Source organism: Canis lupus, chromosome 2, assembly GCF_048164855.1.
Source record: "Canis lupus baileyi chromosome 2, mCanLup2.hap1, whole genome shotgun sequence".
In the NCBI taxonomy this organism is placed as follows: Eukaryota; Metazoa; Chordata; class Mammalia; order Carnivora; family Canidae; genus Canis; species Canis lupus.
This window is the reverse complement of record NC_132839.1, coordinates 13,882,501-14,340,000: the sequence shown is the minus strand read 5'-3', so window position 1 is coordinate 14,340,000 and position 457,500 is coordinate 13,882,501. Positions and strand designations below refer to the sequence as shown.

The 457,500-nt window shown below is 40.2% G+C and overlaps 6 protein-coding genes, 5 long non-coding RNA genes and 1 other non-coding gene across 73 annotated transcripts in view; 8 read left to right on the top strand and 4 right to left on the bottom strand.

Annotated features, from left to right (window-relative positions):
- PCSK1 (proprotein convertase subtilisin/kexin type 1) overlaps positions 1–5,079 on the bottom strand; it is a 41,705-nt gene extending 36,626 nt beyond the window's left edge. The window contains exons 1-2 of the mRNA XM_072790543.1: positions 4,659–5,079; positions 1,697–1,801 (exon numbers count right to left, since the gene is read on the bottom strand). Of these exons, the coding sequence (XP_072646644.1) occupies positions 1,697–1,801; positions 4,659–4,838 (285 nt within the window). The 5' untranslated portion in view covers positions 4,839–5,079. The remainder of the gene's footprint in view (positions 1–1,696; positions 1,802–4,658) is intronic.
- LOC140612692 (uncharacterized) overlaps positions 1–67,931 on the top strand; it is a 94,897-nt gene extending 26,966 nt beyond the window's left edge. The window contains exon 3 of the long non-coding RNA XR_012013855.1: positions 67,292–67,931. This is a non-coding gene — a long non-coding RNA (uncharacterized lncRNA). The remainder of the gene's footprint in view (positions 1–67,291) is intronic.
- On the bottom strand, positions 54,188–59,702 carry LOC140609862 (uncharacterized). The gene is made up of 3 exons (XR_012011593.1): positions 59,590–59,702; positions 55,745–55,821; positions 54,188–54,324 (listed from the first exon to the last, which is right to left on the bottom strand). It is a non-coding gene; the product is annotated as an uncharacterized lncRNA (long non-coding RNA).
- Positions 67,932–91,453: 23,522 nt separating the features above from the next.
- On the bottom strand, positions 91,454–101,129 carry LOC140612495 (uncharacterized). Its single transcript, XR_012013689.1, has 4 exons — positions 100,844–101,129; positions 98,620–98,705; positions 94,079–94,156; positions 91,454–91,789 (listed from the first exon to the last, which is right to left on the bottom strand). It is a non-coding gene; the product is annotated as an uncharacterized lncRNA (long non-coding RNA).
- LOC140612488 (uncharacterized) lies at positions 93,390–105,614 on the top strand. Of its 6 annotated transcripts, none has more exons than XR_012013675.1 (4): positions 93,390–93,654; positions 99,536–99,641; positions 104,990–105,150; positions 105,256–105,614. It is a non-coding gene; the product is annotated as an uncharacterized lncRNA (long non-coding RNA). The 6 variants fall into 6 exon arrangements; XR_012013674.1 differs by having other exon boundaries at positions 93,391–93,546; positions 105,256–105,610; XR_012013677.1 differs by having other exon boundaries at positions 93,393–93,546; positions 105,047–105,150; positions 105,256–105,608.
- A 25,977-nt stretch (positions 105,615–131,591) lies between these two features.
- Positions 131,592–205,577, top strand: LOC140612674 (uncharacterized). 4 transcript variants are annotated; one of them, XR_012013837.1, is made up of 9 exons: positions 131,592–131,729; positions 134,084–134,312; positions 139,154–139,255; positions 162,477–162,613; positions 183,500–183,620; positions 183,749–183,911; positions 198,166–198,324; positions 202,171–202,287; positions 203,597–205,576. It is a non-coding gene; the product is annotated as an uncharacterized lncRNA (long non-coding RNA). The 4 variants fall into 4 exon arrangements; XR_012013823.1 differs by lacking the exon at positions 202,171–202,287; XR_012013847.1 differs by lacking the exons at positions 198,166–198,324; positions 202,171–202,287 and having other exon boundaries at positions 203,597–205,577.
- A 673-nt stretch (positions 205,578–206,250) lies between these two features.
- Positions 206,251–318,096, top strand: CAST (calpastatin). Of its 50 annotated transcripts, none has more exons than XM_072790137.1 (32): positions 206,251–206,527; positions 219,916–219,978; positions 238,348–238,419; positions 263,646–263,705; positions 267,733–267,798; positions 268,475–268,516; positions 270,349–270,405; positions 270,743–270,856; positions 272,078–272,167; positions 275,737–275,805; positions 277,363–277,461; positions 279,081–279,161; positions 279,745–279,783; positions 280,515–280,607; positions 280,741–280,833; positions 281,930–282,031; positions 285,995–286,078; positions 287,242–287,289; positions 288,416–288,511; positions 290,177–290,272; positions 294,031–294,132; positions 294,657–294,740; positions 296,283–296,333; positions 296,491–296,562; positions 301,201–301,299; positions 302,896–303,003; positions 304,470–304,559; positions 305,758–305,802; positions 306,228–306,320; positions 307,560–307,631; positions 315,042–315,107; positions 316,023–318,096. In XM_072790137.1, the coding sequence occupies exons 1-31, from the start codon at positions 206,453–206,455 to the stop codon at positions 315,090–315,092; spliced, it is 2,406 nt and encodes an 801-aa protein (XP_072646238.1). In that variant the 5' UTR covers positions 206,251–206,452; the 3' UTR covers positions 315,093–315,107; positions 316,023–318,096. The 50 variants fall into 50 exon arrangements, with proteins under 50 accessions (XP_072646238.1, XP_072646220.1, XP_072646230.1 ...); XM_072790119.1 differs by having other exon boundaries at positions 281,927–282,031; XM_072790129.1 differs by having other exon boundaries at positions 275,734–275,805.
- Positions 278,423–278,527, top strand: LOC140623738 (U6 spliceosomal RNA). Its single transcript, XR_012023288.1, has one exon. It is a non-coding gene; the product is annotated as a U6 spliceosomal RNA (small nuclear RNA).
- ERAP1 (endoplasmic reticulum aminopeptidase 1) lies at positions 317,900–362,096 on the bottom strand. Of its 4 annotated transcripts, none has more exons than XM_072790089.1 (21): positions 361,988–362,096; positions 359,676–359,733; positions 355,239–355,271; positions 354,558–355,101; positions 352,688–352,826; positions 349,586–349,720; positions 346,613–346,733; positions 345,692–345,846; positions 345,240–345,353; positions 343,472–343,603; positions 339,751–339,882; positions 339,538–339,606; positions 337,866–338,020; positions 330,318–330,397; positions 329,610–329,793; positions 328,173–328,329; positions 326,340–326,524; positions 325,296–325,457; positions 324,681–324,821; positions 324,036–324,117; positions 317,900–319,470 (listed from the first exon to the last, which is right to left on the bottom strand). In XM_072790089.1, the coding sequence occupies exons 4-21, from the start codon at positions 355,082–355,084 to the stop codon at positions 319,315–319,317; spliced, it is 2,826 nt and encodes a 941-aa protein (XP_072646190.1). In that variant the 5' UTR covers positions 355,085–355,101; positions 355,239–355,271; positions 359,676–359,733; positions 361,988–362,096; the 3' UTR covers positions 317,900–319,314. The 4 variants fall into 4 exon arrangements, with proteins under 4 accessions (XP_072646190.1, XP_072646198.1, XP_072646173.1 ...); XM_072790097.1 differs by lacking the exon at positions 361,988–362,096 and adding an exon at positions 359,808–360,018; XM_072790072.1 differs by lacking the exon at positions 355,239–355,271 and having other exon boundaries at positions 361,988–362,095.
- Positions 333,174–334,562, top strand: LOC140612667 (heterogeneous nuclear ribonucleoprotein A1-like). Its single transcript, XM_072790527.1, has one exon. The coding sequence runs from the start codon at positions 333,444–333,446 to the stop codon at positions 334,191–334,193; it is 750 nt and encodes a 249-aa protein (XP_072646628.1). The 5' UTR covers positions 333,174–333,443; the 3' UTR covers positions 334,194–334,562.
- LOC140610967 (uncharacterized) lies at positions 356,534–397,051 on the top strand. Its single transcript, XM_072787567.1, has 6 exons — positions 356,534–356,601; positions 357,761–357,878; positions 361,604–362,297; positions 362,620–362,733; positions 363,780–363,890; positions 394,331–397,051. Exons 1-4 carry the CDS (start codon positions 356,534–356,536, stop codon positions 362,625–362,627), a joined length of 888 nt encoding a protein of 295 aa, XP_072643668.1. The 3' UTR covers positions 362,628–362,733; positions 363,780–363,890; positions 394,331–397,051.
- Positions 397,052–419,316: 22,265 nt separating this feature from the next.
- Positions 419,317–457,500, top strand: part of ERAP2 (endoplasmic reticulum aminopeptidase 2) — a 39,982-nt gene continuing 1,798 nt past the window's right edge. The window contains exons 1-19 of one of the 2 annotated variants that reach the window (XM_072789982.1): positions 419,317–419,379; positions 422,064–422,754; positions 425,971–426,109; positions 429,759–429,893; positions 431,526–431,646; positions 433,730–433,884; positions 437,061–437,174; positions 438,010–438,141; positions 438,362–438,493; positions 441,249–441,314; positions 442,519–442,694; positions 445,018–445,097; positions 446,158–446,341; positions 450,063–450,219; positions 450,695–450,879; positions 453,519–453,680; positions 454,228–454,368; positions 456,394–456,475; positions 457,232–457,500. The exon at positions 457,232–457,500 is cut by the window's right edge and continues 1,798 nt beyond it. In XM_072789982.1, coding sequence (XP_072646083.1) covers positions 422,201–422,754; positions 425,971–426,109; positions 429,759–429,893; positions 431,526–431,646; positions 433,730–433,884; positions 437,061–437,174; positions 438,010–438,141; positions 438,362–438,493; positions 441,249–441,314; positions 442,519–442,694; positions 445,018–445,097; positions 446,158–446,341; positions 450,063–450,219; positions 450,695–450,879; positions 453,519–453,680; positions 454,228–454,368; positions 456,394–456,475; positions 457,232–457,375 — 2,859 coding nt within the window. In that variant the 5' untranslated portion in view covers positions 419,317–419,379; positions 422,064–422,200 and the 3' untranslated portion in view covers positions 457,376–457,500. The remainder of the gene's footprint in view (positions 419,380–422,063; positions 422,755–425,970; positions 426,110–429,758; positions 429,894–431,525; positions 431,647–433,729; positions 433,885–437,060; positions 437,175–438,009; positions 438,142–438,361; positions 438,494–441,248; positions 441,315–442,518; positions 442,695–445,017; positions 445,098–446,157; positions 446,342–450,062; positions 450,220–450,694; positions 450,880–453,518; positions 453,681–454,227; positions 454,369–456,393; positions 456,476–457,231) is intronic. The other variant, XM_072789972.1, reaches the window with a different exon arrangement.

Sequence of the window (457,500 nt, the reverse complement as noted above, 5' to 3'; positions counted from 1 at the left end):
CAGTAAAGATCATCTAGTCCAACTTTCAACTGCTAGCTTCTATGGGTTCTAGGATTTTTCCTTAAAAAAAAGTTATTGTGGGGATAATTTTTCATAAGATTGTATAGACTCCTTTTTTTATGAAGTTAATTTGGAGATTAAATTCTTAGTCTTTCTTCATTATCATTTGAGATTTTTGCCCCAAAATCAACTATTAAAGAAATAGCTAAAGAATAGAACTGGGCCATCTGTTCACTTTAGTGAGATATTTGTAGTAATAATCACAGGTATGGCTCCACTGTGACCAATTTTCTTCTGTGAAGATGAGAAGGGAGGTCAGTTTGACTTCCTTGTGCATTAATGTCAGGCATACATTTAGGCAGACAAGGAAATCTCTTTCTTGTTTTGCTCAAGGACTAAGCCTAGCCAGGATCTTGGAAGTTGTCCTACTTTTTCAGAGCCCATGCAATGAGTCATCTGCTTTGGGATGGCAAAAGGAAGACTTCACTGGACAAGAAACTTTTCAACCAATGTTGAGCCTCTGATTCAGTCTCACGTATCTAGCCATGAACTTAAGTAAAAGCCATGGGTGCACAGCAGCTCTGGTTCGCTGTCCGTGGTCCTGACACAGCCTTCTTTGCCTAGGTGTGGTTGTTGTTTACCCAGGTCCGGTCATTCCCTACCCTGATACTTTGCCTTTTTATTCTCTCTTTTAAAATTCCATTAGGTTCAGAACAAATCAAATTGCAAATTATTTCACAGGGTTTATAAATTCCATGTCCTTTCAATAGTTTTATCACCTTTCTGTCACTTATAGTTTCTTTCTAGCAAGTTGAAAGGATGTGTTCTATCTCTCACAAAGCTTCCATAATTCTCTGGAGTGTCCTAGGCAACAGAAATCATGATAACAGAAAACAGGCCAGCCAGGATAAATTTCTACCAATATGGCACATTCTTGAGAAAAGGCAACATGCGTACCCAAATTTCAATACTCCCAATATGGTCACCATTTCTATTGTTATGTATGCTGATCTTGAAAACAGACTTCAAAAATCGATAGGTACGCTAGATGTACGTTCAAATTGTCCTCACACTATTTAGCTATATTCATTCTAGACATTTCCTGCTCTTGCCTAATCATTGAATATATATACAAACCAGGATAAAAAGATATCATATGCTTTCAGTGAAGCAATACAATACTTATGGAAACACTTGGCTCATGAAGACATGGATTTAGAACTTGCTCATAAACTCTAGTTCCCCATATAATGAAACCAAACCGAAATGGCAAGATATGTTTTCAGTTATTCTGAAATGTTTTTAAAATCCATGTTCATATGTTAAATTTCTTTGGCATCCCCCATTGGACATTAAAGTGCTCAGTAAATAATAGGCATATAATAAAAGGTTGTTAATTGATTATATTGGTAAACATTTTATTAGAGCTGCCATTTAGTTTTCAATATTCATTTTCATGCTTTTAGACTGGATTTGTGAGCTAGTATTTTAAACATATTATATATATATTATATATAAAATGTTTAACTCAGCCTATCCAATCCAGTTATTATTATGTGCAGTGATAACCCTGTAGAAATAACAAACACTACAGATAATTGTGACCGCAGTAAAAAATAATCATATTTGCAAAGTGCTTTTTGCTCTTGTTGGAAATCATAAAGCAGATGTTTGAAGACAAATGCACAACACTTACACGATCATCATCAGATAACCTCTTAGTAATATGAAGGGCACTCCTTCGAGACCTTCGGGGATGGTTTTTATGTTTGAATAAGTAGTGATTTTCAAGTGATCCAATCTATAAAAGAAAAATATTAAAATAAAAATCCACTTTCCAAAATAAGTATATATGGATTAGATTGTAACCCGAGTAACTTAGAGACAGGCAATTTTTATTAAGCCCATTCTTTAGGAGGAAGACACTGATAGACACCTTCACTCTCTCGTGACTGTGTTGTGTGAGATGAGCTTACAATATCATCACTTTTGCTAATGGTATACTTGGGGGTTAGTGATACCTCTTTTTCACACATTTCAGAGGAACTACATTGGTTTTCCTGTGTAACAATACTGTGTAGGTACATTTCTTTAAAAAACTCTCTTTATCAAATTTATCCTATCAGAGAATAATTTGTGGAAAGCTGGCAAACCCTTTGGGTACTATATATGGTCAGTGTTACCTTCAGCTAAAATAACTTCTTGTTGTTATAAAATATAGTCATTGAAATATAGTGATTAATTGTTATAAGCTACCAGTAGAGACCATTTGACTTTCCACTAGTTCAAGGTGTTCTATACATGGAGTTGGGGAGAGGGAAGAGTAGCCATAAGAAAACATCACCAATGCTTAGCTCTTTCTCCGTTATCAACGGTTTTGCTTCTGGTCACTTCTCTAATTCTATCTTTATCCCGAGGCCTTTGGGAGCTCAGGGTAATGATGCTAAATTACTGTAAACAAAGGGAGAGATAAACAGAATCAAGAAAGCACTATCAGTCTTTTCCAAAGAATTTTTATTTTAAAAATGTTTGTTAGTAATGTCATTTTAGCTGGAAATGGCTAGAAAAAAAATCTATCACGTGCAAATCATATGTAGATATAGATTTCCCCCCATTATTTCTTAAAGATTCCTGTGATCATTCCATCCCTTCTTTGAAGAGCCTACCAAGAATACTGATTTATTTTTTGGTTTGGAATGTGTGATTTTGAAAGTAATTCCCATAACGAATGGTGCAGGTTTGGATATATGTCTGGGGCTAACAGGTGAGAAAAGGAAAAAGGGATATTTTTGCTCTCTTACCCAGTCTTTTTCCACACAGTTACCAGTGCCATTCAGCTGCCCAAAAGACATAGGATCAAGTCCCCAGTTACTCCCGTGTAGGATGTGCAAGATTTCCATGATGCCCACAGTAGCTACCAGTACAATTCCACCTACTGCTCACACTCTCCTTAGATCCCAACAATTCGCTGCAGTTTCTTCTAAGCTGCTCTCTTTGAATCTTCCACCTGTCCCACAATCTGTTTTCTATGCCTTGAGTGCCTTCTACCTCTCACAGTGTTCTCCTGGCAACCTTTGACTCTTCTCCCTGAACCCTGTGCAAATGTTTCCTCCACTGCGCTTTCTCTTTTTTCACTCCTCTCCAATTCTTGTCCCTCTTAAATCCCTCAATCAACAACTAGTGAGATCCAGGTGCAACTTCTATTACACCAATTACATGCAATTCCAGTTATTTGTTACTAAAAATCTCTCCTTTAGCTTCTTGATTCCTTGAAAGTTTCTTTTCCTCCTATTATTCCTCAGCCCCCAAAACAGAGCCTTGGTACAGAACAAAATCTAGGCAAAAGCAAAAAGTCTTGGTCTGCTACTGGGACGCCGTGACCGGCTTTTCTGCTGGGCATTTTAAAGACAATTTGGCTCATAAAATTAGAGAATGAAGCCTCTGGCAAGGAGAGGCGTATTCCCCAAGCGGATTCGATCTATGGAATCGCCAACGCCCACGCCGATTACTCATCCGTGACTTCAGCGGCATCTCTCCAACCACCTCCAGAAAAAAAAAAAAAAAAAAAAAAAAAACAAAAAAAAAACGCGCCAAAATGTTTTACAACTCCCTCCTCCCCCGCTTTGAGGCACACTTCCAAGGCAAGGGGCGAGGGCTTGATTCTGAGCCAAGGGAAAGGAAAGCTTAGATTAAAAATCATACCCCCTGGGGTTTCTCCCGGAATCGCACACCTAAGCTGTCACTCTAGTAATGCCTTACCCGCCCCCCCCGCCCCCCCCCCCAACTATCTATTAAACCAGCTCTCCCTAGGACAGGCAAGTTCTTATCAGAAACTGAAACCCTCGCCTTGGGGAAGCTATTAGGCATTTGGCTGAAGGACAGGAAAGAAAGAAAACCTTGCCCCCACAGTCATTTCTGCAGCTTGACCCTTCAGGCGGACTGACCCAGCGAAGTTGGGAAGCTCGGACTTTGCAAGTTCCCCGGGAAGACCCGAGCCTCCCGGCTGAGGTGAGCAGAGTTGGTCCCGCGTGTCTCACCCACCTCTGCTCCCGCCGGCTCCCCAGGCTGCTCCGCGGGCCCCCAGCCTCTGGGTCCCGAGTCCCGGCCTCGGGCGCTCTTCCCATGCCCTGGGCGTGCCCGAAAGCCTGCGGGCGCACATCGCCAAGCCCGTTTGACCCCTTTGCATCAGGACTTGGATCTGATGCTGCCATATTGAAAAAAAAAAAAAAAGAAGGAAACAGCCGGCTCCTGACGCAGAGCCCAGCTGAGTCCCAGGGGACAGAGCGCAATGCCTCTCCCGGGGGCGCTCGGTTGGTAAGAGCTGCGTGCATCTCAAGTTCGGTGAACAAGCGTGGAGGGATTTTTTTTTTCCTCCCAAACCACGCGGGAATGGATTTAAATGCCAAAGCGGACGACAGCAAGAATAAGCTTTCCCCAGCTGCAGCGGCTTCGTTCTGCCTGGCTGCTTCCAGCCCAAACAATAAATAATGCAAGCCTTCTTTCTCCAAGCGCGCCAGGGGCGAGAGCTGCAGAAGCTCCTGCTCTTCGCCTACTGGGCTCAGGAGAGTGAGACCTGGAGCTCCCACTTGGGAGATCGCGCTTCAGTCCCGCCGGTCCCCGTGGGCCCCAGAAAGTTTCTGGAAAGTGCAAACTCTTACCTGACCCAAAAGGTCATAGCCCAGCTCCTCGGCTATGGCCGAAGCTGCCTCCGGTCCCCCGGGGATCTCTGCCGCCCATTCATTCACAAACTGCCTCTTGGCTTTTACACTGTTCAATGCACACCAAGCGCAAAAGAGAGCGAAAGCAGTACACTGCAGAGTCCAGGCTCTTCGCTCCATGGCTCTCACGCTTGCTTGCACACAAGTCAGAAGGAGATGAGGGAAAAGAAGCAAGAGAAAGAAGCAAGCAAGGAGAAAAGCTAGAAACACTAGCCCTCTTCCCCCTCGGACTCTGGACCACTTCTCGCTCCCGGTGGCTCTGCAAAGAGATAGGAGGCGCGCGAGGAGAGGCTGGGCGGTGGCGAGCGCTCTTTGGTCTCCCGGCTGAGTGGAGCCCCAGCCCTTCCAAGCCGGAATGGAAATGAGTGTTTACACGTCAAATCGACGAAAGCCATCTCTTGACGTCAGATCTACCTGGACTAAGATCTGGATGGTATTCCCGGGGGGGTTGGAGAATCGGCTAAAATAAGCAGGGAAGGATTAGGGAAAGGAAGGAACCGTTTGCTGGGATCAGTTAAGTCTGCTCCCTGACTGTAAATTCTGTAGCCATGAGAAACACCTTCACTTCTCAAAGAGAAGTGCCCCTATTTGATTGTTACTACCAAGAAGCAAAGGCTGGGAGTTACAGTACACTTTGCCTCCCTTCTGTCCATTTTTTTTTAATATTTACTTAATTATCTCACGGGTTGGGGGGGGCAGGAAAGGAAGGAGGTGAGTTCTTATAAGAGCCCCGTGGATATCAGCACCTGCTATGAAGAACAGGGGTCTTAAGTCTGAAATCGGACAGAGGTTGGTAGAGCAGAGAGGAGGGAAGCTTCTGTTGACCAGATTCTGATCTAAATTGCCTAAGAACAAAAGCACATCAGGAAGGCATTGTTAGAGCCATACTTTTAAAAATGTATTCTTAACTAACATTTGAAACCACCTTAAAGGGGATTCCTGGGTGCCTCAGTGGTTTAGCGCCCGCCCTCAGCCCAGGGCGTGATCCTGGAGACCCAGGATCGAGTCCCCCGTCGGGCTCCCTGCATGGAGCTTGCTTCTCCCTCTGCCTGTGACTCTGCCTCTCTCTTTCTCGCTCTCTCTGTGTCTCTCATGAATAAATAAATAAAATCTTAAAAAGAAACCACCTTAAAGAAAACAAGTTTAGTTCATCCTCTCCTCAGTTTCTCCACTCAGTAAAACAATATCTAAAATTCTATTCAGATATTGCAAAGCCTAGTATCACCCCCCCTTTGCTGTGCTTATCAGAAAAATGATTAATCACATAATTTTAATAGAAAGTTATTTTCTTTAACTGTCAACAGTGGGGTCTAGGGACCACACACTGTTGTGTTAACTAAGGGAGAGAAAGAGCAGGTGAACTCTGACCTTACTATTTTTTCTCAGTAGGGCTCTTCACTTTGGTTTTAAACTGAAGTTGTGCCATTACTTTTCCATAAAATGCTCAGTGTCACTTTGTGGGAGAGTTTTTTTTTTCCCCATGGAAAGAGAATAAGCGAGAGTCTAAATGCCCCCCCCCCCGCACCTCTTACCCACCCCCACACGGACCCCAGAAATGAATTCAGTCTGCCTTGGCTGGCTGAGCCTCTCTGGGTCCTAAGGGATTTAACCTGCCTGGCAAAGCCCCTGCGTAGTGTTCAGCACCGCGGAGTGGACAGCGCCCCGCGCGGCGGCGGCCAGGGCGGCCCTTCCTGCTGAGCCTCGACAAATTGAGGTCCTTGTGCAGCTCTCCAGAACCAAGCTGTTTCTCATTTGATCTGTCTTCCCCTCTTTAAATAGAAAAAAAATAGGAAACTGACTGCAGGGGGGAAGTGTGGTTCGGTTCCTGATCGTGACTACTTACCTCAAGCTCCCAGGAGCGTGATGGACTCATCCCAAAAGTAGAATTGTGAAGCGTTAAATGTCTTGTCTGTGAAAGGTTTTTCTTCTCTTCTCTTTTCTTCTCTTCTCTTTTCTTTCCTCTTCTTCTTTTTTTTTTTTTTTTTTTTTAAGCTCCCAACCACCGGGGGGCGCAGCCTATTATAAGAGAAAGAAGAAAAAGCATAAGGTTGGAAAGAGGGCATATGAGATTGAGGAGAAAGGAAGCGATAAGACTAGGTGGAGGATGAGACTGAGTAGTGCTAATTCTTCATTTGCTTTCATGTTTTCAGAAATGTAGACTAGATTTATAATTTCTTTAAACATAAAGCTTCTTAAAAAATAAATGTCAATGTTAATAAGCCATGTGATCCAGTTAAGTGTATAATAATAGTAATAATGTGTAACTCTCACTTAAGGTGTTGTGGAATGGGCTCGATTAATAGCTCTTCTATCCTATAGATTCACATGTGTGAGTGTTGATGGCTGGGTGAGCTTTCTTTTTTTTCCCCTTCATGTTTCAGCTTGAGTTGTGGCCTCAAGCTCTCAAGCTCTCTAGGATATTTATTCTCACAGCTAACTGTGTGCTGGCAAGGCAAAAGAAACTCCTGGCACATATTTAATAAAGGTAAGTTTGGTTAGAGAAGGAATATATTTGCCTCTTTCTTATTATTCAAGTAAATAGGGTTGGCAGAGTGTAGGGCAATGAGTGTCTCATTAATGAAGCATTTGTGTTAAATGGCGCACTGTACAAACCTGAAGGAAATATTTGATTGATATGCCTCCTAGGATAAACTAAATTCTCATAACAAAAGCAGAATATTGCCATACAAACTATATATATATATATATATATATATATATATATATATATGTATAATAATCTCAGTAACTTATTTGGAAATTGTCTCAATTTATCTTATGGACCTGATTTGCTACAATTTCTGGGATGCAGAAGAAATGAACGTTTGCCAAAGCAAAAGATGCAAATAGGTATAGAATTCGTCTTTGTCATATCAAGGGCTAGCCCTATTCTGTTATGTGCATAATGGTAATAACCTGCAGGCCCATTAGTGTTGTATTTTATACCATGAATTAAAAGAGCCAATTATCACACTTAAGTTGCTTTGAACAGCATTTGATTCATCTGATTAATTTATATAGAAAACAGGATAATCTAGAAACTAAAGAGAACAGTGTTTCTATTATGAATTATCAAGTGAGTGTTATACCTTTCTTGACTGCTCCCAACTGCTGAGCGATACAGTTAATCATTTATTAAGTTTTCTTGGCAAGTAATAAAAGCAAGGCTAGTATAAGCAGGAAGTAAGAATATACTCAGAGATCTATAAGCACCATATCTCCTAGTCTTAGAAAACAAATTTTAAAAAATTTTTGTTACTGTGACATAAAATATGTACAGTATAGTGCACAAAACCATGTGTGCAATGATTTATGACAAGGTAAACACTATGTAACCATTCAGGTCAAGAAAAAGAACATTGCTAGCCTTTCAGAACCATATCTCAATATTTTCAAGAGGCATATGAGGAGTAAGGAGATAACTTAGGTTTAAGATTTTTAAGTGGTCATGTAAGCTTACTTGTTTCCTTTGAGTAACAGTAACTATATATTAAGAAAAATCTGTAAATAACTAGTCTGTAATTTAAGTAGAAAATATTTGGTAAAAGAACATATTAGAGTAGTGAATCTACCTATTGTAATATTTCTCAACAAAGAAAATATCAGTATTTGTATGGCAAGCTGATGTAAACTGGAAGAAATTTGGGGACATATGTATGGGATTTGAGATCATATGGCAAAAGATTCATCACATTGCCTTTATATGATACAACTTTGATAAGAAAATAAAATACAATATTTAAGGAAAGATATAATATTGAATTCAGATAAATTTAAGTTTAGAAATACAAGTATATTTCCATCGATATAACCTTTTGTCTCAGTTTTTGTGTTTGAAAGCTTATATATCATTGCTAATCAAAAATTTTAAACAATGATCTTTTCAAATTTATTTATAGCTGCTGTCAACACAAAATTTTATTTGCACAAGTAGAGACAAAAAGGGATATGCTTGCAGCAAGTTGCTGAAGTAGATATCAAGGTGATAGACATTCAGCTAGGTTGAGCTCACTGCCTTGAGGCCAGGCCAATGAGTGATAATCATAAATGCTTAAATGCCAATCTAGTTGGATCTTCTTCTCAGGAGCCTAGGATAAAGCTATTTGCTTGGCCTTCCCAATGGTTGAGAAGACAAATATCTAAAGGGACATCTATAATCCCACCATTTGGAAAGCTCTGATCTACAGAAATGGAAGTAAGAGATAATAAAGCAAAGTCTGTACATTGAAAGACTTTGAGGTGGATGAATAATTATGTAGGACTTTGTTGAATAAACTAGGCAAAATTTCAGCTTTAATATTGAATTGAATTATTAAAATTGAAATAAGTGCTATTAATTCCAATTGCTTTTTAATGACCAAATGATTGGTCGTTTCTTATGAAAGTAGATAATTAAATTTGTCTTATACAAGTATTTATTAACAATTTTTCTTTCTTTAGAGCAAGTTCTTTGAACACATGCATTTACTGAGAGAGTTTTGGAGTATTCCTGCTTCTGTTTCCAAGCATGCTCCTGCTTCCTTTATGCTCTCAAACACTGACATTTTCATATGGAAAGTTTAAGATATAACTGCTTTCTAGGTTCCTGAAGTGCATTTTTCTATGAGAATTGTAGACTCTCAGTAGTGAAAAGTGATCTTAAAAGTTATCTAGTTCCTTGATTGTCAGTGTGGTCTACATACCAGTGTGATAGCTGTTACTTGGAGCTTGTTAGAAAGTCAGTCCCTGAGCCCCCATTCCAGAACTACTGATTCAGAATTTGCATTTTTAAAAGTCCCTGGTGATTCATATGCAATTAAAGTTTGAGAAGCATTGATCTAGTTAAGCCCCCCAACCCCCACGTCCCCATATATATAGCATTTCTTGGGAATATTCTTGTCAAGAGTGAGGTAATTTATGGTCTCCCAAAACAGTCCTTTCTTTAGCTTGAATTAGGTCCAGGGTTACAGAGTCCTTCCTTATAATGACATAAATCTTCCCTCATTACGTACTTCCACTCAAGCATGCTATTATTGCCCTAGAGCACCACACTGATAAGTCTCAATCTCTTTTATATATGATAGCTCTTCAGACTTTGAAGATAGGTTATTACATCTCACCTAACATTTTTCTACCCTAGGTTAAACATCCTCAGTCTTTTTAACGATTTTGCATGCTGATTGGTCTTGTCTGGACAGGATCTCTTTGTATATACTTCTAAAAATATGTCATATAAAATGTAATATAGTATTGTTGGCTAAATCCAGTTGATTAGGGCAAGAATTTCACCTCTTTTTGGAAACTATCTTTCTGCCACTATAGCCTAAAATTGAGTTAGCTTAATTTTTTTCTTATTCAACTTAGAGTCCACTAGAATCTCTATTTATAGTCACAGGTGCTATTAAGTCACATTTTCACCCAGACTTGTACAGTTTTTTGTTATCTATGTATATACCGGCAGGGGTCGAAGTGTAAGACTCATTTCAGCCTCTCAAGATATTTTGAATCTTGATCTCATCATCCAATTATTCTCCCTAGCTTTATGCTATATACAAATGTAGTCAGTTTTCCATTGGTGTCTTCATTCAGACTATTAACAAAAAGATTTGCAAAAACAGGACAGAAGACAGAGCCACAAGAAACTTCCCTACAAGTTAACTGACTTAATAATTACTATGCATTAAAAACAGTTACTAATTTACCTTTCTAGTAACTGTTCAAAAGGATAGCAGAAGGACCTTGTCACATGACATGCTGAAGTCTAGATACATAAAGACTATAGGACTAACTTTCGCTAGCATTAGTATGACTTGCTCTATGTCATGCTAGGTGCCACTGATCAATTATTTATTTTGTTAGTAATGAAACTAAAATTTTAATGATTCGTTCTGAAATTAATAGTAGTCCACTGATCGGGTTCATGGAATTTACCTTATTATTCTTGAAACAGAATTTTTGACCATCTCCAGTCTTTCAGTGGTCCTTCTTCTGCTTTCTAATATTCCTCAGTGATGATCTCTGACACTGAGTTCAGGTGCCTCCCTTTTATAGTGAATTTATTCTTTTTTTTTTTTTTTGAATTTATTCTTGAATTGAAATTTACCCATATTGCCCATCTCCTCCTCTTGAATCCGCCCCAGGTAGTACTGGTATAAACAGTATCATCTGATACATAAAAAATTTCATCTATCAAAACAAAAGTCACTTAGTATGAATCAAAATTATTTTGGTTTCAAAAGACAAAGACATACATTCTAATTGAAACTAACTTAAACAAGAAAAAAGAAATTATTGGCTTGCATAATTGAAGCATGAAAAAAAGAGCTGGTCAAGGACACTGTACCCAGAGACTTAAATAGCAATAACGAGTATCTCTCTCTCTCTTTCCTTCTTCCATTCTCTCTTTCTCTTCCTCACTTCTCAGTTCCTACATCTCGGTAGCTCTCATTTCTCAGGCTCTTCCACATGGTGAATACCTGACTAATGATGTCTCTGGGAACAGGAACTTCCCAATTCCTGAAGAGAAGAGAAAAAGTGTCAATTTCTGCAGTTACGTTTATTCACCACTTTTTTTCTTATGGTGGAGTTCAGGTATCCTTAACTCTATCAAAAGTAGAGGGGGAAACACACACACACACACACACACACACACACACACACAACAGAGGGAACCAAGTGTTTGAAGACAATATTCTCTTAAGTCTGATTTACTCCATTGTTATGGTATTTGCCTGTCTCTGAACATTTGTGTCTGCCTCTCTTTCCCCAGGGCCACATACAGACTCTCCTATACCAGACTTGGCCATACTGTATCCATATCATAGCAAGGAGACAAAGATCAGTGGGTCCAATATCTTAAGCAAACATGAATTAGCCAGATCTGGGTTGTTAAATCCTAGGGAGAAACTAACTGGTGGCAAGAGTTCCTTCCCAGGCTGTGAATTTAGGAAAAAGATGAGCTTGTACGTGGGGGTGTGAAGGATGTTAGCAAGACAAAGAGGTCAATTTAAGGCTATTTACATTCTTCTGACTCTCGAGTCCAGACTAATCAGGGATTTAGGGTGAGGCCACACCTACACAGGGGTAAATGTGGTAATTGGCAGTGGGAAAGCTGGTGGCAAAATGGATTTGAGAAAATGTTTTGTAGGGTATCCTGGCTGGAGATCCACTCTCTCTTCTCCTTGTGCTCTGTTGCTGGACACAGCAGAAGCAGTGGCTTTAATTTTATTTGCAAGGTTAGTTGAGAGTTGACTGGAAAAACTGGCATTTGACAAACTGGGGCCCAAATCTAGATGGGCACTATTTCAAAAAACAGTAAGCACAGAAATGAGAGCAGACCCTAGAGCCAGACTGCCTGGGTTTGAATCCCAGTTCTGCCATTTAGGAGCTGGGGATGTTTGGATGTGTTTTTGATCCTCCTTTGCTTTAGTTTCCTCATTTGTAAAACGGAGCTACAATAATAACTTTCTTGATGCAGTTATTATGTATAACATACCTACAGTATTTTCGAGTACAAATAAATAATAGTTATTTTTACTTAGAAAACAGCACCCTGAAAACATCTGTTTGTTAAAAAAAAAAACAAAAAAAAACTGTTTTTCAAATGGAGAGGAGAAGGTTGTAGGGTTGTGAAGGGACATTTGATAGGGAGATGATTTCAGAGCTTAAACCTGCCTAACTCTGGCACCACCTCTCGTCTCTCTCTTTTCCTACTCACTAGTTTCCAGTACACTTCCCTTCCTCTTTTATTTCCTTCTATCATAGTCTTACATCTTCTCAGTTCATTTTTTTCATAAGCCTGCTGAGAGAAGCAGGACAGATTTGATTAGCTCCAGTTCACTGAAATGCAGAAGAGTGAGGTAATTTACCCACAGCTCACACAGCCGACTTTGGGTAACAGATCCTTCCTCTTTGAACATTTGGCATTTGATTTCATGGCGGAAGATAAACAGTGACTGAGTTAGAGGTAATGGGAAGACCTAGAGACTTGCTCCTTCTAAACACATTCTGTGAAAATGGCACCTGAAAAAAAAAGAAGACTCAATATGGTGAAGTATGCTGGAAATGTATTGTGAGAAAACATGAGTCAGTGTGTCCAACAGTCAACATTAAGAGCGGTCAGCAGACCTCAAGGCACACAAAGAAAATTGACAAAGGGGGGACCTTCTTAAAATATTTACCCCACCACCTTGTCTTCCTGATATTAGAACCAGCCCGTGATTCTATCTGGGTGATTGAACAGTCACACAGTTACTTCATTTTTATTTTCTAACTTTTGTGGGAAGGTTTAGATCTAGCTCACATGAGCCTGATTACAGGAATATAATGATAACAGGCATTTATATGGCTCCTTATACTTTTCACAAAGATTTCACAGCGACTAGGTTCTCACTCTATCATCATTTCTATTCTCATTTCACAGACAAATAACCAAAGTCACAGGCAGGGAGGCCACCCAAGTTTGCATAATTCTTCTGACACAGCTCAAGCTACAACTCTAGTCTGCGTTGCTTCTCTGTCCATTTGCATGGACTAGTTTGATGTGTAATAGTTCGAGCAGTGGAGGGTGTGAGTCCTCTGTTTCTTACTAGCATTGTTAATTAGCATAATTTACTTACCCTGAAGCTTCGGCATCCTCCTCTGCACAGTTGGGAAAATATTGCTGAGTACCGCTTATGAGAACTGAAGGTGACTAACTCATGTAAGTCACTTAGGACAGGGTTGGGTACATGTCACGTTCTCAGTAGAGGTAATTGTCATGATTACTGGTCTGTCTTCTCTTGTTACTTTATTGGCTTTACATCAAAGAGAACTGCCCATGGTCTGAAATTAGTCCCAGAACCACCATGTCCCTGGGTTTATATTATCTCGAAATTTTATTGCCCTTTGTTGCTTTGGAAGGGTGGAAGCTTAAAAGATAAATGGATTCTATTGGATAGCATCCCTGACATTAGTACCTAGCTTATGGTCAGCCAATAATTATCAGCTTATAATGCATAAAAGTCACCTGGGGAGTTTGTTTAAAATGCACCCCTCTTTCCATAATGATTTTGGGATGATGTCGGGCCTAAGAATCTGCAGACTTTAGCAAATACCCTGAGAGGTCATGAGAAACTTGTGAAAGGCTCTGAACTGGTGTTGCCTGCCCCCCTCTTCTGTTGTGGTCATGTCATCATAACCTCTTCATCCTCCTTCTTTCTTTCTTTCTTTCTTTCTTTCTTTCTTTCTTTCTTTGCATTTGAAATAGACTGCCTGAGGTTATTTTCCACTATTAGGCTAGCTCTATTATTATCTCTTTAGAGAAAATGCCACTGAACCTGGGGAAAAATACAGAGTAATTACTCAAAGGAAAAATATATATATAACTTCCCTGGAACCAATTAGAAAGACAATCATTAGGTTGAAGTGATCATTTGCTCACACTTCACTGTAGGGCTCCAGCCCTCTCACAAGGAAGAAAATATCCATGTTTGTTTCTAGAGCTTATTAATGTTAGACCCGAAGATAATGCCCTGACCATAAGTTTTAAAGCCTTTCCTATAAAGATGCATAGCTAGATTTAGGATCATTATTCATGCAATTCAACAGAAATCTTACATATATAGATCTTTAGCTTTACATCAGGCACCCCAAGAAAGACATTATCAGTTCCCACATCCTACCCCAACCCCCACCTAATTGTACTTAAGTGCTAGGGAAGTAGGGAAGAGAGCCAAGTGTCATATATGAAACCATTTTAACAGAGTATGGTCACCCATTTGGGCATTACATCTGTAAGTTCCAAAAAAAAGTAGATATTTGACAGTAACCAGCTTTTAATGAAATATACATAGCCATTCCAAAGCACAAGCTTCCAAGTGTTTTTTTAGCTTCCATTATAGATTCAATTATCAATGGTTGTCAATTCTTACTGCTCTCTGCACCCCTCTGCAAGGTATAGACATTGATTAAGACTACACAGGTGCCCCCTAGGATTTCTTCCTAATTGCCTCAGTTCTCCATTTTATTTTGCTAGAATATACTTGATCTTGTCAAAATACTCTCAGCACCTAATATACAGAACCTCACAGACATTCCAGATGAATCTTAACAATATAAGAAATGAAGGTAAAAAAAAGTTAAGTCTCTTGGTTAATAATTTCTCTTGGCTGAATCACAGCAGTCATAGGAGAAGCCAGAGGAATTGTGAATTTATTCACTATCGCTCCCCCAACCTTTTCAGAAACTTGTAAAGACTAGGGGGTTGGGGGGGGGGTTACATAAAGAGGATATATTTTGTACTGGTCTGCTTTTCTGGCTTAGGCCTTTTCAGTTCTCATCAAAAATAGGTGCATTGAGGTCATGATTTGCCAATAAGCCTTATGTAACAGATTTTTTTTTTAATTTTGCTGTTGTCAGGCATAAAATTTGTTTAATTTAGAAAGATTGTTAATAGAGTTCTAGTACTTGCTTTTCTGTATTTTTAAGACCTTTTAGAAATTAAGTTTTTTTCTGATCTTATCTCATGCTACAAAACCTGTTGGATTATGTAATTAAAATTTTTTTCTTTCTAATATTGTTCATCAAATCATTGTCTATAATACTTAAAAATTCTCTTTTCATTCTCATATACAGTTCTTTTTCTTTTGCAGTTATTTCTGGGAAATTTTGTTTAATTTATATTCCATTCTCTCCTGACTTTTTCATTTTCATTTTTGCCATCATACTGTTTATTCCCAAGAAGTCTTTTTGTTTGTTTTAGAAATGTTCTTTTGTATTTGTATTATGGATGCAATATTTTTTCCATGTCTTTGCGAATATTCATACCAGGTTTTTTTTTGGGGGGGGTTGTCTTGTTTTGGGGTTTTTGTTTTGTTTTGAAGTTTTCCTGTTTGATTTCAGCTCCCTCTATCATAACAAAGTCATTCCTCTGATCTCTGGTGATCTTTGGTTGCTGGGCCTTGTTTAAGAATAAGGTAAGCTTAGGCCAAATAGAAATTGTGATAATTTCGGGGCATTTGGGTGGCTCAGTTGGTTAAGCGTCTGCCTTTAGATCAGGTCCTAGGATCAGGCTCCCTACTCAGTGGGGAGTCTGCTTCTCTCTCTCCCTCTGCCCTTTGCCCCACCCTGCTCGTGCTGTTTCTCTCTCTCAAATAAATAAATAAAGTCTTCAAAAAAAAAAGTTGTGATTATTTTCATGAGAACTGACAATGGCAAGCTTTGCTGTAGAATAGTCTAGCCAAATAATTGAATTGAGAAAATTTGGAAGTCATAGTCTTTAATTATTTCCTCATGGGTCAGTCAGGTTCTATAGAGACTTGAAAATCTTCCATCTGAAGGGAGAGGAATTGGCTGCCAGGGAAAAAAAACCATGGAGAACTCAGGATTCATTATACCTCACTTAGTTCCATATGAAACCTCCACCTTTAGCTGTGCCTGTGAATCCCTGTTTCGCTTTCTTTGGGGGGGGGGGGGTGGAGACCTTCTATCTTTGGCTGGGGTAACGAGTTATTGGTTTCCTGGCAGTGGAGACTGATGAGGTAGGGGTCTGGTTGCTTCTAAAACAGACTTTCAAGTAATCCTTTTCATTTTAGTATCTTCTTTTGTTCCAGCTTCCAACTTAGACTGTTATAAATTGTTAAGTATAATCTATGTAATCACAAAGCAAAAACCTATGGTAAAAACACAAAAGATAAGGAGAAAGGAATATAAACATATCACTAAAGAAAGTCATTAAAGCACAGGAGACGAGAGCAAGAGAAAAAGAAAAGAACAGAGGAACTACAAAAACAGCCAGTAAACAGTTAACAAAATGGCAGTAAGTGCATATCTATCATTAGTTACTTTAAATGTAAATGGGAGTAAATTCTCCAATCAAAAGGCATAAAGTGGGTGAATGGATTAAAAAAATCCATCTTTTTTTTTTTTGAGAATTATTTATTTATTCATCAAAGACATAGGGAGAGATGCAGAAACATAGGCAGAGGGAGAAGCAGGCTCCCTAAGGGGAGCCTGATGTGGGACTCGATCCGCATCCTGGGATCACGCGCTGAGCCCAAGGCAGATGATAAACTGCTGAGCTACCCAGGCATCCCAAAAGATCCATCTATATGCTGCCTATAAGAGACTTGATTCAGATATAAGGACACATACAGACTGAAAGTAAAGGGATGGGAAAAGATATTCCATGCAGAAGGAAGAAGAAAGCTGGAGTAACTATACACACAAAATAGACTTTAAAGCAGAGATCGGAAAAAGAGACAAAGATGGATGTTACATAATAATAAAGAGGTCAGTCCAACAAAAGGCTGTAACATTTGTAAATATTTATGCATCCAACATAGGAAGACCTAAATATATAAAACAATATTAACAGATTTAGGAGAAATAAACCGAATAATAGTAGAGGATTTTAATATCCCACTTGTATCAATAGATAGATTATCCAGACAGAAATCAACAAGGAGACATCAGCCTGAAATGACACATTAGACCAGATGGACTTACTAGATATATGCAGAACATTGCATCCAAAAACAACAGAATACACATTCTTCTCAAGTGCACATGAAAGATTTTTCAGGGTAGATCATTTTTTAGGCCACAAAACAAATCTCAATAAATTTAAGAGGACTGAAATCATATCAAGCATTTTTTTTACCACAATTGTATGAAATTAGAAAATAACTATATGGGGGCACCTGGGTGATTTAGTCAATTGGGCAATTGCCTCTGGATTTCAGCTCAGATCATGATCTCAGGGTCATGAGATTGAACCCTACATTGTTCTCTTTACTCAGTGTGGAGCCTCCTTGAGAGTCTCTCTCTCCCTCTCCCTCTGGTCCTTCCATGCTTGCTCCTGCATGCTCTCACTCTCTCTAAAAATAAGTAAATAAATAAAATCCTTAAAAAAAAAAAGAATTAATTACATGAACAAAACTGGAAAATTCACAAATACGTGGAGATTAAACAAAATGTTACTAAAAAAACCAGTGAGTCAAAGAAGAAACCAAAAGAAATAAAAAATACCTTGATGGAAATATACCAAAATTTGTGGGATGCAGGGAAATGTAGTTCTAAAAGGGAAGTTTGTGGTAATAAATGCCTACCTGAAGAAATAACAAAAGTCGCAAATAACAACCTAACTTTATAGCTTAAGGAACTAGAAAAAGAAAAAACAAAGTTCAAAGTAAGTAGAAGGAAGGAAATAAAAAAATCCAAGTGGAAATAAATGAAATAGAGACAAAAAAAAAAAAAACTCAATGAAACTAATAGCTGGCTCTTTGCAAAAATAAATGAAATTGATAATCAGACTGATCAAAAGAAATCAGTCAGACTGATCAAAAGAAAAACTCCAATAAATTAAGTCAGAAATAAAAGGGGAGATGTTACAACTGACACAACAAAAATACAGAAGATCATAATACTACTATGAACAATTACATGCCAACAAATTGAATAACCTAGAAGAAATGGATACATTCCTGGAAACATACAATCTTCTAAGACCAAATCATAACAGAATACACCATCTGGACAGACTAATTACTAGTAAGGAGATTGAACCAGTAATCAAAAATAACCTGACAAAAAAAGTCCAGGGCCAGATGACTTCACTGGTCAATTCTACAAAACATTCAAAGAATGATTAATACCAGTCTTTCTTATACTCTTCCAAACAGTAGAATAGAAGGGAACTCTTTCAAAGTCATTTTAGGAGATCAACATGATCTTGATACCAAAATCAGATAAGGATATCATAAGAAAGTGATAGGTGAATATCCATGCAAAAGTCCTCAACAGAATATTAGCAAATCAAATTTAACAATACATGAAAAAGATTATATACCATGATCAAGTGGGATTTATTCCAATGATGCCATATTAACATTAAGAATAAAAATCATATGATCATCTCAATAGATGCAGAAAAAGCATTTGACAGAATTCAGCATTCATTTATGATAAAATCTCTAAACAAAGTGGATATAGAGGGAAGGTACCTCAACATGAGAAAAAAGCCATATATGACAAATCCATAGCTAATATTATTCTCAATGGGGAAAGGTTAAAGCCTTTCCTCTAAGATCGGGAACAACACAAGAATACCCACTCTCACAACTTTAATTCAACATGATTTTGGAAGTTCTAGCCAGAGGAATTAGGCAGAAGGGAGAGAGAGAGAGAGAGAGAGAGAGAGAGCGAGAGAGAGAGAGAGAGAGAGAGAGAAAGCATTCTTTTGGAAAGGAAGAAGTTAAACTATTACTACTTGCAGAAATTACTTATAATAATAATGGAAAGCCCTAAAGACTCTATCAAAAAACTATTAGGATTAATATACGAATCCAGTAAAGTTGATACAAAATCAACACACAAAAATCTGTTGCATTTGTATATACCAATAATGAACTATTAGAGTAATAAAAAAATTCCATTTATAATTGTGTCAAAAAATATTTTAAGAATAAGTTTAACCAAGGAGATGAAAAACTTGTCTATTGAAAACTACAAGACATCAATGAATAAAATTGAAGAAGACCTAAATACATGGAAAGATACTCCATGCTCGTGGATTGAATCAATATTGTTAAAATATCCCTACTACCGAAAGCAATCTACAGATTCAATGTAATCTTTATCAAATTTCCAATGTAATTTTTCAAGGAAATTGAAGAATCCAAAAATTTGTATGGCACTATCAAAAAAATCCAAATAACCGTAGCAATCTTGATAAAGAAAAACAGCGCTAGAGGCATCACACATCTTGACTTCACACCATATTACAAAGCTATAGTAGTTAAAACGCTATGGTATTGAAATAAAAACAGAAACAAAGATTAGTGGAACAGAATAGAGACCACAGGAGTAAACCCATACATATATGGTCAATTAACTTACAACCTAGAAGTCAAGAATACACAATGGAGAAAGGACAATCTCTTTAATAAATGATGTTTGGAAAACTGAATGGCCACATCCAAAAGAATGAAACTTGACCACTGTCTTATACTATACATAGAAATTAATCAAAATGAATTAAAGACTTACCCCTTCTACCTATAAAATTCTTTCATTTTATATTCTTCATCAGCACTCTTTTCTATCTATTAGATGAGATGCTGCTTGATTCATGAATTATTGAATAAATCCAATACCATCTTTTAAAAAATAAAGGATTAAGGACATGAATGTAAAACCTGAGACTTTAAAATTCCTAGATAAAGACATAGGCAATCAGCTCCTTGACATAGATCTTAGTGAAGATATTTTGAATCTGACACCGAAAGCAAAAGCAGCATAAACAAAAATAAATAAGTGGGACTACATCATACTAAAAAGCTTCTGCATAGCCAAAGAAAACCATTAACAAAATAAAAAAGGCAATCTGCAAAATGGGAGAAGATATTTGCAAATCATATATCTGATAAATGGCTTATAGCCAAAATATGTAAAGAACTAATACAATTCAATAACAAAACCAAACAACGACAGCAAAAACCAATCTGATTAAAAAACAGGCAGAGGATCTAAAAAGACATTTTGTAAAAAATTTAAATTAAAAGGACATTTTTCCAAAGAAGACATATATATGAACACTTGCTTGACATAATAATCATCAGGGAAATGTAAATCAAAACCACAATGAGAGATTGCCTCATACCTGTTAGAATGGCTGTTATCAAATTGAGAAGAAATAACAAGTGTTGGCAGTAATGTGGAAAAAAGGGAACCCTCATGCACACTGTTCATTGGAATCTATATTGATGCAACCGTTGTGAAAATTTCCTCAAAAAATTAAATATAGAACCATATGATCTAGTAATTCCACTTCTGGATATTTATCCAAAGAAAATGAAAATACGAACTTGAAAATCTATATGCATCCCCATGTTTATTGTGGTATTATTTACAATAGCATTATGTACAATTATTTACAATTTACAATATTGTAATACTGAGCCCAATAGTCTAAGTGCCCACCAGTGGATGAATGGATAAAGAAATTGTGGTATGTCTACATTAGAATATTATTTAGCCATAAAAAAGAATGAAATCATGCCATTTGTGGCAACATGGATGAAGCTTGAGTGCGTTATGCTAAGTGAAATAAGTCAGAGACGAGTACTGTATGATCTCTCTTATACCTGGAATCTACAAAATAAACAGCAATGAAAAACAAGCACATAGATACAGAGAACAGTAGGAGTTCAGGGTGGGAGAAATATGTGAAAGGAGTAAAAAGGAAAAATTAATAAATAAAGATGTTGCATTACTAATCAACAACAACAAAACAAAGAGAGTTTCACCCTGGCTCAAATGGTTTGTCACATGTAAAAGCAATTGATTTTCAGTTGTGTAAGAACCCATATATTATCTATCTTGGGGGAAAAAAGTGAGAATAGAGCCTGGCTCATCCACTATTGGGACCGTATAAAACAAGTGTGGTCAGATACATGAGGAGTAGGTACATTTATAATAATTGATCAGGGGCCTGAGGTGGATACGGAGGGGAGGCAAGTAGAACAGTTTCGGTTCCATGTGTGGTCCCTTGAGTCTGCGGTGACCTCAGCACCTGTCTGGCTACCTGTTCCCTTTGCAACCTGACTCTTCTGTTGGGCTCTTCACTCACATTGCTGCTTCTCCCTCATTAGCAGAAACTGGCTTTCTTTTAAAGCTATTCTTTAAAATTAAAATTCTCTTTTCTTAGGTCTGCTAAACTATTTGCTTTTCTGCTTCCACAAATTTCTCGCTCTTGCTTCCACTTCTATTCTGTTTTTGAGTTTATGCTTTTAAGAAATCTCTTTATTGTAGTTTTTGAGAGCTTTTGGGAGGGATTAAGTGTCAGCACATATATTTAATCTGCTCACTTTACTTGGAAGTTTGACAGCCAAACAAGTAGACACAATCTAAATGACCCCCGATATTTGGTTGGTTAAATAAACCACAAGGCAGTCATATAATAGAAAACTTTTCAATCATTAGAAGTGATGCCAATGAATATTGTTATTGACATGGAAACATTGATTTCCATGTGGAAAGTGACAGGTTAATAAACATTAATCACAGTGGCTAACAGAGCACTTTTTCTGTCCTCATCATTCTGCTAAGGACTGTAATAGAGTTTTCCATATATTCTCTCTCTCTCACACACACAAAATTCTGTAAGGAAGCTACTATTTTATCCATTTTATAGATGAGGAAACTGAGGCTCAGAGAGATTAAGAAATTTCCTCAAGGTCACAATGTCTTTGGTCTTGATTTGAGGAAACTAAAATTGGGTTCAAAAAGGACAGAAATAGAACTTATAGGCACCAATAATTTCTATTCACAAGCTATCTCATACATCAAAACAGTATGAGAACAAATATTGACAAGGATGCCTCTGATCAAGCTTAGCCTCCGGTGCTCCTCCTCTTCCCCCAGGAACAACACAGTGGTCAGCAGCTTAAGAAGGTGAGAAATCTGACAAGTCTGAGAGGCTCAGGGCAAAGAGTGGTCAGGCTTGTTTTCTTTCCTGGTTTTCAAGCTGATTCATAGCCCAGAAACATCTCTTTCCATCATGTAACGTAAAAATTCTGTAAATTAGTAATCCTGTGGTCTGGCTGTGGTCTGGCTTTGTCCAGGTTCTGGATCCAGAGATGCTTTTTGCGAAACACTTATGCGATTTACTTTATTCTACACCTAAATTATGGGAATCTTCCATTTATGTGTGTTTAGTGGCTCTCCACAAGCAGGCTGGCCACAGCCTATTTTACAAAATTAATAGGCAAAATTTATAGTGTATGATTTAATTTCTGTAAAATAAAAAGTGAATATCCATAACCCATATGAAATTCTCTTCTTTGAAATCCCAAGGAACATGTCACTAGTTCTCCTTGGGGGTTGCATTAGGGTACTAGAGACAGTATTAGCAGTTTCCTCATTCCTGGGGATTGTTCTCTCTAGTCTTGAGCTCCACAATGTACACATTTACCAATGTCCACTGAGGAAGGAAACTCTTCCCTTCCTCTTTTAAGTAACCCTGGCCACTGGTCCCTAGACTGAATATACATATGGATTTCTGGTAGTTAATTCAAAATATACAGAGTAAGGTTAGTGGAGGATTGAAAAACAGGCTGCATGTAGGTGTATATAGTTGCCTTGTCTGCTTGCCCTGCAGAAGAGAACTGGCTGCCTTGCCCAGACGAGACATGGCTCCCTTTTGAATTCTCATTAGACTTCCAAAGGCTTTGCTTTCAACTGTTTCTATTTCTTCAGCCTCACCTCCTTTTCTCTCTACCTCTTACAGTCTACTCCTCTTGTAAACTCCATCTCCTCACCTGAAGTTCCACTCTTCTCTCCATTTTGGGAACATTCATCTTCTTGCTCTGAAATCCTCCCATTCCCATTTCAGTCTTTGTCTTATAAATTTCCTCAAGCTCCTGACTTTTTTTTTGCAGGTCTCAGGCAATCTCTTCTCTGCCTTTTTTGATACTGGGTTCTAGGAAAGATGGGCCCACGTCCCATTGCTGTGTGTGAAGCTAGGGTAGGGGGTAAGAGTTGCTGGGATTGTATTTGGAATTGCAGAATAATTTTAAGTATCCAGAAGGACATCATAGAACTGCTAGGATTACCTTCCTGCCAAAATCTCTCATTGAATCTCCATAAGAAACCTATCTTCCTCTTGTTAACTTGATTTTTAAAAAAATATTTTATTTTTTATTTATTCGTGAGAGACACAGAGAGGGAGAGAGAGAGGCAGAGACACAGGCAGAGGGAGAGGCAGGCTCCATGCAGGGAGCCCGACGTGGGACTCGATCCCGGGACCCCAGGATCACACCCTGGGCTGAAGGCGGCGCTACACTGCTGAGCCACCTGGGCTGCCCTGTTAACTTGATTTTATTATGGTACCAGAACTGTCTGCTTATTGACTGTAGGTTACGTTACAAACTGCTCCATCATTAATCTGAATTTGAAGGGTACCATGGCCAGTTGCTTCTCTATAATTTCTGGGCTTGCCTCTGCATTTGAAAAAAAATGAGGGACTGTGTAGACACATCACTCTTATGAATGTGGCAGGATGAAATTTTGAGATACTCATTTCCTCTCCAACTTAGTCTGTAACAAGCATTGTTTCAAAGAGTGTAGGATTTTATACCAAGAACACAACACACACAAATCAACAGTCAGTGCTCAACATTGGAATCTTTAGAAATAAAGTTTAGGGGGTCCTGGATGGTTCACTTGGTGGAATGTGCAACTCTTGATCTCAAAGTCTGATTTCAAGACCCATGTTGGACATAGAGATTACTTAAAAAATAAAAAAGAAATTAATAAAATAAAATTTAAACCTCACTGCAGAGAAGGTAATCAGTGAAGTCAAGGGTATTGAAATTCAAGATTCAGAGTTTTTGGGTCTGTTTGTTTTTGTTTTTGTTTTTTTTATCTTCAGGAGTCCAAGCCCCAAAGGAAGTCAGGCATGAAATTTGTACTATAAACAGTAGAATAGAAAGAGAATAGATAGAGAGTCACAGTGCCTTATTCTGGAGACCAGGTGAAGTTTGCCTTGACTAGGAGGGGACAGGTCACTCTGAAGAAAGAGCAACAGTAAGATACGGACATGGGACTTCACCTCCTGTCCCCATCAGACTAACAACTAGGAGAGAGAATGGGTGACTGAGATTTCCGTCATTTTGGCGACTTAAGAGTAGAGTCAACATTCTAAATACTTAACAGCCAGAATAGCACAAATATTGGCCAATTAGAAGAGATACCCGGGGATCCCTGGGTGGCTCAATGGTTGAGCATCTGCCTTTGGCCCGAGGCGCAATTCTGGAGTCCCAGGATCGAGTCCCACGTCGGGCTCCCTGAGTGGAGCCTGCTTCTCCCTCTGCCTGTATCTCTGCCTCCCTCTCTCTCTCTGTCAATCATGAATGGATAAATAAAATCTTAAAAAAAAAAAAAAAGAAGAGTTACCCAATCAATCCAAATGATCATTTTGGTGCCTGTTGGCTGAATAACAGACCTGGACAGAGACCTGGACGGACCTGGGTATTACTGAGAATAATGCCTAGTTCCCATTTGAGAATTCAGGGTGATGGCACCCTTGTACATGTGTTTCACAGGACAGTGGTGAGGGAAGAATTAAATAAAATGAGCCAAGGAATAAGAAAACATGATACACCCCTGAGTTTCTCTCAGACTTCTGAAAGTGTGCAGCCCCAAGGGGGTTAGAAATAGTTGAGAGCACCAGTGGACTCTGAGAAGCTTGAACCCCTGTTAGGATCTCAGCGGTGGAGGTAGCAGACAGAAGGACCAGCTTCCAATGGGTAGATGAGACAATTTAAATAGCAGCTGATGCCAGCAGAGAGCAAAGAATGCCTATTGACCATGTACACTCAGTACACACGGACACCCCCCCCCCACAGACCTGCACAAGCCCTCTTTGGAATTTAAATGAGATTTAGGGAAGAAAATGGAGAAGGGTAGTATCTTAAAAACTGCCTGAGTTTGAAATTAAAATAATGGAGCCTTAATTTTACTGAGTTTACTTGGGAAAATGTGATCAAATTTTTCTGCTTTTAGAAGGAAATGTGGATTTATGATAGAAAATTACATTATTTTTTGTTAAATAAAGCTGTATTTTACCTATTAGGTGCCTACTCAGGGGCGTGTGTGTGTGTGCATGTATGTGTGTGTGTGCACATGTATGTAAAACCTGGGTGTGAGTTGAGGAGTCCCATCCTTTGAGATTCTAATTAAAGTGGCTCAAATGCTGTCCTTTGGGTGGTAGATCCCATATCCTTTCCAATCTCTCCCAAAAAGATTCAACAAGAAGTTGAACCCTGCTCTACGAGAGCAGCACATTCCTGCATCATTGGTTTTTGAATATTTTAAGCAGTAAAGATTTTGTTCTGGATGGAACACTCATATATTAAAAAAGATTAAAAACCCCAAACAACCCAGGGCCATTCTGACTGTGCAGAGGTGCAGGGCCAGGGATCAGCCCAGAGCATCTCTCTGAATATTTTCATGGAATAAGAGTGCCTTAATAAAGAAAGCCATTTTTAAAACTATTGCTCTACTTACTGCGACACTGGGTGTGTAGACTATAAATCTTAAAGGCCTAAGTTTAACTCCAAATGGAACAGGAGAATTTGTGCACAAAATGTCTCTGTAATTATTTCTCTTGGGAAGAAAAAAGAAAAAAAAATTATTTCTCTTGGGCTTTTGATTGTATCTGGTTCCTTGCCTTAGTAGATTTAAAGAAAGACAAGCAAATAACCAAATATTTTACTCTGGCATATGCAGACCTGACAGCTGTGCAAAAAGCAACTGCCTATGTTTCATTCATTCAACAAACATTTATTATGCTTTAATCAAGTACCAAGCACTGTGCTAGCTGGAATGCAAACTGGTTCCCTGTCCTCTATTGACCGTGACATCTTTACATGAATTCTTAGAACTATAGGTTCTTCTGCTGCTTTGATACCTTTTCACATCAGAACAAGCTGTGAATGTTTGGATGTGCTTCTCTAAGTGTGCAAACTCTTGAAGTTCTGGTGGATTCAGTCCCCTCCAGCAGGATCAACCCAGAAACTCTCAATATCTAGAGCCTGCCCCAGTTACTACATTCACATGAAGGAGAACTCTGGTCTAAGACACAGGGACACAAAGGTCACATCACTGATCAGAAAAGGTGGGCCAGCAGAGGCCTTCATAGACTTTCTCTTTGCTGCTTAACCGAATCATCTACCACTTACAAAATGCAACTATTCCTTAGACGTAGGCCCTTTAGATAAACAGTGAAAAAAATGGTACCTTTAAAAATGTCTAAAGTCTGATTTGTAGCAAGTTGTGTACATAGGTAGATCAACTACCTCTGCTTGCTGGGCTTGTCCGGAACAACCCTCCTCCGTCTATCCCTGTTCCTTCTCCTCCAAGACAACCCTTTCTACGTTCTCAGCTTTTAGGATTTTTTCCTTCATTTTATTTCCATATCTCTGAAGAATATTTTCTTTTTTCTTGATGTTTTTCAGTTTTAAGAATTATCCGCCCTAAAATGTCTAACTCTCTAACTACCGTTGTACTCTAGCCATGCGCAGAACGATTAGGTCATGATCCTATTTCAACATACACTCACAATCAGTCTCCGTGGATGGACTAAGTAAAGTCTTTTCACACCTGACATGTGTTGTCCACCATGATCATCTTTCCCTTCTTCTGCACTTTGTCATGTGTTTTCTTTGCTTAACTTTTTATGTGTTTATCACCATTTCATCTCTAATTTCTCCTCTTGCTATGTTTAAATACACCAACTAATCCATTAGTCTTATCTTCCTGGGTACATTCCCCCCTAAGCCTCTGGCCTGGCCCGTCTGGACAGGATATTGTGCTTCATGCCTGGTGCACCTTAGTGTACCTTCATCATTATCAGGGATTCTCCTCACCACCCTCTTGAGTTGGAACCAATTTTCTGGATCCTAAATTTTCTGCCCTCTTGTTCTTATAGAATATTTCTTTTAATAGAGTTTTGAAAATGGGTATATATCTACAAATGCCTTCAATCTACTCTCACATTTGACTGAGAATTTAGTTCCATGTATAATTACCTTTGGAAAAAATTTCTCTTGGAATATTGTAAACGTTGCTCTATTGTCTTTCTATTGTCAGCCATCTTGTTAAGAAGCTCAAAGTTACTATGATTCCTCTTTATTTTCTTTGTGGAGGTCTTAAATTTCTTTTTTTTTTTTTAAGATTTTATTTATTTACTCATGAGAGACACAGAGAGAAAGAGAGGCAGAGACACAGGCAGAGGGAGAAGCAGGCTCCATGTGGGGAGCCCGACGTGGGACTTGATCCCAGGACTCCAGGATCAGGCCTTGGGCCAAAGGCGGCGCTAAACCGCTGAGCCACCTGGAATGCCCCTGCCTTTAAAAAAAAAAAAAAAAAGATTTATTTATTTATTCATGAGAGATACAGAGAGAGAGAGAGAGGCAAAGACATAGGCAGAGGGAGAAGCAGGCTCCATGCGGGGAGCCCGCGGGACTTAATCCAGGATCCTGGGATCACACCCTGAACAGAAGGCAGATGCTCAACACTGAGCCACCCAGGTGTCCCTTAAATTTCCTTTTTAAAATTATCCCCAGTATTCTAAAATTTCATAATGATATACCTCAGTACAGGCCTATTTTCACCCATTGTGCTGGATATTCAGTGTATCTTTGAATGTGGAAACTCATATCCTTCAGGAAATCTGAAGGATAGCCTAGAAATGCATTTCCTTGCCTTTAATATTATTTGCTCTCTTTTCCTGAGACTTCTGTTACTTAGATCTGAACCTCCTGGACTGGTCATTCTTATGGGCAGGGATTATTTTATACTCATATTTTTTTCTCCAAAAGAGCATATAGAAATACCAACTTAGAATGGCTTTACATTAAGTTCTTATAAACATTTTTATTTTATTTTTTTAAAAGATTTTATTTATTTATTCATGAGAGACAGAGAGAAGCAGAGACATAGGCAGAGGGAGAGGCAGGCTCCACGCAGGGAGCCCGACATGGGACTCGATCCCAGGACCCCAGGATCATGCCTTGGGCCGAAGGCAAACGCCCAACCGCTGAGCCACCCAGGCGTCCCAAGTTCTTATAAAAAATTTTAATGTTTATTCTTATTAAAGTATAATGAATATACAGTGTTATATTAGTTTCAGGGGCAAAATTTGGTTCAATAATTTTATATATTACTCAGTGCTCATCACGAGTGTACTCTTAATCCCCTTTATCTATTTTACTCATCCTCCCACCCACCTCATATTCATATTTTTATCTCTTTGAATCCCAGATATCTTTTTTTTTTTTTTTTTTTTTTTTGAATCCCAGATATCTTATCCTTAGCATTTACTCAGTCAATAATGTTGAATCAGACTAAACTGGGTGAATTCACATTAAGAAAATCCTCTCCTGGGATGCCCTTCTATACCAGGTTCATTTACTGACAGTCTCCCCATTCTCTAAAATTTGACCTATGTCCTCTCCCCTGATCCTTCCAGTGTTTCCCTTCATTACTCTAGTGCATCTATCACTTACCTCTTTGGTATTTATTTAATTGATTATATGAACTCTATGTAATTTTATTTTATTTTAATTTTTTAAAGATTTTATCTCTTTATTTGGAAGAGAGAGAAAGAAAAAACACGGAGAAGGGGGAGGGACAGAGAGGGAAGCAGACTCCCTGCTGAGCAGCCATTCCAGGACCCTGGATCATGACTTGAGCCAAAGGCAGAAGCTTTAACTGATTGAGCCATCCAAGCTCCCCCCTATGTAATTTTGAACTGTAAACTTCTGGAAGGTAGGGATTTAGTCACAAGCATCTTTGTCTACTACCTACCACCCACATATTATCTCCAATAATCTAACCCAATGCTTACCACTACCTAATTCTTAATAAAAGTCTGTTGAATGAATTAACGAAAGTAAGGAAATTGATGTCTTCTTAAAAATCCTGTCACAGAAATTCCAAGTAGCTCAGGAGTGACTTCAGCTAATGGGCAAACGTGACCCTCAAGAGTTATAAAGAAAAAAAAGCAACCTGTTTATTTCAGCTCGGGAAGAATGAATACAGAAAAATAGGCCTACAAGGCATGATGAAAATAGGTCCCCAAAGACATTGTTTCTGAATCTCAAAACACAGCAGAAACAGCTATTTAAAAATGCCATCTGAATACTTACTTTTCTGTTAGTTTTCCCTGCAATGTATATATACAAATCCAATTTTGAATCCTATTGGCATTGACTCAAGCAGAGTTATTGTATTTAAGGAAAATTTATAAGCAATTGTCCAACAAAATTATTTTCCAGATTGTTTTTGCCACTACCTATGTGTGATGAAGCTTAACAGAGTACTTCTAAAGAGGACTGTAAGTAAAGGAAACTGTGAATTGTAATTCTACTTCAGGGAATAAAATTTCTTTATGAAATCAAGAGTGGAACAATATGAAAAGGAAAATGATCCTGGGTACATCAGAATAATGCACCAGTGTAGCTACGGAGGTATTTTGAGCATTACCACTATAAAGCGCTGTTGGAGGAGACTCATGTGTGGTTTTTACTATTAACCATGACAGTCCGGGCAGTGTTTTAGCTAAAGTCTGCATGTGCAATTGTTTCCAAAGTGTACATGGGATATATTCATTGACCTTTCAGGTAATTTGACTCAATCAAAAGTTTTGGTATAGTGGCATTATCAGAAGAAATGCTTTGGCATCAAATAAAAACCTTAAATCAAAAAATAATTCTCCTTTAATATTCAAAAATATCCTTGAAATGAGGATGGGCAAAGCGGTGTGTCTGTTGCTCCACACTAGTGCTCTATCCATGCTGCCAAAGAAAGAAGAATTTCAGAATTATCCAGATGAATCAAGACAAAAACAAGCCCATACAAACTGGTCTTGGTTAGTTCTAATGAGCAAGTTTTAAAATCTGGAATGCCTGCATAATTTCCTCAGTATTTTTCTCTATTTCTCTATCCATGGAAATGATTTTTTGACTTTGTCTAATTCTCCAAATGCAATTTTTTATTTCTCAACTGTAATATAACATAAAGCCTTAGAACTCTTGTAGCTTATGTGTGTATTATCTTCAAAAATAGCTCCAAATTATTGAGACCCTACTATGTGATGGCCATAATTGTATATGTTACCTAAGTACAACATTCCTATGGGAAAGGTATTATTAGACCCATATAATAAGACAAGGAAACCAAAGCCAGAGAGATGAAATAACCTAGCCAAGGTCTGAAACTAGTGAATGCCTAAGCTTAGATTTGAACCTCAGTTTAAAGTTAGTTCCCCTTTAAAAATGCTATATTGCTGCTTTTAGGTAGTTATATATAACACAAAAGAGATGCTGATGCTTTGCTGTCAGTAGTCCCAGCACTATGATTTTATTGTCTAGGAGTTCAGCTATCTCACTGTGCCTGAATCTTTGTAATCACAAGAACATTTTGCAGATGTCTGGCAAAGGCAGGGAAGCAGTTGTGGTTGTTGACATCAAGCTGGCACTTATGGGGTGTCTATCTTGTTCTCAGCTCTGTGCTGAGCTTAATGGGACGCACAAAACACTGGAAGATCTAGTCCCCTTCCTTGATAAACTAAACAGATATTGTTTCTTTGAAAATCTTTCCTACCTCACAAGCATTTCACCAGTGACAGTTGAAGTGATTTTAGATGGTTCGCCAATTCCTGAATTAAGTGATATTGAATCTTGATGAGAATGTATTCCCTTTTCTATCCTTCAATAATCATCAAGAAGAATGGCTCAGTTTGGTGCTAGTATGTTTTTTAAACTCCTACTAATCTCTTTCGCCAATAAAATGAAAGCAGGCATTTGGCTCAGAGGCTTTGGCAAGCAAGAGAGCATTTACTTTATTGGTATCCTCTTTTTATGACATTTGATGTTAACTTTCCATTTACCATAGTGATATAAATTGTCGTTTTTAAATGAATTTAGGCTAAAGAGTAAGTAATTCAAATAAAGATAATAAAAATCTAATAATACAGACATATGTTAATAATACATTTTAAATAATACAAGGATATGGCAAGAAAGCTAACTTTGAAAATCAAAGAGAATTGGCAGGATCTTAGGCAGGTCATCCTGCAGCATGCCTTGGATGAGACTCTGGCCCGGCTCGATTGCAGGGGAAAGCTGTCTCCAACTTCTTCTGTATAGAATAAACAGAAGTGGAAAATTATTTTTCATAGTAAAGAAATTGTACATTTAAACAATTATTCATATAAGCCTCATACTCATTGATTAGGTGCTATCATAAATAGAGTGACCGATAAGTGACTTTCGTTGTAGGCAAACTATAAATAATCTCTGGAAATAAATTCAAGTTGTTTATAAAAAGATACAGATAATAAACCTTGACATGGTTCTAGCAATTAAAAGAGTTGCATTTGAGGAAATGTAACCAGAATAAACATGTAATATATCTATTATTTAGTTATAACAACTAAAGAGCATCTTGCCTTCTGTACAAACTTTCTCCTTAGGAAGCAAATCCAGGCAACTTAATGAGAGCCTTCCGGGATCCCTGGGTGGCGCAGCGGTTTGGCGCCTGCCTTTGGCCCAGGGCGTGATCCTGGAGACCCGGGATCGAATCCCACGTCGGGCTCCCGGCATGGAGCCTGCTTCTCCCTCTGCCTGTGTCTCTGCCCCTCTCTCTCTCTCTCTGTGTGACTATCATAAATAAATAAAAAATTAAAAAAAAATGAGAGCCTTCCTGCCCAACATCATCCAAGAATATATACCCCACATGGAGCAAACATCCTATTGTCTGTCTTTAAACACTTTCTATATGCTAACACTCCTGTGTCAGTTCTGTGAGGATGGGATTTTTTTTTTTTAAAGATTTTATTTATTCATGAGAGAGACACAGAGAGAGAGAGGCAGAGACCCAGGCAGAGGGAGAAGCAGTCCATGCAGGGAGCCCAATGTGGGACTCAATCCCGGGACTCCAGGATCATGCCTTGGGCAGAAGGCAGGCGCTAAACTGCTGAGCCACCCAGGGATTCCCCAAGGATGGGGTTTTTTTTGTCTCTTTGCTGGAACATGTGATAAACAGTCCTGCACATTTGCTGATTGAATTAATGAAAGCTGCCACTTAAGCTCCTGATTTTATATAATCATTTCAGAAAGAAATCCTTCTGTAATGTTTTTCACTCTTCCATCGCTTTCTCTATAGCAGGACTCAACATTACCTCCATGTGTCAGGGTTGTCACTATGCAAATTAAATAAAAACAGAATACTTAGCACGCTGACCTCCTCAGGTGCTAGTGAGCATCATGAAGCTGTTAGCCCATACCAAATAGTCCCAGGTTGGTAAAACTTCCAAACTCTTGCCACTTTTACATTTTCCTTTCTCTTCCACTGCTGCAAGACTGTCAACTCTCATCACTGTTAACTGTCAAAGTACCTGATTTTCACAGCATCCTGTAAAAATTCTAGGACAGCTGCATCTGGATCATCAGACTTAATAGAATTCTGAGATATGTATGTACACATACAAGTATATGCAATAAATATATATTTTATGAATAAATATATAAATACATATTTTTTTCTGCTTGGAATTGAGTGCTCTAAAGAGCAGAGGGAAGCTTTTCAATGATATGATTAGTGGAGTACTATATAAGCTTAATACAGGAGCTCTGTGACATCTGTTGAGATGCCTGTGACATCTGTGAGCTGCTGAGAACTATTTTCTTTATGTTTCTATTCCAAGTTATGATCAGTCTAGTTGAAGTTTCCAGATAAATAACCTCTGAATAAGTAGGGGTGCTGGAATAAATAATAAATAAATACAGCCTAATAATATCTTAAAGCTCATTCATTTTCCACAGTTTGAATTTAAAACTCTGTAAAGATATTTTCTAAGACAGAATGTGTTTTACCCAAGTATATGATTTCAGAGATAATGGGGTCTTCATGTTCTCATCTCCATGTACTTGGTTGATTCCTTTCATTTTGCCATAGTTAATTCTTTCAATTAAAAGTTTTGATTCCTCTTAACATAAAAATCCATCTCCACCAGGAGAGGTAACATTAACTCCCACTGGTGAGTTTTTAACTTGAAATGTTCCGGATCCTTTTCCTGAAAGCAAGGTTTGATGATTATTATGGACCTATTATATGTCAGGTGGGCCTTCACATGACCTCGAAAATAAAGCAGAAACCCTTCCTGTAACCCACAACAGCCTGCAAGATTCAACTTGCTGCCTCTCTTCTAATCTTCCCGGGCTCTCTCCTCTGGTTCAGAATCTCCCAGCCCCCTTGGCCTCCTTTTATTAGTGCCTCAAAAGTGCCAAACTCCTTTGCATCTCAGGACATCTGTCTTGATGTTCCCTTAGCTCACAGCCATCTGCTCCCTGGCTTTTCCCATAGCTAAGCTGTCACCTCTTCAGAGAAGCCTCCTTTGAACGTCTTATTTAAATTACATCTTCCCTCCATATTATCCTCTCTTGTTGAAAATTCTTTTTATCCATTGGTTTTACCATACTTGTAATTATTTATTTGTTGATTTGTTCTTTTTTTTCTCTCTCTCGCTTCCCCTATGCTTAAAGATCTGTGATGGTAAAACATCTGTCTATTTAGAGACCATCATAAGTCCATCATCCAGCACAGTAGGCCTTAAACAAATATTGATGGAAGGAAGGAAGAATAGGCCACTAGACTCCTGAAGTCTGGGGAAAGGGAGGGAGATTCATGAGCTTCTTCTTCTTTTTTTTTTTTTTTTTTTTTTAAGAGAAGCTAGAAATGTAAAATTTCATGTGAATTCAATTGATGTTAATGCTGGCAACAAAGTTGGAAATTTTAAAACTTTGTGGTGTCTAGTGAGCTAAACACACCTATCTAGACTGCCACACTGACAGAAATTTTCATTCCCTTTTCAGTTTTCCTAAAGGCAAAACCTCTTCCAAGTATGTAGTAGTATGTGATAACTCCCTAAAATTCACTCCCATCACGTGGAAATCTAGGTGGCTTAAAATTCGATGTTTCCAAGACAATCAAGATTATTGTTCTGAGTTCTGTCTTTTAAATTAATTTTGGTTGTAAAATATCTCTTTAATATACCTAACTCAGTCATCAGAAAGCTGAGTGCCTAGACAGGCCACTATAATTTTTCTCTTTGCTGGGTTTATCACTTATTTGTGCAGCTTACAGTTGTGTTTTAAACTTAATGCATTTCATCTTTCTTATGTTACTGATTTTCCTTGGAAAATTGATTTAAAATAATATATATATATATATTAATAGGAAAGGAAACATCAGAATAAGTCTTATTCCTTATTTTCATAGGATTAATGGCTTGTCAGTAAGCTATGCACCAAGGGCCAAATCTGTTCACTTGCCTGTTTTCATACAGCCTGAGAACTAAGAATGGTCATTACATTTTTACATAGTTGAAGCACTGAAAGAATAATAATATTTGGTGACACAAAAATTTTATGAAATTCAAAATTTAGTGTCCATAAATTGTATTGGAATGCAGTCACGTTCATCTTTAATGTCCTATCTATGGCTGCTTTTGCACTACAGTAGCACAGCAGAGTAGTTGCAAAATATACCCATATGGTCTACAAAGCCTAAAATATTTATTGTTGTCCTTTATAGAAATTTTGATTTAGAGAAGTAATTACTAGATTTTGGGATTTCATGGATCAGTAAAATGAAAGAGGTGGAGAGGAGATTAAACAAACACAGAGCTGCCAACTTTCAGTTCACTGCCAATAAAAACACTTAAACAAATGTTGTCATCACCAGAGTTTAATAAAAAAAAAAAGTACAAAGAAATAAGAATGGACATCCTCTCAGAATAAAGGGAAAACTGTGCATTTAAGAGGATGGGGATTTCAAGTTAAACCTAACTAGTTTGAGTACACGGTCCAGTTTTCTCTATCTGTCATGAAAATGTGCAGATTAATCCTTTATTAGTATTATTTTAATAAACTAGCAAGTTTCTAGATTATACCATTTTCCCGTTTTTTCCTTACCCAACCCACACTCCTGGATCTCACCCTACCGAGAATGCGTGTTATGTGGGAATGCATCTCACTTTTTTGGCTTTCATTATTCATCACTTTTATTTATGCATTCCAAGTATCAAATTAGTTTTAGTACCTTTGAAGGCAGAGGCTACAATTTGTCATTGTTTTTCACCATTTTAACATCTAACATGATATCAAGAATATAGTTAGTGCACCTGTACTTTATAGAACTAATCTCCTTGATGCAGAGTTCTCCTGGCTCCCACATTGTCTCTTCTGATTTATCCATAGAAAATACTGATGTTGAGAAACAAATAAAATCATCAGTCTTTTCTACCTATGAGAAATAAATGGTTGCTTTCCAAGACATTAGGATGGTCCACTGTTGGCAATACAACCATGGAGAAAGGCTCCTTATAACCTCTTTTTATGTAATTCATTTCTCTTGTGGTCATATGATACAGATCACAAGTTCAAGAGCATTTTGCATATTATCCATGTGGCACAAAGTCACGTAAGGTCCCTATCAAAATGGGTAACTGAGTTTAAAAGCCTGTGACCATCGAGAAAGAATATCAAGAGGAAACTTAATATAGTAGTTGAAACATATAATTTGCTGGCTTAGAAAAAAAAATAGGCCATGATGGCTCTTTAAAAAAAAAAGAAATTAGTGATTATAGGATTCAGCTGCTTAAGCTTTGATTCGGAATAGGACCAAAGAACCCTCAGGACTCCTGTGGAGTTTTCTCTCTGCCTCTCTGCCAGAGCTAACCCTTCAAGGTAATTAAGAAATAATTTCATAGTAGCCACACATGTAGGCAATCAGGCCCAATATAGGAAACACCTGTTTTTACTTCAATTCTGGCCTGCTTACTAATAGGCCATATTTGTCTTGGGACATTGTGTTTGCTTGTGTAATTGTGCATAGCACATTTTCAGATTTTACCACAGATGGATCCTGAAAGCAGTTCTGAGTGAGTGTGTCTGGGTAAACAAGACACAAAAAGCCTTCCTCATCTTCTGTACAAACAGACGCAAGCAGAACGAGGCCCTGCCCTACCCTCTGCCCACACTGTGCATGGCAAACAGGAAGCAGTTGGTGAACAGCTTTGGTCTTTCCTGGCTTAGCAACCAGGTTTCTTTTGTTTGGCTAACAACTCCAGGCCCATCCAACCAAAAAGAGTGGAAAATATGCAGGTCAACAGCCAGACAGTGATAAGTGCTGACGAGTAGCCTCGTCACAGAAGTAGAAGAAACCCTGATCCAGTGGGAGGATGTGCTTCAAGTGTTTAGAGTTTCAGTACTGTGCGTAGTAGCTGCACTTTGACGAGTGTTCTTACGACCAAGGCCCAGAGAAGGATGTTCTGAGAGTCACAAAAGAGTGGGAAAAGCTATTCGAGAACATGGAAAACAGAGAGATAAGGAGAATTGCAAGGAGAGCATGGATAGAGGAGGTTCCAAAGTCCAAAGAACGAGGTCAGAATGAAAAGTGGCGTTCTGCTGCTTGGTTTATATATATGAATGGAAATGAGGTGGAGAACAGGGGCAGTGAAATGGAAAAAGTCATGTTTGCAAAACGTAGATGCATATTTATGGTTAAGGGTATTTTAGGCTTGAATTATCTCACCTTTTCCTCAATTTTATACTTTGTTTTGGGTGGATGGAAATAGAGGAAAATATTAACAATATTCATGACTTCTGTATAAATTGTGTCCCTAGACATAATTTTTTAAATAGTAGTTTTGTTGAGGTATAATTCACAGACTGTAAAATTTACCTTTTTTTTAAGTGTACAGTTTAGTGGGGCTCTTTTCATATGGAGCCAGAGTTATGCCCCTAGTTTTAGAACATTCCATCACTGCCTCCCTCAAAAAGTCTATGCCCGTTAGCAGTCACCCTCCGTTCCTCTCCTCCCCCAGCCTCTTCAACTCCTAATCAGCTCTCCATATTTATGGCTTTGCTTGTGGTGGCCATTTCATGGACATGGAACCATACAATATGTGGCCTTTGTGGGTAGCTTCTTTTGCTCAATAGAATGTTTTCAAGATTCATCGGTGTTGTAGCATACAACATTACTTCATTCCTTGTCACACTTAAATAACTTTCCACTGTATGTGTATCTCACATTTTGTTTATCCATTCATAAGTTGTTAGACACTTGAATTGTTTCCATTTGGGCGCTTTAGGAATAATGCTGCCATGAACACTCAGGTTCAAGTTTTTGTATGAATGTACATTTTCAATTATCTTGGGTGTGTAGGTGTGCAATTGCTAGATCATGTGGTAGCTGTGTGTTTGGCTTTTTGAGAAACCACCCAGAGTTGTTTTCCAAAGCAACTGCCTGATTTTCTGTTCCCTCCAGGAATGAATGAGGGTTCTGATATCTTTGCATCCTCTCCAATGCTTGTTATTACCCATCTTTTTGATTATAGCCTTCTTACTGAGTGGTCAGTTATGATTCTGAATAGTCCTCCAAAATGGCCTAGCACAGGTGAAGCAGGCGTGGGTCTTTTTTTGAGTTTTATCACGTAATCCATATTATTTGGGGGTTGTAGACCAAGTTACTTATATCAAGAATATGCATTTTATCCTAATTTAGGGCTGGTTTTACCCTCTGTCAGTAGATATCACTAAATGTAGGTCACGTTTTAGTAATTACCATGGGCACAATATGCAGGTGATTTTATTTGCAAAGTTGTGTTTTGGATTAAGTGCTGATGTACACCAAGTGATGAAGCCAATACCCACATTGATGTAGATAAGTACTCTCTTTGCTGGGACATGACCAACATTGGCTGTAACTGCATGGTACCCAAACAGAATAGCACAAGTAGAAACCCTAGAAATGGCTGATTAGGCCTTTTCCTAATGGAGGTACATTGAGGCAGTACAGCCTAAGGTATTGAAAAGAGGGCTGGCCTAGCAATCAAGGGATTTGGATTTCAGCTATGTGAATGAACTGTACCCGATCTTGTTCCCTGGCACTGACTCTTTCTTACCAGATGAGATGTGACTGCTATTGCTCACTAGAGTCTCTCCCTGTATTTCTACTGAGTGCACTTAAGAGTTTTTACGTTATCGCTTCCTTTATTGACTGCCTTTGTCCCTCGACTGTAAGCTCTATGAAGGTTAGGGAATCCCTTCCTTTTCATTTTCAGTGCTTAAGCTCAGTGCCTGACATAAAGTAGCTGGTTATTAAATATTGTGAAGATCTTATACAAGCAATTAACTACAACTGTGGCTTGACATTATTATAGAGTGTTATTTACCTAAAGAGTACCTCCCTCTACAGTTACTTATTTGTAAAATATAAATTGGGAGTATTTGTAGTACCTACCTCTCTGTGATGTTATGAGGACCAAATTAAATATAAATTAGTGGCACACATAAATATACATAAATATCCTACTTTTGATTCTTACTCGCCACTATCATTTTCTCAAAAATTAAAAAGAGTTGAATGAGAATCTCATTGACATGCCTCCCATTGCCAACATTCTGATAATACATTTGCTAGCATGATAATCTATTTGCACGGTGTTTATGAAGATTCCATTTATAGAGTAGGTGATATGGTGTTGCCACATGTATGTAGGAGCTTGATAACAAAGAAAGTTCCTGATTTCATTTATGGAGACAAAATTACATTTGACAACTGTATTTTTCTCTATAGCATTTGTGGTTTGAAACTCAGCTCTATTTTTGTCTTATACATTGACGATACACAGTAAAATATTAGGGCGGGTTTAGAAAAGTTTGAGAAAACATCGTGTCCTTTGTGATGAAATAAAATCCTGTGGATTGGTTGCTTTTTGATTTAGAAAAGGTCATCATTATGGACCATTTCAAATTTTCAAAGTAACTTTAAGGGCACTCTGCTTCTCTGGGGGACCCCATAATGGGGAAAACACTGGCCCTTTCTGGTTTTCTAACTATGTTCTGAAACTCCAACCTTGAATTCCTTATCTCATCCAGGAGGAAAACGCAATATTAGTTCCTGCTCTTCTGAAAGTATTTTCTTTAAAATAACAAACCTCCAGTTAGGGAAAATGGTCATTACTCAGATTCAATCCATTTATACTGATACTGATTTGTGTTGAAGGACTATCTAACTGGCCTTGTCAGTCATAGTTGGATGAATGGAGCATAGATGATTCGTACCCTGCTTAAACCCCACAGGTAAATTTTACTCCCCTCAAGCTATCTTTGAATTTCCCCTTCCATCTTTCTCACCCAAGACTAAACTTTCCATGTCTCTTCTCTTTTATCTTCCTTGGTTTTACCTTCTATAATCACTCAATTTTTAGTTCACCTCCATCTTACTCTTTTTCCAACACCCTGAGGATTCTGAGGGCTCAAAAAGTAGTAGCATAGGGGAAAAAAAGTAGTAGAATAGAAGATGAGAAGAGAAATCTGAAGGAGAATGTAGAAGCAGAGTTCATTGCAATTGAAGAAGATAAAATGAAAGAGAGGACAGGTTACCAAAATACTTCAAGAAGCATATGGGATATGTTTTCCTGGAAGCCTTGCGGCTAAAAGGTTTAAAGAAAAAGCACCAATGCTGGATATCAACACAGTTTTACTGACATTGAAAAAAACCTACAGGAAATGTTCTGGTAAAAGGATTGTGCTATTTGGCTTTTTGAGAAAACTACTTCCTCTTTAAAATAGGCAATTGTAGACAAAATATTTTTCTAGATTGTTTCCCTTCTATTACTACCTGAGAACTCTTTTGTTCAGCCAAAAATGACAGTATTTACTATCTCTGACATGTTTAAATAGGCTTTCCTGTAAAGAGCAGTTACTTAATTGAATTCAAGGACCAGGCCCAATCTGTATATAAAAGAGAGATTTTAGTAAAAGTCCTAGTGTTTACATAGTTTATTCTTACAAGATAATGTCACTATACTTAAGATTTCTATAGTTAATTCTACTCAGGTCAAGGAGCATTTGGCCAAAATATCACTGAGCAAACCACATATTACATGGCTTTGAGCCATTTGTAGTCCAAATACTTAATATCCATGAATAAATCTTGGGTGGAGTGGCAGAATGACAAAAAGTGGGAACCTTTTTTGAAATCCCCTTGTTCAAATATTATTGTGAAATGTAACTCAGTAGAAAGTTTTCCAAAATAAAGTGAGCGAATCTAAATGAATAAATTAATGTATGTTTTTTTTTTTAATTTTTTTTATTTATTTATGAGATAGTCACAGAGAGAGAGAGAGAGAGAGAGAGAGGCGGAGACATAGGCAGAGGGAGAAGCAGGCTCCATGTACCGGGAGCCCGATGTGGGATTCGATCCCGGGTCTCCAGGATCGCGCCCTGGGCCAAAGGCAGGCGCCAAACCGCTGCGCCACCCAGGGATCCCAAATTAATGTATGTTAAGTATTCGTGTAGTTGTTACATACATCAAGAAATGCAACATTACAAGCTATAGATTTATAGGAATCTTGGCATTTGGCACAGTCTGAATGTTTCTGTCTCCCCTCCTTTACCCCTCCCCTCCCCACTCCCCTGCAAATTCATATCCTAATCTCCAAGGGTGATGCTATTACTAGGTGGAGGCTTTGGAAAGTGATTAGGTCATAAGAATGGAGCCCTCATAAACGAATTAGTGTTCTTATAAAAGATCCCACAGAGCTCCCCAGCCCCCTTCCTCTATATGAGGATACAACAAGTAGTCTGCAACCCAAAAGAGAGCCCTCATCCAACCATGCTGGCACATTGAGCTCAGACTTCAGTCTCCAGAATTGTGAAAAATATATTTCTGTTGTTTATGAGCTCTCATATATATGTATGTATGTATATATATATATATATATATATATATATATATATTCTGTCATAACAGCTCAAAGGAACTAAGACAACATCCAATAGAATAAGTCCTCCCAGCTTATTCTTCAGGAAGGGCTTAGCTTTTCATCTTTTGTTATTGCATTTATATTTTAGAAATAGATTTTCACGTTCTAACAAAAATCCTGCTGGGATTTTCATGAGGATTGCATTGGATTTCTAAGTTAATATAGAGAACAAAGTATATTTATCAATTATTCATTTAAGTCTTATTTTTAATAAGTTTCATAATCATCTCTATGACAGTCTGGCATAAGCTTTAGCAGATTTATTTCTAGGTATTAATCCTATAAAGATTATTTCATAAAATTTTATAATTATAAATGCAAAAGTTTTTAACTTACTTTGATGGATTTTTTTGCCTAGGTATTTGAATTTATAATATTGTAAATACTTTCTCTATTTAAATTTTACTTTTTATATTTTATATTTAGAAAGAAAATTGTTTTATGTGTTGATTGTCTATACTGCAAACTTGCCCAGTTGTCTTTTTAGTTCTAAGAATGTAACTGCAGATTCCTTCAGTTTTTCTTTTTTTCTTTTTTTTCATTGATTTCTAGTCTTATACCATTGTGGTGAGAAAAGATGCTTGGTATGATTTCAATCTTTTTAAATTTACTGAAACTTGCTTTGTGACCTAATATACGATTTATCTTAGGGAATGTTTGCTGTGCACTTGAAAAGAATGTGTATTCTGTTGGTTTTGAATGGAATGTTCTGTAAATATCTGTTAGTCCATCTGATCTACTGTGTCATTTGAAGCTGCTGTTTCCTTGTTGATTTTCTGTCTGGATAATTTATCCATTGATGTAAGTGTGGTGTTAAAGTCCCCTGCTGTTATTGTATTAATTGTCAGTTTCTCCTTTTATGTCTTTTGGTTTCTTTAGATTTTTTAATTTACAAAACCATATATTTATAAATAATTTTTGCTCTTCCTTTTTAATCCTTATAATACTTTTCTTACCTCTACAACACCATCTAGGACTTCCAGCGCAATGTGAAATAGAAGTCTTGATGTCAGACATTCTATTTTTTTTTTTTAAGATTTTATTTATTTATTCATGAGAGACAGAGAGAGAGGGGCAGAGACACAGGAGAAGACACAGGGAGAAGCAGGCTTCATGCAGGGAGCCCGACCTGGGACTCAATCCTGGGTCCCCAGAATCACACCCTGGGCTGAAGGCAGCACTAAACCGCTGAGCCACCCAGGCTGCCCATATGCCAGACATTCTATTTTGAAAGAGAAACTTTCCTTATTTTTACCATTAAGCATAGTGTATATTATAGGTATTTATAGATAATCTTTGTCCCATTAAGGACATTTTATTTTTTCCTCAATTTACTATGGGCTTTTGTTTTTTAAACATGATGGATTAGAATCTTGTCAAGATCTAGGTACTCATTGTTATGAATCTCATTTCTTCTAGAGCTTATTAGTGACTAGAGCTAGTAAATATAGGTATGGATACAATCATACACATACATGAATATGTATTTTATTTTTGTTTTTTTGTTTTGTTTTTTAGACTTTATTTATTTATTTATTTGAGACAGAGAGAGAGAGAGAGAGAGAGGCAGAGACATAGACGGAGGGAGAAGCAGGCTCCATGCAGGAAGCCAGGCGCAGAACTCAATCCCGGGACCCCAGGATCATGCCCTGGGCTGAAGGCAGTGCTAAACCACTGAGCCACCTGGGGTGCCCATGAATATGTATTTTGATATCCATCTGTGTGTGTGTGTTCGTACTTATGAGTTTACAACTGATACCTCCTCCAATTCCATTGCAACAGGGTTTATTCTAGCTTTTCTTCTTTCCTTCTTTGCAGTTACTTTCTCTATTGAGAGAAACCCAGATCTCATTATCCAGAATATATTTATATTTATATATTTATGTATTTTTTCTCATTCCTAGAATATAAGGTTTTAGATTTTTTTTTTTGAGAGAACGAGAGAGAGAGAGAGAAAGAGAGAGAGAGAATGCATGAGTGAGCAGGAAGGTAGGAGAAGAAAAAGAGGGAGAGAGACAATCCCAAGCAGGTTCCATGCTCAGTGCAGAGCCTAATGTAGGGCTTGATCTCACAACCCTGAGATCATGACCTGGGCTGAAATTGGGAGTCACATAGTTTAACTGACTGAGCCATGCCCCTAGTTTTAGAATTTCTAACTCATAATCCTGTGAAAAAAATTTGCTAACTAGAGTATTATATTTTTATAGTTCCTTTTGTTCTCAGCCTTAGAATTACTGTGACTATATTGTTTTACAGTTACTTAAGATGCCTTTTCCCCCACCCTTTTCACTGTGATTATATTGTTGATTTGTATTGCAGTTGGATATGTTTATTACTATTTACATTCCACTTGGCATTTGCAGTTGGTATATTTGTTACTGTTTATATTCCACTAGGGGTTGCTTTCACAATGTAGATGAATTTATTTTTTTATTTTGAAATTAAATTAAAATAAATTAATGTTTATGAAACATTACCATGGTTCCACATGTCAGAACTTTATAGAAAGGTACACTCAGATCAGTGTCATTCTGATCATCCCTCTTTCTTGTTTCACTGCTCCCATTCTTGTCACCCCATTCCCACCTAACCTTTGTAGGTAACCTATCTCATTATTTTTTGTTTTATCCTTCCTGTATTTTTTTACATAGATGAACAGATAAATATATTTTATCTCATATCCTATTTCTATTACAAGATAGCATAACAAGCTACTCTTGCATTTGTTTTTTTATATTTAATCTTATATCCTAGAAATCATTCCATTTCAGTTCATAAATAACTTTCATCCTTTTTATTACTGCCACATAGTACTGTATGATTTATTTAAACACTCTCCTATATGTAGAGATTTATAATGCCTACAACATTTTGCAATGCAAATAATACAACCATGACTAACCTTGTATGCATGTATTTTTGTGTTGTTAGAGGTGCAAATTCCTAGGTGTAGGTCAATGCATGTGTAACTTTGTTAGAATTACCAAATTCTTCTAGAATGGTTGTACCACTTTACATTTGCATCAGCAGTGTAGGAGACTTTTTCCCCACAGCCTCATCAAATGAGTGTGTTTTCAATATATTCTTATAGTTGCTGATCTTATAGGCAAGAAATATTATCTCAGTATTTTTAACTTTAATTGTTAGTAATTCGGAACATCTTTTGACATACTTAAGGACTATTTATATCCTTTTTTTTCCTGTAAACTATATTTTATATCTTTCCCGTTTTTCTATTGGTTTTTAATTTTTTGTCCTTCACATTTTAAGAGTTCTTTGTACATTAGTCCTTGGTCTGTGATAAATGTTGACAATATTTTCTCTTAGTGTATCAGCTCTCCTTTGACTTTGATTATGATGTAGATTTTTTTGCCTTGCACAAGTATTTATTGTTGTTTTCAAATTTATTAATTACTTATTTTATTCCCTTGGGATTTTAAGGCATAGTTAGAAAAACTTCGCTTACAATAAGATTAAAGGGAAATTTACTCATGGTGTTCTAGTATTTGTGTAGTTCCATTTTCTACATTAGGTCTTTAATTTTCTTACAGTCCACTCTTGTGTGTGGATCAAATTTTATATTTTTCCAAATGGAGCCTAATTTTTTTCAGCACCATTTATTAATAAGTCCATCTTTCTAAATGCATTAGTATCTGAGGCTCTGTGTCCTTTTTGGTAAAATGTGGATAATATCTGTTTCAAATCCTGGTGTACAACTTAAATGATGTAACTTATATACTATGCCACCATAGTTCCCTAAGTGCACCATAAGTGCTAGTTCTCTTCCTATGAAACAATTTACTACCAGTTGATTTAGTATATCAGGATGAAACCTGCATCTGTCTAGATGCAGCGGTTCTCAAATAATATTGTTCATAAAAATCACCTGGGATGCTGCCTAAAATGCACATTACTTGGCTCTGTCCTTTAGATATTCAAACTCAGTGGGTCTGGTGTGGCTCAGAAATCTGCATTATAACCAGGCCCATGTGTGATTTTGAGACCAAAGCCTGAGAAGCATTAGTCTGAGGGATGTGCCTATTTTATCCAACCTCATAGTAATAATTGAAAATATGCAAAAATTATAAACCACCTAGGGTAATAAATCCCTATATTCATAGAACTATTTTACATCAGTTACAGAGCAATTTGTGATAAAAATACTGAAGATTTCAAAAGTAAAAGTGTGATTAGAGTTGACTTTATTTCATTTAAAATAGGTAATTTTTTGAGAGAGATCATGAAAAAAATGAGGAATGTGGATATAAAGGGAACAGTTGCGTTACGTGTTTAGTGATTTTTGGTGTGTTATATGCTTTCCGCCTCGAAACATCCTCCCTTAGAATCTGACAACGTGGGGACACCTGGGTGGCTCAGTGGTTGAGCCCCTCCCTTTGGCCCTGGTCGTGATCCTGGAGTCCTGGGATCGAGTCCCACGTCAGGTTCCCTGCATGGAGCCTGCTTCTCCCTCTACCTGTGTCTCTGCCTCTCTCTGTGTCTCTCATGAATAAATAAATAAATAAATAAATAAATAAATAAATAAATAAATACATGCATACATACATACATACATACATACTTAAAAAAAAAGAATCTGACAATGTGGAGGAAATAGATGAAAGATGTATTTTGTACTGGTTTTTCAAGGCTAATTACAGAAAATAAAAGACAGAGGAAATCTCTTCTTGAGTAGATATCTTTTTTAGTTCCAGTTAAGCTAAAAATAATGTGTGCTTGACTTAAACATGAACTTAAATTTTATGCCAGAAAATCTCTCCCTAGCTACTTACTTCAATAAATAGATTGATGCTAAAAGCACATTTGCTGTTTAGAAACCATTATAGAAGAATGCTGCCTCTGTGTCTCTTACTCCATTACTGATATATGTAGCAGGTGACAGGGAGACCATAGCTGTGATTCATTTACGAGTATTGTGTCTAAAAGTAATTTTTGTGGCAGCTCAACCACTGAGTGATTTCAGATTTCTAAATAGATGGTAAAGTACATCAGCGTGATTAAACGCACTCCCACAAGAACAAGTGTTTGTTCTCAATATCATCATGTAGCCTGTACAACTCTAATTTGAGAGTCTAGATGTTCAAAAACACCTGTCACAGTACATTGTACATGATTATGTTTTGTGTGGTGGGATGATGTGTGACAAGCTGAGTCTCTTAACTGAAAAGTAAAATATGAAGCGGCCTCCTTCCTCCAATAAGGCTTCAGCTGCCAAAGTGATTTTTTTCTATTGTTAAGGAATTTTTAAATATTAGGTACCAACTTTGCATATTTAGAAAACTTAGTTACTCTTTTTTCAGTTGGATGATTTCTCAGGTAGGTGATTTTGAGGAGTCCATATAATTGAGATAAGGACTCCCCTTGTCTCATTCTAATAGGGCAAATAGAACACATTGAAAATCACTCAACATATTGTACAAATAATATATTTATGTATATACATATGATTTATATCAGGTACTGTTTTCTTATTTGGCAATCATATTGTGGTCTGTTGAAAAACATCTCTTTAAAGGAATATACCTCACATAATTCAAGGTGAGAAAAGGGTAAACATATATATTTTATGTTTGTAGAAATTTCCCAAGGAAAATAATGCTTAAATGATTTTTTTAAAGATGTTATTTATTTATTCATGAGAGATACACACAGAGAGGCAGAGACACAGACAGAGGGAGAAGCAGGCTCCATGCAGGGAGCCCAATGTGGGGCTCCATCCCAGGTCTCCAGGATCATGCCCTGGGCCAAAGGCAGTGCTAAACCGCTGAGCCACCCCAGCTTCCCTGCTTAAATGATTTTAACATTATTACAGAGATGGTGTGAATTAAATGTAAAACATGAGTATCATTTTTTATAAATTTATTTTGTTCTATTTCATTGTATCCAAATCTGTATCATTGTATCTCAGACTTCTTCAGTGTGTCCTTTTTTAGCAGGACCCAAAATCCCATACCATGCCCAGCATGCCACTCATTTCCCACTCAGTAAAGGAGAAAAGACATAGGTGAAGACAGGAAAATACATTACTATATAAGTACACATAAACACAGACACACACACACGCACATCACAGACACATGGAGAGAGAGAGGAGCACTTTAATTTAGGAATGGCTGAATGGATTCTTCATACTGAAACCATATAACATAGACACATACAATCTAGTCATTACAGAAATTATGGGTCATAGCCCAAAAATACTGTTGATGCCCATATGTATGACCATGTACTATATATAGCATTTACCATGCTACCACAATAAGTAGATAATAAGCTAGAATGAAAGACAAAATGCACAACTAAAAATGAAGTTCATTTTAACACAGTATTATATCAATATCTGATTTCTGGCATTCAAATTATGTGTAAGAATGAAATAGTCAAAATCTACCACATTTGACAACATAGTGTATGTCAGCTGGTCTTCAGAGTAGGATACTCTGAATTTAAGTGCTCAGTGTGCTCAGGTAACACTAATTTATCTTGCAAATACCAGACTAAAGTAACTCTAATAGCTCACACAATAATTTAGTCATAACTTTGAGTCCTAAGTGAAAATAACAGTCTGTGGATTTGCATTTCCCTCATAGAAGAGCCAAGAAGGGGTTTGCATTTTGAGAGAGTTGTGAAGTATATTGGTAGCCTGCTTCTGACCTTGGAGCTTATTTTAAGAGCCATTGGCTACACGGCAAAGGGAAAGTGCATAGTTTTTTAATAGCCATAAATTAATGTATGCAGATGTCACAAATTATTTGACTGGTTAGTTTCACACTGTAAGATCTTAATGAGATTCAGTGCCCAGTGTCACTGGCTAGGCTGACCTCAGGGCCTTTTCACACAAGAAAACATGAAAATGAGAAGGGTTTGCAGGTCAGCTAGAGCAACTTTCCTCCCAATAACTCTGCAGCTGGATTAAACACACTTGGAGGTCATTGTAATTGTCTTAGGACGTGAGGGTTACAGTAGCTCTAAATGACTTGACTGATGTCACAAGCCAGACAGGTCAAATTTTCACTGTTCTGTAATTTCCAAATATCAAATCAGTAACTCCTAGACTCATATACCTCAGATTACCAACTGACAGAGAATAGAATATTTGCCAGAATATTTATCAGAAAATTCATGCTGAAGCCATACTTCACCTTGAACCTAATTACCTCCCTGAGCTACCATTATATCCCCCAGATTTCCTCAGTCTCCAGCCAAAATTATGATCCATTTTCTCTTTTTGCAAATGGGTTACAATGAAGAAAATAATTTTACTTTTTTATTTTATTTTTTAAAAGATTTTATGTATTTATTCATGAGACATACAGAGAGAGAGAGAGAGAGAGAGAGAGGCAGAGACACAGGCAGAGGGAGAAGCAGGCTCCATGCAGGGAGCCCGATGTGGGACTTGATCCCGGGTCTCCAGGATCAAACCCTGGGCTGAAGGCAGCACTAAAGCGCTGAGCCACCTGGGCTGCCCTAATTTTGCTTTAAATAGCTGAAAAAAAGACCTCAGATATGGTCAGATGAAGTGATATAACATGAACTGAGATGTCTGGCATGTTGATATAAAAATGCCTGCTCTGCATAGACTGGAGAATTTAGGATTATCACAGACAATGAAATTTTATTAATATGGAAAACAAATTGGCTACACATCATCTGTTTCCAGTCGGTTCCTGACTCTCACCAAATTTTAGAACAGGCTTGATTGAGATCAAGGGAGCACTTTAAGTTAACCTTTCAAATTGAGAGAGAGAGAGTGTGTGTGTGTGTGTAATTTGTATTTGCATATTGGAGTAGTTAAGTCTTTAAATTTAGCTTACATTTTTTTCTACTGTCTCTCAGAAGTTTAGCAAAACATACTTTCAACCCTATACCCTCTTTATTCTGGACAAACTATCCTCAGCTATCTTATTATTTGTCTAACCTCCCAACCTCTAGCTTTACTGTCGAATGGAGAATAAAATTTTTTCCTTACTGATGTGCACTCAGAATTTCTTGAGACTCTGGTTTAGACAGGAGAATGTCTTTACCTCTTCCCCTGGGCTTTAGCATCTGTTTGGTCTACCAATAAAACTTACCAACCTTAGTATTTCCGTCTCAGTCCCTCTCATCAAATGGGTCTGGCTGTGTGCTTCCAACATTGTAATAAGAAAGAGCTGCCAATAGACGTGAGTGGAATGAGTTGTTTATAGGAGTTCCAAAGAAGAGAGACACACAATTGTGGTACTGCCAGAAACCCAATGCTATGACCACATCCAATCTGGAAGGATAGCAGATATAAAGGAACCTGCCTCAATTCCTCCCTCCCTGTTTCTGGACAACATCTTTAATCCCTCACAACTCTCTTTCCATTGCCAGCTCTATGGTGACAGGGATTGATTAATTGATTTTGCTTTTTTGTATGTGGTGGATTTCTAGGACCCAGAATATTACCTGCTATATTCACATAACATGCATACTATAAATAACTGTTGAGTAAAATGGCATGACTGGCTGAGATGCAGCTTCAGAATCTTATGCAACATGATACTCTAGACAGTCAAAATGAAATCTGCTCACCACCCTTGAATTCTGGGTTCTTGCATGCCAATTTCATTGTGAGTATGCCAGGACACAGATTAAGGAATCAGCAAATTGTTAGCTCACAAAGCAGGTATCTCTAGCACCTCTTCTGGGTCTGATCTATCTCACATTATGGCTCTAGGGAAATACTAAGGTTGGTGACTCTAACATAAGATGGCGTGTTTCCAAAATTAAACAACACGGGTGTGGTCACTGTGTCAGATTCCTGGAACTTCCATAACAAGTCTCCACCAGCTGCGGATGGTTAAAAAAAGAAAAGAAACATATACTGTCTCATATCTGGAGATTAGATATCTGAAATCAAGATGTCTGCAGTACCATACTAACTGTGAAGGCTCTAAGAGAGAATGCTTCTTCTCCTCTTTCAGCTTCTGGAGGCACCAGGTATTACTTGGCTTGTGACAGCATAATTCCTATCTCTGCTTCCATCATCACAGTCTTCCTTGCGTGTGTTTTTGTGTCCAACTCTCCCTTTCTTTTCTCTTATACAGACACCAGTCATTGGATTTAGGGCCTACCCAAATCCAATAAGACTTCATCTTAACCTAATTATGTCTACAAAAGCCCTGTTTCCAAATAAGGTCACATTCACAGGGACCTGGGGTTATGATTAGAACATAACTTTTGGGGAGCACAGTTCAAGCCACTCCAGTCACTGTGTGAGCTCCTCCAATAGGAGCTTACAATTGAGAGTAAAGTTACAGATGAGTAGACAGGAAATTACAGCTAGGTGATGTGTTTTCATAAAGGAAGCATGTTATGAGGGCAACTAGAAGAAATGTCTAGCCAAATTGCCTAAGGGGCTCCGAATTGCACACAATAGCACATAACAGAAATCTGATAGCAGTGGCTTAACTAAATGGGGACTGATTCATATTATATAACAAGAAATTGGAAATAGGCAGTTCACATCTAGTGCCACTGTTCAGGAAGTCCTCGAGAACCCAGGTTCCTTCTGCTTTCCTTCCCTTCCACTGGGGCTTTTGTTCTCATAGCTACATAATATTGGCTTCGATGCCAGACATCAGGTCTGCACTATAGAAAAAAATAGAAGGAGAAGGGAAAGAAGTACTTGTGGGCTGAGTCTGACCCTTTACATCCTGGAGGCCCTACCCGGTAGACTTCTACTGGTAATTCATTGGCCAGGACCGAGTCACATAGACCTTCATAGTTTCAGAGAGACTAAGTCAGTGAATGTTACTAACTGGGAACATGCTGGTCTTTGCAAAATTGGAGTTCTATTAGTGATGTACAAGTGAGGAGGGCAGCTAGTGGATTTTGCCAAAGAAACTGTTGCAATGATAGAGAAATGCCAAAACTGAGAGTTGAAGGATTACTAAGGGTCTCTCAGGGCTGAGGGCTGGGACGGGTTTTCCAGGTAGAGGGCAGGGAGTATTTATACAGATCTGAAAGTGAGAAACGCCAAGAAAGAGGAGTTGACAGACTTTTTATGCTGAATTGCAGGAAGTGAGGTAGGAAGTCACACTAAGAAATGAGTCTAGGTAGGAAAGTAGGGGCCTGTAAGCCATATGTATCATGTAGGGCTTTGTATATAATTAAAAACCAACTTTGGCAGAAGTTTTGAGCAGAAAATGGAAGCATTCTTGGGTAGCTCACACAATTTTCCAGGACTACACGACCATATATAGTGCTGCGCTGCCAGGAAGAAAGTCCAGATTATAATGCAGAACTGATCATTGTTGATGCTGCCGCTGCTACCACTGCTAAGTATTGACCCCAATAGACTCAGGATATTATCAACAAAACCCCACTTCTGAGGTCTGAGAACTCGCCCCTCCTAGAACTTCCTTATTATCCACAACTATATCACCTCTCAAATCAAACTCTTGGAAAGAGGTCTTGATGAATGAAGCTTCATGTGCCTAAATTATAGCTTGCAAGGAAGCTAAATACTTGGCATGTTTTACATCTGACACAAGAAGTGCCTCTTTCTCTCACCAAGAAACTCCCCCAAATATGGAAAGAAGCTTCAGATGCCGGGCAACTAAAATGGCCAAGGAACTCTATGAGGTAACAGAAAGTGCAGGGAGTATGTGGAAAAAAAAAAAAAGACTATGGTCAAAAAGGGGGATGTTTGAATTTAAGATGAGGAACCAGTCCTGAGGTATGACTAGGGTCTTGTTTCCAGGGAATGCCTTTGAACAAGGAGATGGTATCAATAGTGAGATCAGAAACTGTGTTCTGGATTATACCAGACTGCCTCATGGAATGAGACAAATAACTATGATATTTCGTCTTTCTCTACCTGATTTAAAAACAAGAAGAAGAAAACTTGTGTTGTTGGGTGAAAAGAAGAGTCCAGGAGTAAGCCTTCCCCTCCCTCTCTGCCCTTTGGACCATGCTGCTGGACCAAAAGCAGCAGACATTTACTTCCCATGGCAGGACAAGTGGTCAATACTCCATCTCTTATCCTTGTCCTCAAAGCTGTCACAAATACAACAGGCCAGTGGGGAAATGAAGCAGGAAGACTGAGTGAGTAGCTGGGGACATAACCCAGATCACACCTCCCCAGCTTTTCTCTCAGAGCAGCATCTGTATCTCACATGAGTTCATGAGGATTTATTACCATGGTACTTTCCTCCCTCTTCCCCTAAGGAACTGAAATCTCTAAATCCCACTAAGATTAAGCCCCAGCTCTAGTTGCAGGAAGACATAAATAATGAAAATCTCTAGATCTTCTCCTCTCCATCTTCCACCAAATCATAAGAAAGTAGACTGGATATTAACTTTCTCGCAGGTTTCAGGCCCAGCAGCTTTTCCTGTTAAACAGTAAGTGAATGCTGCGAAGCAGGCCAAAGGGGCCAAGGCTCTAATGTTGCCGGGGGGGGGGGGGGGGGGGCAGGACCTGCAAAAAAGATCAAGGGGTTGCCTGATTGACCACACAGATTACCTTTGTATATTCACTTGGCCCCTATGTGATAAGAGGAGGCCTGAAAGTTGCTGCACCCTCCAGGAGAGGCATATGGATTGGCAAGAGGCTGCTGCAAAAGAAACTATGAAACAGGGGGCATGTGCCTCAGACTACAACTCCAAGAGTAGGAAGGTGAGAGCTCACTTTCTTGAATGGCCAAACCGAACCAGTTACAGCACAAGGGTCACCGGTGCAGGGAAATAGCAGAACAGGTGCCATAGCAGTGAGAAGGGAGGATCCAGAGGACAGCCAGTGGATCTAAGACTCTGGCTACCCCTGCCATAGGGACACAGTTTCCCTTCTATATACCAGAACGCCATTGCTTCATCTTGGGCAAGAAAAGCGAATCATCCAGAAGGGGCCATTTAAAAAATCCTTCTTTCTTTGCTATTGAACATTAAGAAAAGAGACCTTTTAAACTTTAAAGGAAACTAAAATACTAATGACTAGCAAGTCTCTTCCCAGGTGGTGGGGGCCTCATAAGGAAAATCAGTTCAGCCATAGGAAATAATGAAGCTGCTTTTTTGGCGCACATTTAGTGAGTAAATTTAAGATGCCAATACCTTTTGCATTAAGCATTATTTTTGTTGATGCATGTCATGCCTAGTGCTTTTTGTTTTTATTTGTAAGTGGCACCAAATTTACTTTTCCCCACGTTTGTGCTTGTTTGCGTGGCTTGATGATCTATTAACATAGAACTGATAACTTGAGAAAGTTATCAGTTATATGATGCCAGGTTGACCACTTATCATCACTCCCAGCAACATTTCTAAAGTGATGCCAGCAAATATCCAGGAAGAGATTTTAGCCAAGGCCATGGTCAGGAATTCCTAAAGCCAGAGACAGAAGAGTATCACTCTTTGCCTCCTCATTTCTTATTCTTCACCATTGTTCCCAAACACTTGGAACATTTTAAAATGGAAGCTCCAAGGAAAATTATAAACACATTTCAAAAATATCATTTCCTTGGCTAGCCCCTTTTCTATACTTAGTCTGAAAGACTACCCATATGGGGATCCCTTGAGACAGTCTTCATATCCTTCAAATTAGTCCAACTTCCAATAGACAAGAAGATAATTATGCAATTTGATACCTTTCTTTCCTTTCTTACTCTGTCAAGCACGCACACAGACACTCTGACAACACATCCTCCTGCATATATACTTCACAGTTATCTCAAAATAATTGGACAGCACTTGTCTTAATGTAGAAAGAAACATTTTTAATGCCAGTCGTGATGTGGACAGCTAAAAAAAAAAAGCCTATTCTCAGAGTCCTTTTAATTATGTCCAGAGATCTCAGCTAGACTTCAGTTCTCTATTTCCTTCACAGTTGTTGATCTACTAACTGAAAGATCAATGTGTCAAAAAAAGCAGAAGTTTTCAGTCTTAGCAAACTCCAAAGACTACTTTTTACATTTAATAAGGCAAACATGCACAAAGTCTACTGATAACTTGTAAGACTTCTTTAATCTAGGTAGGATACTTATTAGTTTAATGAGAATTTTTTTTTAGCTTACATCAAGTGATAAAGATATAGAAGCAGAAAGAGATATTTATTTTTTTAAAAGACTTTATTTATTTATTCGAGAAACAGAGAGAGAGGCAGAGACACAGGCAGAGGGAGAAGCAGGCTCCATGGGAGCCCGATGTGGGACTTGATCCTGGGTCTCCAGGATCATGACCTGGGCTGAAGGCGGTGCTAAATGGCTGAGCCACCTGGAATGCCCAGAGATAGAGATTTAGATAGGCACATAGAGACGCAATTTGAGTATCTCAAGACTCTGCTCTGTGTGCATGACACATTCATTTGTTTTTTACTTTTCTAATTGATTAACCAGCCTAGATTAAGTAGTACCTCTTTGTAAAATAGTTATTTCTTGGGATAATTCAGCAACTACCTTCACAATTTGCTTTCACAAACATTATCAGCAATTACTCCCACAATAGTCATCATTATATTTTGATCTATAGTGCTTCAACATCCAGTGATGGTGTTTAGTGTTCCTAGGCTGGTGGTACAGGCTGTATATGTCCTCAGAGTAACTTCTGGGCTATTTAAGGGATGTTAGCACAAAAATCTGCATGTCCTTTTATCCTAGTCATTGTTAGGTGAAAATATTCATTTTCTCTCACCAATTTGATTCACTTATCCAGGTTGCAATATATAATCCATACTGGGTATACTCAAGGGTTCTAAAATGAGTAGAAAGGGCATCAAAGAAGATTAGGCAATGGGAGGGTAGAAAGGCTTGTTGATTTTCCTCATCAAGCAAAGCTTATAAGGTGGCACCGTGGGATAAGAAACTGGAGGGAATTACTAGACTAGGAGGCAGTGGGATCCAAAGAACTTGTGCTCCCCAGGAACACAAACCAAATGTTTAAATACGCATTTCTGTGCCCCTGATTCACACTGCTCATTTAAGCATTTCTTTCTAAGCAATGTTATAAGTATATTTTCCAGATAACTAATTACTAATTTCCAGTCACATATCTCATTTTTGTCTTAATAAAGTTAAATCATTAACATTTTCTGAAAGTTCACCATTTTTATGACTTTTACTGCAAATTGTCTTCTCAAAATAAAGTCATTAATCCCCTTATCTCTGAATAAATGAGTATATTATCTATCCTGAACACATCCTAATAGGAACCAATAGTACAAATATTTGTTTGATTCTTTGCTGTGAAAAGCTAACAGAAGATAAAAAATAAGTACATTTTATACCTCATTTTACCTTACCAAATTTATATATTTTAAATGTTGCACCCCAATTGAAATTAAGCATATTTAATACAAAATCCATTTTGGTCAAATTATAGGGTTGAGATACAAAGTGAAAATTATCCAGTGATTTGTTTCTAGTCTTCTTGTAACACTCAGTTCTTGATTTTCTGGGTTGTCATTATTCTGGAAGGTCATTGGTTCCTGTTATTGGTCAAGGAAAACACATCCTTTTACTCTTTGCTGTTTTATCAGGTTAATTATTTGAGTGTGGTTGCAGATGGTGCTTAATATACCTACACACAGCCATTAAGAAACTATAGTAAAATAGATTAATGTCAAGTAGAAACAATATTCTGTCTTGTTTCCAACATCTTAATTTATCCAATAAGAAAGTACTCACTGAATACTTACTGCATGTCATGAGCATGACAGGTGACAATGATGTCTTAGGAAGTTGTCTTCATACTCCAGAAACCATAAAATAAATACTGACATTGGAGTTAAAGCACAAGTTAGCCACTGAATAGCTAGATGATCACCGAAAGACTTCAATTTCTTCCCTATTGATTAGGGGAAATAATGACTACTTCAGGGGATTGTTGATAGAACCAACTGAACACATGAAGTGGCATATAAGACATGATTGGTGGTGATAATAAAGGAGGTGAGAAGTGCAATAAGAGGCTAGTTGGGTGTAACTGTGGGAACAGAAGAAGAAAAAGTATTAGAAATGAAAGAAGTAAAAAGTCCACCCAGAGCAGGATATCTGTCGACAGAACGTAAGCTAAGTGCTCAAGGTACCTGGAGGGAGACTGCATTTAGAAACCTACATACTGACACCTGCCTATCATAGTCTCTTCCCAAGTGACATGGAGACCTCATCTCTATAACTGAAAACTCAGAGGTCAATGTTGACCAAAGAACTTGTTATTGGTGGCTACTCCTGGATTTGTTGTCTACTTTATTAAATTACCAGCCAATCAACTTAACTATACTAGCTCAACCAAGGTCCTTGAAAATAAATGTGCATAGTGAGGATATTTTGTTTTTTATTTATTTCAGTTAGCATTTTTTAAAAATTGTGTTAAGTTTTTTATTTTAATTGTAGTCTAATATTATATTAGTTTCAGGTATGCAATATGGTAATTCAATGATTCTATAGATTGCTCAGTGCTCATTATGATAAGTGTACTCTTTGATTCCCATCATTTATCCCCCCACCCACATCCCTTCTGGTAACCATCAGTTTGTTCTCTATAGTCAAGAGTCTGTTTCTTGGTTTGTCTCTCTCTCAGTTTTTTCCTCCTTTGTTCACTTGTTTTGTTTCTTCAATTCCACATGAGTGAAGATATTTTTGGAGAAAGTTGCTGTGAAGTTAGTCTTTGAAATTTATTTGGTGAATAACTACCATTTGCCAGGAACCTTTACATACTACGGAGGTAGAGGGAAATTATAATAAATTATAAGAGGAAAAATACAGCTGAGACCTAAAGGAAGAATAATAGCTTACAAAGCAAAGACAGAGGCAAATGCACTCCAGGCAGCAGGAGAAGCATATGCAGCTCCTCCAAGGTGAGAGAGAACAGCGCTCTGGGCAGAACTGTGGTGGGAGGCAGGGGGTGGCAGGGAGTGGGAGGCAGGGTTTTAGGCTTATCGGAAGAGGCTGGAAAATTAAGAAGCCACCAGAGCAAACAAGCAATTGCAAGTTATGTTCCAGAGTTTCCGGAATTTGCATTTTTGTCATAAGGGCTTTGTAAAGACATTAACGGTTTTAAGTGTGCAAGTTAACATGATCACATTTGCAAGGAAGAAAGTTGACTCTTTCTGCAAGGGAGAGTGTGGGTTGCAGGGAAATTAAGGCAGGAGTTAGAACAATTAGGAAACTCATGGGGGAGTCAAGGCAGAGAAATTTGGTAGCCAGGACTATGGGAGTACAATAGAAATGGGAAGAAGGGAATTGAATATAGAAGCCAGGTATAGAGAAATCCAGGTTGAATCCCAATAAACTGTTTTAAATCATTTTGGATAAGGAACATTGGGAGAGTCCGTTTGGAGTAGTTGGGATTGGAAGAGAGAAGATGAAGTCAATTCTGGACTGGGTTGACTTTTTAGTGCCTACAATATATCTAAGTTTATATGGCTTACAGACCGTTGTATCAGTGGATCTGGTACTCCAGCAAGTAGGCTGGACTGGAGATAAAAATACAAAATTATTAACATTTAATGGGGATTGAAGTTACATAGATGGATGAGATCACCCAGAGAAAGTGACAGAATATCCTGGGAATGAACTCTAGGCAACAATTACATGTATGAAAGGAGCAGAGGTGAAGAACTTCACCAAGAAGACAAAGAAGAAGTGGTTAAAGAGGTAGAAAGAAAAACAGATATTGTGGTGCCACAGAAACCAAGAGAAGAGGGCATTTTAGAAAGGACGGGGTGGTCTATACTGTCAAGTTTCACAGAGCAGTTATCACTGACATTTGAAAGCCATTTGGATGAAATGGAACAGGCATAAGCCACATTAGAAGAGAGCAGATTAGAGAGATTGTGGAGCAAATGAAGGTTGTGGGAATACCTCCTTTAAGAGCTATGGCCATGAAGGGGAAAAATTAATCAGGGCAGTAGTTAGAGAGGGCCCAAATTTTAGACCACAAATAGCTACCCAAAGGACAAGCATGCCACTGCAGCTGGATTCATTGGAGCTAATGGATATTTTTCAGTCTTTCCAGGAGAGAGGTTACACCTAAATTGGCATGTGGAAAAAGAGTTCTCAACCAGAAAAAAAAAAAAAAAAGGAACATATAAGGAAGAAGCAGTGGAAGGATGTTGGGATCATTCACATCATTTTTTTGTTATAAGTAGAAGAAGGGCAAATTGACTTACAAACATTTTGATTAGTGCCCTCTCTGTTTTCTCTGTCTCTGTCTCTCTCCCTCTCCCTCCTTTTCTATTCCTTTCCAATATATTGCATTTAAGAAGCTTCATTTTCTAGTAAAAAGGAACTCATCAGAAGAAATTGTCAGTAATAGTCATGAACCATAGCATTGTCCTGTTTCCATAGTCTTGATATCCAGTTCTTGTTTCACATTCTGCACAATGGCTTTTCTCTTACTTAATAAATCAAACTTACTGTGAATCTACAAAAACCACAGAGCCAAGTGACAGGTAGTTCTAATTAAGATAAGAGCTTTCTTTCAGATCCTTTAAGTGCAGCTTTCAGAATGTTTTCTAGCATTTAAAACAAATATGCTGATATCTGATTTGTAGCCCAAGAAAGCCAATTTAAAATTCTCTATTGCCACTCACATAGTCTAAAAATGTAGGTTGGGCTCAATCACAGATAGAACTGGTTATTGCTCTCTTGAAGTCCGGTAAGGAACATTATATTGTAAGTTAGACTGTATTCATTTCCAAAGCAGCAATATCTTAACCTTGTCATAGTCATAGCACTTCAGGAACAGCCCTTTGCCCTTAACATTTGTTCACTCTTGGAACAAAGCATCTTTTCCTATAAGGAAATATGTATATTTGTTTTCAAAATGAACTCAAACAATTTTCACTTCTGGAGAATACATGAGAAGGTAAATAAATGAGAAAAAACTTTTAAAAACTTCCAGCGGAAGCATATACCCTCTGGAAGTTATGGAAAGGGTTTAAGTTAATGGTTAAAAATTTCTTGCTCATGTTTGAAGGGAAAGTAATAAAATATCATACCAATAAAAAGTAATAATCACAGTCACTGTGGATCTACAAAACCTTATTAAATATCCCTTGACAGCAATTTTGAAAAAACTCAAAGTAATTATCAAGCCTCATTTTAAATTAAAACCTGGCCCTGATGCCCCACGTCACTCTTACGCATACATGGTAACAAAAGAGACTTATGATGGCTTTGTGTATATTGCTGCAGAGTTAGCTGGCTGGCCACCCTTATGATATAATCTCCTTCCACTGCAATTTAATTAAAACAGTGAAAGATCTGACCTTTGCTGGAGATTTTCTTATCCACAACACTAAAAATATCCCCTAGAAGCAATCTGTCAATATGATCTTTCAAGCACGATCCTGATAGTCCTGGAGAAGAGAAAGGAAATGAGAAAAACCAGAACCCACAAAGGTTAGGACATAGTTAGTTGTCCTGAAACCAGGTTTCTGTAAGATGAATAAGCCACTTAATTACTAGAAGCAGTGAGTGAAAGCCCCCCATCTGCTGTCCACATATAATAAGGGCATGATCAATAAGAATTGCCTACCATCCCCACCCCTCTCTTCCAATTATCCTTGTGTCTGTTGTGGTTTGATGACACTGAGAGGCTTGAGAGCCTTCATTTATAGATATTAATGGTAAGTCTTTCTGTCCCATAAGCCCTAGAATTGTCTGCATTCTGTAGCAAAAGATTTCACAATGAAGGAAGAACCCCTCTTTATTGATGGTAACAGCAGTTACCTACACACTCTGTTCTGATGATTGAAACATTCCTGCCTGGTCACAGGATAAATATCATGTGTCTTTATTGCTGTGGTGACAGAGGAAATTTTCTCCTTTTCACCATGGGAATATGGGCTTCCACTTTGAAATATAACCTGAAGGATAAGGAATGGAAATACTGGAGAGAAATAGGATATAACTTAAGGAAAAATGGAGCTCATGATGGGGATAAAGTCCTGCTAATCAAGCTAATTATTCAATAGAGAATAGTTTTAAAAAATGTAAAAAGTCCAGATTTGAAGTCAGACCTAGAGTCAACTTCTTCACTACTTTCTAGTCACCTCTACCTAGGAATGACACTAAACACAGCTAAGCTCCTAGCTCAGCCTATAAAATGGCAACAATACTTATTTTACAGACTTGTCAGGATAATAGGGATAACTATGGGATATCATATGATACATATATTGTTTAACAATAAGTCAAAGCTATTTATAAACAGCCAGAAAAATAAAAATATCACTAAAGAAATTATGGGTCAAGATAGGAATCCACAGATTCCCCAGTGAAATGTAAACTTAAGTTAGATTCTAATGACCAAACTCCTACTGTCAACCAAATGAATCAGACAATCAGTATACTTTAGTCAATAAAACTAGTGCTTTAACTATCCATGCTTTAATTAGTGTCCCATGCTAACTGTGCACTTGGAAAACTGAGATGAAGCTCAGGCATGAGAAAAGGCTAAGAGAAACTGTGTTTTATGTATATATATATCTCCAGAGGTGATCTTCAAATCTTTAACAATCAGTAAGGAACAAGTCTCAACCAATAAGAATGGGTGTTGACTATAGATAAAATAGCCGTGTCAGTGTATACTGGGTGATTATCAATCTGATACTTCTCTATAAGGTCTAGCATTAACCTTTGTATTTAGTAAGCACTCAGTTAATATTTATTGAATTGAATTTGCACTATATTAACCTAGTCATTCAAAAATGGTAGTAAGTAGGGGAAAGAGTTGAATTGATGATGACCAATTTGAGGATTGGTAAAAGAATCATTCTGATTTTTTCCCCATGAAGATTTTTCAGTTCTTGCGGATCAGCTTGGATATACGTCTGACTTAAATTTGATCTTTCATTACTCTTCTTTGAGTAAAAGAATTTTAGATACTTTAATTAATAAACTTATTTTTATTGACTGATTACTAAAATCCATTCACATCTTGGTTCATTCCAAAAGGATATAAAATGACTGTATCTTGATTCCTAGTTTACAAGGAGCTTAGTCAGGATTCTTGGGGTGATACTTAAAAAATGAACAGACAAGTCCAAAATCAGACAACTAACAGACTCAAGACCCATATCTAAATCCTATGATTTCAAGTGCAGTGCTATGCTCTCTCTGCACCATGCAGCCTCTTGGCTGCCTACTTGAAGGCAATGCCCATCTTTATTTTGGGCAGACTCAAGTCTTAATGACAACTAATTCTCTTAGTTCTGCATCCATCTGCCTAAGCTCCAAACTTCAGCAGCTAGGGTTGCACCTGCATATATGCATACTTAATAAGTCAGTACATGTGATTATGAGGCCTCTTGTCAGTCTTTTTACATTACCAGCACTCTCTGATTCCTAGAAGAGGCTGGAATTTCTCTGATCCTTTTCCTCTCTTAGGCCTTTGGTGACCATTACCAATGGCTGTGCTCACCATCACAGATGTTAGTTTCCTCAACACATACCAGTTGACACATACCTTCAGCCCAACTTAATGATTTAGTGTGGTTATATTGGACTCATCAGAAAAGTGAAAGCCATCCTAATTTCAGTTGTGATGAAACATATATACTTTGCTCTTCTACATCTGTTTTTAAATCAAGTAAAAACTTTAATAATTATGTTCAGCAGAGGCATCTGGAAGATGTGTTGATACTTGTTGGCAGCAGACACCAGATGGGTTATTCAATCTGGAACAGATGGTAAATTGATATTAAATAATGATAAGCCTGGACTTTTCTACCATTCATGATTCTCATTTTCTATTGAGAAGTTTACCATTTTGGTTTAACTCAGTTTTCTAAATTCCTCTTTCTAAACCATATGGTTTTAGGAGGAAAAGAGAAGAAATTTTCTCTTTAATCAGAGAATATCTCACACCCTCAAGTTACCCTGGGATTGAAAAATGAACTCTAATGTGCTCATATTATGGTAAAGCTAAGAGGTTCATCATTTTTTTATGGCCACAGATCTAGGATTTTTCTATCCCTACTCTATTAATGTTACCCTCTTCTTTCCCCTTGTATCTCCCCTTGTTCTGTACTGTCAACTAAATTCCTTGGGGGAACTCTTTGCAAAGGAAAACTGCCAAAAGATAATAAAAGCTGCATAAATTTCCAATATCCAAATGTAACTCTCTCCAAAGGGAGGGGTGAAGTAAACAAGTGAGAGTTAAGTCCTGAATGGGACCTCTACCACTTCTGAAATTGAAATCTTCAGCTACATGTGTAGACTAAGGAAATTGAGAGAAGAAAGAGTGTTCTGGTTCTGTGGATCTTTTGCCTCATATTAAGAGAAATGGTCACAGGGTCACTGAGAATAGGTCATGGGTCCACTTAGTGTCATGGATGATAGATTGAGAGCCAAATTGGTAACATACATGGACAGCACAAGCACTGTCACAGTAATGCTGTCCATGTTGACCAGTCAAATCTTCAACCCCTCTTCCTTTGGAGATGGGGAAGCTTCTAGGAAGGAGTAGAATTCATGTAGAGAGAAAAGATGGTAACTGCCCACATGGAGTAATATCCTAGGGTTCTAGACAGCTACTACCATATCTATAATTCTTACTTAACTCCCTAATGCCTAGAATTCTACTAACATAATCTGTTCAGCATTTTATAGCTAATAAAATATAATTTAAAAATGATCAAAGCTGATTTGGTGGCTTGAAGAAGAGAATAAGGAGAAAACAGGTACCAAAAGTCGGAGTTCAGGGAGAGTGATGGAGAAGACACATCCAAATCTAAACAGTTCAAAACTAGGATCATTGAAAAAGATCATGTTTTAGTTTGGGCTGGCCTTAGAAGTCAGAAAAGGTGGAGCAGAATCTCCTTAGTAATTATCTTACTAGCTGTTTAACTTCATTGACAACCCAAAGTAGAATAGAGGTAATAGCGAACTCGTTTCACAGAGGCAGGGAGTGAGCTCAGAAAGAGTGTGTTTTCTCTCAGTTCCACCTCGGTCTACTTTTCTGTATTTAAAATAGACCACAGAGGACTGATGAAGCATCCTCATTTATGAACTATCCATCTTACCAATCACTGGGGATAACCAAAGAGTATACTATGACTAAAAGATATCCTTTTGATCTCCTGCCTTTTCTTATATTTTTTTCCTCTCATTTTACCTAGAGACAGCTGCAGAAGTTAGATGGATGGTTCCTAGGACCACTGCAAAGCACTCTAGACTTTTAGAGAAGTCTAAAATGAATAATATTTATGAAATTAAACAAAAAATACAGACTAGATCAAGTCATAGGTATAAAAAGCCATTACAAAGATAAACAGCATCTCCAAAGATAGGAGAGAGATAACTAAAGATGCCATCATGTCTTCTGGTCAAAGTCAAGGAAGGATGGGAACTGACTGTCAGTGGGATCATTTTTAAATAAGGCTTGCAATGGTGATGTACAGTCAGAGACTTCTGTACAGACCCAGAAGTACAGTCTCAGGAAGGGAGGAGCACTCCTTTTCAATGCAAGAGTAACCCATGCTCCTGAGAAAGAGGTAGCCAGCTCTCTGAATTCCCAGCTCAAGGAACAGTTGTCATGTGCTATTGCAGACTCCTGAGAATACACTCCAGACAGAGATACATAGGTAGGATTTGGGTTCAAATCCCCAAATTGTAAGGTAGGATTTGGGTTCAAAATCCCATGTGCAATTGTCTTCCTTAATGAGTAGAACCAAATCATGCAGGGGCCTAGATAAACAGGATTTTTCAAATTGTGCTCCAGAATTTTGTACAGTTAATCTCACGGGCTGCCTTAGGAGTGTAAGAAAGTTGAGCAAGCAGAGCCTCCCCCTTTACCTCATTAAATTCCCATCGGAGTAGCTCACTTTCATCTGTATATTACTCTGGAGTTCTATGTAGAATCTCCTGGGGACAGATTCTGCTACTAAAAAAATGTAAAAAAACTCACTGACATTGATAACTCTAACTACATTGTGCCCCTTGGATTCTTCCCTAGGGCTCGACCTTGGTCCCCAGGTGGCCTCCAGTGCAAGTCCCTTGGTATCTTATAGCTATGACATAGACCTCTTAGAGATTGCCTAGGGAAGGAAAAGCACAAGGCCATAAAATCTCAGAAATTCAGAAATACCCAATCAAAAAGTAGGCATATTGTGCAGAAGGCAGGGGTGTTTTACTTCTTGACACTTTCCAGTAAAGACCAACCTATAGATCACCACCAAGAATGGACCCCTTCCTCCAGTGGAGCATTAGAAAGTACATGAGGCTGCTTTTGGCTGTTATAATATTGTGGAGTATCATTTTAATCCTTAGTAGGGGCCACGGATGCTAAGTTTCTGTAATATGTGGGACAGTTCTATATAATGAAGTTGTACCTTCCCATCAGAATGCCAGTACCCGTGACATACTCCCCAACATAGCAAAATCACAGGAAATGCCTAGAATTCTTCCAAGAGGTTAGAGATTATAGATATTTGTCTCTTATATAAGTGGGTATATCGTACTGTCAACACATAAGAACATTATACATACAATTGAATCACCATTTTCTAATTCCATATTTTCTGATTATTATTTGGAAACCCATATGGATCTGCTGATGACTGTTCCATTCCCCACATCAGTTATTGACTCACTGTGAATTAATACATTAGCCATCCGGTTCTTCAGTATTGATATATCATGGACTTGGGTTAATGTGCATTGGTCCATGAGACAGATCTATTCTCAGACACAAAGGACTCCTACATGACAGATAACCCACAAGGCTTAAGGCCTACTGGTCTCTCCTTACAACATCCCTGCCTCAACATGAACTTCCTTTCAAACTATAGCATAAACATTTCTCTTGAAGAAAGTACTTAGACAAAAGCAGATTCAAAATTTAATTCTGGGGATCCCTGGGTGGTTCAGTGGTTTTAGTGACTGCCTTTAGCCCAGGGCATGGTCCTGGGGTCCCAGGATCGAGTCCCACATTGGGCTCCCTGCATGAGCCTGCTTCTGCCTCTGCTATATCTCTGCCTCTTTTTCTCTCTCTCTGTGTCTCTCATAAATAAATAAATAAATAAATAAATAAATAAATAAATAAATAAATAAATAAATAAATAAATAAAATCTTAAAAAAAAAAAAAGGATGGCATCAGAACACAGCACTGACCACATAATATTAAACAAAGGGTTGAGATGTAGGACGTTATATGTTAGGAACAAAAATGCAAATGCTTTTATATAAGATTTTTCTCTAGCATTCCATTAAGCATTAATAAGCTTCTCTCTCTTTTTTTTGCTTTTATGTAACTTATGAGGATTTTATACAATATGACTAACTCATAAAATTTTAATAAAATCGGCCACATGGCTAAAAATATCACCCTTTACTGTAATTATAAAGGCAACTTTCTGATTCAGAGTTGAACCAAGTAGAATTAGAAAAAAATAGCCTCTTCAAGAAAAGTTATTTGTTTACTAATTTAGTGTGTTATGTGAAGGATTGCCCTTAATTCAATAGTCTAACCCAGGGTTGAAGTGAATGTAAAAGACTTGGAAGATTTTAGTCCTCTTTCCTGGGAATTTGGTATTCTGTGGCAAATAAAACTTAGATATTTCTTCTTGAATGGTAAGAAGTCATTACCAGCATTTAATGTTATCCAGAATAAAAAAAAAAGTCAAAGAAGTGAGTATTTGCAAAATTTATACTGATGAACCATATTTCTCCCATTTTCTTATTTTTGTTACATCCTACCATATATTTCCAATGTGAAAAAAAATGCAAGACCTAAAAATAACAACTTAATAATAACTGACATTTTTTAAATGTTGGATGTGAACATGGCACACTTGCCAAATGCTTTACAGATTGCAGAGTGCCCAGTGAGATGTAATAGTTCTTTTAATCCAGAGAAGCCTGCAGAAGAGTATTTCCAGATGGAAGTAGCAGATTCCTTAGAGTAGATCTTTCTTGGGGAAGGTTCCATTTCCCAGACTTTTGAAGTTATGCAAATGTTTGGGGAGCAAATAGTAACTTTTTTTTTTTTTTTTTTTTTTTTTTTTTGGAGGAAGGATGCAACAAAACCTTCTGTGACCTGACAAAGGCATTTCCTCCAACCCTGGCACTAGGAAAAATTTAGTAAATTTACTTAGAGAATAATGTTCCTTTGGGGAGAAATAAGCACAGGACCCCAAACTACTTTTGAGGTTTAACTCTACATAAACTTCTACAGTGAATGGAAATGGCACAAACTGAGATTTTTCAGGTACGAAAAGACACCAAGGATCCCCAAAGAGCAGTTTGGTTTGAAAGAAGGGGGCATGGAATGGCAACCTGGGTTCAATATCAGACAGGGCCACCTTTGTACAGACGTGACCTCAGAAGACCTTGATCGTGCTTAGTCATTGAATTCAGAAACCTCCTGGAAAACCCCTTTAGTTGATATGGCACATGCTCAGCTCTCCAAAGCCATCTGTATGGATTGAGTAAGGGAATGAGAGGTTTTGAGAGGATAATTACAAACACTTGTCCTGCCTTTGCAAATATTGATCTAGGTTTCAACAGAGACTTGTAGGCACAATTTCTATTCTGCTTTTAAGCTAGATTGAAGTAGATCTGAGGGTGACTTAAGAGTAACCTGGGTTCAGTTTTACTGAGGTCAAGCCCCTCTTCTTCCATGAATAAAGAAACTCATAATGGTACCAGTGTTGCCATTTACACATGTCCAGAATGGGTAGCACATAACCACACAGAATAACGTCTTCATTGATCACTGAGGAAATGGTTCTGTTGATGGTGCAGATTGTATATAATTCACTACATTTCCAAAATTATATAATATTTTACATGCACACACACCTCACAGAAATTTACAATAAGAAAAGGAGTAACAATTACTTCTTGGTCTTCTGGATGCACTGTGTGTTAGGTCACCATGATCACCTGTGAGTCATGGCTGGTAGTGGACCTAAGACGAAGATTCAGTTTGCACGCCTCCCTTCTCCCTTCCTGTTCTTCCAAGCCCTGGTCCTCTTCCTCAAGCTTATCAATAACAGCAGTGTCTAGGGAATGTGGACCCTGCTATCTGCTGACAGTTTGTGCTATCACTTAGATAATAGGCCCCAATAGCCTGTTGGGGATCCCCTCCTCTCTTCACACAGCCAGGCTTTGAGGTGGCATTTCTGTCACATGGAGACAGAGGCAATTAAACTGACAGTGGCTTATTAGTGCCACTTAGTTCAGGAACAATGAATTTGAGGCCCTGACTAAGAGAGAATCTTCTTTCTTTGAGATGGACTTGATGACTTCCAGACGTCATGTCTATGTCACTTCAGACAGTAGTGAAGAAGAAAATGCAGCTGCAGATCAGACTTTGGAAGATATGACATCTGAACATGCATGCTCTGGCGCTTTAGACATCCACGAGACGGAGCTGAGTCCGAACAGAGCCTACCACTGGTGAGGGCCTGATAAGTATCACCAAATGATTATTAACTCCCCCTGCAATGGCTTTTCATTGCTCTTGGGACAAAGCTCAAAATACCTAACATGATCTATTACGCTCTGTCTTATCTAGGCCCATTTACCCTCTGGCCCTCTCTCTTCCCATCCTCCCACCTGCTATACATAGAGACCATTCCTGAGCAAAACATGCCTTTCATGTATTTTTTAAAAATTTGCATTTGTTTTGAAATTAGCCTATAAAATACCACCATTGGATGTAGATCTAAAGAGAAAGAAAATGTGTTGGATATATTTTCCAGTGAAATATTATCCTTGTTTTATTTAAATAAAATGTTCTTCATTTTGCTTTATAGTATATTGCCCGTAATTAAAAATTTGTATTATAGCTTCAATATTACGGTTGGCTTTGTTTTTTTTAAGATATGTTTGCAATAAACTGAAGAACTGTAATGCCCTTTTGTGGAAGAATTTAGAAGTAATAGAATGATTAAAAATATTAAACAGGTTAATACCAAAAAAAAAAAAAACAAAACAGGCCACTATTCAAAAGATTCAAATACTGAGTAAATCTTAACCAAAATTTTAGCAGAGAGGTGTGTTCATATGCATGTGTCCTTGTGCATGTCTAAATTGACAAATTGACATGCTGATCCAAAATGTGTATGAAATGTAAATGACCAGAAATAGCAAGTCGGAGTCAGTCTTGAAAAAGAACAAAGCTGGAGGAGGCGTTGTACCCCCATCAGGACATATTATAAAGTGATAGCAACAGCGTTGCACCGGCATAATCATATACAAATAGGCTAATGGAACAGAAATAAGGAGTCTAGAAAGAGACACACATATATATGGATACAAATGATTACAAAAATCATGCTCCAGGGCAGTGGAGGAAAGCAACACAAGTGTTGCTAAATTAGTTGCATATGGAGAAAATGAACCTGAATCCATACCTCAAACTATACACTTAGAGTTTATACAACAAACCATACAAAAACCAATTCCATAGGAATTGTAGATCTAAATCTGAAGTGAAAAACAATAAAAACTTTTAGAGGAAAACATGGGAGATGATTTGAGGGTAAACAAAAATTCCTTCAATAGGACACAAAAAAGTACCAGATACTAAAAACCAAAACCAAAACCAAAACACTTCTGCTTATCAAACAACACCATTAAGCTAGTGAAAAGGCAAGCCGCTCAGCAGGAAATATTTGCAATACAAATAAATGCCTGACAAAAGAGTCATAGAATATATGACTTCTGTAGTTCAATAAGAGATACACAAAACAATAGAGAAATGAGTACGAGATTCAAACCCCTTAAAAAGAGAATACGGAAATGTATGAAAAGGTACTCAATAGTCACCAGAGAGGGGCAGCCTGGGTGGCTCAGCAGGTTAGCACCGCCTTCAGCCCAGGGCCTGATCCTGGAGACCCGGGATTGAGTCCCATGTTAGGTTCCCTGCGTGGAGCCTGCTTCTGTTTTTTTTTTTTTTTTTTTTTTTTTTTTTTTTTTTTAATTTTTTATTTATTTATGATAGTCACACAGAGAGAGAGAGAGAGAGGCAGAGACACAAGCAGAGGGAGAAGCAGGCTCCATGCACCGGGAGCCTGATGTGGGATTCGATTCCGGGTCTCCAGGATCGCGCCCTGGACCAAAGGCAGGTGCCAAACCGCTGCGCCACCCAGGGATCCCTGGAGCCTGCTTCTCCCTCTGCCTGTGTCTCTGCTTCTCTCTCTCTCTCTCTCTCTCTCTCTCTGTGTCTCTCGTGAATAAATATGTTTAAAAAAATAGTCATCAGAGATATGCAAATTAAAATTTTATTTTTTATTTTTATTTTTTTTTTCAAATTAAAATTTTAATGTGATTTCTCTACACACTCACAAGAATGGCTAAAATCAAAAAGAGTGATAATACCAAGTCCTGGTGAGAATGTTGCACAAATTGAATTTTTATGTATTGTAGGTGAGAATATAGATAGAAACAACCAGGTTAGGAATTGCTCAGTAATATTTATTTAAATATTTGGATTTAAACTGATTATATGCAAGACCTGTGACATTGTAATTGCAGTCCTAGGTATATATACACAGCAGGAATACATATGTAGGAAATGTGCATAAGAATATTCACAGCTGTACCGTGTAATAATCACAAATTGAAAATGACCCAAAATGTCTATCAACAGGAATATGGATAAATAAATTGTTATAATCATACAATTGAACAAGATACACAACACATATGAATAAATTACAATTACATAAAACAAAGAGAATGAACCTCATGGTGTTGGGAGAAAGAGGCTAGACATAGAATAGTACATACCACACAGTGCAATCTCTTATAAAAAGTTCTAAAACAGGCAAAACTAATGTATTAGAACTGAGGCCATGTAGTACCTCCTGAGGGGCTAGGAACTCAAGTAGGCACAGGGCTGTCTGGGAGGATCGAATATTCTGGGCCTTGATCTGCTGTTGGTTACACAGGTGTATCCAGTTTATTAAAAAAAAAAAAAAATTCACCAAGCGAAACATTTGATTTGTGCACTTTTCTTTATGTATGTAATGCTTGAATAAAATAATTCACTTTTTAAAAATGAAGTTTAGGAAGGAAAGTTCAAAGCTGCTATCTATTCTTGTGTGAGGGAGGCCCCTACTCTTCTAAATTGCAGCCAAGGGAAGCTGCAGGGAGCCCTATTTAAAAGAAAGAAAGAGGGCAGCCAGGGTGGCTCAGCGGTTTAGCACAGTCTTCAGCCCAGGACATGATACTGGAGACCCGGGATCGAGTCCCACGTCAGGCTCCCTCCATGAAGCCTGCTTCTCCCTCTGCCTGTGTCTCTGCCTCTCTCTCTCTCTCTCTCTCTCTCTCTCTCTCTGCGTCTCTCATGAATAAATGAATGAAATCTTAAAAAAAAAAAAAAATAGAAGTTCAGGGATCCCTGGGTGGCTCAGCAGTTAAGCGTCTGCCTTTGGCTCAGGGTGTGATCTTGGAGTCCCAAGATCGAGCTTGGAGTCCCCACATCCAGCTCCCTTCATGGAGCCTGCTTCTCCCTCTGCCTATGTCTCTCTCTCTCTCTCTCTCTCTCTGTCTCTCATGAATAAATAAATAAAATCTTAAAAAAAAAAAAGAAAGAAAGAGAAAAAAGAGATCCCTGGAGAGTAATAATTGTTAAGATTGGATAATGGGTACATGTGATTTCATTATATGATTCTAATTTTGTATGTATTTTAAATTTTCCATAGTAAGTACATTTTTCCCAAAAATCTATATAGGAATATAAATCCTGATTTGCATCCAAATCAAATCGGCAACCACTGCAGTCTCTTCATCTTCTATTACATTAGTTAACCCCCTACGGAAACATTGTCACCAAAGCTTTTTACTTATGCAGGAAAGCTCTCCTCCTGGTCACTTGATTCTGGAGAGTTCCCTCTTGTGTATTCTGTTTTTCTCTCCTTGGAAATAAAGATGTTCGCTATTTTCCCCTGTCAAGATACCCACCAGCCAATGATGTTCTTTTCCATCCTCGTGTCACTACCTAATGAAAGACTGAATGACGAATATAAACTTCAGTCGAGAGCATGTAGAGAAGTAGATAACTAAAGAATATGAGCCGAGAAGAGGAGACTAGATGTCTGGCTAATGAGAGGCCCTAAGCCAAATCAACCGAAAAGGAAATGATTAATTATGGGAGTGTAGCAGTAGAGATGCCCCCAAGCAGTTCAGTGAAGTGAAATGACGTAGGTTAGAGAACAAGATAACAGGCTGATTGATTCTGGAACGGGAAAGATATATTTTTAAACATGTATGTCACATACAGATGGCCCTCGTTTTACATATATATATAATTTACATATATTATATATATATACATATAATGCTTTAAAAGGCCAATAAAGTTATAGATAAAAGCTACAGACTATTTTATTTTCTATACACCAAAATATTCTTCCTAAATCAGGGGGTAGAAACAGAGCTTTACAAAAACTGATTTATTTTTAAAAACCTGGGAGAAAATAGTCACCAATCAAGAAGTCACACACCCCTATATGTAAAAATATCTCTGAGTTAGTTTTACTTTGTAATTACTATTTTTGTATACCTTTCTATACCATTTTTATACCATTTTTATTTATCTTCAGGGTTGAACTTTAATTTTTCTCCTCTTCAGCCTGGAGGAAGTGCTGTGCCCTTCCAGGTATGAAATAAAGGGAAGTTTTCCTTTGTCTTGCAATATAATTCTACTCCCCATCTTGCCTCTTCACCAGAAAGAGAATAAGAGAAAGTGGGCTTAATGTCCTCACTAGCTAAATCACAACTCTCCAGTTGGAGGCTAGGTAGGCAGCAAAAAATAAACCTTCAAATGTAGCCCAGTCCCTTGGAAATTCTAAACCAGTGTGTATCCCCACCAACCCCAAGCAAGCCTCATGCTGCCCCAAAACCCCAGCCACTGGGTTTGAAATATGGCAGGGTGGAGGCTTAATATTATACAGGAATTAGCAAAGTGTCCTTGTTTCTTTGTAATGAGGAAATTCCTTGAAGTTATTAACCAAGAAAAACCTCAAAATATAAAACATGCCTCCGCCTCCTATTTCACTGGTGTCTAGACTTCTAATCACTGGTGCATAGAGTTACAGGACAGCTCAGGATTGGGGCAGTCCAAGAACAGCAAGCCAAGCAACAAGGCTGAACCATTGCCAAGAGAATAAGAAAGGAGCCTCAGGGTCTCTTCAAGGATACTGGGTTCCCTTGTGGCAGTACAATACAAAAGTAATGGTGACTTGTGCTGGGCAGTTTTCAGCATATATTGAGGACTCATCCATATCCATACTTGGAAAATATCCTGAACTTAAAAAATACAAGTAATCAATTACACGAGTTGGGGTTGAGATTTTATCTTTTTCTGAAAATAGGAACACTCCTAATATAAAAACATAGTGGCAAGGAGAGCTTGGAATGGCAAGAACAGAATCAAACCGGAAATAGTCCTCTTAACCACACCTGCTAAACCTTTTTGGCCACTTCTTTAGTGTGGAAGAATTGGGTGAAATTAGTGTGAAAATGAACATCAGCTCCTTTATGATATTTTGCTTTTCTGTATATAAGTACTTTAACTGCATAATAGCATGTTCACAAATAGTTTCAATCCACGATGAGTTCTCACACTTTCTGAGCTACTTGGTTTTAGTGCTGTAGGGAGAATACTTGTCTATAATTGGCAGCAACAACAGGATCTAGATGTAGCTGCTTCCAGAACTGATGTCATCAACAACCTAGATTCTTTCCACCTTGTGCTCCCATCCTCAGCATTATCAATTTTCATCTTCAAGCTTGTCCCCTTAGGGTCACAGGATGGTGATCTCAGTTTCAAGCATCACTTCTGTATGCGATTATATCCCAAAATAGGATGGCCAATTTCTCCTCGGGTGTCTCTTTTTCTTAGAAATTTTTCTAAGAGTTTTTTAAGATCCTGCCATATGTTATTGGTTAGAACAAAGGCATATGCCTAAAGTGTCAAACTAATCACTCTTGAGGAGAATGGGATTACAGTCCTGGTCTAGACTAATCATGACTTGTCCCTTGGGGCTGGGCCACCTTTCTTATGTGCCAGGCCTCTTAATATCTAAATAAAACTAGGGCTCTATTAACATAAGCAAAGGGAGGATCAGTTGTTGGAATGGCCACAAATGCCTTCTACCTCAATTCATAAATTTCTATAATAAGAAACCTACCAGGTATTATTACAGGTTGATATTGGGACTAGGTATATAAACATTGTCTATAGTAATGACAGTCCTGTTTCCCATGGTGTGGCAACCAATACATCGGCACAATGTAAGCAAATCTTTTCTGAGTAGCCATCATGTTCTTGTTATGATAAGGTACAATGATGAAGTCAGTCAACCCTCAAGGAATTTGCAATCTACAGAGTCTGAAGGTATAGTAAAGATTTTTGTCAGCAAAAAAACCAGTAAGATGAGGCAGATTTTTAAACAAATGTATAAAATAGAATTCACTAGGATGAGAAAGCTTATAGTCTAGGCAGGAGGTGGGATCAATACTAGCAAATCAATTAGAGAATAATTAGGTAAAGCAGAAATAGTAGATTAGGTTGCTTTGGACTGCTACACTGATGGTACATTTAACTTATTTGAAGAGCCTTTGGAAGTTTTTGAGTATAGTCATGACATGACTAGATGCCTCTGTTGAAAAACATGACAGGGACAAGGAAAAAAACAAACAAACCTGTGTCTAGCAGAACCACTGTAGTAAGTATTAAACGTATAATTTATGAAGCACTATAACCTAAATTTGGGTTGTGATAGTGGTTATAGTACAGCATGTTGGCCTTTTGGCTAAGATCAAACGTGGTAGTGGTTATAGAAATAAGAAGATGGAAGAGAAATAGATTTTTTTTTAATTTTTTTTTAATTTATTTATGATAGTCACAGAGAGAGAGAGAGAGAGAGAGGCAGAGACACAGGCAGAGGGAGAAGCAGGCTCCATGCACTGGGAGCCTGATGTGGGATTCGATCCCGGGTCTCCAGGATCGCGCCCTGGGCCAAAGGCAGGCGCCAAACTGCTGCGCCACCCAGGGATCCCGAGAAATAGATTTTAAAGGAACAACAGAGTTTCTGCAAAAGACAGAAATCAAGATGAATTCAATAACTAGAGCCCAGATGAGAAGAAGTACCTTTTAAAAGTCCTCCCAGAGAAGCAGTGGTCCTGACCTGACCCCATGAGGTCGTAGGCAGCATGGAATGGTGTAGAAGGAGCTTCAGAGTGTGGTACCAAGTGTAAACAAAAGAAACTTAACAAAGTCATAACTAAAATAAAGTCAGGTAAAATACCTAACTGAACTGTCAGCCTGAAAATTTAGGCAGAGAGGCTAGATCCAGATAAAAGCCACAAGACAGACCCCAGGGTTATCAGACAGGGAAAGAAGTCACTGACTGTAAAGGCCTGGGGCAGATGTACAATACAAAACCATACAGTAAAAATCAAACTTACGTATGTCAGTAACATAGTAAACTCACAGGGACTACTTAAATACTAGAACTATAAGATTTTTAAAAAATCTTATCTGTGAACAGTTAACCAGAGAGGTGCCTACAAGATAGGTATGGCAAGGCATAGACCAATCAAAAGAACACATGTGCAAAAAATTAAAAATAGAACTACCGTATGATCCAGCAATTTTACTTTTGGATACATATGTTAAAGAAATGAAATCAGTATTGCAAAGAGACAGCTGGACCCCCTTATTCACTGCAGTATTTTTCGCAATAGCCAAGACTTGGAAACAACCTAAGTGCCCAATGACAGATGAATGGATAAAGAAAATGCATTATTCATACACAATGGAATATTATTCAGCCATTAAAAAAGAGGAAACGGCCATTTGTGACTACATGGATGGATCATGAGGGCATTATGCTAAGTGAAGTCAGTCAGAAAAAGACAAATACTATATGATCTCATGTGAAAGCTAAAAAAACAGAACTCATAAAAGCAGACTAGATTGGTGGTTGCCAGGCACCATGGGGTGGGGGAAATGAGATGTTAGTCAAAGGGGACAAACTTCCAGCTATAAGACGAATAAGTCCTGGGCTGTAATAGCTGCATGGTGACTACATTAACAATACTGTGTGTCTACTTGAAAGTTGCTAAGAGAGTAGATCTTACATTTTCTCATCATACACACACACACAAATGGTAACTATTTGAGGTGGTGATGGATATGTTAACTAACCTTATTGCAATCATTTTGCAGTATATGTGTATCACATCATCACGTTGTACACCTTAAACTTACACAATGTTATATGTCAGTTATAGCTCAATAAAGCTGGGGAAAGAAAAAAAAAGAACACTTTGTAACAACATCAATATCTGACAAAAAAATTTATTTTAAGGCACAAAAGCATTACTAGGAATAAAAACAGTAATCACACAATCGTAATAGGTTTAACTCACCAGAAAGACATAAAAATACAATAGTCATAAAAATGCAAAAATGTGCCAGAATTAAATTTGCTTTCTATATATGTTAAATGAATGCCAATTTTTTTTATATGTGTGAGGTATAAAGTTCAACAAAGCAATGAACTGGCCCCTGTATTCACCACCTGGTTTAAATAATAATGAAAAAGAAATGAACAAATCCACCATCAGGGTAGGAAAGGTTAATACACTCAGTAAATTTTTAAGACAGGACCAGTAAGGGCTTAGAAGATGTGGAAAAACACAATTAGCAAGATTGATCTAATAATCCTACCATGTATATTTAACCCTTTCCCACAGTTCCCATAGCACAAATCCTGGTCTTCAAATTCTGGACTTTGCCCCTGCCCCAATCAAGAAAACAGCACATAGTTGTACATTCTTGCCTTGGTCCACATTGAGGACCAGCCTCCAAAGGGATGGACTATCTTGACGTGTATTGTCATTTATTTTTCTCTTTGTATTATTTGGACTAGGTTATAAACTGATTGATGTCAGAAATATGGTTCCAAATTTAGCAGGATCTCAGCCCAGGACTGAGTTTGCAGCAGTTATTTCTTTACTTTGTTCTAATTCAAGAAACATAATTTTAAGAAGTTCTTTCAGTTTAAATCCCTTTATTTTAAGATTAATAAATTTCTTTCCTTTTGCTATCTGCATACTTTATAATATAGATGCAGCATAATTCTTCATTCTTCCTTGAGTTGTTTTCAGTTTTTCTGCCACCCAACATGCTGGCGCTTTTTATTTCTGCAGCGTAAGGGGGACTTAGGGGCTTTTTTTTTTTTTTTTTACTTTAGAAATTAGTTTTTCATTGTCTTAACTAAAGGGTTATTGTACTTCCCACGAGTAACACAACTGAACAGCCTGCCCTCTGTCTTTGGGGTACTCTTGTACATTTTAACGTTTGTCAATCGTTAAAAATGTGGAACCTGGTATGTCTTTGTTGCTTTCGTTCACATTTCCATAGTCAAGAGGGCTGCTGAGCCTTTCCATATGTTAACTGTAATGTATATGTCCTTGTCTGTGAGTTATATATATTCTTTGCCCATTTTCCTATTTCTTGTCTGCAAAATACTTCTCTCCAACATACTCCTCTAGGTGAGGCAGAAGCGGAGGGGTGGCCAGCGCCTACCCCTTTGGGCCTGTGTTGTTAGAGCTCTGCCTCCAACCTCCCTTTCCCTTTGGCCCTGAAGACATGGATGGGTCCATCCATCTGAGAAGTTGAATGCTCCTATTAAAAAAAAAAAAAAAAGAAGAAGAAGAAGAAGAAGAAATAAAGAAAAAAAGAAAGGAGGAGAAAAGCACTTCCCTACATCACATAATCCTCTTCGCTCTCCGCGAAGCCTGCTGCTGCTGCACAATTCATGTGGGATTTCTCTTCCAGCAACCAAAGAGCCCGGCATAAAACCCACCCGCAGAGACCCCGCGGTCGGGAGTGCCGATGTTCGGGAACCATCTGCTTCATGTCGTGCTGCTCTATTGAGACACGTGGACTCCTTCTGATAGTCTCACTCGAGGGAAGACAAGCCCCAGGGTAGCAGCCCAATGACCCGGCTCCCGCCCTCCCCTAAGCATGCTTTCATCCCACCTTTCCCCGCGCGTCCACAACATTGGCCTTTCTCTTCCTCTGCCCTGCACCCCACTTTTCATACTTCACATTGCTAACGGCAGGGAGCTTCCCGCTGGTTTGTAAAAGGTGGGAAACCCATGGGAAAGAAACCTCATCCCGCCAGCTGCCGCAGATGCACCTGCCGCAGGCTTTCCCACGGAGGGAGCGGAGTGAGCCGGAGGCTGCGGGAGGCGGCCACGCGGGGCCGGGGGTGCGGGCAGCCGTCCGCCTGGATGAAGATGCCGCCCTGGCCAGCGCCTGGCCTCCCTCCCGCAGACGCAGGACCCTTGACACACGCTCCGCTGCTTTTTGTCTTCGAGGCCTACAGTTAGAGACCTGCGCATGCAGGTGGGCGGGGTGCAGGGAGGTCCTGGAAACCCCGGGCCACCTGCCTCCCCCCACCCCCCAGCCCAGCCCACTGGTCTACAGTTAGAGACCTGCGCGTGCAGGTGGGTGGGTGCAGGGAGGTCGTGGAAACCCAGCCGCAGCCTCCCCACCCCAGCCCACCGCTCGCCCTCTGTCCCCCCTCCATCTGGCCTTGTCAGAGTCTCCAGAAAGGCTTCGGCGGCACATCCAGTGCAGCAGTTACTCTTTGTCTCTTCTCATTTCCCACGCGTGGTGGCAGCGTATCCTCCGATCCTCAAAAGCCCTCGGGAGGCTCCCCCACGAGGATGGCAGGATGCGCTCGCATAGTTCAGCCCACACCGAGACCGGCTGCAAAGGTCGCCTAGTGGCTGCGTTTGAGCAAATATTAATTTCTCCGGGAGCAGATTTTTAAATGTAAAGCATATCCTGAGAATCGAGTTTGGGTTTAGGAGACTTCCTTTTCTTGCATCTAAGATGTATTTTGTATTTTGTCTCAAAGGAAGATGACTCCCTGAGCAGTTCCTTTTCCCTTCCCACTCTTAAGAGCTCTATTGAGGTATAATTCACCCACCACACTCGTCCATTTTAATTAAGGGTGCGATTTAAAGAGTTTGGGTGAACCTACACAGTTGGGCGGCCATCACCCCAACCGAGTTTTAGAACAACCGTGTCCCCTCAAAACTTCTCTGTCTTGCAGCTTGGAGTTGAAGCCGGTACCCACCTCTAGCCCAGGCAACAGTTGATCTGCTTTAGGTCTCTATAGTTTGCCTTTTCTAGAAATTCCTTGTAAGTGGAATCACACAGTATGTGGTCCTTTGTCTCTTCTTTGACTTGGCATAATGTCTTGGAGATTCATCCACATTGTTGCTTGTATCAGTATTTTGTTCTTTTTTTTTTTTTTTGATGGCTGGATAGTATTCCATTGTGTGGATATGCTACATTTATTTTCTTTATCCATCTACCAGCTGGTGGACATTTGGGTTGTGTCCAGTATTTGTCTATGGTGTCCCCACTGTGAACATTTGCATATATGTCTTTTGGTGGGCATATGTTTTCTTTTCTCTTGGCTAAATTCCAGATAGTAGAACTTCTGGGTCATATGATACAGTAAATGTATGTTTAAAACACTCTAAAACACAGCCAAACTTCAAGCAAATTCTTTTTTTTTTTCCAAATTCTTAAAGAAAATATTTACTTCTGATTCTCCAGGTTGTACTTGCCGTGAAACGACCCAACCTAACAGAATAAATCAAAATTCTGAGCATCATTTGGCAAAAGTGTTAGCAATGAAATCATGGGGAATAAAAGTAATAGAACTAAGGAAAGGGAATACTCTTAAATCCTGTTCCATTTCTATTCTCTTTAGCCAAAAGGCCTTCTTTAGAACTCTGCTAAGGACAACAACAAAAGTAAAGAATTACCCCTGGCTATTAGTCCTTTCATCTCCTCTTTCCTTATGCTGCAGCTGAAGGTGACATTTTCAGATTTCTTTGGCTAGAGAACTCAGTTTAGCATCCTGAAGGGGCAGAAACGGAGGATCCCAAGGTGCACCAGCCTTAGTAATCGTACAGCCACTAGCAGGGTAGAAGCTGCTAGAAGGTGCTTCATCAACAGGTCACTGAGGGGCTTTCTGGGGCTCGACCTCCACCAGCCCCGTGAATGCATGCAAAGTGAGAGGCCATAATTTCCCTGATATTATAGTAACTGCGGATTCTGGATCCCTGGGATCTAGACTGTGCCCTGGTGGTTTGGGATAACAAAAACACAGCCGCAGACAGAGAAGAGATTTTTCAGTTCCAGTTCTGCTACTTACAAGTTTTATGATCTTAAACAAATTGTTCATATTAATAATTTGCAGTTTTTGTCTTGTGGGGTTTTTGTGAGAATTAACTAGGATACTAATAGAATGTGCATTATGTAAATTCTTTGATGGCAGGGAATCTTTATATGGATCCCAGGAGCATAGAACCGTGCCAGATGCTTCGTAGATGTTCAAGAAATATTTATAGAATACCTAAAGTATTTAGCATAATACCTGGAGAGATTATTTATTTATTCACTCATTCAGCCTTCTGTTTAGTATTTATTGAGCACCTACTATATGTTTGTCAAGAGCTAAGCTGAACTACCAAGTACCAGGGTAGCTGATTAAGACAGCAAGTCAAAATGAAACAGTGAAACCTTGAATCACTTACTGTGCTAGGATAAGCAAGAGATTACACTAGAGAAAACACCACTTTCCTCACTGTTCCATTTTCCCCCGTGGAATGACATCAGTGAGGGTTAGATCAGATCAGACATGGAATACTGTCTGACTCTCAAGAGAGTCCGGGCCAAAAGATTCCTGCCCTCTTATGGACCTGGTGGCCACGGGGCTGGCAAGGAGGAAACAGAGGGGAAAGAGCTAGAAGTGAAAAAGTTGAGTACTGAGTAGAATAGAGAAAAGTAGAGGCCTCGAGTTATCTCTCCCCCACCCCTCACTGGGCAATCTCTGCAGAGACCGCTGAGAAGACCTCGCCCCATAAATAAAGAGACCTGCAAATGGAGATCACCTGCTAGGAATAACAGGTATGTGTCAGAGCATGAGCGGCCGGGTGGCCAGGGGGCCTGTGTCTTTGACTGCACTCCCATCAGAAAATGCAGCACACAGGTATGCCCCCAGACTCATGTGGGAAGGACGACTTTTCTCCATCAGGACTGCCAGATGGAGAAATGTCTATGAATGGGCCAGAAAAATCATACACAGGTTTTGGGCCAGGAGCCAATCTCCTCAAAGTTGCTTTTGGAGTAGAAATGGTCTCTGTCCTCACAAAAGCATGTGGACTGTTGAGTATGCAGGCTGTGAACAGGTAAACAAATACTACATAATTGGCAAATTATGACGCAAGCCCTGGTGTCTTTTGGGAAGGGGACCAGGGTCCAGAGAGAGAGAATAATGTCCCTGCATTAGCCTGAGTGCTCAAGCTGGATCCCTCAGAGGGGATAGCTGAGCTCAGAACCGAGGACGGGAAGGAGACAGCCACGCTGAGCACAGGGAGGAGGGATCTGACACAGGTCAAGTGCACAAGCTAAATAAATGTCCATTAGATCCTCCCTTTGTTACATCAGGCTTTAACTAATTATAGAGGCCATACTTGAGGGGGCAATGAGACTTTTACCTCATCCAAATCTGCGTAACAGTCCACTACTTTGTAAAAATGTTTTCTTTGATGTACAAAATTAGTGCATCCAGTAAAATCTATCTGTGGTTGTACAGATCTCCGACACACATGAGTCAGATGTTCCTAGTATCTAAACAGTCTTTTATAAAGTAGGATGAACCCCCATTGTGTAGCTTTATGGAAAGAACCAAAAGAATAGGTTTAGCTAAAACTCCTTGGGGTTCTTGATCCCTCTTTGAATATTAGAGACTGGAGATGCTGCAGAAAACAGCGGTTACTTTTGACTTTAGGGAGGACGGATGGGTGAGTGGTTATTTTCCACCTGTGGAGAGGACTCTGGAAGGTGCCCTGTCCTCCCCAGCCTGTCGTTTGTAAGCCTCTGACACAAAGTTCATTGTCAAGAATGAGCTGGGCCTTCCAGTAATTGTGAAAAACCATCCACACATAGTGAAAAGCAACGACCAGTTATTGTAAATCTTGTTTTCGCCCAAGGTTGTTTATCTTTCAAAAAAACAAGAAAAAAAACAAAAAACAAAAAACAAAAAAACAAAACAAAAAAAACCTCCCTTTCATGGTTATTGTTTACTGTCAGGTCAAAGGAGCCAATCCATTTCATAAAGCCCTAACTTTATGCACCTAAATTTTCAAAACCTTGTTTTTAGAGCTGTCTTTGAATAAGGTTGGATTGAGGAGGCACTGAACTATTGATATTCCTGATTTGTATTTTGTTAAAGTAAGAAGATGATGCTGTGGAAGGAGAATAGACTTAAGAGCAATGCAGACATGAGTGTTAACCCTGAGTCTCTCCCTTCGTGGTTGTGGGACTTCCACTTCTAGTGGGCAGCTTCCCTGTCACCCTGGCCCTTCAAAATTGCAGTCACAGCCTTTCCCTGGGAGGTTGTGAAGACAAAAGATAATTTGTTTCGAGTCTCTGGCATGTAGTATGTGCTCAATAAATGGTGGCTACTATTATCAGCAAAGTATCAGTTGCTGTTGCCATGGTTAGGACTCATAGCATATGGAATTCAGCACGCTTGCAAATTTGCGACATCAAGTTGAATTTTGGAGAGACCAAGAGATGAGTTTCTGAACATTTAATAACCCTTTTCTTTCCCCAGATGTGTGATTAGGAGAATGCAGCTTGGAAAAGAAAAGTTCACACAAAGGCCCATGGATGGCCTTGTGCAGAGGCGTGGGAGGGGCTATGGTGCCCACGGTGTTTGAGGAGTTGTTGGGTCCAAAGAAGGGAAGTAGCACAGCTGCCCTTCCCTCCCTCCTGGGAAAAATATCCCCTCAGGGCCTTTCTTCTCTCAGGTCGAGGCCTGCAAGTATAGAAGAGAGTCCCAAGAGAGATGTTAAGAGTGCAGACTTAACCAACAAAAAACTGGATCAAACTTGGCATTTATTTGTCCCATGACCTGGGGCTAAATTGTTTACTCAATCTGCTTCTCACCCTCCTTGTTGCTTAAGAGGGACTTGAAATGATATTGTCTACCTTAGAGTTTTGTTTTGAGAATTAAGTTAGTTAATGGATGTGCTTACATTACTCTTCAGGCCACAGGTAAATGCCATCATTATCATTGATCTAAAATTTCCCTTCAGGGTCAATCTCAAAATATTCTTTCCCGTCGTCACTTTGGAAGTTTGTAAATATGAAATTTGAAGAAAAAATATTTTAAAGAATCTCCGCCACACCTCCCACAGACGGCAGCTAGTGATTCTAGTTGACAAAGAACAGATCCGGTTAGTGGCTGAGAGGGCCGCCGTCCTCAGAGGAGAGCTGTGCCGGCTGTGGAGGGGTGACTGAGCCACTTGCTCAAAGCACAACCTTGGCGGCAACCAGGGTTAATTATTGTAAGCCACCTGGTGGTTTAAATTCCATTTTAAATGGTCTGGATGTTTATAAAGTCTTAGTTTTTCATTTGTCTTTGAAAAAGTGCTATCTCAATTTTAAAAATCCCCCTGAGCTTTGTGACTCATATCATAAGAAATCTGACCTTTCAACGGAAGGGGAAAAATCTAAGTTGTTACCTTGACAACAAAAGGTAAGCGGGATGCTTTGAGCTCTGGTGTTTCTGCTATAAATAATCCATCTTTGGCCAGAACCACAAGCCGGAGAAATATTAATGTGAGAATGGAGAGGAATGAGCTGGGTTGGCCATAGGGAGAGTCTGCGTTTCAGGAGATTGTTTTAATCACCATTTTTAGGAGTCATTCCCAGAGGCACTTTTGTAGCAATTAACCAATAAACCAATAAGAGGGAATGAATTCAATTTCTAAAAATGGGAATTTACACAAATGAAGACTGATAATGCTTTTTCATGTGAGGGCTTTCTCTATGCTTATTTGTAGCATCGTCTAAATTGGGCTGTTTTCATTCAGAATTGTTATTCTCTGGCTTTCCAACAACCTATAAAATAGAATAAGGGGAAGTTGACAATGAACTTTGGTCCTTCAGCCAGAATTTATATGATGTTACCCTGCACAGTAACCGGAAGGGAATATCCATAAAGTTGGATAGCTTTTGAGACATTGTGGATTATTTTTTTTAAAAAATCAAAATCTTCTTTTGATTGAAAGTAACAAAATACTACTGAATTTTATTTTTAACAAGCTGCACTCATGGATAGGTCTAAGATTTATGGCCGTGATTGTCCTTTTGCTTGCTGACGTAAATTAGTGTTCTGGGAAGTCCAAGTTATTTCTTAATAAGCTTTAATAGTCTGTGAGTCAGAGTAGGTGCTGCTGACAATGAGTCTTACAGGATTTATTAGATGGCAAGTAAGAAATTGAGGGGCACGCCCATCCAGTAGCCTATGGAAATAGGGAGTTAAAATATTTTCTGAATAAAGTCTTTGCTCTAGTAAATTCTACCTGCTTTTCAGTAAGTAGATTTTTATCCAGGAAGATTTCCCAAAGTTACCTTACCAGTGGATGAGATTCTCCATGACTATTAATACTTCTTACTGTTGTAATGGAGTCACCCTTAGATTCATGTGAACAAAATCAGATGAACTTGATTTATTTTTTCCAACTGATCCTGTTTTGTTCTTAAATTCCTACTCTGGATGACTCATAGGGGAAGGGGCTGCTCTAGATTAAGAGACGCTTTAAAGAAACAACCAAATGCATCATGTCACCCTTGATTAAATCCCGATTCAAACAAGCCAACTATAAATGGCAATTCGAAACAAAAACATTTAAAGTGGATTGCATATTAGGCATTCCCTGAAATGATTGTTAATTCCTTAAGATGTGATAATAGCATTGTGGTAATTTTAGAAATTGCCTGTATTTCTTGACATACAAACAAAATGATATTCCATCTGGGATTTGCTATAAATTTTTTTTTTCAAAACAGAGGATTGATTATAGAGGAAACAAAACTGACAGACAAAAAGTCTGTAATATGGATGATAGATATCTGTGGGTTCATTACACTATTCTGTTCTTGCATATGTTTGAAAATATTCATAGTTTTAAAAAAAATCTTTCTAACCTAAAACATCTCCCTCTCTTCTTTTCCAAGATAGCATTCCATCCTCTTGGAGTAGGAGGTGGTACAGTATCTGATCCTTATGGCCTTCTTTTCTTGGATCCTCACTGGGTCTGCCTCTGAAGAGTCTATAACCAATGTTATTGAGCCCATCATAGTTGAAACACCATGAAGCCTCTTGTTCATTTGTCTCTCATTTCTACTACTGATGCTTTGAGGCCTGGCTGTGATTCCCAATAGACCCCTGATTTGGATAACCCATGCTCTAGATCTCAGTTACAGAGCCATATTTTCTTTTCCACAACAACCCCTCTTATCTGGTAAGTTCACCAGCTGATACCTTTAACTATTTCCACATGCCATCCATCATACCCAGACATGTGGAAACTTCTTGATTCCCTGCACTCCAGGAGAAAGCCATGGAGAATCAACGGAGTAGAAAGGACATTCCATACAATCTTTTAAGCACTTTTCTCAGCCAATTTTATTCTTCTCCCAGTGTCTTATTGGATATAAGGGACAGTGCTAACCCCTGGGATACTCTGAGAAGCATGTAGTTTTTCCAGAAGGGGTCTAGAGAGGGCCAAATCAAGATTTTTGTTCTGAAAGCAACCCAGACTTATCTGAGTCCTTTTCTATGCCCTGAGGCGTGGCTTGCTGTGAGGCAGGGAAACACTACACAGTTCAGCACCTTCCTCTTGTCCCTCTCTTCCTTTCTTCCTAGCCCCGTTACCCGACACAGAAAGGCTTCCCAAGAGGGAATGGCACCTGCAGTCACATGAAGCCATCTCATTTGAGTATGTTCTTACTATCTGTTTCCCTCACTAAAACGAAAGGTCCATGAGAGCAGAGATCTTATCACTTGTTTACTGCTATATCCCTAGCACCTAAAGCCATGTTTGGCACACACAGGTGCTCAATAAATATATATTGAATAAATAGTCAATGAACAATCACTGTATACCATTTTCTATAGCACTTACCTTGTAAATTACGTGTGTATCAGTGTAAATACTTGATTAATGTCAATATCTCCATCTAAAACGGTTTCTGAAATTTGCCTGATAAAAATGAACTTCAATGCTTGGTAAACACTTGATTCCTAATTCTTTGCCTGAGATTCTTTTTTTTTTTTTTTTCCTGAGATACTGACTCTGTTGATCTAGGTTGAAGATTAGGAATCTGCATTATTGCAAGTGCCTCACACCCCCAAGGAGACTGTTCGTTCCCATTATGGACCTTTGGAAAACACAATTCAAGAACATATGGTCTATAAGGCAAGGGTCTTATCTGGTTTTAGTCCTTGGAGAGATCTGGCACATAGTAGAACCTCATTACATTATTGCTGAATGAATGAATGACTAACAGGTGGTGGTGAATACATGTTAGTCTCTTTTTTTAATGATTTTATTGATTTACTCATGAGAGACACAGGGAGAGAGAGAGGCAGAGACAGAGGTAGAGGGAGAAGCAGGCTCCCTACAGGGAGTCCAGTGTGGGACTCGATCCTGGGACCACGAGATCACACACTGAACCAAAGGCAGATGCTCAACCATTGAGCCACCCAGGCATCCCATGCTAGTCTCTTTTTGACTTGATAATCTCTTTTCAACAACTAGACTGAACTTTTCTATAAAGGTTAGATGGGTTAATTAGTCAGAAACCATCATTTGGCTTTCTAGCATATTGTATTTCAAACTTTGTGAATGAGAATGTAGTTTTGTGTGTGGGTTTTTTTTTTTACTACCTCATTAACAAGACACACAGAATATAGCTATCAAGAAATTGGTTGCATATTGGTATTGGCATAAAAACAGATCAATGGAACAGAATAGCGTGCCCAAAAATAATCCTATACTGATATGGTCAATTAATTTATAACAAAGGAACAAAGAATGTACAATGCAGAAAGGAATGGCATTGGGAAAACTGGGCAACTACATACAAGGACTAAAACTTGACCACTATCTCACTCCATTTATAAAAATTTACTCAAAATGGATTAAAACCTTGAATTTAAGACATAAGACCATAAGACTCCTAGAAAAAAAACATAGGTGATAACCTCCTCACCATTAGTCTTAGCAATATTTTTTGGATCTGACTCTAAAGGCAAGGACAACAAAAGCAAATATAAACAAATGGGACAACATCAACCTAAAGAGCTTCTGCACAGCTAAGGAAACCATGACCAAAACAAAAAGGCAACCTACTGAATAGGAGACAATATTTGCGAATCATATATTTGATAAGGGACTAATATCCAAAATATATAGAACTCATACAACTCAATAGCAAAACAAAACAAAACAATTTAAAAATGAGCAGAGGATCAGAATAGACATTTGTCCAAAGAGGACATCCAAATGGCCAGCAGACACATGGAAAGATAACATCACTAAGCACCAGGGAAATGTAAATCATAACCACAGTGAGATATTACCTCATACCTGTCAGGATAGCTATTATCAGAAAGACAAGAAACAGCAAATCTTGGTAAGGAATTGGAAAAAAGGGGACCCTACTGGACTATTGGTGGGAATATAAGTTGGTACAATCACTATGGAGAACAGAATAGGAGTTCTTCAAAAAAATCAAAAATAGAACTACCAGATGAACTATCAATTCCATTTCTGGGTATATATCCAAAGAAAGCAAAAACACTAACCCAAAAAGATATGTGCACCAATATGTTTATCACAACATTGTTTACAATAGGCAAAAGATGAAAACAACCTAAGTATCCAGCAATAAATAAAAGGATAAAGAATATATGAAATACACCCATTTGCACACTCACATATGCACAATGGAATAGTACTCAACCATAAAAATAATGAAATCTTGCCTTCTGTGATAACATGACAATAGGACGGACCTTGAGGCTATTATGCCCTGTGGAATAAGTCCAACAGAGAAAGAGAAATACTCCGCTATTTCACTTACAAGTGGAATCTAAAAAACAAAACAAACGAAATAAGACAAAACCCAGACTCATAGATACAGAAAATAGGGTGGTAGTTGCCAGAGAAGGGGAAAAGGGGCTGTGCAAAACAGGTGAAGGGCACCAAGAGGTACAAACTTTCAGTTCTAAAATAATTCATGGCAATGGAATGGACAGCACAAGGAACACTGTCGATTTTATTGTTTTGACTTTGCATGGTGATAGATGGTGACTAGACTTATTGCGGTGATGTTTGCAATATGTATGAATGTTGAATCCCTATGTTGTGCACATGAAGCTCATAGAATATTGTATGTAATTAATGCTTTAGTAAAAAAAAAATAGTTGCATTCTCTTCTAAAACTGATTTTTTTTTAAAGTATTTACTAAACCATAACAATCAAGCCTTCAGTACTAATTATCATGAAAGAGGCAGTAAGCCTCCTGTCACCTCCTCAGGTATCGGGAACATAAACTAAGATTTTTTTCAATTTTGTTCTGAAAGCATTTAGCAGATAATTAGATGGAATACTTAAAAGCTATAATTTATCTGTTATCATTTTGATACTTCTGTACTTAAGATCCAAATGCTATAACTGTGTGAGCGGACAGGCAACCTGGAACCACAGAACAATCATCGGACTATGGCACAGAAAACCTGTGTACTGACTCTGACTCACTCAGCTATTAATCAGTTATATGACCTTTGTCATATAATGTTCCCTCTCTATCTGGTTAGTTTCCTTGAAGGCTAAAAAATGAGGGGATTCAAAAAAGTGGGGGTTCAAAAAAAGTGGAGGTTCAATTAGTTGATTTCTGGGATTTTTTTCCAGCTTTTATATCTCTTGGTTTCTTAATTCTTAGGCAAGGCACTGCTCTAGGCATTGGAGTTACCACAAGTGACCAAAACAAATACCTGCCCTTAAGGAACTATTCTGGGCACAGGGTACAAGATAAAAGTAAAGAAGCTAATATAGATGGTCAGTAGGTAGGTGGATGGATGGATGGATGGATGGATGGATGAATAGATAGATGATAGATAGATGGAATGCCATGGAAAAAAAACAAAATTAAGCAAGGACTAGAGTATGGATGTAGTAAATTAAATAGGGTGGGCAGAGACCTCTCCACTGAGATTTGGGTAAAGTCATGTTGCCCTTGAACAACACAGAATTCAGTGATCTAGTCCATCAAGTAAGACTGTGTCCAGAAGCAGAAAATAAAGCTGGAGACAATGGGGTACAAATACAGATTCCTATAGGAGCCTTGGAAAAGTAACCCAGTCGATTGATGTAAGTGGAGAAGGTAGTGGTTACTCAGCTCCACCCTCATTGTCATCCAAAGTCGGGGTCTGGTGTTGCCACATCAGCTCTCTTCCAAGAGAAACTGGAAATCGGAATTTTTATGTAAAATATCCTGGTTTTTTTTTTAAGCATTAGTTATTATATCAGTTTCCTAGGGCTGCCATTATGAAATTATGAAATGCCACAAACTGGTGACTTAAAAAAATTTATTCTAACCCAGTTAGAATATAAAACTACTAGTCTAGAAGTCTAACATCAAGATGTCGGCAGGGCCATGCTTCCCCTGAGACTGGATCGAATCCTTTTCTGCATCTTCTTAGCTCCTGCGAGTGGCCAACCATCCTTGCATTCCTTAGCTTGCAGCTGCATGACTCCAGTCTGAGCCTCCGTGGTCACACAGTACTCCCTCTTTGTGTGTTTGTGTCTCTTCTTATAAGGACACCAGTCATGTTGAATTAGGGGCCCCTGCTACCAGTTGACCTCCTCTTAACTAACTACATATACAATGACCCTCTTTCCAAATAAGGTCCTGTTCTAAGGTTTGGGGGTTTAGCCTGCAATGTATATTTTGCAGGGGGACACAAACTTATAACAGTTATCAGTTAGTATGCACTTTAAAAAATACTCTTATTAGCACTACATAGGGTAAATAAATCATATACGTAACTCATGGGTTATTATTTTGTGAGCTCTGGGCTCACACAAAGAACATTAAGCTTGATGCGCAGTGTGGTGCCTGCCCAAGTATTTGCTGAAATAATAAGTGAGTGAATAAGTATCTGAATGAGTGAATGGTAGCATTTCTTTTATGTATGCAAACATCTGGAAAATATCTGGAAAAGGTATTCTATTACCAGAGAGAGATTCCAGTTGGTCAAAACTCTACTGACTGTTCAGTACTTTCTGTGGATTTCTACACAAGTTTGAACAGAGCTGTATAAAATGGGAACTCCTACTTCTACCCTAGCGCTCCCCTTCCTCCTTCCTCTGCGTGGATTTCTCTGCCTCGAGCTTGTGTCCGGGATGCCGCCCAGCTACCCTATCTGGTTTTTGCTCATCGTTAAATGCCAGTTTTTCTTTTTCTGTAACAGAGATTGCCTGTGGTTTGCCCGATGTCCAACCCTCCCCCTTCTTTAAAGGCAGAATGTGATAGCAAATTTGCTCAACTGGAAAATACTTTAAAGCCTGGTTAGCCAACAGGAATAGCTAAATAGATGTAAGTGGCAGTCTTGGGGCAAGACTTCTGGAAAGCTCTATGCTGCGTCCAACTCTCCTGTTTCCTGCTTGAAAGAGAGATGTGATAACTGGGGCAACAGCAGTCATCTGGGGCCTACGGTGACGTTAATAGTAAAAGTTACGTACTGAGAACAAGGGAGTGAAAGATGCCACGTGGCTTCCTGCTAATATCTCGGGCCACTGTACCAGCATGTGGCAGTTTCCCTCCAGACCTACCTTCTGCGAGACGAAAACCAACCCGCCCCCTTCCATAAATCATAGTGCGGGTAATAATTCTGCTTTCTCCTAAGCCCACTCCTCCCTTTTCATTTCTGGTCTGTATTTTGTGCAATGACACCTCCCAGGCTCCTTCTTCTGTCCGGAGTGAGTCAGCCCATGAGAGCTTGAAATACCCGAAGACAAAAGAAGGGGAGAAGCCAGGGAATGTCTCCTCTTTTTTCTCTGCTTTAGGGGACATTCTGGCAGTGGGTGAGTAACTAACTGGCACCAGACAACCTTCTCTCTACACAGAAACCTCCTCTTTGTGCCAAGAGGTCCCAGCTCCAGGGTGCCAGGATCACCGGGGCCTGCCTTCATCTCTTTTTCTGGCAGTGCTAGGGGCTTTCTCCACCTGAATCCCATTGGCTTCTCGACTCTTTCATTAGTGTAAGAAATTTCTGTATAAAATACCCTCTTTTTGACATATGTAGACTGTTTTCTGTTCTCTGAGTGGATCCCAAATGATCCAACCACTTCATTTGCAGAAGCGAGGGAATCTTTGTTTTTCTCAGTTGAACACAGTGTCCAGTTGCTGTATCTCCCTTCAGAATTCATGAAGACAGCAGAGAGAAACCGCCAGATCCTAAAAGCCTATCAACATCCCAGTTAGGACAACAGATCCTAGGCATTTATGGCTTCTGGTAGCCAGATTTCAGCCTTTCCTGAGTTTTCAGAACCAATCTAAGAAACAAAACTAGAAGGCATCTCCTCTTCTCTTTGCTGGCCAATGCCTAGCGTATGCCCTTGTTAATCACATCTCTGTCAAAGACTTGCCTTGGGGTGAGCAGACAACCTAATAAAATGCACATTCTTCTTAGCTTTTGTCCCATGGACTAAGTGCAAGATGAGACCCTCTGATCGCCCCCACAATCTTCCTGTTTTCTGCCCTTTGAGATAATCCATGCCTAGAGCATCTCCTAAATGTGTTCAATCAGCAGTTCACAGTCTTTCTCTGGTATTTGATCGAGAGACTCCACAAATATCAGCTTGTGCTCTCTGGGACCTGTTACCCTGGAGCACAAGCTACATTGCTTTCCTGCTTCTCGTACCAGGGTCCTGGCATGTGGGTGCTGGAGGGGGAAGGCCACATTTGTTGGTGGTGGGTTCTTTCACCTATTCCAGCATTTCACTTGGACGCTTTCCATCCTGCCAAGGAGTAGTTCACCCTTCTTTAAATTCTGCATTGGATGACACAAGAGTCCATAATGCCCACTCCTCCACCTTCTGTAGGAAATCTGTAGAATCATACCAATAAGCCTTCACATTAAAGCATAGTTCCAGATTTCTATTAAGACATTATCCATTCTCTTGTCTTGTAGCCTCACATAGCAATTTGCAGTGCTTGATCACACCTGCCCTTCGACGTCCCTCTTCATAAGAGGACATGCCAAGTACACCGACAGCTCAAGCTGGGTCTACACATAATTTGTCTGTGGTAGTATAGTGGTCCTGGCTTATTCCATCTAGACGTCTAGTTTCCTGTATTGTAGTGGAACAGTGCCACCCCCACCCATATTTGTAAGGTATAATCCATCACAAGAATGAACCCAAATTTATTTGTAGGTGATTACAAACATACAAAGCATTCAGAGGATGGTTCAAACATTCATTTATTGTTGCTATGGAGGTTGCCCCTCAGACTGTACAGAATTGACCAGGAATTTACAGTGGAAAGTTCTTTTTCCTTTTGTGCTCTCTGTCCTATCCTCAGAATATCTTTGCTGCCCCAGTGATCAAGGCAGCAAGATCTGCCCGTGTTTCTAGCCCAAGAAAACAAAGCCAGAGGCCTAAATTCTTCAGTGTACAGCACCTAGAGAAGGCAAACAAAACTCCTTTGCTTATATTGGTCACTTCCCAAAGCATAACTTCAGTGTCTCCATGTTGTCGAAGACATCCCCTCCCCTTCAAGGGCAAGAATGGGTGACAGCAGACATCATCCTGGTATAGAAGAGAATAAGCAATGGATTGATTTTATAATAATGAAGAAAATCCAATAAAGTTAATTTTTAAAAATTTTTTAAGGAAAATATAATTGGAATAAGCCAAGATGAGAAATTCCAAAGCATTTCTAAGAAATATCCTTATAATTAAGGGGTCTTTTTTCCTTTAATCATTCTTTCTCTAATTATTGTTTTATAAATAATATCCTTCAAGATGAACAGATAGACAGATAAACCTGCGGTATTTGGGCAAGCCTATCAGTAATGAGAGTGTGCTAGTGAAAAATGCTTCACATAAGAGTCATCAAGTTGCAAAAGGATTATCTATGAACCAGGAAGCCTCTCCTGACATGGTGAATCTACATTTTAGGGGGAAAAACAGTCTTGTACGTTTTCTTTCTACAAAAGCAATTATATTTCTTCACATATAAATTGTTGCAAGGAACATGCAAATGCTGTGAACTGAAATGGAAACACCGATATATTACTTCTGTTCCAAACATCTCTGCCTAGCTCCCCAATCTCCCACATTCCTGAATACCATGATGAAACCTTTCGGTTGTGTGAAAATAAAAAATGAGATTTGTTCTGAATAATTTGTTATAGTTTTGGCATGTTGTTTGTTCTCTTGCTGTGAAGCAAAGAGCTATGTTGGCCTGGCATCTTTTATTGTCCATTCTCCCTTCTCAGGCAAATGGGGAAAGTGCAGACGTCTGCATACCAGCAAATTTGTTACTGGTGGTTAGAAACGTTTTGCTGTAGCAGGATAGTGGGCCCTTAGCAGCAAAGTTGCTTTGAAAAATAAATGTAATTCACTTTTGCCTGCTTTCCAGAACAGAATTTCTTATTTGGTAAAAATGTCAGGGAAAAAACGCAAGTAAGAAGAATGCATATGATTTAACTCACTTGACCAGTTTATCTCATCTACGCATGTTCAACTTTAAAAGAAATAACACTTTCACTTCTGATATGCATTTATAATTGGGAAATAGAGCATGATATACCATCCTCATGGTGCACTTGGATGCTTCTGGGGCAAACAGCCAGCTCTGCTGTGTAGAATCATAAACCATTCAGGCTGGAAGTAACCACAGCAATGATTCTCCCCAGTTCCTCAATAACATGAAGAAAATTAGGACACCCAGGACTGTCCTAACTTTAGCACTAAAAGCCCCACATGCCAGGAAACCCCTCAGTCCCAAGATGATTGATCATCCTGATATTAGGTCTAGATTTCAGATCCTCGGATTACTGACTCAATGATGTTTGTATCACACATCTTTGTTTTTACGGAGATTCTAGTTCTACCTTTAAAGACAGCTTGTAAATAAGTTTAAGTGCTAATTATGCATTCCTCCTCTATTTAAGGAGTGAAATAAAAATTTTGGTTTTGGTTTCCCCATACAGTTTTTAGAGACATGCCCTAAATATGTTTCCCTTCGTTCTCTCTTCTGTCTCTCTTTTTATTCCTGGAAAGATGTAGATTTGTGTTGTTATGCATGGCTTAGGCTGATAAATCAAATCAGTAGACATTTCAAATAAACAAACAAAATGAATTTGAGAGGTTATAAGTGTTTGCAAGTGTCACCGTGGAGACCAGAGAATGGATTGTCACCATGGAGACTTGCATAAACACTGCCTGTAATTTCTATGTGGAATCAGATATAGAAGAGATTTGGGAAGGAGGATATATAAATGGAGCTGGCAATAAGTATGGCTGGAGTGAGTTGTGCGGGAAGACTGGGGGATGCTAAAGTAAGTTGACAGTTTGAAATGTTTCTCAACTCACCATTGCTCCATCAGCGAACAAGAAAAAACCTTCAGGGAAAAATCCCCACATCCTATAATATTACAGGATTGGAGGTGATTTCCATGCACTTTTTCACTCTTTTGCTGTCATTATAATGAGTTCTATACAGTTGTCATGTGATCATAATTACAGCTGGTCTTTGTTATGTCTTGCCACATTGGTGGGACTGTGATAAACTTTTTATGGTTATTATCACATCGAATCTGAACATTTATAAGGAACAGAGAGAAGGTCCTACAGCTAAGAAATAGGGCAGACAGGATTCGTATGAGGCAGTCTGGTGGAAGAGCCCATGTTCTTAATACTGATCTTCTCTGATAAGAGAAGAAATGTCCTTGTCTTTGAGGCACTTTAAATCTAAATAAGGAAATAAACATAGTAATAAAGAATAACACCAGGGCAACAATATGTATTTCCAGTACTCATACACATTTGGTAATTATTTAATTACAGGGTCATGTCCAGCATGAACCTTACCACTTTTTCTCTCTTTTCTCTGCAGTTATTATATCACTGGGGCTCTCAGTTGCAGAGAACAGAATCCACATTAGCTGGCTAAAAGAAAAAGGATATATTTATTAAAGACACTTTATTTACTCGTGGGATATCTGGGAGTGTCCGAGAGTCATGCTTAAAAACTACAGAGCACAAATTATACTATCTTCCTATTTCGGGGTTACTAGGTTTTTGGTTTTTGGTTTGCTTTTTATTATTTTTTAAGTTTTTAGATTCCAGTCAGTTAACAAATAGTGTAGTATTAGTTTCAGGTGTACAATATAGTGACTCAACACTTCCATACATCACCTGGTGCTCATCACTAGTGCACTCCTTAATCTCCATCACCAGTTCATCCACCCCCCCACCTCCCCTCTGGTATCCATCAGTTTGTTCTCTATAGTTAAGAGTCTGTTTCTTTTTTTTTTTTTTAATTTATTTATGATAGTCACAGAGAGAGAGAGAGAGGCAGAGACATAGGCAGAGGGAGAAGCAGGCTCCATGCACTGGGAGCCCGATGTGGGATTCGATCCTGGGTCTCCAGAATCGCGCCCTGGGCCAAAGGCAGGCGCCAAACCGCTGCGCCACCCAGGGATCCCAAGAGTCTGTTTCTTGCTTGTCATTTTATCTTCTTTTTTCCCTTTGCTCATTTGTTTTGTTTCTTAAATTCCACATGTGAATGAAGCCATACAGTATTTGTCTTTCTCTGACTGATTTATTTTGCTTGGTATACTACTCTCTAGCTCCACCCATGTCACTGCAAATGGCAAGATTTCATTCTTTTTTATGGCCGAATAATATTCTGATATATATATATATATATATATATATATATATATCTTATATGCTTATATCTGATAAGCATATCTGATTATTATCAGAATAATATTCTGATATATATATATATATATCTTATATGCTTATATCTGATATATCTATCTATTGATATATTCATCAGTCCATGGACACTTGGGCTATTTGGGCTATTTCCATAATTTAGCTCTTGTAGATAATGCTGCTATAAACATAGGAGTGAATACGTTCCTTTGAATTGGTATTTTTGTTTTCTTTAAGCAAATACCCTGTAGTCAATTGCTAGATTATATAGTAGTTCTATTTTTAACTTTTTAAGGAAATTTCATACTTTTTCCAGAGCGGCTGCACCAATTTGCATTCCTACCAACAGTGCAAGAGGGTTCCCCTTTCTCCACATCCTCACCAACTCCTATTGTTTCCTGTGTTGTTGGTTTTATCCATTCTGACAGGTGTGAGGAAATCTCTCATTGTAGTTTTGATTTATATTTCCCTGATGATAAGTGATGCTGAACACCTTCTCATGTGTCTGTTGACAATCTGATGTCTTTGGAAAAATGTCTATTCATGTCTTCTGCCCATTTTTTAATTGGATTATTTGGGATTGGGGTGTTGAGTTTTATAATCTTTTTATATATTTTGGTACCAACCTTTTATCAGATTATCATTTGCAAATATCTTCTCCTATTCTATAGGTTACCTTTCGGTTTTGTTGTTTCCTTTGTTGTGCACAGAGTTACGAGGCATTTAAATCAAATTTATCTTATAATGTCCATTAAGCTTTCAGGGAAATTAACTCAAAGGCTGGACTCTGTTGGAGTAACGCTGGCTTCTCTCTATTATCTCTAATTCTTTACAGAACACCTGTGGACAGCATCCCATGGCCAAGGTGTTCTCGTTACAAAGCTTTGGATCAGGGATTCCTAGGATCCTAGGAAGCTTTGTGTTGGGCCAATCAGCCATCTCTGAGAAAGAGGGATTTTTAAGGCTTGCCCAACATCAAGGTTCAACAGAATTTATTGTAATATAAAGGGATATGGGGCAGTCTGGGTGGCTCAGTGGTTTAGTGCCATCTTCAGCCCAGGGCATGATCCTGGAGACCTGGGATCGAGTCCCACATCAGGACTGCATGGAGCCTGCTTCTCCCTCTGCCTGTGTCTCTGCCTCTCTCTCTCTTTCTCTGTGTCTCTCATGAACAAATAAATAAAATCTTTTTAAAAAATAAATAAAAGGATAGCTGTGTCAATAATCTTGGATAAAATCCTTTGATTCAAATCTTGTGGAAGATTCCTTTACAAATTGTTGATATGCACCATGAGAATTAACCTTTACTTTGCACTGATAGGTACTCAGCAGACAGCAAAGTATACAAGACTTTCTTTTTCTGAGGAGAAATCGAAGGACAATATAAAGCCCAATGAATTTGGACTAAGAACAAAATTGTTTAGAATATTAAATTTTAAAATATTGGGGGGGGGGTGGCTGGAAGACTCAGTCTGTTATGTGTCTGACTCTTAGGTTTGGCTCAGTCATGATCTCAGGTTCCTGAGATTGAGTCCAGGGTTGCCCTCAGTGGAGACTCTGTTCCTCACCCTCTCCCTCTCCTGATCTCTCTGCCCCTCCCCAACACATATTCACTGTCTCTCTCTAGAATAAATGAATAACTCTTTAAAAAAAACAAAGAAGTAGGTAATTTGTTTTTAACCCTTTGGATGTTATCAGTCATATAAAGAAACAGTTTCCCTTTTCTCACTGATCATAAGTATATAGCCAAATTTGTGACTTATCTGTTTAGCAAGCACATAGGATCTCATGGCATGATTCTTTCTTTCTTCTTTCTTTTTATTTTTTTAGTTTAAATTCAATTTGCCTACATATAGTGTAACACCCAGTGCTCATCCCATCAAGTGCCCTCCTTACTGCCCATCACCCAGTTACCCCAACCCTCTACCCACCTCCCCTTCTGCAATCCTTTTTTTTTTTTGTTTTCCAGAGTTAGGAGTCTCTCATGCTTTGGCTTCCTCTCTAATTTTTTCCACTCAGTTCCCCTCCTTTCCCTTATAATCCCTTCCACTATTTATTATATTCCACATATGAGTGAAACCACATAATGATTGGTCTTCTCCTCCAACTGACTTATTTCACTCAGCATAATACGCTCCAGTTCCATCCACATTAATGCATGATTCTTTTTTTTTTCAAAGCATGATTCTTAATACACCACACACCAAGCTTCATCTTACTTTTTAATTGTTATTTTCTCTTTCTCTCTTTTCAAAACTATTTGTATATTATCTCACCATGTTATATACATCCTTTTGCACTTAAATCCATTTTTGTCTTTTTTTAAAGATTTTATTTATTTATTCATGAGATACACACACACACACAGAGGGAGGGGGAGAGAGGGAGAGAGAGAGACAGAGAGAGAGAGAGAGGCAGAGACACCGGCAGAGGGAGAAGTAGGCTCCATGCAGGAGGCCTGACGTGGGACTCAATCCTGGGTCTCCAGGACCAGACCCTGGGCTGAAGGCAGCGCTAAACTGCTGAGCCACCTGGGCTCCCCCCTAAATCCATTTTTGGAAAGAAAAAAAAAAGACAAAACCACTGGTCACTCCTGTAGTGTACCCCACTCATTCTTATATGACTCCAGGAACCGTCCTGTTGCCCTTCCTTGAATGAAGTCTCTGTCCTCCACACTCCTAAATCTCATCCTCACTTTGACCCAAGTTTTCGACTGGCTGTGATTTTTTTCCTCCATGTCATCCACCTGCTTTCATCTTTCAGAGATTTCTCATGATTTCTAGTCCCCAAGAATAGCCCATTCTGTTTCCCATCACTGATTTGGGTTTATTTCGCTTTCTGTTTTCTTCTACTATTTCTGGAGGTGATGCAGGGAGGCTGGAGCCTGTGCTCAGTGTGCCATCTTCCCACGGAGTCCCCTTTCCCTTTTTTATCCCAGATCTGCATTTCCAATAGTCCTCTGAACATGCACACTCAGACGTGCTGCAGGAGGCTTAACGCACAACGTCCGAAATAAACGCTTCACCTCAGCCAACTTCTGTGTGTGTGCACATGCACACGTGGACTGTGGCACACACACGTGCCAGTGTGTGTTTCCTGTATAACCAAGAAAGAAAATGTATCCCATCCTTGCTCCCCTCCCTCTCTCATCCTTACCGCCCAATAAATGTCCAAGCCTCTAGTTATACTACCTCAGTACTCAAATCCATCCGTTCCTTGCCATCTTTTTATTGCCATAGCTAACAATCTGGTTTTATTCCTTCAGCCCAATCTCCAAATTCTATCCAAAATGAGATATCTAGGGGATCCCCGGGTGGCTCAGTGGTTTAGCGCCTGCCTTCGGCCCAGGGCATGATCCTGGAGTCCTGGGATCGAGTCCCACATCGGGCTCCCTGCATGGGGCCTGCTTCTCCCTATGCCTGTGTCTCTGCCTCTCTCTTTGTGTGTCTCTCATGAATAAATAAATAAAATCTTTTTTTTTAAATGAGATATCTAAAAAGCCTTCTGGCTGCCAGTACCCTATAAGGTAAATCTCAACCCTCTCCACAGTATCACATGGCATCTCACTTACCTCAGTACTCACTACTCAGTATTCAAAGTTTATATTCAGCTGTACGTCCTCTGTTCTTTCATGTCTCCGAGTTCTTGTGTATATTGTTCATTCTACCTAGAATACTCTTCCTTACCTCAGCCCGTCCTTCCTTCTTGCCTTCTTTCATTCTTCATCAAATATCTGTGATGCACATCCTATGTGTGGGCACTATTCCAGACACTGAACAAAAGAGTTGTTGCCCTTATTTTTAAAATGTATTTAATTTAACAAACATTTCTATAACACTTGCTGTGTGCCAGGAACCCTTCCAAAAGTCCATGAGATTGCATTCTAGCTGGAGACACACATTAATCAAATCAGGTCTTCAAGATTCAACTTAGGTCCTCTTGGACACTTTTCTGAATCTCCCAAGCTGAGCTAAGCCCAGCATGTCCTGCATGGACAATTACCCAAGCATGTTTATGTGGTTGTCTCTGCCATAGAACTGTAGGTTCCCTCAGCAGACTATTCCTTTTATCCCATGAACAGTGTTGGGGGCCTAATAAAAACTCAGTAAGTATTGATGAAACAACCGCCAAACCAAATTTGATCATGTCATTCTACTGTTTAAAACCCTTTAACGAGTCATCACAGAAACTAAACATTTGAGTCCAAATTGCTTAGCTTGGCATGCAGTGCTTTGCAAGCTGGCCCCAACCTATCCTGGCCTCACCTTCCCCAGTACCAAGTCATGCTCCTTTCGCCCTAGCCACACTAAACTATTTCTCATGCTCCGGAAATAATATTGTCTATAACCTCTCAAGGCCTAATATTAGATGCTCTACCTGACTTTTCAACCTTTAATAAAGTTTCATTTGTTGTGAAAGACCAACTCAAAGACCACATATCCACATGTGTCACATATTCATCCATGTGACTTTTCACTCCTATAGCCATATAGTCACATAGCTTTATTTATCACATTATAATGATCTACTTATGTGTGTCTGTTTCCCCTCCATGACAAAAATTATGTTTTATTAATCTTTGAATTCTCTATAATTTCATAGGAGACCTATCATGTCCTAAAACATAAAAGATGATCAGATAATGTTTGATTGAAGGAATTCATGGATAGGGTTGTACAAGCTTCACTGCACTGTGGAGGACAGCCAGGTAAGGACCAAACCTTGGCGTATACAATGTTTCTACAGAAGGTAGAGTTCAAAGTATTATCTCAAACCAAATTAGAGACCTTCATATTCAAATGCTTTATTGGCTAATCACCTATTCTCCATTTTTCTTAATTTTCAGATGTAAAAGATTATTTGTCCTTGAACTGTTTTGTCCTATTTTAGAAGAATAATATGTCAGTACTGTCACCTACCTACTACTTCGTACACATTCCATACATAAGACAATATTATTTCTTGGAGGCAAATCTCTCTCCTCCAATTTAAAATACCTTTAGGTGGTTGTTAGGAAGGGCCATTTTATCCTGTCTCAGGCCTATATATTGGTAAACAGGATGTTGTGCATCAAAAAACAGCAATAGACAGTTGTAAGAAGACTTTTAAAAAAAAATGTAACCTATGTTTTCCCCAGGCCAGAAGAGCCTCAGGCTAAACTGGGGTCATATTAATAGTGATAAAGATTGTTGAGCAGCCCGGGTGGCTCAGCGATTTAGCGTCTGCCTTCAGCCCAGGGTGTGATCCTAGAGACCCGGGATCGAGTCCCACGTCAGGCTCTCTGCATGGAGCCTGCTTCTCCCTCTCCCTGTGTCTCTGCCTCTCTCTCTCTCTCTCTCTCTCTGTCTCTCATGAATAAATAAAATATTTTTTTTAAAAAAGATTGTTGTTCTACCCTGACCCTCACTTAATATTATAGGACCTCAAACTTTTTGCAAAACTTTCCCTTCTGTCCTTAGATATTTTGAGGGACCCTAAGAAATATTTCAAATGTTTCAAAACACTGAATCCTCTCAGCATCCATGTGTAAGGAGCTGCAGCTGATGATGCCAGGCTCTTCCTATCCACATTGCTAATCAACAGGCAGCTCGGACACCTTCCATGGTTCCCGATGCCACAGGCCAACCTCTAACTCTTGGCACCACTTCCTGCTGCCTTTCAAGCCATCCTCCTTTTGTGAGAGTTATCAGTGCCATGTGACAATGCCTTGTCTTATGTACGGTGCTACAGTTAAGTGTCTGCCTTTGGCCCAAGTCATGATACCAGGGTACCCAGATAGAGTCTCATATGGGGCTACTTGCTCAATGGGGAGCCTGCTTCTCCCTCTCCCCCTCCCCCTGCTCATGCTCGCTCTCAAATAAATAAAATCTTTTTTAAAAAAGAAAATATCAGAGAAAACTCAAAACTTACATGTTTTCTCTTATATTGTGAAGTTGCTCTGTTTTCCTCCAGTATTATGAAATTGCTAATGGTATAGAATTCTTCTGAAAGGATAAAACTTGGTATTACTTCATTTACCTTGAGGAGCATCGGTTGGGATAGCTCAAAATAATAGTTATGTTTTAAGACAGGAGATAATGTCATTGTAGGGTGGAGGAAGCCTGCAGGTAGACAGTCAAGGGCTGGTGGTGAAGCTCTGTGAAGTCACCAGGGTCTATTTTTCTGCTCCCCCCTCCTCAATACACATAGCACACCACAGGACCCCAGACTGCTGCAGCATCCTCAGTCACTGTAACTGCACTCCAGCCGGCAGGAAAGGGTAAGAACAAAGAAGGATGTGCCCTTTCTCCTTGAGGACACTTTACACACGTAGAATTTACATATGACATTTCCACTTAACCCTCTATGAGCCAGAACTCAGCCACAATGCCACATTTAGCTGCAAAAGAAGCTGGGAAATGTGGTCTCTATTACAAGTATCTAGATCTTCAGCTAAATCAGCAGTACTGCTACCAAAGAAGAAGTCAAAAATATGTATTTTGAAATAGCTGGAAGTCTCTAACAAAGATACAGGTTTCTTTTGTCTCCTCTATTTATGGACTTAAATCTGGTATGTGGAAGAGGAACAAATCATTGAATTGCTTATGCCATCCACACCAATGTATGGCAGGACCACCTATTGATAATGAAATCATGTTTAGTTCTCACTGCTCTTAATACATTTTCCTTTCCCATCCTGAAAAGTTAGCTCAGCCTTTTGTATCTATGACTAACAGACTCTTGTGCTACAGAGCCAAGAGCAGAAGTAGCAGGTAAACTCAGCTTCAATTTTTGTTTTCAACATGTAAACTCATGGAAACAATGACAGCAAAGCATCTGAAAAAGGAAGGCAGTTTCAAGGTTTAGGGAAAGCAAAACAGGATCAATTTGAGAAGGAGACATCAAAATATCCTTGGGGCCGAAGGGGTCAGGGCTTTAGCCATTCAACAGGAAGTGGGGACCAGGGCCATGCTCATTCATAGCTCTCTGGGATACACAACCTACATGGGAAGGACAATGCGTTGCGGCTCAGGCAGCCAGATGTGGGTCGTGAAGTATCTCCCAAGCTTGGAAATGTTTCCTATGCCCAAGCTGCCCATTTCACAGAGAACATGACCAAGGTGAAGCCAGTAGTAGGATATCCTTCCCCTATATTCTGAATTTACAAGTCAACTGATACTATAATTTAACCTTAGAAAGGTAGAGGCAGCTCCCCAAAATGAGATCAAGGATGAATTTCCCACCACCACAGGCAGTTATAAGCTTGGGGAGATTCTTCTTAGTTTCCAACATAGTGTTTTTTTACACCCATGTATTACTAATATTTACTCCTGCTACAAAGAACAGAGCAGAAAATAGAACTCGGCCTTCCTGGGCATTAACCTTGCGGTATTCTTATGTAGCTTAGCTGTCTCTGAGGACGAAGGTTAGAAGCAGGTTGGAACTATATTGATCACTGAAGGGTGATTCATCCTGACTCCTCATCTGGCTTCCTTGGCTCATTATTTGCTCTGTGTTCCCACATTGATTTAATCCTCCATAGTCACTTTGTAGGCTATAAACTCCATTGGGGGCAGGTATTCATTCATTTTATTCTATGATGGACCATATGTATGTCACATGGCCCACACAGCCTGTCATTTTATCCACTTTTTATCAGATCAACATTCCTGAAATAAATGAGCCAAGATTTTTTCATTTGAGCTGGATCAGTCAGAAATCAGACCCACAGAGGAAGTCTTCCCCTTGACAAAGTTGTAGGTGGTGGTGGGGTTATTTTCTACTTATACTTACCATTGTTCTTTCCCCAAATCTGGGGCTGGTTACAGATTTATATGCCAGAACCAAGTCTCCAAGAGAGACTCAAGGGATTATAACCAGCCATGTTGATGATTTAGTAGATAACGTTCTTTTTTCTGAACTTCAAATGAAACCAGCAGGTTATGAGGAACCATCCTTCAGCTGAGTCATAAAGACAAGCTCCTGCCCTCTTGCAGTTAAAAATTCATGAAGCATTTCAAAAGGCTGTTGAGAATCAGGCTTGGTTACATTCTTTCCCTTCCCTTACTTGTTATTTACATGATTAAATGCCTCTGGCAGCCTTTACTTTTTGGATGAATTATAACCTGATGTCTCTGATTAATCAAGAATAAATGTTGGGCCTGGTTACCACTTGGTTAAGCTTAAGAAAAATATAAGCATCACAGAGAACCAAGCGACCAAACAAAATATAAATGTCAGTTGGTTTTACTGTGCTTTGCTACAAAGGTTGGCAAGCTTTGAAAATTTGCATGCCAAGGTTGTCTCCCAGAGGTAGATAAACATAACTGCTAACACGAGGCTGTAACATTTGTCAGCTACTGTTTTTACTTCCCTGTGGTAGTTTTCTCAACCAGAGGGAACTTTGGTTCCAGGGGAAAGGGTGAGAGATCCCCCTGATAGTGAAAACTGTCTGTATCTCATAACTGGCTTGCAAGCCATATGTTGCTGGTGTCAGCATTAGTACCTTATAGCTGGGTTTCAAGTCGTAAGTTTTGCAACTGCACTATTCTCCAAAATGGCATTGCTTTTGCTACTACAAATTGAAAGAAATCCATCAAAATACTTCTCTGTCCTATGTTACTGAAAGTACAGGAACCTCATTTTTTCAGATCTGTTGATATCCCATAACTTTCTGCCTTATTGCAGTAAAAAATTCATGAACCGTTTTCAAAAGGCTCCTGAGACAGCTTATTAGACCCAAGTTTCTCAGCTCCTTGGCCCTGATTCAGAGGGTCTGACCTGTGGGGAATCCTGCAGATTTCATAACCTTGTCCCTGCTCCCTCTGCTCATGGAAAAGTTCAGTAAATCCCTTTGGTCTGTTTTGTGCTCAGTGCTGACTCCTCCTTCCACAGCAGGCTCATAGTGGTAAAAGGCAAATGTCGGAACCTTTTAGAAAACCTAGAGTTGCCATCCATAACGATAATAGTAGTAGTAATAGCAATAGTGATGATGATGATGATGATGATGATGATGATGATGATGCTACCTCCCTTCTGAAACCTTTCTCAAGAAAGCAAGGAAGCTTCTTTTCCGGAAGTCCCTGGTGATCATCTCAAGTCTCAATGGACTGAATTAGATCACAAATCTATCTTAGAACCAGAAACCAGGTTTAGGTGGTAGGACAATGCTGGTTAGATTAGACCTGAGCCAGGAGCCCCACACCTAGAGCCAGAGGGATGTTGAGTCAGACTCATGTAGAACATCACCCAAACTACACAGGTCTTGCAAGGGTGGGTATGCAAACCCAAACAAGCTGGGATAGTTGCTAAGAGAAAAGGGATGAACAATATAAGTTAGCTGCAATGGCCACAGCAACTAACAATAGTCGTATGCTGAGCTCTCATTTCCTATTGTTACAATTCTAAGAACGTTTTCAATGAATCCTCACAAAAAAAAAAAAAAAAAAATAGAGAGAAGTTCCAATTTTATGCACATTTTCAGATGAGAAATTGGAGACTCACAGAGGCTAAGTGACTTGTTAAAGTCACACAGCCAGGAAGTGGCAGAGATGGTGTTCAAATCTAGGTGGTCAGACTTCAAAGTTCAAACTGATTCATTCTCTTCTTTAGGAAGTGTTTCTAAGCTTAGCCAGAGCACACTGAGGGACACAGGTGTCATCCTGGGCTTCAGAGACCAATGAAGCTATCGAGTCAGAGCCAGTTAATTAGCACAGCTTCCTCCCCACTTGTGGTTCTGTGCTAGTCACCTCTCCTGGCAACCGTTGACCCCCCCCTCTGCTGGGCCCTCCTACTTCCCTTTGCACCTCCCATGAGATCAGAGGAATCACTACACCAGACATGTACTTGACTTCAAAAATTGGGTAAAATGACTATTTTTAAGAATTCTTCCATTAAAACGAATAACTATAGCATTTTAAGATGGTCTTTTCCTGTGATCACTAATAGCATATGGAAGGCTAAGCCCAAGTGAATCTTTCTAGTACCGGGGGATAATAGAAGGCGCTTGTGGTGAGGACTAGACTGGGCAAAATGTCCCATCCGTGGTCATCAATAATCTCTTGTTCTTTCTGTCAGTTCTCAGGGCTTAGTTCTCTGCGTAACCAGTTTTGTGTTTCTGTTTCTTCCCCGAAGAAGTGGGTGTTGGGAATCAAGCCAAGAAGCTGTAGCAGGACAATTGATATACACATGATGACTATGGCTCTTCCTGACAGTAAGATCCTCTAGATCTGTCTAAGGTATTTCATGACATTTTATTTGGCAGGTTGAAAGGAGTGAAATATAGAAAGCTGTCTGGGTTTAGCAGGGAAAGTCTTACCTCTTTATTATTCCTGTGTTCCCAGGTGGTGTCATGATCCAGAATTCATTTTGAACTGAACATTCATGGCCTATATTGAAAAAGCTACATTAATTTCATAAAGTTGGGTCAAGTAAGGATAAAAGGAGAAGATTGAAAGAAAATAAAATTTATTTGGAGTAATAAGCCTACAGATGATTAAGAGTTCTTCAGGAAATGATATATGCCGATTGAAAGGCACTCATATTGTTTTCTGGACTAAACCAGGTTCATAAGTATTACAGTCATATATTTTAATTGAACATTTTTAGGCTTCCATTAAGTTTGAGAAATTAAATAAGCAGTGAGGAGTTGCTACAGTATTTTTGAGATCCTTTAAGGTAATCTTCAGATAATTATAAAAAAGGAAGTTTTTTGAGATTTTAGTACTCGCTTTAAACTGTATCTATCCATTCTGCACTATATTTATTAAGTTCCTCCTATGCGTCAAGCACTAATGCTGGAAAAGCAGTGATAAATATACAACACAGGGGATCCCTGGGTGGCGCAGCGGTTTGGCGCCTGCCTTTGGCCCAGGGTGTGATCCTGGAGACCCGGGATCGAATCCCACATCAGGCTCCCGGTGCACGGAGCCTGCTTCTCCCTCTGCCTATGTCTCTGCCTCTCTCTCTCTCTCTCTCTCTGTGACTATCATAAATAAAAATAAATAAATAAATAAATAAATAAATAAATAAATAAATAAATAAACAACACAGTTCCTACCACTGTGGGCCTTGCCACCTAATAAGAAAGGCTAAAAAAAAAAAAAAACCCATAATAATGTCAAATTTGAAAAGTTCCATGAGGATTGCTAATAGCATACTTAGAATAACAATGTGGGAAGGAAGGAGCAACTTTATGCAGCGTAATTACAGAAGGCTCCTCTCAGGAGACATAGGAAGTAAGGTCTAAGAATGAGAAGAAAGTAGCCGTGCAGATAGAGAGGAGAACAGTTCTCTAGAAACAGGACTTGAAAAAGTCCTGCAGATGGAAAAAGCCCTCCACCAAGATAAGGAAGCCTGACCAGGGGAAAGAAGTTGTATGGGAGGGATACTGGAGACCAACACTTGAAGTATCTGTGAAATATTAGTTCCAGCAGGAAATTGAATAGAGCCTGGAGTCTTAGAAGCAAGGTCAAGGAGGGAAATACAAATTAGGGAACGATCTGCATGTAGACACACATTTTTGAATGATACAGTGATTAAGATAGCTTAGAAAGAGAGGCTAAAGTAAATAGAAACTCTACTGTTGTGTTATCAATACAGAAAAGGAACCAGCAAAAGAGAGTCAGCCCAGCTGAGGAGGGGAACTGAAAGAGCAAATATCATAGAAGCCAAAAGAAAGGAGGGAGTTACTGGGTAAGGAGGGTGGAATGATGAGCACTTACTCTTCTCCCTTTCTAGGCCAAGACCCTAGGAAATGATAACAACTAAACTTTTTGAAAGCCATATACCTACAACAACAAAGAAACCAAAAAGAACTATCACTGACTTGATTTCAATGATTTCTTGAAAATGGAAGGCAGATGGAGGAGTGACTGAGTGTGACAGAGGAAGCCATAGCTCAGAGAACATTTAGGGAAAAAGGATTAAGGAGAGATCCAATCTGCCGTGCAGATCCTGGAGCTGTCCAGGACTTGGCAGGGATGGCATAGAATTGAAGTGAGACTAGGGGCTGGGCACAGAGTAATTGAAAGGAAGGATACATAGCTTTTGCTACCCCACAATACTGGCTCCTGCACTCTGAATCTCTGAATAGAGATCACTCTGAATAGAAATCAAAGGCCTACATTCTCCAGCTTCTAGGAATTACCTACAAAAATACCATCTACTTTCCTGATAAGCACCTTAATCTTAATCTAAATCTGAACATGCAAGCTGATAAGGCCTGCCCATGTATCCAGAAAATTTTATTGTATCACAATTAGACTTCATTTTTTTTAAAGAAAGTCTCTAACATGAAAAAAAAAAAAAGAGATTTAGATGAATTAAAAGGTAAAAATGACACTGGAGGAAGTGAAAATTTAATATATGGGATAGAAAAAAAGGCTCAAAAAGCTTTCTATCATATCAGAGAGATTTGAGAAAACATTATATCCTAACACAAGAAAAGGTTGCTATGGAAAAAGGAACAATCGAAACATAGGAAGGATCTCTTGAATAAGGAAATAAGACTACCAAATTAAAAAGATTGAATAGAAGGATTACAAACCAAGATGGGAAAAATAGGAATTAGGAAAAAAAAGTTTAAAGAGATGGGAAATTTACAAATAAAATTTAAAAATGTGAAAAATAAAACTCAATCTATCAAGGTGTTTCAACAACTGGCTAATGGAAGTCCCAGAAAACAAATGATAGAGAATAAATTATCAAAGAACTACTGCAAGGATATTTCAAAGAAACCAAAGGATACAGCTAGATTTAAAGAGCCTACTGAGGGCTTAGTACCATGAGTGGCGGGGTGGAGGGAGGGGGGGAGAAGACCCAGGGGTAGTCACAGCTTGTTGAAACTTAGAAACACCAACAATACAACCATGATCTTAAATGCTCTCACAATAGGGGTGTGGGGGAAAGAATTTATTAAAAAGAAAAACAATAAAAAATAAATGTATTATTAAAAAAGAAAAACAAAACAAAACAAAAACAACAACAACCAAGAATCACCTTAGACTTTGCAGTAGCAACATTAATTGCTAGAAGACAATGGGGCAATAGGAAGTTTTGAGGGGAAATTATTTTTAAACTATAACTCCATATCTAGGGCAGCCCGGGTGGCTCAGTGGTTTAGTTCCTGCCTTCAGTCCAGGGTGTGATCCTGGAGACCCGGGATCGAGTCCCACGTCGGGCTCCCTGCAGGGAACCTGCTTCTCCCTCTGCCTATGTCTCTGCCTCTCTCTCTCTGTCTGTCTCTCTGTCTCTCATGAATAAATAAATAAAATCTTCAAAAAAACCCTCCATATCTAGCAAAACCATCATATGTGAAGATAGAATTAAGATACTTTATCTATGCAAAGACTTAGAAAAAAATTTACCTTTTATAAAACTGTCATCGTTTTGTAATAAAACAAGGGGGTAAAGCAGCACCAAAAGATAGCATAGGATCCAGAAAAAAGGAGCTCTAACCCCCAGCTGTGTAAAGACGTCTCACGATTTTTGCTCAGAGAGAATTAAGTCCAAGAGTCTTCAGAGGAAAGCCTCTAGGACCACACTAGATTAATGATTCTCAAATTGGGCTCTACACATCCCACAGAAACCTTTTCAGGGAGTCTGTGAAATTACAGCTATTTTCATAATAATCCTAAGATATAATATGCCTTTCTCATGTCTTTGACGTTGGCACTGATCATGCATAAGCAGTGGTGGTTAAAATTGCTGATGCTTTAGCGACGAATCAACACAGTGGTACCAAGCAGTACTTGGTACCTGCTAGGCACTAAATTCTTCTCTGCTCTAAATTTTGGCTTAAAAAAAAAAAAGAAGAAAGCCACTTTTTATTTAAGAATATCACTGATGAAGCCACAGAAATTATTCATTTTATTCATCTTGACCCTTGAGTACATGTCTTTTTTCTAATATTCTGTGCTTGAGAACAAGGGTGTATAATCCTCTGATGTTTATGGTATTAAGCACCTGTGCTTCTGTTCCAGTTGTGAGCTGAATTAGATGCTTTTGCCATGAAACACCATTTTTACTTGCTTGAACAACTGATGGGCAAACTATGGTTATTCGAACTTGGAGTTTGGGCAGACATTTCCTAAAATAAATGAAATGAACCTGTCACTTCAAAGAAAACAACACAGTTCGTATTGCGGCTGACTCAATACAAACTTTCAAGGAGAAATGAGATTTTGGTAAACTTGTATCCCCTACTATGAACCTGACAGATTCATAGTATTTAAAGACTTTCCTAATGAGATCAGTGGTGATGCTAACAAATGTTATTTTCTGATATTGTAACATCAAATGTGTCAACATTTGGAAGATCTTCATAATTCATTGAATCAACATTTTCTAAATAAATAATGCATGATATTACAACATCATACATGAGCAAAAAAGCTCTTCAAAGTATAGCTGTATCAATAGATAATAAAGTAAATGAGTACAAAAACTGCAGTGATACGATGTCAAATCCATGTTACAATTAATTTTTAAGAAATGCCGTTTGTCCATTTTCGGTAAAGTCGAAAAGAAAATATTCACAATGGGAATTAGTTCTTCCAGTGAACAGATGTTTACAAAGTCATGGTAATGTAAGCAGTTTATTGATTTGCAATTTTTAGAATCAACTTAATGGCTTAATTATTGTTATAGAACAAATGGTAAATAGTATCAACTTTGTCAATTCAACAGAGCAAGTACAGAAAGCAGAAAGTGAGAGGTAGAAGTGGGAAGAAGAGATAAAGAGATAAAAATAGGGTAGGAATACTAATTTTCTTGCCTCACAGGATGTCAAAAGATATTACCTATAGTTGATGGAAGAAGAGTTTGAAAGTGTTGGATTTTACTAACCCATATAAGAAAATAACAATTAACATAGCAAGTATCACTTTGTTGAAAGAATGGAGGAGAGAGGAATGGGAGTAATACGAGAGAAGTAAATCCTCATTTATTATCACAAAAGCAAAGAAATGTCAAAAATCAAGAAACTTAAAAAAATGTCATTTAGAAATGAGCTAACTGCCATAAGAAAGAGCTTTTTAAAATTAGAACGTACTGTCGCTGGAGAGAGGGACAAGGCATGGGATGTGGTGGCATGGGTTGCCAGATAAAATACAGGATGCTCAAAAATAAGTAACAAAAAATATTTTTTTAGTAAAAATATGGCCTCAATATTGGATAGGTTATACTTATACTAAAAAGGTGTGCATTATTTTCCTGAAATTCAAATTTAACTGGATATCCAGTATTTTTGTTTATTTAATCTGGCAACTATATATGCTCTTTTTGTCGTTGTTTGTTTTCAATGATAGACTCTTTTTAATGTTTAAATCTTTTTTTAATGTTTAAATCTTTTAACCATATATTAAATAACCTGACATTAAAAAAAAAAAAAAAGGAAGAGGAGGCAGAGGAAGAGGAAGAGGGTAGACCAGCAGTGTCCAATCTCAGTGAAAATTGAATACATGAGGCTGTAGACATGTTTGTTATATCTGGCCATGGAGGGGGCAATGATATCTTTGACAGAGCAGATTTAGTGGAGCCATGGAACTGTAAGTGGACGTTGTAGATTAATGAGTGAATTAAGGAGAGGTAATTATAAAAGAGGAAAGTAAGGAACAAGTGATTTGAAGAAAATCAATGGGTTACAGGAGTGATGATATGTTTTTCTTTCTGTATATCTATTACCTATCTCTAATTCTTTTTTGGGGTCTGTCATATCAAATCTGTACATTAGAAGAACATAAACTTCTAACAATAATTTGGGATAATGCCACAGGAAGTCTCCCACCCACCCACCCCCAAATAGTATACTGAGTAAGGGTCTGACTTTCTGGTGGAGGGATGTTTGTAACAATATGAACATTTTTTTATAAAAAATGTGGTGATTTACCATATATGTAAGTCAGATATGGGGTTGGAATGGGAACTTACAATCCCTTTCTTACTGACAAAAGTTACTAAATCAACCTAACTTCTTTCATGAGACCTGGAAGGCTCTCATACACTCTAAATCTACTCATTGCTCAAATGTAGCACATAGTATATAAAAGATCTCAGGGAAATACAAATATGAATAAGACATGGAGCCTTCTTCCAACGAAGAGAAGTTTTCAAGATAGTGGCTAGACCAGTCAAACTTCCCCTAATAACTGGTTTGTTGGCCTCATGCCAGATGGAAGCCTACCTTTGCTGAGCTCTGTCCCACGTACTCTTAACCTGACTCCGTCACCATGCTTCACTTCCCCCAAAAGGCTCTCTCAGAACTGGATTTGAACTGGCTTCTTTAATAAAAGACATAAAACCAACTTGTCTCTTTTTCAGCAGATTATATAAAAATGTCTAAGCATATTTTTCTCTAGTGGGAACAATATGCAAGCCATTCTCCCCCCACTTAGGCTTTCCAAGTACTCTCTGTTCCCCTTCAATTGTGCTATGGTTTTAAAAAGCCATCTAATTTGTACTACTGAAGTCACATATGTGTATGATGAGCCATTGATGGCCTTGAGATGACAACTTATTAAAACACTTTGTTTATTTTATTTCTGTGAGCAGCACAAGAAGAATAAAAAAAAATTCCTTATCTTTTCAACTCTCATAGCAAATGACTCATTTCCTCTCCAAAGAGGTTAACTTCTCATTTCTCTTTCTTCCCTGTTACCCAAAGACTCTTCCATCTTGGAAGTAGCAAGGAAATGAAAGAGTAGCAACAGTGGGTAGATGACTTTCTTTTCCTTCGTTTTGGAAGGTGCCACTTCTAGGAGTAATCTGATTGCCACTGACCTTCCTTTATGTCTCCACTGATACCTCAGTCCTTCCTCTAATATATCTCCCTGGAGGATATTTCACTCTTCCAACCCTCTCTCCCACTTGACCTCTTTCTTCTCAGCCATTCTAGTAAGCAGAGATTTTCTCTGTCCTTTCCTTCCTCCCTCTGCCAACTCTTCAGATCATAGAGCCTATACACAAGGCAAGCAGTGATTAAACAGCCATAGTCAGCAAGAGAGAAATACTTCACTAGACAAACTAGGGTCATCTGGTGTCCTTCAAGCCCTCCAGTGAGTCCTTTCAACCACAGAAGTTGGGAAGAATAGTGTCAGGTTTTAGGGATGGATGTTTTGACTCTTTGAAGGGACAATTACCCATTGGTTTGAAGTGTTCAGAAAAGTAGGTCAGTGAATGGTAATTGATGTAAGTATGATATTATATAAGGATATGTGGGTATGGTCCTTATGTCCTTATGTTATACCTGTTTATAGAAGGATAATTATTATCCTATATTCATCTGCTAGAAAAGATAATGGTTGAAAAGTCTTTTGGAAACCTACTTGCTTTGGAACTCACTTAAAAGCATGTAGACTAATAATAGCAAACACTGGGCCAGCAAATATCTTATAGCTGATAGCCTAAGAAGGATTGGAAAATATTAAACTTTGGAATATCTCTTGAGTTTCTGAATTGATAATATAATCAGAATCAGCGTACAAACTAGGAAATGTTCAAATAGCTAAATGATCCTGGACTAACCTCAACCTGAAATTTTGCAACATGGGTCTTTTGAAATCAAAAGGAACAAAAAAGAGTATAGTATTGGATTACCACATCATTGGTCACATATAAGACCTCCCATACCTCTCTCAGCTATAAGATCTTCCAATCAGATATGGAATGATCTTTGAGATATTGTCTCTTTCCCACCATCGGACAAAAATATCAAGTTACAAGTTACTGCACTCTGGCAGATTGGGGCCTTTAAAAATCCTCAGGAAGTGAAGATGAAAAATCAATATCAAGTGACTCATAGAGGCACTGTTTCTAATGGTTCTGCTGCTGTCATGTCACCCTAAGAGGAAGCTCTTCATATTTGGTCAATATGGGGACACCACATCATTCTGAATTTTATATGAAAAAGACCACAGAACTTTCATTATAATGCTCCTTCCTGATTGGTCCCATTAACCACTAACATTTGCAGTTAAAGTAAATGTAGACTCTGTTCTCTGTTATTTGTATTTTCTCATAAAATATGCATGAAGACAATCATAGCAAATGTCAAACTATCACCCTTTTAAAAATTCAGCTGTATGACTCATGGTGTTCAAAATTGAGTAATATATTGAATGGATGAAAAAAAAACAGTAAAACTTGAGCGTCAAAGTCTTGAGACAACACACAAGCCTGTTTGAATAGATAGTGCAATCCTTATATCATTCTAATTGTTTGAAAATGAGAAAGTAGGATAGTGATAGTTTATATTCTGTTATTTGGTTCTGAAATGTTTGGAATTGTCTATAGTGTTGATTCATTGACCCCCTTCTCACTATTGAGAATTCTTTATTCTGAGTGATGGTCCTTGCTCTGAAATCCACCTTGATATTAGTCTAGCCATTTCAGCTTTCTTTTGATTGATGTTAACATGTTATCTCATTTTCCACCCTTTTACTTTTAACCTGTTTATGTTTTTATATTAAAAGTTTAGTCTTCCTTTTTTTTTATACAATCTGACAATCTCTGCCTTTAATGGATGTATTTACACCATTTACACTTAATGTGAATACCAAGATCATTGGATTTAAATCCACCACTTTATTTTCTATTTTGACCCATCTGTTTTGTGTTACGTTTTCTTTAACTTTTTTTCTGCTTATTCATGGGTTAATTGAATATTCTTATTACTTAATTTTTTGGCTCATTAGTCATAATACCTGTTATTTTAATGGTTGTTTTAGGATTTATAATGTGCATCTTTATCTTATCACAGTGTACCTTTAAATATGTATAGAATAAAAAATTACAATTTATTCCCATCTCTCCCCTCCTGGCCTTTATGCTATATTGTTGGCATAAAATTTGTACATATATTACAAACTCCACAATACATTGTTTTTATTTTTGTTTCAAGCAGTCAATTATTTTTAAAGAGCCTTAAAATAATAAGGAAAAGTTCAACCCACATGAGTTATCATTTCTGATGCTTTTCGTTCCTTTGTATGGATCTAGATTTCCATCTGGTATCATTTTCCTTCTGCTTAAAATATTTTCTTTGACATTTTTTTGTAATGCATGTCTGATGTTGGATTCTTTCAGATTTTGTAAGTCTCAAAAAAGTATTTATTTCACATTCATTTTTTTCTCCCAGTATTTTTTATTAATTGACTTTACTTTTAGAACTGTTTTAGATTTACAAAAAAAAAAAAAAAAAAGCAAATAGTACAGAAAGATCTCATATATCTCCTCTTACTCAATTTCCCCTATTATTGACTCTTATATTTGTATGGTTCATTTGTCATAATTAATGAAAACATATTGGTATGTTGGTAACATATTGGTATGGTCATTGGTATGTCATTAATTTATTAACTAAAACCCATAGTTTATTCAGATTTCCTGAGTTTTTGCCTAATGTCCTTATCCAATTTCAGGATCTTATCCAAAATACTACATAACTTGCAGTTCTCAGATTTCCTTAGACTCCTCTTAGCTTAGTGATATTTTCTCAAACTGTCCTTCTTTTTCATGAGCTTTACAGTTTTGAAGAGTACTGGTCATGTATATTGTTGAATGCTCTTCTACTGGAAATTGATAGTTTTCTCTGACTAGACTGGGGTTATGCATTTTTGGGAAAAAGAGCGCAAAGGTAAAGTGACATTTTTTTTCATCACATTATACCAAGGTTGTCTACTGTCAATATTATTCATCACTGAGGGTATTGTCCTTGATCACCTGACTGAAGTAGCATTTGTCAGGTTTCTCCACTGTAACGTTACTTTTTTGTTCCCTTTCTATACTGTACTCCTTGAGAGGAAGTCACAGTACAGAGAACCTACATAAAGAGTGGGAGTTCCACTGCTGCATCTGTTTTAGAAAGTAGCATCTACGTAATTTATCTGAAATTTTTTTTATGAAAGATTGGTCTCTTCTCTCTCACTTATTTAATCATTCCTTTGTATCAGTATGGGCTCATTAATACCTATTTTATATTTTGGGTTAAAATTCAATCTGACTTCATTTATTTTGTAGCTTGAATTGTTCCAGCTTTGACTATTGGGAGCTCTTTCACTTGGCTCCTGTGCCCTTTTACCACACATCAATGTGGTTATTTGATTTTGAGCACTTCCTTATTTCTGGCACTATAAACGGCCAAGCTGCTCTAAGCTCATCTTGTCTGCTTCCTGCTCTAGTCCTAGAAACAGCCTTTTCTTCAAAAAGCCCTGTTTCCTTTTATTGGAGAATGGCACTGGAAGCCAAGATCCGGGTGCTAGGTGTCCTCACGTTAGCAGAGGACACACCTAGCAGATCATCAACAGTGTTAGATCCCCTCAGCCGACAAAGCAAAGAAATTATGTATGTTTACTAACATGTGCGTCTATACACGTATCTATAAATATTTTATATGTAATCATCTGTGTCTGTATTAAATTTAACATGAGTTCTTACTGATGTCTCCCTAACCAAATGGATTATTCTAGCCTATTCCTCTTGCTAATCTGTATTTTTCTAGTCCAACAGTGCAAAGCCTAGATCCCACCATTGGCCATCCATTTACTTAATTTTTAGTTCCAGTACACACATCTAGCAGTAACAGAATTATTAATCCATACCCGCATGGAGAAAATTTTGACTCCAGTCAGTTATGAGTTATGTACTGTTATTTTCACCTTTAGTCTTTATTTTTTTTTAATTTTTTATTTACTTATGATAGTCACAGAGAGAGAGAGAGGCAGAGACACAGGCAGAGGGAGAAGCAGGCTCCATGCACCGGGAACCCGACATGGGATTCGATCCCGGGTCTCCAGGATCGCGCCCTGGGCCGAAGGCAGGCACTAAACTGCTGCACCACCCAGGGATCCCCTCACCTTTGGTCTTTAAAATACCATTCATTTCCAAAGTTATTTAGGTCAACACCTTTCCCTTCAACCCTTCCTTTGAGGTTACTTCACACAAATACAATACAGATGTATTTGTAATACATCTAGATTCTCTTGCCACAGTCTGCGTTCTATCTCAAGATCCCCTGACCTCCTAAATGATTTTTCCTTTATAAATTAAGGTTTGTTCTTTATGTCGTAAAATTCTATAGGATTTAACAAACAAGTAATGCCATGTATCCACCAGTACAGCATCATAAAGAACAGTTCCACTGCCCTAAAAATCCCTGCATTTCACCTATTCAATCTTCTCTCCTCTTCCAAACCCCTGGCAACCAGTGATTTTTCTTATTGTCTATATAGTTTTGCTTTTCCAGAATGTCATGAAATTGGAATTATAGACTATATGGCCATTTTGGACTGGTTTCTTTCCCTTGGGAATATGATTTATGGTTCTTCCAGGTCTCTTTGTGGCCTGGTAGGTCCCATTTTTCAATTACACTGTAGAGCAATATTCCATTGTATGGATGCTCCAAAGTTTATCCATTTATGTATTGAAGCACATCTGGGTTGCTTCCAGTTTTGAGTGATTATGAATACAATTGCTATAGACATTCGTGTGTGGACATGCTTTAAACTCAACTGAGTAAATACCTAGGAGTGCAATTGGTAGACAATATGTTAAGACAAGACTATGTTTAGTTTTGCCTTAGAATGTCAAACTGTTCTTTCCAAAGTGGGCTGCATTTTGCATTCCCACCAGCAATAAAAGAGGTCCTTGGTGTTGCATATCATCATCAGTGTTTGATGTTGTCCGTTTTGGAATTCTAGTGATTCTAATAGCTGTGTAGTGGTATCTGATAGCTGTTTTAATTTGCAGTTGCCTAATGACAAATGATGCAGAACGTCTTTTTACATGTTTACTTGCCAACTGTATATCACACATCACAGTCAGCAGTAGTGTTAGCCAGGACGGCCTTAGTAGAGAAAGTCCATATTGTTAAGTCTGTGCATTGCTTCTATCCATGCCACTTACCACACAGGCCTACTGAGCAAGTCCTGAAGTGGCTGGGAAAAGACGCTGGTATGCAGACTGTGTCATTTCCTTCACCTGATTATTGAGGGCCTCCTTTGATGACCGTTTACTCAGGGCATTGTATCTTCACTGTTTTGGCCCATTTTTTAAAATTTTTTTTAAATTTTTTGTTTGTTTGTTTTGGCCCATTCATGATTTTTAGTTCAGCTTTGTATCTCTTCCCCCAGACTTCTTTGTCACCAATCTGCCAATCTTGTTTCTTCCAAGTTGCTGAGAATCAGCCAAAAAGCTAACCACTGCTGATGAATACATCCATTTTTCTGACCATTTCTTAGTACTGGCAAAGTGTACAACTAAATTTACTGCTTATAGCTCTGCCCACTATTACTGATTTTCCTTCACTACTGTCCTGTGGTTATTCCTGAGAGTGACTGTAGTACTGCTGCTGTGCATTTTGGGTCATAGCAACATCATGTGCAGACCTATCAGTAAACCTGGATTTTTTTTTTCTTCCCTAGATAGTTGGGCTTTAGGAACATCCCAGATGACCAAAGTCATGAACTGAGAGAGAAGAAACCATGCAACAATAGCACTGTTAAATGTTTCTGAGTTACCTATTCAGCTTACTTGGATCTTTTCAAGCTTGGTCTCTTATATTTCATTTCCACTTGATGATACATTGCTTCTCTACACACTCAACCGTATGGCTAAGTGAATCAGAAACACCCAATTCATGATGGAAAGCTCAGGACACATGGTCTCCTGATGTTCCTGGATTCAATCTCTCTACCAAGGCTTATAAGAAAGCCAGAAGTAGTTTCTCAAAATGAAAATAGTTACCTGAAAAAAATTTGCTCTAAAATCTTAAGATTCTTCACTGTGACTCTCTATTTCTAGGGCTTGCTAGAAGGTCCATATGGCATCTCCATTTGCTATATATACTATAAACATTAGTGGACCTAATAGATTGATCAAAGTAGCATATATTGCCTGCAAAATTTAAAAAAAAAAAGACTATCAAGTATCATACCTCTTTTTATGGCATGGGTATAAGGTGCAGCCACTTGTATTTCATCTTGGAATAGATATCCCAACACTCCCAAGATCAGTGAACTCAGAAATTTCAATGAAGTCATGGGCTTCTGAGTTGTTGTGGGGTTTATCTCCCACTCTTTAGTTTTCATGTGTCTTCCTAAGTCATCTGAAATGCTTGCTATTACCTGCTTATCAGATCCAATTAGCATAGTGTTGCCAATGTAGTAGACTAGTATGTTTTGTGAAATGTCAATTTAATCAAGATCTCTATGAACTGCATTATATAACAAGGAGCCGGAGAACTGAAATAGCTCTGAGGCAGGGCTATGAAAGTGAACTATGTCACTTTACCAAAGTAAAATCAAACTGCTTCATGAGGTCCTTGCAAATTATTATGGAGAAGAGGGACTTTTCCAGGTTGAAGTTGGAAATCAAGTGCCATAGATCATGTTAATTTGATTAGTGAAGACGTTACATCCAGGACAGCAATTGTGATTGGAGTCACTCCCTGATTAAGTTTAAAATGGTCCATAGTCATTCTCCAAGATCTATCTGACTTCACAAATAAAACCGGTGAGCCAAAAGGAGTTATGATAGGTTGCTACCCTACTTCTTCCAAGTCTTTGATACCATATTAGTTTGGGTTCACTATCTTAGTAGGAAGTGGAAGGAAATTCCAGGGCCTAAGATTCAACATGGGATTCTACTAGTTGCCCTGTATGTCTGTTTTAATTATACATTCAGGAACTGAGTAAATAAACAAAAGGGAAGTCCTTGGACCAACTTGGTACAGATTTAGTCAACTTGAGCTAAAGTCCTATCAATAGAACCAGCAAGCATAGCCTCACTTTAACTGATGGTCACAGTGGAATTTTGGGACCCCAGGAATTAGACAATTCAGAGCCAATGTCTAGTATTCTCCCCAAGTCTGGAAATTTCCTTTTATCCAATGTACAGTAATTTTAGGTTCTTTGGTAAAGTCTAGGAGAAAGATTTACATTCTGTATTTCCAATCTTCAATAAAATGAGATCCAGACTCCCCTCCAATGAAGGTCTTTGGGATTTACAAATTAACTTAGGTCAGAAATTGAGTGAGAGGCTATGATTCTCCACTGTGGTGACATCCTGACCTTGGACTTTTAGCTCCTAGGATATATATTTCCTAGAATAAATTGCCGATGCTCATAAGCTGCCCAGTTCCAGGGCATTTTGTTATAGCCGCCCAGATGGACTAAGACAATGTTCATTAAAATGGAATTGGTTAAATGCTTATGTTATCTCCATTCCATGGAGTACTATTTGGCTCATTAAAAAAATGACTTCGCTCATTTGGTATATGGAACGATGTCCAAGAAAGATCTTTAGGTGAAAAAAATTAAGGTGCAAAAAGTGTGCATAGTCGTATATTATTTCCACAAATGTTTGTACGTGTGTGTGAACATTGGGTTCCCTGGAAGAAGACACAAGAAACTGGCAATTGTGATTTTCTCCAAAAGAGTGAACTGTTGAACCGTTGGAAGTGAGAGTGAGGCATCCTTGTTACTAAATCCAGTAACAAGGATTTAGATACTTGAATTTTGTAGCATACTAAATGTACTACCTACATAAATATGTAGGTATGTTTTATTTTTAAATTTTTTTTACATTAGCCCTGTGTCCAACATGGGACTTGAACTCACAACTCTGAGATCAAGAGGCACATGCTCTACTGACTGAGCCAGCGAGGTGACCCATGTTTTTTTAAAGATTGCAGTATACTAGTGATGCTATTAATTGTATTTTAAAGAATGCCATTTGGCAAAGAGCCTGCTCCCTCCCTGTACCACACCTGCCTTCCCTGTTCTAGGGTCTGGGCAGAGGACATTGGTGAGACCTCTCGAGCCTACACAGACCTGTGTCACGATCTGATCTGCAGATATGGAGATGTATGTTTCTTGTATTTTACTGATCATGTTGGCAGCATTCTGCTGTCAGCAGGCTGTGGAGAATATTCAATGTGAAGGTGCTGCTTGAATTTCTGAGCTCTGTAGTGATGCAGACTCAGTAGGAAAGGACTTTCTCAGACCATTATAAATATCAATTTAGTTCCATCAAGAGGCTCTGTTTTGTGATACATTTCATAAAGAATGCTGTCTTCAACACAATAACTTTGTTAGCCTCTTACCTCTTACTTCTGAACAATGATTAATATGCAAGAGAGAGATATGCTTTTATTAATCCCACAGGATCACCAAATACCTTAGTTTTATAGAAAATAGGTCCAGTGAGGTATCCTTTTATGTCTCACCAACTATAAGGAGCGTAGAACACTTTCGTTCAGCATCTGTTTGTTTGCTCGGGAAATATAATGGATACCTCTCACAATATATCAATTCCAGGGAAAAGGTTAGTGGACAACAAGATCTTCAAATTGACTTTTTCACTTGGGTCTGCTTTGATTCCAAAGGCTGTTTTCTGAAGCTTGCTTTGTTTTCCAGATTTTTTTTCTCTATTTTAAACAGAGTCCCATCCTGGTTGCCAGAAAATATTTTGTGTTCAAGAGTATGAAGATACATTTAAAGAGCAAGCAGACTTTTCTTTTTTCTTTTCTTTTCTTTTGTCTTTTTTTTTTTTTTTTTTTTTTTTTTGAGAGCAAGCAGACTTTCAACGAAATAACACTTCGCTGCTTTGCTGTAACAAAAATCCTTCAGGCTAACCTCAGCTCTGAATTACTGAGGCATTCAACTAGAGAACACTTTCATTAAGACTCCAACTTAAACATCACCTTTTCTTGGAAGCAGCTACCAACTCATCCAGGCAGAGTGACTCTCTCCTTCCTCTGAACTTTCAAAACATGTCCATACCTCAACTAAAACGTGCTGCACCACATGGGTTTCTAGGCATTTTCTTCTAAAACCTGCTTCCCTCTCTGCCCCCTGTGTCTAGCTCTTCTGAATAGCTTAAGTACAAACAGCGGCTAAACGTACTGGTGAAAACAGCACTTGGCCCCTTATAATTACTCTGCAATTAATAAATGAGTGAATAAATGAAGTGGTACTGAGCCCACTCAGAAAATTTTAAAAAGCATTTAAATAGATGAACCCCTGGGTGAGTCAGAAAGGGACACTGAAAGTAGACTGCCGAATTTTTCTGGAATCAGCCCAGGGAATGTGCAGAACAAGTACTCGAGAGGTCTACAGTCTCCCCACGAGACAGGGCAAAGGGAATACCTACCCACCCAGAGGATAATTGGTGCTCAAATCAAACCTAGAAATCCTATATTCACTCTCCCTTTTAGTGAGAAGCCTCTCTGCCTGGCTAGAATTTCAACAGACATATTTCCAACTGGCTTTATTATCATGACCCAAATATAAATATCATGGCAGGAGCCCATGAGGTGGGAGCACAATTTATCCTAACTGAAAATAGAGGCAGAGAGCATCAGCCCTAGTATCCTTGAATCTAGAGTGGGGTTGCCATAGCAACCAGCTGAGTCACTAATGAAAAAAGAACAGTTGCACTATGACTAGGCTGACATTCTGTGACATTCTCTCATTTTACCGTAGCTCTAATGATGTCTTCAGTAGGAATGACAGAGAGGAAAGGGTCTGACCTCTCTATTAAACCTGCAACTGGTTTGACACGCTCTGCCTTTAGCCTAATGAATGTGAATTTTCTGTGTGCAAATTCTGCCTCAGAGAAGAGCACTTTAGGAATTTGTCTGATACATATATTAGACTTGTTGATTCCATTGTTCCTTTATTGCAATCCCTTTCTCTTTCAAATTAACATGGCAATGAAGCAGATGAGCCCCAAAAGCAAAACAGGAAGGGAAAAAATTAGTGCGACGATGTGCCAGGTTGATGCTAATCCATCACAGGTGACACAGAATTGGAGAAGAAAACCAGAAGCCCCTCCTTTTTTTTTTCTGTACTTGTTCTTTCTCTTTATTTTCTTTATTTTTATCTTATTTTATTTTTATTTTTTGTTCTTTCTCTTTATTATTTTTTTAATTGAGGTATTATTGACACACAATGTTACACTGGTTTCAGGTGTAGAAGAGTGATTCAAAGGCTCAATACCTTCTGCTCTGTTCTCCCCAAGTATAGCTACCAGCTTCTGCCCCTTCTTCAAACAGCATGATCCACAGGCAATTAAGCAAGAAGGGCAGCAATCTCTGCAAAGGCAGAGCGAACCTTCTGGAAACACGGTCTGAGAGTTGCATATCCAGAGCCCCAAGCTGGGCACTGTGAGGTGTTACAAAGAATATATATCTCCAGGTCACTTGCATTTTGAAGGTGAAGGAGGGGTGGGAAAGGTCAGCGACTTAGAAAGTACGCAGACTACACACGGCGCCTACTACTGCCCCAAAGCTGGTGCAGAGACCAGCACACTTCTATCTGCAAGGCTTAAAAATCGAAGTTGATAAAATGTAAAACTGCCATAACTTTGGTTGTACAAATGGAATTTAAAAATAGAGTGAATCTAGACACTGTCATTGAGTTTGTGAAACAGTGGGAATGCTTTATTTATGTATTTTTTGTTCCACATGCGCTTGTTTGCAAACATAAGGACTCGTTTTAAGCCCAACATTGGGATGCTTTCGTCTGCACAAGAAGGGCCAAGAGAACTCGTGTCAGCATTTGCTGCAAATGGTGTGGGAGTTTCTGAAGTTGAGTGTCGGCATATACACTCCTTTATCAGTGGCAAAGAGGAGAGCTCGTTCATTATTAGAGCGGCCTTCTTGCTACTCATCAGGGGAACCTGCTAAAGCTCATTTTCTTAACCTACGACTTGAATCCTGTGATGCCTCTCCTCGAGATCTTCATTTACTGCTTTTAACATGTCACTCTCCTAGTTCTCCTAGAAGATGGTTCCCCAACTGCAAATCTAATCACACCTAATTCTGCTCCCTGATTTGCCATGCCCTCTACAGTTTTGCCCCAGCATTTCTGTCCACACTGATCCCCCGTTCCTCCCAGTGCCCGCCCTCCCTTCCTGCCAGACCCTGTACCCCCCTCCCCAATCATGAGATGGCATTGCCGGTCCTCCCCTCCACGGCCTTCCTCCTACCCCACCCAATCCTAACACATCCTTTGAGAAGCTCCCAGTGCCATTTCCTTCCAGAAGGTTATCCTCGGACTGGCTTTTGCCTTTGAAAACAGGGGCTTCCACCCAGTTGACTACTCACCATTTTCTTAACATGTTCATGCCCTTTTCTATGGACTAAATTGTTTGCCCTTTGAAAGCAGGCTTCACACTGTGTTTGTCTTTTCATGTACATACTCCTCTAGTTCGTTTATGGTCGGTCATGCCGTCATGCATTCATTCAATAAGCATCACATCAAGGCCACGGGGGCGGGGTGGGGGGAAGCCAGTGACCTATAGGTGTCTTCACGTAGGAGGTTCAGACTTCACAGCGTCAGGAATGCAGAGCGGGGACGATGCAGACACGTTGTTAGGAACCAGATGTTGCAGATGTTTTAGAGTCACCTAAGGATTTTGGTATTTTTATTAAATCCTGCTTTGGCAGAGCTCTGGAGCCCCACCGAGGGGAGGGGACAGCAGGGGTGGTGGGTGACATTCCTGATAGCAACCAGAGCTGCCTTGCTTTTTTCTCTTTTTTTAAATTTTTTTTTATTGGAGTTCAATTTGCTAACATTTAGCATAACACCCAGTGCTCATCCCGCCAAGTGCCCCCCTCAGTGCCCGTCATCCAGTCACCCCCACCACCCCGCCCACCTCCCTTCCCACCACCCCTTGTTCGTTTCCCAGAGTTAGGAGTCTCTCGTGTTTTGTCACCCTCACTGATATTTTCACTCATTTTCTCTCCTTTCCCTTTATTCCCTTTCACTAATTTTTATATTCCCCAAATGAATGAGACCGTATAATGTTTGTCTCTCTCTGATTGACTCACTTCACTCAGCATAATGCCCTCCAGGTCCATCCACGTCGAAGCAAATGGTGGGTATTTGTCATTTCTGATGGCTGAGGAATATTCCATTGTATACATAGACCACAGCTTCTTTATCCACTCATCTTTCGATGGACACCGAGACTCCTTCCACAGTTTGGCTATTGTGGACATTGCTGCTATAAACATTGGGGTTTGTGGCCATTGCTGCTATAAACATCGGGGTGCAGGTGTCCTGCCGTTTCACTGCATCTTATCTTTGGGGTAAATCCCCAACAGTGCAATTGCTGGGTCGTAGGGCAGGTCTATTTTTAACTCTTTGAGGAACCTCCACACAGTTTTCCAGAGTGGCTGCACCAGTTCCCATTCCCACCAACAGTGCAAGAGGGTTCCCCTTTCTCCACATCCTCTCCAACATCTGTTGTTTCCTGTCTTGTTAATTTTCACCATTCCCACTGGTGTGAGGTGGTATCTCATTCCACTCTATGGATGCACATTTCTCAGAGCTTGGGCTAAAATTTCTTTTGAAGAAAGGGCGATTTTTGACTCCGCTCTGTCTGGAAGCCTCCTTTCTGCATAGTGGAGAGCTGGTTAGTATTTTGAAGTGGAGAGGGACAAGCAGGTTCTGCCTCTGAGGCTGAATCCACAGCAGGATGTCAGGAATTGCTTAGCCCTCCAGAAACTAAGCCCCTCTCAGCACCATGCACCTTTGGCAGGTGCTCCATCACTATTGGCTAAAAGAGGCCGAAGGGAAAGGGGGTGGATGTCTTACTTTAATCCTAAAAAGGCTGAGGAGTGGCCCTGGCCTTATGTTGTGCCTTCACTTAGCACCTGGTAAGGTGCTTCCTTCTTCACTCTTCTTTGTGTGCGTATTTCTTTTGTTTTCACGGGCCCTTCACTTTGTCACCCAGGGGAGTATTTTTAAAGGACTGGAGAAGACAACTAAAATGGCTCTCGATCAACATGTGTACTAACTAGATCTATACCTAGGTAGAATGCTGTTAACCAAAACCAAGCAGGAAGGACAGTGGACATTGTATGGAAAGGGAATAATATACGTGGGAGAAATCAGCACAGAAAATCAGCAGAGCCTTTGATGTTGTGTCAGAGCCAAAAATAGCAGAGTGCTCTGGAACAAAGCAGCAGCTCCACTCTGGGCAGACCCAGTCTCCTCCAGACACCGCCAAGCCGGGAACGCAAACCCCTGGCTGCCACCTCCCCAGCTGTTGCTGTTAGGCATTTTAGATAATGAGTGGGAGAAACTTCCAGAGGGCTCTTAGGTGCCAAGCCAACAGAAACAAACTTCATTTTATAGAAAGAGACATTCAGAAAACATTTCTGACGTTCTAGCTGCTGAAAGAAATAGCACAAGGAGAGGCCTGCTCACTCACATCTGTTTCTGCCACCAAGAAACGTGCCATGTGTGGCAATCAAGAAAGCGTGGGAAGTAGTCATGCTTGGAAGTCAGAGGGTGCTGTGTGCAAATTCTGGCTCAGCCAGTTGAAGATCGAGGAACAATATCTCAGTATCTGTAGAAGGACCTACGGTCACTGCTTTCTTCATTCGGACACCCCTCAGCACTGTTTTACCATTTGGATAGAGCTGTTTCCTCCCTGCCTACCCTCTTACACGTGCACGGAGCAGATTTCTCCCACGAGTCAGTCACCAGACCTCTGATTATGGCCCCGGCTTCACATTATGCCCCTACCTGTGTCATCTACCCAAGTAGGTGGCACCCAGCTCACAATCATATGTCTTAGTCTAAGACCTTCCAAGTCCAATTCCATCTGACTGGCATCACAGGGACAGCTTGTGTCCTCACATATAACAAAGATAAACGTATAGCTTGATCTAAAAATCCGTAGCTCGCCATGCAAAATGGCATGCTATTTTGTGTGTGGAAACAGTTTTTTTCAAAGCCGTTGTCTAGACACTAGAAGTGTGATTGTTGGACCATCAGGTGAGATTTATTTAGCCTTGGAAAAAAATGCTAAACTGCCTTCCAAGCAACCGTATTGACATCCGCAGCATGAAGGAACGTTCTTGTCATATACCACCCTCCAGCAACTAGTATCCTCATTTTTGGGACTTTAACATTTCTAGGGGGTGCCTGGGTGGCTCAGTTGCTTAAGCGTGTGCCTTTCGCTCAGGTCATGATCCCTGGGTCCTGGGATCGAGCTCCGCATCGGGCTCTCTGCTCTGGGCGGGAGCCTGCTCCTCTCTCCCTCTGCCTACCTCTGTCCCTACTTGCTTGCTCACTCTCTGTCAAATGAATAAATTTTTTAAAAAGGGGGGAAAAAAAGTAAAAATCCGTAGCTCACTTGTGAATGTTGAACAGCACTGTGGTTGAAAACTTCAAGTTTACGAACTTGTCTGTCTGCCTCATAAGACTTAAGATCCTTGGAAAAAGGCCTTATGTTTTGCTCACCACTGAATGTCCTGTGCTGAACAGAGTAGGCCCTCAAAAAATTTTACAGAATTAATTTCAAGAACAATACTATATCATGCATGTATTCACAGCTTTTTCCCATCACACTGTCTGGTGAAGAAGGCAATATTCTTCCCTGATCATGGATCTGGGGCCTAGGTTATTGTTGGAGAGATCAAGGTCATGGGAAGAATGACTAAATTAGAAGGATGTGGAGCACCTGGGTGGCCCAGTTGGGGAAGCACCTGCCTTCAGCTCAGGTCATGATCCTGGAGTCCTGGGATGGAGCCCTGGCTCTCTGCTCAGTGGGGAGTCTGCTGCTGCTTCTCCCTCTGCCTCTCCCCTCCCTTGTGCTAGCTCTCTCACAGGCTCTCTCTCTCTCTCTCTCAAATAAATAAAATCTTTAAAAATTAAAAAAAAAAAAAGTCAGAAGCATCGGGGAAAAGCCAGATTGGTTTCCATCAGCATGGGCCTGGAACTCAAATAAATATAATTGATTATAAAGGTGAAATTAAGGGGAGAGAGTGGGAAAGAGGGAGAAGCCAAGAAAAAGCTGCAGAAGAAAAGGAAAAGAAAAGAGATTTTTAGAGGAAGGAGCCCCCCATTTCTTTTAAAGTTTTTATTTATTTATTCATGAGAGACACAGAAAGAGAGAGAGGCAGAGACACAGGCAGAGGGAGAAGCAGGCTCCATGCAGGGAACCCGATGCGGGACTTGATCCCAGGACCCCAGGATCATGCCCTGAGCCAAGGCAGATGCTCAACCACTGAGCCACCCAGGTGTCCCAGGAGCCCCTTCTTTAGTGAAATTCTGTCCCAAATATGGTAAAAATAGAATGAAGCTAGAGAGGATCCTTAAGACGTGTATAGTACGCTTTATAATGCATTTCCCTGTTAACATTTCTTCAAGCAACTTCAGTAAAGATTTACATTGCTGGGGCCCCTGGATGGCTCAGTGGTTGGGCATCTGCCTTTGGCTCAGGTCGTGATCCCTGGGTCCTGGGATCGAGTCCCGCATCGGGCTCCCTGCATGGAGCCTGCTTCTCCCTCTGCCTGTGTCTCTGACTCTCTGTGTGTGTGTCTCTCATAAATAAATAAATAAAATCTTTTTTTTTTAAAAAAAGATTTACATTGCTTTTCACTACTTTGGGAGGAATATTAAACTGATAGTTCTCTTTGGGTGTAATACAGTGATGAAACCGACAACAAGGTGACCCGGGTTTATTTGAGTTAGAGACAGAAGGAATAATTTCCTGGTTAAGTGAAGGGATGACCTAAGTATCCCTTAGACAACACTGTCATAGACCAAAAAACTTGATGTCAATACTCCTGACTTTTGATTAGCAGCGTCTGGCAATCTCCCATGAGTTTGAACATTGTTGTGAATTTGGGGCCTTTCTGCATGTGACACCACACTGAGTCCATGTGCAGAGAAGCAAGGTAGAGCCAGCAGAGCTTACTTCTAACTAATGGTTGGAGTGTCTTGACTTCTGATACTGAATGTTAAGCACTGAAGAGTGTCCAAGAGCCAGAGTTGTCATCTGTAATGGGTCTAAGTTCTGAGCTCTCCAAAGTATTAAAATATAGGCCTCATTCTGGCTCCTTGCTTGGCAGGGCTCTTCATGTGGGATGGGGTTTTTGGGGGGCGGGGGTGCTGCACATAAACTTTGCAAAGAAGCAGCTCAGTCCTTTTCAGAACACCTCACCCAACTCTCTTTCTCATTGATACCTTTCCACGTTCACCAGAAAAAGGGCCTAAACTGCTCTTCTCTTTGTACAAACATTCTCAGGGTATCGTTTTTGTTGTTTTTTGACATATCAATACTATTCATTTTGAAAATATTCTAGGGGTGCCTGGATGGCTCCATTGGTTAGGCATCCGACTCTTGATTTCAGCCCAGGTCATGATCTCAGGGTCCTAGGATTGAGCCCCGAGTCGGGCTCTGCACTCAGTGTGGAGTCTGCTTGAGATCCTCCCTCTCCCTCTGCCTCTGCCCCTTCCCCCATTCACGTTCACTCTCCCTCTCTCTCAAAAATAAATAAAATCTTTTAAAAAAAGAAAAAAAATTCCATATAGTTACTGATGGGGCTTGTAGAAGAAGGAAATTGATGAAGAAACGTGTGTGTTTTGGTCTAGGACCATGCACATAGAGATGGCTTTCATTACCTGAGCAGTCCCTTGCCTGGGGTCTGCATGCTTGGGAAGTTTTTGGCTGTCCATAACTGTTCTAGGAAAAAAGGGGAAAAGGAGTAACAGATTTCCAGTAGACTGCTCCCTTTCATCAGTTAGGTCCCTATTATATTGTAATCTTCACAGAGGGAGACGTCGATAAAAGATAGTGCACTGTGCCACCTTCTGTACCCCTACCCTCACTTCCTGTCCCTCACAGCTCTCATTCCTCCCTGTCCTTATATTATGTGCTTCTTCACTTGCTTGTTTATCGCCTGCCTGTCCAAATGGAATGTAAATCCCATGAAAGCAGGAACTTTTCGTGTTCACTGATGCACCCTAGAACAGTGCCCAGCATACATTCAGTTCTCAATTTATATTGTTGAATACATTAACATAGGATCAATTAGTAAATGAGTTGTTGAATGGAATTAATTAACTAATTACTTGACCCTTGTCATGTGCCAGCAATTGTATCTAGATGCTTTATAAGTATTTAACACTTAAATCTGATGCCAACCTGTCAGGTAAGTGCTACATTCTAGATTTGACATATGTGGAAACTGAGGCCCAGAGAGCTTGAAAAATTGGTCCAAAAGACATGCACAAGTAAGCTTGCACATCTAAGCTTTGAATCTGGTCCTTTCTGATTACACAACTTGTGCCTTTATTTATTTATTTATTTATTTATTTATTTATTTATTTATTTATTTACAACTCTTGACTTTGTAGAAAAGCTATAGGTCAGATAGCTTGACATCCTTCAAAGGTACAACCAACAACCGTGGAAAGGATTTTTAAGGGAAACCAACCATTCATTAATACTTCTGTGTCGGGCTTGGGATCTCCTGGTCTTCTCCTCTCGTCCCCCCTCAACCACATTTGACTTAGGCATCAGAACAAGGCTTGCATGTGTACCCGTACCCTGGCTGACAGTAAAGCTTACCTGCTGCTAGTCTCTGCATCTTGGATGCCTCTACTCCTTCCTCAGCAGGTGCCAGCCAGAAGAACAGCTGTGAGCCTGCCAGAGCTGAGGGGAGTTCTCTACCTGTCTACCAAGTGTCCACAAACCTTGCCACAGCTTGCCGGGACATGGTGAGACAACAGGAAGAAAGATTAAATGAGTAACAAGCGTGTTCAGGACAACTTAGAAATAAACAAGGCAGGGAGCTGAGTGGTGACAGGAACAGGTTACCTGATGACTAACTGGGAAGAAGGACAAAAGCCGTGATCCTGAAGGACAGGGCAAAACAACACATGATGTGGGGAACCGCTGTGGTTGCCAAGTCTGTCTCATAGGGTACTTGCTTTTTTCTTTTTTAACTTTTTCTGGTTTATGTCCTTGGGCTGTGCACTGGATGCGATGACTCAACTAGTAAGAGCCAGGTGGTTTTCTACTATATCTTTACGGGAGTCCCCAGAAGGACAAAAATTTGAACTTTAACACATCTTCAGTTACCTTGAAATGTAATTCCTGGGGGTTTTGTTTGTTTGTTTGTTTGTTTTGTCTTTTTATGCATTCTTAATACATAAAATAACAAGCACAGATTATAAATGTACAGTCTGATGGATGTTGACAAAGGCACATACCCATGTAATCCAGGCTGTGAACAAGACAGAAAATATTAACTTATTTTAGAAAGTTCCTTCGTGCCTCTTTCTAGACAATCCCACCCACCATGCCCTCGAACAACGACTACTCTGATTTGTATCATAGAGTTGCTTCCCCTGTCCTAGTACGCCATATAATAAAATTGTACAGTATATACTCTTTGTTTCTGGCTTTTTTTGATTAACATGATGCTCGAGATTTTTCCATGATGTATGCTTCAGCATTTTATTTTTATTGCTGAATAGTAGTCCATTATAAATATATACAATTTATTAACAAATCCTCACATACTTGCCCATTTTCTAATTGGATTGATTGGTTCTGTCCTGTTGGGTTTTGATTCTTTATACATTCTAAGGTACTAGAATTTTTTGAATTTATCTAGTTATTTACTGAATATGTAGTTTGTAAAAATTTTCTCCCATTATGTAGCTTATCTTTTTTCTCTCTCTCTTTTTTTTTAAAAGATTTTATTTATTTATTCATGAGAGACACCAAGAGAGAGGCAGAGACACAGGCAGAGGGGGAAGCAGGCTCCATGCAGGGAGCCCAACGTGGGACTCGATCCCGGGACTCCAGGATCACACCCTGAGCTGAAGGCAGGTGCTCAACCGCTGAGCCACCCAGGTGTCCCTGTAGCTTTTCATCTTTTTATAAAGCCTCATACAGCAGTAGTTTTCATTTTGATGAAGTCTGATGTATCCATTTTTTTTCTGTTGTGAATTGTACTTCCTATGTCAAGTCTAAGAACTGTCTCGTCCTAGATTCCCAAAATTTTCTCATATTTTTTTCTAAAACTTTTATTATTTTGTATTTTAGATTTACATCCATCATCCATTTTGGGTTAATTTTTGTGTAAGGTGTGAAGCTTAGGTCCAGATTTGTCCTTTTGCCTGTGGATGTCCAATTGTTCAGGCATCATTTGTTAAAAAGGCTGTACTTCCTCCATTAAATTGTTTTTGCACATTTGTCAAAAACTAGGTCAGCATATTTGTGTAGTTCTATTTCTGGGTTCTCTGATATATGTGTCTATCCTTCTGCCTATGCCTTTCCAAATAAGTGGTAAAATAAGCTTGTCAGATGATAGATAGATGATTGATAGATAGATAGATAGATAGATAGATAGATAGATAGATAGATAAATAGATAGATGATAGACAGACTACAAACCAACTTTGCTGGGATTTTGACAAAAATTGCATTAAACATATAGATCCCATTGGGGAGAATTGGAATCTTTACCCTGTTGAATTTTCCAATCTAAAATCATGGTATAGCTCTCCATGTATTTAGGTGTTTTAAAAAATTTCTTTCACAGTATTTTGTAATTTTCATCATATAGATCTTATACATATTTTGCTTAGTGTACACTTAAATATTTTATTTTTGGAGTTCTTATAATGGTACTGTATCTTTAATTCCAGTTTCATGTGCTGTCGTTAGTACATAAAAATGAGATTGATTTTTGTGTGTTGACCATGTAGGCTGTGAACTTACTGAACTCATTTATTAGTTCTAGGTAGGTTCTTTGGTGGATTTCTTTGGATTTTTGACGTAGATAACCATGTCATCTGCAGGCAAAAACGATTTCCTTTATTTCTAACTTATATGTTTTTCTTTCTTTTTCTCAACTTATAGCAGTGGCTGGAAGTTCCAATACTATGTTGGATAAGAGTAGCAAGAGTGAACATCCTTGCCCTGTTTCTGATCTTAGGGAAAAAGCATTCAGTCCTTCAACATTAACTACAATGTAAGACTTTTACAACTGCTGCTTATCAAGGTGAGGTAGTACCTTAACTTAGTGAAAGGTTTTACCATGAGTGAATGTTGGGTTTTGTCAAATGCTTTTTATGTGTCAAATGATATGGCTATATGATTTTTCTTGATTTTTATCAACCTTGTTAATATGATGGATTATTTTGATTGATATCAGAATAATGAACCAGCCTTGCATACCCAGGATAAAACCACTTGGTCATGGTATATAATTCTTTTAAATAATCTTTAGATTTGATTTGCTAGGATTTTGTGGGGAGTTTCATTTTTGTTTTTTCTTGTTGTTTTGTCTAAAGTCATGAGAGATTAAAAAAAGAGCAAAAAATAAATAAATAAAGTCATGAGAGATATTGGTCTGTAGTTTCTTTGCTTGTACTGTCTTTAGATTTGGTATTAGAGTAATAGTAGCCTGATGAAATGATTTGGAAACTGTTCTTTCTTCTGTTTTCAGAAAAAAAAATTGTGTAAAATTAGTGGTAATTCTTTTTTAAGCATTCACTAGAATTCTCCAGTAAAACCATCTGAGCCTAGATATTTCTTTTTCATAAACTATCATGTTATGAATTCAATTTTTAAAATTATTATAAGACTATTTGGATCCTCTCTTCCATCTTGGTTGTATTTTGATGGTTTGTGGTTTTTTAAGAGATTAATTTCTCCTAAGTTGTCAAATTTATGATCATAATGTTGCTCACTGTATTTCATTATCCTTTTAATAATTGTAGGATTTGTAGTGATATCCTCTGTTTCTTTTTCTTTTTTTTTCTTTTAAAGCCAATGTGAGTGGGTTTTTTTGCTTTTTTTTTTTTAAGACTTTATTTATTCATGAGAGACCCATAGAGAGAGAGAGAGAGGCAGAGGCACAGGCAGAGGGAGAAGCAGGCTCTATGCAGGGAGCCTGATGCAGGATTCAATACCGGGACTCCAGGATCACGCCCTGGTCCTAAGGCAGGCGTTAAACTGCTGAGCCACCCAGGGATCCCCTGATATCCTCTGTCTCATTCCTGATATTGATAATTGTCCCAATGTCTTCCAGTGCAGAAGAAGAGGGTTAGGTGTGGAGAGCTGCTTTCTTATTCAGGCTCTTGTGGCAGGATCTCCCTACAGGTACCCTCCAGCTGCCATGGAGTTTCTGGGCAGAGTCAAAGAGGTTTTCTGGTTGGGCCACTTGTTATGGTGGGGTCTCTCTTGCAGTTCCTCCCACTAGCCTTGGTTTTTTGGGGGCAGATGAGCTCCAGTCTGGCAGGTAAAGAGAGCACCTCTTGGCCAGTTTATTGTTTAAACAGTTCTCTAGCTCTATTCATGCTGTTGATGCTGTTGGGCTAGTTTCAGAAGGATGTTTTCAGGGGGACTCTCCTTCAGTCAAAGGAGTTAAATGAGCTGACCAGGGCTACTTTCTATTGCTAAGTTGGTGTCTAGGAAATGCCAAGTCTTGGTCATCTTCCTCTGTTGGGTAGGGCCTGCAAGACACCTTGCCACTGTGCTGGTTCTCCCAAGCCAGTCTGCGTTCTTCATATCAACCTTTCAGGATATCCCTTGGCTGTCTCTTGAGTGATTTCCAGGGCTTATAGTTTTACTATGTGGGGATAACAAGAAGAAACAAGTCTACACTATTCTGTCCAGACTGGAAGTCAAGTATTCCTTTCAAAGAGGAATTGTCTTTGGTTCTCAAATGTCTACTCTGTGTTTAGAAACATAGTCATTCTAGGGGCCAAAGTCATAGTTCCCAGGCATTGCTGCTCTGAGGCAACAGCACAACTCTCAAGTTTCTTCTAGAACTTGATGCCTAGAAGCAGCTGGTAAAGAGGAGTCAACAGGTGATTGTTTTGAAAAAAGGAACAAAGTCATTCAAGTACCACCACATGTATAATTATCTTCAGCTAAATGTATATTATGGTATCTCCTTCCTTCTCTTTTCCCTTAAGGCTTGTTGTAAAATTCATCTTAACTGGATTTAACATTTCCATAAGACAAAAGAAAGTGACTATAGAGGGACTTATCTGGGGTCTTACCACATCTCTTTAGTCAAAGTTTTAGACTAATTTCCCTCAAAATGAAAGCCTCTCCATTAAAATGCAGATTCAGTATTCAAAGAAAATATAATAAATTGAAATTATGGGTTGAAATTAATATGATGAAGTTCATTGGGAATAAGGATAAAATCCTTTATTTAGGTACAAAATGTTCATTAATAAATACATAGATGGAAAACAGTTTAACAATGGTTTATTTGAAAGCAAAGTAAAGGCCTCGGTTACCGTGACCTGAAAAGCGGTGGTAATCTTAGTATAAATAACAAAGCCAGAATCAAGAGTGAAAGTCCCTTCATGCCTTTCTCAAATTTTAATGTGCACGCAGCTTACCTGGGTGTCTCAGAAAACTGAAGATTCTGATTTAATGGGCCTGAAGTGGGGCTTGAGAACCTGCAGTCTAACCAGCCCCAGGCGCCGCTGGTTCTGTCAACCAGGGGACCCTACTTTGAGGAACCAGGCCTCCTACTCCGCAGACCCTCTGTAGTGTGCGATACTCATTCCCAAGCAAGCAGCACAACTTAAGAGAATTTGAGAAGTGAATTTATTCAGAGAAGGTAAGGCAACATAGTTAGAAACTAAGGTTTATGACTAACAGTAGAAGGGTCAACCCTTCGCCAACTACGAGCTCTTTCAAAGTGATAATATAAACCATCCACAGACAAACAGGCAAACAATTGAACAATAACAACAAAAAAATCACACAAGACCAAACACAGACAACCGATTAACATTTGAAAAGATGTTTGGCCTCAGTGGTGATCACGGCATGCAAAATAAAACGACGACATCATTTTTCCAGCCAGTGGGTAGACAACAATTTAGAAGCTTGATACAATCCAATAAAAAAAAAAAAATTTTAAAAATAGAAGCTTGATACAATCCAGAGGGAAAATAGGGATTGTCATACACTGTTGATGGAATATGAATTACCACAATCGTTTGCAAAATAATCTAGCATTATTTACTAAAAGAAAGATTGTACAGGGGCGCCTGGGTGGCTTAGTCTGTTGAGAGACCTACTCTTGGTTTCTGCTCAGGGCATGATCTTGGGGTAGTGGGATCGCACCCAGCATCTCAGGCTCTGTGTGAAGCCAGAGGGTGGGTTTCCTGCTTGAGAATCTCTCCCTTGGCTCCTCCTTTGATTTGCTCTCTCTCTCTCTCTCTCTCTTTCTCAAATAAATAAATAAATTTTTTTTTTTAAAAAAAGAATGTACAGATATATTTTGACTCAGCAATTCCACTCATGGGAGTCTTTACTAATGAAATAAACCCAGAATTATGGATATACTTACAAAGATACTTACTGCAATGTTGTTGTGAAAAACACTTGGAAACTACCTGAATGTCCTCAATTAGTGACTATGCAAATGTAAGTTTGTGGCATATGCAATGTAAGGGAGCATTTGCTATAAATTCCTACCTCCCAAAGGTGGAAGGAAGAATTCATAAGCAACTTGCACTATAATGTTCAATCAGAAGCCATCAGAAATGCAATTTGGGGAAATTTTGTAGAGGCAAGACATCACTCTGCATGATTTCTGAGTTTCCTTCTGATCCTAAAACTCTTATGATTCTATAAATTGGGTCCAGTGACCCTCAATAAAAGCAAGAAAGAAGAGGAAGGAAGACAGGGTTCCCATCCTATCTGCTTTTCTCATTTAGAATTGGGGCCTTGGGACCTTGTTTAAGGGGCAGAATGTTTCATTCGCGTGTGTAGATGCCACAGACTGAAGCTATTTTACTTGGATACATGCTAAATGAAGAAAAGAATGGTTATTGGTTTCTCTATCCCTAATTGTTGAAACAAGATCCATATTTCAGAAAATGCCTCCTTTATATTCATAGTCACTAACGGAAAGTGACTAATATGTGACTGGGCAGGAACACAGCGTCAAACACCCTGAGCATATGGATAAGTGACTCTCTGTGTGTCTAAAATCAATGGAGCCTGATGCCTGCTTCTTTGCCAGGAGCGTGGACTGGCATAAATGCACTCAGGAACGGGAGAACAGCATCTCATTATGTATTGGGACCCGGGTGAGCGAGTGGCTGGATGCCTGCATTTCCCCCATCAGTGGTTTGCAAATTGTGACACTTCCTCAGAGGTTCTTCTGGGGCCCAGCAAGCACTTGTTAGGAGTGTTTAAAATCTGTTTAAACAGTTATTTTTAAAACTGTAATTAAAACCTAACAAACACATTAAAATATGATCTATGCCAAAATTTTAAACATACTGCAAACCACCAAAATGCTAATGTATATTCTCATTATTGGTTTAGTAAGTAAATACTATGAATGTCAATGCATAAGTTTGTATAAAAAAATACTGGTTTGCTTGTCTTATGGTGCAACATTTCATTTGGAAAATAGGCAATTATACCACTAAAGTTTTTTTTTAATATATATTTTTTTATTTTTTATTTATTTATGATAGTCACAGAGAGAGAGAGAGAGAGGCAGAGACATAGGCAGAGGGAGAAGCAGGCTCCATGCACCTGGGAGCCCGACGTGGGATTCGATCCCAGGTCTCCAGGATCGCACCCTGGGCCAAAGGCAGGCGCCAAACCGCTGCGCCACCCAGGGATCCCACCACTAAAGTTTTTGATAGTCGCTGCCCCAAATCACAAGTTAGTGAAGACAGAACAGTAAATGTAGAATGAGTAATTACTATTAGAATGGTTAATTCAGATATTTTTCAAATCTTCAAATGGTCTTCACCTCCTTCAGAACATCCCACTTTAAACAAAAAGCTCTTTGTTCTACTTTAGGACATTTAAATCTTCTTTTTTCTTTTCAGGATCTGGTATTCTTCTTCCTTCATTCTTATTTTTTACTCTCATTTTGTGGGGGAGAGGAAGTTGGTCCTGGGAGCTGGAGCTGAGTTGAATGTTGGTGATAAGGGTTAATGTGATGACTTGCATGGCAGTTTCTATCCCAGGGGGAGAGTCTTCTCTTAACATTCTTTTTTTTTTTTTTTATTGTGAACATATTTTGAGAAATTAAATGAGCTTGGAAACTTTCCAGCATAGGATCTGGAGTTTGAGTGCTTAAGTTCAAATTCTAGGACTACCATCTTTAATCCAAATCTGGTACTCTTTCTTCTATGGCATGCCTTCTGTCATAGAAGCAAGACAAAGCTATGAAAGTTAATAATTGGTGGCTGATTTTTTTTCTCATCATTATTTTTGATAGCTATGGAATTCCGAAGTCCCCTAGAGGATAGATAGCACTTGCCATCCATTCACTCCCCTAATATTTATCCTGTTGTAAATATTTAATACAATTGGCAACACCTACGCTCTGTGAAGCAGAAGAGGAAAGAATTTCACCAAGAAGGATGTTACATCAGGAAAACAAAACAAAATCACCCAATTGTTTTAACAGACAAACCTCACTAGCTCCCTGTAGACACTCTTATTATCCCATTTTACAAACGAGAAATTTGTGGTACTATGAAGATAATTATCTTGCCTGAAGTCACACAGCTACCAGGGAGGAGTACTGCTAACTCTGTAAGAGCCAATAAGAAGGCAGGTTGGTAACCTCTCAAGAAGCACCTTTTATTTTTCCTTGTGTCTGGAAATGATTTTTTTATGTTTGTCTTAAAACTTTTTTTTTTAAATAGCTTTTTTAAGGTCCCAGAAAAGAATCTTTTCACTGGGTTGTGTCATTACCATAATATAACAATTGTAGGGAGTTTTACATTGAATGGCTAATAAGAATTATCATAATATAAATGAGATTAAACAACAACAACAACAACAACAACAAAAAAAAAACAGTATATCCATCTACAATGTAGAAAAGGAAATCATATCTCCTGGCTTGGGAGTTGAATGTGAGTTAGAATCCAGGTACTTAGGAGAATCAGACACTAGATCTTGCTGCACAGTGTGGTGAGGAAGGTAGCTCATCTGACTAAGTTGGGAACGTAGTAACTGCTCAGCAGAGGACTGCAATCCATAAAAGCAACCATTTCCTGAAGGCAGCCACATCAGTGACAGCCTGACCCTACAGTAGGATCAAAGTAAAGGACAAAAGCCCTGACTCCAAGCAGTAGTTCCTGTACAAATTGTGTACCTACTAGAGTTAATCGGGATTAATTCAGAAAAGGTGGAAAAGAGGAATAACAATCTTACTCTTCATCAGGCACCTCCTAGGTGGTAGCCAGTGACTTTGGTAAGCCCTATCTATAGTTATCCCGTGTAAACGGCATGTGAACACCCTGAGGCATTATCTCCGTGTTACAGATGAGGAAGTAGAAATACATTTGGCCACGTAACATGCTCAAGATCATGGAGGTGATAAAACTTCCTTCAAGCCCAGACTTAGTAGAGTTTAAGCCTGTGGTCTTTCTACTTCATCAAGATTACTCAGCTATCACTGAGCATAGTCTTAATTGTTTCTAAAAGTGCCCTGGTTATTTAAGCAATAGAGTTTTGTTTTCAGAAAATAGAGACCCTCAGGGCACCTGGGTGGCTCAGTCGGTTAAGTGGCTGACTTTTGATTTTGGCTCAGGTCATGATCTCAGAATCATGAGATCAAGCCCTCCATAGGCCTCCATGTTGAGCATGGAAGCTACTTAAGATTCAGTCTCTCCCTTACCCTCTGCCCCTCCTCTCTCACCCATGCCTCTTTTCTCTCCCGTGCTCTCTCCCTCCCCTTCTCTAAAATAAGAATAAGAATAAAAGAATAAGAATAAGAATAATACCCTCATTCTCAGTTTACCGCATCAGCTAGAAAGGTATGTGAAACAGCTATGAAAAGCAAAATTGACCTCTATTTTTTTTTTAAGATTTTATTTATTTATTCACAAGAGACAGAGACATTGGCAGAGGGAGAAGCAGGCTCCATGCAGGGAGCCCGATGTGGGACTCAATCCCAGAACTCCAGGATCATGCCCTGGGCCAAGGCAGATGCTCCACTGCTGAGCCACCCAGGCATCCCGACCTCTTGCTTAACAGTAACCCATTACAGCTTCTAGACCTATTGACTCCTAGAGCTCAGAAGGGTCTATAGCAGGTGCCTAGGGTTTGCAAATCCCATACATCATAATAAGGCATTTATTATTCAACAGGTAAATAGCCCGACTTGAAAGAGGTTCACTAGAGAGAACAAATAAAGACTTCCTGACTAGTGGAAGGATAGTCATGCTGCTAAGTATAGGGGAAAAAACAATAAGAAATATTATTTCTTGAGTGCTTGCTACTCCTACAAGTAGGTGAATATTCTGAGTGTCATCTTTGTGAGGATGCCTCTGTTGGGGCACAGAAGGAAAATAGTAGTTTCTTTGATTTCTAAAAGGCATTTGTGTCTTAGGCAGAAAGATGAGTAGAATATGGGTAACTAATAAGAACTTTGAACATAATCACAATAAATTATAAATTCACTTTCAGCTCTATGTACATGTTCCAAGAGATTTTAACTTCAAGAAATAATTATATTTGAGCCAAGAGGAAATTGAGAAACATTGACGATAAATCCCCAATACTACTAAGGTGAGAGTATTCTTCATTTTTGTTCTAATTGTGTGTGGAATTTAAATAAGGAACATTTCTAGAAGTCCTGCTTAGCTGTTTCAGATGAGTTATTCTGACAAAAAATAACTCCTTGAAACTGACAAAAAATAACTGTAACTTCCCTACAGATAATCATTCATATGAGATGGTTGGTATATGCAAAGTGCCTATCCTTGTGCCTGACACAGTTATAGGTCAGCTTTTTTTTTTTCCTCCTTATTGGAACTCTAGCTGTCTGACTGGTTCCAGGATCCAAACTCCACCTAGGTGTGATTACCTGAACTGTAATCACTTCAGAATGTTGTTATTTCTTTCACTAACTGAAACCTATACAATTAAAGTAGATGGTACAACTCATGTTAAATTCATATTTTATTCATAAAATAAGGTATCAGTCTACCAGGCTCTGTCATTGTTAACTATCATGATCTAAGTCTAAATCATTTGATGCTGATAAGAAAAAAAAAGTGCTTTTTACCAAGTGGATGAAATTGCAGTAGGAAAGACAAAAATGATTTATGTTCTGATCCCAAGAGAGTAATCAATTTACACTCTGAAGCATGAAATCTGATTGCCCTTTTCTCTAATGTAAAACACCATGTACTACAATTTATTGACCATAAAACTACTCATCCATAGTCAAAGCATTTTGTTCCATGATTTCTCTGTGCGATCTTCAAAGAAAGGATTGATATGAAATTAATCAACTATTGACTCCATATAGAGAATCCCTGCCCACCTTTTTAAACTCTGCTTGGAAGAGAGACCTCCATAAATTGTTCATCAAATTCTGCAGTTCATGACATAATTTATTTCCTTCAAATGTCTAGTAATTTTTTAGGCCTCCAGAACCATTATCTTCCTACATATCTTCTTTTCTTCCCTGGGTTATAAAGTTAGACATCTTTCCCAGCTTTTCAAGCTTATTACTGCAACCACCCTTCCTTCCAAAGTCATTTTCATTCAGAAAACAATTATTTCATTTACATTACTTTAAAGATAGTGGATTTCTAAATAATGTCAAATTCACTTCTTACTCATCAATTTACATTCAAAGGTCTCTTTGGATGCTATGTTACAAGGATTCATAGACTAAGTTGCCAAATGTTTAGTAAGCATTCCAAAGAGATTGAAGAAAAGCATTTGGATCTTATATAAGTAAATATTTTTGTAGACATGTCCCCAAATTTTCATAATTTTAATTTGAATAGAGGTGTGTCTCATTTGCAGTCAGCTTCTCCATGGTTTCTCTTATTCAAAAACTGGTATAGATAAAAATAGAAACCTTAAATTTTTATTTTCAAAATGTTTTGAATCTTGGGGACTCACTTTCTCTTTCAAAGAAATTATAATGCCACTGAGTTTCTCTGAAATGCCACTTTCAGCTTTATATGAAAGTCACTTTTACATTTGCCTTAAAAATTTTTTTCATTTAGAAACAGAACATAACACCTATAGTCTCTTAAGTCTATATTCCTGACAATTAGAAAGAAATAGTCACAATTTCAAGAGCAAAATGTTTTAGTTATAATCTGAGGGAAATAAAAGGATATTTTGTTTAAGGTCATGTGATTCTCTGAATAGCATAATCTCTCTGGTCAAGGACCAGGAGGATATTGTAACTTTTAATATAACTTTGGCTTTTCTTTGAGTATGTCCCATCAAGCACAAGAGTCTTGCTAATTAATCAGCTCTTACCTCTATTCACAAGGGTCTTCGATTATAAGAAAACCAAATTTAGTAGTCTCTATACTCTGGGCACGTGTTTCCTCTAAGAGGAACTGTCAGTTATAATCACTTTAAAATGGTTTTTACTCACCAAGAACAACAATTTGAAGCTTCTAATATATTGGATATGTAAAACTGAAACAAGACAGCTATGGTCAAACAGGAATGTTGAGTTTTTCCTATAACTTCAAAGAGGCTTGTTTAACACTGTCTCTGGTATTGTGGTAACTATTATTAAAAGTCAATATAATTTTCAAAATTATATTGATTTTTAAAAATTTCAGTTTTGGGATGCCTGGGTGACCCAGTCAGTTGAGTGCCTGACTCTTGATTTTGGCTCTGGTCATCACCTTGGGGTCATGGGATTGAGCCAGGAGTCAGGTTCCATGCTGAGTAATGGGTATGGAGCCTGCTTGAGATCCTCTCTGCCACCATCCCCCCACCCCAACTCACACACTCTAAAAAAAGAAAAGAAAAAGAAAAAAAACTATAATTTTTCTAGAGCAAGTTGAATTACTGAATAACCCAGTTCCTTATTACACAAAGTATGGTTGATGAACCACACTGGCATTGGTCTGGGACGTTGTTGGAAATAGAAAATCTCAGACTTGAAGCAGATTATGTATTATTTTTTTGGAATATGCATTTTTAATGAGATCCCCAGATGTTGTGTAAGTATGTTAAGGTTTAAAAAAGCACTGAACTAGTTAATATTGCTACTTGGAAGAGCCAAATACTCTTCATTACAGTTTACTGTGGATGGGCTGCTGTGCTCAAATGGATTGCAGGTGCACTCAGGTAACAGCTCTTTCAGCCCTCAAAGCAGGTGGGTGGGGACTGACTCAGCCAGAACCCTCAGAACGGTTGCTATAATTGCAAGTGGTCTTATCCATTAACCCCACAGTGCCTACCAGTATCATCATTTTTAAAAAGATTTTATTTATTTATTTGATAGAGGGAGAGCACAAGCAGGGGGAGTAGTAGGCAGAGGGAGAGGGAGAAGCAAGGGGCCTCCATCACAGAACCCTGGGATCGTGATCTGAGCTCAAGGCAGGCACTTAACTGACTGAGCTACCCCAGCACCCCTAATATCATCATTTTCTATGTGGGCTGCTACATGGAAAAAGGTAGCAATGCACTACTCTGATGAATTACATTTAATGGAAAGGATTAAAGAGGGAAAGTAAATAGAAAGGGGAAATCAAAGCTCTTCCAGTTCAGACAAATCAAAAGTGAGGAAGTCAGAATGAGTTTGAATATTTGCTTCAGTTTCCCAACTCCTTGCAAAGTTATGTAAGTAGAATTTATACAACAACCAAGCAATGTTGGAAGAATAGTTCTTGGCTGGCAGGGGTCTGTTGTTGTTGTTGTTGTTGTTGTTTTTCATAGCTTTTGCACAGCCTAAAACTTGCACAGAATTGTTCAGCAGTAAACCCTTGGCTATGACAACAGAAGGATCCCTGAATAATAATAGAATTTAGGGCAACCCCGGGTGGCTCAGTGGTTTAGTGCTGCCTTCAGCCCAGGGCATGATCCTGGAGACCCAGGATCCAGTCCCACGTCAGGCTCCCTGTGTGGAGCCTGCCTCTCCCTCTGCCTGTGTCTCTGCCTTTCTCTCTCTCTCTCTCTCTCTCTCTCTCTCTGTCTCTCTCTGTCTCTCATGAATGAATAAATAAAATCTTTAAGAAAAAGATAGAATTTAGACCAAATTAGAAATTTTTTTTCTTGTCCATCCTTGTCAAGGCATTTGTCCAGTGCTTTGAAGAGAGTGGCTTAGAAGTTGATATAAGAACCCAACTTAAAAAAAAAAAAGAACCCAACTTTATAGCAATTGTTATTATTGTAAATGACATTGTGCTTTAATTAATTTTTTAGTTGATATTTTAACTCTCATTCCTTAATATGGGTCTGGCTTTCTCAATTAACATTTTTTAAAGGACGAAATTAAAGAACCCCACAGTCTTAGCTTCTCTCTTATAGCACAGCAATGGCTTCAAATTGGTTTTTCTTGCTAGCTTCCCTCTTTCAAGCCTATCATCCTCACATTATCGGAGAGACCCCTTGAGAATGCAAATCCTCTAATGTCATTTTTCTGCTTATATCATTTCCATGATGTTCCATAGCTCTCTGGATAGTTTGAATCCCTCATTTGGCATTCACATTCCTTTAGGACGCCTGAGTCAACTTCCTTTGTGATCCCATGCCCATCTGCACTGCAACCATATCAAAGGGCTGTAGTTCCCCAAACATGCAGTGTTTTATAATGCCTGTGTCTTTGCACCTGCTGTTTCTCTTGCTATAATGCTCTTCTCCTTCTTTGTTGACTTGCTTTCACCTTTCTCATCCTTGAAGCTTCAACTCCAGTGTCAGCTCCTATAGAAAGTCCCCTTTTCTTCTTCCCTCCTAGTGATGTGATCCCATGGAACCTTGCATTTTCTCTATCATGGAATTACTCAGAGTGTTGCCATCAGAACCAGCTTCACGGATATGCAACCTGTACAATTGCATAGAGCTCTGCTTTGAAGGGCCCCACGCTTTACTTAATATTCTGCTGTTGCCATCATGAAATTCTTAATTTCGTCTTTGAATATATGTTTTGCAAATCAAGTCCAATGGGACAAGGGAGCATGCCCCCGAACAGAGGAGACACATGCAAAAATTGTGTCAGCTATTTATGACCACCCCATTCACATAAAAGTTCTGCAATGCCCCAAGAGCACAGAATTCTAGTAGATCCACAGTGCATGAGATTTCAGGAAGATAGAAAACAAGTACAAGATAAGCATGTTACATCTACTACTAAGAAGCAGCGCTCACAACTCCAAGAGAACATAGTATCTATTCCAACTAGAACTAGCTTGGGAGACAGAAAGAAGATAATTATGTTCTAAAAAACAGTGATGTTCTAAGAATGAGCAAGGAACCCTATCATTCTTTCCTAGTCTTATTACTTCCCTATGCTAGCCAAACACATAGACTGAAAATGACAACCCACGAGAAAGGGAAAGATAGGGCAGTCACAGTCCCTTTACTTTTCATCCTTCCTCATTCACCAGGAGGCTACAGGAAGCAAGTGTTGGGAGAATGCATGCATATCAAGAAGCAAAATAAAAACTGTTGAAGTAGTTTTGTGTAACGTTTCCACTGTCCTGGTAAAAATGAAATACTACAATCATGAAATTTCAGTGATTCTGCCTATGAGTCAAATGCTTTCATATTTGAGTTTCGAGCTGGTATTGCATGATCTAAAGATGGCTAACAAAATTTATACTAATTTAAATTTTTAAGTTTTCTCTACTTAGAATGATATTAAACATCACATTAAAAATTAGTATGCCAAATCAAGAGAGTCTGCAGAAGAAAGAAAAAAGCTTATACTTTTTGTACTGCTAAAGGTACTTTTTTTTTACTGGTATTTTGAAGAAGAGCCTCCACGTTCTCATTTTGCAGCAGCCTCTGCAAATTTTGTAGCTCACCGTAATTATAATTTGTTTTACTTGTCTATGTACCATATTAGATTAGGAGTTTCTTGAAGGCAGGGACTTTGTTTTTTATCTTGGTATCTCAGCTGTTTGCATATAGTAGGATCTCCAAAGATGACTTGCACATGGCAATTGCAGCTGATTTCAATGCTTCCAGAGAGGGGAAAAGAAGCAGCTCTCTTTCCAGAACGTAACACAGTATATTTGCCTTGAATGTGCCAATATAGAATAAGGAGGATAAAACAAATCCTCCAATCAATTGGTGCTGGTTTTAAATACCTGCTAGGTCTGTGTCAGGCACTGTGGGAGATTCACATTTTATCTTGTAGTCATTTGTGAGGGATGACTGCTTACTCACAGAAGCATAGGATAAAAGGTGAAGATGGTTAGTCCTCATAGGAGACATGTACATTGAGGCATAACAAGGGCTAAAGAGTTATGTCAGATGTCAAAGTGGATGTTTATTTAGATAGTAAAAGCCAGCGGCTCAAGGTGAGGTAGGAGGGTCCTAAGATATGGGCTAGGCTTAACCCCAAGGCCAGGCAGAGGCCTAGGTCTCCAGACTCTTATCAAATAGGTATTATCTGGAGAATTTATATACATGGACCTTAGGCCTTGCTCACCAGTGAAGCAAGAATCAGAAGCAGAACTCCAGACCCCAGGAAAGGACAATCCAAGAACAGGGAAGGACCCCAGTCTTGGAAGGCATTAGAGTAGAAGTTTCCCCAAAAAAGACCTCAGAAAGGACCAGATCAGGAACCTGCCCCATGACCAAGGCCAAGGGTGGAATGAGTACAAACGAGCAGAGACCCTGATGGGCTAAGTCACTTGGTTGGGGAGTGACACCGAACCCATGGGCATCTGCAAGTCCAAATAAGGAGGAGATGACATAGAAAGCCAAAGAAATGATTTCAGGGGAATGGAGAGGAAAGCACATAAAACTTAGATAAGAAACTTTGTCATAAGACAAATCCATGTGAAACAAAGTAGGATTGCATTTAGCTTAACATATAAGAGGCAAATAATGGAGTAACATGAGGAGTCAAAGTGGGTTGGAGAAATAAGAAAAGGCTTCCTGGACAACATGGCATGAGACCTGGATGTTCAAGGAGAGACTCAGTTTACTACTAATGAGTCTACAGGAAACTGCAAATGGAGATGGCCTCCTTAAGAGGTCTGTGGCTGGGCATGTGGGATGTAGGGAGAACAGTGTGATAGGTAGAATAATGCCCCCCCAAATATGTCCATGTCTTAATCCCCAGAACCTGTGAATATTACCTTATTGGGCAAAAGCAACTGCCCATGAGAGCAAATTACTGAGATGTGGAGAGTATCCTGGGTTATCCAGGCGGGCCCATCATGATCCTTGTGGTCCTTACAAGAAGGATGCAGGAAGGGTCAGAATCAGCAGAGGAGGTAGCATGATGATGGAAGTAGGGGCCGGGGTGATGTGCTCTGGGAATGGAGGAGGCCATTACAAGCTAAGGAATACGGGTGACCACTAAAGCAGAAAAAGACAAGGAAACATTCTCTCGTCGGAGCCTTCAGCGGGAACCTCCCTACCAACATCTGGACTTGAGACCAATCTGAATGGTTTTGGACTACTGACCTCCAACACTCTAAGAGTTAAGCTGCTGTTTTAGGCCACTACGTGTGTGGTGATTTGTTACAGCAGCGGTAGGAAAGCAATAGAGGCACAGGGAAACGTGAACTAAGCTGCAGAGCTATTTGTGGTCACTGTGGACGTGCCAGGAAAATCCAAACGTAGGCAAGCAAATGATGGAACTTGCTGCACGATGCTGTCTTCTTCCGTGTTCCAAATGCATCACAGTGGGTGCCTTGAGATAAGCCCTGGAGGGGGCGGGCTCAACCCAATCAGCCCACCGCGCCGTGTCAGGAGCCCTCAGATGCTGAGAGGTTTTGGATAGATCAAGGTGCTGGCAAGTTGGTTCTAGGTGAGGCCTCTCTTCCTGGCTTGCAGGTAGCAGTCTTGTCACTGTATCCTCACATGGCCTTTCCTCTGCATGTGCATATGGAGACAGAGATCTCTGGTGTCTCTTCCATTTCTTGTATGGATACCAGTCCTATTGGATCAGGGTACGACCCTTATGATCTCATTGGACTTAGATTACCTCCTTAAAGAACCTATTTCCAAATACCATCACATTAGGAGTTAGGGCTTCAACATACAGATTTAGGGAGGACACAATTCAGGCCAAACCAGATGACAGCAATTAGGAATGCACTGTCTTTTACTTTTAGGGTCCATGACCTCATATTCACCATGTTATGAAGATTGTATCAGAAATCATTATGAAAATACTTCCAGAACACCTTTTAATTTTCATGCGTTTTCAAGATTTTCCTAATGTCACAATCTGCCCAGGAATTTGCCCATCTGCCCAAAGAAAGAGAAGGAAAGCAGGTTGCACGCTGTCATCTTTTCCTCATTCACCTATGTGAAATGCGAATTCAGAAAGTACAACCAAGAAAATATTATCTTTTTGTAAAAACCATGCAGCTGGGTGCCTGCTGTCAGGATATAATTATACGAAGTGGAATTGGTCTCAAGCAAGACACGAAAGCTACTATCCCAGCTACATAGAGTGCCGAGGGAGCTCCTCTAATTACCACCGACTAGAGATGTAGTCTATCTCTTTCAAATAACGTCAGCAGCAACAGCGACAGCCTGCACCTTCCAACATCACACTTCTTCATTAGTCTGCTCTGACTCACCCTCCTTACCTCCTACCACCCAGCAAACCTTCCACTGAGTGATTTATCTTTCCATGTACTGGGTAGCATTTCAGCCACTGCCTTCTTTCTTCCTTCTTTAGTTCCTACCAAATAATTACCGAGTGTCCCTGCCATGCGAGGATATTCATAGGCTCTGTGTTATGCCGGCCTCACTGTAACCCTGCCAAGTAGACATCATCCCTCTATAAAAGGGTAAAGTGAGGATCAAAGTGGTTATGTGGTTTGGCACCAGTACTGAGTCACTGCAGTGGGCATCCGGAGGGAAGGAAGGGGAAGGAAAGAGGGAAAGAGGGGTGAGGGAAGCAGAGGGGAAAGAAATCTTCAGGAGTAGGGGGATAGCAGTAGTAAAGTTAGATGAGCCTCACCTTTGCCATCCTGGAGGATCAACATGGCCCTTCACAAGCCCCAGCGGCTCTCTATCCAGAGACTAATTTTATGGGAATTCATTGTAATAGAAACTTGTATAACCTGCTTCATTAGAATTGGTTGGACCTGCTGCCCAGACACAGCAAAACTGTAGTGCAATTCTATAAATAAGCTCTGGCTCCTATGCCTAATGAGACCTTACAGTCAGCCTGAAGGAAAATATCATCTGTCTCTGCTGTTCATTGCCTTTTGTCCTGAATGCATGCAAAGATACTATTTAAGCCTTTTTTTTCATAGCCTTCTCTCCATGCAAGTTGAGGCAGGGTCCCAAATCTCCCCACAGGCCAGCTAGTTGTCTGCACCCAGCCTCCACTATGGCCAGGACCAAAAAGGACTGTCATGTTCCACCCATCTGAGCACTGCAGGAAACAAGTTCTTCCCTCCGTTGCCCTTTTTCTAGGGCTACAGCCTTGATTTCTTCGAGAAGGTGTGCAGTGGCCTAGTTCTACTTCCTTTCTTCCTCTCTGTGGCCTCTAAGCTGGGCCACACAGGCTGGATGCCAGAGGACAAACCAATGAACGTTGCCCTGCTTCTGTTTTTCTGTGAGAAAAAAAATGAAGATGATCTCTCTTAGAGCCTGAATGTTGGTTCCCCCTCCCCCCAACTTCATATGTTGAGACCTTCCCCTGTGATGATATTAGGAAGTGATCGCAGTAACAGGTGGGGCTTTTGAGAGGTAATTAGGATTAGATGGGGTCATAGGATGGTGACCCCATAATGGAGTTAGTAGCCTTCTACGAGTCCTGAGAGAGTTTGCTTCTTCTCTGTGCTCTCCGCCACATTAGGATACTGTAAGTTGACTGTCTACAACCTACAAGAGTGCCCTCATCAGAGCCTGGCCCCATCCTGGCACCCTGATCTTGGACTTCTAGCCTCTAGGATTGTGGAAGATAAATCTCTGTTATTTAAAAGCTACCCAGTCTATAGAATTTCCCTTCGAGCTGTCTGAGATGATCAAGACAATCATCGATAGACAACTGCATGAGACTTTTGGAGTTACGGTTATGTTTATAGAAACATTTTAAGTTGTTATAAAAAAAATACAATGTAAATAACCATAACTTGACTAAGAGGTACCTTAATTTATGAGGTGGAAGAAAAGGGGGGAATCTGGTGGTTAGGGTCCCAATGTGGCCTTGGCGGGCTGAGTTCACTGGTGTCTGCAGTGCTCAAATCAGAGCAAATGTATGATTCCCAATCTGAAACTCAGGGTTTAAGAAGTACCCATTTCTATAACTTAGATGAAATATAAATTCCAGCATCATCCAACCAAGTGATCACCAAGGTCATTTGAGGTAATATTGAAACTCCCTGTTCAGGTCTGATAAGAACCTGGAAGACTTCAATGTCCAGGAAACACCTCTGTCCTCCACCTGTCTCTCTGACATCTGCATTCTTCTATCCATCATGGGCACCACTGACATTGCTTAAGGCCTACAGTGGTCCCCCAAAGTCTGGTAACTTTAAGTCAGGTCGCCTGGGAGGTACATAAATGTTTGCAGAGCCTGGAAATACCTTTCCCTACGTGCCTCACCATCATCTCTTTGATATCTTGCCACCCACTTGGAGTTCAGAGGTGGGTGCAGGTACATCCACTGTCCAAAGACCTCTCTCCCTTTCTTGACATAGGGAGATCTTTTTGCCTTTCCTTCTCCTTCTCTCCTTTCCTTCATAGAGTTTATTCATTCTGTGCATTTCCCCTTCTTCACCCGAAACATCTCACATGCTTTATCAGGCTTGGGTTTTAAAAAAAAATTCAAAGGTCATTGTCTTCAGACTGCAAACTTGAAGTGATTGATATCATGTCTTCTGGATGTAGTGACTAGTCACTTCAACTTTGGGTAAGTATACACGCAGTGGTTGAACTAGGTTGTGTGGCTATTATAGAAGCATAGGTTTTAGATGAAAAGGTGTGGAATATTGATGGGCATGGGGAGAGTGCATTGGTCCCACCAATGCATGTGCCTTTCAGTTTTATTCTCTCCCTTTCTGGATACCTGCCATATACATAGTCTAGTACAGAAAGGTCTCTCATACACCTCATGGACCTTTCACCCTGATCAGACCTAGCCCAAGGCTAGCAACACTAGCCAAGCTGTCGCCTCAAGCAACAGCTCTGTCCAGTAAGAGTATGAATGACGGTTGACCCCAGCATGGACCCTCTGTCTTACCAAGTGTGAGTTCAGAGGCAGGAAAAAAAAATCATTGATAATTGGAGGATCAGCTGAAGTAAAGTGACAGGAATGGAGAAAAGCCAAAAAGAGAACAATAGATTTCTGGTACTGACCTAGTGACAGGACACCTGGTGGCTATGGCTGTGCTGGCACCTAAAAGATCTTCCAGCTCCTGTTTTTCTGGAAGGCCTGGCTATATGTGGTTCCTGTTTTTCTTCTTTCTCTGTGTATCTTTTCCACACAATCTAATGATCTAAGCAAACCTGAGCCTCTCTCTGGTCCTTCTGATCAGAAGAGGCTCACTCACATTTATTTGAAGAAAGCCTTGTAAGGTTTAAGTATTAGATCAGTTAAAGAGCAGTAAACAGTGACTCACAGATTAATAAATATTTCAAAGGGCAGCAAATAACAGGCGCTTTTATTCTGAAGTTTGAAGACCAAGCAGTTCCAGATAAATAGCCGCCAGTGAAAACATCTTAAACTGATAACCCTCTCTCTCTCTTGCTCCCTCTTCTCTAGATCTTGGTCCCTTTGTGTTCGTTCTGCTTTTCTTTTTGTGAACTTACTTCCCATCTCCCCTCCTACCATTTACCTTTGCGTGATTCTCTCTTGATTCCTCTCCGCCTCTTCTCTTTCCTTTGTCCCTCTTCCATTCCTCTTCAACATCTCATTCCCTTACTCTTCCTTTTCCCCTCTTTTCCTTCTCTGGTTGCCTCTCCTCTCCTCCTCCTCTTATTACTTTCCTTACTACTACTCTTTAAAGACCACAAACCGGAAAGGAAATATATTCATTAGAATTCGTTGTGCCTATCACATTTTGTGTTCTATTCTCTTTGTTTCATAGCAGGTGACTTCTAAAGCAGATAATTTCTATTAAACAAACAAGGAATACCTAAAGGATCTGCTCTTGCCTGTGTCCCTCAGTTGATTGTTTTCTCCAGTCTTCTGTGGCCTTGGCAGGACATAAAGGCTTTCCAAGCCCAGTACTCTGCACAGAAGGTTACCAGGGGGAAAAAAATGGGTTCTCGGATCAGTTTCTACTTGGAAGAATTTTTTAAAAATCTCCCTGATGTTTGCGCTGAAAAGAGAAAAGAAAGATACAATCAATTATTTACTGAATTAGATTATTAACCCAAAAGGTATAGAGATGTTATTGCAGTAGAAATAGTGATTTTAGTTTTACTGTGTAGAAATTATCTCTCTTGGTGGTACTCGGGAGGCGACATGAATTTTTCTGCTAGATTAGTTTTTGAATGTTCCCACGGTGCACCTATCCTTTGTGGCTCTGAAAAGAAAGTTGCAGACCAAGTACAAAGCCCTTATCACCGTTGTCACCCTCTTGTCAAATGATTAAAATCCTTGTTGACATTAAATGTCAACAGAGAAAGTTATCCAGCATTAGGTAAGCGCTACAGGGCCAAGGATTCCTATCCAAGAGCATAGTCACCTGCCACCTAGTGTCTTAATAAAAAACTACAGTAAATGATCCATTTAGCCCAGGTCTTCTGGGCTCCCTCCAAAATCCTCTTTGAACCCTTAGGGTTTAGCTGGGAGCTCTTCATGATGGCAGGCAGCTTTTTCTGGGAGGCTGCTGACCTGACTCGTCCACTCTGAACAGAAGAATCCCACCTGTCACAGTCGGGTAGGGTTTCCCCCTCTCTGGTCTATATGTGAGGATATCCAAAGGAATGCTCTGACTCAGAACTTTATGGGAGGACAAAGGATGCCTGAGAATGGCTGAAGCGTGCCATGGCATAAAAAGCATATAAAGTGCATATAGTCAATGTTATACTGTCAATGATAATTATATGTAGCAATTGCAGTGACGTTGTAATTTAATATTTTGCAAATGTTTAAGTGTCTCCTATGAGTTGGGCACCATGCCAGGTGTTGGGAACGAGGCTGTGAGCGTTAGAGATAGGTCCTGGTGTCATGAAGCTTGTGTGCTGTGGAGCAAGAAGGACAACAAACAAGATAAATACATACCAGGGCATATACTATAGAGAAAATCAACAGGGCCATGAAATAAGCTTATTGGAGAAGATGACTTTGTTACAGCTAGTCAGGGACAGCATTTCTGAGAAAGTGGCTCTGAGTGAGACTCAGATACTGAGAATGTGCCAGGTGTAAAAGGAGCAGAGGGTGGTCACTCCAGGGACCAGTGAGTACAAAGGCCTGGGAGAAGAAAGGGGCCTAGTGTGTCTGAGGGCCAGGCTGGAGGACAAGGCAGCGGAAGTGTGCTGACCCAGTAGAGTTGTGTTTGTACTCCAGACATCGCTGATTCTGGACATAAAAAGAATAAAATTTTTCTCTGAGATTTAAATTTTGAAACTGGTTCGTAATAGATCATACATTTATTGGGGTTCTTTAAATCAAACCAAATTAAGAGGAAACAAAGTCATATTGTGGGACGGGGAGAGGAATTTAGTGCTTTGTGTAGCCAGGAAGGACACAAGTGGATCAGAGGATTCTGGAACCACCGACTCTGTTACTGGCTCCTCTTTGTCTGCTTATCTCTGAGTGTTGAATTCAGTTTCTCCTAGCAGTAGAACCACGGATGCTGACAGTTCTGAGCTTACATACAACACAATGACCTAAATCTTTTCTCCTACCTCAGTTTGAAAAGCCCACGCAAGGACTCTGATTGCCCTGACTTTGTGCTCACTCCTAGGACCAAAACCAAGGGAAGTGAGAAACTATGACCCACCTCATTTGCATCATGTGCCCATCCCTGTGGTCAGATCAGTTACTACAAACAGAGGGGAAGTATGTGGTAACATAGACATGGCCCGTGGGGTATCGATGTCACTTTAGTTTTTCCATCAAAGATGAGAAAAAAAAGATACACTCAATTTCATCAAGGCTAACAAGCTATTGAAGGACACTAATACTATCCAAAGAAAGAATGCATCCTTCTCAAAGAGACTTGGCCAGCCATTGAAATACAGAAAGAGGAAAGTCAATGAGCTGAACCTTGGTGGTTCTCAACTAAATGATTTGCGGGGGAGAGGGAGCCTTACCCAACGGTTCCCATGGTAAGGTATATTGTTGAGCTAGCTGGTATCTCTGAGCTAGCTCCTCTGTGGCCCTCCCATCTTAATTCAACATTATCAAATTTCTGATATTAATTTGAGGTGCATCCTCACTAAGGAACTTCAGAAGATTTACCAAAACCGAGGATAGTCTTCTTTTTTTTTTCCTCTTTCTTGATTCGGGCTCTGTTCATGTGCTTCTATGTCCCCCACCAGTTCACATGAGACTTTCCTTTATTGTAATATTGTTAACATGAAAATCTAAGTCTCCACGTCAACTGTCCCCATCAACTGACAGAAAATTTCCACATCTTTTTTGCTAAGAAATCTTTACTTCTCTCTAAAAGGTTCTACAAAATGCTCTCCTGCTAGTCATTTGTTATAGGAAAATAGCTTGTCCTTCAATTTGTATGATACCACAGCTCAGCTCTGTGTGTGCGCACACTCACGTGTGTGTGTGTGTGTGTGTGTGTGAGTGTGTGTATCCCTCTGACTCTTAGCTGCTTTGTCTTCAACATGATCAGCATTCCACTTTTTGGAGAAGGTTTTACATACCATTACTTTTGACATGAAAAGTAACATTAGCTCTGCTGAAAACGGAGTCGATGTTGGACAAAATTAGGAATGACAATGAAAATCAAATGCAAAATATTAAATACCATTCTAGGTTGTATAGAGTTTTTTTCTAACCTTTTTCCCCATTTATTTTCCCATTGACTCAACTAATGTTTTTGAGCACCTGCAATGTGCTATGCCCTGCGAATAAATACAAGGGTAAAAAGGGAGACAGAATCAGTTCTCCTGTAATCATTTGGTTCCCAATAGTATCTGGACTCTACTGTGTGTGGAATAGATGATAAATAGCCCTCGGTCTTGGTCTTCAAAATATTTCAGAAATTTGGGACTGGAACAGATAAACATATGCAGATGATGATCTTGCAAGGCACCATATGGCAATTTTTAAACCGTGTGGCAAAGAGGTATTGAGGAGGAAATAATTCACTCTGATTGGAAATATGTGGGAAGAAGATACTGAGGTCATAGTAATGGAACTGACCTTTGTAGGTCTTGCATAGGTTGAATGGGTGAAGAAGGAAAGAAATTCTAAGGACTCAAAAGGACAGAAGCAGAATGCTAAAGGATCCGTTGAGAGAATATGGATGAGTTTTTTAGACTGAATCAGTAAGTCTCTTTGGATGATAGTAGGACAAAGAGTGTGGGATGGATGAGACATTAGGCTAAAAGTCATGGAAGGCAGACGCAGACTAGGCTATTCAGTTTCCATGCAGAGGATTTAGACTTTATTCTGTAGCAATGGCAATCCACCAAAGATGTGTGATCCCAAAAGGATATATCTTTGTCAGCAGCTCATAGGATGGGCTCAGTAAGTGAAAAGCAAAGAAGGCTGGAGAAAAAGTATCCCTTAGCTGCTGCCTTGCCTCTTATCCAAGTGAAAAAAAGATGGTTAAAACCTGACTTATGTTTGTGCCTGTGGAACCAGAAGAGAGATGGGTTTAAGAGGCCATGGAGACAGGGAACTGACAAGTCTTCCATGATACACAGAGGGGATGAAATGGGGAGGAGGCACTGAAGGTGACCCCATGCTCTCTCACTGTCAAGGGGGTCCAGTGACGGTGGTACCACACCCTTAGGTAGAACAGCGCAGAGAAAGGTACATTCATGTTTCCAATGCACAGTATGAAATTGCAGAGAAACATGCAGGTAGAGCCTTGAACTAAAAATGTGAGTCCCCAGCACTTTATGTCCAAATAGCTGCCTTTTTTCCCCCAGATTTTATTTATTTTTTTATTTATTCATGAGAGATACATAGAGAGAGGCAGAGACACAGGCAGAGAGAGAAGCAGGCTCCCTGCAGGGAGCTCCATGTGGGAACTCGGTCCCAGGACCCTGGGGTCACGCCCTGAGCCCAAGTCAGATGCTCAACTACTGAGCCACCCAGGCACCCCCAAATACTGCCTTTCATAGACTGTCTGCTGTATCCTGTGTGTTAAGCTTCATAATGACTGAGCCAAGAAGATATCAACAGCCACACATAAGAGAAATAAGAACTCAAGACATTAGACTTGCCCACATTCACACAACTAATAAGCAGCAAAGCAAGATTTTGAATCCAGCTTTACCTGACTCTAAACCCTCACGTTTTCAAATATCTTGCTTTAGTTTTTTTTTTAGCTCATTGCATTCATTGGATGTATAAAATCACTGTCACCCTGAAGAGAAAGTCTGGGGTCATTCACTTCATTCTTAGCCATGGTCAAACGAGAAATAACAAGCATGCTCGGCATACCTCATGCTCAAGGCCATGGAGCTGAATTCTCAGGAGGAAGAGCAGCGGGGAGTCCAAACAAACAGAGCATAGTTTTTTTAATTGTGCCCTAGAAACAATTATATCCTCCAAAAAAGTAAAGTGGATGTTTTATTAATAAATCATTATTTACAGAAAGTTGAATAACCATCATCATCAGTTCTAGGTTAAATAGTAGACTAAGTATAAACTTTGAGGATCTCCTTCTGCTGTTAAGTCTAGTTACTGTGTTGTGAAAATTTAATATTTCAAAATCATAATCTCCCGGCCTATTAATACAGTTGGTGGCAACTGTGTTTTCAAGAAACTTTTGGATGTCAGACAAAGCTACACCTCATGGTGAGATTTTAAATTATGTCTCAAATATGGGATCATTCCACCATTTGAGGGGGTGGGGTCAATTCAGAGAGTTGTAGGGACAGAACTATAAAATGTACACATATTTAAAATATGTATTAATAATACTATGTATCTTTATATTATATGGATAAATAAAAGTATATGTTATATATAAATGCTTTTAAAAATATTACCTATATTTCATATATACATATACATACACATACACATACACACACACACACATATACCTAATGGGTCACACAGATACTCAAAAAGCAGTGGTTTTCAATCCTGACAGCACATTTGAATCACTTGGGGAGTATTTATTTATTTATAAATTTTATTTATTTATTCATGAGAGACACACATAGAGAGGCAGAGACACAGGTAGAGAGAGAAGCAGGCTTCCTGCGAGGAGCCTGATGTGGGACTCCATCCCAGGACTTCGGGGTCATGACCTGAGACAAAGGCAGACGCTCAACCACTGAGCCACCCAGGTGCCCCACTTTGGAAGCTTTTAAGAAAAATACCACCACCTGGGGCCCATGCATCAGTATGATCCTAATAAGCAGCCAACATGGACAACCACTGCCCCTAGATGAGCAGTGATTGAGAAAGAAATGAAAAAGGACTTTGGAGACATATAAACCTGAATTTGAATACTACTTCACTATCGACTGGCTTCATCATTTTTGGTAAATTATCTGACTTCTCTGGGGCTCGGTTTTTCCATCTGTACAATAGGAATAATATCTACTTTTTGAGTTCCGAGGGACAAGATGTGCCTGGTGTCATGCAGTAAATAGTAGTGGAAAGGCTAAGAGCCAGGGTGGAGGCTAAGACAGAGGGAAAGGCTGGAAGATGAAGAGAACACCAAGCTGAGAAGAGAGGCCAGAAAGAACCCTACAAAGCAAATTTAGGCCTGTTTCAACTTTACAGAGATTCATGCTTCTCATATTTTTCTTGAAATCCAGCTAAAAGCAAGAGATTGGCTCAGAAAGAGTGAGAAATTTTACCCTGGGGAAGCCCTGCAGTGTGAGAAAAGCCATGCTCTGGATCACCTTCTTTATTTTCTCTGACCACAGGAATGTTTATGCCACCTGTGCACAACTTGAAACCTAGCTCTTGGGGTCTGACACTTACTCTAGAACATTATACTACCTGGTGTTCCTCAAGATGTAGTCTCCAGACCAACGCTGCAGGATCACATGGAAATATACTAGACTTGCAAAATCTTGGGGGCTCCTCCCCAGACCTACTGAATCTGACTTTGGGGATAGGGCCCAGCAATCTGTGTTATAAGCTCCTCAGGTGGTTCTGATGCAATTTAACTTTTGAGCAGCACTGTGGTAAAGTATTACAGCAGGTGCCCTCAGCAATGAAAATGGTTGGCAATAAGCAAAACCACAGCACTCTTCATCTTGGTCACCATTGGGTTGTGTTAAATCAACTCGTAATTATTATCCTCCCAGCTTAATAAATTTAATAAATGAGGAGATAGCCAAATAATTGAATTCTCCATCGGTAAGAAATACAAAATCATCCTTCAGACTTTATTTGATAAGGCTCTCAAACAACACTTAAAATTACATTCTTACACATTAATACCGGTATATCTCTACCTGTATATGAATGGGTGTCCTTTCATATATTTAAATATGTATTTATTCATCTGTTCACCTTTGCAAAGATTTCCTTTTACATCTGCTTTTCCAGAGGTCTCAGGTTTATTCTGCTGTACTTCCCAGTTAAGTATGTTCCTCAAGTCAGGTTGATTGGTGAGCCTAAATTTTAATGATGATGCTCTTCACAGCTCGAGGACAGACCACTAGTATAGGACGTAAACACTTAGATTCTGGAGATGGCTCGGCATAGGTTTAATCCCATCCCCATGTATGATGTATAATACTAACTTGCATTTGGGAGGTAAATTATTAATCTCTAAGAGACTTATTTCTTATCTACTGAAATGGGGTTAACAATATAATACCTATTCCTGCCTCATAGGACTTTTGAGAACATGTAAAATAATAAATACCTCCTATTGGTATTATGACTTCTAGAAGTCTCTTTGCTTTTAATGATGATATGAAATACTTGGAGATATTTGAAGTAAAATGATATGAGTGGTATCATAGGGCTCTTGGAGGTTTTTTTAAAATATTTTATTTATTTATTAATGAGAGACATAGAGGGAGAGAGAGAGAGGCAGAGACACAGGCAGAGGGAGAAGCAGGCTCCATACAGGGAGCTGGACCTGGGACTCGATCCCAGGTCTCCAGGATCACGCCCTGGGCTGAAGGCAGCGCTAAACCTCTGAGCCACCTGGGCTGCCCTCCCTTCCCGCCGCCCCCCCACCCCGCCCCAAGGTTTTGTAATAAAGCATTCGGAGCAGTGTTTTTCAAACCTTAACGTGTATACAAATCACCCAAGGATCCTGTTAGAGTGCAGGTATTGATCCGAGATGGGGTCTGACATGCTTTATTTCCAGCAAGCTCCTGGGGAATACTGATGCAGCGTGTTCCAGTTTAAAGCACTGAGCTTATGTCCTGGAACATGTTAAATACTTAGTAAACATTGACTATCAGTATTGTGACTTCCAGAAGCTTCTCTGCTTTGAATAGCAATTTGAAATACTTTCAGATTTTTGAAGTACACATGGATGGACATGAAGTGGAATCTCTATCTGTCAAAACCAGGAGATGATTATGTGATCTAACTGTTCTTAATTACTTTGTGTAGATGAAAAAGTGGGGAGAGTATCTTTTCTTCTTTTTAATGGGCTGCTTCTGTCTGCCTGAACTCAGAGATTTTTCTTCATGTGCTTCCACTTTGATTCTACTTGAAATAAATGACCTCCCTTCTCTTTCTTACCCTTTCAAATCCTAACCTGATCTCAAAGTCTAGCTCCTTCAGAAGAAATGTAGCTCTCAGCACATGCATATTTTACCATACAACATTGCATCACGTGACTCTAAAATAATACCACGTTTCAAGTAGAACCGCCAGCACCGATATACTTGATGATGAATGTTGTCCTTCAATGCCATTTTAAGAAACTCTGGGTTCATGATGCTGCTTCCATTGCTTGAAATAGTTTTTGAACTTGTTCTTAGGAATTGCCTCTGGATTAGTCACAGTGCACTAGGCTATTGTTGCATGACCAAAATATTTCAGGATCTCATTAGCTTAATGTTATAATAAAAGTGTATTTCTCTCTCATTGTATTCTAATGTTGGTCAGGGAGCTCTCAGGGAGGCTCTGCTCCAAATAATGATTCAGGAATTCCTGCTCTTTCCATTGTTGAGCCTGCCATCTTGGAATGCTTGGATATGAGCTGAGAAAACATGGAAATTGCTCAGGGGGCCTATGGTCAGGACTGGAAGAGGCTTCCATATGCCATTGGCCAAAATTCAATCAAGTGACCCCAAAGCTAACTTTGAACAAGATCCAACAAATCTATATGTCCAGCTGGAGGAAATAGTATTGGTGAGCAACAGTCAGTTTCTGCCATATAGAGTCATGGGGCAAGATGTTAAGAAGATCAACTGCCCTGTGGTAAAGAGCTTTCAGCCAGTGTCTGAGGCAAAGTTGTGAGCAATGGTTAGTTATAGGTGTGCAGGGATGCTGACTCCTACAGCTCTCAGGGTGGCTGGACAGAGATTATGGCAGCTGGGAGGACTCCCCGGATCACCCACACTGGACGTAAACAGCCTCATCCATTTTATGCCAGTGTGCCACTTTATGTTACAGAAAACAAAGGGAAGCCCTACTATGTGGTCACATCTAGTTTTTTTTTTCATATCTAGTTATTGACTAAAAGTCATATTATCTGACTTGAACACTATTCTTGGCTCTTCTTCAAAATCAAATTTGCCTCCCAGATATCACCCTCACTATAGAAATTCAAACTAGAGTGCTTTTATACTCTAAAGCAATTCTAAAAGAAGTTTCAAAAATATTTTAATTGTTAATGGCATTTCCAGGTTAGATGTTACAGGTCATTAGAGGGATACTTTGAAAGGGATAGGCTTCATTTTTATGTTTGAAATAGTGTGCTTGTTAGAAGAGAAGTATCACCTGGCATAATACTCTCTCAGTCCTTCTATGCTGTCTCAATGGCACGGTATCATCCTTTTTTATGGTTGCATAATATTTCTCTCTGTGTATGTATACACATCTTGAAATGTGTTGTACACCTGAAACTAATATAACATTGTATGTCAACTGTACTCAAATAAATATAAAATAGTTATATTTTATAATGACTCAAAATAAATATAAAAAAGTAAAAACACCAGTATGATCCTATTATGCAGGTTAACTCTAACCTGCCTAGAATAATTATCTTTCTCTTCCTTCTCCTTTTCTTTTCTCCTTCTCTTTCTCTCTCTCCTTTTTCTTCCTTATTTCAAATATTTTAGAAGCTAGATATACTTCACTCTTTGTGTATGTCCTCCCCCCTGCCACACACACATAGTAAGTAGCTTGCTGGCTAGTCCCCTGATACATGCCCAGAAAAAAAGTTACTGGTTGATTAATTTGCTCTGTAGACATGTTGATTACAAAAAATAGATTTAAGCTGGTGCAGGAGATCTTTCAAAATGCACTATTTAAAAAATTTCCTCCTAGAGATAAAAATTTAATACCAGAATCATTTATTTAGAAGGCTTTCAATCCTCCTTAATAGTCACAACCATATGTTAAAATGCACCTTTCACTTTATGCATTACCTTTCTTTCTCAACTGTTTCAAGCACATAAAAAATCCAGAGATTATTAAAAATATTTATACCACTGACCTTAAATTATTAAGCATTACAGATCTTATTGAAACTGTGTATCCTTATTAGAATGCTATTATCTCTCCCTTTACAGAAGGAGCTACTATCCTCAATTTGGTATTTATTATTCATATACCTATATTGTTTTTTAGTTCTTATGAACATATACAGAAGCACTTTTAAAAACATTTTGCAGGTCTGAAAATTTTATAAATGACATTATATTATTCATATATATTTGACAATTGCTTGCTTTTTTCTTTTTTGCCTAACATTGTGTTCTGAGGTATGTGTTGTCATGTGCAGCTCTAATCCATTTGCTTTAACTGCTGTATGGCATTCAGTACCATGAGAAAATATATTCATTTATTCCGTTGTGTTAGTATACTTCTAGTTGTTTCCACATTTTTGCCTTTACAAGGAGAGCTTCAATAAAGTCCTTGTAAATGTCTCCTTGGGTACTTCTGCTAAAGCATTTCCAGGACAAAGGCACAGGAGCGAGATTGGTAGCTTTCTAAGGTGTAGCACTTAACTTTACAGAGTCATGCCCAATTGTCCTCCAGGGGCACGATTCTGTAAAATTGTTCTGGGCTGGTTTTTATCCCCTGCCAACAGTAAAGAAGAGTCCCTACTGCTTCTTCACTTGGTATCATCATGCTGAAGCTGGTTATTGTAAAATACTTTTTCCTTTAAAAATTTTTTTATTGAGGTGTAATTCACATGTAACATTTTATCAGTTTCAGGTGTATGACATCATGATATGATATTTGTATATGTTGAGAAACAATTATCAAAATAAGTCTAGTTTATATCTGTCACCATAGTTACAAATTTTTTTTCTTGTGATGAGGACTCTTAAGATCAAGAGCTACTTTAAAATATGCAGCACAATATTATTAATCATAATCATCTTGTTGTACAGTACATCCCCATGACTAATTTATTTTATAACTGTAAATTTGTACATTTGACTTTTTTTAACCCATTTCACTCACCCCCACCCCCACCTCTGGCAACTACCGTACTGGTCTGTTCTGTGCCTCTGAGTTTGTTTTAGATTCCACATAGAAGTGGAATCATATGATGTTTGCCTTTGTTGACATATTTCACTTAGCCTTCAAGGTCCATCCATAGTTTTGCAAATGGCAAGATTTCATTTGTTTTTATGGCTGAATAATACTCTACTGTGTTTTCTTTACCCTTTCATCTACTGATGGGCACTCAGGTTGGTCCCATATCTTGCAATCTATAATTAATGATGAAGTGAATCTGGGAAGAGAGATATCTTTTCAGGTTAGTGTTTTCCTTCTCTTTGGATAAATACCTGGAAGTAGAATTGCTGGATCATATGGTAATTCTATTTTTATAACTATTTATACTATCTTACTTGTCAATTTGCATTTCACCGTTAAGTGCTGAGGCTGGGGACTTTGTCATACATCTAACAGCTATCAGTGTTTTTTCCTTTGGGAAGTGTATGTTCGTATATTTTGTCCACCTTTTCATTTGGGTTATCTTTTGTTTTCTTCATTTATAGGAGTATTTTATGTATTTCAATACAAATCTTTTGTCAGTTCATGAAAATATCTTCCCCCAATTGGCATCTGGTCTTTTTACTTTATTTATGCTATCTTTTCCTGCACAGATAAATGTTTCCATTTTAATGTAATCAAATGTATCAGAATCTTACTTTATAGCTTTGGCACAGGTGGCTTTGCTTAATATGTTCTTTCCTGTACTAAGATCATAAAGAAATTCTTTTGTATTTTCTTCAAAATTCTTAAATTTTGCTATATACCTTTACTATTTAATATTTAATCAATCTGGAAATAATTTAACTTTATGTGTACTATAAAGAAGAGGTCTGGGGCAGGGGCAGGGATCTTCCATAGAGCCAATTATTGTTGGCCATTTGTCGAATAGCTCAGGCATTTCCCACTGATCGGTAAACCCACCACTGTCATTTATCACATTCCCAAATCTGAACTCTAGCCTGTCCCACTAATCCATCCATGTGTCACAGCACACCGCCTTAACTGTCCTACTTTTATAGCAGTCTTGATACGTGGTATAGGGACTCCCCCATATGATTGTTCTCTCTCAGAATTGTCTAAGCTATTCTTAGTCCATTTCTTTTACATAAATTTCAGAATCAGCCTGTCAAGTTCAACAAGGAGCCCGGCCGAGGTTGTAATTTGAATTGCATTAGAAGAGACTAGTTTGAAGAGGACTGACAGTGTTACATGACTGAGTCTTCCTCTCCTTGGACGTGGCTTCTTCTTTCTCTGTAAGTATTTTCAAATGCCTTTTTATGAAATTTTACATATTTTTTTGATATATAAAATCTTTTGGTAGTTTTGATACTAAGCACCTTATATTTTTTATTACTACTGTTTAGTTAATGACAGCTTCTGTTTAAATCCTCATGGTGCTATGAGTTAGGTATTTTCTTTTTTTTTAATATTTTATTTATTTATTCATGAGAGACACACAGAGAAAGAGAGAGAGGCAAAGACACAGGCAGAGGGAGAAGCAGGCTCCATGCAGGGAGCCCGACATGGGACTCGAAACCGGGTCTCCAGGATCAGGCCCTGGGCTGAAGGTGGCGATAAACCGCTGAGCCACCAGGGCTGCCCCGAGTTAAGTATTTTCATCAAATTTCATAACCAAGCAAATCAAGGCTCAGCAAGAATAAGTAACTTACTATATGTTCTTGGTAGTAAGTGATCAGAGATGGGGTACCAAGTCAGAGCTTCTAACTCCAAATCCAGTGCTCTTAACCTCCACTTTATATTCTGTCTTGTGATAGGTGACTTCAATGACAGCATTTTTTTTTAAGGGCAACAACATTAGGATCTTTACAGTCACAGAATAGAAATAATGAGAATAAGCACTTATTTCATCAAAAGCAGAGCTTTTAAAACTTTAATGTCTATACAAATAGCCTAGCGATCCTGCTATCCAGTTGGTCTAAAGGAGAGCCTGAGATTTTGCTTTCCCATGAACTCTTGCATTTAGCTATTCACAAATAGCTTTCAAATGAAGGCTTTCTGTTTTTCATAATTGCACATCCTTAGTTACATTTAATGCTAGGCATCTTTTATTTTTATTATTCGTGCTCATGTTATCTACCTTTCTGTTTAAGTCCTCATAGTACTAAGAGTTAGGTGGTATTTTATCACTAAGGACACGAGGTTTAGGAAGATGAAGTAACTCACCAAATGCCATAGGCAGCAAATGATAGGTGAGGCCAATACTGCTGGTCCGAGGAACTCACTTTGAGAACCACTGCTCTAGAGTCTCCTCTAGGGAGTGACTTTTTAATTAACAATGATTAAAGGTGAGAACTCCACCAGATGGCAGCACAAGCTCATCATTTTGCGTTGAGGGACTTCCCACTTCCCCCTGAAGTATCTGACATTGGCAGATGCCCGACTTGACTTGTTAGGTTGTCTCAGGGAAATGAATCCGGTTCCCCTCACTCCTGAGGCTCTATGACATACAACCCGCGGTAGCACTTCAGTGTTGACAATGAGTTTTCATCAAGAGCATCCAGCTGGGACAGGGTATCATGCCCACAAGCTTCTCCCAAAAAAGCCTATTTCAAGAGGCTTGTAAATGAGAATGAAAAATTGTTTTCCATCGGTTGCTTTTTCATCACCGTGAGTTCAATTTGGGCACTTAACCAAGAATGGGAGGCATGGTTTGAAACGTCTGGCAGAATATGAGAGGAGGAAATGATTCATTTGCTGGGGGGGGAAGGGCAGACCATGCAGGCAGAGAAACCTGAATTGGAGTCCAAAGATTCCGGGAAAATCCGAGCAGTGTGCTCAAGGACCATTAGCCTCCTGTCAGACCATCAGCTACAGGCCCCGCCTGCACTGGGGGGCCTCAGCCCATCCTGTTACTCAGTTCTTTTTTTCTTCTGAGCCCAAAAATAAAAAAATAATAATAATAATAACCATAAATAGGAATCCATCACTCCTAATGTTGCCAGTGCAAGCTTGGCGAGGTGAAAACCAATTAGAAAGGATCACAGATTCTTGATTTTTTAGTTTTAAAAAGACCTCAGAAGGGATGTCTGGGTAGCTCAGTCTGTTAAGCATCTGCCTTTGGCTCAGGTCATGGTTTTGGGATCCCAGGATTAAGCCCCACATTGGGCTCCCTCCTCAACTAGAAATCTGCTTCTCCCTCTGTTCTTCACCTTGCTTATGCTCTCTCTCTCTCTTACTCGCTCTCTCTCTCAAGTAAATAAATAAAATCTTTGATAAAAATTTAAAAATTTAGAAACCTCACCAGCATAAGCCTGTGCACCGGGAAGGCTGGAGCAGCGGCCTGTGGCGTACTGGGAGAGGCTGAAGTACTTAGGGTCCTTCTGCAGTCCCTGGGAAGGCCCCACCTTCTCCTCTCTCCTTATTCTGCAATCGCCATCTCTCCTATTGATGTAGGCAGTGTAGACACACACTACACAGGCTTTCAGATGCCTCACCAGCAGGGCAGATGGGTGTTGTGGAAAATGAAACAGACAGAAAAGGGTGGTTCGAGGCAGTGCCAGGCCGACCCTCAGGCCAATGGAAGCTTGTCTTGCTGCACTATTCAGGGCTCCAGGCAGGCGGAGCAGGGAGCCGGGGAGGGCTGGCCAGAGGACCATGGTCATGGGGAGACCAGCAGATTGTCAGTGACCCTATTATGTAAGGGTTACTGCTTCCAGAATTTACTGGGGAAGAGAAGGACAGGGAACACAGTCCATGCCACTGAGGCCAGGGAAATGGAAGCTGAGAGAGGCCAGGCTACTTCCCCAGAGTCCTATGTCTACAAAGCATGGATCTGGGCTACAAACCCAAGACTAGGGTCCAAGGTCTGCTGTGCAGGCCTGCAGACATGGGACTCCAATACTCATTAGATGTTTCCTGAATCAATGTATTTATGAGAGAAGTTGTACTTTGCAAAAAACAAAGAAGCAAACATGTAAAAGAAAACACCAGAAACAAGAAATTGATCATCTACAGATAGGTTAATGGCAAAGAGAGTAAGAAAGCCTTGGGCAAAAGTGTTGGGCAATTGGCTTTGGGCCACAGAGACCCCATGGCTCTTTCCTCTGGGTCTGAGGACTCTAGTTCTGTCCCAACAGGGCACAGTGCCCAGATGACTGGAGCCTTCAGCTGCACTTCCTTGCTGCTGCCTTGACCACACCTTTCTTTATGGCTCTCTGCCTTCTTCCCTTGATGCATGAGGCCATAGCCTACCTGATTCATAGGCTGAAGCCCTGTGATAAGTTGCTACTGGGAATCATTTCATAGAACAGACGCCTTTTATAAAAAGTAAAAAATTCTTCCAAATTAATTCTTCAATGCTTCTCAGCTATTGGTCACAGACTCCCCTGAGGATGTGGTAAAAGCTGCAGACCCTCTACCTTATAAAAGTGTGTGCATTGCACACACACACACTAGGGCACACAATTTCATGGAGTTCATTTATCCCTGAATCCTATCCAGAAACCCCAAGCTGGGAACTCTTACCCTAGATGGCCATTATCTGGGTTTGTTTACACTGAGATACACAAAATCCCATTGGTGCCATTTCGTAAGGGGTAAGCTAAGATAGAAAGGGAGAGAACTCAGGAATGATTCATCTTAAATTTGTACCTTTTGCATATTTATGTAGACAATGCTTTTAAAACTCTGGAAAAAAGTATTTTAAAAGGCAAAATATGGGCAGCCCTGGTGGTGCAGCGGTTTAGCACCACCTGCAGCTGGGAGTATGATCCTGAAGACCCGGGAGTCCCACGTCGGGCTTCCTGCATGGAGCCTGCTTCTCCCTCTGCCTGTGTCTCTGCCTCTCTCTCTCTCTCTCTCTCTCTCCTCCTGAATAAATAAATAAATAAATCTTTAAAATATAAAAAAATAAAAAGGCAAAATATAAAGATATTATAATAAAGTGGTTACATCTGGTGAACAAGGAGGGCAAAGGATTTGGAGAACATTTCAGCACAGTGGGACGTGCAGTAGGCCAAGCTCTGTTCCCTGCACAGCCCTGGGCTCTCTCGGAGTGTTAGCTGATAGGTGTATGGAGTTGGGGATCCTATCCTGGTATGGGAAGACTGCACAGAGGAGACTTTAGTTCTATTACATAGTCCTACTAGGTCCACTCCAGGGCCTACTTCTAGAAAGGAGAGCACATTCCCAGGCCAGAGGTCAAATTTGAGCATTTTAGGATACTAGAGCAGCCCTTGAGGAAATCTGAGCTGTGTGCTTTGTTGGGGCTCACAGATGGTATAACAGAGCTTTGCAGTCAGACAGGCCAGACTCACCAACCATCCCTACCTGCCTGGCACTCTCCTGAAAGTCTTGCATCTCAGGAAACCCCTCAGTCCTGGGAAAACCAGAACAGTTGATCACGTTATCGGAGTTTCAGATTAGTGACCGTGGGTGGGATGCTTAATCTCTCTGAGCCTCAGTTTTGCACATCTGCAAAATAAGGCAAGTAACCCATGGTTGAGGGGTTCATGATGACGCTGGAGCAATGCAGGTAATTGCCCAATATTTGGAGGCAGGTATAAGCAGAATGGCAGTCTCTTCTTGCTGCTGCTCTTGTTGCCTGGAAGGCCAGGCTTTCAGGGCTACTCAGGGCTACTCAGATGCAGGCACTTCCCTCCTCCGTGGCCCCTAGGGTCTCCAGACAAGTTACAAGGCCCCAGATCGAGTCAGGAGGACAGCACAGGATGAAAACATGACAGACACAAAGCAGTTTCAACCCCCTTTCTAAGACCTCGTCTCTCCCTCCCACAGATTCTTTCTCTTCATACTCCCACAAGCACCTCAAGCTCCCTGTCTTCCCCCTGGGGACAGGAGTTGCTACCAGTCATCCATACTTTAAATGATTGAAAAGAAACTCCTAAAACTGTTACCATTTTAATTTGTCTCATAAAAAAAATGGTTTTGTCTCCTGTTAGAGGAAATTCATACACCAGGGAGCTTGACCCTTTAATGGCTCTATCAGTTAGGCTAGATTCAGCTGCTTCTATGCAAAAGCACAAAATTAGAGTAGTTTGAGCAAGATGGAAGTTGTTTCTTTCTCACATAAAAAGTCTGGGATGGCAGTTTCAGAGCTGTCCTGGGCCGCGGCATCCTCACTCTTCTCCTCCTTCCACCCAAGTGCTGCCTTCCAGGCTGAGGGTCGCTTCCTGGTCCCAGAAGGCGGTTGGAGTGCCAGTCATTACGGGTCATCTAAGGGCAGAAAAAGGAGGAAAGGGAAAAGGGGAGAAAAGATACCTACTGGGTGAGTCAGTTCCATTTAAGCGGGTTTCCAAAAAGGCCCAAGCAACACCTCATTGGCCAGAGCTTAATCCCACGGTCACTACTAGTTACAAAAGATTTTGGGGAATAGACACTTCTCCGGGTGCACTGCAGCCTCCCATAAAGAGAGGCCCAGATACTAAGGAAGGAAAGGAGAATGCACCTAGAAGTTGCACCAAATGGGGAGGCCACACTGGTAAAAGCTTTTGTCCTTGTTCTCCCTGATGGGGAGGCGACCAGAGTCATGGTAGCAGCAAGTCCCTCTGTCCCCCAGTTCTGGTGACCAGACCAAATCTAGGTGCCCCTCAGTGACCAATAAAAGAAAGAATGAAAGGAATTATACTAATAGTGGGGGGAGGGATGTGCTCAATTACTAGTCGTGAGGTCAGATTTCCAAGGGATCTTCTATCTGAGGATTTTAAAAACCACAGTCAACTTTTCACCAATCTGTGGGTTTAAGGTTTGTTGTATTCTCTTAGGATTCCATTTATAGCTTCCTGGTTGTTCCTCATTTGTGTTATGAAACTAAATTCCGAAAGCAGCCAGGATCTCTTAAGAACAAAGGCTATTTCTTTTCCAGTATGTATTGATCATGACTCACATAAGAAATACGTAATGCCCGATGAACATTCAGCTCATGACTTAGAATTGGTAATACAGCAGTAGCTGATTGTTGAGGGAAAAATTAATCTTCTGGGACAATTTCCAGCCTGTCAGAGGAGGAGTAAATCATTTCGGCTTAGTTGCTACTTGCAAACCGGAGCTAGGATTTCTCAGCTAACATTACTAAGGACATCAGATGGTTACAATGCACATAGTATTGAACCTGATGCCCAGTATGGGCTCCTGATTCTTTTTCTGTGGACACATGATTCTCTCCCACATTCAGGCTTAATCTCAGAAGTACAGGCAATAAACTAAATCACTCTTTCAGCTAAAAAGAGCAAGGAGAAGAAAGGGCTAGAGTTGGCTGCACAAATATGACAGCTATGACCCATGATGGAGCACACTGGAGATGTGAGTCTGACTGACCAGAAGGAGAGTAAGAAACCTGAAGTGCCCTGAAGAACACCAATCGATTCAGGGAAAACATTGAAAACAAAGGAAACTGGGGGGTATATTCATTTTAAACTGAAAAATGAGAAGGGATGGGCCCTTTTCTCAAGAGTGAAAAGCAAAATTTGAGATGTACACGCAGCTGCCATGGGCAGACTCATCATGGAACCTTCTAGAAGGAGATGACACACTGCCAGCAGCGACCACAGCAGCTAGAGTACGTTAACCCTGATGGAGAAAGAGCACTTAGTGCCAACTGCTTTCGGATTTCAAAGCAGTCAGTCACGTCCAACTGTGTCTCTCGGTGAAAGCCCCATTACATGAGGAATGTAAATCAGTTTTCCTCCACAAATAGATTGTATCTCTGGTATTTCATAAATTGGGTCAGACCCAATGTACCTCAATAATTTTTGTAACCTGATCCTCTTCCTCTGTGATTGTGTCTTAGCGACAGACAGTTTGCAGGATCTTAAACACAGTAATAACATTTGTTTTCATTAGTCTCAAAACAAGCAGTGAAGGGAATATTAAAGTTAACGGACACTGCTGAGTTCACGGGACAGCTTGTGGGGTCGAGCATGGGACCCTTGAGTTAATCCTCTCACAACTCAATAATGATAATAGCCACTGTCAAGGGGAGTGTCCCCTGTGACTCAGGCACTTTACAATAGCTTTACATACTTATTCTCATTTAATTCTCCCAACAACACTCTAAGGGAGTATTTACATCCCCATTTTTTAGAACAGGAAAGTACAACTCAAGGTCTTATTGATACCAAGTGGTAGTGTACTTATTCAAATCTGGGTCTGTCTGAATCCAGATCCATGCTATCTTCTACATTTGGTTGCCTTATGAAGACTCAAATTCCTTTCTCCTCTGACATCATTTTAGCATACCTTCTTGGAAAAAAAGGAAAGAAATGTTAGGGCTTTTTTTTTTTTTTTAAGATCACAATAATTTTGTTATTTTTTTAAATGAAATGTAAGCCAGAGCTTTCTGCACATTTTTCTAGGTTATCATTAGGCCTATCTTTTATCCACATCCTGTCCTGGGGCTCCCCACGAGTGTTTATAGGTATTCCTGATTCAAAGGAAGAGTATTCTGATACTCACCCTGCATGTGGGCTTTCTAGGCACACCTTTCTTTGGGAAAGAGGCAACTATTCTTAGACGGTAGAGCATTTCAACCCACCGACTAAGCATATGGCATCGAATGAGTTTAGAAGAGTGGGAAAATAGAGTGTGATTCCGATCTTATAAGCAAACATGCACGTGTCTAGTTTGTTTCATAATATATGCATGTAATGATCTGGAAAAAAACTATACCAGAATTATAGCAATAGAACACTGGATGGTAAAATCCCAAATGATTTTTCTTTTTTCTTTTTGGTGTTTTCAAAATGACCTAAATAAATGGATATTGCTATTACTAAAAAAGTAATAGTTGTTTGTTTTTTTTTTAAGATTTTATTTATTAGAGAGAGAAAGAGAGAGATAGCATGAGCAGGGGAGGGGCAGAGGAAAGGGAGAGAATCTCTGGCAGACATCCCCAACTCAGGGCTGGATGCCACAATACCCACCCCCGCAAGACCAGACCTGAGCCAAAACCAAGGGTCAGACTCTTAAGGGACTGAGCCACCCCGGCACACCCCTCCTCAAAATGATAGTGTTAATGGGTGCACGACTTCTCAAATTGTGCAATAAGTGGTTGGAGGCACAGCTGTATAGCATAAGGCCTCTTAATATTGCACCCATCTGTTGTTTATCAATGTCATTAATAACAAAAAATCTCTGATATCTCTTTGCCACGTTTTCATTAGCTGGAAAAAGATCAGCTAGTCTCAAAAACTGATAAAGCCGAAAGACTCTCCATGGACTTACTATGAACCAGCATCATTTAATAAGCAAATATGCTCATCCCTTTGTATGGCTTTATGTTTGCATTCCCTCTGCACAAGGATTGTTTCTGGAGATAAGAAATCATGGCATCATTTTGGTTACCTATTTCCATGGCAACTCATGGATTCAGGGAAGAGATTTGTTGTGGGGACTTGTCTTTCTACGTTAGGTCAGTTCCCTGTGAGACTGCCGCATCTGTTGTAAATATCTGAAGCAGAAGTGAGATTCGGTTTTGGTTCTCAGAACTCAGATTAATACCTGTAATTCTGTGAGCAGCACTAAGGAGTAGCAGTACTCTGGAAACATCTCATTTTTCACAACAATTCTCTCTTTAAAGATCACAAAAGAAAATTCTTTTTAGGGTTACTAGTTAGTGTAGAGTGCAATAATGATGGTTTTTCCTGTTAAGTCTCTACAGGCATGCTGACTCACTTGCACTCACTTGCACACACAAGCACACACACACACACACACACTCACAAAGTAGAATATGAATTTTCTTGTAATCTTTACTCAAATGAAATATCGTCCATGAATTCTCAAAATTTTGTCCGGTATTCTCTCTTTGTAATGTTTTCCTGGTAAATCCTTAAAAATGGCAACAAAATTGTGTAGAAAGCTAGAAGTCAGAATTCTGATGATCTTTTTACCACGATCTCTGTGATCTTGGGCAATTGCCCTAATTTAGAGACTTAACAGCTAGGAAAGCTTGGGACGGTTTAGTAACTGTGCTAATTTCTCACCACTATAATCATCTAAGCTAATAAAAGGAAGGAAAAGTAGTTTGTGAAAAGAGTGAAAAAACTGAAAAGAAAAAATTAGGATTATCTCTATCCCTCCCTCCAGTATAACCTCTGTTCCTCTTCCCTCTGTAAGTGCAGGGCCATAGAAGGAAAGAAAGAATGAAAGAGGTCACTTTCTTTTTGGCCAAGCACACGTATGAATGTTCAGGTTATTGTTTACTTTAGGTTCAAGCAATGTATTCCCACAAAAAAAAAAAAAAATCCATGAGGTTGTGGGAGGTAGAAGATGGCTTATTTAATGTCCATTAAATTTGTACCCACCAAGTCCTCCCAGACATTCAGGGATGTAGTTTTGAATTTTCAGAATAAAGAATATCTCTCTCTATTCTTTTTCACTCACCCTCATAGTTTTTATAAAAAGAAAAAGAATTTATTAAAGGATACCAGAAGGCTCATAGACTTACTAAGATGGCAAATCTCTGAAGAACAATATGTACTCACATTGTAAGTGTTTCTCTGGGACTACAAAGCCCTGGGGAGAACAAGAGACAGAAATTAGGTTCTGCTGGCTAAGCAGATTGGTCCCTGTTTGTAATCTGGGAAATTCAGGAAAAGAAACACACTTAGCAGCCTTGGCCTTAAGGAGTCACTCTTACCTGTAGGTGGGCCCAGAAGAAGCAACTGAACCAACCAAATCTCATCTGCTCTTTGACTTTATATTAAAACCAGGCCCTTAGGGTAAGCTGATTATGTATTTTTTTTCTAGGGCCTTCAGATGTTACTAAACTGTCCCAAGCTTTCCTAGCTGTTAAGTCTCTAAACCAGGATTCTAGCCCAGAGTCTACGGCCTTGATGGCACAAGTATGGTTTGGGGACAAGCAGTGTCAGCATCACCGGACCTTCTTATTTCACATGTCCTAGCGCACGCTTCTCAACACATAAGATGAACGTAATACCTGCTTCATTTCCTTCAGAGGTTGGTTGTGAAAGTCTGTGACAAAGTTTTTACTGCTCTGCTCTGCAGAAGAATGAGAAAATTCAAGATAGTACAGGGAGTTTTCCAAAAAAAGTCCATTTTAGGCTATTTAAAGGACTTTTTTTGTGTGTGTGTGAAATGACCTTGCTCCTTTGCTAAGATCATGTTCTTCCTTTCATCAGTGGTGATGATATGGTATTTGGTAAGTTTTTGTCTCTCAGATATCAATTATTTGACAAAACACAAAGTTGGACAATCTAGTTGTTGTTGTTGTTGTTGTTGTTGTTGTTCTTCTTCTTCTTCTTCTTCTTCTTCTTCTTCTTCTTCTTCTTCTTCTTCTTCTTCATTTTACTAGTCTGGAAAACCCTAAAATTTGCAATCTACCATGAAAATGTTTGGAGAGCTACAAAACTGAAAAAAAAATTGTAGTGTTACTGTTTTCTCAATTAAACACAGAATATTCCTTTTTTTTAAAACACAGAAGGTTCTTGAGGAAACTTCTGAAGGGAATGTGTTCAGTGCCCAGAAATATAAATGTCCTATCTTCTGGTTCATGTGGCCTACTGGAAGGAAGAGGAGAGGCAGAGAGGCTCCCAGCTAGGTGATCTGCCCCTTTATGCCACTAGGAGGCATTGGGACCCTCTTCAAGTCCCAGACCTCAGGCACCAGGCTTGCCTGGTGGTAAAGGAAACCCTGAAGGTGGGACTTACTTACCCATTAGCCATACTTTTATTTTCATTTCACTGGACATGTGGCTTACCTTACAAGCTGAAGAGGAAAGATTAGTTGCTGTGTCGATTGCCATCGGAGGTTCTGTTGTAGGAGCAGAAGCCCAGTTGAAAGTGGAAATAAGGTTACCTTTTCTTGCAAATTGAATGTAAATTAAAAATTAAAAAATATAAAAAGGTTACCTTCTACAAACATTTAGAAAGGAAATAAATCCTTTTGTTTTTTTAAAGGATCTTTATTCTGGGATCATGACCTGAGCCGAAGGCAGATGCTTAACTGACTGAGCCCCCCAGGTGCCCGGAAATAAATCCTTTTAAGCATTGTTGGGGGTTTTTTTTTAATGTTTTTTATAAAGATTTTATTTATTTATTCATGAGAGACAGAGAGAGAGAGGCAGAGACACAGGCAGAGGGAGAAGCAGGCTCCCTGCGGGGAGCCAGATGCAGGACTCGATCCCAGGACCCCGGGATCGTGACCTGAGCCCAAGGCTGACCTGACGCCCAACCGCTGAGCCACCCAGGCCCCCCAGCATTGTTGACTTTTTAAAGCATCCTTTCAAAATCACCATTTCAGTGCACAAAAACTTTTCCCTACTTAATTATCTTTTTATCCTTTACTACGAAAAGGCCCTATCTGTAATAGTACGCGCTAAATAGTTTTGGCAGTTTACCTTAACTTGTTTTTTAAGACGCTCTATAAAAGAGGAAGTTAATAAATTGCTTTAGCAGGTCAAACAGTGTCCCATGGCTAAAATGTTTGAAACTCAGAGAGTGTCACCCAATATCTTGCTGCCCAGAGGAAATATCCTCAAAGATGGCAAGAATCAATTTAATCTCTATAAATACATAGCATTAATACTGTGTATATAAGCCGAATATGGTTTCTATTTCTGTTTGATAAATATAGCCGAGAGCACATGAAACATTAAAAATGGAAGGAAATACGGAAATCATACACCCAGCCTCTCTGTAGGAGATTGGGTGATGTTGTGCAAAGTGTGCAGGTTTGCGGTGCCTGCATGGTGGCTCAGTCAACTGAGCATCTGACTCTCGCTTTTGGCTCAGGTCATGAGCTCAAGGTCATGAATTTGAATCCCACATTGCACTCTGTGCTAAGCCTTAAGCCTCCTTAAGATTCTCTCTCTCCCTCTGCCCCTCACCTCTGCCAGAGCTTGAGCTCTCTGTCCCTCCCCCTCCAAAAAAATGTGTATAGGTTTAGAGTCAGGCAGACAGATCTACCCCAGGCTTGCCTCTGCCATTTGCCAGCTGTAAAGCCTTAGGCTGTCATTCATCACTCACTACTCTGCTTCCTTATCTGTAGAGGGAGGATAATAATATTCTGAGATAAAATAAGTCACAGACCCGGGAAGTGAAGTGGCTTTCTCCAAGCTGCCCAATTAGTTTAACCTTCAGAGCCCAGGTTAGAAAGCAAGTAGGGGTCCTGTTTCCTGCACATTTAGAACATAAGCAATTAACGAAGACCTCATCACTGAAGGAAGCTGTCATAAGATAACACAACTGCCTTTCATGACCTGGCCCTTCTCAGCCCTAGAATGGCCAGTATATCATTTATAATAGAGCACCATGACCTAGGAATAAAGTCTAATGGCAGTTGTATAAGATTTCCACCTTGAAAACTAGAAGACAAGACTGAGAAGAAAACAAAGGAGATCTAATGTAGGGAGAAGCCGTTTTCCTTGTATCAATATCATTTCTTCCATAATTGATCTATAGATTCAGGGCAATCCCTATCATAACCCCAGCAGACTTTTTTTGGTAGACATTGGCAAGTGGATTCTAAATTTGATATAAGAAATTAAAAGACCTAAAGTCACAATCTTGAAGGAAAAAAAAAGTTTTGGTGAACTTGAATTCTGTACTGCGTATCTCTCCCCTGAAGGACACAGAGGAATTTAGCATTTATAACAAATAATGCCTTGCCCCTCGGCATAAGAGACGGGCAAGTGTCTTTGAGTCCTCGAAATCAGTGACCTATCTTTGAAAGCCAGTTCCTCCTCACTGAATGACATATAACATGGAAAAATCAACTCCAGAGCCTGATACTGGGCTTCGGGGAAGTTCATTTCCCCCTTCCTTTTTTATTTCTCTTTCCTTGAATATAGTAACATTAAAGGTAGAATTAAACAGCTTCCAGCCAAATGGAGAAGCATTATTCTGTCTTTGAGAATAATGTCCAGCCAAATGTCTTCGACATTGGTTTTGAAAGTCTAAATGATTTGAAAAATCAAAAACCACAAATTTGTATTTCAAAAACCAAACCAAGGTGAAACGGGTGGAGAAATGTAATCTTTGGCCTGACAACCTCTTATCAAGAGTTAAGATCAAGTAGTCCTGCTGCTTCCTACTTATTGTTTCATGAGGAAGGAAAATGATAATATTTCTTATGGGCTAAGATATGAGGGAAAACTAGCCTTTGGGCAATGTCTGCAGTGAAGGGAAGCAAGGAAAGGAAGAAGCCCTGTTCCACAGGACCACCAACGTTAAGGGGGCTCATGTGGTGGGAGCTATGGCCCCTCCAGGCCAGGGCCCGCTCCCCGCTGCAGAGAGTGGTCAACAGGAGCCTCCAGCTGTCAGCTCCACTCAGGAACCTCAGCTGCAGAGAATCGCTTTACCTGGGCAGCCTTGTACGTGGCCACTGAATGGCAGGAAGGGGTTGTAAGAAAGGCCCCACCATTTAGCAGGATATGTGACAACGCTGCCTGACATTTCTCTTCCAAGAACGCCCCCTGGCTTGGCCAAGGCTTTGCCAAGCTTCCACTGCAGGCCAGTTTCTCCCACTGCTCAAGCCTTCTTCTGTCCACAAGCGCTACTCCTTATAAATATCCCACACCACACACAATGCCTCAGCATCTCCTTCAGAGAATCAAGCCTATAACTAAAAGCATCACACCTTCCTCAGAAGTGCGTGCTGACCCTTTGCCCAGTTTCTGTCGGAGAGTTCACACAGAGCTACATAGGAGGGTTGCTCTAGAGTTAGATTTCACTCTAACTGGTACCTCAGCTTTGCCTTCCAACCTTGTCTCCCAACACACCTCCCATGAGCCTCCCACTCAAGCAGCGTGTGTTTGCTCACTTCCCAACTTTAAAACCCAGTCCTCTGCTACCTTAGAGAATGCCCTCCCGGGCCCATCCTGCCCAACCTTGACTAACACAGGCTGAGCCATGAGTCACAGCACTTATTGGTGTTGACTCTGGCAGGGATGAATTTCTTTGCTATCAAGTGCTATAAATTTTGCAAACACAGAGTTAAAGCACAGCCAAGCCCTAGACCAGCTAAGCCTGGGATATTGTGCTTCAGAACAAGGAGGCAGTGCCAGGCCGCTCTGGGCCTGTAACCTGAGGAGGTCTGATCTACCTATCACACCTTCCTGCTTTTGACTCATATTTATGGAGCACTGTCCTAGCACTGGGGACATACCACTGAATAAAACAATCATGTTCCCTATCCTCAGAGATTACTGTCTAGGGTGAGAAATAAAAATCCAACAAGCCAAGGGGCACCTGGGTGGTGCAGTTGGTTAAACGTCCGAGTCTTGGTTTCGGCTCAGGTCTTGATCTCAGGGTTGTGGGATTGAGCCCTGCGTCAGGCACCACGCTCCATGTGGAGTCCACTTGAGATTCTCTCCCACTCTCCCTCTGCCCCTCCCTCTCCTAAAATAAATAAATAAATCTCCTTTTATTTTTTAAATTTTTTTGTATATATATTTTTATTGGAGTTCGATATGCCAACATATAGCATAACACCTAGTGCTCATCCCATCAAGTGCCCCCCTCAGTGCCCATCACCCAGTCTCCCCTACCCCCTGCCCAGCTCCCTTTCCACCACCCCTTGTTAATAAATCTCCTTTTAAAAAGTCCAGACAACCAGCAAGTGAACATAATTGCCTGTACAGGATACTAACAGGAAGCAGTGATAGAAAACAAAGGTGAAAAGTGGGAATCTACTTAGATGGTAGGGTCAGGAAAGGCCTCTCCAGAAAAAGACACTTAAGTTGGGACTGAAAAATAAGAAAGCATGATCCAAAAAAAAAAGGAAGCATGATCCATAGAGAGTCAGGGAGACAGCCTTCCAGGCAGAGAGATGATACCCACGCATCCCTCGTTTATTGATCAATTCCAAGATGAGGAGCAATATGTAGGAGGGAAGAAAATCATCTTTTAATCACACAAGAGATGAAGTGTCATATTGACTTACGAAAAAAAGCTTTATAAGTTTCGTTTGTTTCAACCTACAACTGATTTTCTGGGTTGGGTTTGTGTGGTTTTGTAATCACTTGTAGTGTCCTGAGCTAAATATATGGCTTCGTGGCTCTGCTGTTGTACATTTGATACCCTCTGCCCAGAATTTATTTCTCCACTTTCCACTCTTAGAGCCTTTCCCTGCTTCAAGGTTTTCTTAAAGCATCTTTTATTTTAATAGCATTTCTAAAAAATGAGATTAGCCTCACATGACATAAAATTCACTATTTTAAAGTATTTGTTTTGTGGGGTTTAGTATATTCGCTATATTTTGCATATTCTAAACATCACCATGATCTAATTCTAGAACATTTTCACTACTCGAAAAAGAACACTAGTACCTATTCCCAGTGAGTCTCAGTTCTCCTCCACCCTCACCCCCCCCGGGTGACCACTCATCTACCTTCTCTCTCCATGGATTTGCCTATTCTGGACATTCATAGAATTACAATCATACAATCTGTGGCTTTTTGTGTCTGGCTTCTTTTACTTAGTATAATGTTTTCAAGGTTCATGTTTATTGCAGCATGGACCCATACTTTACTTTTCTTTATGGCTAAATAATATTCTAGTGTGTATATATACAAATTTTGCTTATCTATTCATCAGCTGATAGACATTTGGATTGTTTCTACTTCTTGACTATTGTGAATAATGCTGCTTTGAACACTGTATACAAGCGAACATCTGTTAATACCTGTCTTCATTTTCTCAGGTATATATTTAGGAATGGAATTGCTAAATATATATTATTATTAGGTCGTATGGTAATTCTATATTTAAAATTTTGAGGAGCTGCTAAGATGTTTTTCACAGAAGCTGCATCATTTTAAATCCCCATAGCAGTGTATGAGTATTTCAATTTCTCCACATCCTTGCCAATACTTGCTAATGCCTTTTTAAAAAAAATATTACAGACATCCTTGTGGGTGGGGAGAAATATCATGGTTTTGCATTTCCATAGTGTGAGAAAGAAGTACACATGCATTCTTTTGCATGTAGATCCTCAGTTGTTCATAACCACTTGTTAAAAAAAAAAAAAAAAAGACTGTTCTTTCTCCCATTGAATGTCCTTGTCAATCTTGTCAAAAGCAGTTGACCATAAATGTATGGGGTTACTTCAGAACTCTCAGTTCTCTTCCATTGGTCCATATTTCTATCTGCACACCAGTGCCACATTTTCTTGATTACTGTAGACTTGTCAGTTTGAAATTGGGAGATATGAGTCCTTCAACTGTGGTGTTCTTTTTCAAATTCTTTTGACTATTCTGTGTCCCTTGCAGCTGGAAATTTCAGAGGGATTGCATCAAACCTATAGATCAGTTTCAGTAGTATTGCCCTAACAATAATAGTAAATCCTCCAATACATAAACACGGGCTATCTTTTCATTTATTTAGATCTTTAATTTCTTTTAACAATGTTTTATAGTTTTAAGTATATGAGCTTTATAGTTCTTTGGTTAGATTTTTTCTTAAGTGTTTTTCTTCTGATGTTATTATAAATGGAATTGTTTTCTTGATTTTCAGAGGAGGCATTTTCTCTTATGTGAAACTTTCCCTGACCTTCACTTCCCCCAAGTGAAGTCTGATAAGTCTTCACTCAATGTTCTCCCTCCGCCAGGCAGATATCTCTATTATTAATACTCACCACAACATACCAAAAGGCCCAAATCTGTATAATGTTAATTTCTCCTACTTGTGGACAGAGACTGTGTTCTATTTATCTTTTTTTTTTTTTGTCCCTAAGACTTACTTCGAGACACTCACAAAGTAGGGGCCCTGTAAATGTTTATGGAATAGATAAAGAAAGAAATAATTGCCACCACTGAGGGTTTTCAATAAGACTGAGAATATCAGTTAGGAATGCCAGGGAGAGAGAGGGGTAGGGAATGAGGCTGGAGAGACAGGTGGAATGGAGACTAGAGCTGGTATTTCCCTCTCCATATGAAGGGGAGTAGTAGCACCATAAGGATGATTACACTGATGTTGAAAGAAGATCGATAAGTGATTTGGGCTGGGGAGATGTAGGTCTAGAGAGTTTCTGCCAGGAACTTGCTGCAGTATAGTTGTGAGGAAGTGAGTCTAGTACGATAAATATATGAGGAAATGGAAAAGAAGGAAAAGATGTGAGAGGTGTTAGGACTTCAGAATTCTTGGGACTTAGTGGCTAGTTAAACTTGAAGAACAGGAGGAAATCCATGAATATTATGTGAAATTATGAACTTAAAGTCCCTGCCAAATAAATGTTCAACATGTTAGTTCTCCTCTTCTTCCTCTTTTTCAGTATATGGCATGCTTTCCGCACATAAACTTCAGGTAAATGGAGCCAAGCCAAATAGACTCTTATCTTGAAATAGGGGACCAGAGATCTGGGATGAGAGAGAATGTAAGCAGACTCATTTCCTGAGTGTCAAGGGCACCTTTTTTTCTAAATCCTATCAGCAAAAAAGCACTGAGTAGTGCTCCCACTGAAGTGAAATATGTTTTGTACAACATAGTTTGCATTTTTGACCAACGTCTAATATATTCTACAAGGCCAACATTTTTTAAGGCCAATATTTTTTAATCTATTTGAAATTTTTAAGCTCACTAGACCACAAGGGTGAAAATAAGACCACAAAGTTATTAGTGATTAAAAACAAACAAATATTTGAGTTCTGACTGTTCAGCAATATTGGGGATTGAGAAAAGCATTAGGCAAGGTCTCTTCACTTAGAGAACTAACAATCTAGTTGGAAGGGGAGATATGTGTAATTCCAAAGAATCATAGGGTGACTCAGCACTGAACTTTGTGGTTCAGACTTTGAGTATTCTAGAAATCCTGACAAGAGGATGATCTTCAGAGGCTTTATGCCTAGAGTGAGAGTGGGCTCTGACACCGTAGATGGTGAAATTTCTAAGACTAAGAGTATCCCAGGCAAGAGCCATGTGAGCAGACTATGTACCTAGAAATCGGTTTTGACATTCAACTGGGTGAGAACATTTAAAACTTCTTAGTCAGAGGGAGTCATTGTGTTGAGGCATTAGGGGGAAATAAGGAGAAATAATAGAGGGTACAAGCAAATTACATGGACTTCGCTTTTCTCTTTGTTCCCAAATCCAAAATTTGATGGGGAGAGATGAGAAAGCCTGGAAGCAATAAATGCTGATATGCACACATTGAAGGAAAGCCTAGATACAATCACTCTCAGAATTCATTGGGAATTGGGAATTATATATAGAATCAAGAAGTTGGACAGGATTTTTGAATGGTTGGACTCCAGCTCTCTGGGCTGAGTCAGGATAAGTCTAGGATAATCATCCTAGACTAATTTAAAACTATATTTTAAAGTTTCCAGATACAGAGTCTGTAATCTCCTTGATAACTTTTCAATTCCAAAGCAACCTTCACATCAGTGCACTGAAATATCTCCATTGTGACTTAAGTCCCATTCATTTGTTCTGTCCTAGTGGATATCAGGAACAGATGCTCACCACTAATTTCACTAGCTACTCAAGACTAGGCTACTGCCATTCAGATGCCTCTTTCAAACATTAAATGACCCTCTTCTGTGCTTAGTTAGAAAATTGCTTCTGCTTCAGGTTGTTTAAAGATTCTCAATACAGTTCATAATAAATAAATTTAGATGGCTTATTTCCCTCTACTTTTCCCTATTATCAACTTCATCTCCCAACCAGATCCTAAAACTACAGTTTCTCTCAATAGCTAACATTTAATCTTAGAAATGTCCATTTCCATTTGGTCCAGGTATATAACCATCTGGAAGGAGCCAGAGTTTAAGAATCAAACAGGCTTAGATTCCCAACCTGATCTCTCTATGACTCAGGTTTCCTTATCTGCAAAAGGATAATAACAGTACTAACCTTGCTAGGTTTGCTGTGTAGAAATTATGAAAAATACTGCCCCCTGAGATTGGTGCAAAGTAAGCACTCTATCATAGTTATTACTCACTGTTTTAAGTCTCACCCTATCATAAGTAAGCTCTGTGACTTAACTTCTCTGAGCCTGTTCCCTCATCTGATCATGAGTATAAGACCCGTCTTACAGGTTGGTGTAAAAATGAATAAAACATAGTGGCACTCAATTAATGGCATTATTAATAACAGGAAAAATCAGGTACTCACAAAAGCTTGTCCAGTCTTACCTTGTACTGAAGGAAATGATCCTGAATTTCAGCTTAAAAACCTATTTAAAGACAGACATTTCCCATTTTTCTCTAAAGTTTTCTTTAATTTCTCAATATGCCCAGCAGAGTTTGTTTGGCAAGAATTAAAAAACAGAATTCTTCAGATATCTTTAGATTATTGCCGCTGAACCTCAAACTAATATTAAGATATTTTGTTAGATTTTGGGATGAAGGAAATGAAAACAGAATTATGAAAAGAGATAGATAATGAAGAGAAATGTTGAATGAATGAAAGACTGGATAGCATTTGGAAATGTTTTCAAATGTGAATTTACAAAGAAGGGTTTTATGTACAACCTTGAGTCAGTGGTGGTTGTGACCAGGAGGTAGAAGAAGTCAATATGGCTGCTGGCCTCCCCCTCAGATATTTGTGCAAGTGTGAGAGACAACAAATTCTCCACTCTGAAGCAGCCATGCCCAACAACAGGTTACTCTTGGAAGGCTCAGCTTCAGCTGCATCTCGGGAGGGGCCGGTACAGGAATAGATCAGAATCCTCCTCTGGGGTTTACTATCAGTTGCCTGCCTCTGTGTGCAAGGCTGGAACTATGAATATAAAATTGTGTTGTAGGCTCAGATCAGGGGCAGCACTAGGACAGGAAATAGCAACTCTGAGGGCAGCAGGCACATTCTCCCTCCTGAGCCTCAAAGGACATCTGCTTTTTGGTAGGTAGAAGAATTTGACTTCAAGTTCATGAATATGCTAGAATTTTTTAACATGACATATATGGAATACACTTATTTCGTTTTCCTTTTCAATGTTGAAAGCCTGCTCAAATCCCAACAAAAAGAATCACGAGAGGGGTGCCTGGGTGGCTCAGTCAGTTAGCAGCTGATTCTTGATTTCAGCTCAGGTCATGATCTCAGGGTCTGAGGACTGAGCTCTGCAATGGCTCCATGCCCAGTGGGGAATGGAGAATCTTAAGATTCTCTGTCCCTCTCCCCCTGCCCTTACTCCCACCCAACTCATGCACGAGCTCTCTCTCTCTCTCTCTCAAAAATTGATAGATAAATAAATATAATAATCATGAGGAATGTTTTAAATAGTAAGAAAAGTTTAGTTTCATGTTATACTAAAAAAAAGTTCAGTGTGAAATCATTTCTACCTAAAATCTTAAACTTCAAGAAATTTAGATTTTTAAAAATTATTTCATCAAAACCTGTGTTGAAAACGACCACCAAAATTGAGGATGAGTAAAGATCATCTCTTGACTGATGAGGAATATTTTAAATTATTTATTTTTTAAATATGCCATTTGTTTACATATTAAAGATTCAAGAAAGGTGAAAAAAATACAACAAAAACTCTTCCTTTCATCCTGTCCTCCAGCTACCTGTTCCTCCTCTAAAAGACAACTGATGTGAGTGGTTTCCCGTGCATTTTCCATAGGTATTTAATATACAGTCAAACATATACATTTCTTTCTTGTCCCTGTTAGCTGAATATCACTTTTTCGTATTGCTCTGTACTTGGTTTTTATTGAATATACCATGTATTACATAGTAATACAGAAAGAGCATCCTCATTCTTTTCTATAATTGTATGTAGCAAAATTTATCTGGTGAATGCCCTATTGATAGAAATTTAGGTTGTTTCCAAAATATTCTGACTAAAAGCAATACTTCAATTAAAAACAATGGCCTTGCTCATAGACCACTTTGTATATGTGCAAATATGTCTGTTATACATATTTCTAGATGTTTTTACTGTGTTGAAAGGTAGGCACATTTGCAATTTTGATAGATATTGATGATTATGTGATTGTCTGTTTCTCCACCTTCTCATCAATTACAATTTATATCATACAATTCAGAACCTTTACCAGTTCTGAGAGGCAGAAAATAATAATGAAGCGTAATTTTAATTTTCACTTCTCATAAGTGCAAATGAGCCATCTTTTCATTTGTTAGGAATTACTCATACTATTTTTTTATAAACTTTCAGCTAGGGAGAATCAAAATATGAAATCACAAAAAACCAAAATTATATCACAGTTTAACAAAGTAAATAAATGCCCCTTCTCTCACCAGTATAAAGATGAGCATCTTTCTTCATGCAAACGATGCACTTTTGCAGAAGTGAACGAAGTAATCTTCAAAAGAAGTTGAATGCTTGGCCAGGATGTCTTAGATCAGCCCAACATCAGTTGTAGTAAGACTAAGGGAGATTTCTTACTATGTTTACTGTGTGTCAAGTACAAGCCTAAATATTATACACTTTTTTTTTTAAAGAGTTCAGCTTTTTTTTTTTTTTAAGATTTATTTATTTATTCATGACAGACACAGAGAGAGGCAGAGACACAGGCAGAGAGAGAAGCAGCTCCAAGTCCCCAACGTGGGGCTTGATCCCCGGTCTCCAGGATCATACCCCGGGCCAAAGGTGACGCCAAATCGCTGGACCACCAGGACTGCCCACATTTCTTTTCTCAGTTAATCATTTAAGGTAAGTTTCATTTCACAAGGGAGAAACTGAGGCACAGGGAGACCAGATAGCTTGCCTAAGTCAACTCACTTGGTACATTTACATGGCTACTCAGGAATTTTTTGAACTCCATAGTGTCGTATATAACTACAGATTTGTATTACCCTTCTGGAATGTGGCTTTCCAGCATTCCAGTATTCCATTTTAAATAGTCCCAGTCAATGAGTAAATGAATTCAGCTTCTTGGGACACATTTTGCAAATAACTTGCCTGGGTGAACTGATATCAGATCAGTAACCAGAGGAATTTTAGAACCATAAAGTAACATTAAGTAGATGAAGATGGGCCCGGCTTTATGAACCTTTGAGAGTTAGGGCAAAGGTATCTCTCTAGAATAACTTTAAAAATAAACCTAATAGGGCTGCCTTACTGGCTTAGTCAATAGAGTATAAGACTCTTAATCTCTGGGATGTGAGCTCAAGCCCCATGTTAAAGTATAGAGATTACTTTAAAAAATAAAATCTTTTTAAAGATTTTAAATAAACCCAGTAAAAGAAAAAGAGCTATTTTCTCATTTTACAAAAAATTTATTAGTAACTAGTTGACATTCTTTTTGATAAAATAATATACTTTGCCACGTAAATAAATGTTGCTATTTTAGCAAAGTATTATAATGTAAGAAATACATAATATTCTGTTCATTTAAGTAAATTTAAGGGTTTAAAGATTGGCCTTATATACTGGGTTCACAGTGTGAGGAGAAATGTGGCTTGGCTTTGGAGAAAAATGGCTGAACCCCTGGGCCACTACTATCTTTTGTAAAGCCTTAATGCGAATTTTGGAAAAGCTTCCTCTCTGGGAGAACCAGCTGGAAAAATCCATTTTCTCTGATTGGATGAAGTCTCAGGCAGGGCGAAGGGCTTGGCAAAGGAGAGGTAGGGCTCTTCATCTGCATGTTTTTATGCACTATACAAAATGCACAGCTGTATGCAGTGGCCTTATTATCGACTTCTTCTCTTTCTTTGGAAAAGCCTTTGACACCCTTCAGAAGATCCTTGAGATCTCCCTAAATACGTGGGTATTTTGTGCCAAAGTGTACCAGGTTGAGGTTATGTAAGGCAGCTTAGGTTTCCTCCTTCCTTTATCTTGTGATCAGTGAGCTCAAACCACTCTCTTCTGGTATACCCAAAAAGAACATAATCAGGACACTTAATCTGCCAACAGGAATCTATTCATGTCATTATCAACAACACTTAGGAGACTTTCACCTTCCGTGGGTCTCTTGTGCTCATCATGGGCCTCAATATTTTATATGAGCTCCATCTAATTCCAAGAGTTTCTTTCCCCATAAAGCATACATAAGTTGCAGACAAATCTTTTACCACTGCAACATTTTTAAATCCCTTCTCCTTTTCATCTCTGTCTTTCTACTATAGCAGCTACAGGAATTATTATTACCATAAAGTAACAGCCTTCCACTGGACACACTGGGTCTGGGAGGTGCCTCATGTCTTCTTGGGAGCTTTTTCATCTTTTGGTTTCCAATCCACATCTTGGCTCTTGGTCCTGCTTCATGTCCAGTGTCAATAAGTCAATACTAACATTATATAACTCCTATTTCTGGACTTATTCATCCTATTCATTCAGTAAAGGCAAACATAACTCTGAGTCAATGAGGGTGTAAGAAAAGTGAAGGATTGACCATGAAGCTTCTGAACCCACAGTTGTGATCAAAGTAGTTAAGCGCTAGAATCTATCCCAGAATTATAGAAGCCACAGTGACCTCTATTTACTCTACGTATTAGATACTTAAAATCTCAACCAAACATTCATCCATTTTTTTAAGGATATATGAAACCACATTTAAGAAAAAGTTAACTTTTCTTGGAGTTTCCTCTGTAGTCCCCCTTTTTGGGTTAGTGGATTGTCTTCATCTGTGAGCAAGCACATACCAGGAGCCAAAATTCTTACAGAAGTATGCTCTCTTTGCTGTCTAATATTTGGATATCAACAGCTCAGGGATCCTTTTTTATCAATAAAGCAGAATAGTTGCCCTTACAGCATTCTGTAGACAGATAAAGTCTTGATGTGATTGCTATTCAGGCCATATTAATAGATCTGAGATTAGCTTGACACCTAGACAACTTAAAGGATGTAAGTTTTATTTAATATGAAGTTATATCACCAGACAGAAATTATTAGAAATATTTTAGCTGCACTGAAATATACTAGAATTATTTTCTGCTCTAAATCTTCTGTATAGTCACTATTAACTACATTGCTCATTTGATGCTTAAAAAGATATACAGAGATAGACTTTTATGGGGAGAACTATAGGTAGGGAGATAAATATATATAGATAACTGTATTGATGTCTATACACACATATCCATAAAGAAAAAGGAGGAAAGAAGAACCCAAAAGTTAGCCATGGTTAATACAGAATAATGGAAGATTTCTTAAATTTTACTCTATTTTCCAAATATTCAACAATAAAACTACAGTTTTCATAATGAAAAATAATGGTTAAAAAGAATTAGGTAACTTTGGAAAACAGCATTTTGATTAGAGACTGTAAGAATAAAGACAAAGGGAACTTCACATAAACATTGTCCTGTTGATAAAGTTGTTTTTTGTGGTAGTAAAGATTAAGAATTCTGAAACTACTGTATGAATAAGCTAGAACTGAACAAACAAATAAATAATAGCAGATGATAGGATCCAGTTTTCTTACTTGTGGAGTGGAAAATTGCAGATAAGCAAGGGAAAAGTCTAGAATGAAACTTGTGGTATGGATTCGAGTTGGAGACCTCACATGAGCTCATGTTAAGCTTAATATACAGATGGATGGATACAGGAATAATTATAGATATGTGTGTAAACATGGGCTCATATATACATATATTTCCCAGCTCTAGCCTTGAGCTCTGTCCTAGAAGCAAAGATACCCCAGTAGCAATAATCAAAGCTAGCCCTCAGATCTTAGTTTCTAATACCATTTTCCAATAGAAGGAATCAGCATGTAAATAAATGGTTAATTCTACTGCTGGGGCAGAGTATACACAAGTTGAGCCTAGAGCATTCTGTAGTGCCAGAAAGTAAGGGAGTGTCCAAAAACAAAATGCTGGAAGCATGTCAAAGGGAAACAGGAGCTGACCTCCCCCTCCCAATGGCCAAAGCTGGAAAAATCAGAGCAACAAAATAAATAATGCAGTATTAGGTTATAACATATGGTATAAAATGAAAATATGTAATGCCATACTGACATAAACATATGACTGAATAAGTAAATAAGAGAGAAAAGACACATAGCCCATACAAAACAACTCCAACTAATTTTTGTAGATAGTCTCTCCTCAAGGGGGTAAGAGTTTAACTCTTCACCCCCTTTGAGTGTGGTCTACATCTGGTGGCTTGCTCCCAAATCATATGGAAAAGTGTAAAAAGGTAACTTCACAGTGGAGGAAATCAGCACAGAAATGACCAGATGAACAAGATTAACATCCTCAGTGATGAATCATGTTGATAGTATATATCCTTGATATGATGTTCTAAGAATGACCCTTCACCTCTATGGTCCTTCGTCCCCCAAATCCATAACCCCGAGACTAGAAAAACATCACCAGACAAACCCAAAATGAGGGAGATTCTATAAACATCTGAGCAGTATTCCTTAAAAGCATCAAGGTCGTCAGAAATAAGAAAAGTCTAAGAAGCTGTCACAGTACAAAGGAGCCTAATGAGACATGATGACCGCATGCAATGTGGTATCCTGGATGGGATCCTGGAACAGAAAAAGGACATCAAAGAAGAAGAATTAAATTGAAATAAGAGTAAAGTATGGAGTTTAGTTAATAGTGACACATCAGTGTTGGTCCATTAGGTGTGACAGATGTACCATGGTAATAATATATATATATTATATATATAATATAATATATATATTATATATAATATAATACATATATTATATATTATATATAATATAATATAATATATAATATATATTATTAATATAATATAATATAATATAATATAATATAATATAATAAATAATATAATATATTATATATATATATTATGTTAACAATAGGGGAAACTAGAGGAGACTAATAAGAACCTTCTATACTATCTTTGCAACTTTTGTATACATTTGAAACTGTTCTAAAATTCCAAGGTTATTTTTAAAAAAGAATTAGGAGTGTATTTTTACATAAATACACAGTTCAATCAGAATTCCTATAGAGAAGTAAAGGACAGAGCCAAGTAAACGCCTAGGTGAATATCACTTCCATTTCCTGGAGGCCATCACATTTTGGCAACACAGCATAGTGGGAAAAGCATTCAAGGGAAAAGCATTCAAGCTTTAGATCCACACAGCTGGGTTCAAGTCCCAGCTCTGCCACTTACTGACTATATAACCTTGAGCAAGTTATTTGATCACCCTGAAACTCAGTTCTCTCATCTGTTACCTGCGCATAATAAAATTGAATATGCATTTCATAGGGCTATTCTGAAGACTGATTTAAAGCACTTGTCATAGTGCCTCCTGTATGATAAGTGTGCTGGTTACAATTATTATATTGCATATGTATTTTAATTTTTTAATTTTAATTTCTTTTGGAGACAGAGACAGAAGAGGGGGGGGGGAGGTGGAGGGAGAGAGAGAATCTTGAGCAGACTCCATACACAGCATCAAGCCCCACATAGGGCTTGATCTTGTGACCCTGAGTTGAAATCAAGAGTCAGATGTTTAACTAACTGAGCCACCCAGGTGCCACTATTATATTGCACTTAAATGCAATTATCATATTGTATTTATTATTGCTATTAATTTAAAAATTTTAAACTCCAGGCTCCTGGCTGGTTCAGTTGGTAGAGCATGTGACTCTTGAACTCCAAGTTGTGAGTTCAGGCCCCATGTTGAGTATAGAGATTACTTTAAAAAAAATTTTTTTTTTAAATTTTAAACCCCAGAGTATCCACTGGACAGAGGCAAACCATTTTTGGCTGGACCTTACTCCTAACCAGTTGATGAATTCTTAGATCTGTTCCCATTCAGCATTCCAGATGTTCACCAGACCATAGTGTGATCCCCACGTGAGCAGTACTCTAGGAAAGCCCTGATCCAGACCCATATCTCTGAGTGGGAAGCCAGAATTTGCCTTGATTTGCTCCTTTCCAAGAATGGGTGCCTTCCCCATCTTCTTAGGAAATAGGAACATGATTGAAATATTTGTTTCATGTGTGTTTGTGCTGAGAGAAAGGCTGATTGTTGTAACAATTCCATCTTTTGCTAGGGAGTGGAGAAAACAAGTTTGGGATGATGTATTCATGGTAATAAATACACCAGACCCATCATCCTATAGCTGTCCTCATCCTAGGATAGTGACAAGTTCTTGATGGCCCCTCAGACCTGGATGCAACACAAGAAACTGAGTCATACAGTTTAATATTTTGCCTGGCAAAGTATCTCTGAAAATCGAGTTATACCACAAACTCTGGCTGGTTTTTCTTTTACTTCCACTCAACCTCCCCCACACAAATACCACTTTATTGAGTTAATTGTCTACACTGAAGTCTTAGGAGCCCAATTTTCTGCACAGCATACCATTCACTTCAAATTCTTAACACAGCCAGATCAATCCTTTTAATATGTTGTTTCAGTCTGGAATTTACTGAGACTAAGTGGCTCATGGGAATCAACTTTTACTTAAAAAGAGTTAGTACATTCTTGTGATATAGAAGATTTTCAAATGATCTTATCCTTTCTCTATATCCCAATCCAATCCTCCCACTCAAAGTAGTCATCTAAATTTTCCTTGCCCTCATTTCTTCTCTCAGTATGTCTTTCACCCATTAATAACTGTCTCTGGTAGCATATCCTGAAGGTATTTAGACTCGGCTGATACGCTGAGCAAGCCATATTTCTTCACGGTAGAGAAAAAAGAAACCACAATTGGTCATCAACATGACTCACCCAGGCTTCTACCACCACGCCCAAACTGCACAATAGGACGTACTTGGGTTAGATTTAACCAAGCAATCAAAGCCATCATGCAGAGCAAGATTTTGAGGGGATCTTGGGGGATTTTGACCCCCTAGATCCACATATACCTAACGTCATCTCCCATTGGTCATCTTTCGTGATCTACTTGTTGCAGGTCATGTTACATAGTTAATGGTGTGGGGTTGAGTTTTATTTTCCATTTTCCTCTATGTTTCTGCTATTTCAGGCTCAGATTGGCACACGAGCACAATGTGCTCTTTCTGAGAGGCTCTTCAGTGGTCTGTGAGCTTATCATATGTCCAGATTTCCTTTCCTTTTGTTGAGAAAAAGGTATCTCTTTGGTTATAATACTCAAAGTCATTCTGGCACTTGCATGCTCTTGATTTTTTAAAACCCAGTATGTGAGAGATCCACTAATTTCTGGAAAGGGGAGAGTTGAGAGCACATACAGAAGACCATCTGGAATGTTGTCCCAGCCCATTCCCATCCTTCCTCCTCCAGGGGCCAGTAGGGCTCCATTACTTGGCCCGTTCCTGCCATCCCACAGTTGACTGAACCAAGGGTAGATCTGGCCTGAACTGACCCAAACAGGGTTGCCTTCCTCATTGGAGACTGGGGACCAGACAAAGACATCAAGAGGGAGACAGAGAAAGACTTTCTAAGTGGCATAAATGTGACATGGAGCATGTAGACCTAAAATGCACTGTGGGAATTCACTGTGCAGCTAGCCAGTTTGCAGAGAAAGAGAGATGGGGCAGGCCCACAAGGGACGCAGAAAGGCGAGGCGGACACGGAGGAGGCCAGCTTGCTTACAGCCCTCTAGCAACGAGTTGCCATCTCGTGAGGTCCAGCTGCATTCAGCTCTAGCTATGGGAGGCCCCTTATATCCTTGGAGCTGACCCTTCTTTTTGTTTTACCTAGAGCAGTGGCTTTTTCTCTTGTTTAGCAACAAAAGAGTCTTGACAAATTTATAGCATAAATAGAAAACCCCTCTTCTCACTACTGCACATCACTTGTGCCCATTCTCCTCATGGGGAAAGGCATCCCCATTTGGCTGTGGGCTACCATTCAAACTCTTTCCTCCCTGTTCGGTGTTCAGAGCAGAGGAAGAAAAGTCATCCTGAACCTTCCCTTCATCTGCCTACCTTGTCCTAGCCTTACCCACCTTTCTCCAGGGGAAGCCAGCTGTTTCCCCGAGGGAGGTCTTCTCACTGGGGCATGCGTGAACCATGCTCTCTACCCTTCCCTGCAGTTTTCTACATTGTTGTTCTTTCTGGAAAGTCTCATCCCCTTGCTATCTAAATCCTGCACACTCTCCTGGACAGAGCCCCACCTACTGTGAGACCTGGCCAATCACTTCCCCACATTTTTCTCTTCCTTTTCTGATCTCCCTGAAATATTTCTGATACATATTTACTGTCCTTGAAAAATGCTTAAGATCTTATGTGGAAAATGTGTTTACAAAATAGCAGGTACACTACAGAGCTGTCAATAAAGCTATATAGCAATAAATCAACTGTGTGTTGGGATTGGGGGTAATTTTATCCCAGTTTTATTTTCCCGATTTATGTTTTAATTATTTTTACAACAAACGCAAAATGTATAATAAAATAATATTAGGGAAGGTCTAAGATTCTTGATGTAGCTTTTAAGGATTTCCATAAAGGAGTCTTCTTGAACTGTTTTCTTCTCATTTATTCAGGTTAGCCTCTCTTTTCCAATATGTTGCCATATACTTGAAGATTCAGGTCACGCTTCTTATTTTTTCCTACTCTTCATCTTTCTTGTACCTTAATTCTGACATAACAATAAGTTATTCATTTATTAACCTATTCTTGATAACACCTGAATAAAGTCATAGAAGAGCTTATACTATGCATAACTGTGCACTCTTGAAAGATAAAATATTCAGCCTTTCATTGTGACCAACACTTCTGGCTCCAGCTTTTTCTCTGAAATACTTCAAGTATTACATCCTTTTTTTTAAAGATTTTATTTATTTATTTATTAGAGAGAGAGATAGAGAGGGCATGAGCAGGGGGTAAGGTCAGAAGGAGAGGGAAAAGCAGCCACCCTGCTGAGCAGGGAGCCTGATTTCAGGCTCCATCCCAGGACCCCAGGACCATGACCTGAGGAGAAGATAGACACTCAACCAACTGAGCTACCTACATGCCCCCAGGTATCACATCTTCTATTTTCCATTTCATCATTTTAATATAAGCAAAATGATGACATGTCCAAAATAATACTGCTCAGTGTCAATCTTTTCTTTTTTTAGATTTTATTTATTTATTCATGAGAGACACAGAGAGAGAGAGAGGCAGAGACACAGGCAGAGGGAGAAGCAGGCTCCCTGCAGGGAGCCTGACGTATGACTCTGAGACTCGGATCTGGATCCGGGACTCCGGGATCACACCCTGGGCTGAAGGCGGTGCTAAACCACTGAGCCACCCAGGCTGCCCCTCAAGTGTGAATCTTAAGCAAATGGTAAATAATTCATTCCTTCAGTGATTTTGGCCAAATGCTATAAGTGAGCAGGCTCTATGACACAGGGCATTTAAGTGGAGGCTTCAGAGAGGTGCCACGTAAACATGTATTTTCCTCCTTGTCACCATGGGCTGATTGTATCTGAAGCTAGATTTATAATTAGGTACTATGGATTACTCAGTTCAGTCTTCTGCTTTATGTCTCTCCCCCAGGGTTTTAACTGAGCATTATTTAATGCTTCAGCTAAAATGATATTAAGTCAATTATCTTTGCTTAAAAATATCTCTGTGACCCACTTGCTTTGATTATGAAACAAAACAAAGGGAGACATTACAACCAGAAATGGAAGAGACCTCCAGGCTGTCTAGATCTTGCTTGACCCAAATCGTGTGTCTTCTTAGGACCATCCCTGACAGCAGTACCTGTCCTCTGTTCAGGTAACTATGGCAGGTAGGATTCTTTACTGCTGAGGCACATGGGCTTTAGACTCAGTTAAATATAGGTCTGAATCACAGCTCTGATACCTAGCTGTGAGCTCTCAGGCAATTAACTGAATCTCTCTGAGACTCAGTATCTTTATCTGTAAAACGAGCCTACTAATCCATACCTTGCAGGGCTATTATTTTTAAAAATGTGTTGCAATGACCTTCTGATCTACACACAGATTAAACCCGAGTCTTAATATCTTCTTCTTCCTGAAACCCCACCAAAGGAAGAGTAAGTGAATTTAAAACAAACAGGCAAGTTATAAACCCACAAGATTAAAGAGAATGGGACAAGAGACAATGAACAGATCTGAAACCGACACATTCATGGAAAATGGGAAGCGGAAGTGGAATGGTGAGAAGTGACTCTCCCAGCCTAGGGAGTGGCACCCTGCATGCCTGCAGAGAGGCTACTGATGGGGGCAGGGGGCATGGCACTTGGTAGCTTCAGGATTTGGAGCTGGGACATGGGCTGAACAGAGGGAGGTGGGTGGAAATCATAGGTGGCAGTTAGTGACTCAGGCCCTTTCTTGCACCTCACACAGCAAGGTAACTATACCTTTCCAACTTTGGATGAGATGGGAGACCCATAAAGAGGATGCTGGAGAGCGGTTAAGAAAATCAGAGGATCAATCCAGGACCTGCAACAGAGGAGAGATAGAATCAAATAATGTAGACTCTTCAGACACGCTTATCCACTGGCCTCAGACTGACTTATCAGAGCAGAAACCACAGTGGCAAAGGTGGCTTGATCTAGGCCACAAAGCAGACGAGAAGGAGAAGGACTTGGATATTTGGGCCCTAGACTTACAAATATGTAAGAGGCATGATAAACAATGGATTCTGGGAGAGGCTGCAGTCCCAGTCCCAGTCCCAGCAACCAGTGGCCTCTCATGGGAGAAGAGCTTTAATTGTGCCAATTGAAACAAAATGTTGCTTTATCAGACAGCCACAAAGGTCAGGAATAGGTAGTGAAAGAGACACAGTAATGCATTGTCCTTGCCAGAAACCAAGGGCTACAGAGGGAAGGTGTGAGATTCCCTGACATGGGACCAACAAACTGTTTTCTAAAAACAAATCAAGCAGCAAAAGGCTGAATATTAAATCCTTTTTAGCAATTGTATAAGATTAAACTGTATGTATTTTTGACCTCTGTAGGTCAAAAATTTGGAATACAGACAATTTTAGATGGTTCAACCCACTCGTCTAGAGAAGTTTCTTCCCCTATGATTGTCTCTATTCCCGTAGGATGGCCATACTCGTACGGAGGTACCAACAACTCCTGCAACAAAAGTATGAATAGGGCACCTACCCACTCTTCTAGGCCCTGGGGGTAGATCAGTGAGCAAGAGGGGGTAAAGTCACTGCTGGATTAGTCAGACTTGGCTTAACTGGCCATCTTTATTGAGTACAACTCCCAGATCCAGGGCTGCAGAGTCAGTCTGGCCTGTGATGAATTCCTGGCTCTGTGTGACCATGAATGTGTGTGTGTGTGTGTGTGTGTGTGTGTGTGTGTGTCCTTCCCCAGGTTCACAGGGCAGAGAAGTACAGGATAAGTACTCTATAAATCATAACTGTTACATTTCTTAGCACCTATTGAAGGAAACCTCCTTCAAAGACTTTACCATTCAAAGAAAACTGATATACAACGATTCTAACTTAAGTGCTAAAGCTTCACTGCACAGTGAGAAATAAAGAGGTTAGGTCAGGAGCATAAACTTGGCACCGTGGGGCATTCGCGAGTGTTGCCAAGTGACCATATTCTGTTAAGAGTTAGCCTGGAAAGACCCATGAGGAAGTGAGTCTTCAGACAAGTTCTGAAAGTGAGTTTTGAAAGAGGGGAAGGAGAAACAACTTGCACAAGAAGGTCCCAAACCAGGAAATATAACCTAAAAGATGGATTAGCTTTCCCAGGGAAAAGTGGTATTTTTAAACTTTCTTCCTAGAATGTTGTAGAAACACAACCTAGATTGAAAAGGTAGTTATTCTTTCTAGACTAAATGCCACAATCAGAATTCACATTCACCAGGGACATTTGCTAGGACAGGAAGAAACCAGAGAAGGCCTGAGCTCATTTTGAACTGAAGTCTTTTATACTTTCAATATTCCCCATTTTAAATGTATTGGTTTGCTAGGGTGGCCCACCACTTTAGCTAAGACTGGCTTAGAACAACAGAAATTTATTGTGTCACATTTCTGGAGGCTGCATGTCCCAAAGCAGTGTGGCAGCAGGGCCATGCTCCTGCCGAATGTGCTGGGGGAGGATCTGTTTAAGACTGCTGTTGTAAAAAGAAAAAAAAGACTGCTGTCCTAGCTTCTTGGCAGTTCCTCAGTTTATAGCAGCACGTCCAACACATGCCATTCTCCCTGTGTACATATCGATGTCCCAATTTTTCCTTTTTATGACGCTTATCATACTATACAAGGGCCCACCTTAATAACCTCATCTTAACTAGATCGTTTTTGTAAAACCCTATCTTTAAATAAGGTTGGATTCTGAGGTGTGGGGTTGAGACTCCAACATCCTTTTTGGAGGGACACAACCCAGAACACTGAGGAAAAAGAAACCGATCTAGTCATAAAAGTGATTTTGGCTAGTATGACCCAAACTGATACCTCTTGGGAAATATCCCAAAATTCATATAAGTAAAAATCCTATTAAAGCAAAAGGTTTACAAAGCAAAGATGCTTCTTTGCAAGAAGGCTATTCTCACCACAGAACTATGTGATGTCGATTTGAGTAACAAGTCCCCCTTGATGAATGACTTTGTGCAACCAATGCTTTTGGAGTCTGAACTGGATCTAATTAACAAACACAATATAATGAAACCAGTAGGGTACCATTGAGCTTGCAGTATGGAGAACTGAGCTGTTAACAGAGTTGTGGATTTTCCTTCCTAGCTCTGTATATGGCCTTAGGCAGCAACAAACCACCCAATATCCCCTCTACCTATCATCACAAACATACCCTCAGTGGAAAAGCCAAACCACTCACAGGAGCAGAAATAATCCATGGTTCAGAATTACTCCAAAAAATGGTGGAAGAGGGGACAGTATGTTTATTACAACTTTTCTTGTGCTGGTTCACAACACAGAGAGTGTGGCCATCAGTTAAGCTTTCCCTTTTCCTCCTATAGTTCTGGAAAGTGATCTTTAGAAGCACAATTTATTTCAAGAAAGCAAAATTAAAAATTTCAGAAACTCTAAGTGCTAAAGTTTAATCTGTAAATTATATGTGCACTTAATATATAATATGTATTGGTCATCTGGAACTGCAATTGAACAAAAAATGCTGTGTATATTTTTAAAAAACTGAGTAGAATAATAAAAAAATAGAAGTGAAAGATAACCCTCCTCCCCACTTCACATCCCTAATCTCCCACGTTCTTCAGCAAAGGCAACTACTGTTTATAACCTTTTATGTATCATTCCAGAAATAGCCAGCACAAGGAATATATCTGTGGTTACATAGAAAGTTCATAAAACATATCTTTTTTATTTTTACATAACATTAGAATGCTTTTTACGGATTCTTCACACTGCCTTTCTCAATTACTAATACATCTTACAAGATGGTCCACATTGGCTCACAGAAACCTCTCTTTGAAATGATTGCATTTTTTCCTATTATATGGTTATTTCATGCACTTAACCCTTCCCTACTGGTGACCACTTAGCTGGCTTCCAGTTTCTCACCATTATGAATGATGCTGCAATGAACAGTTTTTTTGTGTGTCTTTGTACATGTATATATACAAGTACATTTGTTAGAGACATTCCTAAAAATGGAATCGCTAGTGCAAAGGTATGTCCAATGACATCTTTGACTGATGTTTGCCCAATTGCCAACCAAAAGTTGTTGGATCAGTTTATATTCCCATCAGCGACGTGGGATGGGAGCTGTTTCTTCTCTATACTATTGCCAGTGCCATGTATTGTTCATCAGTTTTGTTTCTCTCAACCTAATAGGATAAAAAGGGATCTGATTGTGGTTTTAATATGCATCTGTTATTTTGAATCACATTGGAGCATCTTTCCACATGTTAATAAGCCATTTATATTTCTTTATCTGTGAATTCTCTATTTGTATCCTCTGTGATGTTCCTACTGGATTTTTGGTTCAATTATTGGTTTAAGCTCATGTTTATATTGTTTTTATTTATACATTTTTTTCTATGAAGAACTTTTAAGTTTTAATATAATCTTTTCTTAACCTTTTCCTTATTATTTTTTAAAAAGACTTTATTTATTCATGAGAGACACAGAGAGAAAGGCAGAGACACAGGCAGAGGGAGAAGCAGGCTCGTGCAGGGAGCCTGACATGGGACTCGATCCCAAGACTCCAGGATCACGCCCTGGGCAGAAGGCAGGCGCTAAACTGCTGAGCCACCCAGGAATTCCCCCTTTTCCTTATTATTTTAATCTTTTATTAATCTTTTCCATTAGGGCTTCTAAGTTTTGTGTCATTTTAGAGAGAGCTTTCTACTCTAAGATTATAAAAAATTATACTCCCATATTGTCCTTTGGCACAAAGTTAGGGATGTTCTCACAGTGTTTTCTACTCTCTGACATCATTAAAAAGGTAACTATTTATATAGAATTATACAAACTCACATTTCACCCCTTAGAAAGCAGCAGTCACACTACCTTATACATTTAATTTAGAATATTGGGATCCCTGGATGGCGCAGCGGTTTGGCGCCTGCCTTTGGCCCAGGGCGCGATCCTGGAGACCCGGGATCGAATCCCACATTGGGCTCCCGGTGCATGGAGCCTGCTTCTCCCTCTGCCTGTGTCTCTGCCTCTCTCTCTCTCTGTGTGTGACTATCATAAAAAAAATTAAAAATTAAAAAAAAATAATTTAGAATATCTAGCTTTCCAAAGTACTTGAATCTAAAAAATTTAAAGTTTAGTATTAGATAAAGAAAAAGAGAATCCCTGTCAGTTGTAATAGTCTTGAAAATCTTACAAATGGATATTACATTTAAAACAAATAAAATAGGAATAATTTTTACATTCAAGAATAATTTGAGTGTGGGGTAGACTTAATGACTTGCTTCCAAAGAGCAAAGTATGGAAAGGGAGAGATTGCAACTTTTCAGTGGAGAAACGTGCAAACCCCACTTTACCCCGGTGATGGAGGTTCACATCACCCCTGGTAAATCATGTGAACATCAGGAGTCCTCTGTACAATGTGATAAGGTCGCTTATCACTGTAATATTCTTCCCCTAAACCCATAGTCTTAGCCTCATCATAAGATAAACATCAGATGTTTTTTTTTTCAAATTTAAGAACATTGTACACAATATCTGACCAATATTCCGCAACTGCCAAGGTTGTGAAAGACAAGGAAAATCTGTCACAGACCCCAGAAGAGACTAAGGAGACATGACTATGGTGTGATTTCCTAGACTGGAATCTCAAGCAGAAAAAGGACACTAATGAAATAAGGTGAAATTCATGTGAAGTCTGCAGTTTACTTTATAGCCATACCTATGTTGGTTTCATAGTTTTGACAAACGTATCGCTGTATTTAAGATGGTGACAATAGGGGAAATAGAAACTGGGAACTCTACTTTGAACAGAGAATCTTTGCAACTTTCTTGTATATCTAAAATTATTCCAAAACACAATTTTATTAGAAAATCAATTTCATATTTAATAAAAATTTTCTGAGAACAAATACCCCTAAAATATCGGAAATAAGTTATTTGTAATAACCATTTTTAAAGGGCTAAGGGTAATTTTCCTGCAGTTCATTCCTGCTTGTGAAGAGGCTGACCAACATGAATCATGAATCTGCCAAGTAACAAAATGACTGCTGCTATGAGTATCTCTTTAAAATCTCTTGGAGAAAAAAAAGAAAAAAGAATAAAATCTCTTGGAGAGTTTGCAAATGTAAATGAGTGAAGAGAAGAGTAAGTGACCATCCTTATAGAAAGATCTTAAAGTGTTCTTTTGAAATTACAGATAGTCCTCATGTTAAGGACGAGGTTTATATGAGAGCTTTTTTTATGACAGCTTAGTTGAAATATAATTTATATACAATTTACCTGTTTTGAGTATAAATTTCAGTGGTTTTAGTATATTTTTTTTAAACTCTTTTTTTTAAGATTTATTTATTTATGATAGACATAGAGAGAGAGAGAGAGAGAGGCAGAGACAAAGGCAGAGGGAGAAGCAGGCTCCATGCCGGGAGCCCGACGTGGGACTCGATCTCGGGACTCCAGGATCGCACCCCAGGCCAAAGACAGGCGCCAAACCGCTGAGCCACCCGGGGATCCCCCTGGTTTTAGTATATTAAGGGGATCCCCCTGGTTTTAGTATATTAATAGACGTGTCAATCAGCAGTCAATTTTATCACCTCAAAAAGAAACTCAAGACCTCTAGCTACCCCCCTGTCGTAATCAACACCCCCACCAACCCTAAACAACTACTAATCTATTTTCTGTTTCTACAGATTTGCTTATTCTGACATTTCATGTGAATGTGTAGTATATAACCATTTGTGACTGGCTAGTATTATTTTTATATTCTCCAAGTACGCTCTGAAGAACAGATAGCTAAAGTATTTTAGATTTACTTTTATCACTTCAGATATTAAATCACTCACTTAAAAATATAATTTCAATCCCCCACCCCAAGGCATCAATATGCAAACATTCCACTCTAAATTCCATGACATATTTGGTTTTGTATATAGCAAAGCATAGATACAGAGAAGTGGCTAGAAGTACTAAACCACAATTCAAATGATTGAAATCAAATGATTCAAATGCTAACAGTGTCATTTAGCAGCCCTGTAACCCAGGGTAGATTATTCAACCTCTCTGGGCCTTAGTTTCCTCTCCTATAACAAGGAGAAAAGAATATTTCCTACTTTATAAGGGTGTAATGAACAAATATATGCAAAGTATTTTTAAAAAGGTTTTATTTATTTATGTGAGAGAGAGCACAGAGTGAGAGTGAGAGCTGACTCCCCATTGAGCAGAGAGCCCCATGAGGTGCTCAATCCCAGGACCCTGAGATCATGACCTAAACTGAAGGTAGATGCTTAACCCACTGAGCCACCCAGGCGCCCCTATGCAAAATCTTTAAAAACAAGTTTCTAATACATAGTAAGTTCTATGGCTTTATCTATTTCCATCATTATCAACTATGAGAGCATTCGATAGCATTAGTACCATGGAGTGTTTAGACAGTTCTCCTAACTTTCTGATCTTATATGATCCGAAACCATTTCAATTACAGGTGTCCTTCTAAATTGTCCAGTCTATTTCTTTCATCTTTTCAAGAGGGAAGTTTAGCCTGGAAAAAAAAACCCAATAATGTATTCTTATGCATTCCATAAATATTTATTGAGGACATATTATGTGCCAGGCATAATCTCAAGTTCTGTGAATAAGAATGAAATGACCCTTTTCACCACAGTGTCTAGTAATGGGTACAGATAAACAGTATAACAGGGATCAAAGAATGTTAGTATGCACAATGATTCCACCTCCATTGGACCCTCTAGGGAGAATTATATCATTGCAGAAGGAAACAAGGAAAAGAAATAAGACAAAATAACATCTTCTGATTGTTTTTTGGGGGGAGTTTATAGAAGCAAGTTTGAAACATGGGGGAGACAATGGAAGTAAGTTAAAAAGAGAAAGGATGTTTAAGATATTTTGCTGAGTGTTCAGGTTGTGCACCCACTCAGGCATTTTTCAATTGCAGTAAGAGGATTGCAGTAAAGATTGAAATGCTTTTAGTTACTTTTGGGATGCCAGAGCCTTGTTTCTTTAAATATAAACTGCATTTAGGATCAGGATGTGAGAATCTTGGACTTTATATGGGTGGTACACAGTTAGGATGCAATGCTGCGGGAAGTTAGCACTTTGGGAAAGGAAAGGAACGAGTATTCCAGGAAGTAGGAGATGAGCAAAAGCAGAATTGGGAAGAGTGGAGAGTATCCCAGGGTCTGAAAGCAGGGGGGCATGACTGGGGCACAGCCGCCTGAAGGCATAAAGCTGCAGTTGGGACTGCCTAGGACAAATCCTGCAGGTCCTGGGAGGGCATATTAAGGAATCTAAACTTCATCCTGTTGGCGCTAAGGAACCCTCAAGGACTGTAAACAAGGAAGAGAGATGATTCACACAGCACTAGTTAGTTGTTGGTCTCAAGAGTGTATGAGTCAGAACTGAGCTCTTTGCATGGACCCATAGTCCCAAGGATGGAAAGCCATAAACCTAAGGGAAATGAGTAAGGGAAGCAAAACACGTCTAGCTTATAGGAAGGCTTCCTAGCAAACAGGGGTCTCTTCTACCTACTTCCTTGTCTGCAGCCAGACCTAGGAGCAATCTTTCCTTTTCACTTTAAAAACACTAGGCAAGGCAGCCCAGTGGCTCAGAGGTTTAGCGCCGCCTTCAGCCCAGGGCCTGATCCTGGAGACCCAGGATCGAGTCCCACTTCGTGCTCCCTGCATGGAGCCTGCTTCTCCCTCTGCCTGTGTCTCTGCCCAGCACCCCCCCTCCCCGCCTCGGTCTCTCATGAATAAATAAATAAAATCTTTAAAAAAATAAAATAAAAACACTAGGCAAAACTAGAAAATCAAAACATTTATTTTCCCTTCGTTTCTAATCATTCTTTGCAATCAGATTTTAAAATATATCTAGATTGCCGGTGGTAACAGCACAGCTACTGCAAAAAACAAATTGTTCTTCCGTGACCCCTCTTGAAGGCAGAAGTCATTGTAGAAGGGGGAGAAATTTAATTAAATGGGTAATATGTTCAGACCTACTGCTTAATCATACAGCATCTTGACAGCATACTTTAGTAATATGAATCCCCCCCCTTACTTCTATTTTGCAATGTTTTCTGGTGTTATATCGCACTGAGCAATGTAATGGATGTAATAAGTTATCTGAATCCCCTTCAGGAACAAAAGAGTCCTTATTCCAGCTCCTGGGAGGGCCACCAGCACCCAACCCTCCTCTCTCAGCTCCTCTGTGGGATGCCACAGTTTCAGGGAGCCACCTTTCTCCCCTGAAGCCATGCTCCCTTCACCCTCAGCCATACCCAAGGACTAATGATGCAAGCTCATCAGGGCTCAGCCCTTTCTCACCAGCCCCCAACCACTCCAAAGGGCACCCCGCCATGGTCATTCCCTGCAGGGTTATGGGAGGCTTCTGCTCGGTCTACTTCTCCCTTAGCCCATCCTTCCTCCCTTCCCTCAGGTGTTGATCCCATGAGTACTTCCTAATAAATCCCTGAAAAAGGAGAAATGATCTCAGTCCTCTTTGGTCCACACAGACAAGAAACAGGAAGTCCCATCATGCTAAAAAACAAGGCCTGGCGGTATTTTGCAGGTGTTTTATTATCTGCAGGCACATAAAGGATGAGAAGGAAAACCTGTGGGCCTCGTTACAGGTATATGTGTGACTCAAGTTCTTGTTTGGTAACAGTGAAAACTAAAAATTACTTCATCTGCTGTTTATTCTTTTCTCTCTTTATCCTCTGTCGCTCCATCCTTCCATCTCCATTCTCTTTCCCTCCTGCCACCCCATCAGCCACCCAGACACAAGCCCAGTGTGATCTGAAAAGCAAGGTGTCCTAGTCCATCCTGGCTGCTGTAACAAAATACTACAGGCTGGGGAGCTTATGCAGCAGAAGTGTTTTTCTAGCACTTCTGGAGGCTGCAAGTCTGTGATCAGGGTGCCAGTAGAGTCCAGTGAGCGCTCTCTTCCCAGCTGCAGACTTCTCCTTGTATCCTCACACGCAGAAGGGGCAAGGGAGCTCTCCTGGGGCATCTTTTGTAATGGCATTACTCTCCATGAGAGCTCTGCCCTCATGATTTAATCATCTAAAGGCCCCGGCTCCTATGGTACCACATTGGGCATTAGGATTCTAATATGGGAATGTGGGAGGGGGGCACAAAAATATTCAAGAACAGAGCACATGACAAAGCTCCTGTGGTCTAAACATATTCTCCAACTACTGACTAGCACACCTTCATCTTGTTTATGCACAGACTTTACCACTTAAGCCATTCTCCTGGATAATTCAACAGTCAGAAGCATGATGCTCCTACTCAGATACACATCATAAGGGAAAGGAGGCTTGGAGAGCCTTGGAATATTTTGCCTACATCTTTGCCTATTTGCAAAGATGATGATTCTTCTTCTTCTTCTTCTTCTTCTTCTTCTTCTTCTTCTTCTTCTTCTTCTTCTTTTTCTGGTTTACTCTGGACAATGTCACTATGGAGTAGAGCAAACCTGGTGGAGAGTCTCAAGATGGCTGATAGGACAGGTACATTTCAGTGGGATTGGTAGGGACTTGAACATCAGCTAAAAGATCCAGGTTTTCTTGAGTTAACTTCCATTCCAGAAGTAAGTGGCAGTGTAGAAAATATACCATACAAAGGAAGGGGACTATTCAAACCATGAGTACCTCAGGTTTGAATTCTCCTGAATCCTACCCCCTGGCCAGGTTACCACAACCTCTCAGCTGTCAGATCTAATGGACACTCTTCATCCATTGTCTGACCCAACCTTTGAGTGAAATGTCATATTGCCGGATCAGCCCCTTCCTTTCAGAAGCCCCTCCTCCCTCGGCCTCTGGTACCTACTTCCTTCCTAGCTTTCTCTTACCCACCCCCCCCCCCCCCCCCCCCCCGTAGCTCCTTCTCAGGTTCCACTGGCTTTTTCTCCAGTCTCCATCCTGTCTTTCTTTTTCTCAGTTTACATGTTTCCTGATGAGAAGTGATGAGCTCCTGAACAGCTCCTGCAACAGTGGGGATGAAGAGAAGATACAAGGTGGAGGTCATGTGGAGGAGGTTACAACTCAGTCAAGTCAAACATGGCAGGAGGAAGGAGCCCTTGAGCTCCCCGTCTCCCCAGCCAGCCCATCACGGTCAGAGTGAGAGGTCCCTCAGGATCCTGTAGTGCTCTTGGAATATCTCTGCCAGCCCTTACCCTTTGTCCATGGTCATGTGGTGGTGAATTTGTCTGTCTTTCCTCCTAGACTTTCAGGCCCCCGGTACCTCCACAGAGCCTGACACAATGCAGTCATCCTGTTACTGAGTAAATGAAGGAATGTGCAAATAAAAATAAAACAAAGGTGCCATATATATTTAAAATGACCTTCTCTAAGGTGTTCAACTGCTGGTCATGGTATCAAAGTTCGAATTCCTCACTGACTACAAGAGAAAGTGAAAACACTGCCCTCTTTCTTCTTCAACTTATTTGTAATTCTTCTTTACTCATCATCATCAATGCATAGTTTAGCCCATAACTGATCTGCTTATGGAGTTCCAACCCTTAAGCAAAGCCTGAAGGCTAATGTCATTATCTCTTATAGATTTTGATATCAATTATATCACCTGGCATGGCAGCTGCTTGGTAAATAGTAAGTTGGCAAATGGATCGATTACTTCTAAACTTGCACCAGCAGCTCCAACCAGATGGGTAGGCTTTTTTAATATTTCCTGAACTGCCCCCACCCTTTCTACCCCTGTCCACATCCCACCAGCCAGCCTGCCCACTCAAGCTTCTTTTACCTTCCTAAAAGCACTAAGCCCCACAGAACCCCAAACTCCCAAAACACATTTGTACTTACTCATACCTGCCTCATTGTCACCCAAATGATGTGTTACAAATGCCACATGACTCCAGCTAACCTCTAAGTCCTTGGAGTGCAGGAAATATGCATTTTTATCCGTATATCAATTTCTTTCACAATGCTTTACATGATGAAAGACTTTCAAAGAATATAACACTAACTGGTTTAAGTTCAATTTTAAATACCCCTTAGAAAACACCTCAAATTTTAATCAACAAACCATTCTTCTTCCAGACTCAGAATAATGTGTCAGGGATCTAAAGCCTGAACCTAGGTCCTCTAGGATCTTTAGTATGGATGTGTTTCTGGTTCCTGGGCCTAGAGATGGGGCTGCCTATCACCTGGGCCCTGTAGTTTGTGTGCTTATTTAAATTACTGTAGGTGTTTGGTTGCATTCTTAAGTCATTTTTTTTTTCAGGCTTATGACATATTTCCTCCAATTATGAGTGTAATTCATGCCACCAATCAATTTTTCTTGAATGGACAATGATAGATCCCTTATCCAAGTCATTTCATTTTTATGGGTAAATTCTCACACCGTAGCCTGTGTGCTGGAAATGCTAGTTACATAGATAATAAGCAAAACTTTTAAAAAGGAAATCCATTTTCAGCACTCCTCACTGCTCCCCCCATCAGGAATGCTGCTAGTCTGTAAATGAAGACAAAAATCCCTAAATACAGCATGACTACTCTTTTCCTACAACCTGGCTTCTCTCTCAGCAAATGTCTAAAACATAACACTGCAGAGAGTGGTCACCCTCGGGTCCTAAGTGTCCATGCCACCCCAGGGAAACGGGTTCTTTTTTCTGTCGGGTCTGATCACAAACCACAGAATGGAAGGGTGACAGTCTCAGCAGATGAGCATTTTCTAGACAAGCTTGTTATACTTCACTTCCAGGCCTAAACCAGGAAGTGCTGTTTAAGATGAGTCAAAGACTAAAAACACTTTGGCCTCGGAAACAAAACCGGCCAGGCTCCAGAAACGCTACAGGGGTTTTAATTTGGGACTATTCTTTGGTTTGAATTGGAACCTACGGCTTCCTACCCCCATAAAACGTTTTAAAACTTTCAACATTGCGCCCTCCCGCCCCCCCCCCCCCAAAAAAAACCCCTCCAAGTGAGATGCCAGAAAATACACACAGGAGAGCGTACACACCTACACAAACAGACACATCCAGACAAACAAATGCACAGACCCATTTGTTTTTTGTGATCCGCTTCCTTATCTAGACGGTCCAGGCTTGGGCCAGATTTGAGTTGGTAAATTCTTCTCCAAACTAAACCCGGGCAGATTGCAGGAAAGGTGTTTAATTCTGGAGATAGGGACGCCTGGGTGGCTCAGCGGTTGAGCGTCTGCCTTCGGCCCAGGGCGTGATCCTAGAGTCGTGGGATCGAGCCCCACGTCGGGCTCCCTGCGTGGAGCCTGCGTGTCCCTCTGCCTGTGTCTCTGCCTGCCCCCCCCCTCTGTGTTTCTCATAAATAAGTAAAATCTTTAAAACAAAAATTCTGGAGACCTGTTTAAGGAGAAGGGTCGAGGCGCAGCCGGGCCACGCCCGGGTCCCGCTCTCCCGTTGCACAACTGAAAGCTGAGTCCGGGCAAGTCGAAGGAGGAACCCTGAGACCTGCAGCCCCTCCTCCCTGCGACCTCGGGGAGCCCCGAGTCCTGGGAGGCGGGGAGGACCTCGGGGCGAAGACCACGGGGCCGAGGGTGTTCGGCTTCAGCCCCGGGGCGCTGGAGCTGGGGCCGCAGCCAGCAGCCGGCAGGAAGGGGAGGACCCGGCCGGGCAAGGGGGAGCCCCCGCGCGGGCTCGGGGCTGGGTCGGAAAAGCTGCCTCACGGGCGCGCCCGCCGGCCCCTCCGCCCCCTCCCTCCCTCCCTCCCTCGCTCGCTCGCTCGCTCGCAGAGCAGCCCCGCCCGGGCCTCCCTTCGCGGCCCCGCGGCGCCCTCCCGGAGGCAGCGATCCCGCGGCCTCGCCATGTCTCAGCCGGGCCAGAAGCCCGCTGCCTCCCCGAGGCCCCGGCGCGCTGCCGCCGCCCGCGACACCCAGGAGGTGAGTGGCGCTCCTCCGGGAGCCGCAGGGCCGCGCTGGGGGGAGGGGATCCGAGCCCCGGGGCCCTGGGCCGCCTCCTCGGGGCGTGACCCGCGCGGCCGCCTGGCCCGGGCGCCCTCGGGGCCGGGAAGGGCGCGGGGCTCAGGCTCGCCGCCGGGCAGGGGCCGGAGGTGACCAGGGGTCCCTCGGGCCCGGCCCAGTGCGCCCGGCCAGGCGCGAGCTCCACAGGGGGCCGGGCCGCGTCGGGGAAAGTTGGGTGGGGAGAGGCGGGCGAGGGAAGAGAGGGCTGGGGGCGGGAGTTCCTTCGAGGCCCCCGGAGTGGGGGGAGTTTAACGAGCGCGGAATCCCCTCTTCCGCTTAAAGCCGGGGCTGCAGGGCGGGGCTGCCCCGAGGAATAACACAGCCACCCTAGCCAGCCTCGCGCCGCGCCGGGCGGGGTCTGCGGGGCGGGGTTGCCCGAGGAATAACACCCCTACCCTAGCCAGCCTCGCGCCGCACCGGGCGGGGCGGGGCCTGCGGGGGCGGGGCCTGCGGGGGGCGGGGCTTCCCCGAGAACTAGCACAGCTACCCTAGCCAGCCTCCCGCGGCTCCGGGCTGGGCGGGGCCTGAGGGGGCGGGGCCTGCTGGGGGCGGGGCCTGCGGGGGCGGGGCTTCCCCGAGAACTAACACCCCTACCCTAGCCAGCCTCCCGCGGCTCCGGGCTGGGCGGGGCCTGAGGGGGCGGGGCCTGCTGGGGGCGGGGCCTGCGGGGGCGGGGCTTCCCCGAGAACTAACACCCCTACCCTAACCAGCTTCCCGCGGCACCGGGCTGGGCGGGGCCTGAGGGGGCGGGGCCTGCTGGGGGCGGGGCCTGCGGGGGCGGGGCTTCCCCGAGAACTAACACCCCTACCCTAACCAGCTTCCCGCGGCACCGGGCGGTGCGGGGCCTGAGGGGCGGGGCCTGCGGGGGGGGCGGGTGTGGGGGCGGGGCCTGCGGGGGGCGGGGCTTCCCCGAGAACTAGCACAGCTACCCTAGCCAGCCTCCCGCGGTACCGGGCGGTGCGGGGCCTGAGGGGCGGGGCCTGCGGGGGGGCGGGGCGGGTGTGGGGGCGGGGCCTGTGGGGGCGGGGCTTCCCCGAGAACTAACACCCCTACCCTAACCAGCTTCCCGCGGCACCGGGCGGGGCGGGGCCTGAGGGGGCGGGGCCTGCGGGGGGCGGGGCGGGTGTGGGGGCGGGGCTTCCCCGTGAAATAACACCCCTACCCTAGCCAGCCTCCCGCGGCTCCGGGCGGGGCGGGGCCTGCGGGGGCGGGGTCTGCGGGGCGGGGCCGCTCCGGGTGCGCCCAGGTGTCGTGCCTCCTGCTGGCTACGGGCGTCCCGAGCGCAGAGCCCGCCAGCTCCCAGGCAGGCGAAGTGGGAGCCCCGCGCCGGCCGCCCCGCACCCCGCGTCCTCGCCGAGCCCTCCGCCACGCGCGGCTCCGAGCCCACCGACTGTGGCCATGGCATTCGCAAGCTGGTGGTACAAGACGGTAAACGCGAGCGATCGTGCCTGGGCAGGAACGGGAAGGGGATGATTGCTCTGCCTTTCCGGGAGTGCGGATGGATGAGTGCTGTCCGGACTGGGGCTGGGAAGGGGTGGGGACCACATGCGACCTCTTCCCGGGACTTCAGGTTGGGCTCCGGGAGAGGCCGAGACTCACCCTGCTGTGGTATGCACCAGCGCGCCCGGGCGTGCGAGTCCGTGTGAGCAGAGATGCAGGAGGCCCTGCTTGCTCTCGAGCTGAATGGGACAGGAATAGTTCCGGGAGGAATTCCGCCCCTGGATGCGGATTCCCGAATGAACTCAGCTCGCAAGAGCCTAGACCTAGCGTTTTTAACTTGTGTGCAAAGCTCGAAACTTTTAGAGAAATGTCCTTGGACATGCATTTTCCAACACAGAGGAGGAGAATGGGGGGGCAAGAGAAAACCCAACACTCCAAGGAGCAGTAGCAACCGAGATCAAGAGCTTTGTTGAGAATGAGACGGTGAGAGTTAGAGCGATTCTGTACTTTTTTTTTCCACAAAAAAAAAAATAAAAATACACGAATGATGTGTTGGTAGGTGAGAATCAAAATATTTCTATCCCATTGATTGATGTGTGAATTTGAAAAACTTAGTTTTAAGTACACGTCTTTCTCAGCATGTGGTATTGGGAAAAGCAAGGTTATTCTAATTAGACACGCTTTAGAGAGAAACCTTGTATGGAAATCAGTAAACTGTCACTGATAAGCCAGTGGCCATTCACTGAACACCTACTATGTGCCAAGTCTGGTCCTAGCCTCTAAGTACACAGTGGAGAATAAGATAATAGTTCTTTTTCTCAAAGGGCAATGAGTCAACATTTCTGAACCTGTTTCCAAATCTGTAAAATGAAGGTCATAATAGGCACCACGTAAGGGTTGTGAGGACCGATTAGATTCATGGATCAAAGTACCCACCGTACCCATAGACTTTTAATGATTGGGAATTACAGTTTCCCTAAAGATATTTCTTTGTAATTGTTTCCCATTACATTTTCTGGGCTTTTAAAACATAGCATCTTATTTATGTGCTGAAAGCAAAAGTTTGCTTTGAGTCATTATTGTCCCAAGGTTCTTATCAAAGTGCACCACAGGAATTATCTGCAAATATGGATGGCAGTGTTTCAGAGGTGACATCAGACTTCTCTTTCCAAATTCATGATTCCCTAAAGGAAATTCCCTCAAGGAAATGCTGGAATATTTGAAGTAGTTTAAAACAGTGCTTTTAACTTTGTTATGTTTAGGCATCGTCTGTCATTTTGCTAAGATCTCTCTTATATTCCAATTTGGGAACTACCATAAAATTTTTTTGCCTCTCAGGATCAGCAAATTGTCTGTGATCAGCTTTGATTCTTCCCAAACCAATGTCATCTGAAAGAAATGTGGTGTGTCACATATGTAATTTAAAATTTCCTAGTAGCCACATTAACAAAAGCAAATACAGGTGAAATTCATGATAATAATATATTTTACTTAACCCACTCTATCCCAAACATTATTTCAACATATAATCAAGGTACAAACTGTTGAGGTACCTTAGATCTTCTTTTTTATATTAATTCGTCAAACTCCAGTGTTCATTTTATACTTAAATTGATTCATACTTGGCTACATTTCAAGTCAAAAGGCATGAGTGGCTAAGGGCTATAGTATTGGAAGATATAGCTCTAGACATGCATGGCTCCTAACCATTTTTGTCTGTTGGCTATGAGGGAGTGATTACAGACTGTTCTGAGAATTAAATGAAAGCTATAGACCATTTTCCCTTAGCAAAATACACAAACAAATACACAAAAGCTCACCCATAAATCCTCTAAAGGTCCACAGAGCCAATTTATAACACATATATTTCACATATATATAATATAAATTGTAATATACAATAATACGATATATAATTTAATTATATAATATATACTCTGTAATATAATGTAATTATATAGTGTTATATACTGTATAATATAATATGATGGTATATACTACTATAGAATAATTATATATAAATGTACGATTTATATATAATATATATGTATTTTTATCATATATATCATATATATATCATGCATATATGTATACATAATGGTTCTGATACACCCTATAATTTAATTATCTTTACTAGGACCCTTTAAATACTGAAAAAGATTGTGAACGACCTCACTTTAAAAATCTAGGCAGAATAAGATAAAATAATTAAAAGGTGTATCTATGATATTTGTTTAAGGGAGTGCTACCTATAAAGCCAGTCAGTGAAACACAGTACAGTGTATATTTCCACACTGAATACTATCAATATTATCAATCTTATCTTCCAAAGAATTATGTGGTTGTAGGGAGAAAAAAACAACTTTAAAAAGCTAGATCTGAAGAACATCCAGTGAGCATCATAATGATGAAGCATGAAAGAGAATAAATTCAGTTGACATCAGTAATCACATTCCTGAGTCATAAGTTGACTCGATTAGGCCCTGTTAATTAAAGGTGTTTCTTAGCCTAATTAGACCCATGGGCCCAGTGGCAGCATGATCAAGGAGCCCAGTCATTTGGGAGGCCCCATCATTGTGGCCATCCTGGGAAGAGTGTCACAAGCCTTCCATGGCAGGACAGACTACTTGGCTGCAATGACTTTTAGGAGTAAGGAATGCAAATTATAGAATTTGCAAAAAGCACATAGACTTTGAATATTTGGGAGAATGGAGGTCGGACACAACTTTCCTCTTTTGGATGACAGTTTCTAAACTGGTTTGCTTCCCATTGCAGATAAGATTTTTAAATCAGGAGTAACATCTGATGATATTGTTCTTTCATCAGTTTGGCAATTCCCAGAGAGTAAATTATATTCTCCAAGCGCTTTTTAAAAAATGGCACCGCTTGCTGGGGATGGAAACCTGGGTGACAATTTGAGATTCTGAGGTAGGCATTTAGTTCTAAGTAGGTTGTCTGGTGTAATACAAGAGTTCTCTTAGGAGCCCATCTTTATTCTTTTCCTTGACATTTCTTGTTTCGTCTATTTGTTTTATTTCTGTGGTGGTAGAATATACACAACATAAAATTTACCGTCTTAACCATTTGTTAGTGTAAAGTTAAGTGAAATTAAGTACATTAATTTTTTTAAGTTTTATTTGTTTAAGTAATCTTAAGTACACCTAACATGGTATTCAAACCCATGACCCCAGGATGGAGGGTAGGACGCTCCACCAACTGGGCCAGCCAGGCGCCATGTGTGAATTCATATTCTTGTGCAACCATCACCACCATCTATCCCCAGAACTCTTTTTATCTTGGAAAACTAAACTCTAAAGCCATTAAAAATAAATCCCCATTCAATTTACATATATCCACTTGAATACATAGCACTGTATTCAAGTATCTGTGTTCCTTTTTTTTCTTGACGTGTTCTATTGTAAAAAAAAAAAAGTGTATCAGGTATCTTTCAGTTAAGAAAAATGTGAAATAACTCCATCCAATGAACACTATTTATGTAAATTGACTTCTCAGATGGAGGAGACATTTATCCCAGGGAGAAAAGGAGTTTATAGTTAGAGTTTCCTTTAAAAAGTATGGAATTAAAAAAAAAAAAAGTATGGAATTCATTTTGACTGTTGAGAACTCATAGAACATAAAATGATTTGGTAAAGGGCAAAGGGCAAATGTGTTCATAGGTCATTATTGTTCACCTACTATGTGTCAGCTTCTGGAAAGAGTTCCATGGACCTAGCAATTGTGTGGGTATTCATACTTGATCTTTTCTTGCATTTCTCATAGATAAAAATCACAAGCATCATAATGACTACTACAAAAGCAGCAAAGTAACTATGGAAATTCTCATGGCATCTTCTTTGAATTCAAAAAGACTTACCGCAGGTAGATCCCAGAAGCTGAACTTGGCAGTGAGACAATCAATGCTACTTCTGAAAACTGAACAAAAAGAGCATGTGCCCTTAACAGTATCATTATGACTTATCCATGAGAATGTTAAACTGTTAGGAAAAGCGTATATTGGAGTTTAGGTGAAACATCGAGGTTTCAGAATTATGGCCATGCATTTAATCCTTAATATGTGTCTTTTATATGAAAATCCCAAAGACCGTTAACCTATAATTTTAGAGTTTATAGTAAATGTTTTTAGAGCAACAGAGAGATATCATGTATTAACAGGGCAGATCTTTTATTTGCTTATATATCTTGAGTAATTATTCTCTATATAATACTTAGCACATGGTAGCTACTCATCAATTTTTTAATTAAAATAAGTCAACTCTATTCTCTATGAGTTTGGAGTTTTTAATATGAAAACCAAGTGAATGGCTAGGATATTGCCTTTGGGTAACTCTGGGGAGATACATATGCTTGAGATAAGAGGCTTCCAACTTTTTCAAGACTTTTTATCACAGAAGAGAGGATAATATAATGAATTCCTATACCCATCATCATTAATCATTATCAACATTGTAATGTTGTGCCACTCTTCCTTTATTTAGTTCCCAGTCCCATGGACCCCACCCAACACACATACATACACGCCCACATACACATACATACACCTCTCCCTTCCAAAGTATTTTATTTAATTTATTGTTTTTCAATACGAGAGAGAGAGAGGGAGAGAGAGAGAGAGAGAGACAGAGCGCGCGCGTGAGCACACATGGTGTGAGAGCTATCGTGAATGTGAATGGGATGGCGAGAAGATGGGCTGTGGGGGTAAAGGGGCTGAAGGAAAGGGAGAGAGAGAATCTTAAGCAGGATCCACATCCAGCTCAGAGCCCCACGCAGGGCTGGATCTCATGACCCTGAAATCATAAGATCATAACCTGAGCTGAAATCAAGAGTTGGAGGCTTAATGGACTGAGCCACCCAGGCCCACCCCCCAGAGTATTTTAAAACATGGGAAACTGCACATTTAAGTGTCATGCCTGTGACCAACTTGGTGTAGATTGCTTGGAAAAAGAATTCTCTATTCCCTATGTACTTTGTTTCCCTAGGTGAAATATGGAAACGTGAGACTAATATAATATACAACCATAATAGATAAAGTACCGAACACAGATTTATCAGATGAACCTGGTTGCTTTGTACTTAGAAAAAATAAGAAGCTACATTCTCTGCTCTAACATTTATAGCCTTAGAAAATGAAACCTTTAAACCTTTGCTTACGTCTCTTATTCATTTTACTGTTTCATAATTCAGTACAATCCTGTTGATGCCAGAGGAAAACCAGGGAGTGGAATAACTTTTATTGTATTCTTAAAATGAGCTAGGCAGTGGGCCAGGCTCCTCATTAACAGCTCCTTTCAGAAATATGTCAGCCCTTGGGCTAAGTACTATCAGTTTCAATTTACAAGTAGAAAACAGAAAGGTTAAACTGTGTGCCCAAGGTCACATAGCCTTTCACATCCAGGCTTTTTCTGTCCCATCAGAGTTTGTCAGAGAAAGGAATGCAGGGAATTGGTTACCCAGGTAACGGAAGAGGCTGGGAAGTCAACTGGGGAGGGTGAGGCATCCCAGAGATAAGAAATATCAGGAAGCTTCTCTCATTACTACGCAGGAGGGAGCTGGATCACCCTGGGGAAACTGGAATTACAGTTAGGCCATCCTGCAGGAGACACTACTACAGTCTCCTAGAGGCAGAAAGGAGGGGGAAAGACCACCCACTCACCACCTCCAGTCTCCTGTCCCTGCCTCCCAAGCCTGAGGTCATCCATCCCAAACATCCCAGGTCCACTGGTCCACATAGCAAGGAGGAGCTGGGCCAGGGATTGGGAGGAGTGGGGGGCAGCATGTGAGGAATTCACCTGAAGGCAGAGAGGCTCCCCAGGGATGTGGTTTTATAGCAAAACCAGCTTTACATCTTGGGTCTTGGTCCTTCTGTTGTTGGCTGAACATTGCTGTTTTAGCAAGCAGAATACATACAAGAATAGATTTTAAGGTATTTTGCTGGAAATACCAATTTACGTGTCATCTTTTAATTTTTCAAGTCTTTTTTTTTTTTTTTTTTTTTTGGCTTCTTTCTCTGAACAGAGCAAAAGTACTTCTCAGGCAATGCTTAGAGGTTTATAGAAATAACACTCATTCAGTCAAGAATTATTTGTCACACCCCTACCACAGGACCAGAAATATCAGAATATAGTTTACCATCTGGTGGGGAAGACAATCCTACACTTAGGAAGGAATCAGGAGAAAGAGAGTATAAAATAAAGTGCTAATTTGTTTGTATAAGACACTAAGTAAATCGAGGCTAATGAACAGATATGAAGATAAAACAGGCCATAAATAGGGCAAGGCTCAGAACTAGTCGGGAAATGTTGGTGTGAGCACAGGGCACTGTGCTCCTTCCTTGAGCAATCAGAGGTTACCCAGAGTCGCCCCAGCCGGGCTGGCCAGGGGAATCTCCTGGTGGGTGCTACTCAGTGAGGTGATTGGAGGAGCAGAGCCCTCTGCTTCCTGTCAGGGTGCACACATATCTCCTCCCAAAACCACTTGTCTCCAGTCCTAGCAGCATATCGGAATCTGCTAGGAAATCTTAGGAAAATGCGTCTGTGCTCAGGCCCCAACTCCAGACAAGCTAATATCCTACACTCTGGCATGAGTGTTTCCAAGTCTCCTAGGTGTTTGTGACCCACGTTTGAAGGATGAGACCCCCACATACACGCCCCACTAAACGAGGGCTTTCTGATCCTTAGACGGGACCGAAAGGAGCTTTTCGGACCATACGCAATGTCAAGGCAGTGTGAGAGCTGAGCTCTGTGCACAGGAAAGTCCAGAGGGCACCAAGATAAGCTCTTATTGCTTCATGATTTTGCCACAGCTATTGCTGGCATGCAAATATTGATCTCTATGGCCTTGCCTCCAAGTTGAAGAAAAAAAAACTTTCGAGCTCTTTTCAAATAATCTTTGCTGTTTTTTTAAAAAACAATTTTATGTAAGTATAATTCACAAACTCTAAATTCACCCATTAAAATATACAATTCAGTTCATTATTTTTTAGTATATTCGCCGAGTGGTGCAAGGGTCACCTCTTTTTTTTTTTTTAATTTTAGAATGTTTCTGTCATCCCCTTAAAAGAAAATTCTGACTTTTTTTTTTTTAACAAAGCAAAGGCATTTCAGAAGCATGCTAGCATTTGGTACTTTCTCAGCTGGGCTTGCATTTGCAGAAGCTCAGTTTTTTTCTGTCTTCTTTCTTCTTTTGTCTATGTGTGGAAGTTTGCTCTGTTTTTCTTCTGTGTTACATATGTTCTTGTCTGTGTGTCTGTCAGAGTGTGTGTGGGCAGCGGTGGGGAGGGTGCCCCGATGCTCATTAGCACCAGCGCTCAGTTGGGGGAGCTCACAGGCTGCCGGCCTGACTGCTCTTGGCTCCTGGTGATTTCCTGACAGGTTTATGGGTTTGCCCAGATTTTAAGCATAACAATTCTGTTTCCTCCAATGAGGAGAGAGGACAGCTATACTTGCCAAATACACAGTGATCCACGGGGGTGAAAACAGTTTGGAAAATTATTTCTTTTTAAGGGAAGACGGTGAAGTCCCTTATCTGCCTTTTCCCTGCTTCTGAACTCCTGCCACTCATACCACCACTTTCATTTTAGCTCCATGATGCAATTTCTACTGCAGCAGGGTTAGTAGCATCCTGCTCTTCCTGTCTTTGGCCTCCAGCTCCTTATAGGATTGAATTTACAGACAGGACTGTTTGATTCATTTTAGAAAGCAGGCCAGAATGGAAAGGTTCTGTTTTGGTTTGTTGCTTTCATTTTAGACTATTGGATTGAGATTTTTCTTGATGTGAATCCCAGGATCTCAGCTAGCTTTTCACTCGATCCAGAGTAGCCCAGTCTCTGGCCCACAGACTATGATCTGAATATGTGGGATGATGGAGGAAGGCCTCACCTTTCAGATCCTCAATTTCTATATCCATAAAATGAGGTGACGGCGTGTGCTCTGGAGTTGCGGTGGCAAGTGAAGGGGATCCCTTAGGGGAAATGGTTAACACTGGGCCAGCACAGAGTCAACAGATGCTTAGAACATACTCATTTCCTTTCTCTGATCTAGAAAAATCTTCCATGGATTTATCAGTTTTGTGGTTTGCTTCCCTTTCTGGACCTATCGTGCTTGTTTCCTCCTCCGTGCTTCTCTCACCTCTCCCCACCCTACCCACGGTGCATAGAAATGGACAAAACTTTCTCTCTTCCCTCTTAGGCTTGCTGCAGGTTCCTAAGCTCGGTTGAATCTGACAAATCATCCCCAAATATTTCACTGCATCAGCTCAGTTATGTAGAAAGTGCTCAATTATGCCATGAAATGCATAATGAGGCACTTGGCCTGTTAACTCTACTGAAATGTTAAGAAAAATAGCAATAAATTTTAAAAACTAAATAAAAGGGCAGCCCCGATGGCCCAGTGGTTTGGTGCCACCTTCAGCCGGGGGCCTGATCCTGGAGACCTGGGATCGAGTCCCATGTCAGGCTCCCTGCATGGAGCCTGCTGCTCCCTCTGCCTGGGTGTCTGCCTCTCTCTTTCTCTCTCTGTGTCTGTCATGAATAAATAAATAAAATCTTAAAAAAAAAAAAAAAAACTAAATAAAAAATCAGGCACCTTGAATATCTCTCAGTGAGAAGATAGAACTGATTTTACATCAGTAATAGACTGCTGAATGTTGAATAAGCCCCCAGAAATGGTCTGGACAATGGTTCATTCATAAAGGTGCTCTTCACTAGAAATTGAATGGTGTTTGATAATTTTTGTTAATTCTCTTAGAGTGATGATGATGATATTGGAGTTACTTGGGGAAAATTCTTCAATTTTAGAAGATGTTTAGTGAAATGTTTAGGGGTAAAGTTTTGGGATATTTACAATTTACTTTGAAATGCAGGTACAAACACAAATAGATCTGTCTGTAGTATACACAAATATGGCAAAATGTAGCAACAATGTTAATAGTTGTTGGATCTAAGTGGTGAGAATATTAGTGCTCATTGTATTTTTCTTTTAACTTTTCTGTGCATTAGAAAAATTTTATAATAAAAAGGTAGGTTGGGGCACCAGGGTAGCTCAGTTGTTAGACATCTGACTCCTGATCTCAACACAGATCTTGATCTCAAGGTCGTGAATTCAGGCCCCGTGTTGGGGCATGGAGCCTACTTAAAAAAAAAAAAAATAGCAAGCTAGAAACTTGGAAAATATAATCCATTAGATTCCTAAAAATTGTTCTCATTTGATTGTGTTTTTTTTATGTCCGTATACTTTTTTTTTGTCCGTATACTTCTGTATATTGTAAAAAAGCTTCCAACTGAGAGCAAATATTTCTTTTGAAATTACAAAATACCAATTCTTAAGTACATAATTTCTCTAAGTTGTCATTATAACTGAACATTTTAAAAAGTGTTTCTTATATATATCCCTCCCAAACTATTTAGAACCTACCTAATTTGAGGGATTTTGAGTGTTTAAAGGGAAATAAGTAACTGACGGTGTTGATTAATCTGGAGGACTGAAGTTTTGAAATGCCCCCAGGAAATGACTTTTTCAAAACTTCTATGTTTATTTATTTTTTATTACTTTTTTTTTTTTTTTTTTAAACTAAGCTCTACTCTCAGTGTGAGACTAGAACGCATGACATTGAGATCAAGAGTTTCATGCTCTATGGATGGACTGAACCAGAGAGTGGTCCCTTTTAAAAATTTTTAAAGAAAAATATCTATCTACCTAAATTTTAGGGAGAAAGGGCTGTCTGCACATTTACTGTAGGGTAATGTATCATAATATATATTTGCCACATGCACAGGAAGCAGACGGGGAGCTTGTGGAGAGCATGGGACCTTTTTTTTTTTTTTAAGATTTTATTTATTTATTCATGAGAGAGACTGAGAGAGGCAGAGACAAAGGCAGAGGGAGAAGCAGGCTCTTTGCAGGGAGCCCAGTTGTGGGACTTGATCCCAGAACCCGGGATCACGACCTCAGCTGAAGGCAGATGCTCAACCACTGAGCCCAGGTGCCCCCAAAAGCATGGAACCTTCTACCAGACAAGAACAAGTGCCTCTTGAAGCTTTTTCATTTGTAAAGTAGAATACTAATACCACCTGACAGTAAATGAGGTGCTCAGTAGGCTCAGTAAAACAGTGGATTTTTTTGTTTTTAGTGTCTGTCTCTCATCGGAAAAAGATAGGGAATTGGAGCTTATAATGAGCATGATACGGTTTACCAGTTTTGGAAGGAGACAGATTGGGTAAATTGGTCATTGTAGGTCTATCTCTCTTAAATTCTATCTGCAAATGGTTATATATGTGGGCTTTAGCATTTTTTTCCCCAGATTCATTAACCACTCAATACTGATTGCTCTCAACTGTGGATAGACAAACACTAGACTAGGACATCAAGGTCAAACAGGCCATGTACAGGGCTTCGGTCACAAAGCTGTTGCAGCCTGGCTGCTATTCAATGAGTGGATTCCACTCGCTGATCCATGGCAGTGTTACATCTTGGGAAGAATTTTCCACACGCGAAAGTGATCTCCTCCTAGTTTTTCATACAGAGAACTCTTTTTTTTTTTTTTTTTTTTTTTTTCAGAGAACTCTTAATGAAAGGTTTCATCCATGTGTCTGATATTTCTTGGGCTCTTGTTTTAATTAAAATATATGTTGCTATGACTAAAGGAAATATTACATTATTCTATTTAGCATTGTATAGTGACAAACAACATATTGTATGTAAGTCAGAAAACCTGCTTTGCAAACTTTTCCCATGTGGTAGATATGTATCCTTAGGAGAGCTCACTGAATTCTTCTTACTCTGTTTTTTCATCCCTAAAAATCACATAAGCCTCTTTTTTTGTATCAAATAAGGATGTGTATGAAAATAAATAATAACGAATGGTATAAATTATTATTATTATTACTGTAACTACTACTCTTCTTAATTCAAATAATTTCATTGATTCACATATCCATGTTATGATTCTGCTCTAGGTAATGTAGTAGGGTTTTATGTTTTGGTTTAACTGAAGATGGTTGGGATTGATCCCAATGGAGAGTTTTTATTTCCTTATATTTAGGTTCTTTTTTCCTCCACTTTCTTGCGCATCCCACAATGTGCAATGAAGCAATTCTTTGTAACCTTTTTCAGGAACATAATTTTTTCTCTCTCAAAAAAAAATTCAATAAATTTTATGGCTTATTTTATCTTATCATCAAGACAAATGAGCATGTGATCTACTTGAAGGTTTTATGTACCACATAAAAATACTTGCTTTCATTCCCACGGATCTGGTGAGAAAAGTAATTCTGTTTCTGGACATAACGAAATCCTAAAGCCATGGTAAATGGAAGTTACGGGTATGATCTCCCTTCAGGGTGTATCTTCCTGCATTGGTGAGTCCTCGGATGGAACAACTCTGGGGAGCTCCCCAGAACCATCAGAAGCGATGGTGGACTTGGAATCTGCGGTCCTCCCTCGAGCCCATGCTGAAATGAGGCTTAATATGGCTTGAAGCTCAGCTTGGTCCTTATACATGACATCTCCCTGAGCAACCACATGTCTCCCACGCTGGCAATTTGGGCTTTAAAATTGTGTGAGGCATTTTGTAGGAGACGAGATGCCGCCTTGGAATCACCATCAGATCTGAGTCTGGCTAATTAGAGACTGACTTTCTACATCGCAAATGAATGTCTGTAGCTTCTCTTGATTTTTGAAAGCCACCTATGTCGGTGTAGAATTATCAGCATTTTCAGAAGGAAGATTAAAGGGGTCCTGTTTTTATAGGCTACATATTTAGCCCTTTGGGATTAAGGTCACTATTATATTATCTTGTGTTACCTCCTTCTTTTAAACCTTATCTTTCTTTCTTTTCTTTTTATATTTTTATAGCATGTCAGCGAAAAAACAAGTGGATCACCTTCCAAGTCAGGAGAAAAGAAAGGAGCAGATGAGGTAATTCCCGCAATACCGGGCTTTCCATTTCTCTGGTTTTTAATCATGAATTCTACTTGAAACAGATAATGAGGTTGTGTAGAGCTCCTTACTGGAACATTGGCAAATTTAGTCTTCACTAAGATTTTATTTAAGAATATAAGCAGAAATCATTAAAAATTAATAAAAAAAAAATAAAGTGCTCCCGGGGAAAGAACCTTTAGAAAGAGTTTTTATTTAGGAACAGAAGCCAGTTATTGAGGGTGTTTTCCCTATAGGAATTGCTGAACCTTAAATGTTTTGTTGGTGACCATGGCAGATTTAGAGGAGGAAACCAGATGCTGTAGGGGAAAAGGAAATCTTTTTTCACGAGAGAGCACTATGAAAGAAAGATAGAGCCTGGATTAACCCATTGTTCAGGTTCATAAACAAAAGGAAGAGAGAAAGACTATTGGATCAATTCTGTGGAAACAGTAGTAAAACCAGATCTTTCCAGATAAGTTATCTATCAAATAATCTACTATTTGAAAGCTATAGTGTTTCTTTATTCTTCAGACTAGGAAATAATGATTTTGGATGTTATTCTCTATTAATATTAATCTATTAGGGGATCCCTGGGTGGCTCAGTGGTATAGAGCCTGCCTTCGGCCCAGGGCGTGATCCTGGAGTCCCGGGATCGAGTCCCACATGGAGCCTGCTTCTTCATGGAGCCTGCTTCTCCCTCTGCCTGTGTCTCTGCCCCTCTGTCTCTCTGTGTCTCTTGTGAATAAATAAATAAAATCTTAAAAAAAATTTTTTTTAATCTATTAGTAAACTATACACAAAAAGGAAATCTTTTCTAATGTGGTCAAGTGAATAGTAGGCGAGTTTGTATATCACTAATTATCTTATTACTTGAAAGCTTAAATATTACAGCTTAAATGTACAAACATTGTTGGTTTAGGCAACGACTGCTAGCACAGTGCTAGGTGTATTTTTTTTTTAATAATGTCTAGACTATAAAGTACCTTATTTCCATGTTTATAAGGGGCTTGAGAGAATGAGTAAGGAGCCCTATTATAGACGCAGCCAGGGGACAATTTGAGATCTCGGTGTTAGTAGAGGCAGGCTGTACTTTAAGTTTGAAACCAAAGGCTGAACTTCCACCTCAAGAAAAAGAAGAAGGAATTTTTTTTTCTCTTTATCAGCAATTCAAGGAATTCTGGTATTATTTCATAACACTTCTGAGAAGTTCAGATTTACAATTCTTGTACATGTCTCGAGCTGGGACACGGTGGTCTGTTTTGCCCTATCTCAACCAGCAGAAGTGAAGATGGAACAGAGGTTTTCCCCTGCTGCCATGCCATGAATCACTGTAGAGATGTGTGCAGTCAGAGATTGAAAATTGTTTATTATCTCACCCAATTCTGTCCATATCTATTTGCTAGGGTGGACAGGCCTATGGGTGGGATGACTTGGTAGTCAAGGTATATTTCCAATATGGTCTGTCTCCAAGGAATCTCTTATTCTTTATGTCACGTACAAATTAGTCACTGGGGAGATACTGTGGCCCTGGAGAGAATTCAAGGAAACCATCTTGCATTAGGCATCATTTTAGCCTTTGGGTGCCCGGTTATAAAACCATGTGTGATCCGGATTTGTTACCTGCCCTGCCTACGGTTGGTTACCATGTTCTCTCCTCAAAATTACCAGAGAAAAAATTCCTGAAACTAATCCTTTCTCCCAAGTATTTCATTTCCTACTGCTCTTTTGAACAGGAAATAAGATTTAGAAGTTTCATTTGGGTTTTGGTCATCCAGTTTCAGACTAGTATATACTTCCAAAGGTTAAATAACATGTCCCTAAGCATGTGCATACATGTGGGTTAGGCTTCCATGGACAAACCCAGGCCTTTGAAACAAAGTCAGTTTGAAAATGTGCTTTCTATGCTTAGGGGTGCTCCTTGGCATTTTTATCTTTTTCCCTATATTACTCGGCTGCATTTTATTTGGAAGTGCAAGGAAAAGGGCACATAGTGGGGGTTGGGGAAGATATAACTAGGAGAAAAAGTGATTAGGGTGAGGTAAAAACCACTATTATATTGTCGTATATAAAAATACCTGGGGATGAATGCTCCAGTTTAGAGTTCTTTCTCTCCTGCAATAGTAAAGTAGTTCTTGGTTGGTATTTGACCCCTTTACAGCCACTAATGATTGTAAGAAGTTGGCAGCAGTTTTAACAGACTCTTACAACTAAAATATCATTTGCTGTGTTGCATTTGCAATACAAATGCTTGAGAAATGACTGGAGTAAGGAGAACAAATTCGCTTATTTGTTTATACGAGTCATTATGAATTTGGCTCTGTCCTCCTCAGATGTAGAGGAATTATAGAATTAACAGTTGCATGCACTAACAAGCCAAAGATAAAATGACTAGAGCAGGGAAAAGATAAATGAAAACACTTAACATCAGCTCTTTTAAAAACCCTGGGACAGAGAAGCCTTTCCAAAGCTGCAGTCAAATCTATTTAAAGTATTTGTCTAACACATCTGGCCTCACTGGAGGAGTGAGCATTTTAGCAACATATTTCAGTCAAGGCCTGAGGAATGGAATTTAAAGCATGAGATGGGCACAATCTTACAGAGCCAATTATAAGAACTCAAATTTAATAATAGATCTATTTTTAGGGGGACAGGAAGGGAGCTATGAAGAGAAGAGAATAGAAATTGAGCCTTAGAGGAAAAGATATGTGGCTGATTTTCTTTACCATAAATAATAGCATTGGTGGCATTCTTTTCTCCAGTATTCACTTTTCCTCCTTCTAAAATGCATGAAGTATAGAATGACTCCAACATTTTTTTTTTACTTTTTCTCTTAATGAAATTAGTCTTTTAATTTTTTTTTATTTTATTATTTTTTAAAGATTATTTATTTGAAAGGGAGAGAGAGAGTGCAAGCAGGAGAAAGGGCAGAGGGAGAGAATCTCCAAGCAGACTTCCTGCTGAGTGTGGAGACCAACTCAGGGCTTGATTCCAGGATGACTCATGACATCATGACCTGAGCTGAAACCAAGAGTCAGAGGCTTAACTGACTGAGCCACCCAGGTGCACCCAAATTGGTCTTTTTTCAAATTCAGAAGCAATATGTACTTATGAAAAACAATGTTACCTATTCTACCACTTAGTTGTAACTATTGCTGTGAAATTTTGTGTGTATTCTTAAATTAATGTGATGATATCATGTGTTCATACTTAATATATATATGGATTTTAGCAACTTTTTTTTTTTTTTTAAAGAGAGAGAGTGAGCAAGGAAGAGGGGTAGAGGGAGAGCGAGAGAGAGAATCTTAAGCAGACTCCCTGCCCCATGTGGAGCCCAGTGTAGGGCTCGACCTCACAACTCTGAGATCATGACTTGGGCCAAAATCAAGTGTCTGATGCTTAACTGACTGAGCCACCCAGGAGCCCCTAAATTTAGCAACTTTTTATGCAGCATAAAAAACATAATCACTGAAGAAAATTGAGAAAATACTGAAGACTTTAAAGAAAAATGCCATCATCTAGAATTCTAGCACCTATAGAGGTGGCTACTACTCCCATATTGGCCTATTTCCCTACATCTTTTCTCTCTGTATATGCTATGCTTAAGCCGAGATAACAAAGAAACATCATTAGGAGGACCTGGAAAAAAAAGTAAATCATGTGCTTCGTGAAAGATCAATCTATTTCAACTGAAAAGAGTCATCATTGTGTGTGATTTTTAAGAAAATCATGATTTGGATATCTTGGCATTTCATATGGCATTTAATCTGGTTTTTATTTTGTTGTTGCTTTTTTGAGGGAGAAACACATATTTCTTCAAAATGTCTTCTGGGACAATGTTCCCACAAGCAAGTGGTGTAGCTGTTGTTAAAAAATTCTGGAAGACTAGTACGGCACACATCATTTTAAGGGGTTATGGGTTATGACAAGAGAGTCTGTATTACTTGTGGGGAGTTTATTGTGGCTGCACAAGCTGATGTCCCAGTGCCCAGAAAGAGGCAAAGCCAAAGAAGTGCCCTGAGAGCAGTCCCACCTGGCTCACCCAGACACCTATCCCAGCAGCAAGCCCAGAATCCAACTCCATGGCTGTTGTGGCAGGTGAAACTAAGGGAAGCTCCAGAGATTTTTGGACTGTAGTTTCTTCTTCTTCTTCTTCTTTTTTTTTTTTTTTTTTGAGTTCTATCTAAATTTTGATTCAGTTTTTCATTGACTGGAATATTTTTTACATAATTTTTTCAGGGAGGAAGTGTGAATGATGATTTTCTGAGTCTCTGTGGATCCAAGCATACTTTGGTGCTGGCTTCACACAGAAATGAATACAAAATTGTACAACATCCTTCGCTAGCAGTTCTGTTCCCTTAAAATTCCATACGTGTTGCTCCATGACTTTTCTGGCTTTTTGTGTTGTAAAGCTGTCTGGGGAAGCCTAAATTTATTTTTAGAAACCCTGTTTTCCCTGCCTTGGCGCATATACAATTTTGTTGTTGTTCTTACAAATTAAAAAATTGTCAAGATGTGCCTATATATCTGTTTCTCTTTATTAATTTTTTCCTGGAATGTCTTATTTAATTATTGTTTTCATTTTGGTTTAGCTCTCACGGCAATAAAAGTCAACCCCCTTATTGATTTCTAACCATGGGATGGGACAGGATACAAATTCTTTTGTTGATTATTGCAAGGCCTTTCCCATTAAAAAAAAAAGAAGGAAGTTTGGTAGTTCATTAAGCTCAGTAGTTTTTTTTTTTTTTTAAAGCTATGTGTAATACCCAGAAACATATGACAATAGCTAGAAAGTAGAGACCTTATGCATCATCATTCAATGAATTGTTTTATTCAAAGCTAAGGATACAGCTTTAGTAAAGAATATGAAAATAGTGTGCTTTTAGATCAAGCATCTGTGATATAAAATTGTTATACCGTTGGATAGGGAATGGCTAATAAAAACAAGTACTTTTTATCAGTGAGCCTATAAATATATCAACATTATGTTATTCAGGAATACTATACCCTTCATAATTGTACTTGGAATTTATCTAAGACCTTAGGTCTGACCAAAATTGTCTCTGAAAGACTGCACCTTATGGCACATGGAATTGGAATCAAATATTAATAAAATAGCAAAGGAACTGAATGGAAGTTAAATTTACTGGCTTCAGAGTAAGTCATAAGTCCTGGAAACCTGATGATTAAATATTAAATATTTATTAATATTTAAATATTAAATATTAAAACCAGAATGATTAAATATTATTATTCCTGAAATATACTGTTTTAAAGTATATATTTTTCAGTCTTCTCTTTAGATTTTATTAGTTTCTCAAGGATAGTGGCATGACTGATTTTAAAAAGAGAAAGAACTTGAAATCTTGCCCATAGCAAAATACCTCTTTCATCTGAGGATTGACAAATGTATGATTCTTGTCATAAAGTCAACAATATTTTATCGTACAACAATGTGCATAATTGCTTATTGTAGCCTTTTAAAAACAGTTCCTTTGTGAAAGCAAAACGAATGGAAAGTTGACGTCCTCAAGTCTTGTATGTTTCTATCAACATTACTACAAAATGCTTAGCAAACGTGTAGTGCACTGTGTTACTGTTATAAAAAAAAATATCAAAAACCCTCTATTCCAAAAAAAAAAAAAACCTAAAAAAAAAAAAAACAAAAAAACCCCCTCTATTCCTAATTTTCCAGGACATTACATGAAATAACACAGTGGTTCTCAGGTATTAACATGCCCAATAATCACCTAGATAATATGAAAGATAATGTGAAAAATTTAGACTCCTGGGCCCCATCCTCACAGATTCTGATTTAGCAGATTTAAGGTAGGGTCAACGAAACAGGTTTTTTTTTTTTTTGTCTTTTTTGTTTCTTTTTTAATTTTGTTTTTACCAGTTACCTCAGATGGCTCTTATGTCAATAGTCTTCTGAGCACATTTTGAGTAACACTGAGCTAATTCTTATAGAGTACTTAGCACAGTGCCTGGCACACATAAGCATTTCTTTCTTGATTCTTTTTCTTTTCTTCCTTCCTTTCTATTTCTTTTTTTTAATATAAATTTATTTTTTATTGGTGTTCAGTTTGCCAACATATAGAATAACACCCAGTGCTCATCCCGTCAAGTGCCCCCCTCAGTGCCCGTCACCCATTCACCCCCACCCCCCACCCTCCTCCCCTTCCACCACCCCTAGTTCGTTTCCCAGAGTTAGGAGTCTCTCATGTTCTGTCTCCCTTTCTGATATTTCCCACTCATTTATGCTGAGTGAAATAAGTCAATCGGAGAAGGACAAACATTTTATGGTCTCATTCTTTTTTCTTCTTTTAAGATGATCTCCTCACCCTGCCCCTTGGCCCAACTCTGCTCTGCCATGTTCTGGAGATAGCACGACTCTGCAGCACATTAAAAAGTGCGGCAGTTTCCTAGAGTCATGGCTCATGTAGACAGCTTTGTTCCTATTTTTCCTCAAACCTTGTCCCTGCAGCTATTCCTTCTTTCTTTTACTCTTTGTTTAATAACTTCTCCTTAGACTACAGATTAGTTTAGTCTTCCTCATCATAAACAGTTTTAAAATATTTCCTTTGGGATCCCTGGGTGGCGCAGCGATTTGGCGCCTGCCTTTGGCCCAGGGCGCGATCCTGGAGACCCAGGATCGAATCCCACGTCGGGCTCCCGGTGCATGGAGCCTGCTTCTCCCTCTGCCTGTGTCTCTGCCTCTCTCTCTCTCTCTCTGTGTGACTATCATAAATAAATAAAGAAAAAAATATTTTAAAAAAATAAAATAAAATAAAATATTTCCTTTGAAATGGCTCAAACTCCCATTCTATCTTATTTCTTACCTTCACTGCCAACATTCTTGGTTGAAATTACAGAAGAAAAGAGGGTAGAGACAGAGAAGGGAGAAACCAAAAGTAGATGTTAATGAATGCCTGTGACGGGGAGGTAGGAGGTAGGAAGGAGAAATCGTTGAACACGTCAAAGAAGAAGCAATTAAAAGGGCAGAGGGACCTGGATGTTGCAGTGTCATCAATGGGAAGACTGCAAGAAAGGTCTAGGCTGCTAATTGGAGAATTTTGGAGGCTGTGGAAGAGCCTTTGATTGTGGATTGGGATTTTGCTTGTCCCCTTCAGAGCTGTTACTGTTAGGATTGTGAGAATGCTGAGTAAGTGGAGATTATGCACTGATGACTCTTCAGTGTATAACGATTTAAGTAATGAATATCTGATGAAGAAGAAAAAAAGGACATTGAAATCTGTGTTTATTTATGCAAAAAGATAAGTGTGGCCAAGATGCATCACATATTATGGATTTCTCAGATTGTTTGCCAATTGTTTATGGGTAAATGGATTCATTGGTTAATTGAAAGACATTATTTGGAAAGAACTCAGGAGTGAATTCTAAACATATATTTATCTTAATCATTAGGACTCCAGGCTTCCTAGTTGGTTATTCACATCAGAGTTTGCATCCCTGAGCTCTTTCTTGTGTAGATCAAGCCTCTGATTCCTGAGTGGTCTAATTGGAGCTCAAGGAGCAGAATTTTTTGGACTTTAGTACATTCCAGAAATATATCACACTGGAATCTGAAATCTGCAAATATGGTTTTGAGCAAATACATTTCTCTTATGGGAAATCGAGAGCTAAAATACTTTCAAATTCACATTCCAATTTTGGTTTCACTTAGTACTTCAGATAAAAATTGTTTTGCTGAATATAATTTTGTGACTTACTTTTTTGCCTGCTTTCTTAAAACACTGAGTAGACTCCCTAACATCTGAAACCATACATCTATTTCACTGAATAATGAAAGCTGAATAGGAAGCTGAATTTTAAAGTAACGCATTTAAAGGATAATGAATGTTCTTACTACATGCCATAAGGAAAAGAGCTTGCTGAGGTATTAGGTGTGATAGCTGCCTGAATGCTAAACATATAGTTCAGGAGACACCCAGTGGCTAAAGGAGGAAATTCTTTGCTGTAGTACATCCTTAACTTTGTCTTTGTAAATTAGCATGTTAGGGGAGAGAGAGAGAGAGAGAGAGAGAGAGTGTGTGTGTGTGTGTGTGTGTGTATTTTAAGAGGCTTGATTTTGACTTCTTGTATACATTATCTTCAAATATTTGAAATCTTCCAAATTATAAGACTGGAAATATATAGTTAAGCTTTTCCTTTAATAAAAACATAAATGGTATTTTAAAATGTAAAATAACTGGGAGACGTAAATAAGAAAAGCAAACCTTTTTAATTTTTTTTAATTGAAGTTCGATTTGCCAACATCCAGTGCTCATCACCCAGTGTCCGTCACTCAGTTAACCCATCCCCCCACCCGCCTCCCCTTCCACTACCCCTCGTTCGTTTCCCAGAGTTAGGAGTCTCTCATGAATAAACCTTTTTTAAAAGACCCAGAAATTCCAAGTCTAAGAATTTGCTTCAAGTACATAATCAAAAGTGTGCTTGATGGCACAAGGATCTTCATCACTGTATTCATAATAATAACAAACTAGCCACCTGGGTGGCTCAGTGGTTGAGTGTCTGCCTTTGGCTCAGGGTATGATCCGGAGGTCCTGGGATCGAGTCCCACATCAGGCTCTCCTCAGGGAGTGTGCTTCTCCCTCTGCCTATGTCTCTGCTTCTCTCTCTCTCTCTCTCTGTGTCTCTCATGAATAAATTAATAAAATCTTTAAAAAATAATAATAACAAACTAGGAGAGAAACACATGTACAGCAGTAATGAATTGACGAAGTTATGACACAGGTATAGTAACCAAGGCATCTTTAACACCATACTTCAAAGAACATTTAATGACAGAGAAGAGTGTTAGGTTAAAAAAACGGTGACAGACTTATGATGTGTTTCACTTACATAATGTACATAATGTATTTGTAACGTCTTGTGCATGTTTTTGTATTTACAAAAGAGAAAAATAACTGAAAGTAGCTGTCTTGATTGGCAGGATTTTGAGTAATTTACATTGCCTTCTTTCTACTTTTTTCTTTGTTCTAAATGTATATTTTTCATCAGAAGGGAAAGAATAGAAAACAGCATCAGATAATGAACAGAATAATGGAAGAGAGTGTTTTTAACACTGATCAGAACTAAATCCGTGCATCTGTCTCCTTAGACCCTAAAAAGAGAAGTCTCGTATACGTGAGCCTTTTTTCTTTGGAACCTCTAAGAGATAGTTCCAGAGCGAAGCTGCTGCCACCGTGTGTTTGTGTGTGTGTGTGCACACGCGCACATGTGCGTGTTTGAGTAGAAGTGTGTCTCTTAGATATGGATAGGGTTAAGGATTTAAGCACTAAGGCAGCTTAGAGGGCAAGGATTCTTAACTATTTATAGTTCTTAGTCCCCTTGGAATCTGATGAAAACCGACGTTTTCTTCTGAGAAGTACACACATGTGTGAATTTAAAAAATACCCCTGGGCAGCCCCGGTAGCGCAGCAGTTTAGTGCCACCTGCAGCCCAGGGTGTGATCCTGGAGACCCTGGATCGAGTCCCACGTCAGGCTCTCTGTATGATGCCTGTTTCTCCCTCTGCCTGTGTCTCTGCCTCTCTCTCTCTCTCTGTCTCTCTCTCTCTCTCTGAATAAATAAATAAAATCTTTAAAAAAATTAAAAAAAATAAAAAATACCCCTAAAACATGCCATATAGTTTAAAGACATTTAGATGTACACACCATCCCCACCCCTGAAGGGGCAATCTTATTGAGTAGATAAATATAGGAGGTACCATCTAATCATATTTCCCCAGTTGGCTTGTTGTTGTTGTCTGTAATCCCACCGTTAGCAGCTTTCTTAACCTTTGAGGTAAACATTGCTTCCCCTGGCTCCTCTTTGAATTTGCAGGTATTCTTAGGAGAGAGACTATATAAATTATTAATGTCATAGTGAGAAGTAGTTTGACAAGAGGAGAACAAAATTATGTAGCACTGTTTTTCTGTTGACCTGAGAGCATTTGATAATAATAGCTCACACAAGTATAGCAATTACACGCACACACACACACACACACACACACACCCCTTTTACAATAATCCCATTCTCCTGATGAGGAAAGTGAAGCAAAGCTTGATTAAATAACTTGCCCAGGGTCACATAGGTATTCGGTAGGGAAGTCCAGAATTGAATTTTTTTTTTTTTTTGCAATCTATCCTTTTAACTAGTTTCTGAATAGTATTCATAAAATTACCAATCTTAAGAATTCGATGTAAGGCCAACACCAAAAACTTTCTTACTACTGTTGTTCATTTTTGTAACTCTTCTTTCCATCTTTCTTCCTTGGGTTGTACCTTCTTTTCATTGAAGAAGTTCAGGAAGTAAGATTAAGTCATTCCACGGAAATAAAAAGCATAGCGTAGGGAATATATAGTCAATGCACTCATGAGAGTGCGTGTGACAAGCAGTAGTTGCACCTGTGAGAGCCCAGCATAGCATTTGGAGCTGTTGAGTCACTATGTTGTTCGCCTGAAACTAATGTAACAGTGTGTGTCAACCATACTTCAATTAAAAAAAGAGTAAATCATTCCCAGTCCCAGGAATCTGAAATGTAAGGAAGAGTAGGGACAGCTATTCCCTCTCTGGGGAGTAGGACGTGCAACAGAGAGGGAAGCTGAGTCACAGCAGGACTCAGAGTCAGAAGGATAGCATTTGGCTGCTGGTCAGGGCAGCCACCCCAGGACTAGAAAGACTTGAGTTGGCTTGAAGATGATGAGTGTGTACTGACTAATTAGAATATAACCAAACTCCACGAAGTGCAGCTACCATAGTGGTGTGCATGAGGCATTTCATTCAATAAGTGAATTTCCATGCAATGAGTTAATAGTAAGATTTATTCACTAAGACTTATTTATCAGTGTTTCCCAGGGGCTAACGTATCCTATTTATTGCACTGCATCTGTGCTAGCATACATTTATTTATACTTCCTTTGGTAATAAAAGCAACTTGTACTTATTTGTACACTATTTACGACCATGGTATAAAGGAACATTTGTAGATAAAAGTCAAGCTTTGTAATTGCTAGTGTTGGGGAATCTGCGTACCCTTTTGAAAGACAATCATTTTCTAGATACTATTTTCCAATTTAGCATGTGTTTTCATGTGGAAACACAATGCTTCTTGTCATTTTATAGGGTAACTATTAAGTAATGGAACTGATTTGTTAACAAATATGTCAAAACATATATTTTAATGAGAGTTTTCATCCTGAAAACCACTACATTTCATCAAGTCTAAGAAACCACAGATCTAAAAATGCACCGATTGGAAAATGCTAAGAAAGAGAAAAAAACTATCAGTTATTCTCTGGCCACAGCTTCCATATACTGATTTTTTTTTATTGAAGTATAATTGGCATACAGTGTTTTATTAGCTTCAAGTGTACAATACGATTCAACAATTCTATGTGTCATTCAGTGTTCATCACGACACGTATACCCTTAATCCTCCATCCTTTCCCCCTTCCTCCCCTCTTGTGGTGATTTTTAAAAAGCATCCATTTGCAAGAGGTATGAAAAAGGAAAGAAAATGGTGGCTTCATATCAATAAAATGAAATCCACTGGTAACCTGAAAATATAGAAAGTTAAGATGTTTTTCTGTTGGTCAAATAATGTTGAAACGAATTCCACTGTTATCATCAAAGCACAAAGAATTTCTCTCTTCCTCAGGATTTTTCTCGCTCAAGTCAATCAGTGTCATCCAGTTCAATAGCCTTCTCATAATTATCACGTGTGAATCTGGTTAACTTTTGGGAGTTTCAAAAACTTAAGTCTCCATTTGGAGGATAAATGTTTGTTTTGCATCTAAGGATAATCGAATGTGTTGCTGTTTCCAAAAACAGTTCAACAGTTTTGATATTTCAAAAGTATCTTGAGAAATTATTTGAGCATGCCAGCAGCCACACTGAACCTTTGAGGATTCCAATACTCGTTTAACACAAGAGTTCTTGCTTGTGTAACTATGTGCTCAAAAATTTTGTCACATATAATATTTGATCTGTTGCTTATAGACCATTCTGAGCTAAAGAATCCCCTAGCCTGCTCTGGTAAGGGCTCCCCAGGATTGAATATCTGCTGTTACTTTGGTAGAAAAGTAGACCAGCTCCATTTTCCTGCATTTTTTAAAAAAGACTTTATTTATTTATTTATTTATTTATTTATTTATTTATTTATTTATTTATTTGAGAGAGACAGAGAGGGGAGAGAGAGAGGAGAGCATGAGTGATGGGCAGAGGGAGAGAGAGGGGGAGAAACAGACTCCATGCTGAGCTTAACCCACTGAGCCACCCCGGTGCCCCATTTGCCTGCATTTTGGGGGGAGAAAAGAATCACTGGGTTTATGGCTGTAGAAACTCTGACCCTCTCCCTGCAGGGAAGGCGCTGGGTCAGCTGGGGCATGAGACAGAGCTCTTGCCCCACAGGTAGATTTCATCATCCTGGGAAGCCTTTCAGGAATGGGCATCTAAAAACCAACTTGCCCCTTTATTCATACCCAAACCTTCATCTTGCTTGGGATTTGGTGAGCTGCTTGGATTGATGGGTTCATCAGATTTGGAAATGTGTTTGTTGGCCATTAGTTCTTCATCTATTTTGTTTTGTTCCCATCTCTCTCCTCTTCTTTAGAGGGTGCGATAATTATACATAGATTGGCTGCTTCAGGTTGTCCCTCGGCCCCCTGACCCTCTGTTCCCCACCCTCTAGTCTACTCGCTGTTTCATTCTGGCTATTTTCTATTGCTATGAATCCACATTCACCAGTCTTTTCTTTTGCGATACCTCATCAGCTCTTAATCCCAGTGTATTTTTCATCTCAGACATTGCATTTTGTTATCTTTAGAAGTCTGATTTGGGTGATTTTTAAGAAAATGTCTTTCATGTCCCTTCTTAACTTATTTTTTAAAAGCTTCTTATTTTGAAATAAGTAGATTCCAGGAAGTTGCAAAGATACTGTGGAGAGGTCCCCTGTATCCCTACATTGGTTACGTATTAGGTAATTATAGTACAATATCAGAACTAGGAGGTTGACATTGGAACAATGTGTGTACGTAGTTCTATGCCATTTTATCACACGTAGGGATTCCTGTAGCCAGTGCTGCGATCAAGATACCATGCTTTTTGAACATTCTATTTTCCTACCTATGGAAAATTAATAAGGGTTTTTTTTTTTTTTTTTTTTTTTTCTGCTTCTAGGCATGCCTGGTAGCTTTTTATTTGATGTCAAACAGATGTGAGCTTCATCTAGTTGGGTGCTTGTTTATTGTCACCGCTGCCTTAAGTTTCCTGGAACTATGTTCTGGGACACAATTAAGTTACCTGGAAGTGGTTTAATCTTTTGAGGTTTGCTTTTAAGCTTTGTTTGGCTGGAACAGAGCAGCCTTTAGAGGTGGACTGTCCTGTCCTTCTGTGGACTCTACCAATGATTCTGACTGCTGGGGACACACTCTATTCCTGATCTGTGGGAGCCCTCCGGATTATACCTCTGCTCCTTCTGGGTGCTCTTTACCCAGATGTGGGGTTTCTTCGCAGGATACACATGCAGACCTTTGGGGCTCTCTGTTGCAGCTTTTTTCTTTCTGGTGCTTTCCCTGTGAACCGCTTAAGCCCCCTTGGTCTGTGGAATTCCCATCTCTACCTCCTCAACCCGAGATCGATGGCTTCTTCCTGGGTTCCTCTTCCATGTTCCGTGTTCATGCAGCCTGGAAACTTCTCCAGGCAGGAAGCTTCTCCTTAGCCTTCTCCTAAGCCTCCCTTCACTCATTTATTTCCCTGTCAGGAAACATCCCATGCTGCCTGGTGTCCAATGTCTGAAACCCACTGCTTCATATTATTCTCTGGGAGTTTTTTAGTTGCTCAGGGTAGAAACCCTCCTCATTTTTTATTTATTTTTTTATTTTTTTTAATTTTTATTTTTTAATTTTTTATTCATTTTTTAAATCTAAATTTCCTTACACCTTTTTTTTTTTTTTTAAGATTTTATTTATTTGAGGGAGAGACAGAGGGAGAGAGCACAAGTAGGGGGAGTGGCAGGCAGAGGAGAGGGAAAAGCAGGCTCCCGGCCAAGTGGGGAGCCCAGTGCGGTGCTCGAACCCAGGACCCCAGGATCATGACCTGAGCTGAAGGCAGACGCTTAACTGACTGAGCCACCCAGACGCCCCTTCCTTACACTTTTAAATCCAAATATCCTTATGCACAAACTTCATAAGTGTAAAAGGGAAATGCACTTGTACTTGAAAGGAGCATGTGGCCCAGCTTACGGACTTAAGTTCCTTCCTTTCCTGTGAAAGTGTTTGAGCAGTTTTGAAGTTGAGTTGTTAAATTTTTCTCATTCATAAGCCTGATCACTGACCTTACTTCTTTGTTCACATACTGAGTTTTAGTGCTTTCCAGGCACTCTGCCACCATTTAAATGTGCAACAAAACTGTTGAAATCATCCCTGTGGTGTCTTGACATCTGACACCTTGTAGTGCCTCAAAAGGGTCTTTGCTACTCTGAAGAAACACATCGAGGTCATATTTATTTCTGCAGATATTTTGACCCTGAATCACCACCACCTCATTCCCTGCACACACACACACACACACACACACACACACACGAGACCTGTGTGACAATGCCAGCAGCTGTGGAACCCATCAGAGCAAGGTCCAAAAGGGATTGTTCTTTGACATTGGATGCCAGACCAGCAGGACCTGCTGCTGGCAGGCCTCACTCAATAGGGAGGCTTTTCAGTATTAACCCTGTAAGTAGTCCTGGGCCCCCCTTAGCCAGCACTTAGTGAGTAATCCCGGTATGTCTGGCTGTGGGTTAGGTGTATCACATTTACACCTTCTGTGTAATTCCCAGAGCTCATGCAGACCTAGGAGTGTGATGTGTTCCCTCCAGTCAGAATCATTGGGTACTCATAAGGGTATCCTCCCTGTATTTAAAAAAGAAAAAAAAATTAGTCTACTCTGAAGGCTGCTTTCATCCTCCCTAACAAAGCTTAAAAGCAAACCTCAAAAGGATCAAACTCTTCCCAAATAACTTGTCTCCATTATTAGAATCATGGCTAGTCCTAAGGAAAATAAAAATCACCTTTTTTTCTATAATGAAAGGAAATAATTTTTTCCTGATTATTTAAATAATAAAAGCTAATGGAAAACTCTCAACAGCCACTAAAGATTCCTCATGAGTTAAAACGAGGCCTGTTGGGGTTGCCCTTGGGGAGATCAGTCTATTTCATTGCTGCTTGATCAAGAACTTTGGGTCTCTCCAGAGTAGGGATTTCCAATGTATGGGCCACAGACCTTTCCTCATCTCCTTTGATTCTCTCGACCTCTGTCCTAGGTATGGGTATGGTTATTCTTTTTTTCAGATGAGAAAAACAGTGCTTAGACACATGCATGCTTTTGCCTATGGTCTCAGTAGGCATTTGGGGGAGCCAGGATTCTTGCCGCACATATCAAAAGATAGAGCCTTCATTCTAGGGAACCTGGCACCTTTCTTTGTGGTCACTAAGTCTCAGGATAACATAAGGCTTCATTCAGGGGACCTTTCCTGAGATTTTAGGAGTTGCTGTGAGACACAACTCTTTGCTGTGTCACTATTGAGCGAGACCTGTGAGAGCCAGAGCAACAGGTCCTGCTGGTCTGGCACCAGATGTCAAAGACCCTTCTGGACCTTGCTCTGCTGGGTTCCACAGGGGGATTTTTCTGAGATTTTAGGATATAGTGACATAGCAACCCTTTGCCAGGCTCGTGGAACTTCACTGATACTTTGAAAACAGTTTTTAAGACTTGAGTTCTGACTCCTTTAATAAACAATTTTTATTGTGGACTATGGCAGACGTAGGAAAATGGTCTGTAATTCATTCTTTTCATACCTTTCCACAGCTGCAGATAGAAGTGATCTAATTCTAGTCACTGAATTTCACTGCTCAAGCATGTGGTGCCTCTTTTGGGGGTCTCTTGACTGGCAGACTCTGAACCACTTTTGGAGTAGGAGAGGCTGCTTAAAGTAGGTGTGGCTTCATAGTCCATGAAAATAGGGCCTGTTTACATTTAGGACTGTAGGAGAGATCACATGTTCTCTGTCAGTCGGTAGGACTGAGGCCCTGTGGCATGTTCAATTGGGAGGAGGGGATGACTCAGCCAGCCCCTGACCTGACAGATGGGGATGAGGGGCACTATCCTCCTGATGGTTTCCCTTCTGATCCTTAATGGGTGTAGGGGTGGCTCAGTTGCTTACGCGTCTGCCTTTGGCTCCAGTCATGATCCCAAGGTTCTGGGATCAAGTTCTGCATCGGGCTCCCTGCTCAGTGGGAGCCGTTTTCTCCCTCTCCCTCTGCCCCTGCTCCTGCTCACCATCTCCCATACTGCCGTCACAATACTGGCTTTTTCACAGCCACTTTTAGTTTTATCCCATTTATCTAAGACTTACTTCTTCCCTTGGCCGATGGCACTGCATGTATGCTTGGGAGAGATTTTAGTCCATAGGTGATGTCTGGGAGCCTTAAGTCAATGACCGTTAGGCCTCTTGGATACCCATTTCATTAACATGTGTCCACCCTGCTGCTTTGGTGACCTTCCAGAAGTGCTCTAAATGTGGTCAGCCATGGGCATGTAAAGATGATACTTTGAGGACAATAAGCTAAGTTTTGACTTTTCTGCTTGCAGAGGTGATATTTCCCCTGAAGGAAAAGAAGGCTTTGGCTCAAGATTTGATGGCAGGCATTTTCAAAAAAAAAAAAAAAAAAAAAAAAAAAAAAAAAAAAAAAAAAATCAAGCATATAAATCTTGCTAAATATTAAAGAATTAAACCAGGTTGCTCTCAATTATATATTTTTAAAAATTTCATTATATAGACATACAACTTCTTAATATGCTATGTACCAGCAGTACTGTCCCTCCTGTATTCAATGCTTATAGTGCGTTTTACACATATGACAGCTGTCAGAGCATAGTCTCACCATTTGACATTATAAAAACTGTATAGTTTGTCAACTTGCCTCTCTGAGATATGGATCTTCATAAGAGACATATCAAGGCCTTGTTGAGAAAGAAGCTGTATATTTTACCTTTCCTTTTCTCTGCCCTCCACTTATTGTTCTATTATCAATTGAAATGGTGGTATAGTTTTATAAGAAAATACAAAAAAAGGACAAAGAAAATTTTTAAAAATCGCTCTTAACTGCACCATCAGAAAATAACCTCATATGAACTTCAGTGATCATATTATACACACTATTTTATAAGCTAATATTTCTTCATATAAAATATGAATAATATGTTTTCATTTAATGAAGTGTTCTTCTGAAAATGATATTTCATCCTGTAGCTGTCCATAAAATAATCCTCTATTGGGGGAGGCAATACAGGCAAGTAAGAGAATGGGATCTGAAGCAGACTTTAACCAGCAGTGATGATGGCTGAGTTAATGTTCTCTCCCCATTTCTCAGTCTCCTCACCCATAAAATGAGGATAACAATAGTACCAGCTCTGTATCAGTTCCTATGAAGATTAAGTTATGATACATCGTACTTTTTTTTTTAATTTTTATTTATTTATGATAGTTACAGAGAGAGAGAGAGGCAGAGACACAGGCAGAGGGAGAAGCAGGCTCCATGCACCGGGAGCCCGATGTGGGATTCGATCCCGGGTCTCTGGGATTGCGCCCTGGGCCAAAGGCAGGCGCCAAACCGCTGCGCCACCCAGGGATCCCTGATACATCGTACTTAAAACACTTACAGTGCTTGCAGTAATGCTCTAAATAGATACTCTTACTAAAGCATTATTACTCTATTATTATCTGTCATTGTATTATTCTAATAAAATAATTGCCTGGCACATGGTAAGTAGTCAGTAAACATTCATTACTATTACCTATATTGTGTTCAGCTTTTTACTGTGATAATACTATGATGAATATCTTTGAAGAAAAAAGGCTTATGCTCTCTGTTCTTATTTCTCTAAGATTTTTACAAGTAGAATTACATCTTTGATACTTATTGCTAAATCACCCACTCTAGAGGTAGTACTAACACACAGTCTCTAGCACGGTGAGAGAGAAAGCACCCACTTATCAAGGGATGTTGTTTCTGGAAGTGGCCCATGGAGGAAATGGCAACTGCCTATGTGAGGATTTTTGTAGGTCTCCAAAATCACTGACCCTCGAGCAATTGAGATTTATTTAACTTCCTCTTCCTTTTCAATGTTTATATAGTCTTGGAGCAAAGATAAGAAAAATGTAAAAATATATTTATTTTTTTGTATGCTTACTAGTATATTAGTCTGAAGTTTGCTTGAGAAGATATTTGTATGGATATGAAAATTTGCATTGTCTACATTGTTAAGGTGGTTTCCCCCATTGAAACTAATATTTTTTATTTTTAAGAAAAAAGCAAGAAGCCTTGAGAGCAGTCAACCTTCCAGAACCCATGCTGGTGGAACAGCCCCAGCCACCAAGGTCAGTCATTTCTTAAACATGAAAAGATGGACCTAGTCTTCAGGTCCATCATTTGTGGGTGGGGTCTGTAGAGAAGGCAAATAGTGCCTGTATGTCATGATAAATTTTGAACAAAGTATCATTTCTATGTGGGGAGGAGTGGAAGGGGGATGTAATTTCTTAATAATGATTTCAATGATTTAAAGCCTAGTAAAACCATTTATGCTTTAATTCTTCTTAGCATATAGTAAGTGTCCAGTAAATATTATTATCACAATACCTATAAATAATAGTGGACTTTGACACATACCATGAGTAGAAATATAGTGCTCTCACCTCTTCAGAAAATAATTCAGATTCTCTTCATGTGCATTAGCCACACCAGGCTCTCTGCTAAATGCTCCATATAATTATCTTATGTAGTCTCTTCACAATGTTATAATTATTATTCCTTTATACCTAAGGAAACCAAGGCTCAGGGAGGTTAAGTTCACAAAGCCAGGAAGATGGAGGTAGGGTTTGAACCCAGGTTTCCTGTTCATATAAGGTCCTCGACACTGCTGGACCCCAGAAGCTCGAATTGAGCATTCTTTGGTAACACAGCTCTTCAGAGTTTTGCAACTTCTAAAAATCACTGAAACAACATATTTCAAAACAAAAAGTACAATTTTAGCTAGTAGTTTTCAACATTTAAAACTAGTTATATTCAGCCCATTTCACTTGTGGTTTTCCAGTATGTCTGAGACCATCAAAAACCTTAACTTATTTCAGGACTGTCTATACAAATATTTTAAATAAACATTTTTCCTTTAAAACTGGTGGCTTTCCTATGAAAGTTTGCGAACTTTCTGAGATAGGTTGCTTGCTTGACTAAGAGTTCATATTTTAGTGCTTCTAAAGTTGGCCAGAGTTGAACAGATTTGGGGGCACTACAGCGTCAACGCTCAGTATGGGTAAGAGGTCTTCTGCACTGCCAAAAAAACCCAAGTTGCCTCTTTGCCACTTATTACTAGCAAGTTTACTTAGCCCCATAGAGCCTCATTTTCTTCATCTGTAAAATGGGGATAGGATGGCTCTTGACAGATCTGCCAAGAGGCTTAAGTACATGATAATAAAATATATAAAACTCTTTGCGCTGAGCCTGGCATTTAGTAGATGTTAGAAAAATGTATCTTGTTAGCTTCATACTCTGTTGTTTGGATGTCTGAAACTAAAAAGAGGAGCAGCCTGAGTGGCTCAGTGGTTTAATGCTGCCTTCAGTCCAGGGCCTAATCCTGGAGTCCCAGGATCGAGTTCCACGTCAAGCTTTCTGCATGGAGCCTGCTTCTCCCTCTGCCTGTGTCTCTGCCTCTCTGTCTCTCATGAATAAATAAATAAATAAAATAAAATAAATAAACCTTAGAAACTAAAAAAGATTTTTCAAATATGTCCTGTCTTTTATAGTACTTTTATTTACTAAATAAATTTAAATTATGCCTCTAAAAATGAGAAGGCTCATTAGAAAACCCCAGCCCTATGAGATTTAGTGAATCATCTTTAGGTGATTTTCAAATTTTGGAATTATCTAAATTCTTGGGCAGTGTGGTGGTTAGTACATTGTAGAAAATCACACCCAGTTTTCTCTTGAAGTTAGCCATAAGGAGCAGTCCCTTTTCTGTCTTTTTTTTTTTTTTTTTTAACACACAAAGTTATCATCCAGTCATCCTGAGGTTATAAAGAATTTTGATATCTCCCCCAAACCCTGCTCTGTCTCAAGACACTGAAGGAGGGGGCCTAGCTGGGAGGTGGAGACATTTTAGCCACCTATTTATTTATTTATTTATTTATTTATTTATTTATTTATTTATTTAATACCAAACCTGACAGTCTTTCCTTAGCTTCTAAAACATTGTCATCTCCTTACCTACATTATTCTCTGTCCTGTTGCAATCCCTCACTACATGTTCCTGACTCACTTTGCTTCACCAGTTCCCTGAATATTAGTTTCCCCAGGGTTTTATTCTTCACTCCTTTCCTTCTCGTATTTTTAACATTTATAGAATTTGGAAGAAAAAATATATATATACGTATATATTATACTTGCTTATTTCTTCTTTTGATGTCTAATTGAAAGGGCTTTAATTCAGGATCAACAACACCGTAAAGACTTTGTTTATTTGAGAGAGAGAGCAAGAGAGCACATGCGCACACACACACACACACACACACACACACACACGAGCGCATGCAAGCTCAAGTTGGGGTGGGTGTGGAGCAGAGAGAGAGAGAGAACCTCAATCTGACTGGAGTCATGGGAGGCTGGATCTCACGACCCTGAGGTCATCACTGAACCAAAATCAACTTAACTTAACTGACTGAGCGATCCGGTACCCCTGCATCATCATCACTTTCATACAAAGGTCATTCCCATGCATCATTTAGAAAAGCTGGGGTAATAGCATTTGTGATCACTTAAAGCCTTTTATTATACAATTAATTCTGATAACACGCACAGGCAACATATTACCCCGGCACATGACATGACAAAATAGTAGATATAATTGGCCATGGGAATTAGTCTTGGTTTTCTTGATTCTTGACACATTGAACTTAAAAACTAAAATAAATTATAGTTCTGCCATTACAAAGAAAACTTTACAGCCTGTCTTAAAAGTTAAATATTTAATTTCAAGTCATGCATAAGCTGTGTGATATAGAATGGTTGCCGTGTATTGCAGAACTGTTTTATGGGCGTTCTTATGAAATGAGTAATTATGTGCACAAATAATACCACTTCTATCGTGCATTTCTGGGCTTAGAAGACCCAAAGTGCTTAAGTGGCATAAGTCTTTCTAACTCAAAATAATTATTGTAAAATGGGTAGTGCTTATTAATATTCAATTTTTGATTAATTAGTAATGAAGACTAATGAGGCTGCAGAAATTATTCATGCTTTTATTAAAGCCAGTATGAAAATAGTTGTGACCCATAATCAGTCATGCAGTTTTATCTCTGGAAGAGTTCTCAGGCAATATGTATCGTAACCACCTCCTGTTCAGGTGAGGAAACCAAGGTTGAACTTGCATTAAGGAATGTGGCTGCAGAAACTACTAAGAAGATATATTTGTTAAGGCTGTTAGTTCCACCTGGAATCCATCTGTTTCAAACCAAAAAAGAATTTCTTAAGGATAGCAGGAGTAGCTTGTGGAGGGATCCAGAAGGCGCTAGCAGTGGGAATCTGAAGTTCCACAGCTAAGGACAATGCCCAGCTACACCATCGGAGCTTCTTTTGCTGCCACCACAGCTTGAGCACCAAACACAGTTAGGACTGGATGCCAGAAACTCTGCCACTGCCAATCTTGAAGATTAATGTGCCTTGTCAGACACAGATTTCTGGGTGAGCAGTGGTCTCCTTACACTGCTCACTTCCAGTCTCCTTCTTTTATGGCACATCTGTTTGACCATAAAAAGTCACATACCTCAACCCTATTACAAGGGAATCTGGGATTGTGAATGTTCTGGATTCTACTTTGCATATTGATTAGATGGGAAATTTATTAATATGTAGTAAGGGTTTTCAAATGTGTGGCCAGCTGCCAACTGACATATCTACTACAGAAAGGAAAACGGGAGAACTGCCTAACTGAACAGGAATATAAATAAATCATGATATGTTATTCAGCAATATTAGGCCTTTAAAGCAGAAGAAGAGGGGATCCCTGGGTGGCTCAGCGGTTTAGTGCCTGCCTTCAGCCCAGGGAGTGATCCTGGAGTCCCAGGATCAAGTCCCAGGATCAAGTCCCAGGATCGAGTCCCAGGTCAGGCTCCCTGCATGGAGCCTGCTTCGCCCTCTGTCTGTGTCTCTGCCTGCCTTTCTCTGTCTCTGTCTCTGTCTCTGTTTCTCATGAATAAGTTAAAAAAAAAAAGAAATACATTTAATAATAATAAAACAGAAGAAGATACAAACAACTTTTCTCCCAGCAGCAGAGGAGAAGATATGCGAAGGAATAAGCCCCCATCAGAGAATTCTTTTGTGGTTTTGCTCCTGGTTTTGCCATAAAATAGCTATGTTGGCATAGCTCTCTCCTCTCAAAAAAAAAAAAAAAAAAAATAGCTCTCCTCTCAGGTGCTAATTTTCTCATTCATAAGATTACTGAGAGGCTGAATAAACTATGTGTGTTCTGGCATTTAATGTCGGCCTCACCCACAGGTACCACATGTGATTTGGAGGCGGACTCTGTGTGTTAAGTAGGCAAGCATTTTTATTTTAATAATCATGTATATATTTTAAGGTGCCAAAAAATAAACTAGCACCTCAAACTCATGATCCCAAGGATAGTTTTCCTTAAGTCAGGCTAAATTAAAAGTTAAAAAGTAAATCCAGTTTTTCAAATATTAAGTAAATGTAAAACATTTATATAGTCAATTACAAATATTATAGGCAATGCACAAGCAACCAATGTTTGGAAAACAAGATTCAGAGAAGTCTCATATTTTAATATTCACATTGAACCAGTGGGGTTTTTATTAAAACGAAGATTCTGATTCAGGAAGTCTACAGTGAGACTGAGATACTGCTCTGCTAACAACCTCCTAGGCTGCTGTTCTTGCTGGTCTAGCAACTACACTTTGGGAAGCAAGGATGCTGAATTGTTCTGATTACAGGTAGCTCAGACTACCTGTACCTTAGATTAACTAAACAGTGATTGGAGAAAGTGGTATAAATACAGATTCTCAGATTCCAAGCCAAGAATTCTGATTCAAGAGGGTAGAGTGAGGCCCGGGGTTTTTATATAGTTAATAGCTACCTCCAGGAGTGTCCGATGCAGATGATCTGAGGACCACAGTGGGAGAAAGGATGAACCTCAAAGGTAGACAAAGCACATTAGGAAGTAATAACATCCCTCTTCATTTCTGAGAAAAGGAGCCTCTTTCTACACGTACAGCAAGATAAGATAAAAATTTATTTCATAGCATGTAATTACTCGTCTGCACTCTTGAGGAGCACAGGATCCCTCACCTGCAGTGAGGAAGACTTGCTGCCCAACTAGGGGCTGCGGTACCCAGGACTCATCCCTATTGGGGTGTGGCCCAAATAAGTCACCCTGTGGTCTTTTTGTCATAGGGGGAAATGAATGCCTGTGAAACCTATATGAGCTGAGGCTTAATTTAAAAAAAATTAAAAGGAAAGAAAATATTAATGATAAAAAAAGGAATTATTAAAAGATTTATTTATTTGAGAGAGAGAGAGAGCATGAGCCTGGGGAGGGGAGGAAGGAAAGGGACACCCTGCAGAGCAGGGAGCCTGATGCTGGCTGGGTCCCAGGACCCTGGGATCACGACCTGAGCCGACGGCAGCAGCTTAACCAACTGAGCCACCCAGGCACTCTTCAATAAGGGATCTTTAAACTGTGTTTTCATTGAGAATAATTTTAAGGACAAGGTCTTCTGCTCAGGGAATCATAAAATATTAGACTCAGAAGGGCTCTTACTTCACCAGCTTTACTTAACAGAAGTAAACAAAAAGTGAAAATTAATAAGGTGGCTGTGAGGAACACCTTGCTGAGAAAGTAGAGGGACCCCACCTTCTCTGCTTGGTGTGCGTACAAAGCTGTGCACATGAGCTCTCTGCCTTTTCCATGCCAGCTGGCGGTCACCTCTGCTTTGGCTGGAAGCAGCCCTGAGTCACTGCTCAGCTGTCACCAGCTAGGCCAGAGGTCTCAGCTCCCCAGTCACCCACCGCCACCACCTCCTCCTCCTTCGGACACACCCCGGGATCAGTGTCCAGAGTCTTTACTGTGACTGGCTTGTGGCTTTGGGAAAAGTGGGCTTTCCACATTTCTTTTCAGATTTCCTCTTTTCTATTAGCACTACCATTTATTCTGTATTTATCAGTTGCCATCCTTGTAGAACAAATTCCATTTCTTTTCCCTCCGTCCCTCCCTCCCTTAATTCATTCATTCATTCATTCATTTATTCATTCATACATTCATAGCAGTACATACTTATGAATTCTCATTTTATTCATTGGCTTAAAGTCCATTTTTCGTATGTGATATTTTAAATCATAATAAGATAACATGTGCGATAATTCAGCAGAAATTTGACGGTGCAACTGCTCTCTAAAATACCCCCCTGCCCCTGGAGGCCTGAGGACTTGCGAATCCCGGGCGGCGGCCCCGATGAGCTTGCTGTACCGCTTGAGAAGGGGTATTTGGGAGGCGTGTTTGCAAGGGCGCCCCCTTCGCTCCCTTTGTCAGGGGCCTCGGGCTCCAGCGGGGGCTGCACCGGGCCGCGAGGCTTCCCGGGGGCGGGGCCGGGGCGGGGCGGGGCGGGGCGGGGAGCGGCTGCGTCGCGTCCGGGGCCGCCCCGTGGCTCCTGCGGCCGGAGGCTCCACCCAGGACCCGGGAGCCGCGGCCCAGCCGGGCGGCGATGCCGACGCCCTGAGGAGCCAGCCCGAGTGCCTGGGCCCCGGAGTCGGGCGCCGAGTGAGTACCGGGCCGCCCCCCGCGCCCTCCCGGCCTCCGGAGCCCGCAGGTGCACCGCTTCCAGAAGGGCCCCAAGCTGCAGGGGGTCGCTTGCTCGCCCCTCCTCCCTGCTGGGAACACTGTTGCGGGCTCCTCTGGTGACCCTGCCCGGCCTCCGGAGCCCGCAGGTGCACCGCTTCTAGAAGGGCCCCAAGCTGCAGGGTGTCGCTTGCCCGTCCCTCCTCCCTGCTGGGAACACTGTTGCGGGCTCCTCTGGTGACCCTGCCCGGCCTCCGGAGCCCGCAGGTGCACCGCTTCTAGAAGGGCCCCAAGCTGCAGGGTGTCGCTTGCCCGCCCCTCCTCCCTGCTGGGAACACTGTTGCGGGCTCCTCTGGTGACCCTGCCCGGCCTCTGGAGCCCGCAGGTGCACTGCCTGCAGAAGGGCCCTAAGCTGCAGGGTGTCGCTTGCCCGCCCCTCCTCCCTGCCGGGGACACTGTTGCGGGCTCCTCTGGTGACCCTGCCCGGCCTCTGGAGCCCGCAGGTGCACCGCTTCCAGAAGGGCCCCAAGCTGCAGGGTGTCGCTTGGTCGCCCCTCCTTCCTGCTGGGAACACTGTTGCGAGCTCCTCTGGTGACCCTGCCTGGCTTCCGGAGCCCGCAGGTGCACCGCTTCCAGAAGGGCCCCAAGCTGCAGGGTGTCGCTTGCCCGCCCCTCCTCCCTGCCGGGGACACTGTTGCGAGCTCCTCTGGTGACCCTGCCCGGCCTCCGGAGCCCGCAGGTGCATCGCTTCCAGAAGGGCCCCAAGCTGCAGGGTGTCGCTTGCCCGCCCCTCCTCCCTGCCGGGGACACTGTTGCGAGCTCCTCTGGTGACCCTGCCCGGCCTCCGGAGCCCGCAGGTGCACCGCTTCCAGAAGGGCCCTAAGCTGCAGGGTGTCGCTTGCCCGCCCCTCCTCCCTGCCGGGGACACTGTTGTGGGCTCCTCCGCCGAGAATGTGTCTGGTGACCCTGAAGCGCGGGTGGGCCCCTCAACCAGGGATTTGTGTGACCTGGAAAAAAAATGCAAAGAAGAGAAGCAGCAGCTCTGTTTGGTTTGGCAGTTTTATGGCTCGGCCCCTCCCCTTCCCCTCGCGTCCCAGCCCTGCCGTCCCTACTGCGCTGACCTCCGTTTTAGAGGATGAGCTCACTCTGGGTAACCTTTGCCCATACCTGATACGTGCAGGGTGCGGTGCGGCATATGCTGCAACATGTTCTGGTTCTGTTTCCTTGAACACGACCCGAGACTGGTCCCATAACATCCCTCAGGGGTACTTTGTATCTGTCTTTCAAGAATGCAAGGTGTATTCATAGAGATTTCACAATCTCTCCTGTGCCCATAGGGTCAAGAGGCAAATTGTTTGTTCCTCTATTACAGCTTGAGAACATGAGGCGGAGTTGAGGAAACTTATTTAAGGGGCAAGGCCTTGGGTTCTCTGACTAGTCTTCTAGGAACCCACCTGTATACATCGGGAGGAACCGGAATGCTCAACCAGCCACCCTGGAAAGTGTCTGCTGGCTGAGGTGTTGTGTAGGGCAAAAACCTCTGCATTGCAGAGAAGGTCCTTAAGAGTGGCATCTGCTGCTCAAAGGTGGAGACTATTTTCTAATGAAGAGCTATTGAGTGTCTCTCCCTAGTGTGTTTGTGGGCATCGAATTCAACTTTTGCACACTGATTTTTTTTCAGTATTTAAAAGGACATTTGTTGCTGGGAATGTGGTGGGAAGGGAGTGATGTCTGGATCCCAGAAGACATTATAGCATAAAAGTGGTGACGGTTAGCAAAGTCATGCCGAAGTGGGAAAAGCCGCATCGGCTGACGGATGGAGAAAGGGTAAGCGGCCAGTAGCAGTGAGGGTGGGCTGGGAATCCATGTAGGCACTGCAAGGACCCTTGGTGTCTGTTATAAACAGGTGAGCTTTGCGGACTGCAGGGCAGTGTTAATGAAGCAGCACAGTCAAGTATAAATGTTAGCTGTGGTTCCATTCACATGCTTTAAAAAAATTCCCATTGCATGAGAAGAGTTGATTATACAGTATTAGTGATGAATTTAGTTCCTTGATTGTTCTCTGAATGGACTGAAGAAAACGGGTTCCTATTTATCTTTTTTCATTTGATAAAACCAGTCTTATTTTTCAAATCAAGATGTGGGACTGGATCCCAGGAATCCGGGATCATGCCCTGAGCCAAAGGCACATGCTCAACTGCTGAGCCACCCAGGCATCCCGCACCCCTAACATTTTGAAGTTAAAAGCCATTCACATAGAAAACAAAATGCAATTGTTGGTGACAACCATTGTACTTTCCTAGTAGGCAGATTATTAATTCAATATATCAGAAAAACTACAGGATTAAATACGTTCCTCTTGTTTAGTTAGACGCATTGGTGCTAAGACATATATTCCAGATTCATATACTTTCTAAAATAAGAACATTGATAGGTATAATGAAAAAGAAGTTACAAAGATGTGAATGTGTATAGGAAAACATAGACTGTGGGGTTTTATTTAAAGCAGACCAATTGATTAAGTAGCTCACATTTGGGGAAAAAAAAAAAATAGTTCCACCTAAGACGTAGTGATATGTTAGAGATATGTTGCTGATGGTTTCCTAAGGAATGAAGACTATGAAAGTCATCTAAGCAAAGCCTCCTCAATTGCAGATATTTGTTAAAGCACGCCAAGGAGAAGGTTATTGGTTATAAGGACAGAGAATGCAGGCCAGTAGGCTGATTCCAGACTAATCCATAGCCCTAGAGCTCTCCCAGTCTTGTAGGATGTTCTGAGCCCCCTTGACATTCTCTAAGACAGTATTTGATGATGTGTCGTCTGGAGAGCATTTGCATCAAATTCACCTGGGATACTTATTTAAAAATGGACATTTCCCGGGCTCTCCCTCAGACTTACCCAGTCAGAATCAAGGAGGAATCTATGGCTTAATGAGCTCTCTAGATAAATTTGTACACCGGTAAAGTTGGTAACCACCTGTTCTAACAAGCAAGTCCGACTATGCAGAGCCTTTCCATAAGCAATCTTCCTCTGGCCTTAGCAATGCAGTAAGATCTCAGTGAATTTACTAAAAATTCTACTTACCCACAGGAGCTCAGACTCCTGAATCATACTGAGGTTTCCTCATGAACTCACTGATTAGTGATCATGACCCACAAGCAACGCCTAGACCAGTTCTATTTCACTCAAAAGTCCCATAAGAGGTTGAGGCCAACTTAGCATGCAAGTGTAGCCTTTGGATTCTGTAAACCCTCTGGATTCTATGATGGGTTGAGGTCCCCTGCACAAGTGATACAAGAATAAAGACCTAGACCAGACCTTGGAGCCTTTGGAGTTGCTCCAAACAGAGGTGTTAGTTGAGGGGTCAGAGATCCCCATTCCTACAGAGTAATCAGGGGCTCGGTCTATTGCATAATGTTTCTGCTAAGAAACACCTATGCTAAGAGGGTGGCCAGAGAAAGTAGCGGGGAGTAGAATTATTTTCACCTTTTTCACTTACATGTGCTTTTTATATTTCCCCTTTATCATGAAAATGGATATTGTGTTTATATCCAACATGCTAAATAAAGTATGTTGATACAACTCCATTACTGTAGCTAGTCGTCATCAGAGTCCTGGAATATAACTATACTCATGCTAAAATATGTAATTATCTTGCGTGCTTTGACACATGCATCTTCTCATAATATTTTATTTACAGAGATGTATCAAAGGGCTTGGTCTACAGCAGAGGATTGAAACTGGTAGCCAGAGTTTTCATCTTCTATGATTCATAACTTCTCTTTTATATTCATCATCTCTTTAGTTATCGCTGTCTTCATTTTTTTTTTAAATATTTATTTGTTCATGAGAGACACAGAGAGAGAGAGGCAGAGACACAGGCAGAAAGAGAAGCAGGCTCCATGCAGGGAGCTGGATGTGAGATTCCATCCTGGGACCCCAGCATCACGCCCTGGGCCGAAGGCAAACACTCAACCCATGAGCCACCCAGGGATCCCTATCTTTAATTTTTTTATGTCAAAACTTATCCAGTAACTCTTTCTATGTACCTGGAATAGAAAGGGCATCTCCTGTCAGAATTCAGACTAATATTTTTAGGCATGCACAATGTATTTTAAATGTTTGAAAGCCTTTAGATGGGGAATGTACGCTCTACTTTGTCACCAAGCCCATTACCCTCTCTTCATACTGACTTGATTCATTCACATCACCTAGCACATATTTTCATTTGAATTTTAGACCCCAATCTACAAAAATAGACAAATAATTATTTTTCTGAAAATGTGATTAGTCATTTGAAAATTGGATCATTTATACATACACACACACACACACACATACACACATACAGCTGAGCTGCATACTGGATGTGTGTAGCATTAGGATTTCTCTCTTGGTCCAGAATACCTGCCTATAAAATGATAGCAACATTGGGATTGGAGATGTCTGTTGCATGCTCTTGCCTTACAGTGTAAGACAAGGCAATAGAGGCATAATCACAGGTACCAAATGTCCCTGGGTTTTAGAACACATAGACTGGAGAGGATGAATATTGTTGAGGTATTGCAGGGCTGTCTTCTTAGGGAACATCTAGGCTTTTCATTAACTTGGACTGGCAATATCAGCACCAAAAATCTTCCTTTAAAAACTGGCTGGAAAGTATTTTTGCAAAATAATTTTGTTAATCTATCCTAATATCTTATGTAGTCTGCTTCCTTCCTTGTAGCTCAGTGAAAGTATGAAGAGACTAAGTTTGTCACCAGGAAAAAAGGTGCCAGTGGATAATGGATGGTAGAAAACAATGGTTATTTCACTGACCTCCCTATAAAGCCATCTGGTTTTCACCTATCTAAAGCAGTGATCCTCAGCATCAAGGAGGTTCAGAACCACCTGAGAGGCTTACAGCTTTTTAGTCCACAGCCCTTCTTCCCTCTTCCTCCCACTCTTTCCCCTTCATAGGTTTCTGAGTGTTCATTGTCTCCCTCCTCCTCCCGTACTATCTGTGAGTGACCTGTCCTGGACCAAGAATCACCGAGCTAAGGTGTTTGAGCTTGGCCAGTTACGTTGCACAGTGGTTTGACATAACTTTGATTGCCAGGAAACATTGTGCACGTTTTTAATACAAAATGTTTAAATAATTACAAACTATTTCACAGTTTCTACAGCTCATATTAGTGATTATTTTTCCCTAGCAGTATTATAAAATAAATTACCATCCATAAGATATCTTACTGTAAATGTGAGTTTTAAATCAATCAGTAATTAATCATCCTTGGGGATTTTAGCCATAAAGTATCTACATCACTAAGAAACAGCATTCCTCCTTGCTGAATATTCAGAGATCCAAAAGGAAAGGTTGATTTCTTTTAGCTATTGAGTTTGAGCCTTCCCTTGCCTTCAAGAATCTTCTAATTATTGCAGTGATTGGTGCTGAATTACTCTCATATAACGTTTTCATGGTGAGATAGGATTCTTAGCCTCACAAATTAGAATTGTTTCCCTCTGTAGTCCTTCCGACAGTCATATTGTTATATCTCTTCAAATATTTCCAAAGATTGAATATGATGAACAGTGATGTACATATTTGCAACTAAAATCTTTTCACAATACCCCAACAGACCTCTAGTTGAACTAGTGGTAAACCATATCTTCCCTGTGTATGTGTAACTTCTCCACATTCTCCTACAGACTGCCACAAATAAATAAAATAACGGTTTTTTCAATAGGAAAAAATAAAAGCTTAACATTCTAGCTAGTGCTGATAATCTGAAAATAATTCTAGAATGCTCTGGGGGAGGGGTTAGGTCCAATAGCATGTATGTCATTTGGAAGACATTTCCAGGATCTGATATTTAAAAATAAATAGAATGAAATCATCCATTTATTAATTATTGAACAACTATGGTGGTAAGTGATTTACAAAGGGTTTCATTGAATCCTCTTAAGAGTTACAAATTTTGTGGGGCACCTGGCTATCTCCATCAGAAGACCACACTGACTTTTGATCTGGGTTCATGAGTTTGAGCCCCATGCTGGTGTAGAGATTACTAAAAATATATAAACTTAAAAATTTTTTAAAGAGTTGCTTGCATATTTTGCAACTAGGTAAGAGGGTACTAGGACAATTTTATAAATGAGAAGACTAAGGCCCAAAGAGATTAAATAATATACCTTGGGTCACACAGATAGCAAGGTTTTATTTGATTCCAATGTTCTTTTCAGTGGACTGGTCTTATAACATTTTCCACTCAGTGGCTTATATCTAGGTAGTTTAAATAACAGAAAGAGGAATGTGTATCTAAAATTCAAAAAAGCACTAGAAATCAATATTGTGTTCTCTCTATTGTTATACTCAGTATCTTAATATGGCTGAAATTCTCTGATGGATGAGGTTTCCTTTTTGCGTGAAAGGGAGTATTGTGCACTGGAATTAGCAAATCATAGTTTTGTTGACAGAGTTTCATTAGACACTTAAGTAGACAGCAGAGAATGGATAAATTAGCCATCTTTGAACATGAAATTTTAAAATTGAAGATTAAATAGTACATAACTGAGAAGTTCCTTATGTAGGAAATACAGAACTTAGATAAGCAACAATGTTCATCAATTCAAATAATCAATTACATCCATTTCAAATGAAGCTTACTTTTAAAATCCATTCTTGGGGATCCCGGGTGGCTCATAGTTTAGTGCCTGCCATTGGCTCAGGGTGTGATCCTGGAGTCCTGGGATCGAGTCCCACATCGGGCTCCCTGCATGGAGCCTGCTTCTCCCTCTGCCTGAGTCTCTGCTCCTCTCTCTCTCTCTCTCTCTCTGTGTCTCTCATGAATAAATAAATAAATAAAATCTAAAAAATAAAATAAAATCCATTCTTCTATTTCATTGATTTTTTTTTCCTAGGAGAAAGTGGGATAAAGTGCAGTGAAAGGTACTGTTATTATTATTCCTGTTTTATAGATGAGGAAACTGAGATTCAGAGGAGTTAAGGAATTTGCTTAAGTTCACACAACTGGTGTGAGCTGGAATTCAAACTCAGGTGTCTGCCTACAGAGCCATTCTCCTAACTACTAAACAGCAGTACTTCTTTAAGATTTGAAAAGATTAAACATGCTGTCAGTAGACATTTGTGAATTTGTTTTGCTTATATGGTTTCTGTAATGACATTTGATTTCACTTTATATTTTCATTTTAATTATTTGAAAATCAGCTTGGACAGGTTGATAGCAACCTTGTTATCATTCCTATTATGTAAGCAAGCCGTGCTTCACTTGGGAAGCTAGATGGTCATGTGGCAGGGCCATACCTAAATTTCCACATGATTGGTTCTTCATAACTTCCCTCTAGTTTTCTGTTAGAGTTTGTCATCCTTGTAGAGATTGAGGTTAGAAGTTGGTTTTATAACATAAGGACTTATAAAAGTTCTCAAGTTCTCTCATTCTCCATTAGGCCTACACCTGAGGATTGAATTTGAAAGCCCCATGGAAGCCAAGCTGAAAGGTTCTGAGAGCTCAGAATTTTTTTTTATACAGTAAACATGCTCTCAGTAACCATATATGCATTAATGAGGGCATAATCTTTTAGGATTTATACAAATCCATGCTTTTGCTACCAAAATTCTTGTTCCTGCATTGAATAGAATGTAGATCTAGAATATAGATCTAGAATGTAGATCGAATCCAAAGAAAATACCATAATGTAAAACAATACTACCCTTTTTTTTATTAAGAGAGGTAAATAACATTTGTGAGTAACTTCTCAGAGCAGGGCTGCCCTAGGGTGGCTGGTATTAATAAAATTTTTAGGAATCTCTGATTTGGGGCAGCCCGGGTGGCTCAGTGGTTTAGCACCACCTTCAGCCCAGGGTATGATCCTGGAGACCCTGGATCAAGTCCCACGTCGGGCTCCCTGCATGGAGCTTTCTTCTCCCTCTGCCTGTGTCTCTGCGCCCCCCGCCTCTGTCTCCCATGAATACATAAATAAAATCTTTAAAAATAAAAAATAAAATAAGAATTAAAAAAATAAATAAAAATCTCTGATTTGGATTTACCATGTGCTAGGCACTGAGCCAAGCACTTTTTAAACATACCGTCATTTAATCCTCACTGGTTTTATACCCATTTAACAAATTAAAAACCCGCATTTAGAAAAGTTGAGTAGCTTGCTGAAGTTACAAGCTGGAATTCGACCCCAGGTGTGTGGGAGGCTAACCACCCCTATTTGCCATTTGAACATCTATCATTGGGTACACTATTTAATAAGCTTTACATCTTTACAGCATAAAATATCAGAGAGTTGCTGAACTATAGAATTTTCCGGCCTAACAGTTTACTGATGAGGAAATGGTGTTCTAGGGAGGTTAAGACTCACGGTCACACAGCTCTTCAAGGGCAGTCCTCCTCATTGTTCACTATGTATATTTTATTATGCTGAAATCATTTGACTCACAGTCTTATGGAAGTCCTGGCCAGACAGACCTTTTGTAAGGTAGGGATAAGAAGAGGAAAATACGCTGTCTTTTCCATATAACTTCTCTGCTTTATCTTGGACAAAGTCAGACGTAGTTGGAGTTATTTCATGCATCAGAAAAAAGCAACTAGAATCCCGAGAAGCGTGAACACAACTTCAGAAAAAAAAAAGCTGCTCTTTTCTACTCTTTGATGACTGAACTACGCTGTGCAGCTTGCCCTTTCCTTTTCCCACATAATAATTATCATTCCAGAAAACAGAAACAAACACTGGAAAACTTGGGTGTGCAAAGCAGTGCAAGTTGCTGTACCAGAAGTTTAACTTCATGCCTTTTGTGGATTTTTTTTTTTTTTTTTTTGAGTACTTGGGGTGGCCCAGTGTCAGAGCTAATCATCAGACACACATAGGGTGTGGTCAAAACTTCTCTAATCTCTGGCGTGGATTTAGCTCCCAGAAGAGCTGTGGCTATTGTCATGGTTGCCAGGCAACGTTTGGATGTTTATTTTGAAGTTTGCCCACATGTTGCATCAGAGGCCAAAACTTCATGTGCTCTCCTCTTCCAAGAGCAAGAAGAGCCTAGAATTCTATTTTTATCTTAAGTCTCTGTGTCCCTTTTAATATGTTTCATCAACGTACAGTCTACTCAGTTGAGATGGAATCCTGTTTCCCACTGAGTGTTCAGATTGCCTCATTTTGCAGTACTCTACTCCATCTCACCTACCGCACGCAGGACTCAGTATCTCTTCCCACCTCTGAGGCTTGCTTAAGTAGTTTTGCTCACTTGGAATGACTGTCCTGTCTCAGCCTCTATCTCTCAGATATTTTAATTTTTGGAGAAAGAAGAGTCCACTTGTTATAGCAAAGTTCATGGGCATCTCTGTCATAGCTGTGCTTAAATCCAAGCCCTGGTACTTCTTAAGTGTGAAATCTTAGATGAGTTACTTAACTTCTCTGAGCCTTAGTTTTCTCATTTATAAAACACATGGGTAGCCCTGGTGGCTCAGCGGTTTTGCGCCGCCTTCGGCCCAGGGTGGGATCCTGGAGACCCGGGATCGAGTCCTGCATCAGGCTCCCTGCATGGAGCCTGCTTCTCTCTCCCTCTGCCTGTGTCTCTGCCTCTCTCTCTCTCTGTCTCTCTGTCTCTCATGAATAAATAAATAATTTTTTTTTAAAAACCCACAGTTAATGGTTACCGCCTAGGGTTTTTTTGAAGATCTACTGAAATCAGACACACAAAGCACCTGTCACAGTTCCTGGTACAGGATAGTCTGTGGTCCCCACCTCCCTGTTGACGACACCACAGTAAATAAGAGTTTCATTCTCTTTTGTGAAGCCTTTCCTAACCATCTTCCAAACACACATGTCAGAAGTAATCTCCCTCTTCTCATCCCTTGTAACATCATGTTGTACTTAAGATCCTATCACAATCGACCTTATCTCGTATTACGTACACTCTGGGGTGTAAGTTGGTGCCATAAGTAGATCCATTGACACAAAGTAGATCTGCGTGTTCTCCCTCAAAGAGATGGCTCCCCTTCATTCCTAGATGACCCATTGTTTGTTTCATTGGAATCATGTCTTGTGTTACAATTAAACACCATTGTTCTTTGTTGGGTGACTACCGAAGCCCTCCCCAAGAGCACCATCATCACGCTAAATAATTAAAGGCATTGCAAGAATGTGTGCCCTGGTTTGACAGCGTGGCAAACGACAGACAAACTTAAACCTCTGCATATTCATTTCCTGAAGTGAATTACCTGCCATTACAGAAAGAAAAATGTAAATCTGATCCCCTAAACAGTGTTTCTGAAGAATGTCCGTGCTTTGCTCAAAAAGCCCCTGCCTGTTGTTTGTTCCAGGTGTTTTACAGGAAGCAGCTGAGGGATGTTTTTGTGTATACATGCTTTTTAAATTTGTACAGCTCCCTTTTGAAGGCAGTGGTGATGGAAATGACTCGATTTTTAATTATGTTTTTCCAACCAGTTCTCTGATTTGTGCTTTGAATAAAATTTCTGGTGCTTGAGTAAAACTTATGTACTTTTGCTTTTGAGCCATCAGATAATACCCTTGTGTGTATTCATGCACAAATTCATCATTTATTTAGCAAATACTTGTTAGGCAACAACTGTTGCCAGGCTCCGGGGATGTGCAACAGCTGAGCCAGGCACGGCCCCTGACCTTGTGGAGTTCAAGTTCAGGTCTGTCTTATAATTCTATGAGGAAAGAACTTCTTTATAAAAAAAAAATCCATCATTTTCTTTCTTTCTATTATTATTTGAGACGTGTTATTGAGTAAGATCTTATTTGTAGTTCAGTAACGAATGATTTGGTTCTCTCATGTGCATCTAGCAGAACTAGTTCGAAAAGTTAAAAATCAGTTACTTATTTAATTTAGAAAATGTTTAATATTTATTTTTGTGTTTTGCCCAGATTGTCTTAATGTTTGGTATCTAACTTGACCCCCCACGATAACTGTAGAGTGCATAGGGTTCCCATTGTGGAAAACTAGATGCCTAGCAGGTTTAATGGGCTTGCTTATGGAGTCAGGGCCACTGAGAAGCCAGCAGGCTGAAACTTAAGTTCGTTATCTATCTATTTATTTATTTAAAAGATTTTATTTTTATTACTTATTCATGAAAGACACAGAGAGAGGCAGAGACACAGGCAGAGGGAGAAGCAGGCTCCCTGTGGGGAGCCTGATAAGTTTTCTAATTTAATTATGTTCCTGATTCTAGCTTAAGAAAGAGGTATTAAAGCTTTATCTTTGGGGCTCCTGGGTAGCTCTGTTGGTTAAGTGTCCTGTTCTTGACTTTGGCTCAGGTCATAATCTTAGGGTCCTGATCATGGAGGGGTCCCTCCTCTTGGGCTCAGCAGGGAGTCTGCTTGAGATTCTTTCCTCCTTTCCTTCTGCCTCCCCCCACCCCCGCTCCTGCTCAGATTCACTCTCTCTTTCTCTCAAATAAGTAAGTCTTTAAGAATAAAACCTATGTCTTTGTTAAAATGAGATTTTATTTATTTTTTAAAAGATTTTATTTATTTATTCATGAGAGACACAGAGAGGCAGGCAAGAGACACAGGCAGAGGGAGAAGCAGGCTCCCTGCAGGGAGCCAGGTGTGGGACTCAATCCCAGGACTCTGGGATCACACCCTGAGCTGAAAGCAGACGCTCAACCACTGAGCCACCCAGGCGTCCCTTAAAATGAAACTTTAAATGATGATCCCATCAAAGGTTGGAATCAACAATGATTTTTTTTTTTTTAAGTTTTACTTAAGTAATCTCTACACCTAGTGTGGAGCTTGAACTCATGACCCAAGATAATGAGTTGCATGCTCTTCTGGCTGAGTCAGCTAGGTACCCCTCAACAGTGATTTCTTTAGCTCCTCTCCGCTACTATATACTTAGCACTATGGTAGATGTTGTAGGGAGCAGAAATGGCCCCTGTGTCATGATCAGTTTATAGCTTCATTGATACCATGTGATATATACTTAGAAATGAGCTCAGTAACCCTCTAACATAGAATGTGACTAAGTGTCCAAGTGAGAAGTACAAACATATATAGGGGTTGAGAAGGTAGTAGGAGCTAAAGCAGATTCAGGTGTTGTATCTTGAGCTAAATCTTCAAGGGTAGGAATGGGTGGGGCCTGAGCAGGGAAAAGCCTTCCTAGGCAGTGGAAGTAGCAAGATGAGAGGCCCAGAGGAGGAAGAGAGCATGATGGCGATGGTGGTGGTAATACTAACCAGCGTTTGCCCATTGCTTACCGCTTGCCAAGCAATGTTATAACTAGTTCATGTGCATTAACTCACTTACTCTTAACCTGAATAGGGGGACAATTCTTACTATTCCCATTTCACAGATGAGGACACTGAGGCACAGTAACTTAGTTGAGGTCGCACATGAATTCACTATCAGCTGAAATTCCACCAGACATTCTAGAGCCCAGAGCCCCCATCACACACTTAACCAGTGAGTTATGCTGCCTGATGAGACAGGAAGGACACCATCCTATCCAACAAGAGGACCTAACAATCATGAATATTTATGCCCTTAGTGTGGGACCCGCCAAGTCTATCAATCAATTAATAACCAAAGTAAAGACATACTTAGATGATAAGACACTAAGGAGACTTCAACATGGCGGAGGGAAGGAGGGGTGGAGGGAAGACACAGTATGGGTCATAGTGAGAGAAATAGTGGAGTAAATATGTTAGAATAAATAATGGAGCCTAAAGTTCAGTTAGAAGGCATTGGACCTTATGTAGGACACAGTGTGAAACTGTTGAGAGCTTACTCTTTCATCACAGTGAGAATATGGCACACATTTTTTCAGATAAATTAGGCAGCCAAAGAAGGAATTGGAAGCGAGAGAATGGGGCAGGCCAGGGGGTGGGAAGACAAGGCATGGAAACTATTAGAGGGCCTTGATGTAATCCAGGTGTGGGAGGTACGCGATTAGACCAGGAGTGTGGGTGGCAGTAGCGATGACAAGGACAGGATGGTGATGAGCACTGGAAGCAGCACTGGGCCTGAACCCAGGTGATTCAGGGCCGGATGAGTTCCTTACATTATGTCATTTGGCCCTTAGAGCACCTGCCGAGGCAGGTGGTTTTACTCCCAAGGAGGCTACAGGAGGTTAATGTGGATTAATAAGTGCTGGAGCAGGAGTTAAACCTTTCTCGACGTCCTCATCTTAAGGCAAAGTAACGTAGTCTGGTGATACAGTTCGGCTGCCTCTTGTGTAGAGCACTGTTCACGTGCTGAATGGTAGTTAAAGTCCTAGGAGAAATCAGCTTTCTGAGGAAGCATCAGTGTAAGAGAGAAGGTGGAGGGCTTGTGACTGAGGTTGAAACAGAGAAGAAGGGAGCAATCGGAAGAGGCTTCCAGAAGGAAACGGGTTCAGAGGGTGGGGGAGTTGCTCTGGCACAGCAGCCACGGGGGATGCAGAATGGAACTGTGGATTGGTCAGCAGGTGCAAGAGGTATGTGCATACCTGTGGCAGGTGTTCCAGTAACGCTCCATAGCAGAGGCAGGCGGATGTGGGAAGGGTGGTTCGTGCTGTGGGTGGGAGGATATGGGGACGCTGCCCGGCAGGGGTGGGGACAGGAAGATGGGTTGGGCTCAGGAGCACCGGTTGACTCATCTGCTGGCCTGCTGTCTGTACCAGGCCAGCCGGGGCTGGAGGAGAGCAAGGGGAGGTCGAATGACGTGAGGGAAGACAGCAAGCACTCCTGCAAGCCAGCTGGCTGCACCTGCGAAGACCTGGGAGCCTTCTGGCACCCCCGAGCAAGGGAGGGGGCTCTATTTTTGTGGTAGATGGAGAACTGAGGAGCTGAGGAAATAATTATTTTCATCAGCCAGATTTAATGGCAGTGGAATGGATGAGCTAAGTTCCTAGGACCCAGACCCTCCGAAGGGAGCCTTTACCTTCCCAATCCAGCCCATCCAGCAGGGCCTGTGGGTGGTCACAACCCTCTGCAGTCGCACCAGCACCGCACGGTGGTTGAGGTTGGTCCTTACCAGACACCCTGCAGAGTCCAGGAATAGCCGTGGACAGAAACCCACCCTGGGTAAGACTGGGGTCGGCAGAGGAGCGTACCCAACGACTGCCCTTCAAAAGGGACGTGCTCTAGGGAGGAGGGATTCCCGAGACAGGTACATGGTTCCCTGCCTGAATAAGGTGCTAGAAGTGGATGCAGAAGATGCCCATGGGGGCTGCTGCTGGACGTTGTAATCCTGGGCCTGGGAGCTGGCAAGATGCACCTGAAAAGAAGGGCATGTGGAGGTTGGGTATTTTGCAAAGAGAAGCAGCACCAACCTGCAGCATGTGTGTGAATAAAATAAAAAGGGAGCGATGGGTGAGATGTGCTCTGAGAAGGGGGTGGCTGGCTGCCTAGAGCTGCTGTTCTGCACTAGAAGATGGGGAGAGATTAGAGCCTGGGGGTCTTTACAGGCAAGAAAAGGGATTTGGGCGTGACACAGCTAGTCACCTCTGGTCTGCTTTAGATGGGAGCCAGAGTGCAACGCAAGAAGATCAGTCTGTCCAAGATGGGTCAGAGAGGTAAAAGGACCTCGGGAGACCTTTGCAAAATAGATGGGCAAAGGGGAAGCAGTTTCTTTTTTTGTTTCAAGTTTTTATTTAAATTCTAATTAGTTGGGACTGGCTGGGTGGCTCAATGGTTGAGTGTCAGCCTTCGGCCCAGGGCGTGATCCCAGGTCCTGGGATCGAGTCCCACATCAGGCTCCCTGCGAGGAGCCTGCTTCTTCCTCTGCCTGTGTCTCTATGTCTCTCATGAATAAATAAAAAAATCTTTGAAAAAATAAAAATAAATTCGAATTAGTTAACATAGAGTGTAATTTGGGCTTTAGGAATAGAATTTAGTGATTTATCACTTACATATAACACCAACCTCTCTCAGGAGAGGGCATATAACAGTGCTCATCACAGGTGCCCTCCTGTTTCACTCCCTACATCTCACCTCTAGCACCCCTCAGTTCTCTATAGTTAAGAGTCTGTTTTTTAGTTTGCCTCTTTTTACCCCCATATTCATCCATTTTCTTTCTTAAATTCTGCATATGAATGAAATCAAATGGTATTTGTCTTTCTCTGATTTGTTTCACTTAGCATAATACCCTCTACTTCCATCCATGTGGTTGCAAATGGCAAGGTTCATTCTTTTTGATGGCTGAGTAATATTCCATCACACACACGCACGTGTGCCCACGGCCCACATCTTTATCCATTCGTCTGTCTTAAAAGCATGCCATCTTCCCTCATATCTGTAATCATTTACTATAGTGAATTTCCAAATTTCTCACTGTAGCAAGTAAACTCATTTAAGAGATTTTGTTGAATGATGCTCAAAAATGCATGTCATATTAAGTACAGGGTTAAATGTTTTTTTCTAGGCTGCAATCACTCTCTCATCAGCATTGGTTTATTTTAGTGCAAGTTTACAGTACAGCAAGATTATTTGAGATGGGCCTGAAGCTGACTTAGAACTCGAACATTAGTTTTGTCACATAGGATTCTTTTCCTACCTCTGTTGGAACACTTCTTTGTAACATGAACCTGTTGTGGGTTTATGTTTCTGGACTCCAAGCTCTTGCAGGGCAGAGCTGGCATTGTCCTCATTGTGTGTAGTCAGCCCCCAGGTCGTGTTTTAAAATAGCAGTGGTTGAATGGGTGGGTGGAGAATGATTATAATGTACTTTTTCTCTGTTTTTTGTTACTCTGATTTATGCTTTAAGTTTATAAGTGACCAATAATACTCTGGATGTGAAGAGTTCTGCGTGGGTCACTTGGGAAGGAGAGTGTTGTTAGAACTGCACTTCATTCTGATTGCCAGCACTAATCTCACAGAGATAGTTTGGTGTGTATGAGCTCTGATGGTTGTGCTTAAAATTGGCCCTCGATGTTAGCCAGACTGCCCATGTAACGCAGCAGAGTCACTGGTGCAGAATTCAGGTGGCCTAGGTCCAGCCCTGGCACACACAGCTCCCTGTCCCTCCCCTTGCCAGCCTTTGCCTGGCTGATGCCCACTCATCCTTTAATCACCACATCACTTCCTGAGCATCCCCTGTCCCGACTGTCTCATGAACTAACTCTGATTGCCAGGTCTATGTTTTCATGGGAGTCTGTGATTTTCCTTTATAGCTCTCGCCACAAGTAATTATTGCAGTGATTTTTCTATTAATGGCCTCTCTGATGAGGCTGAAAGTTCCACAATGGCAGGAACATGTCTAGCAAGTTCACCACTGTGTTCCTGTCACCTGGCACCAACTATGTGCTGGATAAGTACTTGTGGGTCCAGTGAACTGTGGAACATTTGACAGGGCACTTAACCTCTATGAGATAGCGCTTTCTCCAACTGTTTAAAACCTAGCAGAGGTTTATCTTTAAAGTGCTTCAGTTCGAAGATTTTTGGATAAATGCTTCAAAAAATGTTAACTATCAGTTATTCACACCGATGATTAGAAATTTAAATAGTACAGAAGATTGGAGGTGAAAATGTTTTCAGTCCCTCACTAGAGATAATAAATATTAAAAGTTTATTCTCTTTATAAATAGAATAAGATACAACAAACCAGAGTTTACTGGGACTTGAATGGGTTCACCATAGAGTGGGATTATTTTCTTTATTTTCAGTTCCCATGAAGTAGCTTTCCTATTTCAGTTTCAAAATATTTAGTGGCTTTGTAATGGGATAGAACTTTCACAGAGGGATCTGCTGAGAAAAGGTGCTGCCGAGGCCTTCAGGTAAATTCCCATGATTACCTCTCCATGCTTATTGATGGCTATCCGTGTAGATTTTACTGTTCTCAGGTGAGGGGGCTTTGAAAGTCTATAGGATTTGAGGATCACATCCAGCTGCCACTTAATAAAGTAGTAGGGCAGATTGGAAACTCCAAGGCTATGTGATTTTAGGAATGTTTTCATAAAGCATAGAGGTTTAGAAATAATGTTTACCTAAGATTTGCAACTTAAATACACTTTTTAAAAAGAATTTATTTGAGAGAGAGAGAGAGAGGAGGAGCAGAGGGAGAGAATCTCAAGCAGGCTCCTGGCTGAACTCCAGAGCCTAATGCAGGGCTTGATCTCATGACCCATGACCTGAGCCAAAACCAAGAGTCAGATGTGTAACCAACTGAGCCACCCAGGCACCCCTAAAAGCACTTTCTTGTAGTGTTTGGTCTTTGATTTTTCTATGACTGAGGGAATTCATTAAAGGAATGGGCTGTGGCAAACAGGTACATTAATTTTCACAACTTAAACCTCAAGGAAAAATGAATATTTATGTGTTGGTCCATTAATTTGATGGGAAAATCTACCTTGGTACATCTTTCAGTTCTTTATCCCAAAGATAATGTTAGAGAGCACCATGCCTGCTACAGTGACCAGGTTTGGTGTATTTTGGTGTGAGGGGGTACCCAATAGGTGCCTAAGGGTACTTAGGAATAAAGTTCATAAGGTTTGTTTGAAAAATCAATATACTAAAATTTTGGGCTTTTTACCTATAAGTTGTGATAATTTACCATTAGTGCCAATGTCCTCTACATTAAGTGAGGTCTGTGGGGAAGGTGTTTTTCTTCCTGGGCCATGAGATGTGGTAGGTTCATACAATCACCTTGGGCGGTAGTGTGGTGGGTGGGGGGAGCCGGGGAACCAGCCAGGATGGGCTCATCCTGCCGTGGGACTTAGCCTCAGAAATGGCTCAGGGCCAGACATCAGAGACAGGCTCTGGGTATTACTGGCAGGGTGGCAGCTGTTTACTGACAGCCGGTTACTTGAGAAGGCAACTTAGGCCAGATGGAATCCCTGAACTCTAAAACCTAACAGACTCAATATTAAGGAGGTTTACGTGAGCCTAGGTTGGAATTCCCAAAGGTAGCGATAGATTTAATATTAACCAGGGTAATGCAAGTAAAAGTCCTAGCATAACAGTTCCATGCAAGTATCCTTATGCACATCTTCCTGCTTGGGTGATGAGGTTGCAGGGACTCATTCTACCACCCGATTGCATCCCTAGGAATGGTGTGTCTTGAAACTTCACTTACCATTCATCACCTCTTGCCCTCCCAGGGAGGAGCCTGGACGAGACAGTTAATATAGCAGTATTTGCAACCCTACTCCCGTCTTCTCTTCCTTACATGACACTGAAAGGACAGTTCTGATCCTCCCAGATCTGTTTTCCAGCACTACATCCTGCTCCTTCTGTCTTGTATTATATCTTAGGAATAATGCATTAGTGATTTAATAAGCACCTACAACATGCCAGACATTTTATTATCTCAAATACTTAAAAGCCCCCAAAAGAGGTGTTATTGGCCTCATTTTTTTATAGCTGGGAAACTATACCAGTCGTTGGCTAGTCATTGGCAGAGCTTGCGGTTGAACAAAATTTTGCCTCATTTTAAAATCTCTGTGCTTTCTGAAAGTAATACAGATAATAATTAACATATTTACTGAGCACTTCTGCGTACCAGGTCGTAATAAACTTACAATGTAGTTATCTACTAAAGACCAGAAAATTGCCTAAGATTATTTCAGAAGTAGTTATGCTCAAAACTGGAACCCATTTGATCTGGTTATAGACAAAAGTCTTATTAAACATTCTTTAAAGTCCCTACTGGGCAATATCGCCGACTGGGCTTTTGTGGGAGTTGTACTCTGGAAGAGGTAAGACCAAGGTAGTTAAAAACAAATATGGTTAAGAGGAGCTGAAAGACAAAGTATGTATAAGACAAAGTATTTGTAGGTAAGCCAGAATCAGACTTTCTATTTCTTTACTTTCTAGGCGTCAGCCTCTTCTGCTTCTACCAGCAAGTCTTCCAGTATGAATCCCACAGAAACCAAGGTATGAAGAGTCTTCATGGGTGTATGTGGGTGAATGCCTTTAAGGGATTGTTTCGTAAAGCAAAACAAATGTAGATTAACTAATGAGTTATGTGTCCTAACAAGCCTAAGTTACGGAAGTGACCATTTCTTTCTAATTTATAGGCGTCTTTGGAAACTCCCCTTTGTTTTTAGTATTTGCCTCAAATATCAACTGTACACTTCTCCATTGTTTTAGAGTATCTAGAAAAGAGGAGTCCTCCAAAGATTTTTTTTTTTTTTTTTTTTTTTGGTCCTAGACTTGGAGTGTAATGATATGATCTAAGTGCATTTCTCTGGATCTCGCGAAAAATATGCATTCTTAACTTTTTATAAAATGGTTTTATTATCACAGCCATTTAAAACTCAATGTAAGAAAGAGAAAGTTTATACTAAGTTTACTCTAAGCGACAAGTGACACAGAAACTGTTACTTTGGATACTTCCTCAAATTTCTTTGTGAAATTTTAGTCCTGGAGGGCAAGGGCTTACTGATAAACCTTCAGAGCTCTATATGGGATTTATTCTAATAGTTATTTCTTGGGATTTCAGAAGAAAAAATAAAAGAATGTTGTCCAATGTAGTGGTCACAAAGAGTAGACCTAGTTCTGAAGAGTTGCCTGAAGCTGCCTCAATCCTCTCCCTTAGTGACCAAGTATCAAGCCGTTTCTTGGGATTCTTCTGGGGGTGGTGAATTAAAGCAGGAACATTATCGAGATGCTCTCAACTAATTTTTATGAGCCAATATTCTTGAGTGTTTTCAAGAGTTAGCCCAGCTCTATTATTAAGTTGCCCTTGTTTAAAATCACTGGCATGATTTGCTTTCTGTCTTGCTAGCCTGTGGTGGGATCCAATGCCATAATTTGGTACTGGCACTTGTACTTTGGTGCTGTTGGGATATCCTCTGGTCTCATGTTGAACTGTTTTTAAAGGACATTGCAAATATCTTGAAATACACTGTCAGATCTCTTATAAATGTCATCTAGCTTTCATCTTAATTGAAAAGTTTTTAACCTAAAATTGTTATTTAGTATTTTACATTTACATGAATTTTTTTTTTGTTTTCAAAATATGCATGACTTGAGCCTTCCTTCATCTATTAGTTGTCACTACTTACTTAGACCAAGTTTAATCTTAAAATATTTTTAAAAATCTGATCTCGGTCTTAAAATGATTTTAAGACCGTAGGAGAAGCATCAACCAAAAACAAATTATCATTGAACTCAGAGTCCATGAAAAGCAAAGAAAGGAAAGCCACAAATCTAAGCTTTTCTCTTTATTATTGTGGCTCTCATTTGATCCATTGCCTGGCTCTAATCCTTTGCCCCTGACTCTCTCTGTGCTCAAGGACCAATGTTTATTGTAGATGTGCCCTGTTTTCCATAGCAAGTGTCCACAAACCCTTCAGCCATTGCTAAACAATAATAATGAGAATTCCTGGCAGTTCTCCAGAACTGGAGGATAGGAGGAGAGAGAAGAAGGTAGGAGGCAAGAGGGAGGGAGAAGAATAAATGTCTTGATGACAAAATATCACCAATGGCTGCCTCAGGACCACTTCTGGCATCAACTCTTTGCTGGGTGGATTTCAGTCACACTGTTCTCATTAATTAGATTCATGTACTTCTGATGTTTGGGTCATAACATTTATCCTGGCCTTCTCTTGATTTTTGTGAATTTGAGCATATTTCTTCAAATATTTTAAGCTTTTAGACAAAAGATGTTATTTCATGATAGCTCCTATACCAAATTCTTGTCTTACTCTACATCTTTCAAATAAAAGTCTATCTACTTCCGAAGGGGGGTGATATGTCTAGATCTAAGTCCAACCTCTCTTGCCCCTGGCACATTATTATTTTTTTTAAAGATTTTATTTATTTATTCATGAGAGACACAGAGAGGGGCAGAAACACAGGCAGAGGGAGAAGCAAGCTCCTCACAGGGAGCCCGATGTGGGACTTGATCCGCGGACCTGGGATCATGCCCTGAGCCAAAGGCAGACGCTCAACTGCTGAGCCACCCAGGTGTCCCTCCCCTGGCACATTATAATGGGGGATCACAGTGCTGTGGTTAAAATGGAAGGTCAAATCATTTCTACTCAGGGTGTGACCCCTGCAAGACGATATAGTAGGAACCATGCAGCCAGATGGCCTGGTTTGGAATCTCATTTCATACCAGCCATGGTATTTGGAAACTCCCCTTTGCTTTGGTTTCCTTATTTGTACAGTTTGGATCATAGTACTTATTTCACAAGACTGTATAAGAACACAAACATGAAAGGGTATTAGATAGTGCCTGTCTCCCAGCAGGTGCCCAGTAGGAGCTGGCTAGTACTGGAGAGACAAGTGCACTGAAGTGATTGAGCACCCAAAACCCCAGCTCCACCCTGGATGTCCTTGGGAAGCTAACTTGTGTGTGCCTCAGTTTCTCATCCACAAAGGGGGAATGATGGTGAAGATGATGCACGTCTCATAGAATTATTATGAGGACTAAATGAGTTGGCACATGTGAAGTTTACAACAGTCCCTGATACTAAAAGATCATCAATAAACATTGGTTATTATCATCATCACTGTTGTGTTAAGCCCCACCACCTTCAGCAAAAATAAATTTAGGTAATGTATTAGCGACTAATGAAAATATGCCATTATAAGCTGCTTGCATGTGTGAGTGTGAATTCTTAATCATTCTGTAGATTTCTTCCATGCAAGATCTTGATTGCCAAATTAGAGTAGAAGCTATTAATAGATCCAAACCACTACAATACCGGGTAGCTTATTTTCCTTCTTAATCATTTACTAAATTGCATATGCGTAAGTTCAAAAAAGCATAGTAGCAGATAACAGAAACTAACAAAGATAGAGTATGAAAGGATCCAAAATATAAAATTTATTTAAAAATGTTTCTGTGATTATGAACTTTGTTTCCTTCCCAAAACAGTGTGTTGGTAAAACGAGGGTCCATTATGGGAGGAATGTATGTATCTTGATGGCTGAAGCACAAGACATGATAAATTAAGAAGATATTTGGTGTTGGCTTTTGTAGATAATAGAATAGAAAACAGGAGTTGAGGTTAATAGCAGCAAATAGATAAAAGGGAAAGAAATGGTGGGAGGCGTTAGGCCTAATTTTTCATCTTTGACTCTGAAAAGTTAAAAAATGTTCCAGTTTTATTCCAGTTTTCGTATCTTGCCTGTACCAAGAATTCATGTATGTACTGAAGGAATTGTGTTTTTTGATACAGATGACCTTTGGTTGGATAAAACTGTGTAAAATGCTCCAGTAAAGGGCCTGAGTCAGAGCCAACTCTTCCTCATCTTCCTTTTTTTTTTTTTTTTTTTTTTTAATAGAGAGCAAGTACAAGCTGGGGGAGAGCAGAGGGAGAAGGAGAGAAAGAATCTCAAGCAGGCTCAGTGTTCAGTGTAGAGCCTGATTGCGGGGCTCAATCCCTGGACTCTGATAACATGACCTGTGCTGAAATCAAGAGTCAGAAGTTTAACTGACTCAGGCATCCAGGTGCCCCACAACCAGCTCTTCTGAAACATTCCTAGAAATTTAGATTGTATCATGTAACAACAACAACAAAAATCTATATGCTATTTACAGGATTGTTGTGTAACACCATATTGACAACATTTCAGAGAACTTTTGGCAACACTAGCGACTGTTGATTTGATCATAACCAAATGTTAGACATAAAGGTGCAAAATAATGGCCCAAGCAGCCGGTACACAGAGAAGGTGAAGGAAAGGGGTCAGAAGTTAGTTATATTACTGGTAATCTTGCAGATTCTTACACGGTCAAAAAAAAAAGTCCAAATTGCAATATTTGCTTGAGCCTTTACAATTTTAGCGTCTGCAACTTCTTGGAGTTAACATACATATGCTGGAGTAGATAGATGGCAGTAGGTGAGTAGAAGGGGACTTGATATAAACATTGAGCCCTGTGATATATGTTATTTACTTGATTGTCAGATAAAATAAAATCACACTTGGGGCTGTGCTCTTGTATTAGGCTATTCCAGTCAGCAAACAGACGGGAGGACAGCATTCTCCTAACAAGAAAAGACACAAAAAACAGGTGATGTGGTTCACTGTACTAGGGGATATTTCTGTTTGCTAATGGCCACGTCAGCTGCTCAGCGCACGCTAATAATTGTAGTTCCAGATCTTCGGTAACTCTCACCCATCACAGACTTTCTGGTAGACCTTAGTGACCCATCACTGAAATTCTGGCGCTAAAATTAAATGTCTCTGCTTTCTGTACTCTTGGCTCTGTCACCATCCCATTGTTTTCACCATAGTTTCACTTTGGCAGCCAAAACCCGTGGTATTTCACTCCAAGGTGTATGTCTTTGCCTTTGAAGGATGAGGATTTGTATATATTTATATTATATATAATATATATTAGCTTATATATTAGCTACAATGTTTATTTATATATTAGCTAATATATTAGCTACAATGTTTGTAGGAATAAGTGTTTTCGTACCTTTGATACACATAACAAAAGTAAGCTGTAAATTGCTGTCTAAAAGTGAGAGCAAAATATTAGGTTGCTTAAGTGTTTATCTAAAGAGTTAAAATTTCAAGAAAAGTATAATAAACTGAACTCATAAAGTTTATATGTACATCAAAGTCATCTTCTTTGCACTTGCTTAATTGAAGAAAATCCATGTTAAGCCTTGTATACTATGTGTATTTTTTGCCTTTCTTAATTCCTTCCCTCTCTTCTTTCTGTATTTTTCTGAGTTTAGGCTGCAAAAACAGAACCTGAAAAGAAGTCACAATCAACTAAGGTAAGTGATTTAAGTCAACTAGTGAGTTCTTTGGATTCTTAATAATAATAATAATAATAATAATAATAATAATAATGAATAACCCATTTCCTCTGTTGGTGCTACTGAATGAGAAAAGGATATTTTTTTCAGCTAATTTAATTAATTTTGTATTATCTTTTAAAATATGGTTATATAGAGTATAAGTGAATAATTACAATAAGTACACAATAATTACAATAAGTATACATGGCTAAAATGAGTGTTTACTATTTTATACATGAGAACAGTATATTTCAGAAGGCATTTTGTTCAAATCTAGATTTTTGTTACTGGTGAAGTAACTGTTAAAAAACAGCAAAAATGAAAGAGAAAGGACAAAAGGTAACGAGTGTCCAATTACTTTAAAGATAGGACATCAAGAATAAATGTGTGTTTTGAACCCAGCACCTACATACCTTACAGATGTGAGCCTTTCCTAAGAGGCCTGCAGGTTTATCTTAACAGTCTTTTTTATTTTTTTAAAAAAAGATTTTATTTATTTATTCATGAGAGACACAGAGAGGGAGAGAGAGAGACACAGGCAGAGGGAGAAGCAGGCTCCATGCAAGGAGCCTGACCTGGGACTCAATCCTGGGTCTCCAGGATCGTGCCCTTGCCTGAAGGTGGTGCTAAACCACTGAGCCACCAGGGCTGCCCTATCTTAACAGTCTTATCTCAGTTTATAGAACTGGTTATCAGTTTCTCAGGAGACAGCTCCTGCTTTCCCTTGGGAATGCCTTCTCTGACTCATGGCTGTCTAGACTGAAAACCAGTCTACATCCATGTGGAGATGGACCCCAGAGTGTCTGTCTGCAGGCAGGGCAAATATTTCTCCTCTATAAAATGCTACACATTATTTATTTCAAGCAAGCATGCTTAAGCAAGTACTCAAGATAAGACCACAAAGGTGTCCTGTGGGAAAGCACAGAGATGTACTTTAAGAAAGCACAGAGCTGTAGTTAAATGCAGGCAAGGGTGAGGTCATCTGGGTGGAAGGTGAGACTTATCTGGTTTATCTAAGGGTTATCTAAGGGTTGCCCCCCTTAGAATGACAATTCCATGGTCCACTGTAGAGAAGGAATTCACCAGTGAGACGGAAATTGTCTACTATTCTATATTTAAGTTTTGGCTGTTTAGTCAACTCAGGAGAATTGGGTTTCTGATGTTACCTCGTCTAGTTATAATAGAGAAAAGACTGTAAATCGTTAAACTACAGTGTTCATCTCCTATGAAGGAAGATTTTTAAAAGAATTTCTAGAGGGGGTTCCCTATCAGTAAGTGCAGAGGTCCTAGGGATCATGTGACCTCTTTGTGATTAGACCTGCAGTTACCAAATGAGCTGTAGGAATTATGAAAAACAATAAGTTAGAAATACATACTTATATGAAAAATCATTCTAAATCAAATACTGTATTTTTCATTACTCTTAAATTGTCATTACTAGATGGTAGGATAATTACTGATGAGTAGCACGTGTGTATTTATCTAAACGGGTCTTTCCCAAGAGATGCAAATGGATCTAATTGGAATTTTTGTTTGTTTGTTTTTTTAAGATTGTATTTATTTATTTATTCCTGAGAAACAGAGAGAGAAAGAGAGGGAGAGAGAGAGGCAGAGGGAGAAGGAGGCTTCATGCAGGGAGCCCGACATGGGACTCGATCCTGGGTCTCAAGGATCACGCCCTGGGCTGAAGGCAGTGCTAAACTGCTGAGCCACCCAGGGTACCCAGAATTTTTGTTCTTGAGTCTACCTGGAAATAATATAAGAAAGGACTCCGATGTAATTGAGATTTTATCTTTTGAAATTGACAGCCATCTGTGGTCCATGAAAAAAAAACCCAAGAAGTAAAGCCAAAGGAACACAAAGAGGTAAATGATCGTCTTTAGGACTTGATATTTGGTGAAACTTTGTGTGTGAGGAATTGAATTCTGGACATGTTTGTTTTTCTAGTTAAAATGGCACCACCATGTGGCAATAGTAGGACTGGCAGTTTACTAATATTAGTAAATTGCTGAATTTGGAAGGATATGGTATTATTTCAAATTTTGTACCTAAAGTAAAATTGTATCACATTTATGTCCCATGACTTGAAGTTCCTACAATTCAAAAGTATATAGAATGCAACCATTAGGAACACTTGGCATCACATAGAGAAAGCGTCCGTATCTGTCATCTTGTTAACCACGTGATGTGTGTGTGTTTCAGCCAAAAAGCCTACCCAAGCATGCATCAGATACGGGAAGCAAGCATGTTCATAGTGAAAAAGCAGCTTCTAGATCAAGTGAGCAGCTGACATCAGAGAAATCAACAAAACCAAAGGTAAATAAATCAGATTGATAGAAAACACGACCATCAGCCAGGGAATAAGATGCAGGTCCTCTATCTCCATGGGCATGTGTAATTGAATCTCTGGAGCTATGCTGAATATGCTCTGTACTGTAATGATTTGGTGCTGTCATTTTACTGGCTTCGCAAGTACCCTTGTGGAAACTTTGCCCTATGAAAAACTTAAGAAGTACATCAGATGGGCTACAGGGACGTTCAATCTAGCTTTCCGCTGCCCGGTGGTATCTAGTCATGACTGTAGGGCAGCAGGCTCTAGTGTCTCAGAGACAGGAAGCTTGGGATAGAGCTTGCCTCCTAGACCCCCCTCCACAGGATCTGCATGATCTGCTCTTTTTTTTTTTTTTTTTAAGATTTTATTTATTCATTCATGAGAGACACACCGAGGGAGGCAGAGATATATAGAGAGAAGCAGGCTCTTTGTAGGGAGCCCGATGTGGGACTTGATCCCCAGACTGGGATCATGTCCTGAGTCGAAGGGATCATGCCCTGGGATCATGCCCTGAGCCACCCAGGTGTCCCTTGCATGATCTGCTCTTTACATGGAAGTCTGAAAGAAGTGTTGAGAATTTTGTTGTGTACGAGATGAATTTAGAGAGCCACAAATCAGAAAGAGATTCCATATTTGCACAGCTAATGGAGGTCCCCTATTGGAAGAAGAACAAACCTTTATGACAAGAACTCTTCCATCGAGAGCTCTTGAAAGACGTCAGGTAGGGTTGCTTCACAGTGGACTTGAAAGAAGACGTTAGGCATTTGTGGCCAACTGAATGCAGCCATTATGCGTTTTGTTCAAATCTATTTTGTTTGGCTCACAGTATTATTAAAATTAATTTTCATGAGCTGCCAACAATTGAAGTCCTAATGTTTCACATAAAATTCAAATTTCTAGCTTCTCTTGAAAATCAGGTTATATGGCAACAAGTGACAAGAGCTTTATACCCGGTATATGTACTCCAATTTATCAAAGCCCCTACCTGGCCCATTTCACTCTCTGTGCACCTGGGGGGACTCTATGCTCTTGAGTCCAGACTTACATGGTGCCCAGTGTTGTACCATGCACAGTAGAAGCTAGTAACCGCTCCTCTGCAAGTTGTCCTTGATGGTAAACTGGCTTAATAGTGATACTTGAAATGCGTGATCTTGAAAATCGTCACTCAAAGATACTTCTATTAATCTTTTTTCTCCCACCTTTAGACTAAAGCACAGGATTCCGTTTCTGCCGGTGGGGAGAGTGTTGTTGCAGGTGCAGCTGCAGCTGCAGCATCTGCCACAGCAGCTAACAAGGTGAGCACACATGGGCAGACATAAAGTATGTAGGTGGGCCTCGCGGCCTATCAGGTCTGTTCCACGGAAGTGCGTGCTTGGTGAAGACCCCTTCCAGCCTGCGCTTCACGTCTGCTTCTCAGTAACCTTTTAGTTCCTGTGGTGCTCCCACACTCAAATAACCTGTATTTGGTAAAACCAAATATGTTCTTATGTGAAATTTACTGAAGAAGAGTTCACATCTAAAGGTTATAGAGTAAGAAGGATAGCAAAACCGATTTAAGAATTCATATATTGGGCAAATATTTATTGAGCACCTACCATGTATCCAGTATCAGTACCAAGAAAAATAAAATGTGAGTTGACTCAGGTCCTGCTTTCAAGATTTATAGCTTTGAAATAAAGTAAATTAAGTTGCTATATTTGAGCAAGCACTTCTCTCAGCTTTCAACGTGGACAGAATCTACCTTGATAAGCGTAAGTCACAAACAGTCCTGGCATCTACATGAGTTGATGGGGGAAATTTTAGAAGGAGACGTTCCCAGCCCTCTCTGGAGAGAGGATGTGTGTCCCTCTGACTAATGATGGGCGAGTCTTCCTTAGGTCACTTGAGAAGCTCCTTCAAATACTAGCCTGGAAATGTAAGATGAGAAGTAGTCTACTGTTTCTACCCATAGCGATAGAGTCAGTAATCAGTTTACGGACCGTGTCTCCCTTGAAATGCTATCTGTCTCTCTGGAAGCCACAAGTAAGTAAATGCAACAACAATAAGAAGATGGAAATGAAATTTTTTTTTTTTTTAGGTAGTAAGTATTCATCTGTTTTTCCACTTTTCAAAATGGGAAAGGTATCCCCCTGTAGGCTAGATGGTAAGGAAAGTCCTAGGATAAAAAGTATGGCACATCTCCTTGAAACATCAGTTTTTCTCAGATTTTGAAAAGGAAGAGTCACATTAGTTTGTAGCCAAACTATATTGCTCTAATTACTATGCATATCACCTTGAGACTTGCACCCTTGTCCCCAAGGGGTATACATTACTGCATGGTGTTGATGAGGGGTACTTAGATGAAATGGTTTGAAAAATGGATAGATTTAGCAGATTTGATAGATTTGAAAAGCTTTAAAAATATAATTAGTTTGAAAGTTTGTGCTAGATGTAAAGTAGCCAAGGAAGAAAGTGAAAGCTAAACAGTAAAGTAAGAGGCTTATGTGGAAATCTGGTGTGCGTTGACTTGGCCTTGAACTTAGGACAAAACATTTCTCTTTCATTTGCCTCTGATTCGCCTCCCATAAAATAGAATTGTTCAGATCTTCATTTTGGGAAAGAGGGGAGTCCATACCATGTTTTAATGCCCTGTGGTGTGACTGCAGGACACCCTAGCTGCAGGCTAGCCTATCCAGGGCCAGAAAAAAACCGAATCCCTGGGACTGCATTCCAAGGCCGATGAAGACAGACCCCTACAAGAAGGTGTTTGGTTAAGGAACTGAGGGATTTTGTCCATTTGTAGGAATCCATGGGACTTTGAGTCAATCCATTTTGAGTTTGACATAAAGGATGGGTAGTTGCAGGCTTGTAGGTTCAGCAAAGTGCAAAAGTGTGAGATGTTCTGGGTACAAAGTACATTCCACTATGGGTAAAGCACCAGGATTGTACGGGGGTGGGGGTGGGAGGGACTGTGAGACCAGAAACAGAGGACGAGGCGCTGCTGTGGGGAAGGCTGAGATGAGTTGACTGGAGTGGTAGCTATGCAACCAGTAGAGGATAAATGTTGAAGGTTGGAGAGCAGTTGAGTGATGTGAGTGCACCCAGCTTCAGGACTGAGCGACGGCAGTGGGTGGGATGAAACGGAAACAGAGATCAGAAGGCTGGTCAAGGAATGTGGCCTTAGTCTTCATGAGTCCTAATTTAGCATCTCTTAGAGCTGGGATAGAACCAGAAGTGCAGGACTCATTGCAGAGGTAAAATCTTCAGGTTTCAGAAAATGATTGCCTGTGATGGGCAGTGGTAACATAAACTCTGAGATGACGTGGGGCTTCAGGGTCTCATGAACTAGAGTCGATAATACCAAGGTGAGGCAAGGGGGGCCCTGTCAGGTTCCTACAAGCACAGGGACCACGCTGATGTGAGTGAGCACCTCCCTAAATTGTGAGCTGGTCCCTGGTTACCAGTGACAGGTGGACAGAGTCAGAAGGGGAACTGGTTGAGGATGAAAAGTGATCTGAGTTTGGATAGGCCAAGTTGAAACGTCAGAGAGAGATGTGTAACAGGGCAATTGGAATGAATGTTGTTTGGAAGTACAGGAGAATGGAGAGAGTGAGCAGAGAGGGGAGGAAGGGAGGAGGAAGAACGAACAGGAATGAGTATCTCATGAGGTTGCAGCTGAATCCTGGAAGTGGATTCCGCTGCCGAGAGCCCGGCTCCTACCTTGCTGGCCTCCAGAGTGTTTTTGACAATCACAGTGGTCACTTCTTTAGCACTTAGTTGGTACCTACGTAATGCTTAGCATGTACCAAAACGGGACTTTCACACTTCAGTACATAAATTTATCCAGTCCTCACTATGCTCTAAGGTAGGTGCAGTCAGTGTCCCACTTGAGGATCCTGAGCTACAGAAGAGGTGACCTGCCTGAAGACTCCTGCGGCCAGTAGGTGGCAGCTGCTGTGCTCCCCACCCTCATGCTCTGCTGCCACGTTCCAGAGCCCTCCACATGAGAGAGTTTTCTATTGTCTTAAATGGACAGCTTCACCTGTCTAGTTCCTGCCAGTCCTTGCAAGCACTTGGGCCTGGCCCTAGAGGATGGTTTTGCTTGGGATCACCAGTGCAGAGCAGAAAGGTGCAGAATGTGGAGGGCTGGGGGCAGCGCGAAAGAGGTGCCAGAGACCAGATGGCCCAAAGGCCAGAAGAGAACTGGGTGATCTTGGCCACGGCAGCTGTGAGAGAGGAGTTAGGAGACGGGTGCTTCCTGAGGTCAGACTTTGGAGATGTTTACGTCTGGATGAAGCATGGAGATTGCAGATCAGAGGGTTTTGGCAATTTTGAAAGAGCAAGTGAACCCATGATGGGAAGGAAATTCATTTTGGGGAGATTAAGAAAGGAGCGGATGATGAAATACTAAAGCAGGGAGTGTGGAGGTCTTCATGTGTGCAGGCAGGGACTAAAAACAGTGACAGGAAGAAGTGGCCGCTTAGAGAAAAAAAATTCCTATGTGCTGCAGACTGACAATGGGCCCTGGGAGAGGCAACGGAGAGCCATGAAGAAAGAGACAGTAGTTTTGGATTCAAGCATTGGTCTTTCCTTTACTGTGTGAACTGGGAAAAATTATTTAATATCTTTGAGTCTTGCTCTCCACATCACTAAATGAAATTAATGTTATTTACGCTGTCCTGATAAAGGATAACACATACAACATGTTATCTGGCACAGAGCAGCTCTTCAGTGTGTGATCAATGCTATTGATATTTTAATGAGCACATCTTTAGATATATCGTTGAATTTTAGTGAATTATTTAATAATTGAATTTGAATTTGTTAAATTGTTGAGGAAAGATGTATGAGAGGGAGTTTTTATTTCTTTCTAAAACCCCAGCAGAAAAAAGAAAAGAAATCATTAACATCGGCTGTACCAGTTGAATCCAAACCGGGTAAACCACCTGGAAAGGTATGAAGATAGCAGGGCATTTCTACATGAGATAATTATTTATTCATAGTCTCTATATTCTTGATCTGATTTTTTTAAGGGCAAACCATATGAAGTAAGATTAAAGACCTTTTAAACGAATTATTGCTATAAGCTAAAAGTGTCATTTTTTTTTTTTCTGGGTATGTTTGGAACACTTAATATTCTAACCCTCCATTCCAAAAACTCTAGTTACATCCCATGGAGTTTACATTCCAGTTTCTCTCTTGCAAATGTAACTTCTTTAACCAGAGGTATCACTAAAGAATATAAGGCAAGTCTTTATTCGGAAATTTCCAAATTAATCAGTCTAAAGCTAACAGATCCCAAATTGTATTACATGATCAGTTCCTAAAACTGTAGTGGGAATATGGTAGTTGAAGGGGAAAAAAAATTAATCATTTTAACCTGGGTTAAATAAAGTAAATAAAGGGCTTTTCCCAGAAATCTTGTTTTAAATGCAACATATTCTTCACAATGAATCATTTTTAACCTCAAAGATAGGATAGAGGCACTCTTACATTCATTATACTGATTAAAACTCATATTGACAAAGTAAATTGTCACTTCTTATAACCTTAACATCCTGTTCAGGTAATTTGTTTTGTAAACATCTTCAGGTAAGCAAGTGAACAAAAAAACCCACAAATGAATGAAAGAATACAGGCAATCCATTTCTGAAATACTCTAATAGGAAGAGGTGTTACCTAGAGGTTTTTTTGGAGTTCTTTGTAAATATGTAACTCTGGAAAACTGATATGCAGTAAATACTAGGCATTTCTCCTATTGCATACAATAACATTATTGCATACAATATCATTCTTTGTGTTTTGTTCTTTTTCTTTTTTAACTGTCAATACATTGGACTGGCAACTTTAACAAACCCATTTGTTCATGTAGTTAATACCATTAGACTTACCGAAGTTGTAATTTTTAGGGGGTGGGAAGTAGGGAGAGAGGGAGAGAGACAATCTCAGGCAGGCTTCCTCCCCAAGGTGGAACATTACTTGGGGTTGATCCCATAACCCTGAGATCATGACCTGAACTGAAATCAAGAGAGCCACCCAACCACTTGAGCCACCCAGGCACCCCTAAAGTTGTGATTCTTACCTCAACGTGGCTTTCTGTCCTTTCAACGTAGAATGTGTACTCTAGGACCTTATGTAATAAAGTCTATTAGAGACCAGATTTTTACAATTTTGATGTTTAAAGAACTTTTGATGTTTGGTGTTTTTCTGTACAGAATGTTTTTGTTTGGAGCGCCTGGGGTGGCTCAGTCAGTTAAACGTTTGCCTTTGACTCAGGTCATGATCTCAGAGTCCTGGGATAGAGTCCTACATCAGGCTCCCTGCTCAGCGGGGGGGTCTGCTGCTCCCTCTATGTCTGCCTGCCTCTCCCCCTGCTTGTGTGCATATGTGTGCTCTCTCTCTTAATTTCACTGAAATAAATAATTTTTTTAAAGAATTTTTTAATTAAAAATTTAGAAGTGAAATATGTATTACAAATAGCATTTAAATACCTGCCCTCTTTCTTTTCTAGTCAGACATGGATGCTGCTTTGGATGACTTAGTAGACACTCTAGGAAAACCTGAAGAAACTAAAGAAGATAATGTACCATATACTGGACCTGAAATTTCAGTATGTGCTTTTGATATCTGTAAAGATTCATACTAAATGGGTAGGAATGCAGATACGGTCATGGTCATGAGGCACCAAAGAATACCTAATGCTCTGTCACTTGGAGTAAAGCAGATGGTGGCATTATTAATAATAGCAACTACAAATTAGTGTTGGGAGTGGAAATGGCTTGTCCTATGGTAGCTATCTATTACATTGACTCAGTGACCATTTATCGATCATTGTGTTATGACTGGTGCTGGGATAAACCTTATTGGGTTACAAAGATTTTTCTGTCCTTGAGATTTAAGTCCACTGGACTTGAACTTATTTTGACTTCTAGAAATTTACCACCCTCAGTTCATCCCCCCTGCCCCGTCTAATTCCTAAAAAAGCAAAAAAAAAAAAAAAAAAAAAAAAAATTACATGTTCCTTGATATTAAAAAGATTAAAAGGATATGCTGTAGATTGGAGGAAATACTTGGCAACAGACATGACAAAGGATTTGTTTTTCTAGAATTTATGAAGAATTGTAAATAAAAAAGACAACCCAATAGAAAAATAGGAGAAAACTTGTTTGGCTCATAAATACGTAAAATTCTGTAGGAATTAGAGAAATGATACCAAACTATGAAGAGACCATTTCACACTCATCAGATTGGCAAAAGTATAAATGTCTGACAGCTCATGTAGAGCTTGTAGATATTGAAGATGTGCTTACTCTTCAGGTAGCAGTTCCACCTTGAGAGAGATTCTCTGGGAGGAAGCCTTGCCCGTGTGTACCAGGAGTTATAAGAATAAAACATTTGGAAAGGATTTTGATCAACAGCAGACAAGATGATATAATGGAACACTTTATAGGGGTTAAAACAAATTATTCATGTATCAACATGGATACATTACAAAAGCATAGTTTTGAATAAAAATACAAAATGATATCTAAAATATGCCATTTCTATAACATTTGGAAGTATGCAAAATAGTGCTCAGTAGCAGTGCATATGCTAAAATTGGAATGATACAGAGAAGATTAGCTTGACCACTCTGTGCGGAGCACATGCAAATTTGTAAAGCATTCTATATTTTTTCAATTAAAAAATATGCAAAGTAATACTACATATTGTTTGTGGGTACCTACATATGGAATAATTGTGTTAAAATGCACTCAGTTTTAAGTGGGTAGGTGTAATAAAGTTCTAGATGATGACTGGCTAATAAGGAAGATGAATGAGATTATAGAGGTTAGTTAACCAGGATATATTATCAGACCTTTTTGTCTTAGAAATTACATCTCAAAGCCTTGGGTATCAGGTTATAGAGATGTTTATTATTAACTTTTTTGTATGTTTTGGAAATAGTTAATGAAAAACATTTTAAAGTAAAATGTACTTTGATATAAGACTTAAATTTAATATAGTGGTTTGAATGTTTTCTAGTTATTATATATGGGTTAGGCTAACTAAAGTGTTGTATAAACTTAATTTCAGTGTTGTGTAAAGCATTGGCTTTTTAATGGCTTACATTTCATTTCAGTAACTCCATAAATTACTAATGGGAATAGTAGTTTGGTTGCTGAATACACACACAACGTTCTCAGCTAATTAATTATATAATATCCCTGTGTGTGGTTTTTATTCCAGGATCCGATGACTTCCACCTACATAGAGGAATTAGGTAAAAGAGAAGTCACACTTCCTCCAAAGTACAGGGAACTTTTGGCAGTAAGTTAAATTATCGTTTACTTTTTTACTGTTTACTTTTTTAGAACATGATCTTTATCCCTTCAGTATAGTCACGTTTTTTAGATTTAGAAAATATGATGGGGCAGGTGAACTTGTTACAGTGACTCTCAGTGTATCCATTTGCTAGGGCTGACATAACTCAGTACCATAGACTGGGGTGGCTTGAACAACAGGAAGACATTGTCCTACAGTCTTGGAGGCTGGAAGACTGGAATGGGTGTGGGCAGCGTGGGTGTGAGGGAAGGATCTGAGGCCTCCCTCCTTGGTATGTACATGGCCATCTTCCCTCTTTGTGCATCTCCTAGTCCATGTTTCCCCACTTCTATAAGAACAGGAGGCATATGGGACCACCACCTATCCTAATGTCCTCATTTAACCTTAATTATCTCTTTAAAGGCCCATTGTCCAAATGTAGTCACATGCTGGAGTACTAGGGGTAAAGGAATTCAACAATATGACTTTTGGGAAAACACAATTCATAACACTCACTGAGCCTTACATTTTGCCTGTTGTAAAAATTACTTTTGGTCGCTCAACATGACCAAATTAATATTTGTTTCAGAAAAAAGAAGGTATCACAGTGCCTCCTCCAGACTCTTCGGTGAGTTTACATAAATGTTCTTCTGAGATCCAGGTTAACCTGTTTTTAAATCTTTAGTTGTGGGAGGCACCTGAGTGGCTCAGTTCAGTGTCCAACTCTTGGTTTCGGCCCAAGTCATGTTCTCATGTGTCATGAGACTGAGCCCCAGGTCAGGCTCTGTGCTCAGCAGGGAGTCTGCTTGAGATTCACTTTCTTTCTCCCTCTGCTTCTGCCCCCCTCACACTCACTTCCCCTTGCTCTCTCTCTCAAATAAATAAGTCTTTAAAAAAAAATCTTTAGTTGGGGGATATGTCATCAATTCTCTATATTATGTCTATGGCTAATCTCTAAATCAGATTAAGTTTCCATCTGTTCAGAGGCCGGGGATGACGTGGGGGTTGTTTCAGTGCTCATGGATTCATACGTAGTTTTTTTTGTTTTGTTTTGTTTTTTTGTTTTTTTTGTTTTTTTTTAGAGGAAGAAGAATGGAGCCAAGAAAGTTTTGCAGTAAAATAAATGTTAATAGAATGAGAATATCCTAACACGTGATCCATTTAAAAGAGGGAAACAGGCAAATAGGATTAGTGAGCACCCATTCCCTTCCAAATGTAGGCTTTCATCTGAGTTAGTTGATAAGGTATTTTATTTGGTAGTAAAGGAATGTCAGATTATTCTTCCTTTGCTGAGTTTATATTGTGATCCTTAACTTGAATGACTCTCATATATGCCCCATCGTGTCCCTGTTTCTTTAGAAACCCATGGGGCCCAATGATGCCATAGATGCTTTGTCATCTGACTTCACCTGCAGTTCACCTACCGATGCTGGAAAGAAAACTAAGGAAGAGGTATTATTTTAAACATAATTGCAGTGCTTGTTAGAAACCGTATCAGACTTTAAAACAACTTCTTTTTAGTTCTGGTTATTGTAATTGCCCTTCTTTCATCTTTAAGTCTGATCTTTTGTGTTTTGCCTTTCAGAAATCTACAGGAGAAGAGATTTTAAAAGCCCAGCCAGCCAGGGTAACCAAAAGTGCTGCTTCACCCCAAGAGAAAAAAAGAAAGGTGGAGGAGGTATAAATAATTACTTCTTTGAAAATAACCACGGTCCTTCTCCTGACAGCAGTTACTTTCCTGAGCCTGATCCAGCTGATTCAGGATAATCACAATAGAGCGTTATTCCTGATGTGGAGCATCTTTTTTCCCTCGGGTCTGTGTAGATTAGTGAATCCAATCAGGGTTCTATTGATTATCTCCAGGCAAGCCTTCTGTGTTTCTACGAATGCTGTTCATGATTTCAGAACAGTTTTCTTCATTGTGAAACAAGAGTATCTCACCACTAAAATATACAGAAAGACAAGACACCAAAAAAAATTGTACCTTTGGAACATAACATCTTCACCGTGATTTTTTTTTAATGGAGTTTGACCTGTGAATCAATCACTAGTGGAATGTTGGCCTAGCTGTTTCAGGTCACTTCTCCTGACCACAGTCACATAATTGTCACAAATCTTGAAAGGTGATCCAGCGGCTCAAGGCTGGATGAGAAAACGTGCTCCATCTGCAGACAGTCCAGATAGTGCAAGGAGCATGTCTGTTGGATCTGCTCTGCCTCTCCCTTCCTGGAGGGGACAGTTTATTTTTATCTGGCAGGCTGGGGAGCGGTGAGAGCACCACACCCCAAGAGTGGGAGTTCCTACAGCTATTGGCCATTGTGCCTTCAGAAAAGAAGGCTGCAAGGGGCCACTCTGGGTTTCCCGGCTTCCTGGGCTTAGCTAGTTTGCTAAGGGACAGGGTTGTCAGAAATTATTTTTAGAGACACATTAAAAAAAAAACAGGAAAGTGAAAGTTTACTTCTTGCAGCTTTTATTTCTATGCAAGTATTTTATAATAATATTATAGCTTGATAAATAAGGGGTGAAGTGTGCCCCTGAGGGTAGAAACTGTGTAAGACACTGTGGAAGTATCTTAGCCCCAGTATTTTTCACTGGTAAGTTCTTTTTCCTTTCTCTCTTTTCTTAGGTTTCAAGTAGCACTGCCTTCTCAAAGTCCTCTAATCCACGACTCCTCTGACAAATTTGAAATTAGGATTTCACAGAGAAGTGGATGGATTGTGCAGGCTGAGGAGATGTTGTCTTTGTTAATGTACAGAGTTTTTCCTTTTTAGCAGGACGCAATGAGTGATCAAGCACTGGAGGCTCTTTCAGCTTCTTTGGGCAGCCGGAAGCCAGAACCCGAGCTGGACCTCAGTTCCATTAAGGAAGTCGACGAGGTACTGACCTTGGAGTTTATTGATAAAGCGCGTCAGTCTGCAGGTTATGAAACTAACTGCCTTATGCATGTTTAGAATTTTCACACAACTTTGCTTTATTGGAGATTAAAAACAAATTGCTCTTCATTCTATCTTACTTTCAGAGTCCGGTTAACTTAGATCTTCAGTCCTGGGCAGTTAGAGTTTGCCTTATAAACCATCTAGAATTTTAATATTTAAAGTGAATGCTAATCTCTTTTGCCAATGCTTCAGTGACCCCTGACGAGACAAGATAACGTGGAAGCAGTGGCCTGGTGAGAAATAGGTTTATCTGCTCTTGTGGACATGGAAATGTATATTTTCAGAAGGGTTCCAGGTGCCTGTCTTTATAAGGAAAGAGGGAGAATGCTGTCGATGGGATGGGAAGAGGCTTCTTTGTGGAACTATGGAGAAAAATGTTGAAAATCTTGTCCCAAATTAGAATAACATCAAGTAACAATTAACTCTATAAGTGGAGTTCCTGTGTGCTTAGAGTGTGATGATGGGGGGTATTTATCCCACCACACTCTGACATCTTAACAAATCTTCTGAGCCAAAGCAAGTTTCTGTTTGGTGGAGAGGCGTTTTTTTCATGAGATTACAGTTTTTGAAGACTTTTCCAACTGAGTTATCTGGGATAAAAGAGGATAGAAAAGAGGGAATGGCCCTGCCAGCAAGGTAGCATAGTTGGGGAACATGGAAATCCAGCCTGGGGACCCTCAGGGGTGCCAGCCTATCAGCACAGGGAGGGGAGCTGGCAGGTGTTGCTGTCATAATGCTGCTGCCCCCTCTGTCACTTCCTGTTCTGAATCACTGAGGAAGGTGAGTCTCAGTGAGACCCCGGCAACTCTCCCTGAGTCTGGGACCGCTCTGGTCCAAGATGGGCCAGTTTCTATCTTCGGCTTTCTTTGAGGGCTCACCGGGCACAGTGTGGCATGACAAGCTTTGTGGAGGCGAACACAAGGGAGCCGGGGAAGCAGTCCTTGTCCTCCAGGACCAAGTAATGTATTGAGAAGAAAAAAGAAACTTGCGTGAAGACACACTGTGAGATGCACATGTGTTAGAGCAGCCACATAGACGAGCTGTCTCAGGGAGAGGGTGATCCTGGAGGAACCCTGGGGGGGGCTGCGGATCAGGCCAGGTTCAGTGGTGTCCCTCTACCACCAGAGAGCTACGGGGCAGTGAGCCAATGGCACTTACAGATACTTCATGTGATTTACTAAGACAATAATTTGGGGTGGAAAGCTATAAACAGCAATCCCAGGACAGCCTTCGAGTGATTAAAATCAGATAAGTAGAGAGGTGCCTGGGTGGCTCAGTGGGTGAGTTTCTCAGATCGTGATCCCAGGGTCCTGGAATTGAGACCCGCACTGGGATCCCTGCAGAGAACCTGCTTCTCCCTCTACCTCTGTCTCTGCCTTTCTCTGTGTCTCTCAAGAGTAAATAAATAAAATCTTTAAAAAAAAAATAGATAAATAGAAGTTAAAAATGTCGCATAAAAATAACTTCTTAAGCAGTTGGGATAACTAATTTTGGGATGTGTATACGTGTATTCCACTCCCTATGGAAAAAAAAAAAAAAACAACCACAAGCAGAAAACTCCTAAAATTTTAACTGAAAGAACTGTTCTTTCTACTCTTTATATTAGTTTCTACTTTATCGTCTGCAGTTTTCCACTAGTTTTCCTTTTTAATTATGTACGAAGTATAAATATTTCCTTAGATCTTCCAGTCCTCTGGATTCTTAAGCTGAACTTTTAGTGCCTGATGGTGAATGTAATACTTTCTGGATAGTCTGATGTTTTGATAAGCGTCATAAAGTTTAATATCCTATAGGAGTCCAGAGCCTCTCCAGTACATTCCATACTAGAGAGGTCTCTGTGGAAAAACTGCATAATGCTTCAGAGAAGACATCCATGCCTACTTATCATTTTTATAATAGATCATAACATAAAATAAATATTCTATAATGATACCTTACTAATCTTCCCCATTTCTGTGTGTAGTTACCTAGTCGGGTGCTATTTAAATTCAGTAGACATGCCTAGAGTGCAGGCATGTAAAGAACATAAAGATCAAACAGGAATAGAACAGATCTCACTGTGCACATGATCCTCATTGTCCACAAGCCTGGAGAAGACAGTCTGATACAGGAGACCCTTGACTTTCACAAAGCCTGTTTTCCAGATGGAAACCTCACAAATATCTGGAGTTTGGAGAATACCACTACATAATAGGACTTTCTCCGTATGCTGCAGTAGAATGTAATTAGAAATATTTTTTAAAAAACAACAACAAAACCTATCATCCCTTAATGAGAATGGTTAATTTATAGAACAATAAAACTGTCATTCTAAACCATAGGAGAGTGTTTGGCTCACTAAAAGTGCTTAAGATGTTTTAAATTAATCATCTAATCATTCAGTGTAGAATTATAATTCTTAAGTATGGGTGGAGGGATGGGTTGAGCAGGAATTTCCCAAATGATGCTCCACTTGATACCCAGGAGCCCCTTGTTTTGTGATTTAAATCCATGCCTTGATAGAGGAACCAATTATTACATATCATGGAACTTCCCATCAGTCACCAGTCGTTTAAAATGCAAATGTCATATCCTAGAAGCCAGTGATCTACTATAGAAGTACACTTTCATCTCTAATGCAGTCGGTTTTTCATGGTTCTGTAATCCCGTAAAGTCCTAGTGTTGTTGGAGGAAGTCCTTTTTTATTGCGGGATTATTTATGATAGCCAAATTCTAGAAGCAGCCCGTCTCCATCAGTAGAGGAATGGATAAAGAAGATGAGGTATGTGCATACAGTGGATTAAATGGATTAATCAGCCATTAAAAAGAATGAAATCTTGCCATTTGCAACATCATGGATAGAACTAGAGTGTATAAACTTTAGGGAAATAAGTTACTCAGAGAAAGACAAATACCATATGATTTCAGTCATGTGGAATGTAAGAAAACCAAGCACGCAAGCAAACAAAAAGAGTAACAAACGAAGAAACAGACTCTTTTAACTGTAGAGAACAAACTGATGGTCACCAGGGGAGAATGGGTGAAATAGGTGCTGGGGATTAAGAGTACATATAACATGATAAGCACCGGGTAATGTATAGAACTGTTGAATTGCTATATAGTACACCTGAAGCTAATGTAAACCTATATGTTAATTAGACTGGAATTTTTTTTTAATATTTATTCATGAGAGACACAGAGAGACAGGCAGAGACATAGGCAGAGGGAGAAGCAGCCTCCCCACAGGGAAGCCCAAGGGGGGACTTGATCCCAGGACCCCAGGATCACGCCCTGAGCTACATACAGACACTCAACCACTGAGCCACCCAGGTGGCCCAATTACACTGGAATTAAAAGAAGAACACTTAAAAAGAAGGGAGTCCTTTCAAAAGAGGCAAAGTGTATTATCCATGGATCAGTCAAGATGTGCCATGAGATGCTCCTCTCGTTTCTGAACTGTGTTTTAACATTCATGGGAACTAATTGTTTCCTCCCCTTCGATGACTCCTGTGTTGAGTAAGACAGACGGAGGCTATTAAAATAATTACTAACTCTGCCCTGTGCTTACCTGCCTCAAAGGATATTTTATTTGCTTTTCCTTAGTGATCCTTACACGTGTCAGTAGCCCCATTTTGCCGCTGAAGGAAGACTCAGTGGCTCCCCACAGTCACAGAGCAGCTGAGCGCAGGGCAGGGACACCTCTCCAGGGTTCCTGGCCATCTTGTGACTCGGCCACCGCGGCCTTCCTCACAGCCAGCGCTCACCACGCTCTTGTGCTCTGTAGTTTACAAGGCGCACAGATGCACTTGAATCTGATAGGATCTTCCCCACACCACTCATGAAGTCCAGAAAGCGAGATCCTCTTATTTCACGTGCATTACCAACGTTTCTGTGTTTTATTCCCTCCCCCTCCATTTTCATCAGGCAAAAGCCAAAGAAGAGAAACTAAAGAAGTGTGGTGAAGATGAGGAAACTGTCCCATCAGAGTACAGATTAAAACCAGCTACGGTACGTTGTTAGCCGCAGTGCCCAACAGCATAATCCTCCTCTTGCCTCCACATCATGTTTTGTTGGGTCTGACCCAGTTCATATCCATGTAAAACCCCACTCTCTAAAGTTAGTTAAGGGATAGTTTCCTAAGTGGTAACCGTGTGCTCATTCAAATTCACACAAATGCAAGTGTTACAGCTGTCAGTGATGCACGACGTAGGTCCTTAACCTTAAAGCCCAAGGATCAATTCGGGAATATTGTTTTCTAGAACTGCCGTATAGATAAGAGCAGCATAGACCTTTTAAGGGGTAGATGTGAATGTACAACTATTTACCTCCTCAGTTAAGGTGGTTTTATTGTTGTTGGCTTTGGTTTAAAATGAGGATGGTGGACCGACTCCTATAGTTGTACTTGTAATTTATCTTTGAAAAAATATACACCAATGCTTGATGGAAGGTTTCTCAGTTTTAGAAAGAGTCTGGATTACATGTCTCCAGAATACAAAAACAGAATTGTAGGAATGAGATTTATCTCTTCACCCTGGGTTGGAGAAAGGAGACTTTTTTTTAATAGCTCAAATCTTTATTCTAATACTTGATAAGAAAAAGAAAAAAAAAAAGCCTGAGGATGTATTCACTCAAATATAAGAAATTCACTCAAATATATGTATACAATGGACTCAGCCATTAGAAACGACAAATACCCACCATTTGCTTTGACGTGGATGGACCTGGAGGGTATTATGCTGAGTGAAGTAAGTCAATCGGAGAAGGATAAACATTATATGGTCTCATTCATTTGGGGAATATATAAAAATTAGTGAAAGGGAATAAAGGGAAAGGAGAGAAAATGAGTGAAAATATCAGTGATGGTGACAAAACATGAGAGACTCCTAACTCTGGGAAACGAATAAGGGGTAGTGGAAGGGGAGGTGGGTGGTGGGTGGGGGTGACTGGGTGATGGGCACTGAGGGGGGCACTTGGTGTTATGCTATATGTTGGCAAATTGAACTCCAATAAAAAAATTTTTTAAAAAAATTCACTCAACAAATCACTCAAATATAAGGAAGAAAAAACCAATCTGTCTTCTCATATCCTGGAATTCCCTAAAACAAACTTAATGGGACAAGAAAACGAAATGTTCTATTTCATTTTCAGTGAATTTTCTATCTTATTTTCAGGATAAAGATGGAAAACCTCTATTGCCAGAGCCTGAAGAAAAATCCAAGGTTAGAAAATGATTCTTCTGATAATTAACAAAAGCACTGTAAAGTATAAGTTGAGATAATTTAGACAGGATTTCACCGTGGAGACTTTAATGCCAACCTAGTATTGGAGAGAGGGAAACTTGTGATGGCGACACTCCTATCACTGACTTTTTCACATATTTTCATGATGATTCTCCTCATGAATTATTACGAGAATGTTACCAGTTTTCTAGGTGACATTCATTGGACTTTAGGAGCTGATGTCAAGAGAGCCTCAAATTAGATTGTTTGCACTTCAGAGTTTGATTGTAATTGTGACGTCATGATACTCTAATGATTCTATAACTGCTTTAAGTTGGTATCAAGCGGCATATTTAGCTGTTAGGATACAATAAGCAGCAACATTTATTAATCACTTACTCTGTGCCTGACACCATATTGATTGCCTTTCATACGTTACCTCTTTGGGTGCTTGTTGGACGAAGAAGGTGCTATTATCATTCTCATTTTACATGTGAGGAAACTGAGAGGCAGAGAGGTTATGCAAGTCACCCAAGGTCACACACCTAGAAAATAGCAAGGGCAGTGCCCCAAAACTCAGGCTGTCCTAGACAGAGGCACGGCATCCCAATCACCTACAGCTATAGATGACTGGTATTAATCAAAATTTCCACAAGCTCTAAATGAATTTCATCTGAAGCACTTAGGGATAGGAGAACTTTCCTGCCCAGATCCCACACAGTCATGGGAAAGGAGTATATGATCTCTGTCTCCTGAGCTATTCAGAAGGAAGTCATTAGGAAATAGTTAAAAAAAAAAAAAAAAATCCCATAAGAAAAAAGCTTTTATATGGATCTTCATTGAAAAGAACTGGCAGTTTTATTTGAACACAATTCTTCAGAAATCGAAGTAAACTCTTGACTAAGCGAATGATTTCTGTGGTATTCAGGTGTCTGGTATTCCTTGGTTGTTGCATGACGTTTATCTTATATAGATAAATTTTAAAACATCCCCAATACGAATTTTGGTTTTAGATCCTAAAATATGGCCTAATATGTGTTAACAAAAAAAAAAATACTTCTGTATGAAAAACTTGTTTATAACAAACATATAGTCCCTTAATAATGTAGTGTTTCTTCTATTACAGCCCCTGAGTGAATCAGAACTCATTGATGAGCTTTCAGAAGATTTTAACCAGCCTAAAAGTAAAGGAGAACAGTCTAAGCCAACTGAAAAAACAGAAGTATGTTTCTCAAAAGTAAAGGTCTCTAGTTCTGTGTTTTTTTAAAATATTGTTCCATACTCTTAAGAATGCGAGGCCCAAACTGTTTTAGCATGAAGAAGTTGATAGAGACCCATTATGCCATTTTTTTTTTTTTACACGCAGTTGTCATCTTGACTTTTTCTAGATGTGCTTGCTTTTCCCAAAGAGACCTTGATAGTCTTACACAATTGAAGTCCTATAATTATGCCTTCAGGGGAGCAAGCACAACCGTGCTTTCCTTTCTGTTCATCCTTCTGTAACGGACCTAGTCACAGTTGTCATCACCACTCACCTCAGGACGGTTGGGGCCCCTGTTGGCAGTCTCCTTTCGGTCCCTCCCATATCTCTCTGCCGGAATTACTGTTTCTTAGGCGTCTTGGTAGTCACATCATTCCCCTGCTCCCACTCTCACAACCTCCCCATTCCCCACCCAATAAAAGTCCCTGCTCCTGTGTTCTGGTCCCAGCTGCCTTCCTTACCCCAAGGTGTGTCCTCCAAATACTAAACTGTGACAGTAAGTGCTTGTGTGTGTGTGTGTGTGTGCGCGCGCGCGTCCTTGGCTTTTCTCATGTGGTCCTTCTTTATGGAATAATGTTCCATCCTAATTCCCAACCATCTAAAATGTTAGTCATGCCTTTAAAGCTCTGCTGAAATATGGTCTTTGTCTCCTGCTTTTCCCTCCCCAAACCTTCCCACTTTTCCACACCTTCCCAAGCATAATACATCACACGCAGGGGTCTATTCTTTATATATCCCTGTTAAGATATTTATGACAAGCAAGGTGTTAGCTGTCTTGGTCTTCACCTCTGACATGTATACATAGTTTTAACTAAATAGCAAGTTCCTTGAAAGAAGAGATAGTCCCCTATTAATGATCATCTACTGAGCACCTTACATTAGGATCAACTTCTGTGTCTGGATTAAAAACTGTTTGAAATTTTACTCTTGTGATAAAATAAGATAGCCCAGTTCTCAAATTTTAGTACCAGGATCACCCGAGGGTTTGTTAAAACATGGATTGCTGGGCCCCACTTCCAGAATCTCCATAGTAGTAGTTGAATTTGCATTTGTAGCAAGGTCCTGATGCTGCTGGTCCGGGGACCATACTTTGCGAACCCCTGGGATGGTATTACTTCCTTGCGTTTGTACCTTCCTATTTACAATTGATAGGGTGCTCTTAAGTATATAAAAGAGATGGATTTATATATAAAGCATTACATTACATAGTTGGCATATTATTGTATATTCTATGAAAATAATATAAATGATAATAGTTGCTAATTTTATTGAGCTTACAGTGTTCCCAGATAGTATGCAAAGCACTGGACATGTTTTATCTCATTTAAAGCCTCATGTTGACCCTTGAGATGTAGGTACTATCATTGTTCTCATTTTACAGATGTGGAAACTGAGTCTCAGAGAGGTTAAGTAACCTACCTAAGGTAAGAGGTAAAACCAAGTTGAAATAATGGTAGAAGAGTTACAACATGCCTTGATTTATTCACTATTCAGCAATCCTTCGGCATTTAAGAAAGTCATGCTCATAGCAGCATATAATGTAGGACAGCGTATTGTTCGTGCGTTGTTGTGCAGTCTTACTAACCAGTTTTTTCTAAAAACTCTTCGTTGTACTCCTCCCCTCAGGAATCTCAGGCTGCCCCCCTAACTCCTGTGAGCGAGGCTGTGCCTCGGACCTCCATGTGTAGCATACAGTCGGCACCGCCCAAGCCACCTACCTTGGTGAGTGATCCTCAGGGCGTGGAGCGATGTCTTGAGAGGGTAATGTTCTTCCTCCCATGCACTTGTTACTGTGTGTTACCACGTATTATTTTATTCTAACAAAATAAGGAAATGTTTTAGGGCTGTAGCATCCACTGTTCTTTTGGCTTCGGGGTATGCTACAAATTCAGGCTAGACTTAACTTTTTAATTAAACTGCTGCAAGCTGTGTTTTTCATTCAGCGTCTGAAAGTCTTTCTTCCTCCTCAGCTATTGTGGGTACTCATGCTCTTTTACTTTCCCACATCTTTCAAGCCTACTTGGAGTTTCACGGATAGCCTGCTGTGATCTTTTGTTGACTCTCCTAGTGGAATCTGCACCAATATCGTCATGACTTTTCCTCACTCCTACCTGAAGGGAGGTTGAATCCATTCCTTTCCATTTTCTTCTTGGCCGTTGTATCAAGTGTGGCAGACGCTCATCCACTGATCGTGGATTCATTTCATTTCTGACCGTTGTATCAAGTGTGGCAATTCAGTAGTTGAGTAACAGCTGGTGGAGCTGTGCTGTGTTACTACAGACTCAGTGCATCTGTACTCTGAATAGTTAACTTGTAGAAGCTTTACAGTATCTTTGTATTAAACTTTCACAAGGACATTATGAATCCTGCGTGATAGATCACCTCTGTGTTACAGATGAGGGAAATGAAGCTTTGAGTTGGCCTTGAACAATCCACTTAACTTTTCAGAGCCTCGGTGATATAAATAAGGCTCCTGCTCTGAGCTACCTCAGCATCGAGTGTGGCTATAGCCAAATCTGAAGCTTTTTACAGTACATTTTGGTCTTTCTCATATGGGAAAAGGGCAGGAGGAACAGGGTGAAGGGATCCACCCCTAGGAGGAATTAGGAAATATAGAAGGGAGGGCATGATCATACTGAGAAGGGGGAGTAGCACTGTTTTCCTGGGGAGACCAGTGAGCTAAGGACAGGCCAGCACAAAGGGATAAAGCACGTGTTGTACTTGGGTTTAGTGCATTTAGTTTGAGTAAAGGGGGTCAAGAAATTGTGGGATGTTTCCTGGGTGCCCTGAAGTGGCTGCTTCCTGCCAAGGACGTTCCTGTTGCTAACGGAAAATCCCCTCAAAGTCCAGGGTCTCTCTTGGGATGCCTGGTGGCTCAGTGGATAAGCATCTGCCTTTGGCTCAGGTCATGATCCCAGGGTCCTGGGATTGAGTCCCACATCAGGCTTTCTGTGGGGAGCCTGCTTCTCCCTCTGCCTGTGTCTCTGCCTCTCTCATTCTCATGAATAAATAAATAAAATCTTAAAAAAAAAAAAAAAGTCCAGGGTGTCCCTCCTGCCTTACACAGGACTCAACCTCTTTTTTTGAGGTGTCTGGGCATGCTCCAGAACTTGGACATGGTGGGAATGAAGCCACAGGCCATGGTGGTAAAGACTAGGAGAGGAGGAGAGAATGTGGGATGACACAGTGAAGGAAATAAGAACAGAGGTGGTGGTGAGTGGAATAAAAAAGACAATAGCCAACATTCCAGAGCAGAACTCTGTGACCTAAACATGTGCCCTCTGCCTCCCGTGCCTTTAAGGGTTCCTCTTCCTTTCCCACTTTACCTTGACTGTAGGGCCGCCAAGCATCGATGTTCAGTGCACACAAAAGGGCTCTGTTTTTCCATTCTCTGATGATCTTTTCTGGGCATCTGCTCCATCAGCTCTAGGGACCACGGTTGCTGAGATTACCATCACCAAAGTTAGTTGGCATTCCTGGAATTGTGACACCCATGGGCGCCAGAAAGAATAGCTGCGGAGTATGACAAAGGTCAGAGGACCCAAGATGGACTCGAGGATTAGTGAGCAAAAAGAATCAAAGAGCAGAGGAAGGAGATGAATGTGTGTCCTGTATGGTTCTTGTTCACGTAAAAAGAAAGTTTATTGAGGAAATGCAGAAACCTGAGTTCTAGTTGTGAATTTGACAACATGAAATATTACAGATACTGAAGTTTCACTTCTTAGTCCTGTTTCCAGAGTCCTTCATTCTTTTGTTTCTTATTTTTTTTTAAAGATAGTATTTATTTATTTATTCGAGAGTGAGAATGACTGGTGGAGAGATGGAGGGAGGGAGGGAGGGAGGGAGGGGGAGAGAGAGAGAGAGAGAGAAGCAGACTCCTTGCTGAATGGGAAGCCCCATGCAGAGGATATGGGGTTCCATCCTAGGATCCCAGGACCATGACCTGAGCTGAAGGCAGACTCCTAACTGCCTGAGCCACCCAGACGCCCCCAGATTGCTTCATTCTTAAGAGTGCTGTGTCTCCTAACTTTGCTGCTTCTGTTTGGTTTATTTCTTGAGGCCATGGGAGCAGGCTTAACAGGAAGTTGTAGTTTTTAAAGGATCCTATAGCAGAGAGTAGGAGAAAGCTGAGCTCAACGTGTGAGCTTGTCTTAGATCAAGCTAACAATTCCAATTGCTTGGTTAAGACTTTGGTCACTGCACCTCTTGCATTTTAGACCGAATTGCAAACAAGTTAGATAAATCAGGGATTTTTGTTGCTCCTGGGAATAAAGTCTATGCAGGTCCAACCACTAGAGGGTGATAAATCCCCTTCCACTCAGGTTCCATACCCTCGTTGGGGATCTCTTTTGCAATGCAACTAAGCAGAAAAACTTTTCTTATTTACGTTCATGGTTAAGGCATATCCACAGAAAGACACTTTTACTCCAATAATCAGACATGCACTCCGTGTGAGGTCATATAATTTTATAGGAATAAACTTCGGAGACTTTGAAATTCAGAAGCAGCTTTCATACTTTGACCAAAAGCTGCAATAAGAAATTCATTGCTACTTCAACCCAATATCTATGAATAGAAAAAAAAAAAAAAAAACAGTTTAATGAATAGTACTTATCCTTGTTTTATATGATGCATTCTGTTTTCTATCCTTTCATTAAAAAAAAAAAAAAAGCCCCACCCGTAAACTGTTGAATTGATTTTCATGAACCATTAATGTATGGATCGTGACCTGTGATTTGGGAAAAGTCAGATCGACTCCTAACTTTTAGCCCAAACATAGTTTTCCCTTTATTTTTCCTTTGTATCACGTATGTTGTCTTCCCCCAGTTTCCTTTTGAATAGGAGCATGGTGGGAGCTCACTGCATCACAAAGGAGCACATTTCCTTTTGAACGGTGGGACCCCAAGTGGACCATCCCCATTGTGCCACTCAGGTTGGTCGGACACAGGCAGTCACCTGAGTCAGCATGAAGCCACCTAGACCAGTAGAAGCCACGGGAGGAACACAAGCTTCTGTGTCTCAGCAGAGGCTGTGCTGAGGCCACCACCTCCGGGAAGGGCCAGGCTTATTTCATAGAGCATTGGGAAGAATGTCCTCTCATAGGCCTTTCTGAAAATCTTTCCTGCTCCATCTCTAGAAGGATCACCATAAAAATCACTTCTTTGCTGGCTTTCTGCTTCCATTCCATGATCTTATTTCCAAACCAAGTCACTGGGTTAGATTATTGGAGTTTCTCAGTCTCAATACATGCTGTACCCACTAACTGCTTACCATAAGAAACTTAAGGTCTAATTTTTAACATTTCAGGTTTCTTTGACATGGATTCTAATTCAGTTGGTAATCAAATGATTAAAAGATGACATGTACTTCTTATCTAGACCTGAGATAAGGTTGTGCCCTTCTGAATTGCCTGATGTAGTCTCTCTTTTAAAAGGAGTGATTAACCACCTACTTAGTGTATCTACGAATGTGCCTTTTAGGAAGGCATGGTGCCAGATGATGCTGTAGAAGCCTTGGCTGGTAGCCTGGGGAAGAAGGAAGCAGATCCAGGAGATGGAAAGCCTGTGGAAGATAAAGTCAAGGTAATAGCGGCTCAGTCACTTCTAGAAAGTAGCTAACACTGATGATCTACAGTCCCCAACTAAGTTAGTCACCTTTTTTTTTTTTTCCTACAACACATAACCGACTGGCTGTATCTATTAGGGAACATCCCATCCCCATTTGATAATCTAAACTGGGGTAAGCATCGACGTTGTGCTATAGTAGTGGATGGTTAGTGTGCCACTCAGGTTAGTCAAACACCTGGGCCATGTGCATGCCCTGACTCTCACGTGGGCCGTGTGCATTCCCACTGCCCAGGAGTCTTGGGAGAAGCGGCAGGTGCCCACCCTCCTCCGCATCTTGCCTTTTAGCCCAACAGGCGTAATGGTGGAATCTGAGCCCACGGAAGCAGGGGAGGCTGAGAAAGCTGAGGTTGCTGTGGGAACTCTGTACATTTGGCCATCGTATGCTCTGGCCTAACAGGGGAGTTATCTCAGATGTAGGCACTTAGGCATCCACTTCATGGAGATATATTAATAATGAAAATGGTATAATTTTAATGCAGGAGAAAGCCAAGGAAGAGGATCGTGAAAAACTTGGTGAAAAAGAAGAAACAATTCCTCCTGATTATAGATTAGAAGAGGTCAAGGTAAACATAAAAACCTAAAAAAGGGACACGGAAATAGGCCTGAAATGGAAAGATCTTGTTTTTAGTGTTTCAGATGCCAAATAGTTGGTTAATACTCCGTTGGCATACCGGGTATGACGCTGGAAAATATTCCTCAGTGACCTTTCACTCCTCCCTTAAGTGAAAAACACCTAATGCCTAAGCTACCTAATTTTTTTCTCATTTAATGACATGGTGTGTTACCATGCCAGAAAGAAAGACTAACTTAGACAACCTTTATGTAACTAGGAAAACCAAAATGAGGAATAATTATTTTCTATGGAGAAAAATTTGCAGCTCTTGGATATATATTGAAAAAGGAAGGAAGCCTGTTTAACATTAAGTAGAATAATGTCTTTATTTTGAAAGTACAGATGGTACAGAAACAAGTGACACAGGGGGGAGACTCCATTATGTATCTGTAGTTGAAGTGTGATCACTTGAACGGGGACACACGCCATGGACCGTAGAACAAATATCAGTCCTCTTCATAAGATGCTACTACTTATGAGAATATTCAACTAAGTGTATATGTATTTTTTTTTAATTTTTATTTATTTATGATAGTCACACAGAAAGAGAGAGAGAGAGAGAGGCAGAGACATAGGCAGAGGGAGAAGCAGGCTCCATGCACCGGGAGCCTGACGTGGGATTCGATCCCGGGTCTCCAGGATCACGCCCTGGGCCAAAGGCAGGCGCTAAACCGCTGCGCCACCCAGGGATCCCCTGTATATGTATTTATGTGCATTTATATACGACTACATACATAGGTAGCCTTGCACCTATTTTTGTATATATGGATAAATTGGACTTACCATTCTTTTATGAACTTTACTAAAAAGCTTCAAATGTTTTAATTGTCCTGTTTCTCAGAAGCGGCCCTAAGAGGCATGTGAGGTTTGGCATCATCTGAGCCATAAGGATGAGCTCCTTAGGGCAAGAATTTTGTGTATCCTGGCTTCTGTGGTATCCACAGTGCTCAGAGTGTCACACAGCATTGATGCATAGGAGTTGGATGTATTGCCTATAAAATTAACTGTTTTTTTAAAGGTTTTATTAATTCATGAGAGACACAGGGAAAGGCAGAGACATAGGCATAAAATTAACCAGTTTTCAGGCAACTTTGGTGAAGACCATCCCCCAAGCACATGAGGGGTGCATCCCTGTGCTCCCATCATGTCCTGTAAGTGCCCTGTCACAGCACCTTGTGTCACACTGTTTCAGCCACTCACATATTTTTCTGCTGCACTAGTTTGTGGGTTTTTGAGGTCACAAGCTGTGCACGGTTGGTTTTATAGTCCCCATGCCTAGGGCATGCCTGATATGTGAGCTGTTTGTTGACATGAAGTCATTAGAGCATATTCTCTGGTGAGAGACTCTTTTTTTTTTTTTTTTTCCTGAAATGATGAATCTGTTTATAATGCACAACATCAGGTCTAACCTGTAGACGCCTTACACTATGTACAAGGGTTCATACTTTGGATAAATCCCCCAGGATAAATCATGTTTTTCTCTCCCAAATAGGATAAAGATGGAAAACCACTCCTGCCAAAAGTGCCCAAGGAATCGCTTTTAGTAAGCAAGACAATTTTCCCTAAGTATATTTTTCTTACTTGGCCCTGATTGTTAATTGTGGAAGGGCGTAACTTTCTTTTTAATAAGTTGATGAGCAATAAATAGTGACATCCTTTGACGAGGTGGCATTTATTGATACGTTTTCTGATTCTTACAGCCCATGAGTGAAGACTTCCTTCTTGATGCTTTGTCCAAGGACTTTGCTGGTTCCTCAAACACTTCACCTCTTGTAAGTCTGAAACTCCTGGGTTTATTTCCTTGCTTGTAGGGTGGCAAAAATAAATGGAAAGTAGTGACTCTGACATTGGAGCTGAGGAAACAGTCACAAAATTAAAGGGCCTCAACCCCACTGTAACCATGAAAAATGTGTTCTATCATGAAATAGTGTCCCAGGACCGTGGATATTTGCAACACTGTAACTAATTAAACCAATGAGCATGTATTCTTTACCAAGTGTACTTACGAAAAGAGAACTTAAAACTGAATTTACCCAAAAGTACATTTCAAGTAACTTTACCTGTTGGTATTTCTACAATTTATCATTTTCCATAATTGTCTCCTAAGAAATTTATCTCTGTGTAGACTAGATAGTTCCTCAAAGGGAATTCTGTTCATAAAAATTTCAGGAAATGTTGGGACATGGTAAGCAGGTTTCTCTACTATAGGACTTTTCTAGCTTATTTATATGGAAACTTATTTTAAGTCTGTTGAAGTACCCAGATTGATGTAATTCCAAACTTTTTTTGTGGGATCTGTGCTATCGATTTACAAGGTTCGTATGTGGACAGTGGCATAGACAGTGTATCAGTTGAGCAACAGAATGAGTAGCTATTAGTAAAAATAATTCCTTGAAGTAGCTCAGTTTTTGGACTGGATGAAGCAATAAACCCTTCAAAGAAGGGATTACTAACCAGTGCACTTGACCCCTATGAAAGCACCATCTCCAGGCAGTTGTAGCCACTCCATTCCATGACCTTCCCCTCTTCCTCCTCCATACTAACAGATTATATTACACAGAGGTTCCCGAGTCCTGATTTAGGGAAGAATATAAAGTGAGCAGTATCCCAGGAACGTGGAATCATATCTTCACAGTGATGCAAAACAACAAATTAGGGGGAGCCCGTATTCCCTTCTTCATACCATCTGTATTATTATTATAACAATGAGGATTTTTCTTTTAGAAATTCAAAGAAAATGTAACAGTGAATTTTTATGCCCACCCAAGATGATGTATAGCAATGGAATGACTTGAGATAAACTATTTTTTAAAAAATTCTAATCTTAGAAAATTAATCTAGCAAAGGGAAAAATTTGTTAGTGTCTATCGTGAACAAAGTAGAAATAACCAATTATGATAAATGAAAAAGGTCAAAATAAAAAATTATTTAGGGGAAAGTACCAAGAACTTTGGAGGAAAAGTATCATATTCTGACTCATGATTAATGTTCAAATATAAAGGAGTGCCTGCTGTGCAGACCATGTTCTTTGATCACAATAAAACAGAAATTCTATTTAAAAAGAGAAATTTAGGGCAGCCTGGGTGGCTCAGTGTTTGAGCATCTGCCTTTGGCTCAGGTCGTGATCCCAGGTCCTGGGATCGAGTCCCACATCGGGCTCCCTGCATGGAGCCTGTTTCTCCCTCTGCCTGTGTCTCTGCCTCTCTCTCTGTGTCTCTCATGAATAAATAAAATCTTAAAAAAAAAATAATAAAAATAAAAAGAGAAATTTAGGGGCACCTGAGTGGTTCAGCCAGTTAAGCGTCTGCCTTCTGCTTAGGTTGTGATGCCAGGATCCTAGGATGGAGCCCTGCTCTGTGGCGTTGGCATCCGGTTCCCTGCTCAGCTGGGAGTCTGCATCTCCCTCTACCTTCCCTTTACTGTCCCCCCTGGTTGTGCTGTCTCATTCTCTTTCTCTCAAATAAATAAAATCTTAGAGATTTTGAAACATCCCATCACTAAAATCAAGAAGTAAATTCCTAAGAGACTATTTAAAAAATCATGTATAAAACATTTGCAAATCAAAGTCTTTTTTTAAGATGTTAAAGAGAGATGGCAACAGATAACGAGAGAGTGTGAGCAGGGAGGAGAGGGAGAAGCCAACTCCCCTTTGAGCAGGAGCCTGAGGTGGGGCTCAGTCCCAGGATCAGAGGATCATGACCTGGGCCACCCAGGCGCCAGGCAAATCCAAATCTTTGATAAGCAGCCAAGGCAGTATTCATGAGATACATTATCATAAATACCTTCATCAATAATAGAGGAAAAGAGAAATCTGATTAACCAAAGGTTTATTGGATTTTGAATTTCAAATTTAAGCTATTATTATAAATAAGCTATTATTTTACATTTAAATAAGCTTTTATAAAGTAACCACACAAAAGAAAGTAGCAATTGAGTGTAGTAGATGAAAATCACAGTCTGAGACTAAACTGGCCCACAGTTGCTTGATTTGAAATAACTAAAGTTTTATAAGATTTCAACAACTGTAAAAGAAAAAAAAATCTTATAAATAAAATATGATTAGATTTTAAAATGAGAACATAAATGAGTGTAATAAGAATCAACATTTGGGTATTGTGAATGGCTAACATTTTTAAACAAAACATTGGCAGAAATAATACAGAAAAATCTTATCAATAAAATTTAATTTTAAAATTAGACATAAGTAGTACACGATAGCAACTGAATTATTAAAAACCACTATGTGCAATAGTTTTTTTTAAACAATGTGAAGCACACAATTCAAAGCACCTAAACAAAAGAAAAACTGAAGAGATTAGAACTGTTTTCAGACTTTGCTTCCAAGGGAAGTTTAAAATTGACTCTTAAATGTTTAACAGTAGATAGTCCCGTGCGACATAAATATAGTCTCAAAAACTAGCCTACATAGTTGCTTCTATAAGTAATGATGATTTTAATCTTAAAACTTGATTAATATAGCATTAATAACTAAAGTCACTTAAATCTGTAGATGTATAATTTTTAATAAACAATATAAAATTATTAAATTAATTACTTAGCACTGTCAGAAATTAGATTTATTTAGCATCAGGGAAACTCCCTATAGCATAGTAGTGTATCCAATAGGAACGATGAATTATGTGTTCATATAAAAGATGTATTTCCAAAAAAAAAGATGTATTTCAAATTTCACATACAGTCATATTTTAAATAAATACCTTTAAAAAGTAGACTGTCCCTTAATGTATTAAAGAGTATTTATTTAACTTCAAGAATCAAATATTCAGAATTAAGCTAGAGGCATTTCCTTTAAAAAGCAAAGTATTAAAAGTTGATTTTATTGTTATTTCTGCTTAATAGTATATGAAGAATCGGTAACAGCACATGAAAAAGAAATGACAAGTATGAAAAAAGAGTATTTGTGTATTTGTAGATATCCCTAGTTGTCGGTACCACCTTTGTAGATACCACATTGTGCATGCTGGGTACATCAGTAACAGATTGGAAAATATGGTTAGTATGAGATGTCAGAAATTAAAGAAAAGAGCAAGAGATGAACAGAAAAATGAGAACATGAAGAAATTAAAACATTTAAGATAGTTTTACTCCGTGTCCTTAAAGAATCATGACATTTCTCTAGACATTTCATGAGTCAGTTTTTATTTTTTTTTATAAGTCAGCTTTTAAACTTAAAATAGCAATAAGGTATCTTACATAATTCAATAAAATTATCCTAAAATGTTTGAAAAGCAAATGCATAAAAACATGAAAAAATACAGAAAAGCATTTTTCAGTATTTTTAAGGAAGATGAGCTCAACTAGATATAAGGTTTGATTTATATGATAATAAATTCAATTCTTATTCAGAATGCAAAGCTATAGGTCAATGGAAAAGATTGAGAAATGAACATATAGGATTTAATGTATTTTTTAAAGGAGAATAAATCTTTATTTCAGAAAGATTCTGGCATAATACACTGCTTAACATTAAGAAAAAATAACACTGAAACCACACAGCATATACCAGGTCTAAGGCAACACTCCTATATCATCAGAATTAAAAATATATAACCTATCTGGGCAGCCCCAGTGGCTCAGCAGTTAAGCACTGCCTGTGGCCCGGGGCGTGATCCTGGAGACCCGGGATCGAGTCCCACGTCGGGCTCCCTGCATGGAGCCTGCTTCTCCCTCTGCCTGTGTGTCTGCCTCTCTCTCTCTCTCTCTCTCTCTCTCTGTCTCTATGAATAAATAAATTTAAAAAAAAACTTAAAAAAAATAAAAATATGTAGCCTATCTAATTGAGGCAAGGAAGGCCCTGAAAAGCAAGCATGCTCATTCATTGATTTTCACAGAATGAATTTCTAGCAACTCTGGAGAGGGACGGCAATTTGGCAGGATATAGCCAGCCCCATGAAAAGAACTGCTGTTGGAATTTATACAGAGCAACTAATTACAAAGAAGAAAGCTGAAAAACGGCAAACAACCTAAATGTACACCAAGAAATGTGTAAACAAACCATGCAACTCTAAACCATTTTGAACATTGGGATTAATAAATATGAATAGGAATCAGGAGAGATGGTGTGAACTGCAACTATGGAGGAGGAACGGGAATTAAAAATTGCTTTTAAGATTATGTGTTATTTTGCATCCATTTGAAGAGAATAAATAGTAATAAAGCTGTATTAAAAAACTGTATTTAAAGGGCTTAGTCAGTGGAGCATGTGACTCTTGATCTTGGGTTTGTGAGTTCAGGCCCCATGTTGGGTGTTCAGAGGTCCCTTAAAATCTTAAAAAAAAAAAAATTTTTTTAAATTTAAAAAAATTTAAATCATGGCATTGCAGACATAGTTTTGTATATATTACTGAGATATATATATATGTTGTTTTTTGTTTTTTGTTTTACAAAAGGAATTTGAAGAGGCTAACCTTCCTGCTGTCATCTCTGAAGTGGTTTCCCAAACCCCAGCTCCAACCACGCACTCTGCTGGTCTACCCCCTGATACTGTGGTAAGCAGCATCTTAGAAATAGGTTTTTGCAGCAGCAACAAGAAGACAGGGAGTAATGGGAATGAAACTAGACAAAATCATTGGGAAGATAAAGCATGTTCTGTTTTAGAAGAGATAAGGCTGGCGATCTTGGGAAGATAACAGAATATTGGAAACAAAGTGTTTAGGAAGTATTTTACGCACGGTCCAGGATCTTAATAGTATTGTTGTTTTATTGGAATTGAAAAGCAGTAGTGTACATTGTGTATATGTTCGAATTACTAGATTTAACAGATTCTTCAGCTTTCCTGATTATTTTCTCCTCCTCTATATTTTTCCTGACACATGCTATAAATACTACCCATTATAACTTGAACCTCAAGTTTATTTTACAGAACTGCTCAGTGTTGGAGCTCTTTCTCCTGAAAATTCAAAAATGTCATGGAAGAGCAGTTTTCCTCCATTCAGAGCAGTAAAACTTTGTCATTTTCATGTTAGCAGTATCAAAACCTCAGCATCGGTACTGTTTTAATTATTTACATGTTCTGAGGCAAGAGTGTGGGACCAAAGCCTTCCCAGACTTCCTTGATTAATTTTCTGTGCAGTACCAAATTATACATTATCGAAGCGAGGAGACCACACCACATCAAAGAGATCGCCCTAAACCAGATCCCCATCTCCTCTGGTTGAGAACAAGTGCCTCATTTGCTAGATGGAGATGAAGTAGCTTTAGTGAAGTCAACTAGGCCTACTTTCCTTTTGATGTAGCATCAAAGCTTGCTTCGTGCTGTAGTCGGAGATTCTGAACAAATTTTCATCCTGTTTGGTCAGCCTCGGGATCATCTGAAAATATCCAGAGGCCCAAATGACAAAGCCCAGACTCTGCGTGGGTAGCTCCACCGTTAACAGCTCTAATCCTGGGCTCTAACAAAAACACTTAAAACCAGTAAAACGCCATGTATGTGTGTGTCCACCCACAAGGACCAAAGTGCCTGTGCACAGAAAGGCAGCATCATTAATAACCCAGGCTGCCGGTCGCCCTGCAGTTCAAAATACTCCCGTGAGGTCCTCCCAGGGTCCTGTCCTGGCTGAGGCGAGGGGTGAGCATCTGCAGTACAAGGCCTGCATGCCTTTCCCAAGTAGGTTTTAGAAGGACACTTTTCCTATCCCGGGTCCCATCAGAAAGTCTAGTTTTAGTTAATATTTCATTTGAAGACCTCAAACTCAGTATAAATCTTTAAAGGAATACATGAGGGAATCAGGAAATAAGGTGTCATAATTCATGTGTGCTCTTCCCTGAGGAGGACATCAGACTGTCACCAGGAGTGTTGCATACACTGAACCAACCATAAGGCACATTTTCCAGCAAAACAGGCCAGGAACCCCCTATTTTTTGGAGGGGCCAATTTTTTAAATTTTCCTTAGGAGAGGCATCTGGGGGGTAGAGTAGGGTAGACAAGCACATGGGAATGTTGACAGGGAAACATTAGGAGAGGGAGTACCCCTCAAGGGCCTGCCCATCTCCTTGCTGAGGACCTCATGAGTTTAGGAGTCTTTGTGGCAGTGGCAGGGCCGGATTTGGCTAACCAGTGACTAATTCAGATTGTGACTTCTCAGCAAAGTGACAACAAAGAACTGGACGATGCTTTGGACCAACTTTCTGACAGTCTGGGACAAAGGCAGCCTGATCCAGATGAGAACAAGCCGATAGAGGATAAAGTCAAGGTAAAAAATATATACGTGAAACTTAAGGTTTTTATAGCCTACACTATCCTATCATGCACATAAGACGGGGAAAAAAAAACCCACTTCTGACTTGGGAGTTTTAGCAAACAATATGATCACTGAAGTCTCATTTTTTCCCTTCTCTAAACTTTGTTGAATATATCACCCCAATGAGAACTAACGCTGGGGCACACGTTCAGGCAAATGTCCTGTTGCTGAGACCGGACTTAGTGATGATAGAAGAGAACAGCTCTGCTTCAATTTCATGCTCTTCCCACAGTAGCTTTTCTCGGTTTTATCTGCTAATAAGCATGTATGATCTATACGACCCAGAAATGCGTGCCTTTTTTAGGATGACATAGTCTGTGCATGTAGGAGCAAAGGTTTCCCATCTGTCAGAGGTTTTCCCTAGAAGCCTCCTGAGCCATCCTAACTTGGGGTTCAAACCCCTAAAGTGTTGGGCCAGGAGTCAGCACGGTGTAGAGGCATGTCCGCAAGGCACACAGTTAGCTCTACACCTTCTGTAGCAGGAGTAGGTGCTTATTCACACTAACGATGTGTGGTACCAAGTGATCCGTTTAGCTTGGAACCAGGAACTAAGTGACCAGCCAGAGGGACGTCCCAGGGCATTTCAAAGCATCATTAGTTCTTGATTCTACCCGTTACAGGAACATCAATGTGAACTTGAACTCTATTTGAAAAATGAAGTAATGAGGCAGAAAAAAAGAGCCTGTTCCCCCCCTGCTCCTGGGAGGGGGGGACTGAATGTCATTGAATCTGTGCAGGGCGATGTAGGCGCTGCTTACCTTACAGCACGTTCTTCTTCCCCCCTCCCCTGCTCAAACAATCAGTTCAGTGTGCTGGTCCTTTAGGGTCGCTTGTAAATGTCCAAGTTGTAAATACTTCCTTTCTAAATATCAAGGTACAGGGACTTGATCCTTTTATTTAAAGAGTGAAACTGGGCAGCCCGGGTGGCTCAGCGGTCTAGCGCCACCTTTAGCTCAGGATGTGATTCTGGGGACCCAGGATCAAGTCTTACATCGGGCTCCCTGCATGGAGCCTGCTTCTCCCTCTGCCTGTGCCTCTGCCTCTCTCTATGTCTCTCATGAAAAAATAAATAAAATTTAAAAATAAATAAAAATTAAAAAAAATAGTGAAACTCCCATCAGGACATTAGATAGTTTATACCATTGGGTTGTATCTCTTTCCATGGTTTCTAAGGATAAATATTTCATCATTTATCTTAAAATACAGGTAGAAATTCACATGTGGATCAACATGTCAAAGCACCTGGGTTTTTTTGGGTTTTCTTTTCCCCCCACCAAGGAGTTGTCAAAGTCATCCATTTTGTTGTTACTTAGAAAATAGACTTTGCTTCGGGAAACTAGAATAAATGCGTAAGGCCGCATTTTAGAAAGGATTGTCTAATTGAAGGAGTGACTATTTTATCTGTTCCATGTTTATAGGAAAGAGCTAAAGCTGAACACAGAGACAAGCTGGGAGAAAGAGACGACACCATCCCCCCTGAATATAGACACCTCTTGGATAACGATGAGGTAAGTGAAGGCATATGTCTAGGTTAGGCATGTAGCACACAGCTGCTTAAATTCAAATCTCCCTTGCGATGAACAGGAGGGGTACACTTTAACCAGAGCATAAAAATATCCCATGATGGAGGGCTTTTAATGTGTCTCTCATGAGCAGCTTGTTTAGGGTTTGGCTGATATTTATTCGAGCCAGTATCATTTGATGTTCACTGTCCTGGGCTCTGTGGTATAAAGAGTGTTCATTCACTCACTGATGCTTACCACGGATTCCAGGGCAGGTGCGCAGAAGAATTCTCGTTGCAAGAAAAGGCTTTAAAAAATAATAGTTGTAATCTGAAGCAGACAAAGGAGCTAGTACTGGCCTAATAGGGCAAATAAATAAGGCCCCTTTATTCCTCTGGACCACCCGCACCCCTATTCAGAGTAAAGGGGGGCAAAACTATAGTCCTAGTCCCAAGTCCTCTTTCTGTATCTAGATATACCCTGTCAAGTCTTGGGCCGTTTGTCTCTAACACGAAGCCAGTTTTTCTTAGGTCAGCCAGGCTTATACCCTTCCCTTTTGGCTCCTCGTTACACGTCTGTTCGATGATAAATAATCCTTCCCAGGCCTGTTCAGAGAGAAGCAAGGCAGCCTAAATCACATCCTCCCCATTCTGTACTAATTCATTTGGTGGGTTTGAGGACTCCGTGGTTTGAAGGGTTTGCTTCAGCGTCTCAGAGAAATCAGTTCCACTTACGTGCATTCTATATTCCTGAAGATAGCAGTTCTGGACCCTGCTAGCAGCTTTGCTGCTTTTATTCCCCGGGAAAAGCATTATTTAATGTCCTTGTCTGTGTATGTGGGTGAAGTCCCTGATAAGTCATACTTGTAATCCTGAAAAAAAAAAAAAAACAAAAAAAAACTATGCCATCCAGGCCCTTGAAATCCTTCCAAAGTATCATGAGCTTTTATCAATAAGACAGAAAAACACAAGTTACGTTTTGTAATAGTCTGAGTAGAAGTCTAACACATGATGGCAGAAAGTTCCTAAAGAATGGTTTCCTTCACTTCTAACCACCAGACTGTAAGGTTTATCACTTACTGCACACCTACACTCCACTGCATCTCAGGCAAGGCATTAGACCATAGCTTCCACAATTGCTGAGGACACCTGAGTAAACCTTTACAAACAACTGTGTTTAACCAATAATCTGCCTTGTTCCTAAGGGTAAACCAGGAAAGCCACCTGCCAAGAAAACCAAGGACTCAAAGGTAAACGCCACGGCGGCATGTTTCCTATAAGCAAAGGTTTCCTTTTCATTCTAGCTAAACTTTATTCTGCATTTTAGAAATCTGAGATTTATTGAATGGCTGCCCCATGTTTGGTACAATGGGAAGGCATGCATATGTGATTGAGTGGGAGTAATCTCTCTTTTTTAGGCCTCACAGGAGCACATTTAGACCCATTGTTAAGATTGAACAATTGAGGCTCGATACTCAGCAAACATGTATAAAGTAAAGTAGTATTGAAGAAAGTAAAGCTGTTAGGATCTTCATGTTTTAATTTAGGAAGAGGATGTCAGCAAAGTCTCCTTTTTCTTTTAATATCTTATTTTCAGTGCAGTGGAAAAATGTCTCTTAGGGTATATTTTGGCCTGGTGCTCCTTCACTGACCATTATTTCTGTTACTCTCTCAGAAGCCTGAAGATGACAAAGACCCCATCGATGCCCTGTCAGGCGACTTCGACAGCTGTCCTGCACCCACAGAAGCCTCAGAGAACACAGCAGAGGTACCATACTTCTTCACAGGGACTTTCTTTGCATACATAGAGTTGTAGGCCGCAGCATGAATGCAATGATGCCATAGAGGGCTTGGAAAAAAAAAAAAAAAATCCATCATTATACTACCCTGTCACCATTATTGAGCCTACTTATCTTTTCCCCTCTGTATATGTTGTACATGGTTGTTCATTATTTCAGGCGATCTACATATATGTATGTGTAAATATATGTATAAATATAAATATGTGTATATACGCACACACATATAAGTTCAAGTCCATATTTAATACATTACTTATTATTCCATAAGTGTTTTTAATCTCCATAGCCATCATGTTTGAGCGCCACATTATTAGTGTTTGACAATAATTCTTTGTCACTGCTCCTTTCAAATGAAAGCAGACCCCACCTGCCCCATACCTTCGCATGGCTATTGCCCTCTGGGGTTTCCTCACCTCTCTGCCGGGGCCCAGCTGGCTGATTTCCCCTGTCCCTCCCTCAGGGCCCAGATCAAGCATCAACTCCTTCAGGAAGACTCCTCTAAATGCTTCTCCCTTCCCAGGCCAAGGTCAAGGGCCTCTCCTGCATGCTCTCTTGCACGCTGGGATACACTTGGTCTGTGATTACACCAGTGAGCTTTGTGCTTTATACGGCAGCTCTGGTCAGCATTAGCAAAATTCCTGTGACATAGCAGGTGCTGAAGACGTGATTAAAGGTCAATTAAGAAGAAAAATAGGTGGTACAGTGAGTGTGTGGCATTTTACCTATAACTACAATTTTATATAAATAGAAAATTGAGTGCCCCTGTCATTTTCAGATGAATTAATACTGTAGATCCGTGTGCTATGGCTTTGATCTTAGTGATTTGTCAGTTCTCCCCATGGTGGGTGAGTTAATTTCTAGACTACCTCAGCATCCTCTCTCTCACTCCTGGATAAATAATGCCTTTTTGATGAACAGGACTTTTATACAAGACTTGCCCCAGGTCTCTGTGATGATTTCTTTTGTTAAATTTTTTTTTCATAACACTGAAAATCAGTATCCCATTTTTGCTCTGTTGGCACATAAAAACCAATACTGCCAGAAGCAAGCACTGTTTTGGTGAGCAAAATTCCTCATGGAATTCTGTATTTTTAATCTTTTTACCTTCTACCTTAAATAATGGAAAACTTTGAATATACATAGAAAAGTTTAATTATCCTCAATGGACTGATAACAATAACCTCATTACATTTCCTTTGCTTTAGGACAAAGCCAAGAGAACTGCTCCCAGCTCCAAAACACCGAAGAATAGGGGTAAAGCAAAGGATTCTGCAAAGGTAAACAGCACTAAATATTACTGCAAAGTAGCAATTACATGGAGTGGCATTTATCCTTTTAACCGTTCAGTTTCTAACTGGGAATCTTTTCAGAATAATCGTTTAAGCACCATCTATCCCATAGCATTTTTTGCTAAAGAAATTCAAGTTTTAGAGACTTATAAAAAGTATGTGGTACTTCAGAAATCTAAATGTTCATTCTTACCACAATTCAAGTTTCTTGCATTTCCCTTCTTTGTCGCACAAAGCGTGGATGAACCCACTCTAATTTTATGGTTTGCAATGCCAGCTAAGCTGTCTGTGCTAGCCCATAATCAATGTAGGCCCTCTCCTACCCCAAATTCCACTTTCCTCAAACTCACTTCCAACTGTATCCCCCCAACTGTCTGCAGTTAGCTTTGCCTTCAACTTCAAAGAGAAAATTGAGGCCACCCAACACAGAATCCCCAAGGTCCTTCTTCCCTCTGTTTGCCCTCATTTGGCCCTTCTCTCCGAAGGGTCAATAATCCAGTATCTTCTGTCTTTTTTCTTGTATTATAAACATATTCTAGTTCTTTCACCCCTTTAAAAGCAATTCTCCAACTTAAAAGCCATTCTGCCTACAGCCCAATTCCTTCCATCCTTTCTCTTCCTTCAAACATCCTGCTTCCTCTGCTTGAGCCCTGCCTGCCATCAGCAATGACATGCTGGTTGCTAGTTCATTGGCCCGTATCAATCCTTAGTTTACTCAGTCTCTCAGTAAGTTGAGGCTGTGATGGACTGAGCCTTTGGCAAATACTGGGAAGGGTGAATTTTTTTTATACTTTTCCCTCTCTAAGGATCCATACCACCACCACTTTAAATTGCCTACAGCACATTTCCATTTGTATGTAACACATGGACAGTACAGGTTCATATAGTGTATTTCGTCAAATCTAAATCACCAGATATAAAAATATATACCATTAAGAAAAAGTCAACAATTTGATTTATTCACTATAAAAACCATAGCAAATTTAGACATGTTAAAGTGGTGGTGGCAGCAGGGGAGATAATGCCAGAGAATGTGGTTGGTATAAACTTTAGGACTTGGAAGTAGATTTTCTCTAATTCTGTATACTATTGAGGGTTTCTAAGAGCCACGATATGCATTAGACATCACCTGTGAGGGAGGAGTATTAGTCCTACTTTCTAGAGCAACATGAAAAATGATGTACTTACACTAGTGAGTAGCAGTTCCAGGGTCCAGGGGCACCTGGCTGGCTCAGTCAGTAGAGTATGTAGGCTTTGCGGTTGTGAGTGAGTGTAGAGATTACTTAAAAGTTACAGGGTCCAGATTCTTAGGGCTGGACATTAATGGAGGCAAACTATTGAGAGGTTGCTATTAAAATTACTCAAACTGTTGGATGAGACAACTTCTAGATCCTTTCCTATTCCAAGAACATATGATTTAAAGGGTTATTACTATGGTCCTCTGACTATAACGAGAAGGTGAATGTACAGCTTTAAAAACTACTCTACCTGCTTGAAAACTCGAAGTCTAGATGGTGACATAGGAATATCCTGAACTCACCTTCTTTGCATGGACATACTACAGTTACATATTCAATTATGTCCTGTGGAAAAAAGCCCCAAAACTAGCTGAGCGACTACTACTTACCTAGCAAATGAGAGCAGATCAAATGCAGGAAGGCAGACAGGAACACAATCTCACCATAACCCAACTCCAGGCACCATGACCCATAATAAAAAGGAAATTCGAAACCCACAGCTTCTTTCTGGGGAGCAAAGGATTTGTACCCCATATTGGGCATCCCACCTTATATTAAGATCTGCATTTGAGAGATAAGTCCACAAATATCTAATGTTGAAATCCAATGGGGCTTGTGTCCACAAGACCCACAAGGCTTTAGTTGATCTGAGAAATTTTCTCAAGGGCTTGAGAGCACAGGTGAGGCAGCCAATTGAAAAGCACCCAGACTTTCTGTGAAAGGTATAATGGCTTATTTTATGCATTGTCTGAGGATTAGGGGCTTGCTTAAATACTTGGCAGGCCAGAACCTGGTAAACACCATCTTTCTAGTCTCTCCCTGCTTCACTTCAGGTCATCAGAATCTCCTTGAAAGCAGTTCATACTGATCTGGAGACCTAGCTTTTGTGACTGCCACCCATAGACACCCCCTCTCCAGCCTGGGCTATGGCAAGCCAGCAGGATTTATTTTGTGGTCTCACAGGACTGTATATATGTGCCTTCTTTAAAAGATGGTATATAAGGCCGTGGCTTCCAATCAGCTTCAATCTAGGTGCTGACAGAGATCCTCCCCTTAGGGACTGTGACAGATCATGGCATGCTCTCAAATACTAAGAATCAGTAAAAATAAAATTGACCAAGTAGCTTATCACAAAGGTTTGAGAGACAACCAAGTTGCTAGGACAGGGTTGAAAAATAAGGTTCATCTCCTGCATGAGGACACTCCTTCAAGACTATGAGAGTGCCTGTTTGATTTAGGGCATAGAAACCAATACAGAGTCAAGGAAAATGAAGCAGTAGATGAATAAGCTCCAAATCAAAGAACAAGATCAAACCTCGGGGAAAAAAACAAAACAGAATGGACATAAGAGATTTACCTGATGAAGAGGTCAACAGAATAGTTAAGAAGATGCTCATCAGGGCGTCCAACTCTTGATTTCGGCTCATGTCATGATCTCATGGTTGTGGCGTCAAGCCCTGCATCAGCTCCACACTCAGTGGTGAGTCTGTTTGAGATCCCCCCTCTCCCCACCACACAATTTCTAACAAATCTTAAAAAAAAAAAAAAAAGAAATGCTCACTCAATTTGAGAAAGGAAATGAGAACTTCAAGAGACTAGAATAATGACAAAGTGCCAAACAGAAGTCACAGAGCTGACTTCTGTTTGAAAAAGGCATAGAACTCACCTAATCAGAGCCATAAAAAGAAAAAGATGGGGGAAAAAAGTAAAGAGGTTAAGGGACTTAAAGGACAGCATCAAGTAGACAGACATCAATATTACAGGACACCCAGAAGGAAGAGAGATAAAGAAAGGGGCAGAAAACTTACTTGAAGAAATAATGGCTGAACCCTTCCCCAACCTGGGGAAGGAAACACATCCAGATGCCCATAGGATCCTCCCAAAAGATGAATCTAAAGACACCCATACCAAATAACATTATAATTGGAAAATCACAAAGTAAAGACAAGGACAGAATCTTAAAACAGCAAAAGAAAAATCAGTGGTCTCTGACTATCAGCAGATTGTCAGCAGAATCTTTGCAGGCCAGAGAAAGTGGCAGGATCTATTCACAATACTGAAATTTTAAAAATAATAAAACCCCTATAACTAAGAATACCTAGCAAACTTGTCATTAAGAATAGAGAGCAAAAGTTTTCCAGATGAAGAAAAGCTGAGAGTTCAGCACTGAACCAGCCTTACAAGACCTGTAAAGGGGCTTCCTGAAATTGAAAATACAGGGTGCTCATTAGTAACAGGAAAACTTAATGAAAAAACAAATCTCACTCTAAAAGTAAATATATGGTAAAATTTAGAATAATATGAAGGTGTAAATCACTTATAAAGCTGGATGAAGGTTAAAAGGCAAAAATAGTAAAATTTGAGTACAGTAATCCATTAAGGGATATAGAAGACCAAAAAAAAAAAAAAAAAACAGGAGTAAAAATGTACAACTTTAGAGTGCATTCAAACTTGTTATCTATATTTTTTTTAAGATTTTATTTATTCATGAGAGATACAGAAATAGACACAGAGACACAGGCAGAGGGGTCTCCAGGATCACAGAAGGCAGGTGCCAAACTGCTGAGTCACCCAGGCCTCCCTGTTATCTACTTTAAATAGACTTTCATATTGTCATAAACTTCATAATAACTATAAAGCAAAAATCAATAGCAAATGCACAAAAAAATAGGAATATAAGTTTCCTAATACAGAAAGTCATCAAATCACAAAGGAATAGAGTAAAAATGGAAAAGAGGATCTACAAAATAGCCAAAAAAAAAAAAAAAAAATCAACAAAATGGCAATAAGTGCATAATGAAGAGTTACATGCCAACGTAATGGACGATTTAAAAGAGAGAAACCTGTATCCTACCGAGACTGAATCAGGATGAAACCATTTTGAACTGGCCAATAACTTAGTAAGGAGACTAAAGCAGCAATCAGAAACCTCCCAGACCTTCAGGACAAGACAACTTCACTGGAGAATTCTACCAAATATTCAAAGAATAATACTAATCCTTCTCAAACTTTTCCAAAGACAGAAAGGAAAGAACACTTCTAAGCTAACTTTACTGAGGCCAGCAGTATTCTGATAACAAAACCAGAGTAAGACACAAAGGAAAATCACAAGCCAATATTCCTCATGCACACAGATTTTTAAAATCCTCAAAATATTATTGGGGCATGCTGCCTCCCTCTCCCTCTACCTGCCATTCCCTCTGCTTGTGCTCTATCAAATAAATCTTAAAAAAAAAAAAAATCAAATAGATCAAGTGGGATTTATTCCAGGGATGCAAGGATGGTTCAACACCCAAATCATCCAATGTGATATACCACATTAATAAAGCACTTACTAAATTTCAACTTTCCTTTATGATAACTCTCAACCAAGCTGATACAGAGACATACCTCAACATAATAAAATTATTACAGACCCATAGCTAGCGTCACACTTAAAGGTGAAAAAAACAGGAAGCTGTCTTTTAAAATTAGGAAGATAAAAATGCCCACTCACCACTTTTATTCAGCATTCTACTGAAAGTCCTGTTCAAAGCAATTAGGCAAGAAAAAAGGCATCCAAATTGGAGAAGAAGAAGTAAAACTGCCACTATTTTCAGGTGAACTAGTATATGTAAAAAAATACCAAGGAATTCCACCAAAAACTATTAAACTACTTCAGTAAAGTTGCAGTATACAAAATCAATATACATTTATCTGTTGCAATTCTATATATTAATAACAAACAAAAAATTAAGGAAATAATCCCATTTACAATTGTAACAAAAGACTAAAGTACCTAAAAATAAATGTAGTGAAAGAACTTAAAGAACTATACACTGAGAACTAGAAGACATCGATGAAAGAAATTGAAGGAGGTACAACTAATGTAAAGCTTCTGTACTTATGGATTAGAAGGTTTAATATTGTTAAAATACTACCCAAAACAATATAAAGAATCAATATTGCAATGGCATTTTTTTTCACAAAATATTTTTAAAATCCTAAAATTTGTATAAAACAAAAAGACCCTGAATGGCCAAAACAGCCTTAAGAAAAAAAGAAGTACCAGAAGCATCGCACTCCCAATTTTAAACTACATTACAATACTAATCAAAACAGAAATGATATTGGCATGAAAATACACACACATAGATCAACAAAACAGAGTGGAGGAGCCCAAAAATAAGCCCATACATATATGGTCAATTTATAACAAAGGAGTCAAGAATATACAATGGGGAAAGGGGAAGTTTCCTCAGTAGTGTTGGGAAAACTGGACCCCTGTCTTAAATTCAAGTCTTCAATAACATTCAGTTTATTTTTATATATGATTTAAGACCTGAAACCATAAAACTTCTAGAAGGAAACATAGGTGGTAAGCTCCTTGACATTAGCCTTAGCTCAGATTTCATGGATTTGACACCAAAAGCAAAGTCCACAAAAGCAAAACAAGAAGGACCTGATGAAACTAAAAAGCTTCCACACAGCAAAGAAAACCATCAACAAAATGAAAAGACAACAGACCCAATGGGAAAAAATATTTGCAAATGCTACATCTGTTAAGGAGTTAATATCCAAAAATGTATATATATTTAAAAAAAAACAAACTCAATAGCAAAAACATAATTTTAAAATGGGCAGGTGATTCAGTGGATATTTTTCCAAAGACCTACAAATGGCCTGCAGGCACATGCCTCCGATGTGCTCATCCCTCACTCATCATCAAGGAAATACAAATCAAAACCACAAGGACGTATCACCTCACACCTGTTAGAATACCTATTATCAAAAACTAGTGTTGGTGAGGATGTGGGAAAAAGGGAACCTCCTCTACTGTTGGTAGGAATGTAAACTGGTGCAGCCACTAAGGAAAGCAGTATGGAGGTGATTCAAAAAATTAAGAATAGAAGTACCATATGATAGAACAGTTCTTCCTCCAGGTATTTAGCCTAAGAAAATGAAAAATTAGGAAAATATATTCACTGCTATGTTCATGGCAGCATTACTTAAAATAGCCTAGAAATGGATACAATCGAAGAGTCCATCAATGGCTGTATGGATCAAGTGGATGTGGTATTTATAAGTACAATAGGATACTCTTCAGCCATAATAAAGAAGGAAATCTTGCCATCTGTGACAACACGAATGGACCTTGAGAGCATCATGGTAAGTGAAGTAAGTCATTCAGAAGATAAATACCACATGATCTCACTACTTTGGGGAATCTTAAAACAAAAAAGGTGAGCTCATCAGTTGGTTGTTTCTAGAGGGGAGACAGGTATGGGGTGGGTGAGAAGGGTAAAAGAAGAAAAAGTTTTAAATAACAAAATCATGTGAATATATTGTACTGCATAGTGACTACAGCTCACAACGCTGTATTGCACATTTGAAATATGCTGAGGTCTTAAATGTTCTCATCACAAGGGGAAAAAATTTTTACCCGTGAATGATGTTAACTATACTCACTGTGTTCATCATTTTGCAGCATACCCAAATATCGAATCATTGTTGTATTACTTGAAACTAAAGGTATAAGTCAATTTATACCTCAAAAAGGAATGAAACCCATAAAGGACATAGGAAGCCAGATTTGATTATTACTTGCTCATGCACTTGTATCTCAGATTATTTTCTCAGTGGATTAGCTGCCCCACAGTGCCCCCCAAGTAAGAGAGAACTGATCACAATAGAATGAATGAATCCCATCCAAAAACGCCTATGTTTTTCTTCACTTACCTTAGCCTTCAAAAAAAAACAAGTAAAATTTTAAATCACTTAAAGTAGAACAATTCATAGTTTGGGTTAAATGAAAAGGAAATCCTTAGGTAAGGCCCATCTAATTTTCCTCCACTGAACTGTCATCTTTTGACCCTTTTTTTTTTTTAATTTTTATTTATTTATGATAGTCACACACAGAGAGAGGCAGAGACATAGGCAGAGGGAGAAGCAGGCTCCATGCACCGGGAGCCTGACGTGGGATTCGATCCTGGGTCTCCAGGATCGCGCCCCGGGCCAAGGGCAGGCGCCAAACTGCTGCGCCACCCAGGGATCCCTCTTTTGACCCTTTAATGCTGAAAAGCCCATGTTCTCTTAAGCCTCTTCTGCTCTGCTAGATCGGCTTTTTTGATACCTAATCCAGGAAAGAAAAAGTTCAGTGACGGTCTGCTTTCCCTTTTAGGCAAAGCAGGAAACTTCCAAGCCCAAAGCTGATGAAAAAAATACAAGTTAAAGTTCACGCTATTTGGTAAGTTGGGTGTTTGCTGTAATGGAAGACAACCGTACCTTCCACAGACCTGTGTCATAGGCCTGGGAAACTAAGCCCATTTTTTAGTCATGTTCTTTTTATACTGTTGGCATCAAATGCACATGGCAGTGTCTAGAGGCTCGTTTGCTGAAAAGCAAGAAATGGAATCATGTGCTATTGGAGTGTTTAAAAATAGAATCTTATGATTAAGAGCTCTTTAAAATATCAGGCCAGGCTCTTAAAGAAAATGACCGTGTAAGTCTAGCTGAGTCTGAAACCCAAATGCTTGTGACTACGGATTACTGAGACAAAGCCACCTTAGCCTGTTACATCTTACAGAGAGAGGTCCTTATGCTGCTGGTATTACCAAAATACCAACCCATGGTGGGCTGGACAGGAGTACCCCCATCTGGTCTACTGGAAGTGACAGGGTTTTCTGGAATAAAAACGAAAGATTGCAAAACTAAGATAAACAAAAGTGGTCAAAGTCAAGTACTTTGTTTAATTCTACTTGTATGTTGAGAGCCCTTATAATTCTTAAGTGATTCCTCTTCTCTAACAGTAAGGCTTGATGGCTTAGAATAAGACCTAAAACTGCTGGCTGACCAAAGCCTAAAGAAAATAAAAACGTAGGTTAGATTGGCTTAGTGTCTCTCTCATCATGGTTTCTTATTTCCTGTAACAAGAAAAGTATACTTATTAGAACTATACTGAAGATCTTCACCCAAATTACAGGTTTTCTATTTTCTTAATTCTAGCATTTTCTAAGAACATTCTTATGGTTACTTATAGGAAATTCCTTGTTGCCATCTGTTACACAGTGCTTCTGGTAAATGTTAAATCTACTGTGCCTAGATGAAGAAAATTATGCATCAAATGGTTTACCGGATTTTTTTTTCCTTTGAATTTTTCAAGGTATCGGCCTATAAAATCTTCAGCTGGTGGATGGTGACTTTTGAAGGACAAAGGGCTTTGAACAACAGCAGTTTTTTTCTGGGTGGCTTCTAGACAGTGTTACTTGTCGAGTCTTGACATCCTAAACATTGGTTATTCTTTTCCCAGAAAGAAAATGAATGTGTGTGGTTCATCTGTGTTACTGTACTGAGTATTGATAAACTTTGAATTTTTAAAAATTGCCTTCAGTTGGGAGAGATGGGAACTTTATATTTCTATGAGATATATTTGATAGTTTCTTAAAGCAACACATAAAAGAAGGAAAATCCTTTGCAAACTTTTGCACATTCTACACACAGTGCCTGTAAATCTCCTTAGTATTTCCGATTGCACTTAATTCTTGTTAGCATTTGGAAAACAATGCTTTGAACATGTTTAATGTCCTGATTTCTCATTACCCATTTTCCTCTTGGGCTTTGGAACTGTATTTGATGTTTCTTTGGGTTAATGTGTATAAGTCAGACCTAAAGTATTGTACATTGGGCACATATATTCTCTTAGGCTGCTAATAAATTAATAGATAACCTGGACAGACCAGGATGCGCTGCACCCAGTACTTTTTTTTTTTTTTTTTTGCCAGAAGTTAGGACTTCTGTACCTTAGAGTCAGCATAAAAGATCCTGAGACTTGAATCAAGTCAGAAGGGCAAAATGCAGACTCTTTGTCTTGGAACGTAACAAGTTCTAATAGTAAAATCTAATCCTTAAGACTGTTCATATGCCTTGACCTCCCTAGGGTTACTGTGTTAAGCTGTGCTTTCCATTTCTGATACATATAAGCAGAGCAGCAATCATGTGCTTAGAGCCATTGCCACTTTAGTCTGTGCACTGTATACCATCTGGCTTTATGGAAGTTAGGTTTACCAAATACCAAAACTTCTACTTTAAAAAAAAAAAAAAAAAAAAAAAGCTACCTGCAATTTAAAAATCAACTTTTCTCCCACAGCAATTCAAGAAGTAGGTTCCGATGTCTACAACTTTGGTTTCTCAGATCTTTTGGAATGAATTATGAATATAGCACTGATATCCTTGGGGGGAGTTTGATAAATACTTCGTTTCTTGGTACTGAATGCAGGAAAAGGTTATCACATACATATCCTAAAACTGGAGTTTGTGTCAGAGAGTACAGCCTTCCTTAGCATGTATTTTACATTTTTGTTAGAACTTACTTGACTTCAGCAAAAATAATTATCACCAATACTGTCCTAAGGGGAGGGGAGGGCAGCAGAAAGAACAGCTGCTTGTAACGGAGCATAAATTCTGTTACTTCTCTTCAAAAATTCTTTCTACAATTCATGAACACACCTATAGGATTTCAAACTTCGGCCAAAGTGCGGTGTATCTATCCCATGAGAGATGCAGGCATTATTCTATTATTCTAAATCTGGGAAATAGAAGCCAGTGTTAGGGTGACTAAACAGCATTTTCAAGGCACTAACAAGGCCAAAAAAAAAAAAAAAAAAAAAGAAGGAAAGAAAGGAAAGAAAGAAAGAAACTGTTCCTGTGGGATTTCAATTGTATTTCTAATTCTTCTAAGTAGGTAGCATAAAAGTTTTTTATTTTGTTTATGAAACCTTTGGCCTTCGCAGATGTGTGTGTAGGGAAGTGGCTGCAGTATTACTGATTTCCATGCATATATAGAAGTACTTTTAAATCCAAAGATTTAAGACATGCCTGTAAGAGTAAACACAAAAGGTACTGTAAGCGGGCCCTCTTGTGCATTGGAAAGGTCTCCAAGACTTGGGTGTTTCCTGATAATTACTGATGACTAGACTAAGCTAGAGAATCAGAGTCCTCTTCTACGATTCCGGTTAGGAGGAAATCATTGCAAATGTCCGCTTCAAGGAAAATAAAACAACTTTTATTACCAAAGAGGTATTTGCACATTGTTGTAGCAATATTGTATCTATTTAGGAAATGGACTTTCCCAAAAGCAAATTAAAATAGGTTCCTCAGTTGACCAAAAATGAAAACCACTATTTCCATGTTTCATTAAATCAAAGTACAAAACACAATTAAAATATTTTACAGTAAAATCTTGGCTCTGTGTGTCTTTTAGAAGGTTAATCCTGGGGGGTGGAAATTACCAGCGATTTCTGGTTTCATTAGACCATGTAATACATATAAAAATAGAACTGTAAACACATTTATGTCCAGAAGTCACTCTCGTCCACATATGTTAGAGCACACTGACATTTTTTCATATCGTATGCTTTTAAACTTTACGGTTAAACTCATTAAAGACTTCAAAGACAACACATTGTCCACACTTAAGCTAATTATGACCAAGTACTTTCAGTTTTACAGTACATTATTTACGGGAGACTCTGCGAGGCCCTAGTAGCAGTAGGAAATTATTGGGGAATTACGAACTGGGCTGAATAAGGAGCGAGAGGAAGCATCACCTACCTAAGTATCAACAGCTTCGAGGTTCAACTTCAAATGAAAGTCTTCTCCTCTAGACCTGAACATACTCTGCTTTTTCAGAGGGACACTTGATCAGTCAGCGTCTCTGAAGAAGTAGACCACATACTCAAATCAGGATTATTTGAGGAGAGTTCCATAAAAGTTGTGTTTTCTCAACAAAGGTGTGGGGAGGACGTAAGCAACCCACGAGTACTGCCAGGACCAGTGAAAGCCAGGCTCTCACTTCACCCAAATGAGGAAAAGACCAAATGGGAAAGAGGACCACCTCCCAGGTCTAGCTTCGGTGGAGGTCAGCCTGGGGCATCCTTCAAGGGAACCAGGGTAACAAACACCCCCACCTACTCTCTCCCACCCCAGCTCCCATCTGCCTTCCTGAGAAACTGACCAAAAGAGAGCAAATCACAAGCCTGAGGACATGAGCCTCCAAGTCAGCCCCTGGGTTCAGTGGTCCCTACAATTCACAAGTCTTTAGAGGACAATGACTCAACAGCATATGGGTGACATCCATGTGGCAAGCGGGGCTTTGGAAAGCACAAGGCTTACGGATAGGTGTGAAAAAGGAGTAGGATGCCCTACACAGTAGGGACCCCACCCCTTGGGTTTACATTGCAGAGCGACACCTATCGATAAAACACACAGTAGCGGTAACCCATCGATGGACAGTTGAGTAGGCAGTCTTTTCGTCTTTTCACAGGAATAGTCAAATGATCAAGAAGGAAGAAGGAAGTGTCTGCAGTGGAGCCCCAACAGCCATCCCTAATTTGAAAATAATTGCATTCCACAACATCACAGATTACACTTCACAGGAACCAGCGAGGAACAGGCTTTTAGAGCAGTTCAAGCTTCTGGCTTTGTAGCCACACTCTGATCTTATCAAAATTCTTATCCATCCAACGTATGTTTTCCTCAATGGTTTCAATTGTTTGCTGGACACAACGTAGCTGAGAACCATTTTCCTTCAAAGAGCTGAAGAATTCTTTCACCTTGTAAGGAAAAACCAGATTTTTAAAAAATTTGTTTTCTTATAGTACACAGATGTAAGTTGGGGCTAGTTAAAAGGAAACGGAAGCCAAAATTCAGCATTTGTCAAAAATTCTACTTAGAAGGCAGTGCCAGGTGTCTGGGTACAATTCTACACACATAAACTTACGCTGTATGCAATGAGCTCATGCCTCATGATGCCGAGTTCTGTATTTTTCTCCTTAGCTTTTTTACTCACAGTTGCCAGGCCCTAAAAGACTTGACTGTATACCATTTTATAATTAGGGTTTTGGTGTATTTAATATGTGTTGCTGCGTCCACCCAGATGCTAATTTTTTTAAACATGGTATCTAAAAAACACAATGTGCAGACTATCTTCTTTGCCAAGCAAAACAGTTTAAACGGTTTCAACCACACAAGTGCAGTCTTCCTCCATGGGCCTGGCCTTGTAGATCTTTAGAGAAACACCCAAGGACAAGGCTTCTTAGCAATTTACGGTGGTAATCCCTGAAACCTTGCCAATTTTTTTTTAATCCTCATCCACAATTCATGTATTGTTCCTCTAAGATAAAATCCACAGAGTTGCCCGTGGTTTTAATGAGATAAGAGACAGCTGTTTCTTATTTCATCTCTGGGATTCTTAACTCCTGTGGGTTCACGTGAGAAATAGTCCGGCTCTGCAACAGCACTGACTATCGTGGTACAGTTTCACCTTAAAAGGTTCTTGACCTGGGATCCCTGGGTGGCTCAGCGGTTGAGCCCATGCCTTGGGCCCAGGGTGTGATCCTGGAGCCCCAGGATCAAGTCCTACATCGGGCTCCCTGTATGGGGCCTGCTTCTCTGCCTCTCTCTCTCTTTCATGAATAAATAAATAAAAATCTTTAAAAAAAAAAAAAAAAGATGCTTGACCTTGTCCCCTAAGTTTTCACGACATTAATCCATATATTTTTGACTGTGCAAACAGGAAGTCAGTCTGGGCCAAGATGTATTACTTGTTCAGCATGGATTCCGGACAGTTCATTCCTTCCAAATCTATGTTATAATACCATATTTTTAAGTTTGGGAATAAGAGAAAGGTAAGAATAGGCTTGTAAAAGGTCAAATTCCAATTCTGAGTGATTCAGGGTTGTTCTAAAATTGTATCCCAAGACAACTTTTCAATGAGCTAAAGGCCTGTCTTCCTGCTGTATACCCTACAGAACATGGACCTCATGGTCCTGCCCTCGCTCTAGCTCAGCCCACTGTTCCATACTCTCAGACTCAAGATTAATATTCAGTTCAAACAACTGTGGGCACTTTTCAGCAATCCAATCACCATAATTTTACTTAAGTGTTTAATTATTAAATAATTTAAGAAGTTTCAAATTATTTAAAAAAATCTAGAAGGAGCCCTTCATGACGGTACCACTTAAAAACAAAAACCTATAAGAGCTAGAACTAAGCCAACTGATAAGCCTTGCCCTCAAACTTTTCCTGACCCCAAATTCTCTCTCCTATGTTCATCTACCTTGGGATATGCAGCATCTCAATGGAGCATTGGATTCAAACCTGCCTCCTTGAGAATGTTTTCAGTGCAATAAGCAGTGTGATAGAGATACTAAAAAAAAAAAAAAAAAAAAACCCACATTTTCATCCTACTAACTTGTTTGACCCTTTGTAAATGATTTAACTTCTCTGGGACTCTGTTTCTCTATTTTTAAATTAAGAACATGCTCTCCCTTGCAGAGCTCTGGTGAGGACATGGGTTCTGCACTTTATCCATATAACTTCCAGCATGGACCAGGGACTCCATCTCGTCTACTGATTCGTGAACCTTTACTCTGGCACATACTCATCCCTCTGGCTTAATTACTGTGCTAGACACTGAGGAGGAGGTGAGGGATCAGGCAAGTCCCCGTCCTCATAGAGCTTATGCTCTACCTGGGAAGACAACAAACAGTAAAGTACAGTTACTGTATATATACTACTGTGGGGGGCAGCTGGGTGGCTCAGTGGTTGAGCGTCTGCCTTCAGCTCAGGGCAAGATCCCTGGGGTCCTGGGATCGAGTCCCACATCAGACTCCCCACAAGGAGCCTGCTTCTCCCTCTGCCTATGTCTCTGCCTCTCTGTGTCTTAGGAAGAAATAAAATATTTAATAAAATAAAATAAAAATTTAAAAATATATATATTTATGCCATTGTGGACAAAATACAGAGGCAATGAGAGTGGGGAGGGGGTAGCCTGCTTTAGACAGGGTAGTCTGGGAATGTGACATGGGACCTGGGACCTCTGAATGATAAAACAAGCCTTTATACTGCCAAGTTAGGGAAAGAGCAAGCCAGGCAGAGGTCAGTTTAGAGGCTTGGAGATGGGAGAACACCTTCTTGTCCAGGAGCAGGAGGCAGCTGAGAGGCTCAAGGGTTGCATGACCGTGACACACAACAGTGTGTGATAATTGGCTGGAGACATGGCCCAGTCAGCATAGTCTTGTGTACATAGGAAGGAAAGTTCTGGAATTTATTCCAAGATAAACAAGTACGGTTTCAAGGAGGGGTCAGTCATGGGCTGATTTTCAGTTTTAAGTGTGGAAAATGGCTTGGTGTTGGCAAAGGGGAAAGCCATGCAGGCGGCTATCACCATAGGCCAGGTAAGGGCTGAGAAGGGCCTGGGGTGGGGTAAAAGCAGACAAGGGACAGATATGGACAGATGCTGGAAGCCGAGCCACCAAGACTCTGGGATGAACTGGATGTGAGGCCAGGAAGGGTTCAGGCTGACTCCTACATTTTCCCTGTCTGGAGGACGCTCTCCTTTCTGAGGACATCCCAGCCTCCTTCATTTCCATGCCTCAGGCCTTTTGCACCTGATGTTTCCTCCGCCCACAACAGACACCTGCATTTCCTTCAGTCTCTGCTCAGAACTCTCCTGACCTCGCCTCATTCATCTTCAGACCTTATGTCTGACACAGCAGCTGCCTGCCTTCGATCAATTTGTAACTGATTCCCTCGGTGGAGTTGAAGCTCTGTGAAGGCAAGGGCTTTGTCTACTCTGTTTATGGTCATAGCCCCAGAATCTAAAAGCACGTCAGCCTTATAGTAAAAGTGAAAGGTCTCTAAAGAATCAATGAAAAAACAAATGAACAAGCAAGTAGCTGAATGAAATGGTCTGTTGCAACAGATCCGGTTTATGGACAGCTGTCTACTCATAGACCATGACTGGTCTTCATCACACAGAATTGCTCTCTGTAGACCTCACTAGAGGTCAATCTTTAATCATCATGTGCAACTTTACAAGCCTAAATAAAAACTAGAGAGAAGGTAAGGGATGTGACATTTCTTTTGCATTTTCAAAGCATTCTCCCTGTATCAAGCTCTATCATGATACAACCAGACTATATAATGGAACTGTTCCTAAAAAGATTGGTATTAGGTTCTCCGCTTTTATCTGTTGCAACTTTTTTTTTAATTTTTTTTAAAAATTTTTTTATTTATGATAGTCACACACACACAGAGAGATAGAGAGAGAGAGAGAGAGAGAGACATAGGCAGAGGGAGAAGCAGGCTCCATGCACCGGGAGCCTGACATGGGATTCGATCCTGGGTCTCCAGGATCACGCCCTGGGCCAGAGGCAGGCGCTAAACCGCTGCGCCACCCAGGGATCCCTTTTTTTTTTTTTTTTTTTTTAAGATTTTTTATTTATTTATTCATGAGACAGAGAGGCAGAGGGAGAAGCAGACTCCCTGTGGGAAGCCCGATGCAGGACTTGATCCCAGGACCCTGGGATCATGACCTGAGCCAAAGGCAGACACTCAACCACTGAGCCACCCAGGTGCCCCTATTTTTAAAGCCATGTAAAATCTGTCCTACAACTTTAGAAAACATTGTTATAAAAGGGACACCACGCAACAATGAACCAGACATCAAATTCCTCAAAGTTGAAGACTGAAAGTCTGATTTTGTGGAAAACTTGTATGTTCCATGGTTCCCTCTTACTAGATAATGAGAATAACTCAGTGTTTTCTCTTTTTTTTTTCTAGACTGCTAGGAAGCAGTGGTCCATTTAGGGTACAATTGCAATAAACTATCCTCAGCATAAATCCCTTACATAGATACCTCTTTCTGTCAAGTATGCAGCTTTTTAAAAATTCAGCATTTCTTTTATATATGGACCTTGTACGGTTGCATAAAATTCTTTCTGAAAGGACACCACATATAAGAAAGTAACAGGAAACCCTGAATCCAGAGAACAGAGAACCAAGATTCCATTCACAAGAGGGGGATGATCACATAGGTCATTTGTACCTGTGATGGTCACTTTTAATATCCTACAAACAGATTAAATGTCTCCAGTAATTGTTTTAAGCCCTAAAACATGCAAAGGCAGAGCTAAGACTTCTTCACGTATTGAGGAAGAGGCATAGTTTTCAACAGTTTATCTGTAACTGGTTTTGGTTGATGTCCAAACACCACGGCATCCAAAACAGACATCTAACAGGTGACAAAATCCATCCCTACCTCTTCAGACCCTTACTTGGTCTACCCCCTATTTATTAGCTAATTGTCACTTAAATTTAATAAACTTTTGTTTACCTCCTCAAGCCGTGCTCTTGTGGAGAACTGATTTGTTGTTCCTATTACCATAGAGGTTAGGGAAGATGAGCCAAGTTCAAACCTGGAGATGGAAATTGTCAAGATGTATCATAAAATATTTATTCATTTGATATGTGTTTTTAAGTGCCTTCTACATGATACAGCATTTAACTAAAAACTGCTTAGGCATGAAAAATGTAGAACGTGATACCTACCCTCCCAATGTGCTAAGATATAGTTAGGTGTAAAAACTAAATACACTGACCACTGAACGAAAGATCTAGTACCCAAAAGTAAGTGGTAGAGGCTTAGTAAGTGCTCCAAGAGCTAGCTAAGGGCAGGTCCAAGCAAGTCCAAGTACTAACCCATGGTGTAAGCTGAACTGTGAACAGGAGGGCTTCATGTAGGCCCGTGGGTGTGGAAAAGGATTGTTCCAGATGGACTGGAATACTTGACTCTTCAGATGCATTAGTTAGAAAATCTAAAACGGATTTAGTGCTAAGAATAATTTTTTAAAGACCTCTACATGCTATCTTCAATCAAAAAAATCCATTTAGACTACCACTATTGTTTTATAAACAAAGCTAAAACACAGGCAGGTTAATGGACTTTTCTAGTCATAGCACAATTTCTGGCACTACTTACTTTTGTATAAGTTTATCCCAATTTTCCCTCAGAAACTTCCAGGCCAATGGATATCCCACCGGGTTCCTGCCAACAGTTCTAAGAATATGTGGAAACTCTTGAAGTTTTATTACATCTCCCTTAAAACTTTCATCTAGTAGCCTAGAATGATTAAGAGAAAATGTTAACAATGAAGAGCCCCTGGAAAAGTTATGAATTACTTCAATAAAATAAGGTGCGAAAGAAAAAAGTCAATCTGTCAATAATAAAGACAAGATAAATAGGTGACTAGAGCACTCATCAAGTTGCTATAGGTACATAATAAAAACACTGAAATAGTGTTTACAACACCAATTCCCCTATAATCTGTTTGTTCATAAGAGAAAATAGGTAAGAAAAGCCTATCTAGTATGTATTTCTAAATGCGTTAAAGACACACAATATGCATTCCTTTAAATATTTTTCTAACACCTGCTTCTAATTAATTACTGTACTCATTAGATGGATGCCCACTTGAATAAAATGTTCCCAGCAGAAAAGGCAATTCCAGGCCAGGGCCAAGAGAATAAGAGATGCCAGAAGGATCTGAGCTCATTTAACTCCTCTTGGCCATGTGAACACGAATTAATTACTCACCACTGAAGCTTTTCCTCATCTTGGCTAACACAGAGGGCAACTTCAATGTTATTTTTCTCAGTATTAGACAAAGAAGACTGATATTTTCTATAAAGAAAATCCCATCCTTCCGGGTTCTGGACCCCAACAGCAAACACTGCCAAGGTCACATCGCTGGGAAGGCTGTGGAAAAGAAGGGACCTGGTGAGAGTCTGAGAGGCAGGAAGTGTGTTTGGATGTATAGTGGTGACTAGTTACAAACTCAAACTGCCCCAGTGATCGGAGCAACATGCCTGGAAATATCAACAAAAAACCTCTTTCCTTCAGTTAGAGTTTATGAAAGAGGCATAAGAAAGTATCTACAAAGTATTAGGTTTCAAGTATCCTTCTCAAAAACAACGTGAACAGCCTCTTTGATCAATACCTACGTATCTAACATACTTTAATGATGCTGGGGGACGGAAGATGATCACGTCTTAAGCCAAAAGAAAGAAACTCCAACTAGACTCAAGATGTAATCCATGAACAAAAGTCAACGAATCAACAGGACCACTGTTTGGAAGTATTTCTTTAAATGGAACCATGTATATTGTTGGCCTAATATTTCCTAGAGAGATTTGAGCCACAAATATAAAAGTCCAAGAATAAATTCCAAATACAGGAAAATCCTACATAGCTTAGGACAGTATCAACAACTACTATACACACCTTATCAGGGACTTTGGATGCCCAAAGAAACTATTACTATGGCACGCACTGCCTCCGTCCCCATCCAGGACGGTTGTTTCAGTTCTGATCCTTGCCTCTATTAAATGGGAATTATCCTAATCCTATTTTAACTCTCTAGATATTTGACTTTTATAGATAGAAGTTCCCGCCTGGCATTTCTTAAAACAGAAAGTTGAGAGATAGACCAATAGTAAAAAGCAATTTACTTTCCCCAAAAATACAGCAGAGCAGGCTTGTTGTCTATACTTGTTTTTTCTTCCAACATTTAGCACTGATGATCTAAAACAGAAATTACATCCTTCATGTGAACTACCTGGTTGTTCAGTAAGCACAGACCTCAAATTTCCATCGGATTCCTTCCACTCTCTGAAATAGGCTTCTGCCCTCTGCACACAGGGCGGATACTTGCGCACACAGGCGAGGAGGAGGAGCTGGCTCCGCAGCATTCGCTCCGTCACTGAGCCCTCATCTGTCCACGTCTGATTATCAATGAGGTCCCTCAGCAGCCTGATGAGAAAGGCCTGCGGGAAAGCCACGTGTGTCACCAGTTCTATCCCCGGCCATCTAGTGTTTCTACAAGCCTATACACCCCCAGGGGATGGGGGTTAATTTTTAAAGCTTAATCCAACTCCTATTTTTAAAACCATGTAATTTTTTTATTTTTAAATATTTTATTTATTTATTCATGAGAGACACAGTGAGAGAGGCAGAGACACAGGCAGAGGGAGAAGCAGGCTCCATGCAGGGAGCCCGACGTGGGACTCGATTCCAGGACCCGGGATCTCAACCTGAGCCAGAGGCAGATACGCAACCACTGAGCCAGCCAGGTGCCCCCAAAAAACATGTAATTCTGTTTATTTTTAGTTATAAAAGGGGTCAAAACCACTAAGTAATTATTTTACTATTTTGCGTAACAATCTTTTAATAAATATACCTTCATTTAAAAATCACCATGAATTGCCAATTTTTGAAACTAAGTTTACAGGATTAAATTCTGAGAGCAAATTTTACAACAGGACTTTGTAACATTTTGGTAAAAAGAACCATTTCGTGCCTCATCCTCAAGTATCTGCATCATGGAGTATCTTAAGAGTAACCATCAAAATGATGGTCAGTAACCATTCACCAGTCAGAATGGCTAAACTGAACAGGTTAGCAAATAAACGACAGATGTTGGTGAGGATGTGGAGAAAGGGGAACCCTCTTACACTACTGGTGTGAATGCAAGCTGGTGCAGCCACTCTGGAAAACAGTATGGAGATTCCTCAAAAAAGTTAAAAATAGAGCTACTCTACGACCCAGCAATTGTACTACTGGGTATTTACCCCAAGGATACAGAAAGAGTGATTCAAAGAGGCACTTGGACCCCAGTGTTTATAGCAGCAACGTCCACACTCGCAAAGATATGGAAAGAGCCCAGATATTCTCCACAGATGGACAAAAAAGATGTGGCATATATACACAATGGGCTATTACACAACCATCAAAAAGAATGAAATCTTGACCATTTGCAATGATTTAGATGGAACTAAAGGGTATGATGCTGAGCAAAAAGCCAGGGAAAGACAAATACCATTGATTTCACTCATACGTAGAATTTAAGAAACAAAACAGATGAACATAGGGGAAGGGAAGGAAAAAGAAGATAAAAACAGAGAGGCAAACCATAAGAGACTCTTAACTACAGGAAACAAACTGAAGGTTGCTGGCGGGGAGTGATGTAATGAGCACGGGGGTCACTGGGTGGTGGGCATTAAGGAGAGCACGTGATGTAATGAGCACGCGGGGGCGGGGGGGGGTTATATGCAACTGACAAATCACTACATTCTACTCCTGAAACTACTGCACTATATGTTAACTTGAACAAAATAAAAGTTAAATAGTAACTATCAAAAGACAGAAGTAAAGATAAAATAAAGGATTTGCACAAAGAAGGGAATAACAAATCTGTAAAATTTAAGTACAGATTCTCGTGCTGGGTCTTAGTGTCAGAATATCTTTGCTATTTAATCCAAATACTGAGTTAACTTTGATGTTTTTTTAATATATATGAAGACGTACATATATTTTGTATATACTTTGTGTATACACAATGGGAAGGATGCTTTCCCACACCCACACAAAAAGCAAACCAGTTAAGTAGCCACTCAAGTCAGTAAAGGCTTCTACCTTGAACTGATTTTCCACTTCATTCATATCTCTTTTCTCCATCAACTTATACATAGGGATCAGCTCGTTCAAACCCTGGAACACCGGCATAATTTCCGTTTCATGTTTCAAGTACAGGGTTAAATCCAAGGCTTTTTCAACTGAGAGTTTTCCATTGCTGGTCAAGAGACACCGTGGTTAGCAGTATAAAACAACAACCACCAGGAAATCAACTTGTTTTGAAAACTATTTTAACCCTCCAACAAGCATTCAATCAGATACAAATGCTCCCTTATTAATAGTGACTTTTATATATAAGTATCTTTTCTTCCACACATAACACTGGCTTATTTACCACTGCGCAGGAAGTTTCTTGACTAGTGATGGAGCCAATGCTAACTTGGGGTAAAGACAAAACGGAACAGGTCAGCATCTTTCCCCCTAAGAAACAACAAAATGTGTGTTCAACTTGTAGAGAGAGATGGTCATTTTTATCAAAAATCAGTAATCTTGGTCAGAGAGACTGCCACTCCGTCAAAAGTCTGAGGGTCTGGATTAAACCCATTCTTGTCCCCATTTCAAAAACAAAGTGACTACAGATAAAAACCCTTCATTATGGAGCACAGGTGTTCAAAGTCTCAGTGGCAGGGCATATGCTAAGTACAAAACCCTCCAAGAATTAAGCGATACTATTACGGAGGGAAATAGTCTCAGGGAGGCAGAAACAGCTAGATAAAGCACTCCTGTCTTTACCTTCCATTGCTATTTGCCACCTTAAGAGGCCCAGCCAATAAAGAACTCAACATTTAGAACAAAGGGACATGGGAAACGAGAAGTATAGAATCCTTGCTTCCCACCTGGGTGACTCTCCTTGGAGTCCTGCCTAAATACTGAAGTGTGACTTTCAGGGGCACCACACTTCCTCAAAAACCATTGTCCTAAGACAAAAAAAAAATAATCAGAGCAAACATGATCCTCAACAACTCGAAGATCATTTGGTTGGGCCACATTTTTAAGTTATATTTCATAAAGCTTCTATGATGTTTAGGTATCCAGTTTGAGGAGTGCGGGGAGAAATCCTTTAATCCAAGAGACAAAATGCAAACAACTTGGTACTGAGCCACAGTGTCTTCTAAGAAGGCTTCAAAAATGTGAAAGACCCAGCAGGGCCAGAGAAGCTGCGGGATAAGTTGGTCTCTTGGTTTTCTATACTTTGGCATCAATCTGCTAAGTTGTTAGTAAAATTAAAACACAGATTACTTCTGTTACCTTACTCTGCAGACCTAGACATGTGGTTAATCACTAAAAGCAACCTTGGATTATAAAAAGAATTTAGGGAAAAACACCGTACAGCTCCTTATTAGCAAGCCATCATTTTCATCTTTAGAAATCCAGTGTTTGAATGCTAACAGCAGCTGCTTTCAGAAACGAACCGAGCCCCTGAGGAGTCTGTATTACCTGACAAGCTGAAATGCATTGTTAATGAGACTGGCCCGGTCATTGCTGCTGATTGTCGTGTGCGCCCCTTTTAAAAGAGCGGTCAAAGAATCCCATCCATCATCCTCATAATGCACAATGTAATAGCCATTCATTCCAACATTAAATTTGATCCATTCTACCTCTTCGGGGAGGATGAGCACATCTAGAACAAATAAAATAAATCACAGCTCCATTTTCTCTCTTGACTGATGAAAGCTTTTCTGATCAGAGACCGGACAAAGAAACTAAAGGCAAGTCTAATATTGAACGACTTTAATACTGAAATGAGTTTCATATTGAACACATTTCTTTTAGAAACCAGAAAAGTCCATTCCAATAGGCACAGGTCAGCACTAGCTTTAGACACCTATTTTTTGAGATTTATAGATCTATGAGGGGAATACAGTCACATTGCAGGCCCTACATATGATTTAATCCAGCCATGTGTAACCAAGGGGGAATTTTCACTAGCAATCGCTTCTTCTTGCCATTATATAATTCAACTGCTTTAATCTCTATTTTGAAAGGTCTATCTACACTAGAAAGCAGAAGCCGAGAATTTGCTGAATATGAAGGTTGACTTAATCCTTCTCTTTTAACCAAGATACATAGTAAAACAAACTTACTAAGTCTTACACATTTCCAGTTTCTTCTTGACTTAACCCAGTCACTTCTGCAATACGTTACCTGTTTTTGTCTTCAGCAAAAATCTTTGGACTGAGTCCGATTTGCTGGTAATGAAGGTCAATGGAACATGCCACAGGTCCCTTAAAGAAAGAACAGATTATTTGTTGAATCAATTCAACAAACAATTGTTAAATTATCTATCATACACCAGACGCCAGCTGGTTTAAATGATGGCACCAAAACGACCATAGGCACGAAGTCAAAGCATCACCAGCCCATTTTCCAGCTTTGCAAGGGATGCCGGGTCAGGCATGACTCATTCTTCTTGGACTTCTTCAGCATAGCTAGGAATTTGGGCTCCAGTGAACCCCGGCATCCTTTGCTGAGGTTGGCCGACTGGAGCTCAGATGTCCTCCCTTAAAAACCATGACCACTATAAATGGCACATATTGACATCATGTGACTCCCAAATCATTTATTATAAATATAATATCCCTTCAGCGGAATTCCTTCCCATGATGCACAACCCAAATCTCATCATGAGTAAATAGCAGGAAATAAAAACTGGAGAACAGTCTATTCAAAGAACCAGCCTGCCTGTAATCTTCAAAAATGCCAAGGGCAAGAAAGAAAAAAAGTTGAGGCATTGTTTTAGGGAAAAAAAAAAAAAAACCACTAAAAAAAACAAAACTATACTAACTGAACATGTGTAACAATACAATAGGAGCTATACTGAATCCTGAACCAGAATTCTTTTTTTTCCTTTTGCTGTAAAGATATTATTAGGACAACTGGAAAAGTTGAAATCACCAGTCAGAATGGCTAAAGATATTATTTTGAACTCTCAGGTAAAGATATTATTAGGACAACTGGAAAAGTTGAAATCAGGTTTGTAGATCAAAGTAGTCTATCAATTTCATCTCATAATTTTGATAATATACTGTACTTAGTAAGTGAACATTCTTTTTTTATGGACATATCACACTGAGCTATGTCAGGGTACAGGATATCATGTTCCCAATGTATTTGCAGGTAAAAGAATTATATGCTACTGTGTATCCAGGAGGGCAGCTTAAAACTACACTGAACTCACCTCCTGTGGATACACCAAGTCTATACCTACATATAGAGCAATTCCTTCTCAAAAAAAAAAAATTGACGGCTGATAAATAGCTTCTACACAACAAATGATAGAGGGCCCGCACAGAGAAGGAGAGACAGAGACAGGATAACAACAGGAAGCCCATCCCAACACCCCCCCCACCCAAACCCCCCCCTCCCCGGACATGATAAATGAATATCAATTTAAAGGACAACTAGATTGTAAGTGAAGGACATCCACTGACTAACTCTAAAGCATCCACCCAACAGTGTGGAATCTGCTAGAACTCTCTGCAGTCCTAGGCACTGGTGAGTACTACTGTTTACAGGGCCAGCTGCCTACGGCTATGCCAGCAACCCCAAGGCCCCCTGCCCACGCCAGCTCCAGTCATCCTGCCAGGATGGCCCCAGCAGAGTATGCTAGGACCCACTCGGGCCCCAGCTATCCTACCATGGCAGCCCTAGTGCAGGACAGCCCAGGACGCTACGGACTGCACCTGTTCCCACTCCAACTCTAGACACCCTACCAGGGCAGCATCTCCTCCAGCTCCAGCAGTTTCTCCAGAGTGGCCCAGGGAAAGAATGCCCCAGAACTCCCCAGTCCATGCACACTCCAGCTCCTACCGTCCCACTAGGGCAGCTCCAGCACAGAGTATTTGGGAACCCTGGGCCCATACCCACTCCAGCTCTAGCCATCTCACCAGGACAGCCTTGGTGCAGTTTTCCCTAAGACACTTCCCCCATCCAACTCCAGCTTCAGCTGGGGAGCCAAAGCTACAGGCACATGCAACCTACACAGGGGATGTTCCCACAGCCAGTCAGGACAAGTGGCTGTTCTACCTAATTTGCAGAAGTAGACTTATGAAGTCAAACAAACCAAGGGACACAGAGGATTATATTCCCAACAAAAGAAAATGAAAAAATTCCAGAAAAAAACCCTAATGAAATAGCTAAGTAATTTACCTGAGAGTTCAAAATAATGTCATAAAGATGTTCCCTGAACTAAGAATGGAAAAATACAATTTCAATAAATAACTAGAAAAAACTACCAAACAGAAGTCACAGATGTGAATAATAAATGAAAAATACAATATAAGCAATCAGCAGCAAATTAGAGGATATAGAACAGGTCAATAATCTGGAAGATAGAATAGTGGATATCACCCAATCAAAATGGCAAGTAGAAAAAATAATTATAAATGAGAGCAATATAGAAGGGACCTCTGGTTATAACATCAAGTGACAAACATTCACATTATAGTGGTCACAGAAGGAAAAGAGGGAAGAAAGGGGTAGAAAACTTAAATAGCGGTTGAAAACTTCACTAACATGGGGAAAGAAATAAACATCCAGTTCCAAAAAGCACAGAAACTCCCAAACAAGAGGAATATAAAGAGATTCATATCAAGACATACTACAATTACAATATCAACCATTAAAGAAAAATCTTAAAGGCAGTAAAAGAAAGTCACATACAAGAGAGACCCTAAGACTATCAGCTGATTTTTCAGCAGAAAATTTGCAGACCAGAAAGGAGTAGCAGAATATATTTAAAGTGCTGAAAGGGAAAAACTTAAAACTGAGAATAACCTACCCAGCAAGGTTATTATTCAGAACAGAAGGAAAGAGATATAGAGTTTCCAGTACAAGCAAAAGATAAAGGAGTTCATGACCACAATCCAGCCTTATAGGAAATATTAAGGAATCTTAAGAGAAAAAGAAAAGACCACAATTAGAAATAAGAAAAACTATAAGCCAATATCTCTCATGAATACAGATGCAAAAATCCCCAACAAAGTATTAGCAAATTGGCTTTCTGCCCCTGGACGCCGCCGAGTAAGCATCGTTAAAGTCTCCCCTCCCACCGCCGTCATGTCTAAGTCAGAGTCTCCCAAAAAGACCGAGCAGCTGCGGAAGCTCTTCATCGGAGGTTTGAGCTTCGAAACGACCGATGAGAGTCTGAGGAGCCATTTTGAGCAATGGGGGACGCTTACGGACTGTGTGGTAATGAGAGACCCCAACACCAAGCGCTCCAGAGGCTTTGGGTTCGTCACGTAGGCCACCGTGGAGGAGGTGGACGCGGCCATGAACGCCCGGCCGCACAAGGTGGACGGAAGAGTCGTGGAACCAAAGAGGGCTGTCTCCCGAGAAGATTCTCAAAGACCCGGTGCCCACTTAACTGTGAAAAAGATTTTTGTCGGTGGCATTAAAGAAGACACTGAAGAACATCATCTAAGAGATTATTTTGAACAGTATGGGAAAATCGAAGTGATTGAGATCATGACTGACCGAGGCAGTGGCAAAAAGAGAGGTTTCGCTTTTGTGACCTTTGATGACCACGACTCTGTAGACAAGATTGTCATTCAAAAATCCCATCCTGTGAACGGCCACAACTGTGAAGTAAGGAAAGCCCTATCGAAGCAAGAGATGGCTAGTGCTTCGTCCAGCCAAAGAGGCCGAAGTGGTTCTGGAAACTTTGGTGGTGGTCGTGGAGGTGGTTTTGGTGGGAATGACAACTTTGGTCGTGGAGGGAACTTCAGTGGTCGAGGTGGCTTCGGTGGCAGTCGAGGTGGTGGTGGATATGGTGGCAGTGGGGATGGCTATAACGGATTTGGTAATGACGGAAGCAACTTTGGAGGTGGCGGAAGCTATAACGATTTTGGCAATTACAACAATCAATCCTCAAATTTTGGACCCATGAAAGGAGGAAATTTTGGAGGCAGAAGCTCTGGCCCCTATGGTGATGGAGGCCAATACTTTGCCAAACCACGAAACCAAGGTGGCTATGGCGGTTCCAGCAGCAGCAGCAGCTATGGCAGTGGCAGAAGGTTTTAATTACTGCCAGGAAACAAAGCTTAGCAGGAGAGGAGAGCCAGAGAAGTGACAGGGAAGCTACAGGTTACAACAGATTTGTGAACTCAGCCAAGCACAGTGGTGGCAGGGCCTAGCTGCTACAAAGAAGACATGTTTTAGACAATACTCATGTGTATGGGCAAAAAACTCGAGGACTGTATTTGTGACTAATTGTATAACAGGTTATTTTAGTTTCTGTTCTGTGGAAAGTGTAAAGCATTCCAACAAAGGGTTTTAATGTAGATTTTTTTTTTTTGCACCCATGCTGTTGATTGCTAAATGTAATAGTCTGATCATGACGCTGAATAAATGTGTCTTTTTTAAAAAAAAAAAAAAAAAAAAAAAAACAAAGTATTAGCAAATTGAATCCAACATTACATCAAAAAAAAAATCATACACAATCAAGCCAGATTTATTTCCAGGATGCAAAAATGGTTCAATATTTACACACACATACACAAATCAACATGATAGGTCACATCAATAAGAAAAAGGATAAACCGTGTTATTTCAATAGTTGCAGAAAAAGCAATGGACAAAGTATGACATCCCCTCATGATAAAAAAAAAAAAAAAAGACCCTCTGGAAAATAGATCTAAAGGGAACATACCTCAACATAATAAAGGCCTTATATGCATATAACCCACAACCAACATCATACTCCATGATGAAACACTGAGAGCTTTTCCCCTAAGGTCAGGAACAAGAGAGAGCTGTCCACACTCACCACTTTTAATCAACACAGTACTGTTAAGTCCTAGCCACAGCCATTAGACAACATAATAAAAGGCATCCAAATTAGTAAGGAAGAAACAAAACTCTCTTTATTTGCAGATGATACAATAGAAATACATAGAAAACCCGGAGCTGATAAAAACTACAAGAACTGATAAATAAATCTACTGAAGTCACAGCGTACAGAAATCAATGTACAGAAATCTGTTGCATTACTATACACTAATAATGAAACAGTGGAATGTGAAATTAAGAAAACAATCCCATTTACAATGGCAGCAGACACAATAAAATATCTAGGAATAAACTAAACCTAACAGGTGAAAGACTTGTACTCTGAAAACTATAAAACACTGATGAAAGAAATTCAAGACTATCAAAGAAATGGAAAGACATTCCGTGTTCATGGAATGTTAGAACTAATACTGTTAAAGTGTCTACGGCATGAAAGGTGAACTATAAATTTCATGCCAATTCTTAGCAGAATACCAACATTTGTTAGAGCTCCAATGAACAATTCTAAAATTTGTATGGAACCACAGAAGACCTCAAATAGCCAAAACAATCTTAAAAAAGAAAAACTTTCTTTTGAGGTGTTGAGGTATCACGACACCAGACTTTAAGTTTTATTACAAAATGGTAGTAATTAAAACAGTATGGTATTGGCATAACAAGAAACACACAGATCAACAGGACAGAATAGAAACCCCAGAAATAAATCCATGATCCTATGCTTAATTAATCTTGGACAAAAGAGGAAGGAGTAATAGGAAAAAGTCTCCTCAACCAATGGTGGTGTTGGCAAACTGGACAGCTACGTGCAAAAGAACATGGGACCACTTTCCTTCACCATACACAAAAACAAACTTAATATGAATTAAAGACCTAAGCATGAGACCTGAAACTAAACATCCCTGAAGAGAGCACAGACAGTAATTTCGCTGACATTGCCACCGTAACATTTTTCTAGACTTGTCTCCCGAAGCCAGGGACATAAAACCAAAAATGAACTATTGGTACTACTTCAAAATAAAATGCTTCTGCACAGCAAAGGAAACAACCAACAAAACTAAAATACAACCTATGGAATGAGTGACAAAATTTGCAAATGACATATCCACTAAAGGGTTAGTATCCAAAGTGTGTAGAACTTATTAAAACTCAACACTCAAAAACAAATAAGCCAATTAAAAAATGGACAGAAGCTATGAATAGTCATTTCTCTGAAGATGACAACCAGATGGCCAACAGACACATGAAAAGATGCTCAACATCACTCATCATCAGGGAAATACACATCAAAACTACAATGAGATATCACATCACACCTGTCAGAATAGCTACCATCAAAAACACAAGAAACAACTGTTATCAAGGATGTAGAGAAAAAGAAAACTTAGTGCTCTATTGGTGGGAATACAAATGGTGCAGCCACCGTGGAACACAGTATGGAGTATCCTCAAAACATTAAGAGCAGAACTACCCCATGATCCAGCAATCATACTACTGGGTATCTACCCAAGGAATATGAAGACACTAATTTGAAGGGATAAATACCCCACGATGTTTATAGCAGCATTATTTATGATAGCCAAATTATGGAAATAGCCCGCATTCATCAATAGGTGAATGGATACAGAAGATGTGCTACACACACACACACACACACACACACACACACACACACACACACACTGGAATATTACTCAGCCATAAAAAGAATGAAATCTCGCCATTTGCAACAAGGGATGGACCTACTGAATATTATGCTAAGTGAAATAAGTCCTACAGATAAAGACAAATACTATATGATTTCACCTATATGAATACTTGAAAAACAAAACAGAAAGGTTCATAAATAAAGGAAGCAAATTGTTGGTAAAGGGGGGGTGGTGCAGGGAGGTGAAATAGGTAAAGGAGGTTAAAAGATACAAACTTATAAAGTAAGTAAGTCATGGGATGCTAACGTACAGCATAAGGAATACGGTCAATAGTATTGTAATGATTTCCTTTAGCGACAGATGGAAGTGAGACCTATCACTGGCATTTTGCAATGTATAAATATATTGAATCCGTGTGATGTATACCTGAAACAGGATATTGTATGTTAATTAAACTTCATTAATATATTTATGTGTGCTATATAGAGAGCACATACAAATGTATAGAGAGCTCGTTTTTTAACTCTTATTTTGGATGATACATGGATATACATACACATATACAAAGGTTATATTTTAGGTTTTATATACGTATTTTGGGTTTAAAAATTAGGAGAGTAGGGAGGGGAGAGGGGCAGAGAGATACTGGAAACGTAGTAAAGAGTTAACATATATGCATATCTGGGTAAAGAATACATAAGAATTCTTTGTGCTCTTGCAACTTTTCAGTCTGAAATAATTTCAAAATAATTTTTTTTAAAGTACTGTCCATCCAGGGTGAGTCAGGTTGCACTATCTCCTTTCCAGTGATGGCCTTCTGAAGTGTTAAAGCTGATGAACAGTTTCCAGGATCTAAATCAGACTTCCAAGAAGCAACAGTCTCTCTCAAAATCCCTAGAAATCACCTAAGTGTTTATGTCATCAGTTCCAACCCAAATGCCAGGCACTGTAGACATTTCGTGGCCGTGGCTTAGTTCAGAGTTCATTTCTAGTCAGTAAATGGAATTCTCATCCTATCAAACGACAAAACAATGAAAATGTTTAAACCATCATTATCAGTTCTATTGAGACGAACCAAGGTTTAAGGCCACATTTATCCTTTCAGGAAGATGGTGGTGTGTAACTCAACTCTACAGGGTACAGCAATTCGATGGACTATTTTAGTGGTCAAGGTAAAAGCACTCTGAAAAATCAAGTTCCATCCTACAAGGCAGGTGTTCTCTAGGCAACAGTATGAGTTTTCCATCAAGAACATTACCCAGTTTCTGAGGCGTCATCAGGTCCCTTCCTGTAGAGCTCCTGCTTCATGTGTACGTTCCTCCCTCTCACTGTGACGGTTACCAGGGGAAAGCCTTTCTGCAGCGTCCACGTATTCATCATGGTTTTTACATCAAGGCCTTCCTGTTGCCAGTGCTGATGGAGACAGAAGAAACCAGCTATAGGACCACTCGCCCAAGTCTAACAGAGGACCAGGCTTTCGCTCACAGGGCTACTACCTGTTGGCAACCCCTGTGAAGCTTTTCCTCACCCCCTTCCTCTGCTCACCAGCCCCCCCTTCCTCACACTGTGTCCTGCCATGGCATTCCCCTCAGAGCACTGACTGTTTGCCCTTCGTTCTCTTTCTCTACATACGCAGGTCACATCTTAAGAGCAGGTACTTTGTGTGGTTCTACTGGGCACACCTTGGGCTTGGCACACCCCACTGAGCAGACACGTGAGTGAATGGAGGGAGGGAAGGGAGACAAAGTGGCCAGGCTTTCAACAACCATGTAACAACATTGGCTCAGACAACACAAGCAAGGTGGGGGAAAAACTGTTCAGTCAATAGCCTCTACCTCCCAAAGTGGTAACATCAAGATGGGCCATACTCAACAGTCATAAACCCAAAAGAGGATATATTCTTTGAAACTCAAAAATCTTCTAAGAATACTTATTTTATTTTTTTAAAGATTTTATTTATTTATTCATGAGAGACACACAGAGAGAGAGAGAGAGAGAGAGAGAGAGAGGGGCAGAGACACAGGCAGAGGGAGAAGCAGGCTCCATGCAGAGAGCCTGACGTGGGACTTGATCCCAGAACTCCAGGATCATGCCCTGGACTGAAGGCAGGTGCTAAACCAATAAGCCACCCGGGCTACCCCTAAGAATATTTAAAAGGCAGTAAAAGGATAAAAATACATCACAAAATTACTGTGATGTAACACAATAACACTACATCACTAGCAATTATTGAATAAAGTGGTCTCTAAAAACCAAAAAGCCAGAAAACATAAAAATATGGTGAGTAAAAGTCAGCTGAATCTCTAGACCTGAACTTTAGTGCCTGTGAAAATATTCTACAAGTCCAGATAATGAGACTCACATTATTTTGGACCTCAAATATTATGAATTCTTCGCAGCTTAGCGATTAAAAACATGAATTGGATCTAAAGTCAAACCCCCCCACTCTGCAGTTTACTGAGCATATGCTTTCAGATTTCACTTTTCCATCTGTTAAAATAGAAGTACCCTGCACGTTGGACTGGTGCAAGAAATACAGGAGGTAATAGTGCTTAGCACCTGTCTGACACATAGTAGATGCTCTAGAATGCTCGCTGCCCTGGTTTTTTTCAGAAATGAAGAGCTTTGGAAAGGACCCACACAGCCTGAGACAGCCCCAATCCACCACAGAAACAGGTCATTGACATTCACTGCTTTCCAGAGAACGAAGCTGATTAGGACCAGCGACAGGGGCTACCAAAGAATGCTATCCAACTTCCCTGTGGAGACAGCATCCAAGAGAAGTTGTAAAAAGATGGTCAGTCTCCACACAACCTTATGTGGAATAAGAGTGATATGATGAGGACCTCAGAGTCTGGCACAGAGGTTTTCTGCGAAGAATAGAGTAAAAACCTGGGCTTAGGGGGTCCCACGTAGATGGAAAAACTTACTGACGATGATGAACGTGAGCCCCTAGAGCAAAAGCCATCCATCCTCTCTGTGCCACCTGTAGGGCAAATCTAAAAACCAAACATGTTAGTCTTGGTTCTGTAGAAAACACTCATGATCCCTCTCAGAGGGATTAATAGAGTGCAGAAAACAAAAACAAAAACATGGTAATAAGCCCGGCAACCCCAAACAGAGCTCAACAAAACCATACTCACACTTGCCATGCTGTTCCACAGGTCCTCATTTTTTGTGTTTTTGTAGCTATGCTTCAGGAGATACTGGACAATGCCACTTTTAAATGCATCGGCACCAAGATAATCCCTTAGCATATTCAGAATACAAGCTCCCTGAAAAGACAACATTAAGTCATTGTTAGTTTAATCATCTCCTCTGTCATCACACTTTATCTTGGGAGAGTCCTTTCAACATGCAACTACGGCAATATCTTCAATGTCTAGTGATTTGTGACCCAACTAAAGAAAACGGGTTTAAAAAAAATTTTTTTTTAAAGTGGGTAAACTTAGATCTGCCTAGGGCAGCCCCAGTGGTTCAGTGGTTTAGTGACGCCTTCAGCCCAGGGCATGATCCTGGGGACCCAGGATCAAGTCCCACATCAGGCTCCTTGCATGGAGCCTGCTTCTCCCTCTGCCCATGTATCTGCCTCTCTCTCTGTGTGTCTCTCATGAATCAATAAACAAAATCTTTAAAAAAACAAAAACAAAAACCTGAGACCTGTCTAGACAAAGGGTTGAACAGAACGGTCTCTTTTCTTAGGCCCCCAGGGCCGTCATTCTCTAACAGCAACCAACCCTCCCCGCAGGGCAAATTAACATCATTGGCCAGCGCCCATTATTCACAGGTCAGTGGACAGTGGTGCAGAAGCCACACGTGAAGCACCACCTGCCTTCCCACAGCCACTGTGGCCCAGCAAGGGGGACAGGCAGGTAGAAGCAGCGATAGAAGCAGAGGTACCGGTTAAGGGATGGGAGAGCACAGGCAGCCTGGAGCACAGACGGCAGGAGGAACAAAGGAAAAGGTGGCAGAGAAGGCCTGGTGACCTACATTCCTGTGTTAAAGAGTCTCCCCCAACCCTTGATCCCCATTACTGTGGATTGTGAACCCCCAAATTCAAATGCCTCCAATGGACAAGTGACATAAATGAGGCAATGCACTCAAGAGTAAAGAAAAAAGCTTTCCTATTGACCTTGCTTTTCCCCTCCATCATTTTTTTTAAATACAACTTCCTTCCCCTGCCCCTTTCCCCTTCTCTTCCACTCACCCCCTAAGCAATCAGGATCCATCATCCCAGAAAGCTCTTCCTACTTCCTTCTCTTCCTAGGAAGCCCCAGTTCATCCTTTAAGAAGTAATTAGAAAATCTCCCTTTACGGGAGAATTTCTTATGTCCCCTCAAGACCTACATTGTTCCTTTTTCTCTATAGGGAACGGTGGGGACACCAGACAGGCAAAGCACAGATCCATGAATATCCACATGGAGTACATCACCCTGCCAACAGGATTGGTTTGGGTTTTTTTTTTTTTTTTTAAGTGTTTATTGATGTATAATTTAGATGTAACCTATTAGTTTCAGGTGTATAGTGGTTCAATATTTGTATATACTGTGACCACCACTTACCACATTAAGTCTAGCTAACATCAATTCCCTTGTTTTTTTTTTTTTTTTCTTTAGATGTGGACTTTTAAGATTTACTCTTAGCAACTTCCCAATAGGCAATACAGTAGTATCAACTACAGAACATGCTGTAAATTACAGCCCAGTGACATAACAGTTTTATAAGTAAAAATTTGTACCTTTTGACCCCCTTCTCCCATTTTGCCCATCCCTGCCTCTGACCACTACCACTCTGTTCTGTGCCCAAAATGGAATGGTTTTTGAAAATGCCACATGTAAGTGAAATCTTATGGTATTCGTCTTTGACTTATTTCACTTAGTGTAATGCCTTCAAGGTCTATCCACTTTGTCCAAATGGCAAGATTTCATTCTATCTTGAGGGTGATTAATATTCTGTTGTATGTGCATATCACGTTTTTTTTTTTTTTTAAATCCATTCATTGCTCGGTGGACACAAGTTGTTCCCCTTCCTTGGCTACTTACTATAAATGATGCTACAATGAATTTGAAAGTGTGTGTTACCTTTGAATTAGGATTTTTTGTTTTCTTCAGATAAATACTCAGAAGTGGAATTGCTAGGTCCTACTGTAGTTTTATTTTTGAGGTCAGTCCTGCATGAAGAGAAACAGAGCTGTCCTACGTGTGCACTCACTACAGAAGCCCTTTTAGGTAGTTGTAGTTTTAATATTGAGGAAACTCCACTTCATTTTCCACTGTGATTGGACCGATTTACATTCCCACCAACAGTGCACAAGGGTGCCTTTTCCTGCACACCCCTGCCAACACTCTTTGTCAGGATAGCTATCCTAAGAGGTGCAAGGTGATAGATCACTGTGGTTTTGATTCTCATTTCCTTTATGATTAGTGATGTTGAGCATCTTGTCACATACTTCTTGGCCACTTGTGGGTCTTCCTTGGAAATGTCTAATTTAGTTCCTCTGCCAACATTCCATCAGATTGTTACTGAGCTGTAGGAGTTCTTATCTATGTTGGATATTAACCCTATATCAGACATATGGTTTGCAAACATTTCCTCCCATCCTGTAGGTTTGCCTTTCCATTTGCATTATTTCTTCTGCTGTACAGAAGCATTTCAGTTGGATACATTCCTACTTGTTAATTATTGCTTTTGCTGCTTGCACTTTTGGTGTCACATACAAAAAATTGTTGCCAAGTCACAGGTTAAGGAGTTTTATCCCTTTATTTGCTTTTAGGAGTTTTATGGTTTTTTGTCTTCAATCAAGTTATTTTCTCCAAGAGGTATACGACAGTGGTCCATTTTCATTCTTTCACACGTGGTGTTGGGAAAGCTGAACAGTCATTAATTGAAGATACTCTCCTTTTCCCATTGTATATTCTTGGCTTCTTTTTCAGACACAAAAAATTGACCATATATGTGTGGGTTTGTCTCTGAGCTCTCTAGTCTGTTCCACTGAGATACACCTCTGTATGTCTGTTTTTATCTCCCGTGCACTGCTGATGAAAACATCAAAGAAATACTATTCTGTATATTACATTTAAGATAACCAAGTACAATGGTAAAGGACATTCTCTGCCTTGCTGAAGACAAAAGAAATGGTTGGGAATGGAAAGAGAATTGGAAAAGCAGAACCTTGATCTCATGAAGGAAGAACTAGGACTTTAGCTTCAGCTTGCATTACACCAAGGGAAATACACAGCCCTCTGCCCCCTACCATGTAACCAGGGTGACTAGAATCCTTGTTTTTTCTTTTTCCTTGTCCAGAAAAGCCAGATAAAGATTTTTTTATGTATAATCTCCCATCAAATGTTAGCAACCATTTCCAGTTCTGTTATTAAACACATCGCATAGGACAGTATTTTGCAGTTCAACAATACAAACCATTTTTTTCACTTTATAAGGCTACTTTTAAAAATAATTAATCTTTATTTAATTTCAATTTGCCAACATATATTATAACACCCAGTACTCATCACACACCAGTTCTGAAGGCAATGAAAGGTAAGCTACAGGAGGCAGGAATGTTTGCCTGATGATACACGATCAAGACCTATTGTTGAATGATAAGAGGCAGAGTTCCTGTAGGCCATCAAGTTTCACTTTATGACAAAATGGAAAAAAACAACTATAAGATCTTCAGGATTACAAATCAAACTGCAACTTTGGCTGTAAAAAGTTAACTCCAGGCAGCATGGGGCAGCATAGAAGGCATTCAATCTGGTGGTTTTTTAAGAAGGGAAAGCCACCCCACAACCCTATCTATCACCTCTCTACCCAAGTCTATCAGTTTGGTGTCCAAAATGTACCCTTATAATCCATTTTTACCTTTTCATAAGAAACCTCATCAAACATCTCCCGAATCTGAGCAGGATCCTCCACAGCTGTCGACACAGGGTGTGAAGAATTTAATGCATCTACCTCCATCACATCAAAACACTTGCCAAAGAAATAATCTTCCTATTGAAACAAAGAATGTCACTTATGTGATTTCTATTTTAGATAAAAAATATTAAAGGATTAATGTTTGTTCTGGGTTAACAGGCTTATACTTCAAGTTTCTGGCCCAAACCTCTTCCATATTTACACTTTACAAAATAAAATAGCATTGCTGTTGCTAAAGAGCATCCAACAAACAATTTTAGGTGAACATTTTAGATTTTTAGATTTTGTTCATCTTAACTACCTTTTAGAAGACAAGCTTAACTTAAAAAGAAAATCATGGGAAAAAAAAAAAAAAAAAAAAAAACAAAATCATGGGGATCCCTGGGTGGCTCAGCAGTTTAGCATGATCCTGGAGTCCTGGGATCGAATCTCACATCAGGCTCCTGGCATGGAGCCTGCTTCTCCCTCTGCCTGTGTCTTTGCCTCTCTATCTCTCTCTGTCTCTATGTCTCTCATGAATAAATAAATAAAATCTTTAAAAAAAAAAAAAAAAAGAAAGAAAGAAAAGCCATGATGCTTGTAGCCAAACAGTGCCAAACCACGAACTAAAGTGTGTAGTGATTACAACATCGCCATCTTATTTTAAAGCAAAGAAAGTTAAGTTTAAAACCATGTGGTCAAAAAAAGAAAGAAAAAAAGAAAAAGTGGAGAACAAACTCCAAGTATAATCTGATTTCTTAGGGCATATTACCCAATAGAATAACATACACAGATAATCAACTTTATTTTTAAGGGTTATGTGGAAATGGGAAAATATTTATGATCCATCGTAGTGTAATAGTTAGACATTATAACTAAATTATGTGTCCAGGAAGATGAAAATGAGAATACATGCATAAATCAAAATTATAGAGTGAAGGATTGCTTTTTGAGTTTTGTTTCCTTTTATATACAGTTTTTTTTATATACAGTTTTCTTTCTTTTTTTTTTTTTTTTTTTTTTTTAACTTTACTGCATGTGGGACAACCTGGGTGGCTCAGTGGTTGAGCGTCTGCCTTTGGCCCAGGGCGTGATCCTGGAGACCCGGGATCAAGTCCCCCACTGGGCTCCCTGCATGGAGCCTGCTTCTCCCTCTGCCTGTGTCTCTGCCTCTCTGTGTGTCTCCTATGAATAAATAAATAAAATCTTAAAAAATAAAAAAAGAAAGAAAAACTTTACTGCATGTGATTTTCACAAGTTAAACACCAGATTTTTAAGATAAAAATGTAAAGGTTCCAAAGCCTTCAGTTTGTAGGCTCCTATATAAACAAATGTGCAGTTACCTAAAGCAAATAGGATCCTCTTTGAGTTGGCAAGTAGGATCCTATTGAAATAATAGCAATCTGTACTTAATAATCCTTCAGTGAGCAACCTGAAGGTTGAGAAAATGAGATGGAACAGACAAGTTGTCATTACTTCTATTTCTTTTAAGATATTAAGTGGGATAAGATTTAACATAATTTCCTACCTCTCACAGATTTGGAAATAAGGAATCCAGTTTGGAAATAAGCCTTTGTGACACCTCTGAAGTTCAGTAGCATTTTGGGAACCCCATTCCTTTCTAGACTCTCAGGGAGTTAAAATGAATTCGATAATTGAAGATCATTAAATATCTTCCACTAAAGCTGAATAAAACGACAGATCAACCTGTTAAAAATAAGTAAATACTTACAACTTTCAGTTCAGGATGAGTCACACTGACAGACACAAACTCCATAAACTTGGCAAAGCCCTCATTTAACCAAAGATCATTCCACCATTCCATGGTAACGAGGTTTCCAAACCACTAAAAGGAAAACAGCAGATTATTCACACATTTCTACGGAGACTGGCTTCTCTACACAGCTATAAACATAAGGCATTCAGGAGGAAAGATTGCACGTGTATGATGTCAGTGTATCAATGACATTTATAGAATATTTCAGCAAAGTAAAAAAAAAGTTTCAATGTAATTTTAAAACATGGCACCTGATGCTTTAAAGAAATTGTTTTTCCTATGGAAAAAAGGCAAAGCAAAAATGAAGCGATCCAACTCGTATGTCAATATGAATAGTCTCTTCTGTCCCATAAAAGCAATCTAGGTGTAGTTTTGCCACAATTTTTTAAAAACAAAATTTTGTGTACCTGGTGGGCGAGTTCATGAGACACTATCAAAGTAATGTCAAGCTTATCTGACGCAGAAGACTTCTCAGCATCAAACAACAGAGCAGATTCTCTGTACGTGGTCAGTCCCCAGTTTTCCATAGCACCACTCTCAAAGTCCGGAATAGCAGCAAGATCTTGGGAACAACACAAAAATCTATTAGCTGTCTTGAAGTGAGACATTGCCCAAACACACTAGCTTTCAGAATGGATAGGTGTAGGGATCCTAAGAAAAGCCAAGCTGGTTTGGGCGGAATCATTCTAGGCTGGAGGAACTTTTCACAACCAAGAAAGAGAGGCTCAGAGTCACTGAGTTGCTCTACTGCTGCATGACAGCCTCAGAGGTGGGCCCTGGGCCTCCTGACTCCCTTTCTAGCCATCTGAGGAGGAGTTTAGGGATTGAAAACTCTTTAACAATCTCTTCAATAATCCACTTGCCTTGGGATGCCCCAGGCTCCCATCCACCTAAAATCCCAAACACACAATAGTTTTAAAAGCCCACTTAAGAAGGAAAATGCAGATTTTTCCTTACCCTGTATGCGTTCAAGAAAAATTTATTGAGCATCCTTTATATCCCTACCAAACGTGTGCCAATAATGAAAAAAAATGCAGCTTCCGCACTTTGCTGTCTCCCCACTAATTCAGCAGGGTTTATCTTTAAAGTCAGAAGATAAGATTCTCACCACGATACGTGCCTCAGAAACCTTTTCAAGTTCTTCTGCTATTAGAAATTTACTGTATAGATGAGGGGTGAGTAGGATCAACCTGATGGTTAACCCCTGCTGGGAGTTTCAGGACTTAAAGGGCTACTGAGATAAACATGGGAATGCCAATTAGGAGGATTTAATCCACAGCTGACAACATTAAATGCCACAATTTGCAAAAACTGTGCAAAATCTCTACCTTGTTTGGGCAAGGGATATGGAATGCTGAAATAATCCTCATAAAATTCTAGAAGCGTCACGGCGGCATCCAGGGCATAATCTGCCTGGTGTATCTTGTCTGGCACAGCATATATGGAAACCTGAAGAGAAAGGCAGAGACAGCTATTCAAATGCCATTGTGGGTTCTCTCCACAACTGTACAGAACATAGACGTTTAAGGCTTCATCTTCCGCAACATAGTTGACAATTAAGAAAATCAGCAGTTCTGTTTCTTATATTAATGCTGTTTCTGATCAACTACAACATGCTGGATAACCTATACAAAACCATCTTTTTAAAAATGCTCTTATGACACTGTAGAAAAGTCAAGTTAGATGCCAGAAATGAAGTAACAGTAGGACCCTCCATAGACAGCAGAGCACTGCAGCCAGCTTTTGTCCTGAGGACACTAGCCTAATACAGATGGATCTGAGCTTTCACAGCACTGGAGGTCTCAGGGGATAGGAAACAAAATTCAGAGCCCGCCCGAGATGGGACGTCCAACAGAAGACGCACCATGCGTAAAGCTGGACCCAAAAGGATCACACCCTTGCTGTAAGGGTAAACTAAACACAGCCACCCCCTTCCTCAAGGAGCCTGCAGGAGTGGGGGAACATCTTTTTCAAAGGCTTGGTACTTTAGAGGGGAGGCTGATGGAAGTCTTAAGAGAATCAGTAAAAAGCTAATCTTCACACTCGGTAGCAGCTGGACACACACTAACCAGGTAGCTTAAAAATCTGAAGCTAAGAGGTTGAATTAAAGTGATTCATGGGCTCGTAAGTGCTCCTGGTCACCCGACAGGAGCAAACAAATTCTCTCTGAAAGAAGCCACCTTCAACTCAGGTAGCCTAAGTTCAATACACGCCGAGGAACCCAGACACCATAAGCAAAAACCAGCAGAAACAACAGACCATAGAACCAGACGCACAAAGACTTCAGATAGGACAGTTACTAGAATGTAAAATTTACATTTAATGTATTTAAAGAAATAAAAAACCTAAGAACACTAATATGAAAGAGTTCTGGGTCCCAATTCCAATGTGGGGGTGGGGGATTACCCCCACACCTGCAAGCAGTTCTCCAATACCACCCGGGTGTCCCACAACTCAGCTTGGTTTCAACACTGCCCAGCGTCCACGACATGAAGGATGAGCCTTTCAAAACTGGCCCCACTTCCACTTCAGGGGATAGTCACGAGTCCACCTTACCCTCCATGCTTCTGACCAACAGGCTAGAGCTTGCAGGTTGCAACAACCACCTCTTTAGGTTTCATTACTTTGCTAGAGCAGCTCCTAAAACTCAGAGAAATATCTTACTTACTATAAAAGGTCATGACTCAGAAACAGCCAGATTGGAAGAGCTGCCATACCATCCCCCAGGCAGGCCACTCTCACGGATTCTCCGCACTTGCACCAACCCAGAAGCTCTCTGAACTGTCCTTTTAGGTTTTTATAGAGGCTTCCCTCCACAGTCAGGGCTCATAAAGTCATCAGCCCTAGGTAATTGAACTCAAATCCCCAATCCTTCACCACTCTCTGAACGTCAAGAGGGAGTGGCCAAAAGTCCCAACCCTCAGACCACATGGCTAGTTCTCCGGCACCCAGCCCCCATCTTTAGGTTACCTATGTGCTTTCCACAAGTCATCTCATTAACCTGATAGACACCTTTCTAGCTGTCATCAGGAAATTCCTCATGTTTTAGGAGCTTCATGCTAGAAACCGGGACAAAGACCACGTATATATATTTCTTGTCATAAATCACAATATCACAGTATGGAAGAGACATTATTTTAAAAAAAGAATCTTTCATAAAGGATTCACAAAAGTGGGCAAATCAATGCATGACTGTTTTTGCTGATAGTTTCGCTACTGAATTTAGATTGGTCCCTATGTTCAAATCTCAAGCATCACCTTCAAATCTCCAGGTAAGTAGAAAGATCTCTACAAGAATAAGAACCACTACAGGGGGATCCCTGGGTGGCCTAGCGGTTTGGCGCCTGCCTTTGGCCCAGGGTGCGATGGAGTCCCAGGATGGAGTCCCACATCAGGCTCCCAGTGTGGAGCCTGCTTTTCCCTCCTCCTGTGTCTCTGCCTCTCTCTCTCTCTCTCTCTCTATGTCTATCATAAATAAATAAATAAATAAATAAATAAATAAATAAATAAATAAATAAATAAATCTTAAAAAAAAAAAAAAAAGAACCGCTACAGGAACAAACGATCATTCATCAGAGAAGTCCTATCCGTTCAGGCCTCAGTGAAAATGTGCACAAATAAATGAGATATCTTCAAATTAAAGCCCCTCCTCTCCCCGCAAAGATTGTTTGCATTCAGAACCCAGCATACAGTTGAATAGGTTGTTCACTACACAACGGCACCTAGAAAGGGGGAAAGTAGTCCTTGACACAAGATATTTTTTCTAGTATTCGCTGCCACAAATGTCCTCCCCAGAGCCATGAAATTCTCTAAGCTGACTGCTCTATTTTACTTTCTTCTCAAGGCCAGAAACCCTCTGTTCAGATAGTCAATGACATTTTCTTCCAAACTGTAGAAAGTGATAGCCAGAAACAACTAGAGAAACCACTGGCAGGGTCTAGTCCAACCTACACATTTTTTTTATTTTTTTATTTTATTTTATTTTTTAACCTACACATTTTAAAGAAGCATAAATTAAACTAAGTTTCAAAGAGAGCAGGGCCAAGGTCAGAAAACCAGCTATTGGTGGAGCTGGGACCGTGATCCAGACCAGACCAAGCCTCTCCACATGTTTTTGTGATTAGAACCCCGTTGTAAATACCAGCATCTGTGACAATAAGATGCCAACAATCTTGGGTTTTGCCCAAGACTCAGGTGTGTGCCCAAATTGTGGGACTTCCAGTTTTAAAACCAGGACAGTCTCACCCAGGCTAGGATAAGTTGGTCACCCTATGTGACAATCTGACAGTCCCAGGATTCACCTTGACTCCGTTCTTGGTCATCTTGCTAATGGACTCAAAATCTGAAATAATGAAGGCCACCAGGTAGGTGCTCATCTTCACAGTGACATCAAAATGGTCTTCTAGGAGTCCTTCAGCAACAGTCACAGATTTAACCTAAAATCAGAAGAAATGAAATCATCAAATAACCCAATTATCCAATGCATTGAAAATATTTCCTAAAGAGAAATTTCTTAACCACCGGATGTAATAAAGTACACAGCACACCATTTGTAAAATTATTTTAAAATTTCTCTAATAAAAATAAATAAATAAATAAATAAATAAATAAAATAAAATAAAATAAAATAAAATTTCTCTAATACCTGATTGTAATTTTGATATTAAGTCCAATCTATTCAATTTTTTTTAAGATTTTATTTATTTATTCATGAGAGACACAAAGAAAGAGAGAGAGGCAGAGACATAGGCAGAGGGAGAAGCAGGCTCCATACGGGGAGCCTGATGCAGGACTCGATCCTGAGACTCCAGGATCACGCCCTGGGCTGAAGGCAGGTGCTCAACCGCTGCACCACCCAGGGATCCCCCGCAATTTTTTTTACTGAGATGGAATTCACTTACCATAAAATTCATCATTTTAAAGTATAGAGTTCAGTGGGTTTTTTTTATTATATTTACAGAGTTTTGCAACTATCATCACTACATTTCTTTTAAATACCCAAGATGGTTGCAAACTGACCCATATTTGGTATATGACAGAGATAATATGAATGGAACAAAGCAAAACTGAAATTACTGGTTTTGCCAATAGGTAGTCTACCTGACCTTAAATACCGGTACGAGAATTTTCTGGAAACGCACTAATTTGTTTTCTACAGTGGGCAAACATGTAACTGTATATAACCTAAAAGAGAGCTTCTATTTTCCCACAAAATTGAAAGGAACACATGCCTGAACCTGACTCGGCCAACCAACTCTGATTTGCTTCACTGGAATCAGCTTTAGGTGTAGTCAGGGAGAAGGGGTGGGGGTCATAGAGGTGCAGTCTAAGAGGTCTGATCCCCAAAAGGAGAGTCTCATACCCCAGGCAACAACACAGAGCACTGGGGCAGGGTCCTGGAGAAAGAGAGCAAGAGAAGAACGAGCCTGGCGAATTCCATATTAGCATATGCATTTTCCCTGGAATCTTATTTCCACCTCTATTTCTGTGCCCTCATCCTTCTTTTTAGCACCCATCAACCACCCGTTCTGGTGTCTGATGGTCACCCTTTGTTCACTCCAACCCTAATCCTGATAGCCGACCTAGGTTTACTCTTGAAAAACTCCAACTTACCTTTTCTTTTTAAATGCCTTCTACCCAACCCTAACCCAAATGGTCATTGCTGAAGCTGTGGTATTCACTAGGCAAGTAAGCTAATTAATTCAACTTTAAATGTCATTAAATCCTGTCCACCGCCCATACACTTCAACGTTCTGATGGTCTGTTAGCTTTTGCAGCCACCAAGACAAGACGATCCCCTGAGACTCCACTGTCCTTCCCCCTGAATTCCAGGTCTGCAGCCTGAGCTCAGGCAAGTCCTAAAAGATTTTTGCCAATGGGAGAGCTTTCCTGTCCAGGAGGCAAGATCACACTGTAGATTTTCCTTTCCTTAATAAATGGCTCTTGGCTATCCATGGATTGAGGCTCCAGCGTCTCTGCGAAGCCTTGGGAGCTCCCAGCCTTCACCTTGCAAGCCTACGAGTTTCTCCACCAATCTTTTTTTGGTCATCAGTCTCCCCTTTGGTTTCATCTGTCCCCATCCTTTATTCTCCTAAAGCTGTGATTGCTTCTCTGATTAGAGAACTCATAACCCCGGGAGCAATATCATAATATTGGAGGATGGGACGACGACTGGAACAAGTATGTTCTCTATCTCAAATGTATATCAGGAAAATAGCATAATTGTTTCCTGTTTTTTTCATATACAAATGTGAGTGGGATATCTATCCCACTCACATTTGTATCCGTTCTTAGTTGGTAGAGTTTTGCAGAAGAGCACTTTTCACAGAGCATGGCCCCCTGAGGGGGGCTATCAGAATCTTATTTGAGGAAGGGATTATTAAGGTATGATTTTTAAGGTGATCCATAGACTTTTGAGCGTCTCAAGGTACTGTGTTAGAGGTTGGCTGTGGCCCTCAGAGTCCCGCACTAAGATTATGCCCCCCTGCTCAGCACAGGGCTGAGCTGGGACACCCTTTAAGATTCTGGGCAAAGTCAGTTCCATCTGAGTCTCATCTGCAGCGAGCTCTCTGAACAAAAGCCCATGTGTGTGCTTCAGGAGTTGCAGGCTGATAGCTAGGGGGATGAGTTTTGTTCCTTTTTGTTAAAGATTTTATTTATTTATTCATGAGAGACAAAGAGAGAGAGAGGCAGAGACATAGGTGGAGGGAGAAGCAGACTCCCTGCGGGGGATGAGTTTTTCTAAGCTGGCACTGTCATCGGTCCGTGGCACTGACTCAGTAGTTTTATTCATTTGGCATGGCCATTTTCTCACCACTTTTGAAAATCAGATGGAACACGGTCCACATTTGCTTCAGTATTGGAGGGTAATGGTTTCTTTAAAGGGAACTGAGCTATCGATGACTACTTACCTTTTGTAACATAAGACGACTTTTTTTTTCTGTTGGCCCAATTTGGTGGATATAGTTACAAATCAGATGGTTACTCTTAGTTATGCTCTGTAATTTCTATATATGATATACTATCTAGTAGAGATATAGCCTTAGATGACCAGGTGTGCCCTTTAAAAGATCATATGAGCCGGTGAAGGAGAAAGTGCTTTGTGAAGGGCGCTCTCATTTACATCTGACCTGCTTCCCTACAGTTGCCCTCCTGTCAGCACCAGTGACCAGGAATGCCACTTGTACTGAAATCCTACATGTTTTAAGGGCCAATTTTTTCTTTAACTACAGATAAATTCTTGTTTGAAACAAAAGCAAAGGTTAGAAATGAAAAAAGCAAAGTGAGCTGTCAGGCAATAAAACAACACAGGTGACATGAATGTTAACTGTCACCACAGTGACAAGCAAGTCACAGCATATCAACAGATTTTTCCCGTGAGTAGACAGGCAGTTCAGACTCACCAGCGGCATATTGGAGATGGCGACGTGTCTGGGCTCCCTTCGGATCTTGACTGAAAAATTCGCTTTGAAGGCAGGTTCATCAAAGCAGGGAAAGGCCATTCTGGCCGCAGTAGGTTCAAAGTGTGTTGATGCAAGTACTCTAAAAAATGGCATGTGAAAAAGAAGTACAACATAAAGCACCAGGGACTCTAAAATAGATGTGTTCTTTGGTTTTTAATCCCTAGAGATATCATAAGATTATGGAATTCACTACTAAAAAAAAAAATTTCATTTAAGCTATCATAAACTAAATTTAAAAAGTTAAAAACTGAGAAAACTGATTGAAAGTTATTTGACAAAGGCTTAATAGCCTTGACAGATAATGAAAACTTAAAAGTGAGTAAGACTATATAACCAGCAACCAAGGAGAAGTGCAGGTACAGGTCATAAACAGGCAATTCACAGAAGAAGGCTTACAAATAGTCAATAAACATATGAAAACCTGCTCAACTTTCTCAATAATAAAGTTAAAGGGACATATCTGTTGGCTTTTTGGCTCTATAAAGACTGCCCGTATACAGAATTGGCTGCAGATGAGAAATATGGCAAGGGATATCAAATGATTGTACACCCGTGAGCTTATCAATTTTAGTTCTAGGCATTTATTCTAAAGAAATGATTGACAAAGATACTGCTGTTGCTGAAACGGTGAAAACAACCCAATCTCCATCAACGGGGTATTAGTTAAATCAGTGCACATGCATTTTAATAAACTCATTAGAATAATGTACACTGACAGCCTTCCATATGAAACATCTCAACATATTAAAATAAAATCCCTTATCAGATGGAAAATATAACATTGCTCCATTTACGCAAATGTATATCCATATCCAGAGAGAAGTCCAGAAGGATGGTCCCCAAAATAAAAGCACCAGCTATCTTTAGGGGTGTGATATGGATAGAATTTACTTTTAAAAAAATTCTTTTTGATAGCATCTTTTTTTAACCTCAGAAGAATAATATGGAATCAGAAAAATAAGTGAGTATAATCTGCGAGCAAATAAAATTTGATTTTAAAATTCAGCATAAAATCTCCCAAAATAGATTACCTCCTTAAAAACAGAACAAAAGCAAGGCTGATGAGGATCCTTTAAAAAGCTTTAACTGAGAAAAAGATGTTTCTTCTAATAGAATGTATGGGCAAACTGCATCCTCCAAAATAATGCGGAAGTCTTAATCCCTCGTATCTGTGAATGTGACTTTATTTGGAAATAGGGTCTTTGCAGATGTAATCAAATGAAGCCATAGGGTTGGGCCCTAATCCAAGAAGACTAGTGTCCTCATAAGAAGAGGGAAATTTGAGGAATGGCTACATAATAGAGTCAGACTCCAGACTGATGTTGGTGCAAGCCAAGCAATGCCAACAATCGACGGCTACCACAAACTAAAAAGAGGGAAGGAAGGATTCTTCTCAGATTTAGAGAGAGCCGAGCCCTACTGATACCTTGATTTCCGACTACTAGCCTCCAGAACGGTGAGAGCATAAATGTCTGTTGTTCAAAGCCACCCAGCTTATGGTACTTTGTTATAGCAGCTCTAGGAAACTAATACTAGAGAGAATTAAAAATGTTTATTATATACTAGAAATCTAATTACATAAATAGGTACTTTGACAGAGCAGAAGGAAAGAAAACTGGTTAAAACAGAATCAAAACACGAGATCTGAAAAACAAAGAAAAGAATCTATTGGCTATTTTTAGCTGTAAATGAAACGCAAAATCAAAATATTCAATGATCAAGGGAGATTTCAGAAATAATCCATATGAAATAATGAGTTTAGTATGGGCAGTACTTGAAGTTTAAAAAAGAAAAATAGAAAAAAAAGTACCTCACTTCCCCTTCCTTGGTTCTGTAGGTGCTTTTATAAAATCCATTTAAATGCCCCGAGAGATGGCCAGTGTAGTCAATGACAACTGTGTACGGGAGCCCAACCACCAGAGGCTCGGAAGCCACAAGTGCGATTTGCTCGTGAGGCGGGTATTCCAGGACTCTCAAGGGTTCTGCAGTCAGCCTCTCTCCAACTCTCCTCCTGAGGGTGGCCTTAGATACTTGCAGAAGGTGACTGTGCAGGATGATGGCACTTGTAGGCCGGCTGGCTGCGATTTCTATTTCCGTGGTTCCCTCGAAAGTCAGAGTGGTGAGATTTGCGTGGATCATGAGATCGTAATGAACTGGGACAATGTGCTCAGGAAGTCGTATTTTATCCCAAGGGAATGGTGTCCCATTGGTAGCTTTCGGAGACGTAGTGTCACTGCTCTGACACCAGGAAGGAGTTGACACAGTTAAGAGAAGCAAGAGTGAGGACGATAGAAATGGCATGGTTGCAAGTGGCCATGTGACGGACGGAGATATCATCTTCTTGCTCAAACCACCTGGTGGCACAAATGTATAACCCCCCAAAAAAAAATTGAGTCACTGAAATATTATATGGAGATGGCATAATTTCACAATATATCTACCCAGGATTAACAGATAGAGATACAAACTTTCAAAAGTTCTAGGTCTTTACCTGAAAGGAGTATTACCTTCCCTATATTGATTCCTAGAAGAAAGAAGTGAATGGTCAGCAACAGTCTTCACACCTATGAAAAAGTACCAGTTGACTTTCCAAGTTTAAATGAACTCTATCAGTCAGGGTTCTTGGTCGAAAGAAATAGAACAAGGTCCCTAAGTAAGCCATCAAAAGGGTCACAGAGGTGTCAGGAGGATTGGGAAACAGGCCAAGAGACAGCCAGCCAGAAGCATATCAGAGAAATGGAGCAGTGACCATCCCCCCCACCCCAAATCCACACTGGACCTTGGAGGAAGCTGCCCTGCTGCCTGAGATCAGATGCAGGACCCTGCTGCAGCCACTGCCAATGGGAGGTCTCTAACTGCCCCTGCAACTTGGCAGTACTTCTTTCAGCTGAGATAAGGTAACCACACTACCAGTCAGGGGGGTGGGAAAAGCAAGGATCTGGACTTCACAGCTTCTGCAGGACAAGTCTGGATCCCCACCAAGTGTACGAGGTAAAGAATCCCCACATATAGGAGACATGGGAAGGAAACACAGCTGCTGAGCAGCAAGGGGACAGGGAGGCAAGTATCCATTAACAGTAACCCTTAATAACAGCAGTGTCTTTGTCAAATGTCACGCCAAAGGTTCATCTAACACGTATTTAGCCAGGAATGACTTAAAGCGTTTATGGTGATTTCCTCACCAATAGTTTGTGACAAACCTAACAGTCTCCTGGATCCTCTCTGACAATCATCCAACAAATCTACGTTGAATGCCCGCTCCACACAAGGCCGTGTGCGCAGCACGGGGTGGGATATAACAATACACAAGACACAAATCCCACAGCTTTCAAAATCCTGCAAGACAGAAAACACTCATGCACAAATGATAGAATGCAACAGAGCCAAGGGTGGAGCGTCTTCGGAATAATCATAAAAGGTAGTGCTGGGGCAGAAGGGAGAGCGTGCCACGGGCTGCACAGCGACTCGGGGATGCCTTCGTGCAAGACCAGCATCGAAGCACAGTTTGGAAGGATGGGTTGGATTTAGAAATGAAGGGAGGCCACTGAAGCCACTGCAGGTGGAGCAAACCAGGGCAGGAGTGAAAGCGCAAAGGGACAAAGTAGAGGGCTGGCTGGGCAATCAATCCATCCGAATGGGGAATGATTATTCACAGGGCGAGGAGGAGAGGGACTCCAAGGGGATGCTCAAAGCACGCTGGGAGTCCTGCTGCAGACTCTATCTTGGTCTTTATTGACGAGGCCTTAGGACACAAGAGGAAGGTGAATTACAAGAGAGTTGGCAACCATGGCTGAGAGCACTGCCAATGGGAGGTCTCTAACTGCCCCTGCAACTTGGCAGTACCTCGCCAAGCTGTGAAGTCCAGATTCTACGCACGTTTCCCTCTTAGTCAAAGAACCTCTCTAAGGGGGTATTTGCTGGGACTCGTCTGCTAGTGAGCCCAGGTAATTGGTCCTAATTCCCTCAAGCTCTTTGGGCTCCTGAACATACAGAGCAGATGAGAAAGTGGTGGGACGACGGTGCGGTACATGGGGCTCCACCTCTAGGTCAGTGGTTCTCTACTCCGGCTGCATATGAACATCAGCGGGGAAGGAGAAGCTTTTAAAATGACCAATGAAAAATAAAAATTAAAAAAAAATTAAAAAAAAATTTAAAAAAATGACCAATGCCTGGGTCTCTATCTAGAACAATTAAACTGAAATCTATGGTGATGAGGTCAGGGCACCAGAATTTTAAAAAATCTTCCTAGAGATTCTATTGGAGAGCCAAGCAGAGAACCTCCTGGATAATCCTTGCGAAGGCCTGGTCTTACCGTCTTCAACCCTATGTGGGGCTCTCGCCAACCCCTCTCTCTCCATCCTGCTCCCCTGCCAAAAACACAGCCAGAGGGGCCTACACCCTGCTTCCCCACAGAGCAGACCTGCAGGCACATAGACTACCAACACAGGCAGGAAGCACCGAAGCACCATAACCTCAGTTGAAAAGGTACCACCCAAGGGGGACGCCTGGGTGGCTCAGCAGTGGAGCGTCTGCTTGGCTCAGGGTGTGATTCTGGGGTCCGGGGATCAAGTCCCACATCGAGTCCCGCATCAAGCTCCCTGCATGGAGCCTGCTTCTCCCTCTGCCTATGTCTCTGTCTCTCATGAATAAATAAATAAAATCTATTAAAAAAAAAAAAAGGTACCACCCAGATGCAAGAAGAGAGAATCAAAGGGTCAAACCTATTCCAAGCGTGAACAGGGAAAACTGGTTTTTTTGTTTATGTGTTTCTTGGGTTTTGGTATGTGGGTAGGAACCAACGAAAGGATGTTTCCAGCCACGGAGAACTGAAGCAACGTGAAGGAGAAGAATAAAGTTTTAAACACCAAAATAGTAAAAGGTTCCCACTTTTACTCCCTCAGCAGATTTCTAGCACAGGGCCAACACGATGGATCTCCCTTGAAGTTGGGACATGAGAAATAAAGGGAACTTGAGTGATGTTATGACGTTTCCTTTTTGAATTTCTGATGGCAGGAGCTTTGTGAGTGCAATGAAGGCGGCAGGTTCAGGCCTGGGAGGGCCTCAGATGGCCCCAAGTATTCCCGAAAGTCCAGGAGGAAATCTAAAAATCCCATCTGGTTCTGAGCAGGCAGCAAGGCCTACAGGCCCCTAAAGGAGTTGGCAGTGCACCTCCCGGCCAAGGCTTTACAAGGTTGAGTCCATAAGGAGATGGAGTCAAAGAGAACACGACTGTGTCTCAAAAGAGATGTAATGCCAGGAAACCACTACGGAACATGCAGTGTAGATGGCATAAATATCTAAACCATAGCTATGTTAATAATAATCCATATTACACTTATAGTCAGAAAAGAAAAACTGGCTTTGAGTTCTTGCTCTGGCACCTACTGTGTGACCTGGGACAGGTTATTTAATCCCTGTTGCGTTCTTTTCATGTGTAATTTGAGAAAATAATAATACCTCTCTCACAGCATTGTTGTAAAGACGGAGTTAAAATCTTTGCAACCATCCATCCCACCAATATTTACCAAAATCTTTGCAATCATCCATCCCACCAATATTTACCAAAATCTTTGCAATCATCCATCCCACCAATATTTACCAAAATCTTTGCAATCATCCATCCCACCAATATTTACCGAAATCTTTACAATCATCCATCCCACCAATATTTACCAAAATCTTTGCAATCATCCATCCTACCAATATTCATCAAAATCTTTGCAATCATCCACTCCACCAATATTTACTCTTATGTGCCAAGGATTTTGCTGGACACCAGCAATATAAGACATCACAGATCCTTGACCTCAAACTGCTTACAGAGCTGGGGGCAGGGGGAATTTTAACCATGACTAGGGCTCTGGGGGAAAAAAAACAACAACACAACAAACTGTAAGAAAAAAACAGGGCAAGGGGATCAACCCTGGGGGTTCTCTGAGAGTACTTTAGCTGAGATTTAAAGGACGAAATCAAACTACCTAAGAGACAGAAAGAGAGTTTTCCAGACCGAGGGAAGAGCAAGCATGTTTGTAGGCTCAGGGGCAGTAGAGTCCTGGTTACGAAAGGCCAGTGACCCTAAAGCAGAACATGCTGCAGAGATGCACGTGGAGCCGCAGATGGGACCAGACCCCACACAGCCTGGAGGCGCGGGAAGGCTTCTGACTCCCAGCCGAGGCACAACGAGAAGCCACTGGGTTTTGAGCTAGAAGGTCTCAGGATCCAGGTCACACTTTAAGAAGCCATGTGGATCAAGAAAGGAGCAGGAGGGATGGCTCAGAAACCAGTCAGAGAAGTGGTCTAGACAAACTAAGCTGGTGGCTTGTACTCTAGTGGTGTCACCAGAGAGAGCGAGGGAGGGGAGAGACAGAGAGAGGGAGGGACTCAACATCTCCATTTGGGGTGGACTGCAAGGGGGGGTGGTGGTGACAGAAAGAACACATCAGGATGGCTGCCAGGCTTCTGGAATGAACATCTGGGTAGTCACGGGTGCCATTTACTGAGACGGAGAAGACCAGAGGTGGGACGGGGTTTTAAAAGGGAGGAGAGGTCGACCAAGGATTCATTTTTGAAATATGTTTGTGAGGTCTGTGCGGTGTGCACGGAAAAACACCCGCAGGCAGGTGAACACACAGGCTCAGAGCCCAGAGAGAAAGGTTTTCAAGGACCTGCCACGCACCTGCCTTCGGCCTCTGATCTCACTAAATAAAGCATCTTTCCCGGTCAAGGTTGTGGTAACGGACCCTGACTTCCCTGCGCCGCCAGCAAGAGTTCAGGGCATTTTAGGAAACTTTACGGAGGCTGCTGCCTCTGCGGATTAGGACTTTTCCCACCCACGGGGAAGGCAGGGGCAACTGACCCTGGGTTAGCTCACCCTTCCCTTTATGGGAACCCTACTCAATGGGAAATCTACCACCGAAAGGTAACCGACCTTCTTCCAAAATGTCCCGAACGATGACATCATCAAGCGTTGCAGTAGCTTGTCACCCCTGGTAAACAGACAAAAACGTTGAATTCACTCAAATTGTCTTTAACCAACTGGAATTCTTTCATTTAGACCGACCTGCACATGGGCTCTGGGATCAGCACAATTCCCAATCCTTGGGGAAAGAGAACACCACTGGCCTGTTTTTTTTTTTTTTTTTTAAGTTTTTGTTCTTGTTTCTGGCTGACCACATCCTGAGCTGAGGGAGCAAATACTGGACTCAGCAGAGAGCTCCGCCTTTCTGAACGTGGCCCTACAGAGAACCTCCAGGGACACTAAGGAAGCGTCCAGGCCTCTCCCTCCGAGAAGTCACCCTGCAGGGCCACCCCCCACCCCCACCCCCACCCCGGCGGGCAAGGCGCCGGCCCCGCAGGGACTGGAAGTTGCTCAACCGGAGAACCTGCTTGGGGTAAGACCCCAAGGGGAGCGGAGCGGACGGGGGAGGCGCTGGGAACCAGGACGCAGAGGCAAGGAGAGGCCCGTCGGGGCGCCTTCTGCCTCCCGTCCCTCAGCACCGTCCAGCTCAGCCCGGCACCTGCTTTCTCCCGCAACCATCCCGCCCAAGGCACCCCCACCCCCACCCGCGGCACCCCCCCAGCCCACATCTGGCGCTGCGCGGAGGCCGGGGGTGGGGCCAGAGGGAGGAGGGGGCCGAGGGGGGAGCGGGGGGGGGGCGGCTGGGGAGGGACGGGGGGGGGGTCCGAGGAGGGAGCGGTGGGGCGGCCGGGGGAGGAGCCGGGGGGGGGCTGGGGTGGAGCGGGAGGGGCTGGGGAGGTGGGGGGGCCTGCGGAGGGGCCGAGGGGGGAGCGGGGGCGGGCGGCTGGGGAGGGACGGGGGGGGTGCCGAGGAGGGAGCGGTGGGGCGGCCGGGGGAGGAGCCGGGGGAGGAGCCGGGGGGGGGGCTGGGGTGGAGCGGGAGGGGCTGGGGAGGTGGGGGGGCCTGCGGAGGGGCAGAGGGGGGAGCGTGGGGGGGGCGGCTGGGGAGGGACGGGGGGGGTGCCGAGGAAGGAGCGGTGGGGCGGCCCGTGGAGGAGCCGGGGGGCGCTGGGGTGGACTGGGAGGGGGCTGGGAGGTGGGGGGGGACCTGGGGAGGAGCCGGGGGGAGCCGAGGGGGGCCTGGGGAGGGGTCGGGGGAGGAGCCGGGGGTGGGCTGGGGTGGAGCGGGAGGGGCTGGGGAGGTGGGGGGGGCTGGGGAGGTGGGGGGGGCTGGGGAGGTGGGGGGGCCTGGGGAGGGGTTCGGGGGAGGAGCCGGGGGGGGGGCCTGGGGTGAAGCGGAGGGGGGCCTGCGGAGGGGTCGGGGGAGGAGCCGGGGGGGGCTGGGGAGGTGGGGGGGGCCTGGGGAGGAGCCAGGGAAGCCGAGGGGGTTGCCTGCGGAGGAGGGGGGGGGAGCCGGGGGACCTAGGGTGGAGCGGAGGGCGGGCCTGGGGAGGTGGAGGGGGCCTGGGGAGGAGCCGGGGGAGCCGAGGGGAGGGCCTGAGGAGGGGTCGGGGGAGGAGCCGAGGGGGGGCTGGGGAGGTGGGGGGGGCCTGGGGAGGTGGGGGGGGTCTGGGGAGGAGCCAGGGAAGCCGAGGGGGGTGCCTGCGGAGGAGTCGGGGGAGGAGCCGGGGGGCCTAGGGTGGAGCGGAGGGCGGGCCTGGGGAGGTGGGGGGGGCCTGGGGAGGAGCCGGGGGAGCCGAGGAGGGGGCCTGAGGAGGGGTCGGGGGAGGAGCCGGGGGGGGTGCTGGGGAGGTGGAGGGGCCTGGGGAGGAGCCGGGGGAGCCAAGGGGGGGCCTCAGGGGGGGTTGGGGGAGGAGCCGGGGGGGGGCTGGGGAGGTGGGGGGGCCTGGGGAGGAGCCGGAGGGGCCGAGGGTGGGGCTTGGGGGACCAGGGGGGTAGCCGGAGGGCGGGAGAGGAAGCCGGGGTGGGGGGGAAACCAGCGGCGAGGCGCTCGGAGGGGGCCGCTCCCGCCTGCCGGGAAGAGGCGCGCTGACCCTGCGCCCCCGCGCCCCCGCCCCCCGGCCGCCCCCCCCCCGCGTCCCTGCGGACTCGGGCCCAGGTCCCACGGCCCCTCCAGCCCCCCAGGCCCCCCCCAGCCCCCCAGGCCCGCCCAGCCCAGCCCTCCGCGCCTCGCTCGCCTCCGCCGCGCGCCCCGGCTCCCCGGCCGCCCCCGCGGGCACCAGCAAGTGGCCGGCGCCGAGCCCCTCTCGAGCCCCTCTCGAGCCCCGCAGCGCGGCCGGGGGTCGGGGGGCCGGCGGGGCCCCGGGGTCGCACCCGCCGTACCTGGGGGCCCGCCGCTGCCCCGCTGGCCCTCGCGCCGCCGCGCCCGCCTCCCCGACCCGGGAACAGAAAGCGAAAGCGGAGAGGGCGCCCCGGAGGAGGCGGAGCTGGCAGGGCGCCCCGACCGACCCCCGCCGGGACAGCCCCGGAGGCGCGGAGCCCCGCAGGTGGCCCGGGCGGGACCGAGGTCGCGGCGCCCCCGCTCGGCGCTGGGCAGGCTCGGCCTCCGCGAGGCCCGGAACCCGGACCACGGGGCGAAGCGCTCAAGCCTCGGGGTTTCGGGGACACGCCTCCGGCAGGAGGGGGATTACAGGTAGCCCCCCCCGGGACTGCCCCCACGGCCCAGGGGCACTCGGGCCGCGAACATTTGCTGCTTTCCACATTAAAACGGCTGCTCTGGGGGCCCCTGGGTGGCCCCGGGGTTGAGCGCCTGCCTTAGGCTCAGGGGGTGACCGCGGGGTCCCGGGATCGAGTCCCACGTTGGGCTCCCCGCATGGAGCCCGCTTCTCCCTCTGCCTGTGTCTCTGCCCCCACCCCCCTCTCTGTCTCTCGGGAATAAATAAAATCTAAAATAAATAATTAAAACGCCTCCTCTGCTTTCTCACATCAAATGACCATTTCTACGCTCCCCTTAGAACGTTGAGACTGGATGAAACGTCCAGAAGAGCCCAGCTTTGAACAACTGAGGGTAAATGAAGTAACAGGACAGGAAACCTCAAGCTTTCATATTGACCAAATGCTACGAGTTGGTGAGTGGGACCAACCCGTCTGGGACCTTTTCCCTACTGTCCGCAGCCTTTCCCCTCTCATTTCTTTCCTAACCTCCTTCCCTTTGGTTCCAAGACGCTGGTACCGTATTTCTCAACCATTGTTTCTCAATTTTATGTTCCTTTTGAAAAATAACAAAATGTATTTTGTTCTGAGGAATCTCTCCAGTCAAGGGTATTTTGTAATATAGAATTAGCATTCCGTCCCCAGCCCCTAACAGGGTGAGATCTAGGTAAGCATTTTCATTCTATTCCAATAAGAAATGGGCTTTGGGATTAGGTGATTGTTTTTCATTTGCAATTGTGGCAGGGGCTCAGCGGGTAGCTGCAGCCTCCAAGGCCTCCACATGTCTGCGAGTGATCCAGTCTGCTCTGATGAGAACTTCTTGTCCTGTAAACTCATGCATGCTTTGTGGATCTGGAGGGGCGGATGGAAGATCTCCAACCCAGGCACACTGCTTAATAGCAGGTGTCCCCTAAGAAGCTGACAAACTATGTTGCGGGGACTGTGATCACTCTCCGATTCACCTGTTCACTGAAAGCGATAAATAATGCCAACAACCCCACGTCGTGTTCAGTATGCATGTAATTAAAAAGATGGAAAAGAAAAATAAAACCACCAAGATGACCAGTGACGTTTTAAAGACTCATTTCTATGTCGTATCAGTGAAGGTTCGATCACAGAGAACAGAATCCATTCAAGCTGTTTAATTAAAAAAGGATTTATTGCAGGCTTTTACATGACTTACATAATCATCGGGAAGCTTTAAAGAACACACGCTAGGGGGAGCTTCCAAAAACAAAATTCCAAGGCCCTAATGTAGAACTTGGCCACCATTGAAACTAGTTCTCTTGCCACAAACTCGGAAGCCATCTGCTAAATTGGGCAACTGCTAGCACAGGTGCTGGCTTCAGAACCGTGTCATGATGTTAGCGTCCAGCAAAATGAGTATCTCAAGCTGGGTTTCTCTCCCTACTTAAAACCCAGTTTCAAATTCAACTCTTTTACCGGTGCTTTTGTTTGGCAGAGCCTAATGCACACCCAGAACCTAGGAGCGAGGAGATCTAGGGGATGGATTTGCTTTCCAGACTCTCCAGCGGAGTGAGGAATTCTGAAACGAGGTTGGAAGATGTGCTGAGTAAGCCAATCACAATGTTCACCGTAAATATTAAGCTGTATTGAAACTGGGCAAATAGAAAAGAAAAACCATCGTAAGGAGATCTCAAGTAATTTGGAATGTCTTTATGGATTAAAAAAAAATGGGATATTGATTGTAAATCTAACTTATGAGAGGCATGGGGCACTTGGGAGTGTGATGAATATTTTTACCTCTGTGACTTAAACACATTACCAAGCATCAAGTTATGGTTTATTATGTTTGAGTGTCTCTAGGGGCTTTTCTCCCACCTTTTGTCTGTTCAGCAGGTGTGCTTCCCCTCCTCGTAAACGCATAGCCACATGCCTCAATCTCAGTCTAGGCTGCACTCAGCAACCCCTTTCTCTGGCCACAGTGATTGGTCCGAGTGACACACAGGCTGGCTGGGTCTGAGAACCCAGAAGGGGGCCTGCGGACCAGCCAAGACCATCCTTGACTTCATGCAGGATAGAAACAAACCAGAAGTCAAGGGGAAGTGAGAGCAGAGTTTACTGAAAATCTAGACAGAGTAGAGATACAGACAACATCTGGGAAACTCGGAAAGGAGACTGAGTCTCATCTTTGCTTGGGGTCTGGGGGTTTTATTGAGAATTGTGGTCTGGTCTCAGGCAGCCAGGAACTGATCAAAACAAGGACCAGTAGGGCAGCCTGGGTGGCTCAGGGGTTTAGCACCGCCGTCAGCCCAGGGCGTGATCCTGGAGACCCCAGGATCGAATCCCACATTGAGCTCCCTGCATGGAGCTTGCTTCTCCCTTTGCCTGTGCCTCTGCTTTTCTCCCCCTCCCTCTCTCTCTCTCTCATGAATAAATAAATAAAATCTTTAAAAAAAAAAAAAAAAAAAAGGACCAGTGCTCAAGCATGGTCCCTAAGTCACTCCTGCCCTAGAGCCCAGGGTCCTGGCGCCAACGTGTCTGGAGAACATACAGGATGACCTCAACTGGTCACTCCGTAGATATTCTCTTTTGTGCTGGAAGACTCAAAAAAAAAAAAAATCATTAATTCCTTGACCTTTACACGGGGAGGACGTACCTTAACTGTACAGTAAGGCATGTGTAAAAGTGGGGGTGCAGGTCCTAGCAAGGAGAGAAGCAGGAAAAGGAGCAAAAAAATGCAGTTCTTCCTGGAGTCAAGCTTCCAGGAAGCTTCAGCTTCCCTGTCTCCAAGGATTGGCACAGGACAAAAGCCAGGCCAGTCAGTGGCCTTGCCCAGCATTATACTGGCTGGTGCTGGCAGGGAAGCCTCTTTTTTTTAATTCCTCTTTGTGGCCTTAGAGTTAGCGTCCAAATTCCCACTGTGGGGCAGGGCCTAAGAACATGAAACCCACACCAAAAAGAGAAAAAAAGAAATAAGAGTCAGAGTTTAAGAGCTCCCTTGTTGGGCACCCCGGGTGGCTTAGCGGTTTACCACTGCCTTCAGCCCAGGGTGTGATCCTGGAGCCCTGGGATCGAGTCCCACGTCAGGCTCCCAGCATGGAGCCTGCTTGTCTCTCTGCCTCTCTCTCTCTTTCTCTCTGTGTCCCTCATGAATAAATAAAAAATCTAAAAAAAAAAAAAAAAAAAGAGCTCCCTTTGTTGTGCAAATGTTCTGATTTCACCCTCAGGCTTGAAGCTGGCTCCTCTGGAAGGCTACTTCTTCCAGGCCCCCCAGCATCCTTCCAATAAACCATTCCTCTTGGATTAAGACTGATTGAATTGGCTATCAACTGCATGCAATTTTAAGAGAGAGAACAAATCACAGTCTCAATTTTATAACCCACTAGCTCTATGAGTCACTTGATAGAAGATAATGTCCTTCGTGTCCCATGGGAAACGTGGGATTTTTTTTTTTTTCCGCCCTTAGCTTCCCATACATTGTTTGAAGTTGACTGACCTAAATTTCAAGGAAGCCTAAACCTGATCTGCATTTCTGATCAACCAACTGGATTGAAGTCATTTTGATAATGTCACTCAATTTCAGATAAGCAGCCCCTAAGAACAACTGCATTTTTTGACAGGCTCCTTGATAAAGCTGCCGCAGCACAATCGCCGATGTCTTCACTCTACACTTGTCTGCTGTGTAGTCTGGAGAGCCCCAGAAATTTCCCTGGCAGTGGGAAGCAGCCAAAAGAAGAGTACTGTGACAACAGGAAGGGGTCAGGCTTTGTAAGGGGTCAGGCTTTGTAAGTGTGTGTGTGAGAGAGAGAGACAGAGACAGAGAGAGACAGAGGGAAAAAGTTGAATCAAAATCTTTTCCTACCACTAACATTCAGGTGTATTTCTTTTACTTGCCTTGAAGTTAGTTTCTTCAAAGCTCAGTTAATACTCTAAGTTTGAAAGGCAAAAACCCTGCCCCAGAATCTGTCTTTTCAGGCATTGCAAGACCAGATCAGATCATCAGATCAGCATTTAGAAATATGGCACATGAAAAACAAACAAACAAACAAACAAAAAGGAAATATGGCACATGAAATAATCACTCTCAAAGATGGTTTAAATCAGGGATGAGTTCTGAGGATTGACATCCATCTTTCAAAACACTGCGTGCCTTCTGTGTGCACAGTATTCTGATATTGTGTGAATGATACCGTTGCCTTCCAGGACATCATCAAAAAAGTGAGCATGTAATAGATTTTCATCAGCCATGGATTTAATATTCAGTTTTGACTATGGGGGGGGACTTGATATCTAGAATTTGAATAGTTGGTAATTTCCCTGGAGCATGAATTAGAATTACAATGAACTGATGTGAGAGAAGGAGCCAAGGGGCCCTTGAGTGGACCAGCCCCACACAGAATCCCCACCCCAATCCAATCCTGTTGTAATAAAAAAATCTAAAAACAAAAAAAGAAAATTGAGGCTGCATTTCTAAAATTTCACTCAGGAGCTTGAAGTGCTCCCAAAATTTTAAAATGTATTTTACAAGAGAAAATATGTACTCAAGTGTATTTAAAATTGCAGTCCTGCAAAAGCCTTGCAAAAATCTGCTCTACAGATTTCTCTGTCGGCAGATCTAGAAGAAAAGCAGGCCTAGGCCTCTGATCACATGTACCCAGCAGAAACATGAGGTGAAGAAAGGGGCAGAAGGATTCCTTACCTATGACCAGGTACTGGTGGTCATGTCGTACACCTAGATAAGTACCAAAGCCAAAGCAAGAAAAAGCTAAATCTAGGAGTTCTGTGAAAACTAGGAGATGAAACATATAGTTCAGAGGGGAGAAGACAAAGCAGTAGGAAATCTGAAACTGGTAAAAGCACGAGGAGCCAAAGAGAGCACATCTCAGTAATAAAAATTGGTATATTTTGAGCATTTCCTATGTGCCGAGTACTGTGCCAAACACTCTATGTGAAGTGGGTCATTTAATCCTCAACAACACTCTAGGGTATGTTCCATTATTATTTCCAGAAAACAAACAAACAAACAAAACCCCAGAGACTCTGTAAGTTAAGTAACTGCTGGGATATATAGGTAGGAAGTGACTGAGCCAGATTAGTGGTGGAACCAGGATGAATCTAGAGATGAAGAGCTCCTTCTTTTCAAATCTCTCATAGTGAAGGTTTACCTGCGTGCCGTTTTGGTTTAAAAGGGTTCAGTGAGGGCTAAGAGCTTGACTTCAATCTAGTCACCGGAGCTATAAGCCATCATCATCTAGGACCTTTGTTCCTTTACCCCTCAACTTTACCAGGGTTTATCAATATTACTTCCAAAGGGTGTCTTGAATCTTTCTCTTCCTCTTCATTCCTATTGCCTCCAGTCATCTCTTAACTAGTACTTTGACTTCTAACTTCCTCTTTTATTTTTTTTTAAGATTTTATTTATTTATTCATGAGAGACACAGGGAGAGAGAGGCAGAGACACAGGCAGAAGGAGAAGCAGGCCCCATGCAAGGAGCCTGACGTGGGACTCGATCCCGGGTCTCCAGGATCAGGCCCTGGGCCAAAGGCAGTGCTAAACTGCTGAGCCACCCGGGCTGCCCAACTTCCTCTTCTTCAATCTGGTTTCTATACTGGCATCTGTCCAAGCTACCATCCTAGGGGCACCTGGGTGGTACAGTCAGTTAAACATCTGGCTCTTGGTTTTGGATCAAGTCATGATCTCAAGGTCATGAGATGAAGCCTGAGTTGGGACTCTGCACTCAATGGGTAGTCTGCTTGAGGATTCTTCTCTCTCTCCCTTCCCCTACTCTCTCTCTCTGTCTCCCTCAAATAAATAAAAATCTTTAAAAGAGGAAAAAAAGGGGGGGAGGGGGCCGGAATCCCTGGGTAGCTCAATGGTTTGGTGCCTGCCTTTGGCCCAGGGTGTGATCCTGTAATCCCAGGATTGAGTCCTGCATTGGGCTCCCTGCATGGAGCCCGCTTCTCCCTCTCTCTCTGCCTGTGTGCTGGAAACAACACACATTTATCGCCTCACAGTTTCTGTAGGTCTGGTTTACAGACATAGCCTGTTTGGGTCCCCTACTGAGGGTCTCACCGGGCAATTAAGATGTCATCCAAGGGGCACTTGGGTGGCTCATCAGTTAAGCATCTCACTCTTGATTTCGGCAAAGGGTATGATCTCGGGGTTTTGGGATTGAGCCCCATGTTGGGCTCTGAGCTCTGCTTGGCATTCTCTCTCTGCCCCTCCCCAAACCACCCCCCTTTAAAAAAAAAGATGTCATCCAGGACTGTGGTTTCATCTAAGGCTTGACTAAGGAAGGATCCACTTCCAAGTTCATTCAGGGTATTGGTGGAATTCAGTTCCAAATAGTTTATAGGACTGAGTTTGTCGGTTTCTTGGAGCTGTTGACTAAAGTCTACCCTCTCATCTCCCAGAGACCACCTGCAGTTCTTTACTATGTAGGGTCCTCCAGCGTGGCCATCAGCCTTCTTAAGGCCAGCAAGGGAGGGAGTAACTCAATCACGCTGAGATTTACAACCTTAAGTAACACAATCACATAATCATATACATCCCATCACTTTTGCTGTATTAGTTAGAAGCAAGTGGCAGGTCTTGCCCATACTTTTGGGTAGGGAATCACATAGGAAGGCGGGTATCAAGGGTCACCTTAGGAGATTATCCATCACAGGTCCCAAAAAATGTTGACACCACTTCCTACCTTACCACTCCCCCAATGTCCACTCGCATCACCCTAATCCTGGGCCACACTATTTCTTGCCTAGATACTACAGCAGCCTTCCATTTTTCCTCAATTCTGCGCTTGCCTCCTTATGACGCATTCCACGCAGCAGGCAAAGTTGTCCCCTTCAAATGGACAAGAATCTTAGTGTCTCACTCAAGTGTGCACAATTTAACACATTTAAAAAAAAATTTTAAATTAACAAATTCTGGGCAGCCCGGGTGGCTCAGCGGTTTAGTGCCACCTTCAGCCCAGGGTGTGAACCTGGAGACCCAGGATCGAGTCCCCCATTGGGTTCCTTGCATGGAGCCTGCTTCTCCCTCTGCCTGTGTCTCTGCCTCTGTGTGTGTGTATGTGTGTGTGTATGTGTCATGAATAAATAAATAAAATCTTAAAAAAATTAACAAATTCTACCCTAAGATTCTATCCCACAAGATGGTTGGGATATCCAGTCTCACTTATTTTTGGCTTCACTTCACCGTTCCCCCAGGGCACAACCATGGTCCCAAGGTCTTAAGCGCTGCCAAAATATCCCAGGGTCTTAAGCAGCCTGGTCTTAGGTTCCTACTGGTTACCATGGAGATACTCTCTCGGCTCCAAATTCAGGGGATCTGCTGCCTGCAAGCCTTGCTGGTTCAGACACAGCTTTGGCCCTAGGCTTCACCCTTCCTAAATGCAGCATGTGCCCAGCCTCTCTCAGATCTTGGGGCCCCCTCAGTAACATTGTTACCTAGGGGTATACTTGCTCCTTCTATCTTTGGGATGTATATACCTTCACCTTTTGACCTAGGATGGGAATTTAAAAATTCTTCTTGCAGGGCACCTGGGTGGCTCAGCTGGTTAAGCATCTACCTTTGGCTCAGGTCAGGATCCCAGAGTCCTTGGATCAAACCCCACGTTGGGCTCCCTGCTCAGTGGGGAGCCTACTTCTCCCTCTCCCTCTGCCTGCCACTCCTCCTGCTTATGCTCTCTCTGTCAAACAAATAAATAAGGTCCTAAAAAAAAATAAAAATTCCTCTTGCCATTTACCCTTGCCTCCACCCCCATTGAGTCACTAAAATATTCAGCGCTTAGCACAGTCAGATGTTGCTTTCAAGCAAGTTCTGCTTTACAGAACACCAATGACCCTAAAAGAGGGAAATTAAAAACTCAGTTACCTGCTTGAGATGGAGAATTCAACAACATGGGGAGGAAAACACACAAATTAATACGTTAATTTTCTTTTACTTTCTTCCTTCAGTAAATCTGTGTCCTTAGACAGAAAATCCCACCTTCCTAATTTCCTCCAAGAGGATGGGACTCCAGTTCCTATCCTGAAGCACCTTGCCCTGGACAGGAGCTCCTATACAAAAACTGATGGCTGCTTGTGGAAGCTTTCTTTTCCCAGACTCCCCAGACCAGGCAGGTGAATGTAGGTGAATGTACTCTGTGAATTTCTCACTCCAGCAGACCATTTCCTGGAGACTCTTCCCTTGAAGAGTCCTTCTTGGCACTGCCTATATCCTACCTGGAACATTAGGCCCGGACCCAGCATCCCGAGGGCAGTAAGCCTCAATGGAACTTACCTGCACCAGGTGAGACTACAAATACAGGTCTGTCTTCCCATTTGAATCTCTAGTAACATCTAACCTTTTCTCAGGGCTCTTGTCTCACCCACCACCCCGCCCCAACCCAGATGGGGAGGTGACCCACTTTAAGGAGGGAAGCCAGACTGTGGTTGCTGTGTGAGCTGCTAAGGCCTTTCCCTGTTTCTTTTCCCCCTATTTAATGAGATCCACCTCCTGCCCCCCACCCCATGGTGTATTGTCCTTTCCTCCACCCAAACCCTCAAGAGCCTCATTTCCCACCCTCCTCTGTGCACTTCAGCCACACTAGGCTTTTCGTTTTTCTAATGCGCTTCCAGCCTCACCCCCTTGCGATGAACTTTTCTAGCTGCCTGAGTTCCCCTAGCCCCTGCTTCTCCTAGCTGACTCCTGTTCTTCTAACTCTCAGATGTCCCTGCTCTCTCTCTCTGTCTCTCTCTCTCTTTCTCTCTCTCTCTGTCTCTCTCTCTCTCTGTGTGTCTCTCTGCAGGACAAGAGGAGATATAGGTACCAGTGGAATCTAGCCCTCTGAGAAACCAGAGTAGTTGCACAGTCAACTCTCTCTCTAATTTCCCAACATCGCTCTCAACCCAATCCTGCCCTAGCTCTGTCATTGCTGGCAGGGAGATCCCAGCTTTTAAAGAAAAGAGAAGGGATCCCTGGGTGGCGCAGCGGTTTGGCACCTGCCTTTGGCCCAGGGCGATCCTGGAGACCCGGGATTGAATCCCACGTCGGGCTCCCGGAGCATGGAGCCTGCTTGCTTCTCCCTCTGCCTGTGTCTCTGCCTCTCTCTCTCTCTCTCTCTCTCTGTGGCTATCATAAATAAGTAAAAATTAAAAGAAAAATAAAGAAAAGAGAAATGTTCACTTTCCTTTAGTTCAAAGTACCTTTTAATTTCTTTTGAAACATCTTCTTGGACTTACATGTTATTTCAAAGTGTGTTATTTGGTCTTTAGATACCTTGGGATTTCTGGCCATCTTTCTATTATAAATTTCTAGTTTGATTCCATTATAGTCTGAACACATATTTTGTATGATCTTTATTCTTTTAAATTGGGTAAAGCATGTTTTATGGTCCAGACGGTGGTCTGTCTTTGCAAATGTTCCATGTGAGCTGCAGAACACGTAATCCTGCTACCGTTAGATGAAGTATTCTATAAACGTCAATTAGACTCAGTTGATTAATGGTTATGTCTCTTTTTCACCATTGAATCCCTGGGATGGAACAGAGAACAAGGCCCAGAGAATGTGCTCCGAAAGGTTATTGAGTAAGAGGAGAAGGAGCAAGCAAGAGGAAGGGAGGAAGGGACGCAGAGATTTCACATGTGATTCCCCTGATTAAAAGCTTTCAAGAGTTCACTGTAATCTATGCATTTTAACTACTCTTTTTCCTATTCAGTAGCAATATGTCACAATCTATTTATTATATTTCTTCTGTTGTAACAAATGCAATTATTTTATGTACCAATGTAGAAGGGGGGGGGGAGAAAACTACTGCCAACAACATTGTGAGATGCCATCAATTTTGAAGATGTTTAGATATGAAAAAACGTGAGTCACAGAGTTGATAGAATTTTGTAGTCAGCTACAAGTCTGTCTCACCTGACGGGTGGCTCCGTAGCTTATTTATCTTTGTGTCCCCAGCACCAAACACGGTACATAACACAGACCAGACACTCAATAACATTAGTTTAGTTACGTGATGTGTCACTCATTGGCCACCACCAGACACCTGGCTGTCCCTCGCTCCCTGGCCTCCGAGCTGTCAGTGTTCCTGGCTGGCCAGACATTTTAATTTCTTTTGAAATGCGTTTGCTCCACAAAAACCTGACAGCTTTTCGCCTTTCCCATGACTTTCCCATGACATTATAGCTGAGTGTCTGCCAAACTCACACGTGGGCCCTTGAAGCTACTGTGAGGAAGTGACATCCTTCCCTGCTCTTCCCTCCAGTCCTCTACCCTGAGCCTAGTGACTTGCCAGTGACATTTTAGGTGGGGAAGAGAGAACTTTAGGAAGCTTCAAAGAAGTTGTTCATTACTCTTGTCTATTCACAGGGCTGGCCTTTCCCTAAGCTTTACTTATTTTGAATATCTACTCAGGCAAGCAAAAGAAATAAGTGATAAACCCTGTTCCTTTTAATCCTGTTTACATAGGACTTCTTTAAAAGGATGATCCTGGGCAGCCTGGGTGGCTCAGCAGTTTAGCGCCACCTTCAACCCAGGGCCTGATCCTGGAGACGTGGGATCGAGTCCCACATCAGGATCCCTGCGTGGAACCTGCTTCTCCCTCTGCCTGTGTCTCTGCCTCTCTCTGTGTGTCTCTCATAAATAAATAAATCAAATCTTAAAAGAAAAAAATAAAAGAGTGATCCTCCAGAGAAAAACATTATCATATGATCTCACTCGTATGTGGAATTTAAGAAACAAAGCAGAGGAGCATGAGGAAGGGAGGGAAAAATAAAACAAAATGTAAGCAGAGAGGGAGATAAGCCACAAGAGACTCATAACCATAGGAAACAAAGTGAGGGTCGTTGGAGGGTAGGGGGGTCTGGGGATGGGGTCACTGGGTGATGGGCATTAAGGAGGGCATGTGATGTAATGAGCACTGGGTGTGATATAAGACTGAATCGCTGACCTCTACCTCTGAAACTAATAATGCATTATGTTAATTAATTGAATGTAAGTTAAATTCAATTTAAAAAATAAAGGAATGATCCTGGGTGCCTGGGTGGCTCAGTCGGTTAAACGTCCGACTTCGGTTAAGTGTCCGACTCTTGATCTTAGCTCACGTCATGATCTCAGGGTCTTGATCTCATGAGTTCAGGCCCTGTGTTACTTAAAAAAATAAATGAATAAATAAAAATAACAGAATGATCCCAGACGGGTGTCTTGATGGAGTGAATGTAGCCTCTCAGGTTAGCCAGCATGGTGGGATGTTTTGTTTTGTTTTTTTTAAACATGAATTGGGGCTATCCATTCTCTAGTTGGCCAGCACAGCATTTCCTGACTATTGCATTGTACTGTGGTAGCACAATATACTACCTATATTCCTATAGGTAGGAACTCCTATATTCCTATTCCTAGACTCCTATTACCCATTGGACCTTTCAAAGAGCCTGAATTTCTGTCCTCGGCCTTCAGTGTGTGGTTTTTCTTCTCCAGAAGGACCTCCAGCTCACCATGTCCCCTTACCCTCAGTTGAGATTAATTGGCCATTAGAGATGGGTCAGTTTCTCTAACTGTAGGGGAAACTATTCCCTGAAGATGAAATAAACTGGTTATAGAAATGTTTATTGGATATATTTACTGGTGCAGGGGTGTAGCTCTAAAAATAATCTCTTGCCTTTCTTACTGCAAAGCTCAAATACCCCCGGTATTTATGAGGCAGTGTTGCAGAAGGGAGGAGCATGCATGGAATTAACAGAGTGTGTCACAGTGTTGACATTTAGTATCACATGAACAGTTCTGGGGTCTGAGACCCAACCCCTGGAACCCCAGCTCTAGTACACACCTTCCAACCGCATCTTCCCCGAGTTCTTGTTTGGGTTTAGTTAAGCACAGGCAGAGGGAGCTAGAGATGGATAAAAGTGCAGAGGCTTGGAGAAATTCTAGTGAGTCCTTTAATTCGTGACCACAAGGGACACGTGTTGTTTCCTCTCCCTTGTAAAGGTAGCACTGTGAGTCAGAAGTTAAAAATAACACTGAAATGTTTCCCTCTGAGACAGAACATGAGAGACTCCTAACTCTGGGAAGCAAACTAAGGGTGGTGGAAGGGAAGGTGGGCGGGGGGGTGGGGGTGACTGGGTGACGGGCACTGAGGGGGCACTTGATGGGATGAGCACTGGGTGTTATTCTATATGTTGGCAAATTGAACACCAATAAAAAATAAATTTATTTAAAAAAATGTTTCCCTCTGTGTAAGGAGTTAAAATACAAAAACGTTTTCTGAAATTGGCTGCTTTTAATCTTAAAATAGTAATAGTACTTTCCATTTTGCGCTTCCCGTCTACCTCACTTTCCCCTGCATGCCACTCAGTCCTATAAAAAAGAAAATGAAAGTTCCCAAATGCTTATCTGAAGAACACTGAGACCCCTGTACTGGTTGAAACCCCATGAAGGTACTAGAAGAGTAGTGGGTTCTGAAGCAGTGACTGTTCTTTTTCTCACTGGGCCATTTTAAAGTCAAATTTATTAGGTTTCATAATTTTTTTCCACGTAAGACTTTCATTCATAGGCTAACCTATTTAAAGCTACAGGATAAATGAGGCCTATGAGAAACGAACCACACTCATCTTGTAAATTATTTTAAACTTTAAGCCTAGAATTCTCTTGGCATTTATTAAAAAAAAAAAAAAGTCAAAATTTTCTACTAAGCACAGAAAGAACAGAAAAATTGAAAACATAATCACCGTCTAACCCCGGTTACTTCTTATTTTCTATCTATTACAGGGTCAGGCCTTTGATTTATAGGCTTTTTTCATTGTGGAGATATCATTAACATATACTTTTTAAAAATTTTATAACATACACATTTGTGTAAGTTTCAGGTGTACAATGAGTTGATTTGATACACTTTTTTATTGCATGTCGCCACCGTAGCCGTGGCTACCACCTTCATCATGTCACACAATTCTCATTTCTTCTTTTGTGGTGAGAACATTTCAGATTTGTAGTCTCTTAGCAACTTTCAAGTACATAAGACAATAATGTTAACTAGAGTACAAAGCTGTGCATTAGATCCCCAGAACTTACTATCATGAAAGTTCAAGTTTGGCCAGCATTTCCCCAATTTCTACACCCCCAGCCACTGGTAACCACCATTCTACTATCTCTATCTACAAGTTCATTTTTCTAAGATTCCACATATAAGTGAGATCATACAGTATTTGCCTTTTTCTCCAACTTCTCTCACTTAGGATAATGCCCTCAAAGTCTGTCCACGTTGTCACAAATGGCAGGATTTCCTTCTTTCTCGTGGCTGAATAATATTCCATTGTGTGAATATACCACAACTTTTTTTACCAGTCATCCATTGATAGGCGTTTAGGTTGTTTCCATGTCTTGGCTATTGTGAATAATGCTGAAACAAGCATGGAAATGCAGATATCTTTTCAATATGCTGTTTTCATTTCCTTTGGATGTATACCAAGAAGTGGGATTGCTGGATCATATAGTAGTTCTATTTTTAATATTTTGAGGAAACTCTATACTGTTTTCTCTAGTGGCTGCACCAATTTCCATTCCCACCAACAGTGCATAAGCATTTCCTTTTTTCCACATCTTCGTCAACACTTGTTCTCTCTTGACTTTAAATGTCAGCCATTCTAATAGATATGGGAAAATATGTCATTGTGGTTTTGATTTGTATTTCCCTGGTGATAGTGAGCATCTTTTCATGTACCTCTTGGCCATCTGTCTGTCTTCTCTGGAAAAATGCCTATTCAGTTCCTGTGCTCATTTTTAAATCAGGTTTTATTGTTGCTCTTTTTTTGTGGTTGAGTTGTAGAAGTTCCTTTCTGTTTTTCTTTTTTGGAATATTAACCCCTTAGCAGATGTATATATTGCAAATATTTTCTCCCATTCTATACGCTGCCTTTTTATTCTACTAGTATCTTTCACTCTGCAGAAGCTTTTTATTTTGATGTAGCCCCACTTGTTGATTTTTGCTTTTGTTGCTTGTGCTTTTGGTGTCATACACAAAAAATCATTGACAAGGCCCAGTTAAGGAGCTTTTTTCCTTATATTTTCTTCTGGGAGTTTTCTGGCTTCCAGTCTTATGTTTAAGTCTTTAATCTCCTTCAAATTCATTTTTGTGAGTGGTGCAAGATCAAGGTCCAAATTCACTTCTCTGCATGTGATTATCCGGTTTTCCCCATATGATTGATTAGAGACTCTTTCCTCTGAGTATTCTTGGCTCCCTTGTCAAAAATTAGTTTGACTATGTATGCAGGGATTTATTTCTGGGCTCTTGATTCTCTTCCATTCCATTCTGTTTTCATGCCAGTACATACTGTTTTGGTTACTATAGCTTTGAAATATAGCTTGACATCAGGAAGTGTGATTCCCCTTTTTGCTCTTTGTTCATTCTCCTTTTTTAGGATGGTTTTGGCTACTGGAGTCTTTTGTGGTTCCATACAAACTTTAGAATTGTTTTGTCTATTTCTGTGAAAATGCATTGGAATTCTGATAAGGATTGCATTGAACCCACGGATGGCTTTGTGTGGTATGGGTGTTTTAATAATATTAAGTCTTCTGATCCATGAACTTGGATATCTTTCCATTTGTTTCTGTCTGCCTCAATTGCTTGTACGTTCATCAAAGTCTTAACAGTTTTCAGTTTACAGATTTCACTTCTTTTTTTTTTTTTTTTTTTTTTTTTCAGATTTCACTTCTTTGATTAAATTTATTCCTAAATATTTTCTTCTTTTTGATGTTATTACAAGTGGATTTTCTAAAATTTCTTTTTCAGGTATTTAGTTGTTAGCATATAGAAATGCAACTGATTTCTGTATATTGATTTTATTCCTGCAAATTACTGAGTTTATTGACTAATTCCAACAGCATTTTGGTTAAGTCTTTGGGATTTTTATATATATTCTATATATAAGGTCATATCATCTGCAAAAACAGACCGTGTTACTTTCTGATTTGAAAGCCTTTAATTTCTTTATCTTGCCTAATTGCTCTAGGTAGGACAGCCAATACTGTGTTAAATAAGAGTGGTGAGTGTGGGCACCTTTGTCTTCTTTTTGATCTTAAAGAAAAAGCTTTTAACCCAATTTCATTGTTAAGTATGAGGTAAGTTTGTTATATGGGGCCTTTATTATGTTGAGTTATATTCCTTCTATATCCAATTTGTTGAAGATTTTTATAATGAAAGGATGTTGTATTTTGTCAATCTATTGTGATTATCTAATTTATAAATCTTTAATAGATCATTACATTTTAATTATGACCACAAAGTAAAGATTGATACATTTCAAAAAGGAAATTCAGTTATTGAATGTAAATGGATTACTAAGAATACAGAAGACTCTAGATTCAGTATAAAAGCATATTAGTAATAATAATACAAACATTTATTGAGCACTTACTCGGTGCCAGTCTTTTCCAATATTAAATTTTCACTTATAAATATTACTTGGGTAGATACGTATTAAGAGGAAAAGTTAAATAAATGAGAATTGATAGCATTAGTAGTTTATTTTCAAAAAACAGTTTATTTATTATGGACAGGTCCTCCAATTAAGCAGTTTTGCTCCACACACATAGTGGTGGACCCATAATTTTGGGGGATTATAGAATCCTCAGGGTAAAGAGAGTGTGGGAGGCCTTGGGGACCATCCTTCAGTGTGAGAAGAAAGCTCATTCTCACATCATTCCAGATGAATGGGTATCTGTCCTAGTTTTAAACATGTCATATTTTAGCAATTCTAGACACGTGAGGGAGGGAGGGAAGGCCAATAAGCTTCAAAATCATAATAATAAGGTGTCAAGAAATTATTCACTCCTTGGCAATCAGAATTAACTTAACAGTTTTCTTCTTCATGACACTTCAAGCTTACCTTTTTGTGATTTTAAACAAATACTGAAGTCCCCTACAAGTCCAACCCCAAATAACTTACACATGTATATAGACATCATTGGCCTGATAAAAGATTCTTATTTTTTCATATACTAAATAAAATACAGCGGATTTCCAAAATTCATCTGAGTTTATTTACAACATTGCATCCTACAGGCCTAGGCCTCCTGGCATACTGACCTGTTTTGAATTTTACTAAATCTAAGAATGCTCGTAATGGGAAAGGCACTGAAAACATCATTTTCCCCATAGCAACAAATGAACTAGTCATTTCTCTGATATACATTAAGACTTCCTGATTGAATTCTTCTCATCACTGTGATCTTTGGACCCATTCTAATCCAGTGACACTAATCATTTTAGATTCTGTGAATATAGACATTGTCATCTATAAAATAATTTCCTGGCTGACATAATAATCAGCTCAATATTGAATTAAAGAAAACACTAGGAGGCAGGGTTAAGAAATTACAACATGTGGCTTAGTGTCCTTGAAGGCATCTGCTTTCCAAATTAATGATGAGTCACTCTTCTATTTTTAATAATTTTTATATGTATTTTTGAGTAAGTAATATATACCCAGAGCAAGAAAGGCCAAGAGTACAAAATGGTACGCATGGTAAAGTAAATATCTCTCATCAGTGGACATGCTATTCACTGTTATTTAGTAGATAAACCCTTTTGGACAGCAAATTGGCACTAGCTAGTAACGTTGAAAGTGTGGAATTGCTACTTCTGTGAGTGAAAGAATAGGTAAATTGGACCAATTCTCCAAGTGACAACTAAAAAAGCTTGAACATTTTTAAAATGAATCTTACCAAATGCCTCAAAGAACTAATAAAAAGAATGCATTTGAGATCACTTTGAAAAAATTTGAGTCCCAGGCCACCCAGAGGCGAGGACCCTGGAAATCCCTGTGTCACATGGTGTGAAACCCTAGGAGACAGCATTCCAGGAGTAAGGATAAACCTGAAAGGAAAGAGCCCATGCAGACTGCCAGCTAGCTCAAGGTGCTCAAGGAGGCCATGAGAAAAGAGGACAATTTGGCAGCTGATAAAAGAAATGATTTTCATAACATCATCCTATTCCTCAAACTTACTCTGGAAAGGAAGATGATATATAAACCCTGTAACTCTCCCACCCTCATCCAAGAATGTAACTTCAGGAAACTAGCAAAATGTACCAGGAGACACACACAGAATATTCACTGCAATGTGGTGATAACTAATAACTGGAAATAATCCAAATGTTCATCAACAAAATGAGATATTCATATAATCGAACACAACATAGAGCAGCAAAAACAAACTATTGCTAAATGCATCAGTATAGATAAATCTCACAAATAGAATGTTCAGCAAAATAATGCAGCAAAAGATTATATGTTGTGTGATACTAATAAAGTGCTAAAATAAACGAAAACCTCGGGGTGCATGGGTAGGCAGTCCTTTAAGCCTCTGACTCTTGATCTCAGCTCAGGCCTTGATCCCAAGGTCTGGAGTTCAAGCTCCACACGGGGCTCCATACTGGGTGTGGAGCCTACTTAAAGATAGATGGATGGATGGATGGATGGATAGATAGATAGATAGATAGATAGATAGATAGATAGATAGATAAAAAACTAGCATATGTTGTTTAGGAATTTATACACATGTAGTATATGCATCCCCAAGCTTAAAAGCTAGAGAACAACAAACATAAAATTCAAGGTGATGGTTGCCTCTGGTATAGGGCAGGGTGCTTCAGCCGTATTAGTCATGTTCTCTTTAGAAACAATCATTCTGGATCCTCCAAATATATCCTAAGCACCCAAATGCACTTTGGAAAGGCAAAGAGTACATTCCTTTTATGATTATAAGGCCAGTCTGCAGTTTGTGCAATGGCAACTTTCCTTCTAGGTTTATCAGTACCCCCTGGTATGCGGTCCCCGGGGGTCTCAGTGCAAAGTACGAGCTCGTAGCATCTCTCAAGTCACATCAGCTAGATGTGGCCCAAGATGTCTTTATCTCTACCATTGGTCCTTGGAAGAGCGTTTTTCTGTCCAGGGAAATGCTGCAAATACTTCCTCCAGGATCTAGGCTTGGCAGGGGTAGACGCAGAGAAGAAGCTAGCCTATGCCCACCTCTTTTCCCACTGCAGATTGGTCTCCTAGAATGGGATCAAGCTGAGGTTGAAGAGAGCTATAACTCTGGATGAGTTTCCAGGTTTTTAAAGTTATTTTTACAGTAAACTATTCTATATGATTATTGCAATTAGAATATTTTGAGAGAGAAGTAATTAAAACTTTTAAAAAAAAAATTTTATTTATTTATTCATGGGAGACACACAGAGAGAGGCAGAGACCTAGGCAGAGGGAGAAGCAGGCTCCATGTGGGAAGCCTGGTATGGGACTCGATCCCAGGACTCCAGGATCACGCACTGGGCCTTAGTCAGAGGCCCAACCGCTGAGCCACCCAGGTGTTCCCTTTTTCTTACCTCTAAATTACCAGAGGCAGCAGGAGAGCCTGCCAGTGATTTTATCCTAGAGACGGGGAAGAGTTAGCTCTTCAGGGTCTGAGCGTTCAGCAACAGTATGGGTGACGAGTAAGTGTGCTTAAACTGGAGTCCACCTAACAGACCAATTTCACAGTAATTGGGTACAAAAACTGATTCACTAGATGAACCCAAGCTCTCTGTCCTCCCAAGCTCTCATTCCTCCTTCCACGCTATCAGGGAAGCATGCAGCCTGATAGATATCACAGCGGACTCAGCTCCTGGCGTACCCCAGAACTGTGCACCCCCAGCTGAGGGAGATGCTGCCCAGGAGCCAGTTGTGTTTGCTCCCAACCTGTCAATGTCAATTGTGTCCTTAATGTAGTTACTTAGGTTAATGAAATGTGGTGAAACAAATCGGTGGTAAAAGGAGGTTGTTGCATCCATGAAGACCAAGCTGATTATTTGGGAAATTTTTTATAAAGTTGAATAGAATCGGGTGTGAGTACAACCGTGAAAGGCTGAGAAAACTATGAAAATGGAAAAATAGAGGAGAGTGCTGTGTTCAGATTGTTTCACAAATATCCCTACTGTCTTCCTCTATAACATGGAATATATAAAAATTCAAGGATCTGAGGAAATTATTTCCAGGTCCTTTCCAACTGTGTCATTTTACGATTTTTACACATAGAACTATATCATCTTTATAAAAATGGACAGGATTTGTAAAACGCACTTAGATTCTGAAAATGTGCTATCTGTAACATAACTTTTTGTACGTGCAAATGAATAATGATGCTACAAATATCTTAGGTTTTAGGTTTCTTGATAAAAATACTGTTGCATATTGCTTGAATTGAACACATGCTCCATTTAGGCCAATAGACTCCTGAACCAGTAAATACTTGGACAGAAGCTAAAACTAGCAATTGCAATATTCAATTTCAAGGATTGCTTTTGTCCAACTGACAATCTCTTCACGTTCTATGATGCTTCTCTAAAACACAGGATCCTAAGCTTCAACAGAAACACCATATTCACTCCTGTGTGTCTTGATCACATAAATATTTAAGAAGTTATTTTGAGGGCAGCCCGGGTGGCTCAGCAGTTTGGCACTTCCTTCAGCCCAGGGCGTGATCCTGGAGACCCAGGATCGAGTTCCACGTTGGGCTCCCTGCATGAGGCCTGCTTCTCCCTCTGCCTGTGTCTCTGCTTCCCCCCCTCTCTCTCTCTGTCTCTTTCATGAATAAATAAATCAAATTTTTTTAAAAAGTTTTTTTGGCAGTGTATATTTGTTTACTGATATCAACTTGGTGGATTGAGAAAGGGAGTTTCTCAAATTTAAAAAAAAAATTTGAAACCACTCTTCTGTATAAATAATACCTAAGGCCCTTCCATTTCTAACCTTCTATAGTTCTCCCATTTTTACTCAAGGACTGTAAGTGCTCCTTTCTCTAAACCATAGTTTACAAGACTGAAAATGCATTAATATTTCAGGAGATGTGTACTACGTTATAAAGTCAATTCAAAATATTGGTTCACTGAGATTCTACTGTTCATAGATCACTACTTTGGGGACTGAGAATACATCAAAATAAATAGAATTTAGTCACATGGCTCCTGACCTCACCTTGCCTAAGAACACAGTCAATGAATCTGTATTCATTGACCTGAATTTCCTTTTCTAGTTTCTATATATCTTCTGTGTTTCCTGTCCACACAAATTTGCCTTTGTCTTTGTAAACAAAGTAGGACACTCCCCACATTAACTTGAAATCTTAGATATAACTCCACAGAATGAATAAAGAGTTGCCCTAAGTTGTTAATATCATTGGATTTTTGGTTCCTCAGTAATTCAATTACATCTACAAATAAAGTGAGGTTTGATTAAAGAAAAATGTTTTTCATTTCCTCACTGTCACAAGAACTTTCCTCGATAGATCAATTTTCTTTTTGCTAGAACACATGTGTCAGTTTGTCAACATGTTTAACTCATGGATTTGCAGTTAACATGCTGGGTTCCTAGTCCCGCTCTGCTACTGTCTGTTAAGAGTTCATTCAGCTCTCTAACCTGGATTTTGTAATCTGTGAAATGGAAATAAGTATGCCAACCGTAAAGGGTGCTGTGCATAGTGAGCAGCATATCAAATGTTGATTCCTTCTTTCATTTCAACACAGTTATCAGACCATATCCAATTTGAGGAATTTTAAATTAGTTGCTAAATTGTGACATGGTAAGAGGAGTCCTGGGTTGGATCAATATAAACTTCCACTGAGCCAGAAGTTTCACATTTGGCCTGGTTAACAGTAAAATGAATTACCTAAAGAAGAAAAAGAAAGGCTTGGGAACATAATCAAAATAAAATTAATCCACATCAGTGGGAGCTGCAATTTGCTGACACTCTTTAGGGAACAACATGGAAACAGGCTTGGGGAAGTGAGTGCTGGAAGACTTTGATGCTGTGTGAAGGAATAGTACTTTTTTTTTTTTTAATTTCACTGTTATTATTAATCATTGTTGTGTTTAACCCATACTATATAAATCATCTGATGAACATTCATTTCCATCTAATTTTTTGTTACGAGATTCAAATGTTGACAACCCCAAGAAATACAAGATGATAATTACCTAGTAATAGGCAGTTTTTCAGACCTACTAAATCAAGATCTGATTCAAGGAGTATAAATTTACATTTTAAACAAAGACCTCAGAGGAACCTGGGTGGTTTAGTGAGTTAAGCAGCTGCCTTCAGCTCAGGTCATGATCCTGGGATCCTGGGATCGAGCCTTGTGTTGGGCTCCCTGCTCAGGAGGGGTGTCTGCTTTTCCCTCTCCCTCTGCCCACCCCCCACTTGTGTGCTGTCTCTCTCTCTCTTTCTCAAATAAATAAATAAATAAAATCTTTAAAAATAAAAAACAGTGGAAGGACTCTATGTAACTCTTATGCATACAACCAGTTTAGAAACAGTAGAAACAGGACTTTTTATTTTAGCAAATACTATATGTTGAATCCTCCCAGATCTTAAGGAGTACTACAGGGCCATTAGGAGTATAGTGATGGTTGAAAGATTGCTTTGCTGTCAGTGAAAAATGTATCGCTATGACACTGTGGCTTGAGGTAAAAATTATGACATCGCCTATTGAGAAAGGTGAAACCCTTACATTGACTGACCCATAAGGTTCAAGGATAATTGGAGTTGCTGAGTAGGTTATGACACATGCCACTTTGGAACTGCTTTGAGGCTTGCTGAGTGGTTCTTGCCACATGATGGGTTCCTCAGGGACTTGTCAAATTCCCTGAGGACGTGGAGGACAGGACACTGTCCCATTAAATGCATGAATTGGTACAGAGATCTTGAAAAACACAAATGAAAGCCAGATAGAAGTTCAAGTGCTGGTCTCAGATACCAATCCTGTGGTCCAAATTTCCCATTAAGTATCATTTAGCAACAACAATAAAATAGAATATCCCTAAGTATAGAAAATTTATTTGTATTTAATAATGCAAAGTAATAGCAGATGCTTTAAAAATTAATGCTGATTATTTTGTTATTTATTATCTCTGTGAGTATGATTTTATTTTTTTATTTTTTTAAAGGTTTTATTTATTTATTCATGTTAGACATAGAGAGAGAGAGAGAGGTAGAGACACAGGCAGAAGGAGAAGCAGACTCCATGCCGGGAGCCTGACGTGGGACTCCATCCCGGGACTCCAGGATCACACCTTGGGCTGAAGGCAGGCGTTGAACCGCTGATGTGTTTTTCCTATATAACTGTGTTTTAAATTGCACTATGAGAGTTAAATTCAGTTGTAGAAACATGAATAAATACTTCAAAAGCCACCAGTAGCAAGGCTCACAAGTAAGGAAAGCCTATCCTAACTGTTATTATCACAAATCTCCACAGGTAGGTCAGAATCTCCAAAAGGAGATTTTTTTTCCCTCAAGGCCAGTATGTTTCTTATATTATTTTATGCTTGACTTAAGATGGTTGAATGATTTCATTTTCAGTTTTAAGCATTACATTAATTCCCATGCAAAAACCCAAGACCACATATGCCTGATTTCAATTGACCAAAATCCAACCCGTGAGTCTGGACATTCGAGATCAAATCCAAAATGTTGCTTGACCTTTCAAATAGTAGTCATCATGGTCATCCTTTGAGATAGCAGCAGACCCCTGACTTTTTAAACACTACAGTCTGTTATGAATTCACCCCAAAACAAGGAGCCAATGCCTTGCAACACCTGAACCTGACAAGTGGATTTCATTCACAAAGATAAGACACCTCCACACAAAGCTACCACCCACAGCTACCACCCACAGGCCTTTGGGAACATACAAGGACTACCTAAGGGACACCCAGGCAGAGAGGTGGCTCCCAAGTAAACAGTTTCCAGAGCCTCAACTGGAGGCTGCAAACATACCCTATCTAAACATGATCTGAGAACACCCTTGTGGGTTAGAGGTGATGCAGGATCTCCTTTCCACCTTTTCTTTCACTTTACAAAAAAAAAAAAAAAAGCCAAACTCTCTCCATGGCTAATCTTACTGTAAAGCAATTCCTGGGGTTGAGAAGACCTCCATGATGCAAATAAAGAGAAAGGTGAAATATTTTTATTGATATTAAGAAAGTGAATGTCTCAAATGATTGGGTAACAAATCCTTTTTCATTTCAAAATGATTTCCAAATCTTTGCTTTCAATAAAACTAAAGCAAAATCTAACTACTAGATAATTAAAAATACTTCTGATACATTGCTAGGTGATTTTTGGCATCTGAATGGCAATGAGTTCAAAGAATTGAGTGACATTACAAGAACAAAACTCATTACATTCTCCACTAATAACTTATGTGAACAAAGTTCCTCTGCACTTACATAAAAATAATTCAAAACAGGAATAAAATTCATGCTGAATCCTGACTCCTTCTAGTAACAGTCACACACAAATGCATTGCCTGAAAAATAAGATTCATTCATCTCCTTAATAGATGCATAATGTTAAATAATTTAGTCATCAAAATTTGTAATATATTTCCGTTGTTTTGATCGATTGTGTACTGATTATGATTATAATGATAGTGCAAACCAGAAGATCTTTTAAATATTTGAGCCTTATGGTTACTGGAAATTAAATTTTCATTTATATTTCCATTTATATGCACATTTTTGTTTCAGGAAATCATGGTAGGGTAAAGACTTTCAATCATAAAATGCATTATATTAGGTTAAAAATCTGGGGAGGAAGTGAAGTGGTGAGGAAGGAGAAATTTCCAACTATTTAAAAAGAACAGGGACGCCTGGGTGGCTCAGCGGTTTAGCACCTGCCTTCATCCCAGGGTGTGACCCTGGAGTCCCAGAATCAAGTTCCACATCGGGCTCCCTGCGAGGAGCCTGCTTCTCCCTCTGCCTGTGTCTCTGCCCCTCTCTATGTCTCTCATGAATACATAAATAACACCTTTTAAAAAATAAAATAAAATAAAAAATGAAAAGAACATGTTCATCTTTTTAGTATAAATTTGAGAGATATCAAATCTTTGTGACATTCATATTCCACAGGACATATTTTAAAAAGTAGTATTAGAATTTTAAATGTCAGTATTTACAACATGCCAAAATTCATATCATTTGTAACCACTAAAAGTATCTAAGTATTTTAGGGTTTAAGATTTGAATGTAGATTTAAGTTTTTCAAATGTTGGGAAGATACATAAGTGTTTCAAAATTATTTTATAGGACACAAAAGCAAAACCGTCGAAGACCACTGGTAGGCCAGTAGTCCTCTGCAGATGTCTGCAGACGTCTCAATGGGTTGCCACAACTGCAGAAGTTAAGGCCCCAGTCCAGCCAGAGGCCCAGACTGAGTAGGTCTAAGGTGGACCAATTCCTGAGATGGATCAGTCAGCCCTTGCGAGTATTCTAATGCCAGCAGTCCAAGGGTTACAACTTAAGAAACACACTTTGATCTAGGCTTCCTTTCTTCCTAGTTTTGAGAAACATCGTGGTTCAGATGTGTACATTTATCTACACGCATATGCTAATAAAATAATAGTTACTGCCTTGCAATTTGAATTCTTAAATCTGTGGGACAAAGTTGCCCCACTGTGTTACTTCCTTATTGCTGTCCATTTATTTCCTCCCCAGTTCCATCCATAGCTGCAGTATGAAGCCACATAAGGAGTCATAAAGACTCCTGAGGTGCAGTGAACACCTCTTGCCCTCCACCTGAATAGTCATTCATTCATTTATTCATTCATTCAGGGCCTAAGGTGGGGCCTGAGGAGCTGAAAAAGAATCAGACAAGCTCCTTGTCCTCAAGGCGTGATCAGTCAAGCGATTGGCTCAGCCATGTGAACCAATCATTTTAATACTTTGGGTAAACAAAGTAGAAAAGAATGAAAAGCTTTTGGGAACACAAGTAATAAGCCACCAACTCTACCTTCAAGACTTGGAGAGGTTTCTAAGAGGAAGGGAGAGATCTTATATTCCCCACCACGCTGTACCCAAAAGAAACACTAGATGTAACAAAACTCCAGTAAAGACTCTGGATTATTATTATTTTCACCCTTTCCTCCTTTTCCACAGTGAATCAGGGTCTACTTCAGAGTCTGTAACATAATATAAAATTTAAGTCTGCCATATATTATAGTGTAAGGTCTGTAGATAATAGTTCTGACTTAGCAGCAAGGGACAAATATGTAAAGATTTCACTAAAGTTTTCACCTAAGACCCCTAATGATGACAGCTCATAATCTCCATTTTTCTCAATCCTGGTTGCATACTGGAATTATATAGGGTGGCTTTTTATTTTTTAAATTAAGATATGTTGGAGAGGATGTGGAGAAAAGGGAACCCTCTTACACTGTTGGTGGGAATGTAAAATGGTGCAGCCACTCTGGAAAACTGTGTGGAGGTTCCTCAAAGAGTTAAAAATAGATCTGCCCTACGACCCAGCAATTGCACTGTTGGGGATTTACCCCAAAGATTCAGATGCAATGAAACGCCGGGACACTTGCACCCGATGTTTATAGCAGCAATGGCCACAATAGCCAAACTGTGGAAGGAGCCTCGGTGTCCATCGAAAGATGAATGGATAAAGAAGATGTGGTTTATGTATACAATGGAATATTCCTCAGCCATTAGAAACGACAAATACCCACCATTTGCTTCGACGTGGATGGAACTGGAGGGTATTATGCTGAGTGAAATGAGTCAATCGGAAAAGGACAAACATATGTTCTCATTCATTTGGGGAATATAAATAATAGTGAAAGGGAATAGAAGGGAAGGGAGAAGAAATGGGCAGGAAATATCAGAAAGGGAGACAGAACAAAAAGACTCCTAACTCTGGGAAACGAACTAGGGGTGGTGGAAGGGGAGGAGGGTGGGGGGTGGTGGTGAGTGGGTGACGGGCACTCAGGGGGGGCACTTGACGGGATGAGCACTGGGTGTTATTCTGTATGTTGGCAAATTGAACACCAATAAAAAATAAATTTATTATTAAAAAACACTTTTATATTGTCACAAATAGTGATTAATAAATTGCAAAATTATGAATTTTAAAGAGGGATAAAATAATTTTCAAGCATCCTAAGTCTAGTTTTCCTTGCTACAGGCCACCATTTCAATATGTATTTAATTGTTTCCAAGTTCCAAAAGTACAGATTCAGTGGACTCTGATACATGTGTTCTAAGCAAAGTATATTTGACCGGAACTAATGCAACACTGTGTGTCAACCACACTCAAATAAAGCAATTAGTTTAAAAAAAATAAATTGAGATATAATTAACATATAACATTGGATTAGATTAGGGGTATAACATAATGGTTTGATGCATGTGTATATTGTGAAATGATCACCACCATAAATTTAGTTAACATCCATCACTGCATGTAATTACAATTTTTTTCTTTGTGATGAGCACTTTTAAGATCAACTGTCTTAGCCACGTTCAGATGCAAAAAAACAGTATTATTCACTATAGCCACCTCACTGGTACTTTTAAAACATTCTGATACTCAGTTAAAGCAAAATCTCCGTGTGATGGGATCCAAGCATGGGGTCTATTTTTTAAAGGTCCCAAGTGATGATGACAGTCGGTTGTGACCCTTGGGAGTAGCTGCAGCATCCGTCAGAGTCATCCCTAGGTACATAAATTTGCTCCCATCAAGAGCACATGTCATATCTCCTAATTTTCTAATTGCTTAACCTTGGTGAATATGCAAATATATTATCTGAAAAAGGGACGGTCACTGTGCAGAAAGCTCTTGGGTCACTGCCCTAATTTATCAAAATCCCCTTCTCTGAGGGCACCATTGATATACGAGGTTTGCTCTCTCTGCATCTTATAACCCCGTCATCTGGGCCATACATGAGAAATGGATACCTCTGCCATGTTATTCCAGCAATCTCTCTTTAAAATTTGAAGCTTGAAACAAAGTTAGAGCTGATTGACAGTATGCTAGTAATGCTATGTGCAGCTTCTGATGATTTCCTTCGTGTCAACCCATTGTGGCCAATTTGAGGCTACTAATATCATTTAGTGCAAAACTCGTGAAAATATAACAACTGATTCTCCCAAGGCACTATGAGCCACTCCCAACACACCCACGGAGCTGAGTCATCTTAATATCAGCCACTCAGATAAGATTCAATTACACTTCCTGCCCTGTTCCCGAATTTCCCAGGGCTAAATGATGCAGAGACATTCAGTTCAATTTAATGCAGAGACATTAAATTCAGATACATTCCTTTCATTCGTCTTCTTTCCAGTAATTAAATACTTTTTTTTTCTTTTTGGCTTAAGCTATTCACAGCCAGTTTTTCCTACATGCAGTAAAAAGACCCTAAAAGAATGCAATCACTCTTGAGGGTATCACATTTTAGTTTGAGTAAGTTTATCAGATACTCAAGATACTTCCCGAGATAAGTAGATAACAGGGCAGGCCTGGCCCAAGAATTCCAGAGAAGGAAGGCTGAGCAGCTGGGAGGGGGCAGGCTCTGTGTGCTTGTTGGGTCCCAGGGAGAACCAAGGACAAGAGGGGGTTCAAAGCAGACTTTATTTCCAGAATTGTGCCCAGCATGGCTTCTGGCACTCTCTACTTCCTTTGGAGAGAATTTATCAAATGTTTTACAAGGGTTATTGATCCAAATGCTATGGAAGCTAGGGTTGTTTATTTACAGGTACTTCTCTTCAAATCTATAAAAGAAACCAAGATACTATAGCTTTTTTGAGTAGTAGAGAAGAGAGGCAGAGGAAAGAGAGATAACAAATGGGGTAGGGGCACCTGGGTGGCTCAGTTGGTTAAGCATCGGACTCTTGGTTTCGGCTCAGGTCATGGTCTCAGGGTCCTGAGATTGAGCTCTGCATTGGGCCCTGTACTCAGTGTGGAGTCTGCTTGTCCCTCTGCTCCTCCTCCCACTTGTGTTCTCTCTCTCTCTTTAAAAATAAATAAATCACATTTTTTTTTAAATTGAGGTAAAGATAATTATGTCTGAGTCTCTTCCCAAATATGCTGGGATACTAAAGCATTCTATTCCTCAAAGTTTACCGACGTGTCTACAGATTGGCATATATATTGTACATGACAATCTATGTTATTAGAGAAAAAACAAAGCTCTAATGCCAATAAGATATAATAGTTAAACTAGGGAGAGAGAAAAATCGATAAAAATAAGGATGACAGTGTAAAGTAACACTAATTATAGTCATTTATTCAAACTCCTCACCATTTCAGGCTTCATTATGTTGCAAATTATTAATTATATGCACATCAGGGAATATATCACCTATAAACTTGGTTCTTTTATTTGACTAATTTATCTTTATATTACTTAGCCCACATACTTTAGGCTGGTGTGACAGGTTTGTCTACTTAAAGTTTTAAAAATTATCCAAACTATTGCTCATATTCTGACATTCTCTGTGTGATCTTGAGGTTATTCACTTGGTTCTTCTTCTAGTTCCCTTTCCTTAACTGAAAATGACAGTTAAATTAGATCATGCCTAAGATCTACTGTGAATCTAAATATATTTGGACATGCAAAATTTCATGTATGTGCAGAGAGAAAGAAATTATGTAAATACATGGTTTAAAAATCTGATTTTCTCATTTAGAAGGAGAGACAATGATTCTAATTTTTTGAATATTGAAAATGAAATGAGTGGAGGCTTCCGATGGAGCTATTCTATAATAAACTAAACTAAACTAAAATCTTCTGATTTTCTTTTTCTTTGAAGATTACATGTTTAGAAATGTTCTTGGTAAAAATAGTCTAGCAAACAATCAGGGCATAATTAAACCCTTGGAAGAATTCACTCTTGATACATATTAGATAATAAAGCAGAAAGGTAATAGAATGGTCACAGACATGCTTAAGGAGATGATTATATCCGTGTTCTAACTCTGTCATAAAAACCAGAGGGCAGCCCGGGTGGCCCAGCGGTTTAGCACCGCCTCGGCCCAGGGCGTGATCCTGGAGACCCGGGATCGAGTCCCATGTCGGGCTCCCTCCATGGAGCCTGCTTCTCCCTCTGCCTGTGTCTCTGCTTCTCTCTCTCTCTCTCTCTCTCTTTGTATCTGTCGTGAATAAATAAATAAAATATTAAAAAAACAAACAAACAAACAAACAAAAAAAAACAGAACCCAAGGGAGATCTCCAGGAACTTCAAAGAGGTCCTTAAAGCTGCCTAGTGATTATCTTATATTTGCCTGGCCCAGTAATTCTTAAATGTTGGTGTTTGTCTACTGGGAAATGTGACACATACAAAGCATCTATCTGATTTCGGAAGCCCGGCCCTTTGAGTTGCTTTATTGCCTTATTTGGTGGTGACAGACACCCAAGGTTGAGAACCACTGCCCTGGTCTCTCTGCTCTTCCACTCTCCTTGAGGTTCTACAATTTTTGGCACATTAGAATGACCTGAGGGGCTTTTTAAAAACCCTGATACCTCATCTTGGGGAAGGTGGCAGAGGAGGATCCTAGACTTAACCTCGTCCCACAAATGCGCCTAGGTAACACTCACATCAGTTATGTAACCCAGAAAATGACCCAAAGATCGGCAGCACAGATTTTCCAAAGCTAAGTGTAGAGAAGAGTGTGTATCAAAGAGGGTAGGAGGGGCAGAGACACAGCTGGGAGTCAGAGGGAGCCTCGGGACTGTCCACAGGAGGGAGGGACTGTCCACCTCCCCACTTGGACGCAGGGCCCTCCCCACCGGGACCCAGTGCAGCAGGGACCTCCCTACCTGGGCGCAGTGCGGCAGGGACCTTCCCACCCAGACCCAGTGTGGCAGGGACCTCTCCACCTGGACCCAGGGCAGCAGGGACCTCCCTACCTGGGCGCAGTACGGCAGGGACCTTCCCACCCGGACCCAGTGTGGCAGGGACCTCTCCACCTGGACCCAGGGCAGCAGGGCCCTCCCCACCTGGACCCAGTGCAGCACTGCCCACCCCTGCACTCTCCTGTGGAAACACTCCCTCCATCCCAGCCTCAGCAGACGCCTTCCTGGGTCCCTGCGAGTCCCCTCCCATAGCAAGCCTGTGCCCGTCAAGGACTTGGCTCAGTCCCAGGCCCCTGAGATCCCGAGCTGAGCAGAAGTCAGAGATGCTTAGCTCAGGGAGCCACCCAGGTGCCCTAAATCTGGCTGGTTTTTTAAAAGAACTCATCTAATTTTCTGCTGAATGTATACTCAATCCACGCTGGCAGGACTGATACATGTGGAAATGAGTTCTGGTGAGGTTGTACCAAGTGTTCTTGCTTCAATAAAGCTCTTTATGCCATGTTTCTCTATCAATTTTTTTTAAAGCTTTTATTTTATTTATTCATGAGAGACACAGAGAGAGAGAGAGAGGCAGAGACATAGGCAGAGGGAGGAGCAGGCTCCATGCAGAGAGCCTGATGCAGGACTTGATCCTGGGACTCCAGGATCATGACCTGAGCCGAAGTCAGACTCCCAACCGCTGAGCCACCCAGATGCCCTCTCTATCAATTTTTAACATTGATCTGTCCTTTATATGTAAACACCATATTTAAACGTAACCTGATAATTACTTTTATTACCTGTATAGTGTAGATATCCCGAAGTGTGTTCCATAGAACACCAGGATGGCAAGATCTTCTACTATTCTGTTCAAATAACATTGGGAAATGCTGCATGCATTTCTTTCTCTCTCATTTTTTTGGGGGAGGGGGGGAGAGAATAAGAGTGAGGAGAGGAACAGAGGGAAAGAGAGAAACCCAAGCAGGCTCCACACCCAGTGTGCAGAGCCAAACACAGGGCTCCATCTCACGACCCCGAGAACACGACCTGAGCTGAATTTTAGAGTTGACCACTAACCAACAGAGCCACCCAGCGCCCCTCTCCTGAAGATTTATACTGTGTTATTGGCATATTACTGAAAGGTCTCTTACTAAAGTCTCTTGCAAAAAATAAAAATAGAAAATTAAGCTCCTCAACTGTCTTGGCCACTGCTTTCCCGACCTGTTAGTTCACAGACACCTCCCCACGGTGCACCTGCCCCCACCCCAGCACCACACATTAGCACCCTGTGGTGCCCATTTTGTAAAATGCTCTTTCAAAGTCACAGACCTAATAATAGCGCTGGAGGGGGTCAGAAAATATCTTGGCCTGCTCAGTTTTTTTCACTTTCAGTCTATTCCCTCAAAAATATCTTTTAATATATAAACAGCATCTATGAAAATTATTTCTGATAAGAAAGGCTTTCAGGTAATTAAAAGCCCATGATAATTAAATCATGGTCTACATTTAATTAATGCTTTATAGTAATTAAAATTGTCTTCTAACCGAAGGCATGACTTTGAGATTGGATTATCTGAAAGTAATTTTCTAAGCAATAATTCTGTCTCTGTTGAAGCACAAGTTTGAGAAGTTGGGTGAACTTCATCAGGCCGCACACCGTGACTTACATCATGCGTCTCCTTTCAGTGATGAACAGTGAGCAGGGTACCAGAATCTACAAATTCATCAGATTCCAAACTAAACACTGAGGAAAACAGATGCCTTGAGCCCTCTGCATCCTCTGCATCCTTGGCACAGGACATAGATCAGGGTTTGGCAGGGTCTACTACTACAGTTAAACTGGACTGCTTAAAAAAAACCAACAAAACAAAAAACAAAAACTGGACTGCTTGATTGATGGATAGATAATGCCAAACATTTTTTTTTCGGATGCTTTTTTTTTTCAACATGCAAAAATCAATTTTATTTCTACAGATTAACATCAAACAATTGGAAATAGATTTTTTTTAATGTACAGGAGTTCCAAAATAATAAAATACTTAAGTATAAATGGGACAAAATATGTATAGTATCTGTACGCCCAACACAACAAAATGTTGATGAAATAAAATTTAAAAACCTAAGTAAATAGAGAGTTGCAGGATGTTCAGAGACTGAAAAACTTAGAAAGATGTTAATTCTCCCCAAATTGCTCTATAGATTTAACACAATTCCAGACAAAATCCCACCAGGATTTTCTATAGATACAGCCTAGTTTATTCTAACCTTTACGTGGAGAGGTATTAAGAGTAGCCCAAAGAATTTTGCGTCAGAAAAATAAAGTTGGAGAAATAACACTACTAAATTGTAAGCTTACTATAGAGCTACAGTAATCCGGACAGTGTGGAATTGATGCTGCTTTTCTTTGTTTCCTTTCTTTTTTCAGCCTCGCTCCTGTAGGCTTGTGTCCAAACAACCTACAGGCATGACTCCGCAGACCTGCACACAGATACTGACTTCGCTTTATGTGTTCAGCCCGGGACAGTGAGGACAGTGTCTGTTTTCTGGCCATCCTCCACCCGAGCCCTGGAGCTGGAGCGGTTGCAACGCCAGGCCTCTCCAGCACTGAAGTGGCAGATGCATGGTCAAGAGGAGCCAAGGAACGCATGCTGTACCGTATGCCAGGGCCAGTAGGGCATGATTGCTCGGGTGGAAAGTGGTAGTGAAACATTAACCATTTCTCAGGAATGCAGAGGCACAGGAAAAAGGACCAGAGCCAGGGGAAATACCAAAGAAGAAAAAACCAGGAAGAGCAAAGGAGACCAATGGCAAGGACAGCACAGAGAGAAATCGTGGCATGCAAGGCAAGCAGCAAGTCCCCTGAGAGCTGAGAAGAGAGGAAGCAATCAACCAAGAGCGGTTCTATTATGTGAAAAGGGGGACAAACAGCTTCCTAGGCCCCCAAAGTGTACCACTGAAAACATTCACATTCAGAATGAACGAACGAATGAATGGTTGATTATTCATTCATTCATTCATTCATTCATTCCTTATTCATTTGTTCATCCGTCCAACCAACAGTGAGTTCTCTCTGCGGGACTCCTAAACTTGATTTTCTTTTTTCTTTTTTCAATAATTTTATTATTTTTTAAAGTATATGATGTATTTTCTGTTATATAAGTTCAGACTTCAGTTTCTCTAAACTTGATTTTCTAACAAACTCTCACTTCTTCTATTCCAATAGAGCAAGGGTCTTAGATTCCCTGATTTGTTGCAACAAAGAGAGTGTCACTACATTTTTCTGGCCTTATATATACATTCAGGAGCATGATGTCTGGCACAGATAACACAGATGAACAACATTATTTTCATGAGAAGGGAATGACAGTAAGGAAGAATGCTTATCTCTATAGGCTCTCTCATCTGTGGGTACCATAAGGCCCCACCCCCATCTCCAGAAAGAAAATAAATCCTGAACAAGAGAGAGAATCCCAAAGTTCACCAAGAAAACCGTGCTCTGACTCCTGAATTTCTAAATTGGGTGGATTTGAGACTCAAGATAGTTCAGTCATGTCAAGTCAGTTATAGGAAAAAAAAATACAATTTTTGCATATCAAGATTTGTGGCTCAAGAAACTGAGGTTTGTTTGGAAATAAATATTGAAAAAAAAAAACTCATTCCCAGAATTTTCTAGTTAAAAAATTTTATGGCAAGTTACAGGACCTCTATTTAACAACAACAAAAATGGTATTATGTTCCCATAAATATAATTTAGTGCTTTCCTACTTTTGAAAAAATAACTTATTTTAGATGCAGAGTCTCATATTCAAGTCTGACAATTAGAATAGATTTTTCAAAAAACCGTATTACAATCCCATAGTTTTAAATTTAGTTTTACAATGCTCAGATGGTAATGTGAATAGAAATGGTAACTCAATTACTTTTCAAATAAGTACCTTGATGAATATATTCATTTTCTCCTGACAGGGAATTATTATTGCCTTAAATTTAATCTTAGTTCTGCACATGCTGCAGGGATTTTCATGGCTAAACTGTTTTAAATTATCTTATGATTCATCTACCTTGAAATATGAATGCACTCTACCCACAAATAGGCGGAATTATACATAGTAGATGGCAGATTACTTTAAATTTGATTTTGTAGAAATATTTTATTAAAACATTTCTCTTATGTGGCTAAAAATCACACCCCTTGATTTGCTTTGCGGGCAGCATCGGGAGACTGGACTGAGCTGGTGGTATGTGTGCTCGTTCATTCATTCAACGAACACAGAGTTAAGCAGATAAAGGATCAAGGCCAGAAGCTGTGCTAAAACAAAGACGATCAAATCAGTCTTCATGTGTAGAAGGTACTGAGGAAGGAAAGGCCAGTCTGTATTCTCTACGGACAGGACTGGGGCTGCTGGTTCTGGGGGATATGTTATTTGCTCTCTGGTTTGAAATAACCCATGGACAGAAGATAGGGGAGAACAGAATTTAGACTGTAGCCGAAATAGAACAGAAATCTGCAGGTGAATCTGACTGTATGAGTCTAACACAGAAAGGCTACACTTACCTTAGCCTTATACATATTAAGAATATGGACATTATCAAGTCTCAAAATATTATTCCAAAGGTCAGTACCAACGCTTTGTATACTTATCTCTAGTTAAAAGTTGGTACAGATGGACAAATGCCAAGAACTGGAAGATATAAAGGCACCTGTGGGATAAGAAGGGCAACTACCATTGAGTTAATTTGACCCGGTGGACCTTTATTTCTCCAGCAAGGGATTGGATAGTCTGCATTGTATTCATTCACATTATAAACTAGGGAACGAACTTGGAAAGGCGAAGTTCCTTTCCCACACAGGCCAGCGACTCGTGTCAATTTGGAACTCACAGTGAAATGTGGCTTTGGAAAGCGTGTTTTCTCCACGCAGTGCTCTCAAGTTTGTTTTACGAGGGGCACCTGGGTGGCTCAGTCGGCTAAGCATCCAAGTCTTGGTTTTGGCTCAGGTCATGATCTCATGGTCGTGATGACACTCTGCACTCATGGAGGAGTCTGCTTGAGATTCTCTCCCTCTCCCTCTCCCTTCTCCTCTGACTGTCCCCCTACTCACACTCACTCTCTCTCTCTCTCAAATAAATAAATCTTTTTTAAAAAATTGTTTTGTGAGCAGAGTGCTTAAAGTAATGGAAGATAGTATTACAAGTCTGAAGTCCAATCAACCTCAAAGTGTTTAAAATTTCTAAGGAAAGGTAGCTTTCCTGCAGCTCAGAAAGGTAAGCAAAGTCATGCAGGCTCTGCATTCGTACCAAAGGGGAAGAAGCATTCACTTAAAAAGAACAGTAAAAGATGAGCTTTTCAAGGACGGTACCTCCTTGGAGGAAATCTGTAATCACTGTCAGTTTTGACCCCATCTTGAGTTAAATAATCCTGCCCTCTTACACTGGAGCCGTCTTGAATACATGCACATACACAACTGTGTTCCCTGAGCTAATTACTTAATCTTCTTAAAATTTACTCTTCTCATCTACAAAATGAGAATAACAATATCCACTTTCTAAGTCTGTTGTGAGAACAAAGGAGATGATCATGTGATGCATTTAGCATAGGGGCCATCTAGAAGGTGATAAAGGTCAATAAAAGATTGTAGTCATTGATGGAAGTTAGTACAATAGATACCCTAAGTATGTAAACAGATGTCGGTGAAGGGGTCGAAGGCCCATAATCTTACTCGGATTTATAAACAAATCAGATTAAGCGGGTTTCTGCACTCAAATCAATGAAGGCCAATGTTGTAAAAGAACTCTGAGCGCTCTTGGTCTTTATTGCCATCTTTTTTGTTCTAGTGACAAATAATAGGCTTTTACAATAACACCATTATGTGTTCCTGAAAAACTTTGCGTTTGCAAAAATTTCACACTAAAAATAACAAGGTCTGTGGGGAAAAATAGCATTAAGGGCAGAATTGTTAAAACCAATGCAACTTTGAAATCAACACCCTACATAAAACCAATTAAAATCCTAAAAAGAAATTACGCTAGTATGGTGTAATTTCCGTGGGCGCTTGCCAAAGAATCTCAGTCATTGCAGCCTCCGTGGCTCTTTGCACTGGAGTCGTGCTTCCTTTGCCTTTTGTAATGAATGTCCCTAAAGACAGTCACTTCCACAGAAATCAGTTTAACCAAAATTGAAAATGCAATCCAAGAGCAGCCTTCACACAACTTCCCTAATACACTGGCCTCATTCACCAATGTACAAATCATATATATTAAATTAATTGAGCAAGGAGGCCATGGGACTGAGGTGATTCTAATACCTTAGCAGCCCGTGTTGGCAATCCAAAACCTCAACCTGTAAAGGCCTCAAGGTTAAGAAACTGAAACCTAAGGACAACCAATCACAAACACCCAATGACGCTTTCCCAGATAACATAACTGCTTCCGCTACAGCCAAATAATTTCCTTGCTTTGTTTCCACCCTTTCTCTCTAGAAGTCTTTCCCCTGGCTTCTGCCAATGGCATGCTCCTGGCTACTTCCAATTTGATGTTGCCTGACTCAAGCTGAATATTGCTCACATAAATGCTTAAAATCCCTAATATGTCTCAGTTGAACACATATGTATAAATTGGTCATAAAGAAAAACACACTGTAGGAAAACAGACTGTAAGTTTGCATGTCTGTGATTTTGATAACCAATGTAATGGTGGTACTCACCACTAAGCCTTCTGGCCTTTAGAGAACTATTTTCAATCAGTGAGGAAAATTGAACAAATATCCAATGAAATTGAACTGCAAAAATATAAACAGTAATTCTATCAAAATACTTTCACAACCTACATTGTATCTTTCATTTGAAACAATTGTGTAATAAGGAGGCTTTGGAGAAAAAGTCAACTCAAATGGGTGGGCAGAGGTATGACCCCATCCATGTTCCTGGTGGGGCTTCCCTAGTGAATTGCATAACAACCTCTGATTTCAGGGTAAAGACTAACATTGCTTTTTGCTTTTTTTTTTTTTTTTAAGATTTTATTGATTTATTCATGAGAGATACAGAGAGAGACAGGCAGAGACACAGGCAGACAGAGAAGCAGGCTCCCTGCAGGGAGCCCAATGTGGGACTGGATCCTGGGATTCTTGGATCACGCCCTGGGCTGAAGGCAGGCGCTCAACCGCTGAGCCACCCAGGTGTCCCGAAGACTAACATTCCTTTTCATAACTCATAACTCATAACTCATAACTCAGCAACGAGGCAGTGTGTAAAACAACAACAACAACAACAACAAGAAAAGAAAAGAAAGAAAAGAAAAGAAAGGAAAAGAAAAGGAAAGAAAAGAAAAGAAAAGAAAAGAAAGAAAAGAAAAGAAAAAAGAAAAGAAAAGAAAAGAAAAGAAAAGAAAAGAAAAGAAAAGAAAAGAAAAGAAAAGAAAAGAAAAGAAACGAAACGAAACCTTGGCTCACTAGCAATCTGAGGCAATCGCAATAGAACTTTGGCTACTCTTGGATCATTTCTACCTCCCTACCACCTAGGCAACAGCTTGACCACACTTAGATCTGCTTTCATAGTCCCTGAATTTGAGACCCAAGACATGTCCTTCTTGATCTTGTAGGTTAAAGGGAATAGAAAGATGCAGAAGAAGGCAATTTTCAGTTCTCCGGTAATTACTGTAAACACACACACATGCACACATGTGCACATATATGTGTCTGTGGGTCTGTGTTTTCTTTCTCAGGTATAAACTCAACACACCACGTGTGGACTATCTGTTTGCCTTTCTGCCCCTGCACATCTCTTACCACCACTGAAGCCCAGAGCTGGGCTCAAAAATAAGAGAGCTAAGTGGTTTTCTAGGCCACAAAGTTGATGTGTGTCAGAACCAGGACGGGGAGTTAACAGGTATGCGCATTATAGTTGCTCCAGTTGCTAAAATGTTGAAATACAGTTTCCCTGACCCCACAAGTCTCTAGATCAGCATCCCAGCCTCCTTAGAGTCTCCCCTGCAACTTTCAGCAATTCTCCATCCTGCCTCACCCTACCTTGGACTTCCTCATCAACCAGAAACAAAAGGTTTAATGCCTGGGTCAGTGGCATCCTGGCTTTGCTCTGGCAGTCGCCATCCTGATTGGTCTGTGGTAGGTACATGTGCAGCACTGATAACTAAATATTCACTATTTTGGCAATAAATGCACTCCTAGCTAAAACATCACGGAAATGTCACATGCTGGGGGAAACTGTATTTTCTGCAACTTCCATCAAAGATATCCTTGTATGGAGTTGGGAGGGACTGTGTTTTGATCTTGAGGTAGAAAATAGGATGAGACCACAAGCAACATGTTTAACTTACTGCCATCTAAGAGAGAGCAGGTCTTGACCAGGGCGGTGATGGGAATGACTGTGCGCAACCCCAGCAGAATGGCTGAGACAATGGCAGCAAAACTATTCTCCCTCCCTCATATGAGGAGGTCAACCTTCCCTACAAATATATTTTAAACAAATACTTGAAGAACATTAATTTGGAAAGGGGATAGATTATTGGTCTTTCAGGGATATGAATCCGTTTCAGTCTACTAGTGTGTGAGCAATTTGACACCAGCCTCCACCTTCCTAGCCCAGGGTCAAGGCCTCCCTCATATCCTGGTGACCATCCTGTCCTCAGGAACACATAAAGGGCTAGCTCACCTCTCACGGTAATGACTCGTTTCAACTTTGCTGCTGCTCTCGTTCCATTAACTAAGGGCCACAGATCCACGGCTGACCCCTCAGCATACTTGGTGCATTTCCAGTCTCCACAGCTCCCACCCAGTTCTCACCAGGGTGCTCTCTTCACGGGTCTCTTCCACGTGATACCATATCAGATTGCCACCACTAGCTTTCCCATTTTACCCATTTCATTCTCCGTCTGTCACCTCTTGCTGGATCTTACGGACACTGGCTGGCCATTTCTCATAACTCCCCTCTCTCCAGAAACCCTGGTTCCCGTCTGGTCTTTGGGCAGGCTGACGCCCTCAGCTGGGCTCCTTCTTTCAGAGCCTCATCTTTACAGATCTTTTTAGTTTAGGCCTTTCCACAATGGCTCCTCTGAGCTACTTGCTGTTCCCCCAAGGGTGACTTATTCGGCCTCCAAACCTCTCCACGTGTTGTCCTCTTTTCTTAAGATGTCCTCTCCACTTCTACCTGGCTTGCTCCTTCTCATCTTTCAGGACTCAGGGTCCTGTCACATCCTCAAAGAAGCCTTGTCAGATTCCCCAGGGCTGGGTGAGGTTGGCCTCCTGTGTGCTCTCAAAGCACCTTGCCATACTCCTGCCACACACTTATCACACTAGGTATTGTTATCCTTTTGCTTGACTCTTTCCCTGACCAGAAGTAAGTGCTTTGAGAGAAGGAGCTGCATCTTGTGAGCATTTTATCCTCAACACTGAGCACAGTGCCTGGCACAGTAAAAACTCTCAATAAGTTTTAGTGCAATGAATACGACAGTAAACATGTAATAAAAGTAGGTAATACTTGTTGTAATAGTGTTGTATGGTGACAGATGGTAGCTACATTAGTGGTGGGCATAGCATAATGTGTAGACTTGTCCAGTCACTATGCTGTATACCTGAAACTAATGTAACATTGTGTGTCAACTATGTCACAAAAAAATAGTTAACACTGGGATCCCTGGGTGGCTCAGTGGTTTAGCGCCTGCCTTTGGCTCAGGGCATGATCCTGGAGTCTCAGAATCGAGACTATTAACTATTAACTATAGTTAACTATATTAACTATTTTTCTCCCTCCGCCTCTGCCTCTCTCTCTGTCTCCTCTCTGTGTATTCTCATGAATAAATAATAAAATCTTAAAAAAAACAAACTAATTTGAAAAAAAGATAAGTGTGGGGCGCCTGGGTGGCTCAGTGGTTGAGCATCTGCCTTCAGCTCAGGTCATGATCCCAGGGTCCTGAGATCAAGTCCCGCCATCTGGCTCCTTGGGAGGAGCCTGCTTCTCCTTCTGCTTATGTCTCTGCTTATGTCTCTGTGTTTCTCATGAATAAATACTTTTTTTTAAGTGCAGAAGGTAGGGAGTTCCATGACTCCAAAGAGAAAGGCAAGCAGACAAAGAAGACTGTAGGAGTATAAGGTCAAAACAGAGACAAGGGTCTGGGCCTGTGTGGCAGGCCCCAGGAGGATGAGGACAAGAGCAGGAGGATAGTACCAGAGGTGAGGGGCAGCGGGACTCTGGGTACAGGCTGGTGGCGGTTGGTGGGACTAGAGCTGGTGCTGGGACTGGGCAGTGGCCGTGATGTAGAGGCTCTGTGGCTGACAGAGCATGACCGGGGGAGGGGCTGTGGAGGGTGAGGGCCTGGGAGACCCTGGCAACTCCAAGAGGAGAGGAGCCTGAGGAAGGCATAACAGTGAATAGGAAGGTAAGAGCCAAAATACAGGCAGAATGATGGGCCTAGAGGCACAGCACAGCACAGGTGGGTCTTGAAAAAAGAAATATTTAGGTAAAAAATTAAGTGAGGCCTAAGGTTGCAAGGAGCATAAGTCAATGTGGCGATTGTGCCACTGTTAGTTATCTCCTCCTTGACCTGGATATGGGGGAGGGTGAGCTGGGCAGCTCAGGACAGGGAGCTGGGTGATGGAAAGGCTCACAACGAGACTCTTGCCTGGGGATGGGCCTGGAGCGTGGCTCAGGGACGGTCTTGTGAGAATTCCTCTGCTTATTTAATCTCTCTTTTGTTTCATATACTTCCTAAAATGAGGCAGGACATGAAGAATAATATACACTCAAACCATGGTGGCTTCAGAGAGGGTGACCCTGTTGCCATTAGGAAAAGACCAGCTGACAATGAAACAAAGGAAGTCCCTAGAACTCAGTAGCTGTTAAAAAGTCAACCAGTCAGCAGATCATGATGGGGTCTTTTAATGTCCCTGGTTCATAACCGCTAGGGAATTTCTGTTAAAACTTCGAAATCCTATGGCTGCCTGTCACACACTAAGCTATTCGCTAAGAGCTATCTTCTTCTGATCCTCTGTGGCTTCTTGGTAATCTGCATTCCCGGGGCACCTTCACCCTGGTTAGGGGACTCGATTTCCCTAACTAGAAGGCAAGTTTTTTTGTTTATTTGTTTACACATTTTAAGAGTTCACATGTTATTGACACACAGCACTTAAGGGACTATGTCTTGTCAACCATAGAACTTCTTAGCACTGATTACCTTTTATAGAGATTGGGCATAGCCCCATATTTATGGGACTAGTTTCTTGGTCCAAGCCCAGATTTACTCTCTATGGAAGTTCACAAATCATTTTAGAACAAGAAAGGCATTAGGATGCTTTAAATTGCAAGTGCATTTTGATCACCGAACGTCCTGAGCAAAATGACTGCAGGATAAATGCCAAAAAATCTCCAAAAAGACATCACCTCCCCGCTACTGTCCTAGTACAGTGCTGAGCACACGGGCTTTGGAGTTACGTGGCCTGCGTTCAAATACTCAGGCAGGCACTTACTTTAGCTAGTTGTTGAGGGTCTGTTGCCTCAGTTTCTTCATTTACAAAGAAGGGGGATAATTAGTTACCTTGAAGGGTTGTAGTCACAATCAAGTGTGATGGGGTCTGGTGTACCCTAAGTGTTCAGTGGCTATAGTCATTGCTCCTACTGATAGTGACCAATGTTAGTAGCAGTATCAGAGGGAACATTGCCAGACCTGATTAAGGCTTTTGGAAATATCTTCCAGTATCTTTGGAGCTGCTTATCGGCCTTAAGACTAACACCATGAAATCTTTAAAAGGAGAATCTGGAACTATTAGTCAAAAGCCACTGAGATTTTCACCTAAATCTGCATTTGATCCTTCAGGGATGTTCCTCTTCAGCAATTCTTTTTTTTTTTTTTTTTTTTTTTTTTTTAAGATTTTATTTATTTATTCATAGAGATGCAGAGAGAGAGAGAGAGAGAGACAGAGACAGAGACAGAGACACAGGCAGAGGGAGAAGCAGGCTCCATGCAGGGAGCCCGACGTGGGACTCGATCCCGGGACTCCAGGATCATGCCCTGGGCTGAAGGCGGCGCTAAACTGCTGAGCCACCCGGGCTGCCCTTCAGCAATTCTTCTTAAGAGAGCCCTTTATTTTGCTGGAGTGTTCGTTGCCGATGGCCTTGCTGAAGAATTCGTGTGTTCATTACCTTTCTGATATCAAGATATTAGTGGAGAAAACTCACACCAATGCCAACTGCTTTGGATGCTGCAGGAGGTAGTTAGACCAGTAGATCTCATGGTTCCAGGCCCTTTCTCATACCTCCTTCACTATAAAACGACTGGATGCATTATTTCTGGGAATCTGTTAAAGTATTTTTGACAGTTCGAATAATTTTTAGGAGGCTGTAGAAATAGCTTTATAAACTTCAAGGAGGACCCCGCCTACAATTCAGCCAGAGTCCCGTCAGCTTCATGACCTTACAATGTTCCATAAAAAGGTAGCTATCCCTGCCTGCACTCTTAAAAGAAAAAAAAACCCCAAAGATCTACATGAAAACTGTTTACCTGTCTTGCTCATTTCTGAATCAAAGTCCTATATTAGTGCATTTGCTTGGCACAGCAACCTCACTGTAAGGGAGGCTGGGACTTGGAGTCTGACATCTTTGGGGCAGTGGGACTGCAAATGTGAGATAATAAGTAGCCACCAAATCACATGGGCCTGATAGACTCTTCCACCTTCCCCTTTTTAGTCCAGCTCCCTGGGTTCCATAGAGCTCCTCCTCATGGAAGTCTTCCATAAACTGCCTGTTGCTGAAGGAATCTTCCTTGATGCTCTGGGCTAGGTTGGGCTGCCACACAACAAGGTCATAAGGGTTCATTTTGCTCAGCGCCGTAGCGTTAGCATCTAACGCAATGTGCTTGGCCCTCAGTAGTTACTCAATGAGTTTGTTGGATGAATATAAAGCTGTTTCTTCTCTTCTGTAAATCTAGCCTAAGGGCCCTACAACTACCCCTTCAGGCCTAACTTATAATTAGGACACATGAAATGCTGTCATATTTTGTAGATACAATGTACTTTGGACCTGTATGTTGTCTCACTGTGATGCTAAACCCACCCATGGAACGCCATTCTACTTCAGTTCAGCCCAACTGCTCAGGGCAGGCGGTATGCTGGCCATTCTTTTACACCATTTGGACTATATTTGAGATTTCGTGTGTGAAAACCTCCTCAAACAATAACAAAGCCCTCTGAACCTCACTGATTTTATGAGGCTGAGGTCATTGGGTCAGAGTCAAAGAAACCAGCTGAAAATGACAATGTCACAAATACCACCAGTAATGCCACTTACATTTATTAGATTTGCTTTGCAGTTGGAAAGGCACTTTTATATATATCATGCCATTGATCCTCAGAACAATTCCGTGCGTAAATCAGGGCGTGTATTTATTTCATCTTGCAGATGAGAACACTGAAGCTCCGTGGTGTTAAGTGACTTGCTGGAGTCTTCAACAGTGAGTAGCAGAAAATGTCAAGGTAGAGGTCTAGCCTTCCAACTCTCTTCAAGGCATTTGCCATGTTGCCATGCAGCTAGAGTGACATTGAGACACAGGATGTGAACCTTCTAGAAAGATAGGAGCGCAGAACCCTCTACCCACAGAGGAGAATGTCCCTCTTGGTCCAGCCGGGTTAGTATCATAGCACAAACAGTATGGAAGCTTGAGGCAGCACTCCAGCCAAGTGAACCGTTGCCTTGACTTCACATGCATTTGCAGAAGAGCATCTGGTTGGGAATATGAAGCTGGAGCACAGCCCACTGGTGTGCTTGTGCCCTGCGTCTCTGAGGAGCTTTCTGCCCACATGGAACAGAGCCCTAGCAGAGCCTGCAAGGGACAGAAAGAATGCTTCTGTGTGACTCAGAGACCCAATTCTGCAATTATCTGATGTCTAGTAAGCCTGGGCCTGTGCCGGCCACCATGGGGGCAAGAGATGAATAGAACACGTCTGCGTCCCATGGTGTGTGTGGGGGCGGGGAGGGGCCGCAGGCATGGCACCAGTCTAACATGAGTTTCATCTTTTTCATTTGTGATTGTAAGCGAAGCAGCTAATAATGTGTTTTGAAGGAGCAATTTTCAGAGCTAGGCCTCCTGGCATTCTTTGGTGGTGGATACTGTTTGACTTGTGCGTGTCTGTGGACCAAGGGCACAGAGAGGTGTTGAGATGATGAGAATAGACTGCTGGCATTCCACATTGGTGTTCTTTGTCTTCTCACTTTGATTTCATTGCTAATCTTCTGCTCTGGACATGAAATATTAGCTATATTGACTATTTATTTTTATACCATGATTAAATTGAGAGATTCTCTGGGCTCCTTTAAGGCAGCACGTATAACAGGGAAAATACTGGCATGGGGGGAGAACTGTCATGCGGTATAAATCTAGTTAACTTTATTACTGAAGACAAATACTGTCACCCAAATTTAAGGTTCAGAGATATCTGAGAAATGCTCAATGTTCTTTGGCATAAATCTCCAAGTCAAACGGCTGTCACTGATCATCAAGTTATTAGCTCAAGGTTATTAGGTGTTATTAAGTGAAGAGGAGATTTATAACTGCGCCGCTGGCTCGATGTTTGCTGTAACCCAATTGATCAGATACAAATTATCTTGTATTGTGGCTTAGTAGCAAAAACATGTTTGTAGAATCTAGACTTCAGCCTCTGCCCCTCCAACCTGCTCTTCCTTGCTATCAGACCCATTTTTCTTAAGGATTTTATTTATTTATTTTGAAGAGAAAGGGAGAGAGCAGACACAAGCAGGAGGAGCAGCAGAAGGAGAGGGAGAAGCAGACTCCCTGCTGATCAGGGAGCCAGAGGCGGGACTCGATCCCAGGACCCCAGGATCATGACCTGAGCCAAAGGTAGATGCTTAATGGATTGAACCACCCACCACCAGACCCATTTTTTTTTAAGTTTTTATTTATTTATGATAGTCACACATAGAGAGAGAGAGAGAGGCAGAGACACAGGCAGAGGGAGAAGCAGGCTCCATGCACTGGGAGCCCGACGTGGGATTCGATCCGGGGTCTCCAGGATCATGCCCTGGGCCAAAGGCAGGAGCTAAACTGCTGCGCCACCCAGGGATCCCCACCAGACCCATTTTTAACACTTTCTGGGGACCTGATCTTGACTTTATCCTTTGGACCTGATTTTTGTTATTTTCGCTCTGGCTCTACTTATTTTCTTCCTTCCCCTCTATCCTGATCCCTAGGGACCTACCATCTAGGCCTGGGTATAAAGTACATGTATCCAATCAAGATTAAAATAAACTGAACATAAAACGTGTTTTCTCACTCATATGTGGCTTTTAAATTTAAGCTTATTTTGAAGTAACAGCAAATGATACGTTATTATTGCTATGATTCCACCTCTAACACAAAAGCAAGGACATAGAGTATATGGATAGTAGCATACGTAGAGCCAGCCTACCTGGATTTTCAACTCACATCTATATTTATTGGCTTTGTAACTTTGGGAAAGTCACTGAATTTCTCTGGGCTCAGTCTCCTCATCTGTAAAATAGGAATGATGATGGGTTGCATTAGAAGTATTAACTTTTTTTTTCGATTTTATTTATTTATTCATGAGAGACACACAGAGAGAGGCAGAGACACAGGCAGAGGGAGAAACAGGCCCCATGCAGGGAGCCCGACATGGGACTCGATCTGGGGTCTCCAGGGTCATGCCCTGGGATGAAGGCAGGTGCTAAACCGCTGAGCCACCCGGGCTGCCCTAGTTTCTTTTTCAAAGTGAGCATATTTAAGTTTTAAAAAGTGACACATTACCAGAAAAATATTAAGTAAATACTAGTTCAGGCAGTCAAAGAATGTGGGAAAACAATAAAGCAGGGTCCTTGTATGATTATTACTGAGATACTAAGCCTCTTTCATTAGGACCCATACAAATATAAGAAGGTAGGCAGTTTTTACCTACAGTTTCCAGAGAAGGAATCGTGAGGCCCACTTCAGAACACATGGCGGGTCAATGGTAGACCTGAAGTTTGTACCCAAAGCTGTCTGATGCCACAGTTCACTCCAGTAGGTACCACTCTACCTTAGCACTTCGTGAGCCACTTTCCTAAAGCACTCTGGAATTTAGGAAATGTGGAATGGGATTCTTGAGCCTCCGGGTTCACATTACAATTCTCCCAACCTGCTCGCCGCTCTTGAATGCACCGCAAAGTCCATTGGCCGCATTTCCAATCCCAGGGTTGGCTGTGTGTAGTAAGATGAACACTTGACAGGATGAGCACTGGGTGATATGCTATATGTTGGCAAATTGAACTCCAATAAAAAAAATAATAATTAAAATAAAAAATAAAAGATAAACAACTGACTGGTTGACTTGTCCTGCTCAGGTTCATCCTCCACACCGCAGTCAGAGTCATATTCTCAAAGCGTGAATTGAATTATGTCACTTCCTTGCTCAATGTCCTCCAGTGGTTTTCCAATGCACTTCGGAAAAAAGTTACCAGGCCTGATTTGTGGGCTTATCCCCAATGCTCAACTTCCATGCTTTTTTCCTCGTGCCTCCCCCAGAATCTCACTCCTTCATCATTTCCTCACTTTTCCCTTGTGCAACAATCTGTTCAAGTTTCTTCCACTGTAATAAAAGTGCTTCTTCAACCTCTGCTCCCCTCTCCCTCCCCAACCACTGCCCTGTTGCTCTTCTTCCTTTTAACTTTAAGCTTCTAGAAAGGACCATAGACATACTCTAGCAGCTGTTTTCCCTCCATGAACCACATATATACTCTCTTAGCTCCTTGTAGCGTGGCTTCAGCCTTTACCTACTCCTGAAGCTGAACCATCTCTTAAAGGTGTAATCTGAGGCAGCCACCCAAGCCAAGGGCTCTCGCCTTTCTTGACTTCTTTTTTGAAAGATTTTATTTATTTATTCATGAGAGACAAAGAGAGAGAGAGAGGCAGAGACACAGGCAGAGGGAAAAGCAGGCTCCCTGTGGGAAGCCTGATGCAGGACTCGATCCCAGGACCTTGGAATTACAACCTGAATTGAAGGCAGATGCTCAACCAGAGTCACCCAGGCTCCCCTCCTTTCTCAACTTCTATGTCACGTTTTTGGGCTCTTTCTTCCCCTGTTCCTGACCTCTCTAGTTCTCTTTTCCTTTCCTTGTGCTCCAAATGTCCCTTCCTGTTGCCGATCCATATTTTCCCTTAACAGGCACATCCACTGTAATGACTTTATCACCTTTTTTTTTTTTTTTTTTTTACAATATCCAACTCTGAATTGTTCATGTATTCTTGCTCACATTTCTCATGCCCATTGATTTCTATGTGGAAATCCTTACTGGTTCTTCAAGCCACCTACGACTAAGCTTCCGTCACACCTGCCAGGCCTTTCTAGTGCAAACCCCTGCTTCTAAGCGGGCAACTTCAAATCTCATTTCTTCTTTTAAAAAATATTTTATATAAATTCAATTTGCCAACATATAGTATAACACCCAGTGCTCATCCCATCAAGAGAAATCTCATTTAAAAAAAAAACAACCAATAATCTTACCTCTATTGCTTTGCTGTGATTCAATATCATTTCCTTATGTGCTCTCTACCCCTTTTCCAATTCTCATCATTCTTTAAGACCTGGTTTATATTCTCTCTCCTCCTCCAACTCTTCCTTGACCACAGATATACTGTAAATCTTATACCAAAGATAAATTCTTAAGGGCAGAGGCCATGGGTTCCATAACACTGCATTTTTCTCATTGTAATCATCTCCACCTCCTCTCCCCAAATTCCAACACTTTGTAAGCTTTCAAATGTTTCCTGAGCATATAAAGGAAGAAATGAAAGAAGGAAGGAGGTCAAACATTTGGGGAGCTAAAGAAGAAAATGTAATCTTGGCATACTGCTTAGTTCTACTGAGAATGATATTTGCATTATCGCAATATGGAAACATGCTTATGATTTTCAACCTTGAACCTGACCTCTAAGAAAAAAAGTAGAAGATTTAAATATAATTACATGATAGACTGTGATTGTCATCTACCTTAAGGCTGTAAAAGTGAAGATGGTTGATAGATGGTGGGAGTGAAAGTGGGGAAGCAGGAAGGAGTTACCCTCAGGTGGAAGGCGGTGGGTTTGGATTCAGACTGTCTCGTCCCCCCACCACCTTCCTGGCCTTGTGACCTGAGGGAAGGTATCCCCTAACTACCATGTCCTATTTTTCTTATTTGTAAATTAGAAATGATACCTTATAGAGTTGCTATAAGGATGAAGTAAGATAATTCATGTAAAACACAACAGTGTCTGGCAAATAGTAAATATCCAGTACATTTTAGTCATCACTATCTTACATAGTTGAGGGAGAAGGGACAGTGTGTACAGTTGATGGAATGTGTTTTGTGTAAAGATATAAAGATAACAGAGGAACTAAAATAAAAGTAGTGAAACTTGGAGTTGGAGGAAAAAATGAGGAAAATAGAAATGAACTAAGTCTTCATATTTCAAACCAGGAGTCAAAAGACCCTATTTTAAGATATAGTGGCCCCAAATATTATTTAGAATTAGGGAAATAACCATCAGAAATTAAAAGGGAAAAGTTTACAAATGAACGCATGACTGTTGTAGGAAGGAGTAGAGAGAGGGTCTGTTGCTTTTCATTGTGATCTTTCCAGTATTTGATTTTTTTACTGGGCATGTATTATTGCGATTTTTATAAGGTAGAAACATTCATATACATACAAGTATTCGCATTTACATGGACACAAGATGCTTCAAAAAAAAGGGCAGGAATGATCTCACGCCCTGGCATCACCTGCTGCGGCATTTTGCCAAAATGTACACACAATAAACAGGTGTGAAAGCTGCTGCCGCCTTTACCTGTTTGTGAGTGGTGGTTATTTGACACTGTTACCTTCCAAAGCAACAGGATTACCTTATTTTTAATAGAAGAGCTGAGCTGAAAGTTGTTTAACTTATGCTAACTATGTCAAGCCCATGTGTCTTTTTTCCTGTTTTCCTTTAGATTAGCCAACAGGTGCTTCCTTCTTCTCTAAAAGCAACACTTGATGTTCTGAGCACTTCAAGGAAAGTGAACATACGTTGAAAATGACATTTTTCTCAGTACGGAAGAGATGATAGTGGAAAAGTCTCCAATTTACTTTGCCTCCCTTTATATCCATCAGGTTGCTGCATATTGCACGGACATATTACATCAAATGATAAACAGAAATCATATTTCAGCTGTGGTAGAAGGGTTTAGGGCTGTTTTTCACAAAACAAAATTGTGAAGCAAAATGTTAGGGGTCAATCAATTATATACAAGACTTGTATAAACCCCTGGAGGGAGACAATGCTTTGAAAAGGAATTCTGCTCCTCAGTCAATTCTATTATACCTGATAGTTTGGATTTGGGTCTCTTGAAGATGCAAGTTCAAAACTAATTCCTTTAGAATATTGCAAAGTTTTGATAGTTTGGACAAGGAAACAATACCATGCTTTTTTTTTAAAAAGTGACTTATTTAGATGTAGGTTAAAACTATAAAATTCTTTTCTCAAAAAAAAAATTATTTTCTCAGACACTTGTAGAACTGCATGTGTTCAGTAGGAAACTTATTGATAGATATGCATAAATCCAAGCTAGTAATTTGAAAGACACTTGGGAATTGAGCAGAGAGCTAGAAACATTAAGAACAAATCCATAAGAGAGAAACATATAAGAATGTCACACAGAAAACATCAGTGACCAAGAGAAAGCTGGATAGGTGGTACCAGAGAAATAGAAGGATTTTGCCTCTTTCCTTCCAGTTGCCTACCTCTCCCACTGATCCTAGAAAAGACCCAGAAAAAAAAATAGGTGGAAAAATGAAGAGCAAGAACAGGAGGTGGAAGGGGAACTGTTCCTTATCTCAACTCTCATTGACTTGTATCCATTTTATAAACCTGGTTGCATAATAAAGAAAAAGAAGATAAGGGAAAGGAGGAGAAAACTCAAGTATCTTTTCTTTGGCCAAATTTTCCCAATGACCAAAAAAAAAAAAAAAAAAAAAAAAAAAAATTACTTTGGAAATAAAAAAAAAACAAATATATTTCCCTCTAGAAAAGAAAAAAAAAAAAAGAAAAAAGAACAAATCCCAGATTAAAGCTAGTATTTTATTTTACTTTACCTTCTGTGCCCTCTTTCTGGAACTCCTTCTGTGGTCTTTTAGTCAATAATTATTAACAGGTGTGAATTATACCAGTGGTTCCATGAAAACCTGGTCCCCTGACAGAAGGGTGCATTCTTTCCCCTTCCACTGATATGTGACCTCCTCCATCCTCCTTGTATCTTCTATATGAGTGAAATGCTTATCCAAATAATGGGAAAGGAAGGCTTCTGAATCTTCTTACAGACAGAGAAGCACTCAAGATCTGCACCTTGTAGGACATTTTCTACTTAAAAAGTGTGATTAACTTTAAAGCACCCGACCAGGAATAGCGAGAGGCCTAGCTATTCCATTTCTAACGTTCCCACTGATATAATGAAGCCCATACCTCCAACGCAGTTATTCAAATACCAAATTTGATTTATTGGAATCCTTTGAGTTTTGACCCCTAGTCCTCAACTTCTCAGAAATCCAAGCCTATCTATAAACCTGATTCTCTTAGGTCTGGTTTATGCATTAGATAAATATGTCAGTTGCTTTTTGGATTGTGTAATTTGCCACAGGAGGTATGTAAGGGTTAGGACAAATGACTCTCTGCAGTTACACATGTCCCCACTAGATGAGGCTACCACTGCTTTTGCTCTCTCCTCTCCAGAGAGCTTGTAGTTTGGCTACTAGATAACATTAATGCGGAATTTAAAACCCTAGGGTTACTCAAGGTTGCCTTGTTTTGAGGATAAGGTGACCAGTCTATTTTGACAATTTCAATAAAATTTAGAGAGCTAAGTGTTAAAGTGCACATAGACGCCCTTATTATAGTGCACTATAATCCATGGGTTGTTTAGTTAGTAACTGCTTATTTTAAAAATATTCCCATCATCACCTACTGCACACTGACTTATTTTGTAGCAGTTATTGGCTTAACAGAGGCACAAACATAGCACATCAGTGGAAAGAAGAAGCCTCTACTTCCTCTTAGATAAAAGTTGGGAATTAGCTTAGTAAACATATTTTCAGAAGCATAACCATGAGCCCACCTACTTTTACTTAGTGTACAGATTTATAGAGTAACAGGTGGATACAGAATTTTCACAGAAGAAGTTGGTTAAGTGTCCAACTTTTGATTTCAGCTCTAGTCATGATCTCAGGGTTGTGAGATGGAACCCCACATGGGGCTCTGTGCTTGGTGCAGAGTGTGCTTGAAATTCTCTCCCTCTGCCCCTTCTCCACTCACTCTCATTTCTCACACTAGAATAGATAAATAAATCTTAAGAAAAAAGAAGAGGGTCTTAAGAACAGCAACCTAGTAGAAAGAAGGAACTGGGGGTGGGGTTTGTTAGTAGCTACATTTGTATATAAAGAACACGGTCAGATGATTCTCTGGATTGTTCAGTGAAAGAGCTGAAGGGGGTGATGAGTGTTGGGTTAGAGAGGATTAAACATAAGTGGAGTGACAACTACTCAGTCGTCTGACCATCCACTTTGTGGAGCTACTGTAAGAGGATCAGATACTTAGCGGAATTGAAACAGTTCTGGTAAATGCAGATGGTGTCCTGGCACCTGGGAAGTCTTTGAGGGGAACCAGGGCAGAAGAGAGGGTCCTTTTATTTTTATTTATTTATTTTTTATTAATAAATTTATTTTTATGGTGTTCAATTTGCCAACATATAGAATAACACCCAGTGCTCATCCCGTCAAGTGCCCACCTCAGTGCCCGTCACCCAGTCACCCCCACCCCCTGCCCACCTCCCCTTCCATGACCCCTAGTTCGTTTCCCAGAGTTAGGAGTCTTTCATGTCCTGTCTCGAGATGGTCCTTTTAATCACAATAATGGCATACTATGTAATTGGACCAGCACTCACAGTGAAGATAACTATAAACACTGACAAAATATAAAAAACACCTTTAAAGCCTCAAAGACTAAGTTACTGAGCCAGGATTCTAGAAAGAATGGAAATCCAAGAGGCCTTTAGGGATTCTTTTGCACTGGGGGCATTTACAGGTTTGGAAACAAGAAACTGAGAGGCTAAGTTTTTGACAGCTTCCCAGGCCCAAGGGAGGCAAATTCTGAGTCCAAGACCAGCTGAGCTTAATGAGAGAGAGTAAGGCAGTCCCCGACACCCAAGAGCTCACCTGGGACTCATAGACAGGACTTGGTGTTGATCTGTTGTTGAACACAAACAATTTTGTAGAACATCATCAGACAAACCCACTCGATGTCTATGACGGTCGAAGACCAAAAAAGGCTGACTTCATAATCGTGTCTGAATTCAGGCAAAACATGAACATTGTCATCAGCACAGAAATGACCAAACACCTCCCTATCCTGACCAACAGGAGTGACTGCAGTCTCTTTACAAATTACAGCCTTAGCCTTGGTCTAATCTTCCCTCCTTATTAAGACACCCGCTTACAGAATTAGCCCCACTCCTGAGATGGTCTGAAACAAAACAAGGCCCTGCTTCATTAAGCCCTTCTCAATCACCTGACACATCCTCTAATAAGTCCTTCCCAGCATTTTCCTTCTGAGATGCCCCAGTGTCTCCACCGTGTGCATTCCCTCTTGCTGCAATGACTGGAAAAAAAACAAAACAAAACAAAACAAAAAAACCAGTTTATTTAAATGTTTAAATGACTACTCACCTTTGTATCTATTTGGGTGGTAATTTTTTTTATTATTATTGCTATAATCTTCTTGAGCTTTGTCCTGGGACACAGTTAAGTTACTTGAAAACAATTTGATCCCTTTGGATCTTGCTTTCAAGATTTTTGAGACAGGACTGAAGCCATGCTCCATGTAGGGTGATTGCTCCTTCCTACTGAGGCAAAACCCCTCTGGGTACTCTACTTGTTGGCTTGTTGATCTTGAGGTTTTCCAGTCGGACTGGCGGACGCACACACTGTTTCTGCCTGTGTGTGGGAGCCAGGTACCATTACCTGTACTCCTTTCCAGTGGTTTGTGTCTCTGGCTTATGTATTTTCCACAAACGCAGGCGCTGATCAATGATGAGTTGAACATTCAAGGGGAACCTTTGGCAGATCTCCAAAGCACGTTCTGTGTGTGGGGGTGGGGGGTGGGGGGGTGGGGGGGGTGGGCTCTGTCCTTTCGGTATTTTTCCCATGAACTCGAGTTTCCTTGCTTCCCCAGAATCTCAGCTGCATCTCTTCAACAGAAAATGTCTGCTGGGATCTGCCCGTGGTCTCCCTCCAGGCACAGCTGCGTGGAATCCCTTAAAGCAGTGAACTGGGACAATCTCAGGGCTGCCCTCATTTGTTTCCTTCTCTTCTGGGGTCACCGCTGCCTCCAGTTGCCTGACATTCTTTGTCTTGCAAACTGACTTATGTCCATTTTTTTTGGTTGTTCCAAGTGAGAGGATAAATCCCAAACCCTTACTCTATCTTGGCCAGAGTAGAAGTTCTTATAGACATTTAAGCTATATCTTTAAACAGCAGGAAGCCAAGAAATGTGTTTTGGTTTAATCAGTTGGTTGTGTAATTTGGAAGCATTAAAATTTCCTTTCAAAATAAAGCATTTAAGAAGCTCAGAACCCCTCTGGTTTCTTTTGCTGCCATTTTCCTGTTTGAAAATGTGCTATCAGTTATTGAGGTAATATTTAGAAAGAGTAAGAAGCACCAGAACTTTTCATTTGGCTATTAAATAAAAATTTTAAATGTGGTACAATTTCAGTTGTCTAACGTCAGGTCTGCTTAATATTCTGTTCTACTTCAGCAGTGTAAGATGTTTATTGTTACATTTTTCCGCTTTTGTTTTTAATAAACGTTGTGCACGGCATACTAAAGATAATCAATTTTTTATAAACCATCTTCCTGTCAGCTACAGGTTTAAAATTCTGACATTATGCTCTTCTCATTTTCTGTTGAAACTGAATGAGTTTAAAGGAAGCTACAGAATGTGTTTATTAGGTGGATTCCATATCCCCCACTCTCTCTCTCTCTCTCTCTCTCTCTCTATTTAGCATAGACCCTAGGTCTTTGTACTATCAGAAACTTTTTTTTTAGGTTAAAAATATTAAAACCATATTATAGATTTTGCCTTTATTTATTTGAAAATAAATAGAGGCATAGCAATAATTCTGTGAAGAACTTTCGACAGATTTTCAGAGATCCTTTTGAAAAGAGATGGAAGACAGAAGAGGAAGTGGTTTTCAAAACTGTAAGTTGGTTGGGTTTTCAGAGTGACAGCATCAAGTATTGATAAAGGTCAAGCTGTACCTATGTTAAGGGCAGAACATTCAGCAGCCACACTAGCAAAACAGAAGGGGAACAGGGAGATTCAGGAACATGTCATCTGTCTGGAGGCTATTTATCAGTTAGTTTATCCTGAAATCTCCCCACCTACAATATAGGCAGCATTAGGAAATAATTTTTAAGGCATTTGAGCACCTCAAGTATTGTCCAACTGGCTTTATCTGTTCATTTTTCAACTTGCAGCACTTTTTAAAAGATTTATTTATTAATTTGGGAGAAAGAGAGGGAATAGGGGAGAGGAGCAGAGGGAGAGGGAGAAGCAGACTCTTCACTGAGCCGGGAGCCCCATGTGGGAGGTGGGGCTGGATCTCAGGGGCTTGATCATGGGGTCTCCACCGTGGGAGCTCCATCCTAGGACCCTGAGATCAAGACCTGAGCCGAAGTTCAGACTCTTAACTGACTGAGAATGAGCCCCTCCATGAAGCCCCCAGCTTGTAGCACTTTAGAAGGAACAATCTTGGCCCTAGGGTGGAGGTTGGGGATAGTTGAAGGTAACAATAGAGAGTAAATAAAAATCTGACAATACTAGAGGAAGTGAAATAAGCTTTGTAGAGTACTCACAAGAATTCAGAAAGATATAGCAACACAAGATTATTTATTAGATCTCATTGGCCTCAAGGGTAGCATTTTATTACAAAATAACATAATCACTGATTATCATCAAGGTAGAAAACCTGTAAACAACTTGTAAAACATTTATAAACTGATTTTCACATATGATCTCAAATTGATTCTGACATTGACAATAACCCTCTGTAATAATTAAGGAAAGTATTATTGTCTCTAAATTGGACATAAGGAAGTGACTTATTTTAAGAAGATGGCAAGTTCGATTCTCTTGATTCTAGGTCCAGTTTGTAATAATAATAAAAACCTTGAGTCATTAATGTTTAAATCTGTTGAGAACACCCTAGGGGGAATGGAAACCTCTACAATATTTTTGAGAAATGTTTCCATTTAAAAACTAGTAAAAATCTTTGAACTTAAGTAAGTTTCAACTCTTGGGAAAAATAATTTTACCTCATTCATTGTCACTTGTTTGTCGGCCGACTCACAATACCCTGTGAGGTGCAGGGAAGAGGTGGAGGCGTGGTGTTTGGCCCCTAGCCTACAAGAAATGATTGTTTAAGGAAGAATATGAAGCACAAACCTGTTAACATAAGATATGGGCGGGTAGCACTAACTGAACAAGTGCCTGTAGATAGGGACTGGAAGGGGGCATGTGTCACTTCCAAGGTGGCATTTGCCTTGTGATAAGTAGGTTTACCTAGAGGACGTTGAGAGAGATGTATTGCACATAGAGTGTAGCTCCAGGAAGATGAGGAGATACTGGGCACATCCATCAATGCAAAGCTCCCTTGTCTGCCTGAAGCATGGAGCAAGTACAGGACAATCTGAAAGAAAAATTTTAAAAATGGAAAATATTGAAAATACATTCACTCAGCCAGCAGATATAAACAGATAGGCCAGGCTCTGCTCTAGGCTCTGGGCATTCAGCAGTGAGCAAAGTAGACAAACTCCCTGCCTGCAAGAAGCTTACGTTCTGGTGGAGAGACAGATCAAGCAAACAAATCAATACATCATGTAGTATCAGAAGTTGACAAATACTAAGAAGGAAAAAATTAAGCAGGCTGAGGTGATAGAAGCTGGGAGGTGGCAGGCGGGGGTGGACTCAGGTAGGAGTGCTCTTTTAGAGAGAGCCAATGGGGAGAGTTTGAGCGAGGACAGTTCAGAAGCCCAGGGTAAAGTGAAAGAGTGAGATTTATGAATTCCCTGGGCCACAAACATCCCATAGCTTATTCTGTTATCAGGAAAAAATTAATTAGAAACCCTATTTGATGAGAAAGAGTTCTAAGTAATAAGCTACGAAGCCCCCTGGACCTTACTCAACTTTGTTGTCTAGGATTCTGCAGCCCGATCCTGGAACCCTGTTTCCTCATCTCCCCCATCCCTTCTGTTCTCGTGGGCAGAGAGGAGTTCTGAGAACACACACACTGAGCTGGGCCCTGTGACAAGGAATGTCGCCAAAGTACCCCCCGCTTCCTCTCCATCCTTTGCCCCGTCCCTCCCCTGCTGCAGCATTAGATACCCAAGAGTTGGCCTTCGGTTCCTCCTCTTCTTTGGCCCCCTTTTCTGCACTCATCTGTTTCCAGCCGACTTCCCCACGCCACGGTGCCCCTCTAGCTACAGGAAATGCCATGCTGAGGGGCTCCATTCAACCCTGTGCCTTTAGCCCTCGGTGTAGGCTACCTCCTAGACTTTTGCTCCTCTGCTTTATCAAATTGTTTATCCAAGTTGACATGAAAAAACATAGAAAAAAGAAAAAAAAATTAAAGTTTGAGAGTTAACTAGGATCTAATAATAGCAGCACTTGAATTGAATGCTGAGCCAAAGGACAGGCTGCAAAATCAAATGTATGGCAGGACAAAGTACAAACACCAGAATATGAGGAAGGTGTGTAAGATGACAAAAGCCAAGCTGGTTTTATTTCACTTGAGAATAACACCTGTGTGGGCCTTTAATGCCCTAGGATCTAAACCAAACACCTGGACAGAGCATCAGAAGGCCCATGTGGCACATAGGCTGCCAGTTGGCCCCCCACGGTCTCCACGTGGGTACCTGCCTCTCTGTGTACATAGGAGGAAGCCACAGAAAGTTTTAAGCAGGGGGGTGACATGATCAAGCGGTAGTGCAAAGGATGAATCTGGCATCAGACCAGGCCTTGAGGAGTCCAGGAGACTTGTTTGAAGGCCATTGTGAGGAGCAAGGGGGACCTAGACGACTTGAATGGCTCTGAGAATTCTTTAAACTTTGGATACAAAGAGATTGAAAGCGAAGGATCAAAAGGACTTCGCAACAACCTGGAGAGGGGGCAGGATCAAAATAGGTCTATGGTCCAATCACAGATGATGGAGGAGGGCTTGAAGCAAGACAAAGTCTTGTGGTTTTGGACTAAAGCTCTTGTCTGAAGCCCCATTCGTCTTTACCATAATGAACCAGCCAGTGCTGTAATCAGGAAGTATGCAAAGTTCTGGGTCTTACCAGAACAGAAAGTGAAATCAAAAGCACCTTCCCTTTCACTCAAATCTGCAACAGCATGGAGTAAGGTAACATATCAATATTTCTCTTCAATTTTGTCTTAAAGCTCAGAATTTTTCAGTGAGAATGATTGATTACTAGAACTTAAGCTACAAAAAATGCTAGATTGAGGAGCTCTTGTGATGTAAGGTGAGGCCTGGGGGAAGGGAGCGAATCTGGCACTACTGCCTTGCAAAGTATGTGAGGTTAAGGTTGGGAGTTGATTTAAGAATCCCTCTGCTTTACTGACTCACTCTCTTTCAGAGATCTTTTAGCCTTTCCCAGACATTTGCTGCAATTCCTGTCTTGGATCGCAGGATGTTTTTGTTCACTGCAGTGCTCTTGGATGTAAAGGAAAGTCCCCGAGACCAAGGGTCAAGGACTATATATTCATCCCCATTTTGCTTGAAATTTCCCATGTGATTTTGGGAAAGTCACTTACTCTTAGGTTCCTTATCCAGACACCAAAGATTTCTATCAGCCGGCCTTTCAAGGGCTGTATGAATAAATAGCAAGGCCTTTTTCTCCAGTCTTGACCAATGAAATACAGCTTTCTTGGAGTGTGTCTGCTACAAGTAGGGACAGAACTAATCCTTAATTTATGCCAGATAATTCAAGTAATAATAATCACAATAATAATTTAATAGTTAACATTCATTATGTGCTTTGTATAGGCTAGTTGCGGCGCTATATCAAATTCTTCCTATGAGTTATTTCATTTAATCTTCCTAAGGTGAGGATAGTATGATTATTACACTATTTTATAAGGTTAGAAAACTTACACTCAAAAAATAAAAAAAATTGGGCAGCCCAGGTGGCTCAGCGGTTTGGCTCAGCGGTTTGGCACAGCCTTCGGCCCAGGGTGTGATTCTGGAGACCTGGGATCAAGTCCCATGTCGGGCTCCCTGCATGGAGCCTGCTTCTCCCTCTGCCTGTGTCTCTCATGAATAAATAAATAAAATCTTTAAAAAGATTGTCCAAAAATCATATAGGTAAGTGCATTGGAACTAGTATTAGAATCCAAGCACTCTGATTCCCAAGCTCATGACTTATCAAATAAGCAATTATTCAAACATTTTCATTTTTAAAACATTCAGAAATTTGAGGTAATAGACCAATTATGGTTTTGTGTTTTAGAGGTTCTTGGAACACTAAGGTTTAGTAGCTGTAATTTTTTTTTTCAAAGATTTATTTATTTGGGGACAAAGAGCATGAAGGAGGAGGGGCAGAGGAAGAGGGAGAGAGACTCTCCAGGAGACTCCTTGCTGAGTGTGGAGCCCAATGGGGGGCTCGATTTCAAGACCCTGGGATCATGACCTGAGCTGAAACCAAGAGTCAGACACTCAACCGAAAGAATCCTTCAGGTGCTCCTAGCCGTAATATAATGCTTACCTAAAAAAGATAGGAAAAATGTCATTATCTTTTTTTTTTAAGATTTTATTTATTTATTCATGAGAGACACAGAGAGAGGCAGAGACACAGGCAGAGGGAGAAGCAGGCTCCCTGCAGGGAGCCCGACGTGGGACTCGAGGATCATGCCTTGGGCCAGAAGCAGGTGCTCAACCACTGAGCCACACAGACATCCCTCATTATCTTTTTAATGAAAAAATTTTCCCCAGCTTATTGAAGTATAACTGACATTATATTATTATATAAGTTTAAAGTGTACGACGTATTGATTTGATACATTACATATTACAAAATGATTACCACCATTGCATTAGCTAACACCTCCATCCCATCCCATAATTACCATTTCTTTCTTGTGGTGAGAAAGTTACAGACCTACTCTTTTGAGAATACACTGAGAATCTACTCAACATTCAAGTACAAGATACAGTATGATAATCTACAATCACTGCTGTACATTAGATCCCTAGAACTTGTTAAATCGTTTTGTGCCCATTTCCCCCACTGCACAGCTCCTGGTAACCACCACTCTACTCTGTTTCTCTGAGCATTGCTTTTGTAGATTCTACACATACATGATATACGGTATTTATGTGTCTTTCTCTGTCTGACTTATTTCACTTGTCCTTAGTGAAATAATACATAAATATTCTCACTAAGAATATTAGAAACTCAAACTTTTTTCCTGTATCTTTTGATGTTTTGGAAATATATGAAGGGTAAACACTGAACTTGACCAGCATCCTTTCCACCAACAGCCATAGAATAAAGCCATTCAGATGATGCTATTCATTGAAAGAGGTGAAGTTCAACACCATTAATAATTATACCTGGTGTCCAAAGAACATAGAGTTTCATAGTGACTCAAGACAAAATAGAGACCACCTGTGCAGCTTATTTTCAGGTGTCCAGGATACAGCTAGAATGATGTAGCCAAATGTTAAAAACATTTAAACATTAATTCACTAAATCATTAGTGAATTCATTAGTGAATTCATTAATTCTTCATTAAACATAATTCACGCAGTGAATTTATATACCTGCCTTATGTTTATTGCATAAGAATGCAGAGGGAATTCTATACATGCAGTTTTAAGGCAGAGTCCTTTCTTTCATTTGGCCTCTACAGGACTTTTTTGTAATAACTAAATGATAGCTCAATTTCTACTTTATTGTGTGGTTATTTAGCTTGATCCTAACAGCAGGTTTTCTCCATTCACAAACATAGTTTTACTTTTTAAAGATTTATTTATTAATTGAATTCTTTTTCTACATGCTATAAATGTTTTCTTTTTCCTCCTAGGTCAAATCCATCTTTGAAACATATCATTCGGATCCTGTGTGATGTAACTGGAGCTAGTACAGTGCTGTAGAGAATTATGCAATTTAGCCTGGATATTAATTTGTTCTGGAGAATGATTTAGTATCCATTTGTCTACAATGGCTAATTCATGCAGAAAACTGATATTTAATATTTACATGGGATTTTACTGCTCAGCCATCTTGCCCAAAATATGCATTTGTTCTCAATTTTCAATGTCATCTATTGATCTGTTAAATACAGACCCTGGGGCTTTCCCAGTAGCCACCAGTGGGGAACCATTTCCTTGGAATAAGCTAAGGCTCCCCAGCATGGTCGTTCCCCTCCACTATGACCTCTTGGTCCATCCAAATCTCACCTCTCTGGACTTTGTTGCATCTGAGAAGATTGAAGTCCTGGTCAGAGATGCAACCCAATTTATCATCTTGCATAGCAAAGATCTTGAAATCATGAATGTCATCCTTCAATCAGAGGAAGATCTGAGATACAGGAAACCAGGGAAAAGGCTGAACATTTTGCATTATCCTGCTCATGAACAAATTGCACTGTTGGTTCCAGAGAAACTTATGGCTGATTTGAGATACTCTGTGGCAATTGATTTCCAGGCCAATTTAGCCAACGGTTTTGAAGGATTTTATAAAAGCACATACAGAACTCATGGTGGTAAAACAAGGTAGGACATTGCTCTAGCTGTTTAGTCTCTTGTGATACTTTCCTTATGGGTGACATCTGTTTGCCAGGAGCCCATTTCAGCAGTCTTTTATGAAAAGTTTAATAAACTGTGAGAAACTTGGAAGAAGCAGCAGCTCTGCGATTTATTAAGGAAATCTCAATAAAGATGGGAACACAAAATGCAGAGGCATAAACAACTAGAGGGAGAATGACTAGGACAGATGAGTATGTGACTGTGTTGAGACAGGTATATTCATGTGCTAGGGAGAAGGACTGTCCTGGCACAGAAAGCTGAAATAGGGAAGGCTTCTCAAAGGAGGTGAGTCTTGATCTGGAACCAGAAGGAAATGCAAGTGAGATTTGGGTTGAGAGAAAGGAAGTGAGAATGTGTGTACATTGCCCAGGAAACAGCATGACTCAAATCCAAGAGGCAGGAACAAGTCTGTTTGGAGAAATGAGAAATATGGATTGACCGGCATGGATAAGGACAGTGACAAAGGAGAGAAGTAGAGTATAAAGGAGTCAGATCATGCAAAGACTTTGAACCTCTTGTAGGGAGGTTAGGCTTTTCCTCCAGTGCAGTAGGAATTCTCAGGAGCTTCTGGTCTGAGGTATGCTCCATAAAGCTCAAGTATATGTTGAGAGTACATTATAGAGAGGGGGAGAGGGGACATAGAGGACGGCAATTATTTAGGAGGCCGTTCCAGTGATGTGAGCAAGAAGTGAGGGTGGCTTGAGCCAGGCTAGTGGCAGTGCTTATGGAGTCAAGTGACTGAACTTGGCATTTGTTTTGGAGGGTAAAACGGAATTTTCTGATAGTTATGTGAAATTAGAGAAAGAGAAGCATCAATGATGCTTTATAGAGTGGATGCTTTGGTTGCCCACGGCCAGGGTCCATCTGGGAGGGAAGAGGAGTCTGGTTTCAGTACTTTCCCACCTTTTATCAGTGACACTCAACAGCCAGTTAGAGAAACCCAAATACAGTGGCTTAACCACAGAGGAGGCCATTATTTTCTCATGCAACAGGAAGTCCAGAAACAGGACAGCCCAGGTTTGCTACAACCCTCTTCCGTGCTATCCGGGACCCAGGCTGCTTCTATCTTTCTGCTCAGCACCCCTGGCATGTGGCTTTCCTCCTAATACAAAATGATTTCTGCACCTCTAGGCATCAAGTCCACATTGTAGGAAGGGGGTGGGGGGTTGGAGGAGAGAAAAAGACAAAAAGAAACATTTCAGCTGAATATTTTACAAAGTTTTCCCACTCATTGACTTTAACCAGGCCAGAATGAGTTATATTGCTCCACCAAGTTGCAAGAGAGTCTGAAGAGGTGATTCTTTTATCTGGACACATTGTCTTCTTGAGTAAAATCAGGATTTCATTGGCATTGGAGAAGGGGAATGAGTGGGTGACTTTAGCAATGTCTGCTACATATCTCTTCTTTCCCGCCTTAGGTGCTCACTACCCTCTGGGGACTCATGTGCCGTCCCCCTCCCCTGCCTAGTCCCCAGAAGTCCACTTAGGGGAGTTCTTTAGGCCCATGTCTTTGCCCCTCCCCTTGGGGACACCCCCTCAATGCAACCTCATTTCTCATGGGTCTAATCTCAGCCAGCGTAGTGCCAGATGGGGAATTTATTATCAATTTTGCTCACTTAGGCAACATGTGACCAGTGTGGCTTTTTCATTTTTTGAAGTGACAAAGCCTTCACCCCAAAGAAGTACTTTTTAAGGATATTATTTTGGGAGATGTGGGAAATTGGGAGGGGAGGGGAGGATTTTTTTGAGTACAGCTCTTGTAACTAACCTCAGGCTATTTGTGACTCTTCTTAAGATTAATTAGTTCTCTTCATACTCAATCACATAGTAGGTCTAACACATAGGATGATTTGCAGGACAGCGTCAAGAGACTCATGAATCTCTCTCTCTCTCTCTCACACACACACACACACTCACACGCACACACACACACACACACACACGACTTAACCTAAAATATAGAATAATCCAGTCAACATAGTTCTTTGAGAAGCAAGAAATCACTACTTTGCATGCAGAGCTAAAACTAATTGTGCAAGTAGCAGAAAAGAAATTGAATTTTTCACTTTCCCAATATAGACTTACTATAAACAAAAGTTCACAGCAGTGAAAATTCTTCTGGGCATGTGGAACTCTTTTATTCTTGTAGTAGCTGCTACCAAATCCAAATAAAGCCGGAAGTTCCAAGCAAATCGTTTTGATCCCCAGCCTCATTCTCCAATCTATATTATAGAAACAAAGTGAATCGAGGCACAATTATCCTGACAACTCCTCTTCTTTCCCTCCTGGGCCTTCACCTTTATCTCTTCTCCTTCTCTAACAAAACTCTGCACTCTAGGTTTGTTTCTTAATTGAAGCTTAAAGTCCAAAGAATACGTCTATAATTATACAATTTCAGGCATTATCAAGGTGATAAGGTAGAGAGATTTGTCAGAATAACTATGTATCTATTATAGTCTGTGGACTGGAGCTACTTTGCTGGAAAGCAGAGAAAACTAGAAGTTTCTGGGAGTTAGACTCTGTGCCCCACCCCCCCACCCCCCCCACCCCCGTGGGGTACAGAATATGAAATCCCAGCTCCTTGCTTCCGACAGGGGAAATCTCAAAGGTGTAGTTTCCATTCCAGAGCTCCCCAGAGTGCAGGCTGAAGCTGGATCCAGCCTGGCTTTTTCTTCTGTCCTCTCCTGTTTCCCTCGCTCCTTACCTACCTCCTTAGCATCTCCTGGGAGGCATGTTTTTAATAAAGCAGGGCCTGCTTCCTGAGAACACAACCTAAGACATCCCTGATATTCACAAGTACTCAAATCTCCAACTGAAGCCCCCTCCTTAGGGATGGTCCTTACCCACTAATAATCGTAGTCACTTTTGGCATCAAATTGATGGGGCGTGCCTATTTCATTTAGCAGCTGAGTTACTGAAAGTCTCTGATCCTTGTCAACTACGAGTATGAAGGAGGTCATGTAAGTGGACTGTGCAGCACTGTGCATTATTCATGATTGGCAGCCACCAAACACAATTTTACCCCTGTTTTATTTAAGAAGACAGCCTAGATTCACTAAGATGATGGTTTGAGAAGTCAAATATATCACCTCCAGGATTGATAACCTGTGTCCTGATGGCATAGTGCATTTCTTTTCTTGGTTTCACTTGCAAATTCTGGCCGGTGGTTTCTTAACTTCACAGAATAATTGCAGTAACGGATTTTGAGCCAACTGGAGCACGGATGGCTTTCCCTTGTTTTGATGAACCACTGTTTAAAGCCAAATTTTCCATCAAGATAAGAAGAGAAAGTGGACACATTGCACTCTCCAACATGCCAAAGGTATTGTCACTTTCAGAAACTTTGGGGGAATCATCGCAAGTTGACCCTTGGTCTTTGTATTTATTTATTTATTTATTTATTTATTTATTTATTTATTTATTCATTCATTCATTCATTCATTCATTCATTTATATTTCCTGTTTTCAAATTTCAGCCGTTATTTATTTTTTTTATCCACTTACATATTCTATAATAACCCCAATCCTTCTAGATTTTAACATCATTCTGTGTGGGGCATTGTTATACCAGAAGTTAAAAAAAAACACAAAGTGATTTATATTTTATTTGTATTCATATGGAAACAATGTTCCTTTTAAATCTGTGTTACTTGGCTAGGGATGAAATTCAGAACCACCCAGACAGAGCAGCACTTCTCAAACTTTAATATTCGGATGAGTCATCTGAGGATCTTGTTAAAATTTAGATTCTGATCCAGCTTGGAATGAGGCTCAAAGTGCTGGCTTTTTAACAAGCTCCCAGGTGATACCACTGCTGCTGGTCCAGGCATCACATTTAGAGCGGGAAGGATCTAGAGAACCCTGCCTGGGCTCGACCCTGGAAATTCTGAGCTAGTGATCTCTGATCTCTGATGAAACTTAGAAATTCTTTTTTTTTTCTTTTAAGTTCCATGGGTAACTCTTAAGATCGTCTGTGAAATTCATCTATTGTAGCCATATACTTTTTTTTTAATTGAAAGAGACACTTGAACATTTTATTTGGACTCAAAATTCAGAGACTCAGAAAGATACAGCAGGCTATGGGCCTCATTTGATATTTCCTCACTAATGATATACTTGCCATTTGTGATGTTGGACAAAAAATATAAAATATTTCTCAACCACTGCTTGGAAAGTGAGACAAAATTAGAGACTATTCTGATTGTTCTTCAGCAAAATGAGCAGCCCAGAAAGCAGCCGGGCCATCACAAGCCAGCAAGGGGCCCTACCGCATTTTTCTCTCTGCCCTCCACAGAGATGGGCCTCTATGGATGAAGGGGAGAAATGAGTCGATAACATGAGACACTGAATTTCCCTAGATTTCGGTTTCATGCTGGTAAAGGTATTTGCTCTGATACACTGGCAGAGCAGATCAAGGGGGAAAGTGACAATACTCCATGTGACACATATCCTAGTTTTTCCCCGATCACACGGACAGCAATTTAATCAGCCCACTCGTTTCAGGGTAAAAATGATCCTCTACTTGGAACTCCAAGTCTGCTTTCTAACTAAACGTTCATTTAAGGGCAGCTCAGTCTCTTTCCCGGCAGCTTTTAATTAATGTCATTTTTCCTATGAACAATCATGGAAGGTAATAAAAATATACTTATTGAAGCCTTTTAATTAAAATGCGGTGCAAATATAATTGCCATTTCATTATATGAGAATTTGGGTTTTTTTATCTTTAGAATCCTCCAGCCATTTCTCATATTTAAGACAAATAAGTGAATATTTCAAAAATGTTTTATGCAATCCTTGAATACTTGCATTGCCTCAACTGACTTGTTCAGTTCTTTGGATCGTGCCTTTTCCAGCAAATACTGGCTTGACTTTCTGCTTCTCACCGACATGCCCAACCCAGGCTCTCTCAAAGTTGGCCGAAAAAGGGCAACTGAAGAAATGCCACAATCGTACACTCTGGCCAATCGCTGTAGCAATTAAGTTGGGTTATGGATTGGTGAGAAGAAGCAACACATGCTAAGTTCTCAATCTGTTTAGTTAAGAATACAAGATTTCAAGGAAGCGAGGTAGCCAGCTAAGTTCTACTAGAGGCAGCCTATCTTTGGGGCCTCTCTTTGTTCCCTTCATTCCTTAAAGGAACACACACCTGCTGGCGACACTTGCTATGTAAGTAAAGTCCTGCCAATATTGAGAAACAGCTAAATCCTTGTCTAGCAACAAGTGTTCCCTACTTGGAGATTACATCATCATCCTGGAAGAACATACACTAACACCTCATACGCTTCCATTTAAGGCAATGTTAATCTACACGGGTTGTTCCCAGTTCCTGAACAAAACTCAGCCTCCATGGGCTACATCTGCATCTGGAGGGAGAACACAGAGGGATCGCCCATTTGTCTCCTAACCACTCCTGCCACCAGTGTCTAGTGTCACAGACTCTCATTCTCCCGTAGTCCCACAGCCTTCCTCCTCCTTCCCTCCCAGCTCTAACACCCTAGCCCTATTTTTTTTTTTTTTTTTACAGAGTTTGTTCCTAAGACTACGGTCATAAGGCCCTCTCCCCGGCCTCTGCCATAATCCTCACCTCTGTAGAAATATGTGCTCATAGAATTCTGGTTGAGTCAGACTCCTAAAAAAAAAGAGATTGTTTTTCTGCAAAGTTAACTTGTAGGATATATAATATGATATATATATATCATAGTCCAGTATATACTGCCACCTTTTTAAAAGTATTTGGTCAGTGTCTTCTGCTTTATTAAAACTTTGGACCTCATTTTTTAAAAAATAGAATTCTGTAGAATCAAATCCTGTTGCACAAACACTAAATAGCACAAACATTTGTTATTTAAGAAGGCGAGGCAGTTTCTGGTAACACTTCAAGCTATTTTCTCTTGCCAAACCAAACTGCGATCTTATCCAAACAGATAAAATATGTTTAACAAGCCCTGGGTAGTGCTGTCACGAGCCTGATGCCTTCAAAGGGATGTTGGGAGGGGAAAGCTAGTCTAAGAGCTGTTACCCATTTGAAGAAAGCAGTATTTTCAGATTCTTGGATCTGTGTCCGTTCAATATTTGGGGGCATTGTACCATGGTGGAGACCATCTCTGGGGCAAGTTATCCTGAGCAAATAAAGATAGAATTTGGTAATTAACTCAGTGATTTTGATAGATGTGGCTGACCAGTCTGTAGGCTTAAAACTTCTTACTTCTTCCGGAGATAGGCAGAAGCTTAAATTACTAATGACCTCCTTGGCCTGCCTGCTTTCATTGCTGAATCAATGAAGCAAAGATAAAATAAGACTATGACTCAAGCTGTCACACAGCGAGTGAAAGAATGAGCAATGTCTTTGGAGTCACACGGTCACATCCACATCTTGGTCTTGCTGTGGAACTAGCCATGTGATCCTGGGCCAATTCAGTTAATGTTTCTGAGGCTCTGTTTCCTCACCTGTGAAATAACACCTACCTCACACATAAATAATAAGAGGATTAAAAGATGATGAAAAGTATTTCACGGAGTTTTGCGTCCCATTCCCTTCTGCAACAGAGATTTCTTATATAACAAACAAAGGGAAAGGAGACATTCTTTGATATTTTTCCTTAGAAGTACAGATTTTGAATTTATGCCAGTGTTGGAGATTACTGCATTTCAAAAAAGTAGAACCATCTAAAATATTTTTATGCTTTCAAGAAACAAAATAAGAAATAAGATTTGGCATCATTCTGGAATCCCAAAAGTGGTACACTGAGTCTTCGAGGAAGTCCAGGGATTAAAAAAAAAAAAAAAAAAAAAAAAACAACCCACAAAAGGAGGAGGGGAGAGATCACAATATTATGATGGGCCATTAATTTCCTATAATGGCATCAAGTGTCCTTCAAAGTGTCAGGACCTTCCTCTAACTAACCTGGCTTAAGTCATGGACATTGTAAAATAGTCACATTTTCAAGTACTGTTTTTTCCTCTTCCTGTAGGTTAAGACAATTGAACTTGAGGGAGGCATCTTAGAAGATCACTTTGAAACTTCAGTAAAAATGAGTACATACCTTGTAGCCTACGTAGTTTGTGATTTCATCTCTGTGAGTGGCACAACCTCCTCAGGGGTCAAGGTGAGATTGAGTTCTAATTTTATGCACTGTCCTGAGAGCAATAAGCTTTTATTAGATTAAGATTTCTTTTTCTCTTATTACTAAAGTATCATGCTTATTTTACAAAATAGGCAAAAAATAAATTGTTTATAAATCCCATCACCAAGATATAATGATTGATAATTTAGTGTAAACTTTTCAAATATTTTCTGTATGTATGTCAGTAGATGAGAGTGTATACAATAGCTGTATATACTTACTCTTTACAAAATAAAGTTTAACCTTATTTCACTCTATTTTTACCATAATATGCCATAAGAACTGAATGCCATTAAATTTTTCTATAATATTTTGTTATAATATTTTAGAGTATATTTTATGGATATTTCTATAATATTATGTTCATAATACCTTAGTGTTATATTGCATGGATGTACCAAAAATTTTAATCAGTATCTTGTTTTAGGACATTCATATTGTTTCCAATTGTTTTCTATAATAACTTTTTTCCCCAATGAGAGGTAGACTTTGTAATTTTTAAAGTCTTCATTATTTGAAAAAATTTACAACACCCAGTGAGTATCTTACAGTTTTGCAAATATCAGTAGAGAAACATCATTATCATCATCTCCTTACCCTGAAGAGCCAAATGTAGACATAAAAATATTCAAAGAACCATAAAATAATGCTTATTAAAAACACCTATAATATGGCTATTTCAACTTATATACTTATTATACTTACAGATATATAGATATATATATCTACAATGTATCTACATACATAACATACCCAGCTTCAGGTGTGCATAGGTAACAGAAGTGTGAGCAGTCTGAGGGCACTATACTTCAAGTTCCAGTGAGCTTCCTAGGTTTCACATCCCAGCTCTACAATTTTCTATATAGGTGTATGGGTGACTTGGAGCAAATTAATTTTCATGTGTTTCTATCTTTTCATAAGGTTGTTGAGAGAATTCAGTTAGATTTCACATGTATACATTTAGCACTGTGCCTGATAAGCCATCAAAAAATGGTAACTATTAACATATCCTTCCTATAAAAGTTCTTAGGGATTTCAGATAATTCAGAGCAAGAAAGCAAATCATGAAATGAAAGTAAACCCATCCCTGAAACCTGATAAAAGTGGAATGTAATTTTATTTTTTTCCACTCAGTGGCTATTTACTTGGAGGGAGTAAATGAACATATTTGGATATTCTTGAGTTTAGAGTCAACTAGATGGGAAGATGGATCCAATAAGTTCTTGAAGACTTTCCAACTTATGTACTTATGTTTTATTTGACTTGTGCTGGTGGACACAATTCTGGAAGGCTAACACTCAAGTGCTAGAATGCATGTCAGTGATGAGTTCAAGTGGCATCTCATGATAAAATGGATCCATATAGCTTGAAATTTACAGATTAGCACCTAGGAAATGAATTATAACAGGGAACACAGGGTTGTTTGTAATTCTTAAGACTGACTTTTGCTGTAATACTTTATGGAACATCTTATCCCCATCAAAAACATTCTTAATTCTTAATCATTTCTTGAAAAATGTGGTCTACCTTTCTTTGAGTGAGGACTGTCAGGAATGGAATTGTGCCAAGGATTTGTGATATTCAAAGACCACTTCTTCTGATTAATATTTCCAGGTGTCTATCTATGCATCCCCAGACAAATGGAGTCAAACACATTATGCTTTGGAAGCATCATTAAAGCTACTTAATTTTTATGAAAATTACTTTGATATCAACTATCCACTCCCCAAACTGGGTAGGTTCAAATTCCATGTCATTATATTTATTTTTGCTTATAAACCTTGCTTTGATTTTTTATATGTGATTTAAATGAGTACTGAAGAGATTCAGTTAGCCCAGGAAGCAATAATTTTACTTCAGAGATGGTTCTTGAGCATAGAGAAGGTATTTATGAGAAGTACAAGTAGTGTGGATCATTTTATTCTTTTATTAGGTTCATATTAAAATAGCTGCATGGCAGGTTAGATTTAATCGAATGAAGTTTCCAGAGCATACAACCTTTTTCTGTGCCTTAAAGATCATATGAAATGTATTTATTTTTTTAAGATTTTATTTATTTATTCATGAGAGACACAGAGAGAGAGACAGATAGAGAGACACAGGGAGAGGGAGAAGCAGGCTCCATGCAGGCCCCATGCTCGATGTGGGACTCGATCCCCGGTCTCCAGGATCACACCCTGGGCTGAAGGCCGCGCTAAACCGCTGAGCCACCCAGGCTGCCCGAAATGTATTTTATTTTTAAAAATATTTTACTTATTTATTTATTTGAGAGAGAGAGAGAGAAAGTTTGAGCATGAGCAGGAGGAGAAGCAGATGGAGAGAGAAAGGGAGAAGCAGACTCTTCACTGATCAGGGAGCCCAACTCGGGGCTCAATCCCAGGAATTTGGGATCATGACCTGAGCCAAAGGCAGATGCTTACCCGACTGAGCCACCTAGGCGACCCTATAAAATGTATTTTAAAAATAACTGAAAAGAAGGGTACAGTATAGGAAAAATTAAACCAGATATAAGTATCTCTAATGACTATAGGAAATAATCCAATTAATATAAAATCATCAGTGCAATTTACAAAAGGAATTATTCCCACAGGTGAAGTACCAATGAATACTAATCTTTATTGATGCTAATTTATTTTTTGATTGTCTTATAAATATTTGTTTTTATCCACTAGAATTAACTAGTGTTAATTCCAGGCAATGTAATCACAAGTCAAGTGGCTTGGTTTGTTTCAACTTAAAAAGAATTACCTTTCTTTTTAGTCAAACAGTACTTCTTCCAAAATGACATAGCAGAATAAAAAGTAAAAATTCCAAGATTAAATATTAGCCAGAAATTTTATGACCTATGTGACACCAATGGCAAAGGATAAACATACACACACACACAGAGATATAATATAAATTAATATACGTTATGCCCGAGTTGCTTAAAGCTGATCACATTTCACTTTTTTTACTCAAGACTTTGTTAAGAGGTAGAAAAAATATCAATGCTGAAAAGGAAATTGAGGTCAGAAATAATTGATGCCCATAGCTTTTTTCCTGTACTGCCTTAGAAAGGACACTTGCTCATAATAGAGGCTGTATGTTCTTGAAGTACTAATTGAAATATTGACAATAGAGATTTCTCCTAAAAGATGTTTTCTGAAATTAAAATCTCATATCATTCTCTGTTTTATAGAAATGAGTTCATTATGTTTTGATGAATCTCAAACATACTAAAAATTATTTAACACCTTTCAAAGTTTTTGAGTAGTATTAATACAAAATATGAGTATTTTTTAAAAATTATTTCTTTATTCATGAGAGACGCAGAGAGAGAGAGGCACAGACACAGAGAGAGGGAGAAGCAGGCTCCATGCAGGGAGCCCGACGTGGGACTCATTTGGGGACTCCAGGATCATGCCCTGGGACAAAGCTGGCGCTAAACCGCTAAGCCAACAGGGCTGCCCTAATATGAGTATTTTTTTAGAAAATAATTTTTTTAGCAGTAATGCACCCAAGGTATTTGCCGAGTTTAGCATGCTTCAAAACAAATGGTTAAATGTCAACAGGTTACTTCAGCTCTAACCAAAGCTGTATTGATAGAATTAATGCTGCTCAGTGATGGGTACTGACTATTTTCAGTGCAACTACGAGATACTGTGTCAATGTTACAATAGACTTGATGTTTCCAGAAAACCTACTTATATGTGAAAGCATCACAATGTATTTGAGGAGAAAGTAAACCTCATTTCTAAAAAAAAAAAAAAAAAAAAAAAAAAAAATTTCTGGTGCAGAAGCCATAATGATCAAATATGGTTGTTCTTATTTCTTAGATCTAATTGCCATTCCTGACTTTGAATCTGGAGCCATGGAAAATTGGGGCCTCATCACATATAAAGAGACATCCCTGCTCTTTGATACTAAGACTTCTTCTGCTTCTGATAAACTATGGGTCACCAAAGTCATAGCCCATGAACTAGCACACCAGGTACCTGACACTCATGACAGTTTCTTAGTATCAGCCCAAAAAAAGCATTGTACAGGACATCAGCAGTCTTCCTGAAACAACATAAAATTATATCGTTTTACCCTTAGAGGGAACCTTAGAGACTATCAAGCCAAACAGTATGTCAAGTAGCAGAGATTTCAATTTCTAGACTAGGAGACTCACACAGGAGTGTTATCACAGGAGTGTTATCACTGGCCACTGTGTCATCTAAAACTCTTTAAGGCAAAGCCTTCCAATGTATTTTTTTAAAATATTTTTTTAATTTATTTATGACAGTCACACACAGAGAGAGAGAGAGGCAGAGACACAGGCAGAGGGAGAAGCAGGCTCCATGCACCGGGAGCCCGATGTGGGATTCGATCCCGGGTCTCCAGGATCGCGCCCTGGGCCAAAGGCAGGCGCCAAACCGCTGCACCACCCAGGGATCCCTTTCCAATGTATTTTAGTAAAGAAGGTATGGATTATGCAGATACATAGGACACAGAATTGGAAACCCTACAAGTAGAGATTTCTATTAAAAGTATTTCTCCTTATACCCCTAGTCTAGGGCAAAACCAATCTCCCTTCAGTTGAAACCTGTCATTATATAGCCATCACGAGTACTTCAAGTCCAAGCCATTACAGGCAGCTGACCCTAGACACATTACCTAATCCTCTAAATTTCATTGTCTTTGTCTATAAAATTAAATTAATAAACTCCCTGCTTCTTGCAGCTGTTGTAAAGAATTACAGATAAGTGTCAGTGCCTGTCACACTCAATAAGTGTTGGTTATTAATGATGGCAGCACTGATCTCTGCTACTGCTACCATTTCTTGCAGGCTACAAAATTTCCATTTCCTAGGCCCATCTATCAACACTGTATTAGATGCAAATATGGAAGTGTAAAACTAGCTGTATGGATATCAGAGACTATTTTCCACTCTATTTCATTTCTGAAAATCCCTAGTAACAAAGTGAATTGTTAAGGGCCCCAGAAATTCTCCTTCACCATGTAGACAAATACCATTTTATTGTATTTACTAGAAGCCAGCAATATCTTATTTTTAATTTTTAACTTTCCCTTTATCATTATTATAATAATACGTTGGATTTTAAGTAGTGAACTAAGTACCCAATTACATAGGAACCATGCTCAGCACTGTACTCTAAGAACATATGTACAGTTTCCTCTGGTTTAGAATCTCCCCACTGGCCCATCTTAGGGCTTTTGATCATTAGTCACTGATAGCCCTAGAGCACTTGACTGAATGTGAGGATTTCTAATCTTTCTACTGAATGTTCATAGAGAAATGGTTGGAGAGCTCTACTTCTGAGGCTCCGCTAGGCCTTCCTTTTACAGCTTCTCTTTCATTGGAGATGCAGAGTCTAGAGCTGAAGCAGTAGGCAGCAGTGGAATTTTTGTCTTGACATTTTTGTTTCCCCATTTGTCTCCATGCGACCATTCACTCTGACAAAGACTCCCAACACCAACTGAGTGGGTCAAGGGTCCATAACATGGCATACAAGGTGCCCAGGATGAAGCCCTTCTCCACTTCATCTCTTACCAAACCTAAGCTTTAGCCATCCCAGGCTATCTGCCATTTCTGAATAAGCCAGGTTGTATTGCTCCTTTATGCTTTTGCTCCTACTACTTAATCTGCCTAGAGCACACACTATTCCCAACAAGAAGACTCAGGGAACCAATCATTTCCTAACTAACTTAGGCACTCTCCTAGAAGAACTTATTTTTAACCCCTGGAATCCTCTCTATCCCTTGTACAGGCATTGGTCATAGCATCATAATGTTTCATTGTATTTATCTATCACTTGACCTCTGTCATTTGTATTGGGGCAGAGGCTGTATTACATACATCTTTATATTTCTAACTCGTTGCCAGTAATGTAGTAGATTATCAATAGATATCTATTGAATGAATGAATAAACCACTCTTATAACTGGTGACATTACCATAATTAGCTCAACTTGTATTTTTCATATTCATCACTTTCAAATTAAGGAAACACCTCCATCCCTTTTCACAGATGTCCTTAGGAAGATTGGTGCCCATTTGTAAAATGATCTGAGGGTTGTCAGAAAAGAAATAGACCTTGAACAGTTTTTAGAAGCTTCATATATAGCTATAACTGTAAAACTCTTCTGAATCTTAGAATTTTTTTGTTTAATTTCCTACCCCTCAGGAGATTGCAATCCTAAAACAGATAAACTAGATGGATAGTACTGGGCATACAGGCTAAATAAAATACAAAAGTACATGAAAAAGTAGTAATACTTAAATATAGTGTTACAGATCAAATATAGGTTAAAGGTAAATTTCTATTTAGATTTCCTTTAGGCATCTTGTTAATTTTATGTATATATATTTAAAATTGCAGAATTTTATTCACTTTAGTGTCCAGGTTAATCCCTGGAAGGAAGTCAGAGCAAAAGTTAACAACTAAATTCCCTCATCAGTAATACTATGTAGCAATCTGAAAGTCCTAAGCAAATTCTTACCAATTCTCTTAAGTACCTACTACTTAATGTAAGGAAGTGACTTCACCAAAGATATTTAGGCTTATATTTCTCCTAAGACCACCACCATAAATCAAGAATAAGGTGAATTTGCACTTACCCCACAAATGATTTTATTTTCTTCCTTAATATTAAAGCTAATAGCTAGGAAATGTTGGGAGAATAAAATGCAAGTTGGAGAGGGCAATAAAGACGAAAGAAAAGTGAAACAAAAGCAAAAATGTGGTGAGAAGGGAAGGCAAAGAACTTGGTAGAAGGAAGTTGTACAGAGAGAAAAGGGTAACAGAGAGAGGAAGGGCCTTAACCACCGAAAGAAGGAAGTTACCACCCGTTGTACTTTTTGCTACAATTAATAATTTTTTATATTGGCTTTATTTCTTTTTTTAAAGAGATATTTATTTATTTGAGAGGAGAAAGAGAGAGAGAGAGTGTGCATACATGAGTGGAGGGAGGGGCAACCAGAGAGGGAGAGAACCTCAAGCAGACTCCCCACTGAGCATGGAGTGGGACTTAGGGCTGGATCTCACAACTCTGAGATCATGACCTGTGCTGAAATCACAAGTCCCACACTAAACCTACTGAGCCACCCAGACACCCCAATATTTGTTTAATTTCTAATAACATTGAGTCTTTGCCTCCTAGTGGTTTGGGAACCTGGTTACAATGGAATGGTGGAATGATATTTGGCTCAATGAAGGTTTTGCAACATACATGGAACTCATCTCTCTTAATGCCACATATCCAGAGCTACAATTTGTAAGTTTACAATTTTGTATGTCATGCTATATATACAATTCTGCTCATAACATAAATCCCTCACCCAAACATCTATGGACAGAGAGCTCAAATAGCACAAATACACAGCGGTGTATGTGAGGTGAAAGGAAAGAAAACCTATGTGCATATACAATGATGTAGGACAAGATGGTGCCCATGGCTAAGGATCCTGTGAAGAGTTCTTGACATGTAACCTGAAAATTAAGCATAATTGGGGCACATGCCTCTAGAATTTTCAAAAGGTGAATTCACTTCCCAAAATGTATGAAAAGATTTTTTTCAAACATGTCTTTTTCTTTAGGCATAAGGAATCTAAACCCTTCATATCATAGTAGTTTGTAATGGTTAATTAGCCCTTTGAGGTGGGCGTTTGGTCCAGGATCATTTAGACAGACATGGACTCAGAGTTAGTGTCTTCTTATTTGCTTTGTGTTGAGTCCACGGTGTAATCCTAAAACTTCATATAGCCTCACTTGTAAAGCGCATACAATGCATCTACTTTGCAGGGATCACAAATGATGGATACAAGGTCCTGGCACATAGCAAGTATTCACTAAATGGGAACCATTTTATTTCTGTATCCAAGGGCTTTGGTATATGGTAAACATTCAAAGAATGTCTGAAGGAATGTTGGTTTTATATCTTTATGAAGCAGACAATTGGGGGAAGGGGAATATATAATGTGATAGAAATTTTCAATCAATTGAAGAAATATTGGTCGAAAACTTTTAGGAATATGTTACTAAGCCTCCTGTGTTTTCTACTGCTTTGAAAGTGCCAAATTGAAAGTGAAAAAATGTTCTTTCCTCTTTAGGATGATGGTTTTTGCCATACATGTTTTGCAGTAATTAAAAAGGATTCATTAAATTCATCCCATCCTATCTCCAACCAAGCAGAAACTCCTACTCAGATACAGGAAATGTTTGATGCGGTTTCCTATAACAAGGTATTAAATGCTGTGGGCAAGTGGAAGCTCTGCTTTCAGGAGAAATATAATGAGGCTTGTTAAATCAGCAGTTGAAGTTATTGGTTCCAGGTTATTGCCACTGGTTATACTTTTGTTATATTTGATGTTCATCTTTCAGACATTATGCATGTTCCATAAAATTTAAACTTCCTTTAAAAATAAATCATACTACCTATTTTTCTTTCTTTCTTTTTTTAAGGGAGCTTGTATTTTGAATATGCTAAAAGATTTTCTGAATGAGGAGAAATTTCGCAAAGGAGTTATTTACTACTTAAAGAAATTCAGTTATGGAAATGCTAAAAATGATGATTTGTGGAGAAGTCTGTCAAATGTAAGTCATCTGTTGGGTAACAGTAGACTGTTGTTAAGCCTAAGATGTAACAGCATAATTATGAAGGTTTATAAATAGCCATATTGTCAGTCATCCAATATTTATTCCACTTTCTACATTGCCAGGGTCCATAGAAGGCAGAACTTTCCTTTTTTCTTTAGCACCACACTAAACCAGGATGCCACCCACACTGGGATAGTCACAGGTGTTTGACGTTTGGCCCTCCTCTCTTTGGTTCCCTTCTATCGTTAACCCAATAGTTTTGTCTCCCCATTTTCCAAAATCTTTAATGTCTTTGTAATTCCTGCCATGAACATCTAATCTTCTCATCCAAATTTTAAGGTTGAATTCTACTTTCTCAACTTTATTGTCCAGCATGTATTCTCCATTCAGTGAGACACATCTTCTCCCTCATTAGAAGAAATCCTGCTCAATCCTTATGTCACCATGTTTTTGTTTCTAGTGCCCTTGCTACGTGAAATGCGCTTCTTCTTGCCAGCAATTCAAGTGCCATTCATCTTTTGAATTCTAGCTGAGATTTTACTTCCTCCTTACAGACTAACGCACCCCTCAATGATTCACCTTTCTGCTCAATACGTCGAAGTGTGTTTATGATTCTGTTCCACGCAGTGACATTCTCTTTTATTAGTTTATAATGGTTCAATAATAACAATGATAATAATAAAATTTGCTTAAGAACAAGAATCATATCTATTCTTTTTTTAATGCCATGGCAATTAGCATTGTGATAAAAAACAGTTAGTTATTGATTAAAGAACACATGGTCTCTTTGTTATTGGGATTCATGTAGTATAATAGGTAAAATGAAGAAAACATGCAGTCAACTCAGATAATTCTAATAATTATTAAAATATTCTTAAATTTTTTACTTGGAGTAAAATAATCTTTTATAGAAGTATTGGACTGATGGAGCTCATGTATATAAACACATATGGCCCAGGGACAGTAATAATACTGTTCAACATTGGTATAGCACTTAATCGTTTAAAAAGTTATTTCAAGTGCATTATCTCATTTGATTTTTTATGCCCTTTTATAAGGGCATAAGTCTGGACCCTCATGGCCTAATAATTTATGTGATTTTGTGGTCAAAGAAACAAAGTCGTTAAACATTTTTTCAAAATGGCTCAAATCTTTTGTTCACATTTCTTGAAAATCACAAAGGGACCAAAATACACAGTCTTTAGTATGACCTATATAAATGTTCTTTACCCATTTCCATTACCTTCTGCCAGCAATCTAGGTGATTCTCTCTCTCCAGAGTCCTCCTAACTTCTCAAGAAGCCTCACATTGCTTTTATCCCCCATCCCTCTCCTTCTTCCTCTCCTTTGCTCTGTGTGTGTATATGCGTGTGTGTGTGTGTGTGTGTGTGTGTGTGTATAGACCTCAACTTTGCCTCTCTTCAATAAGAAACAATCCATCTTTGGTGTGCATAGTGGATATGAGGGGAGAGATTAAAGGAGAAATTTGGTCAACAATTGCAGGATTCTTTTAGGTCAGCTATGACTATTTCTAGGTTAATTTTTGTCACATCATGCTTATTAGCCACCTCAAGAAGGTAAGGTAGGCATTCTTACCCCATTTTTGTCAGTGAGAAAAGCAATACTGAGGAAGAGATTGGTGCAGGTTGTATATACACCATGCAATGACAGAGTCAGTACTTGAAATCTATCTTCTGATTCTAAGCTGAGTATTCATTTTCTTAATTACATCACAGCTTCTTCCTAGTTATCAGGAAAGTCTCGATCTAACCTTTCCCTGAAAGTCCTTAGTTCTAGTTGACCACTTCCTGATGCCAAATGAAAGTATGGTACGAAAACGATAAATTCCTGTAAATATCTTACTCAGAATTGTGTCACGTTATATCATTTCTAATACATTTCAATAGCCACTTGGGAATTAGAAGAATTATTTGTTGTTATTTTTCACAAAATCATTTAATAGCATTTGAGAGCCTTAGACGGTATATATGTCTTATTTTTCCATTTACAGTTCCCCTTAAGCATTCAGTCCTTGTTATTTAAGGATTGATTGACAGACAAGTTGTTGATTCTCTTAGGTCTAATTTTAATTCTGAATTCAAAATTTATTGTTCTCTTTATAAGCTACTGTGAGTCATTGGGAATGCCCAGGTAAGCAAAGACATACCCCTCCCCGGTCAAGGGATTTGTGATATGAAAGAAGAAGGTTAATACTAGAGACACAATTGCCTAAATGCTAAACAGGGGCCTGAGTAGAACACACAATAGAATAATAAAGTAGGACCTTCCCCAGGGGAAAGAGAAAAAATGAAAGAAAAATTCAGCAAACTAATTCATTCTTAAAATAGTTGTTCTACTACCTTGTACTTCTTTAGAAAACTTAAAATAAATATATATGTATATAATACACACACACACATATATAAATTTAATTGATGAAAATAGACATGTTAAGGAGCATAGCAAGTCATGAAAATTAAAAAAAAAGGCAAAAAAAGGCATCTTGGTAGTGACCGTAGGAAATCCACAAAAATTATTTTTGTTTTATGTATATAAGTAACTTTTGTGGACTTCCTATGGTCACTGCCAAGACACTTTTATTTTTTAATTTTCATGAATTGCTATGCTCCATACTAGATCAATTAAATTTTCATAGACCTATGCTGCTAAATGTCTGCATTCATGTCTAATATGCATATTCAGCTGACTATCAGTACCAAAATGGCAGTGTTCTTTCATTCTTGTTTTATAGAGTTGTCTAGATGATTTTACATCTGGTGAATTTTGTTATTCCAATTCCAAGATGACAAGCAATATAGTAAGTATAAAGAAACCTACAAAGTAGAAGTCTGGGGTATCACATGACCTGTAGTGAGTGTGGACTAGCCCAACTGTCCCTTTATTTTTTAAAAATATTTATTTAATTATTTGAGAGGGGGGAGTGCTGTGTGGGGAAGGTCAGAAGAAGAGAATCAGAGGCTCTATCCAGTCCCCTGACCTGTGAGATCATGACCTAAGCTAAAACCAAGAGCTGGACACTTAACTGACTGAATCACCCAAGTGCCCCATCAACTGTCTCTTTAAATAACTGGAAAGGAAGAGAGACTTCATAATTTTCCTTGAAACAGATTTGACTGAAATAGGCATGTTCAGGCCATTTAGGGGGATGATGCTGTTACTACTATATTTTTGTTGTTATAATTCAGCATTCCCACAACCCCACTGCTAGCTAAAAATATCTCAGCTTAGAATTCCTCTGCGTGGTTAGTGCTGCACTGGCATCCTCCAGGCTCAAAAACATGCCAAGCCAAATATGTTAGGTCTGGAAATATAGTGAATGGTTTTCTTGAGGCCCTGTCTTTTTGTTTACTTCTGGGAAGTTATTGGAACACTTTAGTGAAGGAGAAAGAAAAGTCACCCTGAAAGAAAAGAATTCCCTTTGAAAAGAATCATGGTGATCCCATAAATTGTAATTTTTAAAGGAAGAGTCAGCATAATCCAGTGATTTGAAATCTATAATAGAAGCTGGGGAGCTAGAGGTTTTGTTCTTTATTCAATAGACATCTATTGATGTAATATTGTTCTTTTGGAATATTTAAAGCTCCCTAAAGATAGACATTTCTCTCCTAAACACCTCGACTTCACTGTTCTGAAAATGAAATGGTGGGGTGTTTTTTTTTTTTCTGTTTTTGTTTTTGTTTTCAGGGTTTTTTTTTTGGTTTGAAATGGAGCAGGGAAAAAAAAAAAAAAAAAGAAATGGAGCAGGAGGGAGGCTCCAGCATCAAGGCCTTCCTCTGGGACTTTGTCACCACACGTTAACCCTCTCGCTCCCACATCCACCCCTCCTTCAGTTAACTTGCAGAGAGCAGGGGGCTCCAGTCCCGGCCCTGAGGGTATACCCTGAGGCCTCCCCTCTTCCTCCTCCAGCCTGGTTCCTGGCATCCAAGGAGGTCTCTGTGTTTTTCTGCCCTCCTTGGTGTCTCTCCTCTGGCTCGAGTCACCAAAATCACTTGTCATTTCAGCTGGCCTTTCTGGGGGAGCATGTGGACGTCAAGCAGATGATGAGGACCTGGACTCTGCAGAAAGGACTTCCCCTCCTGGTGATTGAACGAGAAGGGCATTCCCTCAAACTGAGGCAGGAGCGCTTCCTGAGCGGAGTCTTCAAGGAGGACCCTGAGTGGACGGCCCTGCAGGAAGGGTGACTGCGTTTCTTCTGTTGGTCCAGTTCCCTTCAGCTCAGTTTGCTGCTTGGTTCATTAGCTTTCTCTCAGTTTCAATGGCAACAGGCTGGATGCTCTTTCTCCGCAGGAGTCAGAGGCCTGAGCTAGCCTTGAGAACCCATGGAGAGAGCTCCGGGTGGGCCCCAGGCTGCCTTGTTGAGGGTGCAGCTGTGTTCTTAGGAACCTGCGGCAGCCCCTCAGTTCTGATGCAGGGGGTGGTCAGCTATGTGGCTGTTAAAATATGTCCTGTTCTTTTCAATCCTAGATTTCTTGGGCCTTGTAAGTTAGGTGACCAGCGCATACCTAGAAAGTGTTATGACAGCTCCACATCTTATCAGAAGAGAAAATAGGGGCACCTGAGTGGGTCAGTGGTTGAGCATCTACCTTTGGCTCAGGTTGTGATTGGGGTTCTGGGATCGAGTCCCTCTCCCTCTGTCTCTGCCTCTCTCTGTGTCTCTCATGAATTAAGTCTTGAAAGAAAAAAAGAGAAAATATATCCCCTATATGGTGAATTACATTCCTGGGAATTAAACCTCCTGTGGCCTTTTATTTTTCAGTAACTGACTATAAACAGGGGGTCTAAAAACATATGATGTTCTTGGTAATAATGAAAGCAAATCCAGTGAACCGTACTATCATCTTGCTCACCAGCCTGACCTAAAGAGGATGTGTTCAAGGCTTTACTAAAAGCAAGAAACACAACACTGCCCACGTTTCTCAGATCTATTGGTTCTATCCACAAGATGAATGAGGTTAATTTTAAATGAAATAGTACAAGTGAATCTGCACTGGCTCTTATGATTGTTATTTCTTTGAGATGTATCTGTCCAATAACAATTCTAGAATTTTTCTGAGAACCAGAAGCAAATTCAAAGTCTTTAACACAGAGAATATATATATATATAATATATTTTTCTTTTTTATTTGGTCAGTTGCCTATTTCCAATCCAATAGCAACTTTAATGCCATTTCTCTATACATGCGTCATTTCATTTTTCTGTATCTCCTTCTGAAGTCTGAACCTCAAAGAGCTTAAACAATTTAGATCTTGACAACACAGCCTGGAAAATTTAATGTTTGCTTTGTTACTGGGAAGGCATGATTCACACTTTTGTAGTTTATCCAAATGCCATGAGGGAGTTCAATGGTGTGGATGGTCCAGAATAACAAATAATCTTCTACAATGATCTGTATTTTTCCTCTGAGGCAGTATTTAGATTACTCTTATAAAATTATTACCCTCTGATTCATGCCTATCCAAACTCATGAAATGCTACTCTCCCTCTTTTTCACTCCCAGATATGTTTACCTAGAAAAAATCCCTTTCCTTCTGGAGCCAAGAGTGATCCAGTTAACAATCATCCTGTTAAGTCCTGGCAATGTCTATGTGTCTATTTTTACCTTTTTATATAAATTTTTCGATTGTTTTGTTAATTACTGATACTTTGTGGGTTAGCAGGTAGATTATCCCTTCTGACCCTTTATGGGATAAAGTCTGTGTATACTGTTTCTCTCATTGTTTTACATTTTTCTGAAAACTAATAGGTAAATCCTTAATTATTCCTCTTTCTGTTTTATACCTGTCGGTATTTTCAAGCACATGATTTTACGTGTGCAAGATTACTGAAGCTAATATGGCTTGATGTGATAGAGGAAATGAAAAAAAAAAAAAAGACCCAGCCGATTTCTGTTATTTACCATAGTAGGACCATTGAAAAGTGTCCGAAGTACATTGAAATTGGCCTTTCTTCCAATCCATTCTGTTTTTCTGCTCTCTGGACTTTGCTGATTTGCAGATCCTAGATTTTTTGTGGCATAGCTGACCACTTACAGTCACTAACCAGTTGCAGGAGTTGGGTGTGGGTAGCTTTGTTGAACAAAACGGCAAGTGGAAATTATACTGAAGTCAGATCTTTATCTCTTGAGGCTTTTCTTGAAGCTTTTCCTTGGTTATTTGAATTAATATCAGGCTGCCAGAGTTTTTGAAACTGTGAAAGGAAGATTGGATTTTTTTTCTCTTGCTTAGAAGAAAATAATCAGCAGAACTTGTGGTATGAGATTTGGACAGCAAATGACACTGGTAATTGTGACAGAGTTCACCTAGGTATATATTGTTGCACCTCTATAATCACATAGAAGAATTTTTACATACTCAAGGATCTGCAAGTCTTAGCCTATAAAATTTACAAGGCCACTGATGGTGTGAAAGATGGGCCATTAGGTGTCTTTGACAGCCTACCTGGGTCTGGCAATGTGAATGTTAAAATGGCCATTCATAACCATCTCTATTTTCTGACATAGGTTCCTCTGGCATATTCCACTGACCTACTCCACGAGTTCCTCTAATGTGGTTCATAGACACGTTCTAAAATCAAGGACAGGTAATAAACTCATTAGTCAAACAGGTGTTTCAATTCTGAAATTAAACATGTTTTGGGTTATTTGGAGGAAAGATACTATAAGTAAATCTCATAATAAGAGATTTATATTTGGGGAAGTTCTCACTTATCCATTTATTAGTTACTAAAAGAATCCTTTAGTTGGAACGTTCAAATTTCTATTCAGTGGAAAGTTTTCTTGTGCTTTAGCACTTAGAGATAGGTTTGTATTTGTATCAAGAAATGATGGATTCCTATCTTACAGCTCTTAAATTACTAACCTAGCAATTGGCAAAAATGTGTATTGGAAACATTTTTGTTTGCCACAAGGCAAAAATATGTATTGGAAGAAAACATGCACTTTGGAACAAAATGGCCCTGGATTCAACTCCTCACTATATCATCTATTATATGTGTGACCCTAAGAAAATTCCTTACTCCTCCTGAGCTTCAATTTTTTCATCTTATTTTGCATGAGGACTAGGTCTCACAGAACTATTGAGAGAATATGATAATAATGTTATTTTACCACATAGTATAATGTCTGTCATATTAAAAATATATATTACAATCTTAATTTCTCTTGAACACCTCACTGAACTGTGAGAGGGTTTCCATCATAATGTCATGTTCAACCTGGAATCCTTATTTCACCCCAAATAAGGACTAGACAAAAATGGATCACGTCTTTACATGTACATGTTTCAATGACCAGTAACTATGTTTCAATGACCAGTAACTAAACCCTGAGACAAATAAATCAAGCGGGATTCTGATCATGCTTATCATCTGGTTAACGGGGCCTCTTAGACCAGCGAAGACTGCGTTTGAGAACAAATTTAGCAGTCTTTTTCCTATGAAGTAACTTATTTATTAATTTAATAAGACCATAGCTCACAAAAAAACCCCATTCAGTAGACTATGAAAATGAATGTCACAATGATTCTTCCATAACTTTGTCTTCCTACCGATTATTTAGTAAAAGAGTGAGTACTAACAGTTTTGGAGATGTTCCTAGTATGTCTGTTGATAATGAAATGCTATGCCAATTTCCTCCTTCTAGACACTCTGGAATTATCTGAAAAGACCAGTTGGGTGAAATTCAATGTGGACTCAAACGGCTACTACATTGTTCACTATGAGGGGCATGGATGGGACCAACTTATTACACAGCTGAGTCAGAATCACACACTTCTCAGACCTAAGGACAGAGTAGGTCTGATTCATGATGCGTTTCAGCTAGTAAGGTAATGCAAAATTTCATCTGATTTCACAGTAAATAACTTAATCATAATCAGATATGCTAGATTTCAAAATCAAATATTCAGTGTTGGTCATTGATTGTTGGTATGAGATGGATCTGAATGAAGGTCAAATACGGGCCACTAGGCCAAAGCCTACTCACTAAGAAGATGTTTTGACCCGACCAGTATTTGAAAATGTATTCTGACATTTTAAAATGTGGGTAAATTTATATACAAATCCTGACTTCTGGAATCTTTTTTTGAAAGTGAGGAGATTTTGCAACTGTGGACCTTAATTCCCACAGAGGAGGGTGCAGTGGGCAGATCCTTCTTGAAGCCAGGCTTTCACTGTCCCATGCACCAAAGTTTCAAACTGTACATGAGTGGCCTGATTCACTCACTTAGGATGGACCCTCTAAACATTTAAGCTTTTGACTCCAGATTTAAAATTTGTTTATATTTGTTTGTTGTTTGTGAGTAGCTTGCTGCTTCACCAAACACCTATGTAATCTGTTGAACCAAAAGTATAATATAGTCTTAGCCTTTATGATTTTAAATGTTAAATCTAGTACACAATCCACTTGTCACATTGAAGAAGTCAGTATGAAACTGAAAGGGAAATGAAGGAGGAATTGGCTACTTATGCTTATTCCTCCTTAGACTTTCCTGGAAAGACAAAATATTTTCTTTCTTTTCTCACTTATCCTCAGCAGAATAAAATATAAAATAAATAAGGTCACAAGATCACCAACAGAAAAAAATATTGGAAATCAGGTGGAATATTGTGCATTGTAAGCTTTTCCTATTCTCAGAATTACTATAGTCATTTTATTCAATGTGACATATTATTTCCTTTCAGATGTTTATCTAGGTCAAGTTGAGTGAGAGTAATCAGCAGGACATCTCTCAGGAGAAGCTTCTCCATACAACAACAGAATTCTCTAGTTAGGGGAAAAGGAGAGATTGAGAGCTGAATCTTCAGCCCCACGTGTCTCAAGAACACTGTGGTAGCAGAGCCCACTGGAGGCCAGGATTGGCCAGGACGTGGCCATCCAACATCTGAGTGGATCCATCAGACTAGCAGAGAAGTAGGCCACAGTTCACGGAAGGCGATTTGTCTGCTCAGAGGAGAAACTCTGAGTACATTGCAGAGAAGATAGATTAAAAATTTAAGAACAGGGTCACTGAGGAATATTGACAATTTAGCAAATGAAAGCCAATCTTTCAAGTAGTTGCGAAGTCTTTTTTGCTCTCTCTAGCCAATACATTTATGGGTTGTGTTAATTTAGCAGAAGGAACCCTACAGTTATTAATAAATCAGTAGAAAAAACAGTAATATTTCTTCACAAAGTGGACAGGTTAGTGAAGCTAATTCAGAGTAAAATTTTGGTTTAAAATAGATGACTTCAAGTACTACCTCTTTAATTCTTGTTTGACCTTGGGCAAATTATTTAAACATTTTAAGCCTAAATTTTCTAGTCTTTAAAATTCCAGCTTTAAATGGTAATATCTAATATCAAGGGTTGTTTCGAGGATTGCATGAGATAATGCTGATAAAGCACTAAGCACAGTACCTGTTCAATCAATGTGAACTGTTAGTATTATTAATATTATCTAATATACATTGCGTAAAAGATTGTGTATTGAAGAGGAAGATGAAGTGACGGCATAGAAATGCATTTCAAATAGTGTGAGGTTAGAAAAAAAGTGGAAAGTGAATTTGTGTATTATTATGTTTGTAACTACATAGAAAAAAGTACTTCCTAAAAGTGGAGGGGAAAAAAGAGGAGGAAATATTCCAAAGTGCTATTTGTGAATATGTAAGGTAATGAAACTATGAGGCTTGTTTCCTCCCCCCTCTAATTTCCAGCTGTTTCATAATTTGTTTATATTAATTTTATAATAAAACTGATTCAATAAGGAAACAATTTAAAACACTCATAATAGAACTAAATATTTTTACTTGCTACTCTCCCTTTAGTGATATTTATCTCACCCTTTCTTGCTTTATAAAATCTCTATTTAAGAGTTCAAAGAAGTAATCAGCGATCATATTTGGTTTGAAGACAGAATTTGACCAAGGAATGGATATTTATTTCGATTGGATTTTCATATTTACTAAATATAATTTAACACTTGAATCCCATCTGAGTTGAGTAGAATTAAAACGACAACTGTAATTTCCTTACAGAAAAACTATTTGTTTCTTTTAATCTGACACCATAAAAAGAAGACCTAAAGTGGTTCCTCGAAAATATAGTTTTATCTTACAAAGATACCATTTAGCTGAAACTGTATACTAATAAGTAGAGAACCGTCTACTAATAGAATATAGTTTTTTTTTTTTTCTGTTGGGCTGAAGTATACACTTATATGTGTCTTTAGTTTTTAAGCTGAACAAGCATTCAGATAACATTTTGTGTAATGATTGGTGGTGAGAAGCTGGATTTTTATTAAACTAATTATATAAAAAGAAAAGATGACTTCTCATATGAATATTAAGATTAATTGTTTATAATAGATAACTACAGAAGTAAATAAGGTGCTTGTTTTAGTAAGATACAAATTAGGCTGGACCAAAAAAGAAAAGCAGGATTACTATAAGGTAGTTTTTGTGTTCAACATTCTTTTTTAAATTGTGCCCCTGGAATATTATACTTAGTTTTTCCTGTTGGTGATCCTCTAGGGTATCAGCTGTACTGTACATCATGACACTTACACATGTGGGAAGGAATAGTGACATTTGGTAGATTAATGCTTTAAAAAACACAGCCATCTATAGAATCATAGTGTATATGGTTTAGCCCTCCGTCTTCAGACAAAAATTGTGGAAATTTTCCGTAAGTCTGTTTTAAAGCAGTATCTCATTGTGTCTGAGAAGAGTGAAGTCACAACAAAAGTTCCTTCTTTTTAGTTTCAGTTCCCTCTTTCTCAATAAGAATTGAAAATTTCAAAAACCCCAAGGAGGTAGCACATTATGTTAATGAAAAATTCAACAGAGACGTCCTTTGTTCTGGAATCTGTTTCCATATCAAACTACTATGCTTAATCTGGGAGTCCGATGCTGGCAGTAATAGCTTACAGACCACGTGCAGGCACAAGTCCTGTCAGAAACACATGTGAGAACCACTCTGCAAAAATGACAATATAATGGTTTACTTCCTCTGCAGAAGAGACCCTAATGCTTTGGTATTCAGAATAATAGTTTTTGTTTGTTTGTTTGTTCTTCTTATTAAAAGAAAATATGGAGAAAGCATATAACTTTGGAATCTAAATAGATTTCGAAAACACAATGAAACTACTTTTTTTGTCCCACTAGAATAATTACTACTTCTCTGTTAGACTCTAGGAGGGTCGTTAAAAAAAGAGAAGACACTGTACCTGTCATCAAAATTCCAAATTAAAAAAAAAAAACAAAACCAAAATTCCAAATTTGCTGGGAGGAACAATTCAAATCCACAAATTAAACAATTAGAGAATGACATAATATATGAAAACCTTGATATTATTTTGTACTAAATATTAATATTAGCTAATATTTCTTTTATAAAGCTCTTCCTGTATTATAGGAATTACTCTAAGCACTCAACTCATATGAAGCCATTTAATCCTTAGAACAGAACTGCCCCCATCATTGCTCTCTATATCATATTTGTTTTAATGTTAAGAATATTAAGAACTATAAAATATGCACAAACCACCAACAACTTGTTTCATACTTCAGTGCAGGAAGGTTGACCCTAGACAAAGCCCTTGACCTGACTCGCTATCTCCAACATGAAACAAGCATCCCTGCACTTCTCAAAGGTCTGGAATACTTAGAACTATTTTACCACATGATGCACAGAAGGAATATTTCAGATGTCACTGAAAACCTCAAGGTTTGTATCACTTCCAGAAAATTCACTGAGTAAGTATAGAGTGTCTGGAGGATTGGTGAGACTTGGTCTGTCTGTGTGAACTCCTGGGGAATAAATCTTCAAGAAGCTGGGGCAACTGGCTGATAGCACAGTCAACACCACAGCATTGAATGGTTGGGAATCCTTTGCTCCTTGTCATCACCAACTTAAGAAGATCCTGACAGGATCATGAGCAAAATATTCCTCCTAAATGTGATTTTATCTATTGATATCCACCCCCACCCCCGATAGGAAATTAAGTCATACTTTTAATGCAGAAACTCTATTTGACTATGGTAGGTGGGGCCCAGAAAACAGAGAGAAAAATAGATGGACTAATAGTTCTGTGTTTGAGGAAGATTCATGTAGATAGTTTAGAGTTGACCCCTTTTGATGATAAGAGCTGTGTTAAGTACTAAATTTAGCCTCTCTGTAAATCATCCTGTGCTTTCTGCAGCGTTACATTCTCCGATATTTTAAGCCAGTGATTGACATGCAAAGCTGGAGTGACAAGGGCTCAGTCTGGGACAGACTGCTTCGCTCGACCATCTTAAAATTGGCCTGTTACCTGAACCATGCTCCTTGCATCCAGAAGGCAACTGAACTCTTCTCTCAGTGGATGGAATCCAGTGGAAAATTAACGTAAATCTAGATATCTGTCCTGTTCTTTGTTCCTTTCACTTTGATGCTGAAGTCTTTGATCAAGCAAGACATTACATCTAAAACCTTTCAGTGAGGTTGGAGGAGGGGGGCGGAAAGCCATGCTGGGAATTACAAACCCTTGTTTCATGCTCCCATATAGTAAGTGCTCAATAGATTTTGTGGGAAGTGAGATTTAGGTACCTTTAGAGGAACAGCTAATAAGCATTGGCATGGTAACAGAAAGACAGCCAGAGGGTAGAAGCAACGGGGGGGGGGGGGGTGCCCAAGCTCAAAAACTGATGTCTTTTAAAGACAAAAGGCAATGTGAAATGTACATGCAGTCAAAACACCAGTGATCATTTGCTAAAATTGTTTTTAAAATAAGGAGAGGATACCTTTTTAAAAAGTCTATTACTTCTTCATTAACCAATACCACAGACCCGAATTTTGACCCCAAATTTCATATTTGAGGGGAAATTGATGGCCTGAGCCATGAAAAGTGTGTATATTGATGGCAAAATGTATTCTGGTGGTTATTATAATCAAGAAGATGCCCAGTGATCACATGGATTATGCTGCAGTTCAGTTTAGCAGTTACAATCCAGAAATACTAACAGATGCCACAATCTTTTCAATGTAAGACTTGATTTCTATCCAACACATGGTTTTACATTGTTATCATTAAAACTGACTCTAGAGTTGGATGTTTTGAGAAATCAAATTGGTATGTGGATCAAGGAAAATTCATTCTTTAAAACTGAAGAAAAAAATTCGCAATTTTAGTGCTGTGCAATGTAATGGTGTCCATTTGTCCTATCAGATTGCTGATAGGCTATCATAATTTCTCTCCATATAACTAAATCTCAGTGAGCTTTTTGAAATCCTTTCTTGAATTCTTCTTTTTGAAAACATTAATTTGTTTTCTTCTTTGTACTTTCCTTGTCATTGTTATTTGAGCCAAAAAAAAAAAAAAGCAGTTTAAGAAAAGTATCTTTTAGCTCCTCTTTTTTGTTCATGTTTGAATGGGTTGAATGAGTGACGCTAAAATGTAAACATCCTGCTGCCTTATAGCATAATGAGATATTATTCCACCTTTATACTTGTTCCAAGAGGAGTGATCTTATCTGCAGCAACCCACCTATGGGTTAGATATGTGAGTTGAACGTGTTTAACCAGATGCTATACTTGTGAAAATATAAAGCTCATTTATGCTTGTAATCGATAATACATAATTAAATATTATAGGGTTTTTCCCCCTAAACTTCAAGATTTCTAGTATTGATCCTAATGAAGAATTTTCTTACATAGATTAATTACTTCGTTCATTTGTGTGTCCAATATATAATTCTTTGCATGTTGCCTGTGGGCCAGGCACTGCTTATAGGAAAAAAGGATAAAGCAGTAAACAAAACAACTATGTGTCTTACCTTCAGGGAACTTACATGTATTTATTATCAACTTTCATACATTTGTACAGTAAATACACTAAAATCAAAACAATGCAGACTATAATTTAATTGCTTAGTCTTTGTTTTGTGATTCAACTGGCACTTGGGATATTTAAGCACGTATAGGGGAAATAACGCAAGTGTTAGGATCATAGGTTTAAATTCCATCTTCACAATGGCTAGTCATGTCACCTTGTGCAAGTTACTTAACCTTTCCAAGCTTTATTTCCACTTTTTAAAAATGGAACTATCTCACTAGGTAGCTTTGACAGTTAAATATGATTGTAGATTCTCCTATATGGTCACTACATGATAAATGCAAATTTCCTGCCCCATCCTCTGTTGCAGTTTTTCTGAGCCATCAAAAGGAATATCAGTTATTATTGATCTAACAATATTGGAATTAAAAACCATAGACCAAATTAGAATCAAACCTAGTTAATATTCTACAGGGCAATAAAACCCCAAAACCTTATCAGGTTTACAAATTATAAATTATAAAATGACCGAACCCAATCAATTGTGCTAAATTAAATTTTCTAGACCCAGAGAATCAGATGACTCTCAGTCCTGTTAGAAAATACACTTTAATGTGATATTAAAGCAGTAAGAAACCAAGTTTTATTTTTAAAAAAATCACATAGCACCAATATAGGTTATTCAATTCTAGAATTCCGTATAAACCAACACTTTGATATGTCAGAAATCATTGATTCTACAAAGTTGCTATTTTAGTTCCTGAGTAAGTTAAAATTTTATGATTATTCTCCTTGCTAACATTTTATCATCAATAAGGGAAAAAAAACCCACGGGGCACCTGGGTGACTCAGTCGGTTAAGCGTCTGACTCTTGATTTCAGCTCCGGTCATGATCTCCAGGTTCTGAGATCCAGCCCTGTGTAGGGTTCCCTGCTTGGAGGGGAGTCTGTTTGTCTGCTTTTCCCTCTGCCCCTCCCACCACTGCTCTCTCTTTCTAAAATAAATAAATAAATCTTAAAAAAAAAACCCACAAATAATTTGCAAAGCAAAATTACATAAAATATTTTTATAAAAATTTGACAGAAATAAAGGTTTAACACACTACTGAAAATAACTCAGGGGTGATTCTGTTATAGCAGTTTAAAACTGTAATAAGAAAAAAGGGTTTTTGTTTCATAGGGCTTTTTTCTTCACTTTGTTCTTCATACTACAGCATTCCATCAGATGTTTTGGAGATTGTGTATTCCGTCGGTGCTCAGACAACAGTGGGATGGAATTACCTTTTAGAGCAATATGGGCTGTCAGTGTCAGGTGCTGAAAAAAACAAAATTCTGTATGCATTGTCAACCAGCAAACATCAGGAAAAGTTAATAAAGTAAGTGCATAAACTTAACTAACTTGTTAAAAGTAAACTGATACAAATTCAATGAAGTAAAAAAAAATTCAATGAAGTCACTAAAATATTGCCCTCCAACTTCAAAGGCATTAAAATAATTTAATCAAGATTTGATTTGCTTTGACTTTACTTCCAAAAAATACATATTGACAAAATGCAAATAGTGAAAACAGATATATTCCTAGTTATTAATCTGGTGACCAATTCTGGACAAATGGCTACATTTTACATCAAACATTTGGAGAAAAATGATCACAAGAATACATTCTTGTGTGTTAGATGTTTTACAAGATGCTAATTAAAGTACTTTGAAGTAATAAGTGAATGAAGTTACTGGCAGAAAAAAATTGAAAGTTCAACTGGAACATTAAAAATGTTAGCCAGGAAGGAATTTGTTATGGATTTTAACAAATTATAATTTTATCATGCCTCTTTCTCTTCTATTCTTTTAATATATTGGTAGCCTGAGTTAATTTCCATTACATAGCACATACCATGACAAGTCAAATGGTCTTTATTTCTTCAGATTAATTGAACTAGGAATGGAAGGAGAAGTCATCAAGACTCAAGAGTTGGGCCTCCTTTTTCATGCGATCACCAGAAGTCCACAGGGGCAGCAATTAGCCTGGAATTTTTTGAGAGAAAATTGGACCCATCTCCTTAAAAAGTTGGTATTCATTTACATCCAATGTGTGCTCTTCCACCTAAATAGCTCCGTCGCCTGAAACCAAGTACAATGATGTGTCCCCCCCCCCCCAAAGCATATAAATGATCCTAGTTCTACCCAAATAGTTTGAAAACTTAATGGCCCAAAATTACTCTGTCCAGGTGTGAGGGAGAGGAATGAGAAGTGAGTGGCAAAGAGATTTCGCTCACTCTGCACAGGCAAAGACCTGCTGGGAGCAAGCGTGTGATGAGTTAAATCCAGTCATCAGCCCCATCCAGCACGCTGAAACCACATATAGTGCATCAAACACATTTGGCTTGCTTTGTTAATGCAGTTTTGTTCTGGGGGAGAGTTTCAGGAATTCTGATGAGAGCTAACCCCCACCCTCAGGTCCCCTGTGGAAGTGGCCCAGTGGAGAGCTTAGAGGAACTGAAAGAAATCTGATCAAAAGTGTTTGGGGAGCACTCCCACCCCTTTTTAAAACTCAATCAGTTCTGAGTCTTTTCTCGGATTTCAACTCTTAGGAGAACCAGAGCTCACTCCAGCCTGCTCCTGGGCCTAAAGTATCCCCCAGAAGGAACCAATAATGGTTAGATTTCATTGGAAGGCACAGGATGGCATTGCTTTCTTTCACAACAAACCCCTGCTAAGGCACTCAGCTAGTCCTTATCCAGAACCAAAATGTCACTTACAAACTATTTGGAAAATATCCTGAATCTAAGAGCTGCACAGTCTGTTCTGTTTACCTTAGTGTCAGTATCTCTGATTTCCATCATTCCCAGTTCCTCTTCCCTCTCATTTGTTAGCCATGAAGGACTCAGAGCCTCCATAGCTTTGTGTAAGCAAAAAGAGCATTTTCACCCCTCTGCCAAGGCCTTGAAGGAGGTTTGAATTCTCATGGTATCAAACAGAAACAGCTTTAAAAAACATGTGTGTGTGTGTGTGTGTGTGTGTGTAAAATGAGCGTGTGTATGTTTCCTTAAGGATTACTGGAATCATTGGTTGGGTCGTTTGCATGACTATCAGTTCCCTCCCCTGAAATGATGAGACTTTTTCTGCAATGCCATAGATTTCCTTTGTCACTAGAAATGATCCTCCTGCCTGACCATGTGCACAGCCTGGATTTGGAATCATTTCTAAGATGTATCCATTCTCTGCTTTTCAGCACGAATCCCTTTGACTTATGGTATAAATTCTCTATATAAGACACTGGGGTGAAGGACTCACTCTGTGGCTACAAGTGAGAGTTCAACCAAATAGCATTGCCCCCCACCCCCACCAAAATACTGTGTATAAAGACAGTGGATTTCCAAAATGGGAGGCGAAGTGTGCAAGACAGTACATGAGAGTGCAAAGAGAACATATTACTACATATATTAGTTCTTATGCTATTAAATTTTCTATTTGACCTATAACATAGTACATGCATATAATACATAAATAAAAATATGAATATTGGGAAGTTTGTGGACAAAAAAATCTTTACCAATGGAGTGCGTAATAAAAACATAAAGAATGCTGCTTTAAGCATAAACATATATTTAAACATAAACATTGCTGGATAAGCTAGTCACAGTTCCTAAAAAGGTTTTATCTACATTTTCATCTTATGGTCAAATTTGACACACTTTGGGACGTCTGGGTGGCTCAGCGGTTAAGCGTCTGCCTTCCGGCTCCGGGCATGATCCTGGAGTCCCAGGGTCGAGTCCCGCATCCGGCTCCTTGCATGGAGCCTGCTTCTCCCTCTGCCTGTGTCTCTGCCTTTCTCTCTCTCTCTGTGTGTCTCTCATGCATAAATAAATAAATAAATCTTAAAAAAAAAACCTTTAAAATAAATTTGATACACTTCATAGTTTTGGGATTTTCCTGAATAATTTATTCTTATGGTAATTAATATAATATATTGTAATGTACAAGCTTATTATCACTAGATTAATGTCATATATTTTAAAAACATATGGTATCATAAAGATAAGGCCAGTATTTCTACTACTTAAATCTGTGTGTTTCTCTTTTTATTTGCAGATTTGACTTGGGCTCACATGCTATGAGAATAATCATCTCTGGCACAACATCTCACTTTTCTTCCAAGGATGAGTTGCAAGAGGTTTGTGACTCTCTACTGCTAACAACCTAAAAATAAATGTTCAAATCGTAAAACTGAAAGCAAACCTAGATGTAATCTGGTTTAAAGTTCTTGTTTTATTAAAAGAAAATAAGTAGTTCATCCAGTGTCACATAGAAAGTAAATGGAAGGGACAGGGCTAGAATGTCTTAAAATACAGGTGTTCATAGCATTCAAAATGAAAATTACACTTAAGAGATGAGTCCTTGCTTATTTTTTGTTTCATAGTGTATTGTCACAGAAGTGACTATATTGAAGTTTGGGAGAGTACTTAAAGGTCTTTTTTTTTTTTTTACCAAAACTACTGTTGTTGATAATTCTACTTATTTTTTTAAAGCATTCTAATGTTTTATATCTTCTTTCCAAAGTGAATCTGGAGTTATTTACCCTTTAAGGAAACTCAGAATTCTACAACTTAAATCCTGGCTCGCTACTTAACTGTATGACTTGGCTTGATCACTAAACATTTTTACTCACAGTGTGCTCACTTATAAGATAAGGATTTATCATTCTTGTCTTACATTATCTATTGTTTGAAGATAAAGTGAAAAAATAATTACACACACACACACACACACACACACACACACACAAAAGAGGAAAAAACCAACCATTCAAAGGTTGGCAGAGAAATGATTACTCTGGTGTTGGTATAATTTGCAAGCTGTTCTGAAACCCTTTGCAAGAGCAAGTATTTTATGAACCATGTCAGTAATTTTTTTCTTGCTTATTTTTCAGGTGAAACTCTTCTTTGAATCTCTTGAGGCCCAAGGATTACATCTGGATATTTTTCAAATTATTTTGGAAACCATATCCAAAAATATTAAGTGGCTGGAGAAGAATCTTCCCACTCTGAAGACTTGGCTACTGGTTAGTTCTTAAGTGGTCAGTAGAAAGAGCACTTTGGTTGTGGACATGAAGTCAACAAAGCTCAAGTCAAAGCTCTGGATATTTCGCCTAAGCCACCAAGCAGCCTCAAGAAACCAGCCAGCTCAACTGCCTACCCT

Coding starts and splice junctions, on each gene's coding strand:
- CAST (XM_072790109.1), top strand. CDS start 206,453: ATGTCTCAGCCGGGCCAGAAGCCCGCTGCCTCCCCGAGGCCCCGGCGC. Junction 275,806..277,362: donor CGGGTAAACCACCTGGAAAG/GTATGAAGATAG, acceptor TTTCTTTTCTAG/TCAGACATGGATGCTGCTTT. Junction 307,632..315,041: donor AAGCAAAGGATTCTGCAAAG/GTAAACAGCACT, acceptor TTTCCCTTTTAG/GCAAAGCAGGAAACTTCCAA.
- LOC140612667 (XM_072790527.1), top strand. CDS start 333,444: ATGAACGCCCGGCCGCACAAGGTGGACGGAAGAGTCGTGGAACCAAAG.
- ERAP1 (XM_072790089.1), bottom strand. CDS start 355,084: ATGATATCTCCGTCCGTCACATGGCCACTTGCAACCATGCCATTTCTA. Junction 346,734..349,585: donor TGACCAAGAACGGAGTCAAG/GTGAATCCTGGG, acceptor CTTTCTCTTCAG/GTTTCCATATATGCTGTGCC. Junction 343,604..345,239: donor CTCATCCTGAACTGAAAGTT/GTAAGTATTTAC, acceptor TTGTTTCAATAG/GAAGATTATTTCTTTGGCAA.
- LOC140610967 (XM_072787567.1), top strand. CDS start 356,534: ATGGCTGAGAGCACTGCCAATGGGAGGTCTCTAACTGCCCCTGCAACT. Junction 356,602..357,760: donor TGGCAGTACCTCGCCAAGCT/GTGAAGTCCAGA, acceptor TTCTGATGGCAG/GAGCTTTGTGAGTGCAATGA. Junction 357,879..361,603: donor CATCTGGTTCTGAGCAGGCA/GCAAGGCCTACA, acceptor CCAGGGGGGTAG/CCGGAGGGCGGGAGAGGAAG.